At 41.1% G+C, this 576716-nt stretch overlaps 8 protein-coding genes and 4 long non-coding RNA genes across 38 annotated transcripts; 6 read left to right on the forward strand and 6 right to left on the reverse strand.

Annotated features, from left to right (window-relative positions):
• The first annotated feature begins 34791 nt into the window (after positions 1-34791).
• LOC138741884 (uncharacterized) lies at positions 34792-60520 on the forward strand. Of its 2 annotated transcripts, none has more exons than XR_011343845.1 (3): positions 34792-34872; positions 53035-53206; positions 60245-60520. It is a non-coding gene; the product is annotated as an uncharacterized lncRNA (long non-coding RNA). The 2 variants fall into 2 exon arrangements; XR_011343846.1 differs by lacking the exon at positions 34792-34872 and adding an exon at positions 35595-35681.
• Positions 60521-125749: 65229 nt separating this feature from the next.
• LOC138741339 (serine/threonine-protein kinase Sgk1-like) lies at positions 125750-145760 on the forward strand. 5 transcript variants are annotated; one of them, XM_069895234.1, is made up of 13 exons: positions 125750-125947; positions 127246-127321; positions 127752-127818; positions 127905-127948; positions 128243-128300; positions 128486-128569; positions 129026-129157; positions 131772-131884; positions 133281-133404; positions 138349-138444; positions 139428-139583; positions 140196-140285; positions 143289-145760. In XM_069895234.1, exons 1-13 carry the CDS (start codon positions 125878-125880, stop codon positions 143457-143459), a joined length of 1281 nt encoding a protein of 426 aa, XP_069751335.1. In that variant the 5' UTR covers positions 125750-125877; the 3' UTR covers positions 143460-145760. The 5 variants fall into 5 exon arrangements, with proteins under 5 accessions (XP_069751335.1, XP_069751336.1, XP_069751337.1 ...); XM_069895235.1 differs by having other exon boundaries at positions 125750-125926; XM_069895236.1 differs by lacking the exon at positions 125750-125947 and adding an exon at positions 126050-126161.
• A 10-nt stretch (positions 145761-145770) lies between these two features.
• Positions 145771-245129, reverse strand: LOC138741341 (uncharacterized). 3 transcript variants are annotated; one of them, XR_011343462.1, is made up of 5 exons: positions 244738-245123; positions 239513-239655; positions 237175-237304; positions 235721-235848; positions 145771-152311 (listed from the first exon to the last, which is right to left on the reverse strand). It is a non-coding gene; the product is annotated as an uncharacterized lncRNA (long non-coding RNA). The 3 variants fall into 3 exon arrangements; XR_011343461.1 differs by lacking the exon at positions 145771-152311 and having other exon boundaries at positions 235667-235848; positions 239416-239655; positions 244738-245129; XR_011343460.1 differs by lacking the exon at positions 145771-152311 and having other exon boundaries at positions 235667-235848; positions 244738-245121.
• On the forward strand, positions 168517-169046 carry LOC138741885 (uncharacterized). The gene is made up of 2 exons (XR_011343847.1): positions 168517-168644; positions 168788-169046. It is a non-coding gene; the product is annotated as an uncharacterized lncRNA (long non-coding RNA).
• LOC138741337 (eyes absent homolog 3-like) lies at positions 244843-312004 on the forward strand. 7 transcript variants are annotated; one of them, XM_069895228.1, is made up of 20 exons: positions 244843-245109; positions 257884-258019; positions 262663-262771; positions 263177-263226; positions 266604-266719; positions 268188-268265; positions 277753-277819; positions 279085-279221; positions 284367-284489; positions 285365-285444; positions 285544-285724; positions 287770-287909; positions 290908-290991; positions 296427-296516; positions 297774-297832; positions 303374-303534; positions 303642-303756; positions 305825-305946; positions 307519-307619; positions 309754-312004. In XM_069895228.1, the coding sequence occupies exons 3-20, from the start codon at positions 262739-262741 to the stop codon at positions 309832-309834; spliced, it is 1818 nt and encodes a 605-aa protein (XP_069751329.1). In that variant the 5' UTR covers positions 244843-245109; positions 257884-258019; positions 262663-262738; the 3' UTR covers positions 309835-312004. The 7 variants fall into 7 exon arrangements, with proteins under 7 accessions (XP_069751329.1, XP_069751328.1, XP_069751330.1 ...); XM_069895227.1 differs by lacking the exon at positions 257884-258019; XM_069895229.1 differs by lacking the exon at positions 257884-258019 and having other exon boundaries at positions 305828-305946.
• A 597-nt stretch (positions 312005-312601) lies between these two features.
• Positions 312602-319368, reverse strand: LOC138741340 (XK-related protein 8-like). Its single transcript, XM_069895240.1, has 3 exons — positions 318846-319368; positions 316101-316291; positions 312602-314118 (listed from the first exon to the last, which is right to left on the reverse strand). Exons 1-3 carry the CDS (start codon positions 319172-319174, stop codon positions 313400-313402), a joined length of 1239 nt encoding a protein of 412 aa, XP_069751341.1. The 5' UTR covers positions 319175-319368; the 3' UTR covers positions 312602-313399.
• Positions 319369-322855: 3487 nt separating this feature from the next.
• smpdl3b (sphingomyelin phosphodiesterase acid like 3B) lies at positions 322856-333110 on the reverse strand. The gene is made up of 6 exons (XM_069896121.1): positions 332679-333110; positions 328107-328250; positions 326713-326882; positions 326306-326486; positions 324186-324319; positions 322856-323875 (listed from the first exon to the last, which is right to left on the reverse strand). The coding sequence occupies exons 1-6, from the start codon at positions 332842-332844 to the stop codon at positions 323510-323512; spliced, it is 1161 nt and encodes a 386-aa protein (XP_069752222.1). The 5' UTR covers positions 332845-333110; the 3' UTR covers positions 322856-323509.
• A 16466-nt stretch (positions 333111-349576) lies between these two features.
• On the forward strand, positions 349577-387300 carry rpa2 (replication protein A2). Of its 2 annotated transcripts, XM_069895242.1 has the most exons (11): positions 349660-349679; positions 356398-356496; positions 367929-368047; positions 370676-370777; positions 372177-372290; positions 373483-373557; positions 378015-378125; positions 379075-379194; positions 385685-385779; positions 385865-385971; positions 386709-387300. In XM_069895242.1, exons 2-10 carry the CDS (start codon positions 356481-356483, stop codon positions 385947-385949), a joined length of 837 nt encoding a protein of 278 aa, XP_069751343.1. In that variant the 5' UTR covers positions 349660-349679; positions 356398-356480; the 3' UTR covers positions 385950-385971; positions 386709-387300. The 2 variants fall into 2 exon arrangements, with proteins under 2 accessions (XP_069751342.1, XP_069751343.1); XM_069895241.1 differs by lacking the exon at positions 356398-356496 and having other exon boundaries at positions 349577-349679.
• A 23345-nt stretch (positions 387301-410645) lies between these two features.
• On the reverse strand, positions 410646-476208 carry themis2 (thymocyte selection associated family member 2). 2 transcript variants are annotated; one of them, XM_069895245.1, is made up of 7 exons: positions 475884-476208; positions 445101-445241; positions 442240-442677; positions 435255-436312; positions 421244-421400; positions 417523-417724; positions 410646-411539 (listed from the first exon to the last, which is right to left on the reverse strand). In XM_069895245.1, the coding sequence occupies exons 1-6, from the start codon at positions 475915-475917 to the stop codon at positions 417546-417548; spliced, it is 2007 nt and encodes a 668-aa protein (XP_069751346.1). In that variant the 5' UTR covers positions 475918-476208; the 3' UTR covers positions 410646-411539; positions 417523-417545. The 2 variants fall into 2 exon arrangements, with proteins under 2 accessions (XP_069751346.1, XP_069751344.1); XM_069895243.1 differs by lacking the exon at positions 475884-476208 and adding an exon at positions 474720-475000.
• A 5670-nt stretch (positions 476209-481878) lies between these two features.
• mecr (mitochondrial trans-2-enoyl-CoA reductase) lies at positions 481879-537519 on the forward strand. Of its 7 annotated transcripts, none has more exons than XM_069895248.1 (11): positions 481879-482092; positions 488408-488505; positions 493422-493553; positions 504820-504963; positions 505394-505496; positions 516830-516932; positions 524306-524382; positions 526054-526114; positions 531585-531657; positions 532752-532860; positions 533513-533680. In XM_069895248.1, the coding sequence occupies exons 1-11, from the start codon at positions 481926-481928 to the stop codon at positions 533586-533588; spliced, it is 1143 nt and encodes a 380-aa protein (XP_069751349.1). In that variant the 5' UTR covers positions 481879-481925; the 3' UTR covers positions 533589-533680. The 7 variants fall into 7 exon arrangements, with proteins under 7 accessions (XP_069751349.1, XP_069751350.1, XP_069751351.1 ...); XM_069895249.1 differs by having other exon boundaries at positions 524309-524382; XM_069895253.1 differs by having other exon boundaries at positions 481999-482193.
• LOC138741347 (uncharacterized) lies at positions 498003-503739 on the reverse strand. Its single transcript, XR_011343463.1, has 3 exons — positions 503576-503739; positions 503352-503462; positions 498003-499263 (listed from the first exon to the last, which is right to left on the reverse strand). It is a non-coding gene; the product is annotated as an uncharacterized lncRNA (long non-coding RNA).
• tmem244 (transmembrane protein 244) lies at positions 524381-568004 on the reverse strand. Of its 6 annotated transcripts, none has more exons than XM_069895259.1 (6): positions 567651-568004; positions 561709-561794; positions 557324-557397; positions 556233-556358; positions 553188-553232; positions 524381-524496 (listed from the first exon to the last, which is right to left on the reverse strand). In XM_069895259.1, exons 1-6 carry the CDS (start codon positions 567681-567683, stop codon positions 524396-524398), a joined length of 465 nt encoding a protein of 154 aa, XP_069751360.1. In that variant the 5' UTR covers positions 567684-568004; the 3' UTR covers positions 524381-524395. The 6 variants fall into 6 exon arrangements, with proteins under 6 accessions (XP_069751360.1, XP_069751357.1, XP_069751359.1 ...); XM_069895256.1 differs by lacking the exon at positions 567651-568004 and adding an exon at positions 566122-566283; XM_069895257.1 differs by lacking the exons at positions 524381-524496; positions 567651-568004 and adding exons at positions 548014-548286; positions 566122-566278.
• Positions 568005-576716: the final 8712 nt, after the last annotated feature.

Genomic DNA, 576716 nt, shown 5'->3' on the forward strand with positions numbered 1-576716 from the left:
ATAATGGAACCTTTACCTTTGTATCAATTGCTTCAGCCCAGGATTCAGTGAGCCTCCCATCCACCCCTGATGCCAAAGTGGCTCCTCGAAGAGCAGAAAGATGCTTTAAATTAATCGGATTTGCTTGTTACGTTAAAATGCTGGTTTGACCTTGTCATCATTAATTGTGGTTATAAACACTATCTTCCATCTTTCTCCCTTCAGTAATAATATTAACTCCCTTTCAATTCCCACGGGGGATGAGAATGACCAAAGGAAATGCTCACACTTATGATCCAAGACTCTTGTATTCATGAAACAATGTTTATTTATTTGCTTAGTTGAAAAATACTTGTCCATATGTATTGTTTGTGTGTGTTTTATGTCTGGTTGTATGTCGGCATGTTTTGCGCCAAGGACTGGAGAATACTTTCGTTGGGTTGTACTTGTTCAATCAGATGGCAATAAACTTGACAATTGTTGACTGAACAGTTGCAATTTTTAAAAAAAATTGCTTCTTAACTATCCCTTCAAGCTAGTAAAAACAATGCTGGAGAAACTTAGCTAGTAAAAAGTGTATTTTATTCAGTAAAGATAAAGATACATAACCAATGTTTTGGGCTTGAGCCCGTCATCAAGGTATGAGCAAAATGTAGACAGGCATCTGAACAAAATGGTGGAGGGGGTCGGGGAGGAGCACGGTCCCACAGGCAGGAGGTAATAGAGGTAGATAAGGGAGGGAGGGCACATCAGCAAACAGGGAGGGGGATGGTTCTCTGAATGGACAGGAATGGGGGGGTGGAACATTGGAGGTGTAGCCGCGCGCTACTTGAAAGAAGACACAGTGTAGTCAGGTTAAGCTCTGAGTTTTATTAGGGCTCAGGCCCGACTTCTATACTTGCACTGTTCCCATCGTGGCCCCCCCTTGGCTGACATCACAACATGCATATCAAAAGTGGGTTTCCCAAGTGCAGGTACTTGCCTGGTTAACAATGCCCTTCTTTCCTGCATGCTGTCCATGTCTATTGGCTGCGCAGCAAGGTCAGTGCCATTTTGGGGTCGCTGCCCTTGCCATTCACTCACAGTTTAGCTTGTTGGAGCCAATGTTGCTGCACGGGCTGCTGGCCTTTGATTGCACTTACCGCCTGGAGCGCCAGCTCAATCGCCACAGCGGATGGGCTGCTACATGACCCAGCCTCCCAGAACTGGTGATATTGTCCTTGGTGCCTGGAGGCAAAGTCTCTGCAGCCTTTGGTAACCTGCCTCTTGACCAGGTGTGCTGGGTCCAGGTGTGCCAGCTGTGGCGAAGATCACTGTCTTGTCTCCGACCTCCAGCTCGAATATGGCCCCATTGTTGCGGATGACCCAGAATGGACCCTTCTATGGCCTCTGAAATGGTGGATGACATGGACCCCTGCGAATGAAAACATTCTCACAATCCTGCAGGTCTTTGGGTAGGTTGGTCCTTGATTGTCCTTGACTGGACGGTGGAATCCAGGCCAGGTTGCCGACTCTTTCCTTCAGTCTGCTGAGGAACACTGCAGAGTCGTTCTGCTGTCTTCCTGGGGATGGTACAAATTCTCCCGGGACCACCATTGGAGCTCCATAGACTAGTTCAGCCGAAGAGGAATTGAGGTCCTCCTTTGGTGTGGATGCCCAATTGCGCCCATAGTAGCTCGTCTACCCAGTTCGGTCCTTGGAGTCTGGTCATGAGCGAGGTTTTGTTGTGCCTGTGGAAGCGCTCCACTAACCCATTGGATTGTTGTGTGATGCAGCTGGGCACCTCTTGGGAATATCATCGGGGTGTACTGGGATCTGATGATATCCCCGCATGAGGTCCCTTGGAGAAGATCCTTGCCCTGTGCAGGTTAGCTGTGAAATCCTGGATGTGCAGTACAGGGTACCGATGTGGTGTTGTGGTCTCGTTGAGCCTGCAATAGTTGCTGCATAGTCTCCAGGCCTCATTGCTGCCATATGATGCTGAGCTTCTCCAGCTTCCTGAATTACTCCTTCGCCAGCTGGAGCTTCTCCGGAGGAAGGTGCCTTGCGCTTGTGTGGAGCGGTGGACCCTGGGTCAGGATGTGGTGCTGTACTCCATGTCAGGTATCACCGTGGTGAATTGGAGGTGAGCACTGCAGGGAACTTGGCCAGGACCCTGGTGTACTCATTGTCCAATCTTCATACTGAGTCCAGACGGAGTGCTGGGAGCTTGGCGTCTTTGAGGGGGAAAGTTTGAAAAGTCTTGGCATAGACCAATCTCCTTCCCTTGACGTCCACTTGCCAGCTGTGGGCATGCAGGAAGTCTGGCCCGAGGAGCAGCTGTACCACTTCAGCCAGCGTGAACACCCATGAGAAGAGGCTGCCTCCCAACTGCAGTTAGGCCTGGCGGCTACTGTAGGTCCAAATCATGCAGTTGTTGGCAGCCCTCAGCGTGGGGTCCGACTGCCTGTTCCTGGTGTTCTGTCCTAATGGGGGAAGGATACTGACCTCTGATCCTGTGTCCACAAAGAAGTGTCATCTGGACTAGTCATCCAAAAAATACAGGAGGCTGTCTTAGTTGCCAGTTATCATAGCCATTAGCGACGGCTGGCCCTGGTGTTTCCCTGAAACGTGCATGGCAGCCTGCACTGATGGGCTCTGGCACCTCATCTCTGGTGGTAGAAACACCAATTGGTCATCTGGATCACCTCCTCTGGGGCATTGCTGTTCTCTTGGCCCCAAGGACACTGAACACTCTCTATTCTGTTTCCACAGAACGTCCGCTCATGCTGTAACTTTCTGGGGGTTGCAGAAATCTGCGTCAGCCAGGAGCAGTTGGATGTCCTTGGGCAGTTGCTCCAGGAATGCCTGATCAAACATGATGCAGGGCCAGCATCTCATTCATGAGGGTTGACAGGAGCCTGTCCCCTAGCCCATCCAGGTGGAGCAGACGTGCCCCTCTCTCACATCGTGAGAGCTCGAAGATCTCAATCCGCAATTTCTTGTAGGCAATGTATACGCCTTCTGATGGGGGCTTCTGGATGAAGTTGGCCACCCGGCCTGCTGTGTCCTTGTCTAGGGCACTCACCATGTGGTAGTACCGGGTGAATTCTGCTGTGATCTGCAAGATCTGGAACTGTGCCTCAGTCTGGTCAAACCACACGCATGGGTTGATCTGTCCAGAAGATCTGGAGCTTGAGAGCGACCGCGTTGACTGCTGCCTGTTCGCTCATCGCTGGGTTTAGATGCCGTCTAAACTGTCGGGGTCACCAATTGTAACCATGCGCTACTCGAAAGAACACACACACACATAATGTAGTCAGGTTAAGCTCTGAGTTTTATTAGGGCTCAGGCCCGACTTTTATACTTGCACTGTTCCCACCATGGCCCCCCTTGGCTGACATTACAACATGCATGACAAAAGTGGGTTTTCCGCGTGCTGCCTCCTGTCTGTTGGCTGTGCAACAAGGCCAGCGCCATTTTGGGGTTGCTGGCTTTTAAACTGCCCTTGCCATTCACCTGTTGGTTCGCTTGTTGGGGCCAGTGCCACTGCACAGACTGCTGGCCTTTAGTTCCGCTCGCCACCCGGAGCGCCAGCTCAGTTGTCGTGCCGGAGGGCCGTCACAGAGGAAAGAAAACCCAGGGATGGGGAAGAGAGGGACAATGATGAGAAGGCTAGCAGAAACTGGAGTAGTCGATGTTATCTTTGTGTATTCTTGTCTTTATCTCTGCTAAATAACGTAACTGTTTGAACTGCTATGTTTCTCCAGTGTTGTGCTTTGAAATCATAGTGTCTGCAGACTTTCATGTTTTTCTCCTATGACCTATCCCTTCAATCTTTTATTTATATATTTTTTCTGTTGGAAGGTTGACTTCTACAGATGTCACTAGCTGCAATTAAGGTTAGTGTATCTCAATTGCTGTGGATAACTAGGCATTGGTGCTCAATCTTGGAAGTAGGCATGAAGCCAATACTTTCTGACTTGGGTGTTAAGAGTGTTAAATAAACACTCTGTGGAGCAGCCGGCAGATGAACAGAGGTGTGAGGAAATGTGGAGCAACTGCCAAAAGCCACATTAAAAATTGTTCGTTCACATTCATGCAATCTGGACATGTGAGAGAGTAGAAAAATTTTGGGATGATCTCAATCAGATATTAAATAAAATAACAGAAAACAATATACCAAAGAATCCAGAGATCTTTCTCCTAAGTAACATAAAAAATAAAGAATTTGGAATTGACTTGGAAGATGCACAAAAAAGATTTGTCAAGATAGCCCTAGCCGTAGCAAAAAAATGTATTATGTCAACCTGGAAATTGGAAGATAATTTGAAAATACAACAATGGTATATAGAAATGAATAAATGTATTCCATTAGAAAAAATAACATATAGTTTAAGAAATAATATTGAAATATTCGAACAAGTATGGGAGCCTTACATTAAATACAATAGCGAAAACCTACCGGGAACAAACATTACCTAAGTTGATGGAAGGAGAAGAAAAGAAAAGAATGGACTCAGTAGAATTTCTGGTGTATTTTTGTTGAATGACAACATTGTCTGACTGGCTTAATGCAACCTAGATTGTATACCTAAAATGGATGAGAGGTGGGGGGTGGGGGGGTAGCTTGGGAGGAGGGAGGGGGGGGAGAAAAAGTCACTGTATATGTGTGAAAAAGAAAAAGTGTATATCATGGCTAACGTGATTTATGGTGTGAAAAATAAAAAATTTTTTAAAAAAAATTGTTCGTTCACAGATGGGCACTTTACAGACTGAGCCAGTGTACTGCCCTTGAGAAGGCAGTGGCGAGCTGTTACCTTGAACTGCTTCAGTCCTGCCAAACAGCCCAATTCTGTGTGGTGCATTGTGTTGAAACATCTGAGGGGAATGTTTATGGTCTTGTGATGTTGAACTGATTTTGCTAATGGGCAGATAAAGATTATTTTTGTTCCCTGATTAACCAGTTGATTAATTTCACACCATGATTTGATGAGATGTCAAACTGTTATGGAAAACTAAAGGAATGCACACCGTCATCAAAGGGCATTGCTAATTTCTAATCTTCCTTGGCCTCGAATTAAAGTGGTGATTTTTTTAGGCTTATTTATTTTATAGTTGACAGAGTTGGGGTTAAATGGATTAAAAGTTATTGAATTTTGAAATGGAGAACAAACAAATGGGCAGATGCTGGAATCTGAATCAAAATCTGAAGAACTCAGCCAATCAAGCAGTGTCTGAAAGGAGAAACCGGGTCAAAGATCCTTTGTCAGAACAAAGAGAGAGCAAGATGGACTATGAAGTGGGGGTGGGGCTAAAGGGGATGTCTGATGTAGTGATATGTTGAGAGAAGTGCCTGTGCAATGTCCAGCCTACTGGGATGGGCAGGGCAAGTCAGCACAGACAATTATTTTGGTGGGGGGGGGGGGGTGGGGGGAAGAAAGCTGGTGGGATAAATGGGTGATGGCATCATGTACAAACGGTCCATCCTGAAACAAAGTGGAAGAAAAACAAGTTGTTGAAGAATTCAACATGGCTTCAGAGGCTGTACTGTGCCCAGATGAACACAGAAGTGGTATTTTTCAAGCTTAATTTGGCCCAGTTGTAACAGTGCAGTTCAGGAAGTTGCAGATGGGGGTCAGAATGGCAGTGAGGTGGTGCATTAAAATGGCTGGCCACCAGAGGCCCAGGCTCCTCTCTGGGGACTGAAACATTAGGTTTTCCTGTTTAAATAGCCTTTTGTTACCAATGTGGTTACTTGTCTGAGTGCTGATATAGTAGGGGAGCATCACATCCTGGTCAATTCCCTTTACCCTGCACACTTGTCCGGTTATTTAATCCCAAGCTTGGAGACTGGTACTAAGATACTGGACACAAGAGTTCAAGTCAAGTTTATTGTCTTATTATTCATGTTCTTCTTTGGCTTGGCTTCGCGGACGAAGATTTATGATATTAAGATATTATTCATGTACAACCCAACAAAACAGCATTCTCCACTCCTCAGTCCAAAACACACAGATGCACAACCAGACATACAGACAAACAACAGATATGCAGGACAAATATTAATTTATTCCAGTGGTTTTCAACCTTTTTCTTTCCACTTACATACTACCTTACGTAATCTCCATGCCAAAGGTGCTCTGTGTTTAGTAAGGGATTACATAAAGTGGTATGTGAGTGAGAAGGGAAGCTTGAGAATCACTGCTTTAGACCCAATTGTTATTGAAATATTTTGCTTGAGAAAAATGGTCATTGGAGTTCCTTTGGAGTTATGAAACTGTGCACATAACGAGCCAATTAGGTACAATTAAAACAGTGGTTTTCAAAATTTTTATTTCCACTCACATACTACCTTAAGTAATCCCTTACTAACACCTATGAACACCTATGGCATAGGGAGTACTTAAAGTGGTATGTGAGTGGAAAAGAAAAAGTTGGAAAACCACTGATCTATACAAATAAATAAGTATTGTTTCATGAATATGGGAGTCTCTGATACCTCCATTGGAATTCTGTACTGAAAATGGGAATTGAGTTGATCAACATGGATACCAGTAAACTTCCAGGAGTATGTCTTGAGACACACAAGAGGCAGCAGACACTGGAATCTGAAGCCAAACACAATCTGCTGAAGGAACTCAACAGGTCAAGCAATGTTAGTGGGAGAGAAAGAACGGTTGATGTTTCAGGCTGGAACCCACATGATAATGACTAGTAACTCCAGTAATGTGGTGGGCCCTTCATTAGTCACTGACCAGATTGACCTGCCAAGCTGTCCACTACTGGCATTGTCAATTGTATCCCATCTCGTGAATTTAAAAGAATATATTTTCCCAGTTTCAGTGGGGATTCTGGTTGTTCCTGTTCCACATGTGTTAGACAGAAGCTCTTCAGCGCTTGACGTCCTGCTTTGCGGAAACTGCCAAAATGTTTGGCCTGGAAGTCAGCCTGAAGAAAACTGAGGTCCTCCATCAGCCAGCTCCCCACCATGACTACCAGCCCCCCCACATCTCCATCGGGCACACAAAACTCAAAACGGTCAACCAGTTTACCTATCTCGGCTGCACCATTTCATCAGATGCAAGGATCGACAATGAGATAGACAACAGACTCGCCAAGGCAAATAGTGCCTTTGGAAGACTACACAAAAGAGTCTGGAAAAACAACCAAATGAAAAACCTCACAAAGATAAGCGTATACAGAGCCGTTGTCATACCCACACTCCTGTTCGGCTCCGAATCATGGGTCCTCTACCGGCATCACCTACGGCTCCTAGAACGCTTCCACCAGCGTTGTCTCCGCTCCATCCTCAACATCCATTGGAGCGCTTTCATCCCTAACGTTGAAGTACTCGAGATGGCAGAGGTCGACAGCATCGAGTCCACGTTGCTGAAGATCCAGCTGCGCTGGATGGGTCACGTCTCCAGAATGGAGGACCATTGCCTTCCCAAGATCGTGTTATATGGCGAGCTCTCCACTGGCCACCGTGACAGAGGTGCACCAAAGAAAAGGTACAAGGACTGCCTAAAGAAATCTCTTGGTGCCTGCCACATTGACCACCGCCAGTGGGCTGATATCGCATCAAACCGTGCATCTTGGCGCCTCACAGTTTGGCGGGCAGCAACCTCCTTTGAAGAAGACCGCAGAGCTCACCTCACTGACAAAAGGCAAAGAAGGAAAAACCCAACACCCAACCCCAACCAACCAATTTTCCCCTGCAGCTGCTGCAACCGTGTCTGCCTGTCCCGCATCGGACTTGTCAGCCACAAACGAGCCTGCAGCTGACGTGGACTTTTACCCCCTCCATAAATCTTCGTCCGCGAAGCCAAGCCAAAAGAAGAGACAGAAGTAGAAAAGTTATAACAAGTTTCCCACAGCACTTTTGCCAATTAGCTGATTGGAAGTGGAATTGAATCTGGGTAACTGAACTCCTTGGAGATCCAGGCTACATCAAGATTTCCTTCCAACCAACATCACAATCTCCATCAGTACCAGAGAACCACAGGTCTGTGTTCTTGGCTCTACTCACTTTACACATATGACTGTGTAGCTCAGTATGACAGTACAAATTTGCTGACGATACCATGTTAGTGGGTTGTATAAAGTAAGGGGATAAGTTAGCAGAGAGGTTGAATGCTTCAATATCAACCTTGCGCTCAATGTCACCAAAACTAAGGAGCTGATTATTGACCAGCAAACAATCCAGGGATCATTGGGGGATGAGAGGGTGAGCAAATCTAGGTTATTTGGAGTCACTATCTCGAAGGATCTTTCTTGGAGCCAACACACCAATAGCATCGTGAAGAAAGCACAACAGCGCCTCTACTTCCTTCGGAGACACCAGAAACACTGGCAAATTTCTACAGATGTGTGGTGGAAAGTAGTTTCTGCGTCGCGGTCTGGTATGGGAACACCAATACCCCTGAGCATAAAGCCCTCCAAAAGGCAGTGGACATAGACCAGGACATCACAGACAAAACGCTTCCCACCATTGAGAACATCTACGGGAGATACTGCCATCAGAGGGCAGCAGCAATCATCAAAGACCCACACCACTCAGCTCTGTTCTCACTGCTGCCATCAGGAAAGAGGTATAGGTGTCACAAGACTCGCATCACCAGGTTCAGGAACATTTGCTACCCATCCACAATCAGTCTCCTCAATGACAAACTCAATCAGAGACCTATTTAAGGACTCTTACTTGTGAACTTTATTGATTTTCTTTTGTTCTCTCTGTATTGCACAGTCAGGTTGTTTACATTTGTTATCTATTTACAGTTCTTATATGTTTACATGTTTGCGGTGTGTACAGTTTATTTTTTGCATAACTCATTAATGATAATTCTGCCTCACCAGCAGGAAAAAGGAATCTCTGGGTTGTATATGATGCCATGCATGTACTCTGACAATAAATCTGAAATCTGAAACTTGATTACTCGGTGTTAATACACCGAGCCTGCTTAAGAGCCAAATTCTACAAATTAGAATTTATGGTTGTAAAACTAAAAATGCTGAGCAGATGAATCTTATAATCAATGGGCAGGGTTACCATTTACAGCACAAAAACAGGCCAGTTCAGCCAGCCTAGTCCATGTTGAACAATTTCTCCCACCTGGTCCCACTGGCCCTCATTCAGCCCATAACCCTCCACACCTCTCCCATCCATATACCTATCCAACTTTTCCTTTAACATTAACATTCATCTTGCTTCTACCACCTTTGCCGGAAGTTCATTCCATACCCCCACCACCCGCTGTGTGAAGAAATTCCCCCTCATGTTTACCCTAAACTTTTCCCTTTTACTCCCAATCCATACCCTCTTGTTTGAATCTCCCCCATTCTCAATGGAAAAAGTCTGTCCACATTGACTCTATCTGTTCCCCTTATACTTTTGAATACCTCTATCAAATCACCCCTCCACCGTCCATGCTCCAGGGAATAAAGTCCCAGCCTTCTCAACCTTTCATTGTAACTCAAACCCTGAAACTTCGGCAACATTTTCATAAACCTTCTCTACACACTCGCTCTATTCGGTTTATATCCTTCTTGTAATTCTGCGACCAAAACTGCACACAGTATTCCAAATTTGGCCTCACCAATGTCTTTTACAACTTCAGCATAACATCCCAACTCTTGTATTCAATACTCTGATTTATGAAAGCCAACATACCAAATGCCTTATTCATCACCCCACCTACAAGTGATTTAACTTTCAGGGAATTATGTACCATGACTCCTAAATCCCTTAATTGTCTACCATATAACATACATGACCTGTTTTGATTAGTCCTACCAAAATGTAGCACCTCACTTTTATAAACTCCATCTGCCATCTTTCAGCCCACTCTTCTAACTGTCCTATATCACCCTGTAAACTTTGATAATCTTCCTCACTGTCCACAACACCGCCAACCTTTGTATCATCTGCAAATTTACTAATCCAATTTGCCACCCTATCACCTAGATCGTTAATATATATATATATGTGACAAACAGCAGTGGACCCAGTACCGATCCCTGAGGTACTCCACTCATCACCAGTCTCCAATTCAACAAACAATTTTTCACCACTACTCTCTGGCATCTCCCATCCAACCATTGTTGAATCCATTTCACTACTTCATCATTAATACCCATGTGGTGGTACACAACTGGCCTACTGCAGGGGGAAACCTCTGTACCTGCAGGAGTGTAAGGGGACAGGACAACACCTGGCTGGTTGTCAATCAGTCAGACTGAATGGATCAAGCCCCACCTGGTCGGGTGTCAATCACCCAATAAGCTTGCGCCAGCCTCCCGATGCCTCATTCAGAGTTGCTGCAGCCACAGCCAGCCTGTTTCTGTGGAAGTCTTTGTGGATTAAAGCCAGTTGTACAGTCTTTATCTTTGTGTGTGTCTGATTCTGGCTAACAGTGCACCACAACCTAATACTTCTACCTTCCTTACTAACCTCTTATGGGGAACCTTGTCAAAAGCCTTACTAAAGTCCAAATAGACAACCTTTTTTGTAACCTCCTGGAAAAACTCTGTAAGATTTGGTAAACATGATCTGCCCCATACAAAACCATGCTGACTACTCCGAATCAATCCTTGTCCTTCCAAATAGTTGTATATATCATCTTTAAGAACCTTTCCCATTAATTTACCCACCACCGACATCAGACTTACAGGCCTATAATTACCAGGTTTACTTTTGGATCCATTTTAGAACAGCGGAACAACATGAGCCTCTGGCACCCCCGTGGCCAACGACATTTTAAATATTTCTCTCAACACTTCCACTATTTGTTCACTAACCTCCCTCAGGGTCCCAGGAAATAGTTTGCCATTAATCCTTTTATTGTCCATGAGCTCCATATTTCTTTACTTCATCTGGCTCAATATTCTTTTCCTTAGTGAATACTAAAAAAAAATCATTTAAATTTTCTCCCATATCTTCTGACTTCTCATGGACCCTGATCTTCAAGGGGCCCAATTTTATCCCTCACTATTCTTTTACTTTTAATGTACCTATAGAAACCCTTTGGATTTATTTTTACTTTGCCTGCCAAAGCAACTTCATATCTCCTTTTAGCCTTTCTAATTTCTTTCTTAAGATTAAAAAAAAATTAAAAAAATTTATGGACACTGTGATACGTTGTTGGTCAGAAGCAAACACTCAAAACCAAAAGACTGTACAACAGGCTTTATTCGACGTAAAACTCCTTAGAGCCAGCTGCGAGAGTGTGCTGCTACGAGCTCTGGGAGTGACTTCGAAGGGACGGGTCAGGCTTGTATCCCAGGGGGTGATTGACACCTGACTGGGTGGGGCTTGGTCCATTCAGCCGGCCAGGTGTTGTCTTGTCCCCATGCTCTTCTGCAGGAACAGAGGTTGCCCACTACAGTAGGCCAGTGGTGTACCACCACAGACACTACAACTGAAGAAGGCAACAGGAAACCACTTCAGTATTTTTCCCTTGTATAATCGTGAACTCAGCATTGACTATGATCTCAGCTCAAAGGCAGAGCCTTCACCGAAGGAGAAGAGCCAACTACAATTCGGAGAGTCAGAGCTCATGATGGATGGAGAGACGTGATCACCAATGCCGAATGGCAATGGCTAATGATTATGACTGCATTATCAGAAACATTTTATTGGCTGCAAAGCACTTTGGAATGTCCTGGTGAGGGTATGAAAGGTTTCTTGTACAGCTTTTGCTAGTTCTGCATGTTGTGTATGCACTCACACAATTAAGACTTGGAGACGTGATGTTTTCTCATCCTTTACTTCTTTTAGACTAATGTGTCTACTGACACACAGGGTTATATATTTGGAGGGGTGATATCATGATGTGGGCATCATGATGTCCAGCAGAGGGCAGGCTTACACCTAACTCTCTTACCACCCCTCCCCCCATTCCAATAAATGCTGATATGAGCCCCTTCAAACTAATAAGATTACATCAGGCCCAGGACTCCAAGTGAGAATTAGAATACATCTCATGAGTAATTATAATTATAAAAGGGAAGGCATTTAATAATAATCAGGGCACATAGTCCTTAAAGCATTCAGGTGGTCTTTCTTTTTTGGACCGACCGCCTCGGCGTGGTTTGCTGTACTGCTCTTTGCTCAGGACCCGTAGATATTTGGGACAATGGTCAAGTGGCTGCGACTACCCGTCTTCGCTGCCCTCCTGGCTGCGTGTCTCAGTTACTGGCTTCTCACTGGACTCTTCAGCTCCACAACTGTCTCTGCCCTACTCCCCTCACTTGGCCTGAGGGGTGAGATGGTCAGGGCAGGCCATGGCAGGTCTGGTTCCACCTCCTCCAGTTCATGAGGCAGTTCATGGACCTTAGTGTCAGCCAATGCTTGTGATTGGTCAATGTGTCACTTTCAAAATCTGTCCCCCACTAGAACAGAGAATGGGCAGGGGCTCCCTTTTTATAAGATTACTCCTACCACCCATGAGTCTTGTACCGAAACTCTCTCGCCCACTTCCAATGTTCTAGGTGAAGTTTGTGGCGATGCTGTTTTTGCAATCGGAGACCCAGATCTGGATGAACTGTGTGCAGCCAAACGTTGGTTCTGCTAGGATGTGTTTTGTGGTAGAATGTGGCGTGTTTCTGTATCCCAATAGGAAATCTATGATTTTGTGTGTCCAGGAGGCATTTAGAAGTTTCATGGTTTTCATTGCGTTTTCGAATGTTTCTACAAAACGTTCTGCCTCTCCATTAGTACTTGGATGATAGGGGGCAGAAAAAATATGTCTGATATTGTTGTCATGCATAAATATTTTTAAAAGTTCAGATGTAAATTGAGGCCCATTGTCCGTAACTAATTCATGAAGCAATCCGTAAGTGGCAAAGGTAGCTCGTAGATAGTCAATTGTGGGATCAGCTTAGGTGTTTTTCATCTGTGAAACTACTGGCCATTTGGAGTGTGTGTCCACTGCTATTAGGAAAGTCTCACCCATGAATGGTCCAGCGAAGTCTACATGAATCTGATGCCAGAGTTTGGATGGTCATTTACATGGGTTAGCTTCGGCTTGCGGCATTTTTTGGCTGCATTGACTGACATACTTTTCATTCGCTTACTGTTGTTTTAATGTATCCATCTATGGAGGGCCACCAGACATGCATTCAGGCCAGTGCCTTCTTTCGTACCATTCCTGGAGGGTTGTGGTGCAGTTCTGATAGCGTGGTAGTTTGCCATTTGACTGGAATAATTGTATGGGTATCCTACAGTAAACATCTTCTTTGACTGATAGTTCATGGCGGCGTGTGTGGGAAGGTTTTTGATCTTCTGGATGACTTCAGATTTGGGCCACCTATTAATGATGAAGTTTAAGATCTTGCTTTATGTTGCCTCTTTTTGGGTTTCCTTTTCGATCATCTGGGCTGTAATGGGCAGTTGTTTTGTTTTTTTTTTTATTTTTATTTTTCACACTATGAACCATACTGACCAAAATACACACAAACATTTCCCTCTTAAATATACACAGTGTCATTTTCTCGCCTTTCCCCCCCCCTCCCTTCCCTCCCTCCTTCCCACCCCCCTCCCCACCCACTCAACGTTCAATATATACGATACATTAAACCTAATGGCAGTTGTTGAAGTTGTTCTTGGTTGATGGCTGCTACCACTCAAGGTTTTATATATATATATATATATATATGGAAGGGTGACATCATGACGTGGGCATCATGATGTCCAGCAGAGGACAGGCTTATACCCAACACTGCAGAAAGGAGATTATTTTGGAAAATGTTTGGTTAAGTGAAATTTTGTAAATTGAAGAAGTTGGATGAAATTCATTCTCAGTATTTTGATGGAATGTTCCAATGGACAAAAAATCCACTTCAATGAAAAAGTGAGTTGTATATCAAATGCACATAGCCCCATTGTGTTAAAGACATTATAGCCAAATTTGTTCAGAAGTTGAGTAAATAGCTATAAATATAAGTTTGATTTCTAGCCTTTTGTCTGTCTTTGCCTTTCTCGTTGGCAAGAAGACAAGTAGACCTATTATTCACAAGATTATTAATTCGAACAGTTGATTTTGTGAAGACACCACCAAAGCTGGCCTTGTTCCATTTGGAGTAGAGATAATGAAATGTATTTTAAATTTAAATTTACACACACAGCACGGTAAACAGGCCATTTTGACCCACGAGTCCGTGCCACCCAATTTAAATCCAATTAACCTATACCCCCAGTACATTTTGAACAGTGGGAGGAAACTGAAGCACCCAGAGTAAACCCATGCAGACATGGGGAGAACGTACAAACTCCTTACAGACAGTGCGGGATTCAAATTCCAGTCCCAATTGCTGGCGCTGTAAAGGCGTCGTGCTAACTGCTTCAACTAAACTTTTCAGTCAGGGAAGAGTAAGTAATTAGATGATAAAGGTCTGAGGAGACATGAGAATATTTTAGCTTTTTTGAATTTACTTCCAGATCAACAATATTATTCAAAGGGTGACTGACTATGCTAGTGTAGGAATTTTAGACAGAAAGCAGTGGAGCAGGACAAAGTGGAAAAGTACAGCAGGGAACTGGCTCAAGCATGATGAATTCATTAGTCACTTTCTCTGAAACCAAATGGTAATAAGTGTGGGATGGTCATTTTTTTAAAGCTGATTTCCAATCATTGTTAAAAGTTCCAAGAAAAACAGCTCCACTCTCAGTGCTTTTAATGCCGTGCTCTTCTAGAGTTATAGAAAACTGCCTAGGTGCAATGCTGCTCAATATTTAATAATGAGCATGACCCATTTTGTTGATTTCCAGCTCACAGAAAGATTGTTTCATTGTCTGCAATTAGCTGAAACATGGCACATTACAAGATTAACAGATAAATGGACGCCTATCTCGATTGCTTAATCTTCTGTAGAAGTATTTTTATTTATTGCTTCTAAAATAGCAGAAGTCTATGTCAATAGGCAGATGGGGGAAGTAAGACTGATGAGGAGGAACAATTGTGGAGCACATGATTGAAATTTCCAAATATCCTTCGCAACTATGGGTCAGCTTCTAAATTTTCTCTTTATTTTTTCTAAATCTTATTACTATACGGAGAGGCTAGGAATTATTTAAATCAAAAACAATTTGTCTGGATTAGAAATGGCTCGATGCTGGTTTTAACCAGGGTTAAACCAACAGCGGGAGACGAACTGGAGGCTGAACAGTCAGCCCCTGCTGGTGGCTACACAGATTGTGGTCGAATAAGAGGAAGTCAAATGGAAAATTCCCTGAACCATGACTAATCAAATTGCACAGTATTTAAAGGGGGAGCAAAATACCATCTGCTGGAAGAACTCGATGGAGTCGAGCAGCATCAGATGGAAAGAAAGAGTGGTCAATATTTTGGGCTGCAGCCCTTCATCAAGAGACCAGTTTTGATGAAGGTTTTGGGCTCAAAGCACTAACTATTTTTTTCCCACTGAGAATTAGTTTATTGTCATACTTATTGTTCAATATACAACATGAACAGCACAAATAGTACAATGCCGTTACAGCGCAAACACCAGGGTTCACATCTACCACTGTCTGTGAGGATTTTGTACGTTGACCCTGGGCTTCCTTCGAGCACCATGGTTTCTTCCCACCCTTCAAAACCTACGGGGGTTGTAGGTCAATTCGGCAGCACTTGCTAGTGGGCCGTAAGGGACTGTTACCATGCTGTAGTTCTAAAAATTCTTGTTTGCTGCAGCTGAACAGACACTTTGCAAAACAAAACTTTAAAATAAACAACTATGACAGTATACTTCATTAAATTAAAAAGATGCTGCTTGACCTCCCGAGTTCCTCCAACATATTGTTTCTTGGACAATATTCCAGCGTTACAGTCTCTTGTGTTTCCATTTGAAGGTGGAGGTTGCATGACTAATTGTGCCTAAAGCAGATAACTCATTATATAATTAAACATTGTAGGCTGTTCCATTCCTATTCAGTATAGGACGACTTTTTCCCGGAACAGACCATTCATTTTAATAGACAGAGATGATAAAAGCAGCTTCTGTATGAATAGATTTGCCAAACAGTTTTGATCCATTTGCTCTAAACCAATTGCATTGTATGACTAAATAAAACCAGAGTTAATATAATATACAGTTGTAATGCACTAGTTCATTGCAAAGTGCTTTTGTTCTTCACTGACGTAAAGGATGAATCATCATATCTCGAGGTTGGAAGTGAAATAGATAAATAAGCACCCACTATACATTAATTTTATTGATTAAATGTGCATTTTGCTTCCTGTTGAATAGTATTACGGTAAAATGGTAAATCATATCAGTCCTTGATGCCAAATTTAGATGTACGTTCTTTAAAGACAGTCTTGTTTCCTGCTCGTCATTGTAATTTTATACCAGAAATCAGGAGGTTGGAATGTAATTTAATTGAAACACTAATTCCTCTTTGTGAATTTCCAGTATAGAAGCAACAGATATTTTAGTGCTTAAGTTGTCTTCTCAGAATGAATAGGCAGAGAAAGATGCACACAGCATCTTTAGCTGCTCTCGTCGGGGAAAAGATACCAGAGTATCAGAGGTTCTTTCCATGGGCAGTGAGAATGCTGAACGACCAAAGGAACTGTTCACACTAATCATTCAAGACTACCATATTTATGAAACAATATTTATTTATGTGTAGAGATGAAATATTTGCCCTGCATATGTATTATTTGTCTGTATGTGCCGCGTATTCTTGCACTGAGAACCTGAGAACACTGTTTTGATGTGTTGTACAATCAGATGACAATAAACTTGTCTTCACTTGAGTAAACATCTACAGTCTGGCATCCAGAGGTACTTCACAGGTCAAAGACAATGGACTGAGAAAAACAGTGATGGCTGCAGCAAAATCTGGTGATACTTGGAAAAAAAGGATCTGTCAGTACATCTGCATACATCTTTGAACGAAGCAAAGAAGATAGCGAAGAGAGCTGAAGTACGAAAGGAAGGAGTACACAGTGAACCTTCACAAGACTTTGGTTCAACCACAATTCAAATGTGGTGTCTGACTTTGCACGAAGACACAGGATTCCAAGGAGGAAGGACTTTAAATTACATTGAAGTATTTGAGGTTATTTTATTTGAGAGGGGAAAATATTTCAAGTTAAAGCTTTTTCATCAGAATCAATTAATTCGTGACCTGAAACATTAATTCTGTTTCTGCCACCACAGGAAATGCTGACTTTCTAAGTAGTTCAATCCTTTTGTTTCCTTTTCAGTGGTTTTCAAACTTTTTTCTTTCCACTCACATACCACTTTAAGTAATCTCTAATCACAGAGCACCTATGGTGTAGAGATTACTTAAGGTGGTTTGTAATATCATACCAAACCTCCACAAACTCCTGAGGAAGGAGAGACACTGACATTGGGTTCAGGAAAGATCCTCCGAGAGAGTGACTCCCAAGAACTTAAATTTGTTCATCCTTCAGATTCATGAAAACAATCTAGCTTTAAACAGTAAAATACAAAATAGATTCTGGCTGGGTTAAGGAAAATGTGAATGCATCAAAATTAAGAGCCTGAATATTTATTACATAACTACAGTCAAAACAAGCCAAGCTTGCCCTCTATCTTGTTGAAATACAACAAAGGCGAGGCAAGATAACAGCTCATCTATTTGTTCAGGTTCTGTGGCAGATTGGTTGCATGTTAAAATTTGTTTTTCATCCAAAGCTAGCGAATAACAGCATTAATGTAGTAATGTGCAAGTTTACAAAAAGATCCAGCAGCAAATAAGGCAACTTATTAAATCAATAATGTTTAACACTCTGTTGCAATGTGAAATCATTTACAGAAATAATGAAAAAGTAACAATCAACATTCATGTTATAAATTACTCTTGTCAATGTGTCCACAAATTTTGATTCTGTCTAAAAATCAATTTAATTACAATAAGACTCTTGGTTTAAAAAAAATAAATTGAATTGAAATCATTTGGAATTATTCTTAACAACTCTGCACCATTGTGAAACTAATGTAGTGCAGTCCTGTCTAGAAACCAAATTTTGAACACTTCCCAACAAGGGTATTTGGGATTTAACAATGCCACATAAATTAATTGTTCCAGAAATCTTGAGTCAGTTCTATACTTTAGTATTAGTGTATCAATTACCACTTCTAAGTCCAATTATGAACTTGTGCAAGACATCTCTACCCAGTACATTTTGAATGTGCAACTCCCTATAAAAAGGAGTTAATTCAACAGCAAATTTAAAAGTATTTCCTTTCAATAGCTCACAATTGAAAGGCCAAGTCCTGTCAATCAGTGAAAAATCTGTTTCAAACAACTTCCTGTCACTTAATAAACCTTTCTTTTCGCACGACGAATGAGTATAGCAAGCCATGGTAAGCTGTTTAACAGATCTACTGTTTCCACACACCAATAGTTTTTAACAACATTGGTTGCACACATTACAAAATGTTAATAAACTAAGAATGGATAATGTCACTATTCTAAACAGATTACAAAGTTCTTGGTGTCATCGTGCTTCACGCCTCCATCTGTGTGCCAAGATCTCATGGAATTATGAAGTCAATCGGGGGAGCTAACAGTGGGCAATGTTTATCCTTCAGGCAACATCACTGAAACAAAGTGAACCTTGTCACATTTTTGGACATAGGAACTTGCCAAATCTATATGAGCTGTGGACAAACTTTCAAAGTACTTCAATGCAGTTAGAACCATAGAACATTACAGCACAGAAACAGAACCCCACGGCTCTTCTCATCTGGGCCAAACTATTTTTTTGTTCCACTGACCTGCACCCAGTCCATAGCCCTCCATACCTCTCCCATCCATATACCTGTCCAAATTCTTCTTAAAATGTTAAAATTGAGCCCACATTCACCATTTCAGCTGCCAGCTCATTCCACACTCCCACCACTCTCTATGTGAAGAAGTTCCGCCTCATGTTCCCCCGAAAAGTTTCCCTTATCACTCTTAACCCATGTCCTCTGGTTTGTATCTCACCTACCCTCAGTGGAAAAAGCCTACCTGCAATTACTCTGTCTGTCCCCCTTACAATTTTAAATACCTCTATCAAATCCCCCTCATTCTTCTATGCTCCAGGGAATAAAGTCTGAACCTGTTTAAACTTTCCCTGTAACTGAGTTCCTGAAGTCCAAGCAACATCCTATCTTTCTATCTTATTGATAGCTTTCCTGTAGTTAGGTGACCAAAACTGCACACAATACTCCAAATTTGGCCTCACCAATGTCCTATACAGCTTTTCCATAATGTCCCAACTCCTCTACTCAATCCTTTGATTTATGAAGGTGAATATGCCAAAAGCTCTCTTTATAACCCTATCCACCTGTGATGCCATGGCCTTACTCAAGAATCAGTGAATATCAACTACATTCTATCCTATATTAAATCTTAATAACATTAGCTCCATTTCTGAATTTACTAAAGTCCATGGATCCAATTTATCGCATTATCATCCAGATCATTGATATAAATGACAAACAACAATGGTCCCAATACTGATCCCTGAGGCACTCGACTAGTCACAGGTCTCCAGTCTGAGAAGCAACCATCCACCATTACTCTCTGGCTTCTCCCATCCAGCCATTGTCGAATCCATTTCACTACTTCACCATGAATACATAGTGTCTAAATCTTCCTGACAAATCTCGCATGTGAGACCTTGTCAAAGGCCTTACTAAATTTCACGTAGACAACATCCACAGCCTTTCCTTTGTCAGCTTTCCATTTATAGAGGTTACAAGGTGGCTGACAGAACCAGGTAGTAGCACCAACTTCCCGGTGCTTCCAACAAATATGCCGACAGTCGCCTCTACCACATCCTCAACCACCACGATTCCAACTTGGTCAACGGAAGGAATTCTGTTGCAAGCCAAAAGCCTGGACGTGTCATCAGGGCTGCCATTGCTGCTCCAACTCAGTTATCTTTGATTGATAAGGCGCTGGTGCTTTACAAGGCACAGTAAGCAGTGGTTCCAGTTCCATTTCCTCCTGTTTAGGGGAAGAAGCCAATCCTTCTATCTTCAATGCAGAGATTGTGGACATAACAAGGTCGGCATGATCCACCAACTGATCGAGGGTGGATTTTCGAAAGACACTCTTGAACACTGTTCCCTCTAAACTGTGAGCATGTGTGCACGCGCACACGCATTTTGCATCCAGTGCGCAAAGAAAATTAATGTGCGCATAAAAGATGAGGTACCTAAAGTAAGGTAGTAATTAATAATTATATTGAAATTGAAACGGAATGCAATCATACTTGTATTTTATATTAAAACATGCCAATACAGTTTTATTAGTCGAAATGACCTGGAAACCATTCCAAGCGGACAGCTGCTCAAGCGTTCAGTGCGCACTACCTTCGTCACAGGGGGAAAAAAAATTTGCGCAACATAAGATTTTTGCGCACGCTGATTACTAAAAATTAGACGGAACGTTGCACTTGAACACGACGAGGTAAACATCGAAAGAACCTCTGTTTCCAAAAATCACCTTCGACAGGGTCAGTTCCAGCTGGCCTGCGCCACCTCCTCAACATATCACCTAGGCTGTCATCAGCTAGTAATTGGACAACACGAGTCTCCCTAGATGGCTGAGTACGCCACAGAGTAGCTGCCTTAAACATGTCGTATGGGAGATGACCATCCGGATCCACTAGGACATCCTCCATTTCACAGACAATCTGCTCTGGAAGATTCCACAAGTGAACCGTACTTCCCCTTCTGACTTGTCACTCCAAGGGCAGAGAAACGTGCTTCAAGAATCGTGAGCCATGCTGGTGCATGGGGTTTAATGTCATCACTATCCATTTTAAATGAGAACTCACAGGGTCACCACTTGTAACAGCACTGATTTACCACAGCTTTCAGCACACTGTGAAGATGACTCCCTTATTATTCACTCGAAACAACATTACGTTCTTCAACTCCCCAAAGACCACCCAGCTAATCTCCTCTGACCTTCTCATTGGTTCACTGTTACACGGGTGATCCTGACACTCTCACTCTTCTCCTGCATCTGAGATTCATCACCCATATACTGACACTTAATATGCCCGCCCATGCATGCTATTATTCCCCCTGAAGAGGGAATATAGGGAGTTAGGAAAGAAGTTAAAAATCAGGACCTCAAGAGTGGTAAACTTGGGACTGTTGCTTGTGCCACATGCTAGAGAGGGTAGGAATAGGCAGATGAATGCGTGGTTGAAGGGATGATGCAGAGGGCAGGGGGTTCTTATATACGGATTATTTGGATCTCTTCTGTTGAAGGTCTGACCTGTCCAAAAAGGACGGGTTGCACCTGAACTAGAGAGGGATCAATATCCTGGTGGGCAAGTTTGCTAGAGCTGTTGGGGAGGGTTTAAACTAGTTTGGCGGGGGAAGTAGGAAACAGAATGAGAATCCAGAAAATAAAGGTCAAAAGGCATAATGCTACGTGTCCTGTGTTTTTGAGGAAGGACAGGCAGGACAAAACAGAAATGTAGGGACTTAGAAGGTTTAAAATGTGTCTATTTCAATGCCAGGAATATTAGAAATGAAGGGGATGAACTCAGAGCATGGATCAATACGTGGAGCTATGATGTTGTATCCGCTACAGAGATTTGACTGGAGGAAGGGCAGGGTTGGCTGATGGAGGTACTGGGGTTTAGGTGTTTTACAAGGAATAGGACAGGAGTTGGTGGAAGTAGCATTACTGGTCAGGGGTATAGAATGGGAGGATGCTGCTGTGGGAGTGTCCACTGGGTGGAAGTCAGATAGGAAGGGAGCAATCACTGTACAAGGATTTGCCTATGCCCCCCCCCCCCCCCAAATAGCCCTCGGGAAACCAAGGAGCAGATAAGCAGGCAGATTTTGGAATGGTGCAGGAAAAACAGGGTTGTTGTTATGGGTGACTTCAACTTCCCTAATATTGACTGGCACCTCCTGACTGCCAAGAGGGATATAGGGGACTGGATTTGTCAGGTGTGTTCGGGAAGGATTCCTGATACAGTATGTGGACCAGCTGACAAGAGGAGAGGCCATACCAGATCTAAATCTGGGTAATGAACCTGGTCAGGTGGTGAGGTAATGAACCTCTCGATGGATGAGCATTTTGGCGAGAGTGACTACAACTCCTTGAACTTTAACGCAGTTATGGCTAAAGATAAAAAGCAGACAAAATGGGAAAGGGTTTAATTGGGGAAGGGATCATTGCGATGGTATGAGGCAGGAACTAACAAGAGTAAATTGGAAATAGATGTTCAAAGGTGAAAGTGCAGAACTAATAAACATGGAGGAAGTTTAGAGACACTTGTGCTAGGTTATTGATAGGTTTGTCCCACTGGGACAGGGAAAAGATGGTAAGAGAAAGGAACCGTGGTTGACGAAACAGACAAGGCAGCTAGTCAAGAGAAAGAAAGAAAGATATGTTAGATATAGGAAGCAGGAAACAGGAAGGGCTCATGAAAAGTATATGGTAGCCAGGAAGGAGCTTAAGAAAGGACTTAGGAGAGCACAAAGAGGGCATGAGAAGGCCTTGGCATGTAGGATTAAATAGAAACCTAAGGCACTCTAGGCATATGTGAAGAACAGAAAGGTGACGAGAATGAAGGTGAGGCTCTTGAATATCTCGCATAGTGTCGGGATACTTAAGAGCCTGATATCTGTTAGAAAAAACTGTTCTTGAACCAAAAGGCACATAGAAATGTAACAGCAGAGAGGGTAGTCTTTGCCTGTTATTTTTATCTTTGTAGAAAAATTCAATCACTCCTATCCATAACCCCTCAAACTAGTTTCCCTCAGGCCTATCTCATTCCCTTTTCAAGCACATATTGCAGATTTATTTTATTGTCAGAGTACATACATGACATCACCTACAACCCTGAAATTCTTTTTTTCTGTAGGCAAGCAAGAATTATAACTAATTGGTTGTGCAAAAAGAAAATGTATACATCGTAAACATGTAAACAAAGAATTGCAAACAGACAACGAATACAAATAAGTTGACAGAGAGAATAAAAAAGAAAGTTAACCAAGTGCAAAAGTAAGAGTCCTTAAATGAATCCCTGATTGAGTTTGCTATTGAGGAGTCTGATGGTGGAGGGGTAGCAGCTGTTCCTGAACCTGGTGGTGCGAGTCTTGTGGCCCCTTTACCTCTGTCCTGATGGCAGCAGCGAGAACAGAGCATGTGCTGGGTGATGTGGGTCTTGCTGCTGCCCTCCGACACCAGCGTTCCCTGTAGATGTACTCAATAAGGGGGAGGGTTTTGCCTGTGATGTCCTGGACTGTGTCCACCACCTTTTGTAGGGCTTTATGCTCAGGGGTATTTGTGTCCCCATACCAAACCATGACACAACCAGTCAGCACACTTTCCACCACAACTCTGCATAAATTTGCCAGAGTTTCTGGTGACATAACAATCCTCCGCAAACTCCTGAGGAAGTAGAGGCAATGGCGTGCTTTCTTCATGATGCCATTGGGGTGTTGGTTCCAGGAAAGATCCTCAGAATTAGTTACTCCAAAGAGCTTAAATTTGCTCACTGTCTCCACCCCTGATCCCCCAATGATCACTGGATTAAATGCGTCTAGCTTTCCCTTCTAGAAGTCAACAATCAGCTCCTTAGTTTTAGTGACATTAGGTTGTTGTTGGTGCACCATTCAGCCAAGTTTTGATACTATTTCCACTGTCCTTTATGCAATGGGTTCAAAATCGGAACTATTCCACATGATTTTTTTCCTACATTTTTATGATCTCTTTTGTCCAAAACGTGAAATATCCAAAGACCAGTCTTTATAATCCATGGAACTAGCTTTTCCCTTTAATCCTATCTAAGCTGGTCATGATTTTGCACATCTCTTCCAAATTTTCTCTCAGCCTTCCTACTCCAGGGAGAACCACAGCCATGGTCCAGGCAGAAGGTCCTCACTCAGGAAGCATTCTAGCAAATCGAATGACCTGTTTGTGTGCTGTAACCAATATGTTATTCTATATTCATTCATTCTCCTGTAAGAAGCTTTACAAAGAACCTCATCATTCTTTTAGTAGGTATCCTTATTTTTCTTTCCTGCTATTATGTGACGAGTATTGAATGTATAGTAGTCAAGTCAAGTTTATTGTCATTTGATTGCACAAGCACAACCTGATGAGACATCGTTTTCCGGACCTTGGTGCAAAACACACAGACACATGACCAATTATAATACACATACAGACAATAAATACATATACAGGACAAGTATTCATATATAAAAATAAACATTGTTTTGTAAACATGAAAGACTCGGATAGTTAGTGCGAGCAGTTCCTTTGGTCATTCAGCATTCTCACTGCCCACGGGAAGCAGCTGTACCTCAGCCTGGTGGTGCTGGCTCTGATATTCCTGTATCTCTTTCCCAATGGGAGCAGCTGAAAGATGCTGTATGCAGGGTGGAAGGGGTCCTTAATGATTTTGCATGCCCTCTTCAGATAATGATCCTGATAGATCATGTCGACGATGGGGGGCGGGGGGGAGTGGGGGGAAATGAGAGGGGATGGAGACTCAAGTGATCCTCTCTGCCACTCTTAAGGTCCTATGGATTGAACTCCAATCCATTTCTCTGCAGCAAGTGTAATGCGCTGCGATGCAGCCAGCCAGGACGCTCTTGAGAGAGCTCCTATAGAAGGTTGACATGATGGTGGCTGGTAGCCTTGCCCACTACCCTTATGTGCAAACAATGAGAAGCTGGAGAGAAACAAAACTCACACTGCTGGAGGAAAAAGAATGGTTGAAGGGGCGGACCAGCAGATTTTGTTTTGCTCCAGATAAAAGTATTTGCAGTCTCTCGTGTGCCACCATAAGGGGACTCAGGCAGCAAAGGAAAAATTTGAGCAGACTTTCAGGGGGCCATAGCCAACAAAAAAGTGTTGAGAATGGCTGATAGCTATTACATTTTTTATGTATTATTACGTGACAATAAAAGGAACCTTGATAGAATCATGAGCTGGAGAAACAATTTCTTGTTGTTTCGTAAGACACCAGCATCGCCACTACTTGTATCTCGAGTTTACTATTTTCCTGGAATTGACTTTCCGGCAGAGTGATTGTTGTTATGTTAATCTGCAACGCCCTAGAAATAGCACAGTGTTATCTTTTTCTGACGTATATTCATGCGATACGAAAGATAATCTCATTACAAATAATAGATCCTTCACGTCAGCCTCACTCAGGATAGTGTAAGAGAGCAGAGTTTCAGCAAGAGACAGCTGATGCTGGAATATGGAGTTAAAAAACATAAACTGCTGTAGAAACTCAGGCAGCATCTGTGAGGGAAATGGAATTGTCACCATTTCAGCTTGAGACCCTGCATCACGAAGGATATTAGATGGGGTCCCTGGGACTCAGTTGATGGTTTGACTGATTATCTTTATCACAAGATATAAAAGCAGAAGTTGGCCAATTGGCCTGTCAGGCCTGCTCTGCCATTTAATCATGAGCTGATCCTTATCACTCAGCCCCACTCCATGGCCTTCTCCCCATAACCCTTGATGCCCTGACTAATCAAATACCTGTCAACTTCAGGCTTTGCAATGATCTCACTTCCACTGCTGCCTGTGGTAACAAGTTCCATGGACTCACAACCCTCTGGCTAAAGAAATTTCTACACATTTCTGTTTTGAATTGATGCCAACTTTATCTGAAATTGTGGCCTCTTGACCTTGTCTCTCCTAACATGGGAAACAACTTTGTCACATCTACTCTGTCCATGCCTTTCAGCATTCAAGATGTCTCTGTGAGGTCCTCCCTCATCCCTCTGTACTCCGAGTTATCTGTAGTCGGATATTGATTCAAGAGTTAACAAGATCATTTTTAAGACCATAAAAAGCAGGAAAAGCAGTAAGCCTCGAAGTGTCCATCAACCTATAGAGTCACACCAGTCCACTCTTCACCACTTACTCCAGAATCCCCAATCCCTATAAATCTAAATCAGCCTTAACTATTCCCAAAGACCCCTTGCACACAGGCAAGAACTGCAAAGACTCTATACCCTCTGAGAGAAGAAATTCTTCCTCATCTCAGTCCTACTCAGCCATACCCTTTGGTCCTGGTCTTCCTCATGAGAGGAAATATCCTCTCATCACTTACCCTGTCCAGAGTCTGAAGCACTGGACTTGTCACAATGACATGGCCTTTCATCATTCTAAATTCCATATCAAGTGTCAACCGGTTTAATCTTTCCTCATTGGGTACCTGAGATTATCTTCTATACGTGAAACAAGAAAGTCTGCAGACACTGTGATTGTAGTAAATACACAAAAGTGCTGGAGAAACTCAGTAGGTCCTGCAACGTCTAAAGGAGCAAAGATATATAACATGCAAGTTTCTCCAGCAATTTTGCATATTCATTATCTTCTCTGAATGGTTTCAATGAAAAAAAAATGTTTCCATAAATAGGGAGACCAAAACTGTTTACAGTCCCCTAGATATTGTCTCATTGCAGCCTTATCAAGCAAGTTAAGCAGAGTTTATTGTCATCTGATTGCACAAGTCCAACCTAATGAAACAGTGTTCTCCATTCCTGAGGTACAAAACACACAGACACACATACAGACAAATAATACATAAGCAGAAAGTATTCATCCATACAAATCAGAATCAGGATTTATTGTCATGAACAAGCCATGAAATTTGGTGTTTTGCAGAAACATCATAGTGGAAACATACATATTCTAACCATCTTATGGCATTATAAAAAATAAAATAACAATAAGAGTGGATGAAGAGTAAGGCAGTGTCTTTGGTTCATTGATTATTCAGGAATCTGATGGCAGCGGAGAAGAAGTTGTCCTTGTGCCGCTGAGTGCTTGTCTTCCTCAATGGTAGCAGAGTGAAGAGGCGTGGCCTGGGTGGTGGGATCTTTGAGGATCGAGGCTACTTTTTTAAGACACCCCCTCATGTAGATGTCCTTCATGAAGTGAATTGCAGGCCGAATTAACAACCCTCTGAAGTTTATTCTTTTCCTGAGAGTTGGTGCCTCCATACCAGGCAGTGATGCAACCAGCCCGAAAGCTCTCCTGTAGAAGTTTACAAGAGTCTTTGGTGATGTACCGAACCTCCTCAGACACCTCACAAAGTATAGCCTCTGGCGAGCCTTCTTTGTGATTGCATCAACGTGGAGGCTCCAGGACAGATCCTTGAAGATGTTGTCACCCAGGAATTTGAAGTTCTTGACTCTCTCCATTACTGAGTCTTAAATAAACAAACAAACAAATAAATAAATATTGTTCTGTGAATATGAGAGTCTCGGATGGTTAGTGTGAGCAGTTCCTTTACTCGTAGGAAGAAACTGTTCCTCCATTTGGTGGTGCTAGCTCTGATACTCCTGTATTTCTTTCCTGATGGGGGTAGCTGCACACTTGGAATAAGACTTTCCATGCCATTGAAATAAGAAGCAGCATTCCATTATCCTTCCCTATTACCTGCTGGTTAAGTATTAGTCTGCTATATTTTCTGGATAAGAATCTCCAAATCCCTTTGTGCTACAGCTTTCAGCAGTTTTTCTCTGTTTAAATATGCAGTAAAAGTCTGAAAATCCTGACAGTCAGGGATGGGTCAATCTGGATTTCTGGATTTTCCAGATTCTCAGGCAATACTTTTAAAATTCAATTAAAAGGAGAATTTTGATAGTTTATTAAAGAAACATTTTTTCATATAAAATACAAAGTACAAAAAAAACTATTTTTCTTACATTTCTCTGCTTTTGTTTTTTAAATTTTATTTATAGTTTTACAGACCCATATTAGCCAGGTATTGTAGGGAAACAATCCTCACTTTTACAGGTCTTTGTTTGCCGAGTCCTCTCTTTTTCCTTTCCCCTCTCCCCTCCTTCTCACTCCCCCCCCCCTCCATCTTTCACCCTCCCTCCCACTTCAACCACAGTAAAGACATAAAATTTGATCATTAAGAATGACAATACAAATACATGGAGAGGAAAAAAAAGAGGGGGAGCCAGCAGGACTTCCAAATTGCCTCCTTGTTCTCAGTATTTCAGGAGTTGTGTGATTCTGTTATTGGCTGTATTCCTATTGAGAAAGGCCCTGGGAAGGTTAATCACACCTGCGTTTCAACGTGTTGGAAGTATAGCTGCCAGACCGCCACAAATGTCTCATATCTCCCTTTTAAATTATAAGTAATTTTCTCCAGGGGAAACACAGCTCTGGATCTCCGTGTTCCATCTCGTCGATGTTAACTGAGAGATTTCCAGGTAACTGTTATGCATTTCCCAGCGGCCTTCACGTACTGAATTTGGTGTTTGGACTATCTCGTACTCAAGTCCATAATATCCACCAGCAGGGACAGCGCTGGATCCTGCAGATACTCCACCCCTGTCATTTTTTTTTTCAAAATGTCCCCTAATTCTACCCAAAAGGGTCTCACTTTAGCGCATATGCCAATGAGCTATATTCACTTCTACGTCATCCTTCTAAGAAATCGCCACACATTTACGCGCTGCAGCCAATGCTAGATGAAGAAAAGTTATCTAAAATTTATTCAACCCCAAATCATTAAATAGAACAATAGAACCCAACAAGAAAATGTTCAGATCTAATAAAAATTAAATCTTAAACAATTTTTGAAGAAATTCTCTAATTTTTTGCCAAAATGGTTAAACCTTATTACAAAGCCAAACTGAATGTAAAAATGTTCCTATACAATGTCCACATCTAAAACACTGCTCCATATTACTAAATCCATATTTCTTCAATTTCTCAGGGGTCAGATACAACTGATATAAAAAATTATAATTAACCATATTGTATTTTACATTGAGCAATTTAGTCACTCCATCGTAGCACATAATCTCCCAATCACCCTGATCAATGTCCCAAATTAAATCTCCTTCCCATTTAATCTAAATTTACTTCATTCATAGTGTATTGCAACAATGTATAAATATCTGAAATAAAACCCTTATTTAATGAATGAGAAATCAAAGATTCAAATTTCGTTAACTTAGGAATTTTCATTTCTCTTCCAAAATTATCTCTAACTAATTCTCTAACTTGATAATACACAAATAAAAAGTTCACTGAAATTCCAAATTTTACCCTAAGTTGATTGAAAGAAATTTACCTTCTTTAAAACAATCCTCCAACACTTTTATACCTTTAATCTGCCTTTCCTTTAAAAATCTATTATTCAACGAAAAAGGGATCAATTAACTTTGATATAATGGTGTTTGAATTCATATTTTGCCTTTCATACCTATAATAAAGTTCCTTTTACTCCAAATCTCCAACAAATGTTTTAAAATCGGTACATTATATGTCTGTAATAAAACAGGATTCCACTTAAATATAAAATGATGCAAATAAGACTCTGAAATATTGGCCAATTCAACCCTGGCCCAACTAAGAGGATGAGAAACATCCAACATATGATTAATGAATTTTAATTGTGCAGCTTCATAATAATTTTGAAAATGAGTAATTGTAAACCTCCCAAAGCATATTTCCAAGTCAATTTATGCAACGCTATTCTAGCTAAATTTCCTTTCCATAAAAATGGACGTACTTAATTTTTTTGCCTTATTTAAATCCTGAAAAAAAGATTTCGCAAGTAAACAGGGAATCGACTGAAAAAGATATTGAAAATCCTGAAAAAAAGATTTCGCAAGTAAACAAGGAATCGACTGAAAAAGATATTGAATATGCGGCAAATCATTCATCTTAATACAATATGTGTTCCATCTTGTCATGCTTAACTGAGAGTCAGATTTCTAGGTAACTGTTATGCATTTCCCGACAACCTTCATGAATTGAATTTGGTGTTTGGACTATCTCGGACTCACGTCCATAATATCCCCCAGCAGGGACAGCGCGAGATCCTGCGGATACTCCACCCCTGTAATTTATTTTTCAAAATGTCTCCTAATTCTACCCAAAAGGATCTCACTTTAGCGCATAGCCATGTTGAATTCACAAAAGTTCCTGTCTCTACGCTGCACCTAAAACACAATTCAGAGATTTCTGGTTTAACCTTATGCAATTTTTGCGGCGAAAGGAATAGCTGGTGCAAGAAATTGTATTGCCTATATATGGGATTAATAACCGCCTTCATGCTGTCCTAACAGAAGTCAGAGCAGCATCATTGAAGAATCTTAGTTCTGACTCCCATCTTTGCCTCGCTTTATGGAGTCCCGGTTTTGGGCTCTCACTTTGGATTAGGAGATACACAGCCAAGAATCATTTGCGTGAGGACCTCCTTTGAATTAGAGCCTCCACGTCACTACACATTGGCAGGGCCATAGATGGACATGATTTGTCCCTCAAAAAGGATCTTAATTGAAGGTAACAGAAGAAGGTCTTGTTTGATAAGTCAAATTGCTTTTTTTAATTGCTCAAATGACATGAGCTGCCCTTTCTCAAAACATTCCTCAACACACCTGATCCCTTTCTGGCACCAGGTGTCCAGGATATTGTTACCCATAGTCATAGGGATTAATTTGTTCTGGGATAGGGGCATTTTAGGAGAAAACCCTGCTTTTAACCCAATAATCTAGTTTATTTTTTTGCCACGTTTGGATTATATGCTTTAGAATCAGGTTGTCTGTTTTTCGCATTATTAATTTGGTATCCCATTTGTAAATAATTTCTCCTGCTATCTTCTCCCCTTCTGTGTGTAGACCAATTTGTGTCCAGGAGGGTAAACCATTGCTCTCAAAGAATGAGGTGATAAACCTTGTCTGGGCTGCCCAATAATATTTTTTAAAGTCTGGGAGCCTCATTCCTCCCAGGCTATAGTCCCAAGCCAATTTCTCCATGGAGACTCTATCTACTTTAATCTTGCACAGGAATTGTCTGACAAATCCATTAAGTGTCTTGAAAAAACTCTGGAGCTGCAGTATAGGCAAAGATTGAAAGAGATATTGTAGTGTTGGCATCACGTTCATTTTAATGCAGTCAACACTGCCTATCAATGTTATGGGCAGGTATGTCCACCTCTGTAGGTCCTCCTCAATCTGTATAAATTCTTATCTATCCTTATTCCCAAATACTTAATCCCCTTTTGTTGCCACTTAAATTTATTCTCTCGCTGATATCTCTCATAATCCCCTTTTGTTAGCGGCATTATTTCACTCTTATCATAAATAATTTTATATCCCAAATTTTTGCCATAGTCCTCCATTACAGTCTGCAACCTGGCCAATGACCCTACTGGTTCTGTCAAATTAATTTTGTGTTCTTTCTGGCCCACTCTAAACCCTTTGATGCCTGGATGGCGAATGGCTTCTGATAACGGTTCAATAGCCAATATAAATAGAGCAGGGGAATTTCCGTGACGATTTCGAGGCTGCTTGTTGCCACTGAGCATCAGAGGCACTTAAACATGCATGCACAGACACATGCACACGAAAGCCGAGAGTTTTCTCGGGATATCCAAGTTTCTGGCATCTGGATTTTTGGACTTTTACTGCGCTCTTCTTCTGACCAAAATGAACAAATCTATATTTTCATACTCAGTTGAACATTCCTACCCTTTCCCTGGCTTGCCTACGTTGCTCAGCTCCTGCCGTTTACCAACAGTCCTTCAGATGCCAGTGTGTATCATCAAATGCTGGGATTGTCTACTGCAGGAGGAGGCCATTTGGCCCACATTGTTCATGCCAGCGACTACTTAGCATTGCTCAGACAATAACCCTCTGTCTGTAATAAAACACGAAAGTCTGCAGACATCGTGATTGAGGTATAAAGGCAAGCCTAGAAACACTCAGCAGGTCAAACAGTGTACCTTATATAGCAAAGATAAATGTATCAGGTTTGATCAAGATAGGAGCAAAATGTTAGCAGGCGCACAAACAAAATGGTGGGGAATAGGGACAGAGAAAGGAACATAGGGCCATAGGCAGGAGGTAATAGGTGGATGAAGGAGTGAGGGCACAGTAGCAAACAAGGGGAGGGGTGATTGCTCTGAGAATAGGGAAGGAAGGGGTGGAGAGCTGGAGGAAAGAAGACAGAGGGATGGGGAAGTGAGTCCAAACAGAGAGCAGGCTGACAGAAACCAGAGAAGTCAATGTTAATGTTATCTGGTTGGAGAGTGGCGAGTCAGAATATTAGGTGTTGCTACTCCAATTTATGGATGGCCTTGGTTTGGCAGTGTATGAAGCCATGGACAGACATGTCAGCGCAGGTGTGAGACACAGAATTGAACTAGCTGGCCACTGGGAGATCCACGTCATTGATGCAAAGGTGTTCAGCAAAGCTGAATTAGTTAATTGTGCTGGAGAGAGTACAACTGAGATTCATCTGGATGTTGCCTGGATTGGATGATTTTAGTTGAAGGGAAGATTGGATTTGCTCCTACTTTGATGAAGGATTCAATCCCAAAATGTTGGTTATGTATCTTTATCCTCACTGAATAAAGTACACGGCACCTGCCTATATTTTGCTCATACCTTGATGAAGGGCTCAAGACTGAAAGATTTGAATGTTTCTTTATAAGGTACACTGTTTGACCTGCTGAGTTTCTCCAGTGTTGTGTTTTTACCCTTTATCAGTGCCATATTCAGAAATACGCACTGCCCATACAATACTTGTTCATGCAAAGTTGTATCCTCTTTCCAAAGCCAGTGACAACACAGGAGCAAGGCTGGTGCCAGACTATTTTGCGCCCTGGAAAGGCCATCCACTTGCATCCCCCAAAAAAGATTGCCAACTTCGATTTTCAAAAACAGATGTCTTGTAGAAAAAAATGAAAAGCACAAAATTGAAACTGCTAAATGTATTTTAAATTGCAAGAATGAGTAATACATCAATCTTTGATTATCTTTCTCAAATACAAAAGAAAATATTTTGGAACACAAATCATTTTGAACTAAAGGGCAGAATGCATCTCTCGCCAAGGGCAGCACAACATTAAGACCTTTTACTTCACTCACCTTTTAAGGTTATTTGGGCGAAATCAACCCATCATGTTAGGACAAATATTTTGCTTACAGTCAGACAGAGAAACAAAAAAAAACCAGTTAAAAATGTAGTTTCCTGGTCAGAGATAATAATGTTGTGAATTGTGTTGTTAAAATTTAAGTCTCATAAAAGTTTTAGTTTCGGGCACATCAAAATCTCACTTTGCCAGCCTTTTCCTTTGTAAATTTTGTCTCCAATTCAATCAGAGAAAGTGCCTGGGCATGTTCTAGTTGCCAAGCTGTCTAATCTCTGTTGCAACATTGTTTTTTAAAATGTTTTTATTTCTTGCACTTTGAATCATATCAATAACCACATTCACAAATCAGCATTACACAGTGAAATGTTCTCTTTTCCCCCCTTCCTTTTCCCCCCTTTCATCCCTCTCTCCCTCCCCACCCCCTTCAAAAGCCAATAAATAATAAAAGACATAAAACAGAGAAATAACAAAAAGCAAAGAAGTCGTATCGTCCACTTTCACATATTTAAATCTTATCGTGCTTGTATTCATATCATTTAAAGAGATGGAGGTCTGTGGTCGGCATTCTCTAACATATTTTATGTATGGTTCCCAAATTTGTTCGATTAATGTATCTTTGTCTTTCAGATTGTATATAATTTTTTTCTAATGGAATACACTTGTTCATTTCTGTATACCACTGATGTATTTTAAGGCTTGTTTCCATTTTCCAGGTTGTCATAATACATTATTTTGCTACTGCTAGAGCTATCATAATAAATCTTATTTGGGCTCTGTCTAATGTTAGTCCTAATTTTTTGACTCTTATATTATTTAACAGAAATTCTTTTGGATCTTTTTGTATATAATTTTTTGTGATTTTGTTTAATATTAGGTTTAGATCTTCCCAGAAAGTTTTTACTATTGAACATGTCAAAATTGTGTGTAATGTTGTTCCAGTCGCTCTCCGATGCTGTTGGGTCCCACTCTTTTAATTTCTGAGGAGTAACATATAATCTCTGTAGTCAGTTATTTTTATATATTAAATATTATATCATACATAATTTAGTATTTATTGTGTTCCTAATTGTTCCTATGCATAACTCCTCCCATGTTTCATTCTTTATCTCTATGTTTAAATCTTTTTCCAAACTTTCTTTCGGTTTGTTCTTTGTTTCATCCTCTTCATATATTGCAATTTGATGTACATATTGGTAATAATTTTTTTAATTATCATTGTGTCTGTAATTAAATATTCATAGCTGCTACTTTCTGGTAATCTCAAGCTATTTCCTAGTTTATCTTTTAAATAAGTTTTCAACTGGTAATATGGAAACATTGTACCTTGTGTTATTTCATATTTATCTTTTAATTGCTCAAATGTTAATAAATTATTTCCCAAAAAGCAATCTTCTATTTTCTTGATTCCTTTTCTATCCCATTCCTTCCAATATTGTTGAGTGTATGTAAGTCTTTAGAAGTTTGAGCTTTGAGAATTGTTTAGCAATGTTCACAAAAGCTAAACGTATACCCCTGCAACAATTCCTACTAAGTGAAGACTTAAAACCTCAGCTTCCAATCTCCAAAACTTAATGCCATTCTTTTTTCACATCTTAAAGTGGGATATTTTCCCTGTGTATTGTTAATACATATTCCAAAATACTGATCATTATCGATTGTTGTTTCTGCAATGGTTATACCAGCAAAAATACCAAACAGAAATTAAACCTGCTTTTCCTTTTAGGTTATTTTAGTTCAGGAATACACAGCACTCATGCAAATGTAAGGCAAGGGACAGTCATTCTGAAACTTACTTACTTTGAGGCTTTAATGCTGGTTGTTCCCCGGTGCCAAATTTAGCTGGGGTGGCACCATAGAGCCTCCGAATTCCCACCCTTAACTATTGCTCATGTGCCAAATGAGCTACCATATGCGCATGCGGTAATCGTCCCCAGGGCATCAACCTACTGCGCATATGCCAGCCGGCACTTGTGCATGCGCACAAGAATAAAGATGGCTGTGCCCAGCCAATGGAGCCCGGACACTGACTAATAAGGTAAGTACACTTTTGCACATCGGCCCCTACACCGGACATCTGGCCACCCTGACAGTCCCCTTCTGAAGTCTGCACCCTAGGTGACTGCTTAGTTGGCCTAATGGTAGCGCCAGCCCTGCACAGGAGCAAGTCTCAACTGGGGATTCGAGGTCTGCCTTGGCATTTACCGCAAAGCTTGGGCATCCTTTTCCCTCTCACTCAGCACCTTCTTTAACTCACCTTCACATATTGCTCTCACCTCCCCCATCTTGGCTACCCCTCACCCCACCATCTGCCGAATTCTCTGCATCTTTTTTTGAATGATCCCCACCTTCCCTAATCCTACTTCACCTGAAGACTACTCATGGCCTGTCTGTGGTCTGTGTTGTCAAATTGCCTTGTAAAACAGGGTTAACCAGGCAATTAATTATGTTGAAGAACTGGTTACTGGGCTATTTGAAAGGGCCAAACTGGGCAAACCTGGTCAAAATCTACCAGGGTCCCTGGTATCTCCCTGGGTGCTGCAATTTGAAGGTACCTCACAGGGTTAACCAACTGTGTAACAAACTTACTGATTTTTTTTTGCCTCTGCTAAATTAGTGTAATTCATACTTGCAGCTCTACATTTCACCAGTAGATGAGGCTTGAAGAGCTGCTAAATCCCTGTGTTTGTCACCACTGCCATGAACTTACTTTGGATTCATTTTCCTTGGGGGAGTAATGCATTTGGGCGGCACGGTTAGCGTAGCGGTTAGTGCAATGCTGTTACAGCATCAGTGATCGGGACCGGGGTTCTCCGCATGGGATCCCACCCCTGCGATGATGACATGGTGAGTGACACTTCACGCAGCCACTGGGAATCTCCTGTTCCCTGTGTTCATTCTGTTCCCTTTCTGTTTAAAGTTCCAGAGTAACCAGGTGAGCCATTTCCCCTTTCAAAATGTACAGGATATTCGGGCTCATGCGTCAAAAGGGCCTGTAAACATGCTGCCTTTCAAAATGTACAAATTAAAATAAGAAAGCAACGAGTAACATATTAAAATCTTGTGTCTGTTTGGCAGAGCTCTGCTTCTTTAATGATCAAAATCCATCCAGTGCAGTTCCAAACAAACATGAATGCTGGATGCTGGAATCATGAGTAAACAAAGAGAAGTTGGTTGGACTCAGCAGGTCAGGCAGCATCCATGGAGTGATCTGGATAGGCAGCATATTGGGTTGACAGGGCCTCCCAGCCGCCCACCCCCCCCACCCCGCCTTTTTATGATTGCTACCTCCCCTTCCTACCATGGTTTCCAAGTGAGTATGACTCTGTTGAACTTGTTGGGTAGATGTGTCCTTACACCTTGGTCTCACGCTCCCACTCAGATGAATGGGTAAGATCCCCTGCCATTGTTTGAGGATAAACACAAGAAGAATGTTTGGCTGCTTGTATATTGCTTGTGGGCGCACGCTGTTCACAAACTGGATGCAGTAGATGCTAATTACAACAGTGTTAACACTTGATTCACTGGAGCGACCTCATCACCAACATCGAAGTACTCGAGATGGCAGAGGCTGACAGCATCGAATCCACGCTGCTGAAGATCCAACTGCGCTGGGTAGGTCACGTCTCCAGAATGGAGGACCATCGCCTTCCCAAGATCGTGTTATATGGCGAGCTCTCCACTGGCCACCAGAGGTGCACCAAAGAAGAGGTACAAGGACTGCCTAAAGAAATCTCTTGGTGCCTGCCACATTGACCACCGCCAATGGGCTGATATCGCCTCAAACCATGCATCTTGACGCCTCACAGTTCGGCGGGCAGCAACCTCCTTGGAAGAAGACCGCAGAGCCCACCTCACTGACAAAAGACAAAGGAGGAAAAACCCAACACCCAACACCCAACCAACCAATTTTCCTTTGCAACCGCTGCAACCGTGTCTACCTGTCCCGCATCGGACTCGTCAGCCATAAACGAGCTTGCAGCTGACGTGGACATTACCCCTCCATAAATCTTCATCCACGAAGCCAAACCAAAGAAGAAGAAAAAGAAAGAAGAACACTTGAGAATTCCTAAAGTTGTGAAAAGGGTGAATCTGCTGGTCTGTCTGTCTCTCTCTTTTTCTCCCTCTGTAGCGGCAGCTACTCTGCTCCTGCAATAACACACGAAACCAGACGCGTTGAGCTCAGTGAGCAGACTAATTTATTGCAGGCTGCTGGGCTGCACTTATACTCTCAGCCCGGACCTGGCTGAGAACTGCGCTGGAGAGCGCTTACATCATCCAGGCGTCACGTGGTCCCCAAGCGCTGGTTTCTGAGCCCCAAGCTGGAAGGAAGGGAAACCCCCAGGTTTGTTACACAGTTGGTTAACCCTGTGAGGTGCCTTCAAATTTCAGCACCCAGGTAGCCCTCCTGGGACCCGGGTGAGATTACTGGGTCATGTGTGCCTCCTGCACCTTTCAAGTAGCAGCCTAACCTACTTGTTAAATTGCCAACATTGGCGCCATTTTGGCCGGCTGCCCCACCGCGTGGCTTATGTGGGGCCAGTTTGCCTGCCTTGTGCTGAGCTCCCACACATCCCCCCCCCAAGAACCAGAGCCAATGTCCTTTTTTGCCGAGCGGCCTCGCTTCTTGGGCTGGGTTACGACCATGGGCTCAGTGGGATCGAGGTGCGGTGGCTTCAGCCTGTCCATGGTAAACAGCTCATGACTGCCGCCCAAGTCCAGTGTGAATGTCGAGCCGGAACATTGTATAACCCTGTACGGCCTCTCGTATGGTTGCTGCAGAGGTACCGTGGTTGAGCCCTGCCAAACGAAAACGAACTCCGCGGAAAGCAGCTCGCCAGGAACGTGAGTCGGACGGGTGCCATGCCTGGGTGGCAGTGAGGGTTCGAAGGAGTCCAAGCATGCCCTGAGGTGAGGAAGTAGTTCATGCGGCGACCGCTAGGGATTGTGAGGTGCGTTGACGAACTCACCAGGTAGTGCCAGCAGTGCACCGAAGACCAGCTCAGCCAATGGCGCCTGCAGATCCTTGGGAGTGGAGCGGATGCCCAGGAGCACCCAAGGTAGTTCGTCCATCCAGTCAGGACCGGTGAGGCGGGCCATAAGCGCTGACTTAAGGTGGCGGTGCAGACATTCGACCAGTACATTGGCCTACAGGTGGTAGGCCATGGTGCGGTGTAGCTGTGCCCAGAGCGCAGATGTGAACTGGGTGCCCTGTTCGCTGGTGAGGTGAGCCGGGACACCGAACCAGGCAAACCAACCACGCAACAGTGCTCGGAAGCAGGAGTCAGTGGAGGCGTCTGGCATCGGGATCGCCTTGGGCCAGCAAGTGGTGTGGTCCACCACCGTAAACAGGTAACAGTTGCCCCAGGAAATGGGTAAGGGCCCGACGATGTCCACGTGAATGTGGCTGAACCGTTCCCGGACGTGCTTGAACTCCTGTATGGGCGCCTTGGTGTGCCTATGCACCTTAGACGTCTGGCAATGGGTGCATGTTCTGGCCCAGCCCGCGATCTGCTTCCACAGCCCTTGCCATATGAACCGTTCTGCCACTATCCGGACCGTGGACCTGATGAACGGATGTGAAAGGTCGTGGATGTGATGGAAGACCTGCCTGCGCCACTGCTGTGGAACCACTGGCCGCGGGGTGCCCAAGGAGATATCGCACAGGATGGTGCCTTCGCCCCTTGGAGTCGGGAGGTCTTTGAACCACAGGCCGGTGATGGCGGTCTTGATGGCCCTTGTCTCCTCATCAGCTTCCTGGTCCCGGGCAAGCTGGTTGAAGTCGAGGCTGGGCATCAGCGCGCAGATGGCTGGTCACGAGACTGCATCAGCAACTACATTGTCCTTCCCCGCCTTGTGCCGAATGTCAGTGGTAAACTCCGACACGAAGGAGAGGTGACGCTGCTGGCAGACCGACCAGGGATCCTTTGCCATCGCAAGCGCCTGGGTGAGGGGTTTGTGGTCGGTGAAGATGGTAAAATTCCTCCCCTCCAAAAAATAGCAGAAATGCCGTACCGCCAGGTACATGCCCAGGCACTATACTTGCGTTCCGGCAGGCGGAGCAGGCGGCTGAAGAATGCCACCGGTTTCCAATGACCATTCACCCGCTGCTCCAGGACGGCACTGGCGGCTGTGGCAGAGGCATCGACAGAGAGTGCCATACGCAGGTCGGTGTGTGGGTGGGCGAACATGGTGGCCTTCGCGAGGGTGTCCTTGGTGGCCTCGAATGTGGTGCAGGCTTCTGGGATCCAAGCGAGCATCTTGTGCTTGGCTGCAAGGAGGGTGAAGAGTGGCTGCATGATGTGTGCAGCTCCCGGGATGAAGCGGTTGTAAAAGTTGACCATACCCGCGAACTCCTGCAGCCCCTTGAGGCAGTTTTGGCATGGGAACTCCCTGATGGAGGCAACCTTCGCAGTGGTAGGCGTGGCTCCTTCGGCCATGATGTTATGGCCCAGGAACTGCATGGACTCTTTCCTGAAATGGCACGGCCGAGTTGATGGTAAGGCCGAAGTCAGCCAGCCAGGAGAAAAGGGCACGTAGGTGGGCCTTGTGTTGCGCTCGGTCCTTGCTGGTGACAAGGATGTCGTCCAAAAAAAAAAGACGAAATCCAAGTCCCTGCCCACAGAGTCTATGAGGCGCTGGAAGGTGTGAGTGACGTTCTTGAGCCCGAGTGGCATGCGCAGAAATTTGAACAGGCCAAAGTGGGCAATGATGGCCGTCTTGGGTATGTCCTCAGGGTGCACCGGGATCTGGTGATATCCACGCACCAGGTCAACCTTGGAGAAGAACCTCGCGCTGTGCAGGTTGGCCGTAAAGTCCTGGATGTGAGGGAAGGGGTAATGGTCAGGAATGGTTGCCTCGTTGAGCTGTCGATAGTCTCTGCAGGGATGCCAGCCGCCAGAGGCTTTCGGGACCAGGTGGAGCGGCGAGGCCCACAGGCTGTCGGACCACTGAATGATCTCCAGCTCCAACAGGTGCAAAAACTCCTCCTTCACTACCTGGAGCTTGTCAGGCGGGAGCCGGCGTGCCTTGGTGTGAACCGGCAGGCCCTGGGTGGGGATGTGGTGGAACACCCCATGGCATGCGAGGCAGCGGAGAACTGTGGCTTGAGGAGTGTCGGGAACTCGTCCAAGATCTGCTGGAACTTGTCTCTGGGTGTGCTGATCGTGGCCATCTGCGGTTGCTCCAAACAGGAGGCATTGAGGCGAACAGCCTGGAAGGTACGGTCGTCCACCAGATGCTTACCTTGAATCTCCACCAGAAGCCCGTGTGCGAGGAGGAAGCCTGCACCCAGGATGGCAGTTGGGAGGGACGAGATGGTGATCCTCCACGCAAAATTCTGTTGGTCGATCTGGAAGTGGACTGTCTTGCCTCCATACGTCCAGATTGCCTTTGCTTTGGCCACATGGAGGGGAGGTCCACCAGGTCGGTTCCTGGATTAGGTGGTCGTGGCCAGTATGAAGCTGATCTGGGCTCCAGTGTCAACGAGGAACCGCCGGCCACTGAGTCCCGCAGGTAGAGAAGGCTATGTCCTTGGCCAGCCTCTCCAGCCATTAACAGCGACCAGCATGGTCATTTTCCTTGAACGAGCAGGGCTGCCGATACTTCCAAGCCTTGGCTCCCCAGCACTGGTGGTAGAAGCAGAGGCCTGAAGTGGATGCTGTGGCCTTGGTTATGCTCTTGGGGGCCTCTGCAGGGGCCGGGTGCTCTACCGCAGCGCTAGGGGTGGGCTTGGCGTAGTCGTGCCCATGCCTCGTGACCTGCTGGACCACTGAGCCTTCCGAGAATTGTGCAAGCCCGTCTTATACTTATACCTCTCATTTTGTTCGTTTTAGATTGGTCACAGTGTTTGAGCTCCTGAAAGAAAATAGACACACACACCGAGAGCAGTTCAGTCCATCCTGGAATCAAGAACTGCTCAGGGCTCACCTCTTTCTTTCGGCGAAACATCTTGAGACCAACCCTGCTCACTGCGCCAATTGTTTTGGGTAAACTTGTACCTCTCACTTTGTTCGTTTTAGATTGGTCACAGTGTTTGAACTACCGAAAGAAAATAGACACACACACCGAGAGCAGTTCAGTCCATCCAGGAATCAAGAACTGCTCAGGGCTCACCTCTTTCTTTCGGCGAAACATCTTGAGACCAACCCTGCTCGCTGCGCCAATTGTCTTGGGTAAACATATACCTCTCATTTTGTTCATTTTAGATTGGTCACAGTGTTTGAACTACCGAAAGAAAATAGATACACACACCGAGAGCAGTTCAGTCCATCCTGGAATCAAGAATTGCTCAGGGCTCATCTCTTTCTTTCGGCGAAAGATCTTGAGACCAATCCTGCTCGCAGCGCCAATTGTCTTGGGTAAACTTTTACCTTTCACTTTGGTTCAATAGTCAGCAGATATTAATGGATCCATCCCACCCTGGTCTCCGTTTCTTCTCCCTGCTTCCATCAGGAAGAAGATCATAAATTCACTTTGGTTCAATAGTCAGCAGATATTAACGGATTGCTTTGTCTTGCGCTGAGATTCTACTTCTCAAGACAGAGCCATAGCTCTCGGGCCTTCTGGGTGACCTTCCTCGGGTCAGTGAAGCTCTCCCAAACCAGTAGCGGGCGGATGTCCCTGGGCATATGTTCGAGGAAGATGCACTTGAAAAGTGGGCAGTTGGTGTGCTCACCCATGAGCGTGAGCATCTCGTCCATCAGTTCCATCGGGGACCTGTCCCCCAGGGCATCGAGGTGCAGCACCCGAGCGGCACGCTGGTGTCTGGATAGTCCGAGGGACCCAGTAAGCACTCGCTTGATGGTCTCATATGTCCTCGGTGGATGGGTGCTGAACAAGGTGCAGCACGCGTCTGGCGGTGGCCTGGTCCGGGGCAGCGACCACATGGTAGAATTTGGTCATGTCGGACGAAATCTGGCAGAGGTGAAACTGAGCTTCTGTGTGGACGAACCAGGTCTCCGGCTCCTGAACCCAGAATTCAGGCAGTTTCACGGCTATAGCGCTGATCCCAGACTCGCACAAAGACGTTTGAACCAGTTGGAGTCACTGATTGTAGCGGCGGCTACACTGTTCCTGCAGTAATCAGACGCAACCTTGGAGCTAGTCAGGGAACCCAGTTAAACTGACCCAGGACACGTCGACTGGCGGCTTGAACATCAAAATGGCCAACCAGGTTACTCCTATGACGTCAGTGCTTACGCGCTAAAGTGTCTGCGGTGATCAGGGGAGAGGGGGATTGCTGCCAGGACCCAGGTGGAGGTGTGGTTGGGGGGGGGAAGGGTGAGAAGTCGCTGGTTCGAGGGGGGATAGACGGGGGCCACAATTGGGGGGGAGTGAGGTTGTTGCCATGGGGGTCGATGTCATGGGGGGGTGGAGGGATATCACGATCAGCGGGAGAGGGGTCGCTGCAGTGTGGGAGAGAGGAGAGGGGTCAGCTGCCGCAGGGGAGAGAGGAGAGGGGTAGGCTGCTGCAGGAGAGAGAGAAGAGGGGGATCGGCTGCCAGAGGTTGGGGGGGAGAGCGAATGACAGTGAGAGGGAGACTGACAGCTGGTGGGGGGGACAGGGGAGACTAGTTTGTGTGACGCGTAACCTACCGCGTCATTGCAGGGGCGGTATCACCCTTAAATTACTGGGTTGGCGATTTACTGGAGCTATCCCCCCCTCAGCTTAAAAGGTGCTGGAGGGCTATCCCTGGGTGCTGCAGTTTGAAAGCACATACTGTGTTTTTACTCTCTCTCTTGCTAGCCACTTTCAGGTGCAGATAATGTGCTGGCAGATGCGTCTGGGGGAGTGCAGCTGGGGCGTTCAGGTGGCCGCGTAAAAGACGCCTTCCTGTCACCTGAATGTGCCGTCTGAAGGAGAGCCGTATCTGAGCAAACGTCGCTCCTGTGGACTGTGGCTGTAGTTATTGCTGCATTCCCTTCCCCTCTCCAAGCCCTGTATCTCTTTTGAGATATCTTCAGACCTTTAATTTTGACCTCTTATTTATGTCAGCATTTAATTGTGCCAACTTTGGGAGCCCTGCCTTCAACTGTCGTTCTGAGTTTTGGAAGCAATGTACTATTTTTTACCGAGTTTTTGGTTATGTAATCTAATGCCACAAAGTAATTTTTTTAAAAACCGAATAAACACTTTTCGATGTTAAAGTCACTAACTAAACGTAATGTGCTGTTTTTAAATTGTTACCTACCTGAATTCAAGAGAAACAATATTTAATAGGATATTAAATCTTATATTAAATATCTTAGAAGGATTGTGTCATGGGCTGCATTCACAATGCTGTGTTAAGGTGCAACGGGGGATGCTCCAAGCTGGAGACTATACCTACCTGAGGAGGGTCAGGTAAGTGCTCCTCAGGGCTGGGTTGTCCACTTTCAGGTGGCCACTGACAGCTGCATTGGGGTAGAATAGGTGGCTTTACAGTCAGGTATTCTGGCCACCTGAAAGCGGCTAGTCTCTTTCTCACTCTCCACTCTAACACTCCTTTGCAATCACAATCAGTCTTATTTTTAAAGCAACTAATTGCCTGATTTGCATATGATTGTCTTGGAAAAACAGCAGAACTACTTTGGCCAGCATGAATGTGGAAGGGTGATATTATCATGTTGAAAAGCAGTATAAACAGAATTTCCATATAGATGTCCTGAGTCCAGTCGTTCCTTCATACTTATTCCACCACTTTGAAAGGTCACAGATAATATGATAATCACCTCATATTCTAATTCGCATGTACCCAGGGCTACATTTCACCTCTTTGCATATCAGGTGTCTATGTAACCTGTTGAAAACGTGCAATGGATGCTTCCACTGTCCTTTTGGGGAAGGATGATAAAGACATGACCCCTTGTTGTAGATTCATGATCTAGAGGAACCTTCCCCTTCACTTCCAATCTGTCAAGACCCCTCAAGATTTTATGTTTCAATCAAGATTTTTCTTAATTTCATCAGTCAAGCTCAGCCGGTTCAACCTTCCTTCAGAAGAAACACAATCAAGGCTCTTTTATAGTGAAAATTAGCGATTTGTGAAGATAGGTTTCACTCCACTTATCTTCATAAAAGGTCCAAAGGAGGATTAGCTGGTCCAACTTGTTCCACGTTCCTTCCGCCTCGGGGGTGGGGGGGGGGGGGGGGTAGTATCAGTGGAGTAAAGTTGCTCGACCTCCTGCATAAAACGACTCCAAATAGGAAGGTAAGATGATTGACGTTGCGTTGACAGACCCGTCGCCCAGCTGCAGTGATACAGAGCAGCCGGTGGAGCTGTCAGGTTGCGCCTGCTCACTTCGCCCCATTCCTCTTGCCGCCTGCTCCCTCATTGCCTGTTCCCTCACACTACTGCCCTGACCCGCTCCCTCATGCCACCTGCTCCCCCATGCTCCCCGTTCTTTCATGCCTCCTGCTTCCTCACGCAGCTGCTCCGACCCGCTCCCTCATGCTGCCCACTTCCTCGTGCTGCCCACTCCTTCTTGCCACCCCTTGGACCTTGAACCAAATGGCTGGGATTCTGCAGGCTCCTGGCAGTGGCACTGCTTCATTCAATGCTGGGTGTACAGGGCTTGCAGATTCTGTGAACTGTGTAGTAGGTGAGGGGCTGTCAAGCAGCAGGGCGGGGGGTGGGCTGGGGGCTGTCAGGTAGCAGGGCGGGGGGGGTGTGTCAGAGAGCGGTGCAGAGTCTGTCAGGTAGATGGGTGGGGGCTGTCAGGCAGTGGGGCTCAGGCATCGGGGCTAAGGTCGCAGGGCAGGTGGGTTGTCAGAGAGTGGGATGGGGGGCTGTCAGGTAGCAGAGCTCAGGCAGTAGGGCAGAGGGCTGTCAGGCAGTGGGGTTCAGGCAACGGGGCTGAGGCAGCGGGGCAGGTGGGTTGTCAGACAGCAGGGTGGGGGCTGTCAGGCAGCAGGGTGGGGGGCTCAGGCAGTGGGGTCAGGCAACAGGGCTAAGGCAGCAGGATGAGTGGATTGTCAGACATTGAGGTAGGGGGCTGTCAGGCAGCAGGGTGGTGGGGCAGTTGCAGGGCAATCCATCGTGCCCCTTCTATCCTGAGAAACCAGCGTTGCTCTGGGCTATATAAAAGGACTGCGCTATCTGCCTTTTCCATCCTCTATAATGGGTAAATTTGCCTTTTTTAAAAAAAACGAGCAGGGCAATAACACAGTTTTTGTGCATAAAAAGCCCTCAGTCTAGATACTCATCTAGTAAATTTTCTCAGAACTGCTTGCAATGATTTAACGTCCTTCCTTATACCGTGTAAGGAGACGACTGCTGTAAACTAATGTGATCCCCCCCCAATATCCTTTATAATTGAAGCTTGACTCCTCTGATCTTGTTTATGAATCTCTCCCTCCCCCAAGCAATGACTAGTAATACTCTATTAGTTTTCCTAATTAGTTGCTGGACCTTGCTCTACTGGAATGGCCAGACTGTTTTGCATCTGAGAGCTTTGGAATCTTCTCTTGTGGAACACACACACACACACACACACACACGCACACACGCGCACACACACACGCACACACACCCACACACACACACATGCACACACGCGCACACACACACGCACACACACACACGCGCGTGCACACACACATGCACACACACGCGCACGCACACACACATACACACACGCACACACACACGCGCACACACACACACACACGCACCCACGCGCACACACACGCACACACATACACGCGCGCACACACACATGCACACACACCCACACACACACACACACATCCACACACACGCGCGCACGCACACACATGCACGCACCCACACGCACACACACGCGCGCACACACACATGCACACACACCCACACACACACTCATGCACACACACACACACGCACGCACACACACACGCACACACACACACGTGCGCGCGCACACACACACACGCACACGCACACACGTGCACACGCACACACACACACACACACACACACACACACACACGCACACACACACACACACACACACACACACACACACACACACTTGTAACAAGGCATTCAAGGTCCCAAAATGTTGGTTATATATCTTTGCCTTCTATGGACGTTAGGCACTTTTAAGCTGCTGTTCATTGTAGTCCTCCTGGGACCCAGGAGCAATTATTGGAGCAAAGGTGCTTCCAGCACCTTTTAAGCTGCAGTGAGATTGATGCATTGAATCACCAACCCAGCATTTTAAGGGGGATCCCTGCCCCACCATGACGTGGTAATGATGCTTCACGCACTCGCGGGAACTATCGGTAAGTCTCCTCAGTCCCCCCCCCCCCCCCCCACCAGTCGTCAGTCAACCCGTACCCCTCCACCATTCACCACCCACCATCAATCACTATTCCCCTGTCAGGAACCCTTCCCCTGTCAGTCACAACCCCCACCATCAATCAACACCCACCCTGTCAATTATCCGTCCAGCTGCCACGAATGTTGAGCTGTCACAACCGGAGTGGCGTTTGCAGCAGTGGCAGTTTGCGCTCCCCCACCCCCCCCCCCACACTGCGGCTGCGACCCCTTTCTCCCACCCGCAGCAACAACCTCTCTTCCCACCTGTGGCAGTGATGTCTCTCCCGCTGATCGTCGCACCACCCCGCTCCCCCCCAACCCCTGCGGCATCAACCTCTCCTCCCATAGCAGGGACCTCACTCTCCTAATTGTGGATCCCACCCTCGGGGCAGCAACATCTTCCACCTGGTCCACCGCGGCAGTGACCCTTCTCCCACCCCGATAGCGGCAGACACTTCAGCAAGGGGTTTCCCTGTGATGCCAGCACACAAGAGCTGATGTCACAGGAGTAACCAGGTCGGCCATTTTGCTGTTCAAGTTGCCAGGGGACGCATCCTAGTTTGACTGAGTTCCCTGACTACCTCTGAGGTAGGGCAGGGACCCGGTTGGATTTGGACCACGCTGACCGGGTCTGACCCTTTCAAGCTGCCATGTGAATGGGGCGCTAAGTGGGCAAATTGCCCAGTTATCCCCATTTTACACGCCAGATTGAAAGGGCCAGCTGTGTGACCTGGTGAGTTTCTCCAGCATCTTGTGTATTTACTACAAGCAGACTATCATGTTTCACTTTGTTTTTTCTGCCCAAATGTAATAATTACACATTTCCCCACATTTTTCACACTCCATTTGCCAAATCCTTTATGTTCTGACTGATTTTGAATAAAAATAGCCAATGCTCTCAGTTGTTAAGTTATCCCTATGCTCAGGTTTGAGTCTGCTGGAGTAAGGAGGTGGTAAAGGTGTCTGGTATCTGGGTTCCCGGAGAGGGAGGGGAATGCCCTGACATGGTTCTCTCCTGAATGTGATTCTCAAACCCCTGTTTGGAAGGTGTCCACAGCATTGGAAGTAAAACACGAAAGTCTGCAGACACCGTGGTTGAAGTAAAAACACAATGCTGGAAGCCAAACAGTGTACTTTATACAGCAAAAATAAAAATACATAATCGATGTTTTGGGCTTGAGCCCAAGGTCGGCACCAAGGGGGGGGGGGTGGCATCCGTGGTCATTGCCCCCCCCAGTGAGGTGTTGTGCCCCCTTACAGTCATGGCCATCGTTCACTGTCTGACCTGCCCCACGCCCTCCTGTGTCACTAGCGTGCGCCAAGTGTCAGTAGCGTCTAGTGACGCTTGACGCAATAAAACCAGCACCCTCATCTCCTACGTCGGAGGGATATATGGTGTTAATGTTCATCAACAGGTAGGTCCCAGCATCCGACAAGCACTTCCCCCCCACCACCGCTGAGCGAGTTTATGATCGTTCCACTGTGCCCCCCTCTAACACGCTAATGCTCCCCTCTAACATTCGTTCTGGCCCCGATCCTGCTCAAGCCCTTCTTCAAGGCATGCTCTGGATCCAGTTCTTTTGAATTTTTGCACTTATTTCACATCCACTATTTCACAACTGCTCCGTTCAAGACAACAAGAGACTGCACGCAGTTGTGAACGCAGCTCAGACCATCACATAATTTAAAAAAAAATTAAATTTAAATTTAAATTCAGACATACAGCACGGTAACAGGCCATTTTGACCCATGAGCCTGTGCCGCCCAATTACACCCAATTAACCTACAACCCCCTGTAAATTTCAAATGGTGGGAGGAAACTGGAGCCTCAGGAGGAAAGCAACACAGACATGGGGAGAATATACAAACTCCTTACAGACAGTGTGGGATTCAAACCCCCGTCCCGATTGCTGGCGCTGTAACAGCATTGCGCTAACTGCTACACTAATTGTGCTGTCCATGGTTTATGAAAACAACTAACATTTTCTATCTAATTAATTTGACAGCCTATTGACATTTATTCAATATTTTAAACTGAAATTCATGTCTAAACAAAATAAAAAAATCCTCTCCAGCATTTCCTCCAAATAAAGTAACAGTAAATTGTGACCAGCAAACCAGAACTAAATGGTATAAATTTCTAAATGTTTGTTAGACAAGTAGATAGAAGGTTCTGTGAATGAGATCAAAGCTCACCTCGACTCAGTGATGCTCTCAGACAGTGAATACGTCAGAATCCTAGTGGAATTCCCCAGCATTATTACTCCTCAGTTCTCGATGCCCTAACCGAAACATGGAGTACAGCACCACATTCCGACTCATGGACGTCCCCTGCATGCTCAGGAGCTCAGATTACCTCTGGATAAATTGCAATTGGCTAACGATGAATTCTGACACATGAAGGAAATGGGAATTATTTGCTGCTCTGACAACCTTGGGTATTACTGCTGCATATGGTACCTAAGGCGTCTGTAAGAGTGGATGGAGACTTTGTGGGGACTATCTATCAGCATCTAAACGACATCACTGCAGCAGATCACTGCCATGTTCTCCATATTTCTCTGCAATCCTTCATGGCGCTAAGATTTTCTCCAAAATCAACCTAGTACGCGGGTACCATCAGACCCTAGTTCACCCTGACAACATTCCTAAAACTGCCTTGATTATCCTGTTTGGCCTATTTGAATTCCTCCATATGCCTTTTGATTTAAAAAACACGCCCCAGACTTCTGTTCCTTTATCTTGTGATCTTATAAATGACCATTTAGAAATAAATTATAGGTGTTTTTACTTCAACCACGGTGCCTGCATTGCGGTTAGTGCAAGGCCAGCGAGCAGGTTTTGAATCCTGCTCTGTCTGTAAGAAGATTGTATGTTCTCCCCGTTTCTGTGTGGATTTTCCCTGGGTTCTCTGGTTTCCTCCCACCGTTCAAACCATACCGGGGGATTGTAGGTCAATTGGATGTAATTGGGTGCCACAGACTCATGGGCTGAAATGACCTGTCACATCGCTGTATGTCTAAATTTAATTAAATAAACATTTGACCTTCAAATGTGAAATGCTAACTCGCTTTATTACATCACCCATTGCATCCTGTTTTATCTTGACTAGATAAAGTAAAATTCACCCAGCGACTGATATACTGTATATACTTTGTGTAAAAGTCAAATTTTGTCGACCATTTTTAATGTTAAATTTATGGAGTCGACTAGTACTTGGAAATTGTGCTACTTTTGAGGAGCTGAAAATCATACTAAAATCCAAAATCCCATATCAGTAGCGGAAATCCAACTAATCTCTAAACAAATAAAGAACAAAAGCACAATGAATTAAAGTAATAAAACAGAGTCTGTGCATCAAAACACACATCCTACCACCGGGGTGGTCTGAACTGCAGCAAGTATCTGCATAGTCGGAGGCATTGGGAGTTCTGGTCCGCGGGCGGCCAGGGCCAAGACGAGACTCCACAGTCGAGGCTCTGGTCTGTGGGTGGACAGGACTGAAGTGAGAGACTAGGGGTCAACTTTTGCACGAGATACAAAAATTGGGGGTTGACTCTGATATGAGATCGACATTTACATGAGTGTATGTGGGAAATGTTTCTGGATTTTTGACTCTTATTACCTGGCTGAGAGAAGGAAGTTAAGTTACCAGCTTTGGATGGGTAAGTTTGAACCATTCAGTGTTACCGGGGTAAATTTGTCACCTGCACCCATAAATGCACATCTCTTCAGGAACTGAGTTATAGAGAAAGGTTGAACAGGTTAGGTCTTTATACCCTGGAGCATAGAAGAATGAGGGACGATTTGATAAAGGTATTTAAAATTATGAGGGGAATAGATAGAGTAAATATAGATTGGCTTTTTCCACTGAGGGGTGATGAGATACAAACCAGAGGACATAGGCTAAGGGTGAAAGGAGAAAAGTTTAGGGAGAACATGTGGGGGAACTTCTTCACACAGAGAGTGTGGAACGAGCTTCCAGCTGAAGTGTGAAGGCAGGCTCAATTTTAACATTTTAAGAAGAATTTGGACATATACATGGATGGGGGAGGTACAGAGGGCTATAGACTGGGTGCAGGTCAGAAGGACTAGGAAAAAAATGGTTTAGTACCGACTAGAAGGGCTGAAGAGGCCTGTTTCTGTGCTGTAATGTGTTATGGTTCTATGGTATTTGGTTGACTTGTGTTGATTTCATCTTGCTCATGCTATTGGGTGTGACACAGACCTCACCCAGAATTTATGGTCCCTAGAGATTACATAATCACTGTTAACTAGAATGTGTCAGTATGGAAAATCCACAGCTATTAATACCATTCTCTATCTGGATCAATACTTCTGTGTTAGGCACTAACAGCCCAAATGTCCATCTGATCAAAATTCAACCAGACAAATACTTCTATCATCTCAATTCCATCAAACAAATCAAGATCTCTCCAGAGTTGTACTGCACGGAATGCCAATTCTTCCATGCCAACCAACTTGGCATTCTGCGCTCATCCCATTTGCCTGCATTTGGTCCATATCCTTCTAGACCCTTCCCATATCTATCTAAATGTCTTGTGAACTTCAAAATTGTGCCTACTTCTACAGTTTCTTCTGGAAGCTCGTTCAAGATATGAACCACCCTCTGGGTTAAAAAGTTATCTCCCAGTTCCCTCTTAAATATCCCTGATCTCGGCAAATCTATGCCCCTTGGTTTTCTCTAATTAAAGCCTGGGCATTTTACACTATCCTTCATGGACAAGTTTTTCCAGACAAATAATGGTCAGCACAGAATGTCCTCCAGAGACTGAGAGACAAGGACTTGATGGATACTATGTGGTGGCTCCTTGAGTAGACTCTCTAAGTCATCTGGAGGAATGAACATAAGACTATAAGACATAGGAGCAGAAATAGGCTATTTAGATAATTGAATCTGCCCTGCCATTTTATCATGAATTGATCCCTTTTCGCACACAGCCCCACTGGCTAGCTTTCTCCCCATTAACCTTTGATCCCCTGGCTAATCAAAAACCTAACATTGTTTTGGATACACCCAATGACCTGACCTCCAAAACTGCCTGTGGCAACACATTCCACAGATTTATCACCCTCTGACTGAAGAAATTCCTACCCATCTCTGTTCTAAACAGATGCCCTTCAATCCTAGCTCACTAATAAGCACTAGGACTTGGCCTGGCAGCCAATGAGAGGAAGCCTTCCCAGTCAGATCCTTTCTGTATAACTGAAATATCATTCACAATGTACATTGTCCTCAAGTCAACTCAGTGGAGTGGAGATATTCGCCCACCATTTTGCAGAACACAAAGGTTGCACAGTTAGCAAAGCGGTTAGCTCGCACTGTTACAACACCAGCGATCAGGGCTGGGGTTCAAATCCCTCACTGTCTGTAAGGAATTTGTACATTCTTCCCATGTCTGCATGGGTTTTCCCTGGGGGCACTGATCTTGTCCCACCATTCAAAAACATACTGGAGCTGTAAGTCAATTGGGTGTAATTTGGCAGCATTTTTTTTTGGGAGTTATCCCGCTTTGTACATTCTTCCCATGTCTGCATGGGTTTTCCCTGGGGGCACTGATCTTGTCCCACCATTCAAAAACATACTGGAGCTGTAAGTCAATTGGGTGTAATTTGGCAGCATTTTTTTTTGGGAGTTATCCCGCACTGCGCGGTTTAGACGGAAGGGGGTATTTTTAACCTCCTACCCGTTTTCTTTCCTTTTTTTTTGTATTATTAGATTAAAGAGTGAAGGGTTTTTTTTTGTTTAAATATAAAAAAGAAGCATAAGAAAGTATTTGATTGTTTAAAAAACTAAAAATTGATGTGGTTTTTTTTGTAAAGTTTATTCAGTAGATAAGGAATATCTGAAATTTAAATGTGAATGGGATGGATAAGTTTATTTATTTATTTTTTCTTTAACTTTAAGGTGAAAGGAGTGGTAATTCTGGTGTATATTATTTTGCTATTTTAATTATAGAACGAAGGGAATAATGGTGAAAGTTATAAATTGAATTGTACAATTCTTAATGAGGCTTGAATTTTGTTTGTGGTTTATGCTCCAGTTGTTGAAGATATAGATTTTGCTGTTGATGTGTTTTTATTATTTGGATATCTGAATTTTAACGTAATGATTGGGGATATTTAAATGTGGTATTGGAGCTTTTATTGGATAACTATTCAAGAGTAAAAGGGAAAAATGGTGGAAGAGTACTAAAATTGAATTGTACAATGCTTAATGAGGTTTGAATTTTGTTTTAAGATGGTGGTTTATGTGACTAATATGATGATAGATGTGAAGTTAGTCGATATTTGGTGAAGGTTTATCTCTATAGGGAAAGTTTTTTTTTCATCTTTTTTTCATGCTACAATTTTTTTTAATAATTGATTATTGTTTAAGAATTTTTGATAGATAATGTTACTAACTTTACTAATTTTTTATATTAAGTTTGAGTTAAATATATGTTTCATCTTAACTCCGTTTGTTAAATATATGCATTTAAGTTTGATTTAAATATGTTTTTTAAGTCTGATATCTTAGTATTAATTACTTTTCTTTTTGTTAGTATTTTAATCGGTTATGTTTTTGTTTTTTTTTGTAAGTGGGTTTTTTTTCTCACATATATTATTAACTTTATTAATTCTTCACTCTTTATTTTGGGGGGGAAGGGGGGGTTGGTCTAATTTGAGTTGGGTTATTAATGTGTAATAATTATTGAGGAGGGTATAGTTTATTTAGATTACTGATACTGTATTGTAATTTTATTATTTATTCTTAATTTTTTTTTAATGTAATCCTATATGTTATTCATGTTATAAAATTTTAAATAAAGTTTAAAAAAAACTCTCCTTTTATGTAAATCTGGTGGCTCAATGAAAATTTTAAAAAAAGTTTAACTTACCTTTTTATGGAGAAGGCCTACAAGGCAGATCCAGCTTTGCTTTTTCTCTGAGAAGCGTCGGGAGCTATCTTCCAGAGCTGAGGAAGGTGGGGCGAATGGCGCAGTAGCTCCACCCATCGCCATGACATCATCCATACATGCCATGAAGGGAAAGCAGACTACACCCAAAATGTCGATCGAAGAGCAGGTAAGAGCACTGGTGGAGATCTGTTTAAGGGGTCTTAGGACTCAGGAAGATTTCTTGCGCAATGTAATTAGCTATATTATGGCATACAGGATTTAAAAAATCCAACTCCTGGGTCACGGTCTGACGACATCATCATGACATCATCAGCCCGCCCCTTCATAGGCGCTTTCAGCGGCATTGCCTTCATAGAGGAGGTGGAGAGAGTTGATCCACCTCTGACTCTAACTCCCTAGGCAGGCAGATCGGAGTCCACCTCCTGAATTCGCCCTCGGAGCTTTCAACAAGGAAAGTTAAGCAATGTAAAGGAAGAGAATATCCATAAAAAGGCCTTCTGTCGCTCTCTGTCTCTGTATCTCTCTCTGTCTCTGTCTGTTTCTCTCTCTCTCTGTCTCTCTCTCTTCCCTTTTCCCTCTGTCTCCTTTCACAGAGCCAAAATCAGTTCTCACCTTTCCTCTTATCATATCCAATTAACACCTTTTGTTGGTCTGGACTCCTCCCCTGGCCAGTCTTCAGTCTTTATTCTGATGCCTTCCTGTTCTTTGCTTATACCTTAAGGGAGGGGTGAGGCCTGAAATGTCAGTAGTATATTTCTATGTCCTCTGGATGGTGCAAGATTGGCTGAGTTCTTCCAGAATTTCTGTGTTTTTACTACAATCACACCATCTGCAGACTTTCATGTTTTACAATGAAAACACTCAGAGGAGGCCAAATTTTTAATTCAAGCCTACCAGTTGATCCAAACCCAACAGAGGCCAACTGAGATGCACAACATTCCTCAGAGATTTGAAATACAAGAATGTTGTGCAAATTCAACATGTCAGGTCAAATATCAAATATTGCCCTTGGGTTGGGTTCTCCTTTAGTCTGCGTCAGGTTTTAATTTTATACACAAGCATTCCTTTGGTTCACAGTGCTGAACCAACCAGCCAGCTTTCAACAGAGTTCTCTGCAGAATGATTGAGGGGGTGAACAGACCCAGCCTGTAGTTAACCCATAGTCATGATCACTATTGTGTTACTCCCTGCAACCAATTATCCTACGTCCCCTCCTTGCCTGCCCCCCACACCCCATCCCAAAACTCCTACATGTCTGGCTGACTTTACCCTATCTCACCAAAGACCATCTACACTTATAGGCTGGTTCTACCCTCAGGTAAAGCTTTACTGCCAGTTGAGTGGATTGGTCTTGCACGCTTATCCACCCTTGAAAGTGCTGTGCTATTTGACTGATAAGTTTCACAAAAATATGTCTGTGGGTCTGTCAAGTCAAGTTTATTATCAACCAAATGCATAAACAAAACAGCATTCTCTAGTCCTCGGTTCCAAAACATGCAGAAACACAACCAGCCAAAACACACATACAAACAATACATTTTCAGGACAAGTATTTATATAGACAAATAAATTAATAAATAAATATTGTTTCATTAATATGAGAGTCATAGATTGTTAGTGTTTTTAGCTCATTTGGTTATTCAGCATTCTCACTTTTTGAGGTAAAAACACACTGAAATGCTGGAGGAACTCAACCGGTCTTTTCTGGGTCTATAGGAGACAAAGATATATTGCCGACAATTCATGTCTGAGCCCTTCTTCAAGGAATAAACAGAATAAACCAGAAGCAGGAGGTGGTGCTCTGATACTCCTGTATCTCTTCCCTGACGGGAGCAGCTGAAAGATGCTGTATGCAGGGTGGATGGGGTCTTCAATAATCCTGCGCACCCTCTTCAGACAACGATCCTGGTAGATTATGTCGATGGTGATGGGGAGGGAGACTCCATTGATCCTCCATGCCATCTTATGGTGCTGTGGATTGACCTCCGATCTATTTCTCTGCAGCCACCACACCACACTGAGATGCAGCCGGTCAGGACACTCTCAATAGAGCTTGTGCAGAAGGTTAACATAATGGTGATATTCATACTAAACTATGAACAAGGTTATTTGGTTACACTATCTCTTGGATATTTCTGCCTGCTGTGAATGTTGTTGCAACATTGTCGTAGTTTTGCCTGTGAACTTCCAGCAGTTCAGCAGATTGCAGAAAAAAAGCAGATCATTCAGAAAGGAAACATCAGCTGATTCTTCTCCTCCACAGCTACTGCCTGACCCACTGAGTCCCTCCAGCAATCTGGGTTTATTTTTACTTCAGTCTCCTGTGCACCCAACAATCGTGAATGGAATTGGTTGCAAACATGTGCCAGAGATGACCCAGCACTGTCTGGAATTCAGAAGGTCACGGGGTGATTTGATGGAAGTTTATGAGACTTTAGACCAGTGCTTCTCAACCTTTTTCTTTCCACCCACATACCACTTTAAGTAATCCCTATGCCATTGGTGCTCTGTGATTAGTAAGAGATTGCTTGAGGTGGTATGTGAGTGGAAAGGGAAGGTTGAGAATTACTGCTCTAGACCCAATTGTTACTGAAATATTTTGCTTGAGAAAAATTATCATTGGCCCATTTCCTTTGGAGTTATGAAACTGTGCACATAACGAGTCAATTAGGTACGATTAAAACAGTGGTTTTCAACCTTTTTCTTTCCACCCACATACCACCTTAAGCAATCCCTTACTAATCACAGAGCACCTATGGCATAGGGAACACAAGTGATATGTGAGTGGAAACTAAAAGATTGACAACCACTGTTTGACTGTTAAATTTTTGATAAGTGAAGTTATTGAAGGATCTTTGGCTTGGCTTCACGGTCGAAGATTTATGGAGGGGTATGTCCACGTCTGTTGCAGGCTCGTTGGTGACTGACAAGTCCAATGTGGGACAGGCAGACACGGTTGCAGTGGTTGCAAGGGAAAATTGGTGGGTTGGGGTTGGGTGTTGGGTTTTTCTTCCTTTGTCTTTTGTCAGTGAGGTGGGCTCTGCGGTCTTCTTCCAAGGAGGTTGCTGCCCGCCGAACTGTGAGGCACCAAGATGCACAGTTGGAGGCGATATCAGCCCACTGTCGGTGGTCAACGTGGCAGGCACCAAGAGATTTCTTTAAACAGTCCTTGTACCTCTTCTTTGGTGCACCTCTGTCTCGATGGACAGTGGAGAGCTCTCCATATTACACAATCTTCCATTCTGGAGATGTGACCCACCCAGCGCAGTTGGGTCTTCAGCAGCGTGGATTCGATGCTTGCAGACTCTGCCATCTCGAGTACTTCGATGTTGGTGATGAACTCACTCCAATGAATGTTGAGGATGGAGCGGAGACAGCGCTGTTGGAAGCGTTCTAGGAGCTGTAGGTGATGCCGGTAGAGGACCCATGATTCGGAGCCAAACAGGAGCATGGGTATGACAACGGCTCTGTACACACTAATCTTTGTGTGTTTCTTCAGCTGGTTGTTTTTCCAAACTCTTTTGTGTAGTCTTCCAAAGGCGCTATTTGCCTTGGCGAGTCTGTTGTCTATCTCGTTGTTGATCCTTGCATCAGATGAAATGGTGCAGCCGAGGTAGGTAAACTGGTTGACCGTTTTGAGTTATGTGTGCCCGATGGAGATGTGGGGGGCTGGTAGTCATGGTGGGGAGCTGGCTGATGGAGGACCTCAGTTTTCTTCAGGCTGACTTCCAGGCCAAACATTTTGGCAGTTTCCGCAAAACAGGACATCATGCACTGGAGAGCTGGCTCTGAATGGGCAACTAAAGCGGCATCATCTGCAAACAGTAGTTCACGGATAAGTTGCTCTTGTGTCTTGGTGTGAGCTTGCAGGCGCCTCAGATTGAAGAGACTGCCATCCTTGCGGTACCGAATGTAAACAGCGTCTTCATTGTTGAGGTCTTTCATGGCTTGTTTCAGCATCATGCTGAAGAAGATAGAAAAGAGGGTTGGGGCGAGGACGCAGCCTTGCTTCACGCCGTTGTCAATGGAGAAACGTTCGGAGAGCTCATTGCTGTATCTGACCCGACCTTGTTGGTTTTTGTGCAGTTGGTTAACCATGTTGAGGAAAATGGGGGGGGCATCCGAGGCGCTCTAGTATTTGCTCTAGTATATAGGGTAGGGAATTGGCAGGTGTGGAGAATTTGGTTTCAAAACAACCATGGCCTCACTGAGTGACAGGATAAATAGATCTTCCTGTCTGTGAGCTCCTGTGATGTAACAATAAAAAGGTTTTATTCATGGACAATTATCAAAAGACTGCGATTCAAATCCATTCAGTCTAGTGGTCAATAATGAAACTGGGGATATTCAATGATGTGTTTGGTTTCAAAGTCTGTGTTTCATGCAGAGACCATGTAGCTTCAAAATAAGTTTACGGGCAGATGCCAGTCTGGTGATCTATTTTGGAACCATGTGCTAAATGCTTCCTTTTGTTCTTTAAAGTCACAATGATTCAAAGTCTAAAATGTTTCTCATATTTTAGCCCATATCTGTTTGACAGAAAAATAGATGAGATCACAGATTACAAAACAGATGTAAAATTCAGGGAACATTCATAAAGTAATAATTGAATTAGGCTTATTTAATAATGGCAGAAATTGTAGTTTGCTTGGTAATATCTCAAACTAATTTTATGTCTGATTCTCACTGCTCAAACTTAATTCAACGTGCTTTTGAAGTTCTCATATTGCATGCAGACGGTACACATACGCATTATCTTCTGTAGAAGTAACATTAATATTCTGTGTATGTGTGTGCATTTTGTACTTCTATACACATATGCTATAATCCTGGTACATATGTAGATCTATTGAAAAATATGTATGCACGTGTTCACAAATCTGAATTTATATGTACAGTTACATACTTTATGTGTGATTTTGTGTGTGTATTTGTATGTGTCTGTGTGTGTATTTGTGTGTTGTGTGTTTGCATGTGTGTGCGTGTGTGTGTGCAGTGTGTGTGTATGTGTGTGCGTGTGTGTGTGTGTGTGTGTGTGTGTGTGTGTGTGTGTGTCTGTGTGTTGAGTCACATCCATGTTATTAATATATACAGTAATGCAAACAGCAAGGGTCCCAACACTGATCCTTTTGATACACCACTGGTCACAGACCTCCAATCAGATGCCTGCTTCCATCACAGGGCGAATTTTAGATCCAATGAAAATCCAATCTTTCAACTATGAACAGTCCAAAGTTAACCAAAGAAAATATTAATCCAAGCTTAGCTTGCTACACTGTGATTTACTCTGATGCACCTGGTCTAAACCAGATACTTGGCATCTCTTCTTAGATGCAAGTTCATCAAACTCTGGGGTCAGAGTTCGCCTCCCACCTGTCTTGAAAGGTCCTGTTTTCTGTCTTTCGTTTGGCCATTTTTCATAAGGGGTTTATTACGAGTGAGTTGGGCGACAGGTCACAGATGCCAATGAAAGTAAAGAGAGGAGGTGGGGGCGATTAGCGGGCTGACGGGCCGGCGTCAATGCATTTGCAAAGCATTCTGGGATTTGTAGTATTAGCTGTGCATGCGCTATACTTGCGCGGCGGCCAGCGGGCCAGCTCTAATACATATTTGATATGATCTTGCAGGCCAAATATAATTATATCACGGGCCAAATTTGGCCTGCGGGCCTGAGTTTGACATGTGTGGTGTAAACAAATATGTTCGGAATGCATTTCAACAGGAAGAAAATGGATGATACGCAGAAAGAAGTTATTCATTTAAACTGGCATCATGGACAGTGCAGTCATGATGGACCAAAGGGCCTGCTCTTGAATGGTACTGTTCTATGTAAGGACATAAGGAATAGGAGCCTTAGTTGGCCATCTGGCCCATCGAGCCTGCTCCACTGTTCAACGAGATCATGGTTGATCTGGCCATGGACTCAACTCCACTTACCATTCATAACTATTCATTCCCCTAAAATGCAAAAATCGATCTACCTGCATCTTAAATACCTTCATTGCCTCCTTGGGCAGAGAATTCCTCAGGTTCACTGGGAGAACCTGTTCCTCCTCATCTCCAGGTGAAGTTGGTGGTAAAGAAGGTGAATGCAATGTTGGCATTCATTTCTAGAAATAGGGCACTGGTGAGATCTCACTTGTGTACAGTTTTGGCCTCTTATTTGAGAAAGGAATCCTCTTATTGGAGAGGATTGAAAGGGAGGAAGAGAAATTCTCAGCTTTTGGACTGTACTCGTCGGAGTATAGAAGGATGAGGTGGACCTCGTAGAGGCATTTTGAATACTGAAAGGCCTGGACAGAGTAAATGTGGCAAGGATGTTTCTCATGTTAAGGAAATCTAGGACTAGTGATAAAAGAGCACCAATTTAAAACAGAGATAGAGAGACATTTCTTTAATCAGAGTAGCGTGAATCTGTGGAACTTGTTGCCACAGGTGGCTGTAGAAGCGAGGTCGTTGGGTGTATTTAAGGAAGAGATTGACAGGTATATGATTCGCCAGGGCATCAAGGGTTACTGGAAGAAAGTCTGGCAACGGGGCTGAGTGAGAGGATGGACCATCTCATGATCAAGGTGGCAGAGCACGCTCAATGGGCTGATTGGCCTACTTCTGCTAACTATCTTGTGATCACTGTTTCTATGTTTCTGTCTTATGTGCGTTAAATGTGATAAACCCTTGAAAAATCCTTCTTTGTTCCTCTCTTATTGCAAGAGACAGATATTGCTGGGATGACGTTTTGATTAAAAGATATCTAGAAGATCAATCAATATATTCAGAGCAAACAGACAAGCGAATATTTTACTCTTTAGTGGACAAAGTAGATTTCTTCAGCTCACTGAACCTCTCATCTGATTGTAACCAGTTAATAATATTTACTTATTACAAAAATAATATTTACTTCATTCATTCTGACATGCTCCGTCTCTGGGCTATCAAATTATTTCTTAGCCGTGAGAGAACAGATCACAGTTTTTTTTTGCCTTCTCTCTTAAAAAAATAATGCTTGAAATAAAAACACGATAGTATGGGTGCAAGGATTGGATGAGCTGATATCCTGCTTGCTGGCTCTTTTCCCGATTCTGCTGATTTTACTGGATAAGGCCAAACGCAGGCAGGCGGGATTCATGTGGTTGGGATATTTGGCTGGCGTGGGCGAGTTTGGGCTGAAGGGCCTGTTTCCTCAATGAATGTCTCTAATGGACAGGTTCATGGAAAGAGAACAAACCTTTGGGATGGAAGATGTCAAAAAAATGGAAAACGACCTGGATGAATGAAGAATAAATTCCCCACTTCACCGACAACACTGGAAACTTTCATCAGTCAAGAGTCGCTCAACCAAACTAGTTGGACTGCCTCAGCCATAATAACTTATGGATATATGGCCAGATATACTGTATTTAAAAAGCTCATCCTTATCGGGCAAGATCATTTCACGTCAGCAAGATATTTTCCAAAAATAAATAATGTAATGCTCTTACAATCGGCTTTTTCCCCCCTTGCTGATCTGATTTGTTATTCAATGAAGTCCTTGAGGATTCAAAGCTGTCCTAATTAACTAATAACTGGCTAGTGGATTCCTGGGCACATTTATGTTTTATTTTTAGCTTAAAGCTTTTATGTGTCCTGCTATAAACCTTGGCAGATTATGACTCAAATGCCAAAACTTCAATCTGGTCATCTGTGCTCTAGTGAGTTGATTAAAGAAGGCTGTAGCTTAGTCTTAACCTGGTTCACATCACTGAGCAGTTCCTCAGCTCATTGACCTTCTTGAATGACAGTTTGAACAGTATTTAAAAGGGTGATATCTCCATATCTTGCAAATGATCTCTCTGAAGAGGGATAGCAAGTTTGTTACAGTAACATCAAGCACTAAACGTTCTTCAATTCATCCAACAGCTCAGATACCACTCTTGAATTTTTAGCATCATAAGAACATGGACGAAAGAACATCTCAGCATAGAACAGGCCCTTCATCCCTCAATGTTGCGCTGACCTTTATATTCCTACCAAAGAAAAACTAAACCTTCCCTACTTCATAACCCTGTATTTTTCTTTCATCCATCTGCCTGTCTAAGAGTCTCTTTAATGTCCCTAACGTTTCACCCTCCACCACCATCCCTGGCAAGGCATTCCAAGCACCCACGACTCTCTGTGTTAAAAAAAATCCCCTAAACTTCCCTCCCTTCACTTTGTACAGATCGCTGCAAAAAAACTGCAAGTAGACTTTCAAAAGCACTTTACATCCAATGAAACAACATATAAAAGTGCTGGAAGAACTCAGCATCCTTGGAAAGGAATAGGCAGTCGACGTTTCATCAGGAGCGTGCTATTCCATTTCTCCCCCAGCTACCAACTTCTTGTTTACTGAACATCCCCAATTAATTTTTTTTGAAGGGCAGTTCTAGACGTAGCATTGCAGCCATATTGTCTATAGCGAGATTCCTCCATCAACAATGATGCAATGACCAGATGATTAGATTTAGCGCCAAAGTCTAAGGAGATTTTGTGTTCATTTGACTGCATAGAAGGAGCTTCAGTGCTTCACGTGACAGCATCTCCAACAGAGCGGAGCTCTTCGAACCACACTGGAGTGTTAGTCTAGATTTTTTGTATTCCAGTAGCTGGAGTGTGGCTCAATTCTTCTGACTCGAGACATAAGAACAACTCACTGAGACTCAGCTGACTGATGGTTTCCTGTTAGACCATAAGACATAGAAGCAGAAGTAGACTTGATGTCAGCCCATCAAGTCTACCCTGCCATTTAATCACTGACCAGATACGTTTTCCCACTCAGCCCCACAACCCGGTCTTCTCCCCATAACCTTTGATGTCCGAGATAATCAAGAACCTATCAATCTCTGCCTTAAATACACCCGATGACTAATGACCTGGCCTTCACAATTGCCTGTGGCAACAAATTCCACAGCTTCATCACACTCTGGCTAATGAAATTCCTCCGCAGCTCTGCTCTAAGTGGATGCCCTTCAATCCAGAAGTTGTGCCCTCTTGTCCTCGTCTCTCCCACCATGGGAAACAACATTTCTACATCTAATCTGTCTATGCCTTTCAACATTCAAAGTATTTCAATGAGGACCCTCCCCCCATTCTCTAAAATTACAATGAATTCCAGCCAAGAACTGTCAAATACTCCACAGAGAGTGGTGGGAGTGTGGAATGAGCTGCCAGCTTAAGTGGTGAATGCAGGCTCAATTTTCACTTTAAGAAAAATTTGGACAGGTACATGGATGGGAGGAGTATGGAGGGATATGGACTGGGTGCAGGTCAGCAGGATTAGGCAAATTAATAGTTTGGCACAGATTTGAAGGGCTGAAGGGCCTGTTTCTGTGCTGTAATGTTCTATGGTTCTATGGTTACATCTAATAACACTTTCATTCCTAGAATCATCCTTGTGAACCTCCGCTAATGTCAACACATTCTTTTGTAAATGTGGAACCCAAAGCTGCTAAAATATACTCCAAGTGAGGTCTCACCCGTGCCTTATAAAGCCTTAACATCACGTCCTTGCTCTTATATTTTATTCCTCATGAAATGAATGCCAGCATGGCATTTGCCTCCTTCACCACTGACTTGTTTACCTTCAGGCTGTCCTGCACGAGGACTCCCAGGTCCCCTTACATCTGGGTATTTTCAATTTTCTCCCCATTTAAAGATAATCTGCCTGTTAGGTTGGGTTCTGACTTGAATGGTCATTCCTGCTAGAGACCAAATTGCAGTGACTTCCAGAGGAAGGAAGCATCAGTCATTGTCATTTATAAGCTGATGTTGAAAAGCTGCTGATGAGGACCAGGCAACAGGTTATTTTTGATCTCGTTGCCATGTCCTCAGCCTTTATTCATTCTTGTTTAATAAGCATTTATTGTCAGAACATCTTCCCATTGTCTAGTGGAGAGGACTTCTCCCCTCTCTTATGCAAAACCCTCTAGTGCTAGTGATACTCCGGACCATTAGAGGGAGCCGGAGACTAGTTTGTGACAGCTTGAGTGGGTTCAAGATGGATGACTCCACACGGTCTTGAATCTATAGCTAATAACGTATATTGTTTTAAAATAACCTGTTTTTTAAATTAAAATAAAAGAAACATGACATGTTACCAGGAGAAAAATGTCAGTTTGGTGTGAAGGAAATTGCTTTTCTGGGAGATAAACTGTCAGAGGCTGGTGTGGAGCCAAACAAGAACAAGGTGAAAGCAATTTTAGAGATGCCCAGACCCACTGACAAAAAAGGCACATTGAGAGCGCTGGGAATGATCAATTTCATTGGAAAATTCATACCAAACCTGTCTTCCAAAACAATGTACCTAAGGAATTGTTACAGGACAAATGTGAATTCATGTGGACAGCCAACCACGAGGAAGAATGGGGACGGCTGAAGACTATTCTAACGACAGAACCAGTACTTTTGACATTTTTCAATGTATTCAGAAGGATGAAAGTACCCAGGGACACTTCAAAAGGACCGTAGGCAAACATTGGGGCAATTTCAGTCCTTTCATTTATATTTTATTTTTGATTTTCCAAGACTCACACAAATCCAAAAAACAATACAAGCTTTCTCAACAATCATATATTACATTCAGAGCCCCTTTTCCCCCCTGCCCACCCCTCTCCCTTCCCTCCCATACCCTAATATCACAAGGAAAAGATTATTCACATTAAACAAACATAAAAAAACCCAAAGATATATGGAGTCACTGAAGGAACCAGATATAAACCCAAAGTAACGTAAAATAAAATGAAAAAGGAATGGAACAAATTTCAGTCCTTTTTGATAACAAGCTAAAGTACACTAAATTGCAAGTTACATCAATGTCGCAAAGTAACCAGTTCAATTGTTACTATTTATGATGCAAAGTTTGTTGCCTGCGGTTAACCAAAATGCCACAATCATAAACACTTCAGGAAAGGAGTCAAATTTGACAACAGTATCTACAGACATGTCTCCCTGCAGATCTCCACAGCAAAACTCGTCTCTGAGGCCCTCTTCAACCACCTGTGCCCGAATCACATTCTGGGTTCCACCCCACGAGAGGCAAAAGGGATATTAACTTCACTTGCTGTCAAATGAAACAGGAATCCTTCTGAAATTTAGTTAAAACCTTAGAACCATAGAATATTACAGCTCAGAAACAAACTACGCCAAACTATTTTTCTGCCTCGTCCCACTGACCTGCACCCAGTCCCTATCCCTCCATATCCCACCCATCCAATTACCTTCTTAAATGTTAAAATTGACCCTGCAGTCACCATTTCAGCTGGCAGCTCGTTCCACACTCCCACCACTCTCTGTGTGAAGTTCCCCCTAAAATTTTCCCTCTAAAGTTGTCCTCAAGGATGGACCCAACCCGAATGCAGAGGAGGATCAAACAAGTCATGTGCAGCTGATCTCTGGAGACTAACATCAACCATAGGAGCTATTAACCAGCACGTGTTGATGGGTTCATTGTGTTATCCTCAGCAAGGTTTAGTCCGTTGTGGATTACCAGCAATGAATTCTGCTCTGTAAACAGTACTGATATAACACTACCAATACCAAATAAACATTATGTTCAAGTTTAATGCTGCTAAACAGTGGTTTCGTAATCTAAGTGGTGTCCAATGAAGGTTATGGTGGGACAAAGAGACAAATGATAGGAGTTGACAGGCATACTCTGTATGAAAGCCAGCTGCATCTTTCTACCTTCATAATACCCTACCCTTCTTTCCATTGTCATGCTGGGAAAGATTAACAGACCTGTCCCGTCTGACTCACCAGAGAGCACTCAAACAAGAACAGTCACTGGCAACCCAGCTAACTGTTGTGGTGAGCTGAATTAACTCGGCATACAGTCCAGCAGCCATGCAGCTGTGCTTGACAGGCTTCCATGTGCGGCTTCGGGTGGGGCAGCTCCCTTGTCAGAGTACCCAGTCGTCTGAGCCCCAGGAATTTTTTATAAATTACTTTTGGCATCGAGTAAAATCCGGGCAGATCAGAAGCTATCTCGTCTGGGCTCAAAGAATATTGCTTATTCCCGGAACGCCAAGTCCCATTCCCCTTCGCCTCACTGCAGCGTTCACTATAGACAGAGGCATGGAAGTTTCTCCACATGGTTCGACAGCATGTGTGTCCCCATAACAACTGTCTGTGGAAACCTCACACAGCACAAGAACTTCAGCTGGACTGCTCACAGAACAGCACTGTGGTGTTTCCAGGTGTAACAGTGCACTGACGCTGTTAAAGGAACAAAGAATTGCTGGAGGAAGTGGGATTGAAGGGTAAGTTTCCAGGTGTATGATTCTGCAATTCCATAAAATTCATGGAGATTCAGGGAAACATTGATTGCCTTGTATTGACTTTAGGCTTTGCATTCATCTGCTCTTTGACCATACTAAAGCATTCTGACGCCTCTCTTCACTCCCGCTAGGTCAGATTCTCGGACAATCCAACTTTGGTACTAGCTGGATTGAAAGTATTGTTCGTGTGGACTTTGCACCGTACCCCCAGGGGTAGGCTCCACTGTTGCTGCGGTTGTTCCCTTAATTTATGGTTCATAAGCCAAGTGCAAAAAACTGAGGAGGTACCAGGAGTAAAACTCTCTGCAGTTCATTTGTTGAGAAAAAGAGGGAAGCTATTTCTCTTACCAAATGATTATGTACAGAACCAATATGGCAGAACCAATGAAACAACAAATGGCAGCGCTGCCATTGGTGCGGACCCACGGAGAGCAGGACCAAAGACACAGTGCTCCCCCCAGGGGGTCCAACCATCCAGTCCGACTACCATTGGCTCAGTACAGGCTTTAAACAGCCTGTTAAAGGAGGTGACGGTGGTTTTATTTAAAATCCAATGACCGCAGGGTTTGGGCCCAAAATTCCGGCACCTATGATCAACAGTAGCCATAGGGGTTGCAGGCTCAAGGGAAGCAGAGGACTGGCCCCAGGCACCAGAAAACTGAGGACCCCCCCCCGTTTGAGAAGGAGAAGTAGAGGAGAAGACCCACGGGACGGGGACTAAGGTGGCAGACCATTGAGGCTGAGGAACACACAGGTGGGTGGGCTGTTGGTGACTTGAAGCGAGGAACCCATGCAGGCTGAATGCTGCTGGAAATTGCAGTCAAAGGATTCACCCCAGGCTACGAAAATAGCCGAGGTACATTGTCCCAAGGGCCCCTGATATATCTGTTGTTGCCCACAGCATGTTGCTGGTGTGATTTGGGTCAGCCTTTGGGTCTGACCTATGACCTCCAATGAACACTCAGGAAAATCTACGGGCACATGGTGCAGGAATCACCATTTACTTGGTTCACACTGGAACATTTTTCTGCCTTGCTCAGTTTTCCATGCTCAGCAGAATGGTGGACTAGTTGTAGGACTGGATTTGACTGGGCAGATGATTCTGGGAAGGGGAGGTACAGTGTACACAATAGACCATCCCTTGGGGAGCGTAAAAATGATCTGCACATGATAAACACATGACAAGTCGTCACAAAGTGAAGTGCATGGGACACATTTTACCACACGGTTCAGTGTACCATCTGTCATAATAGTTCAAAGTTACGAATTATTGTCAGAATACATATGTACATGATATCACATACCACCCTGAAATTCTTTTTTCCTGCAGGCGAGGCAGAATTACCACAAATTGGTAGTGCAAAAAACAGTACTCAAAAAGATCTGTATACATGTAAATGGATAAAGAAATTTAAACAAACTGACTGTGCAATACAGAGGGAAAAATAAGAACAATAAAATGCAAAAGTAAGAGTCCTTAAATAGGTCTCTGAGTTTGTCGTTGAGGAGTCTGATTGTAGAGGGTGTAGCAGCTGTTCCTGAACCTGGTGATGTGAGTCTGTGGCACCTGTACTTCTTTCCTGATGGTAGCGAGGACAGAGCTGGATCTTGATAATTGCTGCTGCTCTTCAATGACAGCGTTCCTTGTAGATGTTCTTGATGGTGGGGAGAGTTTTGCCTGTGATGTATTGGTGCCCCCAAACCAGACTGTGATGCTGTCATAATGTTGACTTTAACATATCTTCTGCCAGTTTCTATGTTTTTTCTTGTGGAGAATTCAATGACCCCCCCACATTTAATGCACCAAAATATGGGCAAGTTCCAAGTGTTGGTCATCGTCTCTGAACAGGCTGGACTTGGAAGAAAACTGAGTGCTGGCGAAGGGATGGTATTACTGACCTTCATCTCAGATTTCAAGTATTTTACGAAGATTTTCTTTAAGAGTAGCTGCAATAATTCACAGAGTCACAGTTAATTTTCTGGATGGCAGGCGTACCGTGAACGATAATGCAAAAGTGCTGGAGAAACCCAGCAGGTCATGATTCAGGCCTGAGCCCTTTGTCAGGAATGCCAGAAAGCAGGTAGGTGCCTGAATGAAAAGGTGGTGGGGGGGGGGGGGGGGGCGGAGAGGAGAAGGGGGAGAAGCACAGGCTCAGGAGGTTTGTTGAGCTTGAAAGAGTTCCATTCGAAGAGAGGAGGAGAATGTCTTCAGGGAAGGCATCCTTCAAAGAGATTCCGCAGTAGAGAAGCCGAATAGAGGTAAACAGGAAAGTCTGCCAATGTCAGGAATCCATTCCCTTCTCTACAAATGAGCACACAACAGAAGCCATTGATTTGTGAACGGGGGGTGTGGAGGGAGGACTGACCTATCCTGAATTATCTTTCTAATTCAAGGACGTTTTTACTGCCAGGATCTCAGATCAGCTGACTCAGAGTGCAATGGCCATCAGACCTGGAACATTTCCTTTCATTTTCCTCCAGTTCCACACGAATCCAGACCTTCTGACACACAGGGTCAGCGAGCTGACATACAGTATTACTGTTTACACGATAGCTTATTGTAATTGGAGTTTAGATTGGCCTCTTCTGGTGCTATTTAACCTTAGCACAGATCCATTCTGCCTCACAGTAACCCACATTGTTTGACTCCTCACGAGTCCAAGCTGATCATTGCTGGTTGGGTGTAATAATAATTGTAATATCATAGAATATTACAGAACAGAAAGCAGGCCCTTTGGCCCTTCTAGTCTGTGTCAAACTATTATTCTGCCTAGTCTCACTGACCTGCACCCACTCCATACCCCTTCCATCCATGTACTTATGTCAAATTGAGCTTGCTTCAGCTGGCAGCTCGCCCCACATTCCCACCACTCTCTGTGTGAAGAAATTCTCCCTAATGTTCCTTCTCACCTTTCACACTTAACCCATGTCCTCTGGTTTGTATCTCACCCAACCTCAGTGGAAAAAAAAGCCTACTTGCACTTACTCTCTCTGTACCACATATTATTGTGTATACCTCCCATCATTCTTCAACACTCTAGGGAATAAAGTCCTAACCTAATTAACCTGTCCCTGTAACTCAGTTCACGTCCTGGCAACATTATTGTATATCTCAGCACAGTCTAGTATGGGGACACCAATATCCCTGAGCATAAAGCCCTTCAAAAGATAGTGGACACTGCCCTGTGGCTGCAGGAGGAGCCATACTTGCACCCCCACCCCCCCACCACCACGTAGGCACTTCATTGAATTTCTTTTTTATTCTCTCTGCATTGTAGTCAGTTTGTTTACATTCATTACCTGTTTGAGGTTCTTTACTTCTATACGCTCGACAGGTTTTTTTTGCAGTACCAATTAGTGGTAATTCTGCCGCACCTGCAGGAAAAAGAACCTGAGGGTTGTATGTGATGTCATGTATGTTCTCTGACAATAAACCTGATTGATTCCTTTATTAAATGATGTTGACAACAAGTGACTTTGAAGATTATATTCAATATTTTTTTGTCACTGGGGAACATAATGAGTAAGAGCAAATCTTCTGATCTCGTTGAAATGTGTGAGCATTTCTTTATATAATGTGGCTGAGTGAACACAGCCGTGTTCCGAGCTGATTGTGGTATTGTAAGGCACCCACTGCACATGTGGCAAGTATTGATGGAGTGATATAATAAAACTAGTGAGTCATTCAGCAGGTTGATCGGCATCTGCAGGAGTACTAGGGGAGCAACCTGAAACGTTAACTCTTTTCTGCTCTTCCCTTATCCGGTGTTTCTTGAGTTTTGCTATTTTGTTTCTTGGCATCTGACTTTATTTCAGATTTTAATTAGATGTTGTCATACTGCCGATCGCAGGGAACCCCAGAATGACAGAGTGCAGAAGAGACCAAAGTGTTTTTCCTCAAGTATAAGGGGTGTTGTAAACACTTCCTCTGCCCTGGTTGGGCATTGACTTCAGGATTAATATCAAGTTGGGCATGGCAGAAATATCATTTAAAAAATGAGCCAAAAATAACTCTAGTGCTCGGGAACAGTCGTATGTTGAACAAACCCATGTTATTCCTTTAGGGTCTTGTCGAATGTGGTGCAGCAGGAGATGCCTTTCTCTAAACTAATTCCAGCCCTTAAAGGGACACTTGCATCTCAGCTGGACAGCTGTAATGCACATAGTGGTTGCCAACACCAGGAGACAGATTATAGCAGAGAAAGCAAGAGCTTCCACTTCATACAGAGGGATATTGAGGTGTTCAGATAGGTGCCAGGGCCACCTTATTAGTTTAGTAGGAAATGGCTGACCTGCAGCTTGCCTACAGTGAGTCTGAACTATGAAGCAATATGTTTTACATAGGTCACCACAGCATCGTGGGCAGTAAGGCCTTATTATGCTGTAATGTTCTATGTGGAAAAGAATATCACCATCATTCAAGTTACGGTAAGTACTTAAATATAACTTGTTCATGTGTATGTTGGCACATACACACACGTCAAGTCAAATTTGTTACCTGATTGTACAAGTACAACCTGATGAAACAGCATTCTTGGTGCAAAACATGCAGACACACAGCGAGACATAACACAATACAGACGATTTCCCCAGAGAGTGCAGAGATGCCACTTGTAAGCAGATCTCTACCCTCACTGGACTTTGTCACAGTAGCCTGAGCTTCTCTAAAGATGCATGTCCGTGACAAAGTGTCCTCACAAACTGAGGACTATCGCACGTCAATGCGTTACCTCTGGTCTAAGTAAGGAAATGCCACGTGCGAGCAGGTCTCTCTCTCGCACTGGACATGAACCTGCTCCCCCCTTCCCGTCCTGATGGTGTGTGCAGAGCTGTACTGAGGTAATACAGAGATGTGGAGTAAAAAGGGCAGGGAACACCTGTCCACATCTTGGGGTCTGGGGTCCAAGTCTGGAGGCTGAAGTTCTGGGTGTGAGAGACACTAAGTGATTGTACTGAAGACTCCCCATTGATACATTGGCCACGGTGGCCATGGTAGCAGACCTGAGAGGGTCTCAGTGGCTGAAGGACCCACACAGGGTTGGAGGACCTGCATGGGCTATAGGCTGCTGGAGACTGCCTCATGGGAATCAGGTATTGGAGCTGAGATTTGAGAGGGTACTGAGGGCATGAGGGGCTCCCGAAAGGCCTCGAGGATGAAGTCTTCCGGATCGTGTCAGAGGTTTGGATCTGGAGATCGGGATGCCGATGCATTGAACAGGAATCTATACGACTGGAGGTGAATCCACACACTCTCTTTTTCTCGCACTGTAAGGGGTGCTGGGCAATACTAATGACGATTCTTCTACAGCAGGCAGAAGTTAAAGTATATCATGTCTGTTACATTTTTAATTATTACATGTTGAGAATTCCACCTAAATCCACCCTTTCCATGCCGGGCAATTGTGAAAGTCTCTGAAGAGGATATGACTTAATTTCTGGTCGACTGTTGTGGAATTTATTGTCTATGGGACAGAGCCACCAGCCCTGCTGTGAAATATTATTGATAGGTGGTAGCTGCCTGCTTTACACTAACTCAATGTTACAGTCCTTACCTTTCAGTGTCATTGTGTGGAGTGTTCTACAGGTGTCCAACCTGAATCTGCATTTTAATTTTGGTATACTGAATGGTAGTCAGGCCAGAGTTTATCTCCATCCTAAATGATCCTGAAAAGAGAGCTGGTGTCTTTTTGTTTCCAATTTAATTTTTAAAAATTTTTCACACTGTGAACATTATCAATCAAAACACATACAAACATTTCCCTCTTAAATATACACAATGGCATTTTCTCCCCCTACCTTCACTACCCCCCTTCCCACCCCCCTCCAAACCCATTAAATGTTCAACATATACAATACAATAAAACCATTAAACAATGTTATCACACAATGAAAATAAACAAGAAAATTGTGTCATCTACTTTTACACACTGGATCAGGTCATTTTGTCTTCTTATCATTTTATCATTTCAGGGGGTGGAGGTCCGCGGTAGGCCCTCTCTGTTATGTTCCATGTACGGGTTCCCAAATTTGTTCAAATAATGTGACTTTATTTTTTTAATTATATGTTATTTTTTCCAATGGAATACATTTATTCATTTCTATGTACCATTGCTGTACTCTCAGGCTCTCTTCTGATTTCCAAGTTGACATTATACATTTTTTTGCTACAGCTAAGGCTATCATCATAGATCTTTTTTGTGCTTCATTCAGTTTGAGGCCTAATTCTTTACCTCTTATATTAATTAGGAGAAAGAGAGAGCTGGTGTCTTGAACCACTGCAGACTGGGGAAATATCAGTTCCAAGTGCCCTTGGTTAATTTCTCAAACTCTATTGTAGTTTTTGCAGTTTTTAGTAGGACTTTCAATCAAGCTGATTGTTCACTTCAGGAAGGAAAAACAAGTGGTAATCATTGGGGGATCAGAGGTGGAGAGGGTGAGCAAATTTAAGTTCTTGGGAGTCACTACCTTGGAGGACCTTTCCTGGACTTAACATGTTAATGGCATTGTGAAGAAAGCACGTCAGAACCTCAACTTCCTCCGGAGTTTGCAGAGGTTTGTTATGACACCAGAAACCCTGGCAAATTTCTACAGATATGAGGTGGAAAGTGTGCTGACTGGTTGCATCACGTCCTGGTGTGGGGAAACCAATACCCCTGAGCATGAAGCCCTGTAAAAGGTAGTGGTCACAGCCCAGGAGAACTCAGGCATCTCACCCCACCATCAAGAACATCTACAGGGAATGCTGCCATTAGCAATCTTCAAGGATCCGTATCACCAGCACATGCTGTCATCAGGGAAAAGGTATAGGTGCCACAACACTTGCACCACCAGGTTCAGGGACAGCTGTTCCCCCTCCACCATCATGCTCCTCAACAACAAACTCAATCAGGGACTCATTTAAGGATCTTAATTGTGTACTTTATTGATTTTTTTTCTCTCTGTGTTGCACAGTTTGTTTATATTTTATTTGTTTACATATGTACGTTGAGTACAGTTTTTTGCATGACCAATAAGTGGTCATTCTGCCTCACCTGCAGGAAAAAGAACCTCAGGGTTGTATGTAGTGTCATGTATGTACTCTGACAATAAATCTGAAATCTGAAACCATCACCATCACCCAGCTCCTTAACATATTTCCATGTTATATTGTAGACAGGAGCTAGTGGGGGATTGGTGGACAAGGGAGAGCTGAAGGATGTTGAACAGAGGGAGGTGACTCGCAGACAGAGAGAGGCAAGAGGAAACAAAGGGTCAGGTGAATGAGTCACACTGGGTGGAGCGGAGTGATAAGTAGGGACAAAGGCTGTCTGACTTTTTATGAGATCGCTCTTGCAATATTTGTTCTGTTTATATCTGGGTTATCTCTCCCTCTCTCTCTCTCTCTCTCTCTCTCTCTTTCTCTCTCTCTCATTTCCATTACTAATTAAACTATTACTGTCCAACTATTTCAGCAATTAGTTGAAAATCTACTACCTGTTTTCATTATCACTGATCCACATGGAGTTGGCTTTAGTGGTTAGCTGACTCAATTAGTTAGAAGATGGGTTCCATTCCAAAGGCTTTAGCATCTTGTTGACAATATAAATGCAGCACTGAAGGAGTCCTGCACTATCAGATGTCCTGCCTTTTGAATAAGATTACACTGAAATCCTTTAATCCTCTTAGGTTAAGATAAAAGATTCTATGGAAACTATTTTGAAGCAAATCAGGGCAAATGTCCAACCAATATTGATGTTCAATCTCAATCACTAACTTAGATGATTCATTGTTTGTGAGCGTGCTCTTGGTAGCAAACTGCTCACAAATTAACTGCTGTGTTTTCCACAGTAACACTAACACAAGATGCACCCCATTAACTCTAAAAGCTTTGAATATCTGAAGGTAAAGAAAGATTGTTTATAAATACATACGTTTTTTTGATCAAACATTGAGAAAATGGAGAGATTAAACAGGTCAGGCAGCATCCATGGATAGAAATGGTTGGTTAATGGTTCGAGTCATGGTTAAAGCAGGAAGGAGTGGTAACAAGAGTATCAAGGGTGTAAAAAAATGTTGGGGGAAGAAGCTGGGATGGGTCTAAGAGGACATTGGACAGAGAGTGGAGAGGTAGAAGGACAGGGAGGGAGAGACCGGGTGAGAGAGAGAGAAAGAGAGAGAGAGAGAGAGAGTGGTGGAGATAGATAGATAGATAGATAGATAAAGATAGAGAGAGAAAGACACTTGGTATTCATGTTGAGGAAAACACGATTTGATATTGGCTCTTCAGGAAAAGCCAGAGAGTGGGAGTGGATGGATTGCTTCTCAGGCTGGGACTATTGTGGTTGGCCATCCATCAATGATCTGGATGAGAATATGGTAAATTGGATCAGCAAGTTTGCTGATTGGAGGCATTGTGGACAGAGAGGAAGGCTTTTAAAACTTGTAGAGGGATCTGGACCAGCTGGAAAAATGGGTTGAAAAATGGCAGATAGAACTTAATGCAGACAAGTGTGAGGTGTTGCCTTTTGGAAGAACAAACGAAGAAAGGACATACACAGTAAATGGTCGGGCACTGAGGAGTGTGGTAGAACAGAGAGATCTGGGAATACAGGTACATAATTCCCTGAAAGTGGTGTCACAGGGAGTCAGGATTGTAAAGAGACCATTTGACATATTGGCCTTCAAAGTATTGAGTATAGGAATTGGGATGTTACGATAAAGTTGTATAACAATAATTGTTGAGGCCGAAAAGATATCAATAAGATTGAAGGAGTGCAGAGAAGATTTACTAGGATTTTGCCCGAACTTCAGCAACTGAATGACAGGGAAAGGTTAAACAGTTTAGTACTTTATTCCCTGGAGCGTAGAAGAATAAGGAGAGATTTGATAGAGGTATTTAGAATTATGAGGGGGATAGACAGAGTAAATGTAGGTGGGGGGTGTGCTACTGGATGCTGGGACCTACCTGTTAATGCGGGGGTGGGAGGAGGGGCTATGCTATTGGAAGCCGGAACCTACCTGTTGACGAACGGTAACGCTGTTCGCCCCTCTGACATATGAAATGAGGGCACTACTTTTATTGCCTCAAGCATCACTAGACACTACTGACACTTGACACACACTAGTGATGCAACCGGGGGCAAGTGAAGAGTCACTAGCGTGCGTCAAGCTGGACGCTAGTGATGGGAGAGGAGGTGTGGGGGCGGATCTGACGGTGAGCAATGGCCACAACTGTATAGGGGGCACAGCTCCTTGCTTGGGGGTGGCAATGCCCATGGATGCCCTCCAACCCCAGAGACGACAATGGGACATGAGTTAAGGGTGAAAGGGGAAAAGTTTAGGAGGAACTTCTTCACATAGAGAGTGGTGGGAGTGTGGAATGAGCTGTCAGCTGAAGTGGTGACTGCAGGCTCAATTTTAACATTTAAGAAGAATAACTTTTAAGAAGGTAATTGGATGGGTTGTGTATGAAGGGATAGGGACAGGGTGCTGGTCTGAGGGCCATGGCAGAAGAATGTCCTTTAGCCATTTCATTAGCCAATAGCCCTCCAACACATTCTAGAGAGGCTGAAAGGGCCTGTGTCCATGCTGTGATATTCTATGATTCTAAAGAGAGACAGAGAAGGGGAGGTGGGAGAGAGAGAGCACAGTGGGAGGGAGAAAGGTAAGGTGTCCTTAGTTACTTTCTCTCTCTCTCTCTCTCTCTCTCTCTCTCTCCCAGCTTACTGTCAAAGTCTGTGTGATGGTTTCTTCATCATAATTCCCATAACTAGATATTCTATAGCTAATATTCTACATTCCCTCTGTTTTACCGTGACTGTATTAACAAAAAGGGTCTGTGGAGAAAACTTGGACAGCATTAAAACAGTAAATCTACAAGGTGAGCTAAGTAGCTGGGAGCAGAATGTTTTTTTTAATCCAGTGTCAAAGCTTTGTGCAAAAGGATAAGTGTAGCAGTCAGGAATTTTGCATGTCCTGTATCTCTCTTTTTGCATGTTGATTTTTGCATGTTGATCACTCTCATTTAGTGATGTTGTCAGAGCTCTACGTACAGCAGCCTTGACCTATAATTTCACAGGTCTCCCCACAACCAGCCGGAATAAAATCAGGGTCCCTTGTCACAGTATGGATGGCGACCATCTCTGCTGACAGCTGAGAAACCACCTACCCAGCTATTTGGGAGTCCTTTAGCTATTTCATTAGTTAATAGCCCTCCAACGCTGAGTCAGCAAATCAGCTCTTAGGATGCCTTTCTCGTACCGTCCCAGGGGAACAGAATCATAAGGACCTGTTCCATCCTAGAGGTACCTCTCTTCGTTCTGAACCCGGTTACCTCTGCCCAATCAGGGTATTAGTGTAGCTTCTGTACATGAGCCATAGGGGGAACCACATATCCCAATTAACAGGACCACGTTAGCCGAGGATATGTCCGATGTCAAAAAAACATTGTATACAGTGAAGTTTTACATCAACTTTCTCCCAGCTTTGGAACAGTTATTTATCTGTGAATCCCAAAAGATGTCCTGTTACCCTGTTATCCTCCATATGTTTGTCCTGACTTTCACTTGTCTGTGATCTGTTTAGTCTTAAAAATCCATTATCACTCCCTGTAAGGTATTAACCTATAGGCCAACATTTCTCTTTTCAGTCACGACTCCAATATTCAGTTCACATATCAAGGTGACAAAAAGTCCTATCAATAAAATTCTTATGTTAGAATAAAAAGTCTTTAGGTTTTAGATGGGCCTTTTTCCTTCAGTCTGTTCAGTGTATCCAGTGCGGGGTGCCCTTCAAGCTTTACTGCAGTCAGTGTTGTTCAACAGCACCTGGAATGGCCGTGCCTCACTGAGTTCTCAATTTCCTCTGATCCGATATCCTCATAAGGATGTCATTGTCAGATTCGACATTAGGATATTCACTACATTCCGTGGATTACCCTCCTTTAGGTGGACTTGAAGTACTTATGAATGCATCGCTCGAAGAAGTCTTTAGCTAGATTATTAGAATATTTTCTCATGTTATGGCCTGATGATAATAATTTCATCCCCACTGGCCGTGCGGGCTTTGGTCCACAAGGTGTCTGAATTGGCTGTCTGTGGACCATCTTGCAGCAGATAGCCCTGACTTAAACTGTGGAGCCACTCACAATTTAAATAATGCTAGGGGTAACACTTTTAGCCAATTTTAGCCCTGTTTCCTTATTCAATTTTGCCAGTTTAATTTTTTAATGATCTATTTGCACGTTCCACTATTCCTGCTGTCTGGGTATGATGGGAGTAGTGGAAATATTGTTGGATCCCCAATTCCTTATTCAATTCTTTATTTATCCCAGTTACAAAGTGAAGAATATTATCTGAGTTCAGTACCTCAGGTAGCAAGGAATTATTTCCCATGATAATTTTTAAACTAATTGTGAAAGCACTGTCATTTTAACAATTAAAGCAGCAATATACACAATAATTCAGTAAACAGATTATAAACACAAAACAAAATGGCCTCGTGGCAAGAGGAACATCTCTTCTGGTATGGTGTCCCTTTATCAACATTGTTTTATTGCCATGCAGCATTTTTTGTTATTCTTTTATTCTGTCTGCTTCACTAAAATTGTGCATGCCACCATGTCTGTAGTGAGGTATTTACAGTAATATTTATCATTCCCACCTTGCCAATGTAGGGGTAATTGTTCATATAAGCAAGTAACAAAGATATCAGGTACTGTAGATATGTTTGGCCGGCCGGCATAATCTATAACCGAGCATCAGGATGTGGGGGCACGGCCCTTCTATTCCCATGGTTGGTTCTCAGTGGCAGAAGCATCCTTCTGCTGTAAAAAAACCCCCAGCTTTTCATTTTCTCACTGTCCCCATTGTCCAGAAACTTGCTGTCTGCCTGCTCACTTGTCTCTTGGTGAATTGCTGCATTTCAATGGAATGAAATTTTTAGGCATTCTCTGTTAATTTTCAATTTAACTCATCATTGAATGATTTCCTTTCAGTTGCAGGAACATTAGGTTAATTTATGAGTGAGATTTAAGCGTCTTCATCTTAAAGAAAATTGAAGTGATTTTATCAAAAACAGGTGGTTTGAAAGTGAATATTCTGAGTTAAAAAGGTAGCAGTAAAAATGTACACTGCAGTGAGGATTTTGAAGTGCAGTTTTCTTAACAAATGTTATATCACACATGTATGTTCATTCTTAACCACTTCTTAATGTTCTTATTTGGGGAATAATTTGCCTCTAAGGTATTTCCTGCAAGGCTTTTGAACCATCTAATGCTATCGTATGCAGTCAGATCTGAAATGAAAAAAGAACCAAGTTGAAGTTGTCCTCAATGATGGCCAGTCGGAAGATGGGGTGTTGTTGTTCTGACTTGCAGGTGACCTTTCTCAGCTTCTGAAATTCACTTAAAATGAGAGAATTTAAGACACAAACTTGTTATTTACTCCATGCTGGTTGGTATCTATAGTCCATTAGAGAAGCCTCCAATCACGCTTGTTTTCACATTACACATCCTTCTATAGATTTGCTGCTTAGCTCACTTTCCCTTAAAATCATTCATGGAATCATACTGCCCAGGAACAGTCTAACTCCACATGTCTGTGCCAGTCCCAAGGTGCAAATCAAACTAAAGTTGTCGTTTAAACATCCCTCCATCTCTTCACATGCCTTTGGCTACCTGGAAGCCTCTTAATGTCTATTGTATCTGTTTCCACATCTTTTACTGTGAGCCTGGCAATTCATCTTAACTTCTTCATATATTAACTCTTTATCCAGAAAATGGTTTTAATGAATTTCTGACTCAATTTATTCATGATTATTTGTTTCTTATGTCTACTTTAAATTATCTTCAATTTTACTTGTTTTCCATACACCATTCTGACTTTATTTATTGACCATGTACAAGTATCTCCTTAGTTAATCTCCTGAGATTGAAGCCCCATCCAGCCTGACTGAATTTTAAGCAGTAAGTATGCAAACTGTTAAGTGATTAGCCAGGTTTGTTCGCACCTATTCAACAAGGAGTCCATTTGAAAAAGAGTTCTAAAGTGTTTAATCTTCCAAAGAAATAAACAACTCTTATGTAAATGGAAAAATGATCAGCAATGGTGCTTCCCTGCTAACATGAAATGAAAAATGGACACTGATAATGGCTAATTTTTTTATTTTCAGAACTGCTAATTACAAGCCTACTTTTTTACATAACATGTTTCATCATGGATAGTGTCAGTAGAAAATTTAACTGGGCTCCTTGAAACAGCACTTAAAATGGTCTCTGCTCCATCCTCAACATTCATTGGAGCGACTTCATCCCTAACATCGAAGTACTCGAGATGGCAGAGGCTGACAGCATCGAATCCATGCTGCTGAAGATCAAACTGCGCTGGGTCACGTCTCCAGAATGGTGGACCATCGCCTTCCCAAGATCGTGTTCTATGGCGAGCTCTCCACTGGCCACCGAGACAGAGGTGCACCAAAAAAGAGGTACAAGGACTGCCTAAAGAAATCTCTTGGTGCCTGCCACATTGACCACCGCCAGTGGGCTGATATTGCCTCAAACCGTGCATCTTGGCGCCTCACAGTTTGACGGGCAGAAACCTCCTTTGAAGAAGACTGCAGAGCCCACCTCACTGACAAAAGACAAAGGAGGAAAAACCCAACATCCAACCCCAACCAACAAATTTTCCCCTGCAACCGCTGCAACCGTGTCTGCCTGTCCCGCATCGGACTTGTCAGCCACAAACGAGCCTGCAGCTGACGTGGACATTTACCCCTCCATAAACCTTCATCCGCGAAGCCAAGCCAAAGAGAGAGAACAACAAAGTAAGTCAGTTAGGGGGACAGCAAAAGTCTTTCTCTCTATCTATCTCAAAGGTGAGGGTCTGGGTTTGAGTAAAAGTGGACAGAACTTTATATACGTTGCGATTTGCATCTGTATTTTCCCACCCTATAACTTGTGTATTTTTTCTCAAGCTCGTTAATATTTTAATAGTAACTACCAGGCTTTTAATCTGAAATGATCATTTGTGGTCCCATTTAATGTAATGACTTCTACGGGGCTTCTGTTTTGACACTTGGAAGCCTCCACTTAGCACCTTCTAGCTTGGTAATGCTGGAGAAAATTTCAATGTGTATCTTTTTGGACAAGCTTTTACTGTTTCTGTTGTTGCCCCACACCCTACATCATCCCCCTCTTTTTCTTCTAATATGTCATTTTGTTTTCTCGTTACTTTATTAATCATTTAAGTGCTTTTGTTTATTTTTCTTATCCCTCTTCTGTGGTTTATCACGTCAGTTGCACTATGACTGTAATACCTGCCATGCCTTGTGTTGTCCATTTTGAGTGCTAACTGCTCTGCTTCTTCTAGTTGCGTTAACCCTCCAATTCTTATTCCTTTCCACATCCCACTTTTTGTGAGCCTCCTCCTTTCATTCTCTAATTCTATTTTTCATTTCCTTAGTTCCAAATTATCCCAGATGGTATTTCCTTGTGGCAAGGTATACTGTATTGACTAAATCATCTGCCAACTGACCCTTTCGCTGAGCAGGAAAAATTTATAGTTAAGTATCGTAATTGAATGGGGTAAAACACCATTTCTGAATAGGCTAAATAGACCAGGTTGGTTACATAACCAGCTGCTCAAAATGATACTCAAAGTGTCAGAATGTAACCTTCCACTCCCAGCCTCTGAGATATTAGTGTGGGCCAAACCTTCCCTAGTGGTTGTAAGATATCTTTTTCATCTGTGCACTGACATTTGCAGTTGGCAGGACAGGATAATAGACTATCCCTGTAGTCAACCCCATAGTCAATGGTCAGGTATCATAATTTAGGAACCTCTCCTGTTCAACTGGTTCAAATAGGTTAAATAGACCAGTTGATGCTACAACCAATTGCTCAAAAATTAGTGTGTGTGATAGCCTTGCCTGTAACTGTATATCTAAATTAAATTATTCAAAGCAATAAATTTACACATCTTGGCTTTATTTCCTAGTGTACTTAATCCTGACATTTATTCCTGCAATTCTAAGTAATCAACCCGAATACAAGTTTGAAACCTCTCCCACTATAACTGGCTCTTGGCATAAAATTTCTCAAAGTAAACTAGCCAAATTTTAAAAAAGTAGATCTCCTGTACTTCAAACATCTGAATAACTTCCACTCAAACTTGAGGTGATAGAATTTCTGCACTCTTCTTCATCAGTTATGTCTAAAAAATATTCATTGAAGTGGCCAGAGAGAGACAGAAGTGATGGGTGGAGGGAGTGGAATTAAATTTCAAGGTACTCTGTTAGCCAGACGCAATGTTGTCTGCACCTAATGTCCATAGGCAGTTGTGTCTACAGTAGTTCTGATCATTTGAGGAGTTAAGTAAGTGGAAGGGACTCCTTATTCCACATCCCCAAGTGCAGATGCCTACTAGATTGATTGTTCACTGATTTCCTGGTGAATGTTATAAGGCACACATGACAAACTCTGGGCCGCGGGCCAAATTTGGCCCGCGATATAATTATATTTGGCCCGCAAGATCATATCAAAAATGTATTAGAGGTGGCCCGCTGGCCGCCGTGCCAGTATAGCGCTGTGTCCCAGGGTGAGAGAGAGAGAGAGAAAAATTCTGGTCCTTGAAAAGTAGTGGTGGGTGGTTTTATAAACACGCTGTCGTGTCCCCCTGACAACTCCCCCACCGCAGCGTGGCCTGGCTGGTGTCAGGGGAAGCCAAGGCCGCTTCCCAGTGCCCGGAACCCCAGTGGCACAGCGTTTCTTGGAGCTGCAGATGGAGTCGGGACGCCGGAGGGAAGATTGGGGCTCCCCGCCGGGCGATGGGGGCGCTGGCCACCGGCCGCCCTGCGCCTTCCCACCGGACCAGCGGCGGGTGCTGGAGTACACGTGGAGAGCGAGGCTGGTCGGGCAGGTAGGGTGGAACCCCCCGCCAATCTCGGGAGTGGTGTGGGCTGGATCGGGATTAGCCGCGCTCACCTGCTCCTCCACCGCTGACCGGGATCCTAGCGCGGTCCTGAGCGTGGAGAATGCCCTGGAAAGGTCCTGGGACACCGGCATGGAAAGAAGAGCAGGGTCCGTAGAACATTACAGATCAGAAACAGGCCCTTCGGCCCTTTGACTCTACCTCGTGAAAACCCAACACTGGAGAAACTCAGCGGGTTAAACCGTATCCTTTATCCAGCAGAGAGGTACCTGACAATGTTTGGCCCTTGATCCCCCTCATCAATGTATGAGCGAAAGTCTGTGGTTCTCGTAAAAACACCAGAAGGGAGAAACTCAGCAGGTCAAAGGGGGTCCAGCAGAAACTCAGGGGGGGCCTGACCTCGCCAGGACCGTTGCCTACTCCCCCTCCCTGCCGCAGGCCGACCCGCGACTCACGGTGACGGGGCCGCTGATCCGCCGAGATGCCACCCTGCAGCGAGAGCCGATGCCCCCGCACTGTCGTTGTCCAACCCGATCGCCCGCAAACCCCGCCCTCCCGCACACAGGCCTGAGAAAGTATTATGAACTTTAATCTCAGGATAAAACGATCTTCCAATAGTTTCATGTCACAGTGATAAATATATTCCTGGTTAAAAATGGTCCTGCACCTGGATACAAGCTCATTAGGCATAAAACTTGAAAAGTGTGTAAATCAAAGGATATCTGTACCAATGGAAAAAGGGCATGGAAAATAACCCTGCTAGAGTTCATGCCCACAATCAGTCACCCATTTGATTGTTTCAGGAATCATGTTATTCTCCCACATTCTCAATAGCCCTCAGATTTTACTATTCGACAGCACACTAGCAACATTTGACAAATCCTCTATAGAGAAATATTATTTATTGAATATTTTATTTCTCATTTGTTAATGCTTCTGGAAAGAGTTTATCCAAAACTATTATTAAACATTTATTTTAATAAGAAAAAGTTTAACATTACATATGTTGAAAGAAGAGAAAACATGCAGATGTTGTTGAAAATTTTCAATAAATATTTAGTTCGGCCCTCGACTTAGTCCAAGTTTTTAATTTTGGCCCTCCGTGAATTTGAGTTTGACACCCCTGATATAAGGGATATACCTCATCTCACTGCTGAGTGGCCATGGGCTGTGCTGATTGTTCAGTGGTTAAACCCTGAACAAAATGTACATTAATGGAAAAAAAATCCTTTTGAATTGTGCAAACAAACCAAGCAGGCGAAACACCTGATACGGCAGGTGTCATATCTAATTGACAAATTTAGTGCCTCTGGCTATAGTGGGAAGGGATTTTGGCCATGCCATTGCAGTTGGAGTTTTGGCAGTTACAAATTTACTCCCAGAATGAGTAGGTTTAATGTAAAACAAAGATGCAAACCTCAAGCGGTTTGTTTCTCTCTCTGTGATGCTTACCCGCTAGCTTTTCAACCCCGTCCTCTATTTTACCACCTCACTAAAGATATCCCCACATTTCCAGATCCATCCAAGTGCACTGAACCAATCATCCTTCTAGCTTCCCTCCAACCTCCTGATGACATGACCCCACTGAACCTCCAACACTCCCTAAGAAAATGCTCACACTCCTATTTTAACCTGTTCTCCCGCCGTTACTTTTCCACATTCCTGGTCTCCTGAACAGACTCCTTCTGATATCTTGTAGGTTCGCTGACTCTTTGTCCATTTATGTGTCTGCTCTGCATGCTGGAGGTTTCTTCATCCCTGTCACCCAATCCCCTACTTGTCTCAAAATCTCTCTCTTTAGTCAATGTCTTCAGAACACACCAACAAGCTGTGGCATCCTTTCTCGGCCGACCTCTGTGAAAAACATTTGTACCCTTTTCCAATGGAAAAGATCGAGGATGATGTTCTTGGACTGAAAATCTTTAACATTAGATGCCCAGAAATAGTTGGCCAATGCTTTCCATGCAAGAGGCGAACACGCCCAAGGGTTTGAACAGTAATGGGTTTGAACAGTCTGCTGATCTGTTATCATTGTAGACATTTCTTTTCTGGAAGGCACACCTCCACTGATCAGAGAACTGTTAGTGAATTTCAGAGAGTGATTCACATTACGAAGACATACCTGGGGCTCTTATTTCAAAGCAGGGAATGTACTTGTGGCAAACCACTGTTATGCTATGATTGGCTGTTGCTGGCTGGACACGCCTCCTGAGACCAATCCTACCCATAACCCTTTGCATGCTCCCCATTTCACTCTCCCTTGATCAGTCAATGAGGTTGACGGCTGTTCCGGTTCTACAGTTTCTCAACTTCAGTCTTTTGTGATTATTGATAGCGGGTCAATACTGAAAAACCTGTCAGAGAGTATGATTTTATTTGAAAGATCTGACCTGTTACACTGGCAAATGTATGAAAACAGCCTGTCTCTGAAATGTAAGCACATTTAATGCCTGTCTCCTGACATAGTGATAGGGAATGCATAGTAGAACTGACGTGAATCTAGATATATGAGACAAGCAAAGGAAATAAATCAAGGTCTATCATTTCCAGATATCAGTAGTCACACCTGCTTTGGTCAAATAAATGTGGCACTAAAAATTATAATATAAAATTGGCCATTTATAAAATTCTTTACGTAATTAATTTACCCAGTAAAAATGCAAAACATCTCTGCAATGATTCATAGAGACTTTTAATTTGCATTATTTCAGATGGTTAAAACCTAAGTTGGGCACTGTGTTTGCGTTTTCAGAAATCTTTATATATCCATAAGCTTTATCAATCAGTTCTCCAGGATACCCGGTAATTGACACCAAAATGTAGCTAAGTGCCTGCTTCTATCTCTGAATCGTATCTGCTGTGTATCTCCAGAACATCTGGTTCCACAATGCTGTTGGCCTCTGCTATGTAATTATGTAGAATCACATGGGATTATACAGGGACAGGCAACTGGGTTCATCTAATCCATGCTAATATTTATGTTTCCATTAATCTTCAAATCCAATGTTCCTCCTCCAACCATGACCAATCATTTTTCTCTCTTATCCACCCTCCCCTGCAATGTATCTCTACAAAGGATGCTCACATTTGACTTGCGGTAATTTTGAATCCCAAGTTGCAGTTGATTCAAGATTCAAGATTCCTTTATTATCATGTAATAAACAGATATAATATTACATGAAATTACATTTAGTCTGCTGTCATCAAAAATGGCTTTGTGCCCCTTATAGTCAGAGAAAGAAAATTAGAAGAGAGGCCCCCTCAGAGGTACAAAGGGTCCATGGATTCACCTCCAGTGCTCCCGAAGCCTCTGCAGCCAATCAGACTTCCATCCAAACCATCAGCAACCCGAGCTCCAGATCCAAACGTCCAACACAATCAGGAAGCCTTCAGCACCCAAGACCTCTTGGAGCTTCTCTTGCACTTGGCGTCCTCTCATATCCCAGTTCTGGTTTCTGGTACCCCTTCAGCCAGTCTCTAGCCAGTCTCCAGCAATCTGCAACCTGGTGTTAGTCCTTTGACTGCAAGTCACTAGCATGTTCTTCAGCCACAGATCCCATCACTGGTTCGCTGCCGTGATCACCACCCCATAGGGTCATCTCCTCTGCTTCTCCATCTCAAATGGGGGTTATTCTCGCCGCTTTCTGGTCCCATGTGCTAGTATTCTGCTTCTCCGGAGTCCGCAACTCCTCGAGCCCACTGTCAGCACAGGCACTGCCATCTTGCACTCAGACCCCACAGTCACAGGATTTTAAAATAAAACACCATCAGTTCCTTTAACAGGCTGTTTGAAGCCTGAACAGAACCATTGATAGTAGGACTAGGCTATAGAACCCTGCAGAGGAACACAGACCCATTCTCTCTTCTTCTATGATCTATTGACAATGAAGAAGTTGGAGAGAGGGTGGGATGTGGAGATGTTGAGTGGATGGGAGTGAGGTTGGTGCAGGAGTGGTTGGTACAGCAGACTCCATGTTCCAATGCTCTAAGCAAAGCTCTTCTACTCTAACATGGAAATATCCTGACATCCTCAGAATACTTTTGCACCTGATCTAAAGTGTCCATGTTATAACTGTGCAAGCCATCAGTGAGAACACACTTGGAATATTAAGTGCAGTTCTAATCACCAAGCTATAGAAAAATATTAAGTGGGAAAGGGTTTTGTGGATGCAATCATGAAGAAGGCTCACTAACGGCTATACATTATAAAGGGTTTGAGGAAATTCGGCATATAACAGAAGACTCTTGCAAACTTCTACAGATATACCATGGTGAGCATTCTGGCTGGTTGCATCACTGTCTGGTATGAAGTTGCGAATGCTCAGGACAAATGAAAACTCCAGAGGGTTGTTAACTCGACCTGCAACATCACAGATACCAGTTTTGACTCCATCAAGGACATCTACAAGAGGCGGTGTCTTAAGAAAGCAGCATCTATCCTCAAGGACCCCACAACACAGGCCATGCCCTCTTCATCCCACTACCATCGGAGAAAAGGTACAGGAGTCTGAAGATGAACACTCAGTGGCACAAGGAGAGCTTCTTCCCCTCTGCCATCAGATTCTTCAATGAACAATGAACCATAGTCACTATTTGACTTTTTCTTTCTCTTGCACTATTTTTATTTATTTTATAGGGTGGTTTAAATAATGTTTTCACAATCTTGCTGCCGCAAAACAACAAATTTTGTGACCTGTTCATGACAATAAATTCTGATTCTAAAGAATGGATGCAGAAATGACGATAATTTATTTCTCCAGGGAAGCTTAAAACTCGAGAGCAAATAGACAAGATGAGAGAGAAAGATTTTAAAGGGGCCTGAGGGGAAACATTTTCACACAAAGGTACAGAAGCCTGAAGACCAGCACCTCTAGGCTTACGAGTTCCCTTCCAATGTTATTGGGCAAACATATCCACATTTAACAGACAGTTAGTGGCCATACATAAAAGTGACTGAACAGAGTGGAGCGTGTCTGGGAGGACTTCTTGGCATTGGGAGACGGGGAGGCCCCATGATCTTACGTTATAAAACTGACAGTGGGTAACTAACTCAGCATTACAATTTAAATAAACTAGCTGGATTGATTCCTGGGGTCAATGAGGAGTTAGTGGATAAGACAGTGGAGTTTGGAGAAATGAGACGTAATCACATTGCCACATAAAATTTAGAGAGGAATTTACATGGTGGATGTCAAGAGGGAAAATATGTTCTGGACAGAAGGTTGATTGTTCCAGTAGTCTCAACCTTTTTCAATCTAAGGCCCTCTTGGCTTCTGGCCTAACATGGCCTCTTATATCTAATTTAAAGTATTTTATTTAACATTTTTTTAATTTTTAATTTTCACACTATGAACCATATTAATCAAAATTTCCCTCTTGAATATACACAGTGGCAATTTCTCCCCTTTTTTCTCCCCTCCCTGCCCTCCCTCCATCCCACCCCCCTCCAAACCCATTAAACGTTCAACATATACGATACAATAAACCCATTAAACAATGTCATCACACAATGAAAATAAACAAGAAAATTGTGTCATCTACTTTTACACACTGGATCAGGTCATTCTTCTCATTCTGTCATTTTAGGGGGTGGAGGTCCGCGGTAGGACTTCTCTGTTGTGTTCCATATACGGTTCCCAAATTTGTTAAAATAATGTGACTTTATTTTTTAAATTATATGTTATTTTTATTTAACATTTTTAAAGACTCACACAGAAATATGCTGTGGCCCACTGGTTGAGAACCATTCAGTGAAGGATTCCTTAACTTCTTTATTTGGTATTGTTGCAGAGAGTGGCATAACTTTAATGGCATCTGAACTGCATGTATTAGCTTTTATTTCTCTTATAGCTAGGTGGGCGGTGTTGCTCAGATGGAGGGATGTTACCCCATCTCATAATGCTCAATGGCTATGTGACACCATGTCATGTTTAAATTTAGAGAAGATTAGATGCTCAATTTCTGATTTTAATTCAAATTTTCAAACACTGTGGGGATCCTTTTTGAACTACTTTTATAATCTTTGATTTGTTATGAAGGTAAAACTGTTGATTAATGAGGTAATTTTCACTCTGATAAGAATTCTGTCTTCTTTTTTTTGGCCAATCAACTTCTTTCTTGGTAGTGGGTTTAGATTTTCCTTTTTTATAATAAAATAATAAAATATCAATACAAAATAATATGATTAAAATGTGAAGTACCTTGGATGAAATGATGTGACTTAAGTGTAATGTATCTTAACATGTATCCGTATGTTCTCTGTATTTTTGGATGTGAAATTGCAATATTAAATAAAAATATTGGAAAAAGAAGAAAAGATCTCTATTTGTAAGATTGTAAATCTTCAGAATTCTCCACCTCAGAGTTGAGGATGTTCAATCATTGAGTACATTCAGGAAGAGCAGGATAGAAACTTTAGACTGAAAGAGAATCGAGAGAAATATGATGAATCAAACAGAATTAGAGTCAAGGAAGTGAATTGGGCCGAGATCTTCTTATAAAGCAATGTTGTTCTGTTCCTCCTCCTGTTTCTTGTGATCCTGTATCTGAGTCTAACTGCACTTCACTGACACCTTGAACAAGCATATTTTGCAGCAGAGGTCATGAGCATAAGAAAGGAAACGCAAATCATTAATGGGAACTCAGACTAATTAACTATAATGCTTCCTGGCCGGGACCTAGTTCAAATTTAAGTTTATTATCACCCGATTGCTCAAGTACAACTGACAAAACAGTGTTCTCCTGTCCTTGGTGCAAAATCTGCAGAAACACAACCAAACATCAGACTATTGCTATTAGATTAGGGAGGTACACAAGATTTTGTACTTAAGTGTTTAAGATTTTCTCATCTGGGTTGGTCACCTTAATTGATTGAAACTGAAATCAATGATCAGGCACCACTCCATCATCTCAAAGTGAGCTTTAACAGAGGATAAGTAGGGGATTTTGGGGAAGGATGCTCAGAGTTTGGAGACCTGCACAGTGAAGGTACAGAATAAAAATGGGAGGGGTAAGTTGGAGGAATGCAGGTGTTTCAGAGGTGGAGGATTGGAGGAGCTACTTGTCAGATCCTGGACGCAAATGAATAAAAGGTTCAGACTTTTAAAATGAATGGTCAGGATATGGGTGTGACTGTAGATCAGACAGTGAAGGGTTGAAGAGTGATAGGGGTTAGGAGAGTTTCAGTTAGTGCAGGGAGATCATTGAGGAAGCTGATGAGCAGCAGAGAGACACAGCCAGTCCATGTAACTGAGGAGGTCACCTCTCAGCTCAAGGTCAAGGAGGGCAACAAAGTTAAGCATCATCCTGTCAATAACCAGGAAGTGGATAACAGGGAGTAATGGTCCACAACAGTATTCCCCATTTGTCCAATCTATAATAAGAAAATATTTTTGGCATTGGAAGTCAGATGAACAATTACTACCCCTCTCTCTCCATTGCAAACTCCACAAAAACCCTCACTCAATAGAAGGCTCTCCATCACCATTCCCCTATTGCAGACCCACCAATTCCCTATTCCCCAGACCCAGCTTCTTCCCTCCCCATCGTCACCATCCCCCCACCAACAACAGACTCTCCAGTGGAGTTCTGGGCAGTACTTTGATGGATGATTCTCAATGTACATGGGCACAATGATGGTTCACCCTTTGGATCAATCTAAAATCCCATATGAAATCAAGGCAGGAGTTGGCCATTCAGCCTCCTGAGCCCATTCCACCATTCAGGGTAATCATGACTGATCTTTTACCTTTTTGTATTATCCCCAAGTTCCTTGGTCCTGCTAATATCCAAAAATCTCTCAGTGGCTGAACCTCTGCAGTCCTCTTGGGGAGAAGATGGTAAAGATTCACCAGCCTCTGGGTGAAGAGGTGTCTTCTTATCTCTCAAAATGCCTTACTTTGAGCCGTGGTTCTAGATAGGGGAAGAAATCATCCCTGCATCTAACTTTATCACCCCACCATTAGAATGTTCAACTTTTCCTTGAGTCCATCACTCATTCTTCTGACCCTAGATGCAATCTTTACCCGCACCTTTTTGCTGAATCTTCATTGCAATGATGTCCTAGGTCAGACCAGACCTGTCCACAACATTCCAGGTGCAGTCTCACCAAGCCTCCAGTAAGTTCAAGAAATTAGTATTTCCCAAGGATACCACTCCACCGACTCTGCACATAAACAATTTTTAGTCTACCATATGCAGTTGTGTAAATGTTGAATTTTGTAGACCGCTTTTTAATGTTAAATTTATGTGTCAAATATTACATGGATATTACTTTTGACCTCGGTAAGGATTGGCATTGTTGGAGGCATTGGGAGTTCGATGGTCGGGGCCAGGAGAGAAATTGGCATTCAAGGCATCGGGAGTTCCAATGGTCAGGGACCTAGTGGGAAGTCTACACTTGAGGCATCAGGAGTTCTGATGGGCAGCCAGGGATGAGGTGAGAGACTAGGGTTGACTTTTACACAAAAATCTATGAAAAATTCCAGATTTTTTTAGCCAAAAATAGGAAGTTGAATTTTACATGGTGTTGACTATTATACACCTTCTTCCACCCTTTCTCTGCCCCTTCATTCCATCTCATATTTATGTCCTATTTTCACTTCATTCCTTTACTCCCGCCCCTTGAAACCATCTCTTTATGCTGCCCTCTTCCCACCTTCTCGTCCCATTCCAAACCTCCCCCTTTCGTTTCCTTTCCCTTCAACAGAGCATGACGATCTTTAATAACAGTTAGTTTAAAGGCCATCATCCTGCCTCTGGAGGCAGCCACATGAATATACACAAATGTCATCCATAATAACAAGTTTAACCTCATTCTCTGGCCAGCAATTTGATGCTGACTGATTTATTCCCTGAATGGGTTACAGTAGTTAAAGGCGTACAGTCATCTGACCTGTGCCCTAATCTAACCTCGTGCTACTTAGGACATGTCAATATTTGAAACAGGAACAGTTCTAATAAATGCAATAATATATCTCTCAGCCTGAGCAAAGATTTCCCTTTAGTTTAGGAGATGTGCAATGCCAACACGTCTGACTCATCGCAGAGATGAAGAAATACTTTCTAAGAGAAGGCTGTTTATTATATTTTGGGAACTTGTGTAGCACAATATATGTAATTGGTTAGCAAGGTTTGCAAGAATGGACTTGTTTCAATGAATGAGAGATGTATCAATTATGTCTCTTTTCTAGCTGAGTTGGTGCCAAGTGCGTGATTGACCAATCATAAAACTAATGTGTTCACGCTGCTTGTTTCAAAGAGCATTGTTCAGCACATCTACATTCTATTGCCAACCCACCAAATCCCACAGCTCCCTTGAGTATATCCATCCCACCTGATTCTTGTAAGGTCTCCACTCTATTCACTCAGTTTCTCCACCTCCCCTTATTGTTTTTCCTCTGACTAGACTCAACACAAGCACCCACTGAAATGTTTTTCCTTGACTGTGCTTTCCCCTTCAACTAATTGGTGAACCCTCTACCACATCTCATCCATTTCTCCCATTGTTGCTGTTCGAGCTTGACAGCACAGAAACAGGCCCACAGGCCCAGTTTGTCCAGGCCAAACCTCCCTTGGCCTTCATCCTACGCAAACGAGTTTCTACAAGATTCCACCACCAGATCCATTTCCCCTCTCAGTGACTTTCAGCATTCCCTCTCTGATTCCACAGTGCACTCCTCCATCTCCACCAACCATTCCCTTCTCACAACACCACTCCTCAGCATATAAAAGAGGCATAGAAGACTTCGGCCCATTGAGTCTACAGTGGAAATTGCACAGACAAATTGACAGAGGTCTTCACAAACATCTTCAGCACCTCAGTGCAGCAGTCCATCATTTCTGCAGGGTTCAAGACAGTCACCATCATTCCAGTAACCAAGAGGTTGACTAAACAGACCTCAATGACCTCCAAGACTATGAAATGCTTCAAACGTCTGGTGATGGAATGCATCAAAGCACACCTCTCAAATACACTGGGCCCATTTCAATTTACCTATAGAAGAAACTGTTCTACACAATGACACCTCATACGCCAGGCTACTGCTCATTGACTTAAGCTTGGCATTGAATATGATCATTCCCCAGAGGCTGATGGAGAAGCTGCCCTCACTGGGATTCAACACCCTTCTCTGTAATTGGATTCTGGACTTCCTTATGGACAGACCACAGTGTGTCTGGGTCAGCAGCAGAACGTCCAGCACAATCACGCTGATCGTTGACGCACCTCAGGGCCATGTGCTCAGCCCGCTCCTATTAACGCTTCTGACCCACGACTACATCATTAATCCAGCTCCAACAGTGTCATCGAGTTTTCAGATGACATAACAGTAATTGGCCTTAGCAGAAACAATGACGAGTCGCACCACAGAGAAGAGGTAGAAAATCTTGTGGCGTGGTGCGAGAGTATCAACCTGAGTCTCAACGTGGACCAGACGAGATGATAGTGGACCAGGAATGACCATATTCCACTACACATCAATAACTTTGTAGTAGAGAGAATGGAGAGCACCAGGTTCCTTGGAGTTCACTTAACTAGTGACCTATCATGAACACACAACATCTCCTCACTTGTCAGGAAGGCACAAGCAGTGACTGCACTTCCTGAGAAGACTGAAGTGGGAAAGACTACCAGCCACCATTATGTCAACCTTTCACAGGGGCTCTATCGAGAGTGTTCTGACTGGCTGCATCACAGTGTGGTATGGTCACTGTAGAGAAATGGATCGGAGGTCAATCCACAAAACCATAAGAGTGGCAGAGAGGATCAATGGAGTTTCCCTGCCACCCATCAATGTAATCTACCGGGATCGTTTTCTGAACAGGACGTGCAAAATCACTGAGGACCCCTTCCACCCTGCACACAGTGTCTTTCAGATGCTTTCATCGGGAAAGAGATACAGGAGGATCAGAGCCAGCACCACCAGGCTGAGGAACAGCTTCTTCCATTGGGCAGTGAAAATGCTGAACAACCAAAGGAACTGCTCACATTAACCATCCGAGACTCTCAAAACAGAAATATTATGAACTAGGTGAAAAAACGCACAAAATCCTAGCATGGCAGCTTAAGACAGAACAAGCTAAGAAAATGGTATTGGCATCAAGGAAAAAAGACAAACAAATTACATATAATCCAAAAGAAATTAAGGAAAACTTTAGAGAATTCTATGAACAATTATACCGAACTGAAAACGAAGGGAAAGAAGGGAAAATAGATGAATTTTTGACTAAAATTGAACTACCAAAACTACAAATAGAGGAACAAAATAAATTAACAGAACCATTTGGAACAGTAGAAATACAAGAGATAATAAAAAAATTACCAAATAATAAGACACCAGGAAAGGATGGATTTCCAATAGAATTCTACAAAACATTTAAAGACTTATTAATACCGCCCCTCCTGGATGTAATCAACCAGATTGATGAAACACAAAGCTTACTAGATTCATGTAAAACAGCAATAATTACAGTAATACTAAAACAAGGGAAAGATCCACTCTCACCAGCGTCATATAGACCAATATCTTTGCTAAACACAGATTATAAGATAATAGCTAAACTATTAGCAAACAGATTAGCAGAACAGGTACCGAAAATGGTAAATTTAGACCAAACTGGATTTATCAAAAAAAGACGCACAACAGACAATATTTGTAAATTTATTAACTTAATTCATGCAGTAGAAGGAAATAAAGCACCTACAGTAGCAGTTGCTTTAGACGCAGAGAAGGCCTTCGACAGAGTAGAATGGAATTATTTGTTCAAAGTATTGCAAAAATTCAGTTTACCGGAGAAGTATATTAATTGGATTAAAGCATTATATCAGGGACCGTTAGCGAAAGTGACAGTAAATGGACATGTATCAAAGCAATTTAACTTAAGCAGGTCAACGCGGCAGGGATGCCCACTATCACCTTTATTGTTTGCGCTAGCTATAGAACCACTAGCAGAATTGATAAGAATAGATAATAATATAAAAGGAATAAAAATAAAAGACAGGGAATATAAAATCAGTCTATTTGCGGATGATGTTATAGTGTACTTAACAGAACCAGAACTATCAATAAAAGAATTATATAAGAAATTGAAGGAATATGGAGAAGTGTCGGGTTACAAGATAAACGTAAATAAAAGTGAAGCAATGCCTATGAATAATGCGGATTTCTCAAAATTTAAGAAGGAATCTCCATTCAGATGGCAAATGCAGGCAATAAGATACCTAGGTGTACAAATAAACAAAAATCTAGGCTAATTATATAAACTCAATTACAATCCACTAATGAAAAAATTACAGGACAATTTAGAGCATTGGAAAGATCTACCACTAACACTGATAGGAAGGATAAACTGTATTAAAATGAACATTTTTCCAAGGATATTATACTTATTTCAGGCATTGCCAATACAACTGACAGAAAAATTCTTCAAAGAGTTAAAGAAAATAATAAGGAAATTTTTATGGAGGGGGGGAAACCGAGGATAGCACTAGATAAATTAACAAAATGGTATAAACAAGGAGGCTTACAATTGCCAAACTTCAAAAATTATTATAGAGCCGCACAATTAAGATACCTATCAGATTTTTATCAAACAAGGGAAAAACCAGACTGGACGAGATTAGAATTAGATAAAATAGGGGAAAAGATACCTGAATATAAATGGGACGAAAAATTGGTACAACATAGAACTTCTCCAGTATTACATCATCTCCTCAATATTTGGAAGAAGATTCATGTAGAAAGAAATAAAACAAATTATCAATTACCAAAACTAATATTGACGCAAAATAAGCTACTCCCTTTTACAATAGATAACCTTTCCTTTAGAGAATGGGGAAAAAAAGGGATTAAAAGAATAGAAAATTGTTTTTCAGGAAGTAGATTCTTAACCTTTGAACAAATGAGAGATAAGTATAATATAACTGGAGATACAGCGCTGGCATATTACCAACTGAGATCCTACTTGAAGGATAAATTAGGAAGCAATTTGAGTTTACCAGAGGGAAGTAACCTTGAATATGTGATTACAGATACAATGTTAATCAAAAGATTTATAACAAATATGTATATTAAACTGCAAGAAAAGGAGAATGAGGAAACAAATGGTAAAATTAAACAAAAATGGGAACAAGGTTTAAATAGAAAGATAAAAAAGGAAACATGGGAGAAATTATGTTCTGGAACGATGAGAAATACAATAAATACGAGGCTACGTATGATACAATATAATTGGTTACACAGACTATACATTACACCGCAAAAGTTAAATAAATGGGACCCAACAGTATCTGATAGATGTTTTCGATGTAAAAAAGAAATGGGAACAACAATTCATGCAATCTGGACATGTGAGAGAGTAGAAAAATTTTGGGATGATCTCAATCAGATATTAAATAAAATAACAGAAAACAATATACCAAAGAATCCAGAGATCTTTCTCCTAAGTAACATAAAAAACAAAGAATTTGGAATTGATTTGGAGGATGCACAAAAAAGATTTGTTAAGATAGCCCTAGCCGTAGCAAAAAAATGTATTATGTCAACCTGGAAATTGGAAGATAATTTGAAAATACAACAATGGTATATAGAAATGAATAAATGTATTCCATTAGAAAAAATAACATATAGTTTAAGAAATAATATTGAAATATTCGAACAAATATGGGAGCCTTACATTAAATACAATAGCGAAAACTTACCGGGGACAAACATTACCTAAGTTGATGGAAGGAGAAGGAAAGAAAAGAATGGACTCAGTAGAATTTCTGGTGTATTTTTGTTGAATGACAACATTGTCTGACTGGTTTAATGCAACCTAGATTGTATACCTAAAATGGATGAGAGGGGGGGTGGGTGGGGGGGTGGCCTGGGAGGAGAGAGGGGGGGAGAAAAAGTCACTGTATATGTGTGAAAAAGAAAAAGTGTATATCATGGCTAATGTGATTTATGGTGTGAAAAATAAAAAAATTTAAAAAAAACCATCCGAGACTCTCCTATTTATGAAACAATATTTATTTATTTGTGCAGATGAAAACTTGTCCTGGATGTGCATTGTTTGTATGTGTGTTATGTCTGATTGTGTGTCTCGATGTTTTGAACTGAGGACCAGAGAACACTGTTTCAACGGGTCATACAATCTGAGGCGCCTGCAAGCTCACACCAAGACACAAGAGAAACTCATCCGTGAACTACTCTTTGCAGACAATGCCACTTTAGTTGCCCATTCAGAGCCAGCTCTTCAGCGCTTGACGTCCTGTTTTGCGGAAACTGCCAAAATGTTTGACCTGGAAGTCAGCCTGAAGAAAACGGAGGTCCTCCATCAGCCAGCTCCTCACCATGACTACCAGCCCCCCCACATCTCCATTGGGCACACAAAACTCAAAACAGTCAACCAGTTTACCTATCTCGGCTGCACCATTTCATCAGATGCAAGGATCGACAACGAGATAGACAACAGACTCTCCAAGGCAAATAGCGCCTTTGGAAGACTACACAAAAGATCTGGAAAAACAACCAACTGAAAAACCTCACAAAGATTAGCATATACAGAGCCGTTGTCATACCCACACTCCTGTTCGGCTCCGAATCATGGGTCCTCTACCGGCATCACCTACGGCTCCAAGAACGCTTCCACCAGCGTTGTCTCCGCTCCATCCTCAAAATTCATTGGAGCGACTTCATCCTTAACATCGAAGTACTCGAGATGGCAGAGGCCGACAGCATCGAGTTCACGCTGCTGAAGATTCAGCTGCGCTGGGTGGGTCACGTCTCCAGAATGGAGGACCATCGCCTTCCCAAGATCGTGTTATATGGCGAGCTCTCCACTGGCCACCGTGACAGAGGTGCACCAAAGAAGAGGTACAAGGACTGCCTAAAGAAATCTCTTGGTGCCTGCCACATTGACCACCGCCAGTGGGCTGATATCGCCTCAAACCGTGCATCTTGGCGCCTCACAGTTCGGCGGGCAGCAACCTCCTTGGAAGAAGACCGCAGAGCCCACCTCACTGACAAAAGACAAAGGAGGAAAAACCCAACACCCAACCCCAACCAACCAATTTTCCCCTGCAACCGCTGCAACCGTGTCTGCCTGTCCCGCATCGGACTTGTCAGCCACAATCGAGCCTGCAGCTGACGTGGACTTTTACCCCCTCCATAAATCTTCGTCCACGAAGCCAAGCCAAAGAGAGAGACTAGTACAATCAAATAACAATAAATGTGACTTGCTATCTCTCTCTCTCTCTCACTTTTGTTTATTCTCTCTCTCATTTTCTTTCTCTCCCCTCACTCTCCTCTCTCAATTTTTCTCTTTTCTCCCTCTCATTTTTTCCCACTCTTTCCCTCTCTTTCATTTCTCTCTCTCCCTGTGCATCTCTCTCCCCCTTTTATTTTGTCCCTTCTTTTCCTCTCTCATTTTTTCTCTCTCTCTCTCCCCTTCCTTCATTTTCTCTCTGCCACTCTCTCTGCCTCTCTGCTCCTATGAAGATTGGAATCATTTTGACAATCTTATCAGAGACCATATCATATCCATTTCTGCTCCACCCGGTCTGCAACCCTAAAGTTTTCTCCCAATTCCATTTCTGATGAAGGGTCTCTATTGAAGTGTTGACTCTTCCTTTCATCACAGAGGCAGCCTGACTTTTTGACATTTTAAGAATTTTCCATTATCATTTTAGATTTCCAACATGTGCAGAATTTTTATTGATCTACTACACACAGCCACAGAGTTGATTATTTTTTTCTGTTGCCTCAAAAACGGACTGGATCCTTTTAAAAAAATATTTTCATCAAGGTTTTTGGATGAGTCCCCTTTCTTTGAGGTTTGCACTAGCAGGGGAGTAGCTACATCATATACCCTAGACCGGCGGAGCGGTCCTCTTCTCGGGGACCATCCTTTGCGACCAAGCACTGAGCTTTGGGAGGGATGCACATGGAGCTGAGAGGCAAGGGTAACACCCACCTAGCCAGCCAGATCAACTGAATCATCCCTAGCAATCAATGGGGTGACAGATGTCGCAGCCAGATTGCCCTCACACTCCTATAAGCCCCCATTCTTATAAACACAGGAAGTTCACCATTACTGGATGAAGATCTGTTAAACATTTCGGCAATGCTGGTTGCTAATTAGTATCTCTTGCCTTTTCCTCAGGGACAGAGGGTCAAAGGCTGGGGGGGGGGGCGGGGGCCAGATTTAAGGTGAGAGGGGAAAGGTTTAAAAGGGATGTAGGGGATAGGTTTTTCACACAGAGGGTGGAATATAGAGGAAGTGGCAGAGGCCAGGACAATTACAATGCTTAGCATATAGGTGGACAGGTACATGGAGAGAATAGACTTAGAGGTAGATGAACCAAATGAAGGCAAATGGAAGTAGCTCCAACAGGCAATTTGGTCAGAATATTGCCACAGTCAGCTGTGGAGGCCAAGTCTCTGGATAGATTTAAAATGGAAGTTCTAGATGAGTAGGGGTGTCAAAGGTCAAGGAAAAAAGACAGGAGAATGGAGTTGAGAGGGAAAATATATCAGCATTGATTCGAATGGCGGAACAGACTTGATGGACTGATTGGTCTAATTCTGCTCCTAAACTTTATGCTATTGCAAACCTGGAATCCAACTATAGAAAACACCCTGAAGCCCTCTGAAGGCAAAGGAAGGAAGGTATGTCACAGAATACGTGGCCACTCACCCCATTAGCCACCTCCTGCCTTGTTTTGTGATTGGGTCTCACAATGGCCTTATCAACCACCTCAATGGGAGAAGAAGCATTACCCTGGATCCAGAGGGATTTCTACAGAAGGAGAGGAACATCCATGAGTTCTTGGTCAATCTCCATGCTGCATAGAAATAAAAGAAAGTAAAACAAGAGAAATCAGGGGAAGAATGCACCAAGGAGAGGAGAAATATCTATTTATTGATGGATGCATAAAACTGTACAAATAGGTTATTGATTGGAACGATGATTTTTTTTCAACTATTATTTCCTGTAATCAAAGCAATCGATACAGACCAGAATGAATGTTGTTCCTTTGCAGCCAGTCACTGTTGACATATTTGGAAAGCAATGGATGAAAGAACATTCCTCCTGGGATTTAATCTGGAGATCACATGAACAACCAAAGAATGGAAATAATTTCCACTGCCAGCTCAGGTAAATCTTGCTCAGAATAATGCATTAACTCATTCTAGATTAATTAACAGAGATCAACCTTTAGGCACTCATGTTGAGAAACTCACTTTGCAACAATAACATGAAAGCAGAACTTTTCCTCTCAATTCATGTACACAATATAAACTTCATTGCTCCCTGAAAGACTAGAAGGGTTTGAAAATACCTAATAAATGCACAAATGTAATGTGTCTTGCTGAAACACCAAGATGGAATTGCTGGTTACATCCTTTATTTACAAGGAAAGTCTGGTATTAATAAATGCATGCATATTTAGATACGGAGCTCACAAACAAGCACCAGGACTTGGCCTGGCTGGCAGTGAGAGGAGCCATCTCATGTTTCTCTTCAACCAGAACATCATCCACCACGCACGTTGTCCCTAATATGACTGCAGTGGAGTGGAGACAGTCACCTATCTCTTTGCTGAATGTAGATTTGCCAAGTGTGTGTGGAGAAGGATGTGAGGGTCCTTGTCACAGTTCATCCCTAAGAAGCAGCGTAACGGACGACTCTCTGATCTATGGGCTGTTCCCAGGGACGCATGCAAAGTTAAACATCCAGAACTGCTGGAAGACCATCAACTTGGTGAAGGACGTACTTTGGTCTTCCCAAAATCTGTTGTTCTTCCAGCACATAGAGATGTCGGTCTGGGAATGCTGCGAACTGGAGCTACGTGCTAAGGGACATACTAAGGCTTGATGTAGCCAACACAAATGCGCTGTGGGGAAGGACCACAGTCTAGTCCTCCCATTAATAGGTATTGAAGAGCTGAGACTGAGGGGAAGCCCCTCAAACACCAGAGAGAGTTGTGGGGGGGTGGGGGGGGGAGGGGAGATAAGCAACAAGGTGTAAATAGAATTGAATGTGACAAAGAACAGTGACTGGAATGCATGGATATGAAAGTAAGGGTGGGAAGAGACTCTGAAAATTTTTATTTTGTAAATAATTTATTGTGAATTAAGTCTATTTTTGGTTTTAAAATGTAGATAAAGGTAAACAAGATCTGCAGATGCTGGGGTTAGTGAGGAACACCTTATGTTCCACCTCAACAATCTCCAAAAAGACGGCAGCAATGTCGACTTCTCCAAATTCCGTTAACACCTCCCCCTTCTTTCCTTCATCCCTCCTGCTCCCCACCCCTTCCCTTTCTTCTTCTGTCAGAGAGAATTCTTTTTACACCTCTGCCCTCTTTCCCCATCATTTCTCAGCTTCTTTCTCTTCTAGCCTCTCACCAGTATCCACCCATTACCTCTTACGTGTTATACTGTGTTCCTTCTTCTTCCAACCCCCCCCCCACCGCCCCCCACACCACACCTTTTTACTTGGGCATCTGAAGAAAGGCTCAAGCCTGAAATGTTGACTGCCTTTCACTTTCCATGGATGCTGTATGACCTGCTGAGTTCCTCCATGGCATAGGGGACTTGAAAGTTAATTGGGGTATTTGGATGGCTCAGGTTCATGGGCCAGAAGGCCTTGTTAATGTGCTGTATGTCTAAACCGGCACTGTCTGTAAGGAATTTGTGCGTTCTCCCATGTCTGCATGGGTTTTCCATGGGTGCTCCAGTTTCCTCACACTCTCCAAAATATATGGGGGTTGTATGTTGATTGGTGTAGTTGGGGGGGGGCACAGGCTCATGGGCCAGAAGGGCCTGTTACTCATGTTGTATGTCTAATTTAAATTTAAATTTGTGCTTTCTTTTCATCTCTTAGATGAAAGATATTTTCCTAATAGGACACATGAATTAGAACACATCTGTAGTTAAGTCTTCAAATCAGATTATACTCAGCCATACTCCCTAAACCAACTCGCTTGTTATTTCATGCCCAGAATCTATTTAAAAAGTCAATCATCTTGTGCTTTTTGGTCATTTAATTATCAGCTGATGGCACAGGGTGTTGACTCACATGCAATTGAGAAGGAACAGAATGGTAGTGCTCCTGGGGCAGCGAGGGGCCTTTGAGTTAAAAATGTGATTAATGGAAGCCAGTGTAAGCTGTGAAAGTGAGGCCCATCGGAACAGGCTGAGTTCTGGAGGAGACTGCAGCAGAACTTGTTGGAGTTTAGAAGGGTGAGGGTGGATCTTACAGAAATGTATAAAATTACAAAAGGAATAGATAAGAATCAGGAGATTGCTTCCATTGACGGGTGAGACTATAACTAGGTGAGACTATAACTAGGGATATTGCCTCATGATTATGGGAAGTAAATCCAAGATAGAGATGAGGAGGAACTGTTTTTCTCAGAGAGTGGTGAATCTGTGGATTCAATGAGGATTTCTGCCCAATAAATAAGTAGAGGCTGTCTCATAAATGTATTTAAGAAACAGATAGATTTTTGAATAGTAGAAGAATTAAGGATTAATGGGAAGAGGTGGGTAAGTGGAGCTGAGTCCACAGCCATATCAGTCATGATCTTATTGAATGGCATAGCAGGCTCAATGGGCCAAATGGCTTCCTCCTGCTCTTATTTCTTATGTTTTTAATGTGATAATGAAATATGGAAACTCTCTGCCCTGTTTAACTGTTTAACCCATTGACACCTCCCTGGGCTATGTGGAGGAATTTGTTCAGTCTGTCAACAAGCCAAACCAATATCTTTAACTTGGTATCCAATATCTTGGATACACTCAGTTGTCCATGCCATTTAAATGCCAAATGAACAAGTAGGATAGTTTATTTCAAGTTCTTGAGTTAGAGATGGTGTAAAAGAGGTCCACAAGAATGTTGCTGGGACTTGATATCTTCAGTTACAAAGTGAGACTGGATAGTTTGGGACCATTTGCCCTGGAGAAAAAGAGGATGAGGGCAGACCTTGTACAGTTTTATAAAATCATAAGGGGCACAGAGAAGGTGAGTGGTTACGTTTTCTTTTCCCAGGGTAGAGAGTCTAAAACTAGAGGGCATAAATTTAAGATGAGTAGGAAAAGATTTAAGGGGATCATTTTTCACACAAAATGTGGTGGGTGTGTGGAACAAATGGCTAGAGAAAGTGGTAGAGGTGGGGACAATGGGCACATTTTAAAGATATTTAGATGGGTACATGTATAGGAGAAGTTTGGAGGGATATGGATCGAACACAGGTATGGACAAGAAGGACATGCTTCCGTGCAGGAGAACGCAAAGAGTGTACGTGGCTTAGATAATAAATCTGGCCCTCATTGCAGAAAAAGTTGTACACCATTTTTGGCAAGGTCAAATGGGTCCAGGAGGATGTCACTGGGTCTATCCCAACTCAAGGCAGAATTATCCAGCCTTATTTCATTGTCCAGCTCTTGGTCTCCAGCTGAGGTTGTTAACATCCCTGTACTGATCAGGGTGACCTGCATTCAAATGGAAAATTGGTTATCCTGAATAGTTAGAGAGGAAAACACAAAAGTCTCCAGACACCGTAATTAAAGTAAAAATACAACTCTGGAGAAACTCAGCTGGTCAAATAGTGTACTTTATATAGCAAAGATATATAACCAATGTTTTGGGGTTAAGCCTTTAACCACAGGTATGAGCAAATTGTAAGCAGGTGAGGGGAGGGGCACACCAGCAAATGGAGGAGGGAGGATGGTTCCTGAATGGTTCCTTCTTTCCTCTACAATTTTCTCAACATGGCCTCCTGATCGAAATGGTGAAGCTCCAAGCTGAATGCTGCAGATGTCTGCCATGGAACCACATAGTCGACATGAGGGGTAATGATATGTAATTGGTGGAGAAAACAGTCAGCCCCTTGCTAACCTGAAATTCATCAAAACTTATCTTATACGAAGGACTGGCAGACCCTTTGCAACAAGGACAATTGAAGTTCAACATCCCTGACGATTGAAGTACAACACTGGCATCCTCATCTGTGCCACATTTGTGTACTTTTTCAATGGAACACGAGGGTTTCTGCCACCATCTGTTCTCAGGTTCTTTTGTGTGCTTCTCACTGGTAAACGCTGATTCCCTTGCACTGTCTAACTGTTTTTTCCTCCAAACCCTGCACCTTCTCTTTGTAGCACCACACCTTACAGTTTTGTTTTATTATTTCACTACGTCTTTAAGACTCAAGAGTGAAGATTCCGTTATTGACATGTAATAGTATAGAACATGTAATGTTACACCAAATTGCTTTCTGCCTGCTGTAAGACAGACAGAGACTCCATTAGTGTCGCCTGATGCCCCTTACAGTTGGATAGAAAGAGAAGCAAAAGAGAATCCCTTCAGAATCACTGTGTCTGTGGATTCACCTTCAGCACTCCCGCAGCCTCTGCAACCTGAGCTCTAGATTCAGATCCAAATCCAGATCAAAACCTCTGACATGACCCGAGCTCCAGATCTTGTACTTAATTATGAATTGACTTGCCTGGATAGCACGCAAAACAAAGCTTTTCACTGTGTCCAAATGCATCTGATAATAAACAATTCAATTCAATTCATCTCCCTCTAAAGTAGTGACTCTCAGAGTCTCACCCATTGGGTGAATGGTGTCTCAGTTCAGTAATCCTTCCACCTCCCTGCATAGGAAGCCCCGTCTTACATTTTCACTCTATATCGTTCTCTCCTCACTTGAGAAACATTAAATTAGTTAATTTTTTTGGCATTCAGACATCACAGGCCTAACTCTGACCACCCCTGAGAAGCTTGTTGAGCTACTTCCTTGATCCGCTACAATCTTCCCGCTGATGTCCAGTGTTTTTGGGTAGGGAATTGGATCCACCAAGAATGAAGAAATGGAGTGTGATATAGAGAGGGAACTGAATCTGAAGATGAATCATTGCTCTTTCTTTCTGGCCCTGTTGGAGTAGCCTCAGCAAGTAGCTGCAGTGGGTTTTGTAGAGAGCACACGCCATGGCAACTGCTCATCTATGGGGGCATGAATGAGAGTTTAGGATGGTTAAGGAGCTGCTATGCCCAGGGTGGTGTTGAGCTCCATGAAAATTGTTCTACTATAATCATCCAGGCAAGACAAAGTATTTCCTCGTGCTCTTGATGTGTTTTGTATATGGTGGAGACATTTTGCTGCATCAGGAGATTAGTCATAAGCCACAGGTTACCATCCTTTGACTTGCTCTGATGGCCAGAGCATTTATGCAGCTGGTTAATCTCACCTGTTAATGACGAAGCAAAGCCTGCGGAACAAATATCACTCACTAATTAGGCCAGTTCTCAATGCTGTCACAATATGACTGCTTGTGGAGATGTGCACTTCACCTTCCAAGGAGATAAAAATGGAATTGAGCATTGTGCAATCATCGGTGAATGCCCCTACTTCTGACCTTCAGAAGAATGCAGGATCACTGATGGCAGCAGAGGATGAATGGTCCCTGGACACTGCCCTGACCTGGGACATCTAACATCCTAACCCAAGTCCCTCAAATCTATTCTGTTTCCTCTCTTCCAAAACTTGTTCTCCTTGTGATCTACATGGCTTTTCCTTGGGCACTCAGATTTCCTCCCATCTCTTCTTTTTGCATAAATTTATTTATTTTTAATATGTAATTTATGGCAATATTTGCAGCTGAATTCCATGACATGCTCATGACAATAAATCCTGATTGTGATGTTTCCACTGACGATTTCCAGGTGAGAGAGGGTGTGAACTTAAATGGTCAAATCAAAGTAGGGTGGGAATTGTTGGATAGAGGGTCAAAATAGTCACTCAGCAGCAGAAACTTAGAAGACCCACAAGGCGGTGAGCTCAGTCCCCTCCTCTTCTTCTCATACACTCATAACTGAGAGTGCAAATGCCGCTCCAACTCCATTTATCAGTCACTAATGTTACCACCATTGAGGGATGGATCTCAAACAATGACAAGATCAAGTCTTGGAAAGAGATAATCTTGCAGCATGGTGTCAGGACAATAACCTTTCTCTCAATGTCAGGAAAACAAAGGAACTGATCATGGACTTCAGGATCTGGGGTGGAGCACACATTCCTTTATGCATCAATGGAAATGACATGGAGGGGGTGGATAATTTTTAGCTTTTAGGAGTAAACATGATCAAAAAACTGTCCTGGTCCAACAGCAGCATGAGAATCAGAATTTATTTTCACGAACATGTCACAAAATGTATTGTTTTTGTGGCAGTGTCACAGTGAAATATTTATAGAAACTGCTAAATTTTAAAATTTTAATTTAAACATACAACAGAGTAACTATTTTGGCCAACGAGTCTGTGCCAGCCTATTAACCTACACCCCTGGTACATTTTGAATGGTGGAAGGGAATCGGAGCCCATAGGGAAAACCCACACAGACACGGGGAAAATTTACAAACTCCTTATGGACAGCGTGGGATTTGAACCCCAGCCCCAATCACTGAGGCTGTAAAGGCGTTACACTAACCATGATGTTAACTGTGCTGCCCTAACCAAATAAATAAAATATAGTGCAAGAAAAATAAAAAGACACAATAAGATAGTGACTGTGGTTCATTGTTCACTCAGGAATCTGATGGCAGAGGGGAAGAAGCTGTCCTTTTGCCACTGAGTGCTCATCTTCAAGCTCCTGTGCCTTTTGTCCCAATGGTAGCAGAGTGAAGAGGTCATGGCCTGGACGGTGGGAGTTCTTGAGGATAGAGGCTGCTTTCTTAAGACACCACCTCTTGCAGTGAAATCTGGTGCCTGTTATGTCACTGGCTAAGTTAACAACCCTCTGGAGTTTTTTCTTGTCCTGAGCATTGGCACCAGACAATGATGCAACCAGCCAGAAAGCTCTCCACAGAACCCCTGTAGAAGTTTTCAAGAGTCTTCAGTGACGTACCAAATCTCCTCAAACTCCTCACAAGATATAGTCGCTGGCGAGTCTTATTTGTGATTGCACCGATGTGGAGCCAATGTGTCTACTTCCTCAGAAGACTATGGATATTCAGTATGTTCTAGATTCCCTAATCAATTTTTATAGGTGCTCAATAGAAAGTATCATATCCAGATGCATCACTAAAAATTGCAGACCAGGGCACAACACAAACCATTCTCTCCTCTATCAACTTGATCCTTACACTCTCTGCAGCCTCAGGAAGCAGCCAACACATTAAAGGACATGTAAAAACAGAATATTGGAGAAACTCAGCAGGTCAAACAGTGTAGTAGGCAGTGTAGATTTCAGATGGGGAGCAGTGAGAAAGGTTCGTACAGAACTCCCTTCAATGAGAGGAGGAGAACTTCTTCAGGGAAGGCATCCCTTGAAGAGATTTTGCAGATTTTGGTAGTAGAATGGAATGAAAAAACAAAAGTCAGCAAATGCCATGAGTGAAGTTAAAAAAACACAATGCTGGAGAACGTCCAAAGGTCAAACACCACATATTAAAGGAAATATTCTACCCCAGTCACTCTCTCTTCACCCCCTCCCCCTTGTCAGGCAGCAAATACATGAGTTTTAAAACGTACCTTCAGATTCAAGGACAGTTCTTTTTTGCTGTTATCAGACTCTTGAATGAACCTCCCATTGGTGATAGAAGATATCACAGTGCGGCTTTCGCGCAAACAGAGGAACTACTGACATGGTCTTTGCCCTCAGACAGCTCCAAGAAAAGTGCAGAGAACAAAACAAAGGACTCTACATCACCTTTGTTGACCTCACCAAAGCCTTCGACACCGTGAGCAGGAAAGGGCTTTGGCAAATACTAGAGCGCATCGGATGCCCCCCAAAGTTCCTCAACATGATTATCCAACTGCACGAAAACCAACAAGGTCGGGTCAGATACAGCAATGAGCTCTCTGAACCCTTCTCCATTAACAATGGCGTGAAGCAAGGCTGTGTTCTCGCACCAACCCTCTTTTCAATCTTCTTCAGCATGATGCTGAACCAAGCCATGAAAGACCTCAACAATGAAGACGCTGTTTACATCCGGTACTGCACGGATGGCAGTCTCTTCAATCTGAGGCGCCTGCAAGCTCACACCAAGACACAAGAGAAACTTGTCCGTGAACTACTCTTTGCAGACGATGCTGCTTTAGTTGCCCATTCAGAGCCAGCTCTTCAGCGCTTGACATCCTGTTTTGCGGAAACTGCCAAAATGTTTGGCCTGGAAGTCAGCCTGAAGAAAACTGAGGTCCTCCATCAGCCAGCTCCCCACCATGACTACCAGCCCCCCCACATCTCCATCGGGCACACAAAACTCAAAACGGTCAACCAGTTTACCTATCTCGGCTGCACCATTTCATCAGATGCAAGGATCGACAACGAGATAGACAACAGACTCGCCAAGGCAAATTGCGCCTTTGGAAGACTACACAAGAGTCTGGAAAAACAACCAACTGAAAAACCTCACAAAGATAAGCGTATACAGAGCCGTTGTCATACCCACACTCCTGTTCTGCTCCGAATCATGGGTCCTCTACCGGCATCACGGCTCCTAGAACGCTTCCACAAGCGTTGTCTCCGCTCCATCCTCAACATTCATTGGAGCGCTTTCATCCCTAACGTCGAAGTACTCGAGATGGCAGAGGCCGACAGCATCGAGTCCACGCTGCTGAAGATCCAGCTGCGCTGGGTGGGTCACGTCTCCAGAATGGAGGACCATCGCCTTCCCAAGATCGTGTTATATGGCGATCTCTCCACTGGCCACCGTGACAGAGGTGCACCAAAGAAAAGGTACAAGGACTGCCTAAAGAAATCTCTTGGTGCCTGCCCCATTGACCACCGCCAGTGGGCTGATATTGCCTCAAACCATGCATCTTGGCGCCTCACAGTTTGGCGGGCAGCAACCTCCTTTGAAGAAGACCGCAGAGCCCACCTCACTGACAAAAGGCAAAGGAGGAAAAACCCAACACCCAACCCCAACCAACCAATTTTCCCCTGCAACCGCTGCAACCGTGTCTGCCTGTCCCGCATCGGACTTGTCAGCCACAAACGAGCCTGCAGCTGACGTGGACATTTACCCCCTCCATAAATTTTCGTCCGCGAAGCCAAGCCAAAGAAAGAAAGAAAGAAAGAAGAAGATGTTGCTATTAAACTGCAGCAAAAACAAAAAAATGCTGGAGAAATGCAGTAGGTCACATAGAAGGTAAAGACCATGGGTGACACATTTAGCAGTTAGAGCAACATTGTGGCAGCAGCAGAAACATGGGCTCGAACCCTGCGCTGTCTATAAGGAGTCTGTATGTTCTCTTTTTAAATTTTTTATTAATTTTTCACACTATGAACCATATTGACCAAAATACACACAGACATTTCCCTCTTGAATATACACAGTGTCATTTTCACCCCTTTCCCCCCTCCTTTCCCTCCCTCCTTCACCCCACCTCCCCACCCACTCAACGTTCAACCTATATGATACATTAAACCCATTAAACAATGTCATCACACAATGAAAATAAACAAGAAATTGGTGTCTTCTACTTTTTCATACTGGGTCAGTTCATTTCGTTGTCTTCTCCTGTCATTTTAGGCGGTGGAGGTCCACAGTAGGACTTCTCTGTTGTGTTCCATGTACGGTTCCCAAATTTGTTCGAATACTGTGATGTTATTTCTTAAATTATATGTTATTTTTTCCAATGGAATACATTTATTCATTTCTATGTACCATTGCTATATTCTCAGGCTCTCTTCTGATTTTCAGGTTGACATAATACATTTTTTTGCTGCAGCTAAGGCTATCAAAATAAATCTTTTTTGTGCTCCATCCAAATTGAGGCCAAGTTCTTTACTTCTTATATTACTTAGAAGAAAGATCTCTGGATTTTTTGGTATGTTGCTTTTTGTGATTTTATTTAATATCTGATTTCGATCTTCCCAAAATTTTCCACTTTCTCACATGCCCAAATTGCATGTACTGTTGTTCCCGTTTCCTCCTGACAGCGAAAACATCTATCTGATACTGTTGGGTCCCATTTATTTAACTTTTGGGGCATGGTGTATACCCTGTGTAACCAATTATATTGTATCATGCGTAACCTTGTGTTTATTGTATTTCTCATAGTTCCGGAGCATAGCTTTTCCCATGTTTCATTCTTTATCTTTATGTTTAGATCTTGTTCCCACTTTTGTTTGGGTTTACAGCTCATTTCCTTATTCTCTTTCTCTTGCAGTTTGATGTACATGTTTGTTATAAATCTTTTAATTATCATTGTATCTGTAATCACATATTCAAAGCTGCCTCCTTCTGGTAACCTCAGCCTGCTTCCCAATTTGTCCTTCAAGTAGATTTTCAGTTGGTATGGGAACATTGTACCGTGAGTTATACCATATTTGTACTTCATAATTTATTTCCTGAAAAACAATTTTCTTTTCCTTTGATCCCTTTTCTCTCCCATTCTCTAAAGGAAAGGTTATCTATTGTGAAAGGGATTAGTTGATTTTGCATCAATATTAATTTTGGTAGAAGATAATTTGTTTTTTTTCCTTTCTACGTGAATCTTCTTCCAAATGTTGAGCAGATGGTGCAGTACTGGTGAATTCCCATGTTGCACCAGCTTTTCATCCCACTTGTATAATATAAATTCAGGTACCTTCTCCCCTATTTTATCTAGCTCTAATCTGGTTTTTCCCTCGTTTGATAAAGATCTGATAGGTATCTTAATTGTGCTGCTCTATAATAATTCTTAAAGTTTGGTAGCTGTAAGCCCCCTTGTTTGTACCATTCTGTTAATTTATCTAGCTCTATCCTTAGTTTCCCCCCCCCCCCCTTTCCATAAGAATTTCCTTATTATTTTCTTTAGCTCCTTGAAGAATTTCTCTGTTAGGTGAATTGGTAACGATTGAAATAGGTATTGTATCCTTGGGAAGATATTCATTTTAATGCAATTTACCCTTCCTATCAGTGTTAGTGGTAAATCTTTCCAATGTTCTAAGTCATCTTGTAACTTCTTCATTAATGGCTGATAAGTTAATTTGTATAGATGGCCTAGGTTATTATCTAGTCTAATACCTAGTTATCGGATTGCTTGTGTTCGCCATTTAAATGATGATTCTTTCTTAAACTTTGTGAAATCCGCATTATTCATTGGCATCGCTTCACTTTTATTTGCGTTGATCTTGTACCCCGATTATTCTCCATATTCCTTCAATTTCTTATGTAATTTTTTTTATTGCTAATTCTGGTTCTGTTAAGTATACTATGACATCATCTGCAAATAGACTGATTTTATATTCCTTCTCTTTTATTTTTATCCCTCTTATTTTATTATCTGTTTTATCAGTTCTGCCAGAGGTTCTATAGCTAACGCGAACAGTGAGTGAGTTAGTGGACATCCCTGCCTACTTAACCTGCTTAATTTAAATTGGTTCGATATATATCCATTTACTGTCACCTTCGCCAATGGTCCCTTATATAATGCTTTAATCTAATTAATATATTTCTCTGGTTGGTTGAACCTCTGTAGTACTTTGAATAAATAATTCCATTCTATTCTGTCAAAGGCTTTCTCTGCGTCTAAGGCAACCGCCACTGTTGGCGTCTTGTTTCCTTGTACTGCATGGATTAAGTTAATGAACTTACAGATATTGTCCGTTGTTCGTCTTTTCTTAATAAATCCAGTTTGATCTAGTTTTACTATTTTTGGTACACAGCCGGCCAATCTGTTTGCTAATAGTTTAGCTATTATCTTATAATCTGTGTTGAGTAGAGATATTGGTCTACACGATGCTGGTGTTAGTGGATCTTTCCCCGTCTTTGGTATTACTGCAATTATTGCTGTTTTGCATGAATCATCCATGTTTTGTGTTTCTTCAATCTGGTTCATTACTTCCAGGAGAGGAGGAATTAATGTCTTTAAATGTTTTATAGAATTCTATTGGGAGTCCGTCCTCTCCCAACGTTTTATTGTTTGGTAGTTTTTTTTAATATATCCTGTATTTCCTCTATTTCAAATGATTTTATTAATTTGTTTTGCTCCTCTTGCAATTTCGGTAGTTCAATTTTAGCTAGAAACTCATCTATTTTGTCTTCTTTCCCTTCGTTTTCAGTTCAGTATAATTGCTCGTAGAATTCCTTGAAGGTTTCATTGATCTCTGTTGGGTTATATGTAATTTGTTTATCCTTTATCCTTGATGCCAATACCATTCTTTTAGTTTGTTGTTTTAAGCTGCCAAGCTAGTATTTTGTGTGTTTTTTCTCCTAGCTCATAATACTTCTGTTTTGTCTTCATTATGTTCTTCTCCATCTTGTACGTTTGTAGTGTTTCGTATTTTATTTTTTTGTCCGCCAATTCTCTTCTTTTTGTTGTATCTTCCCTTGTTGCTAATTCTTTTTCTGTACTTGCTATTTCCCTTTCCAGCTGTTCTATTTCCCGATTGTAGTCCTTCATCTTAGTTACATAACTTATTATCTGCCCTCTGATAAACACTTTCATTGCATCCCATAGTATAAATTTATCTTTCACTGATTCTGTATTTATTTCAAAGTACATTTTAATTTGTCGCTCAATGAATTCTCTAAAATCCTGTCTTTTAAGTAGCATGGAGTTTGATCTCCACCTAAATGTTCTCGGTGGGATGTCCTCCAGCTCTATTGCTAATAACAGGGGTGAGAGATCTGATAACAATCTAACTTTATATTCTGCTTTTCTAACGCTCCCTTGGATGTGGGCTGACAACAGGAACAAGTCTATCCTTGAGTATGTTTTATGTCTACCCGAATAATATGAGTATTCCTTCTCCTTTGGGGTGTACGTTCTCTTTGAGTCTGCGTGGGTTTCCTCCGGGTGCTCTGGATTCCCCCCACCTTTCAAAACTAACTGAGATTGTCGGTCAATTGGATGCATTGGAGTGGCATGAGATCGTGGACTGAAAGGGCCTGCTCTGTGCTATATGTCTAAATTTTAAATATTTAAAGTATAAAATATACAACAAATGTTTTGGGCCTAGTTATCTATCCTTATCTCCTATGGCTGCTGCTAGACCTGATGAGCTCCTCCAGATTTTTTTGTTTTTACTATAATCACAACATCTGCAGACTTTCATGTTTCACACTATTTAACTGTACGTTTCTCTTTAACACTATGTATGCTCAGTGCTTTTTGCTTTACAGGATTAGAAATACATTTCTAATGTGACATTAACCCCAGGACTTTTCTTTTTATTCTTTCACTGGATTTGTCTGGATGGTACGCACAAAAAAAGGTTTTTTTTCCTCAGTGTCCACAATTCACTGTGTCTTAGGACATTATACTGTGAATTATAGACATTGAGTCGAACCTTCCCGAGCAGAGGGAGTGAAAATGAGCTACTGAGGCATTTGCTTCAGTGCACAAGCATAATTAGCTCACCACAACCCAGATTGAAATTCAAATCACAATGCAAACGTCATGTCTATGTTTGACATCAGGTTGAAAAAATAATCCTAAAGTAATATGGTATATTCATGCTGTAAATATTGACCTATACAGGGACTCTTCAGGCCCAGACAGCTGTATGAGTAAGATATTTAGCTGTCTAAGATATTTTGAGCCCCATAGTACTTGACCCAAACTGAAACATTGACTGACCACTTCCATCCATGGATGCTCCTGACCTGGTGAATTCCTCCAGCAGTTCATTGTTTACCCACCAGAACTCCACCCAGCCACTTTTGATGATAGCTAAGAAGAACCTTAAAACAGCATAGTTAGCATAGCAGTTAGTGCAGTGCTGTTACAGTGCCAGCTACTGGGGTTTGAATCCAGTGATGTCTGTAAGGAGTTTGTACATTCTTCCTGTGTGTTACCTCCCACCATTCAAAACGAACCAGGGTTGTAGGTTAATCAGGTGTAATTGAACAGCACAGGCCTTTCAGCTGAAAGGGCCTGTTACCGTGCTGTGTGTCTAAATTTTGAAAAGAGAGCCAGAAAGTTCGAGCTTAGTTTGTCATGGGTACCACAACTCAGTGAAAAGCTTTGTTTTGTGTGATGCCAGGCATTGCAAAAAGTCGCCCTTCTCCAGTGATGTTTTGGATTTTAAAACTCATGGATAACAACAAAGTGACAAGATTGGACGTGGCAGTGGTCAAAATGGGGTTCCAGCACTTTAACATAAATCAGATTAATTCATGGCAGCTTCCTGACATTCCAGAAGCCAATGGGCCCTCAGCAGTGGATGGGCATCTGGCATAAGCAGACACTCTGTGCTATTGGTCACATAAAGCAAATAAGATATAGGAGCAGGAGTTGGCCATCCGGCCTGTCGAGCCTGCTCCGCCATTCAATGAGATCATGGCTGATGTGATGATCGGCTCATCTCCACCTACCTGCCTTTTCCCATATCCCTTAATTCCCTTACTGAGTAAAAATCTATCTAACCTTGTCTTAAATATATTTTCTGAGGTAGCCTCCACTGCTTCAATGAGCAGCAAATTACATAGATTCACCATCTTCTGGGGAAAAGCTGTTCCTTCTCATCTCTGTCCTCAATCAACTAACCTGAATCTTGAGGCTGTGTCCCCAGTTCTAGTCATAGTCCTGGTGTGAGCGACCTCTGTGTCCACTCTGTAGCTGGGCTCCAGTACCCACTTAAGTCACAGTGGCTGGCTCCTAACCAACTGTCTCCCAGGCTGCCCGTGTCTTTGCCGAGAACAGAATCTCATGGGCAAAACCGAGAGCCCTTTTTGAGAATAAATTCATGTGAAAGAGGGTCCCATCAGATTAAGACAACTCGTTCTAAAGATAGCTGGCTGCAGCCACCAAAATAAAGGTGTGTCAGAGAAGTGCTTGATCACCTTGAGAGATTCTAGTGTTTATGGCAGCAAGCACATCTCTGATGTGCGCACTGTTAAACCAGCAGGGCACCTGAACTCAGCCTATTATGGAACTGCCAGACTGGCATCTCACTACCAAGATGATAATTACTGCTGCTTTTGTTTTTCTGAATTTCTCGTTCTTTCTGTCATATTCCTAGGTCTTTTGTCTAGTCCAGGAGTTCGAGCTTCAGTTAACATCATTTATACAAACAATAAGGCAACATCAAAAACCCGTGGTCAGAGCAACAAACTTGAGTTGAACCTGCCTGAACAGTGAAGTCACCGTATCCACAAACCTTTATCAAAAAATGCTTCAATTCTTGGTTGAATCTTTTGGAAGATCATTAGCCTATTCAAGAGAAAAAAAAAACATTTTTTATACATAAAATGCACTGACGAGACAGTTAGAGTCAATGACATTGGTGGCTCTGGAGTCACAGTACAGGCCAGAGTGGGTAATGACCACAGATATTTTTCCATTAAGGATAACAGTGAAGTAGATGTGATAAATAACAAGGCAAAGTCCCATTTAATCTGCGCTATTAATGTGGGAAAATATTTAGGTCATCTGGAGATTGTGCCTTTTCATTCAGATGCTGGCATGCTTTTTGTTCATGCCTTGAAGAAGAGTTCAAGCCTGAAACGTGGGCCATATATCTTTACCTCCTACGGACACTGTGAGACCTGCTGAGTTCCTCCAGCATTTCTGCATGTTTTTAATTACAATCATAGCACCTGCAGAGTTTCATGCTTCATACCTATTTTTGCACTTGGATAACTATGAATATTTATTACCTATCTGTTTTTTGTAGTTATTGACTCTTTTCAATTCAATTAAATATACTAATATAGTTGCCTTTTATCCCCCCAAAGTGCCTGTTTGTCAGCAGAAAGTAAGAATGTTGGTGTATCTGCGCATTGTACAATGTGTATGACAATAAAGTCATTATATTTTTCAGAGCTCTCAAACTCTAAGGGAGGGATGAAACTTGGTCCCATTGTGGTCAATTATACTGAATTTCTAAAGTTCATGGCAAATGTTAGTGCAGAGAACAGAGGAGAAATTAGTTTGTTTTAACAACTGAATATAAAAAAGAAAATGAAAAATAAACCTGTTAGTTTTTGGAGTTTGTTAAAGTAATCTTTATTGGAATAAGAAGGTCTAAGTGTATAATCCAATGTGGGATTACACTGAATGGCTCTTTTATGACTGACAGAGACATAAAAGTTGGAATGCCTCCTTGTGTGTTATTTATTTTCTACAGCAGCCATTTGTGCTTCCAATCAACTACATTAGACAAGGATCTATGATTAATAGGTTTTAATCACCTTTAGATGTCAGCACATGTTGCTGGCTCGGTTCCAAGGCAGGTACTGAGAGAGGGGTTTGGGAGTAAACAGCCTTTATGGGTATATTCAGGAGGAAGGAGTCACAGGTTCTGGGGCGGGCCAGCCCATAAAGCACATACATACAATATACATAGTGTAAGCACACAGTGGTAGCACCACACCATTCTCAACCCCCTTGGGGCAACAGCATATTTAAAGGGGGGGGGTCACTAACTGAAATCATAAAATATCTTTAATGTTTTTATTATATGGTCAGAAGGAGAGAAGGACAGAAAAAAACAACTAAACTTGACTGCTTCACAAGGAAATGGGCCCATAAACTTTGAGCAGAGTCCTAAGGGGACCATAACCAAAAAATGGTTGAGGATGGCTGTTCTACATTTCAGTAGCATCAGGCTACTCAATAAACAACACGATAAAACAACTTGCATTTGAAACAATCAATTGTCAAATATGTTTTGAAATTTTAATAAAACAGTATTGGCACAGTTGGTTAGTGCAACGCTGTTAGAGCACCAGTGACGGGGACTTGAGTTGGAATCCTGCGCTGCGTGTAAGGAGTTTGTACATTCTTCCCATGTCTTTGTGGGTTTTCCCCGGGGGCTCCAGTTTCCACCCACTATTCAAAACGTACTGATGTAGGTCAATTGGGTGCAATTGGGCAGCCTGTGGGCCGAAAGGTCCTGTTACTGTGATGTATGTCTAAATTTAACATTTAAATTTTTAAATGAAAAATTTTTAATTTAACTTTCGAACTACAAATGATGAAAAATAGAAATAAAAAGAGCAAGTTTCAAACTATTACATCCACAGGCACTTATGGCAAAGGCCCATGCCACCACCAGCTCAGAGCCGATCAACAGCTTTCATTTCCTTAGAGCTAAAACAGAAAAACACAAAGGCTAATGGAATGTCAGTCTTTATCTTGAGGCGACGGACATTAGAGAGTAACTTAACCATTATATTTGACATCCTTTATCAGAACCATATCCAGTGCAATATTGAACTCACTTCTGGGTGTTCAAATTCACGAGGGATTATATTGATACACTCAGGTTTACCAGGGTGGTATCAGGATTTAAAGAGTTAAATTGTGATAACTGGCTGCATTGTTTTGGCTGAGAGCAATGGATTTCTAACCACATTTTGGTGGAAAGGGACATAGAACAAAGCTGGTGAATATATAAATCAGAATTTCTCTGCTTAAGCAAGTAAGAAATTGTTTTTGGAAGAGAAAACAAGAAAATTTACAAACTAAGTGTTCTCTTTAGTCTTTAGTTGCCTTTTCTAAATAAGTCAGTGGGTTGACATTCTGCACATTTTGCAGAGAAACACAAAAGTCTGCAGACATAGCAAAGATACAGGTAGTCCTCAATTTATGATGGGGTTACATTCTGGCCAACCCATCGGATGTTGAAAAAATCATGTCAAAAAAGGGCAGTGGGATCAGTGTGAGGACTGACATGGGGCTGTGGGGAGAGAGTGGGGCAGTGGAATCAGGGTGGAGGCTGATACAGCCCTGATGGGAGAGAGTGGGGCAGTGGGATCATTGTGGGGACAGATACAGCGCCGTTGGGAGAGAGTGTGGCAGTGAGATTAGTGTGGGGACTGATACAGCACTGTTGGGAGAGAGTGTGGCAGTGGGATCAGTGTGGGGACTGACATGGGACTGTGGGGAGAGAGTGGGGCAATGGAATCAGAGTGTGGGCTGATACAGCACTGATGGGAGAGAGTGGGGCAGTGGGATCATTGTGGGGACTGATACAGTGCCGTTGGGAGAGAGTGTGGCAGTGAGATTAGTGTGGGGACTGATACAGCACTGTTGGGAGAGAGTGTGGCAGTGGGATCAGTGTGGGGACTGACATGGGACTGTGGGGAGAGAGTGGGGCAGTGGAATCAGGGTGGAGGCTGATACAGCCCTGATGGGAGAGAGTGGGGCAGTGGGATCATTGTGGGGACAGATACAGCGCCGTTGGGAGAGAATGTGGCAGTGAGATTAGTGTGGGGACTGATACAGCACTGTTGGGAGAGAGTGTGGCAGTGGGATCAGTGTGGGGACTGACATGGGACTGTGGGGAGAGAGTGGGGCAGTGGAATCAGGGTGGAGGCTGATACAGCCCTGATGGGAGAGAGTGGGATAGTGGAATCATTGTGGGGACAGATACAGCGCCGTTGGGAGAGAGTGTGGCAGTGAGATTAGTGTGGGGACTGATACAGCACTGTTGGGAGAGAGTGTGGCAGTGGGATCAGTGTGGGGACTGACATGGGACTGTGGGGAGAGAGTGGGGCAATGGAATCAGAGTGTGGGCTGATACAGCACTGATGGGAGAGAGTGGGGCAGTGGGATCATTGTGGGGACTGATACAGTGCCTTCAGGAGACATTGAAAATTCAAAGTACAGTAAGAATTTGAACCATCGTAACTTTGAAAAATCGTAAGTCGGACCATCATAAGTCAGGGACTATCTGTATATAACCAACATTTTGGGCCTGAGACCTTCTTCAAGGAATAAGCAAAAACCAGGCAGGCATCTGAATTAAAGACTGCGGGAGAAGGGAAGAAAGGGCATGGGGAGGAGAGCAGGACAACAGACAAAGGTGATAATTGGACATGGATAGGACAGGAGAGCTATGGAAAAGAAGACAGAGGGAAAGGGGAAAGAGAGAAACAAAGCTAGAGGAAGTGAGATATAGGGAAAGATGGGGGGAGGGTCTTAATGGAAAATAGAGAAGTCAATGTTAATACCATCTGGATGGAGGGTGCTCAGACAGAATATGAGATGTTGTTCCTCCAATTTGCAGGTAGTCTCAGTCTGGCAATGCATGAGATCATGGACAGTCAGGGGAATGGGGTGGGGAAATGGGGTGACTACTGGGAGATCCACGTTATTGTGGCGGTCAGAGCAGAGGTGCTCAACCAAGTGATCTCCCATTCCACATTCAGTCTTTCAGATGCAGAGGAGACCACAACAGGAACATAGGATGCAGCAGATGACCCTGCAGATTCACAAGTTGTACATTTTGCACCAGCTTCAAACAAAATAAGAAGCTGTGTCAGAATAAGGAAAGCATAAAAACAGTGTCCATTCACATTTCAGTTTCTCAGGTGGTCCTGAGGTCTCTTTCACATGTTAATGCACCTAATCTGTTTGTTCACCATGTTCTCATTTGCCGCAAATGATTCATTGACTAGGGATCTTCCACCCGTCATATTCTCAAAGTCTCGTCATACCTCAAGGGAGTCTCTGGATGCAATCTTCTCCAGGAAGCTGACTGCCAGCTGCACCATGAGGTCAAGAGCAACACTGGATTTTTCTGTTTGAATTGCTTGGAACCAGAATGACTCAAATTTACAAATATATAGAGCATAAAACATTCCAGCACAGTCCAGGTCTTTCGGTCCACCTTGATATGCTGACCAATATAAATCTACTCAACAATCTAAACATTCCCTCCCTCACATTCATAGCCCTCTACTTTTCTTTGCTCCAAACAGAAAAGACCCAGCTCTGACAAGTTCTCCAATCCAGGCAACGTCCAAATAAATCTCTTTTGCACCTTCTCCAAAGCTTTCACCTCCTTCCTCAATGAAAGAACAAAAAATACCATACGAAAAGTTTAAAGGAGTTAAAGTAATGAAAAACAATGGAAATTATTAAATACATCTAAATTGATTCAATTAAAAGAGAATGATCTTGCAGTTATTTTGGCATGGATTGCCTAGCGGTTAGTGCAACACTGTTAAAGCGGCAGTGATAGGGACTGAGGTTTGAATCTTGTGCTGTCTGTAAGGAGTTTGTACGTTCTCCCTGTGTCTGCATGGGTTTTCCCAAATGGCTCTGGTTTCCTCCCACCATTCAAAATGTACCAGGGGTGCAGGTTAATTGGGTGTAATTAGGTGGCACTGGCTCGTGGGCTGAAATGGTGTTTTACTGTGCTGTATGTCAAAATTTAACTTTAAAAAATTAAACTTTATTCACCAGATTAAATAGAAAAATGGCTTGAAGTATAATTTTGTCTTAAATTTTATGTATCTTGTAACAATTTATCAGGATCTGACAATAGTTGATGATTTACTCAAAAGTACATTTCTTCAAGTACAAATCTTGATGCGGCTGTTTCAGAATTAATTTCTAAATAAATGCCAATTTTAAAACCAATGATAGTTGAGTTATTTTTGTTTAAAAAAAAATCATACAAACAGCTTTCTTACTGTCTTATACCAATTTATAAGGGGCAACAACAAGCCATCCAAGAAACAAAATACAATGAGATCAGGTAAAATTCTACACACAAATTATAGTGAACTACAGTAAACAACACTTGAATTTTAACAATATCACAATTAATAACAGTGGTTTAAAATGTTCATCCAATTTTTAGGTACTTTTAAAAAGTTATGTTTTCCATAAGACATAGGAGCAGAAGAAGGCTATTCAGCCCATCGAGTCTGCCCAACCATTTAATAATGCACACGGGGAGAATGTATGAGTGTATAGAATATTTGAATGAAAGCTAAACTATACTTAAGCTGATGGAAGCATACAAAATATCAGAAGAGAAATTTAGGCAAACATGTCCTTTTTTTTCAAAACTTTATTTAATATTTTCCAAACAAAATCTTTTACAAAATCCATAATATAAAGATTAGAACTACAACTATCCCACCCCCTTCCCCCACCCTCAACAGACCCCACAAGGGAAGCATTAAAGAAAATAAAGAAAATATATACTGCAATTTAAGATATTACTAAATTCATATATTTCAAATAAGGTAACCACATCTTAACAAAAAAAATCATAATTATCGTGCAAATTATGTTATTTTTTCCATATAAATACAAGACCTCAACTCATTATGCCAAAGATTTACATTTATCTCAACTTCGTCTTTTCCAAGAAGTCGCAACACATTTACACGCTACCGCCAATGCTAAACAATGCTGAAGCTTATCTAACCCAAGTCCATAAATGGAACAATATAACATTTCCTCCTTGTTATCTATACCCGCTATGCACCTTTTTCTTCTTCTTAACCAGATTGCCACTATCCCTTGAAAACCAAGGTTCCCCATGCCTGTTAACTTTGTCTTTAATCCTGACTGGAACATGCAACCTCTCCCAAAATTTCACCATTGAAGCCCTTCCACTTTCTGAACACATCCTTGCCAGAGAACAACTTATCCCATCCACTCTTTCTAGATACTTCCTCATTTCTACAAAATTGGCCTTTCTCCAATTTAGAATCTCAACTCGAGGACCAGATCTATTAACTTGAAACTAGTGACATTATGGTCACTGAACTCAAAATGTTCACCTACACATATTTCTGTCACTTGACCTGTTTGGTTCCCTAACAGGGGATCATTGGTACCACTATACATTGATTTAGAAAACTTTCCTGAACACCTTTGACAAATTCCAAGCTCTTTTACAGTATGGGGGTCCCAGTCAATATGCAGAAAGTTAAAATCTCCTCCTATCACAACTTTCCATTTTTCCATTTATTACATTGGTCTGCTATCTCTCTACAGATTTGACTCTCCAATTCTCTCTGACTATTGAGCAGTCTATGATACAACTCTATCAATGTGATCACACCTTTCCCGTTTCTCAACTCCACCCATATGGCCTCTGTAGATGAGCCCTCTGGGATGCCCTGTCTAAGCACAGTTGTGATATTTTCCCTGACTAGCAATGCCACTCCTCCCCCTCTATCACATCTGAAACAAACAGATATGAATCATTTGTACATAAGCATGTCACACAACATGTTGCCACATGCAGACATTGCTGCATTCTACAAATGATCGGATGTCTTGCAATTTAATTCATCTGCTCCACTGCATAGACCAGGAACAGCAAGGAAAATAATAAAGGCTTTTGAAACTTGCAAGAACAAAAACAAAAATAGCATGTCAACAGTATGATATGATAACGAGAGTTTATTGTCAAAAACAAAAGTGCAATGAAAAGATGCATCAAAATTCATACTTACTGCAGTCACACCAAGAATGGTGTAAATTAAATGAACAATATGGTATGAGACAGAAAAAGAGAAAATAAGTTTGCATATATGGGGTTGGAGGGTTATGGGCGAAGAGGGGGAGGGGGGAACTAGTGGAGTTGTTCAAGTGAACTGGCGCGGACTCGAAGGGCCGATATGGCCTGTTTCCGCGCTGTAAACTGTTATATGGTTATATGTTATATGGTTAACTACAAAAGGACAAATAAATATTCATAGTGGAAGTACGTGTAAAAGAAGTGATGTTTTAAGGGTGCAGACAGACCCTTTAGTGGTCAGGAAATGGTTTATAGTTAGGGGTTAAAATCTGTTCTTGAACCTAGAGGTGCCAAACATTTGGCCATAAGTCGCAGCAAGAAGAGGTGGTTGGAGTGGGGGGGGGGGGGGGGGGGGGTCCTTTATGATGCTGGCTGCCCTCTTGAGGCAGGGCCTCATGTAGATGTCTTCCATGAATGGGAAGTTGGTGCCCACCATGGACTTAGCCCGGTTTGCCACTTCTTGCAGCTTTCTACATTCCTGGGCACTCATGCTTCCAAACCAGTTAGTGTAACTTCTATGGTACACCTGTAGAAATTTTATAGAGTATTCAATGGTATGCTGAATCTCCTCAGCTTTCTTAGAAAGTAGAGACATTGTTGAGCCTTTTGCAGCTTGCCTTGACATGCTGATTCCAAGAGAGGTACTTCGATAGGTGGATGCCCAAGATGTTGAAGGTCCTAACCTTCTCCACTGCCATCCCACCAATGATGAGAGGCATTACTCTGTCTCCCTTTCCTGGAGATGGGGAGTAACCCTGTCTAACCTCTTAACCAGCTTTCACTAAGAATAGGAGCAGATTTGGTCCAGATTTGAGCATCTGCAGTCTCTCATGTGCCTCCAGTTCAGTAAGTGTAGATTATCTTATCACAATCGCATTGGTGTTTATAAGAAATGGTGATGGACACATTCCCCAGACCACAGAGGTGCCTCCAAAAAGTGCCATAACACACTGCAGAACACCAGAAGGGGACATGAACAGTCCTTTGTAAATACATATCTTTCTTGCAACAACTTTCACCACTCCTATTCTTTCTAAACATTGCTAGTTTTTTTAAATTTCAATTCTCATCCAATTTGTATTAAAAATAAGTTGATTTGTCCAATTAATTAGCCTGGATTTTTCGGCTATTTCTTGTCCTGTGCTTAACCATCAACATCACATTGAATGAACCACTTTACTCAGTCCATACTAGTAGCAGGGAACTGCTTGGCAAAACATTAAACAGAACAATTTCTGGTATATAAAGTGATTAAAAAGTAGGAACTATGCAAACAAACGCAGAAGCAGTGCAAATGGACACAGCAGGAAGAAAATCCTCAGAAAAGAGCTGGCATAAAATCATTCTTTGGCGATAAGAATATCATTTTGAATTGAGATCTGCACATTTGTGGTTCGGCTTTTGCATGGAGAAATTAGAATCTGATGAAAGAATATGAGACATTGACTTTTAAAGGCTGGCTTTCACTATTCATTGGCTATGAATTAATCTAGATAGTTTTGTGGTTGCAAAGAGAATAATTAGTCAAGTATGAAAAAAAGCACCTTAGATTTCTGATACTTTGCTTTTCTGCTGCAGAATACAGCTTGTATAATTATGCAAAATCATTGCTATATTTCCAGATTAAACTACAGTTAAATGTTGAGTTATACTCAGCAGAGGGTAATGGTGGTTTGTACAGGATTGTTTGAGCTATTATGACTGGACATTTGATTTAAATGCTGACTGCTTCTATAAAAACAGTTGGGGGCAATACAGGAAGAGTTTAAATGAATAAGTAACATTAGAAGCAAACATTTGTTTCTTGGCAGGTTTGCAGAATTCTTCCGGCTGAACTAGAATTTGACCTTCTGATAGGTTTATTTTGCCTCTTTTGGTATTACTCAGTTCTCCAGTAAATTTCCATTCCACAGACCTTGAAAACATCTCCCTTAACAAAAGCTACTGCCAGAATATATTTGAACTTTGCCCACAGGTTTTGATGTTAGGAATTGCAACATCTGTACATCTCATTAATCCTTAAAATCATGCACATGGGCTCTGTTGAATTTTGTCTTCGTAGAAAGAATCGCAGAAAATGTCAAGCACCAGTGGGGAATGGGGGGGGGGAACATTCAGCCCATCGTATATGTGCTGGTCACAAAAAAAAGTGATGCTAAGATATCCTACCTGTTGCTCAAAGTGTGTTGTCCTGCAGGTCACAGCTCTTCAAATTAAGGTCAGAGCTAAATGGGAGACTAAAACATAAGAGACTAATACAGAATAAGGAGAAAATTGAAGATGATGTTTGAGAGGGAAGTGGAAAAGGAAATAAGAAAGGAGGGTGAGGAAAAAGAAGAGGTCTGTGGATATATGATATGTACATTGTTTCATTGGGTATGTAAAGGAGGAGTGAAAATGAAGTTAAATAATGATCTTGAGCTTATTGAATGGGGGCAAAGAGAGCAAGAATGAGGATCTGAAGATTTTACCTACTATGATGCAGAGTCTTGCAAATTTTCTACGGGTACTGTGGAAAGCACTCTGACTAGTGGCATCATTGCCTAGTATAGAGGAGCAATCCACAAGACAGAGAGTTGTGAACTCAGCCAGTGCCATCACGGGCATCAGTATCCACTCCACTGAGGACATCTCCAAGAGGGGGTGTCTTAAGAAAGCAGCCTCTATCCTCTAGAACTGTCACCACCCAGGCCATGCCCTCCACACTGCTACCATCATGAAGGAGGTACAGGAACCTGAGGATGAACACCCAGTGGCAAAAGGACAGTTTCCTCTGCTCTGCCATCAGATTTCTCAACAGATTATGAACGACAGACACTACCTTGCATGCTCTTATTTTTGCACAAATTTATTTATTTTTAAATATTTGCAATGTAATACTGCTGCAAATCAATGAATTTTGAGACACGTTCATGACGATAAATTCTGATTCTGAGGCTACTCTGCCCACCAGATCCATCCCAGCTCCTGAAGAATAATCCCATTGGTTTCATTCTCCCTCTTATTTCCCTGTAGTCCTCTAAAATGACCATATACTCCCTTTTGATTATTTTTTGCTACTTACCAAAATAAAGAAGATAATTTCCAGGAGCCAATTAACCTCCCACTGGCATATCCTTGAGATATTGGAAGAAACCAGAGTATCTGGTGGAAATGCATGTATGTGCAAACTCCATAGAAATGGCACAGAGGGATCAAATCCAAGGGGCGGGGGAAATCTGCAAATTTAAAATAGAAAATACTGAAAAAAATATCAGCAGGGCGAAAAACAGGTTTAACTTTTCAGGTCTAGAGTCCTTTGTCAGTACCAGGTTGACAAGGGACTTGAAATGAAATATTAATTGTTTCTCTTTCCACAGATGTAGCTTGATTTGCTGGATGTTCTGTTAATATTTAGATCAAACTAGCGTCAATGGAGCTGAGGCTGTGAAGCAAACTTTTACAAAACTCTGGTTTAGCTACAATTGGTGTATTGTGTCCCATACTTCCTAAGAGATATTTCTAAAGAGAATGCATAAGATACTTGCCGCAAAAATCTCCAGGGTAAGGGAGTGGGACGAGCTGAAGATTTCCTAAATGAGAGGCAATATGAACTCACTGGGCTAAAAGACTTCCCGGCATGTTATAACCATTGTGCTTTCTGTGACCTCCAACACCCGTTTTTATTTAAACATTAATTTTCAATTATCCTAGAACGCTTCCACCAGCGTTGTCTCCGCTCCATCCTCAACATCCATTGGAGCGCTTACACCCCTAACGTCGAAGTACTCGAGATGGCAGAGGTCGACAGCATCGAGTCCACGCTGCTGAAGATCCAGCTGCGCTGGATGGGTCACGTCTCCAGAATGGAGGACCATCGCCTTCCCAAGATCCTGTTATATGGCGAGCTCTCCACTGGCCACCGTGACAGAGGTGCACCAAAGAAAAGGTACAAGGACTGCCTAAAGAAATCTCTTGGTGCCTGCCACATTGACCACCGCCAGTGGGCTGAAAACGCCTCAAACCGTGCATCTTGGCGCCTCACAGTTTGGCGGGCAGCAACCTCCTTTGAAGAAGACCGCAGAGCCCACCTCACGAACAAAAGGCAAAGGAGGAAAAACCCAACACCCAACCAACCAATTTTCCCTTGCAACCGCTGCAATCGTGTCTGCCTGTCCCGCATCGGACTTGTCAGCCACAAACGAGCCTGCAGCTGACGTGGACTTTTTACCCCCTCCATAAATCTTCGTCCGCGAAGCCAAGCCAAAGAAAAAGAAGAATTTTCAATCAAAATTTAGACATACAGCAGGGTCACAAGCCAGTGCCACCCAAATACCCAAAATTCACCTGCAACCCCCATAACACTTGAATTAATTCTTGGTTCCGCAGCATTTATATTTGCACAAGTTTGCAATGAACATGGAACAGGACAGCGCAGCCTACGAATGTGTGCCAGACATGAAGTTTAATTTATGCTAAGGGTGCATTCTGTGCCATTTTCTCCTAAATGAAATGCTTCAACAATTGCTTTCAATTTAGGAATGTGATCCATTGTGAAAACCTCAGCATTCAAACGGATATCATTTCACCAATCTTACTCACTTTAAGTCAAATTTCTTAATCTTCAATATCTCCCTGAGTTTAGCAAACTAGTTTCCAGTCATTGGTTAACATGAATTAACAGTGGGTGAAAAATGTCTCTGGGTATTAAGTCCCTTTGCTTGTGGTTCCAGACCTTGGATTAGCAACACAAGGGGTTAATTTTTCTACGTTACTGTTTTATGTTGGGACTGGTCGATTGGTTAGTGCATTTCACTGCTTTTAGGGATCGAAGGAAATTAATGGCAAAGCAAACAAGAGTTTTTTTTTAAAACCGAGACTCTCCGGTTCCTTTGGTTAAACAAGAAGTCTGCAGAGACTGGAACTCAAAAAAAGTGCTGGAGAAATTCAGCAGGTCATGCAACATCCCTGGAAAGCAATAGGCAGCCAACGTTTCGGGCCTGGGCCCTTTTTTTTGAGGTGGGGGAGGAAACTGTCTGGTTCCTTTGGAAGTAAATCACGAAAATCTGCAGACACCGTGCTCGAAAAATTTAAAAAAAACTACTGAATTTCTCTTGTTCCTTTAATCACTTCTCCCGAGTGGGCAATTCCCCACACACACTCTACGGTTACATTCATGTTGATTGACGTTTAGCAAGACAATGTAGCGAACCGAATCCAACCAATCAGGTGGAGTCAACGGATGGCGCCTCCCTTCCTTCCATGCGTCACCGAACGTGGTTGGCTGAGCCTTGACTATGACGCAGGATGTGGGCACGCCGTGTTATAAGAAGTGTTGGCCGGCGGCTCCCGGCGTTCAGTCTGGCCAGTCTCAGGTTGGAAGTAGCTGGCATTATAGTCAATTAAATCCGGGCGATCTTTTCCCCCCCCTCCACCGTTGCTCCTGTGGACATTTACCATCATGGCTATGACTGAAACCCCAAGCGACTTCACTTATTCCAAAATGAGAGGTATCGTTGTCTTCCTGTCTGGTACGTTGCAACACTAACATTTCTCGGGAACCTTGCGCAGCCACGTGACCTTCCGGAGCGCCTTGCTGCCACTTGAAATATTTCGACACCCTTCTCGGATGCGGCAGCCGCTTCGCAGTAAATTTCCATAACGAGTTGGATTTGATGCTGGTTGGGGAGACGAAGCTCCTCCTGGGACTTTGCTTTTGTCTGTAATTTATGCATCTCACATCAGGTTTGCAAACACGGTTGCACAGGGCTCATGTTGGCGTTCCTTTTCATCGCTGTCTTTACGTTTGTATTAAATGGTCAAGTGGAGTGACTCTTGCACCCCTCCGGCTTCAGCGGAGGGTGTTACTGGCCAAGTCTTCGCCTATTAAAATTAATGCACTATTGTAACGAATTGTAGCACAGCGCCTGTTAGTAAATTTGAAACCGATAGCAGTTGTCTGTGGTGGGGTCCCGTTTGCATGCTAATGCACACAAAATTGACTGAAACACTCTAAAGTGCTTGAGGGAGGGCTCAGGCCCGAAACGTCGGTTATTCCTCTCCCTCCCTTGGCGGCTCCTAGACCTGCTGAGTCCATCCAGCATTTCTTTTTTTTCCCCCCTCTCAGATTGAGATTAAATGGCAAGGTTCAAATGAGTCACCTCTTTCTTCGTTTGTGCAATTGTAGATTGTCAAATTGATGTTTCATTTGGAAATTCAATAGTTTCCTAATCGCCCGAGTGTTGACTAAGCCACTTACAGCATGAATCGGTATTGTTCCTTGTGTAACATTTGCAAAGTTCCTTCTCCGTGTTTCCCAACCTGTGGTCCGCGAGTTTGTTCGCGCCGAAGGACACATTCGACCGGGGTTGGAGGAAAGAAATCTCAAATTTCCCCAAACAAAACATGGGTGCAGGAGGAGTAGGCCATTTGGCCCTTCGAGCCTACACCGCCATTCAAGATGTGGGTGGAATGGAAAGGAGTTGAATTCGCCAGCCCTCCTCGTCACAGGTTATTTTTTTGTACAGATGGTGGAAACAGAATAGCTGAAGGAATTCCGCAGGTCTCGCAGCGTTCTTGAAGAGGGGTTCAAGCCCGAAGCGGCTATATGGACGCTGTGAGACCACCTGAGTTCCTCCAGCATTTCTGTTACTACTGCAATCACACTGTCTGCAGGCTTTCGTGGTTTCACCGTATTTGAGATGGGGGGGGGGGGGTGCAACATTTACCACGCTTTTAGAGATTAAAATGAAGAAAAGGTCCATTTACAAACGGGATACTATTTAAAAGAACCTCTAATAAAGTGAACTTTTTTATTTTTAAATTCCAGCTTTCATAAAGCAACGAAAAATGGGCTTAAATGACTTCATACAGAAATTAATATCCAATCCTCAGATCTGCGAGCAGTAAGTGATTTCTTGTTCAAAGTTGAGCACAGAATGCACCTGATTGAGCAGTCTTGAACGAATGCATGCAGAGTTGTCATCTTGATGTAGAGTTGGGATAAAGTGCAAAAAGATGTATTATTGATAAGTTGAGCGCGTAAACCCAAAATAAAGCCGAGTGATTGAACTAATGGGTTTGAAATGGTTCACTGGTTTTGAATGGTTTTAACATTTTGGCATGAGGGCGCCATCTGGCGGTAATTGTAAAATAGCGGCTAACGCGTTGCTCTCCTCCAGTCATTCATTCATTCATTCTTGGTTACTTTTGGGCCATTTAAGGAAGCCAACTACCAAAATGGGTTCACAAAGTTCCAATATTTAATGCTAAAATGGTTACAATTTCAGTTCTGCTGCATGCCTTTTTAAATGGAAATAACTATTTGTTTTGCAGCCCGGATGTCCGTGTTTTCTTACAAATTGACCAAAACCAGCAGCAGGAAACGGATACCTATTCTGATGTGAGTAAATGTTTCAAATATTTTGGAACTGCACAGATGATTGTATCAAAGTTCTGAAACCTTACTACTTTCCCTCTCCCTTCCAGTCAAGTAGTGGTTCAGAAGAATTTGATCTTCCTACATCGAATAGGTAAGTTACCCTTGTCCACCTCTTGAGTGATTAATTGGTGAAGAAGATGGTTACAAGGATCATTATTGGAAGAGATTTTATTAGATATTAGAAGAGATGTGAAGCAGGCATTAACCATATAACTGTTTACAGCACGGAAACAGGCCCTTAATAGAATAATTTCAAGAAAAGCTTTGTGGCGTATTTGCAAGTTTTCCTAGTTACCATAAACTGCCTACAATGGAACTTTAACATTTTTCTCATGAAGCATGAAGAAATTAAGCATGTCTTTTTGTTTTTATTTTGTCTGAATAGTGTGAAGCCATCAGACTTTGATTACCTTCGAATAATTGGGAAAGGGAGTTTCGGAAAGGTTGGTACAGCCTATTGCATCTGTTTGTATTGCAGAATTTATCGACATTGGTTGTTTTGTTTGTTTTTTCCCTTCTACCAACCTTTGGTGGTCATTGACCAAGCTCCAGTCATTGAAGTTGTAGTGGTTATTGAGGAAACACTCCTATTTTGAGGGTCTTGAGAGTGTGCCCGTTATCATTTCAGGTCTTGCTTGCTAAGCACAAAGAAACGGAAAAATATTTTGCAGTAAAGGTTCTGCAGAAGAAGGTGATCCTGAAGAAGAAAGAGGTCAGTTTTATTGCCATTCAAATGTCAAAGAACCAAGGGGTGGACAGGGAATTTGGCACAGTGAAGTACTCCTCCCTCCCTGGCTGTAAGTACTATTTGGACAGGCCAGGTAATGGTTGAAGCACAGTGGACCAGCAGGGTCCATTTGATGCCTCGTTCTAGTTGCACTGAGATTTGTTCTCTATACCTATCAGAAGGGGTATGGTAGAGGCTGCTAATTTACCTGCTATCATTGGTTGTTGTCGATGTGCTTCTTCTGTCCTCTAGAGATGTGGAGGAGCCCCATTTGTACAAAATTCTGGTGAATGGTTTGGAGGAAGCCCTGGTAACATCCCAGATACCAATGGGCAAGGTTTTATTAGTGATTTACAAGATATGATCATCACTGGCAAAGATAGCATTTATAAGCCGACCCTTGTAGCATTGAGCTGAGTGTTTGCCGTTGACTTTTTTCAGCAAAAACACATTATGGCAGAGCGCAGTGTACTACTGAAAAATATGAAGCATCCTTTCCTTGTGGGACTCCACTACTCCTTCCAAACTGCAGACAAGCTCTACTTCGTCCTAGATTTTGTGAATGGTGGTGAAGTAAGTAACATCTGAATATTCCATTGGAACACTAGCAGAATTTAAACATCAGCTGTTAATGGTCTGCTGTCTGGGTGCTGTTTGGATGAGGCCAGTGATGGTTTCAACTCTTGTTTGCTGCGATGTGGAGCATCATTTCCAATGGAGAAGATTTTGGCCCCTGTTCTCAGTGGCTCCAGTTTATTGAATGAAACTTGAATCTGAATTTTATTTTGACATTTGTTTGAGCCGTGAAGAAGGGATAAATTCAAAGTTCAAATGAGGGAGTAGCTGGAAGTGTTCATCACTTCCAAGTTGCTGTGCAAGTCCTCTAGCCTGCACTATTCCAAAAAGTGCTTCTATTTTGGAAGTATCAAATGAAAACTTCCTGTTACTCATTGCTTGATGTTCTAGTTGAGTGGTACTTGGGAATACTTGCCAAGGCATCTATTCTTTTTCACTCTTTATTGATTTTAATATATAATAAACAATGGATGGAGAGTAAGGATACATTAAAAAATTACAATATACAACAATCAGTATATAATAATAGTATCTTCTCCCCATACTCAGAGGAAAAACATCCACATTATAGTAAAACCTCTTGTACTAATCTAATGAAGAGAAAACAAAACAATTGGAAAGCCTTGGATCAGTGTTCATCAAACACAAGTCTGGTCCTCATCCAAAGAGGAAAAAATGGTATCAGGAAGGGACAATAAATCAAAGAAAGCATTAACAATTATATAAAAATATTGTATGAATGGGTACTAAGTTTCTTCAAATTTAACAGGGACCAAATGTAGCACTTCTAATTTTCTATAAGATCAAACAGGGCATGGTTTGAGAAAACCATTTGAACTATAGTAGATGAAGTGGGGTCCTTCCATTCAACAAAAAATGCTCTCCTGGCCAGCAGGGTGGTAAAAGCTATCTTCCATTGAGCAGAAGTCAGACAATGACTTGCATCTGTTCCTAAAACTCTGAAAAGAGCAGTTAAGGGATTTGGTTGTAAATCAATTGCAAGGATTGCTGAAAGAGGACCAAAGATATCTTTCCAGAACTAGGCAGGACCAAAACATTGGTCAATGAAGCCACTTGGAAATTACACCCATCACAGATTGGGTCAATGAAGCCACTTGGAAATTACACCCATCACAGAATGGGTCAATGAAGCCACTTGGAAATTACACCCATCCCAGATTGGGTCAATGAAGCCACTTGGAAATTACACCCATCCCAGATTGGGTCAATGAAGCCACTTGGAAATTACACCCATCCCAGATTGGGTCAATGAAGCCACTTGGAAATTACACCCATCCCAGATTGGGTCAATGAAGCCACTTGGAAATTACACCCATCCCAGATTGGGTCAATGAAGCCACTTGGAAATTACACCCATCCCAGATTGGGTCAATGAAGCCACTTGGAAATTACACCCATCCCAGATTGGGTCAATGAAGCCACTTGGAAATTACACCCATCCCAGATTGGGTCAATGAAGCCACTTGGAAATTACACCCATTCCAGATTGGGTCAATGAAGCCACTTGGAAATTACACCCATCCCAGAATGGGTCAATGAAGCCACTTGGAAATTACACCCATCCCAGAATGGGTCAATGAAGCCACTTGGAAATTACACCCATCCCAGATTGGGTCAATGAAGCCACTTGGAAATTACACCCATCCCAGATTGGGTCAATGAAGCCACTTGGAAATTACACCCATCACAGATTGGGTCAATGAAGCCACTTGGAAATTACACCCATCACAGAATGGATTAAAATTAGGAAAAATATGGCAAGCTGTCCTTGGACATGTGTGCTACCTTAAATTGAATAAGGGAGTGTCCAGCACACATTGATGAAGTATTAACTAGTTTGAGAATCTTCCCACATCTCTGCAGGTAAAGACTTGGAGCTCATGCTCCCATCCCTTTTTAAATTTATCAGTTGAAACTGGTTGCAATTTTAATATTATTAATGTTATTAAACCCTTCAGAAAGGGATTTAAACAAAAGAGCATCAACCATATATCTGACTGATAGATCAGGGGAAAATTAGGTAATACAGTGTTTATTTATATATATATATATATATATTTATATATATATATATATATATATTTATATATATATTTATATATATATATATTTATATATATTTATATTTATATATATTTATATTTATATATATATATTTATATATATATACATATAAAAAAGAAAATGTCTAATTTTAAAATATCTAAAAGGTCATCTTCTTAATCTCTGGTATTCCACCTACAGGCCATCAAATTCCCAGTAAATAAGTTGCATATTGTAAAACACGAAAGTCTGCAGACATCACAACTGAAGTAAAAACACAATGCTGGAGAAACTCAGATGGTCAAACCGTGTCCTTTATGCAGCAAAGTTGATGATAAGCCTTGAAGGGGCTCAAGCTCAACGTTAGTTATGTATCTTTGCTAAATAAAGTACACTCTTCAACCTGCTAAGTTTCTTCATTTCTTTTTTGCCTATTTCCTGAATAGCAACAAAAGAATTCTCTCCCGATAATTCTGGGTTTGGCCTTTGTAATGCCTTTTCTAAGGTAATCAATGAAAAGTCTAATGTTTTTCTATTTCCCCCCCAGCTTTTCTACCACCTCCAGCGAGACCATGTGTTCCTTGAACCTAGAGCCAGATTCTATGCAGCTGAGATTGCTAGTGCCCTGGGTTACCTGCATGCCTTGCACATAGTTTACAGGTGAGTGTCTAACCACCTATTAACAAGCTGGTTTGCAAAATGCTGTTCAGGCTGAATCTGTTGGGAGAAATGGTTCATGCTTCAGATAGAAGCAGTCAACGGGGCAGGGAGGGTGAAAGTAGAGACAACTGCTGGTTAGATAAACGATGATGCGAGGTGACAGATGCTGGAATCTAAAAAGGAAACTAATGATAGGAACCATTAAGGGAAAAATAATGGCAGATGGACCAGATGTGGGAGGGGATCCAGTGAGTGGAGTAGTAGACATAGAATCATGAGGAGGGGATGGTGATGAGGAGGCACTGGTGTCACTAGGAGGGGTGTGAACTGCACCGGGTGACACCAAAATGAATGTCTAAAAGTTTTTTGTGCAGTTTCCACAGATGTTTTATTATTAAAAATATCTCTGTAGTTACTTATAACAACCAAAACATTTTAAGTCCTGCTTGCATGTATCAATATACCTACAAGGCTAATTGACCTTTTGAACTTTCTAATACCCTCCGGTCAGAACTTCCCTGCCCAGTGCCACCCCACTTCCTGCTCGCTGCCATCCCCAATTCCCCTGCTCAGTGCCACTGCCACCCTGGACATACAAGGAATGCACACCTGTTTCTTGGTGACAGTTATTGCATTGGATGACACCAACCCTAGTGATGTCAATGTGAGGAGGAGCAGGATGATTAACAATGGTTAGTGCAACGCTGTTACAATGCCAACTACTGGGGTCCAAATCTGGCAGTCTGTAAGGAGTTTGTTCTTGTATCTCTGGGTTTCCTCCCACCATTCAAAACCTACCAGAGGTGTAACTCAGTTGGGTGGCATGGGCTCGTGGTTTGAAAGAGCCTTCTTACCATGCTGTATGTCAACTTTTAAAAATGGGGGGTGGTGGCTGAAAGGAGTGGTATGGGAGAGGGACAAAATAGGAGAAAAAGTGGCTTGGAAGCAAAGTGAGGGGAATATAATTGGTAAGTTTAGTAAAATTGGAAAATTTTGTTTACCTTTTAGATTTTGGGCTACCAATAATGTATTTGGGTCATCCACTCTTCCCCATAATGGTAATTGCATGTAATTTAGCTAATTTGCCTTTGAGTTTGATCAGACCTGGAACAGGTTTTTTTATATTCTGACTTGTTTCCACCCTCCTCCTTCCTGGAGGAAGTAGCAGCAGGGGTGTCCTAAAGTTAGATTAATACTGTTCTCCTCCCTTGGATTTGAAATATCCTCCACCCTGGGTTCAGTCCTTTTGCTGAGTGAGGGATAGGAATATTCTCATTGCATGGTTCATTCTTACCAAGGTAAAGATGCTTGGATATTCAAAATTATCCTTGCTGTTCAATCTCTTGCATTGAAAATCCATGTCTTTACTGCATTAATTGTATCCTTATTCTATCAGAGACCTGAAGCCTGAAAACATCCTGCTGGATTCTCAGGGCCACATAATGCTAACAGACTTTGGGCTGTGCAAAGAAGGGGTGGAACCAGATGGAACCACTTCAACGTTCTGTGGCACCCCAGAGGTAAGTGGTCAGAAACCTGAGGTGTGAGATTCTGTGAAGGAACAGTCTCCTGTGACTCCCATGTAAAAAGAGTTTGGTGCTGGAACAAGCCCTTTAGGCCATGATGCCTTTGTTAATTTAAAGATCTCATCTGCCTGCACGTGGTCTGTATACCTCCATTCCATGCATGTTTGTGCATGCAGTACTCCAAAATGTAGCCCAATCCGTTTTGAACAGCTGCAACATGACTTCGCATCCATTGGCGTCCTGACTGATGACTGCCTTTATTGTGTCAATCTTGGGGCATTATAAATGTGCACCCCAAGTTATCTCCATACATCAATACTTTGAGGCTCCTGCTATTTATTTTGCCCTGCATTTGCCCTACCAAAGTGTAACATCTTCTCTTTTTCTGCTCATGTCTCCAATTAATGTATATCCTGCTGGGTCCAGTGACAACCTTTGCTATCCACAACTCGCCCTAGTATGTCATCTGCAAACTTGCTAGTTTGACCAGTTTTGGAAATATTAGACCATGATTACTTTCCTTCCAACAGCTAAAATAATTTTGCTCAGTACATTATTTGGGTACAGTCTCTCTTTCCCCCCCTCCTGTTTGCTGTTTTAACCCAATCTTCATTGGAAGATCTTGACAAATTCTGCCAATATTGGAAATTTCTCCATGGAACCTTCCAACCTGGGCTGGACAAATGTGTCCTTTGCAAAAACTGTTCACCATACCCTTAAACAAAACATAACTAAATGTAGCAGAATGAGAACTTTCTGATCCCACTTCAGTTGTACATTTCATTTTGTTCCTTATGAATAAGGCTGTATTCACAATGAACATCATGAAACCTGTCAATCAATTTCTTTTTTTTAAGTATTAATTTGATAGAGAAATATTACATGTATATATTTAGATATTAATTAAAGCTTTTGTATAATGCAGTGCAGAATGAGTCTTATAAATTGTACCTTGTCACAATTCTCAAAGTGAAAAATCGTTAGGAGAATTTCACCTTGTATTCGAATATTGAGATCTATATTGTGATATCTAAATAGACCATCTTAATCTGACCCCACTAAACACGGTCACCAGCAAATAAATTGTAAAGAATTTAGTATCGGCTCTTGGACATCGGATAGAAAATCCCCAGTGCACCCTTGCCTAAGTAATTAAATTGCTTTGCCAAATTCAACAGTGATCTCTTTCACATTATATTTAATTTTCTCCAAACTCCAGCAAGACATAACATCCTGAACCATTTCCTATGAGTTGGTGCTAGGAAATTGCTTGTCTGGCCATCAATGAAGTAAAAGCTTTTTTAGTTGAGTTTCAAGGAAATCCCCTCTTCTAGAGAATAATCAAACAAAGCAATGAAAGGACATGTTTCTAATTTAATCCTAAGAATTTGATAGTTTTAAAGAATTGTTCCCAATATTTTTGTAGTTTTGGACCCTTCCAAAACATGAAACCGAGGGAACTCAAAATTGTTTACATTATAGTGGATCAACATCAGGCTAAAAATGATGTCATCTAACTTTTGTCATGTGTATTCTATGTGCAACTTTAAATTGTATTAAACAATGTTGTGCACAGAATGAATTATTATTAATCAGATCAAGTGTGGGAGCCCAATTTTCATTTGAAATTGATGTATTCAAATCTCGTTCCCATTCATTCTTGATTCCTGCCCCTGAACATATTCTTAGGTCCATCAAATTGCTATAAATAATTGCTATCGATCTACCATGGGGGTGGGGGGGGAGAGATACCTTTAAATCAAAAAATATCAAGAACATTGGTTTTGAGAAATCGAGGAAAGTTGGACTAAACAAAATGCCTAAAATTGTTCAAATGAAGCGAAATTGCCTTGAATATATAGATCCTTGAAACTTTTTATTCTCAATCCAACTGTTACAAACAACCCTTTTAATTATGTTTGGGACTAAGGGGTTTTTGTTGGCACTAACACTGGAACACCAATGAAAAATCCACCAGACAATGGCAAATTCAAAATAATTATTATTAAACTGTTGATAACTTAACAGTTCTTACTTTAAACTTAACCCCATTATGTGCAAATATAAATGTGTATGTGTGTATAATTCAAAGTCCCACTCTGAAAAGTTAATCTTTAAAAGTTCAGCATTTTAGTCTTGCGTGAAGGTCTTAAATTCTCAGTTCAGAAATAATTATAAAGCACTTTTAAACATTATATCTTCAGACCTCTTTTACTCACAATTATGTTTTCCACACAAAGAATCTGCCGGTGTCTTTTGAGACACCAAACCACTGCGAATGTGGTTATGTTCATCCACAATGAATTCTCAACCACATTTGTTTAACCCTTGTCTGGGTTTATCTTCCAGAATGAAGTCACAAACCAGACAAGGGTTAAATGAAGTGGCCATACACAAAAATAGACCCCAGTGGATTTCTGTCCTCTTCTCCAAAGAGACAGCAAAGTGGTCTTCATTAATTCAATTCTTCTAGGAGTAACACAAAACAAACATCAATTCTTATAACAGTAACTCAACCCTGTATTTTTATCATGTTTTAACTCCTGTGTCACAGGGTTTTGACTTTTGTGAAGTCCAAGCTGAACTGTTCCAAAACTGAACTCAAATGTCTGAATTTGGTAATTTATTTCTCCGTCCATTCTTGGAAACCACATGACCAGTTTTATTTTTACCAAAATTTTTTTCAAAACCATTCCATATTCATAAGCAGAGATGAGGTCAAACAGAGGTTGTTTAAGTGGCTTGATTGAAAATGGATGGCTTTCTCATCAGTTCTTGAGTAATTAAGATCCACTTGAAATCCATTAGCTCTCTGTTCCAAGAATCGACTCCAAGAGTGAACACGCTTCTCAGAAAACAATGGTTTTCAAATAAATGTGCTGTGACCCTGTACCAACCCACAGCTAACTTACTAAGAGTACAGATACAATATTTTAACTAATTTATTTTACTAAGACATTTTTATTAAAGAAATAAAGTTTAACCTTAAATTAAAGGTTAACGCATCTGTTACACAACCCATTCCCTAAAACCTGAATCCAAGATGGAAGGTTGAAAAAGATAATTCTTTATAATAGCTTGCAAGAGAAACATTAAGGTAGCAAAAAACACCTAAATTGAACCCATATTCTCAGTGTCTCATTATCAGATTGTCCATAAATTTCAACAAGGAAAAGGGTGAGGAAGAGCCCAAAACTGTCAACATAGCTAAATGTTTTTGAAAAACTCAGTTCCATTTTTACACAAGAGGGTTGATCATCTGAAATATCAAAATGTAATAGCAATAATTTTTGTATATTAACTGCCCAATAATAAAAATATAACACTTGGGAGAGATAAGCCCCCATTCCCATTGGTTTTTTGAAGATGGCCTTGTTTAATGGGGGTTGTTAGATCCGTTTTCTCAACCTGCAATCAGTGGGTTTTGCTATAAGGTGGTTTGCAGGAGGTAAAAATATTTCAGATGGTCTATACGTGAAAAGGTTGAACCTCTGTTCAAAGGGATTGCAGTGGAAAAGATAGTTTACTGTCATCCTAGTCAGTCTGATCCATGTGCACTTAATTGCCCCTTGACCTCAATTGCTGGTTCCTTAACATATTTGTCCAACTTCAGTCAAGCTTTCTACTCTCCATCTTTCACTTGTTTCCTTGGCTTTCAATCTGATTTTGTTTTACACCCTTGCAGTTGCTGCTTGACCAGTGTTTTCAGCATTTTCAGTTTGCTTTAGAAAGGTTCATTTCATCCTCCATGAACCACTTATTTATGCAGGACAGAAATAGTCAATAACCAAACTGGCATTCGGAGCTAATCCCATATGCATCTGTATCACAATATTACTGCACTAGTATCCTGGGTTCAAATCTGCTGTCATTAAGGAGTTTGTATGTTAACCCTGTGACCCTTGTTCCAAATATCCATGGGGCTAGTAGGTTAATTGGTCACATAGGTGTATTTGGGCAGAAGAGTCTTTTCAGTGCTGTATCTCAACTAAACTAAATCTTTCCTGTAAATATTTGTCTCTTGTATGTAATTGTGCCCACATCTACGGCAACTCATTTCAGATGGGGATTACCCATCGAGTCCCCTCTAACTCTCCCATCTCACCTTAAAATGTATGCCTGGAAGTTCTAGAATGATCTACTTTGGAAATGCTGAGCATCCATGATGTTGTATATCTAGCACAGTGGTTTTCAAACTTTTTCCACTCACCTCCATGCCATCGGTGCTCTGTGATCAGTAAGGGATTGCTTAAGGTGGTATGTGAGTGGGAAGAAAAAGTTTGAAAACCACTGTTTTAATCGTACCTAATTGACTTGTTATGTGCACATTTTCATAACTCCAAAGGAAATGGGCCAATGACAATTTTTCTCAAGCAAAATATTTCAGTTAGCAATTGGGTCGAGATCAATGATTCTCAACCTTTTCCCTCACTCATGTATCACCTTAAGTAATTCCTTACTAATCAGACCACCTATGGCATAGAGATATCTTGAGGTAATATGTCAGAGGAAAGAAAGTTTGAAATCACTGACCTAGCACATCATGGCTGAATTTACTCAATCCAAATTGAGGAGTGTTGCAACTGGAACTGAACTGACTCGCATTGAGTTACCAGCTCCATTTGAAATGCAAGGATGGATGTGTGACCTAGGAAGGTGTCTGCCTGATTTCTGATTTAGGCCTGAAACTTGACTGCTGTTTAACTTCCTGTGGATGTCACATGACTGGAGTTTCTTGTGCACTGCACTTGAACCCAGCATCTGCAGATTTTTGCTGTTAATCAGGAAAGCCTAGCGATGTAGTGCAATGTTTCCTTGTTTAGCACCATTATAAACCATAAATGTGATCACCTGGCAATAATTTTAAAAATTTCCTTTAAAATCATGTATATTATAAGGGGCTTCCAAAGAAATCTAATGCAACATTTTGGTTTTCAGTATTTGGCCCCTGAAGTGTTACTGAAGCAAGCTTATGATCGGACAGTTGATTGGTGGTGCTTGGGATCTGTGCTGTATGAAATGCTGTATGGATTGGTAAGTATTTGTTTGAAATCCATCTGCTCATTTATTGTGTAACATTAGGAAAATATTCCTCCATGTTGGGTTTGCATATTTGCATTAAAGTTTAAAAAAAAAGCTGGAGAAACTCAGCAGATCAAGCAGTGTCCTTTATATAGCAAAGGTAAAAATACATAAATGACATTTCAGGCTTGCTCTTCATCAAGGTATGGAAAAATGTCGGTAGGTGTCTGAATAAGATGAGGAGGCAGCGTGGCTGCAAAGGCGGGAAGCAATAGGTGAAGGGAGGGAGGGGACAGCAGCAAGCAAGGGGAGGAGGGATGGTTTGGTGAAGAGAGGGAGAGGAGAGCTGAGGGGGTGGGGGGAAGAGGAGAGCAGGTTAGCAGAAATTGGAAAAGTCTCAATGCCATCTGGCTGGAGAGTGCTCAGACAGAAAATCGGGTGATGTTCCTTTCATTTACAGATGGTTTTGGTGGGATAGGCCATGGGCAAGCATGTGAGTATGGGTGTATGTTATAGCTAAAATGGTTGGCTATTGGTAGGTCTGTCACTAGTGCAGACAAAGCAAAGGTGCTCAGTGAAGCATAATATGGCCTTCTCTACATCAGAGACTGAGTGCAGACTGGGAGATTGCTGAGCACCTTCACTTTGTTTTCTGTGAACTTGCTCTCACTCCTTCCCTCTCTATTCACCTAGACATCCTCCTCCCCTTGCTGCTGTCCCCTCCCTTCTCTGCCAATTACCACCTGCCTTTGTGACAATGCCTACTCACCTACTCTTTTATTTGGATACGTTGATATTTTTCCATAATTTGATAAGGACTCAAGCCTGAAACATCGGATTTGTATTTTTACCATTGCTATGTAAGGAGACTTGGACCTGCTGAGTTTCTATTTCAACCACAGATCTACAGATTTCCATGTTTTACTTTTTGCATATTTGCACTGTATGGCTGCAACACTCTTGTTTCCAGATCCTAATTGGGTCCTTTCTCTCAGCCCCCATTTTACAGTCGAAACATGGCTGAAATGTATAACAACATTCTGCACAAGCCACTGGTCCTGAAACCCAATGTGTCCAACTCTGCCCACGATCTGCTGCAGGGTTTGCTGCAGAAGGACCAAACCCAGAGACTAGGGGCCAAGGATGACTTTGTAAGTACTTTGAACAGTAGCAACATTTGATAAATCATAGCCATCTTCTAAATTTAAATGCAAACATATAAATATTTATTGATATTTTTAAATTAATGGGATTGGATGCATTGATGCTAAATTGCCCCTTGCAACTGAAGGTCAGTTAAAATGCACCTGGATTAGATCAAATGGATATTCATTCCTGAATATTAGTGAATCATGAGTTACTTATTGGGATTATCACACTTGTTTCTAAATACTAATTTGGATGCAAATTCAAACTTGTAGCATTTCTGACACTGGAAAATGTAAATGATTATAATGTTCATTTTACACTTCTCCAACTTCATTTGTCATTCCTGGGAGCTACTGCTGCTTCAGTTTCAGTAAGAATATTTTTTCATTTTGCCAGTTTTGCTCTGAGGTTTAATCTTACTCAAGGAAAGGTGACATGAGCACAAGATTGTAACACAACTTGAGTTGTATGACTTTGTGGGGCACCACAAAACCCCAGACTTGTGTTCCAGTCTTCCATCAGTGAGAGACTTGGCTACCCTGAGGTCAGCCAATGGTTGTAAACCTGCCAAGCTCCAACGAGTCTTATTAACCTTTTTAAATCTTCATTTCCAGTTGGAGCTGAAGTTCCACATGTTCTTTTCAACAATTAACTGGGATGATCTCATGGCAAGGAAAATCTCACCTCCATTTGTTCCATCAGTGGTGAGTATCTACTTTGACCCAAGATGTTATTTAGTCCAGATTTTTTCAGAGCAGTACCGTAGCTCCAATATGTATGCTTTATTTCCTTTAGATGTTTCACTTTGTTAATTGCATAGTTGTGAAGCGCAAAACAAATAAGAACTTTAATGGTACACAACTCTTGCTCATTTTGAAATGTCATGTAACTCAGACTATCGCATGCTTGCCCACCCCAATCAACTTCAAAAGTAAAGATTAGTGATTTGGTAGTCTTTAATCACCTACATAAAACAATTTCTTGCAACTTTGCAAGTGGATGTCTTGAATCAGGTTGAAACTGCTCATTAGTTGGCAAGTTTTTCTCTTATTGGTCGGCATAGCAGCGTTGTTAGTGCCAGCAATTGGGACTGGGGTTTGAATCCTATGCTATTTGTGTCTGCATGGGGGTTTTCCCCAGGGGCTCTGGTTTCCTCCTACTTTTTATAATGTACCAGGGGTGTAAGTTAATCGGGTGTAATTGAGCAGCAGCACAGGCTTGTGGGCCAAAATTGCCTGTTAACCTGCTCTGTCTAAATTAAAAAAAAATTAATAGTAACTCAACTTGGCCGCATCATTGCTCCAAGTTGAGGCTGTTTTGCTCATGATATTGCTTTGGAATTTTAAGTAACCAAGTGAAAATTAATGTTTGCTTTCTCAGAACTGCCTTGAGGCATTGGGTTAGTCCCCTATCACTCTAAGTGATGTGTGCAAATCCCTGATAACAAAAATGCCATTTCATGAATGAAAATGGTGCAGCTTTGTTCTAAATGATGGGTGTGGAATTTCCATCAAAATTTGGGGTTAAGTGATAATTATCAATGCTAATGACACAGTGAGGATCTTGTCAGAAATTTCTAATCCTTTGATAATTTGACATTTCAGCTTCAATTCAGTGTTTTGAAGATTTTATTTTCTAATTGAACTGAGTACACTAATGCACCAAGAGAAACCATTCTTTCATTTTGGTTTGGAGTGCTGTGGTAGCTGACTTTAAACTACTGTAGTTGTCTTAGCGTGCTAGTTAAGACATTCCCCTGCACCCCCCAAAAAAAAACTTGATTTTAGAATAAAAATGATTTTCAAGTGTCTTTAAGAAAATGTTTTAATACAGTCACTAGGGTATTTGGTTTGAAACCATAATTCTGAGATCCAGGAGAATGCTAGCAAACTTTCAGTGTGCTTCACTGTTACTCTGGACTTGACATTTTAAATTTTAATTCTGCATAGTAGAAGGCCCTTCTAGTCCATGAAATGTGCTGCCCACTTGCACCCAATTAACCTACTAATTCCATATCTTTGAGGGAACTCTCCTCTGCAACTAATGGGGACTGTACAGTGAATGCAAATAATGGATATTTTCAATGCAGGAAGCTGAATGGGAAAGATGAGAAACACGACAGGCTGCAGATGCTGTGATGGCAGTAAAAACACTGAAATGCTAAAGGAACTCGGCTGGTCTATTCATCGAAAGGAGACAAAAGCCCCTTTCACACTTGCATCCCACTAAATTGGCCATTCAATGTCCTGGGATAGGAATGGGGGGGTTGGCTTTTCACACTTGACCACTCCTAGCTGGGATACTGAACACTTTCACATTTGCAAGGAGCCATCCCTGGGATTAGGACTGTTCTACTTTCTGGTGACATCATGACACATCGAGCAATGGTGGACCTGCCATAAATCCTGATCAATGTATTATGATTTTATTTGAACAAAATTAATTATGCCTAATTATAACAAACTTTGTGTGCAGCACAGTATGAGCCCTTCAACCCATTGTTGTTGTGCCAACCTATATAAACCTTTTATAGGGGATCATGGGAAAGTGTAAGCAATAAATAGTAATAGCGGACAATTTATATAAGGTGGGAAAGTTGGTAGTGCTATCGTGTGCAATTTATAAATACCATGAGGAAAAAGTGATGGTGGACCTGTCCTCCCAGAATTCCATATGGCAGAGAAAGGGCTGTATGCCCAGCTGCATGCATGGAGCATGTCTTTATAAATTGTGCGCTACCAATTTTCCCAGTTTAAAAATTGTTATTGTTTTTATTTCCTCTTTCTCTCTTCCCCCACTGTCTTTCCCATGGCAAAGTCTATACCTTTTTAATCCCTCACGTTCCTTCACTCGCAAAAACTTTGGTCATTCCAATTCCATGATACAATTACCCGTTTCACACTTGCCTGATTGCAATGCTGGCACCTGCAGACATCGGGGATTTTACTGGGGTAGAGGCCATCAATCCTTGGCATGAGATGGTCATCTGACACTGGATTGGAGCTGATTTTGCTTTCACACTTTCCACTTTAAAGGCTGATTGGCAGTTAATTCCTGGGATCACTTGCAAGTGTGAAAGTGTTAAATTGCCAATGTTTTGGGCCTGAGCCCTTCAAGGAAAAATTAAAAGGCAGAAGCAGGATATCTCGGAAAGCCTCAGAATTCAAACAATGGGGGAGGAATCCAGTTCAAACAAAAGGTGTTAATTGGATGAGATGGGGACTAGGTGGAATCTATCATGTCTGTATGAAAGGAGACAAGGAATGGAGAGATGAGGGGGAGGGGGGGGGGAATGGGAGCAGTGTATAATGAAAGCCAAAGAAGTCTACATTAATGGTCTTCAGTTAGAGGGTGCCCAGTTGGAAGATGAGGTGTGCTTCCAATTTACAGATGGACTCCGTCTGGTAATGCATGAGACAATTGGACAGACATATCGGCAAGGTAATAGGATGGAGAATTGAAATGGGAGATCCACACTATTGCATCAGACAGAGCTGAGGTGCTCAACAAAGTGATCTCCCAGTCTGTCCAGTCTCTGATTTAGAGCTAGGATCGGATCAGCCAAAAAAGTGGCATGGTAGTCAAGGCTTAAGAACGGATTGGCCTACTCCAGCTCCTTTTAAGAAGGAATCCCATATAAGAGTGAAGTTTTTGTGCTTTGGCCAAGTTACTAATTTTAACTAGTTTCTGCTCTAAATTTCTTTTAGGCTGGCCCTGTGGACCTTCGACACTTTGATCCTGAATTTACTCAGCAGCCAGTTCCGAACTCGGTCGCAAAGTCTCCTGATGATTTTCAGATTACAGCCAGTGCACGAGAGGCTGCTGAAGCTTTCCTTGGCTTCTCCTATGTGCCTCCTGTAGATGATACTTTTCTATAAATGAACATCATGCAGTTTTGGACTGTTTTTAATATGAACAGCAAAGGTACAAGCCTGCATGCACACTGTGCACCTTATTTTAAGCACAAGTTACTCTCCATTCTTTCATTGAAGCAAAACTGTCTTCAGGAGACTCATTCCCCTGGATGTCGTGTAGAATACAAGAATCCAGGTCAATTCTAAAATGTTTGTTTTTATTCTCTGATTTTCCAGTCTTTGCTGTGAGGTTTCCATCTCGTGGATACTCTTCAGAGCCAATCTTCTCAGTATTAAATAACTGTTCTCAACCTGCACCACTCTAGTTTGAAGTCTAATGAGAAAGCAAGCTTTTACACCAGAGGGTTTGAGGGGAAACATTGCTCCTCTGAAGTGATTTCTGGCAAGTAAAGCAAATGATGCTGCTATTTCTCAAGAATTTGGGGAGAAATAAGATGTCCACCCAATATACAGTAGATAGAATCTTCAATTACCCAAAGTTGCCAAAGGGCTACATTCCATGCCAGAATGGAACTTTCATGATCCATAATGCTCAAAATATAGTCAAGACCATTAAGAACATTAGCTCTGCTGGTACAAAGATGAATGTTTTTGTGAATAGATTTTACTATTTTGACATACCATAATCTGAAGACATTTATCTCCATTTTAACTTTGAGCAGATAAACCAAGCTTTTAATGTGAATTCTTAGCCCAGACCAATGTTTTTCTGTATCAAAATATAATGTACAGTCCTTCAGATGAGATGTCGAATTGGTTGATACCAGACCCCCTCCCCCACCAACTCCACTGGTCAGAGGTACCAATAGATGAAGAAAAATACTTGATTTAATTTGAAATAAAAGCACAATGTTGGAGAAACTCAGGAGATTAGTGTACTTTATGTAGCAGAGGCAAAGATACCTAACCAACATTTGAGGGTTGAGCCCTTCAAGGTATCTTTGCTGTATAAAGTACACTGAACTGCTGAGTTTCTCCACCATTGTGCTTTTACTTGATATAATTTGGATGCCTGGGTTTTAAAAGGCCAGTTAGTGTTCAAGAGGGTGATTTTTGGATTGTACTCCTCCCTAACCCCAGAGGTTCAATTCCAACAGTTGTGTGGGTGAGATATGTCATCTTTGAATAATTAAAGAGTAGAGCAGTGATTCTCAACCTTTTTCTTTCCACTCACATATCATTTTAAGTAATCCCTATGCTATAATTGCTCTGTGATTAGTAAGGGATTGCTTAAAGTGGTATGTGAGTGGGGAGAGAAGGTTGAGAACCACTGCTCTAAACTCGATTGTTACTAAAATATTTTGCATGAGTCATTGGCCCATTTCCTTTGGAGTTGTGAAACATTCACCTAAGTCAATTAGGTATGATTAAAACAGTGGTTTTCAAACTTTCTTTCCACCCACATACTTAGTTGTATGAGAGTGGAAAGAAAAAGGTTGAACCACGGGGTTCAGGAAGTGAAGTCTCATCAATGTCCATTATGTCAGACTAATGGTAGAGAATTTGTATGAGAAGGGTTGGGGGAGAGAGTGATATTAGCCCAGGCTATGTACAGACATTGCCAACCATTGCTCTTTAAGTTATAACATTCAATACACCATGTTGAATAATGAGTGATTTTTCTCATGCTTGGAAGATTATTTTTCTATAGTTGCACAACATTTTAGATGGATGTTTAAGAGCATGGTACCCATCTTTAGATTTGAAACAATGTTTATTTTTTTAATCTTGGATTAGTGTTTGACAATGTACTGTGTGTACCACATGCTGCTTCAGTTCATTTGCTAATGTGTTCCAAAGTGAATAATTCCAGTCATGGCTAGGGCAGTGATGAGCATGACTGCATCAAGTTGTTAATGAGATGATTAATTTGGAGGATTAAATGTTTTAAGAGAAAATCATCCTCTACTTCCCCACCTCCATAGTACAGGATTTTAACATTTTGCCCTATGGTCTGGTACTGGAGTGCCAATGTGGGTAGAGCTATATTTATTTAACAAAATCATTGAAAAAATTGACTTGTTCTTGTTTATGATCTGTATTCATCGCACTTGTTTCTTAGAAATCAAGTTTGAAAGCCTATTAATGGGCTTTGATGTATGCTGATTGTGAAGGCTCAGCTGATGTGTTCAAAAATGTGCACACCTGGATTGAGTCGATGTACTGATAAAATAGATCTCTACCTATGTTTGTACATATTCACGGTATAATATCAGACTATTTATTGTGGTGTTTATTTTACAAACTTCAACCTATTTCTAAATCAAATGAAAATAAATATTGACAAATGTATATTTGAATAAACGGGTGCTGCTTTTATTTCAAAGTTCAGATTTATTGTCAGAAAACATGCAGTCTGTAACATCAAGTACCAGAGATTCTTTTTCCTGTGGGTGAGGCAGAATTACCAGAACATTTCTCATTTGTACATGTAAATATGGGGGGAAAAGTCCATTGTACTCCAGATTTACTCCAAAACACTGTTGGCCAGTATCACAGCATTGTAAACTTTAAGGTACCAAAGGAAAGGTTTGGTGGATAGAAAAAGGCAAATGAAATTCAATCAGGATATGTGAGTAAACGCATTTAAATTTAGGAACTGGTTTAAGGGTTAAAGTTTTTAGTACAGTGATTTATGTAGAATATAATGGAAAGAATGGGGAAAGCTGATTTAACCGGGAACTTTGGTGCAGGATTGGATACATGGATAGACTTGTGTTTATTGGCATCTTTCATTATTTCAGGATTTTCAAATCATCTAGTTGAGGTGCTTATGAAAAGTAATTCAGAATTTAAAGAAACCAGTATAACAGCTAGCTCCCACGTTAATGTGATGAGATAATTTTTTAAAGATATTGAAATTAGAAATGTGGGAGCAAACCCATACAGACACAGGGAAGAGAGTACAAACTCCAAGACAGTGCCCAATTTGAACCCAGGAAGCTGCAGCTGCAATAATGTTGCACTCATAGTGATGCTCAGATCTTTTCCTCAACTGGACAGCACCTCAGTAAAATATTATTTGAAGGCACACATCAATGCAACATGTTTTCTGGCAGTGAGTTTATTTGCTTAAATCTATTGTGTCCAGAGGACCCCCCCAAAACCCAGCAGCTATAGAAATTTGCCAAGACAAATTGTTTAAAAGTTGCTTTTTATTTTCTTTAAAAATAAAAACTGGATTAAACATTAACTTGTTACTATTAACCTAACAACCCCCTTCTAATTCTAAGCATATGTGAATGTAATGTGTAAATGTTCAGGAAAGTTCTTTGATTCACAGACCAATATCACTTCTCACTCCTGTACACAGAATTTAACATTTATGAAGTTTCACCAGGGTTTGGTGCTTAAAGGTAAATGGTTACTGCTCAGGAAGGTTCTAGTTGGTTTCAGACATTTGTTAGACACACACACAAACTGATCTCCCATGATCAGTCACTTCAGTGTCTTGCTGAAGAAACTTGCTCCATCCTAGGTTTTCCAAATGATAACCTCTTCTAGGTCACCACAGAGATACATCTGTTTCCCTTCAGGAGAAACACTAGTCAGCCATTTCCTCTTGTAAGCTCTACAAGGGGTGAAGTCAAAACTATCTTCAAAATGGGGTTTTAACAAGCTTGCCATGTTATAGCCTCCAAAAGCCACTGCAGAAGTCTTTTTTTTCTCTCGGCAAAACCACACGACCCCCTCTTTGAACAGCAAATTGCAACGAGATAGAATGCTGGCCCTGGTATCAGTTTCTGCCTGGGCATCTATTGCTTTAAAAACAATGGTCCATTTACTCCACAGCATCAGTCCAATTAACACTTGTGAAGTCTCCATAGGCATTCTTCAAAGTTTCTGTAAAGTCACTGGACAAGAAGTCTTTCAGCAAAGCTCTTGCATTTTAAATGAGAAGTCTTTTATGAAATTAATATAACATACTCTAACACTCTTCCCCCATAAAGGAATTTTAACCCTCGTGTTAAACTTCTGTTATAACTTTACAATCACTACAGTGATAATACACAATATCTATAAAACATGTTACAACAACATATCCCAATCTTGAGTTTATATTCCTTTACAAATTTAATTTTAATATCTTGACAACCAATCTGTAGTTGTACTTGTGATAGGATTAATTTGCAGATTATATTGTAAATATTAAACTTCAGTTTTACAATCTTCTGTTTTTATTCTTTATCTTATTCAAAAACATGAGAGGTTTATGGTTAGTAAATATCACAACTGGTTCATGAGTAGTACCAAAATTCACATCAGAATTCTGCAAAGTATTAGAGACAACAGTTCCTTTGATGAACATTGAATTTTTTTGAAAAGTAGGCAACTGGATGGTCAATTTCATCATGTTTTTGAAGCAAAACTGCACCTGCTGCCCCCTCACTAGCATCCACTGCTAAAGAAAATGTCAAGATCAGATTTTAAAAACGGGGTAATAGCATAGCATCTCCTTTAAATTTTCTAAAGCTCAGACAAACTTTCATCCACACAAATTTCCCCCTTCAAAAGATTGGTTAAAGGAAACAAAATTTCCTATATCATCTTGCCATTCCTAAAAACCTTCTCACTGCTTTCTTGCTGTTGGGAATAGGAAATTCAGAAATTGCATGCACTTTTGCTTGAATAGGTGCAAGCTTGCTATGACCAACTACATGACCATGTTCTTCCCATGTGTCACTTTTTGTGATCAAGGCACCAATATAAGCATCTGTATGTGTCAACCCTTGGATTACTGAATTTTTCATCCTTTGGAATGTTTCAGGGACATTTTTCATGTCAAATGGTAACACATTATGTTCAGATGGTATCACAAATGCATAAATAATCTTTCATCTGTCAGAGACACACACCAGTAACCCTTCAACAAATCCACTTTAGTAAGAAATTTAGTTTTCCCAATTTTATCAATACAATAATCAATTCTAGGAATAGGATGACCATCTGTTTTAGTTACTGAATTAACGTTCCTGTAATCTGTATAGAATCTAATAGTTCCATCTGTTTTAGGTACTGGAACACAAGAGGATTCCAATCTGAGTTTGATGGTCAAATAATATAATTTTTCAACATATATTCCATCTCCTGATCTGTAATTTTACTCTTCTGTAATTTTATTCTATAGGGATGTTTTATGGGATTTGCTTCTCCCACATCCACATCATGAAGTCCTTTTTGGCACATCAGGAAAGAAATTTGCATATTTCAAAAGTAACTGCTTCTGTTCATGTGATTTAAGATGGCCTAGCTTTTCCTTCAGATTTTCCAAAATTGTTATAGCACTTGCAGGATATATCTCACAATCTTCTTCAACCTCATCCTTACTAGGTTTATTTGTAAATCTCAAAACTGACCCAACTTTATCCTCCGCCAAATTATTCCCTAATAAAAATGAGACTAATTTCATGGGTTATTTGCGATAACTCCTACAACTGGTCCTTTAACTAATTCTGAATTCAACACTATTTTGTGCATAGATATTGACTCTACCTCACCTCCAACACCTCTCATCAAAGTTGTCTCTCCTGTGTCCTTCTTTTGATCAAGAGTTATTCTTCAACAACAGTGACTAGGTAGCTCCAGTATCTCTAAGAATTTTAACTGGAACCTGGGAATTCCCATCCTTTATGAAAACCAAGCCCTCTGATACAAAATGTTTGAATACATCCATAACATCCTTAACAGGTATGGAACATCTCTTCTCATTAAAGTCAACTGTCTGAATACATACTTCTGGTAATACCTCTTTTTCAACACTAAACAATTCGCAAGAACATGACCAAGTTTCTAACAAAAATGACGTTCAAATCCAGAAGTTCAGTCCATTCCCACCTTATCTTCATCTTTTTTCTTAATATTCTCCCTAGACTTAATTTCAGGCTTACTAGTCTGCTTCACATTAATCTTCTGAACAGGCTTACTAATTTGCTCCACATTAACCCTCTGAAAAGGCTTCCTATACTGAAATTGCTTTTGTGAATCAAGGCATATTCATCTGCTAACCTTGCCGTTTGTTGCCACGTCCCTGCATCTTTCTCATCCAGGTATAATTTAATTTGGAACACCCTTTTTAATTTCCTCAATTAATATCAATTGTCTTAATCTGTCAAAATCATTTATTCCTTTTGAGGTGCACCAGCGGTCAAAACATACAGATTTTTCTAGAGCAAAATCCATATAAGATTGGTTCCATGTTTTCACCAACCTCCTAAATTTTTGTCTATATGCTCTGGAACTAACTCATAAGCTTTCAATACTGCTTGTTTGAAGGGGGCGTGTGGCGTGATGGCATAGGGAGAATACTGCTTGTTTAACAGTATCATAATTTGCCATTTGCTCTGTATGCAATTTGTCCTTTTCCTTTCAATACACTTTGGAGCATAAGAGGTCATTTCTTTTGGCCATCTTGAGCTCTCAGCAACCTTTCAAAAAGATGAAAATATGTATCTATAATCTCTCATCAAAAGGAGGAACTAGATTAACCTCTCAACTAGCCAAAAATCTCTCCCCTGGAGTTATAGCCTCAACTCTCTTACCTCCCTCCATCTCAATTTTAACTTCTCTAACTGAAACCGTCTATCTCTCGATTTTTTCCAAGTCATATTTTCTTTGTCTTTCATCATTCTTCCTCCCTTTTTCAGCTTCCTAACTTATCTGTCCTCTGTTTTTTAATTTCCTTTGCCTCATATATCTTCCGCTTTTCATTCTCCTCCCTGTTTCATCTGCCTCATATTTTTGTCTCTGCAATTCAAACTCCCATTTCTCCTCAATTTCTCCAATTCCGATTGCAATTCAAAAGATCTATCCTCTGGAAAATTGTCTGAATTTCTCAACAAATTTTCCCTCATTTATATACTATTTCACTATAATCCTCTGTATTTGTATTTTCCTCATCCAATGCTTGACTTCAGCCAGCTTTAATTCCTTAGCAATAGCCATCAGTTCCTCTTTTCTTTTTCTCTGCAGCTCCACAGGTGATAGTTGTAACAAAAATGCATTAATTTCCATTGCTGCTGTTTTTCCACACCCACAAGCTTTAAAATTAGCTTGGAAAAACCAATTAATTAATAAATCACAAAAACTCCATTTACTCCACAGCATCAGTCTAATTACACCTACTTGTGAAGTCTCCATAGGCAAAGTTTCTGTAAAGTCACTGTGGACATGAGGACTCTCTTTCAGCAAAGCTCTTGCATTTTAAATGAGATGCCTTTTGTGAAATGATAATGTCTGTTTGTGAAATGACCTACACTAAACCCCCATAATCATTCTCTTTTAAAGACATATTAATATAAAGTATAACATATCCCGTAACATTATAGGATTCAAACGAACCATCTTCAAACTCAGACAAAAGTGTGACAACTGAAAACATTGCAAATATTTTCTTTTCAATTGTCTAGAGTAGGCATGCGGGACTATTTAGCTCAATGTTCAAGTTTATTGTTAGAATACATGTATCACATACAACCCTGGGTTTTTTTTTCCTGCAGGCCAGGCAGAATTTTGACTTATCTATCCTGTACTCAAAAAAAATGAAAGAGAAATGTTAACGAAGAAATGTAAATAAACTGACAGTAATACAGAAAAAATATTCAGCAATTATCTGGCTATCGATCCCATGGGATGATGATGGTTCCTTTCAGTCAGTTTGTGAGGTTTGATCTGAGGATTCCCCACTCCTCAGAAAGAAAAAGCGTGTACGAGAATGGATTTAGGTGAGTAGAGGTTGCACAGGTTCAGACCCACCCTCTCAATATCCCCTCCCAAATCCAGTGGAATGGTGAGGTCCAAGATGGCTGGGGGAAGTTCTATTGCGGTGAATGGTCAGACCAAGCTTTGATGCAAAGGATGCCCTTTCCGCACTTCACAGCATGTGTTTGCTAGGTGACCATTGACCCAATGAGGGTTCGTCTGCCCTTTGATAGGTCTTGTTTTTCATCCTGCGGATGTCTAGCCACCGTCCGCACCATACAAGCTTTGTGGGGGAGCCAGTTTAGTCACCGACCACCTGTCCATGCGACAAGTAGTTCTGGGTTACATGGCATCAGTAGCACTCAGTCGAGTGACCTGACATTCAGGTCACAGCAATCTTATTTAAGTGATAGTCCTAAATTAGATTCTGAGTTTGTTGTTAAGGTCTGGTAATGGAAAGGTAGCAACTGTTCTTGCCCTATGTTAGGTAAAAACATCATGAGCTGGGAATGTAGAGGGAGTCACCCAGTGCTGGGCCGTAACAAGATGCAGTTGTGACCTTGTACTCTCAAGATAAGAGTGGGGATGACAAATTGATGTGCAGGAGGCTAGCAGAGAGGGACAGCAACAGTTTATTCATTGGACAATGTCATGGTATGATAATTTACTAAGTACGTATCCTAAGGTATATAAAAAACACCACTTGCTGATAACGGCAGAATGCGCCTTCTCCAACTAACACTGTTAGTTGCAAGTGTTACAATCCGGCAATAAAGAACAAAGAACCTTGATTTCGACTCAGTCTGGTGTTTGACTCACTCATTCATGAACAAAGCAGACCTAACACCTAGTAGTATGATTCTTGTTGCACCTGTACCTCTTTCCTGATGGTATGATTGCTGCTCTCCGACAGCAGCATTCCATCTAGATTTTCTGAATGGTGGGGAGTTTTGCCTGTGATCTTTCAGGAACACAAAATGCTGGAGGAACACAGCAGGTCAAGCAGTATCCATGCAAGGCTCTAGAAAGAAGACAATTGTCTGTTGACTTCCACTGATGGTACCTGACCAGCTGAGCATTTGAGTTATTCCAGTTTTCCAGCCTTTCTTGTCTGCCTCCAGCTCTTTCAAGAAGTTAGTAACAGGGCAAATGGCCTCCTGCAAGATATGATTTTTGGATTCCTCAAAATGGTGGTAAAGGAGCAAATCTTGATGGACAAAACAGTGCCCTTTTAACTGATCACAAGCATGACTTGAAAACTAATTGGCTTTGTAATCTTGTGAACTTAATGTTTTCTTTTTCTGCAACCAGCAATATCCATGAGAATGAGACTTGTAGTTCAGGGGTCTCAAGCGGGCCAACTGCGGCCCTCGGGACGATAGTTTGTGGCCCCGCCTTAATATGAAAGTTTAATGTTAGTGCGGCCCGTGAGTTTGATATGATTGGCACTTTTCAGTGTTGTGTGTGGAGCTGAACGAACCTACCAATCACGGTGGGGTATATTGCTCTCGGGGGCAGGACATCGGCTGGGCTTATTGTGAATATAATCATATTTGTGTGCATTTTCTATTTGTCATTATATGCATGCGGCACATCCGCAATTTCCGCGGCCGCTCCCGCTTCATGCGCTTCGGCGTCCAGTCTGAACCTGGAAGTTGTTGTTCAGCGGGACAGAAAAAGAAGCGGAAAAGACGCATCGGCTAAACACTGAAACTTCAACGCAACAGTGACACCAAGTGGAATTATATATATTATACACCCCCAAACATGTCTTTTTCAAAGCCTGCAGTGAAGAGAAAGAAAGGTTGGTGATGAGCACAGACAATTTCAGGAAAAGTGGGAAGTGCAATATTTCTTTGTTGAGCACAGGGGTATCCCGACGTGTCTTATTTGCAAAGAGAAAGTTGCAGTGCACAAAGAATACAATTTGAAACGTCATTACACAGCTAGACATGCTGAGGAGTATGCAAAATACAAGGAGATGAGAGCCAACCGGGTTGCTAATCTTAAAACATGTCTAGTGAGGCAACAAGATTTCTTTAAGAAAGCAACCAAAGAGTCGAAGCTAGCTACATGGTTAGTGAGATGATTGTTAAAGCAGGAAAGCCATTCACAGAAGGTGAATTTGTCAAAAAGTGCATATTACAGGCTGCAAGTATTGTCTGTCCAGAAAAGAAAGGTCAGTTTAGCAACATCAGCCTTTCTGCCAACACCATGGCAGAGTGCATTTCTGACCTGTCAAGTGACGTTTATGATCAACTGTGTAAGAAAGCAAAATGTTTCAGTGTATACTCAGTCGTTCTTGATGAGACCACAGACATCACCGACACTGCCCAGCTCGCAATCTATGTTCGTGGTGTTGATGACAATTTTGAAGTCACAGAGGAGTGGCTCACAGTAATTCCAATGCATGGCCAGACCATCGCTCAGGAGATATTTTACCAGCTGTGTGATGCCATTGAGAATGCCGGTTTGCCATGGAAGAGGTTTGTTGGAATAACAACCGATGGAGCGCCATCAATGACAGGGAAGAAAAATGGACTGGTGGCACTTGTTAAAAAAAAACTGGAAGAGGAGAGTGTGGAGGAGGCCATTGCTCTGCACTGCATTATCCATCAGCAGGCTCTTTGCAGCAAATGCCTGAAGTTTGACAATGTGATGTCTGTTGTTATGAAATGCATCAACCAAATCAGATCCAGGAGCTTAAAGCACAGACGTTTCTGTGCTTTTTTAGAGGAAATGGAGTCAGATTATGGGGATGTGCTCTACTTCACTGAGGTACGTTGGCTCAGCAGGGGAAACATATTGAAGAGGTTTTTTGAGTTGAGAGCGGAAGTGAAAGCCTTCATGGAGAAAGATGGGGGTGCTGTTCCCGTGCTAAGTGATCCCAAATGGCTCATGGACTTAGCTTTTCTTGTTGATATTACACATGAGCTTAATGTACTGAACAAGAAGTTACAAGGTCAGGGGCAACTTGTCAGTGCTGCCTATGACAACGTGTGAGCATTCTCTGTGAAACTTATGTTATGGAAAGCCCAGCTTTCTCAGACAAACCTTTGCCATTTCCCAGCATGCAAGGCACTCATGGATTCAGGCACACCATTCAGTGGTGAGAAGTATGTGGATGTCATTTTGAAGTTACAGGAGGAATTTGACCACAGATTTGCAGACTTCAAGATGCACAGAGCCACGTTTCAAATTTTTGCGGACCCCTGAATAATAATAATTACATTTCTCCAGTCAGCAACTATATGTGGTTTCTTCAGTCTTCTATATCTGCTGTATTATTATTATTTTCATTATTATTATTTTCATTTTATTTATTTATTACTGATTGATTTTATTTTTCTTATGAATTGTTAATTAATTTATTTTTTCATCTTATTTTGTGTTAAAAAATAAAAATAAAGACATTTGATAACATTGGAATGTTTTTGTAAGAGCTTTTCTTGTGGAAAACCTGATGTGGCCCAGCCTCACCCAGACTCTACCTCCAGCGGCCCCCGGGTAAATTGAGTTTGAGACCCCTGTTGTAGTTTCATGACTGATCCGCTCCCTCGTGTACAAGTTGTTGAATGGCTAGGTGCACCTCATTGTGACTGATGATCATCTTGCAAAACCTCAAGCATGCTTTGGTCCAAGGCACGCTCTAAACACCTAAGCAAGATTATTGCAATGTTTCTGAATATCACCCCTCTCTACTTTATATTAATAACCAAGTGGCCTGCAATAAGGAGAAATGGCTAAAAATATTTGCCAATTCAAAAGATATATATATATATCCAGAAAGCTTTCCCAAAAGGAAACAAATGGAGACACACAGAGATGTTGGAATATGAAGCGAAGCACAATCTGCTGGAGGAATTCAGGTCAAGTAGATTCAGGAGAAAGATTGTCAGTGTTTCATGTTAAAAACCATTGACCATCACTTTATCAATCTTGATCGTGTTTCTTTTTCTCCCACTGATGCTGCTTGACCTACTGAGTTCCTCTAGCAGATAGACCGTACCTTCAAAAATGTACCTGGGTGTAGGTTAATGGGGTGTAAATTGGTTGACATGGACTCGTAGGGCTGAATTGGTCTGTTACAGTGCTGTATGCCTAAATTTAAAAAAAATAAAAAATTTAAGAGTTTAACAGGAAGTAACTGGAGTAGGTAATTAATTGTTTGGCCAGTTGGTGGGGCTGACCTCACATTTTATGGAGACTTCCAAGTGTCAGTGAGAATGCTTGACTCTTTACTGCTGTCCTCTTCAATTTTGAACCCCAAATATTTGAAATATTTTCAAACAAAACCCAAAGAGAGCTTTTGGCATATTGGGTTTCATAAATCAAAGTATTGAGTATAGGAGTTGGGATGTTATGGTATAGTTGTATAAGACTGGTGATGCAAAATTTGGAGTATTGTGTGCCGTTTTGGTCACCTAACTACAGGAAAGATATCAATAATATTGAAAGAGTGCAGAGATTTACTAGGACATTGCCTGGACTTCGGGCACTGAATGACAGGGTTAGGACTTCATTCCCTGGGGTGTATAAGAATGAGGGGAGATTTGAAAAAGGTATTTAAAATTATGAGGGGGATAGACAGAATAAATGTAAGTAGGCTTTTTCCACTGAGGATAGGTGAGATACAAAGCAGGGTTAAGGGACAAAGGGGAAAAGTTTAGGGGGAATTTCTTCACACAGAGAGTAGTGGAAGTGTGGAATGAGCTGCCAATTGATGTGGTAAATGCAGGCTCAATTTTAACATTTAAGAAGAATTTGGACAAGTACATGGTTGGGAGGGGTATGGAGGACAATGGACTGGGTACAGGTCAGTGGAATGTGTCAGAAAAATGGTTCGGCACTGACTAGAAGGGTTGAAGGAGCCTGTTTCTGTGCTGTAATGTTCTATGGTTCTAAAGAATTCTGCAGAATGTCTCTGCTTCAACATTCTCCAGAGCTCTGCCTTTTACTGTGGAGTGACTTACTAAAGTCTCACACCTGTGAGAGTTAAATTCCATTTGCTATTTCTTAGCCAAACTTTTCCATCTGATCTAGATCCTGTTGTAAATTTAGATAACCTTACTCACTGTCTACTGCACCAGCAATTCTGGTGGCATCTGCACTTTTACTAATCATGTTAACCACACTGCCATCCAAATCATGAATATAGATAAACAACAATGGACTCAGCACCAACCCATATAGCACACAACTGGACACACTCTAAAACAGTAGCCCTCTATTATTATCTGATTCCTTTCGCCAAACCAATTTTGAATCTAATTGCCAGATTAATCTCTATGCTGCATTGAGTTAACTGGCCTCAGTTAAGACTGGTTAAGGGGCTAGTTCCCCATAATAATATAAAGATTTGAACCATTCATGATCTTGAGATACCCTGAATGTTTCTTAATATAAAGGCACTGTTGTGACACAGAATTGCAGAATCAATTTATGCATAGCAAGCTTTCACAAGGATGAGATGAAACCTGAAAGTCTGTAGAAGCTGTGATTGTAGCAAAAACACAGAAATGCTGGAGGAACCAACATTTCGAACATGAACCTTTCTTCAAGAGCAAAAAGCAGGCAGGCACTTTCCTCAAGTTTTATCTCTCTCTCTAGGCCTTTTTTTACAGTAAAATAAAACAAACATAAAGGTGGATATTCTCCGCCTTAACATCGCTTAATTTACCTTGTTGAAAGGTCCAAGAGCGGATTCAGGAGGCAAACTCCAATCCCTCATGGGGTGGGGGGGAAGACTGAGAGATGGAGCGACTCTCTCCAATGCCACTGAAAGATGATGTCACAATGACATCATCAGCGCGACCCAGGAATGGGATTTTTGAATCCTGTATGCCGAAATATAGATCATTACATTGTGCAGGAGATCTGCCTGAGTCCTAAGACTGCTTGAATAGATCACCACCAGCGCTCTTACCTGTTCTTCGGTCACCATTTTGGGTATAGGCTGCTTTTCATTCTCGGCATATATGGATGATGTCACAGCAATGGGCAGCGCTGCTGCACCACTCGCCCACCTCCCTCAGCTCTGGAAAATGGCTCCTGACGCTTCTCAGTACAAAAGCAACACTGGATCAGCCTTATAGACCTTCTCCATAGAAAGGTAAATTCAACTTTTTTCCTTTTTCTTGAGCCACTTTCAAGGCTCTGTTGCACCATAAAAAGCCCTAGATCTCTCTTGCCCTTTCCTTCTGACTCCTTTCCTCGCCATCAGCTCTCCAACTGAACCCCATGAGAGCTGCTAAATCTTACTTGGATGAAGAATTCGAGAAAGATATGCAACATTTTTAGAATAAGACTGATTTAAAGCATATCCAGAAAGAAAACATAGGAATAGAATTGAAATTGGGAAAGGATGATAATTCCAAGGAGTTGCAGCCCTATCTAATGACAAATGTTGTCAAGGAGACAAATCTCCTGTGCAATCCAGAAGGCAAAGCGTGGATATGCAGAGAAGGTCTATAGGCAGCTGTGCGACACCAGCAACAAGAGGTGCATGCGGCAAGAGATAAGACAATAACAGATCACAAGTCAACCTTGCATGTTAAACACAATGATGCCTCCCTTCCAGATATTGAACACCTTCTATGCATGGTTTGCTGAGAACAGGATGATGCCAAAGAAAGATCCTTGTCCCCCTGATGAACGGACCCCCTGCATTGCCACAGCTGATGTGAGAATTACCCTATCCAATGTGAACCCAGAAGCAGTGGGACCAAGACAACATACCTGGTCAGGCAATGAAGGACAGCACAGACTAATTGATGGACATCTTCAACACCTCACTGCAGCAGTCCATCATCCCTGCAGCTTTCAAGAAAGCCACCATTATCTCAGTACTCAAGAAGATGACAATAATATGCTTCATGATTATCGGCCTGTGACACTGTCCTCCATTATGAAATGCTTTGAGCTTCTGGTGATGGAACGCTTCAAAGCATACCTCCATCTAAAATTCCCTTAACCCCAATAGTCCCTCCCCTCTCTGAGTTGCCCTTTGTCCCGTGTAGGGCAACCACATCTCCCCTCTCCATTTGGATTGCGAACCTGCTCGCCAGCGTCAACTGATTTCGCAGTGACTGTTATTCTTTCCCACCCAGCCACCCCCCCCCCCCCAAGAAAAGATTTTAATTTTCACATATGACAAAGCTCACTCTCTTAATGAATTTTGGAATTTGTTCAATGTATACGCCCCTAAGGAAGAAGATCAAAAATTTATGCAAGGTATCTTTTTGAAGATCACATGTACACAGGGGAATATACTAATAGGAGGGGATTTTAACTTTAATTTTGACTGAAACATGGATAAAACTGGAAAAAAGACTAACAGAAAGAACAAAGTAACCAAATTTATGATTAAATTGATGCAAGAAATGCAACTTTTGGATATATGGAGGAAACAATACCCAAAGGAAAAGGAATATCCATATTATTCAGGTAGACACAAAACATACTCAAGGATAGACCTGTTCCTGTTATCAGCCCACATTCAAGGGAGTGTTAGGAAAATGGAATATAAAGCTAGATTGTTATCGGATCACTCACCCCTGTTATTAGCAATAGAGCTGGAGGACATCCCACCGAGAACATATAGGTGGAGATTAAACTCCATGCTACTTAAAAGACAGGATTTTAGAGAATTCATTGAGCGACAAATTAAAATGTACTTTGAAATAAATACGGAATCAGTGAAAGATAAATTTATACTATGCGATGCAATGAAAGCATTTATCAGAGGGCAGATAATAAGTTATGTAACTAAGATGAAGGACTACAATCGGGAAATAGAACAGCTGGAAAGGGAAATAGCAAGTACAGAAAAAGAATTAGCAACAAGGGAAGATACAACAAAAAGAAGAGAATTGGCGGACAAAAAAATAAAATACGAAACACTACAAACGTACAAGGTGGAGAAGAACATAATGAAGACAAAACAGAAGTATTATGAGCTAGGAGAAAAAACACACAAAATACTAGCGTGGCAGCTTAAGACAGAACAAACTAAAAGAACGGAAAAAGGACAAACAAATTACATATAACCCAACGGAGATCAACGAAAACTTCAGGGAATTCTACAAGCAACTATATCAAACTGAAAACAAAGGGAAAAAAGACAAAATAGATGAATTTCTAACTAAAATTGAACTACCAAAATTGCAAACAGAGGAGCAAAATAAATTAATAAAACCATTTGAAATAGAAGAAATACAGGAGATTTAAAAAAAACTACCGAACAATAAAATGCCGGGAGAGGATGGGCTCCCAATAGAATTCTATAAAACATTTAAAGACTTATTAATTCCTCCTCTACTGGAAGTAATGAACCAGATTGAAAAAACACAAAACATACCAGATTCATGCAAAACAGCAATAATTACAGTAATACCAAAAACGGGGAAAGATTCACTAACACCAGCATCATATAGACCAATATCTCTAATTAACACAGATTATAAGATAATAGCTAAACTATTATCAAACAGATTGGCCGACTGTGTACCAAAAATAGTAAAACTAGATCAAACCGGATTTATTAAAAAAAGACAAACAACGGACAATATCTGTAAGTTCATTAACTTAATCCATGCAGTACAAGGAAACAAGACACCAACAGTGGTGGTTGCTTTAAAAGCAGAGAAAGCCTTTGACAGAGTAGAATGGAATTATTTATTGAAATTTGACATCTGATGTCCAATTAAAAGATTTTTTTTCTTTCTTTTTAAAAATGCATCCACTAGTTGGGGTCACCACTGTAGCGAGGTCGCTACAGCAAGGTTATTGCCCTAAGGCTGTAGCTTGAATCCGCAGGAAAAGAAAGACACACACACACCGACATTGAGTTTATTCAGTGGCAGCTCTTCCTTTTATAGTCAGCTCGACTGCGTCACCACTGGGGCTTGACTTGAACGGGCCGGCTGAGTTCTATCACAATGCAATCAATAATGTTGCGTCTCTTTTTATTGAATGTGCCCAGAAGTATTGAACTGCACGTTTCACAAACATTTCTACGACTGATTCCACCTGCATTGAATTTACCCATCGTTATTGAATGAAGATCTACTGGGACCAATGCCTGAAGAGGGCACACAAAATCAGTGAACCGGTGCGTACTCGAAAGGCCAACATGGCCTGTTTCCGCTCTATAAATGGTTATATGGTTATATGGATTAAAGCATTATATAAGGGACCATTGGTGAAGGTGACAATAAATGGATATATATCAAACCAATTTAAATTAAGCAGATCAACAAGGCAGGGATGTCCACTATCTCCCTCACCGTTCGTGTTAGCTATAGAACCACTGGCAGAACTGATAAGAACAGAAAATAAAATAAGAGGGATAAAAATAAAAGAGAAGGAATATAAAATCAGTCTATTTGCAGATGACATCATAGTATACTTAACAGAACCAGAAATATCAATAAAAGAACTACATTAAAAATTGAAGGAAAATGGAGAAGTATCGGGGTACAAGATCAATGCAAACAAAAGTGAAGCAATGCCAATGAATAATGTGGATTTCACAAAGTTTAAGAAAGAATCACCATTTAGATGGCAAACACAAGCAATTCGATACCTAGGTATACAACTAGTGTGATAGTACAGATCTATCACCAATGTATATAGTTACAGTATCTAGACTGTGCTTACAGCGATTGGCTGAGAGCTTAGACACGCCTACTGTCTGGGCCTTAAAGGGTTGTGTCCCTAGCCAGGTCGGATCATTCCGGACTGGTCGGCCACTTGTGAAGAGCTCCTGTCTTTTGCTAATAAAAGCCTTGGTTTGGATCAACAAGTCTTTGATTCTTTCGACGAGTTCTACAACTAGATAATAATCTCGGCCATCTATACAAACTAAATTATCAGCCATTAATGAAAAAATTACAAGACGACTTAGAGCACTGGAAAAACATACCACTAACACTGATATGAAGGATAAACTGTATTAAAATGAACATCTTCCCAAGGATACAATACCTATTTCAATCATTACCAATTCACCTAACAGAGAAATTCTTCAAGGAGCTAAAGAAAATAATTATGGAAAGGGGGGAAACCGAGGATAGCGCTAGATAAATTAACAGAATGATACAAACAAGGGGGCTTACAGCTACCAAACTTTAAGAATTATTATAGAGCAGCACAATTAAGATACCTATCAGATTTTTATCAAACAAGGAAAAAACCAGATTGGACCAGATTAGAGCTAGATAAAATAGGGGAGAAGGTACCTGAACATATATTATATAAGTGGGATGAAAAGCTAGTGCAACGTAGGAATTCACCAGTATTGCACCATCTGCTCAACATTTGGAAGATTCACATAAAAAGGAATAAAACAAATTATCAACTACCAAAACTAATATTGACGCAAAATCAACGAATCCCTTTCACAATAGATAACCTTTCCTTTAGAGAATGAGAGAGAAAAGGGATCAAAAGAATAGAAAATTGTTTTTCGGGAAATAAATTATTATCTTTTGAACAAATGAAGGTCAAATATGGTATAACTCACGGTACAATGTTTGCATACCACCAACTGAAAACCTACTTTAAAAAATTTTTTAAAAATATTTCACACTATAAACCATAGTGACCAAAATACATACAGACATTTTTCTCTTGAATATTTTCCCCTTTTCCCCCCTCCCTCCCTCTCCCCCCTTCCCATTTATTCAAAGTTCAATCTATAAGACACATTAAACCCGTTAAACAATGTCGTCACTTAATAAATATAAACAAGAAATTTTTGTCTTTTACTTTTATATACTGAGTCAGTTCATTTCGTTGTCTTCTCCTTCTGTCATTTTAGGTGGTGGAAGTCCATGGTAGGATATCTCTATTGTATTTCATGTATGGTTCCCATATTTGTTCGAATATTGTGATGATATTTCTTAAATTATATGTTATTTTTTCGAATGGAATATATTTATTTATTTCTATGTACCATTGTTGTATTCTCAACTTGTCTTCTAATTTCCAGGTTGACATAATACATTTTTTTGCTACAGCTAGGGCTATCATAATAAATCTTTTCTGTGCTCCATCCAAATCGAGTCCAAATTCTTTATTTCTTATATTACTTAGGAGGAAGATCTCTGGGTTTTTTGGTATATTGCTTTTTGTGATTTTATTTAATATCTGGTTTAGATCTTCCCAAAATTTTTTCACTTTCTCACATGTCCAAATTGCATGTATTGTTGTTCCCGTTTCCGATACAATACCTATTTCAATCATTACCAATTCACCTAACATAGAAATTCTTCAAGGAGCTAAATAATAAGGAAATTCTTATGGAAAGGGGGGGAAACCGAGGATAGCACTAGATAAATTAACAGAATGGTACAAACAAGGAGGCTTACAACTACCAAACTTTAAGAATTATTATAGAGCCGCACAATTAAGATACCTATCAGATTTTTATCAAACAAGGGAAAAACCAGATTGGACCAGATTAGAGCTAGATAAAATAGGGGAGAAGATACCTGAACATATACTATATAAGTGGGATGAAAAATTGGTGCAACATAGGAATTCACCAGTATTGCACCATCTGCTCAACATTTGGAAGAAGATTCACGTAGAAAGGAACTGAAAACCTACTTGAAGGACAAATTGGGAAGCAGGCTGAGGTTACCACAAGGAAACAGTTTTGAATATGTGATTACAGACACAATGATAATTAAAAGATTTATAACAAACATGTACATCAAACTGCAAGGGAAAGAGAATGAGGAAACAAGCTGTAAACCCAAACAAAAATGGGAACAAGATCTAAAGATAAAGATAAAGAAAGAAACATGGGAAAAGCTATGCTCTGGAACTATGAGAAATACAATAAACATGAGGTTACGCATGATACAATATAATTGGTTACACAGGCTACACACCATGCCCCAAAAGTTAAATAAATGGGACCCAACAGTATCAGATGTTTTCGCTGTAAGAAGGAAACGGGAACAACAGTACATGCAATTTGGGCATGTGAGAAAGTGGAAAAGTTTTGGGAAGATCTAAACCAGGTATTAAATAAAATCACAAAAAGCAACATACCAAAAAATCCAGAGATCGTTCTTCTAAGTAATATAAGAAGTAAAGAACTTGGCCTCAATTTGGATGGAGCACAAAAAAAATTTATTATGATAGCCTTAGCTGTAGCAAAAAAATGTATTATGTCAAACTGTAAATCAGAAGATAGCCTGAGAATACAGCAATAGTACATAGAAATGAATAAATGTATTCCATTGGAAAAAAAACATATAATTTAAGAAATAACATCACAGTATTCGAACAAATTTGGGAACCGTACATGGAACACAACAGAGAAGTCCTACCGCGGACCTCCACTGCCTAAAATGGCAGAAGACGAAATGAACTGATCCAGTGTGTAAAAGTAGATGACACAAATTTCTTGTTTATTTTCATTGTGTGATGACATTGTTTAATGGGTTTAATGTTTCATATATGTTGACCGTTGAGTGAGTGGGGAGGGGGGGGTGAAGGAGGGAGGGAAGGGAGGGTGAAAAAGGGGAGAAAATGACAATGTGTATATTCAAGAGGGAAATTTTGTGTATTTTGGTCAGTATGGTTCATAGTGTGAAAAATATAAAAATTTAAAAAAAAAGTACCAGACAGTGTTTGAGAAGAACCTGGGAAAAATTAAGCGAGTCCAAGTCAAATTGAATGTGAAACCAGAACCAAAACCTAAGTTGTGTAAGCCAAGGGTGATATCCTTTGCTATCAAAAGGGAATTAATGTCCCACGGCAGCTTCCCCTGCCCTGACGTCCTGCGGCAGCTGCCCCTGCCCTGACGTCCTGCGGCGGCAGCCCATGCCCTGAAGTCCCGCGCTGGCCGCTCCTGTATCTGTTCCAAGGCTTGGAGGTAAAGCGTTATGAAATCTTGAACCCCAACTACTGCATTCTAATGAGGTTTTACTGTATAATATGCTCCAAATGTATATTGAAAAGGCCATATTACGGTCTAGGCAAAAATATTATTAATTTGGAGAGAAAGCCCATAAGGACCTGATATGGCAGTTGAGAACAGAACAAGCCTCAAGAACGATCAATGCAATACAAAGGGGAGATGGCAGGATACCTTACAAGCCAAAGGAAATTAATGACACCTTCTGGGAATTTTATGAAGGTTTATATAAATCAGAATTGTAAGGGAGGCCGAATAAAATGGGTGAGTTCCTGTCAAAGATAGAGTTGCCAAACTTGGATCCAGAAGGACAGGAAGGCCTAGACTGTCCCTTCATGGAAGAAGAAATAGTGCACTGAACTCATTGCAAACCAATAAGGATGGGTTTCTGCCTGAGTTCTATAGGAAAGTTAAAAATTTGTTAATACCTCTCTATATGAACATCATAGACTAAGCAATGGAGATTAGTAGACTCTCGGACTCTATCAACAGCAATCATGACTATTTTGAAAAAAGATAAGGACCCGTTAAAGTCATCTGCTTACAAACCTATTTCGCTATTAAATATGAACTATAATCACCTCCTTTGAAGAAGACCGCAGAGCCCACCTCACTGACAAAAGACAAAGGAGGAAAAACCCAACACCCAACCCCAACCAACCAATTTTCCCCTGCAACCGCTGCAACCGTGTCTGCCTGTCCCGCATCGGACTTGTCAGCCACAAACGAGCCTGCAGCTGACGTGGACATTACCCCTCCATAAATCTTCGTCCGCGAAGCCAAGCCAAAGAATAATCACCAAAGCCCTGGCGAATAGAGTGGCAGAGCATTTGCCAGAACTAATTAACAAAGATCAAGTGGGCTTTGTACCAAAAAGACAGGGGGGTGGATAACATAGGCAGACTGCTAAGCATAATCCACCTGGCGCAAACTAGAAATGAGAAGGGCCTCGCCGTGGCTCATGATGCAGAAAAGGGATTTGTTAGAATGGGACTTTTTATTTAAAGTTCTGGAGAAAATTGGGCTAGGGGCAACTTCTATTAATTGGATAAGGGCACTATATCATGCACCCAAGACGAAAGTTGTGACCAACGGACAGATTTGTTCACCCTTCCCACTCACAAGATCAAGCAGACAGGGATGCTCGCTGTCTCCATCTCTGTTCATACTGGCAATGGAACTATTGGCTGAGGTCAATCGTCAGGATTCAGACATTAAGGGTTTTCAAGTAGGCCAGGAGGAACATAACATCAGTTTATTTGCTGATTTTGTATTGGTATAGATCTGTAATTACTGATAACAATGTTGTAAACTGTTTGTCTAAATTTGAAAAACTATAAATAAAATATTCAAAAAAAAGAGGCAATCAGCAAACAACATAGCTAGATTGCTAAGTCTAGTACACCTGGAACAATCTGGGGTGGACCCGGGAGGATGCGGAGAAGGCCTTCGACAGTTTGGAGTGGGATTTTCTGTTCAAGGTACTGGAAAAATTTGGTTTGAGACAAACATTAATTGGGTTAAGGCATTTTACCACAAGCCCCAAGTGAAAATTATAACAAATGGGCAGATGTCTCCAGTATTTCCATTGAGCAGGTCAAATAGGCAAGGTTGCCCATTATCCCCAGTGCTGTTCGTATTAGCCATTGACCCGCTGGCGGGAGCCAATCAGAAGGATGCAGACATAAAGGGGCTTAACGTGGGCCAGGAGGAATACAAAATGTGTTAGTATATTTGACAAATCATGGGTGTCGTTAGCCAGACTAAGGACCACACTGATGAAAAGGTTTCGGGGGAAAAGGTAAATTTGGACAAAAATGAAATAATGCTTTTGATGAATGGGGATTATGGGCAGTACCAGCAAGGAAATCAATTTTACATGACTGCAGGAAGGCATTAAATATCTGGGGATATTTAATTTATACAAACTTAATTATCTCCCTTTGTTCTGGAAGATCGAGGAGGACCTGATTAGATGGAAGATTCTGCCCATAACATTGATGGGCAGAGTCAACTGTGTCAGAATGCAGGTGATGCCAATATCTTTTCCAATCGTTACCCATTTCATTGCCTCGGTTATTTTTTTTAAAGCACTTAACAAGTGTGTCAGAAGGTTTCTGTGGAATGGGAAGGTGGCTAGAATCTCCATGGAAAAGTTGACATGGGATTACAACTTGGTGGGTTTAAAATGACCCGATTTCAAAAAGTATTACTGGACAGCCCAGGCAAGGCTTATCACCTCACTTTTTGAGAGAGCACCCCACCACCCCCCCCCCCCAAACAGATGCAAATTGGATTACACTTGGTAGGCAAAGAGATAGCTGAAGAATTCATATATAAGTGGGATATCAAATTACTCTCAAAGGAAAATGGATATCCCCATCCTAAAGCATGTACTCTAGACATGGAAAAGAGTAAAATAATGTATTGGATGGAAAGAGGAGGATATCCCCCAAAACACCCTCGACTCAGAATAATTTAATATCCTCAACTTTGGGTAATAAAATCCTGAACCTGGAGCCAGAAAGGGATCAAGTATATCAAGGATTGTTACAAAAGGGGGCATCTTATGTCATTTGAGCAGTTGAGAAACAAATATGATTTGTCCAGCAGAACATTCTTTTGCAAAATTGGGACCATCTATGACCCTACCTGAATGTAGTGACATGGAGATTCTAATATGAAAGGGGAATGTGTGTAAATTTATTTCTAAGATGTATTATATACTCCAAAGTGAGGGCCTGACCCAGGCTTACACAGGTCAAGGGAAAGATGGGAGTCAGACTTGGGCACAACAATAAATGAAGAGTGATGGCAAGACCTGTGTGACAGGTCATCAACACCAGATACAGGATGGTGCACCAGTTCTACCTCACACCACAAAAATTACACAAATCAAAGCTTTAAATTTCAGAAATGTGCTTTAGGTGTGGTATGGAGTTTGCAACTTTTGTCCACTCCATCTGGCAATGTACAAAGATGAAACCCTTCTGGGAAGACCTGGGAGACATTCTGAAAAAAATTACAAAAGTGGATTTTCCACAGGATCTAGAAGTGTACCTTCTGGGAGACACTGGGGACTAAATTTCAAATTGACCAAAGATCAAATTCTGTTTGTGAAGGTCGCTTTGACGGTAGCCAGGAAGTGTATAGCGGTTTTGTGGAAGTCCAAATCCCAACTAAATATCACACATTGGAATGTGGAAATGCAGAGTTGCATTCCCCTGGAGAAAATCACGTACCATCTAAGGAAGAATCATGACACATTCGTTAGAGTGTGGCAACCTTACTTGAAATACATTGGCACACAGATTGATTAGATCCCCCCCCATCACTTCAAAATAGGGGTGTGAGAGCAATCCTTCCTACAGGGAAATGCAAGAGACCAAGAAAGTGGGACGTGGTGCAAGTGACTTTTTTTTTAATTAAAGATTTTTTTCCTTTTAATTTTTTTTAGCCTTTGACCCCACCAGAATTTGTATCGGTACAATTTAATTGACTGTTTTTACAGCAGGGTAAGGATGGGGGGAATGGGGAGGTGGAAGGGAGAATAAACACAGTCTGTATATTGTATGAATCCTGAAAGATTAGACTGTTTATTTGAACTTTGTGAATCTATGAAAATCAAAATAAAATATTTTAAAAAAAAAGAGGAAATACTATTGACTCCATCTCAGAAGCGAATTTTAGCTTTTATCTCCTTTTCTGCTGGCAACTTGTCCCAGGAATTAACTGGTTAAGGGTCCAATGGAAAAATCACTCCGGGGACTGACAGCCTCTATTCCAACTCATATGCCCGGTGTCAGCTGATGCAGGTGTGCCTATTAAACCAGTGGAAAAAGGAGAGCAGAAAGTCACCCGTTTCCAGTTGAAGGTAGATCCTCCTATCCCCAGGGTTAAGTTGTGTTCAGTGGAAAAGCAGTCAGTGTCCTCGATAAAGGTGGCCCAGTGGAAACAGCACCAACGGCTTCTATCCCAGGATACTACACAGTCAATTAACTGGGATGACAGTAGAAAAAGGGCTATTGATAGCTAGACAAGCAATTTTGATGAAATGGAAAGACAGCACTCCATATATTCAATAGTTCCTAAGTTTAAAAATAAATCAGACATAATGTTAAAGATGTAAAGGTGAATTTTTATAAGATGTGGGGCCCATTCTTGGAGTATTACCATAATTTAAAGAATTAGGGTGCTTGGATGCTCCTGAGCAGCATTGTCATCCTTCATTTCTTATGTGTATTGTGGAAGCTCGCCCATACAACAGGCGAGTTGGCTCATGGAGCTGCGGCAAAGTCTGCAGCAGATCTGACTGTGAGAGCTCCAGGTGCGGGGCAAGCCCACAGCCTGGCGGCTGTCATCATAAAGGTCCCAGGAGTCACAAGCATCTTCGGGTTCCGAGAGATTTAAGCATGTGCGAGAGTTCTATTAAAGTCAGTTGGTTCAACTCACTTTCGACTCTGTGTGATTCTTTCACTCGCTGCATGCCTAGTGTGTCTACAGTATATTAGATATGCAAGTTAACCTTGTTTAGAGGGAGGTATTTGATCAATAGGGTGAGTTCTTTTTTTCCTTTTTTGTTTTCTTTTGATATTTTGATAAAATGGGTTTGAATGAGAAGGGTACACACAATTTATTCTATATATGATTAAGGTATTATTTGAGAAGTACAAATTATATGTCTTTTCTTATATTTCAGCCCATGTATTGCATTAATATGTATGTGCAGCAGGCCGGGTCAACCCCGCACACAACAGGCCGAATTGCCGTAGCGAACAGCCAGTGCAGAAGGGCACTGGGGCTTTCCTCGCACTGTGCAGAAGTTCCAGGCTGCAGGAGCGTGTTGCCCGGGGAATGGCCAGGCCTCACAGCAGCATTATGACATCACTCCTGTGAACCTGTCACTTCCCCTAAGAAGGAACGCACGTGATTTGAATAAACAGCAGTTAGTGGTTTAATTTCTTGGTGTGGACAGCATTTATTTCAGCGGTTCTGGCTTTAGCAGGGCTACATGTTTTTTTAAATTAAACTTAATAAAGATATTTTAAAAAGAAAAGAAAAAGAGAAACAAATTAACAATGATGGCAAATTAAACTTCAGCTAATAGTCAACCAAAATGCTTGAAAAACAACCTTTTTAAATTTGTCCCCATTAAATTTTTTCAGGAGTACAGGAATTAACCCAACGTTCTTATTTCTTAGAGTTAACTGTCAAGTTTGTTTGGGTTTGGAAATCGGGAGTCGGTCACACCTAGCCAGCTGAAAAGTAACAAGGTTTGTATGACTTCTGGGGATGGAAAGCCAAACATGCTCACTCTGAAATCTATTTATAGTAATGCTGATCAGTGCTAAACAGTCGCTCTCCCCACTGCATGTTCTGTTCTTGTTGGGCACCAAATCCAAATTGTGTACATCAAATCTCATCATGGAAAAAACACGCAAACAGTTTTATCGTCAATGCATCAAATGTGCAGAATCCTGCAAGAAAATAGACTGATTACTAAGAAAAACATGTTAGCACTGTTCATGCCAGTCAGACTGTGACTTTAACACAGGTGCCCCCCAAAGAAATTGCAAGACACAGTGCTTTATTTGAAAAACATTCAGCGCCAAATCTTTCAGATGAAGAAGAAGGGAATGATAGTGATAAAGGTGATATATCTATAACCCACACAACTTCCCAAACTATAGCCAAGAACAGCCTTGTTGACAATGACTTTCAGAATATCGCAAAACAACTGCGAGTCTCTTCAGAACCTCATCTGAAAATATTTCAAGTGACAAAAGGCACTTTCAGATGACCACAATACCCGACAATACACATTGTACTCCTGTGCGGCTGTTGGGGAGGTCATCTGAAACGGGAGTACCGGCTTGGAGGTCTACTTATCCTACCCTTCTCCAGTAGGTATAATATCCTGTTCAGAGCATTCCCCATTGCAGCTGAAAGCAGCTCAAGTAAAACATTTAATGAAGTTATGGATAAAGAAAAATAAAATGACAGGCTCTAGGGGTAAATTATCGGCTTTGACTCCATTGTATAATAATCAACTTATTTCTTTTTCAATACATAATCGAAGTTTATTGCATTGGAGATTTAAAGGTCTGAAAAATTTAGGAGTTTGTTTTAAAGAGGGTAAATTTTTATCTTTTAATCAGATGAGGCAAGGTTTTGGAATTGATAAGAACTCTGTTTCTTTATTATCAAATTCAATCTTTGATAAAATGTATGTTTGGTAGAGATATGATTTTACCTGAAATGACTAAATTTGAGACTTTTCTTATGAAGGTAACAGAGAAGGGTTATATTTCATCTATGTATCAAATATTACAGGATGGTATGGATAAAAAGGGATGGGATAGATCTAAAAGTAAATGGGAAGTGGATACTGGTTTTATTTTTTCCGAAGATGATTGGTTAGGTATCTGTTATGATAGTGTAACTACAATTTTTTACATCAATTATACTTAACACCTGAAAAATTTAAAAAGTATGGTTTTCATGAATCAGATTTGTGTTTTAGATGTGGTGATATGGTTGGAACTTTTTTTCATGCCGTTTGGTCATGTATACATATACAATCTTTTTGGAAGAAAATTCAATCATTTTTAGAAAATCTGTATAAGATTAAAATAGTTTTAGATCCAACAGTATTTTTATTGGGTAGTTTGCAACCTCTGAAAGGCTTGGGATTAGATAAGTTTCAGCTTGCTTTTGTATATTTAGCTTTATCCATAGCGAAAAAATGTATTGCTAGTATGTGGAAAGTAACAAATATGATTGATATTAATAGATGGCATAATGAGATGAAATATTGTTTAATAATGGAAAAAATTATGTATGTTTCGTGTGATAATTATAATTTTTTTTATTAATGTGGTTGTTATAGTCAGAATATTTACATTGATTATATCTTAATATGTCTATTTAATTTTTCTTTAATATTTTTTTCTTTTTTCTTTCTTTATGGCTCTCCTTAGGAGAGTTGGCTGAAGGGGGGATTCTTTTCTTTTTTTTCCTTAAAATAATGTTCATATTTATGGTTAATTGTTGCATATGTTATATACTATTTGTTTTTTGAACGAATAAATAAAGTTAAAAAAAAAATCACTGAAGGTGAATCCAGGGATTTTATGCAACGCCTTCTACTGAAGGAAGTGCTCTCTATGAGTTCTAGAGGCCAGGCCCAAACAACATTCGCTCTTTGAAAGCATCATGGTCAACAGAGAACAAATTTCACAGACACTTAAATCTCAAAGTGTAACAAGGTGGTCTTGTAGATATGAAGCCCTAAAAGCCATGGTACAGCAATTACCTCATATCGTACAGGTATTGCTTGACTTGACAAATGATCAAGACCCCAAAACATATATGGATAGCAGTGCATTATTGAACGCCTAATGTGATTTTGACTTCTTAATTGGATTGGTTGCGCTGAAAATAATACTGTCAAACATAAACAGCCTCAGCAAATTCCTCAAGGGAAAGACTGCAGATATTATAATAGCAACCAAGGAAACTCTTACTAACTGTAGAAATGAAGAAAACTTTGAAAGTGTTTGGAAATGCACTGAAAAGTTAGGTGAAACTATCAAAGAAATCATCCAAGGCAAACAATTCTCATTCAAGGAAGCAAAAGTTCCACGGAGAAAAAAGGTGTCTCATCCATTGCAAGCCATGGTTCGTGAATCAGCACGGAAATGCCACTGGATCAAACTGCCAAACACTGCCATTGCATATCTACCTATTATTTTAGTCTGGATAAGGTTAGTGTGGAAATAGGATCACGATTTAATGGTAATGACCAAGGCATACTTTGTGCACTAAATTATCCTCAATTCTGATGTGTCAGAGGAGCGCAATCAACTTGTTACATCATATTATGGGGTCGATCTGATCTCCTAAAGGCAGAAAAAGCAATCTACACAAAGTTAGTCACAGACCATTCACATCCATCAGGTTCACAGGCAACTGCAGCTGGTGTGTTGTTGAAACGGTTTAAAAAAAAAAAAGATCTTCATGGCATACTGCAGTCTTCAACAAAATCGCTTCAACAAAATTCTTGCTACATCGTGTTTTGCAGAGGGCTCCTTCAGTGGCCTCAGAAGAATGAAGCTATATCTGAGGAGTACAATGGATCAAACGCGACTTAACAGTGTGGCAATGCTGTTGAGTGAAAGTATGCCAATATGTCTGTTGGTAAAAATGTTGATTAAATAATTGATATTTTTGCTGCTAAGGCAGAAAACAATATTTCTTTTAAGTTGCACGTTGTGTGATTTGTGCTGTGTATCGTTGATTGATTATAAACTTTTTAATTAGAAATTGGTGCTTGTGTTTTATCTGTGTAAAATTTTGGGCAAATCAAACCTTCTGCCCTCTTTAACCAAAGAGTTCCCATACACCCATAAGTGATGTTGCCAGCCAGTAGGAGCACTCAGATGAAGACCTGACTGTACATGAACGACTTTGCCGTCTTTTGTTCAGATACACAATCAGTGTGTAGATTGATCAGCATCTGCGGCCAGTTTGTGTCAGCATCGGGTACCAGGGTAAACCAGAAGAGTGAGGCAATGCTCTTCAGTAACAGTCTGACCGGTTCACCATTCTCTTCACAGTGCGGTCCGACTACCTGAAGGTGTTGGGGATCTGGTTTAGAGGGGCCGAAGCGTGCAACAAGAATTGAAAAGAGCACATCACAAAGGTGCTTCATCTCCATAACAGGGAAGAACCTGGTCATCAGGTGTGAGGTGCTCTCAGGTCTGCTGTACAAGGTGCAGGTGTGACCGATCCCCCGCACCTCTGCCCTGGGGGTCACCAGAGCTATTTTTCGGTTTATGTGGGGATCCAAGATGGAAAGGGCCCAAAAGGTTGTCATGTACAAATCACCGGATAATATAGGCGCAAGGGCATACCCAACGTGGTCCTCATCCTGATGACCACCTTCGTATGCGTGGAACCAAAGTACGAGGGCACCAGGTGCCGTGATGTGCTAAATTTCTTCCTGTCCCAGGTGTTGTGAAGGATGTGAAGAACGATCGTGCAATGTTCCAGTTAGTTGGACTGACTTTGTTACATCACCCATCTTTGGTGGAAAAGTTTTTCCAGACCAACACCTTAGACCACAAGGCCAGCAGGCAGTGGTCAACACGGTATGTCCTGCAGACACTGAGAAATGAGGATCCCCAGTGAGGTAGTTCCCTGATCAGACCTTCCAGGTCATCTGGTGGAATGCCTAATCGCCAGAGCTCACAGACAAGCACCTGGTCTTGGCCTGGCTGGTGGTGAGAGGAGCCCTCCCAGTCAGATCCTTCCTGTCTGACCAGAACATTACCCACCACACACATTGTCCCAAGATGACTGCAGTGGAATGGGCAGTCGCCCACCTCTTGGCTGAATGCAGATTCACTTAATGTGTAGAGAATGATCCAGGGGTCCTTGACACGGTACACCCCAGAAGCACGTGACGGAAAATTCCCTTATCCTACGGTCACCCACAGAGTTAGACATTCAGAACTGATGGAAGACTATCAACTTGATGAAAGATGCACTTTGATCTGCCTAAAACCTATTGGTCTTTTAGCACAAAGAGATGTTGGTGAGGGAATGCTGCTGACTGGCACATTCCAGGCTGCAGGAGTACAGGTTAGGGTTTGAATGGTTAATATTCTAAGTTGGATAGTCTATATGAAAAGATGGCTGCACCGGTATATTTTGACTACCTGTTGTCATATAGGCCGTGTTTCTACTGAGCGATGAAAATTCGGGGCAATGCGAGGTAACACCTCGAAGTTTTCCTCAGTAGAAACACATTGGGTAGTGGCCGATGCGCGGTGATGGGAGGTGCTCCGTCGTCCACCTTTTGAGGTGGTCAATGCGCGGTGATGCGAGGGACGATTTTTCAGTAGAAACACAGCGAGTAACGAATTCGTGGTGTACCGGGTCTCAATTTTTCGCCCGCGCTTTTCAATTGATCATCGCATGCACGCACCGGCACAGCACATTATCTTATTGCGTATATATACTGCACAAGCTACCTACTAGCTAGCTATACTGTGTTCATATCACCTCCGCTGTTCCTTTGTGTATCGTTAAATTGGAGTAATTTCCCTGGACAAATATCAAGCTTGTCTGTCGTTATTATAACTTTTTTCGTTTCTTCGTTGGAATATGTCGGACAGTATCAACTGGACATTTGATCTTCAGCGATTCTTGATCACAAAATGGCAGGAAGTGATGGTGAAGGGCATTTTGGATGGGAAAACAAAACGACCTGATATGTGACCTTAAAATACGCGACTTCCTGGTCACCTCGCATCGCCCCACATCACCGCGTATTTATCGCTCAGTAGAAACAGTTCGGGTAGTCGTAAAATAAGAGGTGATGCGGGGGACAAAATTTGCGGTGATGCAAGGTGATGCGGGGTGATACGAGGTGTCCCAGTAGAAACACACACATAGATAGTAACTAATTTATTCCTAATTGTATGTTCAGCACGCTTTGGATCAGCAAGCTTTTGTTAAATGCGCTATTGTGGCGGCGCATTCTCTCATGGTGAACCAGCCCCGCGTGTAACGCCACGTGGCGGGGCAGCCATAGGAAGATGGCGTTATCAGGGTTTCTCCCTCCCTCAAGTCTCCTGCCCAGTGCACGCCTGGGGCAACGATTATGATATTACCACTCAGACGGTGACTGAGCTCAAGCTGACCTTAAAGGGGCGCGCGCTGAATTTGAATAAAACAGTCATTAACGACATTCAATGTAGTGGCTGTGTCTTTCTTGGCTGTTGGCAGCTCCATATTGGTGATGCCAATGAGCCCAGACACTGCTCTGGTCTCAAGAATATGGATCCGGCCGAGATCAATGCCATTGCCATCAAACTGCCCCCCTTTAGACCCATTGCCGCGTATGTGGTTCGGGCAGACAGAGGCGCAGTTTCGACCGAGGAACATTTCAGCAGACGCCACGATGTTCTACACATCATGAGCGCGCTAAACGAAGAAATGGCAGCGAGGGTGGATGATCTAATACACAACCCACCAGCCGAGGGTAACTATCCTGCTCTCAAGAACCTGCTCTTTGGGAGGAGTCACATGATGGAGTAGTGGCCAGTTAGGTAAAACCAGCCCCCTACAGAAAAAAAGTCAGGAAAAGACAAAGCTCAACAAATATAAAATATAAGAAATAGAAGATAAAGTTACAGAGAAGAGAAAGAAGATGGCACCCAAGAAGGAGAAAGTAAAAACAAACGGAAAAAAAGTCACCAGAGAAGAAAGAAGAAGGCCTTACCTGCACGAAGGAACAGTGGTGGGGAGAAGCACCCGATCCCCGAGGTTGGTGCCTGCCCTGCGGAGTCGTGACCTTCCGACCGGTGGACTTCAAAAATGGCTCTCGACAGTGAAAACGATTTTATGGAAAAAAGATTATAAATTTCTATTAAGACATCCAGCCGTACTTAAAATATTTATACCTGGGGAGCAAAACAGACCGTTTTCAGATCCGGAAGAAGCACAAGAATTCGCAGAACGTTTCCAGGACAGAAGAAGAGATGTAACAAGAATGAAGAATGGCGATAAAGTATATATAAAGATATAAAAACAACATATATGTGTGATAGTACAGACCTATCACCAATGTATATAGTTACAGTATCTAGAGTATGTAATGACTGTGCTTACAGCGATTGGCTGAGAGCTTAGCCACACCTACTGGCTGGGCCTTAAAGGGTTGTGTCCCTAGCCAGGTCGGATCATTCCGGACTGGTCAGCCACCTGTGAAGAGCTCCTGTCTTTTGCTAATAAAAGCCTTGGTTTGGATCAACAAGTCTTTGGTTCTTTCAACGAGCTCTACAATTTTATTAGCAAAAAGAATTTTTTTTAAAAGGGATGGAGCGTCTGACTCGGCCAGAAAAACTTGACATCGACCCACAATCAGCTACAGCCTTCAAAGCCTTTAAGTTCTGGGTGATGAACTTTGAAAACTTCCTAAGGGTCATTGAGGTGGAGGAGGATAACCAGCGTCTAACAGCATTGCTGTCTATGGTGTCCTTGAGAGTCTACGACAGGGGTGTCAAACTCAAATGCACGGAGGGCCAAAATTAAAAACTTGGACTAAGTCGAGGGCCGAACTAAATATTTATTGAAAATTTTCAACAACATCTGCATGTTTTCTCTTCTTTCAACATATGTAATGTTAAACTTTTTCTTATTAAAATAAATGTTTAATAATAGTTTTGGATAAACTCTTTCCAGAAGCATTAACAAATGAGAAATAAAATATTCAATAAATAATATTTCTCTATAGAGGATTTGTCAAATGTTGCTAGTGTGCTGTCGAATAGTAAAATCTGAGGGCTATTGAGAATGTGGGAGAATAACATGATTCCTGAAACAATCAAATGGGTGACTGATTGTGGGCATGAACTCTAGCAGGGTTATTTGCCATGCCCTTTTTCCATTGGTACAGATATCCTTTGATTTACACACTTTTCAAGTTTTATGCCTAATGAGCTTGTATCCAGGTGCAGGACCAGTTTTAACCAGGAATATATTTATCACTGTGACATGAAACTAATGGAAGATCATTTTATCCTGAGATTAAAGTTCATAATCCTTACTCAGGCCTGTGTGCAGGAGGGCGGGGTTTGCGGGCGATCGGGTTGGACAACGACAGTGCGGGGGCATCGGCTCTCACTGCAGGGCGGCATCTCGGCGGATCAGCGGCCCCGTCACCGTGAGTCGTGGGTCAGCCTGCGGCAGGGAGGGGGAGTGGGCAAAGGTCCTGGCGAGGTCAGGCCCCACCCTGAGTTTCTGCCGGACCCCCCTTGACCTGCTGAGTTTCTCCCGGACCCCCCTTGACCTGCTGAGTTTCTCCCGGACCCCCCTTGACCTGCTGAGTTTCTCCTGGACCTCCCTTGACCTGCTGAGTTTCTCCCGGATCCCCCTTTGACCTGCTGAGTTTATCCCGGACCCCCTCCCCTTGACCTTCTGAGTTTCTCCCGGACTCCTCCCCCTTGACCTGCTGAGTTTCTCTCGGACCTCCCTTTGACCTGCTGAGTTTCTCCCAGATCCCCCTTTGACCTGCTGAGTTTCTCCCGGATCCCCCTTTGAACTGCTGAGTTTCTCCCGGACCCCCCTTGACCTGCTGAGTTTCTCCCGGACCCCCCTTGACCTGCTGAGTTTCTCCCGGACCCCCTTTTCTTTCCGTTTCAGTGTCCCAGGACCTTTCCAGGGCAGTCTCCGCGCTCAGGACCGCGCTGGGATCCCGGTCAGTGGTGGAGGAGCAGGTGAGCGCGGCTAATCCTGATCCAGGCCACGCCACCCCCGAGATTGGCGAGGGGGGGGGTTCCACCCTACCTGCCCGACCAGCCTCGCTCTCCACGTGTACTCCGGGCACCCGCCACTGGTCCGGTGGGATGGCGCAGGGCAGCCAGTGCCCCCATCGCCCGGCGGGGAGCCCCAATCTTCCCTCCAGCGTCCCGACTCCATCTGCAGCTCCAAGAAACGCTGTGCCACTGGGGTTCCGGGCGCTGGGAAGCGGCCTTGGCTTCCCGACACCGGCCAGGCCGCGCTGTGGTGGGTGGGTGGGCGGGGGGACACGACAGCGTGTTTATAAAACCACCCACCACTACTTTTCAAGGACTAGGATTTTTCTCTCTCTCTCTCACCCTGGGACACAGCGGTTACTGTGCATGCGCTATAAAGGCGCGGCGGCCAGCGGGCCACCTCTAATACATTTTTGATATGATCTTGCGGGCCAAATATAATTATATCGCGGGCCAGAGTTTGACATGTGTGGTCTACGAGAACATCCAGGATGAGACCACTTACACCGCAGCCATAAAGGTACTGAACGAACTGTACGATCAACCAATGAACATAGTTCATGCCCGGTTCATACTTGCGTCGAGGAAGCAACAGCCCGGCGAGTCCAGCAGGGAATATTTACAAGTAGTAAAGGCGTTGGGCAAGGACTGTAACTGTGTGGACAAAACTGCCGCCGAGATCACAAACGATCTCGTCCGGGATGCCTATGTGACCGGGCTCCGATCGAACGAAGTGAGGCTGCGCTTGCTCGAACAAGGGGTAGAAAAACTAGAGGACGTGGCCCGGATTGCAATCACAATGGAGGATGCAGCCTTAAAGTCAAATGAGCTCTCTAGGGACTGGACCCCACGTTCTGATGTGAGTAGAGTGCTCTTCAACCCTACCACCCCCTGAAATACTGACGGCCTGTCGGCTGCTGCTACACTTCCCCCTGCGAACCCAAAATGTTATTTCTGCGGGAGGGACAAGCACAGCAGGTCTCAGTGCCCAGCAAGAAAAGCCAAGTGCCAGAAGTGCCTTAAAAACGGCCACTTTGCTGCAGTCTGTAGGTCTAAAATGGCCGCCGGCAAACACAGTGCCTCGTGTGAAGCCCAACCGCCACTATCCCATTCAAGATCTTCTTCCCCAGAGCTCTCATCCAATGAGAGAGAGGGCTCCCCTGCACGGCAATGCCTGACGTCACGGAGACGCCGAACCCGGAAGGGGCAGCCCACCTTCGCAACCATGATGTTGGCCCACCTCTCACCCCCGTGCGGAACACTCAACCCGGCCTCGGTCCCGACTGTAGAGCCCGCTATTGCCACGGCCACGAGCACCCCCGGAGCCGACACTACCACTGCTGCTGCCACCGCCACAGCCACCCCCCAAGACGACGCTACCGCTACCCGCTCCCCTGCTGCCTCTGCCCACGTCGCCACCGGTGCGGACACCGCGACCGACTGGGGACCCGCCGCTGCCAACCAGGTACTCACCCTAGCTTCCATCGCTGACGACCGCTGGGGCCCGACCGCCGCCCTACCCACCGCTAACCGCGAGCAACAACCCCCACTACTTACCGTTCATCCGCCGACGCTGCCACAACAGCACCTCCGAGAGTACCTCCAACCTGCTCCTCCAGCACTGACTGCGTCTATGACGTCATCCCGCGGAAACGGGATGACATCAACACGCGGAACTTCCCTGTCAACAGGATCACAGGCTGCTTCTATAACACTAAATCAGCAATGCTCTCATCGTCTCACTATAGCAATGGATCTGATTAAAGTGCATGGACACTACACCAACTCTGGGTCAACTGACAGTTTTATCCGGCCAGATCTGGCCCTCCGTTGCGGACTTGACATTATCCCTACTACCCAGAGGATCTCTTTAGCGACAAGGTCGCTCTCGACCAGGATAAAGGGGTATTGCATCGCCACGCTGGAAGTACAGGGCGAAACAGTCACCCACTTCAAATTATTCATCTTTCCCCAATTGTGCGCCACGGTGTTGCTGGGATTAGACTTTCAGTGTCAGTTTCAAACGGTGTCCCTACACTTTGGGGGACACCACGCCCCCCCTCTCGGTCTGCCATCACCCCACCCTTGAAGCACCCGAGCAACCCGCCCCGCGCCCCGGTACAGAAGAAAAAGTGAGATTAGAGATGGTAATGACAGAAATAGGGAAAAGAGTAGACAAGGTGGAAGAACGAGAAACAGCCGTAGAAATGGAAATGGACGTCTTAAAAAGGAAACTGGAAGAATCTGATAAAAAAAGTTAAAGAAACACAGGAGTTGTTAGTTCAGAAGATGGATATAATGGAAAACTATAATAGGAGAAACAATATAAAGATAGTGGGCCTTAAGGAAGATGAAGAAGGCAAAGATATGAAAGAATTTATAAAAGAATGGATCCCCAGGGTCCTAGGAATGCCAGAATTACAGGAAGGAATGGAAATAGAAAGGGCACACAGAACATTAGCCCCTAAACCACAGCCACAACAAAAACCAAGATCTATTCTAGTAAAATTCCTGAGATATATGACAAGAGAAAATATATTGGAGAAGGCAATGAAAAAAATGAGAGAAGACAAAAAACCACTGGAATACAAGGGTCAAAAAATTTTTTTCTATCCAGATATAAGTTTTGAACTCCTGAAGAAGAGGAAGGAGTTTAATGCAGCAAAAACGACCCTATGGAAAAAAGGTTATAAATTTATGTTAAAATACCCAGCGGTACTTAAAATAGTTATCCTGGGGCAGCAAAGCGAACTATTCTCGGATCCGGAAAAAGCACGAAAATTTGCAGAACAACTACAAAACAGACAGATGTAGCAAGAACAAAAATGACAACAAACTATATATCTATATATATAGATATATATATATTCTTGGGCTTGGCTTTGCGGACAAAGATTTATGGAGGGGTAAAGTCCACGTCAGCTGCAGGCTCGTTTGTGGCTGACAAGTCCGATGCGGGACAGGCAGACACGGTTGCAAGGGAAAATTGGTTGGTTCTGGCTGGGTGTTGGGTTTTTCCTCCTTTGTCTTTTGACAGTGAGGTGGTCTCTGCGGTCTTCTTCAAAGGAGGTTGCTGCCCGCCAAACTGTGAGGCGACAAGATGCACGGTTGGAGGCGATATCAGCCCACTGTCAGTGGTCAATGTGGCAGGCACCAAGAGCTGTCTTTAAGCAGTCCTTGTACCTCTTCTTTGGTGCACCTCTGACTCGGTGGCCAGTGGAGAGCTCGCCATATAACACGATCTTGGGAAGGCGATGGTCCTCATTCTGGAGACGTGACCTACCCAGCGCAGTTTGATCTTCAGACGCTTTTGGCCTCTGCCATCTCAAGTACTTCGATGTTGGAGATGAAGTCGGTCCAATGAATGTTGAGGATGGAGCGGAGACAAAGCTGGTGGAAGCGTTCTAGGAGCCGTAGGTGATGCTGGTAAAGGACCCATGATTCAGAGCCGAACAGGAGTGTGGGTATGACAACGGCTCTGTATACGCTAATCTTTGTGAGGTTTTTCAGTTGGTTGTTTTTCCAGATTCTTTTGTGCAGTCTTCCAAAGGCGCTATTTGCCTTGGCGAGTCTGTTGTCTATCTCGTTGTCGATCCTTGCATCCGATGAAATGGTGCAGACGAGATAGGTAAACTGGTTGACCGTTTTGAGTTTTGTGTGCCCGATGGAGTTGTGGGGGGGGAACTGGTAGTCATGGTGAGGAGCTTGCTGATGGAGGACCTCAGTTTTCTTCAGGCTGATTTCCAGGCCAAACATTTTGGCAGTTTCCGCAAAGCAGGACGTCAAGCGCTGAAGAGCTGGCTCTGAATGGGCAACTAAAGCGGCATCGTCTGCAAAGAGTAGTTCACGGACAAGTTGCTCTTGTGTCTTGGTGTGAGCTTGCAGGCGCCTCAGATTGAAGAGACTGCCATCCATGCGGTACCGGATGTAAACAGTGTCTTCATTGTTGAGGTCTTTCATGGCTTGTTTCAGCATCATGCTGAAGAAGATTGAAAAGAGGGTTGGTGCGAGAACGCAGCCTTGCTTCACGCCATTGTTAATGGAGAAGGGTTCAGAGAGCTCATTGCTGTATCTGACCCGACCTTGTTGGTTTTCGTGCAGTTGGATAACCATGTTGAGGAACTTTGGGAGGCATCCGAGGCGCTCTAGTATTTGCCTTTCCTACTCACGGTGTCGAAGGCTTTGGTGAGGTCAACAAAGGTGATGTAGAGTCCTTTGTTTTGTTCTCTGCACTTTTATTGGAGCTGTCTGAGGGCAAAGACCATGTCAGTAGTTCCTCTGTTTGCGCGAAAGCCGCACTGTGATTCTGGGAGAACATTTTCGGCGACACTAGGTATTATTCTATTTAGGAGAATCCTAGCGAAGATTTTGCTTGCAATGGAGAGCAGCGTGATTCCCCTGTAGTTGCCTTATATGTCTCTTCCCGGGTGAGGACCTCATCCAGCTCTAGCCTTAAGGGCTGTTGAAGGAGCTGGAGCAGGGCGGATTCTTGGACTGAGCAGTTGGCACTGAAAATAGATTGGAAGTGTTCTGACCATCGGTTGAGGATGGAGATCTTGTCACTGAGGAGGACTTTGCCGTCTGAGCTGCGCAGCGGGCTTTGGACTTGGGGTGAGGGGTCGTACACAGCCTTTAGAGCCTCGTAAAAACCCCTGAAGTTGCCAATGTCCGCGCTGAGCTGGGTTCATTTGGCGAGGCTAGTCCACCACTCATTTTGGATCTCCCGGAGTTTGCGCTGAAGATGGCTGCATGCGCGATGGAAGGCTCGTTTCTTCTCTGGCCAGGACAGCTTTGCAAAGTGAGCCTGGTGGGCAGCTCACTTCTTTGCCAGCAGCTCCTGGATTTCCTGGTTGTTTTCGTCGAACCAGTCCTTTTTTATTCCTGGAGGAGAAGCCCAGTACCTCTTCAGTGGATTGCAGTATGGCAGTCTTCAGCTGATCCCAGAGGGTTTCAGGGGACGAGTCTGTGAGGCGGATTGCATCCTCGAGCTTTGCTTTGAGGTTTGCCTGGAAGATTCCTCTCACTTCGTTTGACTGCAAGTTTCCAACATTGAACCTCTTTCTGGGGGGCTTTACTGTTCCTGGACTTTGGCTTGAAGTGAAGGTTGAGCTTGCAGCGAACCAGTCGGTGGTCAGTGTGGCATTCCGCACTGGGCATGACCCTGGTGTGGAGCACATCTCGTTTGTCTCTTTCTCGCTCCAGGACGTAGTCCAGGAGGTGCCAGTGTTTGGATCAGTGGTGAGTGTACCTGCCTGTCTCACTTGATCGAGGCCGGGGCCGCCCCCTCGCTTCTGCCCGGACCGGGGCCTCTGCCTGCCTCACTCGACCGAGGCCGCCGCCACCCCCTCGCTTCTGCCCGGACTGGGGCCACCACCTCCCCCTTGCTTTTCCCGTATTGGGGCCACCGCCGCCTACCTTCTGCTAGGACTGGGGCCGCCGCCACCTCCTTCTTTCTGCCTGGACTGGGGCCTCTGCCTGCTTCGCTCTACCGAGGCCGGGGCCACCGCCTCCTTCTCACTTCTGCCCGGACCGGGGCCACCGCCTGCTTCACTCGACCGAGGCCACCGCCGCCCCCTCGCTTCTGCCCGGACCAGGGCCTCCGCCTACTTCGCTCTACCAAGGCCGGGGCCACCGCCTCCCCCTCGCTTTTTACATCTTACATCCCAGTTACACAGCAGTAAGAAAGGGTGTGACTTGGTCAACTCCGTCAGAATCCAACCAGGTCCCTGACCTACCTCAGAGGTAATTAGAGAACCCAATTAAACTTACCTAGGCCATGTCCACAGGTGATTTGCGACCAGGTATGGTCCCACCTAGGAGGGGAAGCAGGCCCCTCCAGCCCGGGTAAGAAACCTGCATAGGAGAAGGCCACTCCGATATAAAACCTATGACCCAAGGACCTCGGTGCAACGTCCCAGCTTGCGTGTAAAGGGTGGGGCCAGTACTGCGCACACTGCACTCCATCTAAAAGCTCCTTTGCGCAGGTCCGAGGACAGGTCCACGTCCTCCCCCTCCACGTCCTCCCCCTCAAAAGATGCTCACAAACTCAAGCTAGCATGCTGGAACATCAGAACCACGCTAGACAAGGCTGACAGCCACTGACCTGAACGTAGGTCTGCCCTCAACGCAAATGAACTCCTCAGACTTGACATCGACATAGCCGCTCTCAGTGACGTCCGCCTTGCAGATATAGGCAGCCTCCAAGAACGCGGTGCGGGCTACACACTCTACTGGTCTGGCAAGCCTATGGATGAATGATGCCTATCTGGTGTAGGCTTCATGGTCAAGAACTCCATTGCCTCCAAACTCGAAAACCTCCCGACAGGCCACTCGGACCGGATCATGTCCATGCGACTCCCCCTTCAAAACAAGCGTCGCATTACCCTCATCAGTGTCTATGCTCCAACCCTCCAGGCGGAACCAGCAGAAAAGGACAAGTTCTATACTGATCTGCGCAACCTTATTCAACGCACCCCTACAGCCGACAAGGTTGTCATCCTTGGCGACTTCAATGCTCGCGTTGGCAAAGACTCAGAAACCTGGCCAGGAATCCTGGGCAAGCATGGTGTCGGCAAGTGCAACGACAACGGGCGCCTCCTGTTGGACCTCTGCGCAGAACAACGGCATGTCATATGTAGGTATATATATAAAAAAATAGAATATAAGTAAGAACTAAGAAGGGAAAGAAAGGAAGTAAGGAGGGAATTAAGAGAGTGACCTTTGTTATATATGAAGATTAAAATCTTTTCTGGGGGGGTGCTAGGTGGGGAAGAATAACAGTCACTGCGAAATCAGTTGACGCTTGCGAGCAGATTCGCAAATCCAAATGGAGAGGGGAGATGTGGTTGCCCGACAAGGGACAAAGGGCAACTCAGAAAGGGGAGGGACTATTGGGGTTAAAGGAATTTTAGATATGAGAATAGCAGAAATATTTTATGTTTTAGAAATGTTGTCTTGTAATGTGTTAAAAAAAAGCAGAAATGGATAAGAAGGGAAGGTGGTGATGAGGAAACAGAAAGGAAAGATAAACAAAGTATGAAATTACTATGTTGAACTATATGACTTTAAATATTAATGGAATACATAACCAAATCAAAAGGAAGAAACTGTCAAATTTACTGAAAAAAGAAAAAATTGATATAGCATTCGTACAAGAAACACATTTAACTGAAATGGAACACAAGAAATTAAAGAGGAATTGGATAGGGCATGTAATGGCAGCATCATATAATTCAAAAGCCAGAGGAGTAGCTATATTAATTAATAAAAATGTACCAATCAAAATAGAAGAGGAAATAATAGATCCAGCAGGGAGATATGTAATGATAAAATGTCAGATATATTCAGAATTTTGTAATTTACTCAATGTATACTCACCTAATGAAGAAGATCAAAAATTTATGCAAGATATCTTTTTGAAGATAGCAGATATCTTAACCTTAATTTGGACTCAAACATGGATAAAACTGGAAAAAAAACTAACAGAAAGAACAAAGTAACCAAATTTATAATTAAATTGATGCAAGAAATGCAACTTTTGGATATATGGAGGAAACAACACCCAAAAGAAAAGGAATATTCATATTATTCGGGTAGACACAAAACATACTCAAGCATAGATCTATTCCTGTTATCAGCCCACATTCAAGGGAGAGTTAGTAAAACGGAATATAAAGCTAGACTATTATCGGATCACTCACCCCTGTTATTGGCAACAGATCTAGAGGACATCCCACCAAGAATGTATAGATGGAGATTAAACTCCATACTACTTAAAAGACAGGATTTTAGAGAATTAATTGAATGACAAATTAAAATGTACTTTGAAATAAGTACGGAATCAATGAAAGATAAGCTTATACTATGGGACGCAATGAAAGCATTCATCAGAGGGCAAATAATAAGTTATGTGACTAAGATGAAGAAGGACTACAATCAGGAAACAGAACAGTTGGAAAGGGAAATAAGAAATACAGAAAAGAATTAGCAATAAAGGAAGATACAACTAAAAGAAGAGAATTGGCAGACAAAAAAATAAAATATGAAACACTACAAACATATAAGGTGGAGAAGAACATAATGAAGACAAAACAGAAATATTATGAGCTAGGAGAAAAACGCACAAAATTCTAGCATGGCAGCTTAAGACAGAACAAACTAAAAGGATGGTATTGGCATTAAGGAAAAAGGACAAACAAATTACATATAATCCAACGGAGATCAATGAAAACTTCAGGGAATTCTATGAACAACTATATCAAACTGAAAACGAAGGGAAAGAAGACAAAATAGATGAATTTCTCACTAAAATTGAACTACTGAAATTACAAACAGAGGAGCAAAATAAATTAATAAAACCATTTGAAATAGAAGAATTACAGGAGATATTAAAAAAACTACCGAACAATAAAACACCAGGAGAGGATGGACTCCCAATAGAATTCTATAAAACATTTCTTTGGCTTGGCTTCGCGGACGAAGATTTATGGAGGGGGTAAAAAAGTCCACGTCAGCTGCAGGCTCGTTTGTGGCTGACAAGTCCGATGCGAAACATTTAAAGACTTATTAATTCCTCCCCTCCTGGAAGTAATCAACCAGATTGATAAAACACAAAACATGCCAGATTCATGCAAAACAGCAATAATTACAGTAATACCAAAGACAGGGAAAGATCCACTAGCACCAGCATCATATAGACCAATATCTCTACTTAACACAGATTATAAGATAATAGCTAAACTATTAGCAAACAGATTGGCCGACTATGTACCAAAAATAGTAAATCTAGACCAAACTGGATTTATTAAAAAAAGACGAACAACAGAGAATATCTGTAAATTTATTAACTTAATTCATGCAGTAGAAGGAAACAAGACACCAACAGTAGCGGTTGCTTTAGACACAGAGAAGGCCTTTGACAGGGTAGAATGGAATTCAGGCTGCTACCCTGCCCCGTGCGAACCCAAAATGTTATTTCTGCGGGAGGGACAAGCACAGCAGGTCCCAGTGCCCAGCAAGAAAAGCCAGGTGCCAGAAGTGACTTAAAAAGGGCCACTTTGCTGCAGTCTGTAGGTCTAAAATGGCCGCCGGCAAACACAGTGCCTCGTGTGAAGCCCAATCGCCACTATCCCATTCAAACTCTTCTTCCCCAGAGCTCTTGTCCAATGAGAGCGAGGGCTGCCCTGCACAGCAACGCCTGATGTCACGGAGACGCCAAACCCGGAAGGGGCAGCCCACCCTCGCAACCATGGTGTTGGCCCGCCTCTTGCCCCCGTGCGGAACACTCGATGCTACCACCACTGCTGCCGCCGCCACAGACACCCCTGGGGCCGACGCTATCGTCGCCGCCACAGACACCCCCAGGGCTGACGCTACCGCTGCTGCTACCGCCGCCACAGCCACCCCCGCGGCCAACCAGGTACTCACCCTAGCGTCCATCGCCGACGACCGCCAGGGCCCGACCGCCGCGACCAACGACCTACCCACCGCCAATCGCGAGCAACTACAAACCCCACTACTTACCATTCACCCGCCAACACCGCCACAACAGCACTTCCGGGAGGTCCTCCAACCTGCTCCTCGAGCATTGAGTATGTCATTCCGTTGCGTGACGTCATCCCATTGCGTGACGTCATCGCGCAAAACTCCCCTGTCAGCTGCTTCAATAACACTAAACCAGCAATGCTCTCATCCCCTCACCAGAGCAATGGAACTGATTAAAGTGCATGGACACTACACCAATTGCTTATTCGACTCTGGGTCAACTGACAGTTTTATCCAGCCAGATCTGGCTCTCCGTTGGGGACTTGACATTATCCCCACTACCCAGAGGATCTCATTAGCGACGAGTTCACACTCGACTGGGATAAAGGGGTATTGCATTGCCACGCTGGAAGTAACGGTCACCCACTTCAAATTATTCGTCCTTCCCCAATTGCGCGCCCCAGTGTTGCTGGGATTAGACTTCCAGTGTCAGTTCCAAACGGTGTCCCTACACTTTGGGGGACCCCACGCCCCTCTCTTGGTCTGCCATCGCCCCACCCCCGAAGCACCCGAGCAACCTGCCCCCGTGCCCCGGGGCCAATCCTGCGGCCTTTCCACACTCCGGATTGCCCTGCCAGCACTCTTCGCAAACCTCACCCCTGGCTGGAAGCCTGTGGCCACCAAAAGTCAGCAATATAGTTACGAAAACAGGTAATTCATTAGGAGTGAGGTGCGTAGATTGCTGGATGAGGGCATCGTTGAACCCAGTTCAAGCCCCTGGAGAGCCCAGGTTGTGGTTGTCAAGAACGGGGAAAAACTACAGATGGCCAGACCATTAACCGCTTCACGCTCCTGGATGCGTACCCCCTGCCACGCATCACGGATGTGGTGAACCACATCGCCCAATACCGCATTTTCTCCACTATTGACCTACGTTCGGCCTACCACCAGCTCCCGATCCGCTGCAAGGACCGACCATTCACGGCCTTTGAAGCAAATGGGCGGCTATATCAATTTCACAGGGTACCATTCGGGGTCACGAATGGTGTCGCGGTCTTCCAGCGGGAAATGGACAGGATGGTAGACCAGAACGGGCTAACCGCTACCTTCCCGTATCTGGACAATATCACCATCTGCGGCCACGACATGCAGGACCACGACGCCAACCTAGACAAATTTCTTCAAACTGCCCGTCGGCTGAACCTGACTTACAATTTGGATAAGTGTGTCTTCCGGACCACACGATTCGCTATTCTAGGTTGCGTGGTGGAGCACGGGATAGTCATGCCAGATCCTGACCGCATGCTTCCCCTAATGGACTTACCCACCCCACCCCCCCACATACCCAGAAAGCTCTCAAACGCTACCTGGGCCTTTTCTCGTATTATGCCCAAAGGGTTCCACACAACGCCGACAAGGCGTGTCCTCTTATCAAGACCACCTCCTTTCCCCTCTCGACCGAAGCCACAGCGGTTTTCGATCGAATCAAATCCGACATCGCTGCTGCGACGCTGCACGCGATCGATGAGTCTGTCCCGTTTCAAGTCGAGAGCGATGCATCCGACTTCGCCCTGGCAGCCACCTTGAACCAGAACGGTCGGCCTGTAGCCTTCTTCTCCAGGGTCCGGAGAGTAGTCACTCCTCGATCGAGAAAGAGGCCCAGGCCATAGTTGAAGCGGTGCGTCGTTGGAGACATTACCTCGCTGGGAGGCGCTTTACACTGTTGACTGATCAACACGCAGTCTCCTTCATGTTCAGCAACACCCAGCGTGGTAAGATAAAAAACGACAAAATCACCAGATGGAGAATCGAACTCTCCACCTTTAACTATGACATCCTGTACCGGCCTGGTAAGCTCAACGACCCGCCTGACGCGCTCTCCAGGGGGACTGCACCAGCATACAGATGGACAGACTATGGAAACTCCATGAGGCGCTCTGTCATCCAGGGGTCACTAGGTTTGCTCACTTTGTCAAGGCGCGCAACCTATCCTACAGTCGAGGAGATCCGCTCCATGACCCGAGCCTGCTCGGTGTGCGCTGAATGCAAGCCCCACTTCTTCCGTCCGGATAACTCCCACATTATCAAAGCCACCCGCCCCTTCGAGCGTCTTAGTGTAGACTTTAAGGGGCCCCTACCGTCGACCAACCGTAATACCTACATCTTTACAGCCATCGACGAGTTCTCCCGCTTCCCATTCGCTGTGGCCTGCCCAGACACCACTGCCACCTCAGTGATACAGGCCCTTCACAGTATTTTCGCCATCTTCGGGTACCCCAATTCCATCCACAGTGATAGGGGGTCCTCATTCATGAGCGCAGAGCAGAGACAGTACCTTCTGGAGTGTGGTATTGCTTCAAGCAGGACCACGAGCTATAACCCACGCGGTAACGGCCAGGTCGAGAGGGAGAATGCCACCATTTGGAGAGCGGTTACACTGGCTCTCCGGTCTAAAGGTCTCCCCACCTCTCACTGGCAGGAGGTTCTCACTAGTGCCTTACACTCCATCCGCTCCCTCCTATGTACTGCAACAAATGCCACCCCCCACGAAAGGATGTTCCTTTCCCCAAGGAAATCCGAATCAGGAACCACTGTACCGGCATGGCTCACCGTCCCTGGCCCCGTCCTTTTGTGACGCCACGTCCGGCACTCAAAGAACGACCCCTTGATCGACCGAGTGACTCTACTCCACGCGAACCCACATTACGCCTACGTTGAGTTCCCAGACGGGTAGGAAGACACTGTTTCGGTGCGGGACCTAGCTCAGGACGCGGTAGACCCAGCAAACCTCCCAACCCAACCTTCCCCAACTCTTTATTCCCCAGGCCCCGTGCCGCAACAGAAGGACCAACAGCACCCCAATGACCCGGGCCACCCTGCCGACAACATGACTGGGGAATTGAGTGACGGAGCAGTCGCACCCGACGAGCCCGCTGGCGACACCACTCCAGCGACCCCAATCCCGGCACCACGGCGGTCATGCCGGATGGTCAGACCCCCTGACCGCTACAGTCCTTGACCTACCACTTCCTTTCATTCTCTCCCTCGTTTTTGTTTTTTTTTTCCCAGGGTCAGTTCTCCAAGAAGGGGTGAATGTGATAATACAGATCTATCACCAATGTACATAGTGTATATAGTTACTGTATCTAGACTGTGCTTACAGCGATTGGCTGAGAGCTAAGCCACACCTATTGTCTGGGCCTTAAAGGGTTGTGTCCCTAGCCAGGTCGGATCATTCCGGACTGGTTGGCCACCTGTGAAGAGCTCCTGTCTTTTGCTAATAAAAGCCTTGGTTTGGATCAACAAGTCTTTGGTTCTTTCGACGAGCTCTACAGGGATAAAAAGTTTCAATGTGAGCTGGCATTCCTGCGTGACATCGTGAGCCATCTCGATGCGCTAAACCTGCAGCTGCAGGGACGAGGGCACGTCATTACAGACATGTACAGTGCAGTGAGGGCTTTTAGAACCAAGTTGTGCTTGTGGGAGACTCAGATGCTGCAGGGAAATATGGCTCATTTTCTGTGCTCCCAAATTATGAAAGAACAGATCTCACCTGCCGTGTTGCCCAGTGCAGTTTGCTGAAAAACTAAGCGTACTTCGTGCGGAGTTTTCCCGATGATTTGCTGACTTTGAAGCCCAGAAATGCAGATTTGAACTACTCAGCAATCCGTTTGTAGTTGACGTGACAAGTGCTCCAACCAACCTCCAAATGGAGCTGATTGAGCTCCAGTGTAATGACACACTTGAGTCAAAGCATGACTCTGTTGGTGCTGTGCAGTTCCCACAGTTCCTTCCCAACACACTGCCCCAACTCCGTGCACAAGCTGCTCAAATGCTGTCAATGTTCGGCAGCACATATCTCTGCGAACAACTCTTCTCTTTGATGAAGATAAACAAAACACCACACAGGAGTCGTCTTACTGACGAGCACCTTCATTCAGTCCTGAAGATTTCCTCAGCTCAGAGTCTGACCCCAGAGTTTGATGAACTTGCATCTAAGAAGAGATGCCAAGTATCTGGTTTAGACCCAGATGCATCAGAGTGTAGCAAGCTAAGCTTGGATTAATATTTTATTTGGTTAACTTTAGACTGTTCATAGTTGAAAGATTGGATTTTCATTGAAGCAATTTGTTATTTTTTTGACTTGTTGGCTTGTGAAAAAAAACATTTAAAAGGAGCTTAAAGGCTATAAAGAAATATTATTTATTGAATATTTTATTTCTCATTTGTTAATGCTTCTTCTGGAAAGAGTTTAACCAAAACTATTATTAAACATTTATATTAATAAGAAAAAGTTTAACATTACATATGTTGAAAGAAGAGAAAACATGCAGATGTTGTTGAAAATTTTCAATAAATATTTAGTTTGGCCCTCGACTTAGTCTAAGTTTTTAATTTTGGCCTTCAGTGAATTTGAGTTTGACACCCCTGCACTAGCAGAACTGATAAGAACAGAAAATAAAATAAGAGGGATAAAAATAAAAGAGAAGGAATATAAAATCAGTCTATTTGCAGATGACGTTATAATATACTTAACAGAACCAGAAATATCAATAAAAGAATTACATAGGAAATTGAAGGAATATGGAGAAGTATCGGGGTACAAGATCAACACAAATAAAAGTGAAGCAATGCCAATGAATAATGAGGATTTCACAAAGTTTAAGATAGAATCACTATTTAGATGGCAAACACAAGCAATGTGATACCTAGGTATACAACTAAATAAAAATCTCGGCCATCTATATAAACTAAATTATCATCCATTAAAGAAAAAATTACAAGACGACTTAGAGCATTGGAAAGACTTACCATTAACACTGATAGAAAGGATAAAATGTATTAAAATGAACATCTTCCCAAGGATACAATACCTATTTCAGTCATTACCAATTCATCTAACAGAGAAATTCTTCAACGAGCTAAAGAAAATAATAAGGAAATTCTTGGGAAAGGGGGGGAAACCGAGGATACCACTAGATAAATTAATAGAATGGTACAAACAAGGAGGCTTACAACTACCAAACTTTAAGAATTATTATAGAGCCGCACAATTAAGATACCTATCAGATTTTTATCAAACAAGGGAAAAACCAGATTAGAACTAGATAAAATAGGGGAGAAGATACTTGAACATATACTATATAAATGGGATGAAAAGTTGGTGCAATGTAGGAATTCACCGGTATTGCATCATCTGCTCAACATTTGGAAGAAGATTCACGTAGAAAGGAATAAAACAAATTACCAACTACCAAAACTAATACTGATGAAAAATCAATTAATCCCTTTCACAATATATAACCTTTCCTTCAGAGAATGGGAGAGAAAAGGAATCAAAAGAATAGCAAATTGTTTTTCGGGAAATAAATTATTATCCTTTGAACAAATGAAGGATAAATATAATAACTCACGGTACAATGTTTGCATACCACCAACTGAAAACCTACTTGAAGGACAAATTGGGAAACAGTCTGAGGTTACCAGAAGGAAGCAATTTTGAATATGTGATTACAGACACAATGATAATTAAAAGATTTATAACAAACATGTACATCAAACTGCAAGAAAAGGAGAACGAGGAAACAAACGGTAAACCTAAACAAAAATGGGAACAAGATCTAAACATAAGATAAAGAATGAAACATGGGAAAAGCTATGGTCCGGAACTATGAGAAATACAATAAACACGAGGTTATGCATGATACAATATAACTGGATACACAGGCTATACATCACACATCAAAAGTTAAATAAATGGGACCCAAAAGTATCAGACAGATGTTTTCACTGTAATAAGGAAATGGGAACAACAATTCATGCAATTTGGACATGTGAGAAAGTGAAAAAATTTTGGGAAGATCTAAACCAGATATTAAATAAAATCACAAACAGCAACATACCAAAAAACCCAGAGATCTTCCTCCTAAGTAATATAAGAAATAAAGAATTTGGACTCGATTTGGATGGAGCACAAAAAAGATTTGTTATGATAGCGCTAGCTGTAGCAAAAAAATGTATTATGTCAACCTGGAAATTAGAAGACAAGTTGAGAATACAACAATGGTACAAAGAAATGAATAAATGTATTCCATTAGAAAAAATAACATATAATTTAAGAAATAACATCACAATATTCGAACAAATATGGGAGCCATACATGAAATACAATAGAGAAATCCTACCATGGACTTCCACCACCTAAAATGACAGAAGGAGAAGAAAACGAAAAGAACTGACTCAGTAAAATTTCTTGTTTATTTTTATTGAGTGACAACATTGTTTAACGGGTTTAATGCATCTTATAGATTGAACTTCAAATAAATGGGAAAGCGGGTGAGGGAGGGAGGGAAGGGAGGGGGAAAAAAGGGGGAGAAACCGACTGTATATATTCAAGAGAAAAAATGTCTGTATGAATCTTGGTCAATATGGTTTATAGTGTGAAAAATAAAAAATTTAAAAAAAAGATATTCTTCTTCGATTGATTAGTTTGGTCAATGCATATTGACAGCAGCCCAACAAAGTGGTTGCGCTTGATGCGGAAAAAGCCTTTGATAGGGTTGAATGGGATTTTTTATTTAAGGTATTGGAGAAGTTTAAATTTGGTCATTTTTAATTGGTTGGGTTAAAGCTTTATATACGAACCCGACTGCTAAGGTGGTAACAAATGGCCAAGTTTCATCATCGTTTAAATTGACACGTTCAACTCGACAAGGTTGTCCATTGTCACCAGCCCTGTTTGGATTGGCTATTGAACTGTTAGCTCAAACAATAAGGCAGAATAAGAGGGATGAGAGTTATGGATGAAGAGTATAAGATTAATTTGTTTGCAGATGATGTTTTGATATATTTAACAAACCCAGAACAATCATTGCCACATTTACGGACATATTTATTACATTATGGAACATTATCTGGATATAAAGTTAATTGGGATAAAAGTGAAATTTCACCAGTAGGAGAAGGAGATTATTCAGAGTATAAAAATATTATAAAATTGAAATGGTCTGATAAATTAAATATTTAGGAATAATTGTAAACACTGAGTATCAATCTCTATATGTTAAATTTTGTTCTATTATTAAAAAAAGATTAAAGCAGATCTAATTAAGTGGAAAGACTTTCCGTTTAATTGGTCGAGTTAATTGCATTAAGATGAATATATTTCGGAGGAGTCACGTGATGGAGTAGTGGCCGGTAGAATACCAGCCCTCTCCAGAAAAGAAGGAAAAAAGTAAAGAAAAAGCAAAGCCACAGACACACAAACCACAACAAAAAAAAAGGTGTGGAGGAAATGGCACCAAAGAAAGAAAAGCCAAAAACAACGGGAAGAAGAAGGAAAGACGCCGCAAGAGAAAGGCCTTATCTGTACGAAGAAGCAGGGACCCGCCGTGGAAAGAGGAGCCCACTCCCTGAGGTCAGTGGAAACCCTGAAGGGTCGCGACCCATCGAGCGCAGGACTACAAGGATGGCTCACGGAGCCAAACAGAGGTGCGCAACTGTGCATGTGCGATGTGCATGAGAAAGACAACACCGACGGGAGGGGGGACCAGCTGTGGAGTGGAACTCCACAGCTTGAAAAGCTGAGTAAGACCTGACAGCAGGGCTCCCAGCGGGAAGATATAGAAAATAACGGGAACGGGAGGGAGTAGAATGAAAAAAGGAAATCAGAGACTCAGCAGATGACCAGCCCAGAGGAAGAGGACTAACATCAAGACACCATTAATAAAAAAAATACCCAGCAAACTGAGATAAACAGCCCAACAAGAAAGTCAGAAGAGACACAGATACAAGGAAGAGAGGTAGAGGACACAGGTCCTGGAGTGGACTCAGGAGAAGAGGAGTGAGAACATCAAGCTCTGCACAGAGAAAGAGAATATAAAGCGAATGGACTGTACATAGATAGGAAATTTTTTCAAGAATATATGGAAGCAGTAAAAGAATGGCTGACACGAGAATTTAATTAAATAAAAAGAAGAATAAAAGGTACAGAAGCAAAAGTGAGATTAGAGATGGTAATGACAGAAATAGGGAAAAGAGTAGACAAGGTGGAAGAACGAGAAACAGCCATAGAAATGGAAATGGACGTCTTAAAAAGGAAACTGGAAGAATCTGATAAAAAAGTTAAAGAAACACAGGAGTTGTTAGTTCAGGAGATGGATATAATGGAAAACTATAATAGGAGAAACAATATAAAGATAGTGGGCCTTAAGGAAGATGAAGAAGGCAAAGATATGAAAGAATTTATAAAAGAATGGATCCCCAGGGTCCGAGGAAGGCCAGAATTACAGGAAGGAATGGAAATAGAAAGGGCACACAGAACATTAGCCCCTAAACCACAGCCACAACAAAAACCAAGATCTATTCTAGTAAAATTCCTGAGATATATGACAAGAGAAAATATATTGGAGAAGGCAATGAAAAAAATGAGAGAAGACAAAAAACCACTGGAATACAAGGGTCAAAAATTTTTTTTCTATCCAGATATAAGTTTTGAACTCCTGAAGAAGAGGAAGGAGTTTAATGCAGCAAAAACGACCCTATGGAAAAAAGGTTATAAATTTATGTTAAAATACCCAGCAGTACTTAAAATAGTTATCCCGGGGCAGCAAAGCAAACTATTCTCGGATCCGGAGAAAGCACGAGAATTTGCAGAATGCCTGCAAAACAGAAAGAGAGATGAAGAGATGTAACAAGAACAAGAATGATGACAAACTTCATATAAAGAAGAAAAATAATGTATAAGTAAGAACTAAGGAGGGGAAGAAAAGGGAAGAAAGGAAGTAAGGGAGGAATTAAGTGGGTGAGGTTTGTTATATGTGAAGATAAAAGTCTTTTCTGGAGGGGGTTGGGTGGGAGAGAATAACAGTCACTGCAAAATCAGTTGACACTTGCGAGCTTCCAGAGATCATTCTTCTAAGTAATATAAGAAGAACTTGGCCTCGATTTAGATGGAGAACAAAAAAAGATTTATTATGATAGCCTTAGTTGTAGCAAAAAAATGTATTATGTCAACCTGGAAATTAGAAGATAACCTGAGAATACAGCAATGGTACATAGAAATGAATAAATGTATTCCATTGAAAAAAATAACATTTAATTTAAGAAATAACATCACAGTATTCGAACAAATTTGGGAACCGTACATGGAACATAATAGAGAAGTCCTACCGCGGAAGACGAAATGAACTGATCCAGTATGTAAAAGTAGAAGACACAAATTTCTTGTTTATTTTCATTGTGTGATGACATTGTTTAATGGGTTTAATGTATCATATAGGTTGAACATTGAGTGAGTGGGGAGGGGGGGTGAAGGAGGGAGGGAAGGGATTGGGTAAAAAGGGGAGAAAATGACACTGTGTATATTCAAGAGGGAAATGTTTGTGTGTATTTTGGTTAGTATGGTTCATAGTGTGAAAAATAAAAAAATTTAAAAAAAAGATGAATACATTTCCTCGTATTCAATATTTATTTCAATCAATACCGCGTTCTCTTTCAAAGAGTTTTTTCAATTACCTCATTTTCAGAATTATTATGAAGCAGCCCAGTTGAAATTTAAGATTGATGGATTTGTACAGCCTCCAAGTTGGGCTAAAGTTGAGATGGCCTGTATTCCTGAAGTTGAGGTGTATCAATTTCTATTTCGATGGAATGTAAATTTGTTGAGGGAATTTAATATGCCAATATTAAAACATTTATTAAAATTATGGATTAAAAAAAAAGATTTTTAGGATCAAAAGGTAAATTGTCAATTTTAACTCCATTATATAATAATCAGCTTATTTCTTTTTCAATGTTTAATAGTCATTTAAAGAATTGGGATTTTAAGGGTATAAAAACATTACAGGATTGTTTTGTAGAAGGTCAGTTTCTTTCTTTTACTCAAATAAAACAGCGTTTTCATATTGCTGAAAATTCTTTATTTGTTTATTATCAACTTCGATCTTTGGTGAAAAATATATATGGTAGAGAGATGATTTACTTGTATTGACAGAATTTGAGTCTTTGATTTCTTCTCCACCAAAAAGGGTTATATTTCTGTTATGTATCAAGTATTACAAGACAATATGGATAAGTCGGAATGGGAGAAATCTAAGCTTAAATGGGGGTGGGGGTGGGGTGGCAAGATGGCGTAGAGGGCAGACGTATGATCCTAATCCTCCCCAGCCAGTTTTTTTAAGTATCCATTTTTAAACTTTAATTTTAGTATAAAAACGCTTTAATCCTGTTTCTGAGTATATTAGTTGTCGATAATGGAGGCATGTAATGAGAGTAAAAATGACCATGAACTATATGTATGTGTATATATATATATATTTTTTTTTCCTCTAAATACGGATACACTCATGTATATATGTGTATACATGAGAGTATCTGTATTTAGAGGAAAATATAGAGTATAGATAAGAATTAATAAGGGAATGAAAGGGAATAGAGGGAAAAAGGAGGGAATTAAAAGAGTGACCTTTGTTATATATGAAAATTGAAATCTTTTCCGGGGGGGCTGGGTGGGGAGGAGTTATGGTCACTGCAAAATCAGTTGACGCTTGCGAGTGAATTCGCAAATCCAAATGGAGAGGGGAGATGTGGTTGCCCGACAACAGATAAAGGGCAACTCAGGAGGGGGAGGGGAGAATGGGGTTAAAGAAGTTTTAAATAGGAGAATAAGGAAAATGTTTGATGTTTTAGAAATGTTGTCTTATAAAGTGTTCAAAACAAGAAAGCAGAAATGGATAAGAAGGAAAGGTGATGGAGAAACGGAAAGGGAATATAAACAAAGTATGAAATGGCTACGTTGAACTATATGACTTTAAATATTAACGGAATACATAACCAAATCAAAAGGAAGAAACTGCTAAATTTACTGAAGAAAGAAAAAATTTAAATAGCATTTGTGCAAGAAACACATTTAACTGAAATGGAGCACAAGAAATTAAAGAGAGATTGGGTAGGACATGTAACAGCAGCGTCGTATAATTCAAAAGCAAGAGGAGTAGCTATATTAATCAGTAAAAATGTACCAATTAAAATAGAAGAGGAAATAATAGATCCAGCAGGGAGATATGTAATGATAAAATGTCAGATATATTCAGAGTTTTGGAATCTACTCAATGTATATTCACCTAACGAAGAAGATCAAAAGTTTATGCAAGATATCTTTTTGAAGGTAGCAGATACGCAAGGGAACATATTAATAGGAGGGGATTTCAACCTGAATTTGGATTCAAATATGGATAAAACTGGGAAAAAAATTAACAGAAAGAACAAAGTAACCAAATTTATAATTAAATCGATGCAAGAAATGCAACTTTTGGATATATGGAGGAAACAACACCCAAAGGTAAAGGAATATTCATATTATTTGGGTAGACATAAAACATACTCAAGAATAGACCTATTTCTGTTATCAGCTCGTATGCAAGATAGAGTAAGAAAAACAGAATATAAAGCTAGAATATTATCGGACCATTCACCCTTGATATTGACAATAGAGTTAGAGGACATCCCTCCAAGAATGTATAGATGGAGATTAAACTCCATGCTACTTAAAAGACAGGATTTTAGAGAATTAATTGAGCGACAAATTAAAATGTACTTTGAAATAAATACGGAATCAGTGAAAGATAAGTTTATACTATGGGACGCAATGAAGGTGGAGAAGAACATAATGAAGACAAAACAGAAATATTATGAACTAGGGGAAAAAACGCACAAAATTCTAGCATGGCAGCTTAAGACAGAACAAGCTAAGAAAATGGTATTGGCATCAAGGAAAAAAGACAAACAAATCACATATAATCCAACGGAGATTAATGAAAACTTTAGAGAATTCTATGAACAATTATACCAAACTGAAAATGAAGGGAAAGAAGGCAAATAGATGAATTTTTAACTAAAATTGAACTACCAAAATTACAAATAGAGGAACAAAATAAATTAACAGAACCATTTGAAATAGTAAAAATACAAGAGATAATAAAAAAACTACCAAATAATAAAACACCAGGAGAGGATGGATTCCCAATAGGATTCTATAAAACATTTAAAGATTTATTAATTCCTCCCCTCCTGGAAGTAATCAACCAGATTGACAAAACACAAAGCTTACCAGATTCATGTAAAACAGCAATAATTACAGTAATACCAAAGCAAGGGAAAGATCCACTCGCACCAGCGTCATATAGACCAATATCATTACTTAACACAGATTATAAGATAATAGCTAAACTATTAGCAAACAGATTAGCAGATTATGTACCTAAAATGGTAAATCTAGACCAAACTGGATTTATTAAAAAAAGACGCACAACAGACAATATTTGTAAATTTATTAACTTAATTCATGCAGTAGAAGGGAGTAAAGCGCCAACAATAGCAGTTGCTTTAGACGCAGAGAAGGCCTTTGACAGAGTAGAATGGAATTTTTATTCAAAGTATTGCAAAAATTCAGTTTACCAGAGAAGTATATTAATTGGATTAAAGCATTATATAAGGGGCCATTGGCGAAAGTGACAGTAAATGGATATATATCAAAGCAATTTAATTTAAGCAGATCAATAAGGCAGGGATGCCCACTATCACCCTTATTGTTCGCGTTAGCTATAGAACCACTAGCAGAATTGATAAGAACAGAAAATAATATAAAAGGGATAAAAATAAAAGACAAGGAATATAAAATCAGTTTATTTGCGGATGATGTTATAGTATACTTAACAGAACTATCAATAAAAGAATTACATAAGAAATTGAAGGAATATGGAGAAGTGTCAGGTTATAAGATTAACGTAAATAAAAATGAAGCAATGCCAATGAATAATGCAGATTTCTCAAAATTTAAGAAGGAATCACCATTCAGATGGCAAATGCAAGCAATACGATACCTAGGTATACAAATAAATAAAAATCTCGGCCATCTATATTAACTCAATTATTATCCACTAATGAAAAAATTACAGGACGATTTAGAGCATTGGAAAGATTTACCACTAACACTAATAGAAAGGATAAACTGTATTAAAATTAATATTTTCCCAAGGATACTATACCTATTTTAGGCATTGCCAATACACTTGACAGAGAAATTCTTCAAGGAGTTAAAGAAAATAATAAGGAAATTTTTATGGAAAGGGGGGAAACCGAAGATAGCGCTAGATAAATTAACAGAATGGTATAAACAAGGAGGCTTACAACTGCCAAACTTTAAAAATTATTATAGAGCCGCACAATTAAGATACCTATCAGATTTTTATCAAACAAGGGAAAAACCAGATTGGACTAGATTAGAACTAGATAAAATAGGGGAAAAGATACCTGAACACATATTATATAAATGGGATGAAAAATTGGTACAACGTAGGAGTTCTCCAGTATTACATCATCTGCTCAATATTTGGAAGAAGATTCATGTAGAAAGGAATAAAACAAATTACCAATGACCAAAACTAATAATGACGCAAAATCAGTTACTCCCTTTTACAATAGATAACCTTTCCTTTAGAGAATGGGAGAAAAAATGGATCAAAAGAATAGAAAATTGTTTTTCAGGAAATAGATTATTATCCTTTGAACAAATGAAGGATAAATATAATATAACTCAAGATACAGTGTTGGCATATTAGGAAGCAGTCTGAGGTTACCAGAGGGAAGTAACTTTGAATATGTGATTACAGATACAATGATAATCAAAAAATTTATAACAAATATGTATATTAAACTGCAAGAAAATGAGAATGAGGAAACAAATGGTAAAACTAAAGAAAAATGGGAACAAGATTTAAATATAAAGATAAAGAAGGAAACATGGGAGAAGTTATGCTCTGGAACGATGAGAAATACAATAAATACGAGGTTACGTATGAGACAATATAACTGGATACACAGGCTATACATTACACCTCAAAAGTTAAATAAATGGGACCCAGCAGTATATGACAGATGTTTTCATTGTAAAAAAGAAATGGGAACAACAAATCATGCAATCTGGACATGTGAGAAAGTAGAAAAATTTTGGGAAGATCTAAACCAGATATTAAATAAAATTACAGAAAATAATATACCAAAAAGCCCAGAGATCTTCCTCCTAAGTAACATAAAAAAACAAAGAATTTGGACTTGATTTGGATGGTGCACAAAAAAGATTTGTTAAGATAGCTCTAGCCGTAGCAAAAAAATGTATCATGTTAACCTGGAAATTAGAAGACAAGTTGAGAATACAACAATGGTATATAGAAATTAATAAATGTATTCCATTAGAAAAAATAACATATAATTTAAGAAATAATATTGAAATATTTGAACAAATATGGGAGCCATACATGAAACACAATAGAGAAAACCTACCGGGGACATCTACCACCTAAAATAACGAAAGGAGAAGGAAATGAAAAGAATTGACTCAGTGGAATTTCTTGTTTATTTTTATTGAATGACAACATTGTTTGACTGGTTTAATGTATCTTAGATTTTGTACTTTAAATGAATGGGGGGGGGGGAGGTAGGGAGGGTGGGATGGGAGGAGGGAGGGGGGGAGAAAATGACACTGTATATATTTGAAAAGGAAAATGTATGTATCTTGGTCAATGTGGTTTATGGTGTGAAAAATAAAATTTTTTAAAAAAAAACCATATGCCCGGGGACATCTGGCCGCTGCTAGTCCAGGAGAGCTTAACCGACCTGGCAAAGGTCTCCCAGAAGGTCCAAGAGCTATGGCTCGCACAATTCCGAGAGGGTTGTGGTCCAGCAGGTCACGAGGCACGGGCACGACCACGCCAAGCTAGCCCCAAGCGCTGCGGTAGGGCACCCGGCCCCTGCAGGGGCCCCCAAGAGCATAACCAGTGCCACAGCATCTGCTCCAGGCCTCTGCTTCTACCACCATCGCTGGGGAGCCAAGGCTCAGAAGTGTCATCAGCCCTGCTTGTTCCAGGTAAAAGACTAGGCCGGCTGCTGTTAATGGCTGCGGCTGCTGGCCAAGGACACAGCCTCCTCGACCTGCAGCACTCAGTCAGCTGCTGGTGGTTCCTCGTTGACACTGGAGGCCAGATTAGCATCATCCCGGCCACGGCTGTTGAGTCCAGAAACCGACCTTGTGTACCTCCCATCCGTGAGGACAAGACAGTCCACTTCCAGATCAGCCAACGGAATTTCGTGTGGAGGTTCACCGTCTCGTCCCTCCCAACTGCCATTCTGGGTGCAGACTTTCTCCTTGCACGGGCTTCTGGTGGACAATCGAGGTAGGCGCCTGGTGGACGCCCATACCTTCCAGGCTGTTCTCCTCAACCCCTCCCGCTCGGAACAACCGCAGAAGGCCATGATCAGCACGCCCAGAGATGAGTTCCTAACACTCCTCAAGCAACAGTTCTCCGCTGCCTTGCCGCGCCGTGGGATGTTCCACCACATCCTCACCTAGGGCCCACCGGTTTACGCCAAGGCATGTCGGCTCCCGCCTGACAAGCTCCAGGTAGCGAAGGAGGAGTTTTTACACCTGTTGGAGCTGGGGATCATTCGGCAGTTCGACAGCCTGTGGGCCTTGCTGCTCCATCTGGTCCTGAAAGCCTCCGGCAGCTGGCGTCGCTGTGGATACTATCGATGGCTCAATGAGGCAACCGTTCGTGACCATTACCCCATCCCTCACATCCAAGACTTTACAGCCAACCTGCACGGTGCAAGGATCTTCTCCAAGGTTGACCTGGTGCGCAGATATCATCAGATCCCGGTGCACGCTGAGGACATACCCAAGGTGGTCATCATCACCCACCTTGGGTTGTTCGAATTCCTGCACACGCCATTTGGGCTCAAGAACGCCGTTCAGACCTTCCAGCGCCTCATGGACTCTGTAGGCAGAGACTTGGATTTTGTCTTATTTATTTGGACGACATCCTCATCGCCAGCAAAGACCGGGCGCAACACAAGGCCCACCTACTTGCCCTTTTCCCCCGGCTGGCCGACTTCGGCCTTACTATCAACCCGGCCAAGTGCCAATTTGAGAGAGTCCATGCAGTTCCTAGGGCCATATCATCAAGGCCGAAGGAGCCACGCCCGCCATTGCGAAGGTCGCCGCTATCAGGGAGTACCCATGACCAGACAGCCTCAAGGGACTGCAGGAGTTCACCAGTATAGTCAACTTTTACAACCACTTCATCCTGGGAGCTGCGCGCATCCTGCCGCTGTTCGTCCTCCTCGCAGCCAAGCACAAGACGCTCACTTGGAACCCTGAAGCCTGCACCGCATTCGAGGCCACCAAGGACGCCCTCTTGAAGGCCACCATGCTCGCCCACCCGCACAACGACCTGCATATGGCACTCTCCGTCGATGCCCCTGCCACAGCCGTCGGTGCCATCCTGGAGCAGATGAATGGGCATTGGAAGCCGCTGGCATTCTTCAGCCACCTGCTCCGCCCTTTGGAATGCAAGTATAGTGCCTTCGACTGTGAGTTACTGGGCATGTACCTGGCGGTGTGGCATTTCCGATATTTTTGGAGGGGAGGACTTTTACCATCTTCACTGACCACAAACCCCTCAACCAGGCGCTCGCGATGGCAAAGGATCATTGGTCGGACCGCCAGCAGCATCTCCTCTCCTTCGAGTCGGAGTTTACCACTGACATTTAGCACAAGGCGGGGAAGAACAATGGCCGTGTTTCTACTGAGCGATGAAAATTCGGGGCAATGCGAGGTGATGCGCGGTGATGCGAGGTAACACCTTGAATTTTTCCTCAGTAGAAACACATCGGGTAGTGGCCGATGCACAGTGAGGCGAAGTGCTCCGTCGTCCACCTTTCGAGGTGGTCGATGCGCGGTGATGCAAGGGACGATTTTTCAGTAGAAACACAGCGAGTAACAAATTCACGGTGTACCGGAGGTCTCTTCAATTGATCATCGCATGCACGCACCGGCACAGCGCATTATCTTATTGTATAAATATACTGCACAAGCTACCTACTAGCTAGCTATACTGCGTTCATATCACCTCCGCTGTTCCTTTGTGTATCATTAAATTGGAGTAATTTCCCTGGACAAATATCAAGCTTGTCTGTCGTTATAATAACTTTTTCGTTTCTTCGTTGGAATATGTCGGACAGTATCAACTGGACATTTGATCTTCAGCGATTCTTGATCACAAAATGGCAGGAAATAATGGTGAAGGGCATTTTGGATGGGAAAACAAAACGACCTGATATGTGACCTTAAAATACACGACTTCCTGGTCACCTCGCATTGCCCCGCATCACCGCTCAGTAGAAACAGTTCGGGTAGTCATAAAATATGCAGTGATGCAGGGGACAAAAATTTACGGTGATGCGAGGTGATACGAGGTGTCCCAGTAGAAATATGCACAATGTGGTTGCCGATGGAATCTCACGACCGGCCATCTGTGCGCTGATGCCCAGCCTCGACTTCGACAAGCTCGCCCGGGACCATGAAGCTGATGAGGTGACGCGAGCCTTCAAGACCGCCATCACGGGCCTGTGGTTCGGAGACCTCCCGACTCCGAGTGGCGAAGGCACCATCCTGTGCGATATCTCCATGGGCACCCCGCGGCCAGTGGTTCCCCAGCAGTGGTGCAAGCAGGTCTTCCGTCACATCCATGACCTTTCACATCCATCCATCAGGTTCACGGTCCGGATGGTGGCAGAACGGTTCGTATGGCTTGGGGTGCGGAAGCAGATCGCGGATTGGGCCAGAACATGCACCCATTGCCAGACATCCAAGGTGCACAGGCGCACCAGGGCGCCCATACAGGAGTTTGAGCACGTCTGGGAACAATTCAGCCACATTCACGTGGACATTGTCGGGCCCTTATCCGTTTCCCGGGGCAACCATTACCTATTTATGGTGGTGGACCGCACCACTCACTGGCCCGATGCCAGACACCTCCACCGACTCCTGCTCCTGAGCACTGTTGCATGGTTGGGTCACCCGGTTTGGCATCCCGGGTCACTGCACCAGCAATCGGGGCGTCCAGTTCACATCTGTGCTCTGGGCACAGCTCGCCAACAGGTTGGGGATCCAGCTACACCGCACCACGGCCTACTACCCGCAGGCCAATGGACTGGTCGAACGTCTGCACCGCCACCTTAAGTCAGCGCTCATGGCCCGCCTCACCGTTCCTGACTGGACAGATGAATTGCCTTGGGTGCTCCTGGGCATCCACTCCACTCCCAAGGAAGATCTGCAGGTGTCATCTGCTGAGCTGGTCTACAGTGTGCCGCTGGCACTACCTGGTGAGCTCGTTAATGCACCTCACAATCCTCAGCAGTCGCCTCACGAACTACTTCCTCACCTCAGGGCACGCTTGGAATTGTTCTAACCCCCACCGCCGCCCAGGCATGGCACCCATCCGTGGAGTACATTTTCATTCGGCGGGGCCTGACTGTGGCACCTCTGCAGCGACCGTACGAGGGGCCGTACAGGGTTGTACTGCGTTCCGGCTCCACATTTACGCTGGACATTGGTGGCATGCGGGAGCTGTTTACCATCGACAGACTGAAGCCAGCGCACCTCGATCCCACCGAGCCCACGGTCATTGCCCAGCCCAAGAAGCGAGGCTGCCCGGTGAAAAAGGACATTGGAGCCGGTTCTGGGGGAGGCTGTGTGGCGGCTCACCATGAGGCAGGAAAACCAGCCCCGCTTGTAAGCCATGCGGCGGGGCTGCCAGAAAAAATGGCGCCATTGGTGGGGGGAGGGGGGGTGTTTCCCTTCCTTCCAGCTTGGGGCTCAGAATCCCATGCTGGGGGACCACTAGACACCTGGATGATGTCAGTGCACTCCAGCGTGGTTCTCAGCTAGGTCCAGGCTGGTAGTACAAGTGCAGCCCAGCAGCCTGCAATAAACCAGTCTGTTAATTGACCTCAACACATCTGGTTGTGTGCGTGTTATTGCAGGAGCAATGTAGCTGCCGCTATACAACAATTAAATGTCAAGCACAAGCAATCCGATACCTAGGTATCAGGTTATATAATAACTTACGCCACTTATACAAACTAAATTATCAGCCACTAATAAAGCAATTGCAGGAAGAGTTAGAACATTGGAAAAAATTACCACTAACGTTGATAGGGAGGGTAAACTGCATTAAAATGAATGTCTTCCCAAGGATGCAATACTTATTTCAAATTTTACCAATTCCCTTAACAGAGAAATTCTTTAATGAACTAAAGAGAATAATAAGGAAATTCTTGTCGAAAAGGAGGAAACCGAGGGTAGCGTTAGATAAATTAACAGAGTGGTAAAACCAAGGTGGTTTGCAGTTACCAAACTTTAAAAATTATTATAGAGCTGCACAATTAAGGTATTTATCAGATTTTTACCAGACAAGGGAAAAATCAGACTGGACTAAGATAGAACTAAATAAAATAGGGGAGAAGGTACCGGAACATATACTTTATAAGTGGGATGAAAAGTTGGTACAATATAAAAGCTCATCAGTATTGCATCATTTATTTAATACATGGAAGAAGATCCACTTAGAAAGGAAAAAAACGAATTACCAAATAACAAAATTATTATTGACGCAAAATCCACTAATCTATTTTCCAATAAATAACTTTTCCTTTAGAGAATGGGAGAGAAAAGGAATTAAAGAATAGAAAATGGTTTTTTGGGATATAATTTATTAACATTTGAACGGTTGAAGTACAAATATGGAATAACTCATGGTACAATGTTTGCATATCATCAACTGAAAGCTTATTAAAGGATAAATTGGGAAACAGATTGAGATTACCAGAAGGAAGCAGCTTTGATTATGTGATTACAGACACAATGATAATTAAAAGATTTATAACGAACATGTACATTAAGTTGCAAGATAAGGAAAATGATGAAATAAACTATAAACCTAAACAAAAGGATTTAAACATAAAGATAAAAAATGAAGCATGGGAAATGTTATGTTCTGGAACTCTGAAGGATACAATGAACAGAAGGTTATGCATGACACAATATAAATGGGTATATAAGGTATATATCACTCCTCAAAAATTAAAAGAATGGGATCCAACATTATCAGATAGACGTTTTTGCTGTAAGAAGGAAATGAGAATTTGGGGATGTACGAAAGTGAATAAGTTTTGGGAAGAACTAATTCAGATATTAAATAAAATCACAAAAAATAACATACCAAAAAATCCAGAGATCTTTCTTTTAAGTAACATAAGTAGTAAAGAATTAGGCCTCAAATTGGATAAAGCGCAAAAAAGATTTATTATGATCGCCTTAGCAGTAGCAATTTAATGTATAATTTCAACTTGGAAAATGGAAGAGAGCATGAGAATGGTACATGGAAATGAATAAATGTATTCCATTGGAAAAAATAACAATTTAAAAAATAAAATCACATTGTTTGAACAAATTTGGGAACCATACATGGAACATAACAGAAAGAGCTTGCCTTGGACCTCCATCCCCTAAAATGATAAGACGACAAAACGAATTGATTCAGTGTGTAAAAATAGATGACGCATTTTTCTTGTTTATTTTCCTTTGTGTGAAGATATTGTTTTATGGTTTTATTGCATTGTATACGTTGAATATTTATGGGTTTTGGAGGGGGGTGAGGGAAAGGGGGAAAAAAGGGAGAAAATGCCACTGTGAATATTTAATGAGAAAGGTTTGTACATATTTTGGTTCACAGTGTGAAAAATAAAAAATTATAAAAAAAGAACCTGCTCTCAGGCACTTTCGTGCTCTCCCCTCAGCAGTGTGCCTCCAGACTCTTGCATCTGGTCGAGCTTCGGGACCATATACCATCAGCCCCCATGGACGAAATGCTGGTCCTGGCAGAGGATCACAAACCTTGTTTCTTATTCTGTCAGATCTTCTTTGGGCCAACTACTCCTGGCGGATGAGGACTTGACAGATCCACGCTGAATTGCACAACCTCAGGGCGCAAATCCAGATCGGAAAAGAGAAATTCCGCTGGAAGTTCGTGTTAGCCTCAGTGGATACTGCGTTGTTGGGGTCCAACTTCCTGAGGGCACATAGCCTGTTGGTCAACATGAATGGCAGGAGGCTGGTCAATGCTTGCACTTTCCATTCGGTGCACCTGGATACCACGGATGCCTGCAAGCCTGAGATCGCTGCCATCACCACTTCCAGGGACGAGTATTCGATCATACTCCATGAGTTCCCCTCCATCCTAGAACCACGATTCAGCACCACCTTATCCCAGCACGGGGTATACCATCATATCTCCACGCAGGGCCCCCCACTGCAAGCCAAGCCCAGAGGACTTCCGCCCAAGAAGCTGCAGCTGGCAAAGGAGGAGTTTTCCCGACTCCAGGAGCTGGGGATTGTCCGCCGCTTGGACAGCAACTGGGTACTTCCCTCCACTTGATCACCAAATCCTCCGGGGGCTGGAGACCCTGGGGGGATTACCGGCATTTGAACGACACGACCACACCGGACAGGTCCCCGGTTCCCCACATTCAAGACTTCTTGGCCAATCTCCACGGCGCCCAAGTCTTCTCGAAGGTTGATCTGCTGTGGGGCTATCATCAGATCCCGGTCCACCCCAAGGACATCGGCAAGACGGCCTCTTTGAATTCCTGTGTATGCCCTTCGGGCTCAAGAATGCGGCCCAGACTTCAGTTTATTTATCTGGATGATATCCTTATTGCCAGCCGCAACCGCGAAGAGCACAAGGCCCACCTACGTACCCTGTTTGCCCAATTGGCAGAGTTCGGCCTCATGGTCAACGTGGCTAAGTGCCAGTCCAGCAAGCAGACGCTGCAGTTCCTGGGACACACCATCTCAAAAGCAGGGGCTGCCCCAGCGCCAGAGAAGGTCGTGGCCATCCAACAGTTCCCTAAGTCAACCATCCTTAAGGGTCTGCAGGAATTCATGGGTATGGTGAATTTTTATCATCAGTTCATCCCTGGCGCCGCCCGCACCATGCGACAGCTGTTCGCATTGATCGCTGCTAAGGAGAAAGTCCTGGCCTGGTCGGAGGAGGCAGAAACTGCTTTTGCTGCAACAAAGGAGGCCCTTGCTAATGCAACTCTTTTGGTGCACCCACGCCCAGAGGCGCACACAGCACTCTCGGTGGATGCCTCAGCTACAGCGGTGGGGGGGGGGGGGGTACTCGAGGAGTGGCTCAATGGACAGTAGCGCCTGCTGGTCTTCTTTAGCAAACAGCTGTGGCCACTGGAGCTCAAGTACAGCGCCTTCGACTGGGAGGTCCTGGCGCTGTACCTGGCCATCTGGCACTTTCAATACTTTCTGGAGGGCAAGCCCTTCATGGTGTTCATGGACCACATGCCCCTCATGCAGGCACTCGCGATGGTCAAAGATCCATGGTCAGCTCGTCAGCAATGCCATCTCCCCTATGTGTCAGAGTTCACCACCGACATCCGGCATAGGGCATGAAAAGACAACATCGTGGCGGATGCACTCTCTCATATGGCGATCAAAGCTCTCGCCCCCAGCCTTGACTACACACAACTGGCACAGGCCCAGAAGCAGGACACAGAGATGAAGACTCTCTGGACTGCCATCTCTGGCCTCAATCTCCAAGACATTCAGTTGCCCAAAAGCTCAGACGCTACTCTGCGACGTTTCCACTGGCTCACCGCACGTGGTAGTCTCACCGCAGTGGAGGTTGAGGGTTTTCAACTTAGTCCACAACTTAGCCCACTCCTCGGTGAAGACATCGGTGCAAATGGTGACAGAGTGGTTTGTGTGGCACGGGCTCAAAAAGGTGGCTGAGATGGTGAGGAACAGCACCAGGTGCCAAGCCTCCAAGGTCCACCGACATATGCAGGCGCCAATCCAGCAATTTGACCCGGCGGTGCGTAGATTTCAGAACATTCACATTGACGTCGGAGGCCCCTTGCCGGTGTCCAGAGAGGCGCGCTACCTTCCCATCAAAGAGGCTTCAGTACATGGATAAAAAATTTTTTCAAGAATATATGGAAGTAAGGAGTCACGTGATGGAGTAGTGGCCGGACGGTGAACTCCAGCCCTCTCCAGAAAAGTCGGAAAAAACAAAGGAAAACACAAAGGCACAAAAATAAAAATTAAAGAAAAGTGAGTATAAAGGTGGAAAGAAGATGGTGACGAAAAAAGAAAAATCGAAATCAACGGTAAGAAGAGAGGAAGAGAAGACAACGGAAGAAGGAGAAGGCCTTACCTGTTCGAAGAGGCCCGCGGTGGAGAGAGAAACCCGCTCCCTCAGGTCGGTAGAAAGTGGACTACAAAAATGGCTCGCTGAGCCGAGTAAAAGTGCACAACCGCGCATGCAAAAAAACACACCGACGGGAGGGGTAACCAGCTGGGGAGTCGATCTCCACAGCCGGCAATGACAGCTGCAGAACACCTGCAGCAAGAGGAGAACATAGAAGACAACGAAAACAAGAAAGAAGAGAAGAAAAGGGCAACAAAGAAACAACAGATGGCCAACCCAGAGGAAGAAGAAGAGGAAGAGTACAGTGAAATAGAAGAAGAAGGGAAAGGCAAGATAAGGATATACTTTCTCTTATTAAAGAATACATGGAGTCATTTAAAGAATGGCAAGCGCAAGAATTTAATGATTTAAGAAGAAGAATAAACAATACAGAAGAGAAAATGAATAAAATAGATATGACCTTAACAGAAATGGGAAAGAGAGTGGACAAGATGGAAGAGCGGGAAGCAGCAGTAGAAATGAAGGTAGAGGACTTAAAAAAGAAATTAGAGGAATCTAATAAAAAAGTTATAGAGACACAAGAACTGTTAGCTCAGAAAATAGATATAATGGAAAATTATAACAGAAGAAATAACATAAAGATAGTGGGCCTTAAGGAAGATGAAGAAGGCAAGAATATGAGAGAGTTTATAAAAGATTGGATCCCCAGGATCCTAGGATGTCCAGAACTACAGCAAGAAATGGAAATAGAAAGGGCACATAGAGCATTGGCCTTTAAAACACAACCACAACAAAAGCCAAGATCTATTTTAGTAAAATTCCTAAGATATACTACAAGAGAAAAGGTACTGGAGAAGACAATGGAAAAAGTAAGAGAGGGCAAAAGCCACTGGAGTACAAAGGGCAAAAAATCTTCATTTATCCAGATATAAGTTTTGAACTCCTGAAGAAGAGAAAGGAGTTCAATACAGCAAAGGCGATTTTATGGAAGAAAGGGTATAAATTTATACTAAAGCATCCAGCGGTATTGAAAATATTTTTTCCAGGACAACAAAACAGACTATTCTCGGATCCAGAGGAAGCAGGAAAATTTGCAGAACAATTACAAAATAGACTGAGGGATGAAGACGTGTAACAAGAGTACAAAAGACTGAGAATTAAAAAGACACATAAGTTTTGAACTCCTGAAGAAGAGAAAGGAGTTCAATACATCGAAAACGATCTTATGGAAAAAAAAACTATTCTCGGATCCAGAGGAAGCAAGGAAATTTGCAGAACAACTACAAAACAACCAGAGAGATGAAGATATGTAATAAGAGTAAAAATGACCACGATTTATATGTATGTGGGTAAAGAGGTATATGTATAATGTGCATACATGAATGTATCCGTATTTAGAGGAAAATATAGATAGTATAGACAAGAATTAATAAGGGAAGGAAATGGAATAGAGGGAATAAGGAGGGAACTAAAAGAGTGACCTTTGTTACATATGAAAAGTGAAATCTTTTCTGGGTGGGGCTGGGTGGGGAGGAGTTGCGGTCACTGCAAAGTCAGCTGACACTTGCGAGTGAATTCGCAAATCCAAATGGAGAGGGGAGATGTGGTTGTCCGACAAGGGATAAAGGACAACTCAGGAGGGGAAGGGGAGATTGGGGCTAAAGAAGTTTTAAATAGGAGAATAAGGAAAATGTTTGATGTTTTACGAATGTTGTCTTATAAAGGGTTTAAAACAAGAAAACAGAAATGGATAAGAAGGAAAGGTAATGATGGAGAAACGGAAAGGGAAGATAAACAAAGTATAAAATGGCTACGTTGAACTATATGACTTTAAATATTAACGGAATACATAACCAAATCAAAAGGAAGAAACTGTCAAATTTACTGAAAAAAGAAAAAATTGATATAGCATTTGTGTAAGAAACACATTTAACTGAATTGGAGCACAAGAAATTAAAGAGAGATTGGGTAGGACACGTAACAGCAGCATCGTATAATTCAAAAGCAAGAGGAGTAGCTATATTAATTAGTAAAAATGTGCCATTTAAAATAGAAGAGGAAATAATAGATCCAGCAGGGAGATATGTAATGATAAAATTTCAGATATATTCGGAGTTTTGGAATCTACTCAATGTATATTCACCTAACGAAGAAGATCAAAAGTTTATGCAAGATATCTTTTTGAAGGTAGCAGATACGCAAGGGAACATATTAATAGGAGGGGATTTTAACCTGAATTTGGATTCAAATATGGACAAAACTGGGAAAAAAATTAACAGAAAGAACAAAGTAACCAAATTTATAATTAAATCGATGGAAGAAATGCAACTTTTGGATATATGGAGGAAACAACATCCAAAGGAAAAGGAATATTCATATTACTCGGCTAGACATAAAACATACTCAAGAATAGACCTATTTTTGTTATCAGCTAGTATGCAAGATAGAGTAAGAAAAACAGAATATAAAGCTAGAATACTATCGGACCATTCACCCTTAATATTGACAGTAAAGTTAGAGGACATCCCTCCAAGAATGTATAGATGGAGATTAAACCCCATGTTACTTAAAAGGCAGGATTTTAGAGAATTTATTGAAAAACAAATAAAAATGTATTTTGAAATAAATACGGAATCAGTGGAAGATAAGTTTATACTATGGGATGCAATGAAAGCATTCATTAGAGGGCAAATAATAAGTTATGTAACCAAGATGAAGAAGGACTATAATCAGGAAACAGCAGTTGGAAAGGGAAATAGTAAATATAGAAAAAGAATTAGCAATGAAGGAAGATACAACTAAAAGAAGAGAATTGGCGGATAAAAAAATAAAATATGAAACACTACAAACATATAAGTTGGAGAAGAATGTAATGAAGACAAAACAGAAATATTATGAACTAGGTGAAAAAACGCACAAAATCCTAGCATGGCAGCTTAAGACAGAACAAGCTAAGAAAATGGTATTGGCATCAAGGAAAAAAGACAAACAAATTACATATAATCCAAAAAAACTTAAGGAAAACTTTAGGGAATTCTATGAACAATTATACTGAACTGAAAACGAAGGGAAAGAAGGGAAAATAGATGAATTTCTGACTAAAATTGAACTACCAAAACTACAAATAGAGGAACAAAATAAATTAACAGAGCCAGTTGGAATAGTAGAAATACAAGAGATAATAAAAAAATTACCAAATAATAAGACACCAGGAGAGGATGGATTCCCAATAGAATTCTACAAAACATTTAAAGACTTATTAATTCCGCCCCTCCTGGAAGTAATCAACCAGATTGATAAAACACAAAGCTTACCAGATTCATGTAAAACAGCAATAATTACAGTAATACTAAAGCAAGGGAAAGATCCACTCTCACCAGCGTCATATAGACCAATATCTTTACTTAACACAGATTATAAGATAATAGCTAAACTATTAGCAAACAGATTAGCAGAGTATGTACCAAAAATGGTAAATTTAGACCAAACTGGATTTATCAAAAAAAGACGCACAACAGACAATATTTGTAAATTTATTAACTTAATTCATGCAGTAGAAGGGGATAAAGCACCTACAGTACCAGTTGCTTTAGACGCAGAGAAGGCCTTTGACAGAGTAGAATGGAATTATTTGTTCAAAGTATTGCAAAAATTCAGTTTACCGGAAAAGTATATTAATTGGATTAAAGCATTATATAAGGGACCGTTAGCGAAAGTGACAGTAAATGGACATGTATCAAAGCAATTTAACTTAAGCACGTCAACATGGCAGGGTTCCCCACTATCACCTTTATTGTTTGCGTTAGCTATAGAACCACTAGCAGAATTGATAAGAACAGATAATAATATAAAAGGAATAAAAATAAAAGACAAGGAATATAAAATCAGTTTATTTGCGGATGATGTTATAGTGTACTTAACAGAACCAGAACTATCAATAAAAGAATTATATAAGAAATTGAAGGAATATGGAGAAGTGTCGGGTTACAAGATAAACGTAAATAAAAGTGAAGCAATGCCTATGAATAATGCGGATTTCTCAAAATTTAAGAAGGAATCACCATTTAGATGGCAAACGCAAGCAATAAGATACCTAGGTGTACAAATAAACAAAAATCTCGGCCAACTATATAAACTCAATTATTATCCACTAATGAAAAAAATTACAGGACGATTTAGAGCATTGGAAAGATTTACCACTAACACTAATAGGAAGGATAAACTGTATTAAAATTAACATTTTTCCAAGGATATTATACTTATTTCAGGCATTGCCAATACATCTGACAGAGAAATTCTTCAAGGAGTTAAAGAAAATAATAAGGAAATTTTTATGGAGAGGGGGGAAACCGAGGATAGCGCTAGATAAATTAACAGAATGGTATAAACAAGGAGGCTTACAACTGCCAAACTTTAAAAATTATTATAGAGCCGCACAATTAAGATATCTATCAGATTTTTATCAAACAAGGGAAAAGCCAGATTGGACAAGATTAGAATTAGATAAAATAGGGGAAAAGATACCTGAACACATATTATATAAATGGGATGAAAAATTGGTACAACATAGAAGTTCTCCAGTATTACATCATCTCCTCAATATTTGGAAGAAGATTCATGTAGAAAGAAATAAAACAAATTATCAATTACCAAAACTAATATTGATGCAAAACAAGTTACTCCCTTTTACAATAAATAACCTTTCCTTTAGAGAATGGGAAAAAAAAGGGATTAAAAGAATAGAAAATTGTTTTTCAGGAAATAGATTCTTATCCTTTGAACAAATGAAAGATAAGTACAATATAACTCAAGATACAGCGCTGGCATATTACCAATTGAGATCCTATTTGAAGGATAAATTAGGAAGCAGTTTGAGTTTGCCAGAGGGAAGTAACCTTGAATATGTGATTACAGATACAATGATAATCAAAAGATTTATAACAAATATGTATATTAAACTGCAAGAAAAGGAGAATGAGGAAATAAATGGTAAAACTAAACAAAAATGGGAACAAGATTTAAAAATAAAGATAAAAAGGAAACATGGGAGAAGTTATGCTTCGGAACGACGAGAAATACAATAAATACGAGGTTACGTATGATACAATATAACTGGATACACAGGCTATACATTACACCTCAAAAGTTAAATAAATGGGACCCAAAAGTATCTGATAGATGTTTTCGATGTAAAAATGAAATGGGAACAACAATTCATGCAATCTGGACATGTGAGAAAGTAGAAAAATTTTGGGAAGATCTAAATCAGATATTAAATAAAATAACAGAAAACAATATACCAAAGAATCCAGAGATCTTCCTCCTAAGTAACCGAAAAAACAAAGAATTTGGAATTGATTTGGAGGATGCACAAAAAAGATTTGTTAAGATAGCTCTAGCCGTAGCAAAAAAATGTATTATGTCAACCTGGAAATTGGAAGATAATTTGAAAATACAACAATGGTATATAGAAATGAATAAATGTATTCCATTAGAAAAAATAACATATAGTTTAAGAAATAATATTGAAATATTCGAACAAATATGGGAGCCTTACATTAAATACAATAGCGAAAACCTACCGGGGACAATCATTACCTAAGTTAACGGAAGGAAAAGGAAATGAAAAGAATTGACTCAGTGGAATTTCTTGTTTATTTTTATTGAATGACAACATTGTCTGACTGGTTTAATGTATCCTAGATTGTATACCTTAAATGGACGGGAGGGGGGAGGTAGGGAGGGTGGGATGGGAGGAGGGAGGGGGGGGAGAAAATGGCACTGTATATGTGTGAAAAGGAAAAAGTGTGTACCATGGTTAATGTGATTTATGGTGTGAAAAATAAAAAATTTAAAAAAAAGAATATATGGAAGTATTAAAACAATGGCTGACACGAGAATTCAGTGAAATAAAAAGAAGAATATAAGGTACAGAAGAAAAAATGAATAGATTAGAGATGGTCATGACAGAAATAGGAAAAAGAGTAGACAAGGTGGAAGAACGAGAAACAGCCATAGAAATGGAGGTAGATGACTTAAAAAATAAATTGGAAGAATCTGATAAAAAAGTTAAAGAAACACAGGAGCTGTTAGCTCAGAAGATGGATATAATGGAAAAACTATAATAGGAGAAACAATATAAAGATAGTGGGCCTTAAGGAAGATGAAGAAGGCAAAGATATGAAAGAATTTATAAAAGAATGGATCCCCAGGGTCTTAGGAATGCCAGAATTACAGGAAGGAATGGAAATAGAAAGGGCACACTGAACATTAGTCCGTAAACCACAAATACAACAAAAACCAAGATCCATTTTAGTAACATTCCTGAGATATACAACAAGAGCAAATATATTGGAGAAGGCAATGAATCCCGGGGCAACAAAGCAAACTGCTCTCGGATCCGGAGAAAGCACGAGAATTTGCAGAACACCTACAAAACAGACAGAGAGATGAAGAGATGTAATAAAGTTTAAATAAGAACTAAGAAGGGAAAGAAAGGGAAGAAAGGAAGTAAGGGGGGAATTAAGAGGGTGAGCTTTGTTATATGTGAAGTTTAAAATCTTTTCTGGGGGGGCTGGGTGGGGAAGAATAACAGTCACTGCGAAATCAGTTGACGCTTGCGAGCGGGTTCGCAATCCAAATGGAGAGGGAAGATGTGGTTGCCTGACAGGGAACAAAGTGCAACTCAGAGAGGGGAGGGAAGTGTTGTCTTACAGTGTGTTCAAAAAAAGAAAACAGAAATGGATAAGAAGGGAAGGTGGTGATGAGGAAACAGAAAGGAAAGGTAAACAAAATATGAAATGGCAATGTTGAACTATATGACTTTAAATATTAACAGAATACATAACCAAATCAAAAAGAAGAAGCTATTAAATTTACTGAAGAAAGAAAAAATTGATATAGCATTCGTACAAGAAACACATTTAACTGAAATGGAACACAAGAAATTAAAGAGGAATTGGATAGGGCATGTAATGGCAGCATCATATAATTCAAAAGCCAGAGGAGTAGCTATATTAATCAATAAAAATGTACCAATCAAAATAGAAGAGGAAATAATAGATCCAGCAGGGACGTATAGAGAGATAAAGTGTCAGATACATTCAGAATTTTGGAATTTGCTCAATGCATACGCACCTAATGAAGAAGATCAAAAATTTATGCAAGATATCTTTTTGAAGATCGCAGATACGCAGGGGAATATACAAATAGGAGGGGATTTTAACCTTAATTTGGACTCAAACATGGATAAAACTGGAAAAAAGACTAACAAAAAGAACAAAGTAACCAAATTTACGATTAAATCGATGCAGGAAATGCAACTTTTGGATATATGGAGGAAACAACACCCAAAGGAAAAGGAATATTCATATTCTTCGGGTAGACATAAAACATACTCAAGGATATACCTGTTCCTGTTATCAGCCCACATTCAAGAGAGAGTTAGGAAAACGGAATACAAATCTAGATTGTTATCGTATCACTCACCCCTGTTATTGGCAATAGAGCTGGAGGACATCCCACCGAGAATGTATAGATGGAGATTAAACTCCATGCTACTTAAAAGACAGGATTTTAGAGAATTAATTGAGCGATTAATTAAAATGTACTTTGAAATAAATACGGAATCAGTGAAAGATAAGTTTATACTATGGGAAAGCGCTCATCAGAAGGCAGATAATAAGTTATGTAACTAAGATGAAGGAGGACTACAATCGGGAAATAGAACAGTTGGAAAGGGAAATAGCAAGTACAGAAAAAGAATTAGCAATAAAGGAAGATACAACTAAAAGAAGAGAATTGACAGACAAAAAATAAAATATGAAACACTACAAATATATAAGGCGAAGAAGAACATAATGAAGACAAAACAGAAGTATTATGAGCTAGGAGAAAAAACACACAAAATACTAGCGTGGCAGCTTAAGACAGAACAAACTAAAAGAACACTATTGGCATCAAGGAAAAAGGACAAACAAATTACATATAACCCAACGGAGATCAATGAAAACTTCAGGGAATTCTACGAGCAACTATATCAAACTGAAAACAAAGGGAAAGAAGACAAAATAGATGAATTTCTAACTAAAATTGAACTACCAAAATTGCAAACAGAGTAGCAAAATAAATTAATAAAACCATTTGAAATAGAAGAAATACAGGAGATTTTAAAAAAAACTACCGAACAATAAAATGCCGGAGAGGATAGACTCCCAATAGAATTCTATAAAACATTTAAAGACTTATTAATTCCTCCTCTCCTGGAAGTAATGAACCAGATTGAAAAAACACAAAACATGCCAGATTCATGCAAAACAGGAATAATTACAGTAATACCAAAGACGGGGAAAGATCCACTAACACCAACATTGTAAAGACCAATATCTCTACTTAACACAGATTATAAGATAATACCTAAACTATTAGCAAACAGATTGGCCAACCTTATACCAAAAATAGTAAAACTAGATCAAACTGGATTTATTAAAAAAAGACAAACAACGGACAATATCTGTAAGTTCATTAACTTAATCCATGCAGTACAAGGAAACAAGACACCAACAGTAGCGGTTGCCTTAGACACAGAGAAAGCCTTTGACGGAGTAGAATGGAATTATTTATTCAAAGTACTACAGAAATTCAACCTACCAGAGAAATATATTCATTGGATTAAAACATTATATAAGGGACCATTGGCGAAGGTGACAATAAATGGATATATATCAAACCAATTTAAATTAAGCAGATCAACAAGGCAGGGATGTCCACTATCTCCCTCACTGTTCGTGTTACCTATAGAACCACTGGCAGAACTGATAAGAACAGAAAATAAAATAAGAGGGATAAAAATAAAAGAGAAGGAATATAAAATCAGTCTATTTGCAGATGACATCATAGTATACATAACAGAACCAGAAATATCAATAAAAGAATTACATAAGAAATTGAAGGAATATGGAGAAGTATCGGGGTACAAGATCAACACAAATAAAAGTGAACCAATGCCAATGAATAATGTGGATTTCACAAAGTTTAAGAAAGAATCACCAATTTGATATCTAGGTATACTACTAGATAATAATCTAGGCCATTTATACAAACTAAATTATCAGCCATTAATGAAAAAATTACAAGACGACTTAGAGCACTGGATAGGAAGGATAACTGTATTAAAATGAACATCTTCCCAAGGATACAATACCTATTCCAATCATTACAATTCACCTAACAGAGAAATTCTTCAAGGAGCTAAAGAAAATAATAAGGAAATTCTTATGGAAAGGGGGGGAAACCGAGGATAGCGCTAGATAAATTAACAGAACGGTACAAACAAGGGGGCTTACAGCTACCAAACTTTAAGAATTATTATAGAGCAGCACAATTAAGATACCTATCAGATTTTTATCAAACAAGGGAAAAACCACATTGGACCAGATTAGACCTAGATAAAATAGGGGAGAAGGTACCTGAACATATACTATACAAGTGGGATGAAAAGTTGGTACAACATAGGAATTCACCAGTATTGCACCATCTGCTCAACATTTGAAGGAAGATTCACGTAGAAAGAAATAAAATAAATGATCAACTACCAAAATTAATATTGACACAAAATCAACTAATCCCTTTCACAATAGATAACCTTTCCTTTAGAGAATGGGAGAGAAAAGGGATCAAAAGAATAGAAAATTGTTTTTCGAGAAATAAATTATTATCTTTTGAACAAATGAATGACAAATATAGTATAACTCACGATACAATGTTTGCATACCAACTGAAAACCTACTTGAAGGACAAATTGGGAAACAGTCTGAGGTTACCAGAAGGAAGCAATTTTGAATATGTGATTACAGACACAATGATAATTAAATTTTTTTTAACAAACATGTACATCAAAGTGCAAGAAAAGGAGAACAAGGAAACAAGCTGTAAACCTAAACAAAAATGGGAACAAGATCTAAACATAAAGATAAAGAATGAAACATGGGAAAAGCTATGCTCTGGAACTATGAGAAATACAATAAACATGAGGTTACGTATGATACAATATAATTGGTTACACAGGCTATACATCACACCCCAAAAGTTAAATAAATGGGACCAAGCAGTATCAGACAGATGTTTTCGCTGTAAGAAGGAAACGGGAACGACAATACATGCAATTTGGGCATGTGAGAAAGTGGGAAAATTTTGGGAAGATCTAAACCAGGTATCAAATAAAATCACAAAAAGCAACTTACCAAAAAACCCAGAGATCTTTCTTCTAAGTAATATAAGAAGTAAAGAACTTGGACTCGATTTGGATGGAGCACAAAAAAGATTCATTATGATAGCCTTAGCTGTAGCAAAAAAATGTATTATGTCAACCTAGAAATTAGAAGATAACCTGAGAATAGAGCAATGGTACATAGAAATGAATAAATGTATTCCATTGGAAAAAATAACATATAATTTAAGAAATAACATAACAGTATTCGAACAAATATGCGAACCGTACATGGAACACAACAGAGAAGTCCTACCGCGGACCTCCACCGCCTAAAATGACAGAAGACAACGAAATGAACTGACCCAGTATGAAAAAGTAGAAGACACAAATTTCTTGTTTATTTTTATTAGGTGACGACGTTGTTTAACGGGTTTAATGTATCGTATAGATTGAACGTTGAATGAATGGGGAGGGGAGGTGAGGGAGGGAGGGAAGGGAGGGGGGAAAAGGGGAGAAAATAACACTGTGTATATTCAAGAGAAAAATGTCTGTATGTATTTTGGACAGTATGGATCATAGTATGAAAAATAAAAAAAATTTTTAAAAAAAGGCTTCGGCGGAGACGTGCGCCAGGAACTTAGTCAGCCATTGGATCGCCACGTTCAGGGTTCTGGCGCACATCACCAGTGACAGAGGCGCCCGGTTCACCTCTGCGCTCTGGGCTCAGCTGGCGAACCTCCTGGGGATTAAACTCCACCACACCACAGCAAGCAAATGGTTTGGTGGAGAGGTTTCACCGTCATCTGAAATCCACCCTCATGGCTCACCTCACTTGCCCAGGCTGGGCAGACGAACTGCCCTAGGTCTTCCTCGGCATCAGAACAGCACCCAAGGAGGTCCTACAGGCGTCTTCTGTGGAACTGGTATATGGCGCGCCACTTTCGTTGTCTGGTGAGTTCTTTGGCCCAGACCCTAACACCACATCCAAGCACGTGAAACTGTTGGCGGATCTCAGTCAGAAGCTCTCCTCGCGAGCCCCCCCACATCACAGCGTGCGGTTGACACATCGTCCCAAAGAGCTGGACTCGGCAGAATTAGAGTTTGTTCAGTGCGGCCCACATACAGCACCTTTGCAACGCCCATATAAGGGTCCGTATAAGGTTCTCCAATGGTCCGGCAGGACTTTCACTTTGGACATAGTGGGAAAAAAATGAACTTTTCACGTGTACCGTTTGAAGGCAGCGTACTTGGACCTATCACGGCCATGTCCAAACACTGGGGCCACCCGCCCAAGCGGCGGGACGTTTAGCTGCTTCTGGGGGGTGGGGGGGTGTGTGCCGGCACACTCTCTCATGGTGAACTGGCCCTGCGTTTAACACTACGTGGTGGGGCAGCCATGGGAAGGTGGCGCCGTCAGGGTTTCTCCCTGCCTCAAGTCTACTTGGGGCAGTGATTATGACATCATCACGCATGCAATGACTGAGCTCACGCTGCCCTTAGAGGGGTGCGTGCTGAATTTGAATAAAATAGTCGTTAACGACATTCAACGTGGTGGCTGTGTCTTTCTTGGCTGTGAGCAGCTTCACACTATATAAATAAACTACTACTACCACATGCTCTTGATAAGGATGGTTGAACATCCTATGCTGCTGGCATTTGCTGTAAAACATCATGAAATGACAGAATTTCTTTTTAAAAAGGGCACTAATGTGAATGCCACAGATAAGACAGTGAGAACTGCCCTGATATTCGCTGCAAGTGATGGCCAAGTTAACATTGTGAAGCTTCTTTTACATTATGACACAGATGCTTCTTTAAAAGAGGAAAAAGGATGGAGAGCAGAAGATTATGCATGCCTCCATGTCGTTATCTAATTATTGAGCATAGTAAACAAAAGAGACTTCAATCACCAAGTTATGAACCAAGAATGATGAAAGCCATGGTCAATAGCCTGACATACACTGCTAACATAAACAATAGTTTTGGAGGACGAGCCACAGACAAAGTGATGGTCAATGAAGATTCTCAGATTGAGTCATTCAGTGGGGAGTCAAGGAGTACTGGTGACTCCTAGTTGTCTTCAAATAAGGAAGATGAGCTCAAATATAGTTCCAAGGGACCAGGGAAGCTTAATTTGACCAAGTAGTTAAGTTCTTCTCAGTTAAACAAGGAAATTATCATAGTAAGGTTGTCAAGATGTACAAATAAACAATGGTTTACAAAACCATGACTCATTTGCTCAAATCTCCTAAAATTATAGGCCATTTATTCAGTTTTCCTGCGGAAAATCTGTTACGGGTATAATGGCACAAATCAGTACAAAGGGGTATGATTTAGTGGCCATTACAGAAACGTGGTTGCAGAATAGAGAGGATTGGGAATTAAATATCCAAGGATATCAGATAATAAGGAAGGACAGACAGGAAGGTAAGGGTGGTGCGGTAGCACACTTAGTTAAGGATGAAATCAGGGCATTAGTGAGAGATGATGCAAGATCTGAATAGCAAAATATTGAGTCCATCTGGGTAGAGATTAGGAATAGTAAAGGGGAAAAAAAAAATCACTGGTGGGAATGGTCTATAGGTCACCCAATAAATAACATCACAGTGGCACACGCAGTAAACTAAGAAATATCGGTGGCATGTATGGCGGGAACAGTAGTTATCATGCAGGACTTTAATATGCACATAGACTGCTTGAATCAGGTTGGTCGAGGTAACCTTGAATGCATACATGATGGCTTTCTTGAACAGCATGTACCGAACCTACAAGGGAACATGTTATTTTGAATCCAGTCCTGTGCAATGAGACAGGTAAAATTAGCGATCTTGTAGTTAGGGATCCTCTTGGAAAGAGTGATCACAGTATGAAGGAGTTTCTCATACAAATGGATGGTACAATAGCTGGGTCTAAAACCAGGACTTTGCTCAATCTTTACCGATTATGCCTAAACACAGGAAATTACAAGGGGATGAAGGAGGAGTTGACCAGGAATACAGGCTCTATGGAGGTCTGGTTGAGGAACAGTGGAAGGTTTTCAAAGAGATTTTTCATGGTGTTCAACAAAAGTATATTCCAGTTAAATGCAAGGACAGTAAGGGCAGGGATAGCAAGTCCTGGATAACTAAGGAAATAAAGGAAGGCATCAAACTTAAAGCTCGTGCATATTAAGCTGCCAAGAGCAGTGGGAAAATAGAATGGGAAAATTTTAAGAAGCAACAATGAACCACGAAGCGAGGTTTTAGTTTTTCCTTCCAAAAGTAGGAAGGTAAACTATGAACAAGATTAGCACAAAATTTAAATGGTCAGTATAAGTTTTTATAGTTATATAAAGCGCAAAAGACTGGCTAAAATGGTTGGTCCATTGGAAGACGAGAGGAGGGAATTGATATTAGGTAATGAGGGAATGGCTGAAGCTTGCAAAGACTATTTTGTGTCATTCTTCACAGTGGAGGGGGGGGGGAGTGGCGTAAGGAACAAACGTGCCTTCCAGTCCTCTCCTGACTCTGATTTATTGTTTTGTTTCTAAGTGCCCGTTAAAATTCTTTAAAAAGTTTAAAAATAGTAAGAGATGTTGAATTAATGCCTAATGGTACATTTGTTAAAAAAAAGTAAAAGAAAACACCAACAGATTGTTAAAAAATTACATTTCCCGAAATTATCTGAGCCTACCTGTTTACAAGAAGCCAGGACTCAGCGTGGAATGGATCCAGGAGAAGAAGCGCAGGATTCGGCATTGGAGCTCCGCTCTGTACCGGTAGGGCTCTTTAAAGATGACACTCGGCAGCCTTTAGAACAAAGGGCTGGCCGGGTGTGTGTATTTCAAACAACGACCGCTGTGAGCGCTGTCACCGAGACTTTGACAGCTGAATCAGCTGGGGCGCCGCCAGCTGGAGAGTTAAAGAGCCGACCTCCGATTGATATAGCGGTGGCGCTGCGAAATGCACCACCAGTTATGACATTTTCCCCAGGTATGGATATAATGGAGGCTTTTGATGAAATATGGCTTAAGGATAACCCTGACTATCAACCTCCTGATATTGCTGAGGAGGCTGTGGCAGGGGTTTCTACACGGAGCCATACTGCAAGAAAGGCTGTTAAACTAAGGGAAGGGACAGAAACAGCAGGATCCTACTATGTCTAAATCTACTTTTGCTGATATGATTGTTAAGAATCTTGAATTTAAGATATACTCTTCAATGAAACAGCTAGGTAATTCTATGACCCACGTCTATTCCAAGCTTAATGAATTGATGAATATCAATACTCAACAGATGGCTGACTATGGAGCATTTAAACTTGAAATCACTGAAAGACTTGATATGTGTGATCAAGGTTTAGTTGATGTACAAGACCAACTGCAAGATGTAAACAAAACAATTGAAACATTGCAGACTCAGAATAAAAATCTAGCAAAAAAGGTTGATTATTTGGAGAACCAATCTAGACGGAACAACGTAAAGATTGTTGGTTTGCCAGAAGACATAGAAGGGCCAGATCCAAGAAAATATTTTACAGAATGGATTCCACGAGTGTTAGGGCAAGACAAGTTCCCTGAAGGTTTAATATTGGAACGTGCTCATAGAGCTTTAAGAAGGAAACCTTTTTCAGGACAGAATCCGAGACCTGTTCTGGTCCGTTGTTTAAACTATTGTGATAGAGAGACAATTTTACGTGGCTATTAGAAACGCTCAGCAAAATAGATCTCCTTTGATGGTCCAGAATAATCGTGTGTTTTTTTAATCCGGATCTGAGTCAAGAAATTATGTTTCAACGACGTGAATTTAATTCTGTGAAAGAGTTGTTGTGGAAAAAAGGATACAAGGCAACTTTTAGGTACCCTGCGGTATTGAAGATTTTTCAGGATGTATATCAGCCAAAGTTTTTTGATAATCCTAAAGAAGCTATGGACTTTGCTCAATCTTTACTGATTACGCAATTTCAAGAACGACGTAGTCCTCCTCGGTCTCCAAAGAGAGTGGGGATACAAGATGGGAATCAGATTCCAAGAAGAAATGGAAGCAATGGTGGTCGAAGTGATAAAATTGATTAAAAAAAGAATACATCTTTTTTTTTGGAAGATTTTAGTCATTGATGATTGTTTAATACGAAATGGGAGTTGGGAGAGGGAACTGGGTGGGCACTATTTTCCAGAAGTTGTCAGCTACGTGTGAGTTATCTCACACCCAGTATTTTGTGGGAGTTACCGCATTGTGCGGTTTAAACAGGAGGAGGTAGTAGTAACCTCCTGCCTGTTTTTTTTCCTTAATTTTTGGCTTAAGGAGTGAAGTTTTTTTTTATTACTTTTTTTTAAAAATAAATATTTTTTTTCTCTCTTTTTTCTTTTTTTTTATTTGTTCTTGATTGTAGTTTTAAGAGGGAATAAAAGGAGGATTTTTGGGGGGGATTTCTTTTCTTCTTTTTTTTTCTTTTCTTTTTTTTCTTGTGTTGAGTTGCTGTAAGGAATGTCTAAATTGAAGTTTGCTTCTTTTAATGTCCAGGGTTTAAATAATCCCATTAAGCGTAAGAAAGTACTTGCTTACTTAAAAAAATTAAAAGTTGATGTGGCTTTTTTACAGGAAACTCATTTGACAGATAAGGAACATTTGAAACTCAAACGTGAATGGGTTGGACAAGTTTTTTATTCTTCATTTAATTCAAAAGCAAAAGGAGTGGCAATTTTGGTGCACAAGAATTTACCGTTTCAGTTACAGAATGAAGAGAAAAATGGTGGAAGATTATTAAAATTGAACTGTACAATTTTTAATGAACCTTGGACATTGCTTGATGTTTATGCTCCAAATGTTGAGGATACAGCTTCTGTTGTTGATATGTCTTTATTACTTGGACAATCAAATTCTAATGTGATGATTGGGGGAGATTTGAATGTGGTGTTGGAGCCTTTATTGGACAAGTATCCAAGAATAATTAAGAAATCGAAGATGGCAGTTCAAGTAACTAATATGATGTCAGATTTGATATTTGGCGAAGATTTAATCCTACAGAGAAAGAGTTTTCTTTTTATTCGTCACGACATAATTCTTTTTCTAGAATTGATTATTTTTTAATTTCAACACATTTGCAGGATAGGGTTACATCTGTGGATTATAAGGCTAGACTGGTTTCGGACCATTCATTATTATTATTAGAATATCAGAGTTCACAGGATGTTCAGAGAGCTCCAAGATGGAGATTCAACACTATGTTACTGCAAAAACCGGAATTATTTAAAACAACAAATTGAGGTTTTTATTAGTAATAATAGTAATTCTGTTTCTAGTCAATTTGTTTTATGGGATGCAATGAAAGCTTTTTTATGAGGTCAAATTATTAGTTATGTTTCTAAAGTAAAGAAAGAGAGAATTAAAGAGATTGAAGATTTAGAGAAAAAGTTAACTGTTACTGAAAAAGAATTTAAAAAAAATGCTACTGAAATGCAAAAGAATCAGTTAACTAATTTAAAATTTAAATATAATGAATTACAAACTTATCGGTTTGAATGTTTAATGAACCAAACTAAACATAAATTTTATGAATGGGGTGAGAAAGCTCATAAAGTTCAGTCATGGCAGTTAAAAAAGGTACAATTATCTAGAATTATACCAGTAATTAGAAAGAAATTGGGTATTACTTTTAGTCAAAAGGAAATTAATGAGGAATTTTGTAATTTCTATAAAAAATTATATACTTCGGAATGTAAAGATGTAACTGAAGATGCTATAGATTCTTTTTTGAAAAATATTAAATTGCCACAATTGAATCAAGAAGATAGACAGGAGTTAGATAAATCCTTTACAGAAAATGAAATAGAAATGGCGATAAGAGAGATGCCAAATGGAAAGGCACCTGGTGAAGATGGGTTTTCTATAGAGTTTTACAAAACTTTTTATGCTGATATATTTCCTATTTATCAGGATGTTTTACAACAAATTTATGACACTTTTCGATTACCCGAGTCTTGTTCCAATGCAATAATTACAGTTATACCAAAAATAGATAAAGATCCTTTACAGGTTTCTTCTTATAGACCAATATCGCTGTTAAATGTAGATTATAAAATTGTAGCAAAAGCTATGGCTAATCGATTAGCTCAATATTTGCCTAAAATAATACATAGTGATCAAACAGGATTTATAAAACATAGATATGCGTCAGATAATATTTTGCATTTAATAACTTTGATAAATAAATCTAAATCTCAGATGAATTATCCAATAGTGGTTTCGCTGGATGCAGAAAAGGCTTTTGATAGAGTGGAAGTTTTGGTTTAAAGTACTTGAGAAATTTTGTTTTGGTTCTTCATTTATTGGATCGATAAAGGCTTTATATAATAGCCCGAAGGCCAGAATTGCTGTCAATGGGCAGATCTCAGAATCTTTTAATTTAACAAGGTCTACTTGACAAGGATGCCCATTGTCACCTGCTTTATTCATTATAGTCATTGAGCCTTTGGCACAATTAATACGTCAAAATGAAAATGTTAAAGGTATGAGAGTTTTGAATGAGGAATATAAGATTAATCTATTTGCTGATGATGTTTTATTATATTTGGTGGATCCGGGCATTTCTTTACCAGCAATTCAAGAATGTTTAGAAATTTATGGTCAATTATCTGGTTATAAAGTAAATTGGACCAAAAGTGAAATTTTATCAATTTGTAAAAATGATTATTCAATGTATAAAAGTATTACAAATTTGAAGTGGACCACACAAATTAAATATTTAGGAATTAATGTTAATATGGAATTTCAAGATTTGTATTCAATTAATCATCTTCCTTTAATAAAAAGGATTAAATTAGATTTGATTAGGTGGAAGGATTTGCCTTTGGGTTTATAGGGGAGGATTAATACTATAAAAATGAATATTTTTCCTCGAATACAATATTTGTTTCAATCAATTCCTTATTTTTTTAAATAAAAGTTTTTTTTAGGATCTATATAAAGCAATTAGAGACTTTTTATGGAAGGGAAAATTTCCGAGGGTAGTGATGAGAAAGCTGATATGGGATTTTCAATTTGGAGATTTAAGATTACCGAATTTTCAACATTATTATGAAGCAGCTCAATTTAAATTTCTTAGTGCATTAATGAATATGGATGATCCGCCCAGTTGGGCAAAGATAGAAATGGCGGTTATTTCAGAAAAATTTTCTCATGAGTTTTTGTTTCGATGGAATAAAAATTTATTACGAACTTATGATGTCCCAATATTGAAGCATTTATTAAATTTATGGACAAGTAAACTTAATAAATTGGGGCTCAAAAATAAATGGTCTGGACGATTGCCATTATATAACAATCAACTTGTTCCTTTTACAGTCTCCAATATCACTTTGAAACAGTGGGAAAGGAAGGGAATAAAAAATTTATCCGATTGTTTTTCTGAGGGATGTTTTTGTTCTTTTGATGAATTACAAAGGAAATTCGGTATTAGTGGAAACTCTGTATTTGTGTATTATCAATTAAGATCTTTTGTAAAACAGATATGTGGTCAACATATGATTTTATTGCCTGATTCTAATTTTGAGGAATACGTACTTTCAATCCCACAAAAGGGATATATATCTGATTTGTATTGTATTTTACAAGAAATTGATAGTAAAAAAAATTGGGATAAAGATAAGTTGAAATGGGAAAAAGATTTAGGTTTTACAATAGCTGAAGAAGCCTGGATGGAAATTTGTCAGAATAGTATTCAGAAATTGGTTAATGCTAGATTAGCAATGATTAATTATAATTTTATACATCAGTTATATTTAACACCGGAGAAACTAAAAAAGTTTGGCCTTAGTAAGTCGGATTGCTGTTTTCGCTGTGTCCAGACGGCTAATACTTTTTTGCATACTGTCTGGCTTTGTGATCGATTGCAACAGTTTTGGAAGGGTATTCAATCTATATTTAATAGTTTATATAATATTTGTCTTGTATTAGATCCTGGTATATTTTTATTAGGGAATATGCAATCATTAATTGATTTAGGCCTACAAGATTATCAGATTTCCTTTATCTATTTAGCTTTAGCTGTGGCCAAGAAATGTATAGCTCTTACTTGGAAAGATAGAAATATATTAACTTTAGATAGGTGGTATTTGGAGATGAAGTCCTGTTTGACGATGGAAAGGAGATCTTTTTCAATTCAGGATAAGATGTCTTTTTATAGGTTGAAGTGGACTCTGTTTGCTAAATATATGCATTTAAGTTTGATTTAAATATGTTTTTAAGTCTGATATTTTAGTATTGATAACTTTTTTTTGTTATTAGTATCTTTATTTGTTGTTTTATCTTTTTTTTGTGTAAGTGGGCTTTTTTATATAATATTGTTCATTTTATTAACTCTTCACTCTTTCACTCTTTATCTTGGGGGGGGTTAGACTAACTTTAAGCTAGGTCATTAATGTTGTGTACTAATTATTGGGGGGGGGGGTTTAGTTTATTTAGTCTGCCGATGTAGTACTGTAATTTTTATTATCTTACGTTTAATCATTTTACTGTAACTTTCTATTTTATTCATGTTATAAAATCTTAAATAAAGTTTAAAAAAAAATTCTTCACAGTGGAGGACATGTCGAACATGCTAAAGACAGATGTATGGATGTAATGGGAGATGAGGACCTGGATGTAATAGCTATCACTAAATAGGTAGTACTCAAAAACGTGGAGGTCTAAAAATAAACAAGTCCATGGGTCCTGATGGAATGCATCCCAGGGTACTGAAAGAAATGGCAGAAGTTAATGTCGAGGCTTTGCTGATAATTTACCAAAAGTCTCTGGACTCTGGGCAGGTACTGGTGGATTGGAAGATGGCAAATGTCACGGTACTATTCAAAAAATTATGTAGGCAAAAAGCAAGGAACTATAGCCAGTTAGTTTAACATCTGTAGTTGTGAAAATGCTTGAAGCTATCATTAAAGAAGAAATAGTGAGGCATCTGGAGCAAAATGGATCTATCAAGAAGACGCAGCATGAATTTTGCAAAGTAAAACACAATGCTGGAGAAACTCAGCTGATCAAACAGTTACTTTATGGAAAGCTACATAACCAACATTTCAGACTTGAACCCTTTGTCAAAGTATGAAAAAATGTGGGCAGGCACTGTGTACTTTACATAGCACAGATAAAAGTACATCGCCAACATTTCGGGCTTGAATTCTTCATCAAAGTATGAAAAAATGTGGGCAATCACCAGAACAAAATGGTCAGGAGGAGGGGCAGGAGAACAGTCCCAAAAGTAGGAGGTGATAGGTGGATAAGATAGGGAAAGCACACCAGCAAGCAGAAAGAGGAGGGATGGCTGCAAATGGAGAGGTAAGGGGTTGGAGAGCTGGAGGAAAGACAGGGGAAGGGAAGGGAGGGAGAACAGGCTAGCAGAAACGAGATATCAGTGTTAATGCCATCCAATTGGAGAGTGCCCAGACAGGAAATCCAATGTTGTTATTGCAATTTATGGGTAGTCTTTGTGGGATAATACATGAAGCAATGATCAGACGTACGAGAATAGGAATGGGGTACAGAATGAAGTGATTGGCCCTGTCACTGATGCGGACAGAGCGAAGGTGCTCAGTGAAGCATTTTTTCAGTCTGCACTCAGTCTCTCCGATGTAGAGAAGGACCCAAAAGGTAGTACTGGATGCAGTAGATAATTCCCGCGAATATACAAATGAAGTGATGCTTTGTAACAGCACTGATTTTCCACAGTTTACAAATAATTACTCACTCATTTCTTTTAGCACACCATAATGTTGACTTTCTTTTTTTTGTTATTCACTAAATACAACATTGCATTCTTCAACTCCCCAAGCACCACCCAGCTAAACTCCTTTGACTTTATTGGCTCACTACCTCATGGCTGATCCTCACTCTCCTCCTCCTGCATCTGAGATTCACACCGTATATTGATACTTGACATGCATGCTTTTACTCCTATCACATGTGTCACATCACTTATATCATCAACGGTGGCCAGCACCACTCCAGACGAAGGTAAGTATGCGACCACGACAGGTTTACTTCAATTTAAACAACTGTTTGGGACCCAGAATGGAGGTGAGGAAGGAAGTGTGGGCACAAGTGTGGCACTTTCTGTGGCTACAGGGGTAGGTGCCAGGGGGAAAATTGGTGGGGAGGGATGAGTGGATGCAGGAGTCATGGAAGAAGCAGTCCCTACAGAAGGCGGAGAGGGTAGATGTGTTTAGTGGTGTAATCATGTTGAAGCTGGTGGTAATTATGGAAGATAATATGTTGGATGTGGAGGCTAGTGGGGTGGTAGGCAATGACGAGGGGAATCCTGTATTTATTACATCTGGTCTCCTTAGAATCATAGAATATTACAGCACAGAAACAGGCCCCTTCTAGTCTGTGCCGAAACATTTTTTTTTGCCTAGTCCCACTGACTTGGACCCAGTCCATTCCCCTCCATACCTTTCCCATCCATGTATTTTTTATTTCCCGCTGTACTTCTTTTTCCAAAATCCCTATCTCTAATTTATTAGTCTCAGCCAAATGTTTTTTTTAAATTTTAGCTGTATAACTAATAATCTGTCCCCTCAAATAAGCTTTCAGAGCATCCCACAAAACAAGTTTACTATCAACCAAATCTACATGATTTTCAAAAATGACTGTATATGATCCCTCATGAACTTAATGTCAGAATTTTTCAACATCGAATTAAATTTCCATTCATACACATCCTCCACTATCTTAGAACCAGTACAAATAATTAACAACAAAGAATGATCAGACAAAATCCTACTTTTATATTCAGCTTTAAAAATTCTTCCTTGTAATTACACTGATACTAAAAATAAGTCTATTCTAGAGTAAGAATCATGCTGGGATGAATAAAAAGAAAAATCCTTCTCAGTAGGGTTTCACTTCCTCCAAATCTCTACCAAATTTATATCTTTCATTACCGTCATTAACTGTTTAGCCATTTTTGTTCTAACTATCCATTTTGGGGATTTATCCAACAACAGATCCAGACAACAATTGCTCCTTGACTACTGAAAATCCTTGGCTCACCTGCATGGCCAAGTTCTCCATTTGCTTGGATAAATCAGACAAGGCATTATTAGAGTGTGAGGAGTCAGACTTAATCTTAAAAGTCTGCCTCAACACAGGTCTATCCTCAGTAAAGCCTTCTTCCTCCTCAAGTTGTTCTTCTTCCTCCTCTATTCCAGCGACATCTTCCTCTTCCTCCGCTGAAATAGGGAGTCGGGACAGCTCGACTATGGGTACGGACCCCCCCCCCCCACCCGCCCAGAGTCGCTGGACTGAGGGAGGTCGGGTCCTCCTGTAGCCTGGGCCAATTTAAAAGTAGCACGCATGCGCGATTGGACTTCCTGCTCTGGAGGGGATGCCAATCGCTGGCGCCATTTCACAGCAGTTACGCGAGGTTGGTGCCGACGTGGTGTGGACCCCACCCGTTGACAATCGCCGCGGTCGGGGCTGTGTCAAAATCGACGCTAGAGGTCTGATCGGCCAAGTTTCTTCAACAATTCCAGGCTGATTAGTAGCCGTTTATTTAACCATTTGAGCTTTAATCTTTCTCATAACTACTTGTAAGGTTCTTCAACAGAATAATCAACAGTTGTAAAAGAATTTTTTTGAAACTTTTAAACGGGTTTTGAATAGTTCTGCCAGGGCAATTGGAATATGAAATGAGCTTCCTGACGAAGTGTTAGAGCCAGGTACGCTAGCTTCCTTGAATAATTACATAGATGGGAGATGCTTTGGAGGGATATGGGTGTAATGAGGGCAAGTGGGACTAAAGCAGGAGGGCACATTGTTCAGCATGTGGGCCAGTTTCCATGTTGTAAGACTCTATAAAAATGATCTATAACAAAACACTAATAATCTAGAACCCTGGCCCCACACTCAGCCCTGGAACACCTGGACAACAAAGACACCTACATCAGATTACTCTTTATCAAGTTCAGCTCAGCTTTCAGAACAACAGTCCCTAGACAACTAATCCCTTAGCAACGTGACCGCAGTCTCAGTAATCTTCTCTGCAATTGGAACCCTTTCTATTCGCAGGCTGCAGAGAGGATCGGTGACAGCAACTCCTTCACAAATGTCCTCAAATGGGGTACCACAAGGCTGCATACTCAGTCCCCTATTATTCTCCCTGTACACTGTAAGGTAAAACATCATGAGATGGGAATGTGTAGGGAGTTACCCTGTACAGGGCAGTAACAAGAAGGGGAGGTGTCCTTGTACTCCTGTTAGGTAAAACATCATGAGATGGGAATGTACAGGGCTGTAACAAGATGTGAATGCATCCTTGTACTTACAAGATAAGAGAGACATTGATGGATTGAGAGGCAGGAAGCTAGCAGGGAAAGGATAGCAACAGTTTTAGTCATTGGACAAGTAATGATATGATGATGTTCTAAGCATGTATCCAAGGGTATAAAAAATCACCATTTTGCTGATAACGGCAGAATGCATTCTCCGACTAACCTGGTTGGTCGCAAGTGTTACAATCCGGTAATAAAGAACAAAGAACCCTGATTTCGACTCAGCCTGGTGTTTGTCTCACTCATTCATGAACAAAGCAGACCTAACAACACCCACGACAGCCAATTGTTCACTTCAGGAAGGGAAAGACAGAGGTATGCAATCCAATGATTATTGGATTATTCTAGAGATGGAGAGACTGAGCAAATTTAAGTTATTGGGAGTCACTCTCAGAGGATATTTTCTGGACCAAACATACTGAAGGTATTGTGAAGAAAGCAGGTCAACACCTCTACTCCCACAGGAGTTTGCGGAGGTTTGGTATGACAAATCCTGGTAAATTTCTACAGATGTGTGGTGGAAAGTGTGCTGACTGGCCGCATCAAGGTAAAACCCTCCAAAAGGTAGTGGACACAGTCCAGAACATCACAGGCAAAACCCTCCACTCAAGAACATCTATAGGGAACGTTGCCGTCAGAGAGCAGCAGCAATCATCAAGGATCCACACCACCCAGCACACGCTCAGTTCTCGCTGTTACCATCAGTAAAGAGGTATAGGTGCTACAAGACTTGCACCACCAGGTTCAGGAAGAGCTGGTGCCCCTCCACCATCAGACTCCTCAACAACAAACTCAATTAGGGATTCATTTAAGGACTTGTTCACTTTATTGATTTTTTAAAATTCTCTCTGTATGGAGAGTTGATTTGTTATCTGTTTAGTTATTTATTTGTTTACATGTATACGCTGTGTAATTTTTATCTTGCTCTACCAATAAGTGCTAATTCAACCTTGCCCGCAGAAAAATAATCTCAGAATTGTATGTGATGCCACGAATGTACTCTGACAATAAATCTGAATTTCCATTGCCTTGGAAAAGCAGTCAACATATTACCCATTCCACTCTGGCCACTCTCTCTTCATCCCCCTTCCCACCAGATTCAAAGAGTTTATTTCCTGCTATTATCAGACACTTGAATCAACCCCAAAATAGTAAAATTGCTTTTGCTCCATACCAACTGATCTTTCTCCATAAATTGGCACTTTTGCACGGTGTCTTACTTGTACTATGTTTGAGATGTCCAACTAGACTGCTCGCAAAATAACCTCTTGGATATGTGGCAATATGTGAACTTGAACTCTCTTGACTACAGCAATGCCGTATTGGCAGATTTTCCCAACTATTGTATATTACTCCTATTTATCTACAAACACATTTCAAATTCTATTTTTTTTGTTGCATGGTAGTATAATGCATTTTTCAATGAACCCATGGAGCTTAGAGGAAACATGAACGGCAAGGCTCCGTTGAGCTTAAAGGGAGTGTGGGAATTTGGGCCTGGGGAGTTAAAAGGAAAACACTAAGTGAACCAGTTGTTGAACATCAAGATTTCTGAACAATAGAGGACTAATAGAGGCTTACAATAATACTCAATGCAAGAATATGATGGAGCACTTGAATATTCAAAATATGCTAAGCAAGTAAGATGGGTTTGCTGAACAGAGCAGGGTCTAAAAGTAGTCGTGCACTGGGGTGGTGGAGGTGGGATTTAAAATGTACTCACTGACATCTGGAAGTCAGGTGAAGTCTCTGTACTTTGTATGGCATAGCTTCCTCTGGTACTTGTGGCTTGATGCTGAACATGGGGTGGCATGGTTGGCATAGCAGTTAACGTAACACCTTTACAACGTCAGTAATCGGGACCAGGGTTCGAATCCCATGCTGTAAGGTGTTGGTATGTTCTCCCTGTGTCTACATGGGTTTCCTCTGGGGTTTCCGGTTTCCTCCACCGTTCAAAATGTACCGAGGGTGTAAGTTAATTGGGTATAAATTGGGTGGCACGGACTCGTGAGCCGAAATGGCCTGCTACCATGCTGTATGTATAAATTTTTTAAAATGATAATCTTCACCATGTGTGTCTAGAAGATCATTCCCCCCCCCCCCCCCCTTCCCCATATCTCACCACCCACCCCCCGGGACATCTCCTGTTTTGCATTTCCTCCAGAAATTATAAATGATAAACAGCAACTAGAACCTCTGGAGACTGCAGCATATACATGTGGTGCTGTTCTTCACTCTTTCCCAAATCACGTTCTTTAGTAGAATCCCGAAGAGATATAGATAGGCTTTAACTACTGCAAGCCTCTCACGAAAGTGGCAGCCCTGTTGGTCAAAGAACATCACGGTTAGTCCTGCTACACCTAGCACTCAGACAAATAACCAGGTGTCAGATGCCTGCACTGCAATTGACGGTACAGGTCAATTGCATATCACAATTAAACACCCCCTTTCAGGGTCTACTTAATTTATACAGTTTTTCAAGTTTCTCCCAAAAACTATAGACATTGATTTTTGGGTACTATTATACATTTTAAATTTTCTCCCTAAAAGGGCTTCAAGAAACTTAACTTTATCTATTAACTTTCAAAATAGAAGTAACAATTACAAATCTTTTTTGTCCCCCTGCACTCACATTCAAAGTTATTAAGTATTTGATTTCCTGGACCTTGGTCAATCTTTATGTTTTGGTAATAAGATTTTATGATTTTTTTTCCTCAAATGAATCACTCTCTGCATTAAAAGTCACATCAGCCAACCTACTATTATGCTAAAGTCTGTAGTTTATCTCCTCAAAATTATATGATTATCCCAGTTGTTTATGAAGCTTCCTACATCTCTGTCATCTGCACCTCTTATATCACGCATACTTTATCTAAATACCAGATTGGGCTTTTGGATTTGGTAGAAGAATTGGAACTCAGACTTCTCTAAGTTTAGCGAAACTTATTAATTCTAACCTTTAATTTCCTGTACATCAACTCACTTCTTAATCTTGTGTATAATCTTCAACCAGGGTCTATTATGCATCTCAACAATTGAGATCCAGAAAGAAAATCAAATTTCTACAGGTGCACTGTAGAAAACCAGAGTGACTGGTTTTATAATTCGTTTTGTAATTCAATGGCCCAGGAACATAGAAAGCTACAGAAGGTATCAAATAATACTTCATAGGCCCTGACCTCCCAACTATGCGAGGAACTGCATCAAGAAGACAACGAATATCATAAAGGACCCCCACCACTCTGGTCGCAATCTCTTCTCATTACTACCTTCAGGCAGAAGGTACAGAAGACTGAAGACTAAAGACCAGCATCTCTCGGTTCAAGAACAGTTTCTTTCCAACAGCGATCAGAGTCTTGAACCTCCTCTTGTTATTACTAATCAAGGACTACTCTGACACAACAAAAGGACTGTCTGCATTATTTTTTATTGAACTCTCTTTGGTATTTATTATCTCCTTTTAATTTCATTTAATGGACACTACTGGAGCTGTGTTTTTTCTTTTATGATGTACCCTGCTCAGCTACAGCAAGTCAGAATTTTGGTGCATCTATACATTGTACAATGCACATATATAATAACCTCGCTATAAATTCATTAAGAAAAATGTCCAAAAGTACAGCTGCTAAATTAAGCAGATGAACTTACCAATGAAAGACTGTCTCAGCATAATTTTGTCAATGCTTTTCCTTTACTGTCAGCTGTAGCAATCTATTGATGAAGACCAGGAGTGGGGCATACTCAATTTCCAAGCCCAACCACCAACCACCAGAGCTCCCTAGAAGACAGAATGAATGAAAGAGAGAGCTGTGGAGGAAATAAGAAGGGGTTTGGAAGGTGTTGAAAAGGAAAAAGGTACAGAATGGCAGGAACTGCAACACCACAAAATGGAACTTCAATCTCTTCTCCTTGAGAAACTTTTGGAAAATATTTTTGGAATGGTTAATACTTCTTCATTATGTGCCTGACATACATTGATTCAGTTTAAAGTAGTACATCAGGTTCCTATGTTGAAAGATAAATTGGCCTGTATCTTTCCCAATATCAGTCCTATGTGCAATAGATATAAATCACAAGTGGCCACACTATGTTGTGGTCTTGCTCTGATTTGGAAAAGTATTGGACAGATATTTTCAAGACTTTGTCAATTATACTGGGTATTAGAATGCAACCTAATCCATTGACTGCTATTTTTGGAATTATATTTCCAGAGGTTGTTTGACTTCCCACCTCTGCACATCAGGTTGAGGCATTTACTACACTGTTGGCCAGAAGAGCCATTTTATTTAAATGGAAAGATCCTAATTCACCTACTTTGATGCAATGGCTCTCTCAAGTTAAGTCGTGTTTAAATTTAGAAAAAATTAAAGTTGCACTTTTGATACCTCTGTTAAGTTTGAAGAGACTAAGCATCCTTTTATAAATTATTTTTGTATGAGTTAATTTGTATTTTGACTTTACCTTCCAGACTGTTCTGGATTTCTGGGTTTTTTTTATTGGCAAGGACCAGATAAATAGTTTGTTCTGATCTGTTGTAGAGAACTCTCAGTTTTGGCTGCCCAGCCTTTTTATTTGTTGCTTTTGTTTGTTGTTTATTTTGGTAGGTGAGATGGGGGTTTAACAATAATTTTTTTTGAATATTCCAAATTGAGGAGAAAGAGACAATATTGTTCAATATATCATTATTATGTATTGCAATATATCGATGTTTGTTTTTATTAAATTCTACATTCTATTCTCCTCATGTATTGTTTACTATAATATGTTTAATAAAAAAGATTGAAAAAGAGATGAGTGCAATGCTCGAGGCACCCAGGACCAGAAGATACAGCAGGGGTGGCCAATCTATGGCCCATTTCTCATTTTTGTGGCCAAGGGTAAATTTTAAAAATAAAATTGTATATGGTCCATGAGAACAATAGTCTCTAACAATAAATTACACCGTATATACAATGCACTTCTTAGTTTTAACACTAGATGTCACTGTCATTTTGAACAACTACTAGACCAACCTTTGAAATGTTACTCATCGATAAAAACATTTATCTCAGATAAAAAAAAGTTTATGTCAGTTAAAAAAACGTTGACCTCAGTTGATTAAACATGATGAAAATTTCAGACTCATTGGGAAAATGAATACTTTATCAAAAAAGTCAAGGGAAAATGTGTTCGTTTGATTTGCAAGGAATCTGGTTTTCTGGCCTATCATTTTTTTTGCAGTGTAACTGGTTGAAAACTGCTGGGTTTAATATTCCCGTGACACCTTATGTTTTTCTGAATCTGGCCCTCAGCTAAAAATGTTTGGCCACTCCTGAGATAAAGGATACAAATCCAGACCAAATATAGACAGAAATCAAAATAACAGGTATACAGACTGACCTCTCCCTAATGATACCACTGGTTTTCCCACAAGGGAATGCATTCCCCGTAGGAGATCTCTCCCAGCAACAAGGTGTGGGCAGAGGCCTCAGGACTATATGGTAGGGAAGATTTTACTATTCGACAGCACATTAGCAACATTTGACAAATCCTCTATAGAGAAATATTATTTATTGAATATTTTATTTCTCATTTGTTAATGCTTCTGGAAAGAGTTTATCCAAAACTATTATTAAACATTTATTTTAATAAGAAAAAGTTTAACATTACATATGTTGAAAGAAGAGAAAACATGCAGATGTTGTTGAAAATTTTCAATAAATATTTAGTTCGGCCCTCGACTTAGTCCAAGTTTTTAATTTTGGCCCTCCGTGAATTTGAGTTTGACACACCTGTTCTAAACAAAGCTGTGGATATAAAATTTGCATCATTCAACAAGTGCAGTGTCAAGCTTATTGCATGATGCAATACTGCCTTGGAATATCTTGCCAAAGTCAAGATGGGACTAACCTTTTTGTAAATGTGCATTAGCACACCTCAGCATTTATTGGAGGTGTTTACTCTAGTTGTGGTTTGACACTATGGATGAAGGATACAATTGTGGTACCTCCAGTCTGGGTATCCTGCTGCAGAGCAGCCAAGAAACTTTTACTTCCAGCAGTGTTATTCTAGTCAAAAGGAATGGATGGGGCCCATCAGCTTTCTACAAGGTTAATGTCTGGTCAAGACTCTCAGAAGAGCAGCAAACATCTGTGGAAATAAAAACATTTGATGTTTCAGTTACAGGACTCTTCAGTAGAAAAGTTTAGACCAGTAGTTCTCAACCTTTTTGCTTCCACTCACTTTAAGTATGCTCTGTGTTTAGTGAGGTATTGCTTAAGGTGGTATGTGGGTGGAAAGAAAAAGTTTGAGAACCATTATTTTAATCATACCTAATCGATTTATGTGCATGGTTTCATAACTCTGAAGGAAATGGGCCAATGACAATTTTTCTCAAGCAAAATATTTCAGTAACGATTGGGTCTAGAGCAGTGATTCTCAACCTTCCCTTCCCACTCACATACCTCCTTAAGCAATCCCTTACTAATCACAGAGCACCGATGGTATCTTCTTCTTTGGCTTGGCTTCGCGGACGAAGATTTATGGAGGAGGTAAATGTCCACGTCAGCTGCAGGCTCGTTTGTGGCTGACAAGTCCGATGCAGGACAGGCAGACACGGTTGCAGCGGAAAATTGGTTGGTTGGGGTTGGGTGTTGGGTTTTTCCTCCTTTGCCTTTTGTCAGTGAGGTGGGCTCTGCGGTCTTCTTCAAAGGAGGTTGCTGCCCGCCGAACTGTGAGGCGCCAAGATGCACGGTTTGAGGCGATATCAGCCCACTGGCAGTGGTCAATGTGGCAGGCACCAAGAGATTTCTTTAGGCAGTCCTTGTATCTTTTCTTTGGTGCACCTCTGTCACGGTGGCCAGTGGAGAGCTCGCCATATAACACGATCTTGGGAAGGCGATGGTCCTCCATTCTGGAGACGTGACCCACCCAGCGCAGCTGGATCTTCAGCAGCGTGGACTCGATGCTGTCGGCCTCTGCCATCTCGAGTACTTCGACGTTAGAGATGAAAGCACTCCAGTGAATGTTGAGGATGGAGCGGAGACAACGCTGGTGGAAGCGTTCTAGGAGCCGTAGGTGATGCCGGTAGAGGACCCATGCTTCGGAGCCAAACAGTGTGGGTATGACAACGGCTCTGTATACGCTTATTTTTGTGAGGTTTTTCAGTTGGTTGTTTTTCCAGACTCTTTTGTGTAGTCTTCCAAAGGCGCTATTTGCCTTGGCGAGTCTGTTGTCTATCTCGTTGTCAATCCTTGCATCTGATGAAATGGTGCAGCCAAGATAGGTAAACTGGTTGACCGTTTTGAGTTTTGTGTGCCCGATGGAGATGTGGGGGGGCTGGTAGTTATGGTGGGGAGCTGGCTGATGGAGGACCTCAGTTTTCTTCAGGCTGACTTCCAGGCCAAACATTTTGGCAGTTTCCGCAAAACAGGACGTCAAGCGCTGAAGAGCTGGCTCTGAATGGGCAACTAAAGCGGCATCGTCTGCAAAGAGTAGTTCACGGACTACTATACTGATGGTATAGGGATTACTTAAAGTGGTATTTAAGTGGAAAGAAAAAGGTTGATAACCACAGGTCTAGGCTGCATTGTTCTCCATGCTGGAACTGGTGAAGAGGAAAAATACAAAATAGTTTACGTAACATGGAAGGTAGGGAGGAGGGGATGTCTTTGATCGGGTGAGACAAGATGACAAAATTAAAGTCAGTATAAGCATTCTTTTATGTCAGTGGCAAAGCTTCAAGACATTTCCATCAGGCCAAACTGTACAGAAATAATGATGACAGGCAGACATGGTCTAAAGTTGGAAAATGCAAAGGCCACAGTCAGAAAGGTTGGAATGGTAGTGGGCTGGAGAACTGGAGTGGCAGGCAACAGAAAACCTGGGGCTGTCTGTCAACATTCAGACAAACTGTGATGTTTTCCACATTATGGTGCACTGAATGTTGGTCTTCCAATTTACAGGTGGTCTTGGTTTAGCAGTGCATGAAGCCATCGATAGACATGTCAGTCCAGGAGTTGCATGCAGAATTAAAATGATTGGCCACTGGAAGATCCCTGACTCTGATGCGGATAGAGCGAAGGTGCTCAGTGAAGTGACCTACCAGTCTGCGCCCAGACTCTCCGATGTAGAAAGGCACAACATTGAATTGTCCGGTTACTGCTACTCTACTACCCATTCTCGCTTTCTTTTCCATCCTTCTGTCTCCTTTTCTCCAGTTCTACACTCCCTTCCCTCTCCATTCAAAGTGCCATCCCCCTCCCGTGTTTGATGGTGTGCCCTCCCTCTCTTAGCTACCTATTACCTCCTGCATGTGGGACTATGCTCCGCTATCCTGCCACTCCACCACCCCCCCCCCCCCACACCACCATTTTATTCAGGCATCCGACTACATTTTGCTCATATTTTGATGAAGGGCTCAAGCCTGAAATATTGCTTGTGTATATTTCTTTGCTATATAACAGGAGGCAACAACAACTACAATTTGGAGGGTCAGAACCATGATAGATGGAGAAACATGATCGCCCTCACTGAATAGCAAGGCACCTGAACAATATAAAGCATTGTTTGACCTGCGGAGTTTCTCTGCAGACTTCCTTCTTTTACTTTTAGCTTCTACTGTTCTGTGAATAAAATTAAAAATTTAACTGGGTTCCTGCATGGTGGGAAGTGGTGAAAGATCAGGACATGTATTTCCTGCTGTTGCATCTGACAGTCCCTTCAGGAGCGGTTTTTGTGGAGTAAATAGGGGAAGAGGGAGTCACTAGGCTAAGTGTTCTTTTGAAATGGTGAAAGTGAAGGAGAAAATATGTCTGGTGGTGACAGTTAGAGAAAATGAAAAATAAAAATTAATTGAATGCAGGGATAGTTAGAGTGGAGATAAGGAGCAGGGAATCCTTCTGGAAGAGGGAGGTGTAATTAGAGAGGCAGGGAATGCATGAGATGCTGTTAGGGGTTATCGTCTACTGATCCAGTTTCCCATTTTCTCTGCAACTTAAAAGTGATTTGTTTTCTCTCTTTCCCTGTCTAATCTCCTATCTGCCTGAAACTTCAAGTTTTTTTTCATTCCAGGGAAGCTGCTTGACCCACTGAGTTCTGTATTTCCACAAATCCCATTCCTACATATCAGTTTAATTTTATTTGTTAATGTGTCAATAGATATTCTTGGTTTATAGTCATTGTTGTACAGTTCAGAAAGAGGCCTCCATTTGCATGGTGTTCCAGCATGATCTTATCCACAAGATCTTTAATTTTGAAGATTTTCATCATCTTCAAGTTTGTTTTTTTGTCAGAATCTGCTAAGTGCAATTTGTTTGTAAAAACATGATGCTGGAGAAATTCAGCAGGTCAAAAAGTGTCCTTTATGTAGCAAAGGTAAAGATGCAGAATCAATGTTTTGGGATTGAGCTCTTCATCAAGCTATGGAAGAATGTTGCCAGGCCCAAACAGAATGGTTGGGGGAGGGTGGAGCAGGAGCACGGTAATAGGTGGATTAGGGAAGGAGGCAAGCTGGGGGGGGGGGGTGGGGGGGAAAGGGGAGGAATGGCTCTGGAAATGAAGGAAGGGGGTGTAAAGCTGGAAGAAAGACAGAGAGATAGAGAAGAGAACAGGGAGTAGGCTAGCAGAAACCTGAGAAGTCTATGTTAATGCCATCCAATTGGAGAGTTCCCAGACAGAATACTATATGTTGTTCCTCCAATTTACGGTGGCCTTAGATTGACAGTACAACAGGTGTTGGACTCTGGCTTTAACTTACTCTTAATTTAGTCTATGTGTAGTCTGAGTCCAGCGCGTTCTTTGAATGAAGTGATAGGAGAAGGTATTCGGTTCAACAGTCAATTTATTACACAGCACAAGAATAAAACTTAACAGAGCTCTGGGTCAGTCTGTTAGTTCATAGGTCACCTGCCAGTGAGCTACTCCCCGAGACTGACCCCTATTGTCCAGTTGGCACAGTTTATATAGGTCAATCTTATCACACAGAACAAAAGTTGTTTTCCCTGCTAGATCTTTTTGCATAAGGGTTATCACAAGTCATCTCCTGTTTTGCAGATTTCTGGGGTGTAGCCTTCCCATGTTAATCCTCCAGGCCAGACTATCCTGTTGTTTAGATCTGAAATTAATTCATCCCCAGATATTTCTAATCACCATTCGGTCCCTGTCTGGCCAATTTCTGCTGTTCTCTTTAACACCTCCTCGTGCCTTAATCTTCCTCCTAGACTGGTTTTCCATTCCCTTTGATTCTTGCGGGCCATTCTTTGTTCTGATCTGGCCTGTGTCTCCTGTGCTACTTCCCACCTCCTTCAGTTGAGCATTCCTCCTAAATCGTTTTATGCATATCCTCTCCCTGTATCTTGGGAGCAGCCAATTTTGTTCAGCCAACTTTGCTCCATGCTGTGACAGCCACTTAGCCACATTCCTCTTTTCCTGACTCATGCAGTCCAAATAAACTTATTGATTAATCATTTATTTCATACTGTTTTAACCCCTAGATTCCAACACAGGCCATGGACAGACGTGCCAACATGGGAGAGTGGGGTGCAGAATTGAAATGGCTGGCCGCTGGAGAGTGAAGGTACTCTGCGAAGCAATCTCCCAGTCTGCAGAGAAAGCTCAACATGAATTTCTCCGGTTTCTGTTTGCCCACTCCCCATTCTCCCTCTCATTCCAATTCTTTGTCTCCTTTCCTCCAGCTCCCCAAGCGAACAAATTGTTGGTGAGGAGGAGCACAGTCCCACAGGCTGCAGTTAATAGGTGGATAAGGGAGGGATGTCGGATCTGTCGACAGTGCCCAATTCGACTTCTCTGGTTTCTGCTAGCCCTCTCCCCATCACCCTCTTTACCCTATTCTGCGGTCTTCTTTCCTCCAGCTCTCCACTCCTTCTCCATTCACAGAGCCTTACCTCCTCCTCCTGTCTGCTATTATGCCCTCCCTCCTTTATCCACCTCTCACCTCCTACTTGTGGTTCCTTGGTCAATCCCCCGCCCACCATTTTGTTCAGACACCTGCCCACATTTTTTTCTACATTGATGAAGGGCTCAAGCCCGAAATGTTGGCATGAGTCGTTATCTTTGCTCTATAAAAGGACCTGCTCAGTTTCTCCAGCATTGTGTTTTTACTTCAGCCTCGCTGTCCACAGACTTTGGAGTTTTACAGGTGCAGGTTGTTGGTTTGAAATAGTGACCACGCTGCGAAAAAAAAAATATTTATGGGGGTGGGGGGAAATTTACCTGATGCTGTCTTCAGGAAGGGCGCGGCATGAAAATGAAGTCCCTTCCGTCTGGGTTTGTTGGCGGGAATGACCACGTGCCTCCCCCTCCGCGAGGGGACTAACCGGAAGTCCCAGCGTGCACTGCGGCGCTACCATGGCGGTCAGCAACGTTTAGGCACCGAAGCGAACGGCGGGATGAGGGTGCCTCTTGCGTTCGCCTTCTCGGACTCCGATCCTCGGCGTAGCTGAGCACCCCCTGCCCGCTTCCGTTCACTTGGATATTGAAGCAGTACGTACGTGCGGGCCGGCTTGAGTTTGTGCGTTGGTGCTTTGGGCGACCAGGCTCGATGGGGCAGCGAGGGCGAAGGCCCCGAGCGTGTCCTGCTAAATAGTGAGTATCCGCGGCCAGCTGTGCTGGGACCGGGATTGCGCGTGAGCTGCCAGGCGCCGCTTCCTGCTAAATCGTGTCCCTGGTGTCGTCACTGGAAATGAAGTTGTCTCCTGCTCGTCCAGCAACATTTACGATTAAAATAACTTTTCCTGCCCTCCTTTATATTTTTGTGTAAATAATGGTATGTGAAGTTGTATTTTTAAAACTTTTATAATAAAAAGTAAGGCTTTTTTTTAAATTTGCAGGTTGTTTTATGTACACCAGCCTCTCGTTGTTAATAAATCATTCTGATTATTAACCAAAAAAATTTAAAAACTGACATAAAGTATAGATTTTCTTTTGTTTCAACATTGATCACTTTTGAACCAGTTCTACATTATTGGGACAACCTTTAATTTACTAGGAAATACTCTATAGTGTGTGCTGAAATCGAGAGCAAAGAAAAAGTCAAACTGTCAGGAGGCATTTATGGAGGGAAATAAGCAGTTGGAATTTTGAAAGGAAACCAGTCTTGGAACTGGGTCAACTGTCCATAGTACCTTAGCACAGAAACAGGCTCTTTTTGGCCTTCTAGTTTGTGCCAAACCATTTTTTTTTTGTTGCCCTGCCCTGCACCCAGTCCATAGTCCTCTATACACTCCCATCATGTCAGCTGGCAGCTTGTTCCACATTCCCACTACTCTCCTAAACTTATCCCTCTTTTAATCTTAACCCATTTCTTCTGGTTTGCAGCTCACCTACCATCATAATAAAAAGCTACATGTACTATGTCTATCCCCATCATAATTTTAAATACCTCTATCAAATCTCCCCTCATTCTTGTATGTTCCAGGGAATAAAGTCCTAACCTGTTTAACATTTTCCTGTAAGTCAGTTTCTGAAGTTTGGGCAACATCCTAGTAAATCTTCTCTGCACTCTTTCAATTTTATTGATATCTTTCCTGTAGTTAGGTGAGCAAAACTGCATATAAATACTTCAAATTTGGCCTCACCAATGTCTTCTGCATCTTTACCATAACATCCTAACTCCTGTACTCAATATTTTGATTTATGAAGGCCAAGATGCCAAATGCTCTCTTTATAACACGATATACCTGTGACTCAACTTTCAGGGAATTGTGTGTCTGTATTCCCAGATCCTTCTGTTCTGCCGCACTTCTCAGTGCCCTACTATTTAATGTGAATGTCCTTTCTTGGTTTGTTCTTCCAAAATGCAACACCTCACACTTGTCTGCATTAAATTTCTTCTGTCACTTTTCAGCTCATTTTTCCAGCTGGTCCAGATCCCTCTGCAAGCTTTGAAAACTTTCTTTGCTGTTCACAGTGCCTCCAATCTCAGTATTATCTGTGAACTTGCTGATCTAATTTACCACTATCATCCAGATCATTGATAGAGATAACAAACAGCAATGGTCCCAGCACTGATCCCTCAGGCTCACCACTAATCACAGGCTTCCAGTCTGAGAGGCAATCATCTACTACTATTCTGTCTTCTCCCGTCCAGCTATTGTTGAATCCAGTTCACGACTTCACCTAGCATCCGAACCTTCCTGATTAACCTTGCATGTCCACTTTGTACTTGCTTTCTGACCTGCTGAGTTCCTCCAGTTATTTGTTGCAAGCTTTGTTGTTCTTTTAACATTCTGGGTACTGGTATTTCTGTGCATTTTCACAAATCCTAGATATATACGGGGTAAAACGAAGTCAACAGACACTGATTTTAAGTAAAAACTCAATACTGGAGAAACTCAGCAGGTCGAACAGTGTTCTTTATATGGGAAAGATAAAAATCATAACTATTGTTTCAGGCTTGAGCCCTTCATCAAGATATGAAAAATTGTAGGCAGGCACCTGGCCTCATGTACTTCATGTACTATCTCACCAGGACTACCTGATAATCTATACTTTGTGAATAGCTATCTATAAATTGGACAAACCACACTTGATTTTCAGTCTGCGTATTCATCAACTGGATGACATTAACATCAATTTCTCTGGTTTCTGCTACTCCCTATTCTCCCTCCCTTCCCTTTCCATGTGCCTTCTTTCCTCCATCTCTCCAATCCCTTACTTCTCTGTTCATAAAGCCATTCTCCTGCTTGCAGGTGTGCCCTCCCTCCCTCCCTTATCTATCCATCAGCTGCCTTTGGGTCCGTGCTCCTCCCCTTGACCCCACCATTTTGTTTGGGTGCTTGCCCACATTTGCTGTCTTTTGAATAAAATGATAGAAATTGAACAAAGATAATGAATTATGCGCTTATAGAAGCTCTATTAACATCTACAAAAATCTATGCTAACCGTTCTTTTTAATTTGAGCTTAGAGATGAGCATTTGTTTGGTTAGTGTGACTTCTATATATATATATATATATAAAAAAGATTTTTCGGAGATGAATTGAGAGATGCTAACTTAAATGTTGAATAGAATGCTTAAGCTGTTGGGTGACGTTTGTGTTGAAAATTACCAATAAATCCAATAAACTACATTGGGTTTGTTAATGGAAAAGCAGAATTAACAAGCCAGCATCAGTTGTCCAGAACATGAAGTACAATCTGACGTGTTTTACTCTGCATTGAATAATTATCTCGTTGTTAGAAATGTCCAGTAATACAGATTGAGTTTTAACTGAGTAACATCCATATTTAAAGGATTTGCGCTGTCTAGTAAAAGGTTGATCTACTTGCTCCTGAACCTTTGTTACTTAAAAGAAGATAAAAGTCCAACATTGGATAGATCAGAGAGGAATGAAGTTTTGTGGTAGGAGTGAAGATCTTGCTCGTGTGTGTTTTCATTCATGGGTCTATTTGTAACCCATAGGTTTTATAAAGTCCATGTTAATTGTGAATCCAGTGTTCATAGTATTGCAACATGTAGCTTTTAGATCCTGTTCATGTACGAATCATGTAAACTTTGGCTGCAGAAGAAAGAATGAAATAGTTTGCAGTCCATTTTCAGCTGACCCAAAATTACCTGAATCGAACATTTAACCTGCATTGCTTTGCCTCCTGTTATTGCAAATATTTTAGTCGAAATATTTTTGGTTTCTACAGTTGCCATGATCTGGAAAAGTTTCCTGAGCTATTTGTGTATGGAATCGCTCCATTCCCCTCTTTAAATCTTCTTCAGCCTGAGAAAATCAAGCAGTGCAATTGGATTACAGATATGGAAGTAACAACCATTTAGCAATGTTGGAATTAAAGCTAAGCTACACTTACAGGAGGCAGTATTAACATTGAGTTAGTTATTCAATGTAGAGAAAAAGATATGATCCATGTCAGAATGCACATCAACTTTACTTGTGAAGCAGACACATTAATTCTGCTTTTGTCATTGAGGCTCAGCCAGTATTATTTCTCAAAATAGTTAAAAACACAGAAATGCTGGAGGAATTCAGTTCTCACAACCTCCATAGAAGGTAAAGATATATTACTAATGTTTCAGGGCTGAGCCTTCCTCACCTTAACGCTGGGTGACCTGTTGAGTTTCTCCAGCATTTCTGTTGTTAGTACAATTACAGCATCTACAGACTTTTGTGTTTCACCCCTTTATTTCTCAATATCTCCTTTCAGAAGTGTGTGCTGCTACATGAATCTTGTGAAAGAGTCTGCTTTAAAATGTATTAATTTGTAAAGTGGTGCATATTTGTATTTCTGTTGGTTTCAGAATTGGTCAGTTGGGAATGTGTGATTATGAAATAAATATTTATTGCCTGAAGATGCTGTTTGACCCCCCCTTGAACATCCTGAATATTTCTGTTTAATATGCTGATGCTATTTAACTGGTTAGAATGAATTTACGCAATGATATTTGCCTTTTTTTCCTAGTTAAATGGTATTCATATTTTTAGTCAAATCTACAAGCAGATAGATTGACCCCCCCCCCCCCCCCCAAACTTCTGGTCTTTGTCAATATTTTCCATTGGTTTTGATTTGTCTCTTGTGTGATCTCATCCTGAGAATCTTAAATCATGTTGTACACTGGAATGTCTGAGTGGTCCTTCAGGGTGAATTTGAAATGCTCTTAGTTATGGCGTAGATTTCATTCCCTATGGACCAAGTTTTCTTGAAATAATACCTGATGGCATCAAGATAAGTGATAAAAAATCTCATGAAATAACTGAAGGCTTGTTAGTGAGGAATAGAAATGTATTAAATTATGAAGAAAAGATAGAAGGAGGGAAATTGTTTTCCCTGGCAGGTAAGACTAGAACTGGGGGACATAATTTCAGGATTCAAGGGAGTAAAGTCTTGGGTCAGCACAATATTGTTCCTCCTAATCTATGTCAACCTAGTCTACAAGAATCTAATTTTACTCTACCTCAAACACACAACCTGTTATTTTTCTTGTATTCATTTGTCTATCTAAGAATCTTTTGAATGTCCCTATTGCACCAGCCTCCACCTCTACCCCCGGCAATGCATTCCAGGCACACACCACTTTCTTTTTTTGGGGGTGGTTAAAACTTTCCTCTGTGACATCTCCCCTAACTTTCCTCCACTTACCTTGGATACACGACCTTGTGGTGGTGTGAACAGTGTAAGAAGCATAGCCACCATATTGAGGTGTTAATGATTATTTCATTTGAATCTGGCACGTGCCCCTTTAAGGGCAGCATTGGTTCAGTCATCACGTGCGTGATGACGTCACAGTCCTGCCGGGGGCGCATCCTGTCTGGGAGGTTTGACTGAGGAAGAAACCCCCGATGGCGCCATCTTCCCAGGGCTGACCCACCACGTAGCGTTACAAGCGGGACCAGTTCGCCCTGACCAAGTGCGCCGCCACACAACCACCCTCCCCCCCCCCCCCCCACCAGAAGAGGATGCACGTCCCGCCGCTTGGGTGGGCGGCCCCTTTGCTTGGGCCTGCCCGTTTGCACTGGCTGTGATAAGTTCCTCTCTCCCCCCAACATCCAGGGTGAAGGTTCCGCCGGACCGGTGCAAGACCTTTTACGAGCGGTGCCCCCAATTAATTGGGCAGAGTCGAGCTCCTTGGGGATGTGGACTGGCCGAGTGCCATGGCGGGATGGAGATGGGGGAGCCAGGGAGGCTAGTCTCCTGCGGAGGTCCGCCAGCAAGTTTGCGTCTGTGGACGCAGTGTCAGGTTCAGGGCTAAAAAAACTGACCAGGCAGGGAGAGCGGTGCGCCATATTCCATCTCTGCCAACAAGGATTGCAGATCCTCTTTGGGTACTGTCCTGATCCCGAGGAGGACCTAGGGTAGTTCATCCGCCCAGTCGGGTCTGGCAAGTCTGGCCATGAGCGATGCATTCAGGTGCCTGTGGAACCTCTCCACCAGCCCATTGGACTGCAGGTGGTATGCCGTGGTGTGGTGGAGCTTGACCCACAGGAGTTTAGCCATCCGTGTCCATAGGGCGGACGTGAACTGTGCACCCCTATCACTGGTGATGTGTGCTGGGGCTCCGAATCGGGCTATCCACTGGCTGACCAGAGCCCTGGTGCACGTCTCTGCAGAGGCCTCCTTGATCAGGATAGCCTCGGGCCATCTCGTGGCACGGTCCACTACCGTGAGAAGGTAACGCGCCTCCCTGGATACCGGCAGGGTCCAACAACATTGACGTGGATGTGCTGGAACCTGTGAGCTGCCGAGTCGAAGTGTTGGATGAGGGCCTGCATGTGTCGATGGACCTTGGAGGTCTGGCACCTGGTGCAGCTCCGCCACCTCTTTCTTTAGTCTGTGCCATACGAATTGCTCCGTGACCATCCGCACGGTGGTCTTCACCACCAGGTGAGTGAGGTCATGGATCATGCTGAAGACTCTCACTCTCCTGTATGTTGGGATTACTGGACACGGCAAACCTGTCGAAACGTCAAACCTGTCGAAACGTCGCAGAGCAGCATGTCCGGACTGTTGGGCACTTGGATGTCTTTGAGTTTGAGACCTGAGATGTCGGTCTGCAGGGCTTGTGTCTCCACATTGTTTCTCTGGGCCTGAGCCAGTTGCGCATAATCCAGGCCGGGACAAGAGTGTTGATGGTTGGACGTGAGAGTACGTCTGCCACCACGTTGTCTTTGCCGGCCCTGTACCGGATATCAGTGGTGAACTCCAACACGTACAAGGGGTGGTGCTATTGTCTGACGAACCACAGGTCCTTGGCCATCGCCAATGCCTGTGTGAGGGGCTTGTGATATATGAAAACTGTGAACGGCCTGCCCTCTAGAACGTAACAAAAATGGCGGATGGCCAGGTACAGCGCCAAGAGCTCCCGGTCGAAGATGCTGTATTTGAGTTCCGGCAGGCGTAGCTGTTTGCTGAAAAAGGCCAGCAGGCGCCATTGTCCGTCGAGCCAGTGTTCCAGGGCCCCCCCCCACTGCTGTAGCTGAGGCGTCCTTGGAGAGTGCTGTGTGAACCTCTGGTCCTGAATGTACCAGCAGCATTGCGCTGGCCAGAGCCTCCTTTGTTGCCACGAATGTGTTGTCTGCCTCTTCCAGCCAGGCCAGGGTTTTTTCTTTGGTGGCCATGAGCGCGAACAATGGGCGCATGGTGCGAGCAGCCCCGAGGATGAACCGAGGGTAAAAGTTTACCATCCCCATGAACTCCTGCAAGCCTTTCAGGGTGGAGGGTTTAGGGAAGTGTTGGACGGCCGCCACCTTCTCCAGCACTGGGGCGGCACCAGCAGCCAAAATGGTGTGCCCCAAGAACTGGAGGGACTCTCTGCCAAACTGGCATTTGGCCGCTTTGACCGTGAGGCCGAAATCCACCAGCCGGGCAAAGAGGTGCGGAGATGGGCTTTGTGCTCTTCGGTTGCGACTGGCAATCGGTATATTGTCCAAGTAGATGAACACAAAGTCTAAATCCTTTCCCACCACGTCCATGAGGCGTTGGAATGTTTGGGCCGCGTTCTTTAGACTGAAGGGCATGCGGAGGAACTCGAAGAGGCCAAAGAGGGTGACGATGGCCGTGTTACCCACGTCATCTGGATGTGCCAGGATCTGATGGTATCCTCGCACGAGGTCCACTTTGGAGAAAACCCGGCACCGTGCAGGTTGGCAGAGAAGTCCTGTATGTGGGCCACTAAGTACCTGTCGGGAGTGGTTACATCATTCAACCTAATAATCGTCTAGCCCCCAGACGATTTCAGGACCACGTGGAGTGGCGATGCCCAGGCGGTGTCCGAGCACTGGATTATCCCCAACTTCTGAAGCCTGGAGCACTTCTCTTTCTCCTGCTGGAGTTTTTCAGCCGTCATCTGTCTGGGCCTAGCGTGCAGTAGGGGGCCTTGTGTGGCGATGTGGTGGAAGACCATGCTGGGGCAGGGTGGCATTGTGGTCATCCACCCTCGCTGCCGTGTCTTGGTAAAACATTGTGGTGTTTGCGGAGATGTTGCAAAGCTGGAATTGCGCTTCCGCTTGCCCGAACCACTTTCTCGGGTGGTGGGTCCAAAGGGGGAGGGGGAAGCTTGATGGAGACAGCATTAACCTCTGCTCCATGTTACTTGAGTCCAGAAAAGCGTCTGGGCTTGTCGGGTTCACCACTGTGGCGGTGTGAGCAGTGTAAGAAGCACAGCCACCACGTTGAAGGTCATTAACGACTGTTTCATTTGAATCGAGCGCATCCCCCTATAAGGGTACCTGTCGGGAGCTGCCTGGGTTGGTTTGACTGAGGAAGAAACCCCCGACGGCGCCATGTTCCCTGGGTTGCCCTATCACGTAGCGTTACAAGTGGGGCCAGTTCACCCTGAGCGAGTTCATCGCCACAACTTTGGGTATTTACGATTATTACCCCATGGAAAAAGTTGTTGGCTGTTCACGGTATCTTAGCCCTTCATAATCTTGTGTACTTCTGATAAGTCACTCCTAGTGATTGTATTGTGGTCCTCGTCTCCAATCACATCCTTAATGTCATTCTTTGTCATGTTACGTGTCTTCCACTTTGAATATTGACACAAAGTAATTGTTCAAGGCCTCAGCCGTTTCTACATTACCCTTATTGCTCGTTTTTGACTTCCTTGGGTCCTATGTTCACTTTAGCCACCCTTTTCCATATTTCATAATTATAAACATTTATCATCAGTTTTTATATTTTGTGTTAGTTTACTTTTCATAATCTATCTTCTCTTTCTTCGTTGCTTGCTTAGTTTGTGTTTTTCCTGTTTTTTAGCATTTTTAAGGAATTGCTTCTAAAAAGTAGTGAATCTGGAATTCTCTGCTCAACGATGAGGCTGCCTCATCAAATTTAGTTAAGTCGTAGATTATTGAATGGAGAGTAGGTAGGTAAGTGGAGTCAAGTCCACAGTCAGATCAGCACGATCTTATTGAAAGGTGAAGCAGGCTCAAGAGGTAGATGGCCAGCCCCCATTTCTTGTTTGTGAATCTCCTGATGTGGAAAGATTTTGATATCTACCTTGTCAAAGATTTTGTACATTCAAATAAAATTGCCCTTCATTCTTTCAAACTCCAGGAAACACAGACTTAAACTGTGCAATTTCTATAGCTGTACAGCATAGACAAAGGCCCATTGGCCTCTGCATCTGTGCTGTGTACCATATCGATCTACTAATCCCACTTGCCTACATTAAATCTATATTCTTCTGTGATTTGCTCATTCAAGTATCAGTCCAAATGGTTCTCAAGTATCTTTACTGTTCCTTCCTCCACCTCTGCCACTGGCACCTCATTCTAGATGCCACATTCAATGGGGAAAATGTATTCTTCAGATCTCCTTAAAACCTCTTCCCTCTCACCTCAAATGTATGCCCTCTTGTTTTTGACACCATTGCTATGTGAAACAGACACTGGCTAACTATCCAATTTATGCCCCTCTTAATTCTTTATATCTTTATTATGTTACCTCAACATCCTTGACTTGTAGATAGAAAGTGTTCAATCTTTCTGGACCATCAGAGCTTTTGGTGGCCCTGGAATAGTTTATGGTGGTTTCAGGTTAGAGTAGTGCGCTGAAGTTTGAGCCTGATAATCATTGGTAAAACAAATTGTGTCAAACCCGGAGGTGCTGAACTTCAGGTTTCTATACCTTTTATCTTGAAGGGAACAGAGAGAAAACTCTGTGACCAGGGTGACAAGAGTTCTTCAAGTTGGCTGCTTTCTTGTGGCAGAACATCACACAGATGAACAAGAACATCTAGAACCCTTCGTGTATGTCGCTCCTTGTACCAATGTATTTGAAAATAATACTGAATAAATGGTACTGCATAGCTGGAGAACATTGGCATGGTTAGCGCAACACTGTTACAGCAACTGCGGACAGGGTTTGAATCTTGTGCTTTCTGTAAAGAGTTGGTACATTCTCCGCGTGTCTGCATTGGCTTTTCTCCAGTTTCCTCCCACCATTCAAAACACATTGGGGTTGTCGGCATGGGCTCATGTGCCGATAGAGCCTGTTACAATGCTGATTGTTTAAATTTTTAAAAAATTAATTTAATAAAATTAAATTAAAATCGCTTGTGATGGGTTTTTGAAACAGCCATTCATTTAGCTCCATTTTTCAAACTTCTGAAATGATCAGTTCTGTTTCTACTCATCCAGATCATAATTGTCGTGTTAACATTATTTGTGCATCAGGTTTTTGCGTTCAAAATTCCATGTATTTGGATATTTGATATCGGTTGCTGTGATACTGGTACTGTTTGCTTGCCAATTCATGTAGATGGTCATGAGCCATTGTATCTGTTCATCATTTTGACAAAGTTTTAGTGATACATGTTTGAATTGTACTTCTTCCTGTGCTATTTTTGAGGAGCTGGTATTTGCTGCTCACCCAAATAAGAATTTCAATCTGCATTTAGTAGTATCTTGATCTTAATTGCCCATAAATCAAAATCAAGGATTTTCCATCAAGTCAGAAAGAAGCTGGTCAGATTGGTGTAAGGACAGCATGACATCAATTACAAATGCAAGATGTGGAGTAGTTCAATATAATTTTTTACCCCAATTATATCTAAACCCCACAGAAGTTTATATAGATCATAAACAGAAATAACATAACATAACATAACAATTACAGCACGGAAACAGGCCATTAGGCCCTTCTAGTCCGCACCAAGCCAAACACTCCTCTCTAGTCCCACCTACCTGCACAATGACCATAACCCTCCACCTTCTTCTCATCCATATACCTGTCCAGCTTTTTCTTAAATAATAAAATTGACTCTGCCGCCACTATTTCTCCCGGAAGCTCGTTCCACACCACTACCACTCTCTGAGTAAAGAAGTTCCCCCTCATGTTACCTCTAAACCTCTGCCCCATAACTCTTAACTTATGTCCTCTTGTTTCAATCTCTCCTACTCTTAACGGAAATAGTCTATCCCTTTCATAATCTTAAATACCTGTATCAAATCCCCTCAACCTTCTACGCTCCAAAGAATAAAGACCTAATCTGCCCAATCTCTCCTGTACTCTAGATGCTTAAACCCAGGTAACATTCTGGTAAACCTTCTCTGCACTCTCTCCACTCTGTTTATATCCTTCCTATAATTAGGCGACCAGAACTGCACACAGAACTCTAAATTAGGCCGCACCAACGCCTTATACAATCTCAACATCACTTCCCAACTCCTATATTCCATGCAATGATTGATAAAGGCCAGCATACTAAAAGCCTTCTTCACCACCCTATTCACATGAGTTTCTACCTTCAGGGAACGATGTACCGTTACTCCTAAATCCTTCTGCTCTTCTGTATTCATCAGTGCTCTCCCATTTACTATGTATGTCCTGTTCTGATTCTTCTGACCAAAATGAAGCACCTCACACTTATCAGCATTAAATTCCATCTGCCATTTTTCAGCCCACTTTTCTAAGCAGCCCAAATCCCTCTGCAATCCTTGAAAACCTTCTTCATTATCCACTATTCCGCCTATCTTATTTACTAATCCAATTCACCACCCCATCATCTAGATCATTAATGTATATAACGAACAACAATGGGCCCAATACAGATCCCTGAGGCACGCCACTGGTCACCGGCCTCCAACCTGACAGACATTTTTCCACTACCACTTTCAGCCAATGTTCAATCCATTTGACTATCTCAAAATTTATACCTAAAGACTGCACCTTCCTAACTAACCTTCCATGTGGTACCTTATCGAAGGCCTTACTGAAGTCCATATAGACAACATCCACCGCGCTACCCTCATCCACATTCCTAGTCACCTCGTCAAAAAATTCAATAAGATTGGTCAAACAGGACCTTCCGCCCACAAATCCGTGTTGAGTGCTCCTGATCAGACCCTGTCTATCCAGATATTTATAAGTACTATCTCTAAGAACTTTCTCCATTAATTTACCGACCACAGACGTCAAACTTACAGGCCGATAATTGCCAGGCTTCCTCCTTGAACCCTTTTTAAATAACGGAACCACATGCGCAATACGCCAATCCTCCGGCACTATCCCCATCTCTAATGACATTTGGAAAATTACCGTCAGAGCCTCTGCTATTTCCTCCTTTACTTCTCTCAATGTCCTAGGGAAGATCCCGTCTGGTCCCGGAGACTTATCCACCTTTATATTCCTCAAAAGCCCTAACACTACATCTTTCGTAATCACTATATTCTCCATATTTACCCAATTTGCTTTTTTTATCTCACATATCCCAATATCCTTCTCCTTGGTGAATACCGAAGAAAAGAAACTGTTCAATATCTCCCCCATTTCTCTAGGCTCCACATACAGTTTTCTGCTCTGATTCTTTAAGGAACCAATTTTGTCTCTCGCTTTCCTTTTACCATTAACATATTTGTAGAACCCTTTTGGATTAATTTTCACCCTGCTTGCTATAGTCTCCTCGTACCTTCTTTTAGCTTTCCTAATTCCTCTCTTAAGATTCCTCTTACATTCAATGTATTTTTCAAACATCTCCTTAATTCCATGCTTCTTATACCTAATGTACACCTCCCTTTTTGTTCGAACCAAGTTTCCAATATTCCTTGAAAACCACGGCTCTCTCAAACCTTTTGCCCCTCCTTTTAACCTAACAGGAACATAAAGCTTTTGCACTCTCAAAATCTGATCTTTAAAAGACTTCCACCTCTACTACATCCTGCCTATAAAACAAATTGTCCCAATGCACACCCTGTAAGTCCTTTCACATCTCCTCAAATCTAGCTTTTCCCCAATCAAAAACCTCAACCCTTGGCCCTGACTTATCTCTTTCCATAATGGCATTGAAGCTGATGGCATTATGATCACTGGACCCGAAGTGCTCGCCAACACTAACCTCCATCACTTGACCCATCCCATTTGCCAGCAGTAGATCTAACACTGCTCCTTCTCTGGTCGGCACCTCTACATATTGTTGTAAAAAACTATCTTGCACACATTTCACAAACTCTAACCCATCCAGCCCTTTCACAGAATGTGTTTCCCAATCTATATGTGGAAAATTAAAATCTCCCATAATTACAACCCTGTGCTTATCACAAATATCCACTATCTCCCTACAGATTTGTTCCTCTAGGTCTCGGTCCCCTCCGGGTGGTCTATAATACACCCCTACAAGTGTAACCTCTCCTTTCCCACTCCTCAGTTCCACCCAAATAGCCTCTGTGGACGAGCCCTCTAATCTATCCTGCCTAAGCACCGCTGTAATATTCTCCCTGACAAGCAATGCAACACCACCTCCTCTTGCCCCTCCGACTCTATCACACCTAAAGCAACGAAACCCAGGGATATTCAGCTGCCAATCACATCCCTCCTGCAACCATGTCTCACTAATTGCTACCACATCATACTTCCAAGTATCAATCCACACCTTCAGCTCATCCACCTTTTTAATATCAGAGATGTGTTTCAGATGTGGGACTGAGACGGGAACTTTTCTACATACTACGTGGTCGTACGTGAAGGTGAGGCCATTTTGGCAAGACATCTCAGAAAAATTAGGATAACAGGAGTGGCCTTCACCGGTGACCTGGAGCTATATCTACTAGGTAATTTTATGGGAATGAGTGTCAAATTGAATAATCAAATCTCATTTATTAAAAAAATCACTGGTGATAGCAAAAAATGTATTGCGATCACTTGGAAGTCTGACTCCCCTCTACTTGTAGCACGATGGACTGAGGAAATGAACACCTGTATGGGGGAAAAAAAATCTTTTTTTTTAAAGATCTGGCAGCCATACATGGACCACAGAGGCCCAAATATAGTAACAGAAAGGAATATAAATGCTTTTATACATACCCAAAAGTGATATCCCCAATTATATTCTATATTTAAAAAATATGTAAGCTCTGACGGTGTTCAGATCTGTATGTATGGAAGGAGGAAGGGATTGATTTTATTGTTGTTTGTAAGAAAAATTTTAATATATTGTGATATTGAAGATTTTATTATGTATATTTTTGATTTTAAAAAGTCAAAAATAAAAATTAAAAAAAAAAAAGATTTTCAATCAAGTTTCTTAAGTACCTGGCATGAATAATATTAAGGTAGATATGAGGGCCATCTGAAATTTTGAAACTGTCTGTCTGGGGCACATATGGAAATCCCAGTTGTTTCTTCCCTAGTGTAAGGCAGACTAAGAATGTTCTTGGTTCTAGACTCAAATGAGATAGGTCTTGGATGTTTGGAAAGATGATTTTGATGGCGCTGTAATTTCATTTATAATTAGTGAAAAGTTGCTGGATCTCTTCGTTTTTAAATGGTCTAGATAAGTCAGTGAATCACTCTTTCTGGGTAGAAATGGAACTGCAGTTCTCCAAAAAAAAGTCTGTGGGCAATTTAGGATCTTTTTTACCATTTTCTTTCTCTACATTGACACATAATCTGTTAATGAGAAATAGGTTGAGAATATGGGCTCAATTTAGGAAATTCTTTGGGCTTAATGGTTTTTCCTTAGCTAATCCTATCATAGGTAACTACAGATTCTTTTTCGGCCTTCCTTGCTGGACGCAGGTTTCAAAGAATGGAATAGTTTTGGCATCCAAAGTTTTACAATCTCTTTATTTGAGATAATTTTGCCTCTTTTGAACAATTATCAGCCAAATTTAATATTTCTAACAAATTGTTTTTTAGATATTTACAAATTGGACATTTTGTTCAGTCTAAGCTTTCTGATTTCCCGTGAATTTCAAATGCTAATATTCTTGAACTATTTTTTTTAACTTGCGGATTTATTTTCATGGTGGATTGATATCATCCAATAATTTGTTGGATTTAAAATCAGTCTTTCTGGCTGAGATCAAGAAAGATTGAGAATGGAGTCATGTGATGTAGAGTAAGGGATAGACATGATTCTCAGAGCTCCTGAGATAACAGTGAAAATAGTCAAAAAAAGCCAGAAAAATAACAGAAAAGGGGTAGAAAAAAACGGTTAGAAGTTTAAAACTTATCTTATGGGGAAGAAAGAAAAGAAGACACTTCAGAAATAAGCAGCGACCCCAGCACAGCACGAAAACCAGGAGAGGTAGCCTCGTGGCAAAGAAAATGACGGGGCATGTTTGAGACACCCACATGAAGAAAAGAACAATCTACTTGCTCAAGCTACTGAGTTGGAGGAGAACAGAACCCGCTCGTCAGCAGGCCCAGGGAAGAGAGCAGGCATCGCTGTGGGAGAGCCGATGCCTGCACATCGAGGCGAGACCCGCGGGAACTGACAGGAGCAGACTGAGAAAGGTGGTAAGAGAGTGAGCCTCTGAGGGGAGGCATTGCTGGCTACCATGGAGCAGGCCCAGAAGCGACAAGGTGGCGGCGGTGGTGCAAGTGGCTGCGGCAGCAGCCGAAGCAAAGATGGCAGAGGTGTGAGTAGCAACAAAGGCAATGGGCCCCACAGGCAGTGGAGAGAGGCAGCGTGGGAGAAACTATGGAGGAGGCGGACAACACCAGACCCCAACTGCACATCCCGAGGCAGAGGCGGAGGACTAGGCTGTGGCAGGAGAGCAGCCTTACCTGTATCCCGGAGGCTGCGAGGTAGCGAGGTCAGCAGCAGCGGTGGCAGAGCGTTGAGAGGCAGTGTCAGCAACACAGAGAAAAAGGGGAGAGCGGGTTCTGTTCTCTAACTCAGGAGAAGAGGAGGAGAATGGGGAGGAGAGGAGGAGGACGTTTGGAGCCCTCTATAGAAGACATTGTGAAGGCAATGGAGGCGGTGGTTGCGGCCTCCAAAAAAAAACTAAGGAATGTTTTAAAAGATCTAACATCAGAAATAGGGGATTTCAGGAGGGCGGTGGGGGAGATATCTGGAAGGGTGAATATGGTGGAAGAGAGAGTCAATAGGATGGAGGACATTGTATAGAGAATGATAGAGATGTGGGAGGTAAAGGACAGGCAAAAGATTTGGGATAAACCAGATATATTAGAAAACCTAATAGGAGAAATAATATATTGTAGGACTGAATGAGGGGAAAGACTTCATTGAATTTTTTTTAAAAGATGGATCCCTGAGATATTAGGAATGGAAAGTGGGCCTATCAATTCCCCCTTCCCCAAACCAGGATCGGGGGATACCAAGATCAAGAACAAATCCTGCATGTGGTGGTGGTGGGCACGAAACAAAGAAGTGGCCTGTGGGGGGAGAAGGTTTTTTTTCTCCTGGATATGTGTAGAATTGGTAAAAAGGCAGAAGGAATTAGTTTGGGGGGGGGGGGGGGGGGTGCACAGCGACGCAAGTAAAAAATCTTTCCCAGAAGGTAAAGAGGCAGCAAGGTTTGCAAAGAGCATAGTCGCAGCCCAGAAGGATTCCCAAGGAAGATAAAGCGATGGTGGGTTAATGATGGGAAGGGATCTGGCTGTACATAATTTATGTATAATTATATTGTGAAAGGGCGATTAGGAACAAGATTTGAACATAACATTTTCAGATAAAGATTGGTACTCTACTCTCCGCTTGATAAATGATTCCTCATTTTGTGAAGTGCATTGCTGATTACAATTTAAGGTGGTACACAGAACTCGTATATCCAAACTTGGATTATCTCGTTTTTATGCAGACACTGATCCATTATGTAAAATTTTTGAAGCTTCTCTGATCCATATGTTTTGGGAGTGGCCAAATTTAGAGATTCAGGAAAGGCATTTTCCAATCTATCAATGATTCTTAAGATTAATATTTTTCTCATATTTTGTTGGAATGATATTCTGACTTGGCTAATGTTTACTAATGGTTCACAATAACTTCCCTGCCATTGAATTTTATATCTCTATGGCTATATTAACCACATTCTCAGTATGCTCACACAGCTTCAAACACCCATGTACCCACGTCTCTATGTCCCTGCTTTTAACCTTACTGGACCAATGTATGTGATATCACTTTCATGGTACCTTACAATCTGCATTCTCCCACACTAGCTTTGGGAGGCCATTTCACAGACTGACTGCAGCTAGACAATGTAATGACTGATTAGGGGCACTGCCTTTGTGCAAGCCAAATAACAAATTTGATTATATTTTTTGAGGTGGTGACAAAGGTGGTTGAAGGGCTATGGAAATGGGCTTCAGTAAGACATTTGACAAGGTCCCTCATGGTAGGTTGATCCAGAAGGTACACATGGGATCCATGGTGAATTGATAGTTTAGATTTGGTATTGGCTTGCCCATAGAAGACAGTTGGTAGTGGTTGAAAGGTGTTTCTCTTGCTGGAGTTCTGCAGGGATCTGGGTTGGGACCCCTGTTTTTGGAGTTTCTAAATGACAGATGAAAAAGTAGGTGGGTGCTTAAGTGAAACAAAATTGGTGGAGTTGTGAATAGTTAAACGACAAAGTCTGCAGACGCAGGGGATGAGTGCAACACAGCATCCATAGGAAGAAAAAGGTTAACTAATGTTTTGGACCTGAACCTTTTGTCAAGGTATGAGCAAAAATAAGCAGGTGCTTATTTAAAATATAATGGGTGAAGAAGGGACAGTGGGAGGAGCACAGGCTAAGAGGTAGGAGATCATAGGTGGATACAGGTGGGAGGGTAGAAAAGAAAAAAGCTGAGAAGTGGGCAGCATGGTCAGCATAGCTGTTAGCGCAATGCTATCTCAGTGCCAGCAACCCGGACGGAGTTCGAATCAGCGCTGTCTGTAGTGAGTTTGTATGTTCTCCTTGTGTCTGCATGGGTTTCCTCCAAGCACTCCGGTTTCTTTTCACCTTCCCAAAAAATAGACGGGGTTCATAAGTTAATTGGTGAATTTTGGGGGCATGGGCTTTTGGGCCAGAAGGGCCTGTTTCTGTGCTGTATGTCTAATTTAAAAAAAACATTGATGGGGGAGAGGGTTGTGGATAGTTTATTTGTCACATTATATCTAGTTCAATGAGAAGTGTTCTTCCATGAGCAACCTTAACAGGTCAACTTCTTCACAGGAGTTGCAACTCATGTATTCAGAAAATTAGTTTTATGGCCCTGTGCTTAATTTTCTATTAACCACGAGATGTATTGTCTAGAATTGGACCACCACGTGGCAGTTGACCTTGTTATTTCATGTGCTTTACTTGTTTATTGAATGTCATGTTTACAATAAAGCACACTTAATACTTTCTGAGAAGTAAATGCCAGTTTCTCGTGCAGGTCTGGATACATGTGTAATTTGACCTTGAAATAAAATCCAGATAAGCTGCAGTGACAATATATAAGATCCATAATTTTTTAACAGACCTCATCTTTGAAGAGAAAGCAGTGTCTCTAGTCTTGATCTCTGAAGAGGAGAAAACTACAAGTCCTCAACTTTAATGGAAGATTCACAGGGCTCACAGGAGCGACCTGTAAGTATCACCATTATCAATTATTTGTCAGGAGCTTTACTGTATGCTTTGTTAATCTAAGGATTGCCCAGTGAGTCTATTTATATTTATTGGATGCTCGTGCTTAGCAGTCATGAAGATCATTTGTTGATACAGTGCCAGTCTTGAAAACCTTACATTGCAAATAGAGTCTACTGTTCTTAATGGCACGGAGGAAAAAAAAACGCCTTAAATTTAAACAAACAAAACAAAATGAAAGAAACAATGTTAACGTACACAAATTTTATGGGACATTTATATAAACTGTCACATGAACAAATAAATGAAGAACGATGTATGCCTTTTAGCACATGCAATGTTGAATGTCCCTATTTTTATATTTTAGAGTACCTTAAATTATTGTATTTAAAATCATTATTTTTGCAGGTGAAACGAATACGTCATGATTTGGAAACCTCAGATGAGCAAAATTTAAGGTTGGTGTGCATCTTAATTATTTAATACATGTGCATTTATTGCAATAAATAAATATTTATTGTTAGCAGGCTTGCTTGCCTTCACTCATTTAATTGTCCTTTGAATACAGGGCTAGTACTTTGAAAATATTTTGTTTCTGAATGAATTAAATATAGCCATTGTTTTGATGTATGTGGAAGGACTGGTTTAGGACAACCTTATTTGATGCTGGATGATATTCCCACCTTGAAATCAGAGGGCTTTTGTCTCCAATTTCACTCAAATAGTCCCAGTGACCAAATAATATTATTATTGTATTACCAAATATACTCGAATTGTTGAGCTTTGGGGACCAATTTTTAGGGTAAAATTTATGATGTCGACTATTACAAGCATATTACAGGTATTCTAATTACCTGCATTGTTTGAAGCATCGACAGCTCAGGAGGCTGAGACTGGGTGATGTCCGCACTCAGGGTGTGGGGAGCTTGAGTGGGCAGACAGCCGAGGTGAGGATCCTCAGTCAGGGCGTCGGGATCTTCGGCAGTCAGGTGGTTGGTCGAGGCGAAGATCCACAGTCAGGGCATCGGGAGCTCCAGCAGGAACTAAGGCGCAGAACTGCAGTTAGGGCATCAGGAACTCATATGGCCGGTCGAGGCAAGGATCTGCGGTTGCGACATCTGGTGGGTGGGTGAGTGAAGCAAGGAAACACAGTCAGGGTGTCAGAAACTTCGGTGGGCAGCTCAGGCAAGAATCCACAGCTAGGGTGTCAGGAGCTCAGATGGGCAGGCAACCTGGGCGTTGGGACCTCATTGACCAGGTGACTGGGCCCAAAAATAAGGGGGAAGGTCAACTTTTTCAGGCAATTATATGGAAAGTACCGGATCTTTGAGCCAAAAATAGGGGATCAGCTTTTACACGGTATCGACTATTACACACGTTTATATGGTAGTCTAACTGATGATGTATTAACCAGTAGGATATTTGGATTTAATGATTGAATTTTGACACCCCCACTTCTGCAAATATATCCTGATTGTTCTCTGGTTAGCTGGTTCATTCAAGCATATCTTGATTGTTGGGACATCATTTATGTAAAAAGACTCTTGTAGAAACAAGTAAAACATGAAAGTCTACAGACACCGTGGTTGAAGTAAAGACACAATGCTGTAGAAACTCAGCAGGTCAAATAGTGTCTTTTATATAGCAAAGATAAAGATACATTTACCGACATTTCGGGCTTAAGCCCTCCACACCTTGATGAAGAGCTCAAGCCTGAAATGTTGTTTACGTTATCTTTCTCTATGCTATATAAAAGACACTGTTTGACCTGCTGAATTTCTCCAGCATTGTGTTTTTACTGTTATATAAACAGCCTGGAGTGCAAGAGAGTTTTAGTAATACAGTAGTGGATTATCCAAAACTGAAAGTATCAGGATCCTTTTCACATTCTAGATTTATTGTCAGAGTACATACATGATATCACATATAATCCTGAGATTCCTTTTTCCTGCAGGCATGGCAGAATTACCACTAATTGGTAGTGCAAAAAATAAACTGTACACAGCGTAAACGTGTAAACAAATAAAACAAACTGGCAATACAAAAAGAACAAAAGTAAATCAATAAAGTGCACAAGAATCCTTAAATGAGTCTCTGAAGGAGTTTATCATTGAGGAGTCTGATGGTGGAGGGGTAGCAGCTGTTCCTGAACCTGGTGGTGTGAGTCCTGTGGAACGTATACCTTTTTCCTGATGGCAGCAGCGAGAACCAAGTGTGTGCTGGGTGGTGTGGATCTTTGATGATTGCTGCTACCCTCCAACAGTAGCGTTCCTGTAGATGTCCTCAAATTACTCTTAACTAAATTATTTGGATTCTGCAAGTTGCTCTTTCCACCTTAAGGAATTGTATAACATTTTTAATATGTACAGTAGAAGTCCTAAAATCTGAACTACTTGAGATTGGGTCAATTTGGATTTTCCAGATTTTCGGGCAGTACTTTTAAAATTCAAATTTAAGGAGGAATAAAGAAGATAGGAATATGTAAATTTTGAAAGTTTATTCATTAGCAAATAAAGAGTGTTTCATTTATCAAAGCGAGCAGTTTTAAAGAAAAAAATGCCACAGTGCACCTGTGGTGCTTACACATGCACGCATACAAAAGCCTGCTAAATTTTAAAAGTTAGAGAGTTTTTGAAAGTCCAGAATCTCTGGTGGACCGGATTTCTGGCATCCAGATTTTTGGACTTCTACTGTATAGGACAGAAGTGCCTACATCTATAAGCTCAGAGTTTATGCCATGGCAATTCAAGTGCTCGTCCAGATGTTGAAAGTTCCTACCCCTAAACTTGGGCAATGAATTCCAGGTTGCAGTCTGAGTGTATTGGGGGAAGGGGGGGTTGAAATCATCCTTCGAACCCCTCTAAAATTCTTGCTCCATACACTTCTGCCATGTTGAAATGATTTTTGCTAATTACCCTGTCTATACCTCTCATAATTTTAAATATCTCTCATCAGGTTCCTCCCTCCCCCTACGTCTTCTGCTCTGAGGTAAAGGAGCCCACCCTTTCCGACTGTTCTTGTAACTGAACATGCTGTCCCAAGGCAACATCCTGACAAATCTCTTCTGTATCCTCTAGTAAATTGTGTCCTTTTGTTGATGCCTGAACAATTTTTTTTAATATAAGGTTATACCAAGATGTCCCTGCTTTTACAGTTGTGCCGAAGCTAATGATGTGTGTTCTTCATATTCACTCATGCTACCACTTTCAGGGATCTTTAGACTTGTACACCAAAGTCCATTTGATCTCTCAATACTCCATAGGGCACAGTATATATCTATCTTTATTAGAGTTTCTACTGTCAAGAGGAAAAGCATCACCTTCCTTTCCTTTACATTCATTTTTAATAAGCAATTGGTACACCAATTCAATCAATTTTTAAATTTACATCTTGTTAATATAAAGACTTTACATAAAAATTGAAACATTATATGGTGTCCATGTAACATTGCCCAATGAAGAATGGTGTATGCTAAGTTGAAGGAATATTTTTCCTAAATCAGAAAGTGCAAGAAATGGTCAGCAGGTCAGTGAGCATCTGTGGAGGGAGAAAAAGCTTCAGACCAATGATCTATTGAGTATTTCCAGCAATTTCTGTTTTTAATCTCAGATTGCCAGGATCCACAGTTTTTAGTTCTTTTGTAGCTTGACACCTACATCGTATTGTTACTGAATTGTTCCTTACTAGGAAAGAACATCAGTTAGAATAATAACAATTGCTCATTGCTTAAAGAATAAATTACAGGTGTGGTTCTTCAATATACCTCACATAAAGTTAGTTCTAAGGATGAAAAATTAAAGTTACTAAGAATAACTTTTTTCTTTTATTTTTCCAGATCTAGGGACCTGCATAATTTTATCAGACTACAGAATCAAACTAACAGAAATGATGAGAAAAAGTTTGAGGATGGTAGTCAAGCTATTAATTTAACTGTGCTGAATGAATCAGAAGGTCAGTTGAACTCATGGCCATTGAAGGTATTGGATGGCTACTTGTCTGGCGATATGAAGGCCGATATCCCCATCCTTTTTCAGTGGGATTCTGACACTTGCACTAGTTTGTTCTCGTACTGCATCTTTCAGAGCAAGGATCAAATGGTCAAAGTCGTACAGTGCAGAATTGGGCCCTTCACGGTGTCACTAATGGTTATCTACACTAGTTACATTTGTCTGCAGTTGAACTGTATCCTTCTGTGCCTTGCATATTTAAGGCATCTATCTAAATGCCTCTTAAATCTCCTAATTTTACCTAATGCTACTAGCTCTTCTGGCAGCATATTCCAGATATCATCCATACTTGGATGGACAGTTTCTTCTCATCTTAAACCTAGGCTCATTTGATTTTCATGCTATACCATGGGGAAAAATATTCTATTTATGCTGTCTTAAGTTTCTTATGAGCTTGTGTACCTCTTGGGTCACTCCTCAGCCTTTTATGCTCCAGGGTAAAAAGCCAGCCTATCTAATTTTTCTCCATAACTGAAGTCCTCCAATCCAGGTAAAGTTCTAGTGAATGTTCTCTGCAGTGCAATTGCATCCTCCACATAGGATGATAACCAAAATTGCATGTAATGCATTAAATGTGGCCTGACCAGTGTTTTGTTAAGTTGTAACATAATATCCCAACTCTTATGAAAATGAGCATGCTATCTGCTGATTTGTTTGGCACTTAAGGTCCAAGACAAGTGGTTCTCAACATTTTTCTTTCCACTCATACCATTTTAAGTAATCCCTATGCCATAAGTGCTGTGTGATTAGTAAGGGAGTGCTTAAGGTGGTTTGTGAATGGGAAGGGAAGGTTGAGAATCACTGCTCTAGACCCTGAGGTATCTCTCTGTCAAATATGGGTAGGGTATAAATAGTAAATTTTAGAGCACTAGCATTTACTGTACATGCCTCACCCCCATTTGTCTCCTCCAAGTGTAAATAAGTCAAATGCCACTTTGATTCAAATAAACAAACTATTCTTATCAATAATTGCACATGCGTTTTCTGGTCTGTATGAAAACCATTCATTTTACATTCTGTAAATTTATTTGCACCATCTCCAATATGGAGATCCTCCTGGACTGCATCTTACTTATGATGTTTATTCTGTCCTTCTGTTATGGACTAACAGAATAATATACATCTTATTTGTGGATGTGGATTTTCATCTCAATGTAATGCATAATGTTCATTTCTATTTAACTCTGAATTGAAGGGATAGATGATGATCGAGTTTATGTTTGGAGTTGCATCCTGAACCTGTATTTATATTAAGCAATTTAACATCATCTTCCTCACTGACCATGAAAATTAAACCATTGGTTTTTTTCCACTTTTTATGCGATATTTCTTAATTTGAGAGCAGTAATTGTCATGAAAAATGTCCATTTCTTTGAGCCCATGATTATTTTCAATATTTCTTCTTTATACAGTTAAAAGTGAAGTGATTCAAGGTAGTGAATCTGAGACGACAAGTGGGAACAGAACTGTTGATGCATATCCTGGCTCGGGTAAAATCTTTGTAATTATATTGCCTGAAAAATTTTCAGATTTATTGTCAGATGACATACATGACATCGCGTACTGAGATTCTTTTTCCTGCAGACAGGAATTAATTACCTCTTATTGATAATGCAAGAAAAATTGTACACAATATCCAAAAAATGTAAACAGATAAATAAATTGGAACAAACTGTGCAATACAGAAATTTTAAAAAAAAATCAAAGTGCAGAAGTTCAATTCCTTAAATGAGTCCCGATTGAGTTTGTCGTTGAGTCTGATGGTGGAGGGGTAGCAACAGTTCCTAAACCTAATGGTACAAGTCTTGCAGCACCTATAACTTTTTTCTGATAGTAGCAGTGAGAACAGAACATGTGCTGAGTGGTGTGGATCCTTGATGATTGTTTTTGCTCTCTGAAGGCAGCGTTCCCTGTGGATGTTCTCGGTGGTGGGGATGGTTTTACCCATGATGTCCTGAGCTGTATCCATTATCTTTTGTAGGTGCCAAAATGTGTAGTTTACAAGTGCAACTGTGGTTGTTGATGGTTGAAGAAGGAAAAAAAAATCTTGATATCTAGGCCAGCGACTTCTAAAGTCTTTTCAGTCGTGTGCGCCTTTTCTTTTTTTGCTTCTTGGGGGACCAAGCCCCAAAGGAAGGACCATCACTTTCAGGAGGAGCTCTTTAAGGAATTGAGACTCCCAACACGAGTCTGTTAACATCAGGTTTAATTTATTTTCCTTTTAGTTTGGAATGACCCAGTTTTAACATTTTGAAAATAATCCTGAAATAATACTCAGGTAATGTATTTAAAAAATAAGAATTGACAAGGCAGAATGCAAATTAAATACAAGTCAGTGGAAAGCATGAGGGATCACTGGATCCTCTTTTATTTAATGTTTGTCAGAACTGAAGCAGGAAAAAAGTTCTCTTGAGGTGCTTTTTGCAGCATTGTACTCTTCCACGTTTTTTAATGTTATTTTTGTTTTTTCCCCATAAATATACAGAGTAAACTTCAAAATATATTGATATATATTGAACTTTTTCTTATATTAAAAAAAATCAACTCTTCTCCCCCCACCCCCTCCCCGCGCCCCCCCCCCCCCCCCCTTCGACCCCACATTTTTTGGTGATATAATTTCACACAGCTTCAGGGCTAACATTTATAATAACCATTAAAAAATTCTATATGGAGAATTTGTTATGGTCTTTTTTTATGATTGTAGTTATAGTTATAATTTGGCCCTTAAATGATCTAAATATGGCTGTCATATCTTAACAAATATTCATATTTGTTTTTTATCTGTATTTTTCCCATAAGTATGCAACTATTCATTTCTGGAGTCAATTGTGCTATATGTAGAGGAGAGTCTGATTTCCAAGTAATTGCAAAGCATTTCTTAGGATTTTTTAACAAATGAAATTTGGAATTTAGTTAATTTATTGCATATTTCAATAAAGTTACCCAAAAGATAAAGTTCCGGGTTGTCCGTGAAGGCCTCCCCTCAGTATTATCTTGTGAAAAGGGTCTCACCTTCACACACAACCAAGTAGCATGTAAAAATTTTCCTATTTCTGTCCCACATCTCTGATATTTCAGATTTTGATCTATGTAGTTTCTGTGGAGTAAGATATCATTGGTGTAGGAAATTATAATGAATTAATCCATATCTTGCATTTATAATTGACATCATGCTATCTAAACACCAATCAGACCAACATCCTTCCATTATTGCAACACCTGGATCCAACTCCCATCTCTCTCCCTCTTGATCTCTGTAAACCTGGTTTCTCACTTTCATTCTGAAGAGCGGAGTACATCTTAGTTATAAATTTAGGTGTACTCACCAGCCAAATTGTTCATTCCATTTCACTAATTTCAAGTGGGGCCAAATTGACCCTTATCTTTTGCTGAGGAACGATTTTAGCTGGAGAAAACAAAAGAAAGTCCCATTAGCTACTCCATATTTATTTCTTAATTATTCAAAAGACATAAAAGATCCCTCCACATAACAATCATCAATATGTATTTCCCTTGTCATAACAAGAATTCAATATTTTGTTGCCTAGATTCATGGGCAGCAAACATATTTTTACATAATGCTGTTAGAGATATCCCTGCTTTTTTTTCCAATACATATTTATTTCTTGCCATATTCTAATCATGTGTATTAATATAGGGTCATTGTCTTTTTTAAATTAACTTAACATTCCACATACATAAAGTCCCTTGCTATCTCCTCTTTTATTGACTATAGTCCCATTTGGATCCAAGAATAGGGGCTGTCCTCTTCAAATAAGCATGATAAAAATCAACTTCTGCTGATAAATAATACTTAAAATCTGGAAGACAAAATCCTTTCAGTTTATAATCTCATGTTAGCTTTTCTAATGACATTATCTGCACTTTGTTATTCCATAGAAATTGCCTTCTATAATTATCTAATAATTTTAATAAATTTTTATGTAGTGCAATAGACAGTGATTGAAAAAGATACTGTAATATTGGCATCACATTCATTTTAATACAATTTTCTCTTCCCACTATAGTAATTGGCAAGTCTTTTCCATTTCTGTAAATCCTTCTCATTTTTTCCTCAGAGAAGTATAATTAAATTTATATATTCTATAAATTATTATGTCATTATTCCTAAATATTTAATTCCATCTGCATTCTATTTAAGTCTACCCTTTTGAGCTCTTTCTTGATCAAAATTCGTCAATGGCATTATCTCACTTATCCATATTTATTTCATAACCTGATACTTTTCCATATTTTTCTAATGTTGATTGTAATTTTATAAAGGACTCAGCTGGGTCAGACATGTATAGTGGCACATCATCAGCAAATAAACTAATTTTATGTTCTTTCTGTCCAACTTTGAAGCCTTTAATATCCAGATCTCTCATAATCTCAGCCATCGTTTCAGTCGCTAGGATAAAAAGCACTGGGGATAGAGGACACCCCTGTCTACTCGATCTACTCAAGGGAAAAACAGCTGACATCTGATTATTAGTTACTATTTTGACTTGTGCTTTATGATAGAGTTCTTATCCAATTTATACATTTTCTGCCTACACCAAACTTTTCCAGAGTCTTAAATAGGAAAGACCATTCTAAAAATGGTTGACTGCTTTTTCTGTGTTGAGGAAAACTGTTCTACTTGGATTCAACTTTGATTTTGCCATATGTACTATGTTAAATAGTCTACCCAGACTATTTGAAGAGTGCCTTCCATGGACAAATCCCACCTGATCTGTGTGTATTAGCTAGTGCCTTCTCCAATATCTTGTAATCAGCATTCAGAATGCTATAGGTCTCTATGTTGAAGTTTTTCATGGGTCTCTACCTTTCTTCATTAGCACTAATTATAGCAGTTGAGAAAAATTCCGGGAGAATCTGGGTCTCCACCTCCTGGTCCAATACATCCATCAGCAAGTCTTTAAATTGTCTATAGAACTCAGGAGGAAACCTCTCCTCCTGCAGAGACTTATTAGCTTGTAAAGTACCCAAAGCTTTCTCAATTACTTCTCTTGTGAGAGGGGTATCTAAATCAACCCATTCTCTATCTTCTAATTTTGGAAGTTCAATATTTGCTAAAAATTTGTCCGTCTTATTTCATCTCTTAATAATTCTGATTTGTATAATTTGGTATAGTATTGTCTAAAAATATTATTTATTTCTTTTTTTTATATGTTACAATATCAGGCTCTGTTGACATTGCATTTATCATCCTAGATGACTCCTTTGCCTTTACCTGCCAAGATAGAACATTGTGTACCTGTTAGCCTAATATTTTTGTTTAGTTTTTAATATAGTTTTTTCCGTTGTATATGTTTGTAATGTGATATATCTCAGCTTTTTAATTCTCTATAATAGTCAATATTTTTCCTGTAACCCTATTCTTTGATATTCTTTTTCTAGTTTTGTTATATCTTTTTCTCCAAACCATCCAACATTGTAGCATATTCTCTCAAGATTTTTTGTATAAGAAATAATTTGTCATCTTAGATAAGCTTTAAAAAAAACTTATAAGTAGAAGAAATATTAGTTTCACAAAATAGTTCTATTTGTCTCTTAATACACTCACTTTCCTTCTCAACAGTGTGGCATTGAGACATCATCCATACACACTTTCTTGTTTTACCATTTTATCATAATAGTTAATGGCAAATGATCTGGTAAAAATCTTGCCAAATGTTCCGTTTTTAGCACTCTACTTTTTAAACTGGGCAGACATTAAAAACTAATCAATCCTTGTATGTGAATCATGTACACTCAGTACAACAAATGGTCTCTTTCTACAGTGCTAAGTTGCCCCCATTTATCAATCAAATTTAAATCCTTTATAAATGATAGTGTTGTTTTTGCAGCTTTTGCCCTTGTTACCGTTCTCACTGATTTATCCAATATTGGATCTAAACAGAAATTAAAATCTCAAGCCAGTATATTTTTGTCATCCCCCTGCTGTTTTTAAAAATATCCTTCATAAGGTTATTGTCATAATTTGTGCATAAATATTCATAAACATCCATGATTCTGCATAAATTTTTACAGTGTGTCATTACATATTTTTTGGTTTGGTCAATCAATGTCTCTTCTATTATTATTGGTTTATTTTTATTGATTAAAATCACTACTCCTCATGCTTTTGAGCCAAATGAAGACAAAGTCCCATCCATCCTTTTTTTAATTTAGCAATTATCCGATTTATAAGATGTGTTTTTTGTTGAAAGACTACATCTGCTTTTAATTTTTTTTAGGTGTGCCAAGACCTACATCCTTTTCACTGTCACATCTATCCCATTAAGACTAATAACATTTTAATGTTCTATCCATATTGATTTTTAAACAAATATCATTTAACAATAAAACCTTATTGATTAAATAATGGTATTTTTTCCCCTTTAAAAAAACACATACATGTCCCTGCCCTGATTGTGACTTAAACAGGAAACCGTGAAAAAAGCCCGCAGAATCCTCCCTTTAGCACCATCTTTTATAGATATTCTTCTCCCAATGCAAATCACTTGTGACAGTGTTTAAACAATAGCAAACAACAAGGAAAGGCTTTTTAAGCATTAAAATGTTTAATTCTCACCAAAAAATGTTGGCCACCACTGATCACCGACACCTTCCCCCCACCCCTCCGACGCCCCTTTGTTGCCGGCAGCCCGAAGTTTCTGCTGCTGTTGGCACCCTGCTCTCCTTGATGACACTAGGACAAGGGATTCTTCCTACTGCTTGCGGCTGGGAGACAGTGGCACACAGTTTGAGAGGGAGAGTTGGAGATAAAAGTCAATAGGGGAAGGTAAAGAAGAAATGGAAAGAGAGAGGGAAGGGTTAACTGAAACGAGGACAATTGTAGTTCTAATTTCATGTCAAATGAATTCCTTTTCAACCTGTGAGATCAGTTCGGCTCTGAAAAAAATTGGGATAAATGAGGATGTCTGATTTGTTTCGAATATCCTCACTTGTCTGAAATTTTAAATTTTTTTCAGATAAATGAAGATTTTGGAGAATCTGAGATGTACTATATCTATATTTATTTGTATATAACACAGTAAAGCATCCTAAAATACTTCGACATAAAATAAAACTTGATATGAAACCTGTGATTAAATGTTGGGATAGTTGATTTGGAACTTGATCAGAGATTGATTTTCAAAAAATGTGCTTGAGGAGGAAAGTGAGGTTGAAAGATTTCGAAAGGAAATGCAGAACTTCATGGCTTAACCAGATGAGCACATGCTGCCATTAATAGACCAATAGATCACGAAGCACAAGCTGCCAGTTATGCCTTGCCTGGGAAGGAGTATTTGCAAAATACCTATAGTTTATGTAGAGGTACTCCTGACTTGCGACTTATGGGACTTGCATCTATCCGTACATACTACAAAATATGTTAAAAATATATAAAGAAACATTATAAAAATTATGTTGTTTTTATTGTATTTGATAAACTATTAAAGGGATACAGGGTATGTACAAGCCAAAATGTAGTTACTTATCTTGTTAGTGGAATCCCAGAGTTCATAGGCTGGGCACGCCCATCTTGATTCCTGTGCATATGTGCAAGTCTTTGGCTTAACTCTCGCACATGCGCCCACCGGCCTCCAGTGCGCCCGCCGGCCTCCAGTGCGCCCGCCGGCCTCCAGTGCGCCCGCCGGCCTCCAGTGCGCCCGCCGGCCTCCAGTGCGCCCGCCGGCCTCCAGTGCGCCCGCCGGCCTCCAGTGCGCCCGCCGGCCTCCAGTGCGCCCGCCGGCCTCCAGTGCGCCCGCCGGCCTCCAGTGCGCCCGCCGGCCTCCAGTGCGCCCGCCGGCCTCCAGTGCGCCCGCCGGCCTCCAGTGCGCCCGCCGGCCTCCAGTGCGCCCGCCGGCCTCCAGTGCGCCCGCCGGCCTCCAGTGCGCCCGCCGGCCTCCAGTGCGCCCGCCGGCCTCCAGTGCGCCCGCCGGCCTCCAGTGCGCCCGCCGGCCTCCAGTGCGCCCGCCGGCCTCCAGTGCGCCCGCCGGCCTCCAGTGCGCCCGCCGGCCTCCAGTGCGCCCGCCGGCCTCCAGTGCGCCCGCCGGCCTCCAGTGCGCCCGCCGGCCTCCAGTGCGCCCGCCGGCCTCCAGTGCGCCCGCCGGCCTCCAGTGCGCCCGCCGGCCTCCAGTGCGCCCGCCGGCCTCCAGTGCGCCCGCCGGCCTCCAGTGCGCCCGCCGGCCTCCAGTGCGCCCGCCGGCCTCCAGTGCGCCCGCCGGCCTCCAGTGCGCCCGCCGGCCTCCCATACACAAATCCTCAAAGCATGCCCCAACTGAAGACTCGCACATGCGCACGGGAATCAAGATGGCCGTGCCGAGCCTGCAGTCCCTGGGACGCCGACTAACAAGGTAAGTATGATGTAAATTTTGATTAAAAATTTTTCTTTAAGACTTATTTACTCCATGTATGTGGTCAAAATTCCGACTTGCGTCCATTTTGAGATACGACTAATCATTTGGTCCGTATCATGGTTGTAAATCAGGAATACCTGGAACTAAAGCAACTTGCCAGGCAGCTTATCTTTTGTCCAAACAAAAGTCATGGAGATTAGCATATATTTTGGAGTACAAGTAGAACCGTAAAATCCTCAAAAATCACTAAAAAAAATGGGAGTTGACATTTGTCAGATATACTTTTGAGACCTTAAATTCAGATCAAAAACTGTTTGACTCCAATTCAGTGTATGAGTTGACCTGGAATTGCCAATTTGGTGTATTAGTAAACCCTGGAATCGCCAATTCAGCGTATTAGTTGACTCTGGAAGCACGTCCCCACTGTCAGCGATGCTGCTCCCCAACATCTCTCCACTGGGTGCCGCCATATGCAATTATAGAGCCTGAGATTCCCACTCCTGCCCAGTAAGTTGAGGTCACCACTTTTGCCGGGAGAATGAGAGCCACCTCCTCCTGCGACCTCATTTTCTGGAGCAGGAGAGGCGTCCTCGTTCTCCCGACGGGAGGTTCCAGCCACTTCTGCCACATAGGTCTGAAGTTCCCACTCACACTGGGAGAACAAATCCTGCCGATCCTGCCCAGTAATCTTCTGCCATTTCATGGAATAAATGATCCAGATGTACACAATTTGCATGTTTTTATTATTAAAATTAGCCAAATGATGAGAAGGATTTGCCATTTGCAACAATCTTTCCTGCTGCAAATCCCATTTCTTCTATTTGACTGCTTCATTGTGGGACAAGAAAACTCTTACTCCACTATTATAAAGTCTGCAGACAGGAACTAAATATGTTTGGAAAAACAATTACAAAGTCATCAAACTTTTTTTTTAACCAGCATTAACCACTAAAAGATCCAATGCTTATCCGAGTGTTTAACAAACAGTTATTTAAGCAAAAGTGAAACATAATTACTCCTATTTTGGTCAAATGCTCCATCACTGTGCTCTGACCTGATGTTGAAACTTCAATTTATATTAAGAGCATTAAAAATAAAAACTATCAAATCAATGCAGTTGCTGTGATTGGTATCCAATAAATGTGCATAATTACTTGATACTATCAAATATCAATTGATGCTTATAGAGGTATGAAATTGTACATTCTGAAGAAAGATGCTGGAGATTGCAGGAGGAATTTGTCGGCTGCAGAGGTCGTATTTGCTGGTCAATGCAGAAAAATGTGCAGTACTGTATTTTTTTTGAGGAATAATAAGAGGCTGAGTAAAGAGAAAGGAATTGTATCCTGAGGGTATGTTTGAGTGGGAAAAAACATCAAGAACAATTGAAGAAGAAGCACCTCCACGTGTAGGTTAACATGAAAAGTAGTCAAATAAAAACTGGGGGAGTAAAGATACAGGGGCATTGCATTTTGCAATTCTCAGTTTCAAGGGAAGGTACTGTAATTTCCCATGATTGATACCTGCAATGAATATTTGTACAGTAAAATTCTACTCCAGTAGACTGAACTTTTAGTGCTGCATTGACAGATTTTCCAGACCATTCATTCGTACTCTTATTAACACTCAACCTCACTTTTTAATCTCACTTTTTTTTAAAATAAAAAAGCATTACACAGTAGCAAATAGCATTCTTTGTGAATCAAGCGAGTTCAAATGGAGCAAGAACAACACAAGTGGTAGGCTGCATGGTCTTTTTCTACACTCTATAACCCTAAAAGAAACAATCTGAACCCGAGTTCCATCAAATCTACCCACATCCCTGACCCCTGTATTCAGGACCCCAATCCTAACTCTTGCCTGTTTGCTTCCTGGGTATTCTGGTCATTGAATGAGCCAGATTCCAGCCATCAAGATTTCCAAACATTCGAATGCTGTATTATCAGTTCTACTGTAACTCTACCCAGAGTAACAGTAAGAAAACAAGGTATCTTTATTATTATAAACCAGTCCTGGACGTATACAAAGCAGCTGCAAGTTGTAGTCATGCTGGTGGCAAGACTGAAGAATTTGCTCATCTTATCTTGACTGTGGATCAGGGACTTCTTTCATTTTAATTTAAATACCTGAAGAGGCTAAGCAATAAGTAGTGTATTTTGATCTTTCTCTATTTATTTTAATCTTAATTTTTTTTATAAGTTTGTTTAAAATATTTTGCTTTAATTTTCAAAAAAATTACATAATTTTAAATGTCTTAATATTGCACTTTTAAAAATACTTTTTAAATATAAATCTCGTGGCTATGACAGATGACAAAGTTTATCCCCTAGTTTTGCCTCCCACTAAAAGCTGTCAGGTTGCCTACAATTAGCCAGGCATTTTGAGAGTGTGGAGGGTCAGCTCAATTTGGTCCAAATATGTGGAGAAAGGCAGTGGGGTAGAACCAAGCCACTCTTATTTTTTCCTCCCCCCCCCAAAAAAAGGCTTGCCCAGTCCTGGTAACTTTGAGTTAGTTGCAAAAACACATACTTTATGCAATTTACCTTTTATTTATTAACATAGTAAGGTTCCATTTTTCTATCATTGAGTCCAGGTCATTGAAATTAATATCTTCTGCTTTTTACAGTTATAACCTGCACAGATTATAATCCACGAATGCCAAATCAAGACAATGCCCTATTGTTTCCTCCAAAGTAAGTTTCATCTTAAATGTGTAATGTTTGACTTAAATTACTGAGAGGTTCTCAGTTTCAACTATTCAATAATTTAAAACTATGGGCATGTAGAACATGCGTTATATTTTCTAGTTAAAAAAACACGTCTGACTTCAAGACCATATCATCCTACCCTTTTCACCATTTCCCACAATCCCATCCCTCCAACTGGCTCTTCAACCAATTTATTCTGTGATCATTTATTCTGTAAAGTTATTGTTCATCATTATTTTTCACTATTTGTTACACTTTTAGATGAATTAAAAATAACTAACTTTATAAAATTGAATATTCCTGGTGCTAAAATTGTAACTGTTATATTTATAATTTTAAAACAATATTTCACTTATATTATGAGCAGGGAATTTATTGTATGGGAGCAGCTTGTTCCTTACTCCTTTAGCTTTATCCTCTCTTTTTCAATATGAAAGCTCCCACTAAACGGGTTATAATATTTCTGAAAATTTTTTTGGTTGTATAATTTGTCTACAAAACACGCCTTTGCAATTGCCATAGCATCTTGCTAACCATTGACCTTGCCACTATTACAGGGGCAGAAGGTACATGGGAAACTGCTTGCTGCAAATTATCCTCTAGTGCAAACCATCCTGTCTTGGAAGTATATTGCCTATCCTTTATTTTACTGGGTCTAAGACTAGGAATTCCCTGTCCAACATTAATAGTGAATTACCTTCATCAAAGAACTGCAATGGTCCAATGTGGTGGCTCATCACCGTTAGCGATGAGCAGTTAGTAACTGGTACAACATGCTGGCCTTGTCAACAATACATGCATATTGGAAAAAGAATAAATTACCTTTCAAGATCTCAATGGGATTGTGTAGATGGTTTATAATATGTTTTTGGAAATTATTTGAATACGTGCATACCAAAGCCAGGAATACATTTCAAATATTTTTTGAAATGGGTTCTCTAATGGCTTTTGGAATGTTGTCAGACATGTATGATGTATAAACCTGCCATTTCTGAATTGTTTGGTTAACTTTATCCATCATTGACAAGAAATAAATTCATTCTTAATTTAGTTCCTCAGCATCTTTTTAAGGATTAATAATCTAGTTCTCTCTGTATTGTTATCCTGCAATCATTGCTACTTATTAATTTGTCAAGCTCCTGACAAGTTCAAAGGTTTTAAATAAGAACACTTTTGTCTATTTAATTTTACATTGGATTAATAAGTAATGGTTTAAAGGCTCTTCAGAACTCAATTTTTAATCTTTTTAGGCCATATCCGCACCTTTTCTCTCCACCAATAGTGCAAGCTTCTTACTTAGGAGAGGCACGGTACTCAGCAATGCAGCAATCCGCATCTTACACTGCATATCCTCAACCAAGTCAGCATTACGGACTACCTCCATTTGGTAAGGGGACTTTCCATCCCTTTTAATATACACAAAATGTATCTAAATATTTTCTAAGATGCTTTATTCATTTGCTGTCTAAATAGTTATTCTAATATTGGCTTGGGGTGAAATTAAATTTAAATGGTTATAAACCTTTCAAAAGCTCTAACTGAGGAGGTTGCTTCTATAAAATTTAAGACCGTGACATTGTTTTCATACTGCCACATGCATCTTGACGATAATACAGTAAAATCCCCATTATCCAAAATTCAAGCAACCAGAAAAAGAAAATCATGGAAAATAAATAGATAAAAGTATGAAATTTTAAATTGGCCCCTGCTAGTGGTTAGTTTGAAAATCCATGCAACATGCAGTCTCAAGCAACCAGAAAATTCATTTATCTGGCATCTAGCAATCCCTATAGGAGTCGGATATTGGGGGTTTTACTGTAAAATCTTCTTGAATTAAATTATCGATAAATTTTTGAAGCATTAAAGATAGATGAACAAAAATTATTAAAATAAGATTTTAAACTTGTGTTTTAAACTTGTAAATCTATAATCACACTTGCTCCCCACTGAAATATTAAGCCCCAATTCCAGGCACCATAATATTGGATAGGTGTGAATTTTAAACAATACAGAGCAAAGGGAAGGAGGAGTAGGTAATTCAGCCTCCTGTGCTGCTGCTCCACTATTTTGTATATTTATGACTGATCTTCTAACTAAACAGCATTCTCTTACACAAACCTCAGATCCCTTGATTCCCTAAAAGTCCATCAATCCATAAATATCTTTTTTTAAATCAATCTCTGTTTTGTACATACTCAGCTTCTGAGGTTCCACAGCTCCCTTGAGTAGTGAGCTGCAAAGATTTAATATCCTCTTGGTGAAAATTTTTTCTTTGTCTCTCCTAAAATCTACCCCTCTGAGACTGATTCCTGCTTTTTAACACACCAACCAAAGGTAATAGCAACTCTGCATTTACCTTGTCAAGCCCCATAAGAATTCTGTATGTTCTACTTGAGACAGCCACTCATTTTTATTTGCTCGAAATGGGTCCAGTAGGTTATATCTCTGCTTGCACGTCAAACTTGTCATTGCAGGAATCAATCTGGTGAACTTTTACTGCAGCCTTTGTTTTAAGTAGATAGAAAGATCTGTCAGGTATACAGTATTCTAGGTGCAGCCTCACCAATGTTACATATGACAAGTACCGTATTTTTATGCATACAATGCGCACGTTATATGCATATTTTACAAACCAGATCTCTCCCCTCCATCCCCACGTTATCTGCATGTGCGCTCTATACAATTAATAGCGGGCGTGGGAAGTTGAACCGGCAACTTAGAGCAACCGTGGGAATATTAGCAAGTGTGGGAATATAATGGCATTGAAAGAACGTGCACAATTAATAGCGGTCATGGGAAAGACATGCTGGCAATTTATAGCAAGTGTGGGAATATTATAGTGAGTATGAGAATACAATAGCGGCAAAGAAAGAATGGGCACAATTTATAGTGGGCATGGAAAATTTTGATTTTGGGAATATCTCTACTGAATGCCATGGTATTCCTACAAACAGGACATTCTGGTGAGGGCACTGCACCTTATCAATGTTAATTACCCAGACCTGTCCCTGAGAGAGGAGATTAACATATCAAGTGCCTCTGATTTGAGACATTAGAATTAAAATCCTGTCTTCGATTTATTTAATTGATTCTCTCCCAAAGCTTGTTAATGTGTTACAGCAAGATATCATCTATATAAGGGCAATTGACACCTCTGGGGGAAGTCGATTGGGTATTAATTGGGGAAGATTAACTGTGGCAGTACTGGTATGTTCATTGTCTCATGTTCCATTTAAATACAAATTGCTTTTGCCAGTCAGAATTTAGAATACTACACCTGCGACTTATATGTGTGCGTGCATTATATGAAAATATTTTTGCACAATTTATGATTTCTGCATGTTATATGTGTGTGCGTGTTATATGAGTAAAAATACAGTAGTAGGATGCTCTGTACTCTGGCACTCAAATTCTCTTGTAATAAAGGCTAAAATACTTTTGTGTTCCTAATTGCTTGTCTGCATTAACTTTATGGTTCATGTACTAATTACCCAAGCCCCTCTGGACACCATTTTCAGTTTCTTGTCATTTCAAAAAAACTATACATTTCAATTTTCTGCCAAAGTGAATGACTTCATCTTTATGCTGCATTAAATTCCATGTACATTATTCTCAGCCATTTACATATCCCATCTTTAGCCCATGAAATCCTCTGTATGAAGTCCATCTGGCTCTGCAACCGCAACAAACTTAGATATTTTCCTCTTGGTCTCCTTTATCTGGATCATTGGTTCTAGGACCTCAAGCTATTCACAGTCCCTGTAGCATCCTATTGACCCTGAACCTGTAAATAAGCTGTTGTTTAAATTTAAATTTGGACAAATATTACAATAAAAGGCCCTTCTGGTCCATGATCCTAATTTACCTACACCCCCTGTACAGGTTGATGGGTGGGATGAAACCAGAGCACCCAGGGGAAACCAATGCAGAAACAGGTGAAAGTACAAACTCCTTAGTGAAGGTGCCAAATCAGAAAGCCCGCTCTTTGATTAATGAAGGGATTAGGATCCTAAAGATGATCCTTTTTTATATGTAAGAAGGGATGCAGTTAATCCTCCATTTTAGCGGGGGATATCCAGTTCATCTTAATTGTCATCTCCTCTTCATGGTACTTCCCCATAGGTGCCATAAACAAGTATTGCACATTGGACTCTTCTAAAACTAGGATGATACGAAAGTCATCAGCTAATCAGTCTCCATCTGGAAAGGATGTAGTAAATTTTAAAAAATTGCATTGTTTTCACAAACAGAAATATATAAAAGTCATTTATTTAATGAACATTGTTGCCTGATAGAAGAGGTGCAGATGCTCAGTTTTTGTTTATGTATTCTATTAACTCAAACAAAAAGACATTAATAACCTTCATTTGAAATACTGTCTCCAAGTGTATTCACTGCCCTTCAATGTGAACAAAGCCTCCAGTAAGTGACAGATTAAATAGAAACCTTTGTAGTAAAGATTCATTAAATGACTAGTTGCTAGTCCAAGGAAATCCTGTACATCAAAATTGTTCTACTGCTTACGAACCTCAATGAATATGTCAAACACTATTTCTCTTTAATGAATCTGTTGACTCAGCACCTGTTACTGTTTTGCAGGTGCCCTTTTAGGACTTGGTACTGTAACAGATTCTATCATTTTCTCTACACTAGTCTATAGTTCCTGTCCGCAAACAGTTCCCTGCTCTTGCTCTCACTTTTCCCCCACCATGTGCTTCCTCCCAAATAGTGGGGTTACATTTGCCGGCTCTCACATCTGTGAGAACCAGACTAGAATCTTTATAATCTTGAAAGATGGTAAATAGCACATGAATCTCTCTCACTTTCTTCAAAAACCTATGATTCATGTCAACAATAAACTTTTCTTTGGCTCCTGGGCATTGCACAATGTACATGTGCACCAAAATTCTTAGTTTATTTACAAGCACCTGTTTGGCTGCACTATGTCAGCAAACTAATTGAATACATACTTGTATAAATCCTTGTACAAAAAAAGTGACTTTCAATAGTGCAGATGGTCTTTTTGTGTGGTCTGAGTAGTCCACGAGTAGTGTACCAAGGGAAAGTTCAAGAACCTGATAGCTGTGTTAAAGAAAAAGAGAAAAAGCTCTTGAACCTAAAGGTGCTGATTTTCAGACTTCTGTACCTTCTGCTCGAAGGTAGCAGTGAGAAGAAGTCGTGTCCGGGATGGTGGGGCTGAAGGATGTTTTGTGGACAGAATGGGAATGTTGTTTTCTTGAAGCAGAAAGGCAAAGAGGAGCATGGATTGAGACATTTAAATTTGTAATGCTTTAGATATACAAATAAAGCTAGAGGGCAACGATTTGGTGCATTTGGCAAGAGAACATGAGCTACGTCAACAATTTTTCAATTCATTAGGTTAGGATTTGGAATTGAGTAAATGCATGAAAGACCATTTAAAAGAGAAAAATTGCAGGTTGAAATGGAACTAAGGTACTTGTTGGGTCAAATGGCATCAAAGGATCTGAAACCATGGATGCTGCCTAGCCTGCTGAGTCCCTCTAGCTTCTCGTTATTTTCTCAAGATTCCACCATCTGTAATTCTTGTGGGTATTTTGATGTTCAAAAGATCTGGCACAGCCATAGTGGTCTTCCATATTTTACTATCCATGATTTTAAATTCAGAAATGGATGATTACTTGGATGTGACAAATGAAAACCTTAGAAAGGTGTGATTTTGTTCATTTTTAAACCTAAATTATTTATTCAACCAAATGACTGTGGATTAATCATTCACAATTTAGTTACAGGCACAATAGATTGTTCTCCAAGGTTAACAACTAAGGAACCTGTTGTTCCAGTAATATTGTGAGTTCAGCAATATAAATGCTATGTAGCCTTTTCACAACCATTTTCACTGTAGGGTTTGCCTCAAACCAACCAAATAGTCCAGGACTCTAGTCATATCCAATTCTGTCTTCTCCACCATGTGAGGGCTTCCTCCTCCCCCACCCTCCCCCCCACTCATTTGTACACATTTTTAACTGTAACCTGGCTATTGCGATGAAGACAGGAGAAGTGTCTTTTCATATTCAAATCAAGTTCAAGTTAGTGAGGAACTGAGTTGTTCAGTCATTATTCTGCATATTGCTTATTGGCCCAGAGAAAGAAGTTCATGTCCAGTTAGTCAGGCTTGGGTTTAGGTAATGAAAGGCTTGTACATTAACTGGTTAATTATCCAGTTCATCTTCATTGCCATCTCCTCTTCATGGTACTTCCCCATAGGTGCCACAAACAAGTATTGCACATTGGACTCTTCTAAAACTAGGATATATGCAATATCCATCTTCAGTTGACTGAACTGTTACAACTTTTAAAATACAAGTTTTTAAAAGAAATAGTATGTAATCAAAGATGAAAATCTGAAATTGTGCTGGTAATGTTTTAAAACTTCTTAATATAGATTAGGTCTCAAATATTTATGCCAACATATTTTCCTACTTTTGCTAAGATAAGCTTATGAAATGTGAAAGCGTTCAATTCATATTTGGATTAATCATTTTAATCTTAGATGCATTGTGGCCTGGTGTGAAAACAGAAGATGGATCACACAGTCACCCTGGATACCTCAGTTACAGTACAGGATTTAGCTCAGACCAAACCAGTCCAGCATATTATTCATATCCTGTTCAAGGTAAAACTATAAGGTTGACCCTGTTATTAATTGTATTTCCATACCTCTACTGTAATGAACATTTGGTGTGGGTCCCACTGACCTGTACCCAGTCCATAGCTCATATATCCCTCCCATCCATGTACCTGTCCAAATTCTTTTTAAATGTTAAAATTGAGATCGCATTCATCACTTCAACTGGGAACTCATTCCACACTCCCACCACTCTGTGTGAAGGTTTCCCCTTATGTTCCCCTAAAATTTTCCCATGTCACCCTTAAACCATGTCCTCTGGTTTGCATCTCAACCAGAGATACTTTTATCCTGTATTTGTCAAATTACTTGTACAGTAAACACAATGAGTTTAAAGCTAGCAGGAACTAGAACCTGGTATGTTTCTGCATGTATTTTTTCCAGATTGTCAAAACCAGCCAAAGCTAGCTCCATCAGCAAACCCACCTGTGTTTCTAACCCAGATGTTCCCAAGCCCAACTACGTCGCGTCCAGACCCACAATTGAACCAAATGCCAAACCATCAGGATTTTTGAAAAATTAGATATTGTAACATCAAAGTTTCACAGTAATGATTTTAACATCTATGTATGCAACAAAATACCATACACAGAAATACTCTGAAGTAAAAATCTAGCAAGCTCAGGATATTGGTGGTTATTAATACCTCCACATTCCTTCAATTCACTACATCATGCAGCTTAGCAGCTAAATACAATTCCCAGTTCACCAATTAATTTGAAAAGGACTCTGGGAACTGGCACCTGCCAAGTGGAAGGGAACACAGTAGATACCCTCTGGAGATCCAGATGACAGTTCAAATTGAAAGCATATTATCTGGATTTTACTGTTCCATGCTATATATATTTGTGATTTTTTTTTAGGTGCAGGATACACAAGAACTGGTATTTATTCTGCCGGAGCTGTTGTTGCCAATGTTGCAGCTCCCAGTAGTTCTAATCAGGTACATGTTTTATTTTTGTTTTATTAATTTTATTAATTTATTTTGAAACCACTTTTGTTTTAAATAAAATTTGTTCCTCTTCATTTTTACTTTGTATAGGAGTATCATTCCTATACATCCCTTGGACAAAGCCAATATGTGCCATATTTTCCCAGCTCAAATTATGGATCAACCTTGACTCCAAACCCTCTACCTGCCAGCAGTACAATAACTGTTACCTACCAGCCACAAAAAGCAGAAGCTGAGGTTTCTACTTCCAAGGATCCGGGTTTTCAAACAGGTAATGTTGTAACACAGTTATTTGCTCTCTCCGTATCAGTGATAGGGATCTCCTAGTGGTCAATCACTTCAATTCTGTGCCCCACTCCCACGCTCACATGTCTGTCCATTGTCTCACTTACTATCCCACCAAAACATTTGAACAACACTTGATCTTCCATTAAAAACGCAATGCTAGGAGAAGAGAAGAAAAGAATGGACTCAGTAGAATTTCTGGTGTATTTTTGTTGAATGACAACATTGTCTAACTGAATTAATGCAACCTAGATTGTATAACTAAAATGGATGAGAGGGGGGGGGGGATGGGGGGGTGGCTTGGGAGGAGGGAGGGGGGAGGGAGAAAAAGTCACTGTAAATGTGTGGAAAAGAAAAAGTGTATATCATGGCTATTGTGATTTATGGTGTGAAAAATAAAAAATTTAAATTAAAAAAAAAAAAAAAAACGCAATGCTAGAGAAAGACAGCAGGTTGATCACTGTATTTTAAAGATTAAGATATATATTTCGACGTTGAGCCATTCATTCATCAAGGTGTGGAAAAATGTTGGCAGGCATCAGATTTTGTTGGTTATGTATCCTTGCTACATAAAGTACACTGTTTGACCAGCTGAGTTTCCCCAGCACTGTTTTTACTGTTAGCATTTCCATAATTGTTTTGCAGCTATCTTAGTTGATTTATCATGTGTTTACTTCATAAACTTGTTAGCAAGGATTTTAACTTTTAATTTATTGAGGATTAGAAAGGCGACATGGGATTCTTGTTGATCCTTAAACGAATCATGAATTAATTAAGGTAAATAAAATAATAGCCATTATTCTTCCAAGATGGTGCTTAATTTACAGTAAAATTAGTCCTCACCATTGCATTTGAAGGGTTTGTGCCCGTGGTACAGCTGTTGAATATAATTTCCCAGAATGACTGGCTTAATTATAAATGCTTTTGTTGTGGCCTTGCCAGGATCCTGAGTTGGTTGGTTATTGATAATTATTCACATTTTAGAATGTTGGCAAATGGCAGTGATACTGTGAGGTCTGATGGGAGTCTCCTTAAAATAGGTGTCTGTTAGCTACCTAAATGCAGGTGGTCACCTGACTGTCTTATGCTTTTACTAATGTTTATGGTTGTTTGGTTTCTTTACTTTTTCTCCATTTACTAAGCACATATTTGCCAGAAAGCTACCTGTCCCATTTCACCCTTGCCAGATCCTCTGATGCCATTACATATTGGACTTTTTCCAATTCATAACTTCAACCCAAGGATCAGACTTCTCCTTTTCCATAATTATCTTCGAACTAATGGCATTACGATCAATGGATCCAAAGTGTTCTCTTATGTACACTTCCATCACCTGCTCTATCTTATTCCCTAAAAGATCTGATATTGCACTCTTTAGTTGGGACCGCTATACAGTAAAATCCCTGTTCAGGCAACCAGAAAAAAATAGCAGAAAATAAATAGGTTAGAAAATGCTTAAAATTGGGACCCTGAGTGGTCAGTTCGCCAATCGCACACACACAATCTCGAGCACCCGGAAAATTCATTTATCCGGCCTCTACTAATCCCATAGGTGCCAGATACTAGAATTTTACTATATATTGATTAAGGAAACTTTCCTGAACATATTTGACAATCTAACTCATCCAGCCCTTTTTCAGTATGGGAGTCCCAGTCAATATGTGGAAAGTTTAAAATCACCTACTATCGCAACTTTGTTTCATGCAACTAACCGTCTGCTATCTCTCTACAACCTTATTCCTCCAATTTCTGCTGAGTATTGAGCAGTCTACAATATCTCATTAATGTGGCCTTCCCTTTCTCATTCCACCCATGTGGCCTCAGTAGATGAGCCCTCAGGCCTGTCCTGTTTCACCACTGAGTAAAAATGATTTTGAAAAAGCTAGAGAGTTTTAAGAACCAGCAATTATGCAGCAAATTTTGAAATGCAGCAACATAAAATATAAAATTTTTGGACTTTGAAGAAATTGGATTTGTTAAAATTATGTAATGAATTTCAAAAATATTAGCTTCATTTTCATTCTTGTTCAGGAGTTTCTGTTGCTGGGCAAACTCTGTCAACCACAGTAATAAAAGAGCTTAAAGAGCAATCTCAAAAAAATCCAAGTGGAAAATCTAAAGGAAAAGGAAAGAAGAGCTGTTCATCACCACCACCTGACAATGAACTGGAGGTACATTTAGGTTTCACCATCTTTTATGTAGAAATGAGGCTGGGAGGTGTCCAGGAATGGAAATATAATTGTTTTGGGAGATTGATTTTTTTTTTAAAGTTAAAAAGCACTTGTATAGAAATTGTTAATTAAAATTCAGGAGTTATCTTGTAGGTTCCACATAATACTCTTCTCTATGAAGTACGAGGGCTGCAGGTTCCTGTTGCAATTGAGTGCCGGAATCAATGTCAAGAGATATCACATGGCAGCTGAAGGCCTGAAATCATTTCCGAGTTAAAGCAAGCTGCTTTTGCTTTTTTTGTTATCTATTGCTAAATGGAAGTTAGTTATTGTTTTTTGGCTTGCAGAACATTATTAAGTGTTAGTATTTTTCAAACTAGTGAAAAGATTTGCAAGAAAATATCCTTTTTTTTTATATACACAGAAATATCTTGCAAATGATCATTGCCTGGTTTCATTGAGTTGTTTGAAGCATGTTGCCCAGGACTATTCTTGTTTCACCTTTAGCCAGTGCAATTCGAACATATTTAACAGTTTCTTTCAATATTTCTTAAATACCATATTAAAAGCTATAAGAACAAGTAAACTGCCTGGCTCTTTCATCGAGCCAACATTGTACTGAATGATCTCCAAGAATTTGACACAGTGCATAATTTTGGTTTGTTTAGTACTTTATCCATTTGACCAAAGAATGGATAGTTCTGTGGGGGGAAAAAAGTTTCACCTCTGACAATTTTCTGTTTGGTTCAGTTAAACAATAACAAAGCATGCTAATAACACCTGTACCAACAAGTTGATTGCTTCAGTCACTCCTTGATTCAAGGAAGGAGTTTACAAAGTTGTCCTTGCTTTGTACCTTGCTGCCTATGTATTCAGTGACTGGCCTCATGCTGCCTATGTATTAGTGAGGCCACACACAGATTGGGCAACTGCTTTGTTGAACACCTGTACTCTGCCTTGTGTGCCACCTGGAACTCCTGAGCACCAGCCATTTTAATTCTTATCCCCATTCCCATATATTGTTCTAACCTTATCCACCGGTGGGGTGACACCAAACACACAATTAATTGATCAGCCTACAAGCCAAAGGCAAGATCCCTGAAGTTTCCAATTTCAGGTAACCCCATCCTGTGCTAGTGTTTCCTTTTTCATTATAAAGGATCCCATCATCCTGGTCACCATCTCTTTTTACTGCATCCTTCAGACAGAAGGTTCAGAAGCCTGAAATCCAGCATCTCCAACTTCCAGAACAGTTTTTTTTCCAACAGCTAACAAGCTCTTGACTCTCGTCATACTCATAAGGTTCATAACCATATTCGTATTCATAACTATAACCATAAACTAGTCTGGAACCACCAAAAGATATATCTGCACTATTTTTTTTCTTGCATTAACAGATGCTGTGACTATCTATCCTTTTATATTTATTTTTCGATCTTGGCATATTGTGATAATTTAATGTATACTCATGTACTTGCATGACTGCAACAAGTAAAAAATTCTGGTGCTTCTGTACAGTATACTTGTGTATATAACTGTAAACTATCATTATTCCGTTCCTTGTCTTCACTGATCTACTTTGCCCTCCCTCTTTGTTGTCCCATTCTACCTCTCCTAATTCCATCTGCCCCATATCCCATTACCTTTGGGTCTCTCCCCAGTCCTCAGCCGCCCTTCACTTTTATGCTTGTTTCTCACCTTGAATAGGGACTCAAGTCAAATCATTGACTCTATTTCTCTCCATGACCCACCGAGTCCAAACAGATTCTCACTATCTATTCAAGATACCAGAATTTGCAGTTTCTTGCATCTCCACTGAGATTGTATTACCCATTTCTCTGAGGAAGGAGAAATCCTCTGCTGCTCCAAAATGACAGGATACCTGCCACATTCGGAACCACTTGCTTTAGTTCTCACCACCTCCCCGCCCCCCCCCCCCCACCCACCACCAATGCAACTTCCTGCTGGGAGTCAGGCTTCCACGGTTAAGTCATGACCCAGCAGTGCATTGAGGCTTTGGCAGCTGGTGAACCTCTGTCCCAATGATTGATCGTCTGTCAAAATTATCAATGGGGCTATTAAATGTTTATGAATGACTGACATTTTTTAAACATTAGGGACTTTTTAAAAAAAAAAAGTAATTTGTTTATATTACACTTATGAAGCATGTCTACACTAAAATGAATGAAAATTATTGCAACTAGGTTAAATCACCAAAAGTAAAACTCTTAGAAAAGAGTAGCGGCTGTTTCTCCTACTCATTTTCATGGAAGGGGAGGGGGGGATTCTATGCTTTATGTTAACCCACCATGGGGACAGTAAACTGATTTCCACAGAGGGCCCTGTGGAAAGTTGTGTGGAACAAATCAGCACAAGGACAGCTGCAGGTAACAGGGGCTAGATGAAATATGCTGCTGCCAACTTCAGATTCTGGACTCCTACGTGGATATCTGGGTTTGTTCCATTATTAATGCTTAGGTGGAAGAATTGCCCCAGTGTAGATATTTCTTGCCGTGCCTTCTATTGCAAGAGCTGCTTCCTTCAATAGGACATGAACCAGCTTTTGTAAGCGTGATATAAAATTGTTAGAAATAAAAACGCTGAATAATAGCCGCACGGTTAGCACAACACTATTACAGCACCAGCGACCCGGGTTCAAATCTGGTGCTATCTGTTCTGCCCATGTCTGCATAGGTTTCCTCCGGATGCTCAGTTTCTTCCCACCCCCTCCAAAGCATACAGGGTTATAGGTTAATTTGGGTGTAATTGAGTGGCACAGGTGTAAATGGCAGGAATCGACTGAATAAAAATTTAATAATAAAAAATTTAGTTTAAAATTTTAAAATCTTTAATGGAACTGCAGTCTTCACTATGAGGGAATTATTGAAGATCTATGCAGAGGTGGATATTTCACTGGCAGCTTTAGAAGATTTGAGCTGGCAACTTGTCCCAGATGCACATAGAAAAATAATGTTTTTTTATTTGCATTCCATTGCAGCGTATATTTGTTTGGGATTTGGATGAAACCATCATCATCTTTCATTCACTGCTTACTGGGTCGTTTGCACAAAAATTTGGAAAGGTAGGAAATTACTAAACAACATAATGTAAAGCTGGTTGGCAAGTTAATTTTAAAAATGTATAGTTAATTCATTTTGACAAGGTAATTATACTTTTGGGTTTGAGAAATTTAGTAGTAAATAGTATTAGAATTTTTTTAAGAGGAAACCACTTTCTATTCCAAAATAGAAATAAACAGTTGTATTACAGGAATTGGAAGTAATTGATGTTAGCCCTCTTTTTAATTAATAAAAACAGCCCAACTGGTGAATAACGGAAGAGCCGTAGCTTATAGAGATGCATCAGTTTACATCACCAAGTACTTTTCCATATTGGCCTCTTCTCATGACGGTCTCTAAAAACGTTTTAATATGTTTTTCTAAATCTGCAGTGACACTGAATTATGATGAAATAAATGTCCTCACATTTAGTCTTCATTGTTAAATAATGCAAACGTGAATAGTAACTAACACTAAGACTAAAACTGTAGATACTGGACATGTGAGATAGGAAAAAAAATGCTGGAAATACTCAAGTTGGGCCACAAGTATGGAGAAAGAAACAGCTAATGTTTCAGATCGATAACATTGGACAACAAAGATTTTTGCTTCCTGAACACTTCTGGGTGTATTATTTTATTTTATGTACATATTTTATTATCGCTGCTGATCACGAAAATCACCTTAAAATTTTCCTATCACATCCCATTTTTTTTATTTCCTGTCATATTTTAAGTCTACTAGTACTTTGCCCACAAAGCAAGTTGTTTTGGTCAGTCTGAGCACTTAGTGCAGGTGCTATCAAATGATGTCTTGGGCCTGGGCATGCTTCAACTGGATAGATGCAGACAGGCTACAAAAGCAGCTCAGATATAGAGATGCTGTACATTACATTGATGTAGATTGAACGTACTGTATGTTAATGCACATATTCTTCAGGCCATAGCATAGTGAGTGTACGTAACAATAGCATTTATTGCCTTCAGGAAGATTTAATGCAGCAGAAATGTTTCACCATTGTTTCAACAGCTGCTATACGTTCTGTTGTAGTGGCTCACTGGAGGCTTAATCGAACCAGCTCAGGAGGTTCTGAGTAACGTCATTTAGAATGCGCAGGGTTTTAAAAAGCTGCATGTGACTGTTTGAGTAAACTACTTTTTATTGAACTTCGACTCAACTACGTCTGATCATTTTCTCGTTCTTCATTTTGCACTGCAACACAGTTGGCTACATTGATAACCCCGACAGATTTTGGACCCAACATGGACAACATGTGGTTTCATTCAAACCACCTGTCTTTTTGACCACTCAACCTGAAGTTTAGTTTGGGCAGTCTGAAGCCCATTTCCACATTCACAACATACAAGTGGAGTACTATCATGTGACCCACCAGCTCTCGGCAAGTACAAAGTCCTAAAAACCCTCCAGATTTACATTCTCTCTCGACTCGAGTGAACTGCACGGCTCCTCCATATCGATGGTCTGGGGGACTGCATCCCTTCGGAGTTATTGAATGACATGTTGGCACTGGCAGACAGCCATAGGTCTTGCTTGCTCTTTGAGCAGTTTTTAGAGCATATACAAGAAGACGTCTGCATCATGTTGGCTGACGAGAAATTTTTTTAAATCCTCGAACAGTGGCTGTCCTAGCAGACATTCTGTGGCGCACGAAACAGCAAGGCCCACAGAAATTAGTGCTGCGTTCCACCCAAAGGCCCAGGCTATGGCGGCTGGCCACCCTTAGAGCATACTCTACTTCTGGGATGAACTCTCCCAGCACAAATTTCTAATTGATACGGGTTCGGAAGTTAGTGTCCTTCCTCATTTGGGCTTTGACACCCATACCAGGACCATGGGTTCGGGGCTCACTCTGGTGTATAACAGTTCAATTCGTATGTACGGCACACTGACTATACCCCTGAAATTCGGTGACAATCAGTTCACATGGAAGTTCATTCTTGCTGCTTTGTCCCAGCCATTGCTGGGTGCCAACTTTCTCAGAGCCCACTCATTGATGGTGGACTTAAAAGGGTGCCAGTTGCTGAACACCATAACGTTCCAGACTTTCCGCCTTGGAAAAGCCAAACTACCCGCCCATACCTAGACGCTGTGGAGTACCTGAATAATGAATTCACCAAAATTCTTGCTGAGTTTCCGGACATTGTCACTCCCCAGTTCTCCACTGCCACAACCAAACATGGCGTTGCACACCACATCCTCACCCAAGGACATCCTCTACATGTCTGAGCTGGATGCCTGCCCCCCTGACAAGTTGGAGCTTGTAAAACGAGTGTTCCACAAAATAGAGGAACTTGGAATTATATGAATTATGGTCTGATGGCCCATAGCCCATGGGTATGGAAGGCTGGAGACTTTGGAGAGATTACAGGCATCTCAATGATGTTACCACTGCAGCCTGCTACCCCGTGCCCCATATACAGGACTTTACAGCAATTTTCACGGGCCCAGGACATTTTCTAAAATTGTCGGTGCGTGGGTACCATCAAATACCTGTAAACCCGGAGGATGTGCCCAAGACCGCCATCATTACACCATCTGTATGGCATGGACTCAAAAAGCAGGTCACGTACTGAGCAAAGATGTTCTTGGACTGCCAATCTGCAAAGGCGCATGAAGGCGCTGCTTCAGCTTCACAACCACCCCAGCGCAGTTTCTACCACGTGTAGGCCGGAGGTAGTTCTTATGACAGACTCATCAACCAGTTCATGTAGCAAAGCTTTTATTTTTGCCTGGATATCTCGATTATGGCCCACAGTTTACCTCCACACTCTGAGACATTTTGTCGCGACTGCTTGGAATGCAGCTCCGCCACACAACAGCCTACCACCTGCAGAAGAATGGCCAGGTGGAGCAGTGAAGGTTGCACTGATGGCCCGCCTCCAGGGATCTGATTGGGCAGATGAGCTGCCCTGGATCCTCCTGGGAATAAGAACGGCACCCAAGGAGAATCTCAATTCATTATCAGCAGAGTTGGTTCATGGAGCCCTGCTCATTGTACTTGGGGAGTTTGTGCCCATAACACACAGACAGGAGGTGCCACTGACTGAATTCTTAGGCAGACTGCAGGAGAGGATTGGAAAATTGGTTCCAGTTCCCACATCAAGGCACGTACGACACCACCCCTCATTCCCAAACGAACTCCTGGACTGTGAGAATTTGCTTGTGTGTAGAGGTGCACGCGGACCACCCTTACAGAGGCCGTATCAGGGCCCCTTCAGAGTGCTACGAAACAATCGTACAACTTGTGTACTGGATATTGGGGGTATCCAGAGACATTTACAAAGCCCTCTCATCTAGCCCTTGCTATGACCCCGGGTGCAAAGGCACAGACACATGTGTATGTTGACATTAGCCCTCTATCGCTGGTTCTGGGGTGGGGGGGCATGTAGTGGCTTAATCGAACCAGCTCGAGAAGTTCCAAGTGACATCATGAACGTACAAGGTTTTAGAAACCTGTGTGTAGCTGTTTGAGTAAAAGACTTTGACTCAACTACATCTGATCATTTCTCATTCTTCATTTCGCACTGCAACACAGTTGCTACACTGTTACTTTTGTGGTGAGGTTCATAGACACAGTATGACTGCACTTTGAGCTCTATGAGGTCTACTTTGGTAGACAAACCCTGGGCTCCTCACGTTTGTTCTGTAACATGTGCAGTCAGCATCATTATGTCATAAACATACTAAATTCAATAAAAGTTAATGTTGCTCCAACTTCCTGTGTGATAATGCAAATCTGAAATTATCTTTGTGTTCAGCTTGAATTTGTCTATCTTAATTCCATTTTTTCTCTGGAAGCAGCCCTTTTAAAAAGTTTGTTGTCCAATGTAATCTTTCATCAGAACTATACATCAAAAATTATTATAAAATAAAAAACTTGTCAGGCTGGAAATATTGACAGAAAGAGAAGCCCATGTTTGGGGTTGGAGACCCTTCAGTAGAACTGGAAGAGGGAAAACCAGTTTAGTTTGCAGAGAAGATGGAGGAGGGATTGCCGATAGGAAAAGAGAATGGGGTAAAGCTATGAGGATGAGATGTGGAGGTCATCAGGCTTATGTGTTAATGGGGGCAGTTGGAGAAAATGAAAAAGGCTGTTAAATGAGGGATATTAGAACCATAGAATATTACTGCACAGATACAGGCTCCTTTGGCCCTTCTAGTCCCATTGACCTGTACTGAGTCCATAGCCCTCCATACCTCTCCCATCTATATACCTGTCAAAATTCTTCTTAAATGTTAAAATAGAGCCCGTATTCACCACTTCAGCTGACAGCTCGTTCCACGCTCCCACCACTCTATATGAATAAGTTCCCCCTAAACTTTCCCTTTCCCTCTTAACCCATGTCCTCTGATTTGTATCTCACGTACCCTCATGTTGGAGGAGAGTGCAAAGTAACTTAAAAGTTTCAGATGGGTGTCAGATGTGCCCAGCAAGTTATCTGTACTAACCGAGAGGGAGAAACTGAGTCAACGTCAGAGGGATGACTTGCAGAAGTGGAGTTTTGAGATGGAGAAACAGAGTTGCCTAAAGTAATAAAATTTGATATTGAGCCTGGACAAAAATAAGATGCTGTTCTTTAAGCTTGTGTTGGATCTCATTACAATACTGGAGGCCACAGACAGGTCAGAGTAAAAGTGGCAAGCAAAGGGAGTTCTGAGACACTTCTACAGATGAGAAAAATTACTCCAGAGAGATTCCCCTTTTCATCTGTTTTTCCCATCCCCACCCTCTCTACAACTTAATGCCAACTTTATTTCCCCCTTACCAAGTTTTGATGAAGGGTCATTGATCTAAAATGTTAACTGTTTCCCTTTCCACATCTGCTATTTCCAACATATTTTATGATATTTGGCACAAGTAAATATTTAATAACTAAAAGACTAGTTACTGTGCCATTTTTTATATGTCCAGATGGGCGATTAAAGATGAACTCATCAGTTTAAATCTGGTCAAAATTAATTTACATAACATTATTGGATGAACCAAGATTGTAGACCGTAACTGATAGCTTTACTTTTTCACTGGTTCTGGCATATACTGTAACATGCCATAATCTTGCAGGATGTATCTTATTAGCAGTGTGTTTTCCAGTAAGTTGGTGCTACTATTCAATGTGTCGTTTTCTTTTAATGTTGCTCTTGAATTCTTCCTTTAATTCCTGAAGCATTGACTTGCTTTGAATGAGACAACTGGCACACTGAGATTATCATTTTCCATACATAAATCTATCTCCAATAGTGTGGCATTTTTTCCAGCACTCACATTGTGAGAAAGCCTATCCTTGTAAAATATGAAAGTTGAATTTTTGTTTTCTGACTTAGTTCAATCATTTAATTAGAGTCCACAGCTATAGGAACTAACATTGTTCTGGTTGTGATTAATGTCGATTAAAACTTGAACCCAATTTGTATAATTATATCATTGGTTAATTTATAGGACCCTGCATCAGCTTTGACGTTAGGATTGCAGATGGAGGAAATGATCTTTGATCTTGCTGACACTCATTTATTCTTCAATGATTTAGAGGTAATGAATACTGGGTAGCTGCATAATATTAGTGTGACAAAAATATAGTAAAACCCCTGCTATCCAGCACCTTGGGGGATTGGTTGATGCTGGATAAGTGAATTTTCCGGTTGCTTGAGATTGTGTGATACGTGATTGGCAAACTGACTGCTGGGGCATCAATTTTAAACCAGTTTTTTCCTATTACCACAATTTTTTTTGCCAGTTGCTTGAATTCCAGTTAACATACTGTACTTGTGTTCAAGTGTCTTTATTTAAACTTTGAGGTTGTGTGTGCCTTGCTGTACTAACCCTTTTGCAATTGGACTGGTTGACAAAAGATTTCAATTATGTTCTAGTACGAAAGAGTAAAATAATTGTAATTTATTTTGTACTACACCTTCAGTCAGAACTCAAGGTTAACTGCCATAATTGCCAGTTCTAATGCCTATCTTCAGGTTGTTTGGATGGCAAGAAAAGCTACGTACCTGTCTCTTAACTTTACCTGAACATTGGATCATTCCCCCAGAGTTCCTCAGACAAGTGATAACTCCCAACCGGCCACAAGTAGCTGAAGCAGCTCTAGCTGGAGGTATATCTGTTGCTTTCCTAGTTCTTCCAGTCACCAGTCTATTATCAGCTTCCCTTTTGCAGCTTTTGATACTGCGGTGAAATTTGAGGGTGGGGCCGGCTATTTGCCTTTCACTCAATGCTCAGGGACTCGCTGAGAATTTGGGTCCCACCACTTGTCATGAAATTATACTCACACTGGAAGAAATGGTATGCTCCCAACAAGTGACTTGTAGAGTTAGGCAGCTTGCTAGCCATAGTTATGTAAATATTATTTCAGGACCTCAAGCGCAGAGCTAAGGAACGTTAGACTTTAGTCACCACAAACTTAATGCATTCTTACGACTTGTAGAGAAGTAGTTCTGGTCTTGAAGTATTAATATTTAGCAATGCTATGTCTTTAAATTCGCTACCAATCTTAAAATTCATATTGTAGCCATTTAGTTTGTTTTATTCTGTTTCTACACTGCTGTTTTGTGCTTCAAGAGCAAACCTGAATCTACTTTTATACCTGCATCCAAACATCATATTTGAGGAAGCACATTATATGTAAAAGAAAAGTCTAATCATTGAACATAGTTCATGGTTTGTCAATAATAATTGTATAGATCTCACGTGACAGGTTTCCTTTCTACAAGGCTTCTTGTATAATGTGGAAATTAGGCACCTTAATTTGGAAACTCTTTTTTTGTCTTGCTTATTCACTAGGAGTGTGACCAAGTTCATGTGGAGGATGTCGCAGCTGATGATAATGGACAAGATTTAACGTAATACCTTTAAACTTTTGCATTTCAGTTTAAAGTCTTGTGCTTGCTTATTTCCACACAGTTGCAAGAAAAATATAAAATTGATAGCTGAGTCTGGTTTTACATATTTTAAATATTTTTCAATTCTGAAGTACCCAACATGAGAATAGTAAAAGGTAAGACTTGGCTTTAATTCAGTTAAGCTCAAAAGGATAATACTTTGTTTGTAATTTTTTAAATATTAAAATTGATGAAAAAAAAAGCAAATAAGACCAGTTAAATGCTGCAAATGCAGTTTAAACTCTAAGAACTGCAATCAGACATCTTTTACAAAACTCAAGGTATTTGAATTAAAAAATATGGAGCCTTTTTGGAAATTGACCAGACGTCAGCATTCTTTTATTTAATTATTTAAACTCTTGTGAAGGAAAGAACGCATTTCTTAATATCCTTCTGTTTTGTTAAGTTTTAAATCAATTATACATTGATAATTGAATTAGTAGTTGTTAAGCTTTCTATTGGAAGGAATCCAAGATGAATAATTTGTATGGTTCTTGGTGCAGTTCTTTAAATACCAAAAGCTCTTGTTATCTGTGAGGCCTAAGGGCATGGAATTCTATGAATAATAAAATTCATGTCCTAATACCTTTCTTTCACACAGCAAATTAAAATGAATGACCCCTTGCTGTATCTATCTACATCAGACCTCTGCAGGATTTATCATTGTGAATGGTGGTTGTGAAGGGAAGTAATCTAACTAGGTGTTTTTATGTTGGGCCTCTGCTTCAAACCCAGCTCCATCTGCGGAGACAAATCTGAACTTAACTTTTTATAGAACAGCCCTAAAAAACTACTCATGCACCGCTTTTATGACGAGCAGTGCTTTGTAGCATCCTCCAGAGCCAATGTAGGCAATTGATGCTGTGGCACCGCCCTCAAAATGACAGCATAAATCCGTGGCAAGCAATGGCTGTCTTTGTCACCCATAATCCCCCATGCAGCTGGAAAAGTATCAGTGGCAGAAGTGTCTGGATTTATTGAACATGTGCTCAGAGACAGCCAAGTTAAAGGAAAGTTTACAGCGGAGAGGTGGGCAGCGTAGGGAAAGCCCTAACCACCTCATTTTATTTTCAATTGGATCCTGATATTTATATCAATTCCATTTTTTTTTAAAAAATGTCTGGGAACAGGTTTTGATTTTCGCACTGTTGGAAATTAATGTGGCTATTTATGGTGTTGGGTCTAGTATTTGCACCTTAATTTTTTATACAAAACTGCAATTGAATCATCTTTAGATTTACCTCCATGTTCACACCTCAAGACAGCAAATCTAATCAGCCATTCTTCCTTGTATTTTCCGCTCAAGTGTAATGTCATTGCCATTTTCATGAATTCTGCAAATATATCTTACAATTAGTGATGATTTAAAGTAATTTGATTTTCACTTTGTATCAATTCCACGCATAATGTTTGCTGTAGGTCAATGAAGACGCTGTTTACATCCGGTACCGCACGGATGGCAGTCTCTTCAATCTGAGGCGCCTGCAAGCTCACACCAAGACACAAGAGAAACTTGTCCGTGAACTACTCTTTGCAGACGATGCCGCTTTAGTTGCCCATTCAGAGCCAGCTCTTCAGCGCTTGACGTCCTGTTTTGCGGAAACTGCCAAAATGTTTGGCCTGGAAGTCAGCCTGAAGAAAACTGAGGTCCTCCATCAGCCAGCTCCCCACCATGACTACCAGCCCCCCCACATCTCCATCGGGCACACAAAACTCAAAACGGTCAACCAGTTTACCTATCTCGGCTGCACCATTTCATCAGATGCAAGGATCGACAACGAGATAGACAACAGACTCGCCAAGGCAAATAGCGCCTTTGGAAGACTACACAAAAGAGTCTGGAAAAACAACCAACTGAAAAACCTCACAAAGATAAGCGTATACAGAGCCGTTGTCATACCCACACTGTTTGGCTCCGAAGCATGGGTCCTCTACCGGCATCACCTATGGCTCCTAGAACGCTTCCACCAGCGTTGTCTCCACTCCATCCTCAACATTCATTGGAGCGACTTATCTCCAACATCGAAGTACTCGAGATGGCAGAGGCCGACAGCATCGAATCCAAGCTGCTGAAGATCCAACTGCGCTGGGTAGGTCACGTCTCCAGAATGGAGGACCATCGCCTTCCCAATATCGTGTTATATGGCGAGCTCTCCACTGACCACCAAGACAGAGGTGCACCAAAGAAGAGGTACAAGGACTGCCTAAAGAAATCTCTTGGTGCCTGCCACATTGACCACCGCCAGTGGGCTGATATCGCCTCAAACCCTGCATCTTGGCGCCTCACAGTTCGGCGGGCAGCAACCTCCTTTGAAGAAGACCGCAGAGCCCACCTCACTGACAAAAGACAAAGGAGGAAAAACCCAACCCCAACCCACCAATTTTCCCTTGCATCCGTGTCTGCCTGTCCTGCATTGGACTTGTCAGCCACAAATGAGCCTGCAGCTGACGTGGACATACCCCTCCATAAATCTTCGTCCGCAAAGCCAAGCCAAAGAAAAGGTCACAGTGCAGGGTGTGGTGTTGATCATCCCATGCATAATCCTTGCAGTTTAGTGCTTGTTATTTTAAAGTGCCATTCTTGGCTGGTTATCCCGCCTGTTTATTGATATTAGAATTCCACTTTATTTACATTAATGTGAGACGGGGACCTACAAAAAAACTGCAGTCTGCGTGGAGCTGTGATATGCGGGGAATGACGGGCGAGTGACTTGCACCAATTTCAGGCATCACCACATTTCTTCATGCCAGACTTTCCCAGATTCTGAACAGATTGGATTTATTCACACTGCTGCAAAAGTTGGGAGACTTTTTTTTCCAAATTTTTCTTAAAATATTTTTTTTAAAACAAAATACAATCAAATAACAAGAATTTTTTAGATACATAAAGAAAAAAAACCCTCCCAACCCCTCACCCAGCTGCCTTAAGGGGAGCCAAATACAAACAAAACAAAATATAAAATATATAAAATATTTCAAAGTATTTTCAAATTCTTATAGTCCACATAAGACCACATATGAACAAAGAAGGAATAATTATCATGCAAATTGCATGTAATTTTTTCTAACGGAATACAAGCTCTTAATTCATTATGCCATCGTATTATATTAATCTCCACATTACTTTTCCAAGTACTAGCTATACATTTTCATGCTACAGATAACGCTAAACGTACAAATGCAATTTGAAATTTATCTAACCCCAATCCCTTCAAGGAAACCATATAGCCTAACAAAAAAATTGATGGGAGACTCTTGATCAAGACCTGCTTCCCATTGCTCAGATTTTAAATCATTGGATTTATTAGCAAAATTTCTATTTATTAACAGCCAGCTAAATTTGGTGTAATTCAGGTTATAGATTTATTAAAATGTTCCAAGACACTCACAACATGTGAAACAACAATGTGCTGAAATTATTTTAAAAAACCCCAAGTTTTAAATTCAATTTGCAACATTGAATGAAGAAAGTTGGGCTTTTTGTACCATTGTGGATAGCAAAATTAAAGGTTTGATTTAGTCTTGACCTTTCCGCAAGACACCTCAGATTCTCCAGACCATGTGTAGATTATGAGGAAATGGTTTAATTTCCCTGCAATGCAGCAAGGGAGGAACGCATCTGGAAAAGAAAATAATTGTCACGGTCCTGGAAATCTGACATAAAAACGCCCGGACAAACAGGATCTGTGGAGAGATAAACAGTTCCAATATTGATTGTGCATGTGTATAATTATTCAATGAGACAACAACCTTGAAATAAAAGTCTAATCCACTCAAAACTTGAAAAGATACAAAACATGCACAATAAACAAAAGCAGTCGAGAACTATGCTAAAATCTAGTTCAAAGAAGCCCCAATGTGGTTTAAAGTGACTTACAGCAATGAACAGAACAGTGAAGCAAAATAGCAGCGTAATCTTCGCGGGAGTAAAAATTGGTTTAGATAGATGCTGCTTTGAATGGGTCTGTGGATTTCCATCAGTCTTACTAGATTTATTTTACTTCTATTTTACTTTGAAGAAGTAGGTGGCTGTCAAAAAACAGTTTACATTTTATTGAACCCAAGTCGTTACATAGGATTATCAAATTGAATCCATTTAAACACTGGAGGTTTAGAACATTTATTTCTTGGGCTGCGGGCTGATGGCGTCAACGCTGCGTCCTCAGCCAGCCCCTAACCAGCTGCTTGCAGCAGCTGTACATTTATGAAGCACAGTGGAGCGCTCCACTCCACTGCCTGGTCTATCCCCTGGAAGGATCAAAGTTGGAGTCTTGGAGCTGTTCCCAGAGCATTTATGAAGGTAGGGGCCTGGTCGTAGGGCAGAGAATCTCCGCCTTTATAGTCGCATCTTTTTATTCTATAAAAGGGCCTGCTGAGATTCTCTCCTGTCTCCATAGGAACTTTCATTCCAATCTCCAAATCAGACGCGCTTCAAACTCAATAGACCATCGTGCACATGTGACAAGTTACCACTGCTTTTAACTCTTGGAGCTGTACTATTATTTTGTGCAAAGCTTGATGAATCTGGGAGATTTACATGTGTTGGATCTGTCACTCACCTCCATTCTGCTTCCAGTAAATGTAGTTAGATCCATTTTACTTGGAGTGAGGCTTTTTTTTCTGAGAGGCCTCCAACAATAGTGCCATAATCATGCAAAGTACATTGGAAAAGTTTCTGGAGGACTCTCCAGTGTTTAGTAATATTCCCAGTGATGGAGAGCTTGGAAGTAAGTACATGGAACATTAGGACTGAGGAGTGAATTAGGACAGTCAATTTTTACAGAATTTCATCTCCAAAGATGAAATTAACTGGTGAAACAAATTATGGAGAATTGGGTCTAATTTAATTTTAAGTATTTTTTTTTGTGTTTTTGACAAACCTTTGGACTTTTACATGGCATATTGGAATAGATACAGCAGGAGCACAGGAAGAAGGTGCTTGTTTTTTTTCCTAATGAAGTGAGGGAGGAATCTCATGAGGTGAGAGAGTTGGGAAATTTTAGAATATTCCTCCAAATATGTCATAAGTTGATTGAATTAATCTAAAATGGTGCATTCTTCACTCAAGGATGCCAATATTATAGAATCCTATCCCTAATAGTTCACTTTAAATTGAAGTACTCTCCATTCAATAACATCAATGAGAAAGAAATCATAGTCAGTGTTTCAGGCCCAAACTTTTTATTGAGACCTTCTTTTTCTCCCACTGATGCTGCTTAACTCAAGCAGGTTGTCCTTGGCTTCAGATTCCAGCATCTGCAGTGTCCTCTGTCTCTTACGGAGGGAGGTTCAGTTGTTGTACTCATGTAGAACAAGATCTACAGAGTTCCGTCCAGGTAGTAAGGGAATCGAGAAAACAGAGTTGAATCATCTATCGTGAATGATGCAGCAGTCAGGTTTACTCCTGTATCTATTTTTTTACTCAAAGCCAATTTAAGGCAAAAGTTTTTTTATTTAACATTTGAATAATAGGAGCTGTTCTTTAACTTTTTTTTGTTTCAGTAACTATGACTTTGCTACTGATGGTTTTCATGGATCAGTGCCTGGCTCAAGCCATTCCTCAGGAGGTATTGGTCAGGGAGGTGTTGATTGGATGAGAAAGCTGGCCTTTCGATATCGACAAGTTAAAAAAATTTACAACACTTACAGTACAAATGTTGGAGGTAAATTATTCACATTTGCAAATGATTTTTTGCAGTCTTGTTGGATGCAGCAATTACTGGTACAGGAGGTAAAAAGCCGGTACAAAAGCTTTATTTTTCTCCAACAGAGCTCCTCAAACCACCTAAGAGGGATTCATTACGACAATTAAAAGCAGATGTAGAGGTATTGACGGACTCCTGGCTAGCAACTGCGTTGAAATCATTAATGCTAATTCAATCAAGGTACCTTATGAAAATATAATTTTAAAGTATCGTTGGATTATAATAAATTGGGTTATTTTTATCATTATGCTGCCCTCTACATCTATTCAGACCCTTTTGTAGCATTGAAATAAGGTTGGAATTGCACAACACACATACAGACCCTTCAGCTTACTGTGTCTTTATTGGCATCCATTTAAACTAAACCCACACTATCCTATTTTATTTACCCACATTCCCATCAATCAACTCCAGATTCTTACACTCACTCACCTACTATTCCATTCATAATTTTTTTTGTCTCAATTAGCTCCCTCCTCATCTAATCTCCAATGAGTGTAATGCTGAGCTCTCTTTCCTCAAATTAACCCCTTTGTTTCTGAATAAATCTGGTGAACCTCCTCTGCACAGCTTCCAAAGGCAATAAATCCTTTCTCACACCAGGAGAGTAGAATTGCCCAGTACTTCAAGTGCGGCCTTGCCAGTACTCTGGAGTTGAAGAACATCCCTGTTCTTAAATTCAATCCCTCCAGCAATGCAAGACAATGTCCATTTGCCTTTGTGACTGCCTGCTTCTCCATAGATTGTCACTGTATCGTAGTGGAGAAGCTTGTGTGGTCTTGTGATTCTAAGAGTGATGGTGTCTGGAGCCGTGCTCCTGGTAGGGTAACTCATGGCAGAACAATTCAACCAATGATGGAACAGGCAGATGAAGTTGGTCTGAACTTAACGGCTGCGAAGGCGGGTGAAGGCTGCAGGAAATCCATCAGCTCCAATCATCATAGTTTTCATGCCATTGGAATGAGTTGGTTGATTTGTGAAGTATCGTGCTTCTTGGAATTAAACAAATACACATGCAGGGGTCTTCGCTCTGTGGATCAGTGGAACAAAGGCCATCCTCCTCTACCTCGAGGGACAGCCACGACAACGTGCAGACGAATCTTTTATGACTCTCCCTGTACAACACCATGCTACAATTTTAGATCCTGTCTCATTTACTGTTTTTTTTTCTTCCAAAATAGATGATTTCACCTTTACCGATGTACTCCATTTGCCAGAATTTTACAGTGGCCCAATTAAACTTGCAACGCCCCCCGGTGGGAGGAACCCAGAGCAACCAGATGAGACCATGTGATCACAGGGAGAACAAGCAAACTCCATGCAGCACCTAAAAAGCTGTGAGGCAGCAGCTCTGCTTGCTGTGCCACTGAGTCGCTCCGGCTCACAGAGAGTTAAGATTATCTGAACAGTGCAGCAGAACTAAGTTTTTTGATGACACTAAATGGAAAAGCAACTTGTATAGAGGACGCAGACTGCAGAGGACTTGTAGGTAGGTTGAGTGAGTGGATAAGGATCCGGTAAATGGAGTACAACATGGGTAAATGTGAAATCATCCATTTTGGAAGAAAAAGTAGTGGATGAGGCATGGTGCAAAAATTACAATATGATGTGCAGGGAGAGTATCACAGGGCCAATGGGATGTTGTCCTGCATTGCTGGAGGGATTGAACTTAACAACTGAAATGTTTTTCAATTACGGGTACTGGTGAGGTCATGCTTGAAATACTGCACAATTCTGCTCTTGGGTGCAAGGGAATTTACTGCCTTTGGAAGCTGTGCAGAGGAGGTTCACCAGATTCAGAAAGGAAGGAGTTAATTTACAAGGAGAGAGTGCCCAGGATTATACTCATTGGCATTTTGAAGCATTGGTGGGGGGGAGACTGGATCGAATTGAGACAAAAAATTATGATAAGATAGAAGCAGCGAGGTTGTTTCCACTGGCAGGTGATACCAGAACTAGGGCAGGTAGATTTAAGATCGATGAGGAGGAACTGGTTTTCCCTGGGGGTAATCTGTGGAATTTTGCACCCGATACAACAGTGGCAGCTGCCTGATTAAATGCACCTTGCTTGCACTGTTTTGTTGAGTGTCTATTGTTTACCGAATTGCTTTACCTTTGATGCTGGATGACCAAATGAAGAGTGAACTTTTTCAATAACACTAACTTCATTAATATGAGGCTAACAAGGACATTGAATATTTTAATCATTAAATAGACCATTTTGAATCTTTCTTTTTTTACATTTCAGAAGAAATTGTATTAATATCCTGGTCACCACGACACAACTAGTTCCAGCTCTAGCTAAAGTGTTGCTGTATGGATTAGGTGGAATATTCCCTATTGAAAACATATACAGTGCCACAAAAATAGGTAAGAGGTTTAGCCTGGACTAGATTTTTCAGTTACTTCCTTCTAGCTAATTATATACAACACATAGTTGCTTTGTAAAGAAACATTGAGGTATTTCTGGTTCTTATGCACATTTGGACCTGTTTCTATGTAAACTTAATGTATGGAATGGTTTAAGTGAGTATTTCTGATATATACAGTATTGTTACATCTTCCATCAGGTATTATACAGTTCAATTCGTGCCTTAGAAACCTTTATTGTTTACCGACGATGGTATGGTTGAGGGAATAGAAAATCACCAACATTTGCAAGGTGTCTTTTGGATGCTATTTATTCTATCTTCCTCTAGCCTTCTCTACTGTTTGTGGCTGCTACATTTTTCATATGGTCATGTAGTTTTGAGTTCTGTTATTTAAATTTTAATATTCAGCCAATCTAAACATGGATTCTAGAATAAAAATAATAAACCACAGGAAGAACTCGATGGGTCAAACACCACAGGTGGAGGCAAAGGGCTGGATGGCACTCAGGTTGAGAATCTTCAACAGGACTGAGAGTATGGAGGGAAGATCACCAGTTTATAGGGGTGATTGGGAGGGATGAGACCAGTTGATGACACATGGAGCCAAGTGGGGAGGGGGCAGGTTAGGAAAGGTAAACTAAACCACTGTGGGTGTACCATTAGAAGTGCTAAAGGAACACTAAAGGTTACCTGAAGTTGTAAAATTCAACATTTTGTATTGCTGTGGGCTTTCCAGGCAGAATATGAGACGTTTTTCTAGTTTATGTTTGACCTCTCCATGGCTGCAGTGAAGGCTGAGGGCGGAAAGATGAATGGGAGTGAGAAGGAAAGTTGAAATGACATGGAACTGAAAGCTCAAAGTGGCTGCTGCAGATGAGAGCAGGTGCCAAACAGATGCCTAGTCTGTAGTTGGTCTCCCTTGGATCCACTCATATCTCTCCTTCCACCACACCCCAGCCCCCCATTTATGTCTACTATAAACCTGACTTCCACAGACACCTTGTTCTCTCCTTTGGTACAACATTCTGATTTGTTTGAATGTACATGATTTGTCTGTGGGAATTGTCCTTCAGAATGAGGTTTGCTCCTCCTGCCAGTTTGAAGTAAAACTGCAAAGAATGTTTTGATTGCAAAGAAATTCTGAAAGCAAAAAACCTCAGCTTTTTTGTTGTTCAAATGTCTGATACTTATGGAATGAATTGATCGCAGGCAGGTAAATGAGACTGTTGTTCAGAGCCAACAATGGTTCACGTGCAGTTACATAAAGGGCTAACCTATGTTTAGTAATTCTTTAAAGAGGAATGTGAATGAAGGCACTGAACATCTGCCCTTCTTCCTGTGTCATCTGGGAGAACCTTTAATGTCCATGTGATGAAGTCGGCTGTCTTACTTAATATATAGAGTGAGATGCTACCGGTGTTCCACTGAGCATTTCTGACTGTTTATCTAATGCAGATCAATTGCTTTACTGAAGGGACAATTTTATTTGTGTAGTTGACAGTTTATGTAGGTAGAGAAAATTCCATAGACTGAGCCAACAAACTTGCTCTTCACTGACTTTGTGTTCCAGGCAAAGAAAGCTGTTTTGAGCGCATTGTGTCCAGATTTGGAAAGAAAGTTACCTATGTCGTCATTGGAGATGGTCGAGATGAGGAGTATGCAGCTAAACAGGTAAGGTTTTCAGTGTAAGTAATGATGCTTGTTTGGCACAGATGATGAGGAAATCTCATAAACACCAAAAGGTTACAGAACCTGATCACTTGAGTTCAACAAAACATTGGCTATGATCACTTGAAAGAATTTGTTAGAAGGGCATTGTTAAATTTAAAACATCTTGTGTTAATTGTGATGGATATGGGCACAACATCCCGTGGATAACAAAAACACTCTACAAGGCCATTGGCACTGACTCCAAAGCTGCAGGGACATGGAGTGATCGCCCTCTCCAGCAATACAAGGACATATGTGCAGGTTTCAGCTTGTCAAAATAGGACTGATGCAGGATCACAACCTGAAATCAACAAATGGGGCATCATGGTTAGTGTAGTGGTTAGCACAGTGCTATTACAACACCAAGATCGTGTTCTATGGCGAGCTCTCCACTGGCCACCGAGACAGAGGTGCACCAAAGAAGAGGTACAAGGACTGCTTAAAGAAATCTCTTGGTGCCTGCCACATTGACCACCGCCAGTGGGCTGATCTCGCCTCCAACCGTGCATCTTGGCGCCTCACAGTTCGGCGGGCAGCAACCTCCTTTGAAGAAGACCGCAGAGCCCACCTCACTGACAAAAGACAAAGGAGGAAAAACCCAACACCCAACCCCAACCCACCAATTTTCCCTTGCAACTGTGCCTGCCTGTCCCGCATCGGACTTGTCAGTCACCAACGAGCCTACAGCAGACGTGGACTTTTACCCCTCCATAAATCTTCGTCCGTGAAGCCAAGCCAAAGAATTACAACACCAGTGATCCAGTGTCAAATCCTCTGTTTGTAAGGAGTTTATTCATTCTCCCCATTACTGCCTAGAAGTTTCTCCAGTTTCCACCAAAGTTCAAAAGACATATGACCTCGTAGATTAATTGATCACATGGGTGTAAATGGGTGGCAGAAATAACCTGATTGCCCCACTGAATTCTTCTAGTATTCTTTTGGTGTTCGAGATTCCAGTGTCTGGAGTTTCTTTTATCTACACAAGTGCGTTCAGTTTTATATTGATTCAGGCACAATATTTGCCTGATTAAGAGGAACTATAAATAGAGTAGAATCCCCGTTATTCGGCATCTACAGGGATCGCAGATGCTGCCATAGTCAAATTTTCCACTTGACTGAGACATGTTATAATGCCTAACCAATACACCTGCATTGAAAATGCACATTTTAAAAGAGTGAAAAATGTGAAGTAACTGGGAAATAAAAATCAGTATTGTAACATTTAATTATGTAAAGTCCCATAATTTACAAAGTTTAAATTCAAACCCCGGTCGCTATGCTAACTGTATCACCATCGTTATTAACCCTCCCCCAAGTTTACAAACAAGTTCTTAATATTAGACTTAATACTAATCAAGGTTAAGACTAGGCACAGATAGGGAGGCACTTTGGGAGAATCAACCCAGAGACGAGCGGCACTGGCCAGCTCTTCATCCTGGGAGTCGCCATTTTGTTCAAACACAACTTTATTCAAACAGCTGCTGTGGGTGGGGCACAACCGGGGCAGTCTGCTGGCTGAATGTTTGCACCCATCTTCACCAAGGGGTGGGGTGTTGCTTCAGAAAAACATTAACTTTTACAATCTTAAACTTTTATTGAAACTTTAACTTTTTATTTATTCTTATGTATTTTAAATTTTATTTATTGCCTCGATTTCTTTTGCTGGTTGTTTGGGTTTCCAGTTGATTGAATTCCAGATAATGGTGATTCTACTTTACCCAGGGAGTCTAGGGCAAGAGGCCACGATTTCAGGATAAAATGGTGTCAATTAAAACAGAAATGCAGAGAAATCCCTTTAGCCAGGGGTCTTGAGTCTATGGAATTTTTGCTACAGGTGGCAGTGGAAGCAAGGTTGTTTGGTGTATTTAAGACAGGTATTTTATTAGTCAAGGCATCAAGGGTTATGGGGAGAAGGCCAGGGTGTGGGGGTGAGTGATAGGGATCAGCTCATGATTAAATGGCAGAGCAGACCCGATGGGCCAATTGGCCTACTTTGCTCTTATAAAATATTTTTACTTTGTAAGATGTGCAAATTTTGTTGGGATGAAGACCGCAATGTTTATTAGATTCCTTGATACATTCTCTTCAATTCTAGCACAACATGCCATTTTGGAGAATATTGAATCATGGTGACCTGATGTCATTGCATCAAGCTCTGGAAATGGACTATCTGTGAACAATTGGAAAGGAACACAAAACTAAGCGACTGCTAAGATGGCTTGAATCTTGCTTCAGTGTGGACCACTAACTTTGTTTATAATGATTCTTGTCAACCCTGGACAAAACTTGGGACTGAGCAGTCCTGCTTTCTGAGTGATCTGCTTATTAATGTTGGGCATTAACTTAAAAACAGTCATGCACCAGGTGGCAAGTGCTTTATAGGGTGAAATTATCACCTTTTTTAAAAAAAACTATTCAAATGCAAAAATCTTTTGGATTGGATCTTTAAAGTAAGACCTTATCTTGTGTTGAACTATAGTCAAGCCAGTGTCTGTTCCTTTCTCAATGCACTGAAACCTTTACTATGATTAATAAGGAGATTCTGCGCAAGACATTTTTTTGGAACTCTTGCTGTACAAATGTTCATGAACATCTATATTTCAGCATTGTCCGATCCGGCAATGTTAAATTGGAAATTGGCTGCTGACATGGATTGGAGATTTTTTTGATTAATGTTAATGAACAGGCCTTGTACATTTTAAAACACAACTTCATTTTAATTGTCCTTTTAATTCTAATAGATTTTTAAAATTCCTTCCTTGGGTTGTACTTAATACTGAATGTTCCCATGCTGATGCAGGGCACTGAGCTTGAAATAGCATCTCAAACTCAGCAGCTAATTTTCCTTTTCAACACCAACTGTTTGTGTAGAGGATGGAGACTTAATTTAAAGCAAAAACGATGGTCGGAATATTTAGGTTGGGTATCATCTGCGAAAGGAGTTAATGATTTGGGTCAAGGACCTACCAAAACTGGAAATGGTTAGATTAAACTGATGAAGCATGAAAAGTTGTATGGAAGGGTGAGGGGAGAAGTGCATTGGGAAGATGGTGGAAGAACAAAGTATTGTACTAGAATGAAAAAGGTGAAATGACCAAAGGAATAATGGTGGAAGAAATGTGCTGATTTTGGTGCACATTCTCTCCCCATTTCCCCCCAAAAGTTGAATTGCTTCATTCTGTCCTCTTTGGCAGCCACAGAATCACTATATTAGTGATTTTCTGTTCGCAGCTTCTACTGAGATTGTTCAGGCATATTTTTTATGATATTACAAGTGGACTTTGCTATTTTCCCTTTTTTTAAGTCAAATGTCACCAAGAAAATACCTGATTTGAGCAACTTGGATATCTGAGATGCTGATAATAATATGTATTAGTTCACCTCTGAATAAAGAAAGCAACAAAAAAATACAGTTGGCTGGACCTACTGCTGTTTATTGAAAATATTTATAAACTATTTATTCCTATTGAATGCAAATGTATGTTGAGAATTAGTTCTCATTCTCTCTGATCCAGTGTTGCCTTTAATTTAGGGATTTTGCTCAATGTTCTGTTTCATTTCAAATGAAATTTGGTTCAAGTTTGGGAATAAATTGCCAGAAATAATACATGAGGTTTGACTATGTTGTTCCACAAAGATAGTGAATGCCCAAGATGAATGAATTTAACTCAGCAAATTACGTTCAATGATGCCCAAGATGAATGAATTCTACTCAGCAAATTACGTTCAATGAATTACACCGGGGTCAAATTGGATCAGCTGTTATCTAGTCACCTCTTGTGATCTTTACAGTTGTTGAACACAGGTCTAACTGTGAAGACAATTTTGCCTTTTTCAGTACTTAAAAATAAGAAGTTCTCAGTCTGATATAAAACTTCTGGCATCTTGGCAAATGCCACTACTCCACTTGACATCATTCTCTTAAGCTTCCTACAAGTACCATCGTGCTTTGTAAACAAATACTATGTAAGGTTTTTTCCTGTATTATCTGCCTGACATCAGTTGTGTGTTTTGTATGATGAATACAAACTATGGCGTAGATACTTGGCTCCAGCAGGCAGAACTACATGTACTTTCCCATAATAGAGACACTATTGTGTGAACTGCTGTGTTTTAATATGCATTGACATGGAGTGGTCCAATTGGCTGTTGTCTCTATTAGCTTAAACAGTTAATTTTGAGTTAAATGATCTGTTTAAATTTGTTTCATACAATACAGGTAACTATGATGGGATACATTTATGTAAGTAACAACTGTCCAATTTGTAGTGGTAAAGATGTTAATAAAAAATTAATACCAATCATTCAACAATGAAAGTTTGATTGGCTGATTGAGGTTTTGTTCACAGCTGCCTTATTAGCATGAGTTTTATTTTGGTCATTTTTCAGTGGATGATTGACCCACTGAATACAGACTTTTCTTGCCCCTTCTAGCTGTCATTACTACTTCAGTACATTGGACTCTGGTTCAGCCATCCAGCATTCTCTCTTTTGGAATTATCCAGTACTCCAATATATCCTCCTGGAGAGCTATAAACCCAGGTCCTTTATCTCCTCCACCAACCATCTCTGGTTTGCACAAAAGTATACAAACCAAACCCCAAGATGCATTGCTCTGCTCAGCTGTCACCCAGTGCTGTATGGCCTACATCTACATCCAATTTACCAAAATCTCTCAATTATTACCTATGCCTTCAACTACCTCCATAGCTCTATATTTACTGAAATTTGGGAAACTTTCATGTGATTGAAGGATGGATTTTACAATAAGTATGGTTGGAATTAAGGAATTTGAGAAGTGAGACATCACATGGCTTTGGAGTTCCAGCTTGTGTTTGGATGATTGGTTGACCTATGTAGAGCTATGAGTCCCTTTTTATGCCTGAAAACTGGTTTTAACTTGCTATTTAATGCCTCAAGAACAGATTTACCACACACTGAAGTTGAACATTCTGGAGTCATTTAATAGATGGATAATGTCAATCAATAATGCAATTGTCTTCACAATTATCAAGAAAGAAAAATTGTAAAAAATATTGGCTTTTTCATACATACAACAGATCTTGCACTTTTGGCCCTCTTGATGTGTCTAGGCTGTCTTCCATTTGTACATCTTACATAAGTACATCAGATTTCCACTTTTGTCAGTTGTCTGGATACAAAACATGAATTAACTGTATAGAGAAAAGTGGGTAGTCACTATCGTGTACATCTTGTCAACAGTGACTGTGAGCCAATTATCTTTGTGTTTGATCAGTGTCTCCATTGCAATAGACTGTGCAGATAAATTACCTGCTGCATGTCCAAACCTGAAAATTCACAGTGAGAAGTTAGTTTGGTTATTAATATTACAATTGGTTAACAGACTGACAATTAAACTGAATAAATTGTGCTCATTTATTTTGTGTTACATTTGTGTGTATGCATGTGGTTGTGCTGGGTGAGAAAGGAATTGTGTGCACCATGGTCGAGAGAAACACCATTTAATTTGGTCATATATGTACAGTCTGATGATAATGAACTTGAACTTTGCTCTCATTTCAACACTAGCACCTGAAAACTGGCAAGATAGAAGGATAAAAATTTGGAACAAAACTAACGATACAAGGATATGCTTCAACTTTGTACACTCCTATTGAAACATGTCCTTGTATAACATTTCTCCTGAAATAAAACCAATATCAAGTTCAATATCAAGAAATAGCTTTCTGTAAACTGGCATAAAAGAAGCAATTGTTCCTTTAGATTTTAGTTTCCTCTACTTTTGTAATGAAACCCTTTTCCTCAGGTGGAAGGGAGTAAAAACTATTGGAAAGGATTTCCATTCTCTTGTTTATCAAAGGTCTCTTGCACATTGATTGGAATCCATCTTCCTGTAGACTGTCTGTTTCATCAAGACTTGGCATGTGCTCTGTGACAAAGGGATGGAAATACTTGTAATAAACACATTTTACAATCACGCCAACAAGATAAGATGATGATGTACCAACAAGTAGTTGCACTGTGTAGGGAGCAGATAAAATGGGGTCTCTGTGAAGCCACCAGAAGCCAACCAGAATTCCGCAGTCCACTGCCATGAATGAGTGATAGATAATCTGTCTGATGAGTGTTCTTCCCTCAGAGATATTAAGCCAGGTGAAATACAAGATCACTCCCACCATACCTCGATAGAAGACCTCTTCTGGAAAGTTGTTCATAAAACTTGTGCCTTGTTGCCACACCCAGAAGAACATCGACAGCCAAATTATAGCAAAGTGAAAGAAGACGTATTGTTTGAATACAGTTGCAAATAAGGCAATGCTGACTATCCTGGGGAAGATCAGCAGCAGATTACACAAGAAGTAAGGCACAATCGACTTGAATTGGAGACTCATTTTGTCAGAAAGAGATGCACGCAGGGACTGGTGAAAGTCCAGGACAGCCCAGGCAATGGAGAGGAAAGAAGCCGCAAAGGAGAAATCTGTGGAAATTGGATCAATAATGAGCAGATTATGTTTGGGAAGGTTAGTCACTTAAATATAATATTTAATTACCTCCGAACCAAGATAGGTTTTCTAAAAACTGCCACATTCTTCGTCATAATGTAACCCTTTATAGGCCATATTCTTAGTCCTCAAGCATTTCAAAATCTCATGAACATTTCTGCATCATATTTATCCATCGGACATCTGCTAATGAGTAATTTCACAGTAAGAAGCACAGGCACAAAGCTAACTCACTACATATTTTATTCAATAATAGTGTGAAAGAGCCTTCTTGTTATCAAGGACAGTCTATAGCTGCTTTCAGGTGGCCAGAATACCCGACTGTAAAGCCGCCTATTCTACCCCAATGCGGCTGTCAGGTGGCCACCTGAAAGTGGAGAACCCGGCCAGGAGGAGCACTTACCTAACCCTCCTGTAGGTATATTCTCTGGCTCGGAGAATCCCCCGTTACACCTGAAAGCAGCAGTGGGACTACGGCCACAGGAGCCGGTGTTTGCTCGGACGCGGCTCTCCTTCGGCCAGCACGTTCAGGTGACAGAAAGGGGTCTTCTCCGCGCCCAGCTGCACTCCCCCAGCCGTGTTTGCCGGCGCATTATCTGCATCTGAGCACCTGAAAGTGGCTTTAGTTGGATCTAAAATGGAGGTGACATTTTTAAGATTTCTATCTTCATTTTGGTGGAAGTTTCTCTGGAGATGATTAATTAATGACTGTTGGAGGTGCAGCTGCTATGTGTGAAGAGTGACTAGCTGTGATAGACATCTCTCAAGAGAGTAAACCACCAACAAGAATTCGCATGCAGGACAGCATGAAATGGAGCCATTGAAATTATCTCCAGAAAGGGCACCCTAATTAAGTATGCAGAAAATAGTGTGTGCAGCTTAATAACCAAATTAGTTCTGGAAAGCTGTTCATGGAACTTGTGCCTTGTTGCCACACCCAGAAGAATATAGACCAAGAGGTCTTCTAGCGTGAAAGATACAATTCTGAATGTTGAAGTTTTGCATTATAGAAGCAAATTGATTTGAGTAATTTTTGAAGGCAGAATGTTCCTCAGAGGTTTGGATTCTATATGGAGATCCGAGTCAAGAGCTATTATCCCGCCTGCTCTGTAGTAAAAACATAATACTAGAGAATCTGAGCAGGTCAAACTGTACTTTGTGTAGCAAAGATACATAAGCAATGTTTCAGGAAGTATGAGGAAAAAGCAGGCAGGTGCTTTCTTCAGGTGGCTACCTGCTCTTTGCTCACACCTGGATGAAGGGCTCAGACCTGAAACATCAGTTATGTATCTTTGCTTCCCTCTGAGCACTGTGTGACAATTTCTCCAGCACTTTTGTGTATTAAACACTGCTCAGACCCCAAACATTGGTTATGTATTGTAGCAGGTTTCCAGCATTCACAGGAAGCAGAGTTTCTCAAGCAATCTCAGCATCTACAAATTTTCTTCAACTCAAAACTGTTACAGGGTCCACTGTTAGTGTACTAGTATTTCTGAAGAATTAGTTTGAACTCTACATTTGCAACTAAGTTATTTTTAGAAGGTAAAACTGGAATTCACAATGTTAAAGGTTCTATTATTGTCATGTAATACTCCATTTGGAATGTAACATACATGATATTCTTTAACAAGATAGAGAGTTGCCACTTTGTCCAGCACCCCACACAGAAATGAGGCCCCAGCGAGGAACAAACTCATGACCCCTGCTCCAACCACTGAGCTGATGAAACCACTAATGTGTCAGAAAAACTCATCTGGTTTACTAATTAATTCAGATAAAATCTACCCCAGCTGCTACTGGGGTTCAGAGCCAGGTCAATGTGATTGATTCTTAATTGCCTTCAGACTTGGTTCAACAACTCATTCTGTTCCATGGCAGTTTCAGGTGGGTATTAATTGCTGGTTCAATCAATGACATTAGTGAATAAATTGAGCAACCGTGCTTGTTCTGTACTTACACTGGTAAATTTCTATTTGATTCTTCTTCATAATGATGTAGAGCATCAGAGTGAGTTGAGGAGTATTTTCTAAAATGCTCTCAAAAAGTCGTAACATGCTGATATCACAAGATAGATAAATGGCATACTGTAAGCCCATAGTGTCCTTTTCTTTGTACATTTGAAAGCCCAACTCTAGTGCATTTATGTACCTGATGGAACAAAATAAAAGTAAGATTTCATACATCTTGAGGGCACATTGAGGAGGAAAGCCATTCAACTCAAACCCCAGTTTTCTTCCTTTCCATTCTCTCTCTCCCCCCCCCCCCCCCCCATTTATATTCCTTCAATAATTATTAAAGATACACCTCACCTGTATCAGGTGCCTTTCATACTTTGTGAAGTCCTCTGATTTATACTCAACAAATGCAGTATTCTATGCAGACTTTTCCACATTGAAATAGCTGCTACATTTTTTTAGGCTAATTTCTTGATCTTGAGTTATTTTCTCAAGTCTGTCTTTGTTCCATCTCTTTGAAAAGATCTGATAAATGCTCTTTAATAAAGTTGTATAAACCTTCTACCTGGCTCCACCAGGTATTTTTTTGTTATTGTAGGTGGTTAGAACTGTATCTAACTGTCCACAGCAATTACAAATGTAAATCTAACCTACTTCGACTTGTCTTTAAAAAGGTGCAACCTTTCACCAACCAGCCAGTGAAGTACTTGTGTCTGATGTAGGAAGCAGAATGACCAAAATGGAGGACAAAATTCTCACAAACAGGAACAAGGAAACGACCATATAATTTAGTGAATTGGTTGAGACATTAATATTGACTAGATTACTGGGAAACCTCTGCCATGTGGTCTTTTAACATCCACCAATGAGAGCTCAACATTTTATCCTTCATTGGGGTCAGTCCAAAATAGAGCAAGCAGGGTTTGAACCAAGCACCAGCTGACCACAGCTAGGGGGAATCCAATTTGGCAAGCCATGTCCTCCATAGCTGGACAGGAACTCAAAACCACAATATGTAGAGACTAGGGCCTGTGTAAGGACAAAACATTGAATAATACTGATTGGGTAAATATCGTTCGCCTTCTAGCAAACCTAGGAGATCAATGGCCACCTATTTCAATTCCCCATCCTTGCCCTCAAGTCTGTCCAAGATCTCATGCACTGCCAGACTGAGGCCACCTGCAAACTGGAGGAACATCTCCTCTTCTGTCTGCGCGCCCTCCAACGGGATGCCAGGCTTCTGTGAACTCTTTCCCCCACCCCTGCCACTTCTTCCCCCATCACCTTCCCCAGTTCTGCCTCTCTCCCTTTTCCCCCAGCACACAGACAATTGTCCATTCTCACCTCTCCCTTTATCATATCCAATTAAGACCTTTTGTTGGTCTGGATTCCTCCCCCAGCCTTCCTGGTTTTTTTTTTGCTTATTCTTTACCCATTGTTCAAGCCCCGAACTGGCGTTGTATCTTTGTCTCCTATGGACGCTGCAAGACCGGCTGAGGTTTCCTAGAAGCCCAGACTGGATGCATTAATGCCAAACTAAGCACCAGATGATCACAGCTCGGGGGAATCCAGTTTGGCAAGCCATGTCCTCCACAGCTGATGGAGAGGAACTCGACCCCACAACGCAACGCTATCGCCGCCCCTTGTGCAATAAATTCTTGGAAGCATCCACGTCCTGCTGCGTCTACTTTCATCCTAAATCTCAGAGTGTAAATTATAGGGCGTTGATCTCCGCGTCGACATCAACATTCATTTGTCCGTGTCGAGTGAACCGGGGCCTCTCTGACCCATTTCGGAGACACGCGTCTCGGACAAGAACGGCAGCTCCTCCTTTCAACTCAAAACTTGGCAGGTGGATTCGGACACAACCTTTATCGACCGGGATGCTGGGGTTCAAACTCGTGTTTCCGCTTGAACAGTTCAAAACTTGTGGACATGAACCCAGTCGCTTCACTTCTGCGTCTGATTTGGCCTCTTGTCCCGTTTGTCCTCCCCGTCCCGTTATTCCCTTCCCTTCCCGCCATTCTAGCCCCGCCCCGTTATTCCTGCCCCGCCCCGTTATTCCCGCCCCTCCATTCTTGCCCGGCCCCGTTATTCCTGCCCCGCCATTCTAGCCCCGCCCCGTTATTCCTGCCCCGTCCCGTTATTCCCGACCCGCCATTCTAGCCCCGCCCCGTTATTCTCACCCCGCCATTCTAGCCCCGCCCCGTTATTCCCGCCCCGCCCCGTCATTCTAGCCCGGCCCCGTTATTCCCGCCCCGTTATTCCCGCTCCGCCCCATTAATCTAGCCCCGCCCCGTTATTCCTGCCCCGTCATTCTAGCCCGGCCCCGTTATTCCTGCCCCGCCATTCTAGCCCCGCCCCGTTATTCCTGCCCCGCCATTCTAGCCCCGCCCCGTTATTCCTGCCCCGCCATTCTAGCCCCGCCCCGTCATTCTAGCCCGGCCCCGTTATTCCCGCTCCGCCCCATTATTCTAGCCCCGCCCCGTTATTCCTGCCCCGCCATTCTAGCCCCGCCCCGTCATTCTAGCCCGGCCCCGTTATTCCCGCCCCGTTATTCCCGCTCCGCCCCATTATTCTAGCCCCGCCCCGTTATTCCTGCCCCGCCATTCTAGCCCCGCCCCGTCATTCTATCCCGGCCCCGTTATTCCCGCCCCGTTATTCCTGCCCCGCCCCGTTATTCCCGCCCCGCCCGCGTTCGGCTCTTACCCTGCCGCTTAACTGGGCTGCCTTTGTCTGACCATTACCTGACCAGGAGTCCCATCTGCAGCCAATGCAACAGGCCAAGGACGCGGACTCCCGGAGCGCTTTTCAACTTCGGCAGGAGGCCGGACTGGGTCAAACTCCCCAGCTGCTTCCGATCGCCGGCGAACCAGACCCAGCTGAACAGCTGGACGACCGCCGAGCACAAAGCCACCAGCCCCACGACCGCGGTGCCCCACAAGTCGTCACCAGCCAGGCAGAGCGAGTGCGCCACCCAGGCATCCGTTCCGAGGTCCAGGAGAGAAGTGGCCAGACCCACCCAGAGGAAGAACAAGTCGTGGCCGGAGAAACGGATCTCACCGTCCGAGAACATTGTACAAAGCAGCCGGGGACAAGTTCACTCCCACGTCCACTGGAGAGGGTCTCTTCCTGGTCTTTCCAACGTTGGCCCCCTCAGCGCACTTCGCCTTCCACTCATGACTGCCCACTTTCTTCCTCGCTCTGAAAGTTAACTTGCTTGGGTATCCAGGCGAACTTCTATTTCCGTTTTGGTGTGTGCAGACAAGAGTCCACGGATCTCCTCGGCTCCCTTCAGTGGCCCCCTCTAGTGTTATTTCTCCCCACCGCGAGTCTAAATAACCCCGCAGCTTCTGCCTCCTACTCCCCACCGGTTCCTTCTGCTATTCCGAAAGGGACGGTTCCGAGAGTGTCCCGTGAATCAAAAGCTCTCACGACTGGATGGAGAACAAACGCTTTTATTAGCTTGTAACTCAGGGTAGGGTTGGACAGGAGTCTTCAGAAGGGCTCTGGGTTTAGGCGGGAAACCAGTGAATCCCAGTTCACTGCATTCACCCCTTCCTGTAGAATTTAGGGTCTGTGAATGGAGATAGAGGACATGGGTTCCAAAAAAAAAGGTTGCAAAATATACACAGTTATTTACAGTTTTAAGTGGTCCAGGTTCTGGAGATCCTGGTGAGGCACCTTAGCGCCGGGGGGCCTTGGGTCTCTTGGTCCCCTTGTGAGGGAGGAGAGGCAGGCTGGGTCTCTGCCTCAAAGGTGGAGGGGGTGCACTTTCCTCCTGAACCAAATCCCCCGAGGCCCTGACTGGGGGCAGCGAGAATGAGCTCTGAGGCTCGCAGGGCACTTGGACCCTCTGTTCCAGCGGGGGCCAGGTCCCTGATGGAGATGGTGTCCTCCCTGCCAGCTGGGTACTCCACGTAGGAAAACCCTGATGGGCCAAGTTTCTTCACCAAGACACTGAAGTGGCTGATTGGAGGGAATCAGTTTGTGCGTGTCCAACGAACAACTCTCTGAAACCAACAAGAACCTTCCTGATCTGTAACCAATTACCTTTAAGCCACCAGAGCTTCGTGAAATTCATAAATCTTAATTTCTGAGCACAGTATAAGATTGCCTGATATCAGTGAACTTGGAGAAGTGAGATAGAGGTAAATGGACGCACCACGGGCTGCCTATTCAACACAGGGTCATGGTCTGAATGCGACGCTGCTGGAGGAAAGTTTAGAATGGCATACCTTGGCGTAGTGCCCCTTTGTCCTGCAGTTCAAACAGATCACTTCCTCGGGTGCTTGGTCTGGCCATAGTAGTTGCACGTCATGTGCTTGGCAGTGGCAGTCAGGATCCCGGAGTCCCAAGATAGTGGCACCCGTGCTCTCCACCTGGTGGCTGAGTGGCTCGCAGTGTAAGCCACAGCGTCCTTCTAGGCAGCCAACAGCGATCAAGCCATCTGCACGACTTCCTGTAGGCTCCGATTGTCCTTCTCCAGCAGTTGTTCGCAGATGTTGTTGGAACGGAAGCCAGTGTTACAGGCCCAGAGGGCCCCAAAACCCAGTAGCAATAGAAATTCACCAAGACAAATAGTTACTTAAATAAAAGTCATTTAAATTTTTCTTTTAACATAAAAACAATCAAACTTTAACTTATTACTATTAACTTAACTCCCTTCTAATTCTAAGCGCACGTGTATGTAAAAGTTCTTGGATTCACAGTCCCATCTCACTTCTCACTTCTCCAAGTTCACTGATATCAGGCAATTCTTATACTGTGCACAGAAATTAAGATTTATAAATTTCATGAAGCTCTGGTGGCTTAAAGTTAATTGGTTACAGATCAGGAAGGTTCTTGTTGGTTTCAGAGAGAGGTTCGTTGCTTGTTGGACACACACAAACTGATTCCCTACAATCAGCCACTTCAGTGTCTTGGTGAAGAAACTTGCCCCTTCAGGGTTTTCCAAATGATAACCTCTTATTCTGCAGGTCACCACAGAGTTCTTTTGTTTCCCTTATTTCCGGTGAAACACTCTATCCAGCCAGTTCCTCTTGTATGGATCACTAGGGTTTTCAACAGGCTGAACGCAGAACTCACAACCCATCTTCAAAATGGGTTTTCAACAAGCTACCAGCTTGCCATGACTGCAGAAATTAGTTCTCTCTCTCTCTCACTGAGAAAGCCTGTTTGGGCTCTCTCTCTCTCTGCTTGTAAACCACATGACCTTCTTGAAACAGGAAACTACTACCAGACAGATAGCAGCATTGGACCAACACTTCTGAGTCCATTCATCTGTTGCTTTCAAAACAATAATCCATTTACACCTTCTTTTGAAATTTTGAAATTCTTTAGCAAAGCAGTCTTTGCAAAGGCTCTCGGCGACTGCATGACTCGCTTTAAAACAAAGCTCTTGCATTTTAAATGAGATTTGTTTTGTGAAGTGTTTGTGTTGTTGTGACCTACACTATGCCCACAATCTATCTCCTTTACAAACATATCTATATACAATGTAAAATATGTTATAATCCATCACACTCTCCCCCACAAAGGAATTTTAACTCTCAAGTTAAAGTTCAGATATAACTAAGCTGACTTTACCATCACTACCAGTGATAACAGTACATAATGTATCACATGTTATAACAATATATCCTAATCCTGAGAGTTTATATTTCTTTACATGCTCAATTTTAACATCTTGACAAACAATCCACTATTACATTATTCGTACCTTTGATATAATTAATTTACAGATTATATTCTTGCAATATTAAACTCCAGTTTAACAATCTTCTGTTTTTATTTTTCATTTTATTCAAAAACACCAGAGGTTTGTGGTCAGTAAATATCACAACTGGTTCATGAGAGGTACCCAGAATTCTGCCAAACAACAGTTAGAGACAACAGTTCCTTATCAATATTGGAACAGTTCCTTTGATGAACATTGAATTTTTTTGAAAAGTAGGCAACTGGATGGTCAATTTCATCATGTTTTTGTAACAAAACTGCACCTGCTGCCCCCTCACTAGCATCCACTGCTAAAGAAAATGGTCTGTCAAAATCAGGAGATTTTAAAACAGGGTAATGGCATAGGATCTCCTTTAAATTTTCTAAAGCTCTCTGACAAATTTTAGTTCACACAAATTTCTCCCCTTTCTTCAAAAGATTGGTTAAAGGAAGAGGCACTTCAGCAAAATTTTCTATAATATCCTGCTATGTGATTCAAAGCGTCATTGTAATTGGGTCATAGTGACTGCTCTGACTGGAGTGTATTAGAAGGGTCAAAAAGTAAATTTAGCCTTGTAGGTACATTGATACATGTAAGATGGACTTATGAAAAATGCTTTTGTTGTTACAACTAACTGGAGGGATACTTTTATAAAAAATAATAAATTTCTGCTGAAACACTACTCAAAAAAATTTAGACAGTCATTTGGTGTCACACCTCCCCCTCCCCCCCCCCCCCACCACCACCTGATGGTGTCACTCAGTGCCGTCCGCACCCCTCTAGTGATGGACAGAAGGTAGGAAAGTTGGAGAGACAGAAAGAGGTAGGAACCTTGGGGTGGAATTGGAGAAAAGAGGAAGAAAAGCATGAAGTTAAAAAAAGAGAGATGGAGACTGTACCAGATAGAGGTGGGAATTACCTAAAATTACAAAAAATGCAATATATTTGTTAAACTGTTTCCAATGTCAACATGTTGCACATCAGTTAAAAAAAGACAAAGAGCATTCAGGCAGTATTGATTTTAATGTTATTGGTTATTTAAGCACTTAATTCCCACAAATAATCAAAGATTATGATCAAATAATAATCTCTCTGCACATTACAATGAACTAAAACCCTAAGCTGCATCCAGTAGGCTGATGTTTGAACACTAAGCTGAAATGATGAGAATAGCCGGCTAGTTTGAAGGTTTGATAAAAATCCTTTTGGTAGTACAGGTACCAGTTTTGTTCCTCCTTGCCTCACTGGCCAGATCCTTGCTTTCCTACAAGCTTGCATTCCTTAATGGCATCTCAGGCATCCTGTGACAGCCATCATTCTCGGCAAATGTACATTAGCAAAGTTTAAGGAGAACAGACAGGATTACATCATTATCAAATTCTTTACATCTAAAGTATACTCCAAAACTGGAGCCCTGATGGTAAATTGAAAACCTTATTTATGGTCTGAAACTGGAGTGCTCAGGAAGGTCACCTTCCAAACTGACTGTGAAAAATGCAGCTTTGTTAGTAATTATGAAGGAAAAGTAAAACAATGATACAGAGAATTGTCAAAGGACTGTTCCCTTTGGCTTTGATGAAGACACAATGGAACAAAGTACATATGAATTCTGAAGTAGTACGCATTACACCTTTCAAGTCATATATTAAATAATCTTCATCCTTTGTTACATTTATTTGGAACTTGTGAACATTAGAATTGAAGGGGCAACAAGGAAAAAAGCAGAAGTGATATGAGAGGCAGTGTAGGAATTGGAGTGGGAGAAGAGCTCTCTCTTTGTACGCACTCCTGATATTTAACAAAGTCAACTGCTTTGATTGCACAAATATGATCGATTCTGCAGTACCTATCACATTTACTTAAATCATAACTGACGGAATCATATTTATAATATTTCTGCAGGTAGTAATCATAATTGTATATCTTATCCAACGCCATTTGCATGGATTGAAATGTTCCATCTGGAACTTCAAATGCCTCTGTTAAATTGTATTCCAGTTGCCATTGTGGAGCCACTGTGTTAGCGTAGGTTAAATTGAGGTAGTACGTCACCACGTTCTGAAGGAAAGTCAAAAGTTACCGAGGTTACAATAAGTCTGTGAATTTTAGGTGATAATAACTTAAATGGCCATTCTACATTTCATGTCAATCTCTGTGTGCTATTCAATGTAAAAAGAATGCTTTTGAATTGACACACAAATCACACATTTTAGGAGTTAATTTTCTCTCTCGTAGCACTCATACTGCTACACCAGATTGTCCCAATGAGACTGAAAATCTGATCTTGGGCCAATCAAGCATCTTAAATGTATTCCCAAGTGTATGAAGCTTCACAAAATTTATTAAAGCAAGTATGGCTTCCTCTTACCTGAATTTCCAATGTTTTTGTGTTGTACTGAAATAACCGTATTCCTGGATTGTTCGCTCCATTCTCTACACCAGGAAGTGTTGTCTTCCATGGGGTAATGCCAGGTGCAATAAACATAATTCCTATGGGAGAACCTGAGAGAAAGTTGAAAGATGTCTATTACAGCCATTGTTTCTTCTAAGTTGTATGCGTGTGCACACATACACACATTTTGCAACCAGTGCACAAAGGAGATTAATGTGCACACAAAAGGTGAATTACCTAAAATAATGCAACAATTAATAATTATACTTATTGAAATTAAAACAAAAGGCACTCATACTTTATTAAAACATGCCAATACAGTTTTATTAGCCATGAGAGAAAGGCTGTGCCAGTATTATCTTGAAACTATTTCATATTTACATTTGCACAAGTGTTCAGTGCACACATACTTTTGTTACATCAGATTCTGTTGGCTTGCTGTGAAACAATCCTATGTCACCTTATCCAACATCTTTGTACCTCAAAAGGGAAATTATCCTAATGTCAGGTGGGAAATAGAACTTCTTGATTCCTAACCTTCATTCATTACTCCTTTCCTAACAGACCTTTACTGGTTCTTTACTCACCAATGCACCCAATTCAAAATCCAGATTCTTCTCTTCATGTGTGGACACATTACACCCCTCCAACCTCTGAAAATCCTTTACAGCCTTCTTTCTCTGCATTCCCCAAGGCCTTTAGTTCTTGTAGCTGTAGTCTCTGGATCAATCCCCTCCCCACTCCCCCATAATGTCTGCATCCTCAACACACCCCATCACCATGTTTGCTTTGTCTTACCATTGATGGTAAAACTTTCAATCAGCTCATCTTTGGAATGATCTTCCTAAACATCTTTAACATTCTTCTTTTTAAAAAAAATTGTATTTATTAGTTTAATATCACACTATAAAACACATAATTAAGATAATTCAAAACAATACAAATACATGTGGAATATAAAAAAGATAAGACCCCCCCTCCAAAAGGAGGGAAAAAAAGAGTAAAAACAGAACAAGAGACCCTCAACAGGGGTGCCTATTATTTTAAAATCTCTTATAATATACTGAGTCCTTAAGGAGAGGGGAATATCAGAGCTTCATTTAACTATTAACACCCATATTTTATAAATAAGGTCTCTTAAATTATAAATGATTTTTTTCAAGTGATATACAACTCCGGTCTTTAGTGTGCCATCATTCTATATCCAAATCAATATCAGACTTCCAAGTTATGGCAATACATTTTCTTACTATTGCTAAAGCAACTTGAACAAACTTCTTTTGATATATATTCAATTTCAACTTAAGTTCAATATTCTTCATATCGCTCAATAAAAATAACATTGGATCCTGTGGGAATTTAACCCCCATTATTCATTCCAATAATTTACCCATTTCTAACCAAAAAGGTTTAACTGTAGGACACTGCCAAGTAGAATGCAAGAATGTACCGATTTCCTGTCTACATCTAAAACATAAAATCCAAGAGTCCGATTCAATTTTAAAACATTTATATGGTGTTAAATATAATCGATTAATAAAATTATATTGCACCATTCTATATCTGTTATTGTACTTTTCATATTTTCTCTACATGTCCCAATCCAGTATCAAATATTATTCTTTATGAACAAGAATTAATTTTACACCTAGAGTCTCCTAATCTTTAGATACCATCATATCATTATCGACCATTTGATTTCCATTCGGCAGCATGGTTAGCGAAATGCTATTTCAGCGCCAGTGACTCGGGTTTGAATCCCATGCTGACTGTAAGGAATTTGCACGCTCTCCCCGTGTCTGCATGGCTTTTCTCCAGGTGTTTTGGATTCCTCCCACCTTTCAAAATGTTAAGGGGTTGTAAATCAATTGGGTGTAATTCAGCAGCATGGGGTTTTGGGGCCAGAAGAGCCTGTTACCATGCTGTTGGTCTAACTTGAAAAATATTCTTGATATATCCCTGAAAAGCTTTGTGCAACATTTGAAAAATTAAAGCTGATCAATACATGTGTTAATCCATTGTTTGTTTATGGGGTTGGGGGGAGGGGGTGCATGGGGGTGGGGTGGGGTTAAGGGAATTAAAATGCATTTCATTACCTGAATGGCTATAGAACATCCTGAAACTGTCAGTATGGTGATGTCCAAAGAATTGACCAGCTATTACACTGTGATACTTTTGAATAATTTCAACATATCTTTTATTGAAGTGCTCTTTAAACCAGGATACTCCTCTCTTTTTTTCAAAAAATCCTGGCGGTATATGACCAATAATATAAACCTATAAATGTGGAGAATACACAGATAATATTCCGCTGATACTCTCTGTGCTAGGATATCTTTATTTCATATGCAATTTGTATTACTTCATAAATACTTTTGGCATTACATGAATTTTATTTGAAACCAGTTAAAAAGCCAAAACAGAAGATTTATTTATCTAGATACAGACATTTGGGTTTTTTTTTTGTAATTGAACTCAGAAGTAAAACTTGCATGGAACTTACTTTTTCCTTTGCTACCATTGCCTTTGAAAGTGTTTCTTCAAGCCATTGAAACTGACCAGCAGGGTCACTTAACCCAACATTGTGAAAATTGCGGGTATAGTAGAGATTTGTATTTAAGACAATAATACGCTGGCCACTCCGTCTCAGCAGTTTTTCCGTGTAGAAAGCTCCTAAAGACAATCAAAAGGTCCAGTAAGCAAGACCATTAACACCTTGGGTTCTGTTCCTTTGTTTGTCATTTCCTTTCCATTTTTTGAGTGGACCTAGCTTCTTGCTTTTACCCAGTTGGCTCTTGCTTCCCAATGGACTCACTGCGGTTAAAGAAAAGACAGCTCACGCAGCAAGGACAAAGATAGTGAAAGCCATTTATTATTTCTACTGGGTAGAATGACTAAAATTCTGTAGTGGATAGCAGACCTCTAAAAACACAGGAATGCTGGAGGAACTCAGCAGCGCTCACAGGAGGTAAAGATATTTCACTCTGAGCCCTTCTTCAAGGTAGGTAGATTCAATCACCCATAACATTAGATATCAAAGTTAGCTTCCTAAACATCTTGGGGTGTATTTTATAGATTTTGGACTGCTGATCACAAAAAAATGACCTTTTGTTTAGATATAACCTATTTTTGTGATTTTCTGTCATATGTTTAACGTGCTTCAAGCAGACAAGCTTGAAATGTAACATGTCATTAATAATTGATTTTCTGCATTTGCATCTGGCCAACTTCTCTGCTGATCTTTGTGCAATCAATGATGAACATGGACATTGCGACCATGGAAAAGCAATAGCAGGAGAACTGGAATCCATCGATGCTGGCCGACTATTGTTGGACACTGACACGAGAAGCATCGGATGCCAAGTACAAATAAAAATCAGCGGCAAAACATTTTAGGTCAGTTGAACTAATGCAATGTGTCAGCATCATTAGGTTATTGAACATGCTAAATTCAATAAAAGTTAATTTAATGTTTCTCCAACTTCCTACGTGACACACCAAAATCTGAAATTATTTTTGTGTTCGGCTTGAAGTTGTCTATCATATTTTTTCAGGAAGCACCTTTTGAAAAACATTGTTGTCCAGTGTAATCACAGAGTTTTTGAGACCCTGAGTCAAATATTTGCTACATTTTGACAGCTTTTAGTTCATTAGTGAACTAAGTGCTGACCATAGCATTATGTCCATAGTACTGACCATAGCATTTCACTCAGCTCAAATGTCCACTCTTACAGAGGAGTCTGCTACATACACTAAATGACTGCCTACACACAAAGTGTGGTGAGTTAGACAACGTACTGCAAGGTTGCTGGAGGAGGAAGGATGAAAACTGGGGATAAAGGGCAATGGTCGGAAGGGAAAAGAACACTTTGTACTTGTTATGTTCTTTGGCTCTACCTTTGTTAAACATAAGGATTGACTCAGGTTCCATCCAAGATTTCCAGTGATCAGCTGTTCTGTTGTAAATCCTGTGATAGATTTCAGGTAACTGATTCTTTGGATGAAAGTCATGATTTCCCATCCCAGAGTAGACTTTAGTACCTGCGAACATAGGCTCAGTTTACAAACACATCTTTGGATTAAAATTGACAAGCACAACTTATAAGAGTAGAAATCATCTTTATAAAGCAGGTTCAGGGAGAAAAAAAGTTCACTGTGCATTTCAACCAGTCGTGAAAGAATAGTTTCAGTGCATATATTATGCTATTGTGGCCTGGCTGTATGGTGATTAAATTCTGGGTCATTAACCAAGATATGTGAATTCAAATCCTACCATGACATTTGGAAGGATTAGATTTCAGAATTATTGTCAGAGTACATGCATGACATCATATACAACCCTAAGAATCTTTTTTCCTATGGGTGAGGCAGAACTACCACTTACAAAAAAAAACTGTATATACACAAGTAAATAAATAAATGTAAGCAAACTGACTGTGCAATACAGAGAGAAAAATCAATAAGGTACAAAAGTAAGCGTCATTAAATGAGTCCGTGATTGAGTTTGTCGTTGAGGAGTCTGATGGTGGAGGGGTAGCAGCTGTTCCTGAACCTGGTAGAACGAGTCTTGTGGCACTGGATGGCAGCAGTGTGTGCTGGGTGATGGCAGTGTTCCTTGTAAATGTTCTCAATGGTGGGGAGGGTTTTATCTGTTCTATCTGCCTGGTTGACAGGAAAAGATCAGAGCAGCATCAACGACAGTCAATGTCATACTGAGTGGATAACTGAAAACCTACTACAATCTGCCTTGTCGGCAGGAAAAGGTCTCAGTGGCATCATCGACAGGTGGTTTTTAGTGCTTTAGTTTGCAGGTTAATACCTGGGTCACAGAATTTTCCACTGGAGGGTGGCTGGCTACCCCCTGAATTGTGTGATCTTGCCATGGGGGAGTAAGTGGTTGTCTCTCAGATCGCGGGCTTCTTCTTTTGAGGAGGGGTTGCTGGTCGTTCTCGCGTCAAGTGGTCTTTGAGGGAGGCTGGTGAAACATGGGGGATGTTCCCTCCGATCACAGCTGCTGAGATGCAAACCTCCCGAAGTCCGACAGGCAAATTTTAAATGTCTGCACTGCCGGCTGCAGACAACTTACTGATAAATGACCACTTCAGCGAAATGGAGTGTGGGGTGTGGTAACATTCTGGAGAAACTGAGGCGCTAATGCTATGCTGCGTTGAGAAAAAACACACAGCCTTTTGACGTCTGCAGACAGTTTAAAATGTTGCTGATAAGTGTTCCCCTGTCCTGGCAACTTGTTGGCCAGACTTGTTGCGCATTTCATGAGGCACACTAGACAACAGCTTGGCCTACTCTGAGTCACCAAAGTGATTGAGTAGGTTGTAAAACAGGTTTTCAAACGTCCAAACAGTTACCTTCTACGATGCCCCTTGCTATTCATTTGGTTGACCATGAAGGGAAAAGCAACTGTTTTCCTGGTTATCTGCTGATACTGATTAATTTGCAGTTATTTGTAACTATGGTTAATTGGAGCAGTGCAAAGACGGTTCAGCTGGGTCAGGCGATCCATCATTTGTTCCTGGCTCATTGGAGCGTTACTGCAAGCAAGCTGCTTGATGCTGCAAGTGATTTGAGCTTGGCCTTGCAGAGTGTCTATTGAGTGTGCCTGTTACTTATGGCTGGCTCGTTGGCACATTGCTGTGGGCGTGTCGAGATCACCAATGTGGCAGATGATGTTTGTGTTCATACACCATCATGTTGAAATAATGAGATCACACCTGAAGTTGTCGGCCAGTGAAGAGAAGAGAGTTTATTACAGTGTTATCAGGCTTAATATAGACATACAACATGTGACCTGGCGTCATAACATCTGAAGTGCTAACGACCATATGCCATTGCTATGTTGAGTAGGCCAGGGCTTCTCAGTAGACCTACGGGTGCTGCTGAGTCACTATGCCTCATGGCTGTAGTGGCTAGTTGCCAGTAGATAGGAGGCTGTTGTGTCTAGCTGTCACAAGACAGGTGCTGTTAGCGCTGGTTCTGCCACTCTCTCCAAGCATACCGCTACAGGTGCACCATTCAGTCAAGTTTTCAATCTCCCGCCTGTATGCTTAAATTCCACTGTCTAAATAAATCCAGACTTTTAAAAAATATATATTATTGGCAGAAATGGTGACGGTGAAAATGATCGCACCAGCACAAAAAAACCATCAGTTTCATGAATGTCCTTCCAGATATGGTTAGTGCAATGCCTTTACAGCGCTAGCGATTGAGACTGGGTTTCAAATCCTGTGCAGTAAGGAGTTTGTACGTTCTCCCCATGTCTGTGTAAGTTTTCCCCGGGGCTCTGGTTTCCTTCCACCATTTGACACGTACCGTGGGTGTACGTTAATTGGCTGTAAAATTGTGCGGCTCGGACTCATGGCCTGAAATGGCCTGTTACTGTGCTGTATGTCTAAAATTAAATTTAAAATTTATTACAGTCTACCATCGACACTGGGTCTGGCCTATACGTAGCTCCAGGGTAAACTATGCGATTGACACTGAGGGATGTACAATAAATGCCAGCATTATCCTCCACATTCATATCCTGTGTAATCATTAAAAAAAATTAGGCAAATTGTGGTTGTATAGCAGTGTGAAAATTTGATCTCTGTACCATAAGAAGGAGCCACATGATATTAACATGATCATTGAATAAGGTGAAATAATCTCCATTGTTTCTAATATCATGATCACATCGAACTTATTAAGATAAGTAGACTCAACTCAGCAATCTAGTAAAAGGAGAGAAAAAGTTATTTAATTTGGCCAAAAAACCTGATACTTCTATAGAAAATTTAAGATTTTTGCACTGTTCTGGGATGTGTTATTTGAAAAGGAGGTGGAAGCAGGTTCAAAATTAACATTCAGAAGGGAATCAGGTAACTACTTTGAGGGAAAAAAAACGAAGCATGAAAGGAACAAAGAGAAGAATACAAAGTTCTGACAAGGTGGGGCAAGTAAACTGCCTCCATGCGGTAGGGTGCAATAATAATATATGGACTTTCAAATTTCAAATGACCTTAAGTTATTTTCAATTGGCAAGTATTTAATCAGTGTTTCTCTCTAAAATATGTTAGGGTAAGTGTTAAAACTGTTACATAGCAAAATAAGCATAAATAAAAGGGATAAAGCAATTTTCTGGTGCATCTAATCCCAGAGATATTATCAATTCAAGATAGTTTAGTATTAGTAATGTAATATGATGCAATTTGTAAAAAAAGATCTACATAAGTTTGTATGTTACAGGATTGCAATAGAGTTTGGAGAAAACTTTCAGCATCTTATTCAACTCAACTAACACGAGGTATAGCAATGAATATTCTTGTTAAAACTTGCTCTAAAGAACTTTGGAAACAGTAATTCGAGACTCAGAGTGCATAGTCAACGTCATAAAAACTGATGACCCCAAAATTGTGTTCGTCCTTGAGCTACATAAACAATCGACCTGTCATCGGATAGAAATATTTTTTTCTGTTGATTGTTCATGGTGAATACTAGTTAAGAAATTGCCTCACTGTGAATTAGATGAACTCAGTACAGTAAAAGTCCTAAAATCCAGACTGCTCAGGGATTGAGTTGGCCTAGATTTTCCAGACTGCTCGGGGATTGAGTTGGCCTAGATTTTCCAGACTCTCGAGCACTACTTTTAAAATTCAAATTTAAGGAGGAATGAAGAAGAGATGAACAGGTAAATTTTGATAGTTTATTCATTAGCAAAATCAACATGTTTCATTTTATCAAAATTAGTGTTTTGAAGAAAAATGGAGTCAACAAGTGTGGTCGCTTTTTGCCGCTGTGCATCTGTGGCGCTTACATACACACGCACTCACACAAAAGTCCACTAAATTAAAAAAGTTTACGAGTTTTCAAAAAGTCTGGTCCGGATTTCTGGAATCTGGATTTTTGGACTTCTACTGTGCTGGTTATTAACATGTTGCCATTGGGAATAATCACTTGAACGAATTAGCAATGTGTTAAATCTATCCAGGCAGGCACATGAATTTGCAAGTTATATTACAGGAGCCTCCAACAGACTGGCGAATAATTTCTGTATGATTAATTTTGGAGTTTTCACTCCCTGTTGCAGAAAGCATTATTTAATTGTGATCCTGACTGTGGTTGTTAACCTAGGTCTAAAAACAAAAAACATTCTGGTTCCCCAGTCAAATAAAATGCATGAAGCTCCTTGTTTCCCAGTTTTAAGTATTAATATTGCTATTTTTCTCTGTCCTTCAATTAACATTAAAAGGTTTACCATTTTTTTTTTATTTCTTAATCCTTTATTTAGAATATTACCTTCATAGAATGTACAGTTTATATCAGAGGAAATTTGAAACAAATGATTAGGGAAATAAATACCTTGGGCAATGAAGAAGTCACTTGTTCAGCCTGGTTACCTCATTAATTTCAAGCTATGCACAGTTCAGAGAGAAACATTTAATGTTTATTTAATGGTTTGTGTTTGCCACATACCTGGAAACACCTCCTGTATCAGGTGGGTTAAGTTGCCAATTATCCGCAGCACTGTGTCCTCACTAAGCATCTCGTCAGCAACGTGCGGGGTGTCATCACTGGATGTTCCATGAAGTACAACATAATTATTGGAAACTGCTTTACTTAAGCTCCATATAAGCTTCATATAAGAACAACATTTGCTTAATTTCTCATTGGCGATGTTGCAGGAACAGACTTTGGCCACGTAAATGATTATGAACTAGGCTTGAAAGTACAGTAAAATCCTTGTCATCCGGAATTCAAGCAACCGGCAAAAAAAATTGTGGAAAATAAACAGGTTAAAAAAAAATCAACGCCCCCTAGTGGTCAGTTTACCAATCCTCGCAACACACAATCTCATCTTCACTTATCCAGCATCTACCAATCTCCATAGGTGCTGGATACTGGGGGTTTTACTGTAGCAGAAATTTACTGCATTGTAGACAAACAGTATCATAAGCCAATAAAAAAAATAAGATACAATAAAATATAAAATACCTCTTAGGTAGAACTAAAATAAAAACAGAAGTCATGTTAAACTGGAGTACTATTAATTTTTCAGGTTTCCATATTGTAAGGTCACTGTAAAAGGAACAATAAGGGAAAAAAAGAAACTCAAGAAGTGCTCTGATAGAGGTACTGATAGGAATTACTAATTTGGGAAATATATTTTCACTTGAATGGAAACTAAAACTATAAATACAGTAAAAGTCCTAAAAGCCATACTGCTTGGGGATTGGGTCAGACTGTATTTTTGGATTTTCCAGATTCCTGGACAGTACTTTTAAAATTCAAATTTATAGAGAATAAAAACACCAAAATGTTGGAAGAACTCAGCTGGTCTTTTCAGCATCCACGGGAGACAAAGATTATATTGCTGAAATTTCAGGCCTGAGCCCTTCTTCAAGGATAAAGGAAGAAGAGATAAATTTCAATAGTTTATCATGAAACATTTTTTCATATAAAATACAAAGTACAAGAAAAACAACTAAATATTTATTTGTTCATTTCTGCGACTTCTGTGCATCGGTGGCACTTACACACGCACACAAAAGCCCGCTAAATTTAAAAAGTTTGAGCATTTCGAGAAGTCCAGATTCTCAGGTGGTCTGGATTTCTGGATCTGGATTTTTTGGACATTTACTGTATTCACTGTAAAATCCAATAGGGAATTCAGAAGAAATATATTTAATCAAACGATGTTAAAAATGAAGAGTTAAATGAGCACTTACCTGTGCAAAGTTTGATGATTATTATTCGAAAAATGGGAGTTGGTGAGTCAACGTGAGATCCCATCCACGCATGCGCAGCCATTCCTTTACAGCCCAGAAGGGAGAAGCCACTGAACTTAAATGTGCTAAATTAAATGAACCAACCATAACACGAACCTGTGACTGAACATGTTTAGTGCAACCAAAACATCTTTATTCATAACCAAGAAAAAAGAGGGGAGGGAGAGGTGGGCACATCGACTCACCAATTCCCATTGCTCGAATAATAATCATCAAACTTCGCACAGGTAAGTGCTTGTTTAACTCTTCATTATTTTTTGCAATGCACATTGGTTTGCCAACGTGAGAGTTTGTAGCTCAGTGGCTTATCCAACAGACCATAATCAGTTCAATGAGTCCCCTTCCTGCGGTCTTATTCGATCTGCTGCATGTAAGATGGAAGCCGTGAAACTCAGCCCCTTTGAGTTTAAAGGTTAATTGTAGAACCTATTAAAGGGTCTCTCATTGCTCCATCCCACCTGGCAAAAGATATCTCATATAGGGACCTCAGCTCTATTGGCCGCCGAGGTCACTGCTGCTCTAGTTAAATGGGACCCAAACAGAGAAATATCCACTCCAACCACTCTCATGACCTTCTGCAGCCATCTGGCTAACGCCTGGGGTGGGGGGGGGGGGGGGTAGCCTGCTGTTGCGGTTTCTTAAAGAGGTATTTCTCATTTAATCTAAAATGTTTTGTACATACAATGTATCTTTTTAAACAATCCAACACATATAATCTTTAATCTTCCCCGTATGCATACAATAGAAATTCTGTCCCAATTCTCCCTTGCCTGTTATGTTTCAAAATATCTGTAACTTGAATGCTTACACAGTCCTCCTCCCAATGGATAAAGTCCATATGAATGTGAGACAAAGTTGGTACCCTCTGGGCTGATGTCAAGGCCACCAGCATTATCAACTTATGGGGCAGGTCCAAACTGGAAGTTGGTGACAGTAGCCTTAGATAGTCCAAAACAATCTTTACATCCCAAATATCCTTATATCAGGGTACCGGAGGATGCAAGTGTAACACTCCTTTCATAAATCTTTTGATCAGGGGGTGGTTCATTATCTCATGCTCAGAGTCCTGGAACATCAAGAAAGCAGCCAGTGCACTTTGCTATATTCACTGGCCCCCTGCACATAGAACATATCGGTTAGAAAACTCAGTACGGCTCCAATAGAGGATGACTGTTCATTCAGTCCAATCTGGGCACAGTACTTTTTCCATTTCCCCACATGGGAAGTATACTGTTTCTGAGTAGACTTTCTCCAAGATGTCTGCAGGATGTCCAGAGCTCTAGGCTGCAGAGTGTTTATGTCAATCGTTGCTCTCCGATCCTGCAACCTAATAGACTTAAGTGAGACAATGGATGAGATATCTTTGACACCAGTTGGATTAGCAGACCTCTGCTTTTCATGAATACCAATGGACTCTCCACCATAAGCCGAAGGAGTATGGGAAACCAACATTAGGAAGGCCAATTAGGGCACTACCATCAATCCTGAGGCACCGTCTTCTTGTATCTTATTCAGGCACTGCCACAAAAGTGAACGGAGGAAACGCATAAAAGTTAAATTTTGAGCAGTCCAGAGTAAAGGCATCAATGGCCTCCACTTGGAGATCCAGCAGCCAGGACATGAACCTCGGAACCTGGGCATTAAGCCTGGATGCAAACTTATCAATCTCCGCATGCCAAAGGTGTCTGCTAGCAGTTTAAAATATTTCTTACCCAGAGTCTACTCAGTGCTACCATTGAATTACCTGGACATCGTCCACCTGTACATTGATCCGACCCGGCAGGTAGGCAGCAGTAATCCAAATGCCCCTCTGAGTACACCAGTGCCAAGTCTCAATGGCTAACTTGTTGCAGGAAAGAGATTTGAGACCTCCCATATTATTGAAGTAGGCCACAGCTGAAGTGTTATCTAACCTCAGCAGTATATGAATGTCAGGTTCCCTCGTACAGAAGCCTTTAGTGCTAGAAACCCCACTAGCATTTCCAAATAAATAATGCCTGATTTAGAGGCCTCCCTGAGCTCTATGTCCATCCATCTGCCTCCAGTAGAGACCTTTAGATTTGTAGCTCCCCAACCTTCGCCACTGGTGTCTGACCTGATCTCCAGGTCCACCTTTCTGAGCTTGATCCTCGCATAAGCCCGCAAGATATGGTCAATCTACCATACCAGGTTGGATCTGGCCTCACTAGTTAGCCTCATGGGCCTGTCAAAGTGACCCCTGGCTGCCTTAAGAGCAGATATTTTGTCCCTTTGCAGAAACCTATGATTTAGCGGGCCATATTGTACTACCGAGAAAGCCGCCACCAGTTTCCCAGTCAACCTGGTTACCTTTCTTATGGAAGGATGACACTGTCATGAGCCCTCTGCAGGCAGTCCTGATCTCTGCCACTGTATCCTCTGGCAGGGTAAGTCTCACATCTTCTGTATCAATAATGAAGCCGAGGAACCAATATTGATTTCTCGGGATGTATAAGAGACCCCATACGGCTTAATAATCTCGAGGTGGCTGCTACTGCCCTTTTTTTCCCCCTCGAACAATCTTCCCATGATAAGAATATCATCTAGGTAACCCATAACCATGTGCCCCTCTTTCCTGAGCTTGGCAAACACCGGCTTCAGTAACTTGGTAAACGCCCTGGGCGCCGAGCTCAGCCCATTCAGCGAAGCCTTATACTGCCATAGCTCTCCCTTCCAGGAAAATTTTAAGAACTTCCTGTACTGTGGGTGGATCGCGACTGAATAATATGCGTCTTGCAAATCTATCGAGGCCATGTAATAGCCCTTACGTAGCATAGGCAACACAGAATATACGTTATCCATTTTAAAATGCCTGTACAAGAGATATTTATTAAGATCCGATAGATCCAGTATCACTCTAGGGTCACCACTTCTTTTGGGTTGCATGAAGATGTTAGATACAAACTCATGTTTTTCATGGCTGCAATGTTCAATGAAGATTTTCCTTTGTAATGCCATGATCTTGGCATGTACAGCCTCCGTCAATTGCGGTCTGCGCATATAGACCCTTCCTCCTTATCGGAGGGGATTTCTGTGGGTCAAATTTGTTTTTATACCCCTTTACTACCTGCTGAACAGAAGCATCAGTGATAATATTACACCATCTATCACAGAATAGCATTAATCGACCGCCAACCTTTAAAGCCTTGAAATTGTCAAGAGTACTCAACTGTAAATGTATAGTGTTGACTTCCTTGACCCGCCTAGTCTGCGGGCTGGTGCATTCTGGGCCCACCTCCGTGAAGCTCTTTGAGCGGGAAAATTCTGCTGCCACTGTCTCCATGGAGGGCGTTGCCCTAAAAACGACCTGCTGGCTGTTGCCACTTGGAGTGGGAAACTGCCTCAGATAACCCACTTAAATTCCCCCGCATAACATAACAGGTTCTCTTGCTGGTGGTCTGGAACTCTGACCATGTTATCTGCCACCTTCTGCTGCTCATTCAAATCTTTCACCTGTTTGCTGAGATCATTACCAAATAGAAATTTCGTTACAGGGTTAGATGGTCTGCACAAATGAGCATAGCTTACATTTAGGTCAGGCTTGATCAGCTCCTTTCTGAAGGCATTCAGTTCATACTTTGCATGGGATAACAGCCCCAGAGTGTCTTGTTGGGTCTCTGATAAATCATGTGAGAGCATTTGTACGTATGCAGTGATACCTTTAACCAGTGACCCCTGTAGTCTTTGCAATTTCATGTCTTTTGCCCATGTGGGGACCTTCAAATTGTCCCATATCACGGGATTTACCTTAGCAACCTCCAACAGAGGGCATTTAACAGGGCAGGGGCTACTTCTTGATGGATTCTTCTAGTACCATCTCCTGAAAAGCATTAGACACCATATATGTTATAGACCCCGCAATATCATCCTCTAGTGGCTGGCCGATACCCTTTGGTATTGCAAACTTCATGGCAATAGCCGGTATATTCTCCTCCTGATTGGCCTGAGCAGTGTATGGGGATTTGGGTGACTCGGGCACCATTACCAGCCCTTCATCATCTTCCCATGTATAATAATTAATGTCTTCCCTCAGCTCTGATGGCGTACAAAACCTGTTCACCATGGCCATCACCAGTTTCTCCAATTTGTCCAGACGACTTACAATTTTGTCGCTGGTCAAGGCCTCTGGTCTCTGGTAGGCCTTGCTCTTGGGCCCCGATTGAGCAGGCATCCATTGTGCAGAGGCCGCACCCTTCTTCAGGCTCTTTCTGGTTATTCTCGCCTGTCGAATGGGCAGCTTTGCTACATGACATATTAAGCTTGGCTCAGGTCCTACCTGCTCTTGTGCGGGGTACTCCCCCTCACTGCCACTCAGTATACTGGGGTCCAATCATCTCATGCAGCTCACCTCATGCAGTGGCAAAACAGTATCACTGCTTGCTTTTTGAGGCCCTGGCTTCCACAAAGCTAGGTTGGTGCAGCCAGACTTGGACACCATCTTCAGCAAAGGTAGATCTCTGTCACATAATCTCACCCCCAGCAGAGGTAGATCAGCATCGCTGCTATCGTTTGAAAACCTCAACTTCAATGAAGGTAGGTCAGTGCAGCCAGCCTCAGGCCCCACCTTCAATGAAGGTAGGCCACTGCCACCTGATCCCATCCCCAAGGGAGACAGATCAGTCTTGCTGCTCCTCAGCTGGGACACTGCACCCCGGTAGGCCCGCTGGATTTTTGGTGCTAACGAAGTGCTGGGGGGGGGGGCTCTTCTTGGAAGCCTTCCTCCTCAGGGTCTTGCTGCTCTGCCTCTGCCCCAGCCCCTCATCAGGACCCAGGAGCCTCCTGCCGGTTGTCCCGGACCTTTATCAGTACACCTCCGCCTCCGGAGGACTACAGTGGGGCCTCCCCTCATCAGGACCTGGGAACCTCCCACTGGCAGTCCTGGAATTTTTGCCATTCCCCTCCTTCTCCACAGGGCTTGTTTGGGGATTTGATTCTATTTTGTGGATTGCTCTCCTGCAATCTCCCTCAGGGCTCTTCTCTTGCGATTCCCCACTGATTCAGAACTTTTGCTCCCGCGCCAAAAACACATGCTGCTCCTCACAAGTCAACAGATATAATGGCTGTGCAAGCACGGATGGGATCTCACTTTGGCGAACCAACGTATATTGCGAAGTATATATGAATTTAAGGGCAGGCTGGACAAACACATGAAAGAGAGCACAAGGATACACTAATGAAGAGGGGTCTCACTGTCTGTTTAATGATCCAGATGAGATACAATGCAATGATTAAATATGATGCTTCTCATAATAGGTCCAATAAATGAGCAAACGTGCCATCAAGGGCACACAAGTTAAAACTATGTGACTGCAACCAAAGGTCTCCAGCTTATAAATGGGTGTTGTGGATCTGTATTCCAAATCCAAGAAGTAAATCTGAAAGGACCAGACAACTTGCAGACAATGAGTCTCCACAACAGCCAATAGACCTGGCCCCAGTCCGAGACATTGCCTGGTCCAGGGTTCCTGCAGGAGCTACACCAAAAGGAACCAAGCACTGGCTCATGGGCCTCACAATGAAGATGATTATACCTGGGGATCATCAAAGGTTTTTCAGTATTAGTAGACATTTGTTGCAAGATTCTCTACACCAAATTTAATCTTCCTCTGTTGGATACTAGCTTGGGCTGTGCTACTAGTCTAAGGCACTGATCACACTTCACCACCGTTCACACATGAACATACTAAATATGTTTTTTAAAGTTATTAACTATCACAGCAAGAACCCTGAAATGACTATTTTCATTCAGGATCCACCACAGTTGATTTGTGCAGAACCTTTACTTTTAATTTGAAGCAACTGATGGTCTTTATGATACAGGCAGTTTTAATGCATTAGCTTGGACAGTGAAAAGTTACAATCCAACAATAAAAATGTTGCTAAAATCTTTTTCTTCAGGGGAATTTTTAGGAAAATTATTAGCAAACAATTGAGGTAAAAGGTAAATGACATTGTATGATAGAATAGCATTACTCATTTGTCTTTCTCATCTCCAGAATTGAGATTTAAGTCACGTTAGTTAGCTTGATTTGCAGGCCACATTGATCATAAGGCCAATATCAGACTCCCAAAACTGATGCTCTATTCTAAGCAATCTATGCTAAAGCTCTGCTGTGGGAAATAGGACCTTCGGGATCCATTATTTTATAAATTCCTTCATATCTGTGCCTTCTTCATCTTCCTTCAGGCCCACTATTTTTTATGTTGTTTCGCCTACTATAATTTTCCAACATATCAATTTTCTGAGCTAACAACTCTTGTGTCTCTTTAATTTTTTTGTCACTTTCTTCCAATTTTCTTCTTAAGTCATTCACTTCCATTTCTACAGCCGTTTCTCGTTCTTCCACATTTTCTACTTTTTTCCCTATTTCTGACATGACTAGTTCTAATCTTTGCATTTTATCTTCTGTTCTTTTCATTTTTCTTTTAATTGCAAAATTAAAATTAATTTTAATTAACCAAATTAATTAATTAATGACAACCATTCTTTTAATGCTCTCATTTGTTTTTCAAAAAAAGCTTTATCTATATTCTGTCCATCTGTTTTACCTTCCATTTCTCTGTGAAGATCTTGGTCTTCTTCCTCTTATTTTGTGTTTGTATCATCTTCTTCTCTTTGTATCTGTGTCTCTTCTGATTTTTCTGATGAGTTGCTTGTCTCACTTTGTTGGGCCTCTTCTTGCTGGTCCTCTTGCTATTGGTCCTCTCCTTCTGAGCTGCTATCTGTCGGGCCTCCTGCTGCTGCTCCTCTTGCCGTTCACCCCGTCAACTTTCTTTCTCACCTGGTACTTCACTCCCTCTCCTGCCGCTTTCCTCAGGTGTCATGCGTCCCTCAGCTGGTTGCACCATGTTGCCTGCTCCTCGGCTGAGCCCCAATCCCATCGGTGGTTTCTTTTACATTAAATTGTGCACTGCTCATGCACGACTCCTCGCGCATGTGCAGTTGCGCACTTTTGTTTGGCTCAGAGAGGCATTTTTGCAGTCCAGCGGTTGGTGGGGTAGGGTCGCGACTCCACAGGGCTGACACCAACCTCAGAGTTCGGGCGCTCTTTGCCACCATGGCTCCCTGTTCCTTCGTGCAGGTAAGGCCTTCTCCTTTCTTTTTTGGTGTCTTTTCTTCTTTTTTTTCCCGATGTTTTTACTTTTTCCTTCTTAGGTGCCATCTTCTTTCTCTTCTCTGCAATTTTATCTTTTATTTATTATATTTTATATTTGTAGAACTTTGTCTTTTCTTGACTTTTTTTCTTCTTTTTTGGAGAGGGCATGTGACTCTCCTCAAATGGTCCACAATCTTGAGGGGTGATCCATGAAGAATAACCTACAAACCTGGCCGGCATGATTGGCCTAGTGGGTAGTGCAACCCTTTTACAGTGGAAACAATTGGGACCGGGGTTCTAATCCCGTGCAAGGAGTTTGTGTATTGTTCTCCCGGTGTCTTTGTGGGTGTTCCCCAGGGGCTCCGATGTTTTCCCCACTGTTCAAAAACATACTGGGGGTGTAGATCAATTGTGTGTAATTGGGTGGCATGGGCTCGTGGGCTGAAATGGCCTGTTACTATACTGTATGACTTAATTTAAAATTTAAATACTGATATCATGACTCTTGATATACAAATGCAAAGTCAAGTATATGCTATAAACCAGTAAAAAAAATTAAAAGTTTGGTAACAAGAACTGTTTGTTTTTCTTTCCATAGGTCCTGTGGGGTATTTCCAACATTCTTGCTTTTACCACATGCAAAGTAATGTTTTCAGCCCACTAGCACATCTCAATTTGATTAGCAATCCTAGTTCTGTTGATTTTGCAATCTAACTGTTAAATTAGGATTTCTGCAGATGGTTAAATACTTACCCTGTCCACACAATGAAGTCTGGCTTAGGGTGAAGGTCTCTCATGGTATAAATGGACAGGTTAATAAGGTCCCAGCTGGAATCACAGAGATAGCTGCCCCATATCCCTGGGTTTAGGACAGGTTTTGAGGATGAGGGACACACTGCATTTGGGTTATCCGTCACTTTGTAATCAGGATCCCAGTGGAGATCCGTGATGTGCCAAAAATAACCTGAGAGAGGTAAACATGTAGACTGTATTAATGATTGCTTTTCACTTTCTCAGGCTACAAGAATTATTTCGAGTACAATCAGTCTCAGGAACTCAAGTCCAGTCAAGTTTATTAACATCTGACTGTACAAGTACAATCTGATGAAATAGCGTTCTTTGGTCCTCAGTGCAAAACATGCAGACACACAACTAGACATAATATACATACAGACAAAGAATACATATGCAGGATAAGTATTTCATGTTCACCAGTGGCTGTCAAACTCCCCCCCTAAACTCACATTCCACTCTAAGTAATATCTATGCCATAAGTGCTCTGTGATTAGTAAGGGATTGGTTAAGGTGGCAGATGAGTGGGAAGGGAAGGTTGAGAATCACTGCCTCATACCCAATTGTTACTGAAATATTTTGCTTGAGGAACATTGTTATTGGCCCATTTCCTTTGGAGTTATGAAGCCATGCACATAACGAGTCAATTAGATGCAATTAAAACAGTGGTTTTCAACCTTTTTCTTTCCACTCACATACCACCTTAAGCAATCCCCTTACTAATCACAGAGCACCTATGGGATAGGGAATACTTAAGGTGGAATATGAGTCTGGGGGGTAGTTTGAAAACCACTGATCTACACAAATGAATAAACAAATAAAATGTTGTAAGTATGAGAGTCTCGGGTGGTTAGAATGAGCAGTTCCTTTGGTCGTTCAGCCAAGGGAAGAAGCTGTTCCTCAGTCTGGTGGTGCTGGCTCTGATACTCCTGTATCTCTTTCTCGATGGAAGCAGCTGAAGGTTGCTCTGTGCAGGGTGGAAAGGGTCCTCAATGATTTTGCATGGCCACTTCAGATAGTGATCCCAGTAGATCACATCAATGGGGGAGGGAAAAGGAGACTCCAATAATCCTCTTTGCCATTCTTATGGTCCTGTGGATTGACCTCTGATCTACTTCTCTACAGCAACTGCACCACATTGTGATGTAGTCGGCCAGGATGCTCTCAATAGAGCTACTGTAGAAGGTTGACATATGGTGGCTGGTAGCCTTGCTCACTTCAGTCTTTTTTTTTTTGAGTATTTTACTTTGTTTTTTACAGACTTATAAGGTAATTCAACAACCAAGAAAATCCTTTTCAACATTCCTGAAATGTACAGAGTCTGTATTTTATCTCCTCCTTCCCTTGCCCCCAAACATATAACCATACCAATTATACATTATACAAATACAAGTGGGGTTCAGAGCCCCCACCGATGACCTAAAAAAGAAAAACCTAATTAAATAAACAACACAAGTAAGGAATAAAAGGAAAACAAAATGAAAACAAAACTAAAATAAAACAAACTAAAAAAAAAGGCTAAAAAGAATACATGCATGTCGCCTGTGCCATGTTCCATTTCCTTAACTCCAATCCTTTCCTTGCTGGGACAGGTTTTTATAAAATCCATATTTCACAGGGAAGGGGAGCTAGTCAATCTACATGCCCATGTATTTCAGATATGACTGCCACACTAACAAATATGTCATGCTTCCCCCTTAGATTGTAAGTTATTTTCTGTGAGTTTCTCCAAGGGAATGCAATTCTGCGTTTCCATATTCCATCCTGTAGTATTTAATTGGGAGTCAGACTTCCATGTAACCGTCATACACTTCCTGGCCTCCGTCAAGGTGACCTTTACAAACTGAATTTGATATTTGGAAATTCGAAAACTCATGTTTCCAATATCTCCCAAAAGGTACCACTCCGGATCTTGTGGAAAATGCACTTTTGTAATATTTTTGCCAGAAAGTTCCCCAGTTCTTCCCAGAAGGGTCTCACCTTTTTATATTGCCAGGTGGAGTGGACAAAGGTTATAATCTCCACACCACACCTAAAGGACATTTCTGAAAGTTCAGGCTTTGATTTATGTTATTTTTGTGAAGTAGAAATGGAGCAAGAAATTGTACTGCACCAACATGTATCTGGTGTTAATGACCTCAGTCACATTGTCCCAACACAGGTCTTGCCACCGCTCTTCATTGATTATTGTGCCTAAGTCTGACTCCCATTCCCCTGTCGAATTAGAATCTCCACATTACTAGACCTTGGCAGGGTCATAGACAGTCCTAATTTTTCCCTTAAAAAAGATCTTATTTGCAGATAGCAGAATAATGTTCTATTAGACAGAGCATATTTGTTTCTCAACTGCTCAAATGACATGAGCTGGCTTTGTTTGTTACAGTCCTTGATACACCTGATCCTCTTCTGGCATCAGGTGTCCAGGATCTTATTACTCGGAGTCAAGGGTATCAATTTTTTCTGGGTCAAAGATGTTTCAGGAGATATCCCCACTTTCCATCCAAGACATTGATTTATTCTTTGCCATATCTGAAGTACATGCTTTAGTATGGGGGTATCTGTTTTATTTCAAATAAATTTAGTGTCCCATTTGTATACAAATTCTCCTGCCATCTTTTCACCTATTGCATGTAGCCCAATTAATGCCTAGGAGGGGGGAGACCCCCCCCTCAAATAATGATGTAATAAAGCTTGCCTGGGCTGCTCAATAATATTTTTAAAAATCTGGTAATTTTACCCCCCCCACCCCAAATTATGATCCCATGTCAACTTTTCCATGGAGATTCTAGCCATTTATCATTCCACAGGAACCTCTGACACATTCAGTGAATGTCTTAAAGAAACCCCATGGCAATGAAATGGGTAACGATTGAAAAAGATACTAGAGTCTTGGCATCATCTTCATTCTGACACGGTTAACTCTGCCCACCAATGTTATGAGCAGAGTCCTCTATCTATCAAGGTCCTCCTCAATCTTAATGAGCAAAGGGAGATACAAGTTAGGTAAATCTTTATCTATTTTTACTCCCAAATACTTAATGCCTTCCTGTGGCCATTTGAATTGACTTCCAAGTAGATATTGTCTATAATCTCCATTCGTCAAAGGAGATTTACCTTATACCTGAAACCTTCCCATAATCTTCCAGCCTGGCCAATGACCCCATAGGGTGTCAAATACACTAACACATAATCAGCAAAAAGGTTGATTTTGCCTTCCACCTGGCCCACTCTGAACTCCTTTATAACTGGATCCTGCCAAATGGCTTCTTCCAGTGGCTCAATTGCCAGTATAAATAACACTGGAGACAATGGACAGCCCTGCCTACTGGACCTGCTCAATTAAAGTACTGGAGGCATCTGCCCATTTGTAATAATTTTTGCTTGGGGTTTATAATATAATGTCTTCACCCAATTAATAAATGTTTGACCCAATCCAAGTTTCTCCAGTACCTTGAACAAAAAGTCCCACTCCACATCCAGAGATATAGCCACTCCCGCATCTGTGCCAGATGCATTATATTAATCAGTCTAGCTATATTGTTTGTTGACTTCCTCCTTTCTACAAATCCACCCTAATGTGGATTTGCTAATTTTAACTTGTTTGCTTCAGTCTTCTCAGGAAGTGCAGTTGTTGTTGCACCTTCGCGACAAGTAAGGAGATGTTGAGTGTCCACGATAGACCACTAGTTAAGTTAATTCCAAGAAACTTGGTGCTCTTCACTTTCTCCACTGATATGTAGTGGAGGGTGGTCATTCGTGGTGTTCATGAAGTCCATGATCATCTCCTTAATCTTGTCCACGTTGAGACTCAGGTTGTTACTCTTGCACCACACCACAAGATTTCCCACCTCTTCTCAGTGCAACTCATTATTGTTGCTGATGAGGCGATCTATTGTTGTGTCATCTGCAAACTTGATGACACTATTGAAGCTGGATCTGGCGATCCAGCCATGGGTCAGTAGTGTGTACAGGACCGGGCTGAGCACACAGCCCTGAGGTGTGCCAGTGTTTGGCGCGATGGTACTCTACATTCTGCTACCAACCCAGATTAGACTAGACTTACTAGTTAATACCATGCATTTAAATATTTATTGGAAAATGTTACACAGATGAAGTTTGTGCAAACTTGAGAAAGTTTGTGCAAACTCAACCAATCAGATTGAAAGATATATATCCCTGGACTAGCTCAATTCCAACATCTCAATAAAGTTCAATGAATTAAATAAATCTAAATTAAAAGTTAATTAATACTTGTGACTAAGAACAACTATAGCATTCTAAAATTTTCTAGTTCTCAAATGTCTTCAAGTTAGAAAATCCTTGTCTTTTACAGACAACAAACAAAGTCTAAGTTAGAAAATCCTTGTCTTTTACAGTACTGACAAGAAACAAAATTGTTATCTCAATGTGATAGTACAGTCCTATCACCAATGTATATAGTTACAGTATCTAGAATATGTAATGACTGTGCTTAGAGCGATTGGCTGAGAGCTTAGCCACATCTACTGTCTGGGCCTTAAAGGGTTGTGTCCCTAGCCAGGTTGGATCATTCTGGACTGGTCGGCCACCTGCGAAGAGCTCCTGTCTTTTGCTAATAAAAGCCTTGGTTTGGATCAACAAGTCTTTGGTTCTTTCGACAAGCTCTACACTCAGTCAATACCATCATGTGCACCAATTTTCACTCCAATATAGACATCGACATGAGGCAGCATCTTCAGAAAGCAGCCTCTATCCTCAAAGACCCCAACCACCCTCTTCACTCTGCTACCATCAGGAAGAAGGTACAGAAGCCTGAACATGCATACCCAACTGTGCAAAAGCAGCTTCTTCCCTTCTGCCATCAGATCAATCTGTAATACAGGTCTAAAACAATGAATTTTTTGATGATAAATTCTGTTTCTGAACGCACAGGAACATTACCTATTCCCTTAAATGGCCACACAAGCCACTTGCTTCAAGGGCTGTGTCTGCTCAATGGAGCTGGCCTCACCAGTTATTCCCACATCCCCTGAATGAATAAGAAAGAATTATATCAGAAAATCCTCAGGTCCAAATCCTGGTGTGTGTAGCATTGGGAAGTTCCTTTTAAGTTAGTTGTTTGGCTACCATCGTCTTCAATACTCATAAACTAGAAGAAAATACCAGCCATGATTCCTAGTTTGAAAGATTTCTTATGAGGATGTAAAAAAAACAATGTTATTTTAAAAAAGGATGGAGAGGGAAAGCAGGGAATTACATACTGATTTACATACATCAGTAGCAGCAAAGATGTTAGATCTATCAACAGAATTAAAAAAAAACAAGTGTGGCGGCTCACCCACGTGGCTAGCAAACCAGACCAGAAGTCATGAGCGAGTCCGCAGCCAGTGGCATTCACAGGGACACTCAGTGCGGGGCAGCCTCAGCCTGGAAGCTGACATCACTTCCACTCCGCAGGGCATAAGGGTCGCTGGGAAAAACACGGGCCTCATAAGTGTGTGATTTTGAATTAGTAAATCAGTTGAACTGAAACTCCACTCGGCTCAGCATGTTTCTTTCGCTTTCAGTGGCTTGACAGCCACAATGGATTGATAAAAGGAAAACTGTATTTCATAAATCTACTGAAGTTTTTTTTTCCTGAGTATGCCACTGATAATACTTCAGATAAGGGAGAACCAGTTGAGATGATGTATTTGGATTTTCAAATGGCCTCTGATAAAGATTCATTAAAGTGCAAAATTAATGTATCTGGATTTGGAGCAATAACAATGGATCGATTGAAATTGATAAGCAGCAAAGTGTCCAAATAAATGGGTCGGCAAATGTGACTCATGAGCCTGGGTATTGCTGCCACTTACAATTTTTAGCAATAATTCCAGTGGTTTTCAAACTTTTTCTTTCCACTCACATGCCACCTAATACCATAGGTGCTCTGTGATTAGCAAGGGATTACCTAAGGTGGTATGTGAGTGGGGAAAAAAGATTGAAAACCACTGCCCTAAACCCAATTGTGACTGAATTGTCTGGCTTGAAAAAAAATTGTAATTGGCCCATTTCCTTTGGAGTTATGAAACGGTGCACATAATGAATCAATTAAGTATGATTAAACCAGTAGTTTTCAAAGATTTTCTTTCCACTCACATACCACCTTAAATAATCCCTTATTAATCATAGAGCATTTATGGCTTGGTGAGACCACATCCAGGATATTGAGTGCAACAACACAACAGGTTACTGGCTCGCTGTTATGAGCATACTGGCACCCAAGGGAGCAATCCCATTAGTCCCATTCCCACTCCCCTTATACTCCTGCTACTATTTTCCCTCATGTATGCCCATCAACTCCCCTTTGATCCTCTGCCATCAGCTTAACCAATGGGATCATTTACTCTAGCCAATAAACCTAGTAACACACTGACAATGATGAAGGAAAGAAGAATACCCTGAAAAAGTTTGCACAGTCCTGGAGAAAACATGAAAACTCCATAATCAGAAGTCAGAATCAAACTAGAGCCCCTGGGACTGTGAGGCATCAGTGCTCACCAACCCCCCCCCCCCCCACCATTGATATGAAGAAAGATAATGTGTAGGAGAAAAGGAAGAAATATTGCTAAATTGTCACATTCAAAGTCCAGGAAGAGAAGGTTTAAGGATAAAGCTAAACCAGGCGATTTAACAAGTTAACAGGAGGAACATAATTGAATCTAATAATATCAAAGAAAGCCTTACCTTGCTGACTGGAAATTATACCACAGTTCATAATGAAAAGAATGTTGGTTAGGAATCCCATTGTAATGTGGCAGCTTTCTCAGTGGTTCTGATTGTTTGGTAATGTTAATGGTTAAAGATCTAAAGGTTTAAAGTTTATAGCGGTTCTGAGCAATGAAACTTAATAGACCGGCAATATCCTGCCTGAAAGGTAATAAAATCTCATTGCACCTTCAGATAAAACTTTTTTTCCCCTCTAAGCAGATCCTTACCCAAAGCAGAAATTCATCTGATTATTTTTCAACTAATGAGTATTGAACTAGCTTTCATCAGTTTAGTTGGGATTTAGTGGATGCAAAGATTGTATCTCAAAGTCCAAAGATTTCCTGTTTATTACACGAGGAAAATATTTATATGCTTTTCCAATCTCTATCTCAAGTTTATAAGACTTTCAGGACGCTTTCAGGAAGCAGAGAAAAGGTTCAACGATCACAAGATAAGCTGGAGAAACTCAGCAGGTCAGTGAGTGTCCGCAGTTCGAACCAGCTCAGAAAGTCGCGGCTGAATTGCTGATGTCAGCGACCAGGAGGGCTCCGACTGTGGGATGAACTGCGGGCCGGAAGGGAAGGTCTTTAGAGAGCAAAGTTAAAGAGATACAACCAACGCTTCGGGCTTGAGCCCTTCATCAAGGTCTACACAAAATGCTGCCCACATTTTGCTCAGAGCTTGATGAAGGGATCGAGCCCAAAATATTAGTTGCGCATCTTTCTCTTTGCTCCATAGAGTTCGCTGTTTGTCCTACTGAGTTTCTCCAGCGATTTGCTTTTACTTCCATCACGGTGTCGGCGGACCCGTGTTTTACTCAGAAGATGCAAATAAGCGCCCTTCAGAGAGCACCGAGTACCAGGGGTCGGACCGCTTCCGCCAGGATCAAACGTCACCGCTTCCAGCCAATGAGTAGCCTCGGAACGGCATCAGCATCCTTGCCGGGGATTGGCCGAGGCGTTGAGCATGAAGGCGGCTGAGTGGACGGGTGTCGTGTTGGCGGGATTGGGTCCGCTGCGCGGTGCCGAGCGGGATGTGGAACAGCGTGGGTGAGTGTCCAAGGGGAGTGGGAGCCGCACGGTACTCGCCGTTCTTCGGGTGGGCTGGGCTGGGCTGGGCTGCGCGGGGTGGTGGGGGAGGTGAAGGGGTGCTCCCGAGGCCTTCCGTGGACTGGGCTGCGAGAGGGGGAGAGGGAGGGGGGGAGAGGGAGGGGGGGGAGGGGGAGGGGGGGAGAGGGAGGGGGGGAGGGGGAGGGGGAGGGGGGGAGAGGGAGGGGGGGAGGGGGGGGGAGGGGGGGGGGGGAGAGGGAGGGGGGGAGGGGGGGGGAGGGGGGGAGGGGGAGGGGGGGGGAGGGGGGGGAGGGGGAGGGGGGGAGGGGGAGAGGGGGAGGGGGAGGGAGGGAGAGAGAGAGGGGTGCTCCCGAGGCCTTCAGTGGACTGGGCTACGGGGAGGGGGGTGCTCCCGAGGCCTTCCGTAGAATGGGGCCCCTTGGAGAAAATGCCGAGAGCTTGTGCCTGGGTGGGAGAAAGGCGTCATTCCGGTTTGACACACAGTACATTGCATGTCATTGGCTACACGAGGGAAGCGAGAGCAGTGATGAATGATGACTTGCAGACACTGTGATTGTAGTAAAAACTCACCGAATAGCTGGGGGAACTCCACCAGTCTTCAATCATAAAGAGCAGATATATTGCTGACGTTTAGGGTCTAAGCCCATCCCACTTTTAAGCATTCCCTAAGCTAGAGGTGCTCTAGTGTTGCTGTTGTCTATAGGTGTTCTTCTAGTAAGGGATGTGGGTGGAAAGAAAAAGTTTGAGAACCACTGTTTTAAATGTACCTAATGGACTCGTTTAATAGCTCCAAAGGAAATGGGCCTATTACAATTTTTCTCAAGCAAAATATTTCAGTAGCAATTGGGTCTAGATCAGGGATTCTCAACCTTTCCTTCCCACTCACATACCACCTTATGCAATCCCTTACTAATCACAGAACCCTGATGGCATAGGATTACTTAAGGTGGTGTGTGAGTGGAAAGAAAGGGTTGGGAACCACTCGTCTGAGCCCTTCTTCTTGGATTAAGCAGAATGAGGCAGAAGCAGGAAATCTCAGAATTCAAATAATGCGAGTTGGAGGAGGAATCCAGACCAATAAAAAGTGTTAATTGGATATGATCAGGGGAGAGGTGAGAATTTGTCATGTTTGTGCAGAAGGAGACAATGGAGAAAGGTGGGAGTGTTTAGTGAAAGTTAGAGAGGTTTATATTAATGCTATCTAGTTGGGGGGTGCTCAATCGGAAGATGAGGTGTTGTATCTTCAATTTGAGGGTGGTCTCAGTCGAGCAGTGCATGAGACTGTGGACAGACATGTCAGCAAGGGACTGGGATGGGGAATTGAGATGGGTGCCCACTGAGAGATCCAACCTTCAATTTGCATAATTTGTGGAATGATTGCTTCTCAGACTGGATGCCTTTGACTAGTGGTATGCCTCAGGGATTGGTGCTTGGACCTTTATTGTGTGTCACGTACAAGGCCCTCTATAATGTTTGGGACAAAGACACACATATCTCTTATTTGCTCCAGTGTCCCACAGTTTAAAATTTGTAATCAAACAATCCACATGTCATTAAGGTACACATTCCAGATTTTATTCACGGTTATTTATGAACATTTTGGTTTGACCAGAAATTACAGCACTTTTAATACATGGATCCTTCACTGCCCGCCCCCCCCCCCCCCCCCAAATTTCAGGACACCATAATGTTTGGGACATTTGGATTCACAGGTGTTTGTAAGTACTTGGTATGTTTAATTGCTTCATTGGTGCAGGTGTAAGAGCTATGCTTGTCTATAAGCTTTAGATCACCTTTGAAGTCTATAGTTGCCATATTTCAACATGAGGACCAGAGTTGTGCCAATGACAGTCAAAGAAGCCATTATGAGGCTGAAAAACAAGAATAAAACAGTAAGAGACATCATCCAAATCTTAGGATTATCAAAATCAACGGTTTGGAACATCATTTAGAATAAAGAGCGTACCGATGAGCTAAGTAATTGCAAAGAGACTGGTATTCCAAGGAAGACCACCATGGCTGATGACAGAAGAATTCTCATAATGAAGAAAAATCCCCAGAAGCTTCTGGAGACGGGTGTGGATATGTCAATGACTACAGTCCACAGAAGATTTCATCAACTGAAATAGAATCTACACTGCAAATTGCAAACCATGGCAAAGGTGGTATGCTTTGGATTTTCGGCAGTTCCTTTTCACCTCTACACTTTGCTGTTGTATTCATTCTGAGGTCTCATCTGCCCTCAAGACCTCTTTCCAGAATTCTTTAGGCTCTTTTAAATACTTATTGGCTGTGACTAATTAGCAATTTGCATCTTGCAGTTTACCCTCTGAATTTCTGTTGATGAAAACTCTGCAGACAGTCGTCATTATCCCCTTTTACAGTTGCATCCCACTAAATCAGCCATGAAGTATCCAGGGATAGGAATGGGGGCTTGGTTTTTCACACTTGACCACTCCTAACTGGGACACTGAACGCTTTCACACTTGCAAGGAGGCATCCCCGGGGTTAGGACTGTTCTACCTTCTACCGGTGATGTCATGATGCATCAAGTGAAAGTGGACCTGCCCTAAATCCTGATTAATGTATTATGATCTTGTATTTGAACATAGAAACTAGGTGTAGAAGTAGACCATTTGGCCCTTCAAGCCTACGCCGCCATTCATTTTGATCATGGCTGATCATCCACTCAGTACCCTGTTCCAGCTCTCTCTCCATACCCCCTGATCCCCCTAGTCACAAGTACTAAATCTAACTCTCTGTTAAATATAGCTATGGAACCGGCCTCAATCATTTCCTGTGGCAGAGAATTCCATAAATTCACTACCCTCTGAAAAAATTCTTCCTCATCTCAGTCCTAAAGGACTTCCCCATTATCCTTAAACTGTGACCCCTGGTTCTAGACTTGCTCAACATTGGGAACAATCTTCCTGCATCTAGCCTGTCAAATCCCTTAAGAATTTTGAATGTTTCTATTAAATTTCCTCTTAATTGTCTAAACTTCAGCGAGTACAAGCCCAGTCGTTCTAGCCTTTCTTCATATGCAAGTCCTGCCATCCCTGGTATCAATCTGGTAAACCTTTTCTGCACTTTCTCCATGGCAATGATGTCCTTCCTCAGATAAGGAGACCAAAACTGAACACAATACTCAAGGTGAGGTCTCACCAAGGACCTATACAACTGCATCAATACCTCTCTGCTTCTGAACTCGAATCCTCTTGATATGAATGCCAACATACCATTCGCGTTTTTTACTGCTTGCTGCATGCCCACTTTTAATGACTGATGCACAGCGACACCCAAGTCTCTGCATCTCCCCTTTTCCTAATTCGATACCATTAAGATAGTACTCAACCCTCCCATTCTTTCCTCCAAAGTGGATAACCACATACTTATCCACATTATATTGCATCTGCCATGCATTTGCCCACTCACCCAACCTGTCCAAGTCACCCTGCACACTCTTAACAGCCTCTACACAGCTTACAATGCCACCCAGCTTTGTGTCATCTGCAAACTTGGAAATGCTGTTCTCTATTTCCTCATCTAAATCATTAATATATATCGTAAATATCTGAGGTCCTAGCACTGAGCCTTGTGGTACCCCACTAGTAACTGACTGCCATTCCAAAAAGTACCCGTTTATTCCCACTCTTTGTTTCCTATCTGTCAACCAATTCTCTATCCACCTCAATACCATAATCCCCTATACCGTGTGCCTTAAGTTTGTATAGTAATCTGTGTGGGACCTTATCAAAAGCCTTCTGAAAATCCAGGTAAACCACATCTACTGGTTCTCCCCTATCCACTCTACTAGTTACATCCTCAAAAAATTCAGTAAGATTAGTCAGATACGATTTTCCCTTCATAAATCCATGCTGCTCTGACCAATGAATTCACCACTTTCCAGATGTGCTGCAATCACATCTTTAATAACTGACTCTAACATTTTCCCCACTACCGATGTCAAGATAACTGGTCTATAATTCCCTGATTTCTCTTTCCCTCCCTTTTTAAAAAGTGGAGTTACATTAGCCACCCTCCACTCCTCAGGAAGTACTCCAGAATCTAAAGAGTTTTGAAAAATTATCAACAAGGCATCCACTATTTCATGGGCTACTTCCTTTAGCACTCTGGGTTGCAGACCATCTGGCCCTGGGGACTTGTTTGCCTTTAATCCCTTCAATTTATCCAACACAACTTCATAACTTACACTTATTTTCCCCAGTCCTTCCGTCACATTAGCTGCATGGGCCCCTATTATTTCCTGAAGATTATTCATATTTTCCCTAATGAAGACCGAACTAAAGTAGTTATTTAATTGGTCTGCCATGTCCTTTTTCCTCATGACCAATTCGCTTGTTTCTGACTGCAAGGGACCCACATTTGTCTTTACTAGTCTCTTTCTCTTTACATATCTAAAAACTTTTGCAGACATTTTTTATGTTCCCTGCCAACTTTTTCTCATAATCTCTTTTGTCTTTCCTGATTAATCCCATTGTCTTCCTCTGTAGAACTCTGAATTTCTCCCAATCCTCTAGTATTCTGTCTTTCCTGGCTAGTCTATACGCTTCCTCTTTACACTTGATACTCTCCCTGATTTCCCTGGTTATCCAAGGATGTACTACCCTCCTTGAGTTATTTTTCCAAACTGGGATGAACAAATGCTGTGTTTCATCCAGATGATCCTTAAATGCTTGCCAAGGCCTTTCTACAGTTAATCCTTTAAGTAACATTTGTCAATCTAACTTAATCAATTCGCGTCTCATACCCTCAAAGTCACCCTTCTTTAAGTTCAGAACCTGAATTACAGAATTAACCCTGTCACTTTCCATCCTAATGTAAAATTCCACCATATTGTGGTCACTCTTGCCCAAAGGGCAAAATTAATCATGCCTAATTATAACATCATTAAACTTTATGCACAGTACAGTATGAGCCCTTCAGCCCTGTTGTTGTGCTGACCTATATAAACCTCTATAAGGGACCGTAGGGAAGTGCTTGTAATAAATAACAATAGTGGACAATTAAACAGGGTGGGAAAGTTGGTAGCGCTTTATTGCACAATTTATGTAGTGTGGGAAAGTTAGCGCTATGGCACACAATTTATACAGTGGGAAAGTTGGAAGCATTATCGTGTACAATTTAAACGGCATTGGAAAGTTGGTAGCACGATTGCATACAATTTATAAATACCATGGGGGGGAAAGTGATGGTGGACCTGTCCTCCCAGAATTCCATGCAGCAGAGAAAGGGCTGTATGCCCGGCTGCATTCATGGAGGGATTTATCTGCCGCACAGCATTTTGGGAAACCAGGTCCGCCATTGCTTTTCTCCCCCCCCCCCCACGGTCTTTATAAATTGTGTACTATATCACTACCAATTTTCCCACGCTGTTTAAAAATTGTCTGCTATTGCTATTTATTTCTCTCTCTCTCTCTCTCTCTCTCTCTCTCTTTCTCTTTCCCCGCCACCACTGCCAATTTCCAGTGGCAAAGTTTATGTATAACCTTCATTTTAATCTTTTCTTCCTTCACTTTCCAGCACTTGCACAAAAACTTGGGTCATTTCAGTCCCACAATGCAATTACCTGTTTCACACTTGCCTGATTGCAATGCCGTCATCTGCAGATGCCGAGGATTGTACTAGGTGTCAAGGCCGTCAATCCCCTCCATGACATGATGCCATCTGATGCCGGCGTTGAGCTGATTCTGCTTTCACATTAGACACTTTAAAGGCCAATTGGCAGTTAATTCCTGGGATCACTTACAAGTGTGAAAGGGGCTTTAGATGTGCCTCCTCTAGAGTGTTTCTGATCTGTCGGTCATGCGTTTGGGGATATTTCTTCATTACAATGAGAATTCTTCTGTTATCAGCATTGGAGAACTTCCTTGGAATACCAGTCCTGTTGCCATTACTGAGCTCACCAGTATGCTCTTTTTTAATGATCTTCCAAAGTCTTGATTTTGGTAATCCTATAGCATCATAATGGCTTCTTTGACACAACTCTGGTCTTCATGTTGAAATATGGCAACTACAGACTGCAAAGGTGTTCAAAAGCTTAGAAGCAAGCCTTGCTCTCTTCCACCTGCACCGATGAAGCAATTAAACATACTTGAGTACTCTCAAACACCTGCGAAGCCAAGTGTCTCAAACATTATGGTGTTCTGAAATGGGGGGGGGGAGACTCTTTACAAAAAGTGCTGTAATTTTTAGATCGTCAAACCATAATGTAGAAAAATAGCCTTGAATAAAATCTGGAATGTGTACTTTAATTACATGTGGATTGTTTATAACAAATATGAAACTGAAGCATAGGGACAAATAAAGGAAAAAAAATATTGTAGAAAAAAAACAACTAATTAGTTGTACATTTCCTGCTCACTGCTGCATGTACAGTGTGGAACTCCAGTCGAAAGTTCTGTCTCCAGAACTGCTAGGTTGAAGTGAATTAATACCCTGCGTCACAAATTCATGGAAAAAAATACAAGTTCCCTTGGATCACTTGATCTCTATTGTCCAGTCAGCTTCCTGATGATCTGATCTTTTCAAATCCAATTGCCTGAGTCACCTGATTCCAATTGCCAGGTGCAGCCTTCAGATAAAATCCCTGCTGAAGTCTGCTACAGTGTCTTTGTACCAAACATGGAGGGGGACTGTATTAATGATCTGGATGATAATGTGGTAAATTGCACAGTTTGCAGATGATACAAAGATTGGAGGTGTTGTGAACAGTAAGGACAGTTTTCAAAGCCAGAAAAATGAGCTGATAAATGGCAGATGGAATTTAATGCAGGTAAGTGTGAGGTGTTGCATTTTGGAAGGAGAAACCAAGAAAGAACATACATGTTAAATGGTAGGGCACTGAGGAGTGCAGTAGAACAGAGGGATCTGGGAATACAGATACATAATTCCCTGAAAATGACATCACAGAAAGGATTGTAAAGAGAGCTTTTGGCATATTGGCCTTCATAAATCAGAGTATTGAGTGTAGGGGTTGTGCTGTATGGTAAAGTTGTTTAAGACATTAGTAAGGTCAAATTTGAAGTATTGTGTGCAGTTTTGGTCACCTAACTACAGGAAAGATATCAATAAGCTAGAAAGAGTGCAGAGAAAATATACTAGGATGTTGCCTGCATTTGAGGAACTGAATTACAAGGAAAGCTTAAGCAGGTTAGGACTTTTTTCCCTGGAGCATAGAAGAATGAGGGGAGATTTGACAGAGGTATTTAAAATTATGAGAGGTAGAGAAAGAGTAACTGTAGGTAGACTTTTTTTTCCACTGAGGGTAGGTGAGATACAAACTAGAGGACATGGGTTAAGGGTGAAAGATGGAAAGTTTAGAGGACTTTCATTCAGAAAGTGGGAGTGTGGAATGAGCTGCCAACTGAAGTGGTGAATGTGGGGTCAGTTTTAACTTTTTTTTTCAATCTTTTTATTATTATTATAATTTATAAACACATACAGTTCAAAGAGATATAAAAAAATACATAGTAAGTAATGAATTAATACAGAGATATTAAACAATAATATTACAGAATAAAAATATAAAAAAATAATTTTTGATCAGTTTAGGGTGTGAAATATCTCTAAAAAAAAAGATATAATTAATAACAATATATGAAAAAAGAGAAAAAAAAACCCAAAAAAGAAGAAAAAACAAATCTGAATTTAAAAAACTTTATAAAAAAAAACTTTAAAAAAACCTACAGATATAGCTAAACCACGCCGATCACTCCAATCTCATCTTACAGCCCAATTATCATACATAATCATAGAAAGAAAACAGAGCCAGATCAACTCACCACAAATGAAAATATTGAATAAATGGTCGCCAGGTTAACTCAAACTTAGAAGGGGATTCATAGACAGAGTTTCTAATTTTCTCTAAATTTAAACATAGTATAGTTTGGGTAAACCATTGGAAAACAGTGGGAGGATTTACCTCTTTCCAATTTAATAGTATAGATCTTCTAGCCATTAGTGTAAGAAAAGCAATCATACGATCCGCAGGAAGAGATAAATAAGTCAAATCTATCATAGGTAATCCAAAAATTGCAGTAATGGGATGTGGTTGTAAATCAATATTCAAAACAGTAGATATAATGGAAAAAATTTCCTTCCAATAATTCTGTAAAGAGGGACAGGACCAAAACATATGTGTAAGGGAAGCTATTTCCAATTGACATTTATCACATATAGGATCGATATGAGAATAAAAGCGATGGAGTTTATCTTTAGACATATGAGCTCTATGAACAACTTTAAACTGTATTAGTGAATGTTTTGCACATAGAGAAGAGGAGTTTACCAGTCGCAGAATTTTATTCCAATTTTCATTAGAAATATGAAGGTTGAGTTCTCTTTCCCAATCATTTTTAAACTTTTCAAAAGTCCCAGAATTTATTTTTGTAATTATATTATATAATTTAGATATCACACCTTTTGGAGGGAATTTTGAATATAGTATATCCTCTAAAACAGTCGTAGTCTCCCGATTGGGAAAAGAGGGTAAAGTCGAAACTAAGAAACTCCTAATCTGCAAATATCGAAAGAAATGAGATCGAGGTAAATCATATTTCATGGATAATTGTTCAAATGACATGAAAGAGTTATCCAAGAATAAATCCGAAAAGCATGTTATACCTTTAACTTTCCAGAGTAAATAAGCTTGATCAATTAGAGAGGGATGAAAAAGGAAATTTAGTACAATAGGAGTTTCCAAGATAAAATGACTTAGGCCAAAAAATCTCCGGAATTGAAACCATATACGTAGTGTATGTTTAGCCATTGGATTATCAATTTGTTTATATAATTTAGTAAGAGTAAAAGGGAGAGCAGCTCCCAAAATAGAGCTAATTGAAAATTTTGTATTGGTTTAATTTCTAAATTTACCCAATGGGGATTTAGAGATAATTCTGAATAATTCAACCAATACCTTAAGTAACTAATATTAATTGCCAAGTAATAAATTCTAAAGTTGGGTAATGCCAACCCTCCCTCTAGTTTAGATTTCTGTAAATATTTTTTCCCCAAACTAGGATTCTTGTTTTGCCAGATATATGAGGACAATTTAGAATCGACCTTATCAAAAAAAGATTTAGGAACAAAAATAGGTATAGCTTGGAATATATATAAAAATTTAGGTAAGATCATCATCTTAATAGCATTAATTCGGCCTATCATGGATAGGGATAATGGTGACCAATTGGTAAGTAAACTGCCGATCAGGTCCAATAGAGGGAAAAAATTAGTCCTAAACAAATCTTTATGTTTTTTAGTAATCTTAATCCCTAAATATATAAAATGGTCTCTAGCTATTTTAAAAGGTAAACTATCATAAATAGGGACCCATCCATTAAAAGGGAATAATTCACTTTTATTTAAATTCAGTTTATATCCCGAAAAATTACTAAATTGGGCTAATAAAGATAAAACTGCAGGAATAGAATTTTCAGGATTGGAAATATATAACAATAAATCATCTGCATATAGTGATACTTTATGAATATCCCTGCAACGAATAATACCAGTAATATTGGGTGCTTCTCTGATAGCAATTGCCAAAGGTTCTAAAGCTAAGTTAAATAATAAAGGGCTAAGGGGGCACCCTTGCCTGGTGCCCCGAAATAATCGAAAATATGGCGATCTTTGGGTATTAGTAAAAACCGAGGCAACTGGGGAATTATAAAGAAGTTTAATCCAAGATACAAATATCGGACTAAAATTAAATTTTTCAAGAACTGTAAATAAATAAGGCCATTCTACTCTATCGAAGGCCTTCTCAGCATCTAGTGAAATAACACATTCTGAAGACTTGTGTGAAGGAGTGTAAATAATATTCATCAATCTTCTAATATTAAAGGAGGAATAACGATTTTTAATGAATCCAGTCTGGTCTTCAGAGATAATATCTTCTCTAGCCTTGTCGCTAGAATTTTAGAGAAGATCTTAGAATCAACATTCAACAAAGAAATAGGTCTATAAGAACATTCGGTCGGGTCTTTATTTTTTTTCAAGATTAGAGAAATCGTAGCTCTGTAAAATGATTGTGGTAGTTTACCCAATGTGATAGATTCATCAAACATCTTAATCAGCCAGGGAGAGAGAGTAGAAGAAAAAGCTTTATAAAATTCCACAGAATATCCATCGGGACCTGGTGCTTTCCCCGAGTTCAGTGAGAAAATAGTATTATTGATCTCCGAATCTGTAATGGATTTACTTAATTCTAAGTTATCTTGAGGTAATACTTTTGGGAATTTCAAATGTTCTAAAAAATTAAACATATTACTAAGGTCTTGAAGGGATTCTGTACTATATAAGGATGTATAAAAATTTTGGAAAGATTGATTTATCTCTTCCTGGTTAACAGTCAGTTCTCCATTCTGTTTGCGAATCTCCACAATTTGGCGTCTAGCTGAAATATTCTTCAGATGATTAGCCAACAGTTTACCCGATTTCTCACTATGCACATAAAAATCAGATTTAGATCTAATTAGCTGGTTTTCAATCGAAGATGTAAGTAACAAATTATATTCCATCTGCAGTTCAATTCTTTGTTTGTAAAGTTCTTCAGTAGGATCAGTCACATATTTCTTATCAATGTCTTTAATCTTCTCAACCAATAGATGAATCTTGTTTTTGATGCATTTCTTCAAAGCTACTGAGTAAGAAATAATTTGACCACGAATATAAGCCTTGAATGTATCCCACAATATTCCATAAGAAATTTCCGTAGTGTAATTTGTTGAAAAGAAAAAGTTAATTTGTTCTTTCATAAATTTAACAAAGTCTAAATCTTGCAATAATGTAACATCAAAACGCCAGTGCTTAATGTCTGCAGCACGGACCTACCTGTCGGCTAATTTCCCATCTAGCGCGACCTCTCAGCCCGAATGACCGATAAAAAATGCGGTAGATATCGGTCTTTTTCAGGTTAATAGTCAGATTCTGATTTCTGACCATTCGAAAAGTAATAGATCATTATAGCTCTAATTATCCTGTTCATCTTTAACACATTTTTATATATTTTCTTTCTCCTCTGTGAGAAATTTTTTTAAAAAATATATAAAAGTGAAATCAGACTGCTCAAACTACAGGGGAATCACGTTGCTCTCCATTGCAGGCAAAATCTTCGCTAGGATTCTACTAAATAGAATAATACCTAGTGTCGCTGAGAATATTCTCCCAGAATCACAGTGCGGCTTTCGCGCTAACAGAGGAACCACTGACATGGTCTTTGCCCTCAGACAGCTCCAAGAAAAGTGTAGAGAACAAAACAAAGGACTCTACATCACCTTTGTTGACCTCACCAAAGCCTTCGACACCGTGAGCAGGAAAGGGCTTTGGCAAATACTAGAGCGCATCGGATGTCCCCCAAAGTTCCTCAACATGATTATCCAACTGCACGAAAACCAACAAGGTCGGGTCAGATACAGCAATGAGCTCTCTGAACCCTTCTCCATTAACAATGGCGTGAAGCAAGGCTGTGTTCTCGCACCAACCCTCTTTTCAATCTTCTTCAGCATGATGCTGAACCAAGCCATGAAAGACCCCAACAATGAAGACGCTGTTTACATCCGGTACCGCACGGATGGCAGTCTCTTCAATCTGAGGCGCCTGCAAGCTCACACCAAGACACAAGAGAAACTTGTCCGTGAACTACTCTTTGCAGATGATGCCGCTTTAGTTGCCCATTCAGAGCCAGCTCTTCAGCGCTTGACGTCCTGCTTTGCGGAAACTGCCAAAATGTTTGGCCTGGAAGTCAGCCTGAAGAAAACTGAGGTCCTCCATCAGCCAGCTCCCCACCATGACTACCAGCCCCCCCACATCTCCATCGGGCACACAAAACTCAAAACGGTCAACCAGTTTACCTATCTCGGCTGCACCATTTCATCAGATGCAAGGATCGACAATGAGATAGACAACAGACTCGCCAAGGCAAATAGCGCCTTTGGAAGACTACACAAAAGAGTCTGGAAAAACAACCAACTGAAAAACCTCACAAAGATAAGCGTATACAGAGCCGTTGTCATACCCACACTCCTGTTCGGCTCCGAATCATGGGTCCTCTACCGGCACCACCTACGGCTCCTAGAACGCTTCCACCAGCGTTGTCTCCGCTCCATCCTCAACATCCATTGGAGCGCTCACACCCCTAACGTCGAGGTACTCGAGATGGCAGAGGTCGACAGCATCGAGTCCACGCTGCTGAAGATCCAGCTGCGCTGGATGGGTCACGTCTCCAGAATGGAGGACCATCGCCTTCCCAAGATCGTATTATATGGCGAGCTCTCCACTGGCCACCGTGACAGAGGTGCACCAAAGAAAAGGTACAAGGACTGCCTAAAGAAATCTCTTGGTGCCTGCCACATTGACCACCGCCAGTGGGCTGATAACGCCTCAAACCGTGCATCTTGGCGCCTCACAGTTTGGCGGGCAGCAGCCTCCTTTGAAGAAGACCGCAGAGCCCACCTCACTGACAAAAGGCAAAGGAGGAAAAACCCAACACCCAACCCCAACCAACCAATTTTCCCTTGCAACCGCTGCAATCGTGTCTGCCTGTCCCGCATCGGACTGGTCAGCCACAAACGAGCCTGCAGCTGACGTGGACTTTTTACCCCCTCCATAAATCTTCGTCCGCGAAGCCAAGCCAAAGAATCTATACTAATAATATGATTATATTCTTTACTATTTTATTTCTGAATTACTGAAAATGGCGATTTTTTTATTTTTTGTTTATTAAAACTTTTCATGGTTTTTTTTACATTCACCATTTTCTCTTTGTCTTTCTTCATAAACTAATTTTAAAATGATTTAACTCTTTATGACTTTGTTTTATCAGTAGGTACTACACAATTACGATTTTTCTTTTATTTCTTTTTAAATATTTTTCTTTCAATATTTAGTATTTGATTTTAGCTTGAGTTATCCTTTTTATAAGTTTAGGTGGTGGATCTTATCTTAATATTAGGAGCTGCCGTCTGAAGACATGGGGGTAGGTTTAGTATTATCTCTTCTTTTTTCTCTGATCACTCTCTGGTCAGATGGGGGGCTTTGTGGGTGGGGGGTGGGTTTTGTTTTTCCTTCAGGGGTTTTTATGTTTCATTTTCTTTTGTTTTTTCTTGATTTTTCTTTTAGAACTACAGATATGGCTGACACATCGTCATTTCCGGTCCTTCCTTATATCTTAATTCTTCTTCCGGGCGCATGGGTCCCTGCTTTGGTTAACCCTTTATATACTGGAGGGTTGACCTAAGTAATGGATCAAAACATTAATTTTGTCTCTTGGAATGCTAATGGTCTAAACAACATGTTTAAAAGGAGGAAGGTCTTTAAAGTATTCCAGAGACTGAAAGCACAGATTATTTTTTTTACAGGAGACTCATGTGAGGAAGGAGGATAATCTGCGTTTTTTTAAATCTTGGAAAGGCCCACAATTTCATGCCAACTCATGCTCTAAGACTCGAGGTGTATCTATTTTTATTGATCCCTCTATTACATTTGTTCAACATGACATCACTGTAGACCCTAATGGCAGATTTTTATTTGTTACTGGGTTATTATTCAATATTAAGGTTGTCATGGTTAATGTTTATGCCCCGAATGTAGATCACCCTGAGTTTTTTAGATCTTTGTTTACTATTTTACCCAATCTAAATGAATATCATTTAATAATGGGTGGGGATTCTAACTGTTGTCCTAGATAGGTCGAAACCTTCAAAGCTCCTACCGAATAAATCGGCTACATATATTAACTCTTTCCTTACTAACTCTGGAGCTGTTGATATTTGGAGATTTCTTCACCCGACAGATAAAGAGTTTTCCTTTTTTTCTCATGTATACCATTCATACTCGAGAATTGATCACTTTTTTATTGATTCACGTTTTATTCCACTTGTAACTGCTTGTAAGTATGACATTATAGCCATTTCGGATCACTCTCCATTACAACTCTCTCTTAAATTCAAAGACTGTTTCTACTATTAAGCACAGTTTTAACTTTTAAGAAGAATTTGGACAGGTACATAGATGGGAGAGGTATGAAAGGCTATGGACTGGATGCAGGTCAGTGGGACTAGGCAGACATGATGTACGACATTGAGATTCTTTTTCCTGCATGTAAACAAACTGTACAATATAGAGGAAAAAATATCCATAAAGTGCAAAAGTAAGAGTCCTTAAATGAGTCCCTGATTGAGTCTGATGGTGGAGGGGTAGCAGCTGTTTCTGAACTTGGTGGTGCAAGTCTTGTAGCGCCTATATCCTTGATGATTGCTTCTGATGGCAGCATTCTCTATGTTCTCAGTGGTGGGGAGGATTTTGCCTGTCATAGGGCTATAGAAGTCCCCTTTCCAGACTGTGATGCAGCCGGTCAACGGACTTTCCACCACACATCTGTAGAAATTTGCCAGGGTTTCTGATGTCATGCCAAACCTCTGAGTTAGTTGAGGCTCTTCTTGGGGGAAACACGGCAAGGGAGATGAGGGGAATGGAATGGGATGCAGGAGGATCTTTGCTGGGATGGGAAGTCGAGAACCATAATGGATGAATTACCGAGAGTCCTGATTGATTGGTGTTTGGCATTGAGCAGGGAAAAAAATCTCGCCAGTCATTTCTATGAAGCAAGATGGGTTGCATCTATTGAAAGACAATGATTTCTCATGCACCTTGGTGCTAAGAGGCAAGGGTATTGTTGAAGGCCTCTCAGGAGGTAACTAGAACTGTCTAGTGTTTGAATGTTCTCCCTGTGGCTCTGTGCACATTAGGGAGATAATAAATTTGGATAACTGAGGATTTCAGAGAATCTGATTTCAGGTAATCGGAGTTGTACTGTACAATCTTTCTCAACAGTGATGTATTGCATTCAGAGTCTGTTTTTTTTCCCCCTTCCCACCCCTCTCCCTTCTCTCCTATACCCTAATACCTCAAGGAAAAGATTATGTAAATTAAACAAACATGAACCAAAAATCTATAGAGTCACGGACCCTTAAAGAAACCAAATATAAAATCAAAGTGACACAAAGTAAAATGAAAAAGATACGAAACAAGAGGACGTCATCTGTGCCACAACCTGCTTCATTATCTCAATCGTTCCACTATTAGTACAGATTTTTACCTTTCTTCTATTTAGAAGAGGTATCTGCATACCTCCATGTTGCAGATAAGGCTGCTATAACCTAACGAATATGTCATATTTTCTCCTTAAATTGTATGTGATTTTTCTATAGGGGAATACTCTGTGCATTTCTTTTTTGTATTCGTGTGTCTCTATGCCAGGCATTTGCTGGTAGATTAGTGGATTGTTATGAACTTTGATAGTAGTACTAGAAACTGGCCAAGACAATGTTATACAGGTAGTTTTGACTTCCAATATCCACCTGCACATATGACCAATTTAAAAAAAAAATCTTTAGTAAAATTCCTGTACAAGTACATTATTTGTATTAAAATTACTGTATACAATGTGATTGGGTCCAAAAAAAAAATCATCGCAAAAAAAGCAGGGATTGCACTAAATCGAAGCTTCATTAAGTGGTTGTGGTTACGGTCGAAATTGAAAAACAAATCAATTTTTAGTAAACCAACTGTTCCCGCCTGAAGTCTCTGCGCTAAACTGGCTTATGTTAAATGAGGGTTCCACTCTATAAGTTGCAATTCTTTATTATTGACTAGAAGATCATATGTTGAGTATCTTTTTTTAAGTAATTATACTGTACATATGTTGAAATTCTTAATTAAAGGTTCATTTGTTGAAAATCTTTTAAATTGCTTCAAGACCTCGTTAAGCCACACGTGGTGGGGTGAATCTGAGTTGCAACCAGTCCTTTGGTCCCAATTACAGTCATAAGTCAGGAACTACCTGTATTTAAAATATTTTTATTATTAATTACTAATAATATAACACCTTATTTATGTAAACTTAACCCCCAACTATGTGTGTATATACTTTTGTGTGTGTGCGTGGCATTTCCCAAACCATTACAGCTTGGGGCCCAATTCTGGAAAGTCAGTTGAAAGTTCAGTCTCAGAAATCCAGTGTTGACGTGCAGGCTTTAAATTGATGCAAAGAAGTGATCACGAAGTAGGTGGGAGACAACGGGTGGCAGACTATTGTAAACTCAGGAAATCCTTGTCGAGGTGCTTCCAGAGAAAATGTCCTTTCAGATGAGTGGTAGCCTCCCTTTCTTCGTACAGGGCAAATGAAGCGAGTGGCTTTCACAGAGCTTCCAGAACCCTTTCCTGGGTCAGCCAAAATGACCATTACAATGGTCATGGTGTGGAACACTAATTCTCTTTAAAGGGAGAAAACAAATTGCCCATTATCACTTGATCCCACTTCAGTGCAGTGTTCCTCCAAAGAGCGGCTGCTCCAAGTGCTGTTTCCTTAAAATGGCCCCTGATCAAACAATGTACTGTTTCTTTAATATGTTGTCACATGATTCTGCACCTGTGTCCCTGGAACACTTCCTCTCTCTTCAGAAGTAGCGAAATGAGTACACACTGTCCCAATCTGCTGTCAGCCGCAGTCCTCTCCAAGCTTGCAGGTTGATTTGGTAGCTCTTAAAGTGAGTCCCACTGAAATGAAAATAGGAACATGTAATAGGACCTAAGTGGTGAATGATCACTCTCTTGTAGCATAAGCACAAGAACATTTTGTGGATGTCTGTATGCAATATGTCTGTTCGAGTGGTTGCTGGAGTGTCCTAAACTCAACAAACTTGGTTATTAGATAAATGATCTATAATCATAAAGTCAGAATTATTTACAACTCATTAAATGAAGCAGCAAATTAAAAAAATAAAGATACAGTACAGTAGAAGGCCCTTCCTCCTTATGAAACCTGTGCTGACAGTTACACCCACTAACCTACCAACCCCAGGCTTTTATTGGAGGATTATTGTTTAGATGGAATGTAAATTTGTTACAACAATATAATGTGCCTATATTAAAACATTTAATGAAGTTAAGGACAAAGAAAATGATAGATATTAGTGGTGAATTGTCAGCCTTGACTCCGTTGTATAATAATCAACTGATTTCTTTCTCAATACATAATCGAAGTTTGTTAAATTGGAGATTTAAAGGTGTGGAAAATTTGGGAGATTGTTTTAAAGAAGGTAAATTTTTTATCTTTTGATCAGATGAGGGACAGTTATGGTATTGATAAGGATTTTTTGTTTCTTTATTATCAAATTCGATCTTTGGTAAAGATATGATTTTACCTGAAGGGTTATATTTCAGTTATGTATTAAATATTACAGGATATAAATTTCAACTTGCTTTTGTATATTTAGCATTATCTGTAGTGAAAAAATGTATTGCTAGTACATGGAAAGATGCAAATATGATTGATATTAATAGTTGGCATAATGAGATGAACTATTGTTTAATAATGAAAAAATCACATGTTTTGCGTGATCATTATAGTTTTATTAATAAGTGGTTGTTATATTCAGAATATTTACATTTTGATTTACATTGACTAGATATTAATATGTATGCTTAATTTTTCTTTATTTTTTTTCTTTTTTTATGGCCCTCCTGAGGAGAGTTGGCTGAAAGGGGGGGGGGGGGGGGGATCTCTTTTTTCTTTTTCTTTTTTTCTTATATATAAAAAATATCATTCATGTTTAAGTTTATTGTTATGTATGTTACTTATTATCTGTATTTTGAACGAATAAATAAAGTTTATATAAAAAAAACCCAACATATTCTGCCACAGTACATGTCAGAAGATGTCATTCTCTGCATTTGTATGGATGAGTACAGCATCTGTGGCACTCCAGGTGCTCCAATGTCATTGGTTTAAAAAGCTGCTCACTTGATTAGTGCCCCATCGACCCCAAAAATATAATTGCCACTGCTGGGGCACATCTAACCATCAGTACTGGATTTAAACAACTGACTATTTTGACTACATCTCCCAAACTAGCAATCCCAACCATGAAGCAGTAGGAATGTGGGAATAACACTACCTGCTGCATACAATCCTCATTTGGAAATGTATCACTGTTCCTTCATCTTTACTGGTCCATTTCCTTGAACTCCAGCCAGCTGCAGCACTGGAGTGAATTCACTTAAAAGAATACTGCCAGCAACTTTCCCAATGAAATTAAGGATGGTTTTAAATATTGGCCTTTCGGATGATGATTGAATGTAGCGCAAAAAACAAAGTGAAATGGCATTGTTCTACTTCTGCAACTGACTTGTAACTCTTTTTACTAGGTTCTTTTGATGGGAGTTATGGAAATTTTGGAAATACTGCTGCAGGAGGTGGGGGCTACATGCAGTCCCCTGGAGGATTTGGTTCTCCTGCTGGGGGTAGCCAGAGTGACAGAAAAACTGTAAGTATTTTGTCAATAAAATGTGGAAAACCGTGGTCCAATGATATGATTTCTATATTTTCTGTACATTTCTAAGTTAAAAATGTTCACCCCCCCCGCCCCCCCCTTTGTTAGTTTTGTTCAGTCAGTGTACGGAATTGGCTGCCAGAGGAAATGGTTGAGGCAGGTTCTATTACAATATTTCAAGAGTGGGGGGGAAGACATGGAGATGATGGGTTTGGTTTGGAGAGATGTGATCAAATGCAGGCAGGATGAATGGGTGGGACATTTTGTTCTGTGTGGGTAAGTTGGGCCAAAGGCCTGTTTCCATGCTGGTATAACTTTTTTTGACAGTTTAGATTCAATGAAAATCTTTGTGGAAAGCTGCTGTACGCTTGTACCTTGGTTAACACTGAGGATATGCTTCCAGAAATAAGAGAACTAAAAGGGTTCTTTATAACATTATGTAAAGAAGAATGTGTTATTGTGTCACGAACCAAGGGTGGATATTTCCTTCCCTCTACTGTGCTTGGATCCTGGCGCAAATCACTAACCCTCTTTCTGTTGCTACAACTGCCATCTTTCTAGCCCTCTAATGGCACGCTCCACATATTGACAGAACTCTTGGATCTTATAGATTATTTCATCACCTCCTGTTGAATGTAATGGATTGCTGTGTTTCTCTTGCTTTCTCTTCCGTCAGATGTCCATAGCCTTGAGTTGTATCTTTGCTTAAAATCTCGTGACTGGGTGACCATGCTGAGGTTACCATAAAGAAATACAGATGCTCCTCTACTTACAATTTTTCGAAGTATGATAGTGATGTGCATTCTGTGGAATCCATACTTCGAATTTTGAATTTCAACCTATTCCTGTGCTTGCAATTAGACGATACGATACTCCTTCCCAATGCTTGGCGATGGCAGTGAGCCGCAGCATCCACTCAACCACACACGCTGTCTCTGTAGCAATCACGCAAACGAGTGTAAACAACTGATACTGTGTTGAAAGTTTTTTTGTGTTTTTGTATCCTATCATGTCCACTACACACCCATGTGTCTCCCCTGCTTTGTTTTAGTTAAATTTGCCCTGCTGAATGGTAAGTGGTTTGGGCACATTTAAGGTGGGCTATCCTAAGCTGAACAAATTTCTTTCAGTGTTCAATAAATTACATGAGATATTCAACACTTTATTATAAAATAGGCTCTGTGTTGGATGATTTTGCCCAACTTAGGCTACAGTGAGTGTTCTGAGCACGTTTAAGGTAGGCTGGGCTATGATGTTCAATAGTGCGGTATTCTTTTTTGACACGATTTATCACTTAGGTTTATCAGAACATTAACTCCATCGTCAGTCGAGAAGTACCTGTATAAGCTTTGTAACCAAACGGATGATGCCGGCTTCCGTTACATCTTATCGATGGAGTATACAATTTTTTTTCCCATTAATGTTCCACTACTGCTTTAGCAGCATTTGCATGAATAATTCAGAAAGGATTATGTTATAGATAGAGAATTTAGGTTAAAAAGGGCTTAAGTTGAAATGTGATGATTAATCATAAAAGGGGAAGCCAGAATAGACAGGGAGCTTACCATAAAAGTTTAGCTGGACAATGTTATAACAAACAGAGATCTTTCATGGTCACAAAGAGACATGTAGGAGCCAAAGATTGATAAAAGAGTGAAAAACAGAATTTAGTGTGTGCAGAGTTCGTAGTGTACGTGACTAACATGATAATTACAAATGCAAGTGTACTTAGAATGATTTTGCAAAAACTAACCAATTAAAACAGTGTTAAAGAGGAGGGGAAGGATAAGCAAAAAAGGTATAAAAATCAATGCACTGTATGTATCAGGGCTTGACTTGGCGAGAAGCCAGTTGAGTCCAACTCTGCAGACTTGTAAATAAAGCTTGTCGTGTCACCGACTTTAAAGAGACTCGTGTGAGAATTTGTACTTCTGACAGATTAGAATTATTCCTGCTTAAGGATGACGTGCAAATCTGTGAAATGTTTTTAAAAAAAAAAAACCCACAAAATACCAGTAATATGAATTCTGCACCTCACTGGGAAGCAGCCACACTGCTCCCCACTGATTCATTGGTGTGAGAACTTCAGCAGAATGCAGAAATTTGCTCTTGGTTCCCAGAAGAGCAGTGCACAGTCCAGGTAGTCTTTTTTTTTAAAAAGTACAGGGGTTTACATTTCGTGTGAATGTTCAGGCTGATGGTTCAAGAGTACTTGTTACTCCTTTAGCTCGGAGTTGGACTAAGTGGACTACTAGAGTAGGTTTTGTGAACATTCTTAATAAGTGCATTGCTATGAGATAAAAATGGGTTTTTGAAACATGATCATTAAAAGTACAGTTGCATTTTTGTGCATCAAAATGGTTCATGTGAAACAATCTTTGGTTTTCATTTTTATATCATTTGACTGCTGTACTTTCAATTTAATGTTACTTTATCCTGGAAATGCATGTCATTTTTATAGAATAAAATTAAAATAAAATTCAATTTTTAACTGAAGACTAATCACCTTTTTCTTGCACAATGGTATGTGAATTGTCATATCCTTTAATGTGATGCCACTATTTGCCTCTCTAAACATGTAATAACAGATCTGTAGGATTAACTTGATTTTTACTCCAATAGAGATCCCGAACCCAGCAAATCGTTCCTTGTACAGTGTCACAACTGATATCAGCTATTCAAACAGAGGACATTTTCAGAATTGGAGAAGTGGAGTTGTCCCAGGTGAATTTAAGTGCGATTAAATGTGTCCAGATTTGATATCCAATGTCCAATTTGAGGATTCTTTTGTTTTCTACTTGTAAATGATTTCTGATAATTATCTAATTCGTCAGATGTACAATATTACAACAAAAACAAACGATGGATCTTAAGGGTGATTAACAGTAGAGTTTTATAATAGTGAAAACTCTATAGAATTTTCCAAAACTGTTTTGATTCTGCTATTATTCCTGTTCAATTGAGGAGATGAAATGTCATCCCATTATTTAAGAGAGGAGGAGGAGGAGGAGGAGGAGGGAGATCTGGGAGCATCCAATATTTTATCTTGATGCAAGTAGTAGGGAAAATGCTGGAAACTATAATGAAAGATGCAGTGACTGATTGCATTGAAATTAATAATAGGATTGTGCAAGGTCCACATGGAGTAATGAAAGAAAAATCAATTTGTCTAATATACATAGATATTTGAGGATCTACGTATTTCTTTGAGCTTGTTACTAGCAGATTGGATAAGGGGGAACTAGTCAATATGCTATTTGGATTTTCAAGCAGATGTTGATAACTTCCAACAATGTTTAAGCACAAAGAGATGAGGTTAATATTACTGAGGTGGATTGAACTTACAAAGCAAAGGTTGGGACCAAAGGGGCTTTTCTTGTGTTTGCAGGCTGTGACTAGTTGGGTATGACAGGGGTTGGTGTTGAGGCTATCACTATTTGCCATCTATAAGTAATTTGGATGAGGGAGCCAAATATCCAACTTCGATGAGGACATAAAACTAGGTTGGATTGTGAGTACGGGTAAGTGTGTATCAACTTCAGGGATAGAGACAAACTGAGTGGGCAATTACATGGCAGATGGGGTGCAATGTAAAAAAAAAAGTGAGAGGTTAATGAATAATGAGAGTTTGTCACATACATAAGTAGAATGTACTGATTCACCAAAATTCTTGCTTGCTGTAGACAAACAGCAAGAAAATGTACACTATTGTAACTGGTATATCTTGCATAACAGAAGGACACATTTAAAACAATAGTGTACATTATTTTAGATTTTAGAACAATGTGCTGACAGAAAAAGAGATGATAAATATATGCAGTAAAGCCCCCTTCAGTATTTGGTGCCTATGGGGACTGGTAGATGCTGGATAAGTGAATGCTCTGATTGCTTGAGACTGTGTGTTGCCTAGATTAGTGAACTAATCACTAGGGGGCGCCAATTACAATCTTTTGTATTTTTTACCTGTTTATTTTCCACAATTTTTTTTGTCAGTTGTTTAATCTGAAATAAAAACTGATCCTATTGGAGATGCTCTGCAGGTTTTCTTCCTACAGCTGCTTCCTGTTCTGGGTATTTGCAGAGTTTTCTATTTTTTATAAATATGGTTCTCTCCGTTTTGCAGGTAACTGTAGTTGGTATGATCAAAGATTCAGAAAAAGCTCCAACAAATATTCTATATAAATTGGATGACATGACAGCACCCCCTATGGATGTGAGACAATGGGTGGATACTGATGTAAGTTAATAAATGACAACATAATCTGTATTAAACTTCTTGGTGTTGCATTCTTTTTCATTCCCTTATGAATAAATTATAAAAGGAAATAATTTGGGTCAGTGCTGCCAAGATAGCAACATTTTCCATGTGAATTAATTTCCTTTCCCCTCAGTTAACATTGTTCAGTAATTTTACTTATGCTCTAGTTTCAGGCAGTAGTTGTTGGCTCTGTTAAACCCTCATGATGTAGATTATTTTTCAGTTGTGGAACATTATGATAAAATAAAATGGTGTGTCTGTTCTGTAAATATCAGTTTTAATGTAAGTGTGCTTTTGTTTACAGCAGAGAATTGTACATTGCCTGCAAACATAAAGTGTTTTTAATCTAAACTGTCCCTGGTTGATTGTTTTAAATGTGCCCTTCTGTTATGAACACTTTGAATAACAAAAATATTCTATTGCTATATTCTTTCATAACTATAGAAGAATAGTGCCTAAATGTCTACTGTCACCTCCTGGCTTTTTATCTACTAGAAAATCTATTTTTCAGATCCATTCCATAATATTCACATGGTTATGTAACTTCTATCCTACAATTGTACATACAATCTTTAAAAAATGGGGTATTTTCAGAATTGTGTTGAGCTTATTACTTAATATTGTCTCAAAGCAACATAGAAACCAATAATTCCCAGACATTTTAATAAATGTCTTCAGGATTCATATCTTTGAGCTTTAAAAGACTTGTGAAGGGAAAGATTTAAAGACAAGGGACAACCTTTTCACATGAGGGTGATCGGCATATGGAATGAGCTGCCAAAGAAAGTGGTAGAGGTGGGTGGAGTTACAGGTGTTTGGGTAGGCACTCAGATTGGAATGGTTTTGGATATGGGCCAATCACTGGCAACTGGGTAGGCATTTTGGCGTGGATGAATTGAACTGGTGCCTATTTCTGTGCTGTATGACTGACTAGTCTCCTTATAATTCTTCTTTCCAATGCGTGGTGCTTCTATTTTTTTTGTCCATCCTGTCACCTTTTCCTCTGTGCTTAAATTTTATGAATAATTCCTCAAACCTCTTTAAAGATTTAAATCTTTAAATCAGAATCAATTGTGTGATCCACCCTTCTTAATTCAACGTCCTGTTTGCTCTTGACTACTTGAAATTATTCAGCACCTAATTGTTTTTCCATTGATTTTGTTTAATGCAGGAAGCTGGAAGTGAGAATATTGTGGTTCCTCCAGGCACCTATGTAAAAGTAGCTGGTCATCTCCGATCATTCCAGGTGATGTGTTGTGTTAAACTATAATCCTGTTGGGCATTGATATTTTGTAGATCTTTGTTTATTGGCAAGTTGGTAGATTTATTAATCTTGGTCAATTTATATCTTAGGATAACTTGATTTTGAAAGTAATGCCTTTCCATTGTATTCTCATTCCTTTTAAGGTTTGCTTTATGTAAATAAATTGTACATACAATCTTTATGTGCTTTTTGCTGTCAGTGTCTCCAAAATCTGTAAAACAGTGCTAACATTTTTGTTTCTTTTAAAAAAAGGGATATTTGTAGAAATGTGTTGAGCTTGAACACGTTCCTGGTTTTGCACTTTTTTCTTAACAAGTGAATATGTTGCTTTGAGACAAGATCTAAATTGTCTGAAGGAGATAGGATTTGAAAAGATGTTAATTCTGATAGTTGATTCCTGTTCTTCAAGTGTAATGGAGGATTTAGACCAGCTGATGCAAAAGGGATGCAATTGCATCAGAAGACATAATCTAAATTCCACCATGAGGCCCAGGATGCATATTGTCTTTTTGTTGGTCGCAGACTGTCAGGAGACCTTGAAGATAATTAAATCATTTGTTCAAAGAGATGAGATCTGAAGTAAACAACTTTTGGGTAATATAAGCTATGGTCCCACTGCTGAAGTTTGAGACTCTCCAAGAGGTGGCAACATCTCTCAGTAAGAAGAAAAACTTCAAGAGTCCAGCTAATATCCCGGTCAAGGAAGGTAGAGAAGCTGCTACCGGCGCCCTGACAACCTACTACAAATGTGCAGTCGTTGCCTAGCTTCGGCAGTTGGGACCAGTCCAGGTGTTGATAAGTATAATTGGGAAGGGCTTGCATATTCTGGTGTGAATTCAGCTTTAGATTTAGTAATAAAGCCTTGTATAAACTGAACTGCTCTCGGGGGGGTGGGGGGGTGTGTGTGTGTGTATTTCCTTTCGGTAACTCAAACACTGACCAATCTAAAACGAACAAAATGAGAGGTATAAGTTTACCCAAGACATCAAGTCCAGGCAAAACAAATTCATCTCTATTCATTCTGGAATGATTCTGTAATTGTGAACATTTGGGGAAGGGTGTAGTGGAATACCAGAACAAACGATCATTGAAAAGGAGGAGGTGAGGAGGAGTCACGTGATGGAGTAGTGGCCAGACGGTGAACTCCAGCCCTCTCCAGAAAAGTCGGGAAAAACAAGAGAAAACACAAAGGCACAGAAATAAAAGTTACAGAAAAGTGAGTATAAAGGTGGAAAGAAGATGGCGACAAAAAAAGAAAAATCGAAAGCAACGGTAAGAAGAGAGGAAGAGAAGACAAAGGAGGAAAAAGGTGAAGGCCTTACCTGTCCGAAGAGGCCCGCTGCGGAGAGAGAAACCCGCTCCCTCAGGTCGGTAAATAATAGACTACAAAAATGGCTCGCTGAGCCGAGTAAAAGTGCGCGATGCGAATGGAAAAAAAAACACACCGACGGGAGGGGGGACCAGCTGGGGAGTCAATCTCCACAGCCGGCAACGACAGCTGCAGAACACCTGCAGCAAGAAGAGACCACAGAAGACAATAGAAACAAGAAAGAAGAGGAGGAAAGGGCAACAAAGAAACAACAGATGGTCAACCCAGAGGAAGAAGAAGAGGAAGAGTATGGTGAAATAGAAGAAGAAAAGAAAGGCAAGGTAAAGGATATACTTGCTCTTATTAAAGGATACATGGAGTCATTTAAAGAATGGCAAACACAGGAATTTAAGGATTTAAGAAAAAGAATAAACAACACAGAAGAGAAAATAAATAAAATGGAGATGACCTTAACAGAAATGGGAAAAAAAATGGACAAGATGGAAGAGCGGGCAGTAGCAGCAGAAATGGAGGTAGAAGACTTAAAAAAGAAATTGGAGAAATCTAATAAAAAAACTAAAGAGACACAAGAACTACTAGCTCAAAAAATAGATACAATGGAAAACCATAACAGAAGAAATAACATAAAGATAGTGGGCCTTAAGGAAGATGAAGAAGGCAAGAATATGAGGGAGTTTATAAAAGAGTGGATCCCTAAGACCCTAGGATGTCCAGAACTACAGCAAGAATTGGAAATAGAAAGGGCACATAGAGTATTGGCCTCTAAACCACAACCACAACAAAAACCAAGATCTATTGTAGTAAAATTCCTAAGATATACTACAAGAGAAAAGGTACTGGAGAAGACAATGGAAAAAGTAAGAGAGGGCAACAAACCACTGGAGTATAAAGGGCAAAAAATCTTCATTTATCCAGATATAAGTTTTGAACTCCTAAAGAAGAGAAAAGAGTTCAATACAGCAAAGGCGATTTTATGGGAGAAAGGGTATAAATTTATACTAAAGCATCCAGCGGTATTGAAAATATTTATTCCAGGACAACAAAACAGACTATTCTCGGATCCAGAAGAAGCACGAAAATTTGCAGAACAATTACAAAAATAGACTGAGGGAGGAAGACGGGTAATGAGAGTTAAAATGATCACGATTGATATGTATGTGGGTAAAGACAAAAATAGACTGAGGGATGAAGACGGGTAATGAGAGTAAAAATGATCACGATTGATATGTATGCGGGTAAAGAGGTATAAGAGTGAATAGAGACATTGAGCATACATGAATGTATCTGTACTTAGAGGAAAATATAGATAGTATAGACAAGAATTAATAAGGGAAGGTAATGGAATAGAGAGAATAAGGAGGGAATTAAAAGAGTGACCTTTGTGACATATGAAAAGTGAAATCTTTTCTGGGGGAGGCGGGGTGGGGGGAAATAGCAGTCACTGCAAAATCAGTTGACGCTTGCGAGTGGATTCGCAAATCCAAATGGAGAGGGGAGATGTGGTTGTCCGACAAGGGATAAAGGACAACTCAGGAGGTGAAGGGGAGATTGGGGATAAATAAGATAGAAATAGGAGAATAAGGAAAATGTTGGATGTTGTAGGAATGTTGTCTTATAAAGAGTTGAAAATAAGAAAACAGAAATGGAAAAGGAGGAAAGGTAATGATGGAAAAACGGAAAGAGAAGATAAACAAAATATAAAAGGGCTACGCTGAACTATATGTCTTTAAATATTAATGGAATACATAACCAAATTAAAAGGAAGAAACTACCAAATTTAAATGAATTTGTAATGTATTCCATTAGAAAAAATAACATATTGGTTAAGAAATAATATTGAAATATTCGAACAAGTATAGGAGCCTTACATTAAATACAATAGCGAAAACCTACCGGGGACAAACATTACCTAAGTTGATGGAAGGAGAAGGAAAGAAAAGAATGGACTCAGTAGAATTTCTGGTGTAATTTTGTTGAATGACAACATTGTCTGACTGGCTTAATGCAACCTAGATTGTATACCTAAAATGGATGAGAGGGGGGGGTGGGGGGGTGGTTTGGGAGGAAAGGGGGGGGGGGAGAAAAAGTCACTGTATATGTGTGAAAAAGAAATAGTGTATATCATGGCTAATGTGATTTATGGTGTGAAAAATAAAAAAATTTAAAAAAAAAGAAAAGGAGGAGGTATTGGATGACTTAGTGATCAATTGGTATTAGGTATTGGATGGATAAAACCCTCAGCCTAATGAGATTTGTCCCTGGCTGCCAGAAACAAGGGTGAATATTATTGGAGCTATAACAGAAATGTTCATATCACTGGACATGAGCTGCTGGTTGACTGGAAGAATAGCAGATGCTGGGCCTTTATTCTAGAATAGTTTTCCTTGAAGCAGAGAAGGCTGAGGGGACTTGATTAAGGAATACAAGATAATGAAGGGCATAAATAGGGATATTATGAGAAAACTTTTCTGCTTTACACAGATGCATCTAACTAGGATTAAGATAAGAGGCAAGAGATTGAGATTTAAATTTTAAATGTTATATTTAAATTTAAGCCATACAGCACGGTAACAGGCTCTTTTAGCCTGTGTGCCTAATTACACCCAATTAACCTACAACCCTGATACGTTTTGAAGGATGGGTTGAAACCAGAGCCCCCAGGGAAAACCCATGCAGACATGGGGAGAACGTACAAACTCCTTACAGACAGCACGGGTTTCAAACATCTGTCCCAGTTACTGGTGGTGTAACAGCATCGCCCTAACCACTACGCCATCTGTGCAGCCCCAAGGATTTATTTTCACCTAGAGGGTAATTGATATCTGGAACACGTTTCCAGAGTGGGTAATGGAGGCATGTCTAATTATTTAGATGAACTCTTGAAACACCAAGGCAAAATTCTGGGAAATTGGATATGTATGTGTGTGTATATAGGTAAGTTGGCAATTGCCATGAAGGGTCTTTCTCTTTATTGTGACTCCAAACTTTCAAGTTTTACCGTCTGATCTCTTAAAAAGTGAAAGTTTCTTGAAATTCAGTTTTACAATGATGAATATAATTTCTGAACACCGATTAGTTCAACAGTTTTCTGACCTTTTGTATTTGATAGAACAAAAAGAGCTTGGTGGCTTTTAAGATAATGCCTTTGGAAGACATGAATGAGTTAATATCACACATGTTAGAAGTGGTGCAAGCCCACTTGTTGTTGAACAAACCACAGGTGGGTACAAAATTATTTTAAAACTTTGTGCCTTCTGTCATGAGCATACCTAATTATTAGCTTTGCAACAAAGTGAGGAATTGTTCTGGATTTCATAAAGTTGTCAGTTATTAAATGATGGATAGCCCAAGGTTGCTTTTGCTAAAATTTCTATCTGTTAGATGTTCTGTATGGTGTTTTAAATAAATAAATAAATAAATAGATAGATTAATAGATTTATTTATATATGTCTCTCTGGGGAAAGGATGAGAGCCATGGGATTAATGATCTCATTTATTCCTGGTTGATTAATTCACGTCAGGGTTAAAAGCCATTAGTTGAATGATTTGTCATGCACGAATGGAACTTGGTTGCATGGGCTAAGAAATGTCACACCTGGTTTCTTTCCGTACACAAGAATAATTGGAGACATTTCAGAAAGGGTTAAGCAATTTCCAAAGCTAATTAGGGTATAATTTTTCTCATCTAGCTTGCATTTTAGGACTGTTTGTATATGTGGGCCACATTAGATGATGGTGCTGAGCAGAGGTATGATGAGTTGGAGATACTGATTAGAACAGAGGATTTGATATCAGGGAAAGAAAAAAAAATGGTCATTTGCTATTGATGCCAATATGGAAGAAAACTCAACAGCACTGAAATTGAATTTAAAGATCAATTAACTCAAAGCTGTCAATCCAATGAAACTTCAATTGCAGTAAAAGCACAGAAATGCTGGAGGAACTCAGCAGGTTTCGCAGTATCCATAGGAGTTAAAAAAATATAATCAAAAATTTTTCATCAGAGCATCAAAGGTTATATATCTTTACTACCTATAGACCCCGTGAGAGCAGAGTTCCTTCAGCATTTTTGTGTTTTTACCCAATATTTTAATCAAGCTTTAAGTTTCATCGGCTTTTGCCTATTTCTTTCCTTTTCCAAAATTGAAACTGATGACTGATTCTTTAAGGTACCTGGAGGATCTGCTCTATCTTTGCACCCTTCAATGCGAAATGAAGGAGGCACACTCGGAATGTATGGTGGTACTAATGATGCATTGATGAATGGCCTTACAAGTCAACAAAGTCAGGTAAAAGAAACTGCATGAGCCTGGAAGTAACATTGCATTTTATCAACCTTTAATTGCACATTATTTAAACATCTATACCTAGAAATGGCTTTGGTTAGAGTTGATTTTCATGGAAATAAAAATGTCTCTCTCAAATCTCTTCTGCCTTTTCTTTTCTCCTTTCTCTTGCAGAAAATTATTAAAAGCTGTGCTAAATTAATTCAGGTTGTGGGAAACTACATGGTTCTATTTTAGTGCAAATTTGACAAATATTTCGTTGTGCTTATACATGAATAATCCATGACTGGGGTTTGAATCAAGTGGTGTCTATAAGGAGTTTGTACATTCTCGCCATGTCTGTGCATGGGTTTTCCTCAGGGGCTCCAGTTTCCCCCCTCTGTTCAAAATGTACCAGGGGTTGTAGGTTAATTAGGTGTAATTGATCATTTTTGGACAATTTCAATTTTTTTTTGAGAAACTAAATAGTAGTTGGTGTTGTATGCAACAGTTGTTCAATGCTCCATAACAGTGGAAATTTTTTTAGGCAGCTATGTTTGACTGAAAACCGATTGATGATGTGTAACTGATCGACTGAGGGGAGGGGAGGGGATTCTTAAAATCATGGATTCTGTAGCTTTAAGGTTCATTTATCATGTACATAAACACACAATTGATGTTCTGAAGGCACACAGGTGCTACTACACAGCATCCTGACCAATGAGAGTAAGAGAAGCAAAAGAGACTCCAAGATATTCTCTGTGGATTAGCCTTCTGAGATCCTGTGACCTGTTCAGTTGTGAGCCCAAACTCCTAGTTCTGAATATCCAGTACAATCACAAAACTGTCAAGCACTGAGGCCCTTTGGGAGCCCTGCATGTCATTTGCACATGAATCAAAGTTCTAATACTTGGTTCCTATGAGGCAGTTGCCAACAGCATCTACTTTGTACAAGTCCTTTAGCCTCTGAGCTCCTCGCTGGTCCACTACTGTGGTCACTTTTCGCGTAGATTCCTTTCCCAGGCTTCTCAATGGGGTAGGGAGGATCGTGCTCCAGCTCTGGTCCTTACACTGATCTGTTCTTGGGTTTAGACCTGTGGGTTCACTGATTTTTAAAAACAACTGTACAGGGCAGTCGGCATAATAACTGGGCAGTAGGACACTGCAAGGGGCATTGTGTCACCATTCCTTATTCTCCCAGGTCCTTGCCGTTGGTAGCGCTGTCATTTTTTGATTTCTAATGTGTGAAATCATTTTTAAATGTCTACTAAAAAGTAAATTCTCTTAAAATACTCAGCTATATCTATTTGCTTTTTATTTGATTTTAAGCTAAAATCATAGAGTAAATTTGCTATTTGTGCACATTTGTCCATAATATTATAACTGGCAGTTAATGAGCAAAGCTTAATTGGGATTAACTTCAAAGAACGGTACTCAGTGGTTAACCAGACCAGATCAGCAGCAAGGCTGGTGGGCATAGTGGTTAGAGCAACGCCGTTACACCACCAGCGATTGGCACTGGGGTTCGAATCCCATGCTGTGTGTAAGGAGTTTCTAGTTCTCCCTGTGTTTGCGTGGGTTTTTCCTGGGGACTCTGGTTTCCTCCCAGTGTTCAAAACGTACCAGGTTAATTGGGTGTAATTCGGTGGCAAGGACTCATGGGCTGAAAGGGCCTGTTACCATACTGAATGTCTAAATTTTTGTAAAATTGCTGTTCCAAAATGGTAACTATCTAAACCATAAAAGTAAAATTGTAAAGTTTCTGTTTGAAAATAGTTTTGTAGGTAGTAGCATTGCAATTTTTTTTTTTAAATCAAGCCGACCTCCAGGATTTATTAAGGGATTTAATAAGTAGTTGGGGACTCGTTAGTCAGAGGGACAGATAGAAGGTTTGTGGGACGAGATCGGGGATCCAGGTTGGTATGTTGCCTCCCTCGTGCCAGGGTCAGGGATATCTCTGATCGAGTACATAGCATTCTGCAAGGGGAAGGAGAACAGCCAGAAGTCGTGGTCCATGTGGGAACCAATGACTTAGCTAGAAGTGGGGATGAGGTCCTGAAACAGGATTATGTGGAATTAGGTAGGAAGTTAAAAAACAGGACCTCCAAGGTAGTAATCTCTGGATTGCTGCCGGTGCCACGCGCTAGTGAGGGTAGAAATAGGAGGATGTGGAGGATGAATGCGTGGCTAAAGAGATGGTGCAGGGGGCAAGGGATAAGATTTCTGGATCATTGGGATCTCTTCTGGGGAAGGTCGGACCTGTACAAAAGGGACGGACTCCACTTGAACTGGAGGGGGACCAATGTGCTGGCAAGCAGATTTGCTAGAGCTGTGGGGGAAGGTTTAAACTAGTTTGGCAGGGGGGTGGGGAACAGTGTGTGAGTGTCAAGGGAGCATGGCCACCTAGATAAGAATAAAAACGATAACAAAGGTAGGTTGGAGATTAGGGTAGAAGGTAGAAAAGAGAATGTACGTGAGGGTCATTCTCTGAAATGCATATATTTTAATGGAAGAAGCATAGTGAACAAGGTAGATGAGCTTAGAGCATGGACAGATACTTGGGGTCACGATATTGTGGCAATTAGTGAGACCTGGCTACAAGAGGGGCAGGACTGGCAACTTAACGTTCCAGGATACATTTGTTTTAGATGTGATAGAGCAGGGGATAAAAAAAGGGAGGAGTTGCTCTGCTTGTTAAGGAGGACATTACTGCCGTGAGGTGGCAGGATGGTCTGGAGGGATCGTCCAGTGAGGCTGTTTGGGTGGAATTGAGGGGTGAAGGAGACATGAGGGTGCTAATAGGGGTGTATTACAGACCACCAAATGGGTCAAGAAAACTAGAGGAACAAATGTGTAGAGAGATAAAGTATATGTGTGAGAATCATAAGGTAGTGATCATGGGAGATTTTAACTTCCCTCACATTGATTGGGATACCCATACGGTTAGAGGGCTGGATGAGCTAGAGTTCATTAAATGTGTTCAAGATTGTTTTCTGAATCAATTAGTAGAAGAACTAACTCAGGACAGTGTAATACTGGATCTCCTGTTAGGGAAAGAGCTAGGTCAGGTATCAGGCATTAATGTTGGAGATCCAATTGGGTCTAGTGATCATAATTCTGTTAGTTTTAAGGTAGTTTTAGGGAAGAGCAAGGAGGGGCCTAAAGTTGAGGTTCTGGATTGGAGAAGAGCAAATTTCGAAGGAATAAGAAGGGATTTGGGGAGTATTGAGTGGGACAGGATATTTTCAGGTGAGGGTGTAAATGAAAAATGGAGGATATTCAAAAAAGAAATTTTGAGGGTACAGAGTAGTTATGTCCCAGTGAGGATCAAAGGAAAGGCTGGAAGTCATAGGGAGGCTGTTTTCGAGGAATATTGGAAATTTGGTTAGGAGAAAAAGGGAGGTGTACAAGAGGTATAAAGAACAGGGAGCTGACAATTTGAAGGAGGACTACAAGGAGTGTAGAAGGAATCTTAAGAAAGAAATTAGAAAGGCCAAAAAAAGGCACGAAGAGGCTTTGGCAGACAGAGTAAAAATAAATCCAAAGGGTTTCTATAAGTACATTAAAAGTAAAATATTAGTGAGGGATAAAATTGGACCCCGTGTAGATAGTGAGGGTAGGCTGAGTGAGAAGTCAGAGGAAATGGGGGAAATTTTGAATGATTTCTTTGCCTCGGTATTCACTAGGGAAAAAATATTGAACCAGTTGAGGTAAAGAAAAATAGTGGGGAGGTAATGAAGCAAATAAGGATAACCAAGGAGGTAGTGATGGCTGTGTTGAAAAAGATAAAGGTGGATAAATCTCTGGGACCGGACAAAATATTCCCAAGGACACTCAGGGAGGCTAGTGGACAGATAGTGGGGCCATTAACAGAGATATTTAGGATGTCACTGGCCACGGGGGTAGTGCCAAAGGATTGGAGGGTGGCGCATGTGGTTCCGCTGTTTAAGATCTTAAAGGGTCTAAATGTAAACTTGCGAATTATAGGCCTGTGAGTCTGACGTCTGTGGTGGGCAAGTTGATGGAAAGTGTTCTGAGGGATGGTATTTACAAATATTTGGAGGTACAGGGATTGATAGGGAGCAATCAGCATGGTTTTGTCAGGGGTAGATCATGCTTGACAAACCTGATTGAGTTTTTCGAGGGGGTTACAAAAAGGGTTGATGAAGGGAAAGCTGTGGATATTGTCTATTTAGACTTTAGTAAAGCTTTTGACAAAGTTCCCAACAGGAGGTTAGGGAAAAAAGGTTTAGACATTAGGTATAAATGAGGAGGTAGTGAAATGGATTCAGCAATGGTTGGATGGGAGATGTCAGAGTAGTGGTAGAAAATTGTTTGTCCAATTGGAGGCTGGTGACTAGTGGAGTTCCTCAGGGATCGGTCCTCGGTCCACTATTATTTGTTATATATATATTAACGATCTTGAAGTAGGGGTGGAGAATTGGATAAGCAAGTTTGCGGATGATATAAAGATTGGTGGTGTTGTGGACAGTGAGGAAGATTACCGTAGATTAAAAGGTGATTTAGGAAGGCTGGAGGTGTGGGCTGAGAAATGGCTGATGGAATTTAATACAGATAAGTGTGAGGTGTTACATTTTGGAAAGGCAAATCTAAATAGGTCATATGCATTAAATGGTAGGCTATTGAGATGGGCAGAGCAACAAAGGGATTTAGGAGTTGTGGTAAATAGTACCCTCAAAGCTGATTCTCAGGTAGATGGTGTGAAGAAGGCATTGCCTTCATAAATCGGAGTATTGAATTCAAGAGTAGGGAGGTTATGATGAAATTGTACAAGGCATTGGTGAGGCCAAATGTGGAGTACTGTTGATGACAGTTTTGGTCACCAAATTATAGGAAAGATATAAACAAAATAGAGAAAGTGCAGAGAAGGTTCACGAGAATGTTGACAGGATTTCAAGGTTTGAGTTACAGGGAAAGGTTGTGCAGACTGGGGCTTTTTTCTCTGGAGCATAGAAGATTGAGAAGGGACTTGATAGAGGTGTTTAAGATTTTAAAAGGGACAGACAGTATAAACGTGGATAGGCTTTTTCAATTAAGAGTGGGGGAGATTCAAACTAGAGGGCATGGTTTAAGATTGAAGGGGGAATATTATAAGGGGAACATGAGAGGAAATTTCTTTACGCAAAGGGTGGTGGGGATGTGGAATGAGCTTCCGATAGACGTGGTCGAGGTGGGATCATTGGTTACTTTTAAGGAAAGACTGGATAGTTACATGGATAGGAGAGGACTGGAGGGGTATGGACCGGGTGCTGGTCAGTGGGCTAGGAGGGTGGGGATTTGTTACGGCATGGACTAGTAGGGCCGAACTGGCCTGTTCTGTGCTGTAAGTGGTTATATGGAAGTGAGGTTATTGTTGCTAAACCTATCAATTTTGTGCAGGACTAGAATTGCAATATTGTGCATTTTTCTGGCCCCATTATAATGAGAAGTGTATAAAATACAAAAGCCCCTGGGTACAGCTGGAAGTGTGATATCAGTGATGTTGCATTCTTAAGTAGTATTGTTTCTGATCATGTGAAAAAAGGAAGATTGGAATGACTGAGCCACACTAATAATTAAGTGGGATGTGATTAGGGTGATACTTAGTGTTAGTTTATGCATATTATTTCATACCTTTATCTTGCTTCTAAGAGGCATCTACGTGCCATTAATCTTGACTGCAGTACAAGGCTTCCTGTTGGTCCTGAACGTCACAGGCTCTCAACTATTGGAAATAATTCAATTACAAATAAATATTTTAATTTTACCTAATTGTTAACAGAATTAAAGGAAATTTAAATTTTACCACTACCCTACACAGTTAGCAGTTAGTGCGCTGATAACTTAAAATTAACTTTCTCTTGGGCTCCAACTGCACCATTATGCCAGGATAGAACCATAGAACTTTACAGCGTGGATACAGGCTCCTTTGGCGTTTTGCCTACTCACACTGACCTCCACCCAGTGCATAGTTCTCCATACCTCCCCCCATCCATTACCTCTCCAAATTCTTCATAAATGTTAAAATTCAGCCCACATTCATCACCAGAGCTGGCAACTCGTTCCACACTCCTACCATTCTCTGATTGAAGAAGTTCCCCTTCAGGATCCCCCTAAACTTTTCCCTTTTCACTCTTAACCCATGTCTTCTGGTTTGTAACTCATTTACCCTCAGTGAGGAAAGAATCCTATCTACATTTATTCTGTCTATTCCCCTCATAATTTTAAAATACCTCTCTCAAATGCCCTCATTTTTCTATGCTCCAATTTGTATACATTTAAAACAAATAAAGTCCTAACCTGTTTAACCTATTCCTGTAACTCAGTTCCTGAAGTCCAGGCAACATCCTAGTAAATCTTCTCTGAACTTTTTCTATCTTATTGATATCTTTCTTGCAGTTAGGTGACCAAAACTGTATACATTACCTCCAAATTTTGAAATAAAATTCTTTTTAAAGCTAATGGTTGAAAACCCAATTGCATGTTTTTGTAATGCCAAAATAATATTCCTCAGGTACTGAATTTAATTCGAAATTGTCGGGAACAAGAAGGCATGAGCATTGAATACATGAAGCGAACTCTGAAGAATATGAACATTGTTGCAATCAAGTTAGTGTCATTTTCTTTTGCTAAAATATTTTTGTGATGACTTCTGTTAAACAAAGTCTAGTGGTTACAATTTTGTTTTCCACAGGCAAGCTGTGGAATTTCTGAGCAATGAAGGGCATATTTATTCTACAGTGGATGAGGATCACTTCAGGTCAACAGATGCTGAATAAATGTGACTCAAGGATGCTTTTAGTAAGTGAACTGTTCCAAAACGTGTCAAATTCACATCTCAGATAATACACAAAGTGGGGATAAATTTAAATAGAATTTAATTAGATTAGATTTCAGATTTATTGTCAGAGTACATGCATGACATCACATACATTCCTGAGATTCTTTTTCCTACAATCAAGGCAGAATTACCACTTATTGGCAGTGCAAAAAAAAAACCTGACTCAACGTATCCAAGTAAACAAATAAAAAATGTATGCAAACTGCAATATAGAGTGAAAAATCAATAAAGTACAAAAGTAAGATTCCTTAAACAAGTCCCTGCTCATGGTGGAGGGGACGAAGCTGTTCCTGAACCTGGTAGTGCACGTCTTGTGGCACCTAGACCTTCTTTGCTGATGGTAGCAGCGTGAACAAAGAGTGTTCTGGGTGGTGCGGGTCCTTGATAATTACGTCTGCTCTCTGATGGTAGCGTTCCCTGTAGATGTTCTCGATAGTGGGGAGAGTTTTACCTGTGATGTCCAGGGCTGTGTCCACTACCTTTTTGCAGGGGTTATTGATGATGCATGCCAGACTGCGATGCAACCAGTCAGCATGCAGCTTTAGAAATTTGTAAGGTCACACCAAACCTCTGCAAACTCCTAAGGAAGTAGACTAGAAGTTGAAAGAAAAACTTGCTTGGGTTCTGTCTTTTTAATGCTGTAACTTTACTGAAAAATGTTCTTGACCTGTCCAAATATCTCTCTGATGTGTTGCAGCATGGTATCTGATTAATTATCTCTCCAAGACCTTGATAGAAGAAATTATACTGCTTCAACAGTGTGGATCTAAAATGGAGATGTACATTTTTTTTGTATAAAGCTGATCAAATGAAGCTAAGTAAATTAATGTAACTTAACTGGTTACATTCTGGTGATAACAAGTTCTGCAAATTGTGAACATCTGTTTAAAAATTACTCTGGTGTTATGTACACTCTTGTTCTTATTCACTCTTTAAAAAAAAAATAAAAAGTGCTAAATGAAACTGCTAATAATTTATTTAGTCTATTAATTTCTCAGAAAACTGTCGAGAAGGAGATTTGTAGTTTCATATATTTTAATGGCAGATCTAAATTTATATCTAGCACTGAATATAGTGCCAAATTATATGTAAGCTAGTTTTGCTATTACAGAAAATGGAAATTTGTAATTGTAATTTGACTTTTTTTAGTTCAGCCATTTTTCAGTTTTTCTTTGACCTTGATGTTTCGAAAGATTAGAATAAAGATTGAAAAAGTTGCTTTCTGTGCAAGTGGTTGCAATGTGTATGAATTTTATTTATAGTAAAGCAATAAACCATTGTTAGCTTCATTGTTGCATTTTCTACTTTGAGTTTTTATTTTGGAATTGTGTATAAATGCATAAATCTAACAAAAAGCAGAAGTTTTAAGGCATGAACAGCTGCGAACAATGGTGGGGGGGGGGTGCATTGACGACTGTAAATTACACAGATCTAAAGAAAGTTTTGAGTTTACAACACTGGCAAAAACTATTTCCTGATGAAGATTTCAGTTGAGGGCAAGGGACCGATATAAGAGAATGTAGTTGACAACAAACTTCTGTTTAAATAATGTAGCAGTATTGCATTGCAGTGCACCAGTGACATGGATAGCCTCCCAGGTAGATGTATCAGTGACCATTTAAACCAGTATGATCCAGCTTTTATTCCCAGGACTTACTGAATCATAAAAAGGGGGGGGGGGGGATGAGGCATGGGAAATGACCAAAGTGGGAGAATGTAAGTGCATTTCTGAGTTCTAGCAAATCATGATGGGGTGTGCGTAAGCCTGCATCATTGAGCCTACTTCATATTCACGCTACTGACCCATGACTGAATCATCAAATTCAGCTCCAGCAGTGTCATCAAGTTTGCAGATGTCAAAACAGTAGTTGGCCTCAACACGATGAGTAGTGCCACAGAGAAGAGGTGGAAAATCTCATGTGTGCTAGAGTAACAACCTGAGTCTCAACATTGGAGAGGATGGGGAGGAGTCATGTGATGGAGTAGTAGCCGGTAGGGTAATACCAATCCTCTCCAGAAAAGAAGAAAAAAAGTGAAGAAAAGACAAAGTTCAATAAATACAAAATATAAGAAATAAAAGATAAAGTTGTAGAAGAAAGAAAATGGCCTCCAAGAAGGAAAAAGTAAAAACAACGGGAAAAAAAGAAGAAAAGACACTGGAAAAGGAAGGAGAAGGCCTTACCTGCACGAAGAAACCGGAGCTGTGGTGGAGAAGAGCGCCCAATCTGAGGTTGGTGATGGCCCTGCGGAGTTGTGACCCCCCCCCCCCCCCCCCCGACTGCTGGACTGCAAAAATGGCACTGAGCCAAACAAAAGTGCGCAACTGTGCATGCGTGAGGAGTCGCGCGTGTGCCAGTGCACAAACTAAGGAGAAGGAGAACACCGACGGGAGGGGGGCTCAGCCGAGGAGCAGGCAACCACAGCGCGACCAGCTGAGGGATGCCCGACACCAGGGCTCTCAGCTGGAAGAAGAGGAAAGCGGCAGGAGAGGGAGTGAAAGGAAAGAAGAGCAGCAGCAGGAGGCTCAGATGAGCAGCTCAGAAGAAGACCAACAGCAAGAGGCCAAGCAAGAAGAGGCCTGACAAAGTGAGACAAGCAACTCATCAGGAAAGTCAGAAGAGACACAGGTACAAAGAGGAGAAGAAGACACAAATACAGGTACAGACACAGAAGAAGACCAAGATCTTCACAGAGAAATAGAAGGTAAAACAGATGGACAGAATATAGATAAAGCCTTTTTTTTTGAAGAACAAATTAGAGCATTAAAAGAATTGTTGTCATTAGAATTTAGTGCAATTAAAAGAAAAATGAAAAGAACAGAAGATAAAGTGCAAAGATTAGAACTGGTTATGACAAATAAGGAAAAGATTAGAAAATGGAAGAACGAGAAATGGCTGTAGAAATGGAAGTGAATGACTTAAGAAAATTGGAAGAGAGTGACTAAAAAATTTAGAGTCACAAGAGTTGTTACCTCAGAAAATTGATATGTTGGAAAATTATAGTAAGCGAAACAACATAAAAATAGTTGGCCTGAAGGAAGATGAAGGAATTTATAAAAGAATGGATCCCAAAGGTCCTGGGAATGACAGGAATGGAAATAGAAAGGGCACACAGAACACTAGCTCCGAAACCACAGATACAGCAAAAACCAAGATCCATTTTAGTCAATTTTTTTGAGATATGTGACAAGAGAAAATATACTGGAGTGGGCAAAGAATAAAGTTAGAGAAGACAATAAACCATTGGAATACAATGGTCAAAAGGTATTTTTTTTTACCCAGACATAAGTTTTGAACTGTTAAAGAAGAGGAAGGAGTTTAATACAGCAAAATCGATCCTATGGAAAAAAGGTTATAAATTTATGTGTTAAGACATCCAGCTGTCCTTAAAATATTTATCCATGGGGAGCAAAACAGACTGCTCTCGAATCTGTAGGAAGCACAAGAATTTCCAGAACATTTGCAGGACAAGGAGAGATGAAGAGATGTAATAAGAATGAAGAATGGCGATTATAAAATATACATAGATAGATATATATAGATAGATATATATAGATAGATAGATATAGATAGATAGATATAGATAGATAGATATAGATAGATAGATATAGATAGATAGATATAGATAGATAGATATAGATATATATCTATAGATATATAGATAAAGATGTAAAAACAATGTATAAGTAAAGAAATGAAGGGAAAGAGAAGGGAAGAAAAGAAATAAGGGGGGGAAAAAAATTTGTTATGTGTTTTTAAAAAAAAAAAAAATTGTTGGGAGAGAATAACAGTCACTGTGAAATCAGTTGACACGAGCAGGTTAGCAATCCAAATGGAAAGGGAAGTTATGGTTTCCCGTCAAAGGATAAGTGGGAGTTTAGTTAGAGTATTTTATTTTAAATGTGTTGTCATACATTGAGTTTAAAAAAGGAAAACAGATGAAAAGGGGGATGGTGTTGGTGAGGAAGCAGAAATGAGGTGTAAACAGGATGTGAGATGGCCACGTTGAACTATATGACTATAAATATTAATGGAAAACATAACCAAATTTAAAGGAAGAGGCTATTAAATTTACTGAAAAAAGAAAAAATAGATATAGCATTTGTGCAGGAAACTCATCTAAATGAAGTGGAACATAAAGAGAGACTGGGTAGGACACGTAGCGGCAGCATCATATAATTCAAAAACAGGTTGCAATGGTTATTAAAAACATTTAGCTATATTAATTAATAAAAATGTACCAATCAAAATAGAAGAGGAAATAATAGATCCAGCAGGAAGGTATGTAATGATAAAGTGTCAGATATATTCAGAAATTTGGAATTTGATCAATATATATGCACCTAATGAGGAGAATCAAAAGTTTATCCAGGATATTTTGTTGAAGATTGTAGATACACAAGGAAATGTATTGATTGGATCCAAATTAAGATTAAAATCCCCTCCTATGTTGGATAAAACTGGACAAAAGACTAGCAAAAAGAATAAAGTGGCCAAACATATGGTTAAATCAATGCAGGAAATGAAACTTATGGATATATGGAGGAGGCAGCACCCAAGAGAGAAGGAATACTCATATTATTCAAGTAGGCATAAAACGTACTCAAGGATTGATATGTTTTTGTTGTCGGCCCATATTCAAGGGAGAGTTAGGAAAACTGAATATAAAGCTAGATTACTATCTGATCATTCACCCCTGTTATTAGCAATAGAACTGGAGGACATCCCACCAAGAACATAAAGATGGAGGTTAAACTCCATGCTACTTAAAAAGCAGGAATTTAGAGAGTTTATTGAACACCAAATTAAAACATACTTTGAAATAGACACGGAATCAGTGGAAGACAAATTTATATTATGGGACTCAATGAAAGCCTTCATTAGAGGGCAGATAATAAGTTATGTAACTAAGATGAAAAAGGACTACAATTGAGAAATAGAACAGTTGGAAAGGGAGATAGTGAGTACAGAAAAAAAACTAGTAAAAGGATGATGTAACAAAAAGGAGAGAATTGACTGACAAAAAAATAAAATACGAAACATTACAAATGTATAAGACACAATGATAATTAAAAGATTTATAACGAACATGTACATTAAGCTGCAAGATAAAGAAAATGAGATAAGTTATAAACCTAAACAAAAGTGGGAAAAGGGTTTAAACAAAGATAAAAAATGAAACATGGGAAAAGTTATGTTCTGGAACTATGAAGAATATAATAAACACAAGGTTACGCCTGATACAGTATAATTCGTTACATTGGTTATATATCACTCCCCAAAAGTTTTTAAAAAATGGGATCCAACATTATCAGCTAGATGTTTTAGCTGTAAGAAGGAAATTGGAACAACAGTACATGTACAATTACAGTACAATTTGGGTATGTGAGAAAGTGAAAATGTTTTGGGAAGATGTAAATCAGATATTAAATAAAATCACAAAAAATTACATACCAAAAATCCAGAGATCTTTCTCCTAATTAATATAAGAAGTAAGGAATTGGGCCTCAAATTGGATAAAGCGCAAAAAAGATTTATGATGATAGCCTTAGCAGTAGCAAAAAAATATATAATATCAGCTTGGAAAATAGAAGAGAGCCTGAGAAAACAGCAATGGTACATGGAAATGAATAAATGTAATTGGAAAAAATAACAATTAAAAAAAATAAAGTCACATTATTTGAACAAATTTGGGAACCATACATGGAACATAACAGAGAGGGCTTGCCTTGAACCTCCACCCCCTAAAATGATAAGACAAAAAGACAATCCAGTGTGTAAAAGTAGATGACACATTTTTCTTGTTTATTTTTCATTGTGTGAAGACATTGTTTAATGGTTTAATTGCATTTATATGTTGAATATTTATTGGTTTTGGAGGGGGGGTGGGAAGGGGGGAGGGAGGGTAGGAGGGGAAAAAGGGAGAAAATACCATTGTGTATATTTAATGAGAAATGTTTGTATATATTTTGGTTGATATGGTTCAGTGTTAAAAATTAAAAAAAATATTTAAAAAAAAAATATGGACAGGATGAAGGAGATGATTGTGGACCTCAGGAGGACCAGGAATGACCACCCTCCACTATACATTAACAACTCTAGTGGAGAGCACCAAGTTCCTTGGAGTTCACTTAATCAGTGACCTATCATGGACACTCAACATCTCCTCACTTGTCAGGAAGGCACAACGGTGACTGCACTTCCTAATTAAACTGAAGCAGGCAAGGGTACTGGCCTCCATTATGCCCACCTTCTATAAGAGCTCTATCAAGAGCATCCAGGTTGGCTGCATCACAGTGTTGCTGTTCCTTCAGAGAAATGGATTGGAGATCAATCCACAGGACCATTTGAGGATCACTGGAGACTCCCCACCCCCTCTAGCAACCGTGATCTACCGGGATTGTCTGAGGAGGGTGTGCAAAGCCATTGAGGACCCCCCACCCCCTCCTCCACACTACACACAGCATCTTTCAGCTGTTCCTGTCAGGGAAGTGATTCATAAGTATCAGCCAGAACCACCAGCCTGAGGAACAGCTTCCCACAGGCAGCGAGAGCTGAATGACCAAAGGAACTGCTCATACTAAATATCCGAGACTCATTTGCACAAAGTAACATTTATTTATTATAGATATAATCATTGTTCTGCGTATGTATTATTTGTCTGTGTGTGTGTTACGTCTGGTTGTGTATCAGCGTGTTTTACACCAAGGGCTGGAGAATGCTATTTTATTGGGTTGTACTTGTACAATCAAATGACCATAAACTTGACTTGAATGGATGCAGGAGCAATCTTTTGATCAAAATAATAGCTGCAAGTAGATGGCTGGGAACTTGAAATTGCTTTAGAAATAATTTTTTTCCACAGAAATTGACCCAAAATCAATTTGTGTAAGAGGCAGGATGTAATGAATGGTGAGATGCAACAAAATGAATTGTGATTTGCCTGTGTTTAACGAATAATTGGTCCATTGTTCTAAGTCGATTACTTCTGGTCTTGTAATTTTAATCCATTTTGTTTCCACAAACCAAAAGTCTATTTTACTATGCCACTGTTCATCTTGCCATCAGTGAGCCATAGTTGGAAAACTGGTTGGGAGGATATTCCTAGAGTTTTACAGCACAAACAGGTCCACAATGACCATCCATACCTTTTTGCTAATCCCATTTGCCTCCATTAGGATTGTATCCTATGGTTTTGTCTTTTTAAATGTCTGTCTAAATGAGACCTTGAATGTAATGATTGTATTTGATCCTACCAATTCCTTTGGTACATACTCTTTAAAACTTTCTCCTTTTTTTGATACTCTAAATATGAAGAATGCATGAATAGAACATAGAAAGAATTCATCGGACTGAGTAGAGTTAACTTGGATTTATGAAATGGAAACTCTCCCACTGTGAGGCAATATGGGGAGAGATGAGGAACAAAAATACTTTTGTCACCTTTGCTGGGGGTAAGACTTACAGGACTTTATGTAGGCAAATAGAAAAATGTGATTAAAAATAGGGTGTAGTATTGTGTGATTTCAAATTTCCAAGTGGAATTTTTAGAATGTGTCTTGCAGAGTTTTTTTTGGACTGTATGGAAGTCGATGGACAAGGGAAGAACATTGCTAGTGTTTGTCATGAGGATTGTAACTGTTTACATGAGGGAGTGTCAGTAAGAGAGCATTTTGGAGCTAGTGATCAAAACTATTTTAATGTGATTATGGACAATTATGGGAATAAAGGTCTTAAATTGGGAAGCCAATTTCATCACGATCATTTTGAAATGCAGATTGAGACAGTGGTGGGCTGAGTCCTTTATGGAACACTAATGCCTGCAAGAGAAGGCGTCTGACCCAAATGCTTGCTTCTGCATTGTACACTTAAATAATACAATGTTAACACACAGGTGCCATTTCAGTAAAGAACTATGGATTGGTACCCTTTTGTTTTAGAAATTTAATAAACATAATTCAGGAAAGGAGAGGGGTTGATTGATAGGGTGGTATTTTTCTGTGGTTTGAGGAGAATTGAAGAGGGAGTTAGAAAGACCTGTTAAAATATCAATCCTGTCAATACTGTTCCTGCTTACTATTCAAGCCCATGTATACTGACGCAAGAGGTAATCCATTTATTAATCCTCTGTACTAAGTATGAATAACTTGAGGAAAACTGAAAAAATCAATTCCTGTTTTTGCATCACTTCAGACAATATATTACAACAGAAAAAAAACAAACACCCACATTAAACTCTTTCAACACTACCGTATGAAGCATTAACCTTGCTACTAACGCTACCTGCCTTGTATATTTTCAGTACTTTTGATTCATTACATTGAAAACACCACATAAATACAGTAAAGCAACCTGATGTTTCATGGAAATATCAAACATAATTTGACACTGAATCACAGAGATAGATAAAACAAGTAAGAAAAATCATGGTCAAAGAGGTAGGTTTCAGAGAAGGTCTCAAATGTGATGGAGATTTACTAATGTCCATATTGAGACTTGACTACATCAGTTCTGTGATGCTCAGCCTTCAGATGTGAACTAGTTAGACAAGTGTGGATGTGGTGGACAGACAAGGACGACAAATGTGACAAGATTGTGAGAATTACAGAAGTTGAGCAGTTCTACTTTGGTAAAATTCAACTATGGCTGAAACAATTGAATGGGTTAAGCAAAGCTACAATTAAAACAAATATACTCACATTGAAACCATGAACTTCCTTGGAAAATGATCTTTTACTTGATAATAATGCAAGAATCATAGAATCAGATAGCTCAGAAACAAATCATTTGACCCATCACATACATACAGACTGGTGGATCTCCATATTAATCCCATCTTCCACCAATTAGCCATAACGTTCAAGGCTGAGATGATTGAAGGGCTCAGATAGACATTTAAAATGCTTCTACCACGGTCACACTATGTGCTTGCCACTGAGTGAAAAAAAAATTCCCAACAGACCCTCTCCAAATCACTTATCCCTTACCTTAAACTCACGTCATCTGGTTTAATCTACCTCTGATTGAGGAGGTTTTGTAATTACCTTTTCTATACCCAATTTTAAATACCTCAATCACGTCCCCTCCTTTTCCTTAAAAAAAGGAATCAAATTTGTCATCATCCAGTTATTTGGCACCTCGCATTCAGCCAAAGACTTAAAAATCACAGCCAGAGCCTCACCAATCTATTCCCTTGCATCCCAAGATTAATCTTATTCATCCCCAGTTATTTAGGTACCTTTAAGGCATCAAGTATCTCTGTTATGTCAACCTGGAAATTAGAAGATAGCCTGAGAATACAGCAATGGTACATAGAAATGAATAAATGTATTCCACTGGAAAAAAATAACATAATTTAAGAAATAACATCACAGTATTCGAACAAATTTGGGAACTGTACATGAAACACAACAGAGAAGTCCTACCGCGGACCTCCACCGCCTAAAATGACAGAAGGAGAAGACGACGAAATGAACTGACTCAGTATGTAAAAGTAGATGACACAAACTTCTTGTTTATTTTCATTGTGCGATGACATTGTTTAATGGGTTTAATGTATCATATAGGTTGAACGTTGAGTGGGTGGGGAGATGGGATGAAGGAAGGAGGGAAGGGAGGGGGAAAAGGGGAGAAAATGACACTATATTCAAGAGGGAAATGTTTATGTGCATTTTGGTCAGTATGGTTCATAGTGTGAAAAATAATAAAAAAATTTAAAAAGTATCTCTGCTCCATTTTCAAGGAATTGCATTCAAATTTCACATTCCTCTTCACTGAATTCCCCAACTCCAATTCAGTTTCCTTTGTAAATACTGACTAATACGTCTGGCTCCATGCACAGATTTCCCATCAAAACAAGCCTTTATTCTTTCCCTGTTTATTCCTTTGCCCTTAGTATACTAAAGAAATAATTTTCTGGGAAGATCTAAATCTAATATTGAACAAAATCACAAAAAATAATATACCAAATGATCCAAAAAAATTTCTGTAAAATAATATAAAAGATAAAAAATTAGGACTAAAACTAGATAAAAGCCCAAATAAAATTTATTTTGATAGCATTAGCAGTAGCCAAAAAATGTACTATGACAACCTGGAAATTGGAAACAAACCTTAAAATACAACAGTGATTTACAGAAACAAACAAGTGTATTCCATTAGAAAAAATTACAATCTGAAAGACAAGGGTACATTATTTGAACAAATTTGGGAACCATACATAAAATATGTCGGAGAATGCCGACCACAAACCTCCATCTCGTAAAACAACATAATTATGAGCAGAATAAGATTTAAATAGGTGAAAGTAGACGATACAATTTTTTTCCCCTTTTTTTGGTTATTTCTTTGGTTTAAGTCTTTTTATCATTTATTGATTTTTGATGAGGGTGGGGAAGAGGAGAGAGGAAGTGGGGGGAAAGAAAAAAATGTCACTATGTATATATTGTTGATCATTTGTGGATGTTGTTATTGATAGGACTCAGTGCAAAAATAAAAAAAAAATAAAAAAAGAAATAACTTCAAATTTAGCCAAATTCTGTCAACCAGTGATATTTTCACCCCTTTTGTCTTCCCAGTTTCCCTTTTAAGCACTTCCCTACATTTCTTATACGGGTCATTCTTCCACCCACCTTTTGTTTTCTAAACTTACCATATACTTCCTTTTTTATATCCTCTCCTCAAAATCTAGGGTTCTCTCCACTTCTTACCCTTGGCTTTTACCCTATGTTGGCTCTGAAACTCCTTTAAATATTTCCCACTGTGCAAATGTGGATGCTCCCAGTTTACCTTCAGACTATCCCCATACCTTTTGAAGGGTGAGAGGAAACCCATCACTATTGAAGCACTTATCTGTTCTTTAACTTTGCAATAAAAGTCACTTGAATAATTTGTTTTTCATGCACTGAAATTAGGTGTTTGTCACGCTCAAGAGGAAATCCATAATCTGATATCAGATTTGAGACTCTTAGGCAAGCACATGGATGAAAGGAAAATAGAGGGTAATAAAGTAGGAAAGGTTTAGTTTTTTTTTATAGGAGTATATAGGTCGGCACAACATCGAGGGCTGAAAGACCTGTACTGTGGTGTAATGTTTTATATACCATTCAAGGAAATAAATTTAGAGACAAGATTGGGTATAACCTACATATAAATTTTAAATTTAGACACGAAGCACAATAACAAGCTCTTTTGGGACACAAGTTCAAGCTGCCCAAATACCCCAATTCAGCTACAACCCCCGTACCTTCTGGTTCGGCAGCAGCATGGTGTAGAAGCAAAGATCAAGAGCTCCTGCCTAGTTTCTATTTTTTTCTACTCCTCTACCTCTTCATTCCACGACCAAAGTGTACAGGTTTTGCATCTTGTTCTTCTTTTATTAGTGTTTGCCTCAAAATGGCTACAAGAAGTGGTAAATCTGGGGGGAAAAAAAAGCAGAAACATCAACTAGCCTAACAATGGAGACTATTTCTGAGCTACTGGACTAATTCAGACAGGCGCTAGCAACAGACTTCAAAACTTCTTTTAGTTTTCTAGAAATCAAATTTGATCAAGTCCATGCGCTAGTGGATGAGAATGACCAATGATTATCATCTCAGGAGCTTGCTTTGGACAACCTGAGCCAGATTTTTGTGATTTAGAGGATGTTTGCTCCAGCTTACGAGAAAGTAATTCCAAGTTAACAGCTAAAGTTGTTGACCTGGAAGGTCAGAGCTGACAGCAAAACCTACGTATCCTAGGCCTGGCAGAATCTATTGAAGGAGGACACCCTACAAAACTCCAATTTGCTATGCGAGGGTTTTGGGAAGGAGACACTCCTATCCCTGCTGAAGATCAATAGATTCACCTTTCATTAGTACCTTAACCAGCTCCAGGACAGGGAGTGCAGTTGGTTATTCACTGTATACAACACTATCAGATAAAAGACATTCCGATCCATGAGGCCCGGCTGAGAGGGAAACTGGAATAGCGAGGGTTGTAGAGGATTACAGTCCTGAAGTCCTGAATCAGCGAGCCAAGTACTGGGAGGTAATGTCAAATCTATATAAACAAGGACACAAGCCCTCTCTGCTGTACCCTGCATGACTCTGCATCACACTTCCCAGCAGGCATAAGAAGTGACTGCCCTCGGTCAACGAGGCAAGGAGCTATATAGATGGTCTTCCCCCTACTCTATGTCTATTGTAAATACCTGCTTGGTGTTGGTGGCTAATTGATTATTATTACCTCTAATTTTTCTAGTCTATATCATACAGGATTCGGGTGGTAAGGACCGGCTGGCCCTCCCTGCCTTAGTAACATTTTACAGAATAATAAACCCACTTAGGCTGTAGTCATGTGTGTATTTTCCTCACCTTAAATTTGTGATCTATTCAGTTTCTGTGAGAAGATCATTGGGAAAGTCTATACTTAGCTTTTTAGTAGTGGGTCATATTTCTATTTTATAGAAACCTTTTCAGAACTACATAAGAAATCTTAAGAGGAATTGTATTTTTTTTATTTGTTTGTGCTTCCAACAAAATTAGATGTTGTTTTGAGAGTGTTAAATGTATTTTTGAATATTAATAATAAAGAAGCTGAAGATGATACATGGGACAGATTATTTTTGGGTTAGAAAAGGCTATTTTTAGAGCTTTCTGCTTTGGGTTTTTGCAGCTATCTTGGTTTGAGGTGGGGGAGGGAGGGGATGGGTGGGTGTTTCATTGTCATTACTGTTCTAGGGGTCTAAACTAACCTTGACTATGCAGGGGTTATCTCTATTTTATGTTTCTGTCTCAAGGCCGACACCTGCAGTTTTGATATCATTTGTGCTTACCAACCTACATTTTCAACCATGAATAATGGATAGCCTTTTAAAGTTGATTAGCTGGAATGTCAAAGGATTAAACCTCCCTGTTAAAAGTAGGAAAGTGATCTCACATTTCAAACAACTTAAAATAGCAATTCCTTTTTTTTAAATACAAGAAACATACATTATAGCTCTGATAATTCTCAGCATGTGGCATAGTGAAGGGGGCAGCATTTTCATTCTACTTTCCAGGCCAAAGCTGGGGGTGGGTCTTGATTCTTATTAATCAAAATATTTATTTTGTGCCTCACAATGTAATATCAGTCTCAGGGAAATTGTATAATAAAATGCTAATTTGAATGGTGTGTTTTTTTTGAAGATTTATTTTCTTCCTTATCAGATCTGAGCTCATATTCTCTTGTGTTTGATGGGATTTCAATTGCTGATTCAATCCTGTGCTACTTCGATCTTCTCCTAACCCTGGTATAACAAGTAAGTCCACCTTACTTATACAATCCTTCCTATCAAATTATTGTATTTCTGATGTGTGGTGTTTTTTCATCCAAATAGAGAATAATCGTTTTTCTCATATGTGCACCATACCTTTTCCAGGATTGATTATTTTCTTAAAAACAATCAACTGATCTCATTGACCTGCTCTTGTGATTATCAAAGTATAGTGATATCAGATCACACTCCTGTTGTACTATCTATGAGTTTTCCTGCCCTTCTTCAAATAAAAAGACACTGGCTTGTTTAATTCGACTCTATTTTCAGATGATGACTTTGTGAAATTTATGGAGGAGCAGATTACTTTTTTTAATACAAACACCTCAGTGGAAAATTCTTGCTTGATTTTTTGGGTGTAAAAGTCAGCCTGCGCTGTAAGAAAACATGCAGCAGGAAACAGCAAAAACACAAATTTACAACGGTTTGTTTATTATGCTTTAGTTATGCTAATACAAGGAAGAGTTCAGTAACTCTTTCTGTGTACTGAGCACTCACTCAGCTTACACAGGTTTCAGATGTGATCTATATAGTAAACTGGGACCAATGTTTACTATATTGTGGTTCTATGAGCTTCTTGGCTCTCGATGCTTAGTAATTGGCACAAATTATTAACTGATTAGCGATTCTATATTTTTGCTTATGTCAGTTTTTTTTGATTAACCAAGTATATTGAGAAACTTTCTATTCCTGCTTATGTTCTCGTCACAATGAAATATTGTCAGCAGCAATTTTTCCCAAAGATACTTTTGAAGATTCTTACTGTTTGACTGTATTTCTGTGTGAACAAAAGGTACAAGTTTTTAAATTATGGTGTTTTACATGTTTTGCACCTTATCAACAGAAAATATACTTTCTGTGGTTTTCTCAAAGCATAAGTTTCCAGTCAGCTATTTTACTAAAAAATCCTTACTAAGCTCTTTATTAAAGCATTAACTCTTTATTTTCTACAGCAAGAACCCCACAATTCTCTACATTCCCTCCTTTTATCGTTTCATGATAACCACAAAAAGGACTGTGGAGAAAACTGGGACGGGTTAGAAACAGTAATTCGACAAGGGTAGGTAGGAGCATAATAAAACTTTTTCCCAGCCACTGGATCCATCCAGTGCCAAAGCATTGTGCAAATGGGGAGGCATTTCACACCAATTTCTCATGTCCTGTATCTCTTTTGGCACGTTTTTCTCCAATTTAGTGATGTCAGTGTTATACATACAGCAGTCTTGTCCTATAATTTTACAGGTCTTCCCACGAACAGCCAGAATAAAGTCAAGGTCCATTTGGTTCTGGATCATCACAGTACAGTTGAGAAACTGCCTCCCCAGCTACTTGGGGCCCCTTTGAATGAAGGTGAATGAATGAGAGCAAGAAATTGCCCATTTGGAAAAGGAGACCAATAAAGGGCTATTACAAATATGAAGCTGAAATATTACACACTTCAAACGTACAGTATGGAAAAGGCCATACTGTGATCAAAACAAAAATATTACAAATTAGGGGAGAGAGCCCGCAAAGTCCTTGCATGGCAGTTGAGGACGAAGCAAGCCTTGAGAACAATCAGCTGGGGAAGACAGGCTCTCCTATAAACCAAAGGAAATTAATTATACCTTCCAGGACTATTATGAAGGTTTATATAAATCAGAATTGGTGGGGAGGATGGACAAAATTGGTGAGTTCTTGTCCAAAATACAGCTGCCAAATTTGGACTTGGAAGTGTAGGAAGACTTAGAGAAACAAAAGTTTCCAGGGGAGGATGGGTTTCCATCTGAGTTCTATAAGGAATTCAAAGATTTACTGATGCCTTTTTTTTAATGGAGGTGGTCAGTCAGGCAATGGAGACCCATACGCTCCTGATTCTTTGTCAATGCCAATTATTACGACAATCCTAAAGAAAGACAAAGATCCATTATTGCTATCTTCTTGCAGGCTAATTTCATTATTAAATACTGAGTATAAGATAATAGCCAAAGCCCTGGCAAATAGATTGGCGAAGTATTTGCTAAAGCTAGTAAATAAAGATCAGGCTTTGTACCAAAAAGACAGGCAGCAGATAACATTGGTAGACTGTTGCGTGTATTACTCCTGGCAGAAACTAGAAATGAGAGAAGTCTTGCTCTGGCCCTCGATGCAGAGAAGGCATTTGACAGACCGGAGTGGGACTTTTTATTTAACGTGCTGGAGAAATTGGGGTTATGGCCAACTTTTATTAATTGGATACAGGCATTATGTCACGCACCTAAGATGAAAGTTGTGACCAGTGGACCAATTTCCTCAGCCTTCCCACTCACAAGATCTAGTATACAGAGGTTGTCCATTATCTCCAGCTCTGTTCATACTGGCCATGGAACTGTTGGTTGAGGCCATTCATCAGGATCCAGACATTAAGAACTACAAAATAGGCCAGGAAGAACACAAGACCAACCTATTTGCTGATGATGTATCTGACGGACCCAATTAAATCGCTGTCCAAACTATGCTCTACCCTGGAGGACTATGGGAAGGTTCCTGGGTATAAGATCAATTTGGACAAGAGTGAAATTACACCAATCATGGGAGGGGACTATAGTCAATGTCAAGAGAACTGTTCCTTAAAGGGCCGCTAAATGGGATCAAATATCCAGGAGTTAGAATAGATAATAATTTAAATAATTTGTACAAGTTTAATTCCACTTCCTTTCTGGGAAATATCGAGGAGGACCTGAACAGGTGAACGTCCCTGCCCATAACGCTAGTGGGCAGGATCAACTGTATTAAAATGAATGTGCTGCCAAGACTTCAGCATCTCTTCCAGACACTGCCTGAGGTGTTATCCTGGGTTTTTTTTCAGAACCTGCTTTCACAGTAAAGAACATTTTATGGAACACAGAAGTAGCTAGGGTCTCTATGGAGAAATTGACCTGGGATTATAGTCTGGGCAGTTTACAGATGCTAGACTTCAAAAAGTATTATTGGGCATCCCAGTCAAGATACATCTCCTCACTTTTCGAGGGAAGGGAGGTGCCATCCTGGGTGCAAATTGGTGGGTGAGAAGGTGGCAGAGGATTTTGTTTATAGCCAAACTGCTATAAAAACTGACAGCCCCATGCTGAAACAAATTTTTCTTTGGCTTGGCTTCGCGGACGAAGATTTATGGAGGGGGTAAAAAAGTCCACGTCAGCTGCAGGCTCGTTTGTGTCTGACCAGTCCGATGCGGGACAGGCAGACACGATTGCAGCGGTTGCAAGGGAAAATTGGTTGGTTGGGGTTGGGTGTTGGGTTTTTCCTCCTTTGCCTTTTGTCAGTGAGGTGGGCTCTGCGGTCTTCTTCAAAGGAGGCTGCTGCCCGCCAAACTGTGAGGCGCCAAGATGCACGGTTTGAGGCGTTATCAGCCCACTGGCGGTGGTCAATGTGGCAGGCACCAAGAGATTTCTTTAGGCAGTCCTTGTACCTTTTCTTTGGTGCACCTCTGTCACGGTGGCCAGTGGAGAGCTCGCCATATAATACGATCTTGGGAAGGCGATGGTCCTCCATTCTGGAGACGTGACCCATCCAGCGCAGCTGGATCTTCAGCAGCGTGGACTCGATGTTGTCGACCTCTGCCATCTCGAGTACCTCGACGTTAGGGGTGTGAGCGCTCCAATGGATGTTGAGGATGGAGCGGAGACAACGCTGGTGGAAGCGTTCTAGGAGCCGTAGGTGGTGCCGGTAGAGGACCCATGATTCGGAGCCGAACAGGAGTGTGGGTATGACAACGGCTCTGTATACGCTTATCTTTGTGAGGTTTTTCAGTTGGTTGTTTTTCCAGACTCTTTTGTGTAGTCTTCCAAAGGCGCTATTTGCCTTGGCGAGTCTGTTGTCTATCTCATTGTCGATCCTTGCATCTGATGAAATGGTGCAGCCGAGATAGGTAAACTGGTTGACCGTTTTGAGTTTTGTGTGCCCGATGGAGATGTGGGGGGGCTGGTAGTCATGGTGGGGAGCTGGCTGATGGAGGACCTCAGTTTTCTTCAGGCTGACTTCCAGGCCAAACATTTTGGCAGTTTCCGCAAAGCAGGACGTCAAGCGCTGAAGAGCTGGCTCTGAATGGGCAACTAAAGCGGCATCATCTGCAAAGAGTAGTTCACGGACAAGTTTCTCTTGTGTCTTGGTGTGAGCTTGCAGGCGCCTCAGATTGAAGAGACTGCCATCCGTGCGGTACCGGATGTAAGCAGCGTCTTCATTGTTGGGGTCTTTCATTGGCTTGGTTCAGCATCATGCTGAAGAGGATTGAAAAGAGGGTTGGTGCGAGAACACAGCCTTGCTTCACGCCATTGTTAATGGAGAAGGGTTCAGAGAGCTCATTGCTGTATCTGACCCGACCTTGTTGGTTTTCGTGCAGTTGGATAATCATGTTGAGGAACTTTGGGGGACATCCGATGCGCTCTAGTATTTGCCAAAGCCCTTTCCTGATCACGGTGTCGAAGGCTTTGGTGAGGTCAACAAAGATGATGTAGAGTCCTTTGTTTTGTTCTCTGCACTTTTCTTGGAGCTGTCTGAGGGCAAAGACCATGTCAGTGGTTCCTCTGTTTGCGCGAAAGCCGCACTGTGATTCTGGGAGAATATTCTCAGCGACACTAGGTATTATTCTATTTAGTAGAATCCTAGCGAAGATTTTGCCTGCAATGGAGAGCAACGTGATTCCCCTGTAGTTTGAGCAGTCTGATTTCTCGCCTTTGTTTTTGTACAGGGTGATGATGGTGGCATCACGAAGATCCTGAGGCAGTTTACCTTGGTCCCAACAAAGCTTGAAAAACTCATGCAGTTTGGCATGCAGAGTTTTGCCGCCAGCCTTCCAGACTTCTGGGGGGATTCCATCCATACCTGCTGCTTTGCCACTTTTCAGTTGTTCGATTGGTACTGGGCTTCTCCTCCAGGAAAAACAAGGACTGGTTTGACGAAAACAGCCAGGAAATCCAGGAGCTGCTGGCAAAGAAGCGAGCTGCCCACCAGGCTCACCTTACAAAGCCGTCCTGTCCAGAGAAGAAACAAGCCTTCCGTCGCGCATGCAGCCATCTTCAGCGCAAACTCCGGGAGATCCAAAATGAGTGGTGGACTAGCCTCGCCAAACGAACACAGCTCAGCGCGGACATTGGCGACTTCAGGGGTTTCTACGAGGCTCTAAAGGCTGTGTACGGCCCCTCACCCCAAGTCCAAAGCCCGCTGCGCAGCTCAGACGGCAAAGTCCTCCTCAGCGACAAGATCTCCATCCTCAACCGATGGTCAGAACACTTCCAATCTCTTTTCAGTACCAACCGCTCAGTCCAAGATTCCGCCATGCTCCAGCTCCCTCAACAGCCCCTAAGGCTAGAGCTGGATGAGGTTCCCACCCTGAAACAAATTATTCACATTTGGAATAACATTAACCAATATTTAGGAATAAAAGTGGGGCTGTCCCCAAAAACACCCCTGACTCCAAATTGATTAATACCTTTGATAATAGGTAAGAAGATTCTGGACATCTGGCACCAGAATGGCATCAGGTGTTATGAGCAGGGGCAGCTAATGTCATTTGAACAACTTAGAGACGGAAATGTGATTTATCAAATAGGACATTCCACTACTACCTTCAGATAAGATCTTTTCTACAGGACAAATTAGGTCCAACCATGGCCCTACCAAAGTGCAGCGACATACACACCATGATTTGAAGGGGGAACATACAGAAATTCATTTTGGTCATGTATTTCCTCCTCCAAGCAGAAGGACCTAAACGAAGCCTTCATAAATCAAGGCAGAAATGGGAGTCGGACCTAGGAATAACGATTGATGAGCGATGCTGGTCTGACTGGCATTATTGCAATCATCAATGCACGGTATAGGCTGGTGCAATACAATTTTTTGCACCAGTTACACCTTACACTGCAAAAGATTATTAGATCTTAACCTGAATTACCAGACAAAAATTGTAGATGCGGCATTGAGACAGGGACCTTGGGAACTGGTACAGGTCCTGGGTCTGTAGTGTGGGAAGGACTGAACCCGCTCCAGAATCGCTAGCATGAAGCAGTGGAGCCTCAGCATGGCCATCTGAAAGTTGACTAGGGGTCACAGGCTTGGGGGGGAGGGGTGAGTCCAACCTCTCAGACTCACTCTGAGAAGGGGTGCGAAGAAGGGGCGAACTAAGCGAGGCCAGATCTCTTAGGGGTACAGTGTCAGTACTCCCATCTGGGAATTTAACATGAGCATAGTTGGGGTTAGTCTGCAGTAGCTGAACTGGTTGGACTAAGGGGTCTGTTTTACACACCCGAGCGTGGCTCTTCAGCAGCACGGTTCCAGGCTCAGATAAACAGGCTGGCTAGTCCATCACAATTCCTGATTTCCTAGGAAAGACAAACATATGTTCATGAGGTGTTTGATTTGTTGCAGTACTCAACAAAGACCAAATAGAATGCAGTGCCTCAGGCAGCTCTTTAGCATTAGCCCTTTCGACCTGCTCATTGCCCTGCTGAGGGTTGTATTGTAGCTCATGGTATGGCTCGTGGCAATCCCTTTTCATAGCAGGGCTCGCTGCATTTCAGTGTTCATAAATGCTGAGCCCCTATCGGTAATTGGGAAAACCAAAAATGCTGAAAATTCTGTGAAGTGACTTAATGACAGATGCTGACGAGACGTCAGGGCAGGGTATCGCAAAGGGAAACCTGGAATATTCGTCAATTACAGTAAAGAAATAATACACTTTTGTTGTTGGAAGGTAACAGCCCTTTAAAATCTAAGCTAATCCTCTCAAAAGATCAGGTTGCTTTGATGAGAGTGGGTTCCGGATCTTTGAAATATTGCGGTTTGCATTCTGCCCAAACAGGACAGCTTTTAGTCACTTTCCTGACTTCTTCCAGAGAGTAAGGAAGGTTGTTAGCCCTTATGTAGTGGAAGAATTTCATGACTCCTGGGTGGCACAGTCTGCTATGGATCTCTTTTAGCCCCTCCAGCTGAGCACCAGCAGCAGATCGAGACATTGTGTCAGAGGGATCATTTAACCTGCCCGGTCTGTACTGGATCTCATAATTATAAGTTGAGAGTTCTATTCACCAGCGTGCCATCTTATCATTCTTGATTTTACTTTTGTGTTTAGTACTAAACATGTAGGCTACAGATTTCTGATCAGTGACAAGAGTAAATTTTCTGCTGGTTAGAAAGTGTCTCCAGTAGTGAACAGCTTCAATAATAGCCTGGGCTTCTTTTTCAATGGTAGGATGTTTAAGTTCAGGTCTGCGTAACGTGCGGGAGAAGAATGCCATAGGTCTGCCCTTTTGATTAAGGGTTCCTGCCAAGGCACAATCTGAAGCATCAGTTTCCACTTGGAATGGGACATCCTCGTCAATGGACAAGAGTGCAGCTTTGGCAATATCAGCTTTAATTCTCTCGAAAGCCTTCAAGGCCATTGGAGAGAGAGGAAAAGATTTAGTGTCAAACAGAGGGCGTGCCTTCGTGGCGTAGTCCCAAATCCATTTGCAGTAGTAGGAAAAGAATCCCATACACCTTTTGCTTACTTTGGGGGTGGTAAAAGGGGCCCATTCTCTTCGGGTTGGGGCGGATTTCGCCCTTGCAGACAATGTAGCCCAGAATGGGTAGTTCTGTTGCGTTGAACACACATTTGCCCTCCTTAAATGTAATGTTCAGTTCTTTAGCTGTTGCTAAAAATTTCTTTAAGTTGTTGTCATTCTCAGCCTGTGTTTTCCCATAGATTGTGACATTATCTAGATAGGGAAACGTACCCTGTAACTCATACGTCCTAACAATCTTATCCATTTCCATCTGAAACACGGACACACCATTAGTGACCCCAAAATGTACCCTTTTAATCTGGTATAATCCCCCATCAACCTCAAAAGCTGTATTGGGCTGTTCCCTTTTCTTAATGGAGATTTGGTGATAAGCTGTTTTGAGGTCAATAGTGGGGTACACTTTGTATTGTGCTATCTGATTAATCATTTCATTGATGGGTGGCAGGGGGTAGGCATCCAGGTTAGTGTAACGGTTGATTGTCTGGATTTAGTCAATAGCCAGTCGTCTCTTAGTGTGATTTTTCACGACTACCACTTGGGCCCGCCACGGATTCTTACTAGGTTCAATTACTCCCTCTTTAAGCAGTCTCTGGGTCTCCTCTTTGCTGTAAGAATGGCTCTTAGTGGCAATCGGCTGATACTCAGGGGATAAGTCACTGAAAAGGGAAGGAGCTTTGATTTTTAATGCGGACAGACTACAGTAACTAGCGCGGGGGATGGTAAGTGTGGGTAGTGACCCACCGAAATTTAACACTACACTGTTCATCTGAGATTGAATATCTAACTCCAGTAACACGGGGACGCAGAGCTCCGGCATAATAAAGAGCCAAACATCAGTAAGGCAATGTCCCTGTAAATTTAGTTACTTTACACTTGCCCCGTACAGTTTTTGTAAGTTCACTACAAGCCATTGATATCTTTCGGTTCGCTGGATATCTCCGCAAATTAAGGCTCTGGCAACTCTCTCGTGGATGTAGCTTTCAGTACTCCCCGAGTCTATTAGGTAATCAAGAGTCTCACCATTCACCTCCTCCTTCATAGTCGACCGTTTCAGTCCGTAACATCCCCCAAGCTTTACAGGGGATTTCACCTCGCTGTCACTTGAAGTCGATTCAGCCTGCTCATCTGAAGAATCCTCTTTTCACAGTTGTCTTCCATTCCTGCAGCTCCAGGACAGATTTTCTTGGTGCTTCTCTTCTTCTTATCAGTGGGAGTACTTTTCGCCTTACACGCTTTAGCAAAGTGGCTGAGTTTCCCACAATAGCTGCAGGTAACAAATCGAGTCGCGCACTTCTGTCTTGGGTGTCAGCTCTTATCACAGAAGTAGCATTTTTCAGGGGTTTCGCCCTTTTCTTTCCTTCGGGGTACCAGCACTCCTGGATGTTTCCTTTTTGGTTTCTAGCATTTCACTGGACTGCATGGGACTTCTCAGTGTTTTGGCTAGAGTGAGTGCCTGGTCGTAGGTTAAGGGTTCCGTCTCCAGCAGCCTCTTGTCAGATGTAACTGGAGTCAATCCCGTTGACAAAAGCATCCAGCTTCAAGGCATTGCAGTGTTGTTGCACATTGACTGCCCTGACATCACATTCATTTGCCAGCGAGTCGAGGGTCAGTGCATAGGCAGCATCACTTTCCCCGGGCTTCTGGCGTCTAGTCAGCAACTGGTGTCGAGCAAGCACCATGTTCTCGGGTTATAGCCTGAGTGGTAGCTCCTTGCTTTACGGCGAAAGGGACCTCACCCAGCAGAGAATTCAGGTGGCCCCACTGTATCGCCTCATCGACCACGTTGTTTTGAACCATGTAGCAATCGAAACGAGCAATCCAGTGGTTGAAAATTTCTCTGGCCCTCGGGGTAGACTGGTCGATTATCAGCCGCTCTGGCTTGAGGGCTGCATCCATTTCTGCTCATAAAATTGAAGTGCCAGTTAATGAAGTAGACAAAGATGATGTGATCAAACAATAATCAAGTCTTTTATTAGCAGAAACTCATGGTACAATAATTGAAGACAATAGGTGCATATACAGTTATACCGAAGGAGAGTGTCCTTAACAGTAGAGATAATGCACAGCCAATGTTAGTACAGCAAGGGTCGCCAGAGGGGAGACAGGCAGCTTGGCAGACATTCACCACATTACCACTTTGAGTATTCCCTATGTCATAGGTGCTCTGGGATTGCTTAAGGTGGTATGTGAATGGAAAGAAAAGGTTTGAAAACCACTTTTCTAATCATACCTAATTGACTCATGAGCATGGTTTTATAACTCCAAAAATGGGCCAATGACAAATTTTCTCAAGCAAAATATTTCAGTAACAATTGGGTCTAGAGCAGTGGTTCTCAACCTTCCCTTCCCACTCACATACCACCTTAAGCAATCCCTTACTAATCACAAAGCACTGATGGCATAGGGATTACTTAAAGTGGTATGTGAATGGAAAGAAAAAGAATCACTGGTCTATACTGATTTTCATTTCCAAATCATTTTTTTAACTCATTAGATTCTGTTATATCAGTTTTGGTTATACTTTTATAACTGAGTTGACTGTCCATTATAGGTAGCAATGGAGTTGAATTCTGTTAAAAATTTTTCCATTCCAGCACATTTTGAATCTTCACTTTCTCTTTCCTTAAATAAATCAATTGATAATCCGGTAATCAGACATAGCTTTTGGTTTTAGTTGTTTTTCTCTTTCAAGTCTTATTCTATCCAAACATGTCCTCCAACCTTCTTTACATGATTCTGCATTTCAAGCATGGTATGGAATTGGTATTGAGTGTTTTAAAGATCTTTTTTTATCGATAACAGTTTTGCAACAACGTTAATAATTTAACCTGCCAAATAGTAATTTTTTTCAGATATCTGCAAATCAGGCATTTTCTCCACCCTCAGTTACCAAACTTCCCTGGCTATCTGGTACAAATACCGTTGATGTGTTTCAACCCTCTTGATTAAAATTAAATCTGCCTGGGATCAGGATTTAAACCTTTCACTGTCGGAAGAGATTTAGGATTCAATTTTTAAGTTGGTTAATTCTTCTTCTCTCTGTGCCCGTCAACATCTGTTGCAATTTAAAGTCATCCATAGGGCTCATTCGTCCAAAGTTAAATGATCTCTTATTTATTCAAATGCGGATCCCTGTTGTGACAAATGTAGGAGAGGTGAGGCTTCCCTTATTCACATGTTCTGGACGTGTTCTAGTCTCACAAAATACTGGAGGGATGTGTTCCAAACCTTGTCCCTAATCCTTAATTTAAATCTGGAACCCACCCCTTTGGTTGCCATTTTTTGTACCACTGGGGAAGACGACATTTGTTGAACTTCAGTCATATGTTGTATTTTGCCCTTCACCTCCCCTTTGGATAGATGTACAATATAAATAAGATGGTGGGGGGGGGGGGTCTTGTTTAAAAATAATACAAACAAAAAGTTCCAACTGGTGTGAGGACTTTTCCTGAATTATTTTCAGAACCTTAGTTAAACTAAAGAATTTTTTTCATCCTTTTTTTTCTCTTTTTTTCATATCTTTAAATATAAAAACCTGACTTCCAGCAATTTAATGAGTTACTCCAGGAACCAAACATACTTTTAAGTATAATATTCTGGTGTATAGGTGGGGCGAAAGAGTTGAGGGCTTTTTTGGGATAAACTTAGAAGTTGTGCTTGAATAACATGGATGTGCTTGATAAATTTGACAATTTTGTCGTGTTCTTTAATTTTTGATATCTATGTTGTGTACTTTACAATTTATTTTGTATATGCTTTGTTTATCCTTGTAAAATTCAATAAAAATATTATTAAAAGAAAATTCGAAACTCTGGCCAGAGTACATCACTGGATATTTTAATGGTCTTTATTGGCAGTTATGGATTCCTGCATACAAAATATCTGCCTTACAAGAGGTATTAAAATTATTAAGGAATATCATCTCCCTTCACACGAAAAATATGCAAAATCTGAATATAATTTTTATTTTCATGGTCATTCCATATCTAGTTAATTCATGCACGATTACAGCCAGATATATGGATTTTCTGCCTGAAAAGAATAGCATTGGAAGGTAAAAAGAGCTAGCACAGACATGCGGGCAAAACTTCGCCAACATGTTAATACTCTATCTTTGCCTTTAGAATCAATATTACAGGTTTTTCCAGCTGACAACAAATTACCATCAATGTTTCTTTTAACTATCCTTCAAATTTAAGATTACAATGTTGTCCCACACAGTTTACCTACTCTGAGAATGAAGAGGGTGTGGAATCCACCTCATCTTTGCGTAAAATACACCTTCCATCATATTGCGTGTTAATACAATGGTGGGATGCAACAGATTTGGTAGCTCTGAACTTTCCATCCATTCAGCGCTGTGGACTAACAGTGGTAAAAGAAACATACATCATCAAAGTCTGAAATCTCAGTTATAGTCCAGGCAGGTATCAACCATGAAGAGCATAACTAAAAACATTAAAGAAACTGGTAAAGCTTACAATGTTCAAGGTTTTATTACCATTCATCTCACAACGTAAACAATAATTTTGGATGGAGGTGCCATTGTTCAAATACTAAAGTTTATAGTTTGGAAGTGTAAGTCGTTTTCTTTGTCCATCTTCAAGAGGTGTCTTCTTTATATCATTTTGGTCTTAATAATTTCTTATGTCAATGAAATTAAGCATGTCAGCGGAATGTAGTTTCATTGGTCAACTGTTCATCCTCTAAGGAATCTGCAAAGGAGCAAAAATAATGTTCTATTTTTAAAAGGAACCCTTTAAATTTGAAACATTGTTCCAGATTGTAAAATGCAATAATTTATCCAGAAAAACATTTTGATGTTGCATTCATCATTCTGATATCAGCTGAAAGCTATTGTGGCATTGATACATCTTTGATTTTCCTGTTGCTATAAAAGCTATGGTAGGTCAGGGAGGATTTGGTTTTTCTTTAATTCAACAAAGTTTATTCAACTAGGTGGGAAATCTGAGGACTCTCCATAACTGCTGATAGTTTCATCATTATAACTACAAAATCTGGAGTCCTATCTTGTGGGCTGAGAGAGAAAGCATAGCGAAAATGCAATAAGGACGTAACTCTGAAGTCATGGATATGATGGACTGAAAGATTAAAATAGCTGAACGTGCTAATAGCATAAATAAAATATCAAACTATAATAAAAATTCTTAAGCTTGCAAATAGGTTTGAAACTCAGAAAAGAACAAAAATGCTATGCAATAACTATGTCTTTAAAAATGCCCATTTTTTTTGGCAAGCACTAACTATGACAGAGTATGTAGAGGTGTTTGGGAGATAAATTGGGAAAGGTTTATTAGAGCAGGTCACACACAAACACTTTAAACCACAGAATGTTTGCAGGAGTTTTTGCAAGAGTGTTCAGAGACTCATGATGGACTGTTATTTGCAAAAGGTGATAAATATAACAACATGCAGTGGCAGCTTTGTCTGGAAAACAGAATTTACGTTCTGGAAGGTCATGTGATCTTTGCAGGCAGAAAGCTTAAAAAAAACAGGCTTTGCTCTCAGAGTTGGGTGGAGTGAGAGAGAAAGAGGAGAAACACAGGCCTGGTCAAAGGAGAGGACTGGCTGTCCGGTGTTTCCTTTGGAATAGGAGAAACAGAAAGGAACTCTGTGATGACCTGAAAGAAAGAGGTTATCATCTGGAGAACCCTGAAGGGGGCAAGTTTCGTCAGCAAGACACTGGAGTGGCTGATTGAAAAGGAATCAGTGTGGATGTCCTGGAACAAGAAAAAACTCTCTCTCTGAAAACCAACAAGAACCTTCCTGAGTGGTAACCATTTACCTGTTAAGCACCAAAGCCTGGTGAATTTTATTAATGTTAACTTCTGTGCACAGTATAAGCATTGCCTACAACAAGTGAGGTTGGACTGTGAACCAAAGAACTTTGCAGAACTTACACACACAGTACACACACATGCGCTTAGAATTAGAAGGAGGTTAAGTTCAAAGTAAATTAAAAGCAACTTTTGTTGCTTTTGACATGGTGCATATCTATTGCTGTTGGGTTTTGGGGTCCTCTGGGCTCGTAACACTAACCAAATCAGTGAATTCAGGAATGAACGAAAGGCCAGAATTGAACATGTCTGAAGTTTATAAAACAAGGATTAGATGTGTGGTGAGATGAAGCAATGGAAGGATTTACAAACCAGGATAAGAATTTTAAAACTGGGTTGCTGGATCAGTCATGATATTAAATGTCAGAATAGGTTTGAGGGGCCCTGTATGTTTTAAGTTTGTATGCTTGTGGCTTAATTAAGGAAAGAACATGGAGCATGAAGCCAAAGGAGTCAACAATGTCCATGTTAAAAGATGGGCAATAACGTGATTGCAATGGTAAAACTGTTACCAAAAGGGAAGAGAGGTTTGTAAGATTGTATTTAGAATTGAAGCTGAGAGGGAAACATAAAAAAAACTTCCATATCTTTAACATAACACAAATATTCTAAGATGCCTCGCAAGCATTAACCAAGAATATTGATGTCAACCCACATGTTGACCATAGAGGAAGGTTTTCAGGAGTGGGTTAAAGAGGTGACTGAAAATATTAGAGTGAGCAATGGTAGAAGGATTACCATTAGGGATTTGCAAGAACCCACAATTGCGTATGACCAAGAATTGTTGGATTAGATGCAGGGAGGGATGAAGCAATGGAAGGATTTTCATACAAGCATGAGAATATTAAAAAGGAGTTGTTTAACTTGGAGCCTGCACCAGGATCATTAGTGATTTGGGAGACTTGTTTTATGTACATAATTTCCGGCAAGCATTTATCATCAAAGTATATAAAAATATTTAACCTCTTTTTAACACTTTATGTTTAATAAAATGGTGGGAGAAAATGAATGGATTATGCTTTTGTTAAAGAATCATAAAAATATTATTAAAAGAAAATGGATGTGGGATAAAATAATCAATTAACATCCTTAACTGAAAAATATTAGTGAACCAATAACTGGCTTATCTGATTTACATGTAACTTCTAACTATGCTCCAAAATGAAACACCTGGAACACTTAATCAATGACATCCACAACTGATGAAAGAGGAAAAATAAAATTTAAGGTTACAAGGATGTTTTGGAGAATGCTTAAACTTGATTCAGATAAAGTTATGGAATAGGAATGCTCTATTTTGGTGTGCTCAATAGATTACCAGTCATAGATTGTGAGATAGATATGGGTTCAGAGATAACTAGGCAACAGTAATGGGTGATAACCTCAATGATCTTGCTCTATTTATCATGAAAAAGAGGGAAAGATATCTAAAATGGATGTTTAAAAAATGTTTCCTGAATGAGTAGGCTACTAGCCTAATTAACAGATATTCTTGATTTGGTGATGGAGTTTTGAAATATCTTAGCTTGAGACATGGCTATGGTTTTGCAATGCAAACTTGGACGTTGTCTTTTGTCTCAGCCTTCCTTTGACAAAATGCTCTCAAACAATTGTCATGTGGGGTGAACTGTGTTGCATGTAGATTGTCTGGTGTTAGGACCACAGTAGATATCCAATGCTCACCTGATATCTTTATTCAAAAAGGTATAATCATCAGTAGAGAGGTTTACTGGTTTAATTAAAGGTTCATTTTCCCACTGATTTCCAACACCTACCTGCACTTAATGTATGCAATAGATTTCAGAGATTGGTTCCACAGGACAATGACAATTGCTGGCAGCTTAATTATAATTTTTTTAAATGTAGAAAATGTAAGAATAACTTGGGAAACAATGAAACATTTCCTTCTGGTAGGTGATTATTTTTTGATATATTTGGTGTGGAAAAAAAGCAGGTGCAGTTATAGAAAAGGATCATAGCAAGGTTAGTTTTGAAGCGCAAAACTTAAGTTCCTGCTTGCAAAGTATTTGTTTATCCAGTGCTCTGTGACTACTGTCTTTCAGAGTAAATTAGATTGTATAAACCAGGGGTGGCAAAACAGCGGCTCACAGGCCACATGGGGCCCATGAAAAAATGTTGGCTGAGACAGAAATCATATGAGCTGGTGCTCACAATGGTGGTTAGAGTGGACACAGCTTGAGCTTGTAAATATTTGGAATGTATGTAGTATTGTGTAATAGATGACAATCCCCCCCCCCCCCCACCCACCATTTTTGGTCCTGGCCGCCCGCCTGTCTGAGCTCCAAATGCCCTAACCGCTGTCTCTCTCTCACCTTGGCCCAAGACACCGTCCACAGAAACTCTGGATGCCCTGTCCGCAGACTCTTGCCTAGGCCTCGTCCACCCTCCTATCCGAGCTTCCAAACAAAGCAGGTACTTAATGCGGTCAAAAGTAGAATGCCTGACCCCCCCTCCCTAAATTTTACCCTGAAAACCAGTCCACAAAATTCAGCTAATACACAGTCCATTGGAGCGCTTTCATCCCTAACGTCGAAGTACTCGAGATGGCAGAGGTCGACAGCATCGAGTCGTCTCCAGAATGGAGGACCATCGCCTTCCCAAGATCGTGTTCTATGGCGAGCTCTCCACTGGTCACCGTGACAGAGGTGCACCAAAGAAAAGGTACAAGGACTGCCTAAAGAAATCTCTTGGTGCCTGCCCCATTGACCACCACCAGTGGGCTGATCACGCCTCAAACCGTGCATCTTGGCGCCTCACAGTTTGGCGGGCAGCAACCTCCTTTGAAGAAGACCGCAGAGCCCACCTCACTGACAAAAGGCAAAGGAGGAAAAACCCAACACCCAACCCCAACCCACCAATTTTCCCCTGCAGCCGCTGCAACCGTGTCTGCCTGTCCCGCATCGGACTTGTCAGCCACAAACGAGCCTGCAGCTGACGTGGACTTTTACCCCCTCCATAAATCTTCGTCCGCGAAGCCAAGCCAAAGAAGAAGAAGATAGTATGTGTACTTTCTGATTAATGAAACTAATACAAATTAGCAGTTTAAAAACTACATGAATGAATAAATATTATTATTTACATGTATTTCTTAATATTTATATCTAATTTTTGTAACAAAATGTGAATGTATGGCACAGTTAGTGTAGTGGTTAGTGGAATGGCTTTACAGCACCAGTAATCGGGACTAGGGTTGGAATCTCACATTGTCTGTAAGGAGTTTGTAATGTTCTCCGTATCTGTGTGGGTTTTCCCCAGGGGCTCTGGTTTCCTCCCATTGTTCAAAATGTACCAGAGGTTGTAGGTTAATTGGATATAAATTGGACGGCACGGACTCGTGGGCCGAAATGGCCTGTTAATGTTCTGCATGTCTAAATTTGAAAATTATCCTATGTGGCTCTTGCATTAAGCTTTGGCTACCCCCGATCTAAATATTTCCTTTTGCAATGGTCAGGACCTCAGTAGGAACCAGAGATGATTATTTGATATATTTATGAATGAAGAGAAAAGGATTAGCTGCATTCAGTAAAATATTATAGATAAATAGTTTGTGGTTTATCAATCATGAGTTATAGATTGGATCATCTATATACATTTACAGGCAAAGGTGAAAGGAAAATAAGAAACAGGAAATAGATCATTTATCTTTGATTCAATGGAGATCTGCAGCCAGACATTTTGATTCTGTCAAATATAAAAAGTGGTGAAAATAGTCAGATTATTCAGCATCTTAAGAAATGGAAAGAGATTGTGGTGTAATTATGTTTTTATCTGTCATTAATTGCATAAAGTTACACACTAAGTCTCTTTGGCTACCTCTACCCATTTAGATCCAATGTTGTCAAATATTAGTTTTCTTTCTCAGTGATTAATGGTTCCACAATACATCCAAGTACAGTAAAACCTCTGGAATTTGGAATTCAAGCAACTGGAAAAAAAAAAATCAAGGAAAATAAATTTAAAAGTGTTTTTGACCCAAACATGAAGAGCACTGTAGGAACTTTACTCTCAGCTGCCTTATCTACAATGTTGTGTGGAGTGGCAATCCAAATACAGTTAAATCTCTGCTCTCCAGAATTCAAGCAACCAGCAAAAAAACTGAGGAAAATAAATTTTAAAAATTAAAATAAATAAGAATAAAATAATAGGTAAAATATATGTACATTTAAAATTGTAAATGTTCTCCGAAGTAACACAAAAACCTTTGGTGAAGATGGGAGCAAATATTCCCCAGCTGAGTACCTTGTGCTTTGCTTGTAGCAGCTCTCTGAATACAGATTGTCGTGTTTTACTTTTCAATAAAGTTGTGTTTGAATAAAATGGCGTCACCCAGGATGAAGAGCTGATTGATGCTGCTTTCCGTTGGGGTGACTCTCTTAAAGTGTCTCCTTATCCCTGCTTATTAAGAGTCGCCTCGGTCAGAGGCTTTATTTGAAAACTTGGGGGAGGGGGAGTTAATTATCTATAATGTTAATGTTCGTCCTTTGGGCGACTCCATGGAGGGGGAGGAACCTGAAGGTGCAGCAATGGTTAAGTGCTTAAAAGAATGTGATTGAAAATAAAGTAAAATGCTTTAAGATTGAATCATTCATGTAAGTGAAGTTTGTTCAGTGCAAGTACAGTATAGTTCTTTTGTCTTTTAAACTGTTCATACTTAATGCAGGTGTATTAGTTAGGCATTGTAAGAGCAACCGGGAAACTCACTTACCCAGTATCTACCAATCTCCATAGGTGCCGGAAACAGGGGTTTTATTGTTTTTTTTGGTAGGAATATATAGGTCAGCACAACATCGAGGGCTGAAGGGCCTGTAAATTCACTCACCTACTCGGTTCATTTTCCAAAATCTACAATGTCCATCCTCTCAAAGCATGTAAAGCCATTTCTGAGATGACCTCTTCCAGCTGTTGATATTCATGGTCACTGTCAATGTCTGACAACTGTGTAATTTCACTGCAGGAATTTGTTGCTCTTGTTTTTTGGAAAGCTCTTTTCCCAACTTCTTCCACTTGTTTGTGTTCATGGTCTTTGTTACAATTTATTGGAAGGAAATGTATAAGAAAATGTTACACTTTAGAACTTAAAACCTGATTATACATTATCAAAGTACACTGGAGGACAAACTTTCCCCAAACATGAAAAAAATTAAGTTATATGTTGATCAAACTTCAAGCAGTCCTAACTTTACTTTTTACTAGTTGGAACCCATTCTCTGATCATGCTTATATTTGATCACCAAGCCACTTCTAATGTTTTTTTTTACTGTTGGCAACCCATATAATTTGACATGCAGTTTATTCTGTTGATTGTACTGAATCTGTTCAAAGCTCTTACTTCATCCAGAGGTACCTTAAAAATGTTCATGAAGTGTGTGTTTCATCCATTTATTTCTTTCCCAAGTGTTTACTTGTTTTAGTCTATCTTATCATACATAGATTGAGCTTCCTCAGTTTTACCCATCCTCACATAGTTCTGGCAACTATATTTGAATTACATTCCGAACAGATACCTCAAAATATCTATCTCTTTATTTATTTATAAAGATGAAATTTTTGTCCTGCATAGATATTGTTTCTCTGTAGGTGTGTCTGCAAGTTTTGCACCGAGGACTGGAGAACACTGTTTTGTTGGGTTGTAGTTGTGCAATCAGATGACAATGAACCAGTGGGGGTAGAAGCTGGGGTAGGATCAGACCAACAGCCCTAAAATGGCACTGGTCAAGCTGCCCAGCTAACTCAGCAGAAACAGGCTGAGGAAGAAGGGCATTCATATGCATGGATGTTCCCGCCCACTATTGTTATACATATGGATGACTCAGTCAATCAGCAAAAACGGCGGGAACTTGAACAGTATAAAAGCAGCCTTTCCAGCTCTAATAAAGGGGTGAGCTTAACCTGCCGCCACACTGTGTGTGTGTGTTTCTTTGTAGTGGTTACCTACAGTACATTAGTTCATGGACAGACATGTCGATGTTGGGAATGGGAAGGGGAATTGAAATACCTTGTGTGTACCCCAATTTTCCAGCCTCTGCAGACATTGTTTACCAATGTATTCAATGACTATATATCAATTCAGTTGACTAAATAAAAATGAAAGGTGAAGTAGGCAGGATGATCTTACCCTTAAATTTGTCTATGAACTGTGAGTCAGCGATTTGCATTTTGGGAAGGGGTAGAAAAGGCAAAAGCTGATGAAACTAAAAGCTTGATTAAAATAGAACATTTCTTATTAAGGTAAAACCACAGAACTGCTGGAGGAACTCAGTTTTGCAGTGTCCATATGTGGTCAAGATATATAACAAAATTTCAGGCTTGAGTCTTTCGACATACAGTAGCTTGAGAAAGGGCTCAGGTCTGAAACGTTGGTTATATATCTTGACCTGTGGACGCTATGAAACCTGCTGAGTTCCGCCACCATTTTAGAGTTTTTACTACAACCACAGCACCTACAAACATCTGAGTTTCACTCAACTCCTTATTGGGGATAGAAAACATACCACTATCAGGTCAAGGACCACGAGGAGGTGATAAAAATCAGTGGCATAAGAATTTTTTTGGAAAAATAGCCACAAAGCTAACAGGTAAGGGAGAGCAGTCTAACATTTACATGGTGCCTTTATTGGAATTGGGTATCCCATAAACACTGCAACCAATGTAACTTATATAAAATGTGGCAGCCAAGAAGCAATATAGGTAATGTTCAGAAATGAATGGGTAACTGATCCTCTTGTAAGAGGCCTCCGGAGAGCTTTTTGTTCCCAAGCACAGATGGTAGGGGTGGTGCAGTGTTTGATCTAATATTGGGAAATGACGTCATTTGAGCAGATGAAGTGTCGGTGACAAGTGTTCAGAATAGCGGCCATAATCGTAAATTTCACTGTAGTCATGGAAAGGAAAAAGAATGGTTTAGAAAGGGTGCACGGTCAGTGTAGCAATTAGCACCACATTATTGCAGCACCAGTGACCCGGTTTGAATCTGGCGCTGTTTGTAAGGAATTTGTTCATTCGCCCTATGTCTGCATGGGTTTCCTCTGGGTGCTCCGGTTTCCTCCCACCCTCCAAAACGTATGGGGTTGTAAGTCAATTGGGGTATTTAAGATGGCATGGGCCAGGTCCAGAAGAGACTTGTTTCCATGCTGTATGACTAAATTAAATAAAACATTAAATTAGCATCTGAATGGAGGGAGGGTGGCCAATTTTAATGTGAGAGCAGATAATTATGGGTGAATCTACATTTAACAAGTGGGAGTCTTTCAAAAGTCAAATAATGAGAGTGCACAGAATGAATGGTAAAGACAGCGTACCTGAAAATCAAGAACAAGAGGGTAACCATGGAAAGAGCAGGGACCAAAGGAGTAATTTGTACATGGAAGCAAAGGATGTGGAATAGATCTTAGAAGGAGACTTTGCATTTGCATTCACCAAGGGTAAAGACATTTCAGATTTGGAGATTTCAGTTAGGATTGTGAAATTCTAGAACACATTAAGATTGGAAAGGATGTATAGATGTCTTAGCAGGTGTAGAGGTGGATAAATCTCATGGTCTGTTGAGATGTAACCCAGGCTCCAATGGAAGGAAAGAGAAGAGATTGCTGGGGTCCTGACAAGGTCATTTAAATCTTCACTGGTTGCAGGGGAGGTGCCAGATAACTGGAAGACAACAAATGTATCTTTATTCAAAAAGGCAGCATAGATAAACCAGGTAATTACAGACCAGATGGTCTAATAATGAATGGTAGAGAATTTACCAGAAAACATTCTGAGAGACAGTATTAATCTACATAAGTAAGGACGGAACTATGATAACACAGATTTGTTGGTGGGAGAGAGAAGAGCGGTTAAAACATTGATTAGTCCACAATTGGAATGTTATGTACAGTGCACACCACTGGAAGAAGGTGACTGCACTGGAAAAGGTGCAAAGAAGATTCATGAGCATGTTGCCTGGAACGAAATATTTCCATTATAGAGGGAGATTGAATAGTTGGGCTTATTTTCTTCGGAACAGCTGGGGGTGCAGAAAATTATGAGAGGCACAGATAGGATAGAGATCTGCAGCAGAAGTGTCCACAAGCAGAGAGTATAGTTTTAAGGTGAAGAGTGAAGTAGTTTTGAGGGTGCCTGAGTATTTCACCCAGCGACTGGCTGCAAGCTGAAGCGCGATGGCTGGGTGCTGGAGGCAGGTTCTCGTGTCATTTAAATAACATCTGGACAAGTACTTGAATTGCCAAGGCATAATGGGCTCTGGACCGAGTGCTGGTAAATGGGATTGGTATGGATGGATACTTGATGGCCGGTGGGACCAATTTCTCAGCGAATGACTATTATACAGTGGACAAAGGCTTGATAAGGAACAGCAAGCACAAAGAACAGTTAATCATTGCCACCATGCACTACACAGACACGCGTCAACAAACTATTCAGCAAATCAAAGATTTTGTGAATGAATCTGGGTTGATATTAATTTGCTCTTCACATCTGGTTTAAAAAAAAGCAATCTCTTCCCAAATGTACCCAATAAAACAATTATATTTTTTTCAGCTTACCTTCAGGAAGTGTGCAAGTTTTCTTTTGTTTTACTTGGGATTTTTTATGTTTATTCAGTGTTGCTTTTCTGTGTTGTGTGGAAAATAAATTTTCTGGGCTTGATGGCAATACTCTGGTCTTGGTGGTGACATTGGATTTTGGGGATGCATGTACACTCTGTAATAAAATGAAGAGACTGTTTAGAGAGGATTCAGGTTGATGGATGCTCCCATCTGCACTTAATCTGTCCAAATGTCTTTTCAATGTTGTTATTATGCTCCCTTCTACAGTTTCCTCATTTCAGTTGCAGACCAGGTCCTTCTACATCCTTTCCCTCTTGCTGAAAATCATTGCCCTCTAGAACCATAGAATATTACAGTACAGAAACAGGCCCTTTAGCCTTTCTCGTCTTTGCTGAACTATTTTTCTGCCTAGTCCCACTGACCTGCACCCATTCCATAGCTCTCCATATCTCTCCCATCCATGTACCTGTCCAAATTCTTCTTAAATGTTCAAATTGAGTCTGCATTCACCACTTCAGCTGGCAGCTTGTTCCACACTCCCACCACTCTCTATGGAAAGATGTTCCTCCTTATTTTCCCCTCAGACTTTTCCCTTTTCATCCTTAAACCATGTCCTCTAGTTTATACCTCATCTATCCTCAGTGGAAAAAAGCCTATCTACATTTACTCTGTCTATCTCTTTTTTGTCATTAGGTGTCTAAAACTCCACATTTACCAAATACTCCAAATTGACCTCACAAGTGTCTTAAGCAACTCTAGTTCTAGAATTATCTACCCTGCAAAAAGGGCTGTGAGCGTTCACTTTATCCATTCCCCTCATGATTTTGTAAATCTCTGTAAGGTCATTGCTTGCCTCCCTCGCACTGGGGAATAAAGACCCACCTTTATCCAACCTCTCCCTATAACTCAATCCCTTCAGTTCTGGCAACATCCTGGAGAATCTCCTCTGCTTATAATTTATTGATGCTCTTCATACAGCTGTGCGACTTGAAATGCATCTGGTAATCTGAGCCTTGTACAGCTGAATCATGAGGTCTAGATCAATGGTTCTCAACCTTTTTTTTTCCACTCACATACCACTTGAAATATTTCCTGTGTCATAGGTGCTCTGTGATTAGTAAGGGATTGCTTAAGGTGGTATGTGGGAGGAAAGAAAAAGGTGAGATTGCACTGTAAATTAAAGAACTTTTCTAAACTTACACACACTTTACATACACATGCGCTTCGAAATAGAAGGGAGTTTTAAATTAGGTTAGTTAATCGTAATAAGTTAAAGTTTGATCCTGATTTCATGTTTAAAGATAATTAAAAGCAACTTTTATTTAAGTACCATTTGTTTTGGTGAATATCTATTGCTGCTGGGTTTTGGGGTCCTCTGGGCTTGTAATACACACATTTCAATTCCCTATCTATTCTCTTGATGATATCTCTGTGCATGGTCTCATGTACTGTCACATTGAGACCACTCACAAATTGGAGGAACAACATCTCGTATTCCAATTGGGCATCCTCCACCAGATGGCATTCACTGATTTCTGTTAACCCCTCCCACCCATTTTCTTCCCCAAATCTTCTCCCCTCTCTTTCCTTTTCCCTCTGTCTCCTTTCATAGATATCAAAAGCAATTCTCACCTTTCTTCTGTTCTCTCAGCAGATCTGCCCAGGTCTGACTTCGGGGTTTAGTGATCAAGCCCCACAGATGCCAAGCACTCTCTCTTCTCTTTCCACAGGACTTATGCTCATCCTGCAACTTTCAGGGGTGTCACTGAAGTCTGTGTCAACCAGGAGCAGTTGGATATCCTCAGGCAGTTGTTCCAGGAATGTCTCCTCAAACGTGATGCAGAGCTCGTGTTTGCCCAGGAGGGCCAGCATCTGGTTCATGAGAGCTGACAGGGTCCTATCCCCTACCTCATCTAGTTGGAGAAGACATGCCCCTCTCTTACGCCATGAGAGTCAGAAGGTGTCGATCAGCAAGCCCTTGAAGGCAGTGTTTGCACCTTCCATGGGAGATCCTCGATGAAGTTGGCCACCTGGCCTGCTGCGTCCTGGTCCAGGGCACTCACCACATAGTAGTTCCGGGTGGATTTTGCTGTGATCTGAAACTGTGTCTTAGCCTGGACAAACCACTTGCATGGTTGATATGTCCAGAAGGTCGACAACTTCAGAGCAACTGAAGTTGTGGACTGTTGCCGGTTTGCTCATAGTTGGGTTTAGATGCCGTCTAAACCATTGGGGTCACCAATTGTAGCCACGTGTTACCCGAAAGAAGACACACACACACGTAGTGTAGTCAGGTTAAGCTCTGTGTTTTATTGGGGGCTGAGGCCTAACTTTTATACTCTCACTGTTCCTGCTGTTGCCCCCCTTTACTGACATGACCCACATGACAAAGGAGGGTTTCCCGAGTGCAGGTACTTTCCTGCATAACAATTTTCTTCTTTCCCCGCGTGCTGTCCCTGTCTGTTGTCTGTGCAGCAAGGCCAGCACAATTCTGGGGTCGCTGGCCTTTAAGCTGCCCTTGCCGTTTGCCCGTTGGTTTACTTCTTGGGGCCAGTGTCGCTGTGAGGGCTGCTGCCCTTTGATTGCGCTTGCTGCCTGGAGCACTGGTTCAATTGCCACTACAGCGGCCCACCACAAATCAATCATTATTATGCAGTGATGTTATCTGACCTGCTGAGTTCCTCCAGCATTCTTTGTCTGCTCAATTTTTCCATTTTTCCTACATCCCCTGCATCACTCTTCCCTAGTAATTTTAGAAAACAATCTAGACTGAAAAAGGAAGCATTTACTTAAGAAATTTGCAACCAATATGGGAGACTACATGGACAAGTTTTGTTTTCTCTTTGGATTGCAGAGTTAGTTTAAATTTCTTTATTTGTTTACATGTTTATGTTGAGTCAGGTTTTTTTTGCAGTGCCAATAAGTGGGTAATTCTGTCTTGCCCCCAGGAAAAAGAATGTTAGGGTTGTATGTGATGTCATGTATGTACTCTGACAATAAATCTGAAATAAAACCATTTGTTTTCAAAATGAATGCTTCTGAAATGTACCAACAAGGCTGATCTAACCTCCTTTGAAAGTTACAGAGACCAAACCCAGTGCAGCTTCTCCTCCAACAAGCCTACAACATTCCTGGACTGGAATAGTTGGATAGTCCAAGATTATTTTAGCATTTATGAGTTAATTGCCCAAATTTAATTCTTAACGTTGCTTTTTCAATTGTACAACTTCCTAAAATGCACTTTTACTTGTGGTCTCAACTGGTGCAGTGCACAGTACAAGTTGAAGTTAAGCAGGTTTACAGAGAACCAATCTTTTTTTGAGAACACACTTTCCCACTTAACCGAAGGAAATGATTTTTCCTGTTGGATCTAGTCTATTTCTTTTGTTATTTAAGGACTTCCTGAACACTGCAACTTTTCAAAGGCCAAAGAAGCTAAACATCTTAATCATGGTAACTAGGAATTATTAGATTCAGAATCAAGCTTGCAGCCTTCTCCAGAAGCTCATCACATAAGCATGCTGATTGATCAAGTGCCATCAAGTTTGCGGATGTCTCAACAGTAGTTGGCCTTCACAGCAACGATGAGTTGCACTACAGAGAAGAGGTGGAAAATCTTGTGATATGGTGTGAGAATAACAACCTGAGTCTCAACATGGACAAGGCAAAGGAGATGATTGTGGATTCAGGAGGACCAGGAATCACCACTCTCCACTACGCATCAACATTAGGCTGTATGCCGCCACACAAACCCATCCCCCTCCCCGAAGCGGATACGCATCCTGTCGCTTGGGCAGCTGGCCCCGCCGTTTGGGCACGGTCGCCTGGACCGGTTGAGTTTAGGTGGGCGGCTTTCAAGCGATCCATGGTAAACAATTCCTCCCTGGCCCCCACATCCAAAGTAAAAGTTCCGCCCGACCGCCGGAGCACCTTGTACAGCCCCTCATAAGGCCGCTGCAGTGGTGCTCTCTGTGGTTCCCTTCTGACAAAGACAAATTGCGCCACATCGAGTTCTTTGGGGCGATGAAACAGTCAGGTGCCGTGGTGCAACGGGGATGGTGGGATCAGGTTGCCCAGGCATTTATGGAGGTTGGTGAGCATTTACCTTCGCTGTGCTTGGCCGCTTGTGGGCCGAAGAATTCCCCTGGCATGGAAAGTGGTGCGCCGTAGACCATTTCCACTGACGAGGGTTGCAGGTCCGCCTTGAGCGCTGTTCTGATTCCGAGGAGGACCCAGGGCAACTCGTCCACCCAGTCGGGGACGGAAAGCCTGGCCATCAGGGCAGACTTTAAGTGGCGATGGAACCTCTCTACCAACCCATTAGACTGCGGGTGGTAGGCCATGGTGTGGTGCAGTGTTACCCCTAAAAGCCTCACCAGCTGTGACCATAAGGCAGTGGTAAATTGAGCACCCCTGCCACTTGTAATATGAGCCGGCACACCGAAATGAGCAATCCATTGGCCGACCAGGGCTCTAGTGCACGTCTCTGCCGATGCCTTATGGACCGGGATGGCTTCTGGCCACCTGGTAGCTCTGACCACTATGGTGAATGTGTCCCGCGACTCCCTGGACACAGGCAAGGGGCCCACGACGTCTACATGGATATATTGGAACCTTCACAGTGCCAGGTCAAAATGATGGCCAGGGTGTGCCTGTGGACTTTGGAGGACTGGCATCGGACACAGTTGTGGGCTAGTGCTGCCACCTCCTTCTTGAGGTCATGCCATAAGAATTGCTGAGCCACCATGTAGATGGTGGTCTTTACTGAGGTGTGGGCGAGATTGTGGATGGAACTGACGACCCTAGCCCTCCAGTCCTGTGGAACTACCGAGTGCAGTGAACCGGTGGAGGTATCGCAGAGCAGCGGCTGGGCGGAATTGAAGAGGCGGATATCCTCAAGCTGGAGCTCTGATACTGCGGTGCAGAGAGCCTGGGTTTTGGCATCGCACTGTTGGGCCTTTGCGAGCTGCGTGTAGTCGAGAGTGGGAGCTAGCGTGCTGATGGCCAGGCGGGAGAGCGCGTCAGCGACTACATTGTCCTTACCCGCCCTGTGCTAGATGTCCGTTGTGAATTCCGAGACGTAGGACAGGTGGCGCTGTTGCCTGGCTGACCACGGGTCCTTGGCCATCGATAGTGCTAAGGTGAAGGGCTTGTGGTCGGTAAAGATGGTAAAAGTCCTGTCCTCTAGGAAATATTGAAAATGGTGAATAGCCAGGTACAGCGCAGGAGCTCCCGGTCGAACAAACTGTATCTGAGTTCGGGAGGCCGCAACTGCTTGTTGAAAAAGGCTAGCAGGCATCACTGCTCGAGCACCTCTCCAGCTGTTGTGGCGGAACTATGTGTGTTCCGGGTGTGGGTCCACTAACAAATTCGTCTCAGCGAGGGCCAACTTCGTCACTGCGAAAGCCTCGTCTGCCACCCCCAACCAGGCCAAGGTCTTCTCCTTCGTCACTATCAGTGCAAACAGAGGGCGCCCGATGCGGGCGGCATTGGGGATGAATCGATGGTAAGTTCTTCATCCCCACAAATTCCTGCAGCCCTTTGAGGGAGGAGGGCTTGGGGAAACGTTGGATGGCCGCCACCTTCTCCGGTGCCGGAGCTGCCCCAGACTCTGTAAAGGTGATCCCAGGAACAGGTACGAAGATGGGCCTTGTGCTCTTCGTGAGTGTGGCTAGCTACCAGGATATCATCTAGGTAGATAAAGACAAGGTCCAAATCCCTACCCACTGTGTCCATGAGGCGCTGGAATGTCTGGGCGGTGTTTTTCAGGCCAAATGGTATGCGGAGAAACTTGAACAGATCGAAGGGGGTTATAATGGCGGTCTTTCCAACATTATCGGGGTGGACCGGGATCTGGTGGTATCTGTGCAACAGATTGACTTTTGAAAAGAACCATGCACCGTGGAGGTTGGCCGCGAAGTCTTGGATATGGGGGACTGGGTACCTGTCTGGAGTCGTGGCATCGTTCAGTCATCTGTAGTCTCTGCAGGGCCTCCAACCTCCAGATGACTTCGGGACCATGAGTAGTGGTGCCGACCAAACGCTGTTCGATCGCCGAACGATGCCCAACTCCAGGAGTCTGGAGAATTCCTCCTTGGCTTGCTTCAGTTTCTCCGATGGCAGCCATCTAGCCCTGGTGTAGATCGGGGGGCCTTGTGTGGAGACATGATGGAAAACTCCGTGTTGGGAGGAGGCGATGTTGAAGCAAGGCTCCAAGATGGCAGGCAACTGAGGATCCTGGCGAATCACATCCACCAGCAGGCCGTGAGCCCTTAGGAAGTCAGCCCCCAAAAGCGCTGTGCTCACCAAAGCCAGGACAAACCTCCAAGTGAACTTCTCTTCCCCGATCTGTATTTGTGCCCTGTGTGCTAAAGGTTTTGATTGTAGAGCCATTGGCAGCCCGCAGGGTTGGACTGGGGGTTCGAGTACATGGTTTCCAGTGCTGTGGGGGGAAGGACGCTCAGCTCAGCCCCTGTGTCGACTAGGAATTGGCAGCCCGTGGATTTGTCTTGAATGTAGAGGAAGGAGGCTGTTCATGTGGCCAATCGTCGCAGCCATCAATGGTGGTTGGCCTGGCCGTTTCCCTGGTAATTGCAGGGCTGGTGGCACTTGCATGTTTTCACTGCCCCAGCACTGATGGTAGAAGCACCATGATGACTGGGCTTATTTGGGCTTGCCCTTGGGGGAATCTTGCTGATGACGGGGTGCTGGCTTGGAGATCTGGCTGAGTGCTGCCTTGTTCTCCTGCTTAGTTTGCCAGAGGGCATCCACCCGGGTTGCTGCCTTGCGGGGGTCGGAGAAGTCTTCTTCATACAGATGGAGCCGAATGTCCTCTGGCATCTGTTTTAGAAAGATCTGTCTGAAGAAGAAGCACGGCTCGTGATCCTCTGCAAGGGCCAGCATCTCGCTGAGGGGCTGTGGTCCCCCAACCCATCTAGATGTAAGAGTCTGGATGCACGCTGCTGGGGTGAGAGGCCAAACTTCCCCAGAAGCAGATTCTTGAGGGCTGTGTACTTTTCAGTCACGGGTGGCCGATGGATAATAATGTCCACCCTCGCCGCCATGTCCTGATCGAGGGCGCCCATGACATGGTAAAACTTGGCGGTATCAGCCGTGATGTTGCGGAGGTGGAATTGTGCCTCCGTTTGGCTGAACCACGTCCGTGGGCAATGTGACAAGAAAGGGGGAGGTTTGAGGGCTACCGCGTTAACCTCTGCCGTGTCCATCGTTGGTTGGGTCCAGAAGGTCGTCTGGGCCCGTCGGGGGTCACCAATGTGGTGCTCTGAGGAGCTGAAGTAAATCACTTCCACCACAATGATGGTCATAATTTGTTTTTATTCAAATTCCACGCGCCCCTTTAAGGGCAACATGAGCTCAATCACCTGGTGCATTGTGATGTCATAATCGCTGCCCAGGGCGCGCACTGGAAGGGATGCTGGAGTCAAGAAGAAACCCCTGACTACGCCATCTCCTAATGGTTGCCCCACCAAGTGGTGATACAAGCGGGGCCGGTTCGCCATTAGGCTGTGCGCCGCCACATAGGCATCTTTCAGCTCCTCCTGTCAGGAAGGAGATACAGGAGGATCAGAGTCGGCACCATGAGGCTGAGGAACAGCTTCTTCCCACAGGCAATGAGAATGCTAAACGACCAAAGGAGCTGCTCACGCTAACCATCTGAGACTCTCATATTCATTAAAGAAAATTTATTTATTTATCTGTATATATGAATACTGCATGTGTATTGTTTTTCTGTAAGTGTACTATGCTTGGTTGTGTGTCAATGTTTTGCATTGAGAACCTGAGAACGCTGTTTCGTCAGGTTGTACTTATGCAATCAAATGACAATAAACTTGACTTGACCACTGTAAATTACCCCGAGAGCATTTGGAGTCTGGGTAAAGCTAAGGGCAAGTGAGAGAGTATAGATTACAGAGAAATAAGTGAGTGAATGGAATAAGTGGAAATACTCTGGGAGCTAGCAGAGACGCAACTGATCGAATAATGTCTTTCTATGCCAAATGAAAATATGGGATAATAGAATCAGGATCGTTTGGTACCCAAGAGATTTTCTCTTGTTTTACCCCATGTTGAAAGCAGCCTTGAAATCTATCTGTTAATTATTTCTGCCAGTGACACAGGAGAACCCGAGCACAACTTTCAATATGTTACCATGGAAATGTCTAACTAGCACCCATGTTTTTCTGAAACATAAATCTTTTTAATCAATTGAGAAGAAAGAAAAGCACATTTTGAAAAAAATCTGTAGATGAATCATGAAATGTCATGTAACATTTTCCCCTGAAAATTATGGAGATTAAACAACAAAAAGCCTTCCTGTAGAATCTGTTTCTCTCTCTTTTTCCAAAGGGCTATTACACGGTAAGAAATATTCCTTCCAACTCCGTCAGATACAAGATGAGAGTCCTTGTATTTATACCAAGCCTTCATAAAGTGCACAACAAATGGCTAGCTCCCATGAACACCAATGTCATAATAATCAGATTGTAGGCTAGAAGTTCTGTGAACATATTAAGTGCCATGCAATAGATTTAAATCAGAATACATCACATGCACACTTACATGTCTTTATAGAATTGTCCATTATGTACTTATTATCCCAGAAATAGAGGGCTCCAGTGCAGAATGCATTTAACATTGTTATTTGTTCTGTTAATTCTAAGAAGCCATGGACCACACTCCCTTTGCTACCTTATACTTCTTAGTATCCTTCTATTTGTTGCTATGTAGTACAGACCATCCACACGCCTTCCTGACTTGGATACCCCAATACCACCCATAAATTGGAGGAACAACTCTTGATTTTCCATCTGGGCACTCTCCAACCAGACACCATCAACTTCTCCGGTTTCTGCTACCCTACTCTCCATTCTTCCTCCCTTCCCTTCCCCTTGTCTTCTTTCCATTAGCTCTCCACCCCCTGTTTGCTGCTGGGCCCTCCCTCCCTTATCCACCTATTATCTCCTGTCTTTGGGAAAATGGTCCACCCCCTCCCCCCTACCATTTTGTTTTGTTCGGACAGCTGCTGACATTTATCCACACCTCGATGAAGGGCTCAAGCCTGAAACATTGGTTCTGTATCTTTATCTCTGCTAATATAAACTACACTGTTTGACCTGCTGAGTTTCTCCAGCGTTGTGTTTTTACTTCAACCACAGTATCTGCAGATTTTTGTGTTTTACTTCCAACTTGGAGACATGTTGTCATTCCTTCACCGCATTGTGGGTACATCCTCTCCTTAGGGACTGCTGCCGTTCAAGAAGGAAGTCCTTCACCATCATTTTAGAGGATGAGCAATGAAGTGGTGGCTCTGTCTACAAAGCCCGTACCCCTTGAATGAGTTAAAAAATGTCCAAACTGATAACCATCCATTTACACTAATCCTACCCAGTTTTCTCTCTCCACTTTCCCAACTACACCCCCTTGGATTCTACCAGTTATCATCAACCTATTTATTATGGTCAAATAACCTATCAATGTTTATGCTTTTGGAATGTGGGAAAAAGTGAAAACTCCACACCAACAGCATTTGGGCTCAAGAATGAACCTGGTTGAGGGTGTGGCCAAGCTAATGAGATGATCAGAAATGATTTGAAAGAGCTCTCCACAAAAAGTAATAAAAGGATGGTTTAAAAGCTCAAAAACAGAATTTTATCATCAAAATCAGATAAAGCAACCGAGGCAACTGAGAACAAAAACTAAAGAAGAGACAGCTCATCCAGGAACATCAAGTGGAAACCTGATGAGGAATGACTCAGCAGGGGCCTTGGAACTGGCTGAAGCCAGCAAAGGTGGGGTGGAAGGTGGGGTTGACCCAAGATATAGCCACCACCCTGAACAAGATGGAAACTTTATGCAGCCGCTTTACAAGTATGGATTCAGCAATGAAAAATATATTAAAGAAGTGAACGAATGACTCATTCAGAGGCTGAGCTAGACAAAACGAAAGACAAGCTGAAAGCACTGGAAGAAAAAGCAAAAATATGGAACACAGAAAAGAAAGGACTCATTGTCAAGATCGACCATATTGAAAATTTTAGCAGGCCTAATAGTAATTGAACTGAGAGAAGGAATAGAGGGAAAAGACATGGTGAGTTTCTTTGAGACATGGATCCCACAAAAGAAGTTAAATGCAAAGCTGCAAATTGAAAGGGCTCACCAGACCCTTGAACCCAGAAGAACCAGCGAACAGTGATCATGAACAGTCCTGGTAAGACTTTTAAGTTACTGCGATCTTGGGAGCAGCATATGAATATTCAAAAAATAATAATGGCCCATTAATGGTGGACAATGTAATGTTTTCCAGGACTTCAGCCCTGCCTTGGTCAAATGAAGAAAGGAATTTGATGAGGTAAAGAGACAAATGCAATCTAAAAATTTTAAATATTTATCCAACAATGCTGAGGGTGGATGTCTCAGAAGGTAATTGATGAATTCTTAAGAATAAAGAAGTGGAAGAATTTTAAAGAAAGTTATGAAAAGTTTAAAATCGCCAGCTGAAAGGTCTGAAAAGACCATTTCAAAATGGGACTAACTGAAAGACGTATCTTTTTATTATACTAATAGTACTGAGCTGTCTTGTTTTCACTGTTAAAAGAAAAAAATTGATTTATATGGAGAGCTCTGAAAAGACAGAAAGGTGGTAAGGAAAGCAGCAAGGTGGGAACTCCAACTTGGTGGTGGGGGGGGAAGATGGCATGATTTTAAAAGATGGCGTCAAAAGGAGGGTTTCTTCTTCTTCCAAAGAAGGGTTTTGTTGTGTGTTTCCAGGTACTATTGTTAACTTCATCGACAAAGCTAGGGATGTGTGTGTTTCTTAAAGGGGATATGTATGTTTTGGAAATGTCTTTGAATAGGGAAATGTTACGACAGTATTTTAGAAAATTGCTATTTGGCAAGAAATTTCCGAAAAATGAACCAGGCTAAAAGGAGTGGCCTTCACGGGTGACCCGGAGCTATATCTACTAGGTAATTTCACGGAAATAAGCGACAATTGACCAAATATCAAATCTCATTTATAAAAATAGCACTGGAGGTAGCGAAAAAATGTATCTCGATCACTTGGAAGTCCCACTCCCCCCTACTTCTAGTACGACGGCCTGTGGAAATGAACAGCTGTATAACTATGGAGAAAAAAAATCACGTGAAGAATAAATATGGCACTTTTGTAAACCTCTGGCAGCCATACCTGGACAATATAGGGGCCCAGATACAGTAATAAAAAGGAATTAAAAAAGGGTATAAAATAACTATATATTACTTTTGTTTGTTGAGTTTGTGAGAAAAAGTGTGATTATATTGTATATTTAAAATGTCACTAAGTAAAAAATTTTTTAAAAAACCAAAAATAAAATATTCAAAAAAATATTGAATCTGGGTCACTGGAATAACCGTAATACATTTTTTTATGTGTCAGCTAAACATAGTAGGGCAGTGTTAATTCAACATCATCAAACCAGCATCAGGAACCTTCATTCATTTAAGTTATTTTGCATCAATATGACAGAGATCAAGGAAGATTTCAGACCAGATGTATTTCGTTACTTAGGACAGCTAATGTGTCCAAAGATAAAATTGCTTTGTGTATTAATAATTAGGATATTTGTGTACACAAAGTCAGCCCTTACAAAATCATTTTGGGTGAATAAGTTCTCTGTCTTCAAAACCTTTGAGACTCTCCATGTGAATTACTTTATCCCAGTGAACATTCAGGAGTGTCTTGCCAATTACAGTGTTCTCCCATTATAAATATGTAATTCAAAGCAACCATTTGTCAGACTCAAAATGTTGTAGCTATTGAAATTAAATCAATTCACTAGCTGTTCACTTTATTCTTAAGAATATAAAAATGTAATGTGCTTTGAAATTGGGGAGATCCTACTATGAATGTCTCGAACAGAATGCCTGCTTGTAATTATGAAAAAGTCTTTTACATTTACCAGTTTAAGACTCCAGTGGCTCAGTCACAGTCACAATAGTACTCTCTATAGTTAAGACAAAATTATTTCACATTTAGTAATGAGCTCTGTTGGATTCCACTTGTGAGAGAAAATAGAATATAGGAAGTAAAGCTAGTATGAATGAAATAAGGAATACTGGACTGGACTAGAGGAAGTTAAGTAAGTGCTGAGTACGGATGAATAAGAGTGTGAGGAAGGTTACGCAAGTATTGTAGAATAAGGGTCTTATAGTGATAGAAAGAATTAGCAAGTTCTGCATATAGAATTTAGTAAGTCCTGGGGATTGAGATGTGTGAGAAACAGAAGTACCTTCACAGAATTTGCTCGAGACAAAAATTGAGAACAAAGAACATTTATTATACAACAATGCAAAGTTGGGTGCTTCCCCTTACCCTGGGAATACACATACACACTGGGGCTCACCCAACTTTTATACAGTTTATTTCAGTATAGAAGTACCCTCCCCCTTACATTCTTCTGCCTCCTGGATGAGTTTGGCATTAGTCCTGTATGCCTACTTGCTGTTTCTGTCGGTGTCCCATCATGTCATTGTCCTTATTGTCCTTATTCACAACCCTGCCTTTGTCCTTATTCACACCTTCCCGACCCTCAGGGCTTATATGCAGAACTTGCTAATTCTGTCTAAAAGGCTAGAAGACCCTTATCTTATTCAGACTAACTTTACTTCCTACATTCTATTATCTATTATCTATCCTTTCATACTGGCTTTATTCATCTCTCATATTTTCATATTAGTTTTACTCATCTCTCACAGATGTGTGAATAAGGATGTGAGAGATAATAGAATATAGGAAGTAAAGCTAGTATGAAAGAAATAAGGAATACTGGACTGGACTAGAGGAAGTTAAGTAAGTGCTGAGTAGGGCTGAATTCCGATAAGAGTGTGAGGAATGGTTACACAAGTATAATAGAATAAGGGTCTTATAGTGAAAGAAAGAATTAGCAAGTTCTGCTTAGTAAGTCCTGGGGGTTGAGATGTGTGAATAAGGACAAAGGCAGATTCATGAATAAGGACAATGACATGATGAGACCCAGACAGGATACCCCATGGTCTTTCAAGTTTACAGAAACTGCAGGTAGGCAGACAGAATTACCAAATGCCAAACCAATCCAGGAGGCAGAAGAATGTTAGAGGGGGGTGGGGGTGGGGAGGGTACCTCTACACTGAAATGAACTGTATAAAAGTTGGGTGAGTCCCAGTATGTGTGTGTATTCCCAGGGTAAGGGGAAGCACCCAACTTTGCACTGTTGTGCAATAAATGTTCTTTGTTCTCAATTTTTGTCATGAGTGAAATCTGTGAAGGTACTTCTGTTTCTCACAAGGACAAAGGCAGATTCATGAATAAGGACAATGACATGATGGGATCCAGACAGGATACCCCATGGTCTTTCAAGTTTACAGAAACTGCACATAGGCAGACAGAATTACCAAATGCCAAACCAATCCAGGAGGCAGAAGAATGTTAGGGGGGGAGGGTACCTCTCTTTTCTTTGGCTTGGCTTCGCGGATGAAGATTTATGGAGGGGGTAAAATGACCACGTCAGCTGCAGGCTCGTTGGTGGCTCTACACTGAAATGAACTGTATAAAAGTTGGGTGAGCCCCAGTATGTGTGTGTATTCCCAGGGTAAGGCGAAGCACCCAACTTTGCACTGTTGTACAATAAATGTTCTTTGTTCTCAATTTTTGTCTTGAGCAAAATCTTTGAAGGTACTTCTGTTTCTCACACACTGGTCAAAAAAAATCTGGATTTCCTTTCTGCCTCTGAGCATGTTCAAAGTGAGTGCATGATCTATGAGGGAGCCTTGTAACTGGAGCCTTATTGAATTTAAAAGCAATCTGGGGAAATCAAGGTCTTGTGTGTTAAAGGAAGGATGGGAGCTGGGGACTTTCTTTGTTAAAAGGGAACACAGGACCTGGGGCCCTGCTGGTTGAATTAATGGCCACTATTTGCATTCTGATATATGGTGTGCATAACTCAGCGTTCTTCTCAAAACAAAAGGTTCTTACCTTAGGGAGCAAAGGCAGCGCGGAAGTTGGAGAGGGGGTTCCTTTGTTTGCTCGTTTTGGTGGTCGAGGTGGAGGACACTGAGATGAGTCAGGACCTTTCCACAGGTTATAGTACATGAAACTTGTCAACTCCTCCACTGAGTTCAGGATTTTGTAACAGCAGTCCTCTACTTCATAATGTTCTTCCAGTACATGGACATTCATGGTCACCCATTCTATTGGGATTGAGAAGCATTCAGAAGGATTATCTAGAAAACTGGCAATTAAAGTAGGCACCTCAAATACTTTCTCCAGTTTGATTGATGGGAAGGAGGTTAAGGAATCTGTGGGTAAGGAAGTATCTTTAGATGTGACCTTCACGTGAAAAGGGAGTTTGAATTTAGTATACAGTTCTGAGATTTTGTATTTCTTTGTGTCGTGGATTTTTTCTACAAAACGACCCTCCAAGTAAAGAGGAAGCATAAGAGGTTCACCCCCATCCTCATCGTCGTCGTTCTCCTCATCCTCTTGGACCCTGCTGCACACAATCACATCCAAATTCTGAAGTTTGCCATCAATTGTCACTTCTGAAGTAGTCTTGAACATAGTAACCAAATGGTCCCCAATGCTCAGTGAAGAAACTCCATCTTCATTCCATGTGCAGTCTTTTGTAACCACAATGTTCAATGGGTCTTCTTGGGTAAAGGCATTGCAGAGATCGAATACAGTTGGAAATTCCCGTGGACGCCTTCTGAACGTTCCTTTATAATTTTCAGAGATAAAGAAATGATGACTGATATTGTTGTGCGCAGATGTGGCAAGGACTTTCTTCAATATCATATTTTTGTAAATTATTAAGTTTCTTCCTTTCTTAAGTAAATGAAACCATTCAGAATTGAAAGGGTCATTTTGATCAGGGGCATCCAAGATTTCAGCCATTATTGGAAACAACTCGGGAGATTGGTTTGAAATATCAGTCAATGACAATGGTTTGATGAATGTGATATCTTTCTGTTCCTCCGTGACATCCCTCACGTCAATTTCCAAAGTTGAGGGTATTTTCACAATTCCTTTTCTGACTGCAGAAAGAAATTGATTTAATAAGCACTCTTTCAGGCCTCAAACCTCTTAACCATTACTCCATCTAACAACCTCCATATAGATGACCTTCTATAAAGTTATGATTGTAGATCTTTAACTTAGGAAAATATCTTTAACTTAGCATTTGAATGCATTTGGCCTGTTTGCCCAAAGCTAACTATTCAATTCAAATAACTCCTCTGCTCCTTTCCTATAGTTTTCTTTTCCCCTATAGGATTTTATTCTATGTTTTGTTTGAAAGCCAATATTGAGACTGCTTCTACTCTCCTTTTATTCAGTCATTGCAGATCACTGCATTGTGTGTTAAACAAAATGCCCACATATTTTCTCGGTTCCTGTAAATGATCATTTATAGAAGTGTGACAGATACCTGGACTTAATGTACAAATCAGTCCTGATCTATCCTGGAGACTTCAAATCAATGCAACCATGAAGAAGGCTCACCAGCGACTATTATTCACGAGGGGTTAGAGGAGATTTGGAATGTCACCAAAGACTTGCAAATTTATACAAGTGTACCATGGAGAGCATTGTAACTGGATGCATCAGCTGTCTTGATTCATTAGAACAGGTTATCTCATCAGTGAAATATTGCAGCTTTCTGTACACATTTTGTTTGCTGCATTTCCTACATTCCAACAGTGACTACATTTCAAACATTACACTACAGACAGTAAAGTAATTTGGGATAACATGAGATCATGAAACATGCAACAGAAAAAAAATGTCTCTTTCTTTTTACCTGTATTGTTTGGGAATATAGATATTTGCTTCCATTGTTAGCATCTATCATATGAAGGAAAGACTTTTGAATTAGATAGAACCGTTGGCTCGTATAGCATGAAAACAGGCCTTTTGACACAGAACAACCATTACCCATTCGCACTACTAGTCTCATTTTATTCTCTTGATATTCCCATCAATTCCCCCAAATTCTACATTATTACAACACTCACCAATGCACTAATCTAATTTATAGTAGGTATTTGCAAAATGGGAAGAAAGAGGACTGAAAATGAAACTGTTTAATGTGAAATATTGAGTTGAGGAAGTACAGAAAGTTAAACACCAGGTTGCTGCGTGGCGAAGGAAAATCAGGGACAACTATTATTTTACACAAATGAAAGTTTTTCAGTACATTACGCTATAAGAACCAGGTTCCAAAGAACCTGTTTGTTTAATTCAGAACCCCTACAGTTTACTTATAGTCATTGATAGTATTTTTACAGCTAAATATCCACACCCCATTGAAAATCTATTATAGATTCTACTTCCAAAAGTGTTTCATCTGGACATTTTCTGTTTAAAAATATTTTCCTAATTTCTAATTGTCTGATCATTTTAAATTTATACCCTCTAATTACCAAATTCCACAACTTTTCCTGATCTAATTCATGAATCATTCTTATGAAACTATCCCAACTTCTGTATTTTCATCTTATACTTAATGTCCTGGGTGCATCTTTTCTGCATTGCCTCTTTAACTTTAACTGTCTTAATACAGTAAAACCTTGTTAACCAGAATTCAAGCAATCAGTAGCCTCAAGCAACTGGTTTAAAAAAAATACTGAAAATAAATAGGTTAAAAAATCCAGAAGTTTAAAATTGGCGTCCCCCATCAGTTAGTTTGGAAATTACGCACACAGCCTCAAGGAACCAAAAAATCTATCAAACCCTACAGGTGCCGGATACTAGGGTTTTTACTGTATCAGGTACCCAGAACTGGACTCAATGTGGTCCCTTTGACTTTAGGCAAATTTCATCATCCATTTATTATCAATGGTAAATAAAGTTTGGGAAATTTTGGAATCTAAGATGTAGGCCCTGCTATTTATTCTGGATTTGGCACAAACTACTAAAAGCAAATTTCCATCCCATTAATACATAAAATAGATCACTTAATCAATTCATGTCCATTTTCCTCTCACTCACTTGACACTAAGGAAATGAAAAATTGTCAACAAACAAACAGATAGAGGAACTGAGCGGTAGGTAGACAATCAGTAGGTGGTTTCAAATTGCAGCACCCGGATAGCCCTCCTGGGACCCGGGTGTGATTATTGGGCTGTTGGTGCAGGATGTACCTTTCAAATTGCTGCCAGACCTATTTGATAAATTGCAAACCTGGTGGTAAGGGGGGATCCTGCCCCAGCTTTGACGTGTTGAGTGACACGTTGCATGTTTCATGATCTCATGGGAAGTATCAGCCGTCAATAGACCCCCCCCCCCATCAGTCACCACGCCTTGTCAATCGCCATCCCCCCGTCAGTCGCCCCCCCCCCCCCGTCAATTGCAACCCCCACAGCGACATGCCGCAGCCATGAATGGGGTGCGGGGTGCCACTGCCAGTGCCAGAGCAGTTCCAGCAGTGTGAGGAATTATGGGAAGGGAAGGCAGCCATTGCTCCCTCTCTCCCACATTGAGCCATCAACATGTACCAGAGTGGCATTTTCAGCAGTGGCCACTCTCTCCCCGATTGTGGCTGTGATGTCTTTACCCTGATCGCGGAACCAGCACTTCAGCCAGGGGTTTCCCTGTGATGCACACATGCAAGCATTGACGCTACCTGAGTAACCAGATCAACCATTTCCATTTTCAAACCACCGAAGCAGGACACCCGGATAAGTTTTAATGAGTTCCCTGACCATCTCTGAGGTAGGGTTCTGACTGGGTTAACCCAGTTGGACCCTTTTAAATTCCCATGTACCTGGGTCGCTAACCATCCAAATTGCCCAGTTAACCCCATTTTACATGACGGTTTGAAAGGGCCTTTTTTCAAGGGCAGAAGTAGCAAACACCAGAGGATATCAGTACAAAGTGAAGGGAGGAAAGTGTAGGGGAGACATCAGGGGTAAATATTTTATACACAGAGTTGAGGGTGCCTGGAATGCCTTGTCAGGGATGGTGGTGGGGGATGGAACAATAGGGACATTTAAGAGACTCTTGGACAGGCACATGGATGAAAGAAAATTTGAGGGTTATGAGGTAGGGAGGGTTTGGGTTTTATTGGTAGGTATATTTGGGTCGCCACAACGTCGTGGGCTAAAGGGTCTTTACTGTGCTGTAATGTTCTGTGTTCTATGAGCAGGTTCTGTGGTGTGAAAGGAAATGTTGCTATTTCAGGTTGAGTCCTTGCTTCATGAACTCTAGGGTTTATCTGACATGCATTGTAAAATGTATTTTAAGATAACAACATTGTGCCAATAGGAAATGAAAAGTTGTTAACAAACAAACAGTTTGAGGAACTCACCAGGTTCTGTGGTGTGAAAGGAAATGTTGATATTTCAGGTTGAGAGCTTGCCTCAGGACAAAGAATGGAGGGGGAAGACAATCAATAATAAAGAAGAGAGGTGGACAGGTGAGGCAGGGGCCAGTTGGTGATTGGTGACCAAGGCACAAAAAAATGAAGAACAGATGGAGCAAGGTGAGGGAGGAGTGGAGTTAGGAGGGAGTGGCTGGTGAGTGATGGGTAGAAGCAGACTGAAACAAAAAAGACCAGATGGAGCAGAAGGAAAGAGCAGGTGAAAGTGGGGTCAGCTGCTGGAAGGTGGGGACACAAAGGTCACCATGCTAGAATCCAATGAGGAAGGAAGGTAATAATGAGATGCATTAGAGGGGAAAGATGAGCGGTAAATGCATCAAGATGGGGGTGGCGATCCAGTGGGTGCAATCTGTGGATAAAAGATAGATATAAACAAGAGTGGGGGGGGGGGGGAACAAAAAATGGTGACAGGAGTTAGAAAAGGGGCTAAATGAGGGGACTTAAATGGAATTGATAGGAGAGAGAACTAAAGATTATCTGAAATTGGAAAATTCAATATTCATACATAGGGGTTGTAAACTACTCAGGTGGAACATGAAGTGTGTTCCTCTAGTTTCTTTAATTTTTAAAATATAAATGCAGACATACATACATACAGCACAGTAACAGGTGCTTTTAGTCCATGAGCTTGTACTGCCGATTACATCGAATTGACGTACAACTCTCGATGTTTTTGAATGGTGGGAGAAAATCGGAGCACCTGGAGGAAACCCATGCAGACATGGGGAGAACATACAAACTCCTTACAGACAGCACAGGATTCAAAACCATATCCTGATCGCTGCCACTGTAACAGCGTTGTGTTAACTGCTACGCTAACCAAGCCACCCTACCTTGGCAGTGGACCATAAAACACTGCAGCATAGGAACAGACACTTTGGTCCATCTAATTTGTGCTGAATTATTATTCTACCTAGTCCCAATGACCTGCATCTGAACCATAGCCCATACCATCCATGTACCTATCCAAATTTTTCTTCAGTCAAAACTGAGCCCACATTCACCAGTTCAGCTAGCAGCTAGCATTCCCACCATCTGCTTGAAGAAGTTCCCACTAATTTTTGCAGTAACTCAGTTCCTCAAGTATCATCAACATCCTTGTAAATCTTTGCAGCATTCTTTCAATCTTGTTGATATCTTTCCTGTAGCTAGGTGACCAAATCTGTACACAGTTTTATGTGAGAAGGCCAAAGATGGACAAGTTGGGGTGGGATTGAGTAGAGGAGATTAAATTGTACCCAACCAGGAGCCCAGGAGCTTAGTGGCCACTTTGGACAGAGTGCAGAGCTCTGCAAATTAGCTGTCTAGTCTGCACTTGGTCTTGTCCATGTGGCGGAGGCCACATCGGGAGCAATGAATGCAGTGAATGAGGTTATAGAGGGAGCATATGAATGTTTGTCTCATCTGGAAGGGCTGCTTGGATCCGAATAGTGATCAGGAAAGAAGTGTGAGATCAAATTGCGATTTCTGTGGTTATGGAGGCAAGTAAGTGCCAGGGATCAGGGAGTGGTTGGTGGGGAGGTATGAGTGGAGCAGCAAGTCATGGAAGGAGTGGCAAGATTTGGGGAGGGAAAGATGTGGCTTGTGGTGGATCTCATTTATAAACATAGCACTGGTGGTAGCAAAAAAAATGTATTGCGATCATTTGGAAGTACGACTCCCCTCTACTCATAGCACGATGGACTGCGGAAATGAACAGCTGTATACCTATGGACAAAATTCACATACAAGTTCAAGAATAAATATGACATTTTTGTAAAGATCTGGTGGCCATACCTGGACCATATAGAGGACAAAATACAGTAATTAATAAAAAGAACTATAAATGTTACTATTATACCTGTCCAAATATGATTTCCCCAATTGTATTGTATTCTATTCCATATATTTAAAAAATATCCCAGAGAACAGCGACTTATAAAGAGAAATGAAAGGAGTAAAGTATCCAAGAAAAAGGGGTCTTATAAAGAGAATCTATGAGGACCTGGAAAATCTCAAGATGTACTGACCTAAGAGAGCCTCTCCTTCCTCAGGAGTTTGCGGAAGAGCTAGTGGAGTTGTTCAAGTGAACCGGTACGGACTTGAAGGGCTGACATGGCCTGTTTCCGTGCTGTAAACGGTTATATGGTTATGGTTATATGGTAAGCTCTGATGGTGTGCGGATCTGTGTGTATGGAAAGGAGGAGGGAGGGAGGGACTGTTTTGTTTTTGTTGTTTGTAAGAAAAATTTTAATATATTCTGATATTGAAGATTTTATTATGTCTAAATAATTTTGAAAAAAAGCAAAAATAAAATATTTGGGGAAAAAAGGTGAAGACTCTGGGAACTTGATCTCCGTTCTGTTTGTAAAGGTGAGTGGGGGGGGGGGGGGGTGGGGTGGTGGTCCTGGTGAGAGCAGAAGTTCAGAAACAGAAGAACCATGAGGGAAGACTCCATCAACTGCAGAAGAAGAGAAGCCACATTTCCTGGAAAAAGAATCTGATATCCTAGAATGGAACGTGTCATTTCTGAGAACAAATGTGGTGGAGATGGAGAAACTGGAAGAAAGTCCTTACAAGAAAGTTGCCAAAATAGTTACTTACAATTCATAATAGCTTGAATTTCATATACAGGTGAAAGGATCAGTCTTCCATTAAAATGCTCAGGTATACAGATTCCTTTAGTTTCAGCCAGCCTTACTTTCCTTCTTGTTTGAGTTTGTGACTTAATTATGTCCTTGATTGTATATAGTTGGTCATCTTCACAGTTCTTGAACTGGCCTTTTAACTTCAATGGAAGCATAACATGGAGCTGTTCAGAACAGCCATCTACTACACATTCTGCGTACATCTGTCCTTCCTGGAGTACAGTTGAAATGATTGTAATGGGTTCCCCTTTGTTAATAATGGCATGGTCAGTAGTAATGTCATTCATAGACTGAAAAGTGATTAATTCTGAGTCCTGCTTCTTAAGTTCTGTTGATTTAATAATTTCTTCAATTGAGCTGCATAGAAATCTTTCAGAAATAATCTTGAACTTCTCTGTGAGGAGAAAATAAATGATATGATATGATATGAATCTACAGCTAATCAGGGTTTTTATTACAACAAATTAGATAAGTAAATGCAGAATTGTTTATGTATCAGCACTGAATTCTCATCCCTGAATGGGAAATAACTGAGATGAAGAGGGAAACTGCAGCCAAATTTAAGGCCTGTCCCCATGCTGTATGTCTAAATTAATTTAATTAACCAAGCTAATAAGTTGTGTCAGTAGAACTGTTGACTATTGAGGTAATTTATTACTCTATAAGAATTCTGTCTTCCTCTTTTTGGCCATACAGTTTCTTTCTCAGTAGTGGGTTTAGATTTTTGTTTTTGAAATAAAATAATAAAATATCAATACAATATAATCTGTTTGATTAAAATGTGGGGTACCTTGGATGAAATTATATGATTTAAGTGTAATGTGTCTTTTTGACTTTTAACATATTATCTATATTTTTGGATATTAAATTTTAATGTAAATAAAAATATTGAAAAAAGAAAAAAGAGTGTAAATGTGAAAATATGCTGCTTCAGGAAGAAAAATCAAGGGCCCACTCTGTAAACCTGACCGTAATAGCTCACGATCAAGGAAGAGGGGAAAAGAGAGCCAAGTGATGAAGCAGAAATGATAGCAGAGCTTCACCTTTTTAGCAGCTGAGAATTGAGAAAGAGGAAATATTCAAGAGATGTGAAACCAGACCCATGTTTTAATGGATTCTGATTGGCCTGTATTATCTGTTTATATTGCAAATCACTAGCAGAGGTTTATTGTTAACTGGAGTATTTACAGAAAGCATGATGGTGATGTGAATCTGAAACTTTATGGGCTCCCTTTTACATTGAACTGCATACCTTTATCATATTGAAAGTGCATGGCATTTTCATGAAGTATATTTAGAAAAAGCCCAACTAGTTTACAATTTAATACATTTTAAGTTATAGTCATAGAATTCTCAGCACACAAACAGGCCCTTCAGCCCAAATTGTCCATGCCAACCAAGATTGTCCCATTTGCCTGCATTCGGCCCACATCCCTCTAAATATTTCTTGTTCATGTATCTGTCTAAATATATTTTGAAATGCAATCATTATGGTAGGAAAGATAGCTATCAATACGCTCAGTAATATTCTGAAAAAAGTTCTGTAATAATGACAAAATAATCATTTTTATTTGTGTATTAGTGACTCAGAAATAGGTGTTGACTAGAGCACAGGAATAACTCCCTTTCTCTGGTATTAAATTGTGCTGATGGAGCTTATATCCACTTGACAGAGCAGAACAGTCATTCTCAACCTTTCTTTTGGCTGTGGTCCCCTTAAGACTCTGCTCAAAGTTTATGGGCTCCCTTTCCTGTGAATCAGTCAAGTTTTGGTTTCTTCCATACTCTCTCCTACTGACTCCATAAAAAACATATTAAAATATTTATGTTGCGTGAGATTAAAAGTAAACATCCTCCGCTGAGAATGGCTGGAGAAGAAGATTAACTTCTCATCTAAGTAATGCAATTTCTGATGGTTTAGCAGCATGTTAGTGAAGAATTTAGGACTCTAGTGGGATGCACAAATTTTTGATTTGCAGGCATGAGCTTGGCGTAAAACCATCAAAAGGATTTCCAAGGTTACTTAGAATATGAATGTTTCTGCTGGGAATAATTCATCAGTTTAAATGTCAGAATTACAATGTTTACAGCAATGAAGATAACTAATGGGTTTGTTCTGTGGCTATTCCTGGAGTCTCTCGATTCTTCCTCTTCAAGTAGTGAGTCAGTTCCCTTTTAAATGATGCTCCAGTTTCTTCCTCATTAACTACTTTTAGTAAGATATCTGCAAAATCTTTCTTTCTGGAAATTGTAAACTCAAAGTGTTTCTATTGTTTGACAGATGGTTTGATTTTGGGCTGATGCACTAATTGAGAGATTTCAGTCTATTCTTGTAATTCAGCAAAGCAGCCCAAGAGGAGTTAATTATTCAAAAGCTCTCCTGTTTGTTACCTGTAAAAATCATGATTCCTGAAAATGCTGAATATCAATCACACGTATTGAAGAGTGATACAATAAAGCTCTGATAATCTAGCTCTCATGGAACAATGGCGGTGTCAGATTAGCATGTTTTTCAATCTGTTAGATGTTATTCATATTAACACCAAACACATTTTAAGTATTTTTTAAAAGATATTACAAGGTATTATAATAAATTTCCCAGTGAACCAGTTAAGTTTAAAGGGAGCATGGAAAATGAAACCCTTGTCAGTTGAAAGAGACTGTGGACACTAGGGCCCCTGGCAAATCAGAAGGACATTATCAGATGCCAAACCCCATAAGAATTTTTGAATTGTTAGGTAAAGGATTGTTATAGCTTTATTGTATTGTTAAAATAATATTATTATCATGTCGTCCTCTCAGAAAACAATAAAGTACCTGGATAGCTTAATTTGAGATCGAATTTGGAGTTATTGTCCACATTTTCACAGACAAACTTCTGGAGCTCGACGTGAACTATTTTAATGAATTCTCCTGTTGACAAACAGCATTCATTTCCAGATATTTCATAGATTGATCCTGCAAAGGATAAACAACAACTTAAAATTGTTTTTGCGTATGAGTGTAAAAATTGGAAGCATTTAATACTTCATGACGTATACAAGCTATTTCCCTCCCATACCTGAATGGCTGAATATTGTGACTACAGGACAAAACCAAGGCAGAACTGCCACTCAAGTTGCACTCTGAGTGATAAAGTTCAATTTGCATTGGACAGCCATCCTTGTATCTCTGTTCCAAAGTCAAAGCTCATATTTATTGTCAGAGTACATACATACCATCACATACAACTCTGAGAATTTTTTTCCTGTGGACGAGGCAGAATTACCACTTAGTGGTAGTGCAAAAAAAAAACTGTACACAAAATGCACATGTAAACAAATAAACAAATTGGCTGTGCAATCCAGGGAGAAAAAAAATCAATAAAGTGCAAAAGTAAGGAGTCACGTGAAGGAGTAGTGGCCGGTCGGGGAACTCCAGCCCTCTCCGGAAAAGTTTAAAAAAAAACACAGAAAACACAAAGGCACAAACATAAAAATTAAAATAAAGTGAAAGTAATAAAGGTGGGAAGAAAATGGCAGCGAAGAAAGAAAAGTCGAAAGCAACGGGAAGAAGAGAAGAAGAAAGAACGTCGGAAGAAGAAGGTGAAGGCCTTACCTGTCCGAGGAGGCCCGCCGCGGAGAGAGAAGCCCGCTCCCTAAGGTCAGTTGAAGTCCCGAGCTCGGGACTAAATAAATGGCTCGCAGAGCCAAGTAAAAGTGCGCAACCGCGCATGACAAAAAAAAACACTGACAGGAGGGGGGACCAGCTGAGGAGTCGATCTCCACAGCTGAGAATGACAGCTACAACACAACAACAGGAAGAGAACATAGAAAACAATGAGAACAAGAAAGAAGAGAGTAAAAAGAAAACAAGGAAACAACAGATGGCCAACCCAGAGGAAGAAGAAGAAGAAGAAGAACATAGAGAAATGGAAGAAGAAGGGAAAGGCAAGATAATGGATATTTTTTTTTTAAAGAATATATGGAATCAGTAAAAGAATGGCAATCACAAGAATTTAGTGAAATAAAAAGAAGAATTAAAAGTACAGAAGAAAAAATGAATAGATTAGAGATAGTCATGTCAGATATAGGAAAAAGAGTGGACAAGGTGGAAGAACGAGAAACAGCCATAGAAATGGAAGTAGAGGACTTAAAAAAGAAATTAGAAGAATCTAATCAAAAAGTTAAAGAGACACAAGAGCTGTTAGCTCAGAAGATAGATATAATGGAAAATTATAAAAGAAGAAATAATATAAAGATAGTGGGCCTTAAGGAAGATGAAGAAGGCAAGAATATGAGAGAATTTATAAAAGATTGGATCCCCAGGGTCCTAGGAAGACCAGAATTACAGGAAGAAATGGAAATAGAAAGGGCACATAGAACATTAGCCACGAAACCACAGCCACAACAAAAACCAAGATCCATTTTAGTAAAATTCCTAAGATATACAACAAGAGAAAATATATTGGAGAAAGCAATGAAGAAAATAAGAGAAGACAAAAAGCCACTGGAATACAAAGGTCAAAATATAAGTTTTGAACTCCTGAAGAAGAGGAAGAAGTTTAATGCAGCAAAAGCGATCCTATGGAAAAAAGGATATAAATTTATGCTAAAGTACCCAGCGGTACTTAAAATAGTTATTCCAGGGCAACAAAACAGACTATTCTCGGATGCGGAGGAAGCACGAAAATTTGCAGAACAACTACAAGACAGACAGAGAGATGAAGACATGTAACGAGAGTAAAAATGACCACGAACTATATGTATGTGTGTATATGGGTATATATATATATGTGTGTGTGTGTATGTGTGTGTGTGTGTATGTATATATGTGTGTACATGAGTGTATCCGTGTTTAACGGAAAACATATAGAGTATAGATAAGAATTAATAAGGGAAAGAAAGGGAAGAGAGGAAGTAAGGAGGGAATTAAGAGAGTGACCTTTGTTATATATGAAAATTAAAATCTTTTCTGGGGGGGCTGGGTGGGGAGGAGCTACTGTCACTGCAATATCAGTTGACGCTTGCGAGTGAATTCGCAAATCCAAATGGAGAGGGGAGATGTGGTTGCCCGACAAGGGATAAAGGGCAACTCAGGAAGGGGAGGGGATAGTGGGGTTAAAGAAATTTTAGATAGGAGAATAAGGGAAATGTGTGATATTTTAGAAATGTTGTCTTATAAAGTGTTCAAAACAAGAAAGCAGAAATGGATAAGAAGGAAAGGTGATGATGAGGAAACGGAAAGGAAAGATAAATAAAGTATGAAATGGCTACGTTGAACTATATGACTTTAAATATTAACGGAATACATAACCAAATCAAAAGGAAGAAACTGCTAAATTTACTGAAAAAAGAAAAAATTGATATAGCATTCGTGCAAGAAACACATTTATCTGAAATGGAGCACAAGAAATTAAAGAGAGATTGGGTAGGACATGTAACAGCAGCGTCATATAATTCAAAAGCTAGAGGAGTAGCTATATTAATCAGTAAAAATGTACCAATTAAAATAGAAGAGGAAATAATAGATCCAGCAGGGAGATATGTAATGATAAAATGTCAGATATATTCGGAGTTTTGGAATTTACTCAATGTATATTCACCTAACGAAGAAGATCAAAAATTTATGCAAGATATTTTTTTGAAGATAGCAGACACGCAAGGGAACATACTAATTGGAGGGGATTTCAACCTTAATTTGCAATCAAACATGGATAAAACTGGGAAAAAATTAACAGAAAGAACAAAGTAACCAAATTTATAATTAAATCGATGCAAGAAATGCAACTTTTGGATATATGGAGGAAACAACACCCAAAGGAAAAGGAATATTCATATCATTCGGGTAGACATAAAACATACTCAAGAATAGACCTATTCCTGTTATCAGCTCGCATGCAAGACAGAGTAAGAAAAACAGAATATAAAGCTAGAATATTATCGGACCACTCACCCCTGATATTGACAATAGAGTTAGAGGACATCCCTCCAAGAATGTATAGATGGAGATTAAACTCCATGCTAATTAAAAGGCAGGATTTTAGAGAATTCATTGAAAGACAAATTAAAATGTACTTTGAAATAAATACGGAATCAGTGAAAGATAAGTTTATACTATGGGACGCAATGAAAGCATTCATCAGAGGGCAAATAATAAGTTATGTAACCAAGATGAAGAAGGACTAGAATCAGGAAACAGAGCAGTTGGAAAGGGAAATAGCAAATATAGAAAAAGAATTAGCAATGAAGGAAGACACAACTAAAAGAAGAGAATTGGCAGAAAAAAAAATAAAATATGAAACACTACAAACATAAGGTGGAGAAGAACATAATGAAGACAAAACAGAAATATTATGAACTAGGAGAAAAAATGCACAAAATTCTAGCATGGCAGCTTAAGACAGAACAAACTAAGAGAATGGTATTGGCATCAAGGAAAAAAGACAAACAAATCACATATAATCCAATGGAGATTAATGAAAACTTCAGAGAATTCTACGAACAATTATACCAAACTGAAAACGAAGGGAAAGAAGACAAAATAGATGAATTTTTAACTAAAATTTAACTACCAAAATTACAAATAGAGGAACAAAATAAATTAACAGAACCATTTGAAATAGTAGAAATACAAGAGATAATAAAAAATCTACCGAATAATAAAACACCAGGAGAGGATGGATTCCCAATAGAATTCTATAAAACATTTAAAGATTTATTAATTCCTCCCCTCCTGGAAGTAATCAACCAGATCGATAAAAGACAAAGCTTACCAGATTCATGCAAAACAGCAATAATTACAGTAATACCAAAGACAGGGAAAGATTCACTCGCACCAGCGTCATATAGACCAATATCTTTACTTAACACAGATTATAAGATAATAGCTAAACTATTAGCAAACAGATTAGCCGACTATGTACCAAAAATAGTTAATCTAGACCAAACTGGATTTACTAAAAAAAGACGAACAACAGACAATATTTGTAAATTTATTAACTTAATTCATGCAGTAGAAGGAAATAAAGCTCCAACAGTAGTGGTTGCTTTAGACGCAGAGAAGGCCTTTGACAGAGTAGAATGGAATTATTTATTCAAGGTACTACAAAAATTCAGTTTACCAGAGAAATATATTAATTGGATTAAAGCTTTATATAAGGGGCCATTGGCGAAAGTGACAGTAAATGGATATATATCAAAGCAATTTAACTTAAGCAGATCAACAAGGCAGGGATGCCCACTATCGCCCTTATTGTTCGCGTTAGCTACAGAACCACTAGCAGAATTGATAAGAAAATAAAATAAAATAAAAGGGATAAAAATAAAAGACAAGGAATATAAAATCAGTTTATTTGCAGAAGACGTTATAGTATACTTAACAGAACCAGAAATATCAATAAAAGAATTACATAAGAAATTGAAGGAATATGGAGAAGTGTCGGGATACAAGATTAATGCAAATAAAAGTGAAACAATGCCAATGAATAATGCGGATTTCTCAAAATTTAAGAAAGAATCACCATTCAGATGGCAAATGCAAGCAATACGATACCTAGGTATACAAATAAATAAAAACTCGGCCATCTATATAAACTCAATTATTATCCACTAATGAAAAAATTACAGGACGACTTAGAGCATTGGAAAGACTTACCACTAACACTAATAGGAAGGATAAACTGTATTAAAATGAACATTTTCCCAAGGATACAATACCTATTTCAGGCATTGCCAATACACTTGACGGAGAAATTCTTCAAGGAGTTAAAGAAAATAATAAGGAAATTTTTATGGAAAGGGGGGAAACCGAGGATAGCACTAGATAAATTAACAGAATGGTATAAACAAGGAGGCTTACAACTGCCAAATTTTAAAAATTATTATAGAGCCGCACAATTAAGATACCTATCAGATTTTTATCAAACAAGGGAAAAGCCAGATTGGACTAGATTAGAACTAGATAAAATAGGGGAAAACATACCTGAACATATATTATATAAATGGGATGAAAAATTGGTACAACGTAGGAATTCTCCAGTATTACATCATATGCTCAATATTTGGAAGAAGATTCATGTAGAAAGGAATAAAACAAATTACCAATTACCAAAACTAATACTGACGCAAAATCAGCTAATCCCTTTTACAATAGGTAACCTTTCATTTAGAGAATGGGAGAAAAAAGGGATCAAAAGAATAGAAAATTGATTTTCAGGAAATAAATTATTATCCTTTGAACAAATGAAGGATAAATATAATATAACTCACGATACAGTGTTGGCATACTACCAACTGAAATCCTACTTGAAGGACAAATTGGGAAGGAGTCTGAGGTTACCAGAGGGAAGTAGCTTTGAATATGTGATTACAGACACAATGATAATCAAAAAATTTATAACAAATATGTATATTAAACTGCAAGAAAAGGAGAAGGAGGAAACAAATGGTAAAACTAAACAAAAATGGGAACAAGATTTAAATATAAAGATAAAGAAGGAAACATGGGAGAAGTTATGCTCTGGAACTATGAGAAATACAATAAACACGAGGTTACGTATGATACAATATAACTGGATACACAGGCTATACATTACACCTCAAAAGTTAAATAAATGGGATCCAACAGTATCTGACAGATGTTTTCGCTGTAAAAAGGAAATGGGAACAACAATTCATGCAATCTGGACATGTGAGAAAGTGAAAAAGTTTTGGGAAGATCTAAACCAGATATTAAATAAAATCACAGAAAGCAATATACCAAAAAAACCCAGAGATCTTCCTCCTAAGTAACATAAAAAACAAAGAATTTGGACTTGATTTGGATGGTGCACAAAAAGGATTTGTTAGGATAGCCCTAGCTGTAGCAAAAAATGTATTATGTCAGCCTGGAAATTAGAAGATAACTTGAGAATACAACAATGGTATATAGAAATGAATAAATGTATTCCATTTGAAAAAATAACATATAATTTAAGAAATATTTGAACAAATATTTGAACAAATATGGGAGCCATACATGAAATACAATAGAGAAAACCTACCGAGGACATCTACCACCTAAAATGACAGAAGGAGAAGGAAATGAAAAGAATTGACTCAGTGGAATTTCTTGTTTATTTTTATTGAGTGACAACATTGTTTGACGGGTTTAACGTATCTTAGATTCTGTACTTTAAATGAATGGGAGGGGAGGTAGGGCGGGTGGGATGGGAAGGGGGGGGGGAGAAAACGACACTGTATATATCTACCGGGTCCTCTACCGGCACCACCTACGGCTCCTAGAACGCTTCCACCAGCGTTGTCTCCGCTCCATCCTCAACATCCATTGGAGCGCTCACACCCCTAACGTCGAGGTACTCGAGATGGCAGAGGTCGACAGCATCGAGTCCACGCTGCTGAAGATCCAGCTGCGCTGGATGGGTCACGTCTCCAGAATGGAGGACCATCGCCTTCCCAAGATCGTATTATATGGCGAGCTCTCCACTGGCCACCGTGACAGAGGTGCACCAAAGAAAAGGTACAAGGACTGCCTAAAGAAATCTCTTGGTGCCTGCCACATTGACCACCGCCAGTGGGCTGATAACGCCTCAAACCGTGCATCTTGGCGCCTCACAGTTTGGCGGGCAGCAGCCTCCTTTGAAGAAGACCGCAGAGCCCACCTCACTGACAAAAGGCAAAGGAGGAAAAACCCAACACCCAACCCCAACCAACCAATTTTCCCTTGCAACCGCTGCAATCGTGTCTGCCTGTCCCGCATCGGACTGGTCAGCCACAAACGAGCCTGCAGCTGACGTGGACTTTTTTACCCCCTCCATAAATCTTCGTCCGCGAAGCCAAGCCAAAGAAAAGAGAAGATATATTTGAAATGAAAAATGTATGTATCTTGATCAATGTGGTTTATAGTGTGAAAAATTAAAAAAATTTTAAAAAGTGAAAAAGTAAGAGTCCTTAATTGAGTCCCTGATTGAGTTCGTTGTTGAAGAGTTTGATGGTGGAGGGGTAGCAGCTGTTCCTGAACCTGGTGGTGTGAGTCTTGTGGCACCAATGCCCCTTTCATGATGGTAGTGGTGAGAATAGAGCGTGTGCCTTGATTATTGCTGCTGCTCTCTGACACCAGCGGACCCGAAAGATATTCTTGATGGTGAGGAGGGTTTTGCCTATGATGTTCTGGGCTTTGTCCACTTTTTACGCCAGTCAGTGATGCAGCCGGTCACCACACTTTCCACCACACATCTGCAGACATTTTACAAGGTCATACCAAACCTCCACAAACTCCTGAGGAAGTCGAGGCACTGACGTGCTTTCTTCACAATGCCATAAATGTGTGGGGTCTGTGAGAGATAATAGAATATAGGAAGTAAAGCTAGTATGAATGAAATAGGGAATACTGGACTGGACTAGAGGAAGTTAAGTAAGTGCTGAGTAGGGATGAATTCCGATAAGAGTGTGAGGAAGGGTTACGCAAGTATAATAGAATAAGGGTCTTAGAGTGATAGAAAGCATTAGCAAGTTCTGCATATAGAATTAGTAAGTCCTGGGGGTTGAGATGAGTGAATAAGGACAAAGGCAGATTCATGAATAAGGACAATGACATGATGAGACCCAGTCAGGATACCCCATGTTTTCAGAAACTGCAGGTAGGCAGACAGAATTACCAAATGCCAAATCAATCCAGGAGGCAGAAGAATCTTAGGGGGGGGAGGGTACCTCTACACTGAAATGAACTGTATAAAAGTTGGGTGAGCCCCAGTATGTGTGTGTATTCCCAGGGTAAGGGGAAGCACCCAACTTTGCATCGTTGTACAATAATATGGTTAAATGTTCTTTGTTCTCAATTTTTGTCTTGAGCGAAATCTGCAAAGGTACTTCTGTTTCTCACAGGAACAAGAAAGATCCTCTAACATAGAGACTCCCAAGAACTTAAATTTGCTCACCACTTATCCCCATTGATCGCTGGATTGTATACCTCTGGTTTTCCCTTCCTGAAGTCAACAATCAGCTTCTTGGTTTTGGTGACATTGAGTGCAAGATTGTTGTCGGTTCACCATTCAGCCAAGTTTTCAATCTCCCTGCTGTATGCTGACTCATTGCCCCTTTTTATACAACCCACTACCTTTGGTATCTTCAGCGAATTTGTGGAGAGTGTTGTCCTACCGAGCCACACAATCGGGTGTAAAGCGAGTAGAGCAGGGGGCTAAGAATGCAGCCCTGTGGTGCTCTAGTACTGATGGAGGTTGTTGAGATCATGATGGGGTTGTTTATTTTTGCAAGGTATCTTGAGACAAAAAAAGTTGGTGTGGAGAGCTAGGTAATTCTTCTGCACAACTGTGGAGCAATTAGGATCATGGTTTATTGCATTAGCTGGAAAAGGCATCACCTGCAGGAGAGTAATACTTCAAAACTGCACTGGAGGGTCAGCCTATAATTCTGTGCTCATGTCTCTGGAAGGAGGCTTAATACCAAATGCTTCTGATTTAGAGGTGCAAGTGTGATCAAATGTACCACAGTTTAATACTGCGAGGAAAGGCTCATACTGCCACTTACCATTCAGAAGAACCAGGCTAATGAAACACTCAAATCCCTTGGCTGTACTTGAATTTTTTTTCTGCACTGCTTTGAAACGTAAACCTTTCCTTCCTCTTATCAGAGTTCATATTTCTCAGCCCTCGCACCCTCACCCCTATTGCCTCTTAGTTCCTGCTTTTTGCTATTTCCGATTAAAACATCTATTGGCTTCCAATGGATGCTACCTGACCTGCTGAGATCCTCTAGCATTTTCTCTGTGTGTTTACTCATTATCTCTGAGGGTTTTTTTTTCCACACTAGAGCATTCTCAACCCCCATCTTAATTGAGTCTATAAAGGGATTGGGGAGAGGATGGCTTAGTGATAGTGATCTTGAAAGAGTTTACTTGGGTCATGTGATGAAGAGAGAATAGGCAGCAGAATCCCAGAGTTCCCAAGATAGAAAGAAAATTAATGGAAGAAAACTTGAAAAGAATCACGAAAATACACACAAAGGATGTGAGAACATGTCAAGGATATAAAAATGATGAAAAAAGTCCACATCAAAAAATGGTAAAGAAGCAGCTTTGAAGCAGAAGACCAATGTGGAGGAGCCTTGTGGCGAGGAAAATGGTGGGGCTGCATCGAGGCCTGCAGAAGGAACTACCACTTCAAATGTGCAGCCTGCTCAGCAGGAGGACCCAGTCCCGAGAGAGCATGTCGCCCTAGGCTGCCGGGTAGCGGCAGAAAGTCCCAAGCCAAGCAGAGGTTTGGTATCCCCCCTCCCACAACGGGACCCTGTAGTGCAGGAGATCCAAACAGCAGTCCCGAGAAAACGACGGTCGTGACCTGGGGAGCAGAGTACTGCGGAGACAGACACAAGCCGGCATATGAGGAAGTTGGGGGGGTGCTGTGACTGGATCCGACCCCAAGGGAAGCATCACAGCTTACCTAGGTTTCAACGGCGGGTCCAGCACCAGGTCGAGTGGAGCGGCAGGTCGAGAGGAGCCAGGCAGCGTCAAGCCTGGTGTGGAGACAAACCCTGGCAGCAGATCCAGCCACAGGTCGGTTGGAGCTGCGGGTGAGGTTGATCCAGGCAGCATCAGGTTGGCTGCGAAAGTCAATGCAGAGGGTCTAGCATTGGATCAGCAGAGGAGGAGAGTGACAGCAGTGGGACTGAGGAGGTTGGGAACTGTGGTGAGGTCCCAAGTGGCAATGGAACTACAGAAGGGGGCCCCTGAAGAGCTTCAGGGCTCAGGAGAAAAGCTTCAATGAGGCAAAGCACAAAGGGAGGCTCAGAGCCTTCCCTGCATGATATAATGAAAGCACTCAACCTCATGGTAAATAGTCTTTCCCATTCAATGGAAAAAAGGACTGGTGGAAAAATTGGATAAAATGCAGGGAGCCCTTTCAGGATTAATGGGAAAGGGGTCGAGGAAAGAGTAGGGGCAACCGAAGATGTTATAAATAACATGGGGAGGAAAATAGATACCCTGATGAAGGACCAGGTATGGGGGAAGCTAGATGCCCTCAAAAATTATAGCAGAAGGAGCAATATTAAATTACTGGGGCTGAAAGAGGGGATTGAGGGACAAAACCCTATACGCTCTTTTCAAAAATGGATCCCCGAGGTGCTGCGCGAAGGTCCACTAGAGGAGAGAGTGGAGATAGAAAGGGTGAATAGGTTTCTCCTTCCAAAACCAGGTCCTGGGTAGAGACCGTGTCCTGTCCTGGTAAAATTACTGCGGCACCAGGACAGGGAAGAAATACTGAGGGCAGCGGCATTCGGGGCTAAAAATAAAAGAGTGGACCCCATGCAAATAGAGGGGAATAAGTTATTTTATTTTTACCCCGACATGAGTGTGACCCTGAGAGTGCAACAAATGGCAGAAGATTTACCCACACTAATGGGACATATGAAGAGCCAAAATCGAAGTGAAAATTAACTCATAGGGATATACAGACTTATTGTGGACTGTACTGTATTCTGGTGTTTAAACAAAAAGATGTGGAAAATGAGGATATAGCAAATGGAAGTGAATATTACAAATGAATTTTTTTGTTTGGGAGTGTGGGAGACTGAGGGAGGAGATGATGGGTGTGAACTGCATAATCTGTTGTTGGGGGAGGTGATGTGATAACCGAAGGGAGGTAGCCACTGAGCAAAGGGGGGTTGAGTATAATATGGGGAAAAGGCTGCGATGGGAGGGCTAAAGAAGTGCATGACTCTAAATGGTGATTGTGTCTCTTTTTATTTTCATTTGGTTAGTTACTTTAATTTTTGACTTTGTCCTTTTTGTTGTCCTTGTTTCTCATTAGTGAAAAATGTTATCCTAAGCTGTATATGTTTCTCTCTTTTCTACTTTAGTGTGGCTAGTAATTTTAGTTTTAGTCTTTATCACCTAAGGTCTGGCATGGCTCAAGCGCTTGGGGGGAAACAGCTGATGGCGGGGGAGGGAGGTGGATGGGGAGGGGTCTAAGGGTGGCAGAGGTACAAAGAAAATATTGTTATAATAACCCCGCAGCAATGGCTAAATGTACAAGGTTTGTAAGTTTTAAGGTTAACGGTCTGAACGGACTGGTTAAGAGAAAAAGAGTCTTGGCACACATTAAGAAAATGGAAGTGGACCTGGTCTTCCTCCAAGAAAATCATTTAATGGAACCAGAGCACCAAAAGTTAAAGAGAGGGTGGGTGGGCCAGGTATTGGCCTCCTCATTTGGTTTGAAAGCAAGAGAGAATGGCAATTCTGTTCGGGATAAGTATTCCATTGAGAGTGCAGAGTGTGACAGCAGATGAAAATGGTAGATTCATAATGCTGCACTGTCAAATATACTCAGAGTCCTGGACCCTAATGAATTTATATGCCCCCAACATAGATGATGAAAAATTTATGCAGGATATTTTCCTGAGATTGGCAGAAGCAAAAGAGAATATTTTTATTGGGCGAGATTTTATTTTTTGTCTGAACCCTGTTTTGGATAACTCAACAAAATGAATAGTGAAAGCAAAGGCAGTATGGGCTGATATTGGTGGTATGAAGAAGCTGAATTTGATAGATGTGTGGAGGCAGAAGCATCTGAGGGAGAGGGATTATTCCTTCTACTCAAGGCAACATGACTCCTACTCTAGAATAGATTTTTTTTCATGGCTTCAATCCATATAGAGGGTAGGATCATGGAAGCTGAGTACACAGCAAGGCTACTCTCATATCATTCACCTTTAGTAGTTAAGATTGAGATGCCGGATAAGCAAGAGACGGTATACAGATGTTGTCTTAATTCACTGCTGTTAAAGAATCTGGAATTTTGTAGTTTTATAAGAATGCAAATCGATCTGTTTTGTGAGGCCAACTGTACCTCCACTCCAGATAAATTCCTTTAATGGGACACCCTCAAAGTGTATTTGAGGAGTCAAATAATTGGATATACTAAAACAATAAAGAAATAATATGAGAGGGAGGTGGGTGAATTGGAACAACAAATCGCTCGTCTAGAAAAGGTCTTTAAAAAAATTGGGCTCAGAAGACCAATATAGGGTTTTATCAAATAAGAAGATAAAGTATAACATGCTTCAAACATATAGCATCGAAAAGGCCAGATTACAGTCTAGGCAAAAACTATTATGAATTGGGGGGAAAGAGCCCATAAAGTCCTGACATAGCAGTTGAGAACAGAGCAAGTCTCAAGAATGATCAAGGCAATACAAATGGGGATGACAGGATCTCTTACAAACCAAAGGAAATTAAAGACACCTTCCGTAAATTTTATGAAGGTTTATATAAATCAAAATTGGAAGGGAGACTGAATAAAATTGGTGAGTTCCTGTCTGACATAGAGTTACCAAACTTGGATCTGGAAGGACAGGAATGTTTAGACTGTCCCTTCACGGAAAAGGAAATAGTGAGCGCATTAAATTTGTTGCAAACCAACAAGTCTCTGAGGGAGGATAGATTTCCATGTGAGTTCTACAAGGAATTCAAAGATCTGTTGGTACCTCTTTATATGAAGGGGATAGATCAGGCAATGGAGGCTCGTAGACTCCCGGAATATTTATTGACAGCAATCGTTACATTGATTTTGAAAAAAGTTAAGGACCTGTTAAAGCCATCCTATTATAGACCCATTTCACTATTAAACGCTGATTATAAGATAACAGCAAATAGATTGGTGAAGCATTTGCCAAAACTAATTAACAAAGATCAAGTGGGCTTTGTACAAAAAAGGCAAGCAGCGGATAATATGGGCAGTCTACTGCAAACTAGAAATGAGAGGGGTCTCACCATGTCTCTCAATGCAGAAAAGGCATTTATTTGATAGGTTAGATTGGGACTTTTAAGTTTAAAGTTCTGGAGAAAATAAGGCTAGAATCAACTTTTATTAATTGGATAAGTGCGCTATATTGTGCGCCCAAGGCGAAAGGTATGACCAATGGGCAAATTTATTCAGCCTTCCCACTCACAAGATCAAGCAGAGAGGAATGCCCGCTGTCACCAGCTCTGTTCGTACTGGCATTGGAGCTGTTGGCTGAGGCCATTCGTCAGGATCCAGACATTAAGGGGTTTCAAGTAGACCAGGAAGAACACAAGATCAGTTTATTTGCCAATGATGTACTGATATATTTGATAAACCCAGTAAACTCGTTGCCCAACCTGCAATCTATGGGGAGGTCTTCGGGTACAAAATCAATTGGGGCAAGAGTGAGAATATTAATAAACTAGTTTATTAAAGCTCTTTGAGGTTTTCCTTACTCTGTATCCTCTTCTAAAGTAAGAATCAAGGTTGTGATGGTTACAGGGGAAAGGAAAAAAGAAACAGTCAATATTTCAGGTCCAAAACCCTTTAGTGGAACTGGGGTACGAGAAAACAGAGAAGGTTACAGAGAAGGTGGGGGCAGGATGGGTTAATTAAAGGAACATCTTTGATAGGCTGAGACTTAGTGGGTTAATAAATCATGTATGTAGATTAGCAGTTAGAAGCACATTATTCTTCATTGTTTGCATAATGTTAATAACAAAGCAGTGGAACATGCAGAGCAGGTAAAACTGTAGGCAGTCCCCACATGAGGTAAGAGTTGCATTTCTGAGAAGTATCAAAAAGATAATTTATCTGTAAGCCAGAGAGTCTATGAATCTCTCATAGAGCCCATGTCCATTAGGCATCTAGGGGAATGTCTGTTTACCTTCAGAGTCACTATGGAATTGCTGAGCTGGTGAGGTCTGTTCTGATCTAGGACCATCAAGGCTAGCTCCCTGAAGACTCCATGCCCTTCACTCGAGTGGCCCCCACCGTCCTGGATTGCCCTGCATGGGTAAAATGGTGTTTTTCTGGTTGGCAATCAGTGGTGAGTAGGATGGCACAGGGGTAAGTGCTGGGCCGATAACTATTCATGATAATATATTAATGATCTGGAAGAGGGAACAGGATGTAGTGTATTTAATTTTGCTGATGACATCAAATTGATTGGAAAAGCAAATTGAGCAAAGGATACGAAGAGTCTGCAGAGAAATGTAGATAGGTTGTGAGAGGGCAAGGGTCTGGCAGATGGAGTACAATGTTGGTAAATATGAAGTTATCCACTTTGGAAGGAAAAATGGAAGATCAGATTATTATTTAAATGGAAAGTAACAGCAACATGCTGTCATGCAGAAGATCGGGAATGGTTGTGCATGAATCACAAAAGGTTGGTTTGCAGGTGCAGCTGGCTATCAAGAAGGAAAATGGAATCTTGGCCTTCATTGCCAGAGAGATTGAATTTAGGAGCAGGGAGGTTATGCTGCAACTGTACAAGGTACTGGTGAGGCCGCATCTGCAGTACTGCATACAGTTCTGGCCTCATTACCTGGAGAAGGATGTACTAGCTTTGGAGGTGGTTTTGAGGAGGTTCACCAGGTTGATTCCACACAGGTAGGAGAAATTACATTATCTGGGTCTGTCCTCGCTGGAATTTAGAAGAATGAGGGGATTTTATAGAAATGTATAGAATTATGAAAAGCATAGATAAAATAGAGGTAAGAAAGTTGTTTCCTTTCATGGGGGAGACGAGAACGAGGAGATATAGCCTCAAGATTCTGGGTAGTAGATTTAGGTCGATGTGGAGGAACTGCTTTTCCTAGAGGATGGTGAATCTATGGAATTCTCTGCCCAAGGAAGCAGTGGAGGCTACCTCAGTATTTAAGACAAGGTTGGATAGATTTTTACGTAGTTGGCAAAAAGGCAGGTTGGTAGAGTTGAGCCTATCATCAGATCAGCCATGAATGGCAGAGCAGTCTTGATGGGCCAAATGGCCTATTCCTGCTCCTATTTATTATGTTCTTAAATCTCTAAATCCACAATCTCCATTAGTACCGTAGCACCATAGGGTTATGTTCTTAGCCCCTTGCTTGACTCACTTTACACCTACGACTGTATAGTTCAGTACAATAATAACACCATCTACAAATTTGGCAATGATACCACAGTAATGGGCTGTTAAAGGATGGGGATTAGTCAGCATACAGAATGGAAACTTGGCTGAATGTTGCAAAAGCAACAACCTCGCACTCGATGTCACCAAAACTAAGGAGCTGATTGTTGATTTCAGGAAAGGAAAGCCAGAGGAATATAATCCAGTTATCATTAGGGGATCAGAGGTGGGGAGGGTGAGCAAATGTAAATTCTTGGGAATCATTATTTCAGAGGATCTTTCTTGGACCTAACACACTAAGGGCTTCGTGATGAAAGCACATCAGCGTTTCTACTTCTTCAGGAGTTTGCGGAGGTTTGGTATGACACCAGAAACCTTGGCAAATTTCTACAGAGATGTGGTGGAAAGTGTGCTGACCAACTGCATCATGGTCTGGTATAGGAATACCATTACCTCTCAGCATTAAGCCCTCCAAAAGGTAGTGGACACAGTCCAGGACATCACAGGCAAACCTCTCTCCATTATTGAGCACCTCTACAGAGAATGGCTGCCATTGAAGGGCAGCAGCAATCATCAAAGTCCCACACCACCCAGCACATACTCTGTTCTCTCTGCTTCTATCAGGAAAGAGGTATAGGTGCCTCAAGACCCGCAACCCTCCACCATTAGACTCCTCAATGACAAACTCAAGCAGAGACTCATTTAAGGACTCTTACTTGTGCTCTTTATTGATTTTCTTTTGCTCTCTCTGTATTGCACAGTTTACATTCATTATCTGTTTGCAGTTCTTTTTATTTATCTATTTATTTATTTACATGTTTTACATCTTTTTTTTGCACTACTAAATAGTGGTTATTCTGCCACACCCACAGTAAAAAAGGAATCTCAGGATTGTATGTGATGTCATGTATGTACTCTGACAATAAATCTGAAATCTGAAGCCCGGTCCGATCGCTGGTGCTGTAACTATGTTCCATTAACTACTACGCTAACTGAGCCACTCAAAGCAGTGCAGAAAAAAAAATATAGCCATGGGATTTGAGTGTTTCATTTGGTTGGTTGTTCCAAATGTTTTATCTTGTCAAGTAGCAGGATGATCCTTTCATTGCAGTATTAAACTGTACACTAGATCACACTTGCACCTCTGAAGCAGAAGCACTTGGAATTAAGCCTCTTTCCAGAGATGTGAGCACAGAATTATAGACTGACCCTCCAGTGCAGTTTTGATGTATTATTCTCCTAAAAGTGATGCCATTTCCCACTAATGCATTATATCAGGACTCTGGTTGCCTGGTGGCAGAGCACAAGCATGTCCATGCCAACTTTTTTTCCCTCAAGAATCCTTGCAAAAATAAACAACCAAATCATGATTATATTGCAGCCTGAGAGACTTGCTGTGTCAACTGCATTGCAATAATACCTACCTTTCAAAAATGTTGTATTTCATTGGTGATGAACCCACTCACTATGCCCAGAAAGGAATGCACAAATTATTTCCTTAGTAACTTAAAATCACACTAATTAAAATACTAAATCTTTGGTTTTACTTATATGGCATCCTTTTGGCAACCATAGTTTCTGAACTTTTTCTATTGCTTTCTCTTTAATTCCAAAGTCCATTTTCTGCATCATTTTATAAATAGTGATGTTAACTTCTTGTACCTTCTAGTTCTTTACAGTCCAATTTTTAGAGCCAATGTAAAAAGGGAACAGGAATGGCTAGCAAAAACGCAAACAATATATAAATATACTAAGTCATCATTGAGGTGATAATTCACCGAAGCCTCTACTATAACTTCTGCCATTTCTTTCAGTAACCTGGAACGCATTTTATCAGGACCAGGGGACCTGTCTATCTTTCGACCCATATGTTTGTTCAGTACTACCTCTTTAGTGATGTAGAGTCCTTTGTTTTGTTCTCTGCACTTTTCTTGGAGCTGTCTGAGGGCAAAGACCATGTCAGTGGTTCCTCTGTTTGCGCGAAAGCCGCACTGTGATTCTGGGAGAATATTCTCAGCGACACTAGGTATTATTCTATTTAGTAGAATCCTAGCGAAGATTTTGCCTGCAATGGAGAGCAACGTGATTCCCCTGTAGGTCAACCTTTGTTGACCTCACCAAAGCCTTCGACACCGTGAGCAGGAAAGGGCTTTGGCAAATACTAGAGCGCATCGGATGTCCCCCAAAGTTCCTCAACATGATTATCCAACTGCACGAAAACCAACAAGGTCGGGTCAGATACAGCAATGAGCTCTCTGAACCCTTCTCCATTAACAATGGCGTGAAGCAAGGCTGTGTTCTCGCACCAACCCTCTTTTCAATCTTCTTCAGCATGATGCTGAACCAAGCCATGAAAGACCCCAACAATGAAGACGCTGTTTACATCCGGTACCGCACGGATGGCAGTCTCTTCAATCTGAGGCGCCTGCAAGCTCACACCAAGACACAAGAGAAACTTGTCCGTGAACTACTCTTTGCAGATGATGCCGCTTTAGTTGCCCATTCAGAGCCAGCTCTTCAGCGCTTGACGTCCTGCTTTGCGGAAACTGCCAAAATGTTTGGCCTGGAAGTCAGCCTGAAGAAAACTGAGGTCCTCCATCAGCCAGCTTCCCACCATGACTACCAGCCCCCCCACATCTCCATCGGGCACACAAAACTCAAAACGGTCAACCAGTTTACCTATCTCGGCTGCACCATTTCATCAGATGCAAGGATCGACAATGAGATAGACAACAGACTCGCCAAGGCAAATAGCGCCTTTGGAAGACTACACAAAAGAGTCTGGAAAAACAACCAACTGAAAAACCTCACAAAGATAAGCGTATACAGAGCCGTGTCATACCCACACTCCTGTTCGGCTCCGAATCATGGGTCCTCTACCGGCACCACCTACGGCTCCTAGAACGCTTCCACCAGCGTTGTCTCCGCTCCATCCTCAACATCCATTGGAGCGCTCACACCCCTAACGTCGAGGTACTCGAGATGGCAGAGGTCGACAGCATCGAGTCCACGCTGCTGAAGATCCAGCTGCGCTGGATGGGTCACGTCTCCAGAATGGAGGACCATCGCCTTCCCAAGATCGTATTATATGGCGAGCTCTCCACTGGCCACCGTGACAGAGGTGCACCAAAGAAAAGGTACAAGAACTGCCTAAAGAAATCTCTTGGTGCCTGCCACATTGACCACCGCCAGTGGGCTGATAACGCCTCAAACCGTGCATCTTGGCGCCTCACAGTTTGGCGGGCAGCAGCCTCCTTTGAAGAAGACCGCAGAGCCCACCTCACTGACAAAAGGCAAAGGAGGAAAAACCCAACACCCAACCCCAACCAACCAATTTTCCCTTGCAACCGCTGCAATCGTGTCTGCCTGTCCCGCATCGGACTGGTCAGCCACAAACGAGCCTGCAGCTGACGTGGACTTTTTACCCCCTCCATAAATCTTCGTCCGCGAAGCCAAGCTAAAGAAACCTCTTTAGTGATAGCTATTGCATTTCTGCTCCTCACTTCCCATCACATCCATAACATCTGTCTTTGGCATGTTAGACGTGCTCTACCGTGAAGACCGACACAAAATAGTCATTCAAAGCCTCAGCTATTTCCTCATTATCCAATATCAATTCCCTCTTCTCATCCTCCAAGTGACCATCCTTCACTTTAGCCACCCTTTTCCATTTTATATAATTATAATAACTTTTATATTTTGTGCTCATCTTTTTTTTATAATTTACCTTCCCTCTCTTTATTGCTTGCTTTATGGTTCTTCGTTGCTTTTTAAAGTTTTCCCAATCTTCTAGTTTCTCACTCCTCTTGCCCATTTTGTACGCACAAGCTTTTAATTTAATGTCTTCCTTTATTTCCTTAGTTATCATGGGCTTGCTCTCCCTGCCCTTACTGTCCTTGCTTTTAACTGGAATATATCCTTTTGTTGAGCATCGTGAAAAATCTCTTTAGAAGTCTTCCACTGCTCCTCAACCATCCCTCCATATAGATGGCATTCCCAGTCTATCCTGGTCAACTCCTCCCTCATCCCCTTGTAGTTTTCTTTGTTTACGCATAACATACTGGTTTTAGACCGAGCTATTATACCCTCCTTTTGTATGAAAAACTCACTCATACCGTGATCACTTTCCTCTTTCACCAAGAGGATCCCTGACTACAAGATTGCTAATTTTACCTGTCTCATTGGATAGCATATTCCCTTGGAGGTTCAATAATATGCTATTCAAGAAAGCTATTACAGAGGCATTCTATTAAGTCCTTCTCAATGTTGCCTCAAGCAACCTAATTCACCCAATCTATGTGTATGTTAAAGTCCTCCATATTAAATGCTGGTTCATCAATATCATTCTGATATTTCTTGGCTTATTGCTGTGCCACTGCAATGATATTCTTGGGTGGCCTATAGACAACACCCACCAGTGATTTTTTTTCCCCCCTTTACTATTCCCAATCTCTACCCAGATGGATTTAACATTTTGCTCCTTAGATCTTATATCATCTTTCAATATTACCCTGATCTCATCTTTAACTAAGAGCACTATCCCACCTCCCTTATCTTTCTGTCTGATATCCTTGAAGGAGTAATCCCCAATTTACTGGAGAATAACCTGGATTGGAGGATATGAGCTATGGGGAGAGGTTGGAAAATCTTGGTTGTTTTCTCTGGAACACTAGTGGCTAAGGTGGGTCTGATAGAAGCTTATAACATTATGAAAAGCATTATTAAAGTAGATGGTCACATCTTTTTCCAGGATAAAAGGGTCAAATATCAGAGGATATGCATTTAAAGTGTGTCGGGGTTGGGGGGAAAGGTGGTAGATGAAGAAAGAAAATGGTGCCTCAGTGGAACAGATCTCAAAGCCCCGACCCCAGCTGGCAACAAGGCCACAGCAGACAAATTGGACCCCCCCCCCCACCCAGCCATATTGCTATTATCATCAATGATGGGGTGCAGGGGTTTGTCGATGCCAGCCAGCTTAAACGTTTCCAGGAAACCCCATGGCCAACCGCCGTTAATGGCTATGGTGGCTGGCCAATGTGACAGCCTCCTACATGTGTGGACTCTCTGTCGAGAAGGTGGTTCCTCATCGAGAATGTTGTCAAAATAAGTGTCCTTCCCCCCCCACAGCCTACAACACCCAGAACACCAAACCAGGCCTGGCACTGAGGGAAGTGAACAGCACCTCTATACAAACTTACGACACCTGTACCATCACCCTACGATTTGCTGCCATCCGGCAGTTCATGAAACCTCGCACTGTGAAGGGGCTGCAGGAGTTTGCCAGTATGATTAGCTTCTACCATTGATTGATGGGGCAGCAGCTCAGATCACGGCCCCCTTTTTGCACTCATGGTGGGGAAAAATAAAGACATTGCTTGGGATGGGGAGGTCTCGAAGGTATTCCAGAAGGCGAAGGATGCCCTGGCCAATGCCACCTTTCTGGTTCACCCCAGGCCAGAGGCACCGACCATCACAGTGGATGCCCCCAGCACAGTGGTTGGAGGGGTTGTCAAACAGCTAATCAACTGGCCTTTTTTAGCAGGCACCTCCAGCCACCTGAACTTAAATACAGCATCTTTGACCAGGAGCTATTGGCATTGTACCTGGTCAGGCACTTCCAATACTTTCTGGAAGGCAGATAATTCAAGGTCCTCACAGACCACAAACCACTGACTTTCGCCTTCCACAGTGTAACAGCAGAAGCACTTTTCATACGTGTCTGAATTCACCACGGACATACAACACATTGCCAACAAGAGGAACGTGGTGGCCGATGCACTCTCCCATTCCACTGTCAGATCTGTCAACACTCTATCCCAGGGCATAGACTATTCAGCCCTAGCCAGGGTACAGCATGATAACATTGAAATCCTGGTGAACAGGGTGGAACTTTTTGGATGTGGCTGGAGGATGTCGTCATCACCCCAGGCAACCAGATGTTCCTCTGCGATGTCTCCTCTGGCAAACCCCGGCCCATTGTGCCAGCAGCATGGAGACGGCAGGTCGACACAGTACACATCCAGCCATCAGAACTACAGTAAAGATGGTGGCCAGCAGGTTCATCTGGCACAGGCTCCGCAAACAGGTCAGTCAGAGGGCCAAAACCCACATGCTCTGCCAGGTGTCCAAGGTGCAAACTGACACTAAAGCACCTCCCCAGACTTTTGAGGCAGCCACTGAAGGGCTGCTACCAGTTTCCCGTAGGGCGAGATACCTCCTCACTCTGGTTCACCACTCCACGAGATGGCTTTAGGTGATCTCGGATGGCCGACACAACCATGGAGACCTGCACCAGGGCACTAATTAGCATCTGGGTGTCCCAGAACATCTCTCCTCTAACAAATGAGTGCAATTTACCTCGGGGCTCCGGGCGACGTGAGCCAAACTGTTGGGAATCCATCTCCACCAAACCACACCATATAACAGGCCAGCAGGTTGGTGGAGCAGTTCCTCAGACACTTAAAAGCAGCCCTTAACTTGCCTCATTCAATAACTGGGCATATATCCCATCAAGCCCAGGGGACTTGTCCACATTAACCCTCCTCTAAAAACCTACACCATCTTTTTCTGATCTCTAAATACCCTAACATGTGAGCATTCTCCACATTATGCTCTCTCTGTCTTGTCCCTCTCCTTGGTAAACACTGATGCAAAGTACTCATTTCGTAACTTCTCATCTGTGTCTGACTACAAGCATGAATTCCCTTCTTAGTCTATGAGTGGTCCCATCCTCTCCCTCATCAACTTCTTGTTTTTAATGCATGTCTCTGCTACATCTATTCCTCAAATGATGTCTTCCAGTCCAGGACATTTGAAATGTCCATCTTCTTTCACAAACCGGGAAGACAATTAATAAAAGAAATAAAGTAACCAAATTTACACTAAAATCAATGCAGGATATGAAATTAATTGATATATGGAGGAAACAACATCTAAAATAAAGAGAGTATTTATATTATTCAAATAGACACAAGACCTATTCAAGGATAGATATGTTCTTGTTGTCGACGCAGATTCAGGGGAGAGTTCAAAGGACTGAATACAAGTCAAGACTTTTATCTGACCACTCACCCTTGTTATTAACAATTGAATTAGAGGATATTCCACCGAAAACTTATAGATGGAGGCTAAACCCTATATTGTTAAAAAAGCAGGATTTCAGGGAATATATTGAACAACAAATTAAAATATATCTTGAGATAAACACAGAGTCAGTAAAAGATAAATTCATACTATGGGATGCAATGAAGGCCTTTATTAGAGGACAAATAATTAGTTATACAACTAAAATTAAAAAAGAACAAAACCAGAAAGTAGAACAGCTGGAAAAGGAGATAGTAACTATAGAAAAGGAATTAGTGAAAGGAGAAGATACAGAGAAAAAGAGAAAATTGGCAGAGAAAAAAATTAAAATATGAAACACTACAAACAGACAGAGTGGAGAAAAACATTATGAAAACAAAGCAAAGATATTATGAATTAGGAGAGAAAACTCACAAAATATTGGCCTGGCAACTTAAAACAGAATGAGCAAAAAGAACCATTTTAGCGATAAGAAAAGATGATAAGCAGATCTCATACAACCCATTAGAGATTAATGAAATTTAAAAAAAATTCTTCAAACAATTGAATCAAACCGAAAATACAGGGAAGAATGATAAAATTGACGAGTTTTTATCCAATATTGAACTACCACAACTACAATTAGAAGATCAAAATAAACTGACAAAATCTTTTAAAATTGAAGAAATACAGGATATATTAATGAAATTACCAAACAATAAAACACCAGGCAAAGACGGATTCCCTATAGAGTTTTATAAAGTATTTAAGAACTTATTAACCCTGCCCCTTCTAGAAGTAATGAATCAGGTGGAAGAGACCCAAAATCTACGTGAACCATGGAAAACAGCAATAATTACGGTAATACCAAAAACGGGAAATGACCCGCTGTCGCCAGCGTCAAAAGACCTATATCCTTACTAAATGCGGATTACAAATGAATAGCAAAACTACTAGAGAATAGACTGACTGTCTGGGTACTGAAATTGGTAAAGCAGGATCAAACTGGATTTGTAAAAAAAAAGGACAAGCACAGATAATGTATGTAAACTTAATAATTTAATACATGTAGCACAAATGAATAAAACACCAATGGTGGCAGTTACGCTAGATGCAGGGTAGAGTGGAACTATTTATTTAAAGTGCTACAGAAATTTAAATTACCGGAAAAAATTATTAATTGGATTAGAGCACTGTATAATGGACCTTTAGCAAAGGTAGTAGTAAATGGATATGTGTCGGATCACTAAATTGAACAGGTCATCTAGACAGGGATGCCCACTGTCCCCTTCCTTCCCTATTTCCCTTGGCTACAGAACCATTGACAGAGCTGATAAGGAAGGAACCTATGATAAAAGAAATAAAAATAAAAGAGAAAGAATTTAAAATCAGCCTATTTGCAGATGATATCATAGTATATTTAACAGAGCCAGATAAATTAATAAAAAGGCTATAAATGAAACTGAGGGAATATGGATTTTTTCATATGCCAGTCTTCAGTTTCTTTATCCTTTCTTTTAGATGTTGTTTCCTCCATATATCAATTAATTTCATATCCTGCATTGATAAGGATTCAAGTAATAAAAGTGAAGTGATGTCAATGAACAAAGTTGATCATACAGTATGTAAAAAGGAATCCCCTTTTAAATGGCAAACACGGGCGATACGCTGCCTTGGTATCAGGATAGATAATAACCTAAACCACTTATACAAATTAAACTACCAACCACTAATAAAAAAAAATACAGAAAGATTTAGAGAATTGGAAAGAGCTGCTGTTAACTTTAATAGGGGAGAGTAAACAGCATTGATTAATGTATTTCCACGGGTACAATATCTGTTCCAAGCGTTACCAATTCCCTTGACAGAGGAATTTTTTTACAGAAATAAAGAAAATAATAAGGAAATTTTTATGGAAAGGTAAAAAATCAAGAGTAGGGTTAGAAAAATTAACATGGAGATACAAACAAGGAGGGCTGCAGTTACCAAATTTTAAAAATTATTACAGGGCAGCGCAGTTAAGATATTTATCAGATTTTTATCAGATGGGAGAAAAACTGGACTGGACTAGGATAGAATTGGATAAATTAGGAGAAAATGTCCCGGAACATATACTTTATATATGGGACAAGAAGCTGGTGCAAAACAACAATTCACCAGTATTACATCATATTCTTAAAATATGGAAGAGAATACACCTGGAACGGAAAAAGATAAATTATCAGATACCAAAAATGTTATTTACACAAAACCCATTAATCCTTTTTACAATAGATCATTTATTTTTCAAGGAATGGGCTAGGAAATGAATCAAGAAAATAGAAGACTGCTTTTTGGGAAATAACTTATTAACATTTGAGCAATTAAAAGACAAATACAGAATAACTCCTGGTGCAATGTTTGCATACTACCAGTTGAAAATTTATTTAAAAGATAAATTGGGACTGCCAGAAAGTAGTAGCTACAAATACTTAATCACAGACACAATGTTAGTAAAAAAAAAGTATAACAAACATGTATAACAAATTGTAATACAGGGAAGAGGGTGAAACAACATAGAAACCTAAACAAAGTTGAGAAAAAAGATTTAAATATAAGGATAAAGAACAAAACATGGGAGGGGTTATGTACAGGAACTATGAGGAACACAATATATACTAGATTACGTATAATATAATATAACGGGCTACACAGACTCCATGTTACTCCTCAGAAATTAAAAGAGTGGGACCCAACATCAGATAGATGCTTCCGCTGTAAACAAGAGAATGGACATGTTCAAAAGTGAAAAACTTCTAGGAAGATTTAAACTTAATATTAAACAAAATTACAAAAAAAAACCAAAAGATCCAGAAATTTTTCTGTTAAATAATATAAGAGACAAAAAACTAAAATTAGATAGAGCCCAAAAATGATTTATTATTACCACTTGGAGCAGCAAAAAGTATATAATGACAACTTGGAAAACGGAAGCAAGCCTAAAAATACAACAATGGCATCCTGAAATGAACAAGTGTATTCCATTAGAAAAAAATTACATACAATCTAAAAGACAAATAAAATTTATTTGAACAAATTTGGGAACCATACATAAAATGTTAGAAAATACCAACCTCAGACCTCCATCTCCTAAAGTGATATGAATACAAGCATGATAAGATTTAAATATGTAAAAGTGGATGATACAACTTCTTTCTTTTTGTTGTTTTGTGGTTTTTATTATTTATTGGTTTTTGAAGGGGGTTAGGGATGAAGGGGAGGGGGAAAAAAGAAAAAAAGGAAATGTCACTATATGTTTTAAGATGAACACTTGTATATATTGTTATTAATATGGATCATGATGCAATAAATAAAAAATTACAAAAGATTTCCCTTGCTGACATGCCTGTCCATGGTCACATGCACTACCAGACTGAGACCACTGCAAATTGGAGGAACAACACTTTTTGTTGGCTTGGCTTCATCCCTATGCCAGTCTTCAGACTCTTTATTCTTACTCCTTCCTGTTCTTTGTTTATTCCTTGAAGATCTCAGGCCCAAAATGCCGGTAATATATCTTTACCTCCAATGAATGATGCGAGACCTGATGTGTTCCTCCAGCATTTCTGTGTATTTTTATTATAATCAGAGTGTCTGGAGACATTCACCTTTCACTGCAGTTAATTTATGCACAGCAACCTCCCATAAAACACAGTATGATAAGCACTTGATAATCTTTTTTTCTTCCCTGATGTTGTCGAGTATGTATATTTTCAGATTGGCATGGACAGAGTCCATGATATGGGATATTTTATGTCCACTTAAGAGATATATAAGTAGAGGAGTCATGTGATGGAGTCGTTGCCGGTAGGAGAATACCAGCCCTCTCCAGAAAAGGAGAAATAAAATGAAGAAAATACAAAGTTCAAGAAACAAAAAACATAACAAATAAAAGATAAAGTTGTGGAGAAAAGAAAGAAAATGGCACCCAAGAAGGAAAAAGTAAAAACAATGGGAAAAAAAGAAAAGATGCCAGAAGAGAAAGGAGAAGGCCTTACCTGCATGAAGAAACAGGGAGCCGTCATGGAGAAGAGTGCCCATTCCCCAAGGTTGGTGATGACACCACAGAGTCATGACCTCCCAACTGCTGGACTGCAAAAATGGCTCTCTGAGCCAAACAAAAGCGCGCAACTGCGCATGCACAAGGAGTCGCGCATGTGCAATGCACTCACTAAGGAAAAAAAGAACACCGACGGGAGGGGGTCTAGCTGAGGAGCAAGCAAACACAGCATGACCAGCTGAGGGATGCCCGACACCAGGGCTCTCAGCTGAAAGAAGAGGAAAGCTACAGGAAAGGGAGTGATAGGAAAGAAGAACAGCAACAGGAGGACCAACAGATGACTAGCCCAGAAGAAGAGGACCAACAGCCAAGAAGCCAAGCAAGAAGAATCCCAGTAAAGTGAGGCAAGCAACTCAACAAGAAAGTCAAAAGAGACACAGATACAAGGAAGAGAAGTTGAAGACACAAACACAGGTGCAGACACAGAAGAAGAGGAAGAAGAAGACCAAGCTCTGCACAGAGAAATAGAAGGTAAAATAGATGGACAGTATATAGATTTTTAAAAATTTCAAGAACAAATGAGAGCATTAAAAGAATGGTTGACATTAGAATTTAGTGAAATGAAAAGAAAAATGAAAAGTACAGAAGAAAAAGAGAGTAGAATAGAGCTGGTCATGACAGAAATAGGAAAAAGATTAGAAAATGTGGAAGAATGAGAAATGGCTGTAGAAATGTAAGTGAATGACTTAAGAAGAAAATTGGAAGAAAGTGACAAAAAAGTTAAAGAGTTTCAAGAGTTGTTAGCTCAGAAGATTGATATAATGGAAAACTAAAGTAGACGAAACAACATAAAGATAGTGGGCTTAAAGGAAGATGAAGAAGGCACAAATATGAAAGAATTTATAGAAGAATGGATCCCAAAGGTCCTGGAAATGCCAGAAATACAGGAAGGAATGTGTGGAAATAGAAAGGGCACACAGAACACTAGCTCCAAAACCACAGTCACAACAAAGATCAAGATCCGTTTTAGTAAAATTTCTGAGATACACGACAAGAGAAAATATACTGGAGTGGGCAAGGAATAAAATTAGAGAAGACAAAAAACCATTGGAATACAAGGGTCAAAAAATATTTTTTTACCCAGAGATAAGTTTTGAACTCTTAAAAAAAAGGAAGGAGTTTAATACAGCAAAATTGATCCTATGGATAAAAGGTTATAAATTTATGTTAAGATGTCCAGCTGTGCTTAAAATATTTATCCTGGGGAGCAAAACAGACTATTCTCGGATCCGAAGGAAGAACGAGAATTTGCAGAACTCCTGCAGGACGGAAGGAGAGATGAAGAGATGAAACAAGAATGAAGACAAAATACATATAAAATAAAAATAATGTATAAGTAAGAACTAAGAAGGGAAAGAAAAGGGAAGAAAGGAAGGGGGGAAAAGAGGGTGAGCTTTGTTATATGTGAAGATAAAAGTCTTTTCTGGAGGGGGTTGGGTGGGAGAGAATAACAGTCACTGCGAAATCAGTTGGCGCTTGCAAGCAGGTTCGCAATCCAAATGGAGAGGGGAGTTGTGGTTGCCCGGCAAGGGTCAAGGGGCAACTCAAAGAGGGGGGGGGGGGAAATTTGGGGTTGAGGGAATTTTAGATGTGAGAGTTGTTGAAGTATTTTATGTTTTAAAAGTGTTGTCATACTTTGAGTTTAAAAAGGGAAAACTGAGAGATGAAAATGGGGAAAAGGGGGATGGTGATGGTGAGGAAGCAGAAATGAGGTGAAACAGAATATGAGATGGCTATGTTGAACTATATGACTATAAATATTAATGGAATTCATAACCAAATTAAACAAAAAAGGCTATTAAATTTCCTGAAAAAAGAAAAAATAGACATAGCATTTGTGCAGGAAATGCATCTAACTGAAATGGAACATAATAAATTAAAGAGAGACTGGGTAGGGCACGTAGCGGCAGCATCATATAATTCAAAAGCCAGAGGTGTAGCTATATTAATTAATAAAAATGTACCAACCAAAATAGAGGAGGAAATAATAGATCCAGCAGAGAGGTATGTAATGATAAAGTGTCAGATATATTCAGAATTCTGGAATTTGATCAATGTATATGCACCTAATGAAGAGGATCAAAAGTTTATGCAAGATATTTTTTTGAAGATTGTAGATACGCAGGGTAATATATTGATAGGAGGGGATTTTAACCTTAATTTGGATCCAATGTTGGATAAAACTGGACAAAAGACTAGCAAAAAGAATAAAGTGGCCAAATTTATGGTTAAATCAATGCAGGAAATGAAACTTATGGATATATGGAGGAGGCAGCACCCAAGAGAGAAGGAATACTCATATTATTCATGTAGGCATAAAACATACTCAAGGATTGATATGTTTTTGTTGTCAGCCCATATTCAAGGAAGAGTTAGGAAAACTGAATATAAAGCTAGATTACTATCTGATCATTCACCCCTGTAATTAGCAATAGAACTGGAGGACATCCCACCAAGAACATATAGTTGGAGATTAAACTCCATTGCTACTTAAAAGACAGGAATTTAGAGAATTTATTGAGTGCCAAATTAAAATGTACTTTGAAATAAATATGGAATCAGTGAAAGACAAATTTATATTATGGGATGCAATGAAAGCCTTCATTAGAGGGCAGATAATAAGTTATGTAACTAAGATGAAAAAGGACTATAATCGGGAAATAGAACAGTTGGAAAGTAATTACAGAAAAGGAACTAGCATCAAAGGATGACATAACAAAAATGGAATTGGCGGACAAAAATATAAAATATGAAACATTACAAACGTATAAGGTGGAAAAGAACACAATGAAAATAAGCAAAAGTATTATGAGCTAGGAGAAAAAACACACAAAATATTAGCCTGGCAACTTAAAACAGAACAAGCTAAAAGAATTGTATTGGCATCAAGGAAAAAGGACAAACAAATTACATATAATCCAATGAAGATTAATGAGAACTTTAAGGAATTTTATGAACAATTATACCAAACTGAGAATGAGGGGAAAGATGATAAAAAAGAAGAGTTTTTAGCTAAAATGGAACTTCCAAAATTGCGAAAATAAGAGCAAAACAAGCTGATAAAACCATTTGAAAAGAGGATGTATAAGTGTAATACCTCATCCAAAAGATGGCACAATGGATCATCAATCCCTCATTGGAGGTTTTAGCCTATATTGTCGTGCTTAAGTCTCTACAATGCGACTTGAACTTACACACTCTTGACACAGGAAAGAAGGCAACGTCCAAGATATGGTCAACACAGAAAGTTTATACTTAATAGAAGCAATGGAATTAAATAAAATGTACTAAATCATAATGATAAAAGTAGGCTCAAAGAGCTGGATATCAGACCAAATACAAAACTGTGACTGATATTTAAAAAATGTGCATCAAAACCAAACATACCTTGAAAATAAACTCCAGAGTGGATCTCTAGAATTCTGGGAAGAGTGGAAACGTTCAAAGAACAAATGTAGTCTTGTAGTGAGATGATTTCAGAATCTAATTCGTAACATTTCGCCATTGTACACCCACAAGTTGCTTGAACAATTAAATCTTTGCAATCATAACCACGTATCTCAAGTCTTGATGAAATGTATGGTCAGGAGTCAGCTCTTGTAATTATAGTTCAAAAGATGGGGGAAAAAATGTACACTTCTGATTTGCATTACTATTAATGAAATGACAAAGAAACTGGAAACCAACTAATTCCCTGAAAGTCACTCAAAGGGGAAGTAACATTTGTTTCAAATGACTCACACTTACAAAAAACTTTGTAAGCAGGAGAACTGCAGAGGAATACTCTTCAAGGGTGGGATGCAGAAGCACAAGTGGACACATCCCAGTGACAACTACTAATACATTTTGTGCTAACTTACTTCATCAAAATGCCTCTTTTATAAGCATGACTCAAGGAAGTGCATTATAATCTATTTTTTCTCATTGTTTACAGAATAACAAGCCCCAACAGTGTCAACATTTATCGCCCACACCAACAGCCTCTGAGAAGGTGCAGGTGGTCAGCTGTCTGCTTTATTGCTGTAGTTCTCCTCATGAAGGTACTCTCACAGTGCTGTTATATAGTGAGTGCCAGGATTTAGATCCAGAGCTTGCTGAAGGAAGGAAGGATGACATATTTCCTGGTCAGGATGATGGACAAACTGGATTTGATGGTACTTGCTGCTCTTTCCAATTGCCATTATGGGCTTGGGAAGTGTTATTGGAGTGACCCAGAAAGTAATGGTAGACCACTTTATACAAGATCACAATCATAATGTAAGATGAAGGTTAGTTTTGGAGGCAGATAGGATTCAATCGAGTGGGCTACTTTGCAGTCGATTACATTGACCTTTGAAGGGCACCAAAGTTGGAGTTGGATTCATTCAGAGAAATGGTTGATGGAAAACCTTTTCTAGACAGATGACGAATCACTCATCAAACATGTAAACAATACTCATAAATACAATAGCCTCTTGTGCTTATTATGATCAAATTGGTCTAGTTAGACTTTTGGCACTAATTAATGCCTTTCCAGAATGGAAATAGTGTATGATTCAAAGTGCTATTCACCATCATTAGTAAGGATTATACTCCTCCTGGGCATTGCCTGGCACTTATATGATGGGTGTAACTTCTCAATCAAACCTTAAATGTTTTCCAGCTCCTTCTGCAGAAGGACACAAATGACATTATTAAAGGAATTCATGGAACACTTGAGCACTTGAAATGTCCAGGCATTTCCAATGAAGGCAACGGCCCAAGTACTGGAAGATGAGATGAGCACAGATGGGTCCCCAGTGATCGCGGAATGTCTTGTTTCCATGCAGTATGTCTATGACACAATGGAACAGAACATTGCACACCTTATGGCAACATAGCTGGAAGTGATTGGGCTTCGACAGTGTCCTGAGGAGCTTGGGCAGCAATGACCCAATACTGAGATCATCCAGCAACTCTTAACCATTGGACTAAGTATGAATTCAGGCAGTGAAATGTTCTCTTTTTTGTGCCCAATTACTTTAGTTTCAGTTGGACTTCTTGATACCACACGATCAAAACTTGCTTTGACATCAAGGACAATCACATCATTGTTGCTCTCAGCTGAACCAGAAATCACATGTGGAAATCATGCACAATGTATTTCTTGAGAGACAATATTTCCCTAATATTCGGTGAACTGCAGATGAAAGAAAATGTGGCCCCTCTTGTGAATGTCTGCATTTGTACAACGAGAATGGTAAAAAGAAAGACTTCCACAAGCTTCTTCTTCCAGCATTTGTGCAACAGGACCAAAGTCCATTCAACTCGTCAAGCATGTTTTGCCATTCAAATCATGGCTGATGTATGTTCCTCTCAACCCCATTCTCCTGCAATGATCTTTAAAGCCTTTACTAATCATGAAACTATCAACTTCTCTTTTAAATATACTCAGTGATTTGGCCTCCACAATTAAGAAACTATCAACTTCCCGTTTAAATATACCCAATGACTCCTTACCAGCTATCTGTGGCAACAAATTTCACATAATCCCCTCCCTCTTTTCTATCTGGATGTCCTTTTATTCTGTGATTGTGTCTGTGGTTCTAGATTCTTGCACTACTGGTGTGACAGATTATAAATGTTTTGGGGAGATAAATTGGGGCAGGTTTTTTTTAATGTAGGTCACATACAAACACTAAAACAGATCTTATTTACGATACTGGAGCTCTGCTCATGCTAAACAGGCTGGCTCCAAGAGCCTTTGCAAAAGCTTTGGAGAGTGCCCAAGGATTCACTAATGGATTGTTGTTTACAAAAAGGCAACAGATGAAAGAACTCGTTGGAGTCGCAGGCTGCCTGGAGTGGAACTTTAAGAGGGTCATGAGGTTTTGCAAGCAGAGAGAGTGAAACAGGTTTTTCTCTGAGAGAGAGAGAGAGAGAGAGAGAGAGAGAGAGAGAGAGAGAGAGAAATCAGTTCTGCAGTCAGCAGCAACTGGGGACTGGAACAGGACCAAAGTGGATGTGTATACACTTCCCTACGTTGTATGCCATCTGCCACTTCTGTGCCCATTCTTCCAACTTGCCCAAGTTCCTCTCCAGTCTCCCTGCTTCCTCTGCACTACCTGCTTCTCATCTATCTTTGTATCACCTGCAGACCTGGCAACAAAGCTATCAATCAGCCTCATCAGACTATTATTTCTTGTCTTTTGCCTCTCTCCCTTTTTAAAGAGAGAAGTGACGATTGCAATTTTCCAGTCCTCTGGAACTATTCTTGAGGGAAAGTCAAGTTTACTGTCATCCGATTACACAAGTATCTTTGGCTTGGCTTCGCGGACGAAGATTTATGGAGGGGGTAAAAAGTCCACGTCAGCTGCAGGCTCGTTTGTGGCTGACCAGTCCGATGCGGGACAGGCAGACACGATTGCAGCGGTTGCAAGGGAAAATTGGTTGGTTGGGGTTGGGTGTTGGGTTTTTCCTCCTTTGCCTTTTGTCAGTGAGGTGGGCTCTGCGGTCTTCTTCAAAGGAGGCTGCTGCCCGCCAAACTGTGAGGCGCCAAGATGCACGGTTTGAGGCGTTATCAGCCCACTGGCGGTGGTCAATGTGGCAGGCACCAAGAGATTTCTTTAGGCAGTCCTTGTACCTTTTCTTTGGTGCACCTCTGTCACGGTGGCCAGTGGAGAGCTCGCCATATAATACGATCTTGGGAAGGCGATGGTCCTCCATTCTGGAGACGTGACCCATCCAGCGCAGCTGGATCTTCAGCAGCGTGGACTCGATGCTGTCGACCTCTGCCATCTCGAGTACCTCGACGTTAGGGGTGTGAGCGCTCCAATGGATGTTGAGGATGGAGCGGAGACAACGCTGGTGGAAGCGTTCTAGGAGCCGTAGGTGGTGCCGGTAGAGGACCCATGATTCGGAGCCGAACAGGAGTGTGGGTATGGCAACGGCTCTGTACAACTCGATGAAACTGCATTCTCTGGTCCTCAGTGCAAAACACCATACACATACAGACAAACAATATATATGCAAGTCAAATATACAATTAAATAAATAAATACATTTTGTTTTGTGAATATATGAGTCTCTGATGGTTAGTATCAGCAGTTCCTTTGGCCGTTCAGCATTCTCACTGCCAGTGGGAAGAAGCAGTCCCTCAGCCTGGTGGTGTTAGCTCTGATACTCCTGTATCTCTTTCCCAACAGGAGCAGCTGAAAGATGCTGTGTGGGGGGGGTGGAAGGGGTCCTCAATGACTTTAAACAACATCTGACGCTGGTGGTTCTTGAAAGATCACTATCTCTTCACAATTTCTTCAGCTACCTCTTTCAGTCCCCTGGGGTCTTGTCCATCTCGTCCAGGTGACTTATCCACTTGTAACCCCTTCATCTTCCAATCACCTTCTACTTAGTAACATGACCCATGACTGTTGAATTTCTGGAGATTGATACAAAATACCTATTCAGTTAATTCACCAATTTTTTTAGTGAAGTTGCTTAAATAAATGATTAAGACTGTTCACTGCAGCCAATGTGGTTGATGGTTAAGTCACTGAATGAATAATCTAAAGTAAAGATAGTCGCAATTGATTTCCTTGAAGGTGGGTAACGTTTTTTTCCTGTGATCTCGTGGGCTTTCTGCTCAGAGATATTTGTGGCCCCAAACCAGGCTATCTATGATGCAGCCGTTCAGTACACTTTCATTACACATCTGTAGAAGTTTGCCATGGTTTCCATCGTCATACTGAACCTCACCAAAATCCTAAGGAAGTAGAAGTATCTGTTCCCCTCTATCCACTGTGCTCTTTATATCCACAAAGAACACCACTACATTTGTCAAACATGATCTACCCTTTCTAATTCCATGCTGCATCTGCCTGATGGAACAATTTCTACACAGATGTCTTACTATTTCTTCCATAATGATAGCATCAAGCAATTCCCCAACTATGAACATTAGCCTAACTGGCCTATGCCTGCCTTTTGTCTACCTCCTTTTTCAAACAGCGCTGTCTTTCAATCTGGCACCTGCCCAGAGTCCAGCGAATTTTGATAAACTGCCACAACTGGTATAACCTCTGCCATTTTTTTCAGTACCTTAATAAGACCAAAAGAGTTAGGAGCAGAAATAGGCTATTCAGCCCATCAGGTTTGCTCCACTATTTAATCATGAACTAATCCATATTTAGATTTATTGTCAGAGTACAAACACCACATCACGTACAACCCTGAGATTCCTTTTTCTTACAGGTATGAAAGAAGTACCACTAATTGGTAGTGCAAAAAAAGAAACTGTACACAGCATAAACATGTAAACAAAGAACTGTAAAAAGATAACAATTGTAAACAAACTAACTGCAACACAGAAAGAAAATTAATAAAATGCACAAGTAAGAGTCCTTTAATGAGTCTCTAATTAAGTTTGTTGTTGTCGAATCTGATGGTGGAGAGATAGCTCAGCCCTACTGCCTGGCCCTCTCCCCATAACGTTTGATGCCCTGGCTAATTAAGAACTTATCAATCTCTGCCTTAAATACACCATGGGATGCATTCCATCAGAACTAGGAAACTTGAAGACTTGTCTACCATTAAGCTCTCTTGTTTGAGTAGCTCTACATCTTTAGTGATAGTCATTTCTGATGATATTTTAAAGTAACTCCAATTTTGATTGCTCCATGGTGGCATCTGTGTCTTCCTTTAGATGGAATTTAGAAGAATGAAAGGGGATCTTATAGAAACATATAAAATTATGAAAGCATAGATAAGATTGAGGTGAGCAAGATGTTTCCATTGATGGTGGAGACAAGAACCAGGGGACATAGTCTCAAGATTCAGATTTAGGACGGAGATGAGGAGGAACTGCTTTCCTAGAGGGTGATGAATTTATGGAGTTCTCTGCCCATGGAAGCAGTGGAAGCTACCTTAGTAAATAAATTTAAGACAAGGTAGTATAGATTTTTACATAGTCAGGAGATTAAAGGATATGGGGAAAAGCCAGGCAGGTAGGTGGAGATGAGCCGGATGGCCTACTCCTGCTCCTATTTCTTATGTTTGCCGAAGCCTTACATTGGAATTACTTGTCTAAACCTCTCTGCCTCTCCTCTTTGGCGACGATTCTTCAAATTTACATGTTCCCTATTCTAACCTCTCTTCAGGTGAAGGTCACATCTCCTTTGAAGATGTTTTGATACGAATGGATGCAATTGTTTCATAACTCAGAGAAATATGGAAATGGGATTGTAATTGGCAACTGGAAACAATAACAATTGAATAAAATGCTGGAAACAATCAGCCAATTACACCATCTGTGGAAGAAGAAACAGTCAATATTTCAGGTTCAAACCCCTCCAGCAGAACTGGGGTTCAAGAAAACAAGTTGGCTTTCGGTGGCAGTTAAGGACAGGCTGATTAAAGGAACATCTCTGAGAGGCTGAGACTAAGTGGGTTAATAAATCATGTATGTCTTGGCGTCTCACAGTTTGGCGGGCAGCAACCTCCTTTGAAGAAGACCGCAGAGCCCACCTCACTGACAAAAGACAAAGGAGGAAAAACCCAACCCCAACCAACCAATTTTCCCCTGCAACCGTGTCTGCCTGTCCCGCATCGGACTTGTCAGCCACAAACGAGCCTGCAGCTGACGTGGACATTTACCCCCTCCATAAATCTTCGTCCGCGAAGCCAAAGAAGAGAAAGAAATGTCGATGAGCAGTTGGAGGCACATTATTCATCACTGTATGCATAACGTTAATAACAAGACGGTGGGACATTCAGAGCAGGGAGTCCCAAAGTTAGGCAAGAGTTCCATTCCTGAGAACTGTCAGTAAGCCAGAGCTCCATGTAAACTTTTTAATTGAGTAATTACCCTGACAACCAACCATCACTATTGTTATAGATAGAGAATTTGGGTTAAAAAGGGTTTAAGTTAAAATGTGATGATTAGTCATAAAAGGGGGCTAACCACTGGAGTTTAGCTGGAAAATGTTACAACAGACTTGCAACAGATTTAACTACAGAGAGACATGCAGGAGCCAAAGATTGATAAAGAGTGAAAAACAGAATTTGGTGTGAGCAGAGGTCATGAATGATCGTGGTGTGCGTGACTAACAGTAATCAGGATGATTCTGCAAAAACTAACCAATTAAGGCAGTGTAGTGGAGATGCCAAAGGACAAGCAAATTGTATAAAAAACAACGCACTGTATGTATCGGGGCTTGACTTGGCTAGAAGCCGGTTGAGTCCAACTCTGCAGACTTGTGAATAAAGCTTGTCGTGTCACCGATCTTAAAGAGACTCATTTGTGAGAATTTGTGTTTCTGACAACTATATCAAGTTTATAAATTAAAAACCATGAAAGTTAAAAATAATATTACTACTATCTTAAAAATGCATTAAAAATGTTTAGGAGAAAATGCTTAATGTCAAATCATCCCTTGTAAATCATAAAACAGAATATTAGAGAAAGGGGGGGGGACCCCAAAAATAATTGGTAAACTAGTTCTGATTCAGTCGAAGAGAAGGAGCTCAATACCAAGTCCAGAAGACACCAAACTGACATCGGCCTCATGAAGGGCCGAGGAGAGCGACCACGTGACTGAAATCGTCATCAGAAGGCGCCGGTCGTTGCCGGATAACGGAGCCATGGCCCCGAGCGGCGTGTGGGCGCGAACTCTGGGCCTTGGGAGGTGGCAGCTTGCGCCGTGGGCTTCCCGGCGGCGTGTCCGGCCTGTGGCCACCTTATCAGCGGCCCGGGCACAGTGTGAAGCTCTGGTGTACCGCAAGCATGGCGATCCGCTCGACGTGATCCAGTAAGAACCCGCCAGTCGCAGTCCAGGGCTCATGCCGCAGAAAGCTGCTGAATTCCCCGATGATATTGACGAGGCCGGGCCGGAGCCCGACGTTGCAAAGAGTAAATACACACAATTGTTGGATGAACTCGGAGGTCCCGCAGCGTCCATGGGGGAGTCTGTTGACCCAATGCTGGGAGAAACTCAGTAGATCAAACAGTGTATGTAGGTACATGACGACGTTTCGGGCTTGAGCAGAATGTAGACGGACGTCCGAACAAAATGACGGCAGGTGGATCAAACGCAGTTTCAAAACAGCGGAGCTAAATATGCAAGCACTAAGAGTTTACTGCACTGACGTGATGTGGAATATTAAATGGTTCCAGAGCACGCTGGTAGTTCTAAAGCAGGACCCTTGATCCAGATTGAAGTATAGGTTTTAATAAATCTGATAATGCATGCTGGTATCAAAAAGTAACCACGAATGTTGCCAATCTATATGGTGAAGAAAACTCCCTCTTTGCAAATTGTCAAGGGATCATTTGCGGCATGGGACACAAATTGCAATATTGATTTTAGAGGTAGGAGACTATAAACATTGAAAGCACAGTGCTGGAGAAACTCAGCAGGTCAAACAATGTATTTCATACAGCAAAGATAAAGATTCTGTATATACCCAACGTTTTGGGCTTGAGCCCTTCATCAAGGTATTGTTAAAGTCTTCCTGCACTGCAAATTTATCTGTGAATAAAGAGCACAGCAGAGAACCAGTTTTAAAATATAAACCATTTTAATACTTCAATTGTAATACCAGTGGGAGAGAGGGGGTATTGTGAAATAGTAATATTCCGACAGGGCTGATTTCTTGATGTTCATACAGAAATGGGTCAACTTGTATAGTAATTTAGATAAATGCCAAAGTATGATTTCACGTGTTCTAACTAATTGTAAACAGCTTTGACGTTTGTTCATGGACTTAGAATTTCTCTGTTCATTCAATGATGTCTCCAAAAACTTCTAATTACTTCTTAGCTTCAATTACTCATTCAATACTGTCACAGCTAATGTCTCTTAAAGATGTAGAATGTTGCTCTTTCTTGATACGAGAACCATTATGACTTATTTATTTTGACAGCCCTTCTGGGGAGATGTAAACCTTAATTGTTTTTAACAAACTGAATGTAACACTTCACTCTTAGTTAAAAGTTCATTTATGGTTACAAACCCACAATCCTTTGCCATGAGAGTTGGTCACATACAATGAAAAAACTCCCAGAATTCTTTACAATGTCACAAGATGATGCTTAACTAACTACAAATCTTTGTAGTATAAGCAAAATACGGGCAGGCTCCCAATTCCGCAGCTTCCCACATTTTGCTCATTCCTTGATGAAGGGCTCAAGTCCGAAACATTAGTTATGCATCTTAATGTTTAAAAAACAGCTTCTTCCCCTTTGTCATCAGATTCTGAACAGACACTACCTCACTTTTTTGCATTCATTTATTTATTTTTAAAAAATGTAATCCATAGCAATTTTGCATCTCCAATGCTCCTGCAAGGCAACAAACTTCATGACACACATTCATGACAATAAAATCTGATTCACCTGTCCACTGCTCCCATGGAGGCCACAACGCTTATGGTCTGAACTGCCAAACATGGGTGCTGCCAACTTGGTCCAAGAACTCTGAGGATTTTCCAATGTTATAAAAAGCATTGCTGGCCCCATTCTACAGGAAGCTTAAACCTGTTGGCCTAATGACTAGGCAGTAGACCCCATGGGAAATACTTTCTGCTCCTTCTGGGTTCTCACCAGTGGCTGTTGCCAGTTCAATGTGTCTGATGTGCATTTCTCAGCTTTATGTATCCTTTGTTTTTCTTTCTTTAGTTCTCAATTTATAAACAAGTTTGCTCTGTAAACTGGCCAACCCCTGCCTTATACAATCTGAAATATGCCATATATACACCCTTTCATTGTTCACATATTACACAGAGTGCTATGGTTGTTATAAAGTTTTTTTTTAAAAGGACAGAATCCAGTACACACAATTGGAATAAGTTCAAGTTATTCCTGCTTCACCTGGAAGATTTATTGGGATCCTCGTGTTGTATCACAGCATAAAAGTGCAATAGAGATGAGGGAAAATGGAGAAAAGGTTTTTGTACTTTCAATGTTTATAGTCTCCTACCTCTAAAATCAATATTGCAATTTGTGTCCCATGCTGCAAATGGTCCCTTGACAATTTGCAAAGAGGATGTTTGGGACCACAGGAAATTAAAATATATCAAATTGCTGATCTTGGAAATCAAAAATAGAAATAGAAAATACAGAATTAAGAAAATTAACATCCACAAAGGGTGAAGATCAAATTGATTGGATAATGATTGATATTCAGAATGGTTGAAGTCTTGTTAATAGCAGCTGTTCTCTTTGGAGGTGTAAACAGAAGTAAAGAAGAGTGAGCTCTTGCATAGTTACCAGACAAGCATTTTAAATGATTTTTTAAATCATTGGTTCATCAAAAGGGTTGCAGCCTACTTAGGCTAATGAAATGAGAATTCCTAAAAGTTGGGTGGCAAAGACAGATAAGGGGAGATGGAAGCTCACAATCACCCTTGCAGACTGATCTAAGGTGTTTTCCAAAACAGGCTCAATATACAATATAGGAAAAACCAAGAACATAGAATTTCACTGCAATGTGTATTGCTGTTCTGCCTGGATTTTCAGTGTGAGCAAACTTGTTATATTACTGCAACTTTTCATATTGATTACAGCACCAGCGATGCTGGTTTGAATCCGGAGCTGGCTGTAAGGAGTTTGTATGCTCTCCCCATGAACTGGATGAGTTTTCTACCGTTTCCTCCTATCCTCCAGGTTTATTGTGTAATTGGGCTGGAAGTACATTCTACTAGTCTGTCTAGTTAAGTGAATAATGATGTATAGCGCTTAACTTGTGATCTTTGTCTGAATCATTACCTTACAACTCACATTGTTCAGGGATCAATGACCTCATAGAAGGCAATTTGTAAGATCTAAAAATATAGATGGCACCTGTACCTTCTCTCCATTTTCTCTCATCTCTGTTGCACTTTTTTTATGCTGTAGTTATTATAGAAAAAAAAGGGCCATGAGCCAAAGGCACAGCAAATGTGTACAGGTGCATTTACGTATTTTTAAAAAGGCACTTTTGGGGGGAAGTATGTTGGAGCTGAATGAGTAGACATCTCAGTAGTTAACACCCATAATAAGACTAAATTAGGAATTGTGAAATGGTGGAGGTATTTTAGGAAGTATTGAAATTAATAAGTGAGGAGAACATTTCATTTTCCAATGTAATCATTTGTACTCTTTAAATTTAAACACAATCTGCTGGAGGAACTCGGTGGTTTAAGCAACATCAGTGGGAGAAAAAGAAGGGTTAATGTTTTGAGCTGAAACCCTTGATCAAGATTGGTTAATATAGAGAAAAAGCCAGTGTAAAGAGGACAGGGTGCGATGATGGGACAAAGAATCAGCTGATAACTGTTTGACCAGTAATCACACTAAATTACATTCAAAGTCACCATTGTTATCTGTATTCTGTGAGGAAGAATGAAGATTCACATTTCTTTTAAAATGGCAGCCTGTCCCAGATAGGTATTCTTGTATGATTGTAGTTTCAACTTTTGTCTGCTGTGTCTCCTAATGGTTCTGCAAAGAATACTTATTGTCTGCAGTACTCTAGCCTGTCCCTTTTAATAGAAGGGAACTGGTGTACACAAATTTCCCTTTGGAATTCGTTCAGTGATGAATTGCTTTGCACTGCAGCTTGTGCTTGTAGGATAAGTGATATTAATGAGAATACTTTTGACAACAGTCATTGATGTTACATGCCCTCCAAATCAAATAAATGTTACAATGAAAAGAATGTTTTTCTTACTTAATTGGTATACTAATGCTTTGAGAAATTCAAATTCATGTAACTTATAGCTTCATAAAATTTGTAAGAAAGAAATCTTAATTATTTCATCTAAAATTATTGAAGATACTGTTGAGCCAAGAGGACCCCAAAACCCAGCAGCAACAGATATTCACCAAGACAAATGGTTACTTAAACAAAAGTTGCTTTTAATTATCTTTAAACATGAAAATAGGATCCAACTCTAACTTATTACTATTAACTTACTTAACCTAACTTAACCCCCTTCTAATTCTAAGTGCACGTGGATGTAATGTGTGTAAGTTTAGAAAAGTTCTTTAATTCACAGCCCAGTCTCACTTTTTATTCCTCCGGTTGCAGGCAATTCATATATTGTGCACAGAATTTAACATTTATGAAGTTCACCAGGCTTTGGTGGTTGAAAGGTAAATGGTTACTGCTCAGGAAGGTTCTTGTCAGTTTTCAGAGAGATTTGTTGTTCCTGGACACAAACTGATCCCTTTTAATCAGCCTCGTCAGTGTCTTGCCAAAGAAACTTTCCCCATCAGGGTTTTCCAGATGATAACCTCTTTCTTTCACAGAGTTCCTTTTTGTTTCAACTTATTTCAAGTGAAACATTAGGCAGCCATTCCTCTCCTCTTGTATGGACCACAAGGGCTTTGACCAGGCTGAACTAAGCACTCACAACCTGTCTTCAAAGTGGGGTTTTTCCACAAGCTTTCCAGCTTGTCCTATCCCAGTCCCAGCTGCTGCTGCTGAACTGTAAAAACTGCATAACTGAATTCTCTCTCTCTCCTTTAGAGAAAAGCCTGCTTTTTTTTTCTCTGCTTGAAAAACCACATGATCCTCTTTGAACAGAAACCTCCACTCAGGTAGACTGTGGCTCCGAACCTAATCCTCTGAGTTCTTTCATCTGTTGTTTTTCAAAACAACAAACCATTAGTGAAGGTGCTTGGGCACTCCCCAAAGCTTTTGCAAAGCCATTCAGACCAGCCTGTCTAGCTTGAGCTGAGCTCCAGTATTTTAAATGAGATCTGGTTTCAAGTGCTTGTATGTGGCCTACACTAAAAAACCAGCCCCAATTTATCTCCCAAATACATATCTGTATAAAATATAAAACACAACATATTCTGTCATGGTATAACATTTTTTAGATGTACAGCACAGTAACAGATACATCTGGCCCACAAAATACATCAATTAACCTACAACCCTTGTACATTTTTGAAGGGTGGGAGGAAACCCACACAGATGGGGAGTATGTACAAAATCCTTACAGACAGTGCCAGATCCGAACCTGGGTCACTGGTGCTGTAATAGCCCTGAGCTAATTGCTACACTAACAGTGTCGTTCGTATTTTTGATATAAAAAGCATATACTGTAACTACTGTTATGAGGCCAGAGAACCCCAAAACCCAGCAGCAATTTAGATGCACCACGACAAAGGGTTACTTAAACAAAAGTTGCTTTTAATTATCTGTAAACATGAAAATTGAATCAAACTTTAACTTATCTCTTGACTCACTTAACCTACTTAACCCCCTAAGTGCACATGTGTGTAATGTGTGTGTAAATTCTGCAAAGTTCTTTGGTTCACAGCCCAATCTCACTGGTTCACCAGTACGGTGAACAGAAGTTAACATTAATAAAGTTCACCAGGCTTTGGTGCTTAACAGGTAAATGGTTACAACTCAGGAAGGTTCTTGTTGGTTTTCAGAGAGAGAGCTTTTCTTATTCCAGGACATCCACAACTGATTCCTTTTTTATCAGCGAAACTTTCCCCCTTCAGGGTTCTCCAGATGATAACCTCTTTCTTTCAGGTCATCACAGAGTTCCTTTCTGTTTCACCTATTCCAAGGGAAACACCAGACAGCCAGTCCTCTTTTTTGACCAGGCCGTCTGCTAAAGCTTGCCAGCTTGTCCCTCTGGAACCAATGTTTGTGCCTCTCTCCTCTCTCTCACTCCCTCCTCTCTGAGAGCAAAGCCTCTTTTTTTCCTGCTCCCTGCCTGCAAAGATCACATGACCTTCCAAACAGTAAATGCTCTTTTCCAGACAAAGCTGCTACTGCCTGTTGTTACATTTGTTGCCTTTTTCAAATGAAAATCCATCATAAGTTTGAGCACTCTTGCAAAAGGTCCTGCAAAAAATCTGTGTATTAGTGTTTGTGTATGACCTTTCCCAATTTATTTCCTAATTTACTTCTATATACTCTTACACTACTATTAATTTTATACTTAATTTTTTTTCTCTTGATTTCAGTCTTTTTGTTCCATTTAATGTCACCATACATTTCATAGGAAATTATATTGTATAATTGTGGAGTTTCTTTTTGCCTGACTTGCTAACCTTTCTTCAGACAAATTAAGGCATCAATATTTTGATATGTTCATAATGTTATGCTCTTACATTGCAGGCTCGAGAATTTCAAACTTTCACAACTGGGTGATTCTGATATCCAAATCCAAATGTTAGCAGCACCCATTAATCCATCAGACATCAACATGGTGCAAGGTACTATTATGAACATTTCTATATACATCTGATTTTAGCAGTGCACTGGACTTAATTAGTAATTTATCAAGTATATGTGATTTCTACATTCAAATAATTCTATTTTTGTCTTTAAATTAAAAAATATTTCTCAAAATGTAGGAAAGGTGGAGTAGAATTTGAAGGATTTGACAGGGGAAATTGGAGCATATTTTCAAGATGATAATCTATGAGTGTTTTCAGAAACTAAAGACATCCAGCAACTGTTTGTTCTCAATTAACTTAAATAGAACTAAATCATGAAGTAATTTGTTTGAAGTGATTTTCAAATTTTGGAATTCCATTAAGGACAATGTTCAAAATTGGGTTTCCCTGAATGTAAGATTAATACAAAGCATAAATTGGTCTTTGGATAAGTAAAGCATTTAATTTACCTGTAGTTTTCTTGAACATATGCACCCAATGCATATCTGGTACCGAATATCAGATGCAGGTCACTCACATATAAATAATTATTTATTTATGTCACTTTTGGTTGTTTTAATCATCTTCGTGCAGTCTTTTAGTTCTTGACCTCTTTGACAATGGAAGCAATTTTATTCTTTCTTCACCTCAAGAAATACATATGAAATAACCCCAAGTTCATCAGTTTATACACATATCATTTCCATGTCCTATCCAAAGCCTTATCCTTTGCTGGATGGTGGTGCTCAGATTTGGATATAGTACTCCATTTGCTGCCAAAGTTTTATTATATAGAATCATCATGACTGCTTATTAGAACAGCCAAATATTTTCTTAGTACAGCTTTTAATTAGTTATTAGAAGCATTTTGGGAAGGGGAATCAAGTACTAAATCTAAATGGTATTCTTTGTCATATATTGCTGTTTGTTTGCATTGACTTAACAAGAAAATCAGCGGTTTGACTTGGAATACTTGGTCCCAAAGGTTTAAGAAAATTTGCATGTGTTGAGATACAGTAAAATCCACATTGTGCAGCAACTGCAGGAATCGTGGGTGATGAAAATGCAAATTTTCAGGTTGACTGAGGCTCACTTTTCCAATGCCTAAATAATACATCTGCATTAAGAATATATTTCACCACAAAAGTTATATAATATGAATTATATTTATTCATATTTATGTTTTAGATTTGGACAAAAAGTTGGTACCTTTTTGCATTCAACTTGGCAGTGTTCCACAATTAAACCTTTTTGGTTGAAATAGGTAATTTATTAGACTTCCACAGGATCCAATGTTATTTTTACTGAGTGATATTAGAGGGATTAAACCTAAATTAAAACAATATCAAGTAAAATTTGTTCACATTGCCTTGGCAATAACTAGAAAATGTATTGCTATAACTTGGAAGTCGAATACTGATTTGGGAATGGATAGACGGCATGGAGAATTTCGGAGTATTCCACTTGAGAAAATTACTTTTAATTTAAGTGATAATTATCATACATTTTGTAAAATATGGAGCCCATATTTACAAACTGTTAGTATTAAAATTTAAATGAATGTCAAACATTCCCTTTCTCTTATAAGTCTCTCTAAATATTTATATGTTTAAAAGTATCAGAAAGTGAAGGATTCCTGTTGTGGCTTTCTTGTCCCTCTTCATTTTCACTTTTTTTTAAGTTTGGAAGGGGGTGGGGGGGGTTATAGGAGGTTTTTCTTTCTTTTGTATTTCTTTATTTTTTAATATAAAATACCACACGTATTTGGATTAAGTTTGAAATTTTGACATATGTTTGCTAAGTGGTTTTATTTTAAATAAAGTATTTTTAAAAAATACACCATTTAGAGAGTCACGTGACACTTTAGCTGAGATGGCTGCTTAGAACAGAGCTCCAAGCTGGTGATATATAATTATCCATTAAAAATTCACTGTTACAGTCCATTTTATTATGATTGCAGCTCTAAAGTGTTACCATTCATGTAAGATGTCAAAACAACTTAAAGCTTCCAAAGATATTAAGAGACATTTGAGGTTGCAGTGCTGCAGGCAGGAGGTCTTGGATCAAAATTTTGGAATTTCATCATCTGAGAGAGTACAGCAAGAGGCAAATCATGACTTTGGTTGGCATATATGTAGCTTTGAAAAAAATCACAGATGACCTTTTCTATATATACGCTGTCCTCTAAGGTCAGTGGAGTCAAAACTATCATGGCTGATAGATAGGCTTGCAGAGATCGAGAAGCAGGTTCACTGTTTAGATAAATTGGAGGACTTGGAGAACCATTATCGGCGCAACAATCTCCGATTCATCGGCATTCCAGAGAGAAAGGGGAGCAGGATATCATTGCACTTGTGGATAAACTAGTCTCAGAGCTTGTCGGTGATCTGGAGAGAAAGCTGGAAGTAGAACTCGCATAGGCTGAGACCTAGACCCAGTACCAGAGCCTATCCTAGTAAGATCTCTCAGGTCAATGGATCAAGATTTGGTGCTGGGAGCAGTGTGGGTCAAGAGCAAGTTTTCCTTGGACATTGATCACGTTATGATTTTCCTGGACTTCTTCAGACCCACACAAGTAAAACGAGGAAAGTTTAAAGGATGTAAGAAGATGCTTCGGGGGGTGGAATGTGAACTTTGCACTGCTTTACCCAGTCAAGCTAAGATTAGTGACTAAGGACGGCTTTAAGATTTTTGATTGTCCATATAAAGCAAGAAAATTTATTGGCAAGGGAAAGGTATAATTAAATTGGGAGACCTTTATAAAGGTGACAATTTAAAAAAAATTTAATCAGTTAATCCAACAGTATGACATTTCTAGGTCACAATTTTGGAGATATCTTCAACTGTATCATGTGCTACACACAAATTTTGGTTCTACACAGCACAAACTGCTATGAAACTGTCTAATGTACTGGCTGCATATGGTAACGGTCACGAAGCCTCATTTTATTATTCAACTTTAACATAAATCTCAGGTGATAAACTTCTGTTGGGTCTTAAAAGAGCGTGGTAAATAGTGTGGTTTTTGAGATAGAAGAACAAAATTTGTAAAAATATAAAAATGTCGTCCAAATACAGAAATAAATAAAAGGACTAAATGCAACTATAAATGTGATTTCCCCAATTGTACTCTATATATTTAAAAGATGTGTAAGCTCTGACAGTGTGCAGATTCGTATGTATGGGAGGGAGGGAGGGACTGTTTTGTTTTTGTTTTTGTTTGTAGTTTGGAAGAAAAAGTTTAATATATTGTGATATTGAAAATTTTATTATGTATATTTTTGAAAAAAATCAGAAATAAAATATTTTAAAAAAAATTGAGACCTGAGAGTGCGCCTAATTTAGTTTAAGATTCTGCACCACTTTTATTGGAACCCAGCAAAGTTATAAGCCCCTTTCACACCACCAGCTCTCCTAGGAAGTGGGTAGACTTTACCAGGCATGCAGTGCCCAGTAAGCCATTCACACTAGACCATGGTACCTGGTTCATCTGGACCTCTTGGGTCTAAAGAGGCCCCACCTCCAGCAGTAACATCATGAGTGACATATTACATACTCGCAGGGCAGTGAAATCATAACATGCATAAAACACATGCTTAATGTATGAAAAAAGTGGGGAAAACATGGACAATTTAATAAGACATACATGCTCAATATATAAAAGACTGTGGGAAAATATACCAAGTGCGCTTCAGACTGCACTGACCAGCTCTTCATCCTGGGCACTGGCATTTTATTCAAACACAACTTTACTGAAACTTTATTCAAACATCTGCTGTGGGCAGGGCAAAACCCGGGCACTCTGCTGGCTGAATGTTTGCACCCAAGACATTGTGTGTTGTGTCAGAGAACATTTACTTTTACGATTTTTAACTTTTATTTAAAACTTTATTTATTTCCTAAAATTTATTTATTTATTTCCAGATTTTTTTTGCCATTTGTTTGAGTTTCTGGTTGATTGAGCGCCAGATAATGGGGATTTTATTGTAATCTGTTGACAATAATTGTTGAGATCATATTTTTGTGTTACAGAACTTTTTAAAAGTTCGATTTTGTGTTGTAATATATTGCCCACGTGTATTTTCAAAAGTTAATGTTGAAGGTTTGCTGAATTTGCCGAATGAAAAAAAATGCCAGATAAAATCCTCTTCTTTTGCCCTGTTGATCTGTTATAAGGCAGTGGACCCACATGATAATTAATTGCACTCTTCAATTGTAAGATGGTAATTCAGAAATTTACATTTAGTTCCCCTTCAGAAACTTTCATTAAATACATTAAAACTGACACACCAGCCATCCATATACTGTCTCAGAACGAGTCTGCCAATTTAACACTGGTGTAAATATTTTGTCACATCAATTTGAGACTAGACTGTCCATTTTATTTACAGAGAAAGTCAATGAAGATCATCATTTAGTGATGTATACTGATTTGGGATCGATGTTCCAAAAGTGAAATGTAATTTTTTTAATCTTTCTGTCTACCTGAAAATAACTAGGAAAAAAAAGTACACAATAAACCATTTGTGAAAATTGCTCGGAGCTGCCTTTTCCTCTTGTATTCCAATTTAGCCCAGAAGGTTAAATTAATACATGAAAGTCTTGAGGTACTGTGGATGAAGTAAACATAAACCTGGAGAAACTCAGCAGGCCCAAACTCTGGCGCCTGCCTACATTTTGCTCATCCCTTGATGAAGGGCTCAAGCCAGAAACATTAGTTATGTACATGGTGACTATATAAAGTACACTGTTTGACGTGCTAGTTGGATGCCTGGTTACATTTTGCTCATACCCTTGATGAGGGGCTCAAACCCAAAACGTTGGTTATGTATCTTTATCATTGTTGTATACTGTTTGACCAGCTGAGTTTCTCCACCTTTGTGTTTTTAGCCCAAAAGCCTGAGGAGTTAACAAAAACATCAACATTTCTGTGTAGTTGACTCATACCATATATTCAATTAATGTTTATTCAGGTACCTACCCTATTCTTCTCGATTTCCCAGCCGTCGGAGGCAATGAAGGTGTGGGACAAGTTCTGGAAATAGGCAGTAAAGTGACCAATGTGAAGCGAGGAGACTGGGTTATACCATCTGATGCAGGACTAGGTAAGTTTCTGTATTTCATGAGCTCTGGTTCAAATATGAAATAATGGTATTCTGTTGTAGTTATTTTTAGGGAAAGGAATATATAGAACAGTACAGCCCCTTCAACCCTATATTTAAAAATAGTTCCTGTATTTGTTGTGTAAGAGTAACAATGCATTTATAAAGTACTGTAACTTAAATTAAATTTAGACATGAAGCATGGTAACAGGCCCTTCCAGCCCATGAGCCCACACTCCCCTGTTATGAGCCCAAAGGACCCCAAAACCCAGCAGCAATAGATATTCACCAAGACAAATGGTTACTTAAAACAAAAGTTGCTTTTAATTATCTTTAAACATGAAAATAGAAACAAACTTTAACTTGTATTATTATTAACTTACTTAACCTAACCTAACCCCCTTCTAATTCTAAGCACACTTGTGTGTATAATGTGTGGTAAGTTCAGAAAAGTTCTTTGGTTCACAGTCCAATCTCATTTCTCATTCTTCCAGGTTCACTGGTTGCAGGCAGTTCTTTTACTGTGCACAGAATTTAACATGTACAAAGTTCACCAGGCTTTGGTCCTCGAAAGGTTACCACTCAGGAAGGTTCTTGTTGGTTTTCAGAGAGAGAGATGTATGTTGGTCCAGTACATCCACAACTGAAGTACTTCAATCAGTCACCTCAGTGTCTTGCTGATGAAACTTGCCCCATCAGAGTTCTCCAGATGATAACCTCTTTCTTTCAGGTCATCACAGAGTTCCTTTCTGTTTCTCTTATTTCAAGTTAAATATTAGACAGCCAAAGTCACTCTGGATATGAATTCTCCAGTATTTCAAATAAGATCTGTTTTAAAGTTTTTGTATGTAACCTACTCTAATTTTTCCCAATTTATCTCCCAAAAATATTTCTATATAGTCTGTCACATGTAACATGTAAAGACTATAGATGATAACCTGAAGATGTAGTGTATTTGGATTTTCAGAAGATATTTAACCAGATGCTTCATAAAACTCTGGTTACAAATAATATTGAGGTAATTTCATTAGCATGGATTAAACTTTGGTTGTTGTACAGAAGACAGAGTTGGAATAAATGTGCCTTTTTCTGACTGGAAGGTTGTAACTGGAGGAATGCCCTGTGTTATTTCATGTCCTTTAATTATTTACAACTAATTAATGAGCTGGAGAAGGGAACAGAGTATAAGATAACTAAATTTGTCAAAGAGTCATAATTAATGGGAGAGCATTTTACAGTAAGGATATTTTGACCAAGGAAAACTGCCTCAGGACCTTCGTGATGCCACCATCATCACCCTGTACAAAAACAAAGGCGAGAAATCAGACTGCTCAAACTACAGGGGAATCACGCTGCTCTCCATTGCAGGCAAAATCTTCGCTAGGATTCTCCTAAATAGAATAATACCTAGTGTCGCCGAGAATATTCTCCCAGAATCACAGTGCGGCTTTCACGCAAACAGAGGAACTACTGACATGGTCTTTGCCCTCAGACAGCTCCAAGAAAAGTGCAGAGAACAAAACAAAGGACTCTACATCACCTTTGTTGACCTCACCATGAGCAGGAAAGGGCTTTGGCAAATACTAGAGTGCATCGGATGCCCCCCAAAGTTCCTCAACATGGTTATCCAACTGCACGAAAACCAACAAGGTCGGGTCAGATACAGCAATGAGCTCTCTGAACCCTTCTCCATTAACAATGGCGTGAAGCAAGGCTGTGTTCTCGCACCAACCCTCTTTTCAATCTTCTTCAGCATGATGCTGAACCAAGCCATGAAAGACCTCAACAATGAAGACGCTGTTTACATCCGGTACCGCACGGATGGCAGTCTCTTCAATCTGAGGCGCCTGCAAGCTCACACCAAGACACAAGAGAAACTTGTCCGCGAACTACTCTTTGCAGACGATGCCGCTTTAGTTGCCCATTCAGAGCCAGCTCTTCAGCGCTTGACGTCCTGTTTTGCGGAAACTGCCAAAATGTTTGGCCTGGAAGTCAGCCTGAAGAAAACGGTCCTCCAACAGCCAGCTCCCCACCATGACTACCAGCCCCCCCACATCTCCATCGGGCACACAAAACTCAAAACGGTCAACCAGTTTACCTATCTCGGCTGCACCATTTCATCAGATGCAAGGATCGACAACGAGATAGACAACAGACTCGCCAAGGCAAATAGCGCCTTTGGAAGACTACACAAAAGAGTCTGGAAAAACAACCAACTGAAAAACCTCACAAAGATAAGCGTATACAGAGCCGTTGTCATACCCACACTCCTGTTCGGCTCCGAATCATGAGTCCTCTACCGGCATCACCTACGGCTCCTAGAACGCTTCCACCAGCGTTGTCTCCGCTCCATCCTCAACATTCATTGGAGCGCCTTCATCCCTAACGTCGAAGTACTCGAGATGGCAGAGGTCGACAGCATCGAGTCCACGCTGCTGAAGATCCAGCTGCGCTGGGTGGGTCACGTCTCCAGAATGGAGGACCATCGCCTTCCCAAGATCGTGTTATATGGCGAGCTCTTCACTGGCCACCGTGACAGAGGTGCACCAAAGAAGAGGTACAAGGACTGCCTAAAGAAATCTCTTGGTGCCTGCCACATTGACCACCGCCAGTGGGCTGATATCGCCTCAAACCGTGCATCTTGGCGCCTCACAGTTCGGCGGGCAGCAACCTCCTTTGAAGAAGACCGCAGAGCCCACCTCACTGACAAAAGGCAAAGGAGGAAAAACCCAACATCCAACCCCAACCAACCAATTTTCCCCTGCAACCGTGTCTGCCTGTCCCGCATCGGACTTGTCAGCCACAAACGAGCCTGCAGCTGACGTGGACATTTACCCCCTCCATAAATCTTCGTCCACGAAGCCAAGCCAAAGAGAGATTTTACAGTAAGGATACACAGGGATTGAATGAGTGGTGAAATTCTCTTCTAGATTTTAATACAAAGAATCAAAGGAATTTTATTTTCTAGATGTGTGCATTGATATCTTACAACAACATTGCATGCTAATTTTGAGATTAATACTAAAAATCATGAGGCAGTATGTTTGTGTAGTGATTAGCGCAACACTGTTACAACGCTAGTGACCTGGGTTTGTATTTGGTGCTGTCTGAAAGGAGTTTGTACTTTCTACTTGTGTCTGCTTGAGTTTCCTCCAGGTGCTCCGGTTTCCTCCCTCCCTTCAAAATGTAGAGGAGCTGCAAGTTAATTGGGCAGCATGGTTTCCTGGGGCAGAAGGGCCTGTTACCATGTTCCATGTCAAAATTTAAATTTCAAGTTTTGGATGAAATTCTTGGGCAACAGGGATTGCAGCCTATTGTGGAATGGTTAAATTTGAGAATGAGCAAGAGGCCAGGATAGAGGTACATTGGAGACACAAGACTGCAAATGATGGAATCTGGAGCAATAAGAATTGGCTACAGGAACCCAGCAGGTCAAGCAGCATCTGTGGGTAGATGCAAGAGGGAGGGGCTGTGAAAAGGAATTGTTAATATTTGAGTCAAAAGCCTTAATCAAGACTGATTAGGGAGATGGGGTAAATGAGATTATAAAAAAAATATGAAAATGAAGATGTAGATAGCAGGTATTCATTAGGAACCGTATCCTTGATCAATGCCTCTATATGCTAGTTTGCTTCTCAATCCCTGATAGACTGCTTTTTCCTTAAATATGTATCAAACCTACCATTGTGCTACATTTGTGGATCTATTGACATCCCCTGCTGGGCTCCTCTCTTCCACTACACTTATTAATATTTTCCACTTGATATATTTTCTCTTCCTTGGCATTACCTCACACTTCTGTGGATTGAATTGCATTCACTGTTTCACTGGGTACCCAGCCCATTAATTTCGTACAACAACACTGATTTTCTGTTTCACTAGCAATCGCACTGCTAATTTTGGCAAAACAAACATGGCCCTCCATGTTCAAATCATCAGTATTTACCATGAAAAGCAATATGCCTAAAAATGCACCCAATGGAATCCTGGATAAAGGCCACCAGTCACTTAAAATCCTGTTACCATTACACTTTTATTTCAACTTTCTATTTCTTTTAGATCCAATGGGCTTTTCCTTTTCCTATCAATTATGCGCTATCTGGGACTTTATAGAACACATTGTTAAATCCATGCAGACTGAGTCAAATGCATTGAAAATTCTCAGCAACTTCCCCAAAAATTCAGACAATTTAGCAGATATATCCTCTTAACAAATCTACGGCAGACTACTTGATCAGCTTGCTTCTCACTAAATCAGCCATTCTCAACCTTTTTTTTGTTATTATTCTCCCCCTAGAACTGCTTAACGTTTATGAACCCTCTTTCCTGTGAAGCAGTTATGTTTGGTTCTGTTCTGGGTAAACTTGTACCTCTCACTTTGTTCGTTTTAGATTGGTCACAGTGTTTGAGCTACCGAAAGAAAACAGAGACATACACCGAAAGCACTTCAGTTTACACAAATCTTTATTACAAAGTCTTAAGCAGATTTCAAACTACAATATGCAAGCCCTCCCCAATCATACTTAACAACGCCTGGACTGGTCCCAACTGCCAAAGCGAGGCAATGACGGCACACTTGTAGTAGGTTGCCGGGGCGCCGGTAGCAGCTTCGTCACCTCCCCCGACCAGGACGTTGCTCGGACTCTGGCTGTTCTTTGTTCTTGACAAGGGGTGTTCCCACCCCTCGGAGAGTCTAAACTTCAGCAGCAGGACCACAGGCTTATATACCCCAAAAACAATTAATCATGCGCCTAATCCTTCTAACATTTGTCAGTCAAAATCAAAACTGAACATACTATTCTACAATTTAGAAGATTAATTATTATGGAACCAGGATGCTATGATTTCCTGGTTTATCTCGTAGATACAAAGACTTATTAAAACTTCTCAGACTTTGCAATGCCATGCTATCCTACATTTAGGAAAGAACAATTAATCATGCGCCTACTCCTTTTAACATTTGTTAGTCAAAATCAAAGCTGAACATACTATCCTACAATTTAGAAGATTAATTATTATGGAACCAGGATGCTACGATTTCCTGGTTTATCTCGTAGATACAAAGACTTATTAAAACTTCTCGAGCAAGACAGGTTGTGACCAATTCGTCAATTTCAGAGTGTCGCATTTGACAACTGCTTTCCCTGGGCCTCATAGTGGAATTCCATTTCAAAGTGTATATTCAGATAAATCCCCATGGCTGAGTTTAATTACATCTGCTATTTCTGAAAGTAAGGTGACCTGAGTGTGGCACCAGTGTCGTCAGTTCCACATAAGCAAAAAGCATCTGGGCACATGGTTTTAATCCTCCATTACATTCCACCCCTTGGTCACAATCTGTCATTTGTGAGGCCTAACCAGTATTTGAGTACAGAGGGAGCGAAAAAGAGAAATCAAAACAACAACAATTACAAAGATAAGCAATGACACGAACAACCAACGGATAGTGTAGCCCACTCCCCCAAATGTAGCAGTTAGCCATGAGAAAGGATTCCACCCAAAGCTCATATTGTCCTTATGGGCCGCAGTACCCAGACGCTGAAGCTGACGAACAGATTTGGAAACATGCTTAACAATATCAGATATATTAGTGGATACATCGGGCCGTGTCCCCCACGGGCAACTACCTCGGAACGTCCTCGACATTACAAATCCAATTGCTGGCATCAAAGCAGTGGTTAAGCCAGATCAGCAGGAGCACAAGATGGAGGACCTGGAACAAAGAAGCCTGACATATGTCACTCACGATGCCGTAAGCCTTCAGTATTTAAACAAACTAAACCATCCTGTCCCTCAATAGCTACCCACCGAGTGTTACCCTGGGCAGGTGTCACTATTTCCCCTTTTACAGGAGGCCCACTACCTGATGGTGCCACCCATACCTTTTGTCCGGCATTCTCTGGCTCAGGAATGGGGGGCAATGACTGTTTTTCCTCTGGATTAGGCTGTAGTTCAGAAGTGTGAAAAAGTCGGTGAAAAGGTGTACCTCGCTTCAAAGGGCGATGATTCAAATTGTCGACTGCCTGCTGCAGCACATGGCACCACCCCTTCAGGGTCCCCAGTGGTGTTAACAAACGTATTTGTTCCTTCAGTAAGCCATTCATTCGTTTAACTAACCCGGCAGCCTGCGGGTAATAAGGAATATGGTGGACCCATAAAATACTGTTGTCAGCTGCCCAAACACAGATTGCCTTCCCGGAGAAGTGCGAGCCATTATCAGACTGAATTTCCTCTGGTACATCATAAACGAGAAATTAAATGGTTTAGTCCTTGGATAGTGCTAGCTTGGTCAGCCGTCTTGGTGGGAAAAGCAAAAACCAGGCCCGAAAAGGTGTCAACCATTACTAGGACGTAACGTTTACCCATACAGTCTGGCATAGGGCCTCTGTAATCAATTTGCCAGACCGCAGCTGAGGGAGCACCCCGTCTTATTCGGCCATGCGGACCTGGAGGAACGGTGCGGGACTTCACAAGCTGGCATGCTGTGTGTGTCCGCACGACCATGCAGACATTGTTCTGATGGATGAGTAAGGCATGTGTACGGGCCCACATAGCTGATCCTTTCTCCCCTAAATGGCCACTCTGTTCATGTGCCCATCGAGCCAGGGGGACGGTATCGGCGTGGCTGATAGTGGCAAGCTGATCTGCTACTGCATTATGTTGTGCCATGTTCGTCGTCACATTGGTATGGGTGTCAACGTGATATACGGTTACCTCACGATGATGGGAAGCATCCCACAACAGCTGCCACAACTGTTTGCCCCATACTGGGCGGTCATGTATCAGCCAGTCATTCTTTTGCCAATCAGGCATCCATACCACTAGTCCATTAGCCACAGCCCAGGAATCAGTAAACAAGCGAAGAGGGTGATCATGGGGGTCTAGTGGTAAAGTGACCACCTTCAACTCAGCAAACTGACTGGAGCCACCATCCTCCTTCTCCAATAAGTGAGTTCCTGACCTGGGATGGTAAGCCACCGCCTTCCACTTCTGCTTACCTTGCACCCACCGGCTGCTACCATCAGTAAACCAGGCGTCCTCTTGTTCTGCTTCCTGTACCATCTCTTCCGTGGCCCCTTGGATCATCACATCATCAATATAATGGTGAATTGAGAGGGAAGGCGATACTGGCACCGTCTCCAAATCACGGGCAATTAGGCTGTGGCAAATAGTGGGAGAGTGTACATAGCCCTGAGGGAGGTGGGTGAAGGTATACTGGCGCCCCTTCCAGCTAAAGGCAAACTGATCCTGTGAGACCTCAGCTATAAGAATACTGAAGAAGGCATTAGCAAGATCAATGACAGCAAACCATGTTCCTGAGTTCCCAGTAGCAATGTTTTCAATAAGGGTAACAATGTCCGGAACTGCCGAAGCAAGTGGTGGGGCATGTTTGTTCAAAAAACGATAGTCAACTGTCATTCTCCAGGAGCCATCCGGCTTCTGGACCGGCCAAAAAGGGCTATTAAAGGGCGACGTTGCGGGCCTCACTACCCCTTCTTCTTGCAAAGCATTTATGGTGGCAGTAATCTCTTCCTGCCCCCCAGGGAGGCGATATTGTGGAATGCATACTGGGAGGAGGCCCCATCACAGGATCCCACTTAGCCTGACCCACAACTAGTCTTTTAGTAATAGTCTGAATTCCAAATGCAAATCCCCCTTGTATTAAGTATTAAGGGCCGTACCGGCCAACATATTAATACCCAGGATACACTCGTCAGTGGCAACCACCAGGGCATGTAAGCATATAGGGGAAGGGCCATCATCCACCGTGGCGCGGACTTTTATTTCCTTCGCCAGGGTGATCGCTCTTCCCATCCCCTCTATTCGAAATGTCGGTCCTGTCTAGAGGTCAGGGTTACCCGGAATCACCGAGTGCTCCGCACTGGTATCGACCAAGGCCAAATATTGGCGGTCATAACCCCCACCCCAATGGATTGTTAACAACATGTAGAGCCGCGGGTCCCCGTGTATCCTCCGTGTCTCAATAGAGTAGACACGTGGGCCCTGCCCACACCCTCATGCTTTAGTAGGGTTCGGGGGCTTCCAGGCCCACATGCCACTATGATCCATTAGAGCCTTTTTAACCATTTGTTCTATCTCATCACGGGTAACTGGAGCAAGAGAAGCTGGCTTGATGGGAGCAGCAGTGGGAACAGAAGGCACAGCTGGGCCAGGAGGACTCAACAGCTGAGGAAGATGTTCCCCTGCCTTCCTCTTATAAAGGGCATAAAGGACTGCAGTAGGTTTCCCATCAATATCACTTTTAGGTACGCCTAACTTTAACAAGGTTAGAAAAAGGTCCTTTCTTGTCGGTCCGTTATTAGTAGCAGCCCCTCTCTTTTCATCCTGCTTGTCTGATGTAACCTGGGCTGGACGTGAGTGGATTTTACTTCCCAACTCTAATTCTCTAAGCCCAGATAAGGCGTGCACCGCCTCAGATACAAGGTGCCCAATTAGCGGACTAGTTACGGACAGAACCAGTCCCCGTACAGTGGGTTGTGCGGAACGAACCAATCGGGTGTGCATTCCAGCTGTGAATATCTCTTCATCAGGGCTCCCCCCATGTACCCACAGCCTCAAACGCCCTGCATACAAGGCAGAGGCCAGGGTCTGCTGACGAATTACTGCTATACCCTCCTCTGGGGTGCCCCAATTGTTCTGCAAATGTAAATCCCAATCTACTGGTGATGGGTATACCCGTAGCAGGGCATCCCCTAGAGTGGCAAGTAAGTAATCCATCTCTCTTCCTCTACCCCGCAGCTCAGCAGTGACCCAGATATCAGTAGTCAATGTTCCTAATCCCAACAAATCCTCAGAGGTTAAATATACATTACCCCCTCCTTGCTCCCAAACACGCAGGAGCCAGGCTGCCAGAGTTTCTCCCGCCTTTTGCCTAAATCGATCTCCAATGGCAGCCAGCTCTTTTACAGAGAAGTCACGGATCATTGACGGCTCTTCACCTCTGCTCCCACTTTGGCCCACAGGGTCCTTTGCCCAGTGGTCGGGACGAGGCCTAGGCCATCCCATAGAGGGAGTAGGCCATAGAGCATAAGCAGGGGTTCGGGTATTTTCCCCTGGGTCCGCTTGGGAGATCGGGGTATCTATCCCTTCAATCTCTTCCCTTACATCATCCCCCCTGCCGTCTGTTTGGGAAGTCTGCTGCCTTATGGGGCGGGCATGAACAGCAGGTGGAGAGGGTAGTATGTTAGGCACATGCTGAGGAGTATCTGCATTATTGCCATGGTCATCATTCCAGATATTCCCGTCCCATTCATCAATTACATCAGGATCGTCGCCATTCCTTATCATGGCACGAATACGATGTGGATCGGGTTCTACTCCATGCCTTTCTTTATCTGCACAGAGCTGCTGCCGGAGTTTAATATTACGGCAGATCGCTTGGACATGCTTATCCTCCCATTCTTTGGCTCGGTCCTGACTGGTGCAAACAATCTCACTCATCATGGAACAGCGTTGTCGCAGGGCTTCTAGCTCCTCGTCTAGTTGCTCTCTCTTATGCTGAGATTCTACTTCTCACTGAACTGATTCTGCTTCACGCTGAACGGAGTGGCGTAAGGCTGTGGCCAGCAGCCAAAAACCATCCGTCAGTGTCCTCTTTTTACCAGGAAATTTACTTTCTCGAAGGAGAGTGGCAACCCGCTCTCCCAGAGGTGCACTTGATGGGTCTAACTTCTCATCCCAACTGAGGGGTGGTCCCAACAAAGACAGGATATTGGCCAACATGCCAAACCCATGGTTTTTGGAAGTCCATCCCGGAATCAAGAACTGCTCAGGGCTCACCTCTTTCTTTCGGCGAAACATCTTGAGACCAATCCTGCTCTCAGCGCCAATTGTTCTGGGTAAACTTGTACCTCTCACTTTGTTCGTTTTAGATTGGTCACAGTGTTTGAGCTATCGAAAGAAAACAGAGACATACACCGAGAGCACTTCAGTTTACACAAATCTTTATTACAAAGTCTTAAGCAGATTTCAAACTACAATATACAAGCCCTCCCCAATCATACTTAACAACGCCTGGACTGGTCCCAACTGCCAAAGCGAGGCAATGACGGCACACTTGTAGTAGGTTCCTGAGGCGCTGGTAGCAGCTTCTTCACCTCCCCCGACCGGGACGTTGCTCGGACTCTGGCTGTTCTTCCTTCTTGACAAAGGGTGTTCCCACCCCTCGGAGAGTCTAAACTTCAGCAGCAGGACCACAGGCTTATATACCCCAAAAACAATTAATCATGCGCCTAATCCTTCTAACATTTGTCAGTCAAAATCAAAACTGAACATACTATTCTACAATTTAGAAGATTAATTATTATGAAACCAGGATGCTATGATTTCCTGGTTTATCTCGTAGATACAAAGACTTATTAAAACTTCTCAGTCTTTGCAATGCCATGCTATCCTACATTTAGGAAAGAACAATTAATCATGTGCCTACTCCTTTTAACATTTGTTAGTCAAAGTCAAAGCTGAACATACTATCCTACAATTTAGAAGATTAATTATTATGGAACCAGGATGCTACGATTTCCTGGTTTATCTCGTAGATACAAAGACTTATTAAAACTTCTCGAGCAAGACAGGCTGTGACCAATTCGTCAATTTCAGAGTGTTGCATTTGACAACTGTTTTCCCTGGGCCTCACAGTGGAATTCCATTTCAAAGTGTATCTTCAGATAAATCCCCATGGCTGAGTTTAATTACATCTGCTATTTCTGAAAGTAAGGTGACCTGAGTGTTGCCCCAGTGTCATCAGTTCCACATAAGCAAAAAGCATCTGGGCACATGGTTTTAATCCTCCATTACAGGTTCCTTCTGTACTTCTAATGACTATGTAAAAAACAAAAAATATTTGTGTTATGTGAGGTGAAAAGAAAACAAGGATTTACTTAAATATGCTGTGGCCCCCGTTGAGAATGGCTCTTCTAATAGCCCATCTCTATTTTTGGGAAAAAAAAGATGCAATTATGGTCCTTCAATCCTCCATCAACAAATTGGAAAATGATACCAATTGATATATGAACTATATCTGGTCCAAATACTTGTTTAAATATTCAGATATTTTCCCAGTTCATTTTCAATGAAAATAAGTAATAACCAAAGAATAAGTCACCATCACTAATAGATTGAATTAATGTGGGAAATTTTGTTTTGGTGCATTAAATGCAGATAACATATTATGTATTAAATTGCAAATTTTGATGATGAATTATTTACATCCTGTTTAAGAAACTTTTAAGATTTGTTATTTTAACAGGGACATGGAGGACAGAGGCAGTGGGCCATGTGAATAATTTTATTAAGATTCCAAATACCATCCCTCTTCAATGTGCAGCAACTTTGAGCATCAATCCATGTACTGCATACAGAATGTTGTATGACTTTGAATCTTTGAAGCCTGGTATGTATCCTCGTTCAATTGTAAGTTGTTAATGAATCTACAGATGAGTGATTGCCAAAACTATTCATTTTAAAAATAGCATAAAAATAATGGTGGCACCAGACATTTTACTGGAAGGAGCTTCAAAATCATTAAATTAGTTATGATCCTGCCACATCTTTGGTATTTCATGTTAGACCAAGAACTCTATAAAACAGCAAATTCTATATTGTTCACTTTTGACACTCATTTGGGTTTTTCACAGATATCTTGGATAATAGTAGTGGGTGAAATGCTTGCATTTGGCCTGATTCTGGCATGGAGAATATTCTTTCCATTGCATGTTAACAATTAAAATGTGAAATGGTTTATTATCAGCAGATCATTTTCAGCTTCAGTAAATGTTTTTAAAAATTTTATCAAAAGATAGATACATTCTGTTGATTTGCAGGTGACTCTGTGATACAGAATGCTGCCAACAGTGGAGTGGGCCAAGCAATAATTCAGATAGCCAAAGATATGAGATTAAAGACCATTAATATAATCAGGGATAGGTAAGTATTTAATAACTTTTGTAAAACTCTGCCCGATTTGCAAAGAAACACAAAACCAGTTTTAGAAACAGTTTTAATACTTCAATTATAGCACCAGTGGGAGAGAGAGACACTATGAAATATCAGTGATTTTCCTATAGTGCTGTTACCCTGTCTCAAAGTTCATACAGAAATGGGTCAATTTATATCGTAAATTTTAGATCAATGCCTACATATGACTTCACATGTTCTAACAAATTGGAAACAGCTTTCACATTTTTTCATGGACTTAGAATTTTTTTGTTTTAGCCAGAGATGTCTCCTAAACCTTTATTTACTCTTTAGCTTCAATTATTCATTCAATCCTATCACAACTAATGTCTCCTACAAATGAAGGATGTTTCTCTTTCTTGGTACAAAAGCCAATATAACTGATTTATGTGACAACCCTTCTGAGGAGATGTAAGCCTTGAGGTTTTTTTCAGAAGGTTCACTTTTAGTTTAAAAAGTTCATCGATAGTACAATCCCATAATCCTGAGCAATAAGACTTGGCCACATACAATGTAAAAACTACCAGAATTCTTTACAATGTCACAAAATAATGCTTAATTAACCACAAATCTGTTACACTTTTGTTCGTAGTGATGCTCATGAAATAACTGAATTTAATCAAGTTGAAGTATAAACTGCAAAGAGACTCAATTTACTATCATCTCACCAAGCTAGCCAAAGCATTTTTTCATTCATTGAAGAATTGAATCCTGATTTTATTATTGATTAAAATTTGCCCTTGATGAGCTTATTTACTGAACATATTGTGACTTTACACATAGAAATTCTGTTACAATATCATCCAAGGTTCCTGTGTGACAGAATTGTGCTATTATTAATCATTAGGTTCTTCTTTCTTTGGCTTGGCTTCGCGGACGAAGATTTATGGAGGGGGTAAAAAGTCCACGTCAGCTGCAGGCTCGTTTGTGGCTGACCAGTCCGATGCGGGACAGGCAGACACGATTGCAGCAGTTGCAAGGGAAAATTGGTTGGTTGGGGTTGGGTGTTGGGTTTTTCCTCCTTTGCCTTTTGTCAGTGAGGTGGGCTCTGCGGTCTTCTTCAAAGGAGGCTGCTGCCCGCCAAACTGTGAGGCGCCAAGATGCACGGTTTGAGGCGTTATCAGCCCACTGGCGGTGGTCAATGTGGCAGGCACCAAGAGATTTCTTTAGGCAGTCCTTGTACCTTTTCTTTGGTGCACCTCTGTCACGGTGGCCAGTGGAGAGCTCGCCATATAATACGATCTTGGGAAGGCGATGGTCCTCCATTCTGGAGACGTGACCCATCCAGCACAGCTGGATCTTCAGCAGCGTGGACTCGATGCTGTCGACCTCTGCCATCTCGAGTACCTCGACGTTAGGGGTGTGAGCGCTCCAATGGATGTTGAGGATGGAGCGGAGACAACGCTGGTGGAAGCGTTCTAGGAGCCGTAGGTGGTGCCGGTAGAGGACCCATGATTCGGAGCCGAACAGGAGTGTGGGTATGACAACGGCTCTGTATACGCTTATCTTTGTGAGGTTTTTCAGTTGGTTGTTTTTCCAGACTCTTTTGTGTAGTCTTCCAAAGGCGCTATTTGCCTTGGCGAGTCTGTTGTCTATCTCATTGTCGATCCTTGCATCTGATGAAATGGTGCAGCCGAGATAGGTAAACTGGTTGACCGTTTTGAGTTTTGTGTGCCCGATGGAGATGTGGGGGGGCTGGTAGTCATGGTGGGGAGCTGGCTGATGGAGGACCTCAGTTTTCTTCAGGCTGACTTCCAGGCCAAACATTTTGGCAGTTTCCGCAAAGCAGGACGTCAAGCGCTGAAGAGCTGGCTCTGAATGGGCAACTAAAGTGGCATCATCTGCAAAGAGTAGTTCACGGACAAGTTTCTCTTGTGTCTTGGTGTGAGCTTGCAGGCGCCTCAGATTGAAGAGACTGCCATCCGTGCGGTACCGGATGTAAACAGCGTCTTCATTGTTGGGGTCTTTCATGGCTTGGTTCAGCATCATGCTGAAGAAGATTGAAAAGAGGGTTGGGGCCAGAACACAGCCTTGCTTCACGCCATTGTTAATGGAGAAGGGTTCAGAGAGCTCATTGCTGTATCTGACCCGACCTTGTTGGTTTTCGTGCAGTTGGATAATCATGTTGAGGAACTTTGGTTAAAATTATATATATATTTATTAGAAAAGACTGTGGGTGAACAGGGAAAGAATCATATGCACACAAAAACGATTCTGAGAGATGATATGTCTGCTAATTCATTGTTCAGTTAAAGCTGTATAAACAACCATAAAAGTCAGAAGTGATTCTCCATTGCAACTAAAGACAATGATGTTTGCTGGGAGTGACATCTGTTCAAACAGGCAGGGTTTTTCTTCAATGACCTGTGCAAACAAATCAGAGGCATTGGCTTGTAAACCTTTGGAAGAGTGGAACTTTAAACAAAATCAGCAGTGATGTCATGACATGTAATTATAATGGCGGGAAGACATCTTTAATATTGCACCAGTTTCATCTGAAGTCAGAAATGGAGTAACATTCTGTAAGATGGACACAGTTGTTGCTTCTCCTTGTCCAGGGAGAGGAATGATGCTGTAGGTATTGTAATAGTCACTTATGACTGACTCAATTCTGGATAAAAGAAAGCAAGATCATTCTTGTTTCTGGATCATAACCATTTTGATGGTTATTTCATCTGACTTGTGCCTGAGTTTGTGGAATCATCATGTGAAATACAAGTTCCAAAACCTCCACGCAGTCGTATGAAGAAACATTTATTTGAAAGCAAATCTAGAAGAATTTGTGAGTTTGAGAACTTTTCAACAGCAGTTTAAAGACTGAGTTTCAACCCAAAATATTTCTGAGACTGAATTTTAAAATTATCTCTTCAGAATTGTGTTTGAACTATAAAGGATTTGCACACACAACCACACACACACACATTTGCACATAGTGGGGTTAGTTTAGAGTTAAGTAAGCAGCACTTACCCTCCCACCCCCCCCCCCCTCATTCACTACAGCACTCACCCCACACCCCCTGTTCACAGCAGCACTCACCCCCATGCTCCTCCATTCATGGCAGCACTCACCCCAACTATCATGTTATAATGCGATTCCACTGTATTAATGGTCTTATCTTGAAATGTCTCAGGGTTGAACCGCCCGGTTAAACATCAAAAGATCTTTTCACATATTAGAATGTTTCAACTAGAGATTATTTTCTTACAAGAAACCTATCTTCATGTATCTGATACCTTGTACCTTTTGAACTTTTGGAGGAGACAACAATTTCACTCAGCATTTATGAATAAATCTAGAGAAGTTTCAATCCTGATCAGTCAGTCAGTGCTGTTAATTAAACATGAGGTTATGGCCGACTCTAATGGTCATTTTCTTATTCTGTCTGGTAAACTATATAATAAGCTTCATAATATAAGCTTTGAAAATATAATAAGCATTATATTTTTGTTAACATTTTTAGTCCTAATACTGAAGACCCACTTTTTAAAAAAATGCCTCTTTTTCTCCTTTAACCGATTTAAATATGTACTCTTTGGTAATAGGCGGCGATTTAAATTGTTGAGTTGACCTTGTTCTTGACTGCTTGTCTCATAAAATTGCTAATTTATACAAGTCAGCTATACTTAAAAATTATTTTATGCCACAATCTGACATTATTGACATATGGAGATTTTTCCATCCCGATAATAAGGAATTCTTTTTTTTTCTGATGTCCGCAATACATATTCACATATTGATTACTTTCTTTTTTTGTAATGTTTTATTTATGATTTTCCAAACTTAAACTCAAACAGTTATCAATATTATCGGTTAATATTGACAATATCAATAATGATTAAAATTATCAATTTAGTACAAGATTTTCTGTAGAGTTCAAGCTTTTTCTGTCCCCTTCCCTCTCTCCCCCCCCCCCCCCCCCCACCCTCCACATTTAACACTTAACCAATCACAGTTACACACAACATTTGGGATGTTCACAACAAAGGTATGAAACATATATCGGGGGTTTAAGGGTTTGTCATGTCACACCGACAGTACTCAGGCTGTTTTATTTTTCTTGACATTTCCTGCTTGGGATGGGACGCAACCCCCACCCCGCCAATTGAGGGGTAACAGGGAAGGTTACACACAATAATTGTGCTATTGAATTTAGGTATGGTTACCAAATTTTTAAAAAGTGTTATACTTTTTCCTTAAGTAATTTTCTCCAGGGAACACAGCTTTGCATTTCATATTGATTATTTTCTTATGGACCAATAATTAATTTCTTCTGTGACTTTTGTACTTACGAGAGCATATTAATTTCTGACCACTCTCCAGTGATTTTGTCTATTGATATTCCAGATTTACCTAGAATTCTTAAACAGTGGTGGTTGAACACCTTTTTATTATTGAATCTTGTTTTTTTTAAATCCGTGAAAGATCAAATCACCTTTTTTTTAAAAAAAGTAAAAACTCCTCTCTGGAGGTTTCCGTTTGAGTAGTCTGGGATGCTTTTAATGTTTTTACCAGAGGTCAAATAATTAATTTATGGCTAATATTAAAAATAAGGGTAATTCTGAGAGGGATGATTTGGCCAATCAGCTGAAGTGTATTGACCAACAACATGCTTAACAACAAAACCTGAGGTTTTTAAAAGAAGGGTTGAACTTAAAACTAAAAACTACTTACTTCTTACCTACCCTAGAGAGAGCCAACTTTTAAAAAGTAAATCTATGTTTTACATGCATGGAGAAAAGGCTGGAAATCTTTTAGCTAGCCAAATTAAAAATTATACGGCTAAACAGTTTATTACTGAGATTCATAGAGACAAGGGTAATATTACTAATGATCATGCTGAAAAAAAATGACATTTTCTCTCAGTTTTACTCCAAGTTATACAGTTCTAATTCAAACAAAGACCAAATTTCTATGTTGCATTTCTTGGATAGGTTTACTATTCCTACTGCTTCAGAGAGTAAAATAAAGCTGAAACAGCCTATCTCTAACCAGGAGATTGCTGCAGCTATTAACTCTTTGAAATCTGGTTAGCTCTCTGGTCCTGACGGCTTCTCAGTGGAGTTTTATAAAACATTTTTCCATTTATTGAAACCTCATTTGGATTCGGACTTTACTCCGTTAGAGGGAAGTTGCCCGAAACTATTATGAAGCCTCAATTTCTCTTATTGCTACAAAGAATAAGAACCCATTAGACTGTTCTTTCTACAGACCAATTTCCTGTTTAAATCCTTATTTGGATTCGGTCTTTACTCCGTTAGAGGGAAGTTGCCCGAAACTTTTATGAAGCCTCAATTTCTCTTATTGCTACAAAGAATAAGAACCCATTAGACTGTTCTTTCTACAGACCAATTTCCTGTTTAAATCCTCATTTGGATTCGGTCTTTACTCTGTTAGAGGGAAGTTGCCCGAAACTTTTATGAAGCCTCAATTTCTCTTATTGCTACAAAGAATAAGAACCCATTAGACTGTTCTTTCTACAGACCAATTTCCTGTTTAAATATTGACATTAAGATATTGTCCAAGATTTTAGCCTGTAGGTTAGAAAATATTATGCCTCTTGTCATCTCTGAGGATCAAACTTGATTTATTAAGAGATGTTATTCACAATTTAGTATTCATCGTTTGTTAGATAGTCTTTGCTCCCCTACAATTACGTCCTCTGAATGTATTATTTCTTTAGAGGTTTAGAAAGCTTTTGATAGAGTGGAATAGGAATACTTATTTGCTGTGCTCAAGAAATTTAATTTTGGTCCCCAATTTATCAATTAGATTAAATTGATATATTTATCTCCTACAGCTTCAATATTTACTAACTCAATTAAATCTAAACCTTTTAAATTGGAACCAGACAGGGTTGCCCTTCAAGTCAATTATTATTTAATTTGGCTTTGGAACCGCTTGCGGTGGCCTTTTAGCAATAGGCTAATAGCTCAGGAATCAGAGGAGCAGGAAGTGTCCATTAGGTGCTTCTTTAAGCAGATGATTTTTTTTTTGTATATATATCGAATCCTGACCGATTGATTTAATCTATTTTATCCTTTCTTTACCAATTTAGTCAATTTTCAGGTTATAAATTAAATTTGCAGAAAAGTGCAATGTTCTTTTTGAATTCTTCCTGGTTTTTAGATTCCACTATTCCTTATAAAATAGTTAAAAATCAATTTAACTATCTATATGTCATAGACGGTGTGCTATGCAGCGAATGAAAGAAAAACCACATGGAAACTGTGAGTGAGCTGAACCAACCAACTGATTTTACCCCCCAACCCCACCGGAACCATTTGTCTCAGTTCGCGGGGGGAAAGACACTGGCCTGTGCCCTTGTGTCCATGAGGAAACGCCGCCATGAGTGCCAGTCCCATTGATAAAAGGAGGCTGTCTCGGCAGCCAACACCGTAGCCACCAGCGACTACCAGCTTCGGAATTTCCTGGATGGGAGCAAGGTGTGCAGCAGCAGGCTCCTGAACCCCACTTCTGATGGGGTCAGAAACACCACTGCTCCGTTTGAGTCTCCACCTGCTGCAGCTGTTGCCAGCCTCCTCGGTGGAGTGGGAGAGAGATGAGTCACTCGGTGTGACGCAGCAACTACATCAACAGGCACCCCACCATATTGCTTGGTGTGCCATAGGACATCCACAAAGGCTGCTAACCTGCGTGGATCACTGAAGTCATCATCCATGAAGAGTAGGCAGATTTCTTCTGGCATCTGAGCAATATCTGCTCAAATAGTAAGCGGGGACTGTGGCCATCCATTAACGCCAGCCTATTGTTCATAAGGGCAGACGGCATGCAGTCGCCCAGGATGTCCATATGGAGCAGCCATGCCACTTGCTTGCGGCAGGAAAGGACGAAGGTATGGATAAGGATCGCCTTAATTGCTCATACCTGTTGGTGGCCGGCGGCTGATGTAAGAAGTTGATGATTCGTCTGGCACTCTTCTGGTCGAGTGAACTGACCACGTAGTAATATCTTGAGGAGCCTGCGGTGATCTACCTGACCTGAAACTGGGCCTCAGCCTGTTTGAACCAAACTAGCGGCTGTGAGGTCCAAAAGGTTGGCAGCTTCAATGAGACTGCATTCTGTGCACTTGTCATTCATCGTGGGGTCCAAAATGCCGTTTTGGACTGTCAGGATCATCAGTGTAGTTGGTGTGCTATGCAGTGAACAAAAGAAAAATGACACTGAAGCTGTGAATGAGCTGAACCAACCAATTGATTTTACTGGAATTCTCCGAGAGCTTATCAGCATGAACCCCATGATCCTTTGTGTCCCCCCCCCGTCCCCCCCACCCCACCAGGACCATGGTGACGTCAACAAGTGCGAACCTGCACCTCTGTGACCCAGTTCGCTTGTGGATCAGTGCAGCCCACTACATGATTACCATTACTAAGAAATTTAATAATTTGTTTAAAGAAAACTTTCTTACCATAATGAATCATATCACTAAGTCCTTAACATAGTGGTCCCGTCTTTCAATGACATTAATTGGACTCGTCAATATTATCAAGATGAATATCTTACCTAAATTTTTATATATTTTTCAAGCTGCACCGGTTTTTGTTCCCAAAACCTTTTTTGATTCACTGGACTCTTTATTCTCTTATATGAAAAAATAAGTGCCCCCATCTTAAAAAAGGTTTTCTTGAAACGGGGGCTTGGCGTTACCCAACTTTAGGTTTATTACTGGGCAGCCAATATTAGATACGTTATTTTTTGGATCCATCATCAGGAACATCTCGGTGCTTTAAGATGGATTAATTTAGAAAGTAAATCTACTAAAAGGTATTCTCTTCTTTTGATACTTGGAGCACCTTTACCTTTCTCAGCTTCAAAATTAACTGATAATTAACTGACATAAATTGAGAATTAGGTTTCAATTCAGGAAACATTTTGGGTACCATAGATTCTTCTTCATTAAATTGTCCTATTTTAGGTAATTCCTTCTTTTTATCTTCTGTTCAAGATATCAGTTACTATCAATGGTCAAATTTAGGTATCCAATCCTTTTTAGATTTCTTTATTGACCAAATCTTGCTTCTTTGGAACAATTATCCACCAAATTTATAATACCTAAACAACACTTTTTAAAAATTATTTTCAGGTTAGGAGCTTCTTGTATTCTTTAATTTTGAGGCTCCCTCAAGATCTGGACCCTAATATGATAGGGAAGATTTAAAATTTCAAACTAGATCATAAATGGATGTTATCAGTCCTTTAATGAACAACTTCTAAGATCTAGGGACAATTAAAAAAACAATGGAAACAAGATTTTCAACAGTTAATTTCTGAAACTACATGGGATTCTACTTGGAAGCGAATTCATTCATCTTCATTTGTGCAAGACACTCATAATTTCAAATTAACCGGGCCCACTATTCCAGAGTCCAAATTCTATTCTAATCTCTCTTCTAAATGTGATAAATTTATAGCTGAAAAAGGTATATTATATCTTGTGTTCTGATTATGTCCTTTCCAATTTTTGGGAAGGTGTATTTTGTACCTTCTCTTTAGTTCTTAACATTACTTTGACGTGACAGATCATGTTGTGTTTGTATTGCATATAGGTATGTTTTGGGGAGATAGATTGGGGCAGGTTTTTTAGTGTAGGTCCCATGCAAACACTTCAAAACAGATCTCATTTAAAATACTGGAGCTCTGCTCAAGCCAGATAGGGCAGCTCCTGGGTGCCTTTGCAAAAGTTTTGGGGAGTGCCCAAGAGACTTCACTTGTTGTTTTGAAAAGCAATAGATGAAAGAGATCGGAGGAGTCGTTCAGAGCTGCAGGCTGTCTGGGAGTGCAGCTTGATGCTCTAAGAGAGTCATGTGGTTTTTTGCAAGCAGAGAGAGTTGAACAGCCTTTTCTGTGTGTGTGTGAGAGAGAGAGAGAGAGGAGCAGTTTTGCAGTGCTACAGTTCAGCAGCAGCAGCTGGGACAGGAATAGGACAAGCTGGAAAGCTTGTAGGAAAACCCCATTTTGAAGACGGGATGTGAGTGCTTAGTTCAGCCTGGTCAAAGCTCTTGTGGTTCATGCAAGAGGAGAGGACTGGCTGCCTAATGTTTCACTTGAAATAAGAGAAACAAAAAGGAACTCTATGGTGACCTGAAAGAAAGAGGTTATCATCTGGAAAACCCTGATGGGGCATGTTTCTTCGACAAGACATTGATGTGGCAGATTAAAAGGGATCAGTTTGTGTCCAGGAAAAACAAACATCTCTCTCTGAAAACAGACAAGAACCTTCCTGAGCATAAAGCATTTACCTTTCAAACACCAAAGCCTGATGAACTTTATAAATGTTAAATTCTGTGCACAGTATAAGGATTGCCTGCAACCATTGAACTTGGAGGAAAGAGAAGTGAGATTGGACTGTGAATCAAAGAACTTTTCTGAACTTACATGCACATGACATCCACGTGCGCTTAGATTTAAAAGGGGGCTAAGTTAGGTTAGTTAAGTTAATAGTGATAAATTAAAGTGTGATCCTGTTTTCATGTTTAAAGATAATTAAAAAGCAACTTTTGTTTAAATAACCATTTATCTTGGTGAATGGGTTTTGGGGTTCTCTGGGTTCGTAACAGACTCCAACCCCTTTTCTTGCTCTCTTTGGAATAAGTGTGCAAACAGGTCTGATATTGACTGCTTCACAATCCCATGTAGTTGCCCTTGCCTCCCTTATCATTAGAAGGACCATTTTAATGAGATGGAAAGATGCTGTCCCTCCCACTCATACTCAGTGGTAGTCTGATATGATGACATGTCTGACTTCAAAGAAAATTAGATGATTCACCACTGAAATGAATCTTAATTTTGTTTCTTTATGAGGTTCTTTTCTTAATTATTTTCAAATGTTTTAAAATTAGTTAACTTTTGGTTTTTTGACCCCTTTGATTATCTTCCTTTTTATTATTGGGTAGTGGACTGCTTATAGTCATAGCCTCTGAAGGGAGGGGGTTGACAATTAGTATCGTGGGGTTCTTTTTAGGTTTCTTTATTTCTTTTCAATGTAACATAGATCTCAACACCATTTTTATTATATGTGATTTGTTAATACTTTATTATTCTTACTTTTTAAAATATTTTGAGTTTAACAAAAACCCTTTACACAAGGTAATATAAATCAAATCATATCATATACATATCACATATCAGTTGTAAATGAGAAGCATACCCATAATTATTACATAACTTATTTAATTCAGGACAAATTCTATACTTATAATAATTAAACAAATTATAACTCGTACTATGTCCAAAAATAAGATTGAAATCAAAATTTATACAAGTAATACACGTAAAGTTCCCTTATTTTATACTTCTCTGATGTAATCATATTGTTCTGTGTTATGATCGATGATCATAGTTTACACCTCATTTACTTATTGGTGTTAATAAAAAGGGGAAAAAAAGGATTTTTTTCTATCTCTACTAATCTATCTCCTCCCTCTAAACAAGGTTATCTGTATATATTGTAAATATGAATCAAATGACAGCCCCCAGACACCAGACAGGAAATCCCTGGAGCATCCACACAACTTAAATCTTCAGATTATAATAATAATCTATGAACGGGCCTAAGATTATTATTACTTTATTATTATATACGAATGTAACATTTACTTGATGAAACCAAATAAAAAATATTGTCAAGAAAAAAAACCTAAGGATTTAGTTAGCTAATTGGTCACCTGAGTATATTTAGGTGGTGTGAGCTCATGGGCTGTTAGGGCCTGGTAATATGCTGCAACTCAAAAGTAAAAATAAAAAAAGAGAGCAATTTACTGGAAGAATGGTCAAGTTCGGAATCCTTCATGAAGTCTAAGATTATGTAGAGGAGGTAACCCATAATGACGGCTCTGGAGGGGTTGGATGGGGATAAGTAGGAGATCGGTGAACCAGGGAAGGGTAAAAGATGATGGACAGATGGCGAGGAAGAGGTAGATGATTGGCAGGTGCCAGGCAAAAGGAGATGGGGGCAAAAGATGAAAACAGGGTTAGGTGGAGGAAGATGAGTCACTGTATTGGAATGTGATGAGAAAATGATAATGGAAGCCATTGGAGGAGAGGCAAAGAATGAAATAGGCCAGTTTAACCTTTATCTTCCACTGATGCTGTTTGACCTGCTAAATTCCTCCCACCAGATTCTTTTTCACTCCAAGTTCCAGCATCTGAAGTCTCGTGTGTCTAATGGTTTGAGAAATTAGAGACCACTACAGTTGGAGATTTATAATTATGACTAATATAAAGCTGAAAACACCAATTCATAATTTTTCTTCCCCCCCCCCCCCAATCTCTTAATGCCTTTCAGACCAGACAAAAAGCAGTTGTCAGACTGTCTGAAAGAAATGGGAGCTGACTTGGTGATCACAGAAGAGGAACTGAGAACACCAGAAATGAAAGAATTATTTAAGGTAGCCATTATTCATAAAAACCATTTAAACCATATAACAATTACAGAACAGAAACAGGCCAGTTTGGCCCTTCTACTCCATGTTGAACACCACCTCCCACCTAGTCCCATTGATCCATACCCGGCCCAAAACCCTCCACACCTCTTTCGCCTATCCAATTTTTCCTCAAATATTAAAATCAAACTCGCATCTACCACTTCAACCTGAAGCTCATTCCACATTTTCTCTTATGTTTCCCTAAACTTTCCTGCCTTCATTCTCAATCTATGTCCTCTCGTTTGAATTTCCCCCACTCTCAATGTAAAAAGCCTATCAAATCACCCCTCATTCTTCTACGGTCCAGGAAATAAAGTCCCAGTCTGCTCAACCTTTCTCTGTAACTCAAACCCTGAAACCCAGGCAACATTATTGTAAATCTACTCTGAACTCTCTCTATTCTATTTATATCCTTCCTATAATTCAGCGACCAATATTCCAAATTTGGCCGCACCAATGCCTTTTATAGCTTCAACATGACATCCCAACTCCTGTATTCAATACTCTGATTTATGAAGACCAACATAGCAAAGGCTTTCTTCACCACCTATCTACATAAAACTCAACTTTCAGGGAATTATGTACCAAAATTCCTAAATCCTTTGTGCTACTGCACTCCTCGATTGTCTACTATTTAACGTGTATGATCTTTGCTGATTAGTCCTACCAAAATGTTGCACCTCACATTTATCAGTATTAAACTCCGTCTGCCATCTTTCAGCCCCCTTTTCTAACTGTCCTATATCCCACTGCAAGCTTTGATAACCTACTTCACTGTCCACAGCCAATCTTCATATCATCTGCATACTTACAAATCCAATTTTCCACCCTATCATCTCGATCATTAATATATAAGACAGACAAAAATGGACCCAGTACCAATCCTTGAGGCTCTCCACTCGTCACCAGCCTCCAATTTGACACCATTACTCAGGCATCTCCCATCCAACCATTGTTGAATCCATTTCACTATTTCAACATTAATACCTAATGTTTGAACCTTCCTAACTGACCTCTTATGTGGAACCTTGTCAAAGGCCTCACTAAAGTCCATATAGACAACATCCACAGCCTTCCCCTCATCAGTCTTCTTAGTTACCTCCTCAAAAAACTGTAACATTTGTTAAACATGATGTACCTCATACAAAATTGTGTTGACTACTCCTAATCAATCACTCTCCTTACAAATAACTGTATATACCATCTTAATGGAGAATACTCTCCATTAATTTACCCACCACCGATGTCAGACTCACAGGCCTATAATTACCAGGTTAACTTTTGAAGTCTTTTTTTAAACAGCAGAACAACATGAACTACCCTCCACTCCTCTGGCACCTCCCCGTGGCCAGTAACATTTTAAATATTTCTGTCAGAAACCACGCTATTTGTACACTAACCTCCCTCCTGGTCCTATGGAATATCTTGTCAGGACCCAGAGATTTAACCACCTTTATTCTCTTTAAAATAGCAAATACTACCTTCTCATTAATCTGCATATTGTCCATGACTTCGCTACTAGATTTCCTTACTTCACTTAGCTCATTATTCCTTTCCTTAGTAAATACTGAAGAAAAAAACATTTAAAATTTCCCCCATCTCATCTGACCTCACATAGCATACCCCTCTGATCCTCAAGGGGCCCAATTTTATCCTTCACTATTCTTTTACTGTCAAAACCCTTTGGATTTATTTTTACTTTGCCTCCCAAAGCAGCCACATATCTCCTTTTTAGCCCTTCTTATTTCTTTCTTAAGATTTTTTTTTTGCAATCCTTACATTTCTCAAGCACCTCATTTATTCCCTGCTGTCAATACCTGTTATACACATCCCTCTTCCTCCGAACCAAATTCGCAACATTCCCTTGAAAACCAAGGCTCCCTATATTTTCTAACCTTTCCTTTAATCCTCACAGGGACATACTGACTCTGTACTCTTAAAATTTCCCCTTTGAATATCCTCCATTTATCTGTTAAGTCCTTCCCTGAAAATAAATGATCCCAATCCACACCCTCGAAATCCTTTTGCATCTTCTCGAAATTTGCCTTATGCCAGTCAAGATTCTCAACCTTAGGCCCATTATTAACCTAAAACTAATAGTATTATGATCACTAGACCCAAAGTGTTCCCCAACAAAAACCTCTGTCACCTGACCAATCTCGTTCTCTAATAGGAGGTCCAATACTTCCCCTTCTTTAGTCAGTTCTTCTATGTATTGATTTAGAAAACTTTCCTGAATGCATTTGGCAAACTCCAACCCATCCAGCCCTTTTACAGTATCGGCATTGTCAGATAATCACTACCTTATGTTTAATACACAAATATGCCATCTCCTTACAAATTTGCTTCTCTAATTTCCTCAGCCCATTAGGTGGTCTATAATACACTCCCATTAGTGTTTTCATGCCTTTCCCATTTTTCAGTTCTACCCAAATAGCCTCGCTGGATGAGCCCTCCAATCTATCCTGCCATAGCACCACTAATGTTTTCTCTAACAAGCAATATAACTCCTCCACCTTTTATCCCCCTTGTTCTATCACACCTAAAACAACAGAATCCTGAAATATTTAGATGCCCCTCCTGCAACCAAGTTTCATTGATGCTACAATATCATATTTTCATGTGTCAATTTCATGCTCTAAGCTCATCCGCCTTTCTTACAATACTTCTTACATTGAAATATGTACACTTGAGAAACTGTTCCTCACATACACTCCTTTGATTACCATCTACTTTTACCACCCCCTTCTTCATTAACATTCTGGCTCTGTTCTCCTTTCAAATCTAGTTGTTCTTCTACCCTAATCTCTGTATCCTCATTCTGATTCCCACCCCACTGCTAAACTAGTTTAAACCATCCCCAACAGCTCTAACAAAACCTGCCGGCCAGGATATTGGTCCCCCTCCAGTTCAAGATCTAAATTAACTGCTGATTTGAATTGTATGCGGAGGAAAAGAAGCCCATGACTTTATTAAGTAAATCTTTCTAATGGGGTGACTGCTAATTGCATTTCTTTGAAAACTGCTTTGCTGCACAAAATCAGCTATTCTCAACCTTTGAAAAGAGGTTGTTTAGCCTAGCGGTTAGCGCAACGGTATTACAACGCCAGCGACCCATATTAGTATCTAGGGCTGTCTGCAAAGCGTTTGTATGTTCTCCCCGTGTCTGCGTGGGTTTTCCCTGGGGGACTCCAGTTTCCTCCCACTGTTCGAAACATCCCAGATGGTGTCGGTTAATTGGGTAGCACGGGCTCGCGGGCTGAAATGTCCTGTTATCATGCTGTATATCTACATTTTAGAAAATTAAAAATCTTTAAAATTTTTTGGCTGTGGCCCCCTAAGAACTCTGCTCACAATTTATGGTCCCCCTTCCCTGTAAAGCATTCAAGTTTTGGTTTATTCTGTACTACTTCTTCCGACTACATAAAAAAAACAAAAGAAAAGAATTATGTTACATGAGGTGAAAAGAAAACAAGGCTTTTACTTAAATGGGATGCGGGCCCCCAGTGGGACAATAGGACCCCGAAGGAATGGCTGCACTGAATTACAAGGTACATCTGGTTTCCTTTTATTATAGTATTTGATGTTACTGTACTATAAAGTGAGCAGGGTCAAACACCAGTAAATTCAAGTACCCTTGGTTGAATTGAGTGTTTCAGTCGCTACAAAAAGATAAACCAACCAAATAGTGATGTTAAGCCTTTCTGATGAAGGACTTTCTACCAGGAATTTCATAATTTCTGTATGAACAGAAGAATTGGGAATGGGCTCCACCTTAAAAGAAACCATGGGAATGGGAAGTACAGGGTCACGGTTTGGTTTGACATAGTGGAATCAATGCCTTTATCTTGGCACAATAATAGAAAATAACATATTGAATGTCATTAAGATATATTTCTGAAATTAAGACAGCATTATTTTTTTTTAATTCCACAGTTGATTTTTGAGCCTGTTCTGAGTTTTTGGTTCTGATAAAAGGTCAGCAATGTGAAATGGTAACTCTGTTTTATCCTCAATAGATGCTGCTTGACCTGTGGAGGGATTAACAGTGATTCACAACATCTGCAGTTTTTAAAATTATTTGATTGAAGTTTTAAGATTCTGTTTTAAATCTTACCCTTTTTTTTCAGCCTATTTATTTCAAAAAGGTTCCTCTTTATCACTCTTCTCTGACAGAGGCATCTGTGATATTCTGACTAAATTAGGACACAATTTTCCGCGAACAACATGCCACAACATGCCCTTGGGATCTTTTCCTTCCAGTGTGCTTTCGGGTGCATTCTTGTAAGAGGAGATGGCCACTTCTCCCCCACCTGCTCTGTGCAGGTCCTGACCATATGACTGCTCCACTCCTGAATGTCTTTTCAGTCAGTCCTAGCCCCATTAGAGTGGGATAGAAAATTAAAGTAAGAGATTCCTATGTGGAATAGTGCAGTGAGAAGTAGAGTGGTTGATAGAAATGGAAGAGTGAAGCAAGGAGTTACAGCAGACCATTTTCTTTTATGAAAGGGGTGGGGAGTGGTAGAAATTATAGAGAATGATTTATTGAATGTTGATACTGGGAGCTTAAAAGGTAAGAAAAGGGTACCCTCCTTGTTCTGCCCAAGAGGAGAGTGGCTTAGAGGAGAAAAACAGATGATTAGCAGTCTTGCCAACTATAGAAATGGGCAAGAAATTTGAGGAAAAATGAAGTGTCTTAAAGCCATTGCCTAATCACATGAAATCTGTATTGTCTCAGATAAATCCTGTGAGCATTATAACATTCTGTTTTGCTTGTGCATTTCATTTCCTCAAAAGTCCATCACTATATCTTTTACCCTGTGTAATTCAAAGAAATCTTGGGGGAAATCATTTAAACCTGGCTGTTGTTAAAGAAAGCAAATGAGCTTGCAAAAAGGCAATCAACTACAGTTTGCATTACTGCATGGTGAAATTATTCCTGAATTAAAGATTAATAACAACTATTCTTATTGTTGTATTGTCCAAAAAAAGAGAAAAATTACATAGAATGATAGATGTATTTGGATTTGATAGAGTAATATATGTTTGCATTGACTTTATCAGAATCAGAATTTATTGTCCTGAGCACAAAATTCATTGATTTGTGGCAGCATTACAGATATAAAATTGCTGTAAGTTACAGTTAAAGAAATAAATATATTTTTTGTTTTGCAGCAGCATTACAGGTACAAAAGAAGAAAAGTGAGGTAGTGTCTGTGGCTCGCTCAGAAATCTGATAGCAGAGAGGAAGAAGCTGTTACTGTACTATTGGGTGTTTGTCTTATGGCTCCTGTACCTCCTTCCTGATGGTAGCAATGTGAAGAGGGCATGGCCTGAGTGGGGAGGGTCCTTGAGGAAAGAGGCAGCTTTCTTGAGACACCACCTCTTGTAGATGTCCTTAATGGAGTGAAGACTGGTGCCCATGATAGCATTGGCCAAGTTCACAACTCTCTGTAGTCTTTTCATGTCCTGTGCATTGGCACCTTCATACCAGTCAGTGATGCAACCAGTCAGAATGCTCTCTGCAGTACTCCTGTACAAATTTGCAAGAGTCTTTGATGAGGTAACAAATCTCCTCAAACTCCTCTCAAAGTATAGCCGTTAAGCCTTTGTGATTGCATTGATGTGAGGGCCTCAGGATAGATCTTCAGAGATGTTGCCATCCAGGAAGGTGACCCCTCGTGGAGGACTGGTTTGTAGTGTCCTGTTTTCCCTTTCCTGAAGTCTGTACTAATCAGTTCCTTTGTTTTGCTAAGATTGAGTGCAAAGTTGTTGTTGTGGCACCACTCAATCAGCTGATTCATCTCACTCCTGTACACTTCTTCATTACGGTTTGTGTAGTCTGCAAATTTGTAGATGGCATGAGAATTGTGCCTGGGCATGCAATCATGGATGTAGAGTGGGGGAAAAGCATGCATCCTTGAAATTATTGTCAGTGAGGTATAGATGTTGTTTCCGATTTGTACTGTTATTCTTTGAATGAGTATGACAAGGATTCAGATGCAGAGGCCCAAGTTTTGAAGCTTACTGACCAGTACTGTTAGAAAAAGTGAAAACTAGGGAGCACATGGTAAACCTTCTGTGAAATTTGATGAAACTTTTTAGTGATAAGAGTAAGGGGTGTGTTACACATGGAATGGTTGAAGCGATAACAGTTAAATTTCTTTTTTTCTTTTTGAAATATTTTTATTGAATCTACATACTTAGTCATCTGGTAATAGCATACAACAGGTTGCACCATATACATATAACATATATTATGACATCTAATTTTATAAATTAATTAGCAATTAATCAATTTCTCATAATGTATCCAATATAATATTGAATAAAAAATAAATGGAACAAAATTGAATAGATAAAGATATATTTTCATCTTATTTGTTAATATGATCCATGATAACCACACATAAATCCATATTTATGTATCCTTAAAAATATGAAAAATTTAAAAGAAAATAAGAACAAAATAATCTGACTAATCTAACCCCTCCCTCTAACCAAGGTTAACTTGTAAAAATTGTAAAGATATTAATCAAATAGCAACCTCTAGACAACAGATCGACAGGGCCAGAAGCCTTCAAACTTATTAATTTTTCCAATTATGATAAAAGTTCATGAGTGGGTCCAACATCTTTTCAAATTGAAAACTTTTTATCTTTAATGTTGTATCTAATTTTCTCCAAACTTAAATTGGATAGAGTTAAATTTAATTGGAAACTAAATAAATTCAATGTGATAGAAGGAAGATGTTAGTATAGCAAGGTAGGTCGGGAGGGAAGAGGCTTATGTGGTGCATTGACTTGTTTGGTGAAAGGTTGAATGTTGTGAAATTCTAAGGATGAAGATTAAACACAATTTAGAGATTACATGTTCTAAAAATAGTTACTTTTAATGAATGTATAATATGTCCATTTTTTGATGTTGTAACATACAATTCTGTCAATAACTCTCCCATGTACTGGATAATCTATGTTTAGCATAATAAATTTAGAGAATATAGCAACTTAAAAAATGATTTATTGAGTTTAATGAAATTATTCTTAATGGGTTCATCATACAAAGTGTGTATAAAATAATTTCTTTAAAGAATCTGCAGTATATCAAACCTGATTCCACTTGTACAAATATTAAGCGTCTGCCTTTGTAATTTTCCAAGTTTTGTGCTGTGTGGGACACTTTAGTTAATGTTGAAGCAGTTATTGTTCAATGAGGAAACCAGCTGGGGTCCAGACTTTTATTCATTTATTTGATAAATTCATGTTGTATTTCCCTGCAGTTAATGTATTTTTTAAATATTAAATTAAAAATCATCTTTTTGATACTGTTTCTATAAGCAGAAAGTTCCAAGACCTCGTCTTGCTCTGAATGGTGTAGGAGGCAAAAGTGCCACAGAAATGCTGCGCCACTTAGAGTAAGTAACAAGATCACTGCACAGCAAATTGCCAATTGTAATTTAATATATGCATGGTATTATGAAAGGAGGTCACCTGCAGTCCATGTGCCTTGTATTGGACTTGAAAGTAATCTATAAAAGAAAGTTGTAAATTAATTTGTAAATATGATCCTAGTGCATTATATTTTCCATATTCTGATCCACAATGTTGTACATTCGATCTTGCTTAACACTCTTCCATCTGTGCTTAGCTATTCTGTCCACATTCGCCCAATTCAAATCATTGAACTGTATCAGAGCTTGAGTAAGGCTGAGGTGCAAAATACAAAAGCATGCTCCACTCAGCACCAATTAGTGCAGCTGCAGAATCCAGGTCAGATGCACCAGCAATTAACACCCAATATGCTGGTGTCCCTTTCATTTGGAAAGCACAAATGTAGAAGTCAAACAATGTTGTTAGTCATTGTGTGACTTACCACATGAGGAATGGTTCTGTAGAGAACTTTAAAGCAAAGAAGAGGAATCCATTGGCTGAAATTCACTTTAATCTGGGGCAAAGTGCATTTGTGTTTGCACACCAAATTAACTCTGTGTAGTACAATTGAGTGATCTACTGAATTGTGCCCTGCCCACAACAGCTGTTTGAATAAAGTTTCAATAAAGTTGTGTTTGAATAAAATGGTATGAAGAGTGGCCAACTGGGGCGACTCTCCCAAAGTGTCCTATCCCTACCTAGTAAGAAACTTTACTTTGGTATATTATTAAGTGTATTAGTAAGGCTTTATCTGTAAACTTGGGAGAGGAATGCAGTTTAATTGTGATGGCATGGTTAGTGTAGCGGTTAGCGCAATGCTATACAGTGCCAATAATCGGGGTTTGAATTTCTATTTAAATTTTCTAACTTACAGGAATTATTTGATTAAAGAGAATTTTGCATAGTCAAGGACTACATGCTGATTTTTTTTTCCAATTTCCAATTTTGAACTGTATTTTGTCTTAAACTGTTTTCTTAATGCAGGTGTATTAGTTAGGCATTGTAAGATTATGTCTCAGGCAACTGGAAAATTTCAATATACAACAACAGCAATGTCTGTAGGAGCTGGATACTGGGGATTTTACGGTTTTGCACAAACTATAGGCTGGGACTTTTACCCGTGTTGTTTAGGAAGCTGAAGGGTGACCTTATAGGAGTAAATAAATTTGTGAGGGACACAGATAAAGATGAATGGTGACAGTATCCCCCCCCCCCCCGCCCCTTTCAGGGTAGAGCAGCCTAAAGTTAGGAACATGGGAGTAGTTTAGGAAGTCAACTTGGTCACCATGGGCAATTTGGGTCGATGTGCCTGTTTCGTGCTGCACAACTCCATGACTAGAAGTCAAAACATCATGAATAATGTCGATTAATTTTTGAAATCCTATTTTTAAAAATAACTCATCTTCATGCAAAAATGAATGTTTTTTTTTGCAACACCGTGAACGATGAGCTGAAGATGTCCAAATGTTAAAGAAAAGGACAATGCTTAGATGAATTGAGATCACAAAGCAAAAAATAGAAACTGATGTGAATACATTTAGGATTTGGAAAATGATAGCAGTCTTATAAATCCTGTTATTATGCTCAGTGCCATGAGCTCAAGGTTGATTTTAATAGTAGCAGTCTCTGTCTTATTTTAGATCTTTGTAATTTAGGAAAGGAGGGACCATTGTGACATATGGTGGAATGGCAAAACAACCTGTAACCATTCCAGTGGTAAGGAAGTTTGTTTTCTTTATATTTTCTTGTTGTATTTTTTTGGATGATTTCTTGTAGTTTTCATTGTATATTAATAGAGTAGGATTCCTTAAGAATGGAACTATTTTTAAAATTATACCTTTACATATACAGACCTAATGATTTTAATGGCATAACATAAAATACAGAAAATAATCCCGCCTGCTCTTAATAGAACAAGTAACACTTCTGACAGCAAAATCATGTAATATTCTGACACCAATAGTGACAAGCTACCACAATTTTTTTTTTAATTTTAGACTTACGACACGGTGAGAAATGTCTTGAATATATTTATTGAACTGATGACTATCCCTGAGCTTGTTTACACAGCAAAGTCCCAGAGGTGGGGAGATCAGGATAAAAGTTGTGGATCAAAACACTGTAGCCACTGCTAGTTCCCAGCTATGTGGGACTGGCCAAGATGCCTCATTGAGCCCTACATCTCAGCAATCAGTGGCTGCATTTGTTTTTTTTTCTATTTTATTTATGAATTTAGAACCACAAAAAATACACATGATGAAAAATAAGACGAATCAATACAAATACATGTGGCTTATAAAAAGAGGAAAAAAATGAGAAAATTCCCTCTATACACCACCCCTCTCTATTCCCCCACAAAAGAAGATAAAGAAAGGGACAAGAGACTCTATTACTTTAAAGTTTCTTATATTGAGACCTTAAGGAGAAAGAGAATGTCAGAACTTAATTTAAATATTTACACCCATATTTTATAAATATGGGGTCCATGTCTTCCAAAGTATATAGTATTTATCTCTTAAATTTTATATCATTTTCTCAAGAGGTATACAACTCTGAACTTGAGCATGCCATCTTTCTATACCCAAATCTAATGATGAAGCAATTTGAACAAACTTCCTTTGTTCAATTTCAACTTGGGTTCAACACCCTTAATATCACTAAGTAAAAATAACATTGGATCCTGTGGGAACTTTAATCCCCATTATTCATTCCAATTAATTGCATATTTTTAACTAAAAATGTTTAACTTTAGGGCATAGAGCCTGCATTGTTGTCTCAGCTGTCATAGGCAATCTCTGAATACTGTCTTGGTGATTCACTCTCCATTAAACCACAGAACAGTGAAATCAATGTTTCATTGGTGTAGGCAGGGATTCAAACTAGGTTCCTAACATAGCAGGCTGAGTGCCAGTTATATCTTGCTTTTTACTGTTTGGTTTTGATTGATGTCACTGATGTTCCAATATTAATTGGATTTTCAATGTTAAAGGTAAAGCTAAAAGAACGACTTTCCTTCTTTATTCGGTAATAAAGGAAAGATGTCATTAAGTTGGGAAGGGTGCAGTAAAAAAAAATCACAGAAGTGTTCAGATGACTGGTGGGCTTGAGTTCCAAGGAGAGGCTAGATGAGCTGGAACTGAATAACTCGGCAGAAATCTGAATGCATTTAATCAAGTCTATTTTGACGGTATCTTTTGAACATAGGTATTTGGAAACCCCATTGAAGTTATTATATTGGATCTTAAAATACTTAACACTGAGGCAAAAAATCAGCTTAATTTATGAGAGGAAATGCCTTCCTACACATCTGCTTAAGACATCCTTTCTGAAAACATTTGCAGTGGAGTGCTTGCCTTTAAAGGCTTAGGCATTGAGTTGATAATTAGGATGTCCCACTGCAGCTGTAGAAAACATTGATAAGGCTGGTCACCACTCTACAGGAAGGATGTGATCGTATGAGGAGTGCAGAAGAGAGTCACCAGACCACTGTCCGATATGAAGGCTTTTCTTAAGAGGAGAAATTGGATAAGCTGGGTTTATTCTCACAATCGCATAGAATGCTGAGGGATAACCTTATATGCCCCTAAAATTATGAGTGGCATAGATAGGATACGGGGTCAGTCATTTTACTTTGGTGGAGGAGGCATAGGTTTATGGTGAGAGGGAAGAAATTTGAAGGAGTTCTGAAGGGTAGGTTTTTAACACAGCTGGTGGTATTTAAATGGAAGGAGCTGCTAGAGGAAATGGTAGAGGCAGATACAGCTGCAGCATTTAAAAGGCATTTAGAGAGGTGCTTGGATGGAAAAGGAGAGGGATGCAGACCTAAAGTGGGAAAATTGGATAACTGTAGACAGAAATCACTGTCATAAGAAATAGGAGCAGAAGTCAGCCATCCAGCCCGTTGAACCTCCTCCGCCATTCAATAAGATCATGGCTAATCTGGTCATTGACTCAACTCCGCCTACCTGCCTTATCTCCATATCCCTTAATTATTTTTTTATCTAAAAATCTATCTAACTGAACCTTAAATATGTTTAATGAAGTAGCCTCAACTGCTTTCCTGGGCAGAGAATTCCACAGATTCACTACTCTCTGGGAAAAACAATTTTTCCTCTCCTCCGTCTTAAATATACTCACCTGAATCTTGAGGCTGTGTCCCCTAGTTCTGGTGTCACCTACAAGTGAAAACATTTTTTCTGCCTCTTATCTTATTTATCCCTTTCATAATTTTATATGTTTATATAAGATCTCCTCTCATTCTTCTGAATTCGAGTGAGTATAATCCCTGGGTATTAGTCTCTCCTCGTAGGTCAACACCCTCATCTCTGGGATCATCCTGGTGAACCTTCTATGGACTGTCTCCAAGGCCAGTATATCCTTCCTCAAGTATGGAGACCAGAACAGCACACAGAACTCCAGATGCAGCCTCACCAGTACCATGTATAGTTGCAGCATGACCTCCCTACTCTTGAATTCAATTCCTCTAGTGATGAAGGCCAACATTCCATTTGCCTTCTAAATGACCTGTTGTACCTGCAACTCAACTTTTTGTGATTCATGTGCAAGACCTTCTACACTACAGCACACTGCAGTCTTCCATAATTTTAATAATTATCTGCTCTTCTATTTTTCCTACTAAAGTGGATGACCTCACATTTACTAACGTTGTACTCCATCTGTCAGACCTTTGCCCACATCTAACGTTACTATATCCTTCTGCAGCCTCTCCACATCCTCTGTACAATTTGCTTTTCCACTCAATTTAGTATCATCTGCAAACTTGGCTACACTACACTCTGTCCCCTCTTCCAAATCATTAATATAAATGGTGAACAGGTGCGGGCCCAACACTGACCCCTGTGGCACCCCACTTACCACTCTCTGCCAATCAGGAAAAGACTCATTTATTCTGACTCTCTGTCTTCTGTCAGTTAACCAATCCTCACTCCATGTCAATATACTTCCCTGACTCCATTCATCTGTATCTTATTGATAAGTCTCTTTTGCCTCACCTTATCAAATGCCTTCTGGAAATTCAAATATACATTATCAACCTGTTCTCCTCTATCTACTGCACCCATTATATCCTCAAAGAACTCCAGCAAGTGTGTCAAACAAGACCTGCCCTTTCTAAATCCATGCTGCTTCTGCCTGATGGAACCTCTTCATTCTAAATGCCTTGCTATTTCATTCTTAATCCTTAATGACAGCTTCAAGCATTTTCCAGACTACAGACATTAAGCTAACTGGCAAATAGTTATGAGTCTTCTGCCTACATCCCTTTTTTTTAAAAATAATGGCAGGACATTTGCTGTCCGAAATCCAGAGAATTTTGGTAAATGACTAACAATGCATTGACTATAACTCCTGCCATTTCCTTCAGTACCCTGGCTTGCATCCCATCAGGACCAGGGGATTTGTCTGCCTTCAGTCCCATTAGTTTGCTCATCACTCTCTTTTGTAACAATTATTTTATCAAGGCCCTCACCTCCCTTCGCATCCCTAACACCACTCTTTGACATGCTGGACGTGTCGTCACATGCTGAAGGAAATGGCAGGAGTTGTAGTCGATGCAATGTTAGTCTGTTTAATGACTCATTACTCAATATCAATTTCCCTTTCTTATCTTCCAAGGAACCTATGTTGACTCTAGCCACCCTCTTCCGCTTTTTATATATTTGTGTTTATACTTTGTGCTTATTTACCTTCATAATCCTTCTTCCCTTTCCTTATTTCTCGTTTAGTTCTCCTTTGTTACCTTTTAAAATTTTCCCAAGCCTTCAATTTTCCACTAATCTTGACAGCTTTGTACACATGAGCTTTTTAATTTTATACTTTCCTTTATTTCCTTAGTTAATCAAGAATAGCCCTTCCCTCTCTTACTGCCCTGATTTTTAGTGGGAATATATTTTTGCTCAGCACTGTGAAAAACCTGTTCCGCAACTGTTCTGCCAACTAGCCTGTGCTCCCAGTCCACGCTGACCAATTCCTCCCTTATCCTATTGTAGTCTCCCTGGTTCAAGCATAATACACTAGTTTTAGATCTCCATGTGTATGAGAAATTCAATCATACTATGATCACTCTTTCCAAGAGGGTCCCTAACTACTAGATCGTTAATTTTACTTATCTCATTGCACAACACTAGATCTAAAATAACATTCTCCTTTGTTAGTTCCTTAACATGCTGCTCAAGAAATCTATCACAGATGCAGTCCATGAAGTCATGCTCCAGACTACCTTGACCAATTTGATTTTCCCAATCTACGTGGAAGTTGAAGTCCCCCACAACAACTGTCGTTCCATTCTTACGTGCCTCAGTTATCTTTCGGTCAATTGCTATTGTTATTTGGTAGGCGATAGAGAACTCCCATCGGTGATTTTTTTTTCCGCATTTACTCTCTACCCAGATGGACTTAACATTCTGCTCCTTAATTCTTATATCATCTCTCACTTTTGCCCTGATCTCATCCTTAATTTAGAGCACTACCCCCCCCCCCCGACTTCCTGACTATCTTTCGTATTACCTGATACCCTTGAATATTTAATTCCCAATCATACCCACCTTGCAACAATGTTTCTGTGATGGCCACTAAATCATATGCCGGGGTACTGATTTGCGCCTCAAGTTCACTAACCTTGTTTCTAATACTACGGATATTCAGATAAAGTGCCCTTGTGCTCATTGTCCTTTTAGAATCTAGTGACCTCTGCATCCTTTGCTTTTGACTGTTTTGCTCTCCATTTTTCTTTTTCTCTTTCCTATCTCTAGCTTTGGTCTCTGTACCACTTCCTCGTTCTTTCTTTGTAGGTTTCCATCTTCTGTCCCATTAGTTTAAACCTTCCCCAACAGCACTAGCAAACAATCTCCCTCAGACATTAATCCCAGTCCTGCCCAGATGTAGACTGTCTGGTTTATACCGGTCCCATCTGCCCCAGAACTGATTCCAATGCCCCAAGATTCTGAAACCCTCCTGCACCACTGTTCAAGCCACATATTCAGCATGGATGAGTTAATTCTGCACAAACTGTGTATCAGATTTGGAATTTTTTGCATTAATAGTCACTGATTTAAGCATTGATATCAATGGATCACGAAGGACATTGTATAATAAATACACATATTTATTTGAGAAAAATGCACTTTGCTGATCTGGATGTTAACGTTGACATTTAACTTTCTTTCAGAGTACGCTAATTTTCAAAGATGTTAAAATCCGTGGATTCTGGATGACACAATGGAAACGAGATCATGGGCATGGTGAGTGTGCTTTGAAGCTGAAATTTGCACTACTTTTTAGACATACAGACATGAAACACGGTAACAGGCCCCTCCAGCCTATGAGTCCATGACGCAAATTACACCCAATTGACCTACAACCCTGGACATTTTGAAGCGTGGGAAGAAACCAGAGCTCCCGGAGGAAACCCAATGAGACATAGGGAGAACGTATAAACTACTTACAGATAACGCTGGATTCAAACCTAGGTCGTTGGCACTGTAACAGCATTTTACTAACTGCTATGCGAACCATGCTGACTTTGGCCTATCTTGTCATACACCTCCTGTTAGGCTAACAGGTCCTTTCTGCTGCCCCCCCCCTCCCTCAGAAATGAAGTTTTGATTACATCAATTGAAATGACATATTACAGATATTTCAGGACACCCTAAAGCTATTCAGAATGAGTTCAGCTACAAGCAGTCTGTTGTAATTTTTCTCCTCAAGTTGTTGGTTTGATGCTGGTTTTAGCATTGTCTGACTGCTTTTATTCCTTCCTCCCAGACCAGATGGAAACCACCCTTGGGTTCTAAAAGAAGTAGCTATGGAGATTGTGGAGCACTTGTAATGATCTTCCAAGAATCAATAAATTCAGGCATGGTTTCGGGGTACTGGAAAATTGCAAAGGTCACTCTGCTATTTAAAAAGGGAGAGAGGCAGCAGAAAAGAAATTATAGACCTGTTAGCCTAACGTCGATGGTTGAAGTTGGAGTCAATTTTCAAGGATGAGGTTATGTAGTACCTGGAGGAGTATGACAAGGTAGGCCAAAGTCAGTATGGTTTCCTTACGGGAACATCTTGCCTGACAAACCTACAGCCATTTTTTGAGGAAACCACAAGCAGGCTAGACAAGGGACACACAATGGAGGTTGTATATTTGGACTTTCAAAAGGCCTTTGACAAGGTGCTGCACATGATCTTTTCAGATTGATTACCATTTATCAAATAAAGTGCAGCATCATCTTTATTCAGTGCTTTTAAATATCATTTAAGTTGCATTCATTGTGAATATTCCTCAATGTTAGCAATGACATTGAGATTATGCTCCATTATGAATGAGCCATTTTTCTCTCAGGTGCTCTGCATACAAGGCACGTGCAGGGAATTGTTGGTAAAAGCCTTTCGGTGTTCATCTCTGCTGCAGTGGCCCATTTTGCAGCTGTCCATTTACTTTGTGCAATCTGGCAAGTATTTTGACTGGGTTCCAGCACCAATATATAATGTATCTTATTTGGAATATAGAGCAGGAACTGAGACTAGAGAGTGAGCACCTCATTCCACTGACATCACTGGTCATTAACATGGATAAGACTGCCCTGGCCTTCAGCATCCCACAAGACTGTGAAGAAAATAAATTGGTATTCTAATCCCTTTTTTCTCCCGGTTTCTTGTTAATAAACTGTCAATATTCACAGTCAATTTGTTTACCGTTAATTTTTTAAAAATTTTGACATACATAAAGCTCGATAACAGGCCCTTTCAGCCAATGAGCCCATGCCACCCAATTGACCTACAACCCAGTATGTTTTTGAATGGTGGGAGGAAACCGAAGCACCTGGAGGAAACCTATGCAGACACAGGGAGAACATACAAACTCCACATAGATGGCGTGGAATTCAAACCCCGGTCCTGATTGCTGGCGCAGTACTAGCATTGCGCTGACCGTTGTTTACGTATCTTTTCTTAGTAGAAATGTTTGCACTGCCAATAAGTAGAAATTCTGCCTGGTTGTATGTGATGCCATGTTTGTTCTCTGGAAATAAATCTGAACTTTAACTTCCAAGGCACATATTTTAGATGCAAATCTTTTATTTGAACCTGTTTCTATTTTGTCAGGTTTGCTGCAGGAGATGATCTCCCAGCTGTGTGGCTTCATTCAAGCAGGGAAGCTGAAGGCGCCAATGTGCACTGAGGTTCAATTCCAGAACTATCAAACTGCCCTCAAAGCTGCTAATACACCATTTATATCCAGCAAGCAGATTCTAATCATGTGATGTAGTTTTTTTTAATCTTTAAAAATCTATCACAGCCATCCAAATTAGATATTCTTCTCAAAAAGGACAGAAAGTGTGCTATATTTTCAGCCTAATTCCATACACTCAGAATTGCAAATTATTAATTTTGCAATTATAAGGAACATAAATAGTGACCTATTCAGCTCCTTGTGTCTGCTCTATGATTCAGGAGCAGGCCAATCTCTTGTTTTCATGCTGCTTTTTTGCACAAATCAGTATCCCTTGATTTCCTGTCTGGAATGTACTAAGCAATTGGCCCTTATATTTTTTTTTATTTTTTTAATTTTTTATTTTTCACACCATAAATCACATTAGCCATGATATACACTATTTCTTTTTCACACATATACAGTGACTTTTTCTCCCCCCCCTCCCTCCTCCCAAGCCACCCCCCACCCCCCCCTCTCATCCATTTTAGGTATACAATCTAGGTTGTATTAAGCCAGTCAGACAATGTTGTCATTCAACAAAAATACACCAGAAATTCTACTGAGTCCATTCTTTTCTTTCCTTCTCCTTCCATCAACTTAGGTAATGTTTGTCCCCGGTAGGTTTTCGCTATTGTATTTAATGTAAGGCTCCTATACTTGTTCGAATATTTCAATATTATTTCTTAACCTATATGTTATTTTTTCTAATGGAATACATTTATTCATTTAAATTTAGTAGTTTCTTCCTTTTAATTTGGTTATGTATTCCATTAATATTTAAAGACATATAGTTCAGCGTAGCCCTTTTATATTTTGTTTATCTTCTCTTTCCGTTTTTCCATCATTACCTTTCCTCCTTTTCCATTTCTGTTTTCTTATTTTCAACTCTTTATAAGACAACATTCCTACAACATCCAACATTTTCCTTATTCTCCTATTTCTATCTTATTTATCCCCAATCTCCCCTTCCCCTCCTGAGTTGTCCTTTATCCCTTGTCGAACAACCACATCTGCAATTGGCCCTTGACAGCTTTCGATTTCGATGATAAGTACAAAGATTCTCTGCTCACTTCTTGCCTCTCTCCCAACATTACATTTAGAGATTTTAGAGATACTAGTTCCATCATAGTCCAAATGTCAAACATCAACAACCTCCACTTCCCCCCATGTCAAGTCTCATAATACATTTGCAGAATGAACATCACCAGTTTTCCTAAAGTCAAGAGATTGCAGGCCCAAAAAAATACTCTTCTGTTATTCCTAACTCACATTTTTCCATCTTACATGAACTTGCCCAATTATTTAATCTGTCCATATCCCACAAAAGTTTAAGTTCAAATTTGTTTGTCACATTATATCTGGTATGGTGAAAAGGGTTCTTCTGCAAGCAGTCTTAACAGGTCACCTCTAGCGTTCATACAGCTGTATAAATTAGAAGAACAAGAGCATAATTACAAAGTATAGAGTTACTGTGAACCAAAAGATCAATTGTTACACATTAAGGGCAGCATGAGAGAAGTAAGGATCTGCCTGTAGATTGATCAATGTTAATTAATGCCTACGTGTGCCTGGTCAGGCAACCCCAGCTGAGCTAGTAAATTTCCACCAGCCTGGAAATCACTTCAAGAACAATGCCTGAAGAAAGAGAGAACCCGGTTATGTGACTGGTACACAAAATAATACAATTTGCAGATGAATAGTGTGCAGCTTAATGCTGAGAGGGCAATCCTTGTCACATGGGAAAAACTGTTTTGCGATTGATTAAGTCTGATTGCGGTGGGGTATACAAACTCAGGGAGTATGTTCAGGGAGCTCTTTAATCCCCTACAGGGGTGATGGCCCTCCTGCCAAGTAATAACGGAGTCCAGGGGAAGTATAGTGTGTGAGTCCTCCATTCATTATGACACATTTATTGAAGAAAAGAGCACCACTCTGGGCCTGGACAACGGGGATTGAAAAGTGACACAAGATGGCTGCAGGGAAAAGAGCACCACTCTGGGCCTGGACAAAGGGGATTGAAAAGTGACACAAGATGGCTGCAGGGAAAAGAGCACCACTCTGGACCTGGAAAAAGGGGATTGAAAAGTGACACAAGATGGCTGCAGGGAAAAGAGCACCACACTCTGGGCCTGGACAAAGGGGATTGAAAAGTGACACAAGATGGCTGCAGGGAAAAGAGCACCACACTCTTGGCCTGGACAAAGGGGATTGAAAAGTGACACAAGATGGCTGCAGGGAAAAGAGCACCACTCTGGACCTGGACAAAGGGGATTGAAAAGTGACACAAGATGGCTGCAGGGAAAAGAGCACAACTCTGGGCCTGGACAAAGGGGATTGAAAAGTGACACAAGATAGCTGCAGGGAAAAGAGCACCACTCTGGACCTGGACAAAGGGGATTGAAAAGTGACAAGATGGCTGCAGGGAAAAAGTTTTTTAAGCCTATTGAGCCTTCTCCCTTAAGAGAGGTGTCCAGCGTGTGATGGGTATTTCAGTATGTTGGCTTCCTTTCCTAGGCAGCAGGAGATGTAGATGCAGTCTACAGAGGGGAGGAAGTTTGCCTTATGTTCTGTGCTGTATTCACCACCTTCTGCAACAACTTCTTATCTTGAGCAGAGCAGTTCCCATACCATGCTGATATATCCAGCTAATGTGCTTTTGTTAGTGCACCTATAGAAGATGTTGTGGTCAAGGGGGACATACTGAAGTTCCTTAGTCTATTTATAAAGTAGAGGCATTGGTGTGCTTTCTTGACCATTGCATCAACCTGTTTTGTCCAGGTCAAGTCACTGGAATTGTTTTCTCTTTAAGAATTTGAACCTATCCAACTTCCTACTTCAGTGTCACTGATATGGACAGGGATGTGGCCTTTGCTTCCTCTCATGAAGTCAATGACCATCTTATTGACATTCACATATTGGTTGTTATTTTGGTACAGTGTAATTAGACTATCAATCCCCTCCCTGTATTGTGTCTCATTATTTGATACCTGCACTATAACTGTAGTGTTGTTGGAAGAGGCCTCCCAGCATCATCCTTACAGCCAACACTGCTGTTGTACATTGTATCATCAGTATCCATGGGTAGAAATGTACCCGGGCTGTAGGTTAATTGGGTGTAAATTGGGCGACACTGGCTTGTGGGCCGAAATGTCCTGTTACTGTGTCTAAATTAAATGAAATGGTCAGTCAAAATTTTTGGGTCTGAACCCTTAATCAAGAAAAAAGTGAAATTACGTATATAAAGGAGGAAAGAACGAGCTGATAGAGTAACAGACAAAATAGGTGAGAGGTGAAGAGTTGGGTAGTGGGAGAAAACATTCAATGCTTGAGAAAATTGTTACCGACATTTGTCATGGCGTTACTTGGTTAGTGTGTCACGATCATTCCATGTGACAATCTTACAGACGCTGGGAGCTGACTGATTTCCATGAAGCAAATGACTTCATTTCTGTCTTCAATTGTCTGTCTAGCCCACTGAGGCTTGACAATCAGTTTCTCCTTACTTTGTGCCATTTGAATGTGAAAAACAAGAGATGCTAATAAATTATGCTGAGTGTAATATGATCACACTGGGTTCCAACTTAGCTGTTGTTAAGTAAAAATAATGGGGCAGCAAATCAAACTAAACTGTCAAACAAAAGAGAACTCTATGAAATTGTAATAACTTCGTATAAGATGCAAGTTCAAGAGTAACTTTTAAAAATATTTTGTACATACTTGAAAAAATGTTCAGGGCAATGGGGATAAAAGGGATTGCTTTTTCAAAGACCTCTAGTTTACCTCCTGTGCTGGAATATGTTTGAGCCTTTTATTGAATTGGTAAAGGGAAAGATTATAAAGTTCTTTACCTTTTAAGTATTTACACATATATGCAATAAATGTGGGAGCCTCATATCTCTCTATGTCAAAGGGTTAATTTTTTCCAACATTCTATATGATTTGTTCGTTAAAAACAACTCACCTAACCTAGATCGCTTGGCCAAGCACTTTAAACATACATTGTTACCTTGACAACAGCGATGGAAAAGAATTAACTTATTAGCAAATGACTTCTGAAGATAAAATGTTGGCCCAAGTTCAAGATTCTTTTATTGTCATGTAATAAAACAAGTGTAATATTTAATGAAATTTGCTTTGGTCTGCTGCAAGGCAGATAGATTCACCATCAGCAGAAATTGTCTGGCGCCCCTTACAGCCAGAGTAAAAGAAGGAAAAGAGAGTCTTCCCAGATTTGCTTCCAGTGCTTCCGCAGCCACACGGTCTTCAGTCCAAACTATTGGCAATCTGAGCTCCAGATCCAAATCTCCGACATGACCAGGAAGTCTTCACTGTCTTCAGCACCCTCTTGCATCCTGGTTCCAATTCTTCATACCCCTTTAGCTAGCAGTTCGCAGCCTGGTGTGAGACCTTTGACCACAGTCGCTAGTGGTTCCTTTAGCATTATGGTGATGCTAGGTCTAATTTTTCAGCAAATAATTTACTTCAAATAACTCATTTTCACGCATTACCGGTTTGCATTAAATTGGGGGTACTGTTCCAGACTTTCTGATGGATTTCAGTATTCTTAGCCACATTACTTGCTTTTGAATGTTCAATCTTTGTTTTATAGACAGTCTTCAGAGTATTTTTCCCAGATATCTGAGTTATTTCACAGATTTTCAGTTAAATTAACTATTTTTCTTTGCTTAATTTTCTTTATGAAACCCAATAATTACCTGGTAATCAGTATTTCACTTATCTGTTGGAGAAAACAGTTCTGTAAATCAAAATGGTTCATTTATTGGTTTCCAGTTTACTGAGTCATTTTGGATTTGCTGCCCCTGCTTAATATGAGTATATATGATGCTTTACTTCTCAGGAACCATGAGCTTGATTATGGGAGTGTAATGACCAAGTTTCTGGGATAACTCACAGGCCTCTAGTCCAGACAAATATTGGAATTGCATCATGGTAGATGGGGAATATAATTCAAACATATAAAATATATTTGGAATTATCTTCATATTTATAATGGCATAGAAAGAGGCTATTCAGCCCATGCATTGATGCTAACTCCCAAATTAATCCCATTCTGCCCCCACCCCTTTTTCTGTAACTTTGTCTCTCACTGGCTACAATGGAAACCTCCAGATTGGTTTTCACTTCAACTGGTTAAAGTGTAGAGTTTGTAGTTTACCCATATATTTTTTTAAAAGTCACGTAAAAGCACAGAAGTTCAATGTTTCTTTTAATTAACATGCTATCAAACATATTTATGTAAGACATACGTCAGGCTGAGAAGTCTTGGTTGCTGTATACACTGGAATATTAAAGAGTACCGATTCACTCTTGATCCCCCAATCTGAACAGTCACAGGTAATACCTCTGAACCTAAGACACCTCCTCAGATTCCAGGTATGAACAAACCCTTGCTCTTGTTAGAAACAGAAGTACCTTCACAGAAATTGCTCGAGAAAAAAATTGAGAACAAAGAACATTTATTATACAACAATGCAAAGTTGGGTGCGTCCCCTTACCCTGGGAATACACACATACACTGGGGCTCACCCAACTTTTATACAGTTTATTTCAGTATAGGAATACCCTCCCCCTTACATTCTTCTGCCTCCTGGATAGGTTTGGCATTAGGCAATCCGGCCTGCCTACGTGCTGTTTCTGTGAATTTGGAGGTCCAGGGGGTATCCTGTCCTGTCGGTGTCTCATCTGTCATTATCCTCATTGTCCTTATTCACAAACCTGTCTTTGTTCTAATTTACACCTTCCCAACTCTCAGGGCTACAACCTCTTCATATGTAGAACTTGCTAATTCTTTGGCTTGGCTTCGCGGACGAAGATTTATGGAGGGGGTAAAAAGTCCACGTCAGCTGCAGGCTCGTTTGTGGCTGACAAGTCCGATGCGGGACAGGCAGACACGATTGCAGCGGTTGCAGGGGAAAATTGGTGGGTTGGGGTTGGGTGTTGGGTTTTTTCATCCTTTGCCTTTTGTCAGTGAGGTAGGCTCTGCGGTCTTCTTCAAAGGAGGTTGCTGCCCGCCAAACTGTGAGGCGCCAAGATGCACGGTTTGAGGCGATATCCGCCCACTGGCGGTGGTCAATGTGGCAGGCACCAAGAGATTTCTTTAGGCAGTCCTTGTACCTTTTCTTTGGTGCACCTCTGTCACGGTGGCCAGTGGAGAGCTCGCCATATAACACGATCTTGGGACAGCATCGAGTCCACGCTGCTGAAGATCCAGCTGCGCTGGATGGGTCACGTCTCCAGAATGGAGGACCATCGCCTTCCCAAGAGAACTTGCTAATACTGTCTAGCTAATTACATATGCAAAACCTGCTAATTCTATCTAGGGCTAGAAGGCCCTTATCTTATTCAGACTAAACTCTACTTCCTACATTCTAATAGCCATTTCTTATCCTGTTCATACTGGCTTTATTCATTTACCCATATATCTATATTAGTTTCCTCATCTTCATATTTTTATATCAGTTTTACTCATCTCTTACAATCCTCATTTTTCTTTTAGACCAGTATTACTGATCTCTCAACTGAAATGTATTACTTGCAAACTTGGTCTTTTTCCCAGCTGGTCAGTAAACGAACTGCAGTCTCAGTATCATTAGACAGAATTAGGGAAACATACATCCTTTGGGTTATAGTGTTCTGGCGAGGGGTTCGATGAATTAAATGCTGCACACAAGTCTTTAGGCAGGGGAGCACCATAATGGCCAGAATAGCGAGTCCAGCTGCTATAAGGGCTGTGGGTATCAGACTCCAGTTACCAATAAAAAGTCTAGTCCAACCCACACTGGACCAAGGTTGCCAAGTCTGAACCTGGGCATGGGAAGATTTTCGAACTCCTGAAGAAGTGTCTTTAACCACCTGACCGTTGTGAGCATTGTCCTTAACCAGTCTTTCACAAACGCTGCCTTCAGCAGCCAATCGAGTGCCAGGCGGTTTTGTTGAACTGTGGCTCGTATCTGTCGTTTTTCTTCAGCCCCTAAATTCAGGGCCATTGCTATCTGTTCGGTGATGATCTCCAAGGCTGCCTGGAGTCTGATTAAACGATTTAAATGCCAAGCAGCTTTAGCGTTTACGTCTTCGTTTACAACTGAAACTCCCCTTAACGAGGTGGTGCTTAACATTCCGAATGTCTGAGGGACCCAAAGGATGTTTGACAAGAGACCAAGTTGGGGAGGGAGTTTCTTATCATTTAACCTGTGAGTAGCAGCTTGTCTGCTAACATTAGCATAAGTATCATTGAACCTGTGAGTCCAAGCCTGTCTGTGTACATTAGCATATGTATTAACTCTATCTCTGCTACATGCACAATCCTGACTAACATTCTGTCTGTCTTTGTCCCACCATCTGCTTTGTGCTATCCCTTTAAAACTCCTCTTTTTAATACCTGTAGAGGCCAAAATACAAATCAAATCTACTCCTCTAAAGCCGTTCTGTTCCCCTGGTCCATGTTGGGATCCTATATTAACCCATACCCCACTATGACTATACTTTATATCTATGCCCTGTCTACATTCTAAAGGTAAATAATTGTCACCTCTGCTACCCCTATTCCAGGAGGACTTAATACATCGTGAGTAATTTAGGGATGTCCCAAAAACGGGGAACCAACAAGTAAACAATACAGTAAATTGTAAAAACAACATTACAGCACTTTTTCCCGGCATAGTGTAACTTTCAGATCAGAAGGATGAAGGACAGCACGCCAGGTGGAGGGTAGATTATCGATATCATTAGTCTGTGGTTCAGTAGCTGGTTTAATTCGTTGGATGTGGCTCCATCCTTTTTCTTTTGTTCGCACAGCAGTGTCTGTAATCAAAAGTACACAATAGGGGCCATCCCAGGCAGGTTTTAGTTGGTAATCTTGCCATGCTTTTACATATACCCAATCACCAGGTTTAATAGAATGAATAGGATACTCCAGGGGTGGGCAGTAACAGCTGCATGTCTATTTTCTCCGTGAGCGCAGCCTGTTTGGCAGCTGCATCTGCCTGTCTGTTCCCCTGTGCTTCAGGACTGTCACCACTTTGATGGCTTCATACATGAACTACAGCTATTACCTCAGGTAATGTAAGAGCATCTAGAGATTGGACAATTGAGTTTTCATGGATCAACTTTTGTCCTTTTCCAGTTATCATTCCCCGCTCTTTCCAGATCTTCCCAAAGGTGTGCACTACACCAAAAGCGTACTTTGAGTCTGTGTAGATCGTGCCCACCTTGTTCTCTAGACCCTGGAGAGCTCTACAGAGGGCATACAATTCACAAGATTGTGCTGACCAATGACCAGGGAGGCGACCGGCTTCAATCACTACTCCTTTCCCATCCACTACACTATACCTGCTATAGCGAGTGCCATCAATGCAATTGGAAGATCCATCAATAAACCACCTTTCACCCTCCTGTAAAGGCTCATCACTTAAATCCTCTCTAATTTTGGTCTGTAAATCTATTACCTCTAAACATACATGCTCTAATTCATTTGTGGTATTGTCAGAATTTGGAGAAACCAAGAAAGCTGCTGGATTGTGTTCTTTATTCGTAATCAGGGTCAAATCATCCCTATCCATTAGGATCGCTTCATACTTTAAAATTCTAGAGTCTGTGAGCCACCTTCCAGCACGTTGTAAGAGAATATTGTGGACTGTGTGAGGGGTGTGAACCATCATCGGGGCACCAAACATAATCTTTCATCCTTCCTCAACTAAAATAGCAGTGGCTGCAATGGCTTGCACACACTCTGGCCAACCACAACAAACAGGGTCTAAAACTTTTGACAGAAAAGCAACTGGCTGTTTATAGCCTGCCCTCTCTTGTGTCAGTACTCCGGTGGCTACACCTCCTTTCGCATTGGTATATAGGTCAAATGGCTTATTTAGGTCGGGTAAAGCCAACACTGGGGCACTAATAAGGTGCTGTTTCACCAAGTTAAAATCTTTAATCTCTTCCTCTGTCCAGACAACAGCTTCGCCCCCTAGAATCGTGAGTTTATCATAGAGAAATCTGACCAGGCTAGAATAATTTTCAATCCAGATTCTACAGTATCCCACTAAACCAAGGAATTTCCTAAGTTTTTGGGCATTCTTGGGAGGGGGAATCTGTAGAATACCACGTATCCTTTCTGGACTTATTTTCCTAGTTCCCTGACTTACCAGATGACCTAAGTATTTAACTTCTAATTGAACAAATTGTAATTTGGATTCACTCACCCTAAGACCCTTATTCTCCAGAAAATTCAAAAGTTCAACAGAATACTGTTTAGCTAATTCGTACGTTTTTCCCGTAATTAACAAATCATCAACATATTGTATCAACTGACAATTCTCTCTCCGAGGAGCCTCATCTAGTATTTAAGACCTGACCGAATAAATTTGGTGATTCTGTAAAGCCCTGGGGAAGGACCGTCCACCGGTATTGATTCTTGCATCCAGTAAAAGGATTTTCCCATTCAAAGGCAAACATGTCTCTGCTCTCTGTTGCTAACGGACAGGTCCAGAAAGCATCTTTGAGGTCAATCACACTAAACCATTTACTATGGGGATCGATTTTACCCATTATTGTACAGGGATTAGGTACAACCGGGTGACAGGTGAGAATAATTTTGTTCAGCTCCCTCAAGTCCTGCACTAATCGATAGGTACCGTCTGGGTTTTGGACAGGTAAAATTGGGGTATTAAAAGGTGACATACAAGGTTCGAGAATACCATCTTTCACCAACTGGTCAATTACTGGCTGCAGCCCCTTTCGGCCAGCCATAGGAATTGGATACTGTTTTCGTCTAATTACTTGTTCAGAATCTTTTAAAGTAACTTGCAGGGGAGGAATATCTAACACTCCTCTATTGCCTCTTTCTGCCCATACTCCAGGATTTATTAGTTCTCGATCTTCCTCGCTTAATACATACAATTGAACACTGATACCTGATTCCTGTGGTCTGGTGCCGGTGGCCAATTGGTCCTGTAAATCTCGTCCTAACAAACAAACTCCAGCTTGGGGAACTAGTAAAATATCCTCTGTTATTATCTTTTCTCCCATTTGTATTCTTACATCTCTTAATACAGGGACTGTAAAGTCTCTTCCTCCTACTCCCGAAACTATCACTCTCCCCTCTATCCTAACACCCTCGGGTGGTTGTAAAATACTAGACCGGGTTGCCCCAGAATCTACTAAAAAGGTCATCTTGTCACTGTGGGGTCCTATGCTTAAATTTACCAATGGTTCTCCGTGCAGCCCCACGGTGTGTATTGACTGAGAACCGTGACCCCCCCCACCCCCATTCATAATCTGCTTCTATCTGTCTGACTCTGGCTTTACCCTACCCTTAATTTAGTCCATGTGTCGTCTGAGTCCAGCGTGTTCGTTAAATGAAGTGATAGGAGAATCAGTTTATTACACAGCATAAGAATAAAGCTTAACAGAGCTCTGGTTCAGTCGTTAGTTCATAGGTCACCTGCACAAGTGAGCTATTCCCCAAGACTGACCTCTACTGTCCAGTCTCTACAGTTTATATAGCTCAACCTTATCATACAGAACAAAAGTTGGCTTCCTTTGCTAGATTTCTTGCATAAGATTTATCACAAGTAATTTCCTGCTCTGCAGTTATCTTTGGAAGACTACACAAAAGAGTCTGGAAAAACAACCAACTGAAAAACCTCACAAAGATAAGCGTATACAGAGCCGTTGTCATACCCACACTCCTGTTCGGCTCCGAATCATGGGTCCTCTACCGGCACCACCTACGGCTCCTAGAACGCTTCCACCAGCGTTGTCTCCGCTCCATCCTCAACATCCATTGGAGCGCTCACACCCCTAACGTCGAGGTACTCGAGATGGCAGAGGTCGACAGCATCGAGTCCACGCTGCTGAAGATCCAGCTGCGCTGGATGGGTCACGTCTCCAGAATGGAGGACCATCGCCTTCCCAAGACCGTATTATATGGCGAGCTCTCCACTGGCCACCGTGACAGAGGTGCACCAAAGAAAAGGTACAAGGACTGCCTAAAGAAATCTCTTGGTGCCTGCCACATTGACCACCGCCAGTGGGCTGATAACGCCTCAAACCGTGCATCTTGGCGCCTCACAGTTTGGCGGGCAGCAGCCTCCTTTGAAGAAGACCGCAGAGCCCACCTCACTGACAAAAGGCAAAGGAGGAAAAACCCAACACCCAACCCCAACCAACCAATTTTCCCTTGCAACCGCTGCAATCGTGTCTGCCTGTCCCGCATCGGACTGGTCAGCCACAAACGAGCCTGCAGCTGACGTGGACTTTTTACCCCCTCCATAAATCTTCGTCCGCGAAGCCAAGCCAAAGCCATGCCAGAGCTCCCATCTGTTTTTAATCCTCAAGGTCAGAATATCCTGTTGTTTTGATCAGAAATCAATTCATACCTCAGATATTTCTAATTATTTCTTTGTTCTCATTTGGCCATGTTCTTCTGTTCTACTCAACACCTCCTTCTGTCTTAACTTCTTACTTGATTCCATTCTCTTTGTTTCTGACAGTCTCTGTCAGGATTCTTTTTGTTTGTGCTAATCAACACCTCCTTTTGCCTTAACATTCCTACTAAATTGTTTCATACATATCCTCTCTTTTGTATTTTGGGAGCAGGCAATTCTACTGTAATCAGCCAACTTTGCTACATACTGTGGCTGCCCCTTACTTACATTACTCTTTCCCTTCACCATGAGGTAAATATTAAATTGTACTGGATTCATGTATACAAACTGAATAGTACATAAGCATATATTCTACATATTTTCTATGATTAATTAACCCCTATATTCCAACACATCAGGGCGTAAGGTCACGTCTCCCTGGCTTGCATTGGGCTCTCTCTCTTAAAATGTCCCTCCTTTTACAATGGTAGCAAACTAATGCTCCTGTTTCCCAATTCCTACCGGGATTACCACGAGGTCCCGGGAACAGTCGTCGTCCCCAGAATTCCACTCTACCCTTGCCCCTGCTCTGGTCTCTACTCTCCCACTCCTGGAGCTCCTCCCAATGTCCAGGAGCTGGCACACAGCCCCTACCCTTTCCTTGCTGTCCCTCCATGACTTCCTTGACTGCCTGCATCAAAATCTTAGCCTTTCCTTTCTGTTTATTGGGCATTGTCTCTTAAAATAACACACCTCCGTACTAGTCAGGAGCACATTTACAAAACCAAGACCCCCTCCCATGAGAACTTCCCGTAAAGGTTTCATCCAGTTAATTTCTGGCTTATCCTCTCCTTTATAATGTCTAGATTCCTGCTCTCTGGGAAATGAATCAAAGGGTTCTGCCCTTCCCTCCCGGAGAGTCTCACACTGTTTTGAATCAAAGTCTCCTCCCTCTCTTGTCAATTGAGGTGGTAATCTAGTACTTTGTGAACAGGTCATCATACCACTCCTACTTTCTTCTCTTTTCTCTAGCTGTGGGGGAGGAGGGGAAGGTGCAGAAGGGTAGAGCATAGGAGAGAGGGGAAAGATAGGAGCCGGCATAGGAGCAGCATAACGTGGAGAAAGGGAATGTAACACATCCCATCCTTGTGTTTCAGGGACAAAAGGTTCCTATCTTTCTTGTCCTTGCATTCCTTTTCATTCAAAACCAGTTGATCAAACGATCCCCTGAGCCAGCAGGCTGCATATTCCCTGTTCTTAAGATTATCTCTTTGGTTTTGATAGAGCCAGATGTTCAATGCCTGACACATCCAGTCATCCTCGGATCCGAGATTTGGCCAATATACTGAACTCCCTTTTATCGGACTTTTAACCCATTCCAAACAGCAATACCTGACCATGGTCAGTTTGTCTTTCCCACGGGTTCTCCCCGCACCCCAATCAGATAACATTAAGCCTAACGGACTTTGCTTGGTTATCTGATCCTCCCATCCTTCATTAGGACTCTCTTCCTTACTACTCACACCTCCCATACTAACAGGTAAGTAAAATTTCTCTTACCGAGATCCAGTAGCTAGTTCTAGTGCGCTTCCTTAATGTCCTCTCGTTGTTTGTTCTCAATGCCTCTTCTCAGATATCACTCACTTCATCCACTGACCAGTCACCCTTCGTCCGTGAGTCCAGCTGAATCAGCTGAGGTGAACCTACCCCCGTTGTCGGGCACTCTGTCAGTGGACGGAGTGGGATCCCGGACGAGTCCCCATTTGTTAGAAACAGAAGTACATTCACAGAAATTGCTCAAGACAAAAATTGAGAACAAAGAACATTTATTATACAACAATGCAAAGTTGGGTGCTTCCCCTTAACCTGGGAATACACACATACACTGGGGCTCACCCAACTTTTATACAGTTTATTTCAGTATAGGAATACCCTCCCCCTTAAATTCTTCTGCCTCCTGGATAGGTTTGGCATTAGGCAATCCTGCCTGCCTACATGCTGTTTCTGTGAACTTGGAGGACCAGGGGGTATCCTGTCGGTGTCTCATCATGTCATTATCCTCATTTGTCTTTATTCACAAACCTGTCTTTGTTCTAATTTACACCTTCCCAACTCTCAGGGCTACAGCCTCTTCATATGCAGAACTTGGTAATTCTGTCTAGGGCTAGAAGATTCTTATCTTACTCAGACTGACTCTGCTTCCTACATTCTAATATCAATTTCTTATCCTGTTCATACTGGCTTTATTCATTTACCCATATATCTATATTAGTTTCCTCATCTTCATATTTTACTCATCTCTCACACTCTCTTCACCACTGTACAGGGAACCTGGCAGCAATCCCTGCCCTCCACTGGCATCACCTCAGCAATGAATGACCCTGAGTGCCTGTGAGGACTGATGTTGGGTACGCCATAGTGAGCAGTGCAGCTAACAGCGGCACGACCATAGCTGGTGACTGGCAGCACCTGCATTTTGTTGACAGACCACTTGGCCCTATAGTCCCTCTCCACATTCTCATTAAGCTTATTCCCATAAAGAGCCTATGGATTGGTGAAAGCAGTGCAGCCAAGCAAAGAGGGGGAGACAGCACATCCAACACAGGAAGAGATACAAGACTGTAAACCCTTCAGAGTGAAGCCCTGGGCCCCACATGTCACCACAGGCAGCTGCAATGCCAATCTACTGAATGCAAGCCCCCACAAGAATTCTCTCACTGAGCCATTCATTGCCAGTTCCTCGCACGAGTGCTGTCAGTAGTTCAATGCTGCAATAGCCCATTTTAATGCAGATTTAATCCATTAATAAATAACAATCCATGTAAAAATAAAATATGAATTAACAAATCCTTTCATGTTCATATTTTTTAAACTTGACATGTTTATTTTTATAGCAATATTACAGTCACACTAATGGAATTAGCTTAGCAGCAAAAATAAATTATCATGTACGTTGGAATAATCCAGAATAAAATTGTAAAATTATATTAGCCTCTCATTTAAGTTGCTTGTGAGTTTCATAACTTTAATGCTAAAATGCAGTCTGCATTTCAAGCTTTTAAACAGTCATTATTGCTGAGGAATTATGATTTTTAAAAAATACTAATTGCAGATATGTTATCAGTCTCTATGACTATTGAACTGTTCATAGCTCTTTGAGTTTTGCTGCCATATTTCATCTGTATTCTCTCAAAGATTGTTCAAAGAGTAACTGGGATCATTTTGACAGACAAAGTGCGCAACCAACTGGCCATTACAGATCATTGTCAACAAGCCAGTAACTAAAAAAGAAACAAAAAAATGCATTAAAAGTGTAAAAAGCAGTCTGAACTGCACAATTAGTTTAATGATACTTTCTGATATATATGTTCTTTATTTTTCTATCACGTTTAAACAATTTAAGTTTTACATTTCATTGAAACGCAAGATTAAAGCTGCAGGCAAAAGCAGAAAAATTCAAAACCATCTTGGATCAAGAAGCAAAATAAAGCACTTGTCAAATATTGCAGATTGCCATAGGTCACAAAAATGAACATACAGCTCCTCTGATGTCCCTTGACGACAGCACTGGGTTGGAGGATGTAGTTCAGCCGCAGCTAAAGGACTGCATCAAGTTCTTGGTAGTGCACTTTAGGTCAGGTGTGAAGAGGGAGCAGAGCAAATTTACTGCAGAGATCTAATATAAATATTTAAAATTGTGAAAATAAACTATTCCCACTGGCAGAGTGGTCAAGTTCTGGGGGAGTAGAGAATAAAGGTAATTGACAATAGAATGAAAAGTAATACAAGGAGTGTAATGGTCTTCTTCAGCCATCCTGGTATTTTTTGGCTATGGGCTCCTAACTCTGTTTAAAGTTTGTGGACCCCTTCCCTGTGAAGCAGTTTTGGTTTCTTCCATACTTTTCTCCAACCAACCTCATTAAAATATTTATGTGAGGTGAAAACAGTGCTTTTACTTTAAATGTGCTGTGGCCCTCAGAGGGGAGGGGATCATAGGGCTCCTGTCGAGAATGGTTGCTCTGCTTCATGTTGTAGTGATAGATTTAATTGTAGCATTTGAAAGGCAATGACAACGGGCGCCTCCTGTTGGAGCTCTGCGCAGAACAGCGGCTTGTCATTACAAACACCCTTTTTCAGCAGAGGGACAGCCTTAAGACCACCTGGATGCATCCCCGATCCAAACACTGGCACCTCCTGGACTACGTCCTGGTGCGAGAAAGTGACAAACAAGATGTGCTCCACACCAGGGTCATGCCCTGCGCGAAATGCCACACTGACCACCGGCTGGTTCGCTGCAAGCTCAACCTTCACTTCAAGCCAAAGCCCAGGAACAATAAAGCCCCCAGAAAGAGGTTCAATGTTGGAAACCTGCAGTCAGATGAAGCGAGAGGAAACTTCCAGGCAAACCTCAAAGCAAAGCTCGACGATGCAACCCACCTCACGGACCCGTCCCCTGAAACCCTCTGGGATCAGTTGAAGACTACCATACTGCAATCCACTGAAGAGGTACTGGGCTTCTCCTCTAGGAAAAACAAGGAATGGTTTTGGTACCATGTAACCCAGTACTAACTGTCACATGGTCAGGAGGTCTAAATAGTCTCCTTCACCAGGCTTGCCTGGTGTGGAAGGTGGCTAGACACCCTGCAGGATGGAAAACGACCTGTCAAAGGTCGGATGAACCCTCTCGTAGGGTCAATGGCCATCTAGCGAACACATGCCATGGAGCGCTGAAAGGGCATTCCTTGGATTGAAGCTTGGTCTGGCCATTCACTGCAGCAGAACTTCCCCCAGCCATCTTGGACATCACTATTCCGCTGGATCAGAGCGGGGATGTCGAGAGGGTGGGTCTGGACCTGTGCAATCCTAACCAAACTAAATCCATTCACACACACACTCTGTTCCTTTCTGAGGAGTGGGGTATTCTCATAATAAACCCCACAAACTTACTGAAAAGAACCATCATCATCCTATGGGAATGGATAGCCAGAAGAAGCAGAGGTAAAGTCAGTACTGATTTATCAGAGCCGAGATAGACCCTTTCTAAGCTGTGGTCTTCTGTGGGTGAATGCTCATACCAATACATTTTTCCTGTTGCTAACCACGTAACATGTTTGAGAGAAAGCAACGTTTATTAAAATTGATTCCTTTGAAACAACCATGCTTCAATGCCAATCACAAGCAATGAGCATTCACAGGCAATCCTGTCAAGGCTGCTGGGGTTCTGGAACTTGGCTGGCTGATCTCTGATAGCAGCCGACAAGCTGAAGAACAACATGGCGCAGCACTGTTGGTGTAGCAATTAGCGCAATGCCTTTACAGTGCTAGTGATCACATCCCGCGCTGTCTCTAAGGAATTTGTACATTCTCCATGTGTCTGCCTGGGTTTTTATCGAGGGCATGAAAGTTTATTGGGAGGCATGAACGCGTGGACCAAAATGGCCTGTTACTGTGCTGTATGTCTAAAATTTTTAAAAAGTTTTCTCATTTATTTTGGCAAAATGGTGCCCAAATAAAAGCAGAAACGTTGACCTTCCTTGACTTTTCTACAGCCTGGTACAAATAGGTAGAATAGACATTCTCTTGGCCCTGTACCAGCTTCAGTACAATCACAAGTCTGGTGATTCTAAGGCATGGCCCATTCATCTACTGTTCCCCTCGCTGACGGCATTTTACACTTTTCTATATTACAGCGACTGCACACAGTTGAGTTTCTAGCATCCTTAGGTCAAACAGCTGCACCATGTGATTTCAAAATGGATGTTTGTAACTATCAATATTATTCAATGGAAATAGTTTGAAGACTGTTTCTTGCTCACATCGATTGATCACAAATCCTTTGAAGAAATCAAGGTGGGGGGGGTGGTTAACCTTGCATGTCTCTGCAAAACGCCACCAAATTCCCTGGAAGGGTAGGTGAACCAACAGAGGTGTCCTGGGTCATCATCCCCTTCACTGGGTTCTGTTTGGCTGGCCTGACATGACACTCTGTAACAGACACCCTATCTAAACAGACATTACTAATGTGGACAAAGAAAAAGATTCAGTCATTCTTAAGCCTCCTTTAAAAAAAATAGTTAAACTCTGAATAGGTCTTTGAAAGAGTGTGCTACTTTTCAAAATCCCACCTGCTCACATCCTGCTCCATCTGTCGATCTCACGTCCTCAGAACCCACAAAACCAGAGTTGAAGCAAAACTTAGATTCACACATTATGGAAACAACCCTTCCCACATCAACTAAAATGTCCCACCTATGCTCATCTCATTTGCCTGTGTTTTCCCCATATCCCTCAACCTATTCTATTGATGTAGACATTCAATTTTCTCTTTACCTGCCTCAAACCAGCAGCCCGTTCTATATGAAAATGCAAATAAAATAAGCCCATTTTATACACTCACCACCCTTGGTGTAAAAAAATGTTCATGTTAAATCTTCCCCCACCTTAATGCTACATTTTCTGGTTATCAAATCCTGTACTCTGGACAAAAGACTCTCTGTATTCATCCGATCTATTCCTACCATGACTTTGTGTGCCTCTGTAAGGTCATGCCTCATTCTCTTTTCTTCTCAACCTCTTCCTACAGCTCAAGCCCCCAATTCCTGGTAACATCCTCGTAAATCTTCTCTGCACCCTCTCTAGTTTGACATCTTCCCGGCAGGACAGTGACCAAAACTGGACACAATACTTCTAAGTAATACCTCAATCAACCTCAATATGACCTCCCAGCTTCTATACTCAATATCTGACTATGAAGGTCAATGAGCCAAAGGGTTTTTTTTAACCACCTTATCCTCAATTCCAAAGGATTGCCAAAGAAAAATGAGCAAGACTGACAAATGCCCAATTTGGTTTTATCTAAAATGTTCTCAGGCTTCCAGACTTAAGGTGTAATGAAAGTAGTGGCTTGACCACCAACAAGTCGACTTTTAGAATTTTCACCTTTTATCTTGCCTTTGCATCTTCAATTTTCTTTTTTACAGGTGCCTAACCTTTTATCTGGAATCATCGGGACCGGACACCTGTCGTTGTTTGGAATCTTTCGTATTTCGGAATCATTTTGGTCCTTTTAAGCAAATGTTTCGCATCTAGCCCCTGCTGTCAGTCTGTTGAACCCCCCCCCCCCCCAGGGCCAGTACCAGTCTAATTTGCACCCTAGGCTGAGTGGGCTGAGGTGCTGGCTGAGCTGAACGCGGGTGGGAGGTGGGGGCGCGGGGATGCTGAACAGTGGTTCAACATGCGGCATACAGGAGGCTCTCGACCAGTGCGTCGATCAGGTGGAGGTCGGAGCCAGCGGTCAAGTGGGGCAGAAGGCTGGACACAAGGTGCAGAGCTGCAAGAGGAGCGTTGGGGCGGTGGAGCTGAGTGCCTGCAGCTTTCAGAAGCTCCACCAGCTTGTCAGGCTGGTCCTCAGACGCATCCCGGCAGCGTAGCTCCCTCTAACTGTCCGTTCCCCGCCCCCGCCCCGCAATCTAACTCAGGGGTGCAGTGCTGCCGAGCCCAAGTTTACGGAGTGCCGCACTGGATCATGCCAGAGAGGTTCCAGCTGCGTGAGGGATTATGGGTACGGAAGATGGCCATTGCTCCCACGTTGAGCCAGCTGCTGCCTGCTTCTCCTACTGGGTGCTGGGGGGCTGAGAGTCGCCTTTCCACCGAAGGTAAGAGAAGGCGCCGCAAGGGTGGGGATGACGGTGACTGGGTGGGGGTGGGGTCTCCCTCTGAAAACAGAGAATTTATTATGGGAAATTAATGTTACTTATGTGTAATGTCATCTATTCAAAAAAATGCTGGTCTTTGGAGGTCGCCAGTTTTTGGAATTCTCGATAAAAGTTTTAGGCACCTCTCTTTGGTACAAATGGACAGCAAAATATCTAGAGGTTCTGATACCAAGACAAACCTAGAATAATTTGTCAAGAAAAAGCCACCAGAATATATAAATATTAATAACATCTTCATAAGCACCTTGCAGTACTTTATAATCCTAAAAACAATATCATATTTCTGTTTATATTTCTTTTAAGCTTACTACAATAATAGTGGATCAGCATGTAAGTATTTACTTGATTTCTGTTAGGCTATGACTCTGGTCCAGTAGAGGCCAATTTAACTGTTCAAAGATGTATTATAGCTTGGGGAAAGAATTTACAACACATTTGTAATTGTTTGATGAAAAGCCTTGACTCACCTAATGCTAACCACCATTGCCAGGCTAAAGGAAATTCGCCCATCACTGTAAATGAAAGGAACCCTGAATTAACTGGCACTGTACAGACATCAAATCTTTTCAAAAAGATAAAGTATAAAATCAGCAAAATTATGTATTTTGTTGATCTAAGTGAGTTGAAGAAATCTTACATTTTTCATCTGGTTTCCTGCATTCTTCGCAATTAATGCCTTGGTGTAACAGTACTGTGCATCATCTCTGAATACAATGTGTACACAAACCCTCGGAGCGGCTCACCGGAGGCTTCTGAGTGACGTTATGATGTCACAATACGATGATGTCATTTGGAGCACACGGGGTTTTAAAAAGCTGTCGTGACTCTTTGAGAAAATCACTTTTACTGAACTTCGACCTGACCACGTCTGATCATGTTCTTGTTCTTGATTTTGCACTGAAACTTAGAATTCTCACCTTGGCTTTCAAATGACAGGATCATTCCAGAACAGAGGGAAACAGTTTTCCCACTGGGTGCTGGGGGCTGAGAGACGCCTTTCCACCGGCAGCCAAACAGCAATCCTCCACTGTTGTTGAACAAAATCTAATCAATTATTTTTTGCTGGCGAAACTCGTTTTGTGGCTTTTTCTATGCAGCAAAGGTAAATATACATAACCATTGTTTCAGGCCTGAGCCCTTCATCAAGGTACCATATAAAGAACACGGCATGAATCGCTAACTCTCTTGCATTTTTGTGTAAACTACATTCACAATGTCTGCAGATTTTCTTGCTTAACTACAGTAAATTATTTTCCCTTGCCTATCCAATTTCCTTTTGAAGGCTCTTATTCTTGCATTTTGATGAGTTCAAGATCATAATTATTTTGCATGACGTTATTTTCCTATATCTTCCTGAATCTTTAATCTGTTCCTGGGACTTTTAAACAATCTCCCATTTGTTTACCTTTACCAAACTGGTCATAAACTTGTACATGCCTATCTCAACCTCCTTTGCTTCAAGTAGAATGACCACAGATTCTTCAGTGTAATCTTGTGGCTAAAATCTCTCATTCATGCACACGTTTTGGAGAATCCTTTCTGCAGCCCCTCTAAGAGCTTCCCATATTTCCAAAAATAATAGTTGAGGGATCGGTCCTGGTGAGGGAAGGGATATGTGGTTCAAGGGGGTTGCTTCTAATGAGGTTTGAGGAGGGATGTCCCAAATGAGCATTAGAATGGGGTTCCCAACCCTCGGTCCTCATTTAATTTAGGCGCACAAAAACCACAGTTTTGAAATAATATTGATTCTTTCTGCCCTCAGTGGACCATGGGTTTTAATTTCAATGTGAAAGTTTGCCCTTCTGGTCCATTTAATGCCACAGCATTAAAAAACTTCTCTCAATTAAAACTTGCATTAGAGTTAAATTTGATGGTGATGATTTTATTGTCATATACAAATATACTTATCCTCCAAAATTCTTGCTGCTGCCGAACAGGAACTTGTAACGAGAAACTACAAGAGGAAGCTTATTGAAATAAATTAAAAGGCACAATAAAAGAAAAGATAGATAGTAATATTCACAGTAATCCTTGTGCATGAAAAGTAATGCAGACAAGGCCACAATTAAATTTGGTTAGCAGTTTAATGAGATTTTTTTTGTTGAAATGAGAGCTACATTTTAGTATTTTGGTATAAGTAGTAAATATAATCAACCGTACTTCATTATAAAATATACTCTGGTATGTAAATAATTTTCAGATTTGAACTGATTCTGCTTGTTTGTTTTGACAAAATGTATTACTCCACACCTCTCTATTACATTTCATCTGTCATTTGTCTGGCCATTCTGCCAAGCAAACCATTTCCTTTTGCTGTATATTATTATTGCTGCCACTGTTTATCGTACTCTAACCTTTGTGTCTTCTGCAAGCTAGAAAATTAACCCTCCACATCCTTTCATTCATTGGATTCCCCATTGGTATTTGTGTTATCAACTACCTCTCTTTTTTAACTTTAAGCCAACATCCTCTTTGTGTTATCACTGATCTTTAATTCCTTAACCCCTCAATTTGCCAACTATATTTTAGAAGAGAGTGATCAAATGCATTCAAAAGATTCAAATAATCAACTTCTACTGCATTTCTGCCATGAGCCTCCCATGTCACATCAACAAAAGACTCAGTAATGGCGGTATTCCTGTACAGATTTGAGGTTCCTACTGTAAAATTAGTCACATGCCTCTTGGGCCATTCTCCTTACTACATGTGCAACCCTCAGGAATTCCTGCAATTTTCCAAATCCAGCCATTTGTCCTTCCTGATATGCATTGGTTTTTGTGTTCCGTACTGCCTTTGTCTTAGTTCTAATCTTTTCTCTTGAAACTTCTCTTTCTCTTCAAGCCTGTCTCAGTGATGAAACACGTCCAATCTCCAATGATGTCTTGGTGTCAAACTTTATTTGGTATTGGTCCTGTGCAGTGCCTGGGGTTATAAAACGAAATAGATGGCCATTGCATCCCTCCTTGACTCCAATCTCAATGTTCTCCTGACATTTTTAATACTAGTGTGAGAGTTTAGCAATGGGGCAAAACCATGTTTATTAACCCTAATCAGAGAAAATCTGAGACAAGTGATTGCCGAGGGCAAAAAGTGAGTTTAAAATGTGGGACTAGTCCACAATTTTCTTCCCTAAAATATATTATTTAACCAGATGGACTTTTTGAAATAATCCAATGGGATCAGATCACAACCACTTTCAGTTGTAAAATGGACTTTTTATTTGAAACTCTCCCTGATGGGATTTGAATTCATATTTTCTGGTTTATTACTTGATCCAGAAATGTAACTTTACACATACACGTCTTGACCTCGATCTGGACTTGTAGGTTTCCTAGCAGACAGGCTAGCGACTGATAGGAGGTTTGTTGGTCACCATCTCAGTGGCCCGGGGCATACTAACTAGAGAAGCAAAGAACGATGAGCTAAGTAAAGCAACGCCAATTAAAGTTATTCCAATTAGTTACACGTTCTATTGTGATGGCTGACTTTGCTATCCGTTGGAGAGTACTGACCTGCTGAACTCAGCATGACGTGGCTGAGAGCAACTGTGATTGAGTAATCCCAAACCCATTTCTTAACTATTGCTGCAAACAGCAGACCACTGATGAAATATGTAAGTTCCATTGATAGCAGGTTCACTAGGAGAATTGAAATAAACAGTACAAATTGACCTCAAAGTAAATGAAACAGATTTGGATATTCCTATTTACGTTTACAATCACGCATATACCTTACTCATTCATCTTTTTGTCATCTCCAAACAGTAATATTCCAACATTCTCCATGGCATTTACCCATAAGCTTATGCTAATCCAAAATTCTACTGTCCATATCTGAATTTGCATCAAGACATTATTTACCATCTTGTGATCAAATTTGCCCATTAAAAAGTAATTAAACAAGAAAATTTTCAGATGCTGGGGTCAATACAGAAAAGTGCTGGAGAAACCCAGCAGGTCACGCAGCATCCTATGGAAACACGGGAAATTAATTTGTTACCTCTGGTAAGCATAAAGAAAGGTTATTATTCTAACATGGAGTCCACATCAAGTGTTAACATTTTTTTTTCTTGAAAATACTATCCATTATTTCTGGCAATTTACAGTTTATTTTCTCTTTCTTCCACATAGAAAGTTTTGTAAATTGAATTTACATTTGAGACAAAGTTAGAAGAAAGGGCTACTGACAAAGGATTTTCAACCTGCAATGTTAATTCTCTTCCCACTGATGTGGCGTAACCTACTGTTTTTCTTTTTTTAAGTTTTGAAAGCTTAATAGTGTAGTTTTAAAAATAATGGCAATGTCATCCCTCTAAATGAATGTCCATTTCTAATTAGCATGAGGACACAGTTTGATATAGTCCTGCATTCTTGGTCTCCAAAAGTAAAAAGGGAAAATTCTATTGCTGTAGGAGGCATGGATCTGACAGGAAAATTACATTTCTTTGAGAGAGGGTCAGATTTAAAATTTGTAGAGTGCCAGGTTACCTACATTAGGAACTCAAAACAGAATATAATTCCACTGCATGACACTTTGTTAAGTACTGTACTTTAATAAGTGTCATAATTTTGAAACCTCCTTCCAAGTGAGTTATTTTTCTTACCAAGGTACTTGGAGCTTGATTTTGAAGCTTGAGTTTTAAAGTCAAATGGAATTAGCCCATCGAACAAATCAAGTCTGTAATTACAGAAACAGTTTCAAGAACATAAAAGTATAGGAAATGGAAGCAAGACTCTATAAGGGGTCATGATCAAAACATTGACTGAACATTTCTACCCATGGATGCTGCCTGACCCACAGTTTCTCCAGCAGTTCATTGTTTGTTCAGTCTCATACAGTACAGTGCCCTCTCTCCCAATCTAATTGAATTATTGGCATTCATTTTTTTCTTCCCTGGTCCCTTTTATTTTTGTAAGCCCACATCTACCACTTTAAGCTTCTTAATTTCTATCCATATGGGCTCATCTCACCAGCATTCTAGTATAGCCTCCCTCAGGGGTGAAACAATGTACCCCTTGTATACCATCTAATTTACATACACCTATGCTCACCAGAAAGTTCTCTACTCTGGAATACTGAGTTGCCAGTCCTCTCTGTCTTTCAACCAAGTCTCAGTCATGGCAACAAGGTCATTATCTCACATATTAAAGCTCTGAGTTCATCAATCTTATTTATTTTTTATTCTAATTTTAATTTACACCAATTGACCTACAACTCCCATACATTTCAAAGAGTGGGCGGAAACCAGGGCACCTGAAGGAAATCCACACAGACATGGGAAGAATGTACAAACTCCTTACAGACTGTGCCAGATTCAAACCCGGGTCATTGGCATTGTAACAGTGTTGTGCTAACCGCTACACAAACTGTGTTGTCCCGTCTATAAGACTCCTTGTATTAACATGGATGAGATTTACCTCAGGTGCATCTAGTGGGCCCACCTACAGGACTTGCTCACTTCTTCTCCTCTAGGTGACTGTTCCTCACCACTTGAACAACCACCAAAAGTTTCACTTCCCCAATCCTTCCATTCCCAGTTTGTGGCACCAAAAGCAATCAAAAGATTACCATCTTAGAGAATCTCTTCAAATGGCTACTTAGCTCCCTCAATTCATGCTGAAAGACATCACCCCTTCTCCTACCAATGAGTACCAATATGAACCAATTCCACCGAAGAATGGATTACTTTTTCAATCCTTTCATTTCTGTGAGCCTGCAGGTAAAAAATGGTTGTGCTAAATGAATAAAAATCAATCAGAAATTATGAGATGGGAGTTGCTAATCTTGCCTTATTCTAACAGTTGGTTGCATTTATCTGTCCCTGAATTTTAGATCTTCTGTTACCATCCTTCCTGTTCTGATCAGTAAAGGTATGAAAGGTTTTATGATTAAAATTCTCTCCCAAACTCCTTGCATATCCAAATCATCTAACCAGTGGTGGGTTAATTAACCTCTGGAAAGACAAAACATTAACCTACAACATTAAACCCACACCAAGATCAGTTTTGTGACAAGTGTAGGAAATGGAAGGATCTTTCTGAGCATTGATGTACAGGTGGACCCTAGGAAACAAGTCCATAGCTCCCAGCACAAGTAGATAGGATGGTAAAGATGGAAACATGCCTTCATTGTTCAGTATAAAATTTGGGAAGTCATGTTCCAGATGTATAAACTTTTGGTTAGGCCTCATTGTGTGCAGTTCTGATTGCCACGATTCAGGAAGGATGAGGAGACTTTGAAAGTGTAGAAGAAGGTTCCCGGAATGTTGTCTGAATTAAGATATTAGCTATAAGGAGAGGCTGAACAAAGTTGGATAGTTTTCTCTGGAGCATGAGAGGCCGAGGATCAGACCCATAGAAGTATAGAACATAGAACATTACAGCCTTTGATACTGTGCCAACCTATACAAACTTACTCTACAAACCAAACCTTCCCTACCTCACACCCATAACCCTGTATTTCTCTTGCATTCATGTGCCTGTCTTTTAAATCTCTGTATTGTACCAGACTCCACCATCACCCTGGCCATGCATTCCAGGCACCCAAGGTTAAAAGAAAAGTACCCCAGATGTTTCCCTAAACTTTCCTCCCCTCACATTGTACAGATATCTGATATTTGCTATTCTTGACCTGGGAAACAGGTGCTGACTGCCTTCCTATTTATGCCTCTCATAATCTTATAGACCTCTCTCTCATTCTTCCTCACTCCAAAGAGAAAAACCACAGCTCCATTAACTTTGCCTCATAAAATACGTTCTCCAATCCAGGCAACATCCTGATATATCTACTCTGCCCCCTCTCCATGGCTTCCACATCTTTCCTGTAATGAGGTGGCTAGAACTGAACACAATATTACAAGCATGGTCTAATCAGAGTTTATAGAGCTGCATCATTTCCTCATCACTCTTGAATTTTAATTCCCTGACTAATGAAGGTCAACATATCATAAGTCTTAACTATCCTATCAACGTGTGCAGCACCCTTGAGAGATCTTTGGATTTAGTCCTTCTGTTCTTCCACACTCTTACGAATTCTACCATTAACCATGTGCTTTGCCTTCAGGTTTGACCTTCCAAAATGCATCACTTCACACCTATCCAGATTGAACTCAATCTGCCACTTTTCTGCCCAACTCTGCATCCAGTTATAACCTACGACAACCTTCTACACTATCTATAACACCTCCAACATTTGTGTCATCTGCCTTTATTATGATAGGAAGAAATTTATGAGAGGAATAGATAGGGTAGATATTCAGAATATTATCCCCAGAGTGCATGTCAAATATGAGAGGGAATAGATTTAAATTAAGAGGGAGAAAGTTTATGAGAGATTCAGCAGGCATTTATTTTATACAGAGGTCCCTGGAATGAGCCGCCAGGGGAAGTTTTGGGATCATATTCTGGTTGGCTGCCAGTTGCTAATGGTGTTCCACAGGGGTTGGTGTTTTTATATTTTATATAAATGATTTAGATTATGAAATCATATTTTCATTATACCTTGATGATTGAATTTTTACTAGTTTTTGGAATAAATGGATTTGTGGCCAAGTTTGCAGATGATACCAAGATAGGTGGAGGGGCAGGTAGGCTGGCAAAGATTAGAAGAATGGGCAGAGAAGTGGCAAATGGAATACAATGTCAGAAAATGTACAGTCTAACATTTCGGTAGAAAAAATAAACCAGAAGACTATTTTCTAAATGGGGAGAAAATATGAAAATTCCCTGATGCAAAGGGACCTGGGAATCCGTCTGCAAGATATCCTGAATGTAAACTTACAGGCTGAGTCAGCGGTGAAAAGGCAAATGCAATGCTGGCATTCATTTCAAGAGGAATAGAATATAAGTGCAGGAATGTGATATTGAGGCTTTAAAAGGCACTGGTGAGACTTCACTTGGGAGTATTGTAAGAAGTTTTGGTCTCCTTATTTAAGAAAGGATGTGCTGACATTAGAGAGGGTTCAGAGGAGGTTCACTAAGATGATCCCGGGAATTAAAGGGTTATATGAGGAACGTATGATGGTTCTTGGTCTGTATTCATTGGGATTTAGGAGAATGGGGGGGGGGGGGGGTGGTGGGGTGGGGGGGTGGTGGGAGGGGGCAGATCTCATTGAAACATTTTGAATGTTGAAAGGCATGGACAAAGTAGATGTGGAAAGATTGTTTTCCCATGGTGGGAGAGCCATGGACAAGAGGGCACAACTTCAGGATTGAAGGGGGCCTGCTTGGAACAGAGATGTGGAAGAATTTCTTTAGGCAGGGCATGATAAATCTATGAAATTTGTTGCCACAGACAGTTGTGGAGGCCAAGTCAGGTACATTTAAGGCAGAGATTGATTAGTCAGGACATCAAAGGTTTTGGGGAGAAGCCAGGGAATGGCCTGAGTGGGGGAATGGATCAACTTGTGATTAAATGGCAGACTCGATGGGCTGAATAACCTATTTCTGCTCCTGTGTCTTATGGTCACTTTCTTTTTGCACTAAATGCAATTATGCATATTTCTTTTCCTATTCATTCATATTTATTATCCTTTTTTTTGTCTTGGCCTATTGCAGTAAACTTTAATACTATTGTAGTTGGCGTATCTTATGTCTCTGTTTGGCTGCAGCAAGTAAGAATTTCAGTGCATCTGTACATAAGTAAATAATAACAAACACTCATCGCATCATCTCAAATATGATAGCAACGTTTAAGAGGTATTTACCCCGACACATGAACAGGCAGGGAATAGAAATTGTGCAGACAGATGTACAGTTTAAATTGGTATCATGTCAGCACAGACTTCATGGGCCAAAGGGCCTTTCCCTGTATTGCATGGTTCTTTGTTCTAAGGCATTTGCTCTATTGCTATGTCTCAGCTATGCTCTTAATTCATTACAGAAGGTTTTTCGATAATTGTTTGTAATCAAAATTTGTCTTCCTTCTTGGCCCCAAAACATTGCTTTCCAACATGTTCCAATAGGATTAGTGACCAAGTGAAAGTCTTACTTGAATGTTCCAAAGCAGATACTGGCAATCATGTAGTAGAGGGTGTAGAATATCACCAAACATTTCAGCAAATTCAGGAGTACTGTCTGGGAAAATGCAAACCAACAGAGATTAGCTTTCATTTAAATTAGCTGAAGAAGAGGTTAAGTTTCACCATCCTACCATTACAAGGTTGAAACCATGATGCAACAACGGTTTCACATTCTGCCTGACTGAGGCGAGCAAGGCTACCAGTCACCATCCAATCAACTTTCTACAGCAGCTCTACCGAGACTATCCTGGCTGGCTGCATCACAGTCTGATATGTTTGCTGCAGAGCATTGGATTGGAGGTCAATCCACAGGACTATAAGAGTGGCAGAAAGGATCACTGGGGTCTCCCTCCCCCTCCATCAATGTGATCTACCAGGACTGTTGTCTGAAATTGTTGAGAACCTCTCCCATCCCACACACAGCATCTTTCAACTATTCCCATCGGGAAAGAGATACAGAAGTATCAGAGCCAGTACCACCAGGCTGAGAAACAACTTCTTCCCATGGGCAGGGAAACAGCTGAGCGACTGAATGAACTGCTATGCTAACCATCCAAGACTCTACTATTTATTAAACACTTTATTTATTTTTATATATGTACTGCATTTGTACTGCTTGTCTGTATGTGTATTATGTCTAGTTGTGTGTTTGCATGTTTTTACACCGAGGACCAGAGAATACTGTTTCGTCAGGTTGGCCTTGTACAATTGGATGATAATAAAATTCAACATGAGCTTGAATTATTCCCAGTGGAGTTCCTAGAAAGTGCACTGTGACAACACTTTGATTTCCCCACATGCTGAATTCCAATATGACCAGGAAGTACCTAAGCCAATATCAGTGCCATTGATGAATTTAGGGGAATAAATACGTCATCAGTATATTCTATCAGAAAGAAAGTGAGCGAGGTTCAACAGCTTTGTAAGGATGATTTCTTTACAAAAAATATGCTTACTCATGGTACATTCAAAATGCTGCAGTTTAAACAATATGGTACAAATAATCTTGACTGTGTATAGTACTTGAAGCACTCAGTCGTCCTACAAGATTTCATTTATGATTAACAGTACAGAGGACTCCTGACTCCCATGTTTTGGGTACAAAGGCTTATTTTTTTTCATATTATCCTCAGAATCCAGGGGACCAGAATTGTGGCCTTTCCCCTTCAACCTTTGTACTTGATTCCATGCATCTAAAGAGTCAAGTCATCGTGATTTGATAGCTTATTGATTAAGTAGCAAATGATGAGGGAAATGCAGTAGACTTCCAAAAGGCGAAGAGTGTGAAGTAATTAAGGATCACTGGGGATCAAATTGGATTATATTTTTGGTAACATCAATTGTGAGTGCTTTGTTCAGTCTCATACATGGGAGAAGTTATGTTCTGGAACGATGAGAAATACAATAAATACGAGGTTACGTATGATACAATATAACTGGATACACAGGCTATACATTACACCTCAAAAGTTAAATAAATGGGGCCCAACAGTATCTGATAGATGTTTTCGATGTAAAAAAAGAAATGGGAACAACAATTCATGCAATCTGGACATGTGAGAAAGTAGAAAAATTTTGGGAAGATCCAAACCAAATATTAAATAAAATTACAGAAAACAATAGAGTCGAGGTGAACTGTACCCCCCCCCCCCTTTTGAAATGATTGGGCAAGGAACCTGAATCTTGCTACCTAGGTTGGGATCAGAGTCATGGCACATGTCTCCGCAGTCGTGCTGGTGATTGGGACAGCATCCAACCACCTCGTGAACCTGTCCATCATTGTAAATAAATACCTCGCTCCTCTTGAGGCAGGTAGTGGGCCAACAACGTCCTATATGGTGGCTGAAAAGGTTGCAGTGGTGCCCTTGTGTGCCTCTGGATTTTGGATGCCTGGCAGTGCATCCTGGCCCAGTGCCCGACCTGTTTGTGTAGGCCGTGCCACACGAATGGATCCGCAATCAAATGGATGATTGCCTGGATGGAAGGGTGGGCTAAACCGTGTAAGGTGTCGAAAACTCAGCACCTCCAAGCAGTCGGGACGATAGGCCGGGGTTGCCCAGTGGACACATCGCAAAGGAGCTTGCTACCTCTGGGTCCAATGGGTACACCCGAGGTGAATTCTGGTGATTGCGATTTGGTATGCTGGTATTTTCCTGTCCACCTGTTGCGCCTCTGCTCTGCTGTGTAATCTACCCCTGGAGACAGAGCGTGCACTGACTGGATGGATGTCCATGACAGATCATCGGCCACCACGTTTTTCTTCCCAGTGATATGCTTGATCATGGTGTTGAATTCGGATACGTACAACAGGTGGCACTGCTGATGGGCTGACCATGGGTTGGCAAACACTAAGATGAAGGGCTTGTTGTCTGTGAAGATTGTGAAATCTCTCCCTTCCAGGAAATACCTGAAGTGCCGGATGGCCAGGTAGAGGACCAGCAGCTCTCTGTTGAATGCACTGTACTTGATCTCTGGGGACCGGAGGTGCCAGCTGAAGAAAGCAAGCAGTTTCAACTGGCCTTTGATTGACTGTTCAAGTACGCCGCCAACTGCCATTTCGAAGGCATCCACGGTGAGGGCTGTGAGGACATCTACCCGTGGGTGGACCAGGAGCATGGCATCGGCTAGAGCGTCCTTGGTTTGGTCAAAAGCTGCCGTCGCCTCCTCCATCCAGGTAAATTCTTTGGCTTTGCTGCACATCAAACTGAAAAGGGGGTGAATGATCTGGGCCACTTTTAATGGCAGAGGAACAGCTCTGTGACAGTCAATCTGGTGTTCCAAGAAGTTGATGGTGGGTAGGCCGAACTGGCGCTCAGCAAGATTGATCACCAGGCCATAGTCACTGAGGCAGCGGTAGAGGAGGTGCAGATGTGCCAGATGTTCCTGACAGGAATAGATGGATACTAGGATGTCATCTAGGTAGATGAACATAAAGTCCAGATCCCACCCTACTGCATTCATGAGGTGCTGCAAGTTCTGCGCTGCATTTTTAAGGCCAAATGGCACCCTAAGGAATTCAAACACTCTGAATGGGGAAGTAATGGATATCTTTGGAATATCATCTATGTGGACAGGGACTTGATAATACCTTTTAAGCTGAGGGGGGATAGCCCCAGTAAATCACCCACCCGGCCATTTAAGGGGGATCCTGCCCCCTCAATGATGCGGTAAGTGACACATCACATAAACTAGTCTCCCCATCCCCCCCACCAGCTGTCAGTCTCCCTCCCACCATCAATGTGCTCCCCCCAAGCCGTGGAAGCCAACCCCACTGCTCCCGCGGCAGCTGACCCTTCTCTCTCCCCTGTGGCAGCGACCCTTTCCCGCTGATTGTGGCAACCCCCCCCTCCCCACCTCTTCCCCCCATAGTAGCGACCTCACTCCCCCCGATTGTGGCCCCTGTCTCTCCCCCTTGTGGCAGCAACCTCTCACCACCCCCCCACACCAAATCCTGGCAGTGACCCCTCTCACACCCCCTTCTCCACCCCAAGCCCTGGCAGTGACCTCTCTCACCCCCCCCCACCCCAAGCCCTGGCAGTGACCCCTCTCACCCCCCCCCCCCCATAAGTACTGATGTTACAGGAGTAACCTGTTTTGCTGTTCGAGTCACTGGTCGATACATTCTGGGTAAGTTTAACTGGGTTCCCTGACTATATCCAAGGTAGGGCAGGGACCAGGTGGACTTTGATGGACATTGACTGGGTCCAACCCTTTCAAGTTCCCTTGTGAGTGGGGCACTGGCCGGTTAAGCCCATTTTACAAGGCAGTTTGAAAGCACCTTCTGAGACACAGCTGAGGCCATGCCCCAGAAAACAAGGTGGTAATTGGTCCAATCCCCTCTTTCGACTGTACAACCAGTCTCAAGGAGGCAGAATATTTCAAGTATTTAAAATAACAATAAACCATATCCCAGAATTTGACATTATTAATCTGAATAATTATTCTAGAAAAAAATATATAAATGCAAAGTTATCCACGTTTACATGGGATCCCAAATGTTGGTGAACAAAGTGGCTTGCAGCTGGAAAACAGAAAATTATACTATAGTTTTGTCTCCTCGGCAACCCCCTATGCGCATTTAAATGTAATGTCTTGTGGGGATTTGTTCAGGCATGGACCAGTCGGGCCAAACTGGCCTGTTCTGTGCTGTATATGGTTATATGGTTCCAGTCACTGTCCCTTCAGAAATCAAGTGGCTCCCAGAACCATACCTACAGGTAGAACCTTACAACAATTACAGCACAGAAACAGGTCACCTCGACCCCTCTAGTCTGTGGCCAAACACTTTTTTGCCTCTTCCCACTGAACTCCACCCAACCCATCACCCTCCCATCCCTGTATCTGACCAAATTCTTAAATGTTAAAATTGAGCCTGCATATACCATTTCAACTGGAAGCTCGTTCCACACCACCACCAAAATATTGCATAATGATGCAACACAGGAGGCCACTTGGCCCGTCATGATTTAATCCTCCCTTGCCTCTACCCCAGAATATTATTCGCTGTAAATACGTCCTAATTTCACACTTAAACCAGGTCCTCTGGTTTGTATCTCACCTACCCTGAGTGGAAAAAGCCCGTCTACATTTACTCTGTCTATGCCCGTCATAATCTCTCCTGCTATGATCAGTTTTGGCCACGTTAATCTCCCGGCGGGATTTCTCGCGTGTTCATGTGTTTGTGAATCATTTTGTTTGGTGATCAGTGGGGCAAGCTCCAACTATTGCGTTTTATCATGTTTAATTGCTGTATATGTCATATTATTTGTTTTTTGAACGAATAAATAAAGTTTTTTTTAAAAAACTATTGCATTTTAATAAAACATCAAAGAATCTCGAATGAATTATCAGTCTTTTTTTTGTTCAACAACGAAATATGCATTAGAAATATTACAGCACAACGCCGTCTTGGCGTTGTCATGTATCAATCTTACACACACACATCAATGCCCAGAACTAACGCCAGAGGGGCCGCTTACACGTAATTTTAAACATTTCCAAGTGGTAAATGTAAGAGCTTTTTATCCACATTCATGGTGAACACAGACACTTCCTCTTGTCTTTGCACGATTTAGTTTGAATGCCGCAAACCAAAAGATTTGGTGACATGTTCATGAGAATAAATTGTGATTCTGTGACCGTGACAGCTGGGGAGCGAGGTCTGGTCGGGCATGATATTGAAATGGATTTCGGACGTGTGCTCCCAGAGGCAGCAATCTCTCACCCCCCCCCCCCACCCCAAGCCCTGGCAGTTACCCCTCTCACCCCCCCCCCACCCCAAGCCCTGGCAGTGACCCCTCTCATCCCAAGCCCTGGCAGTGACCCCTCTCACCCCCCCCTCCACCCCAAGCCCTGGCAGTGACCCCTCTCACCCCAAGCCCTGGCAGTGACCCCTCTCACCCCCCCCCACCCCAAGCCCTGGCAGTGACCCCTCTCACCCCCCCCACCCCAAGCCCTGGCAGTGACCCCTCTCATCCCAAGCCCTGGCAGTGACCCCTCTCACCCCTCCTCCACCCCAAGCCCTGGCAGTGACCCCTCTCACCCCCCCTCCACCCCAAGCCCTGGCAGTGACCCCTCTCACCCCAAGCCCTGGCAGTGACCCCTCTCAACCCCCCCCCTCCACCCCAAGCCCTGGCAGTGACCCCTCTCACCCCAAGCCCTGGCAGTGACCCCTCTCACCTCCCCCCCCTCCACCCCAAGCCCTGGCAGTGACCCCTCTCACCCCAAGCCCTGGCAGTGACCCCTCTCACCCCAAGCCCTGGCAGTGACCCCTCTCAACCCCCCCCCCACCCCAAGCCCTGGCAGTCTCCGACCGGAGACGTGCGACACGGCTTCTTCCGCTGCCAACGGGGGAGATTTAGATGGGTTCCATCAGTTAGCTGGAAGGGAACCATCTGCCGCAGGATCGTACCTTATTTGCAGCGACCCGACCTGCCAGTGCCATGCGAATGAGTGCGAGGGGCTCTGCAATCTGTTCCTCCTCACGCAACCTTGTCCCCCTTTTCGCTCTCACATCAGCAAGTGTCTGCTTTCCTGGTCCTCGATCCCACAGAGAGAAATAATGCCCGAGTGTGGTGGTATAAATGTAGACACCGAGCACAGAGCGAGCTGACAGCAGGCGCTCAGTTTTGGATAGTTCTCGTAATTTGTGTTTGCTGCCAGCAGAAATGTGGAGAAAACAAAATACAACGGGAAATCTGAAATAAAGGCAATAGTGTTGTAATCCCCAGGAAGCAAAATCGCCTCAGTAAGTAAATCAAATCACAGATTATCTCTGAGCATTTATTTTTAAAATATTGCGTAATGATGCAACACAGGAGGCCACTTGGCCCGTCATGATTTACCAGCCATTTAATCCTCCCTTGCCTCTACCCCAGAATATTATTCGCTGTAAATACGTCCTAATTTCTCATCTTACTATTAAACTTAACACTATTAGATTTCAAAAGAGGATATATTAATTCAATACAATACAGAGTTGGATAACCATGTTGAGGAACTTTGGGGGGCATCCGAGGCGCTCTAGTATTTGCCAAAGCCCTTTCCTGCTCACGGTGTCGAAGGCTTTGGTGAGGTCAACAAAGGTGATGTAGAGTCCTTTGTTTTGTTCTCTGCACTTTTCTTGGAGCTGTCTGAGGGCAAAGACCATGTCAGTAGTTCCTCTGTTTGCGCAAAAGCCGCACTGTGATTCTGGGTGAACATTTTCGGTGACACTCTGTGGGGATTCCATCCATACCTGCTGCTTTGCCTCTTTTCAGTTGTTCAATTGTCTCTTCCCGGGTGAGGACCTCATCCAGCTCTAGCCTTAAGGGCTGTTGAAGGAACTGGAGCATCCAACTGCACGAAAACCAACAAGGTCGGGTCAGATACAGCAATGAGCTCTCTGAACCCTTCTCCAAAAACAAGGCTGCGTTCTCGCACCAACCCTCTTTTCAATCTTCTTCAGCATGATGCTGAACCAAGCCATAAAAGACCTCAACAATGAAGATGCTGTTTACATCCGGTACTGCACGGATGGCAGTCTCTTCAATCTGAGGCGCCTGCAAGCTCACACCAAGACACAAGAGCAACTTGTCCGTGAACTACTCTTTGCAGACGATGCCGCTTTAGTTGCCCATTCAGAGCCAGCTCTTCAGCACTTGATGTTCTGTTTTGCGGAAACTGCCAAAATGTTTGGCCTGGAAGTCAGTCTGAAGAAAACTGAGGTCCTCCATCAGCCAGCTCCCCACCATGACTACCAGCCCCCCCACATCTCCATCGGGCACACAAAACTCAAAACAGTCAACCAGTTTACCTATTTCGGCTGCACCACTTCATCGGATGCAAGGATCGACAACGAGATAGACAACAGACTCGCCAAGGCAAATAGCGCCTTTGGAAGACTACACAAAAGAGTCTGGAAAAACAACCAACTGAAAAACCTCACAAAGATTAGCGTATACAGAGCTGTTGTCATACCCACACTCCTGTTCGGCTCCGAATCATGGGTCCTTTACTGGCATCACCTACAGCTCCTAGAACGCTTCCACCAGCGTTGTCTCCGCTCCATCCTCAACATTCATTGGAGCGACTTCATCTCTAACATTGAAGTACTCGAGATGGCAGAGGCCGACAGCATCGAATCCACGCTGCTGAAGATCAAACTGCGCTGGGTAGGTCACGTCTCCAGAATGGAGGACCATCGCCTTCCCAAGATCGTGTTATATGGCGAGCTCTCCACTGGCCACCGAGACAGAGGTGCACCAAAGAAGAGGTACAAGGACTGCCTAAAGAAAGCTCTTGGTGCCTGCCACATTGACCACTGCCAGTGGGCTGATCTCACCTCAAACTGTGTATCTTGGCGCCTCACAGTTCGGTGGACAGCAACCTCCTTTGAAGAAGACCGCAGAGCCCACCTCACTGTCAAAAGACAAAGGAGGAAAAACCCAACACCCAACCCCAACCCACCAGTTTTCCCTTGCAACCGCTGCAACCGTGTCTGCCTGTCGCGCATCGGACATGTCAGCCATAAACGAGCCTGCAGCTGACGTGGACTTTACCCCTCCATAAATCTTCGTAAGCCAAGCCAAAGAAAAACAATACAGAGTCCTATATTTGTCACACAAGTTGGCAAATTAATCTGGATTCAATAAATTGCTTAACAACTTTTTAATGCATTATAAAGGTCAATACTAGAACATCGTCTAATGCTGTTTCTCTCATCACAAATGTGGCTGTGCATTTCTGTTTCAATTTATTTTTTTCTCTCTGCCCCAAACTATTGGATTTTATACTAACTATTACACACTGACTTTTAAATATTCATGCAAAGGATATAGATTTCAAAGGTTGAGCCTGCATTTAGTTGCATCTCTCTTGAGAAGGAGGTGAGATGGCTTCTCAGCCTTTTGGCTAAGATCAAGTGTAGAAGGAAGTGAGAATCTGCCTTAGTCAGAAGCAGGCCCTTAGGCCATGCTGACCAAGTTATCTCCTTAAGCTAGTGCCATGTGCCTATCTTTTTCCCCTATTCATGTCTTTCCTTTCCATGTACATGTACCCCCTCCATAAATCTTCGTCCGCGAAGCCAAGCCAAAGAAGAAAGAAAGAAGAACATGTCTAAATATCTTTTGAACATTGTAATTGTACCTACCTCTACAACTTTCTCTGGCAGTTGGTTCTCTATACCACCCTCTGTGCAAAAGAAGTTGGCCCTTTTAAATGTTTTCCCTATCACCTGAAATCTATGCCCCCTAGATTTAGAATTCCCTACTGTGGGAAAGAGACTATGATAATTCACCTTATCTACACCGCACATGATTGTATGTAGCTTTGTAAGGTCACCCCTCAGACTCCTATTCTCTGGGGGGAAAAACATAGAAACATAGAAGATAGGAGCAGGAGTAGGTCATTCGACCCTTCGAGCCTGCTCCGCCATTCAACGAGATCATGGCTGATCTTAAAGTTCAGTACCCCGTCCCCGCCTTCTCTCCGTAACTTTAATACCTTTAAAGTCCCAGCCCATCCAGTCTCTCAAGCCCTCTAACACTGGTGATGTGTACTGGCCTTATGATGTGTACTGGCCCATAAAGTGAACTAATAGGAAAGTGGCAAATTTGAAGTGATGTGTTTGAGAAGAGGCAACAACACAATGAAATATGTTACAATGGGAAGATCTTTAATGATGGGGAGGAACAAGGCAACTTTCATGCAAATATCTGCAGATCCATAAAGGTAATGAGGCAGATCAATAAACTAGTTCAAAAGCTATTCCCTATATTTTCCATATCACAGAATAAAAGAGCAGGGAGATGACATATTTGTAACTGGGTGCAAATGATAATTACACCATTGTACTTGAACACTGCATAAAGTACAGGCAGAGATTTATGAACATGTGGCCAGGAATTGAATTACACAGAAGAATGGTTACACTCACATTGTTTTACTTGAAAAAACTACACTGAGGGAAGACTGAACTGAGTTAAATAAAATGGTGAGGGCCTTGGATGGGGTAAATAGAGTAAAATATTAGCCTTAACAGAGAGGTGAAAATCCAGTGGGCATAGATTTAAGCAGCAGAGAGGAGATAAGAATTCTAATTTCCTTTCCTGTCTGAGGATAGTGATGGTTTGGAACTCGTGCCTGAAAATTTGGCAGAGACATAAGATCATAAGGAACAGGAGCAAGTGTCAACCATTTTGCCAATTTAGCTCATTCAATGAGCTCATGGCTGATGTGGCTGTGGACTCAGCTCCTCCTGCCGCCTTTACACCATAACCCTTAATTCACCTACTATGGAAAAATATATCTGATTGTGTCTTAAGTATATTTAATGAAGCAGCCTCTAGACAGACAGAATTCCCCACCATGTTTACATATTTGGAAGAACCTTGACCTGAAAGCTACAGATCTAATCAAATGAATAGTTCTATTTTAATGAGTATAGGCATGAAAGGCTGGTTGGCTTACTTCCATGTTGTACATTTTTTACAATTCTGTAATTACCAAGGTAATGTCCTGGAGCTGCAGTGACAGACCTCCAATAAACTCAGCCATTTTTGTTTGTCAGTGAAGAGCTTCCCCTTGATTCCCACTGACAGTTATATGAGAGACCTTGATGCTGGATTCCATCCAGGGCTTTGCTGTCAAGGCCAGCTGTTCTCACCTGAACTCTGGAGTTCAGTTCTATTAATGAAAGTTGTGAAGAGATCTGGAGCTGAATAACACTGATAATATCTAACATGAACAGTTGTGACCAGGTTATAAAGAAGTAGATAAGTTCACAACCCTCTCTGTCACTTGCTGATGCGCTGAAGGCTAGACCGATGGAGCGATTTTATCCCACTTCTTTTAGATTAATACCTGGGCATTGTTTATATTTAACTGACATTTGGGGCCTGAGACCTTCTTCATACCATGAAGAATGGCTCAGGCCCAAAATGTCGGTTAATATAATCTTTAACTCTTGTGGATGCTGCTGGACCTGCCAACTTCCTCCGGCATTTCTGTGCGTTTTTACTACGATCTCGGCATCCACAGACTTTTGTGTTTTACATTGTTCAGTAGATGGCAGTGCATTAACTAGACTGAAACTGAGATGTAGATATGAATCTATCCCATTTAACAGGATAGTAGAAACAGAAAATAAAAGGGCAGGAGGCTGTTGGACCCTTTAAGCATACTTCATCATCTGTTACAACCATGAGCGATGGAGACACAAGAGTCTGCAGAAGTTGAAATCTAGAGCAATGAAACAAACTGCTGAAGGAACTTAGTAAGTCAGGCAGCATTCATTTCTCTCCATGGGTGCTACCTGACCCACCGAGTTCCTCCACCAGTCTATTTTATTTAGTCATGAGTGATTCTTCAAAACCAAATTCCCTTTGCCTTATGTGTCCAGAAATACCCCTAGCCTCTGCAGCCTTGAGTGATTGAGAACTCCACAGATTCCAATTTCTCCTGATTGTCTTACCCCATACTTAGTGACTTTGATTTCCCACCAAGAATGGAGACATTCTTACCACATCCAGTTAAGCAAGAAAGACAGAAGATTATGTGAGTGTAGTTTAATACATAAAAGTATTGGTGAAACATTATGGCAAAGATACATAGCCAACATTTCAGACCACAGACCTTCTTCAAAGTATGAACAAAAAGCAGGCAGATGCCCAAATAAAACTATGGGTGGAGCGGCAGCGGGAAGCGCACAGGCCCACAAGCAAGAGGTCCTAGGTGGATATGGGTGGGAGGGCAGAAGAGAAAAATATCTGGGAAATGATAGGGGGAGAGGGTAGCTTTCTGAATGGAGAGGGAAGGGGTTGAGGAGCTGGAGGAGAGACCGAGATGTCAATTTTAATCTTATTGGAGAGTGCCCAGATGGAAATTTGCATATTTTAAGGGTTCAGATCCTAAATGTTGAGTGACCATTTCTACCCCCAGATGCAGTCCGAACTGCGGTGTTCTTCCAACAATTCTTTGCCTGCTCAACATTCTGGTGGTGTAAGTTATCAATCTTAGAAAAATTTAAAAATGCTTTGTCTGTTTGTACACATCCCCTCTCATTTTAGTTGTGGGTTTTGGATAATTCTGTGTAAGACTGATACTGTATGTATTGCAAAATAGAGGAGAAATACATCCTGAAGTAAAACATGAAAATCTGCAAACATTGTGGTTTGAAGTAAAAACACAAACCTGGAGAAATTCAGCAGATCAAATAATGTCCTTTATCTTCTTTGGCTTGGCTTCGCGGACGAAGATTTATGGAGGGGGTAAATGTCCATGTCAGCTGCAGGCTCGTTTGTGGCTGACAAGTCCGATGCGGGAGAGGCAGACACGATTGCAGCGGTTGCAGGGGAAAATTGGTTGGTTGGGGTTGGGTGTTGGGTTTTTCCTCCTTTGCCTTTTGTCAGTGAGGTAGGCTCTGTGGTCTTTTTCAAAGGAGGTTGCTGCCCACCAAACTGTGAGGCGCCAAGAAGCACGGTTTGAGGCGATATCAGCCCACTGGCGGTGGTCAATGTGGCAGGCACCAAGAGATTTCTTTAGGCAGTTCTTGTACCTTTTCTTTGGTGCACCTCTGTCACGGTGGCCAGTGGAGAGCTCGCCATATAACACGATCTTGGGAAGGCGATGGTCCTCCATTCTGGAGACGTGACCCACCCAGCGCAGCTGGATCTTCAGCAGCGTGGACTCGATGCTGTCGACCTCTGCCATCTCGAGTACTTCGACGTTAGGGATGAAAGCGCTCCAATGAATGTTGAGGATGGAGCGGAGACAACGCTGGTGGAAGCGTTCTAGGAGCCGTAGGTGATGCCGGTAGAGGACCCATGATTCGGAGTCGAACAGGAGTGTGGGTATGACAACGGCTCTGTATACGCTTATCTTTGTGAGGTTTTTCAGTTGGTTGTTTTTCCAGACTCTTTTGTGTAGTCTTCCAAAGGCGCTATTTGCCTTGGCGAGTCTGTTGTCTATCTGGTTGTCGATCCTTGCATCTGATGAAATGGTCCTTTATTCTTCTTTGGCTTGGCTTCGCGGACGAAGATTTATGGAGGGGGTAAAAAGTCCACGTCAGCTGCAGGCTCGTTTGTGGCTGACAAGTCCGATGCGGGACAGGCAGACACGATTGCAGCGGTTGCAAGGGAAAATTGGTTGGTTGGGGTTGGGTGTTGGGTTTTTCCTCCTTTGCCTTTTGTCAGTGAGGTGGGCTCTGCGGTCTTCTTCAAAGGAGGTTGCTGCCCGCCAAACTGTGAGGCGCCAAAATGCACGGTTTGAGGCGTTATCAGCCCACTGGCGGTGGTCAATGTGGCAGGCACCAAGAGATTTCTTTAGGCAGTCCTTGTACCTTTTCTTTGGTGCACCTCTGTCACGGTGGCCAGTGGAGAGCTCGCCATATAATACGATCTTGGGAAGGCGATGGTCCTCCATTCTGGAGACGTGACCCATCCAGCGCAGCTGGATCTTCAGCAGCGTGGACTCGATGCTGTCGACCTCTGCCATCTCGAGTACTTCGACGTTAGGGGTGTAAGCGCTCCAATGGATGTTGAGGATGGAGCGGAGACAACGCTGGTGGAAGCGTTCTAGGAGCCGTAGGTGGTGCCGGTAGAGGACCCATGATTCGGAGCCGAACAGGAGTGTGGGTATAACAACGGCTCTGTATACGCTTATCTTTGTGAGGTTTTTCAGTTGGTTGTTTTTCCAGACTCTTTTGTGTAGTCTTCCAAAGGCGCTATTTGCCTTGGCGAGTCTGTTGTCTATCTCATTGTCGATCCTTGCATCTGATGAAATGGTGCAGCCGAGATAGGTAAACTGGTTGACCGTTTTGAGTTTTGTGTGCCCGATGGAGATGTGGGCGGGCTGGTAGTCATGGTGGGGAGCTGGCTGATGGAGGACCTCAGTTTTCTTCAGGCTGACTTCCAGGCCAAACATTTTGGCAGTTTCCGCAAAGCAGGACGTCAAGCGCTGAATAGCTGGCTCTGAATGGGCAACTAAAGCGGCATCATCTGCAAAGAGTAGTTCACGGACAAGTTTCTCTTGTGTCTTGGTGTGAGCTTGCAGGCGCCTCAGATTGAAGAGACTGCCATCCGTGCGGTACCGGATGTAAACAGCGTCTTCATTGTTGGGGTCTTTCATGGCTTGGTTCAGTATCATGCTGAAGAAGATTGAAAAGAGGGTTGGTGCGAGAACACAGCCTTGCTTCACGCCATTGTTAATGGAGAAGGGTTCAGAGAGCTCATTGCTGTCCTTTATATAGCAAAGGTAAAAATACATTACTGACATTTTGTGGTGGAACACGGTACTGCAGGCATGCCCTCACTAGGCTGGGCAGACTGGCCCACCTTTTGTACCTGTAGCCACCACCCCCCCAATAAGTTCCCCTAATAAAGGCCGAGAGCCCTCATCTCCTCCCTCATACCTGCCTTGGCTGTGAGCCAGTAGCATGCAGAGGCATGTCTGGGTCATCTGATCAATAAAGCCTTTGACTCTTGCTTTGTATCTGCGACTGGTCATTGATCGCGCTACACATTTCGGGCTTGACCAATTCATCAAGGTGTGGAAAAATGTCAACAGGTGTCAGGTCAAAGGAGTGGGGGGAGACGAGGTCGCAAAGGCAGGAGATAATAGGTAGGGAAGGGAGTGGAAGAGGAGAGCAGGTTAGCAGAAACTGGAAAAGTCAATGTTAATACCATCTGGCTAGAGAGTGCCCAGATGGAAAATCAGGTGTTGTTCCTCCAATTTATGGGGCTGGGTGTAGAAATTGGTGGGAAATGCATGAGCAGTCCCTACGGAAGGTAGTGAGGGGAGATGTATCTGGTGGTGGGATCCTGTTGTAAGTGCTGGAAGTTCTGGAGGATAATGTGTTGGATGCGGGGACTGATAGGTGAGGATAAGGGGGGGGGGTTCTGTGTTTGTTGCAACTGGGGGCAATAGGGCCAAGGCAGATGAGCAGGAAATGGAGGAGATATGGGTGAGGGTTGAGTTGATGGTAGTGGAGGTGAAGCCACGTTTGTGGTAGAAGGCAGACATTTTGGAAGATCTAGAGTGGAAGACCTCATCTTGAGAACATATGCAACAGAGATGGAGAAATTGAGAGAAGGGAATAGAAACCTTGCAGGGGACAGGGTGTGGAAGTGTAGTCAAAGTAGTTGTGGGAGTTAGTAAGTTCATCACGTGTGTATGAGGCAGACCTGATGTAGTCTTCAGTATAGCAGAGAAAGAGTTGAGGGGTCTTGCCTGTGTAGCATGGATTGCTCCACAAAGACCACAAACAGGCAGGTGTAGCTGGGACCCATGCAGGTCCTCTTTTTTTTCTCCACATTAATTAAAAACATTTCTCAGGATATCTACAGCTTAACCCTTTTGACTCCATGTCCATTTTCAGGGACTACCAACAAGTGCCTATACTCCTTGTCCCCATTTTCCAGGACTGGTTTTACACCCAACCACCAGCTGCTTCATACTGATGTTCATTCTATAGTTTACCCATGGACCCAGTCTGGAGTAT

The sequence above is a fragment of the Narcine bancroftii genome, chromosome 8 (assembly GCF_036971445.1).
Source record: "Narcine bancroftii isolate sNarBan1 chromosome 8, sNarBan1.hap1, whole genome shotgun sequence".
Lineage (NCBI taxonomy): Eukaryota > Metazoa > Chordata > Chondrichthyes > Torpediniformes > Narcinidae > Narcine > Narcine bancroftii.

Excerpts from the sequence above, each read along its gene's own strand:
- smpdl3b (XM_069896121.1), bottom strand. The coding sequence starts at position 332,844 with ATGAAGCTTATATGGAGCTTAAGTAAAGCAGTTTCCAATAATTATGTT. Across the intron at positions 328,251-332,678 it reads GATACAGGAGGTGTTTCCAG|GTACTAAAGTCTACTCTGGG; the intron begins GTATGTGGCAAA and ends CTATGTTCGCAG. Across the intron at positions 326,487-326,712 it reads CAATGGTAGCAAAGGAAAAA|GTTTATATTATTGGTCATAT; the intron begins GTAAGTTCCATG and ends CCACATTTATAG.
- rpa2 (XM_069895241.1), top strand. Across the intron at positions 379,195-385,684 it reads TTACAAGTCAACAAAGTCAG|GTACTGAATTTAATTCGAAA; the intron begins GTAAAAGAAACT and ends AATATTCCTCAG. Across the intron at positions 385,780-385,864 it reads ATGAACATTGTTGCAATCAA|GCAAGCTGTGGAATTTCTGA; the intron begins GTTAGTGTCATT and ends TGTTTTCCACAG.
- LOC138741340 (XM_069895240.1), bottom strand. The coding sequence starts at position 319,174 with ATGTTCTCGGACGGTGAGATCCGTTTCTCCGGCCACGACTTGTTCTTC. Across the intron at positions 316,292-318,845 it reads CAGATGGGACTCCTGGTCAG|GTACATAAATGCACTAGAGT; the intron begins GTAATGGTCAGA and ends TTGTTCCATCAG. Across the intron at positions 314,119-316,100 it reads TCAAATAGAAATTTACCAGT|ATTTCTCCTTTGCGGCTTCT; the intron begins GTAAGTACAGAA and ends CAATTTCCACAG.
- tmem244 (XM_069895256.1), bottom strand. The coding sequence starts at position 566,202 with ATGACGGGCCAAGTGGCCTCCTGTGTTGCATCATTATGCAATATTTTG. Across the intron at positions 553,233-556,232 it reads CGTCATGCTGAGTTCAGCAG|TGATGGGCGAATTTCCTTTA; the intron begins GTCAGTACTCTC and ends TTTCATTTACAG. Across the intron at positions 524,497-553,187 it reads GCAATGGTGGTTAGCATTAG|ATTACTTTCAAGTCCAATAC; the intron begins GTGAGTCAAGGC and ends TTTCTTTTATAG.
- mecr (XM_069895248.1), top strand. The coding sequence starts at position 481,926 with ATGGCCCCGAGCGGCGTGTGGGCGCGAACTCTGGGCCTTGGGAGGTGG. Across the intron at positions 488,506-493,421 it reads AGACATCAACATGGTGCAAG|GTACCTACCCTATTCTTCTC; the intron begins GTACTATTATGA and ends ATGTTTATTCAG. Across the intron at positions 532,861-533,512 it reads CATTTACTTTGTGCAATCTG|GTTTGCTGCAGGAGATGATC; the intron begins GCAAGTATTTTG and ends CTATTTTGTCAG.
- LOC138741339 (XM_069895234.1), top strand. The coding sequence starts at position 125,878 with ATGGCTATGACTGAAACCCCAAGCGACTTCACTTATTCCAAAATGAGA. Across the intron at positions 127,949-128,242 it reads GATCTTCCTACATCGAATAG|TGTGAAGCCATCAGACTTTG; the intron begins GTAAGTTACCCT and ends TTGTCTGAATAG. Across the intron at positions 139,584-140,195 it reads TAGGGGCCAAGGATGACTTT|TTGGAGCTGAAGTTCCACAT; the intron begins GTAAGTACTTTG and ends CTTCATTTCCAG.
- LOC138741337 (XM_069895228.1), top strand. The coding sequence starts at position 262,739 with ATGGAAGATTCACAGGGCTCACAGGAGCGACCT. Across the intron at positions 303,535-303,641 it reads TTACAGTACAAATGTTGGAG|AGCTCCTCAAACCACCTAAG; the intron begins GTAAATTATTCA and ends TTTCTCCAACAG. Across the intron at positions 305,947-307,518 it reads ATACAGTGCCACAAAAATAG|GCAAAGAAAGCTGTTTTGAG; the intron begins GTAAGAGGTTTA and ends TTTGTGTTCCAG.
- themis2 (XM_069895243.1), bottom strand. The coding sequence starts at position 474,837 with ATGGCGAAATGTTACGAATTAGATTCTGAAATCATCTCACTACAAGAC. Across the intron at positions 445,242-474,719 it reads CTCTGGAGTTTATTTTCAAG|GATCAATCTATGAAATATCT; the intron begins GTATGTTTGGTT and ends TATCCTTTGCAG. Across the intron at positions 442,678-445,100 it reads TCTCAAATTAAGCTATCCAG|AGAAGTTCAAGATTATTTCT; the intron begins GTACTTTATTGT and ends TTCTCCTCACAG.